We start from the raw sequence: 519,327 nt of genomic DNA on the forward strand, positions 1-519,327 counted from the left end.
CCCCTGAAGCTCCCCCTAACGCTCCCCCTGACACTCCCCCTGACGCCCCCCCTGCCGCTTCCGAAATGAAAGAGTGCTAAGTGCAAGTTGTCGTATTGTCGCTTTAAGGCTGCCAAATTACCGCGACAATAAGCACCGAGAAGGGACCGTCGAAACAGGCTACAGAATGTAAATTAGCCTCGCTAAGGGAATTGGTCTCATACATATTTCAATTATGAATGTGATGCAGGCGAAGGCCTGACAAAGTGTTGCTCACACGAACCGTATCTCTGTTCAAACTACATCACTTTGAAGAATCATCTTCTGTTAAGGGAAGATTTATGTTCGAGGAGTATGTCTTCCAGTCGAGGACATGTAGCAGCCAATTCGTGTTTTAGCTTCGAAAGCAAAGTGTTTGCCAAATTCAATTCCCAATCCGCACACATCGCTGCTGTTTGGGCCCTTTTCCTCACCTGACAAATTCAGCATCCAGTCGTAAATAACCGAGCAAACACATCGGAACACGGACAAAAGCGAAATTTATTACCCCAACAGCATTAACTACACTCCGGGGACGCACCGGCGCTTAATTACGAGTGTACTGTCCAAGCCCTGGAAGGCATCGTGTGCCCAAATGAGCGTGCCAAATTGCCTCACAGCGAAAGTAAATCAATTGCAAGTAGTACGAATACTAGGCACACGCATGCCCCAGCATCGCATGTGGCATATACAGACGCCTTGAGACCGGACTCAACAACTACGCGTACTCGTACCCACCAACCAACGCTGTTTCGCCCGATTCGGAAATAATTTAAATATACTTGAAAAGTTACTAACACTAAATTCTACAAATTTGATGCTACTTTTGTTCTGAGCTTAGAATCGAGGAACCACGTAGCGCGCACATGAGCATGATTCTTTCCTTTTGTTTTCTGATATAATAAATTGTCCCTTATTTGTATCGTTGCATATCAACGTTTTAGGACAATAGGTAGAACTATTGTGGATTTGAACGCATTACAATAATGGGAATTTATGCTCTAAAAACAAACATTTTGCAGTATGGCATCTGGAAATGCATGGCGAGTGCTGAATGTTTGGCCAGCACAAATATAAATTAACACAAATCTGTTTACTTCTGTGGACCATTCGATGTCCAACACTCATTGTGTGTCAGAACCATCAATTCGAAATGCATGGGAAAGACAAAGTAAATTTTGTGGTCTTGCCCCGGCAAAGAAACATTGGGCGTAAAACCGATTCCCAAAGACACACTTTGCATACTCGTACATGCATACTGAGAGATATGTACATATGCAAAGTAAGGCGCACCAAGCCGAAAGCAATTAGGAAATTTCCAACATTTTCTGAAATGAGGACTGCCGTCGGCCCTGGCGGCCACATTATGCACACAGACGAGCCTCGCCTCCCGCCCAACACTTGGGAGACCACTTGAGACTGGATGGATTCTGTTTGCAAGACAAATAGAAGTTAATTATTAGACAACTCGTCCTTAATAATTTCGTAATAATTTACCATCGTCATATATTGCACACTTGTCACTGAGTATGGTTTGAGTACGGAATTATCAATTAGCCTTATGAGAAACACATTGGTTTATCTGCTTGGAAATGGTTAATCTGTGCAATGAGAACAAATAAGATGCATTTTCGTTGTGTACATATTATGATTTCAATCATTTTTCGGATCGACTCGATTACAAATCTATACATACATCCTCACATATGTATGTATGTACCCATGCATGCATATGTATGTATGTTATGTGGGCACAGCTATTTGGTGGTCCTATTGCTGTCGCTGCAGCTTTTTGAAGGTCAAATCTCTGGATATGTACATATGTATGTATGTTCGCCACTTCAGTTCGGTTTATTATTGTTGCCGCTCTTCTTTCAGCGTAATAGGTATTCGATGACTCAATGGAGTATGTTGACTTTATTTTATCCGCCAGATAAATTTACATAAATAAATCCGTACATAGTATCAACAAATTCTAGTTACATACATTAGACTTTAACGGAATGGAACTACTACGTATCTACTAGTTGAATCAATCGACCATAGCGTACATTCTTGTATCAAAGACTATACAATACCAAGATGTTGCATGAGCGACTAAAAAGCTGTTCTATGGCGGGTCCTAACATTAGAACCCAAAAGGCACGAGGGAGCGCGCGGGGTTTCAATTCCCTTTTCGCCTGTACTTCGTCTCTACCGCGACCCCGCTGCCCATCGGTTTTGTCTGTTCGGCAATTCTGGACTCTCGAGCCTCAGCACCGTCGAAGCGGTGGTCGCGGATCGCCGATGTCTTTGGAGCGGCACAGTGGGACCTTTGGAAGTCTCAGCTTGCTAAATTAGTTAGTGAATATGAGTTCAATTATATTGTATTGTATTGTATAGTCTTTGCTTGTATACAGTTCTCCTTTTAGTGTATTCTCTCTGTTTTCTTCGCCTTACCAATTCTACGAAAAAGTAAGTGTCCAACTTAATCTGAAATAGAGGGCACAGAAAGCAGTTCACAATTGAACTTGAGATGTATCAGCAAGAACTAGTTCAAAGGTGATCTTGGTACATATATGTACATATGTATGAGATGATTTTAGGCGAGCTCAATATAAGCAATGAGTGCCTGAGCCATTTGTCCAAGAGGGTAAGCTATTTGGTCAATTCATGAATTTTTTCGATGGTGTTAAGTTCACATCTCATTTACGCCAATGACTGTTTGACAGAGGTCGAACGGTTCAAAATGATCGAGGCCTACGTTACCGTAAATGGGTTACACGATGCCGGAACGCCGGGGGACTCTGGATATGCCGAAGCCGATAAAGTGACTTCGTTATCTACATTCGTCGGGGCAAGCATTCCTGCAGAAGGCGAGAAGCTTGTCAATTCCAAAGAACTGTGGGATGTGAAACTCGTGGATGATACCGCTTGCTTTTGAGACATATCAAATACGAAAGGATGACCAAGAATCAGTTCTATGCTGTTGTTGGAAATTCCAATTTGTTGAACTTTAAAGAGAAGTTCGAAAAACTCTACATAACTATTTATGATTAAGAGGACGTAAATTGGCATGTGGATTAATGGTCGATCACAAATAAATCATATACCATTCAATTATAGACATGCATACACATTTTTACTTTTTTATGTTCTACGTATTATATTCATATATGTATGTATTATTTTCACCAAAATCTATGCTCGGAATCTCAGGTAATACCACAGGCAGCAGTGGCTGGCACAAGAAGGTCCGAATGCTGCACTATATTGTTTATTCATTGTTTTTTTTTCAGGTCTGACAGATGTACAATATTCAACTGCATAAATTTAAAGCTGGATTAAACACACTGCTCATATTGTCTGGATAGAAGTGGAGAGTGCCCCCATGGGGTGGGGCAACTGAAGAGCACAGATTTATGATGCTATGAAGCGCGAGTTTCGGCCACATGAAGCGAGCTCCAACTTATCAACAGCTACGAGTACACATACACACACAGCACACACAAACACACACGCACAGCGAAGATGGTCCTCCAACAGAATTCTGCTCATTATAAATGTCATCAGGCATTATTTTGTCCATCAACTCGTCGCTGATGCCGGGCGCATTGTTTATGGCTTTTCCCAGTTGGGACTGTAGTCCGAGTCGGAGTCGGGTCGGAGCAGGAAGCACTGTGGCCACTGTTCGCCATGCAGAGAGCCATTTATAATGAAAAGAGAAATTAAACAGGAAATTGAAACCGGACTGGCGTGTTAATGAGAATGCTATGGCATGGCGGCCGTCTCGTTAACGGCCAGTTCTTAATTTTCGCCTGGGGAGGGTCGTTGTCCGCTGCCGTTCCCTGGTAGATTGTCGTGTCCGTTAACATTAAGGTGTCCCTGAAAATGGGTAATTACATTTAATGGCAAATGTAACCATAAACTAAGTTATGATGATGTCCGCAAGCCCCGGAATCCTGGAAATTCACGCCAAATTGAACAAGACGAAGCAACAGTCTATTCTCGAGCTGTGTGACATTTGTACCAATTTCAATATATATTACCGTATATTTTAAATATCATAATTAAACCAGACATTTCGGCGCCGGTGCCTCCAATGGGATTGAAAAGACCCATTGAGCAAAACTCAACGGACGCCACCAGCAACTTAATAATAGCGAACAAGTCCCACGCACCGGTTTCCGGTCTCACAGAGATAGGTTTCTAAGGACTTTCTTTCCGAAAATAAATTCCGGATACTGCGTAGAATGAGACCGAATAGGAAAAATACTCATTTTTTCAACGGAACGAAGCAAGAGAAAAACTTTGTGAACTTTCCCATCCCTGCGGAATTTTGATTTACAACCACTTAACGTATTTTATGGTCTGCGATTGGATTTGCTTGTATACAATTCTGCGAAATTCCCATACTGATGCCAGTACAGGAACGAAGTCTAGATTTGTGTGAAGTGTAATAAAAAATAAACAATTGATTTGAACTTCAGCTTCAACTAATGCATTGAAAGACTGTATAAAGTGTTTTACTTCCAAACGCAAAAAAAAAAAACGAGCGGGAACGTTATACCCGGATCTCAGTCAGTATATATGTATGTATGTATGTTATGTACAATGTACATACGTATAGATTTATGCAATTTATACGAAATATTTTGTGTCGTTTTGTGTCGCTGTTCGCCAACAGTACTAATTTATTTGAAACAAACTTGGTTTGTTGTGATATCACAGAAGTCTGCACACTCTAGCTGCTCTAGCTTTTATACTTTTTGAGAATCAGGCGTCAAACAAGACGGACAGACTAACGGACGGACGGACGGACTGACATGGCTATATCGACTCGGCTATTGATGTATATACTTTATGGGGTCGAAAACGCTTCCTTCTGAGTGTTACACACACATTAACTTTCACCAGAAATCAAATACACCCCTATGCTCATTGAGTATCGGTCATAAAAATACAATTGTCTGATTTTATTTATTAGCTTGCAGAGGCAAGAACCGGTAATCCCACCACAACATACCAAATATTAAAGATCGCATTCGATAATTTTGCTTTCGATTTATTTTTATGGAAATGCGTGTCGTGTCTCTCTATTCGATTATTCGCATTGCTTCTGCGTCTGCTTGAGTTTATATTTATATTTATAGTTATATTTATTTCAGTATATATGTATATAGTTATTATGTGTTTCCGAATATGTGTGCCAACGTGCACAACATTGTGTTCTGTTTTTGATTTTTCGTTTGGCTTTACGCTTACTTAACACAGAGATATAGAAGAATTATTTCAATGCGATCCGGATGCTAAACCGCCTTTCTTATTACCCCTGGATGCAGGGCGAGCCGCGTGGCTGTGGATTCCGGTGTCCAGTGTCCGGCTCCAGGGCTTAAATCTAAGTGTGGGTGGTTGGAATTGTTGCAATTGAATCGTGATTTATAGTTAATTCTTGGGCTCTGTCCGTTCGATATTGGTGATTAAATATATTTGCGTTTAATTGCGATAATTAGCATGAATCATTGATGCTGATACGAGTACACATGTACGTGCATATAGTACAACTATAATACAGTCACAGACAAGCGTACAAAGATATTTGGTTTGCGGTTCTCGCTTTGCAGCTGTATCGCGCATACGTCCCGTGGCCCAGCAACATCAATAAGTATCCGGCCGTGCATGAATTATGCAGAGCAACTACACCAATAAGAAGAGCTGCAAACAACTATGGGTTAAATACTAGTACATTTATTATAATTATTTATTAATACGCCTATTAATGCGTCCTATGAAAAAAAAAATTACGAGTACACACTAAATTATGCACGAGGGCTGCCACGACAGTTCTACGATTCCAGAATAGGGTTCAGACACGCATATTTATTCGGGTATTGTAAAATTTTAGTTTTGTGTTACAAACTCTGCCTCTGTGAGCGCCCCATCATCACCATGTGATTTCCGAATATTGTTCGATCCCATTCGTAGAAGAGCAACAGTCGAGTCGAACAGTCAACCAGCACCTTTCAGCCTGTTCATTCTGCCTCGCAACCCAAGCCAATAGATGCCCCCATTCGGAGCTCACTGCAGCAGTCCGCTGACTGTGAAGGTGGTCGCCGTGGCCGCGAGGATCATGCGGTTCGTGGGAGTGGCCTCCGTGCGATTCGATGGTGCTTCTGCCTGCCGCCAGAACTGGATTCCTGACAGCGTCGCCGAGGTGCGATTGACCCGCTCTGATGGCGAATCGTCGCGTCGTGTCCTTACCGCCCGCGCCTGCGCCTGCGGTCACGACGACATGTACGTGCACTGCGTCTTGGGCTGGGGCTCTGTCTGCTCGATGGGCTGGATGGCGGCCCGCTTCCAGTAGTCGCGCACTGTCTCCACGGTCTCCATGATGCGGAGAAAGTTGCGGCCGGCTAGCATGGCCACGTCCTCTTCGCTCCAGTTGTGGTCCTCGAGCAGGGCGGCCAGGAGTTCCGGGTACTTGGAGACATCCTCCAGGCCCAAAGGCGGCAGCTCAATACCGTCGTAGCCCGCTCCGAGGCCAATGTGCTGTATGCCGGCAATGGCCCGCACATACTTGATGTGTTCGATGACGTCCTGGAGCCGAGCCTGTCGGCCGCAGGCCACGTCCTCCGAGTCGAAGCTGAGCATGATGAGGCCACCGTTCTCGGCCACCAGCCGCAGGATATCGTCGGGCACGTTACGCGTCGAATTGCACAGCTGGCGCGCTGCAGAGTGCGAGAAGATGACGGGCGCCCGTGTCACCTGCAACACGTCCCTGGCTGTGGCGTCCGAACTGTGCGAGAGGTCGATCATCATGCCCAGACGGTTCATTTCGCGCACGATTGCCTTGCCAAAGGGCGTAAGGCCCTGCTCCATGGGTGAGGCACTGGATCCGGCCCAGGAAACGTCGCAGCGGTGCGTCAGGCTCAGGTAGCGTGCGCCCAGCGAGTAGAAGGAGCGCAGCACACCCAGCGAGGAGCCAATCGTGTGTCCCCCCTCCACACCGATCAGCGAGGCCAGCAGACCGCGGCGGTGCGCCTCCACAATGTCCTGCGAGGAGGTCGCCAGTACCGTCTCACGCGCGTACATGTCCGAAAGGCGCCGCACGATGTCGATTTGCTCCAGTGCCAGCTGGACGGCGTCCAAGCCCTGTGCCTCGCACGGCACGTACGCCGACCTGCAAGTGACGAAAAAAGGGGAAAGGTTAGCCGACTTTTATAGGCCACTGTGTGGGGTTAAAGGGCTAACTGCAAAGCTTTTCCGAAAGTCTAACTTTTAAGGTTTTTTTTGTACGAGGATATGCCTTACGAGACAGGAAGGCAGGGTTCTAAGATATCAAATATTTTGTGTGGCATTTCCTTCATACCGAACACCGTTTAATTGGAGAGTTCAAAGGTTAATAGCTAGGAGAATCGAGTCAAAAGAGCAATTGCACTCGAAGCCCAGCAGAGAGGGAGTGGGAGACACAGCTGCATCCGAATTCCAACCAAAGTTCGACATTGTCGACCATTGTCGAAATGAAAAGCCAAATTGGCGGAAAGTTACGCTTGCGCCATCTGGTGGTCTGGGGCATGTGGCTGCACGGTGGAGTGGTGGAGCTCTTCCTCAAAATGAACTCAAGTCGATTGCCCATCAGCGTTTTTTCCCCAGCTGCAGCTGTCTGCCGCCTGTCAAATCGTTTTGCCCTGCCAGACGAAGTCTGCCCAGAACCAGGCCCAGACCCAGGTCCAGAGCCAGAGACAGGAGGAGCGGTTGCTGGCAAAATACTGGGTGGGCGGGGCAGACAGGTTGGCTGCTTGCCCCGTGGCACACGACCGGCTGCCAAATTTTATTTTGCAGTCAAATTGTTGGCAGCTTTTTATTGCCGCGCAGGGAGCGAGGGTAGGCGGCTGTTGTTTTGGGGGCGTGCCAGCCGGTTGTATGCATCGATGTTTTGGCCCATGTGCACGGGTCAGATCTCTCTGGCCCCTGGTAACTGGCAACTGCCGGAGGCCGCCATCGAATCGACTTGATTGCCGTTTTATGTGACTTTTCAATTTTCATGATTTGGCTGGTAGCTTCATTTCCATTACGTATCCGCCCCATTGAACATGCCCATTTCTTTTGGGTATACGAAGACATGTACGAGTACCAGTACGTGTGTGTACATCCAATTTAAACGTGATTTAAATCACGGCATATTGTACGTCCCAAATAATGTGAAAGCTCTTCACCTAATGTCGGTGCTTGTGCTTGCTGCAAATACTGCTCCCTGGTTGTGGCCCCAAAAGTTCTGCCCCACGAAAACTGATCATACTCCATAATCGATGTATACATAATGCAAATTTCGTATCGCTCTTGGACTTTTACTCACCAAACTTGAACGCTGACGAGACCCTGCTTGAGCCGCTCCATGTCGGTCTGTGCCCAGGCCGGCCGGGCCCACAGGGACTTATGGTCGAGGTCGTGGCTAAGGTGGAGCTCCAGGCTGCTGTGAGCGTACTTGCGCACGTTCCAGGCGTAGTTGTTGTGGCCATCGACGAGTGGCACGTCACGCAGAATGCGGCGGACGATCCTCAGTCTTTGGGCGTGCGAGTTGCGGCTGGGCGCCGTGAAGAAGTGCTGGTAGGCGAGCGTGGCCGCAATGGCCAGCAGGCAGATGGCGCTGACCAGAGTGAGGGCCACCAGCCACGATCCGCGCCGTCCCTTGTGGGCCGCATCCGCTCCGGCGCTGGTCTTGCGTGCAGCCTTGCCCTTGGCCTTTCCGGAGCCGGCCGCTCCTGCCGACGAGCTCAGCGACGTGGGTGATTTGGCGTCCAGGCCCACGATGTCGCCGCCGACCACAACGCCGCCCGCCAGTCCGCTGCCAAAGTTCACCTTAGACTTCTGTATGCTGGCAATCTCTCCGCCGGAGTCGCTGTTGGAAATGGAGTTCTGGCGGGATAGAGTACGGCGGATGTTCGAGTGTTCGGTGACGTCTGGGAGGCCCCCAAAGCCAGTTGTCTGCGAAAATAGAGCGAGAGAGAGAGAGAGTGAGGGAAATGTTTCAACAATGTTTCAATGATGGGCGGGGGGTGGCGTTAGTAGTGCATATCCAGCGCTCCAGTCGGAAAGTTGCTTCATTAAAAGAACGTCAAAGTTTTCTCCGTTGATTTTGTGCCCTAATTAAAACTGCAGCAGAAGATGGAAACTTTTAGCGCTCTGCAATATTCATAACTGGCATGAAACATCAACACGAAACTTTTTAATGAACCGAATAACCATATCAGAATCAATATAATGGCCCATCCCACACACCCCACAGCCCACACACCTCACGCACTCCGTGTCCGTCTCCGTGTTCGTGTTGCCCAACGAGTGATGGAAGAATCTCAGTTGTTGGGCTAATCCGGGTCCGACATAATTAAGCCTCAGTCATAATTCATAAGCCTGGGCCACATGTGTCCCCAGGTCCGAATCCCCAAACTTCAGTCCTCGCATCTTTGGATCGGAGCGGGAAGAGGAAACTTTGTCGTGCAAAAGTTATGTCGTGGCATAAAGTTTTGCCCGAGGCAGGCAATGATTTGTTTATATGGCGACTGCCTGAGGAATTATGCCAAACTGTGTGCAAAGTACAAATCAAATCTAACTACGAACATTGCCCCGCATAGACGAGGGCGCCGAGGGATCCCATGCGTGAAGCGAAACTGGAAACAAACTTAAAACATTGCCAGCGGCAGGACGAAACTTAGGGATCTCCAAGATGGGAATGTGCTTCTATTCCAGAAATATGGATACGAGTTGCTATATTGTATCACAGAATATGCTATGTATTTAGCAATGGAAAATTCTGCCATTTGGGAAATACTAGAGAAAATTACCATTTCATAGAAATAATAAGGTAATTAAGACTCTAATGGAATTGAATAATGAATCAGGAATAGGATTCACAGATAGCTCGAGAATCAGAAAGGCAGTGCACATCTTTACATAGAGAATTTTCTTCAATGGATGAAAGATTTTCATTCATTTTCATTTCAAAGTTGTTCATTACAGTTTCATGTTTTGTTTTTGTTCTTGTTTCAAAGGCTGCTCTTGTTTGAGCACTTGATGGCTTTCCCTGGGGTGCGGCTAATTAGCTGGAAAATCGGCATCACACGGCGTATGAGCAATGTGCAGATGAAAGAGAGTTGCGTTTCTCCGACTGCCGGCTGCCGGCTGTCTTTGGTTGTCGGGCGTGGAATTAATTAAATTAAATTAAATACAGCCACAAAGGCAGACACTATGCGGCCAATGACCGCGTCACAAAGTGCGTGTTTCACTTCAAACTATTTTTAATTATGAATTTCAAACAGCATTCAGCCGGCATCCGCTGCCGCTGCAGGGAAATTAACCGACTTTCCCTTCATAAAAAGCTGGGGAAACTTTTCCGCGGCTCCCCGAAAGCAATAAAAACGATGGCAAGTCGTCCGTTGGGGAAAACTTTCGGCGGAGGGTGTGCGAAAATTCATCTCAATTTATTCAATTTTTAATAAAAATGCAAATATTTTACGTGCTGCCGCTGCCGTTCCACCCTGCTGCTGCTGTACTGCATCGCATACAGACATTATTTTTTGGCTAGATTCTGCGTTTAAATAAAATTCGCAAAGTTTTGGAGCCAGCGTTCGGTTAAAAGGCGCTTCATTGTACGGAACTGCACTTTTTCCGTGCGGGCGGGAGTCCTCCCACGGGCTCGGAGGTGGTTTGTCAGGGACAGGGTTACGGACAGCTGGGCGTGACACCACCACCACCACCAGCAGCAGTAGCAGCAGCAGCAGCAGCAGCAAGAGCATCGCAAAAGTTTGTTTGTCGACGGAGGTCGCATCATCGTCATCGCGGCGTCACACGCAAGAGCTCCGGCTGTACGCCAGGAAGCAGATCTGGCCACATTTTCCGCAGCTTTGGCAGGCGACAGAGCCGCAGAGCTGCCCGAAAAATTCATGGACTCGGACGTCCGTCCGTCTGTCCCACAGGTTTGCCATAGTTTTGAAACTTTATAATTAGTTTAGCCGAGGTCGTGTCCTGTCCTGACATGCCACCGAAAATCATGGGAAAACTACAACAAATCCTAATTATGATGGAAACATTTTGGAACTTGAGCTAGTGAAGTTAACAGGCAGTTCATCTGAGTCTGTTTACACTTCATTGTTTGCAGTAAACCGAAGATTGGGATGCATTGGGTATTCATGAGTAGTATTTGAGTATTTAATACCTCCCCATAGGTCAACTCTCACAATTCGTTTGGCCCTTTCGAACCGTATACCCGGTACACAATCATGGGCGTGGTCAGAAGGCAAAGTGAGTGCAATGGAGATATTCGGACTGAAAAGTGGGCGGAGATGGAGATGAATGATGTGATGGCGCTTGTGCGTCTGGCGGACAGCGCTCAAATTGGCTGCATTGTTGCTCCATGTTCCATGGCCCGCAGCAGGGACTCGTCCAATTGAGTTTTAAATAAAAATGAGCAGACGATGCAGCATCAGCAACAATGGCAGCAACCTGCAACACGTCACCATCACCACCGCCATCAGTTTTAGCTTCAGCTTCAGCGCCCTCCACGTTACAGGAATCAGAGTCAGAGTCAGAGCCATTCAGTTTGTAGAAAAGGCAGGCACAGGCGGCAACAGGACCATAGTCAGCAAGGACAATAGCAATGAAAGCAGCGGCACAAAAAATAGAAACAGGAGCAAGAAAAACTGTAACGGAATGCTTTATAGTTTCCGCCATTATTTTCCCTTTTGCAGCGGCAGTTTTTAGCAGCACTCTGGCTTGTGTTTTGCTTTTCGCTCCGAGAATTTAGTCCGAGACTAAAAACAACTAAAATCTGTGCCGCATATGCAGTAGCAGCAACAACAGCAACAGCAGCTGCAGCAGAAGCCAACGGGTTGGTTCGGGCGACTGGTGGCACTAACACAGGGTGTGTGGTGGGGACAAGGACATGGACAGGGACAGGGACAGGACAGCCAGCCCCCGTGGGGCACTCTTGTGTGTGCTGAAAAGTATTTGTCATGCCATATCTCATGCCCGCTACATACATCATGTTGTACGCGGCACTCGTGGGAAACAAAGCAAATCCATTCCATAAATATTCGCGAGCAACACTAGCGAACACCAAGGTAGACAGAGCGAGGGGACATGGGGTGTACATTGTTGCACCCCTTACCGGTGGTACGAGTGCCACTTTGGTTACGTTTTAGCGGATTCGCAGAGATTTTGATTTATTATTTACCTAACACGAGATTACCTTAAACGATTCGAGAACAAGATTAACTACTGTCGAAATTACGAGTAGTGCCGTATTTCGTCCCGCGAGGTATGAGATATGACTTTAATCAGAACGTGGATACACGAAATAACTCGTGAAAATATACTAGTGAGGAACCTAACCATTAAAAAAAACTTGGAGGTGTGGTCTCCTTCTCAATGTATAGCTGGAGGAGGTGAAACAGTTCCGGCAAGGATACAAAATTCTTTATTTTAAGAAACACATTTCACATTGAAGATAAAAATATTACTCCAAATTGTTGAGTTATGTGTTCTTATGGGGTAAGCATAAGAAGTCAATTTCATTTATCTTTTTGGGCAATTTACTCTCTTGTTTGTGTCGTGTTGGGTCGTTTTCAGATTACTCTGATTCTCGCTCCTCCATCCTGGAGGCAAGGCAACTTTTGTGGCAAGTTTTGTAGACAATGCAACAAACTTTTCCACAAATTTATTGAGTGGCCATGAGTGTTGATTATGATTGATTTGCTCATGAAGAAAAACTAATGTACATGGAATTTGTGGCAAACTTTATCAATTCTCTCCCATTGTACGGGCGCAATGGCCCGTTGTCCGAGTGGTCCGGAGAGAGAGAGAGAGCGAGAGAGCGAGAGAGAGAAAGAGAGAGAGAGAGACAGAGGGAGAGTAGTCACTGGGGAGCTCGCTGTGGGGTGCCGGAGTAGTCCTGGGCATCCAGTCCTCGAATGCGGTATCGTTGCCCCGTCTGTTGTCGTGTCAGCGTTGGCAAGTTTTTAGTTTTTCAAATATCATTTGTCCATTTCACGCTGATGGACAGCAGCTTCGCCCTCGCCCTAGCCCTCTCCGGGTGCCTGCCCTTCTCTGGAAGCCCACAATTTGCCTTGTGGCTGCCACGTAATTTCTCCCTTCCGTGCTGGACTTGCCCCAACATCAGACCCATTCAAATGCGGCAACAGAAGGTCCGAACCCGCAACCGAACCCGGGCCCGGAGAACAGTGCCCGCCGCTGGCATCGGCCACAATGGCTGTGTTAGTGTTTCGCATTTCGTTTGTTTGTTCTGCCGTCCCCCTGGGACGTCCTGGGACGTCCTACTATGTGTACGATGACCGAGGACTGTCGGCACACGCCTTAGCCCTGTACAGTTCATATCTATATCTGCGGCTGTGGCTATGACTGTGACTGCGCAAGCGGATTCGAAGCGTTTTAAGTGTTTGTTAAACAGTTTAAAGTTGACGATTGGCTTATCCACACCATGGTCAATAGATGGCCGGTCGGGGGTTTTAGAATAACTGAATTATCTGATCCGAGTTCCGCATCCGCTGGGCTGACTAATGGCTGCCATCAGTGGGAAAGTTTAACTGATGATGAAGAAGTTTTCTGTGCCGCAAACAATCGAATAAAAGTTGTGTGTATCTCAAAGTCGGTGGGTCGGTGGATCGCTTCCTCGTTGGGGAAATTGGTAACTTCGCGCGAAAGTCACGTGCCCGCTAACAGAGTGTTTCCATCATTCCGACGAGGAATTTATGGAGCCTGACAGCAGAAGGCAATCGCCATGGACACAAAGGAAGCACGCCACACGCAGCACCACGCGAACAATGGATGTGGCAGGGATGGACCGTCACCATCCCATCCCCAGGGATGGTCGGGCATGGTCGGGAATGGTCGAAATTGACGCTCAGCCACATCCATCAATCAGGACTCCTTCGCAAAGACTATTTTCCGCAGCAGCGTGCGAAGAGCTTGACACTCGGGCCATGGCCAAAACTATCCTCCAACGAAACACGGCAAATGCTGTGCAGAGTGAAAAGTTTATCCACAGCAGAAAATGCGAACGCGGCAGGAGTCGGTTGTGGGGATGTCGGGATGTGGCCGTGGCAAGACAATGGACGGTCAGAGCAAACTATTGGCAAACTCCATGACGAGAAGCGACATGGATAAGGAGCGAAAGTCGCGGTAGCTCCAACGGGGCTTATGGGGAGCGTGGAAGTAACGACGATTCTGATGGTTTTGCCGAAACGCATAAGGAAAGGGCTCCGAGGGTAGCCAGCCCGGAATTTGCATCATTTAATTTATTATTCAAATGTGAACAAATGGCGCCGGCGGCCAAAGATGACAGTCCTAGCCGTGAGTAATGGCCGCTAAGGACAATTGCCCCAGCGCACTCTGTCTTTGGTTCTGCACGAGCTCGAAAGGATGCAACCGCACTGAGAGAAACTGGGGGAAAACCCCAGAAATCAAAGGATTCCGTCTAACAATCTTTAAATTAGATTTTCACCAGAAAGTAAGTCTTTTCCCCAGTGCACAATTTTCCATCTTCTCTGCTGCAGCTATGGGGTTGACTGGCTTCTTGGGTAGTTCTTTCTGTTCTCGAATTTGCGTTTGCCAGTTTGTTGTCGGTCCGAGCCAAAGCTGTGCTCTCCGATAGGGATCCTGCGATGAACTTGATACGCCCCAGTCCCTAGTCTCCCATGTCCGTTGTCCGTTGTCCGCAACCCAAACAAATTGAGTTACATGCAAATAATCGTTTGTCTGGTGCTCTGCAAGGATGTGTGTGTAAATAGAATCGCTGGCATTTGTCACGGATTGTCCCCAGCCCTGGGTCTCTGCGCCATCTGTCAGATATTGACAGCAGACAGCAAACACCCACGTAACATAGTACAGAAATCCTTCCCTTATATACATATATATAAATGTATATATAAACCCTTCTTAGTGCTCCCATGACTCATATATGTAGTACTTTATTTCTTGCACTGCGTTACAGTTTAGGTGTTAAAACATCAATATTTATGGCCAAGAGCTTTAGGGGGCTCTTAAGATTTATACCAGCTGGAAGCTGGATGGCTGCCAACCACAGGATGAGCTGTGCTGTAACTCGTTTTCCCGACTGCCGGCAGCAGGATACCAATTTCTTTTCGTGTAAATCAACATATTCATGCAACCACAAATACGAGTAGTAGTTCAACATTCATGCAGTCGCATTTGCATTGGTTTACGCAACTTTTTGACTCCACACCGCACCTCAACGCAATCGCAACAGATTTGCAACAGACCCAATTTGCATATTTCCACATGCAATTTCCATGCATCAGAGCTGCACCACAGCTACGAGACTTATCGTAGCAGAATGTGCCCGGGGCACGGCATGTATGTGTATGTAGATGAGCGGTTTTCAAAACCTAATTTCCGGAGCCATAGGTTTCCCGGAGAGGGAACCTCGATTTAGTCAGTATTTCGATTCGCCCTTTGAGTGTTTTTCCCTATCAAACAAAATGGCACCTCCATTCCGGCGGATCTCATCCAGGGAGTATCGTATGGCACCGTTTAATGAGAGGATGCGGATATGGCAAATCGTAATGCCGCCGGGTTCCATGAAAGCAGCGGATCCCTATCTAGATGGAATAAAAATAAGATGGCACGGCCATATCCACATCCCCATACCGTTCAAGGACAGGTCGTTAGATTCTTTTAAGACACAGTGTTGCCAGCCAAATCGCGGCACGCACACAAAGATCCGGCAATAATCGTAAATGCCTCCCACACTCCCTGTCTGTGTGGGCGTTGGTGTTGAATGGGAATCTTTAAGATAATCGTTAGCCCCTCCACGCACCTGGTAGTCCATGTAGTTGTCGAAGTGCATGTAGGAGCAGCCTCCGACGGTGCCGTCGCCGGGCAGCGGTATGGGCAGGCCGTTCTCGTCCAGCTCCATGGCGGGTGGGGGCGGCGGCGAGGGTGGCGGCAGATTGTCACCCTTGAAGGAGACACGCTTGGGCTTGCTGTGGCCGCTGAGTCGCCGGCCACGGCCCAGGGTGCCCGAGGCCATCATGTAGGCGAGCGAGCCGCAGCCCACGACGGCGTCCTGCTGCTGGTGGTGGTGCTGCAGCGACTGGAGGCCGCAGCCGCCGAAGCGGAAGTGTGGCATGCAGGTGGTGGTGCCTCCGCCAGCGCCGCACTCGCTGCCCTCAAAGTCGCTCTCGACGTCCGCCACAAAGGCGGCCGGCTGAAAGCCGCGCGGCAGTGTCGCAGCTCCCGCCGGATGCGGAGCAGATGTCGGCACGGCGGGCGCCCGCCCCAGCGTACCCGTGCAGAGGATGTTTACGGGCTGTGGATGCTGTTGCAGCTGGATTGTGTTTGGAAGCTGTTCGCCGCCGTGCAAGAGCGCCAATTCGCCGCCATTCGCCCCGTCCGTTGTCAGGAATTGCGTGGGCTGCAGCTGATAGTAGTGCTCCAGGACGCCGCCTGGGCCAGCCCCTACTCCGGCAGCGCCTCCTGCTCCTCCGTCTGGCGCTGAGACGCCGGCTGTTCCAGCTGCGGGGGCCAGCAGGGCGGTTGGTATCACCATGATGGGCATCATGCCGGGCGGTGCGGAGCCCACTGCTCCACCGCCAGCGGCGCCCGCCTGCAGCATCTCCATTTGGCACATCTCCTCGTAGCTTAGAGGACGCAGGTGCTCCATAGTGCCTGGGCGTGGCCCTTCGCGTCACTTCTCACACTTTTGGCACAATACGAGTACAATTCTGCTCTGTGATTTCGGACAATCTATTGTATCTCCGGGTTTTTTCCGTGTCTGGGCCTTCCACCTGTACACACAAACATACACAGAGAGGGGCAGACACTCCACCACACTCCCACGGCGAAAGCTCTCACACACACGAGCACGTACACGTAGATGAATACAGAAGCAGACTGGGGGACTGGGAAAGAAGATTACGCGCGCGTTCTCCTGACGATTCTCACATGGCGCCGCGACCCGTGCGTTCTTTTTTTTCGTCGACTTTATTCCGCGACAGTCCTGCAGCTACTGAGGCAGCCTCCAATCTCTGGAGGCCTCTGGGCCTCCAATTCGCCGCCTCTCTGCCGCTCAGACTCTCAGTCTCCTGTGCAGCGGAGGCGCATGCGCGGTTTGGAGTCCACTCCGCTCCTGGCTCTCTTCCCACCCGTACCCCCGCTCTCCCACCGATGCTTGGCGGGTTTTGTTTTGATTCCGTTTCGTGGGAGTGGATTTGGGTGCGGGAATTGGGGTTGGCCTAGAGGAGTCGATGGGTTACCACCCTACGTCGCTGGAGCCATGTTGATTCTGGTCCGTCGTGGGAAATTAAAATTCTTTCCATCTGCCTCCCAACTCGAATACAAGATTTTAATTGCCGCTTCCCGCGAGGTGCAGTGCACCAGAAATAGTAACAACCACCGCAGCAGTAGGAGTTGGAGTAAGAGTAGGAGTAGGAGTAGGAGCTGGATCGGGAGCAGGTACTGGTAGACCTTCGCACACCACTGCAACCAACTGTTGCCCCACCCCCATGGAGCTGATGAGCGCCTCAGTGGACAGACCTGCTTGAATGTGTTCTGATTGCATTACCGAAGCTTTCCAGCTACGGATAGCGAATCATAATGTATACTGAAGAACATATTAAATGGAGAGCATATGTATTCCCCTGGAATCCAGCTGTGCAAAGATTGCTCTTTATGGTTCGATGGATAGATTGAGTTGATGGATTAATTGGAATTATCGACACATTTTCTTTGAAGTAAATGGCTCCCAAACATCATCTTGCGGTTCCCACCACAACAAGTCGGTTCCCCTGACAATGCCATAAAATTCATAATCGACTTAATTCCGAAGAAATTCGAATATATGAACTCGAGTACACGGTCAATTTGGTTACTGTGCACGCTGCGGATTAAAAGCTTAAGGACGGGAAGGGAATCTCCGAATATTTATTCGAAAATATGACGCAGATTACTTCATTGGCCTTTGGAGTTTTGTATTTTTTGTGCTTTAAATTGTGTACTACATGTGTAAGTGGCACCTTCTATGGCGGTCATGCCACCTATGTTAACATGGGGTATGTGTATGTCCAGGCTTTTTATTGATGGGGTAATCAAGAAGTGGAAAATAATATCGAGTTTTTGCTCCAGATAAAAGTGGCATCGGAATTTGTTTGAGAGGAGAGCTCTCCCTACCATTCGTATCAGAACTTTTATCTGCAGTCCGACAAAAACAACAACAAATTGCTTGATACTGTGGAAAACAAACAGGAGTCCCAAAATTTATGCACTAAATAAGTGAATTCAGGCAGCATCAAGATAGAGCTTAAAACATTTGTCGGGAGCACGCAGTATCGGGCATGGAAATCTAGACAGAATGAGCTCTACCGTAGCCCGCACAGTGGGCACTCCCGCCATCCCGCCACCCCGCCACCCGGCCACCCAGCCAGAGGCACGGCCACTATTTTGTTGGCTCCGAACGGGGGGGCGCACCTGCGGCGATGTTCCATTTGGGACACAGATGTACTTGTACTCGCGGAACGAGACCCAAACCCAGCTGGAAATGTCTTGAGCAGGTTTCTGACTTGACTTTTTACACGTGCCACGCTATGAAGGGTATAAATCTTGTCAGTATTCGGTCGAGGAATCGGCTGTGATGGCATGCATTTTGAAGCTATACAGAACTCTGATTTGGTTTGACTTTGGACACCATATCTTCACTGCGATGGCAGGTATCATATAGTCGGAAGGTTGGAAAGTACTTTCATATCAATTTTTACCTTTTTGTGCTGCCATTCGGTTGCTGTTGTATTTTTTTTAGCAGTCTTCCCCCCGTCCCACCCATTCGAAATCCCTGGGAGTACTCTTGTTGCCACCGACCTCCCCCCCCTCCCCACTTCATTTACATTTGTTTCATCCTATTATCCCGGTTAACCGTACCGCGTTCCCACAACTGTATGGCCACCAGCATCCGTGCCCGCACCAGCACCCGTATGGCTATGGCCCCCCACCCGTGCCATTTGTCAAGTTCTGCTAGCGACTTCGGCCCGCGGCTTTTTGTAATTACACAGCCATGGAGGCCGGGTAAATGAAAGCGGCTTAAAAAAGCAGAGCGCTGGGGTTTGCGGTGCTCGTTAAAATTTGTTGCCTCTCTCTCTCGCGTCCCGATTGTTGTTGGTTCTCGGATGGTTGTTGGCGCCGCTGTTGCCGATTTAGTGCAATGGCAGAACGGCGCTGGATGGAAGGTATTTCGATGGGAAATGCCAAGCGGATTGAAACAGAGCCGCCACACAGACTCGACACAGAAAGCGTCGCCCGGCCGTGATTCATGATCCATACCCTTTCGGATGCGCACTTTAATGCTTATTCAGTTTTCCCAACAATTAAGTGTTTTAATCATCGACTAGCTCCTATCGCAATAGCTATGGGTTGGGGGGGAAGCTGGATGTATGCCTCTATCATACGGTTGATTTACTACCCAAACAGCTGTGAAATATCATGGCCGGACCCCGTAGCTAACCAAACGGAAATAGGTCTAGAATATGCATACATACATATGTATGTATGTATGTTAATATCGTATACGTATACAGACCACTTTAAAGTTGGGGCTTAATGAAAAATACTGGTATTCTGGCAGCTGGTTTTGATTCGATTATAATTATTTTGAATGAACGGAAAGGCATGCTGAAGTACAGTACAGTATTTCTGCTCTTCTTGCTTTTTGTTTCCAATCTTTCCACAGAACAAAACGAGCACCGTAATCGCTGGTTTATCCTCACTCCGGCGGACAGCTTGTTTACACCCATATTTATCAATGCTGTCCGCAATGCGGAATCGACTGGGGTCTGGGGATGGGACGGGGATGGGGCTAAAAGTTTTGAGCAACTCTTGTGGATAAATCAACTGGCATTAGGACTGGCTGCTGCAACAAGATAAATAAATTAACTCGTTCAAGTCGGCTGACAGATGGACTTAGTGGGCATCATGGGCATCATGGGATGGCAGACGGAGTAGAGTCCTTCCCGCCCCCTGAAACAAGTCGCCAAAAACGCATGAATCCTGGCTAATTTATGGCTAATTATGACATCTTCTCGTCGAGCCACAATAAGCACCATATGCCGCGTGCTAGGCAGGTAGGTATGCGGCTGCCAATTGTCTGGCATCCTTCTTGGCAGCTCCTCCTCGTGTACACCCAGCGCGACAGAGCTCGGGCTTGCCCCATGAATGGCTCGTTAATGAAGTGCCCTGTTACGAGCAGCTTACCAACGTAATACATTTTTATGATCGCAAACGGAATTATAACTGCCGGCCATGTGGATGTCCACAATGCGTTCTAGCTGGGTCACGAGCTATCAGGTCCTGCACCCCTCACCGACCGACACCACCCCATTCATTTTCCTTCACACCAGGCACAGCCATGCACCGCTTCAGTCACATAACGATTCATTCGACCTTCCCGCTGGGGCAGTTGCGTAGACAAACATCATTGGCATTTTGGTTTGAAGTTTCTGAGTGCCAATTAACTGGGAACCAGTCCCGTGCTCCCCACCTGAACGGATGGCGAACGCAGCCAGAGAGTGGTCCTCTGACCCTCTCGATTGGCTACTGTGACCCATACACAGTGGATATGCTCTGACACGAACTATATCTCCATATGTATATCTATCTATACGAGTATAAAGATAGATAGAATCCTAAAACTGTAGCAGCAATTTTTTGTTTGGGCTAAGAGTTCCTAAATCAAATTTAATTATTCAGATTTGAAGATTTATCTCTCTTAAGATTTATGATTAAGAAGATACTTTTTATAATTGTATAATTTTGTAGCTTCTATGGACTCTCAGCAGCTTCATTGGCCTGCGTTGAGTCCTGCCGTCCTGACTCTTGGAAAGACAGCGATAGCATCGTAAACTTGGTCATCAACACGTAGCCCCATTCGGGATACTTCAACCACACACAACAACTCGTCAAGGACCCCAAACGACGAGGCAGCCACGTGCCGTAAAGCTCCCCTACCGCCCGCCAACCCTCCCGCCTGCCAACAAGGGAGGAGGCGTCGCTCGGCGAGCTTTTAAATTAAATCACAAAATGGGGATAGAGCGACTTGGGCAGCAGCCCACGCAGCCCGCTAAACCAGATAAATAAACCCTTTGGCCGCAGTCCTTGGGGTCCTGCGGGCACAAGGAAGAGACCTGCTCCTTAGCACCGGACAGGAGCTGTGAGGACAGGAAGTCAGTTTGAAAGCCAGCGATGGCAGCCTTGTGTGGCGCTTGCCAATTCGGTGGCCGGTCTCGGGCTCCAAAAGGGATAATGGCATGAAATCCAGCTGAATGAAAAGAAAGCGGCAAATCATGTTAAGAGATTTAAATTGGATTAGTTGTCATGTGAGTGGGTCTGTGTGCTGTGGGGGGGTGCGTGGTTACGGGTGTCAGTGTCAGCCTGCGCCGACGATGGCTGTGAAGCCATCTGCACCTCGAAGTCCTGCCAGGGGCCCGCCACTCGCTCATCTTGACATCAATTTTGTCACTTGATTCCACCTCCTTTTGCATTTGTTTTTTTTGTGCCGTGCCTGGCCCCTTCCTTTATTTATTCTGCATGCTTGACACAATTCCTCGTCGAGAGCTTACGGCTCGAGTGTCTGTTTCTCCGGCCCTCGATGCCATTCACTCTATCTGCTCTTTCGCAGTCCCCCAGCCCCAGAGCCAGACAGAGCCCCAGTATCTGCATTTGACAAGTCTCTCGCTCTCCTCCCCACACGATGCGAGGGTCATCTTCCAGCGAAAGTACCTTCCATCACTGTTCATTTTCCTTGGCTCGTCCATGAGTGACACACAAGGAAAAGACGTCAGCTACGGAGCGCTCAACATCTAATAAAAATATCACGCTAAGGAATGATTGCTTATAGTAATGCAAATGATTTACGGCCACAGAGAAAGTACACGTTACGTGGCATATATATTCAGGATTTAATTTTCTTTCCAACATGAAACAATCATGAACCATCATGAGGTCCTTATGGATACCAAGCGTTTTATCTTAGTAATCAACAAGTCGGTTACGAAATAATTTAATTTAAAAAGTGATTGTCCGATTGTCCCTTCGCCTAGGCTTCGGGGCTCTCGAGTGATGGCTTTTTCCGGTACTTCACCTTGGAGGTGTATATATCGTAGCCAAGGCTCATAGAGTTGTCGTAGAAGACACGATATCGGGGCTTGATGAGGAAAAAGTTGATGAACTGGGCGGCCGGCCAAACGGTCCACTCGGCCATGTAAAGGAGGACTGCCTTCTCCATGACCTCCGCTTGGAACTCCTCCCAGCTCTGGCGCTCCAGCAATCCCATGGTTATGAAGAAGACGGTGATGTAGAACGGCGAACAGATGACCTGGTCCAGCAGTATCTTGCGCATCACAGTCCCAATGCTGCGTGTCGGATACCGATAGTCCAGATACTGGTACCAGAAGTGACACACAAAGCCCACCGTGAAGCCGCCAATGCCCATGCGGAAAGTGCGCATCCTGTTCCAACCATCGATCTCCCCCACATAGCGTTCGTACGACTGCTCAATGGTGTCGCCCACCATGCTGAGGCTGATCGAAATGCCGAGGTTTGTGTAGAGCAGGTACCTCTTGCTAAAGGCGATGCTGTGACAACGATTCAAACTCTGCACCACCCTCCTCCACCGGGTCCGAGAGAACATTTACCCTACTTTTTGGCGGTCCTGCTAGACATCGACCCGAGCTTCACAGAAACGAACAATAATGTGGCAGCCTGAGATGGGCCTACTGTGTCTGAATATTTATCACTTCGTATATAAATTCTTCCTGACTTAAATGAAAAACTTAATTGAATTCTTCCAGTCTCTTGATCCCTGATCCCTAACCCAAGGCGTAGGCCAATAGCATAATGGTCTGATCCATACTCCTTATTATAGAAGTCGAGTTTTTTGTTCAGAGGTAGAACTGAATGAGTTTGTTTATCAGATTTTGTCCCTAGGGCACCTTGCGAGCTCCTGTATGCACTCGCCTAGAAGAGGGTACTCCTCCAAATGATGGAATGGCCATATTATCTAGAACTTGAACCGTTAAGCATTGACAAAGTTAGATAGAGATACACATGGTCCCACTGCTGGGAAATCCTACGTTTGGTGGACACATCGGGAGGCCCTGGAATCTGCTGCTTCAGTGTACACCGTGTTCAGTCGTGTCCAAGCTCACGCTTCCTATGGGTATGTCTAAGCTTTTCTGTTCTCTCCCTCTCATATTGATCCAGATACTCAGCGGAACTTAAGGCAGGTGCTAAGCCCAATTCAACGCTGGAAGGAAGTCAAAAGTCCAATCAAAATTCCAATGTAAATGCTGCAATTCCCATTAAAGTAAAACTCAAAACTGTGTGTTTCGGAAAGGAATCGGAAAGGTGTTGCAGGATTAGGGCGAGTCCTCATTTAGGTCGGAAAACAAAGAACAAACAGGCAATGAAATCAATTTGGCGTCAGAAACTGGAAATGAGTTTTGGGAGGGGATTTGCTGAGGTTCCATCCGGAATCCCACGCACAAAGCCGCGAACACACAAGCACAAAGCGCCCTGGGCGAGGGATAGGGCTCGGGATAGCCACTGCCGTTGAAAGGATCAAAAAGGGTTGCGCATAAAAATCGCTTCGCTCGGCATTCAAATGAGGATGCTCCTCCACACATTTGTTGCTCTGCAGCCCCATGCCTTGGGTTCGAGGCCTCCAGCGCCCGGCTGGGTGTCGGGGAGTTAATGCTGCCAAATCATTCGCACGCGATTCCAAACCGCAGACCGAACCCTTCCCCGTAGGGAAATCAATGTGTGTGTATGCATATGGAGGCGGGTCCTGGTCCCCCACTATCCCTTTCCCCTTTCCCCGTTCCCCTGTCCCAACCTTCACGCACTGGGCTATGAATTGAAAAATATTTACGGCTTTCGACATTCTGCGCTAAAATCCAATTTTATTTTTATATTTTGTCGAAAATCCGCCATAAAACGAGGCTACGCCACAGTGACACCCTCGCCCATGGCCCATCGCCCGTTTCCGGACTCTGGAGGCCGCCGTCTCCCCCGGCCTCCGGTTGTCAATTCAAAAGCGGGAACCGTAAATTCGGCTTTGCATCTTGTTTGCTGCCTGTATCCTGGCTCCCCTGTATCAACTCTGCTCTGGCTCTGACAGGAGGTTAGAATGCCATGCCACGGCCACGGGCAGGGGAAGGGACAGGGGCATCTGTTTCATTAGCTCGGCCTGCGCTCGACAGATGAATCTACCGCCGAATCTACGGCCCCATTGTCATGCGATGCATTACGAGTATTTACCAGCATTAAATATTCGGATTCTAGAATGCAAATGCGGGCAATATTCGAGTGTCATAGAAACATAGAAGCCCAGCACTGAGATCATCCAATAGCGAAATGGAAAACACGAAAAACAACTTTAATTTGGGCTGATTCTCGTAATAAATTAAATGCTTTGTCTGTCTATCTACATATGTATGTATGTATTGTACATTATAAATTATTGAAGGAAAACACTGGGGAAAATTGGGACGATTGTCCTGTTTCGAATTAATTATAATTAATAATTATTAGGGCTGCTCTTAGAATATTTAGGGGACATTCATTAAGGTAATATAATGATAATGCCCCTCAAAACATTATTCTTCATCTATACGGGTTGTATTAAATGGATATTTCTTGCTGAAGATGCTAAGATTCAGATGGATGAATTCAGATATCCAACGAGGCATACAGAATATTCAAAAATGTCCTTTTTTTAATCTCTCATAAGAATTTCATAGCAACCAGGTCTCATCACGTTGTGGACTGTTGAACTTCAAGACCTTTCCTTTCAAAAAAAAGGTTCCCGCCATTGAATGCTGACTCGGTCTGTTTCGGAACCTCCATCAAAGAGCCCTCTAGGCCTAATTCTTTGTGCAAATGAAATGTTGTTTACAAGAGTTTTCTATTTACATACTCGCACTCCACTCCACTCCGCTCCACGCTACTCCTCCTGGTCCTCATTCACGTCCACGTCCACATCCAACTCCCCAAGGAACAGCACTCGGCACACAGGAGAGATATACTGTGTCGCCTGTCCTGCGGCAGGACACACAACTACAAGTACGGGAGTACGGCGCTGGATGCTCGCCAGTGCCATAGAGCGTGACGGCAGAGACCCGCCGAAAAGGGAATGAAAAGGGGAGTGCATTTTCATAGTTTTTCCCACTTTGTTATGCTGATTTTTCACATTTTTCGTTTCCTATCCGTTTTGTCTGCTCTGTCCACTCGGGGGGTTTTTTTTTGTCCTGTCTCGTTCGTTCCGCTCTCAATTTTTTCCTGGCACTGGATCCAAATAGATGTGGGTCTAGGCTTTCGGACTAGGGACTGTGTTCGTGCCAGGGTTTTTGGATGGGTTGTGATGTGTTATGGTCTGTAGCTGGGTATGGAGCATGTGTGCATTTTAATTGAATTTTTCATTTCGCTCAATGAAAGCAAAAGCCGAATATGCAGCCAGCCAGCCGCAAAAAGTGTCATAATCCCCTCCTGGCCGCTCCTGAAACCAGCGGTCATGGAAAAGCACAACTCACGGACTCGTGGACTCATGGACTCGTGGACTCATGGACTCGTGGACTCGTGGAAGCCAGCGGATAGGAGGAGTTCATTGGATTGGTTCTATTACTTGAACACAGATCAGCGTTCCGCCTAATATATTTTGCAAATCACTCCCTAATTGATTTTGAATCGATTTTGAATGACATTTTAGTTCATGTTCGGCTCGTGGCTTTATTTTCCAGCGGTTGGTTGCTCTCGACTTCTGTTTATGCAAATTAAATCAAAATGTGATTTTAATGGGATTTCCAACACGGTAAGCAACGAGTGAGGACACGAGATGCTGGTTGCAATGATGGCCAATGGTGTGGCAGTCGAAAAGTTTCGTTTAGTTTGTTCAGTGTGAAACAAATCTGTGGTTCGGAAGTATTGAATCGTTGCAGGAGCGGCCTCTATTTGGTCCAGCGATGGGAGATTGTCCACAGACTCAAATCCATTCCGGAAAACCAAACTTATTTAATTAGTGGAAGGGAAACTCTGAAATCTGGGGCTGCCATCCGCCTCTGCTTGCATGCGATAGGAGGGCTCAAAACATGAACTCTTTTCTAAGGATATAGAAGCAGAGGTTAACACAAGATAAAATACCATAAATTATTTCATAAAATAGCACAAACCGTATAAAATTACAAATATTTGGAAAAAAGGGGTTCTATTTTGTGTTGGTCCTTTATTTTCATGCGACATGTATGCCCATATGTACATTTTAGCAAATTCAGCATGTTTCATTTTCAAATCTCTGTGGTGTGCTCTCTGTTTACGTAAATGCGATATTTGCCAACAATCAATTTGCATATAAATAATAAATTATGCATACAATCACACATATGTACATATGTGGCATTTTTGCATGGGAATAGCGAACATTATTTAATTTCAAGCGTTTCGTCATACGAGTAGAAGCGATATTTATTAAGGTAATTAAACGGCAAGGGACCATAATTATAATTAAGTATAAACTTAAAGAATCAAGGTCATAAATTGTTATGGTAAAGCGATTATCGTAGCTAAAGTTCTGACAGAGATTAAAAATTTCAAATCAATCATTCTATGATCTACTATGGAATATCCGCTTGAAGGGCATTATCCATGAATTACCCGAAGAAAGAACACTTTTAAAGGAATAACTATCTTTCAGGTTATCTTCCAGTCGAGACAAACTTTCTTATGGGTCACAAATGGAATTCGAGAATGTGATCTGCAAATGTCAAAGGTCAATTGACTCGACTGCAGTCAACACCGGCCCGATGTGGATGTGGCTCAACTCCAGGCACATTTGAATAGCGCCGGAGGGAAAAGTAAGTCAGTTACGTTAACGGGAAGCGTAACGAGCAAATAGTCAATATGGCGGCGGCATTGCCAGTCGTGCCAATTTCGTTTGAGCAAACAAACAACACGAGCAGCCACGCCACCCTGTCAGCATGTGTTAACCCGGTCACCACCCTGGTAACCCTGTCAGCCCTGCCCAAACAGTGCTCCACTTGGCTCCCCTCTTCCGCTGGCTACCTGGACGATACGATGCAAAGAGACAAAAGAGCAACAAAGTGCCAGTGAGAGATCTGGCAGGTGGCTGATGGTAAAGCGGACAGGTGGACAGGTCGACAGGTACAGGACTGTCGCAGGTGGGACACCTGATTATCGGGGGTTGGACTGGAGGACTGGAGAACAGGAGGACGAGAGGTGGCTCTTTATGAGGCGCAAAATGTCATACATCATGCGACAGTGCCGGCAGGTTGTACCGTGTTTCAGCACGTTCGCTGTCGTCGGGTTCGGAGAAACGTCACCATCATCCATCCACAAGGCGGAACGAGATTGGGTTGGGGTTAGGTCGAGATTGGGTTGCAGCGGAGCGGTGGAACGCCAGGCATGCAGAAAACAACGTCAACAGCGCGGATTTGTAACAGAGACGGAACTGCTAACGCCTGATACGAAAAACGAGTGCTCTTTGATAGGGGTTCTCCGCATCATCATTCTATCCCATCCCATAATCCACATCCACTTCTCCCTCCTCATCATTATCATCATCTTCATGTTGCGCTGGAACGAAGTGAACTGCTGGCTGTTGGCCTGGGATGGGGACAGGGACAGGGACAGGGACATGGACAGGGACAGCGACAAGGAGAGAAGTACCTTCTCGAGATAGGCATTCGCGCCGAGCTAAGTGGCACACGAAGCGCTAAACTATTAAGCACATGCTGCCACACTGCCACAAGGAGCCGTTGCCATTGCCGTTGCACGACAGTCCCTAGATCCCCACTTTCTGCCAGTCATGATTGCTGGGGTAAATGATACACGAGAGGGAGCCCGAGCCCGAGCCCGAGCTCGCCCAGGAAGTGCTCTCCTCTGTTCGTCTGGCTCTAGATAAATCATGCACACAATCCTGTTGTCCGGGGCTGTGGGCTACGCCCCAGGTCTGTCTCAGGTCTGTGAGATTACGACATACATTTTGGGCCGCCAGCACGTTCGGATATTTCATTTTGTCAAAGCGAGCACCTTCTCCCTTCGAGAGTTGTGCAAGTGACAGATTATTGGGTACAAATGGAAGATGATGTGTATGGGCTTCCCTTTGCAATCCAATGGCTAAAGTTCTGAATACAAAAAGTAATTAAATCAATTAAAAACAGCCCAGAATGCAGTGTTCTACAGAGATTTCAAATCGAAAAGGAAGTCCATAAATTTCTACGAAATTGATTAATTATCCTGCAAATTTTCTGTGGGCGTAATATCGCACAGCACGTGTCCTTCGCATTAGCACTGTGAAAAGAGAATGATGGCTGACTGGTGGCTGCTAAACTCGAATGTTTAAGCCATCACAAGAAGCCAAATTAGTAACATACACTACTACCTCCTCTCTCTCATGCACTGCCTCTGGATGAATAACTTCTGAAAGGCCCTGTGTGCAGGGGAGGAAGGCAGTGGGAGGGATGGGCGCCGTAATTAGAATAATTTTGCGCTGCGTTGCGCTTGGCAGCATTGCAAATGCAGCGCCATCTGTCGGAAGGTGGCTGCCAGGAGGCCCAGGACACAAAACAAACATCGCATGAGTGTGGGGTGTGTGGGGGCCACGTGGCACATGGACCTGGTCTGCAGTGCCGTGCATGACAAGCAGGTGCCAAGAGGAAAGGTCACCGAACCCAGCTGAGGAGAAGAGACTGTGTGTGTGCGAGCGTGCGGGGGAGGGGCGTCAGTGTCACGGCGTAATCATGGTAAAAGCAGGGCGCAAACACACACACACACACACACACACAAACACTCCCGGACGGACACATAGGACACACGGAGAGCAGAGGCTTGGCTTTAAATTACAAAAATTTAATTAGTTTCGCAGAGATTTTTCATTGGTCGCCGACGCGCACTTGACTTTGTGCCTTCGGATTTGCTCCTTTGCCGCTTGCTCTTTCCTTTGCCACTTTCCACTAATTTCCCCATCATCTGCGGTTGACTCGTTTTTATTGGAATCAGGCACAAGTCAGCCCTGAGCCTGCCGTATGTGCAGCTTCGCGGGGCTCCATTTTATTTTAATTAATTCCAATGGGCGTGTGGCAGCTGCGTCTGTCACTCGCTGGAGTCGAGGTGGCTGGAGTCGAGGAGTAGCCGAAATGATTATGAGTAATTAGTTTTAATGCGCTCCCAGCCGTCCTGGCTGTCCTGGCAACAGCCGGCTTTCTCTGTCCCTACCACACCTGAAGGCTGTCACGCCAGTGCCAGGTTCGAGGACTCGCCCTCTGGGCCCCCATTTGCCAGGTAAGCTCTGGCGTCCTTGCCAACAGCCACCTGTGCTGTTTCCTGGTACTATTTATGTTACTTTGCTACGAGCTTAATATTGCATTTATAAATCAGAGTGCCATATTTTCCTTTTGTGGCCAGCCATATAGGCTATTTTACTAATGACTAAATCCCTTTTTTCTTCGTCCTTTGATGGTGCATTTTCCATACAGACAGGGGATTATTGCCAAAAAGCTACAAATTGATGCTCGCCCGAATAGTAAATGAAGAAATTTCCAATTTCGACTGGTGTTTCCCGTCCAGACAGCCTTGCTGGCCGAACAGATGGGCACTGCTTGGCCCCCTCTGGGCCTGACCTATGACTATATGAGGTTACAGTTCTTCTACTAGTTATGCAATAGATTTGACATCTTCTATTTGGAAATGCACTGCCTTGAAAACTGCATGCATCTTTACAGCTGCATGATTTTGTATCAAATAGATCAATTTATTGTGTACTTTCTTGTAAGATGATTGACTCTGTGTGTGCGTGTGTGAGAGGCCAACCACCAACAGCTTTGAAATGAATCAAATGCAACGGACATCTGCTTGGCTCTTGGCGCATTTGCTTGATTAAATGGGCTTATGATATTCTCATAGCTGTGATTGCTTTAATATGCATCAAAGGACTACAAAATATATGATTAAATACATATATCAGCAGGATAGGATAAATCACTAAAGAGGGTTTGCGACATTACCAAATAAAATTGTACTTCACATAAACACAAGCAATTTTTAAATTTTCAGAAAAATGTAATAACAATTGTTGGTACAAGCTGTTGATATTCTTTTTGTTTGTTTTGGCAGCAAATAAATGGCACAAGAAATAATTAACATTTCACTGATTGAACCTACAAAAAAAAACCCATTGCATCAATGAATAAATGATTAAAAACTTAAATTTGAGAACGAAAAACTGACAGCTGTGGATTCAAAAGTCCAGGAAAATTGCATCGAAGCTTCAGATTTGATTAAATTTAAGCAGTTCCGATCCAGCACGAAGGCTTACCGGCCAAAAGCCAAAAACAAAGTCATAAATCAAATCCAATCATAAACGGGATTGGTGTCCCTTGTTTTCCTTTTGATCGCTTTCGCAAATAGAAAAGTGTCAACAAAATATTTACAGGGATTAAAGAAGCTTCCGTGGAACATGGGAAAAAACCTCACACGAATATGCTGGAGGATGCTGGAGGACGGGTTGCAGTCAAATCAAAGCAGGAGAATCAGGAGCATCGGAGGTAGGTAGAGTGTGCAGCAAGCCAATGTGGAACGCTTATAAGCATGCAGGAAAAATGGAAAAATTGCGGAAACAGAGACCGAAAGTCGGAGATGGGTGGAGGTGGTGGGGGGTGGGGGGTGGGGGAGAACTTTTCTGGAACGAGCACAATACAAAATTTAATGGAGCGCAAATTTTGATTGTTTTACTTTGAGGATGGAAGTTGTTTCGTTTCCCTTCGTTTTTGTTTCGTTCTCGTTCTCGTTTTTCTTTCCATTCTGTTTGCTCTTCGCTATTTATTTATTTCGCAGCGCTTTGAATTCGCTTTCCCGCATTTTATGCATATTTCAGATCCAAATATTTTCCCCCGCTATTTGCTTTGACTGGTCCCCATGAGTATTTGTTTAGCTGCGGGCTCTCATCTACTCTACATTCATCTACTACGAGTGTGAGTACGAGTATTCATTCGGTATTCACAGAGCCTGGACCTGACGGTGCTGCCCCCAGGTGCTTTTTGTTTCTGAGGGGATAGGGAACGTCCATTGAAAAGGCAACGGAAAAAAAGTTGTTGTCAATGTAATTTGATTCCCTTTCCACTATGATTGCGTATACGCTCCGTTGGGCAGAAAGCAGATTGTAATTAGACGTCCCCTTGTCCACTGTCCCTCTTGTGTGGAAGACAATCAGCCGAGTATTCAGGGCATAAGAAAGCACAGACCTGTGGCCCGATTCTCGCGCCAAGAGGGCGCCATGTCATTTGCTGACTATACAGATGGTAAATATCATACGTTTACACTCACTTGAGAGAGTTTTTTGTAGGTGAAAAGATTTGAAACAATGACAACCTCCCATGGACTTAGCACTCACGACTCTACAGATCAACTAGTATTCTCAGTGTTTGGATTTTAGCTCGATTTTCGGTTGATAAAAATGGATGGGTCTAACGATTTGAGAGGAGCAGAGGAGGACATGAGCTCCAATTTAAATTCCTCTGATTTCTGTGCTTCGTGTGTCATTGCCCCGGCGGAATCCTTTAAACCGCACATCAATCACCCCATAGTTGAGCTGGATGGACTGCTCCAGGGTCTGACTCAGATGAAGAAACTAGACCTTATTACCTTTCCAACCATGGATGACGATGTCCCAACGAAGATGGACAAGTCGCTGCTGAAACTGCTAAATGGTTGTAGTCTTGGGATCATCGATGCAACCATTGAAAATCCGTACATACTGCCAGATGTGGAAGTATCGTGGATTCGCCCAAGATGTGAAAATGTTCAGAAAACTAGTTACGGAAGAATCTTCGATGGACTCCTTGGAACTAGATTGGCGGCCTCTTGCTCACCATTCGCTGCGTCTCTTAATGCAAAGATCTGCTTTTCGACCAGAGTTTTCACATTTATAAAGCAGTTTTCAAATGGTTAGTGGGTCTTACGTCTTCTCAGATGAACTATATCTTTTGCTTTTAGTGAGGAAATGCTGCATAGCCGATTCCAATCAAGAGATTCCGGCCATCATGAATGGAGCGGAAGATATCTTCAGCAAAATGGTAGAGATCGATCCTCCAGCTGAGAACCAGGATAATTCTCTAAAATTTAAAGTTTTCTTGGAAATGATATTCGCTCGAAATTTCCTGAGACTTAAGCAGGACAGTGCGGATCCAAAGGACATTCAGGTCGCAGGTCGCCGACTTTTGAACAAGCCCTTCGTTCAGCTTCGCCTTTTCAAAGATATGACTGCATGGAAAGAAAATGGTATGAACGGTGTAATCCTGTTGATCCTGCTGTTTTTTCATTAGTTGCCTCATTCCCAGACTGGCCACACATCGAGATATGGAAGAAGCAAGGTATGCCAATATACTACATTCTCCTGTGCGACAAGATAACAAACGAACTGATCGTTCAAATACGACTAGCTGGAGATTGGCAACACGCCTCCACCGCCAGCAATAAAAGCTGGACACATTTCAATTATGCGGTCTCTCCGGGGGGTATTCTTGAGCGACTGGGCAGCACTTTCTTCAACGCTCGCACTGCCCAAGAGTTCGTGGATGTGACCCAGACTTGTGTGGCCAAGCGTCACTGGTGATGATAGATAGATGATAATGTTTAGTTAGTTAAAATTGGCGTTTATTTTTGTGGAGTTCAGTTTAGGCTTCATTATCCAAATACTAAATCAAAATTTGAATTGATTTCTGATATTGTGCATAGAGTAATTAAATTTTTTGTCAAGTCTCCAAAGGATATTTTCTCTTGCATTACTACTGATTATCCCGATTATCCTCCCCCGTGGCTGTTGGCAACCGATTGTCGCTTGGCGTTGTTACAACAACTTCATCGATCCAACAAACCAACAAGCCACCAGGCACCAGCCACCAGCCCCCAGCCACTCGGCGGTGGCCAGCACAAATATTAAGCGTCGATTTCATAGAGTCAGCCGCCAGAGTAGATGACGCCATGGAATCCGACAAGTTGAACGAGCTTAACAGGCAAATTAATGAGATCAAGAAGAGGATTTTACTGGCCGGTGAGTGGGTGTTCCATGCTTTCACGACTCGCAACTCGATTGCCTCCCGCTTTCAGAGGGCCAGAAGACGGCCAATGCGGCCGAGTGGCAGAAGCAGAATCGCATCAACTGCGACACCATCGGCACTCTGAAGAAGGACCTCAAGGAGCTGACGGTGAAGGCCAGTCGACTGCGAAATCCCCTGCAGCGTCCCATGGTCATCAAGGAGTCCAGCAGTGAGCCGAGGCGAGCCCAGAGCTGCACACCCACACTGATTGTAGGCAAGGCCATGTACCCGGTGGGGGCAAAAAACGCCGACGATGCCATCTTTCTGACCGACCTCAAGATCACCGAGAACCGCAAGCAGATGGACCTCCTGCGGCATCGTTTCAAGTCGCGCCAACAGCACTTCAGCAAGCTGGTGGAGAAGTATCGCGAGCTGCTGGCCAACAAGGAGGCCCAGAACCAGAATCTGGGCGAGAAGCCACCCGAAACACTGGAGGAGGATGCCAATCGCAAGGTGAGAGACTGCTGGATGGGCCCCAGAAGGAGTAAGTAGTAACCTGTGGGGAATTACAGCTCGTCTGCCAGCTGGAGAACGAGATACATCGCACCAATGTGCAGTGGATGGAGGCGGAGCACATCCGCAAGAAGTACCGCTCCATAGAGGCTTCTCTGATGAACGATGCGGAGCGCTTCGAGCGCAGTCTGCGGGAGTTGGAGGCCTCGCTGAGCGACCAGAAGGCGGAGATCGAGCGGCTCCAGCAAGTGCACAACGAGGCCCTTGAGATGCGGGACGCGGCCAAGGTGGTTCTTACGCGGCAGGAGCAGCAGGCCAATCTCTCTCAGAAGACCCGTGAGCGCCAGGCCTTGGACTTCCGCAAGCAGGTGGAGGCGCGCAAGCTGGAGCTCGAGAGGATCGGGCGCAAGCTGTTCGCCGAAACCAAGACTCTTGTGCACCAGGACAGTGTGGGCTCCACGTCCGGCGATCCGCTTGCGGCCAAGACCGAGAACGGGGACGAGGAGCCAGCCTCCCAGCTGGAGAGTGTGACCAGCGACATGGAGTCGCTGTTCAAGCAGCTCATGGAGGCATCTGGAGCCACATCGCCCCTCGAGGTCTTCGAGCGGTTTAGCGCCCAGAAGGAGTCCGCCGCCCGCCTTAACTATCTGCGCAAGGCGGCCGAGGCCGAGAAGGCCAATCTGGAGTCGGATCGGGAGGCTCTCACCAGCGAGCTGGAAGCCTCCAAGTTCTCGGACGTTAAGGAGAGCGAAGTGTAGGTGGTATTGGGAATATAGAAGAATACATTCACTAATCCCTTGTCCATAGGAACCAGGAGATCATCGAGCAGATCAAGAATAGTATTGCCGCAAAAGAACAGGATCGCAAGCTGGATACCGACGCGGCCGACAAGTCCATGGGGGTGCTGAAGTACCTCAAGGAGCGGATCTGCGAGATGATCTTCAAGGTGCAGGAGGTGGACGAGAGCAACATCGAGCTGCCCAGCCGCAGGCTCCACGTGAGCGTCGCAGAACTTCCCAACTTCCTCACCCACACCGCCCAGGATGAGGAACTGATTGAGGTACACCGAGAGGCGAGTAGCTCTTGAGCGAAATGTTCAACAGTATCCTCTTCCTCCCCTTAGATACTAAAACTGAAGATCAAACGCTGCCAGGAGCTGAGCAAGTCGGAGGATGTGCCGCCCTTCGAGATGCCCAAGCTGGACATTGGTGAGCAGGAGGAGGAGGAGGAGCTGTACACGACCGAGCCACCAAAGTCCCCATCGGCACCCGAGGGCGAGAAGCCCCAGCCAATGCCCCTTTGCTACTACAATCTCTTTGCCGGTCGCGCCCAACGAGCCGCCGGCACGTCCTCTTCCTCACCGGAGCAGGCTCCCGCTGCGGGTAAGATCTTTGATTTTTGTTTGCTTTTAATTTGTTGGAATCTTTTTGTCCGACAGTTGCCACCACTGACGACGACACCGAAGTGCCCTCCCGGAACTTCCTCAAGCGCCAGTCGGTGCTCATCGTGGACTCAAAGTCCCGCCGGAAACCGTTTAGACCCACGCCAGGCGGAAGACGCAAGTAACTTAAGAATACGATTAAGATTAAGAGTAATATAAGAGAATCATCTGCCAGTTTTAGAAATAATTTTTGAGTAAAAGGTTTAATTTGTATAATCTATTCGTTTGGATATGCCAATTATTAAACCACGATCTCTGGAAGTTCTGAAAGTGGAACCATCGGATGTGCGATGAAGTGAGTGTCTATTCAGGGATAAAATTGCAAACCCAAACTGCGAAGAGTGAAAGCTAGATACATCGCCCAGGGACGATTTAATATCTCCTAGATGAATGCTGCCGTTGCCGGCTCCAGTCAAATGACATAACAAATAGCCATCCTCGGAGGATGCATCTACTACTAGCAGGATGCCGTCAACGACAACGAAACGAGTAAACAGAATTTACTGCCCTGAGGCGGAGGACAGCAAATGAAGTGCAAAACGGAACAAAGTGCGGACCGCGGCTGTTGCAAGAGAAATAACCTTTCAAAAATTGTTTACACCAGTGGCAATAGGGCCAGGAGGGAAGAAGGAGCCGGCAGGATGGATGTCCTGGCTTTTCTAGTTAGCAACAATAAAGTGCACCAGCTGACGATGAACAGCCAGAGCCCAGAACCCAGAACCCAGAGCTAGAGACAGAACCAGAGCTGGCAAGGATGCGACGGAGACAAGGCAGCTGTAAACTTCAGTGGCGATGTGCAAACAAAGATGCCCGATGATCCATTGCCATGGCCATGGCCCGTTTGCCGGAAGTGGAGACAGAGACGGCAAGGACATGAACGAGGACGATGTCGGAGGCGGGGATCTGTGTTGTGTGTGGTGTGTGTCAACTAAATGTCAACAACGACGACATGAACCACAGCAGACGCATACAAACAACTCGGCAGTGCCACGGAAGATGAGGATGAAAATGAGGACTCTGAAGAGAATGGTACTCCGAATGGTCCACTGAAAGTTCCTCCGGTCGCAAGAAGTCTGAGGTTGAGGCAAGAAAAACAAAAGCAGAGCCGCACGCCTGAGGGCGAGAAAGCATAGGAGGAGAGTGCTGGTTGTGGTAGTGGCATTGGCCATGGCTCTGGCTTCAACTGCAATGAATGAGGCCGACCAAGTCGAGGGCATTGGTTGCACTGCCAGCCGAAGAAGTGCTCTCTGCATTGGAATGCCGCGTCCTGCGGTTGATCCGGCATTGAATGCCTGGCCCCGGCACTCACCACCAAGCGGCTCCATTCACGGCTCTCTGCTCTTTGTCCGTCACTGTCAGCGAACGCACTGGATGGACAATGGGACTATTCCAACGGTTAAATGAATGTTTACGAATCATTCTTTTAAATGGGAAATGAGGGAACAGCAGAAGCCAAGCAATTTCTATGGAAATTTATTAAAAATAGTATGGGTATGGGATTGATGAGGTTCAACTAGGAATGGGACTGAGAATAGCGTTTACACCTTAAATATGTGCATCTGGGAATGACTTTTTGGGGAACTTCCGCTTTCCTACTTGTCCTATTTTTGTGTTGTGCGCCGTATGCAATTCACATAAGCTGGAGCTATATTTGATGTTATTCCATAATTAAAAAGCATTTTCAAAGATAATGTGCATCAGAAGTACAGACTAACCACAGCGCGTCTCTCTCTCTCTCTCACTAAAAACACGAGTATCATTTATTCATCAGCTTAAAGCAGTCAACCGCCGTCTCTCACCCTCTACGAGTATTAGTTATGGCAACATATATATTGAGTACTGGCTAATACCATCCCTTGCCCTCCTAACCTTGGCTCTGTGGTTGCCTGTTGTTTCTGTTTTTCCCGAGGAGCCCTTTTCGCGTGTGTCTGTTTTCCATTTCCACTCGCTATATCGATGTAAGCCAAAAAGTGCTCTTAAGCCATTTCTAAACTCTAATCCGAGTAATCCCCTCCCCACCAAACACCGCAAGCCCTGAGGGGAAAGGAATCCTCTAATTAAAGGTAAGTGATGGCAGAACCGAAACGGCTTACTGCCGCCAGTCGGCTCCTCTATTGTGTACTCGTACTCGTAATTGGATAGTCCCGGGCCGGGCCTTATTCCGCCATTAATTCTTGCCGGGTCCCCACTCACACTCCCGGGGCTGTGGTTCCGGCCACACCCACTTTTAAGGCAATTAAGCGGTTCAATCTCGCATCAGCCGTAAATCAAACGCCCATCGATTCGCAAGACGCAACTAATTTTAAGCCCATTGACTAAAGAGAGGCGGGGCATGGTGTGGCGTGTCGTGGCATGGTGCGGTGTGGCGCCTGGCAACCGCAAAACAATAAATTTGAATTTCTGCTGCCGCCGATGAAAAACTTTTTAACTGTGCATCAACCACACAGCGACAACCGAAAGGACATCAGTGTGTGTGTGTGTGTGTGTGTGAGTGTGTTCGAGTGTGTGTGTGACAGTCTCGCAAATAAATGAACGGAAACGGAAACGGTATGCGGGGACCAGCCGAGTGTCTCGCTGGGGTATGCGCGGGCTCAGCGAATGATAAATAACGTAATTTCTTTACAACTTTTCATTCAAATTTTCGCAACTTTCGACCGAGCGAGCGCCCGCCCTCAGAGTACCCCTCGTGTTTGCCGGCTTGTTGTTGAGTAAAATAAATTGCGATTCCGTGTAATAAAAGTCAATCATCATAATTCAATGACTCGACGCATTGTTGTGCTCCCTCCGGTGGGGTACAATGCCCCGTGCTCTGTGCTCCCCCTGCCTGCAGCCATCTCCAGGACCGTTTTGCTGCTCTTTGGTCTGGTCTTGAATTTAGACCTCAGCATTTGCTTGATATCTGGCGTTGGCATGGGTGTGGAATATTTGAATTATTCTTTGATTAATTTGAGTTTTGCCTACGGAAGATCCCCAGCAGGTTTCAAGCTTATTCAAGTGTACAAACAGCAGACATCTGAGGAAAGGGAGGGACATATATCCACAGATAGTATGAAGACAATCCACTCAGGATCTAAGAATTGTAATAGATGAATAAAATATAGGCAAAGAACGACTCTCACCTTTACGGTTATTGGTTCCATTGGCCAGCAACTAGTTGAAGCTTCAATGGAACTATGAAATTTTTGTCACCCCACCCAACCCAAGAGCCAGAGAGTGTTTTATGTGGAGGAGAGGCAGAGATGCTGCTGCTATGGCCATGCTTGCCTCTTCCCCAAGGCAACAGTTTTTGAATGGAAAATTGGAAAAATGTGCTGAGCATAAATCTTGTCTCCGACACTCGCATTCCCCCAAAAACCCTCCATTGCGAAGCTGTTTTTGCTGCTTCTCCTGGGGGCTGGCTTATGGCCTTGGAGGAAAGCACTCGTCTGTTTTTCCACAGACAATTGATGATGAAACAATTAATTTTGGTGTATCGATTGCACCAAGCAGAAGATGGTTTAGATGGTATAGAGCGGTGATGCTCTCAACGAACTTCATATATAGCTATCCATTATAGAGAATGGGGAATTTAATGAGAAATAATTGTCGAAATGCTAAGTTTATTGTGAGTGGGAAACACTTTAGGAAGCTATGTAGCAGACCCTAAAGTTCGGGAAGTGCTTTCCACACTGCCCCAAAGTCTCGTCGAAGTAGGGATGGATGGGGGGACATGTATCCGAGCCCACCGACTGCTGGTCCTGGCAGAGTGTGTAATCCCGACACCCCGTGTCGAGGATGGCCACAAAGCGCGAGCGCAGATTTGCGCAGCGATCGTATGGACAGCTGGTCTCCTCGGGTGAGGCGCAACGCTGGCGCCACCACTGGAAGTGGGTGCCCGGCGGACAGCTGGCCCATTCCCCTAAAGCGTACGGGGAGCTGCATCTGTAGTAGCCGTGACAGGTCATGCTATCGGTCAAAAGCTGGACGCCTCTTGTTTTTGCCTGATCGTAGAGTCTTAGGCACACGTCAGCATTTGTGGCCGGCGGAATGGCTGGGGTGTCGATCTCGTCATCGCTCTCACATTCGTCTGGGAGTGAGGCCTGGCATTGCCCAGTCTGACGGTTGAAATATCGACGAGAAGAACACTTAAACTTGGTGCTCAATCCATTCTTGCACCTCAGGTAGGACCGGCAGCTGTTTGGATCCGCCAGGAGAGTAGAGTCTTGCATATGGGCGCAAGGGTAGTCTTGCGGACAACCTTGTGTGTCCGCCACACAGGTCTGCAGTTGGTTGCTGAACAGCTGATAGTCGCCGCAGATTCTCTCTACTTCATCATCGGAGTCCGTCTGGCCGCACTTTATGTACCTGGCGCAGTCCGTGGGGTCGGCAGCATATTCTCCCGGCCTCGTTATGGCACAGGCGTCCGTAAGAGTGGTTTGGCAATTGACCTCGCTAGGGAGCTTGCAAGACCCGTCACGGAAGTCATACAGCAGGCCGATCTTGCAGCGGTTACTAGACTCCAATTTGTTGTCCTTGCAGTACCCCCAGGCTTGGCAGTCGTTGGAGTCCCCGATAAACCCCGGACCAGCCCAGTACTGGCACCGCTCCTCCATTGTGAAGCCGCCCGCTGTGACCAGACACATCAGTAGGTATAGCAACCCTTTGGGAACTGCGGAGATTGGTTTTAGGCTCGGCCATCGAAAAATCTGTGAAGATTCTACCCTCATTGGGCTTTCTGTACCTGTCTGTGTGATCGAACGATCCATGCCGGAACTGATACGATTAAAGCTGTAAACCAATAATTTTGTTATCTTCAAGTGTAGCAACGCTGCTACGGAATTCCACTGATAATACCCGAAAAGAGATGTTTCTGTAAAAACTAGAAATGTGCGATTGAATTTCAGGTCTGCTAGACTGATTTGTACTGTGAAACTTGTGTAGATATGATTAAAAAGTCAAAACTGACACGAAAATTCTTCATTCATAGAACTACTTACATATATAAATATTTACAAATATTACTTACAGATACAAGGGTGGCGTTTCTTTAACTTTTTCATTGGTGCCACTTAGTTCTTTATACCCAAGATGAAAAATAGTTTTATTATATAAAAAGCGTAACTGGGTGAAATTAGAAGGTAATGGAAACATGGCATATCTCACATTGACTACGAAAATACAGCCTGCAGTCGGAAAAGTTCCGCTTTAGGAAAAGTCGGCCTTTTATACCTGATACTCAAAATGAGTATTGGGGTTTATTAGATTTGTGGTGAAAGTGGATGTGTGTAACGTCCAGAAGAATCGTTTCCGACCCCATAAAGTATATATATTCTTGATCAGCATCAATAGCCGAGTCGATTGAGCCATGTCTGTCTGTCCGTCTGTCCGACTGTCCGTCCGTCCGTCTGTCCGTCTTTCCGTCCCCTTCAGCGACTAGTGCTCAAAGACTATAAGAGCTAGAGCAACGATGTTTTTGATCCAGACTTCTGTGATATGTCACTGCTAAAAGAATATTTCAAAACTTTGCCCCGCCCACTTCCGCCCCCACAAAGGGCGAAAATCTGTGGCATCCACAATTTCGACGATACGAGAAAACTAAAAACGCAGAATCGTAGAAGATGACCATATGTTCTAGAGTGTAATATCTGAACAAGATCGTATAATTATTATAGCCAGAATCAAGAAAACAATTTCATTCTTTCTCGCTCTGTCTCTCTCTAACACACAGGTTTCATGGTCGGTTTTGCCAATTGCAAAATATGAGTTCAAGGAACTCAGAACCCATAAAAGCTAGAGAAACCAAATTTGGTATCCACACTCCTGTGATATCGGACCTTGACCGTTTTGTGTCAAAATTTCGCCACACCCCCTTCCGGCGTCTGCCGAAGGAGAGCCATACTGACTAAGTATCGCGTATAAATGTAGAGTTGCGGTGTACGCAGCAACTCACAACGTTCCCCCTCGTTTTATTCTGTGATCGCAGTCTCTGGATGTTTCTGTTTATGTTGAATTTTTTTTGTAGTTTTTATGTACGGATTTTGGCAGTAATTTTTTGAGTACTTAGCTACGAACGTATTATCCTATCGAACTTCACGAGTAACCAGCCATATATTGTATATTACTTCTAGATGTATAATAATGGTTACAATCAGGTTATGTTGAATTTAGTTAAATTTTAGCCGTTTCTGCTCGAATTTGTATTCTCAACTAAGCATCCAATATGCGGCACACTCCTGCACAAAGGATGATTCGTGCAGATGCTGCACTTTTGTATCTTTGCCAAAGCGTTTTGTAGACGCAACTTTGTGTGTGTCCGGGCTCCCCGCGCAGCACCACTCCCATGGCCAGGAGCCAGTCAGAGCCGGAGACATCGAGAGACTCCCAATAATGCAGGCAGAAATTTGCTTATCCAAGTACGTATATATGCACATGCATAGAGTATCGGGAAATATGAGATGCATGCATAAAGATATGCCTGTGTGTCTGATTGTGCTTTTCTGTGTCCTTTGCATTGTTCGCGCGATTCCGGCTCGAGAAATCGAGGAGGCAGACAGGAACGGCAACGGCGGCGGCGACGGCATGGCATGGCATGACATGGCACGGCACTCAGTGGCTTGTCGCAATGTAAACTGCTTAGGATCGATTGGGTGCACTTATTGACATTTTATGCTTAAGGACATGCTTAATATCCTCAACGTGCGCTTACGCTTTCTCCTACTTGCTGCTACTGCCTTCTCGGGAGTCAACTGTACAATGGGCAGAATATTCATTCTTCCCCCTTCGCTTGATTGGATACTTAACAAGAGAAAACCAATTTCTTTATAATTCTGCCATCATCAAAGATGGATATGTGAAAGCTACTTGAAGTTGATTTAGTTCTGCGACTCAAAATGGGAGCAATCTAGAGACTTTGGCTATTTTTCATTGACCAAAGGACACTCAATGAAGTAAGTATGAATATTCCCAAAACTTTTTTTCCTAATCTCATGTACATATTTTTCTTAGAAAATACCCTCTTTAGCCACTGTGCCTCAAGATGCGTGAAAAGAAGCCTGCTTCGTGGAGCAGAAAAACAGTTGCCATCATCAGATGCTGGGAAAGGAGGCTGATGTCTAGCGGCAGGGACATCTATGTGTGCTCTTAAATGCAAATGGCGTGGACGGGGGGTGGCCACTTTGGCCCCTGGGCTCTTACCACTTCCGGGGCTCAAGGCCGGTCTCAGAGGCGGCGCCGTTACGCTTCCGCTTCCTCCTGCCACACGGCAGTTATGGCGCTCATCACCATCGTGGCCGTCAACGCTATGGAGACCAGCTGGCGGCCACCATGCCATCCAGGCCATCCGGGCAACTACTTGCCCGTAATTTTCTTTTCAATCAGTGGTCCTGGCTGCCGCTGTGTGTCCCGGGGGCCCAGTCTCGTGAGACTGTCTGCGTCTCCGAGTATCTGCCTGGATTCCGTTCCTCCGTCGACTGTCCGTCTAATTGTCCACCCCATCTGGCCCCTCCTTTCCTTTCCCTACTATTGCTTGTCTCGTTTCCGGTGTTTGCGTGCCGGACTCTTGTACGCCTCCCGTACCGTACTCCTTGTAGTTTTACCCACATGTTCACGGCTTGAATATTTTATGGGCTTAAGTACTTTCAGCTACGGCCTTTGCACGACATGGCACCTTGCACTATGGTCCTGCATGCCGAGGACGCACATAAATTCATTAGATAAGGTTGCTCCTAGCCGCTTCGCCATTGTTTGCCACTTGCCCGGGCAGAACCCCAACCCGGGATCCACTTGTTGAGAGTGGGGGCTCCATTAACATACCTGCAATGATAAGAAACAGCAGGGAGCAGATGTCAGAAGAGGTACATAAGTGGTTCAAATCGAATAACGCCTGAAGATAACGCTGGAAGATAACGCCTCAGGGAGTATCATAGTTGTTTGAATTCTTTCAACATTTTGAGATGTTTAACTACTCGGGAGATATTTCACAGCCATTCCCACTGGTCTTGAGGCGCCACTTGGGCCGTTGGCATCATGGAGACATGGCAACGCGAGGACGTAGGTCGGCAAAGTCAGCAGGTCAAGGATTAACACGCTCTCTCCACCTGTCTCATATAACTCATTTTAATTAGATCAAATATGCAAAGAAAACGGAAAAGTGCCGAGCCAGGCAAAACGGAAAAGGCTGCAACGTCTTTGGCCCGGGTATCCTTCGCTGGGCCCCCAAGGAGCTGGTGGATGTGCGATGTTGGGGGCGGCCGGGTTCATAAGCGGCAACGGGCTCAATGAGATGCAAAGGACGATAAACAAGCCCGATGGCGTCGAGGATGCTCCGAGGATGCTGGCGAAATAAGGTTACGAGCTCTCCACTCGTCAGGCCCAAAGTCAGAGGCGGAGGCGACGTCGGAGGCGGAAGGATGTTGCCAGAGAGGAAGAAAGAAAGTGCAAAGGCAGCCACCAAGTCATATTTCTCTTGGCCAAAATGAAATCGCCAAGCAAATGGAGGAGGGAGAGCCAAAGCTGGAGCAGGGCAGGACAGGAAGAATTATGGGAGCTCCGTTTCAAGTTGAATGTTGCGGCCAGGGTTGGTTGTCCGGGGGGTTGTGGTGGTGGCAGAAGCTGCACGTACTTTCGAGTATTTTGGCAAAATTAAAATTTATGAAGAGATAAAAAAGCGTTAATGGGCACTCGCCGAGGTCACAACTGGCCCGGGCGGGTGTTAGTGTGTGTGCTGGCAGTTGCGCCACCATTTGGCGAGTGGCAAATGAAGCAGACTCCACGGCGGAGCCATGGGGCGGCCATCGTCCACCGTCCACGACATTGTGCTCTGGCTGGCCGTAAAAGCTGCATTTTTATTGCAGATCCCTTGCAAAGAGCCCACATTATTGTAGGTGCAGGCTCCGCATTCCAGATGGGAACAACCTCGGGTCAATGTGGCCTGGGGCTGTGGTTGCCGCCGGCACTAGAAAATGTGTACGATGGAGATGGGGATGGGGATGGGCGGCACTTTGCCAGAAGCCACGTGTTGCCTTAGTGCGGCGCCACTTAGGGTAAGAGTCCTCCCCATGAGGTGTCGTAAGACAATGATTGGGCCACAACAGAGTCGCTCATCCACAGACATCTAATGACTTTTCTTGGAGAATGCATCTTGGAGCTCTACATGTTGTTGGAGCCGTGTAAATGTTGTCATTGCTCTTGAGATTTCCGCTCGTTTCTTGTGATATTCACGGTCTCAGAGTCTCACACTTTGCGCTCTTGAAACAATGTCAAGTCGTTGACAACGTTTTGAGAGCCCCTTTGCACAATGCCGGGGTCCGGGCCGGGACCGAGGCGAAGAACAGGCCCAGAGCCCTACCAGGCTAATGGTATTTGCATGTTGGTGCCACTGTTTGGGGCACTTGCTGCTCCCGGCCACGTCCTCTGCAGCTTTTCTCCAGTCACGCACGTATGCGGGGGTCAGAGGCAGAGGCTGCCCCTTTGGACGGATGCAAATACGCGTGAGTGGCGCCTCGGTCAACTTTGACTGGAATCCGGCCTTGGACAGGGATCTCTGAGATGGGTCTTTGGCGTGGGTTCGGCTGCGTGGGTGGGTGGTTGCTGTTTGTGGCGCCCTAACGACCTTTTAAATGTGCGTCTAATTATGTTTACGTGCTGTCCCGGACGACACCCGAGCCCCAGGAATGGCCCGGGATGACTATATTGCAGATCCAGTGGGGGTGGCAGGGAGCTTTCTGAAATCGTGGGTCTTTCTAGCAAATCCATTTGCTCACAACTTGTTAATAATGCGGGCTTACGGTCATTTTGTGCCCCAACGTGACGAACCCTCGGCCGAAGCATTGTTTTAATTTTTAATTGGATGTGGATTGGGATGTGGAAACGGACCCATCACTAGCATCGGCTTACTGGGCTTCTCTCCCCAAGTATTTGTAAATTTCGAGACACGAGAAGCTTGGGCCACATTTTGTCTTTGATACGGATAGCCCTTCATGATTTATTAATTTGTTCCTGATAATCGCTCTCCGCTAACGGTTTTCTTAGCTAAGTTTTTGTAGGCACCAAATAGCTCCAGCATAATTTCTTAATTACGAAGTATAAGAAGCGATGGAATGGGAAATTGTTATGGAAGTTATACGAGATACGGGTACGCATAAAGAAGAAGCGACAGCAAACATCTTTATAATCTAATTTTCCCCGGACTCTAAGTAGCAGTCATGCTCTAAAGTACTCTAAAAGGGAGTTTTTAATTAAATCTAAAGACAAATCACTTGTTTTGCGCTTGCTATTACATAATTTGTGTGGGGCTTAAAAATAATTCGAGTATTTCGGGTCCTTTGCTGTCCAAGAATTCATTACTAGACTTTTCGAAGTGCTGCCCTCTGTTGCCTTCTTTACGATTTACCGTTTGTTATTGACTACGGTCTGTCCCATAGCGATAGAGTCCGTGGGCACTCGCTCAGACGACTCGCTCAGAGAGGACAAAAGGAAAAGAGGGCGCGTTGAGCGTGTTCCTCTGCGGCAATGTGTGTGGGTTTCGTTACAAAAAGAAAGAGTGAAATGGTAATTGCGTGGTAGCCAATAAGTTATTGTCGAAAATAATACTTCTTGTACATATTTAATACTCTGTTATACATAAATAAACATAAATAAGTGACGCAGTAACGTAAACAACTATTGTTTATGTTACGCATTCCCTCTGAACACCAAAATGATCTGCTTCTTGAGCGCGGATCTGCCAGCTGCCCAAACTGCTGATTGAGCGTTTCCCCAAAACACACACTGAACCCAAACGCACTCATACTGAGGCTAAGGGGCTCTTGCAACAAGCCCCTTAATGCTGAGCAAGCATTTCCATAGACTCAGGCAGAGACCACTTCCACTGATACTAATGCATTGGTACTCTCCTCGTAAGGTGCATGGGAGAACTCTCGCTCTCCGATAAACAAAAGAACAATTGTACCCTAGGCTGCAAACATAAACATTTAAAAAGAGAGCTCAAACCAAACAGACCAGCCCAACAGACCAAATGATTTTAAAATTGCAAATGTTGCAATGGAAACCGAACCGAATTCAAATGGAAACCCGAAAACCCGACAAGTAAAATTATATTTTTCTCCTAGTTTCAAAGTCTCAAAAGGGGAAATTACGAATTTAATATGTTGCTTCACGATTCAGCGAAATAAAGGTCATACACTCCTGCCTGACAGGACACCTTCAACCTTATTAAACTTCAGAATGGACCCGTGACCTTCGCCGGAGCTGCCTTGGGCAACGTATTAATTTCTTATTTTGAAAGCCTCCCTGCCACCTCATTCAGCGATGCATCTCAAAATGTTTCGCATATTGCCACGTATTGTAAATTAATAATCGGAGTGCTGTCGGAGGTCCCGGCAGAAAGTCAAAGGGAAACTCCCTTGAATTATTTATAAAAGGGGGCGGAGCAGGACGGAATATTGGTTTTTAATAACCCACATCTGAGGCTGGGGCTCGATGAAATCGAGTCCTTGCGCTAATGCCTTTGTCGAAAGGCAACAACAACTTGGTCCGCCCTCGCACTGCAAACCCGGTTTTACGAGGGGGACCTGGCGAAATCGGAACGTGGATGCGGAGTGAAATCAAACGAATCCGTTCCGTTTATTGCATCGGCGGCAACAAAATGTTTTATTCGTCAGACGATAAACCATAAATGCATGCCCGTTTCCTGGGCAAACCAAAGCAGTTGTAGATACAGATACACACCTCTCTCTCCACGGGTAATTAGAGATTCGTCAGCTAATGGGCCGCATTAACTTTATTCGCCTATCTCGAGTTTCCGCGAGGAAAACAGGTGCCGTGCCCCACTCTGTGGAATGCAAATGCCTCCAGCCTCTCCACTTTCTGTTTACGGAAGTCATTAACTGAACAATACGAACGCCTGCATTTTACTCCAATGCTAATTCGAGTTTGTCAAACATAAAAGTTGTAAAAGTTTAAGAGCTAATGCATTAGCATTGCCAAGTCAGGAGACATTAACCAAAGAGTTTACAAAATGAAGAAAGGAAGGGAAAAATACGCGCAAGTAGAGAGGTATTCCATTTGCATCGTTTAGGATTCGAATCCCCGCAGATTAGCTTCGGCGAATGCTTATGAATATTCCGTAGAATTATGGCTTACCGCTGCATAGGGGCTGATCGTGGCCTTGTAATAATATCATCAGACGCAGGAGTGGTGCTCTAATGAGGGAAACTCATTTGGGTAAAAGCACAAAGCAAAGCATTTTGCCCATTAAGAGGCATAATAATAAATACTTATCACTGGAGGAGTCGGGTAGGAGGAGCGGCACGGAGCGGGGCGAGCATATTGTCGCTTGGCAAGGCTCCCATAAGCCCTCTGCCACACCACCTCCTTTTGGTCGGCACACAGGGGGCACAGATGTGTGGCAACAAATGCCGTAAAACAAATGTAAAGTGAAATTGCTTTCTCTGTTGGCGGCAAACAGCGGCCACGCCCCAGACCTGCTTGCTCTACGCCCACCGAAAAAATGTATGTGTACGTGTGTGTGTGTGTGTGTGTGTGTGTCGACAGACGGATGCGGAAACGGATGTGAAAAGTGCAGTCATAAATGTGCCGCCGTGCCGCCGTGCCGCCGCGCCGCCGTTCTGTAAGACGTTAATAATTGTCGACCGAAGGCGGGGCGCGTTGGGGCGCTGCTGGGGCGGGGGTGGTGCTGTGGGAGGGGCGCCTTGTGGCCGCGCTGCCAACGTCAAAGAGATGAAATTTTCAAATTCGCACATTTTCCTTTATTTTATGGGTTTTCTCCTTAGGTTTTCGGCTCTGCTCGCCGCCTTCGTTTACGCTCCTGCGGCAAGACCTCCCACGGGCGTCGCTTAGTAATTATGACAAATGCTAAAATATTGCACATGTGTGTGGCCACGCTGTGGGTACACATCACATACACAGATATGCATGTACATATGCTGCGCGTTCACTGTGTGTCGCTGGGGGATTCCTGATTTTGTACTTTGCTTGTTTTCGCGGCCGGATCCGAGCTAAGTCCCAAAATAAACATAAAAATCCTTTGCCAAATCCGCATTTCCAGCAAACTGCTAAATTAAGGTTTAGGACCGACTTTGATACGGCTTATGGAATTTATGTTCGTTCTTCCTTTAATTAAGGATTCTTCCCGTTGGCGACATTTTGTCGGAGATGCCTCAAAAATAAGTGATATACGGCATCCTTGAGGCCTGCCAGTCACACAAGTCACACAAGCTATCATAGCTACGATGGGTTGCCGATCTTTTGATTTCAATTGCCAGGGTACTATCTGATGAAACTATGCATTTTGCATTCCCTGGCTTGCTGCTCCTGCTGTTGCATCCATACTTCGCTGTGTGGCATAATAAATTCGGATTCCTTCCCGTTGGATGCGAAACTTGTTCACAGTTCAATATTTTCCAATTACATTCACGTATCCCTTGGCACTTGGCTTCGTTTTCCGCCAAATCCCATACCCAACCCCAACCCCAACCCCACATCACCCCCGTTCATCCAGCCATCCTGCCACGCATATTCGACTTTTCCCAGCTTTTCCCAGTGTTGTTTGAGTGGGTTTTTGGGTGCGCTGCCTCGGCAGCGTTCGGCATTGAAATACAAACTTTAAATTGAATTTTTGCGGTTTGTCATTGTTCACATCCGGCATCTATGCTCGCTCCACCTCCCCTCCGCCACATTTTGACACCGCACATGGGTACGATCCACGCCGCTATAATGGGTCCCGTTCCCCGCTTGAGTCCTCTTCTCATTTTGTTTGTGGCAATGCGTTTCTAATTCAATTTGCTGTCAACGAGATGGAAAAAAATTGCCCGCTGCATTTTCTGCGGACGAAAATCGCGTGGGCGTGGCAGTGGGCGTGTCATGTCTGCCCTGCCTGCCCGCTGTCTAACTTTTTGCGGTTTTGGGAAATTATTTTGCTGTAAGTGATATCTTTTAATTTGCGAAAATTGCACCACGAACCGACAATGCTGCTGCCTGCTGCTGTCACATGCCAGTCCCCCGAGAAGAACTGTGGCAGGAGGGGCGGCGTGGCGGGGCTCGATGCGGCAAGTGAGGTCTTTAATTGCCGTAGCCTGGACATTCGAATATGTTTGCGTAAAACGCTTTGAAACGGATACCCTCCACGAATCCATGAATCACATAATGAATGGTTCTTTCGTAATGCGATTGTCGTAATGGCTGTGCCGGAACGCAACAACAGTGGACTCGCAATTCAATTTGTAAATTCGGGTTATCCAATTAACTCTGCGATTTTCCGATAATGAGTCTGCCCCGGGAATTCCGTGTGGCTGCAACCGGGCCCCCCTTACCTCCTCCAAATGAGTTTCGAAAACATGTGGATATGCGGAATTATGAGTCATGTTCATTGTTCTAGCTCGTAATTAAGTGTAGAACTTTCTGCACGTTGTAGCCCCATCAAAACAGTCAAATTAGACTGGATTAGCTGGAGAATTTTGGAGGGAGTTCTGTTCCCCAAAGTTCTCGGATCTCGAGTCAAACTTTAAATTGAATAATCGAGCAGAAGCAGGAGCTGGAGCTGAAGTTGCTTTTGTCAGTTGGCAAGTATTTACCAAGTGCTTTGCACACATTAAGCTTCGTTTTTATCTCCCATCGTTGGCCCGACGCCGCTGCGTATGCGTAATTTTGCAGGCGAGTCGAGTGTTTAAAGAGCAATTTGCATTGTCGAGCAATTTGCATGGGCCCCGGGCCAGGAATTTGTGGAATGAGGTTCGCCATTCACGATTCAACAGCGGAAGCAGCTCTCAAAAGTACATTTTTAAAATGAAAACGATCAAGATATAAGCATATATTTGAATTGGAAGACGTCGTCCAAAGTGATAACAAAATTAAAGTTTCCTGCAGAGCGGAAGCATCAAAAAGTGGGAATGGCACTGACATGTTCCACTTAAAGATGTTTTCAGAACAGTGTACCATTTCCAACTGTATCTTAAAGAGCTCCCCACCCATCAATATTCTTTCAAGTCACACGAAATGCAAATGAAATTCTCTGAACTAAGGCGACGACCATAAAAGGAAGACTTTCAAACTTTTCCCAACAATGAGGCGGGCCAGGACGTGTCCGCAATTGTGAATTTGAATTTCAATTATTTTCGGTTGGTCAATAGCCAGTGGAAGCCATTGGAGGACGCTCGTTGTGGGTCTATGCGAAGGCCTGGAAGGGTCAAAGTTCTGGGCCAAGGCGCGTTGGCTCCAGCAGAGTGGACGGCCCAGCAATTAAAGAGCATAATTAAGTGTATTCCATCTCGCCGCAGTAGCGAGAGGCTCATCCTCCGTCGAAGTTGTCGCCAATTTAAATGCAAAATCCCCGTTGAGCCAATCGGAAGGGTGAGAGGGGAGGCTCTGGGGCATTCAACACTGATTGCGAGGTGAGCGAGCGTTCCGCCGGCGTACAATGACTGCGGGAATGACTTCCGTAGAAGTCGGCAGCACGGCAAGGAATGCAAAGCGACTTGGCGCTGGATTTGCGAACCCCAAAAAGTAGCCAACGTGAATTTTACGAGACTTGTAGCAAAGTGAATTAAATGAGGGCCTGAAACACGAGAGCCGGTGACTGATCCTGGGACTGGCACTAGGGCTGGGGCTGGGGCTGGGGTCGGCGCTGCAGCCGGTGCCTAAAAGCAGAGCTTCTGGCTTGTGGAATTTTGTAATTAAAAGCACGAGGATTACATTAGCACGTACTCATGTCCCCCGGACATGGGAAACGGGACCCTGAACAGCAACTAGTGGTCAGTGGTTAATTAACGCGAGGTGCGGGGAGGGCGAGGCTGGGACAGGGATAGCCAAACAATTGGATGGGCCTCGTGTGCCTGTCTCCGTGCGTGCCACATGTTGGCCGCAGGACGAAAGTTGTTTTCTATATGAAATATGCGCATTGACAGCCAGCTTGCCGCAGGACACGGCACACATGTTCGCCGCATACAGAGAGTCCAGTCCGAGGGTAGGCAGAGCCTTTTCACCGAGACCTGAGCCTGAAAGCCTCAATTCTGTGAATCTGGGAACATTAACACCTTGGAAAAAGAATCTTTTTTCACAAAATGATAACCATGCAGCCTTATAGATGCCCTAGATATTTAATTTTGGACGCTTGGTAGCGTGTGTTTTATGGGAAAACCAGTAACATGCTTCAGATCAATGCAGCCGTGAACCTATTAAGGTTCACTGTTCTTAAGGTCTCTAGGGAATGCGATGCAAGCCATTCAAGATGATTGAGCATCCGGAATGGCAGATCCTCTGCGTCTACAAATCACTCCTCGAACAGCCCACGCGCCCTGGCTGGCTGCTGCTGCTGCCCTTGGGCCCAATGTGTGTGTTCTTTGGCCATTCCCAGCAATTGTGCGTGTGCAACCGGGCGGTAAGGGCTCGTGCAACATGTTTGCGCTGCGCCACGACTACCACCCACAAGCGAGGTGGAGGTTGTGGGGGTGTGATGCAGTTGAGCACGCCAGTTTACCTTTCAGCAGGAGTAATCATTGGAAAGCTGGCATCGGACATGACATGTGATCTTCTCCTGAAAGAGCTGCCTGCCTGCTGCCACCAGATAAAAACGTTTGGGAAATTGAAAATGGTTGTTGTGCCTCTGGACGCAGCAATGAAATGAGCTCTTTGAGTCATCAGAATGTCCATCGGCATCCTTCCATCCTTGGAAAGTTGACACATTTACAGTCAAAGTTCTCTTGGGCGGACGTTTATTTCGTTTCGTTGAAAAATATAGTTTTTCTATGAAGGAATTCTTACACATATTTGTTGATCAAATTTAGCCTATTTTTATGCCCGGTACTCGAAGAGTGGATGGTGATGTGTCCACTTAGTACCCAGAAGGCAGCATCAATAGCTGAGTCGATATTGCTATGTCTGTCTTTCCGTCTTCCGTGCAGTGTGGGCGACGTATTTATGTATCAAAAATAAATTGCATTGGTTATATAAATCATAAGATGACATACATACTGACTGAGTATTTAGTATAAATGTAGAGCCGCGGTACCCGCTCATTCTTGTAGAGGAATTCTTATTTTTTGTGAACGACAAAACAAAAAAAAGGAGATATTTATTTAAATAATATCAATTCGCTAAAGAAGAACTTTGCTGTACAACGGAAAGGTGTTAAGCTTCCCGGCTCGGTTTTCACAAAATGATTTACTCGATACAAATCCAACAACACGTGTCACAGGGCCATGACTCATGACAGTTTGCAAATACAAATCAATAATTGATATCATCCACTAATTGAAATTCAAATGCTTCCACATGACACACGTATTCTCGAATCATATTGTATTCTGTATGGGCAAAGATAGGACATAAATTCTGTATGCTGCAAAGTTGCTAATTGCCAAAACTCATTTACGGCTTCAGGGCTTCAGGATTATTTTAGAAGTCCGGCTGTATATAAAACATTCGAAATGGCTGAAAAGTGGATGTTTTTTATACCGCTTGAAAGAATATTTGGAACGCATCGTCAACAGTCGTCATTTCGGGTTTCATTGAGATGTGCAGCGGCCCCAGAATGGGACTCGGACTAGTCGCACTCTGCTTCTAAAATTAACGATTCTAGCAGCAATAAGGACGAATAAGCAGAGGGTAAGTTGAATATCACACCTCCATTATTGAAAGGCCATTGGGCGCTGCTCCATAATCGTGGACAGGAACAGGAACAGGAGCATCCGAACAGTGAGAAGTACCGCATTATGCGATGCCTCCCACTGTATGGTCCGCCGTCTCCAAACCCCATGCGAACTATCAAGGTGGACAAAGTGGGAGAAGCCGCAGCATCAAGTAGTAGCAGCATCCTTCTCATCGAGCAAGTGGAATTGTGGCCAAACTAGGAGCAGAAAATGCATCATTCTTTCTTCGAATGCTGCCATCTTGAACCGCACTCTGGGGATCCGTTGCTTTCAAGGCATTCGTAATTGCGTTCAACTGAACCCTGTCAGGATGACATTAAAACTCAGTGGAGTAGGTCCCCTGAAACCCCGATCCAGCCGCCTTGCTGCATTGTATGTGCACTGAGTAGGTTCCGTAAAACATTTTGAAACCCTTTCCAATGTCCAATGTAGGAACTAAGCAAAATGTTCAGTGCTGCATTAGAAGATCAGAAAGCTATCAGAAGTCTTATTTAGCTTCACCTGCTCTTGCTTCCACACAAAAGAAGGCTGCTAAAAAGGAAGGCAGTGCCATATCCCACTTTGTTCAACTCAGTTCTCGTCACTGATGAGCCCTCCACTCGTACTAATCTTGCTAACTATTATACAATATGCGGTATATATCTACACTGTACTCGACTTGTGGCGGTGCTAGTGCTCTTGAATTTGTTGCGGTGAGAGCCGTAATTAATTTGTGAAACACTTTTGGCCTCGGGCCGCCACGACATCTCTGTTGACTTTGAGGCAATGACAGACGGCAAACACAAACAAAATCTGCGTCTCCCCAGAGACCCATTGGCGAGGGAGGCATAAATGTTTCCAAGATGGCATCAAATGTGGAGATGAAACCACAGCACAGCAAATGTGTAGACCGCCAATATCTGGGAAGCAGTCTCTCCACTCGCTGTCTAAAAATATCCATGCATAAGAAAGAGCCGAAGGAAAACAAAGAGACATATTCAAATATTTTGACAAGTCCACAATTAAACATATATAATGGAGCATGAGTACGCATGAGGCGTACTTCAGAAGGGGGACGTACTACGAGTATGAGTATTATTCGTTTATATATCACTCTTGCATGAAGGCCATCCATTGAAGAATTTTCTTTAGAGGATAGTTAATTATAATATTTAAACTTTAAAGAGCTCGTACTTCCCTTTAGTTTGAAATAGGGATCAATGGATGTTTGGTACATTTAAATATATATTTTTTTGTAATTTTTGGTCTTACTTTTTCAATCAGAGTCCAGAAATACATATCTTTTATGGATATCCAAGCCATGTAAAATATACGACTATATAAAAGGCAAAGGCCCCAGTAGCTTGCGCTTGCATATGTTCAAGTAAATATTTTATATAAGCAGTAAAATAATACAAAATATATTTATTCAAGTTTGAATGATTTGGAAAACTCGAGTATTAGGGCATAGCAACAACTTGGACAGCTGAAGGAGAATCCACATTGTGAATCCCCTTTGGTGGCACGTCCCGCTCGTGCCACGGATGGGAGCGCGGGCCTGAATGGCTCTTGACGATAAGTACATGGGCCGCCTGGCGTGCGTGTGCTCGTGTGGTCCCGGGGCTTTGTAAGTTTAAGTGGTAGATATTATTCAAAAGGAATTAAGACTGAAATGAAAAGCTTGTTGACGCTGACGAGCACGAGCACAAGGACGCCAAGGAGGGAGGGTTTCCCACCCTCACATGCCACGAATGCCTTCAGCAAATATGAATTCTCTATGTGTGCGAGTGTAGCTATGTGTGTGCAGTGTGTGTGTGGTTATCTGTGCGTTTGCCTTTCGGTTGTATGGTTGTATGTGCGGCGGGGCTTGGGGATGCAGATTTCGAAGGAAATGAGCAACAGCTGGGTGGAGAGAGAGGAGCAGAGGAGCGGAGGAGCGGGCCAGAAGATCAGCCCCCCCATCCACCAGCCTTCATAAAACCAGCAAACTACAAAGATGTGCGGTGCCGCTTGTGGTGCGCTTATATAACGAAGCCAAGTGTCAACACGATAACTTCATTACGGGCGGTGAATGGAGGATGGAGGACACAAGAGGATGCACAACAGGCCGAAGCCAATTTGAGGACAAACAGCACTGGCTTGGCCTATTGCAGTGGGGCTGGCCCAGAGGACTTTTGGGGGCACGGAGGGATCGAGGTCAGGTCAGTGTATATGCTAGTGTGTGTGTGTGTGTGCGGGGCTCCACAGCTCCGACCACATATTCGCCTCGCTGCGTACTAAATGAGTTTAGATTGCAGCACATAAATTACCATAGACTGGCAGAGCGACAAACGCAGGCCAGGCACAGCACAGCACAGCACAGACGTGGACATGGTCATGGACATGGGACATGGGACATTGACTGGACAGACAGAAAGATGGCATCACAAAGGGACATCAGGGATTGGCAACAGATGTGCTTGCCCGTCGTGATGCACAATGGGCCGAAACACGATCTGTGGATCAACGACGCGTCGTTACATTGCAAGAAAACAGAATCATTCTCGGAATGCTTCCACTGTGTGGCCAAGATGGTCTGCCTGACTGCCACAAATGCACTCCCCTCCCCCAACAGCACACATGAGAGCTCTGCTCAAATGCCGCAATCTGGTAAGCACCACAATGCAAATACACCCACAAGGTGGCTCTGATTTACGTAGAGGCTGGAGAGATGCAATCTGGCCAGGAGGCTGGCCGCATCCGTCACTCCCCACCTGTGGCAAGGCCAATTCATCAGGAATCAAGATAAACGGCACTCGCCAAATTGGTAGAAACAGTCGGTTGGTAACCCCTTCCGTTTCCCAGTTCTGTCACAGTTGGGAAACATTTGAAATTCCATTTGTAATCTGTTTTTATGGCACCCAATTCACATTAAAGTTTTACTATTTTTAATTATTTAGCTTTTATGTTCGAGTGTGCGAGTAATTCGCTCTGCAAATACCGGAGGGACGCATAAACCTCTAACTGGTACGGGTGGGGGTAGGGGTATAGGTAGGTGTAGCTCATAGGATGGGGTGGCTCGGTTAGCTGAGAGTTTTGCGTCCAGCCGCCTGGCATAGTCATTTACACGCCGCCTCTTTAAAGGCCGATCAACAGTGCGTATGCGCAATGTTCGGCTGTCAATTACAGTCGGGTTGTCAAATGTACGAGCCGTGCAGTTGAAGAAGCAGTTGGAACAGTCACAAAAATCAATTCCCCCACCGCCACACGCCCTGTCACTTTCAATGGCACTCAATCAATCATAATTAACTTTCGAGCACTTTCACTTGAATCGCTTTTTAAATTGCCTTCCTTCCACTGCCCCAAACAGAATCCAAGCCGAACAAAAGTCAGATATAAGAGTTGGAGCAGGGGCAGGAAGGAGTTCGCCTCCAACTCGGACTTTCTCCGAGAGCCAAAGGGCCCAAAGGGTTGCCATATCATGCGCAGGGCAATAAATCTCCGTGTAATAAGATTAAATTAGAACAAATGAGTTCATTTGCTCGGACGCGAATGCCTTTTAGGCCGAGGGCAAATGGGTAGGGGCAGGGACAGGCACTTTAAGGGCTTTTAAGGGCACGACTTTGACTGGTAAGCAATGCTGCTTAGAACGGTCATAGGTCACAGGCCAAAGCTGGGTTTCTTAAGTCCATTTCGCGGAGTAACCGAAACATAAACACAAATCTTCCAGAGCCATTAAGCATACGACTGTGATTGCTGTTTGACAAATCTGATTTTGAACAAGTTCCAAATGCTCGAATTACTTCAATTGATCATAAAATCAAATAAGTGTCAAGACATAAAATCCAAGTGGTTCAAGGGACTCGCTCTCGAACTTTTAATGGCAATGCGATTCTCCGAAATCAGAAAATGTTTAGGAAGAACAAATATGCTACGAGTATTTATCAAGCACTATTACTGTTTTAGCATTAGTACTACGAGTATTTTTGCGAAGGATAAAATCTCACTTAAAGCATTCGACAACTGTTGCTCCACGCTCTGGCTCGACACTAGGAATTGGGAGCATGAGCATGTCAGCTGCAATGTCGATAAAGTCACATAAAACTCACTTTCGGATTCATAAATTGCCGGAGAAAGTCGACCCGAGCCCCTTGCCATGTCGATGGCCATGTCGATGGCGATGGGTTGTGTGGGGAAATGGCTGGGTGGGTGTCTGGTATGTGGCTGCCCGCCCGGTTATGAATAATATGCGGCCGAGAATTATTGACAACGGGAAAATTCATTGGCGTCGCCTAATTTCATTAATTTGATGCGCATTCAACAACATCGGCAGATTTCACAGATTGCCGATGTCCCCTCCCCCTGCCAATCCACCCCATCGACCACAGGGAGATTTATGTCTGCCTCTGGGGCTGGTGGCTTGTCTGGGTTTCGGCGGCATTCAGAGCCATTTGACCGGAAGTGACAAGTCAGCAAAATTGGCCCACTTACCTTTCGGCCCAGGACCCAGAACCCAGGACCCAGGACGGGGCAGCAGTATTCTTAGCTGAGCGAGGGGTTGGAGTCGCAGGGGATCCTAGACCCATACATAATGTATGTGTATGTTTGTATGCGTGATGCCTAATCATCCATGGCTGTGAATGGCAAATGTCATTCGAGTTATCGCTGTCCTGCGCAAGTCGTAGGTGGATTCCCAATGGGTTGGTCCCCCACTCTGGTCTCTGTCTCTGTCTGACGGGTGGCATACATTAGGAAATCGATCCTGTTTCGCAATAAAAATTGAACATTATGCATGCCTTTGCCTCAGTCTCAGCCTTATCCTACTCCCTACCGATTATTTCCTCCTTGGGCCCTTGGGCACGTTTATGATTTTGATTAATGTTCGACGGAATCGGCCAAATGTTCTTGTCCATCAGCATCATCATAATGTCGTAGCTAATGTTTCTTTTTTTTACATTAAATGTGTTGTGTTAAATTTTTTGTGTTGCAACCGTTTTCGTTTACTCATGCCGCCATGCTTCAAATATTCATCAAATATTTCCAAATGGAGGTGACAGATGGATGTGATGGAGTCGGAATTGAAGTAGCACTCACTCTTCGTTTTAAAAACGAAACGAAAGCCAATGAAGTGAGGCAGCTGCTAGATGTTCCAGGAAATTTATTAAACCTTAGACCTTAAAAGATTCTGGCTACTGTTCGTGGAAAGGTTCCTTGATTTTCTTTGATTTCGGCATTATCAAATCTCTTGGAACTCAAGACTACCCAAAAGAGAATTGAAATTTGATTGAAATTTCCCTTGGAGTACGCGAATCTAGACCTACGATGGTTGTGCGGCGAAGTCCTGCAGGAGTCCTTGAGGCGAAGCTCCCAGATCGTCGTGAAGCTCTCCGGCTGGCTGAGATGACGCCGCTGGCCCGCGATTACTCCGTTGCTGCCAGCAAATTGGGAGCTGGATGTCAATGGTTATGGTAATGTTTGCTTTCATTTTCATTTTCGCTTTGCGCTTTTTTGCCGAGTATTTCTCTTTGGCCATGTTTGACACTTGTCCGACGCTGGGTAACTTTTTGTGGGCTCCGCTTTCGCTGCTCGTCCCCGGGCACGTCCGCGTGGACAAACACGGCCATTGTTGTGGCATGGTCTCGCCTGTCCTTGCTGCAAATTGCTGGCGCTGTTGTCTTTTCATATTCCTCGCACTTTCGGCATCGTTTCATTTTTCTTCTGCTGCCTCATTTCGCTGTTTTTCCACCATTTCCCATTTCCCATTACCCATTTCTCATTTATCTTTGGAGGCGTGACAGTGTCCGGAAATGTGGACTTTAATAGACGGAGGCGGCACCAGTAGCAGCAGCATGAGGCCACTCAAGTATGCGGACCAGCTTTGGGGTCCCCGAAAATAAAACTGCATTCAACAGTCGATTGGCCAGGCAAACATTAAAGAGCAGTCCACGTCGACGCCCTCCCCACCCGCTGCAGAGCAGTAAAGCCAGAGGAAAGTCTTCTCCGGGCTGCATCCTAGGGGCTGCCTGCTCAGTGGTACGATTAATCAAACAAATCAATAATTCATCAAATCAACGTCAGGAAGGACAATCAAAGCGAGTCCGGGCCTGGGCTGGGCGTGCCGTTCTCTCCGTCTGGACATGAAAAATCGAATCACTTGCATTTTCACATCAATTTGCTCACTTTGTTCGAGCTCCCTTCACCCCGTCCAGGCCGGACGTTCCTTGGCCCTGTCCGGCGCTGTAGCCCGAAAGCATTTGGAATATCTCAAGAGTTCTAATTGCGAGGAGAAGTGGGGTCCTGCACATTCACCAGATGCAATCCCTCTCCGAAGCAAAATGATTGATGAGGTGAGGGGCCTGAACCCTGCCCTCTGACTGCCATTGGTGGGGCGCTGGGCGTAGATGTGGGTGTGCGCGTAACACTGGGAGTACATACGAGTATTTACATTTGTGTACAACTGTTATACCTTGGCTGACTTCTCGCTTTTATGTTGGGTTCAGGTTAACATGGATTTCCAATTTTATTGACTGCAGCACCGCACCGCACCGCACCGCACCGCAACGACAATGAAGTCACGTGGTCCCCAATTGAATTTCAAATCATATTTTCAATAAGTTTGCAAGTTCTGCGATTCGCTGGCGGCAAACGTTGAGTGCAGAAAGTAAAAGTCCAGGTACTACGAGTACTCGTACTCGTACTGGTACTCGTACTGGTACATGCACAACCAGTTTTGTGGGGAAAACCCATGACAGGACAACATTACACCTCCCACCACAGTAGAGGGTGCACAGTGGTATGAAGTTACATTTTGTGGAGAGTCGATGACTCCTTTTCGAATACAATATACTCGTATGATTCTGATTTGGTTTCCGCTGGTTCTACTTTCGCGATTTCCTTATTATCCAGAGGAAATGGATCCTTTGAGTTCTGTCATTCGATTGACAGCTTAGCCATCGCGTGGAATGCATCAGGTGATTCCTTTTCAATCAAGGCGGTAATTATTCATTCCCTACATCGAATGTGGTACAATCGCATCCAGAAATACCCCCCTGTCCACTGTTCCTGCTCGCGGCATTCACCAAGCCGAACGTGAAAAATGACTTGCAATGTCTGCCACGAGGCAAAGTTGTTCATTGCATTGTTGTAACTGTTGATGTTGCAACATGCAACTGGAAAATGGAAAGTCTGCGGAGGGGGTCCATGGGCGTGGGGATAGTGTTAGGGATGGGGGTAAGGGTATGGGTATGAGTATGGCGCCTGTGTGCGTCGCACATCGTTAAAAAGGAAAATCAATTCCACGGCAACCTGCGCCTTTCACGTTGTTTGCAGCATCCCTCTTGCCACACACACGCCCCTTATCCGCAAAGGACTGTCGTTGCAAGTAGTGCTGCTGCTGCTGCTGCTGATGCTGGCGGCTGATGATGATGATGATGATGTTCCCGACAAGACGGGGGACTGGGGGGCAAGTCCTCCCTACTCTCCCTTTGCCGACAGCTGCCCCGCCTTGCTGACTTGCAAAATATTTGCAAATTTATGCAACACTCACCTGTGCTGAAGCTGTAAGCTGAATTACGGTAAATACACCAGCACACATACACTGAGCCACCCATCCCCCATGGCACAAATACACACACACACACACACACGGGTGGAGTAAACATTATTACGGTAAAAAAAAGAGAATAAGGACACGCAGTCCGCCGGAGGGCGAGGATCAATCCGGTTACACAACGAAGCCAAAAGCAAACGGTCCCTGGCGGATGCAGTTCCTCTACCCTCTACCCTTCCATCCCTCTACAGCTCTACAGCTCTACCTTTCTACCTCTCTGCCGCTATGCTCTGCTACTTCCCGGCGAAGCTGTCGTAAGCCTGGGAATGCCTTTAAAGAAACTGTAAAAACTATTATGCAAAGCTATGCCCAAGGTGTTTTTCTGTAAGGTGAAAGGCATTCCCTTTTTTTGTTTATCACATGCATAGTCTCTCTCTCTCTCTCTCTCTCTGCCGTGCTCTCTGGCAACGCCTCACCTTGTTTTAATGTACTATGGCTATTGCAAAGCAGTTTCCCCACCGCACGCCTCATAAATATGCGAATGAGTGAAGGCAGAGGGCGAGAATGCGAAGAGAGAGAGAGAGAAGAGAAAAAGAGAAAACAGATTTAAAAAAATGGTAAAATTTAAATTTCATTATCTTCAATGAGCAACGGAAGAAGGGGTAGCCGGACATTCCCCAGGGGAAAAGTCAATTCATAACGGCCAAGTGGACAAGGCGCCCTCAAAGAGCACACTGGAACGAAGCTCTACACTGGAAAACATGTAGGGTACACTTATGAATTTCAATTTTACTCTGGGTATAATGGTTTCTTTCACTCTTGTAGAGGTACGTAATACTCGACATCAATCAGTCTGAGTGTCGCAGTTTCCCTATTGCTCAACCATTCGCAGGCAACCACAAATACAATAAAATGTTTTTCCTGATTGCTGGAAAAATACCACATATATTTCATATCCCTTCATTTCAGGCCTAGGGGAATCAACGACTCCGTTCAGACTTCCTGGCGCGTCATTGTAAAGGGCTATGTCCCTTGCTTGGACAGTTATTCGCATTATCCAGCCGGACCAGGCCGCCTCGTTGTTGGTTAATAGGGGGCATTGAAATCGAACCCTGCATCATGGCTGCAAAACGGCCGTCTGAATAGCCACTCGAGAACTCGAGCGGCAATTTATGGGGCAGGCGCCTTGAATGGGTTAAAAGGCCCACGGACACCGTCCGACCCGCCTCGCAGTTGGAATCGGAGTCGGGCAGCAGCAGTAGCTGCAGCAGCCCAGAGGCGAACCGTCGTGTGGCTTGAGATTTCCCAGCATTGATTTTCAATTTGTATTGCGGCACGTGAAGTTCTTCCGCTTCATTTGCTATGCTGAACGGGGGGAGGGGTGGGAGATGGAGATGGAGATCAGACGATGGTGGCTCTTCGCCTAAGTGAGTAAACATCGAGTCGGTCCTCCCTCCCTACTTTACTGTCCAGCGCCAACTATCCTGCGGTGACTTCAAGCCATTCGAGCGCCAAATGACCGCCCATCATCATCTATGCGCAGCACGAAGAACCCAGCCCCGTCCCCGTCCACGTCCACGTCCACGGCCCCGCTCTCGTCCTCGGCTTCGGCATCTGCTTTGGCTTCAGCACAAATTGAATTAATTTGGCCACATCTATTGAGAAGCCTGCCCCACGGCTGTTTGTCCGCCAAAGCTGAAACGGAAACGTGTATGCAAAGATCAACAGCACCGTGACTGTGCGCCCCCAAGTATGCAATGGATTTTTACTTTTTACCCCCTTATGCAATGCAAACAAAAAACATTCCCTGCCCGTACTCAGGCACTCGACACAAGGCCCCCACGGCACACCGCACACACGGATGGCTTTTGGAGCAGGCTTTCGAAACTGCATTCGAGCGAAAGTGTAAGCAAAATGCTGAAAAATTTTGCTGCTGCCACACGTATTTGGAGCCGTTGCCTAATGAAGTGGAAGGCACTTGGGAGTCCTGTGCCACACAAAATACTGCGCTGCCATATACACGCACTGGATACATTTTTAAGAAATTGAAACCATAAATAAAAAAGAACCATATTTTTGGTTTAAGTAATAATATTTCATTCTGTTAAGGTTTTCTTGTAAAAATACTTAATTTTGTTACGAGTATTTAGTTTTGAGAGATACACTCATCGACTTTGGTAATTTAAATATGTATAAAAATCAATTCAGCAGAAGTGCACCCTCGCTCTCTCATGGATTGAATTGTTTGATCAGAAAAGACCCTCAAATTATTTTTTATGCCCTTTGAAAGGTGATTAAACCTTTGGCTTGCCGTACCGGAAGTGCTGTACTGATTAATCCAGAATTAAAATATATCATTAAATAGTTTCAATATCCATGTGTTCATATTTGGTCAGTTCACTGCTCCACCGACCTATAAATACTTATGTATGTATGTATTTACACTCGGGTAAGCCATATAGAAACAGCAGATCCATCCTGCCAGATAAAGGCTTCCCACGAACAATATATATGTACATATACTCATACATATATCAGTGTGCTCCGGGCGAATTGCTTTCCTTCCTGCCTCATTTGTCGAAAAGAGCATTATCAATCGGCCTTACGTGCATCACGAGTATCCCTCTGGATGGGTTGCAAAGGACGCGCTGGAGTGGCGCCTGCAGCCGACTATTGTGTGTCATATATTCATTCGGAATTTTAATTGGAATCCGCATTTAATTTTCCTGCTTCTTGTTGCGGCGCTGACGTTACAGAAGCATTGGCTATTGGCTATTGGTTATTGTTTCATGAAATATGGAATTTTCGCATTTAATATCTTGCTGATAAATGGATTTCATTTCGTCGCATGCCCACACACACACACACACACACGCAAAATAATTATGCAGCGAGCGATTTTAAATTGAGTCCCCGTTTTTCCTACAATTTTGTGTCATTTTTGCGTTTAATGGCTGGGGCTTAACCACAGTTAAGCAGACAGCCGACAGCAGACGGCAGTCGATGCCCATGCCGATTGTTTATGACTGCATTTAATTTTTAATTGAATTATACGCCCTATTGGGCTTTGGTTTAATGCATCGATGATCTGCAATTTGTATTTGTATTGCGCGTATTTTGTTTGTCCACACACATACTCGTACTCGTCTGAAAGGGCTCATAATGACGGTATTTTATTTTAGAAGTTACGGGTTCAATTAATTGAAATCCTCATCCTTTCAATCCTTTCACAAACGAACGTGTGTCCTCTGCCATATCTATGAAATTTAATTTGAAATTCTCCAACAGCATTGGACATTTTCTGCTATTTTCTCTTCGTTTTCCACTAACTAAATATGAGCAGCAGACAGGAGAAATTCCTGTCACAAAATTCCGGGCCAAGCTCAAAATTGCACAAACGAAATACTTTCGATTAATAATGGATAGATGGACAATCATGGACAGGGGGTACAGTCCTTGGGCTTGGGCTTGGGCTCTTGCCCATGCCCGCCCGACTGGCGAATCAATTGACAATGAACTTTCTGCTCGAACGACAGTTGCGAAATATTCTCGATGCCAGTGAAATTTATAAATAGAATTTTCCATTTTCCACTCTTCACGCTGGGATGGGTTTGTCCTCAGAACTGGGGGCAAAGGAGCACAACGACCAAAATGCCAGCAACTTTGTTGCGATAGTTTTCCTTCTTTTCCTTTTTCCATCCGGCCATTGTGGGTCAAGAGCAGGGGGTATGCCATCCCATCCCCTTCCCTGGCTCAATTACGAGACCAAGCACAAATCATTAAACAAAATAATAATTTCCCCAGCAAAAGGGGCGGATGAGAGAGAGTGGACGGGACTGACAAATTGCTCTCCCATCGGGGCGGCAGGACCTTGACGGGTCGACACACACCTAAATCGGAGAGGCAGGCCGAGGTTGGGCACAAGCCCGGGTCCGGGTCCGGGTCCGGGTCCTGATTCGGGGCGAGTGTCAAGTGCAGGGCATCAAATTGTGCTCGGCCAGAACCAGAGCAGAAGGATGCTTACATTTGCTCTTGTCCAGCCTTGGGTCCGGCTGTTGGGGCACGAGGAGCATACATAATTTAGCCCCCTTCTGCACGCACTTGTGCAAGATGTGCCTGCAGCAAGATGTGGCAACGGGGCATTTGGAGATTGTCAAATGTGGCAGCATACCAGCAGCAGCAGCAGGCGCTCTGTGAAAAATGCGAAAAACTTTCTCAATAATTTGCATACTTTTCGCCGCTGCGAGGAAAACTTTTGCAAGAGCCGCGCACGCACCGCGGTGCACCGGTCCTGGATCCTGGGTACTGGCAATGTGGAAATTAGAGCTCGCGCGGGAGATGGGTATAAATTTTCACACTTTTCGCTCGGGCAAACAAAATTAACGTGCAGCAAACTTAAAGACACGCCCCTTTTTCACTTGCCTTCGCCTATATATCTGTTGGCTGGCTTGCCCCAGAAACCGCAGTGCCAACAAAAAGTTGCACGAATGCAAAAAACCTTCTGCAAAAATGTCACAAAAAGCATTCGGGCCTGGAGCTGGCGCAGGTTCAAAGGGACTAAGAGTAGTTTCCTGTCCCGGATCCGGGTGCCCTTGCCACGTCTGTATCCTTCAAGCTGTGAAAAGCGACAGCATTTTTACGGCAAAGCGCGCACTTTTCCCCGGAGCCGCCACTCGTAGTTGTGGTTCCGCTGCCGCTGCCGCTGCCTCTGCCGCTCCATCCTCCTTCCACCTCAACCTCCTCTTCCTCCTCCGACAACTTGGTGGCTAAAACGACACGACACGACACTCCAGTGGTAGCACTACTTTGGCCACATTACGGCGGCAACCAACCAAGACTCTTCCGCGGCCGGCCATCCCTTGTAAAGTAGTGGGTGGCCGGCCAGCTTGTTGCTTCTTCCTCGTGGCCAAACTGCAATTAGCAATACTCCCGCTTGTCCGAACCAGATGCGAAGGTCTCTCAAGCCGAAGCACGGCTCCCTCGAAAGTTTCCCATTTAAAAGTATTGTCAAATAATTAACAACATTGCAATAAGTACTTTCCGGCTCTTCAGACATTCATTGAAGCAGGAGTCAGGAGTGGAAATGTGATCATTAAACTGTTCGTTCGACAGTTGGAGATAAATAATTGGGAAAGTTGCCAGAAAATACTCCACTAATTGATTTCGAGGTACCAGGCAACATTTTTAGATTTTGAATTCCAATTGTCTAATTTTTAACACCCCCAAAAATACCGAATCAATTAGGGGGCTGCGGTTCGTTCTTGGTTGGTAGCGATAATGTTGGGCGAGGTCCCACATTTCTAATGTGAGAATTTCGCCCTCGGCTTCTATGGGAAATTATACAAAAATGTGGCATGCATACCCGAACATTTGCAGCTGCTGCTGCTGCTGCTGCTCCGGGTGAGATGGGTAAATAAAACGGAAAACAAATGAATATAAATGGGAAACAAACCAGGTCCTGGGTCCTGAACTGAATGCAGTACAACGCTCCCACGAACGAAGAACGAAATTGCAACAGCATTTAGTTGCTTGCTGTTGCTGCTGCTGGCTCTGGTTGCAACTATCATTGGCTGCTGTTTTTCCTGCTCAGGGAAAGGACCATTAATGGAAATCTGCTGTGCGAAATTTGCTTGTTTCTAAGTGGGTATGGGTCTACGGTGTATGGGGCGTATACGGGTGTTTTAATAAGGCAGTTGCAGCTGGTCAAAACAGGGCAATGGGTAGTAGCTTTAACTCCAGTCTGTCCGGACTTCAACTCCACCTCAAAGTCCGTGTGCAGGAAAGTGCTCACATTACTCATGCGCCCCGTTGGCCAGCACGTAGGAACGGAAAGTTCAGAGAGCCAAAGCAAACGGCAAAGCTCAAGAAAAACACTGCCTGGCCATAATAAAATGATAAATGAGAACGTGTACTTTAAGCTAAACGCATTTTAATTTGAAAAACGGCAGCAGTCTCTCCCTGGACTGGACAGCACAGGGCAGTGCAGGGCACGACAGGGACAGGGCAGGCAGGAGTCGAGGCCCGAACATGAGACTTGGCCAACGGCCAGGGACGAACACAATGTAGATGGAATAGTCTGGGACCGTTTGCTCATTTCTCGTGTTTGCTCTTAATTATGCATTCCCAGCTAGGGCATTGAGAGATTTTTTTTGTTTCCCAGCAGTCCGTCATCTTATGGAGGCAGTTTTCCTGACGGACTCGTTTATCCAAAACTCATTTGACTCCAAGGAGAGCAGAGCAAACGCAAGGCATTTCCAATAGTGTCAACTCCAAGTGTGGGTACAATCATCAGGACTTTCCGTCCAGCACCTTCTGGCAGGGGCAAATATTGTCCGACACAACAGGGTGGCGGACAGCCTATTCAAATTTACCTTTCAGCCGAGGTCGAGGAGTGGCCTGGATAGTTCGATTTCTGAGTTTCTGGGTCTCCTTGCTGCTGCAAGAAGGGTCGTGCTCCCCAGCAGAAGCAGCAGAAATTTATAAACTTATTTTTACCTTCACCTTTCGGAGCGTGTTTCAAAAAAACAATGCATATGAGTGCGCTCAAACTTTACGTGTTGAGGAATAACGTTTTGGTAGTTCTTTGGTTTGTTTAGTCCGAGGTGCCTCATTTCAGTTTGAAGCCTGTTGAAGACTTCCATAATATTATAAGAGTTGGTTCGGCTTAAATACCATATAAATTTAAATAAGTTAAATAAATTATTTCCGCTATAAATGGCCGCTACTTAGAAAGATGTTCCATTAGGGATAATAAGAATAGAGCAAGAACAGAAGTTTGTATGGGTAATATCTATAGACAGGAGGAGGTGTATGTTTGATATACTCTATACCTATACATATGGCCAGCGAAATGCCATGTAATTGATGAATCGCCACAAAGTAAATAAAATTAATGATCGTTAGTTGCGTTCAAAGCAATTAAATGATTTCTGAAAGAAAGGGAAAACTCGAACTCATATGTACATGCCTCACATTTCGAAGTCACGTCACTCACATTTTCCCATCTTGAGTCACCTTGCACTCTGACATATCGTATGTATAGTCTTTGCATACTTTCGAGCATCAATCTTTTGAAATAGAAAAAAAACCATATATAAATTGTATTTCCATGGCATGCTTTCGGGCTCGTTCGGAAGAAATTGATTTTCCACTTGTGTCTGCACAAAATCACAAAATTCACTAAATTTGGTTTTTGGATTTGAGCATCAATTTACGGGAAAGCGTACATATGTATGTGTAAGTACTATCGCTCACACACACAGACACCGGGTATTAAATTTCCCGCACATCTGTCCCTCCCCGAACGTAATCGACTGGCTGCATATTGAAGACCCCCAGACAGGACGTACCTGAAAGTAAATAAAATGGAAATAGAAGAGAATTTTATTTTCGTGTGGAGTAGAGTGTATAATTTATTAATAAATCAAATTCATGCAAGCAAAAGTTTTGGAAAGCATTGTCAGGCTCGAGCCCAAACCCCAGTCCCAGTCCCTGTCCCAGCTCCAGCTTCAGCTTCTGTTCCTGCTCTGGGAAAATACCAATACCGAAACTAACCCAAAACGAGCTCAGTAACAAACGAACGGAAACACTGCAGTTTGAAATAGTCGGAATAGTTTGTTGGAAAAGTGGTCAAACCGTAGAGAAATATGCCGAAATTGTAGGCATTTTTCAGAGTGAAGTGCCTTTGACTCGGTTTAGGCGCAGAGCCATTCTAATGAAAATTATGATGCGAGTGCGGATACGGATACGGATACGAATGCTGAGATCCAAACGAGTAACTGATTGAGTCAAAGGCAACATATAAATGATGAACCACTCAACTGGCCCCCGGCCACGGCACAGACATTCCCTGAACATGCCCTGGACCAGAAACTCGATGTTACTTCAAATGCCATGCGGAACACATTCCGTTCTGGTATTTTATACCCCTCCAGGGGCAGTGCAGTGCAGGAGCAGGGGCAGGGGCAGGGGCAGGGTAGGACAAGGGCTTAAGCTGAAACATTTTGTTTTGCAATGAAGTGCAGAAACAACTTCGAGAGCTTCAGTAAACTTTACTCCTTACTGCACGTGGAGACCCTTTGCTTTGCTCCTTGTCGCACCCGCAACAATGGCGGAAAACTGGAATGGAGGAAAAGGCTAAAGGAAAAGCAAAGTGATGCGATGTGCAGGAGAAAGAGCCACAGCGGATCCACAACAGTGGCTGGCTGGCTGGCTGGTTTCTGTCGATGTCCGATTGTCTGTCTATGTCCCTGCGGCAGAAACTCGAAATTGGATAATAAAATATCCAAAGAGAGATTAGATTTCCTCCGCTTCGGTTTGTTGTCTCGAGGGATATGAATGCCTTGATTTCTAAGCATCTATTGCTAGTCAATTCTTGAACTAAAACTATAGGTACATAATTTAAATAAATACAGAGCTGCAGCCAAAATTCTATAATTTTAAGGAACAATTGAAGGTGAATCTAAGACTGTATTTAAGACTCTCTGAAACACTCGGCTTGAACCTGAAACCCCAGCAGAAGCCAGCAAAAAGAAAACTTTCTCATACAAGGAGACATCCACAAAGTTTTGAGCAGAACTTCAACTTTGCTTCTCACCACTGAAATCTTTTTGGTTCTTATTCAAAAACTTCATTTAGAAATATCCCGCACCTACGCATTTAATTTTTTAAAGAAAAGGCAATTTTAAAGTGAAAATATTCCACATTCAGTGTGATAATCATCACATTATACATATATCATCATTTGATACAAAGTAGGGTTCTAAAATTATTCAGATTAATTTGGAGAAAATAGGAACAATAACTACTTGTGTATATTTGATACAGTACTTTTCTCCAGGTAAACTATTTTGTGGCAGATATGGCTTCCATTTGAGTGGTCTTATACAAATCCACGTCCATTAATGGCAGCTTGGAATAAACAGATTCAAAATCCCAGAAGAAATCATTTAGCCCAGTAAGCCTCTTTGAGCCTCTGTAGCCGACATTTGTTGCCCTTCCATTTGAGAGGAAAGTTGAGTTGGGCGAACTATTTTTTGTGACCACAGGGATGTGCACCATGTGGCAATGGGGGTTCGGATGGGCGGGTGTGCTGATGGGGTAGGCGGTGGGAGCATCATAAAAATAAATGAAAAGGTCACTTTGTATTGGTTGTGGGACAATTTAACACAGGCAAATGTGTATGCAACTGTAATCTTTCTGTCGGTGGCAGCGGCAACAAAATGAAATGGCAACAATTGTGTACACACACAGTCCTACAAACACCCTCCACCTACCCCCACCCCCACCTCCACCTCCACACAGATGCCACACGAAATAGTTTGGCCTGTCCTCCGGAGGATGGGGATCACCTAATGGGGATTGTAGCCTCTTGTTGCTCGTCTAGGCCGAGTTGTACGGGTGTTTTGTGCGGTCCTGTTATGTTGCTGTCCTTTCATTTGCTGTCCACACAAACGCACACGCAGCACACACACACACAGATTCATAAGCCGTAACAAGCGCCATTATTATTGGGGCCACCCAAACCATCCAGCATCCAGCATCCCATTCATTCCACCCACATGTGGCCAAATGAACATGTTAAGTTTTCAACAGCCATAAATTATTTCTTTACCAGGCCAGGCACTGGCACTCGGCTTTTTCTCTATGCTAAATGCCCCTAAATGAATATAATTTATTGTGGTCATTACGGGGGTGCTCCTCGTTCTAGGATCCTCTTTCACAGGCACTCCTACAGTTGCGGTCACAATAATAGTTGGCCATTTCGAAGTGGTATTTCGAACTTATTTCAAAACATTTACACATATTAATTGTATTCCACAAGGATGCCAAATAGGTTGGGCACTACTCCATTATGCATTTGAAAAAAACACAAACAAATTGAATGAAAGCAAAAGATTTCTTTGAATGGAGAATGAATACAAAATGTAATGCTCAAAATCCGACTTAAGATGCTTGATAATAGATAAATCTAAAGCTATATTATTCTGCCCCCAGCTGTGTATTCAGAAATCATCACCCAAGGACCAGGCGTTGCCTCTTCAGAGGGTAATTATTTACTTGCAGGCATCTGGAGCAGTCAGAGGCAGAATCCATTGTCTGGTAGAGCTTAATCTTGGGCAAGACCTACGAACTAAGACGACTACCTGTAGGTCTTCTTTGCAAAAATCCAAAACAAAAACTTATTTTAAATTAAGAAATTATCTTATATGCAGGAGAATACTAGGATGACAGTCGGTGGAGTGTATGAATCGTAGGAGCTTATGTTTTGGGGCCTGTTCTGGCATACCCGTCGGACTTGCATGGGCTGGTTCGTAGTGTAGTTTTTAATTTAACCAAGAAACAGAAGAATTGTGTAAATGTGCGTTTAGTGGAGGAAAATGTGTTACATGTTTGTGTTACTGGGGGACTAGTAGGTGCGTGGAGCCGGTGGGATCGGGGCCAGCGTGTCGTCGAGGGTGTTGTCGATGACCTCGCGGTACTTAATGGTGGCGCATCCCTCGTCACCCTGGGCGAAGGTTAGGGTATGCTTGCGCCAGTGTTCCTCCAGTTTCTTCTTCTTCTGCCCCTCCAAGGGCTTGGAGTAGTCAAACTCGTCCAAGCGAACCTTGAAATCCTCGCGGGAATGGGACCCGCGCGACTCCTTGCGGTTCTCCATGGCGGTGATGATGTGCACCGCATTGGCCAACATGTTCTGCAACTCGAGGGTCTCGACCAGGTCCGTGTTCCACACCATGCTGCGGTCCACCACCTTCACACTCTTGAATTGCTGGCACAGATCGGCCACCTTCAACAGGCCCTTCTTGAGCAGCTTCCCCTCGCGGAAGACGGCCGCGTGTCCGGTCATCGTGCGCTGCAGCTCCATTCGGATCGCAGCCGTAGTAGTCTTGCCGTCGGCACAGCGAAGCTTCTTGAAGTTGTCCAGAGTCTCCGCGGTGGCCTTCTCGTCGACGTCCGGAGGCGTCTCGCCCGGGCAATTGTTGGAGGCGATGGCCAGGGCGCACGAGCGCCCAAACACAATCAGATCCAGCAGCGAGTTGGCGCCCAATCGGTTGGCGCCATGGACCGAGGCGCACGATGTCTCGCCACAGGCGTAGAGGCCCTCGATGGCCTGCTCCTGGCATTCCTGGTCGACAGTCACCACGCGACCCATAAAGTCCGTGGGAATGCCGCCCATGTTGTAGTGTACGGTTGGCAGCACCGGCACCGGCTCCTTGGTCACATCCACTTTAGCGAATATCTTGGCTGTGACCACAATGCCTGGCAGACGCTCGTGTATGATCTTGGGATCGATATGGTGCAGCTGCAAGTGCACGTGATCCTTCAGCGGACCGCAGCCATTGCCGGCCAGCACCTCCATGGTCATTGCGCGTGCCACCACGTCCCGGGAGGCGAGATCCTTTGCGGTGGGGGCATAGCGTTCCATGAAGCGCTCCCCCTTGGAATTCAAGAAGAAACCGCCCTCGCCACGCACACCCTCTGTGATGAGGCAGCCAGCGCCGTACATGCCTGTAGGATGGAACTGCACGAATTCCATGTCCTGAAGAGGCAGCTTCTGGCGCGATATCCAGGCGTTGCCGTCGCCGGTACAGGTGTGTCCCGCTGTTGTCGAGAAGTACACGCGACCACAGCCGCCGGCCGCTACCACCGTGTTGTTGGCAATGAAGCGATGCATGGTTCCGTCGTCCAGCTTCCAGGCAAGGCAGCCAGCGCAGCGACCCTTTACCATGATCAGGTCCAACACGAAATAGTCGATGAAGTAGTGGCACAGATCGGCATACTTAAGAGTCTGCCCGTAGAGCGTGTGGATGAGGGCGTGGCCAGTGCGATCGGCCACAGCACAGGCGCGACGCGCCACACCGCCCTTTCCATAGCCCAGGGTCTGGCCCCCGAAGGGACGCTGGTAGATCTTTCCATCCTGCTTGCGGGAGAAGGGCATCCCGAACTGGTCGAGCTCGTAGACTGCATTCTCCGCCTCGCGGCACATGTAGTGGATGGCGTTCTGGTCGCCCAGCCAGTCGCTGCCCTTGACCGTGTCGTAGAAGTGGTACTTCCAATCGTCCTTGTCCATGTTGCTCAGGGCCGCATTCACCCCACCCTGGGCTGCCACCGTGTGGGAGCGGGTGGGGAACAGCTTCGAGATCAGTGCCGTCTTGAAGCCCTTCTCGGCCAGCCCAAAGCCAGCACGCATCCCGGCCCCACCAGCTCCGATCACGATGGCATCATACTTGTGGTCGGTCATGGCGTAGTCCTCCTTGCAGGCGCGCATCGCAGCAGTTCCATGAAGGCGGCGTACGTCGATGGACCAGAGTCCGGTAGTGGAGCGCTTCAAGAGAGCAACGGAAAGGAGACGCATTGTAGAGATCGTTGAATAAACTGATTTCTTCCAGTTGATTTGTTCTCTACAAGTTTGATTGCAAAAGCAGGGAGTCCTACCTGAGGAAAACCTATAAAAACTATAAAATCCTGCCTGATACTTTTGGATAAGCATCTATCGAGCACAATCGAGCAATTATGCAAAGTACACGTTCCATAGCATAATACTCGTGTATTTTCAGACTTGACTTTGTTTTGCCAGCTGCTGTTTACCAAGTAACACCATTCCCGATGAGCTTTAAGCTGGCCATTTCCATGGAAATCCTGCAGCAAGAAGATGAGCTGCGCAGCCCACATTCGATGGTGATGTCTATGGCCGTAAATATAGCGATGGCGATGGCCCAAAGCAAACAAGAGCGGCTCAGTTCGGTTCGGGCCTGGCCTGGCCTGGCCTGGCAAACACACTTAAGCGAGCTCTGGGCCAGGCCATATGCAAATGGGTCTGGGGTCTGGGTCTGGCTCCGAGGCGGGGCAAACATAGCAGCGGCCAGGCCCCGGCTGAGACCAGGGCTGTGCGAGGGCCCATCGGATAAGAGGGCGAGCGGAGAGCGAACGAAAGACTTCAAACACGAACTCTATTTCCTATCTCTCCGTGTGTTGTACTCGCATCGCCTTGGCCACAGAACTTGGATTTTCCGACGGCTAATGGCCCTGTTCCGCGGCAAAGGATATATTTGCGTGTCCTGTGCAAACCGGTAGACGGTGGACCATTCGGGCTCTTGCGTGTTTGCATTTATGTGTTTACAACGGACTAATTGAGGCGGGGAAATTCGCTTAGGCGGCCATAAAATCGGATTGTTTGCAAACACGCGCAGAAAGGACGTAAAGAAGGGCCATAAAGGCGGCACAAAACGCCGCTACAATGCCGTGCGGTGAGTATTTAGGGCAAGGCCGCGCACCGGGAAAGGGTTGAGACTGTGCAAACTGCGTTTCCGCGTAATACCAAATACCGATCCTCTGGACGGGGCTCTTAATGAAAGTGCCGCGCCGCACCCGCGATCGCTTTAATGAATGGCGGGCCGAAAAGGTAGCCGTCACGGGTGCGACAACTACATGAGTGTATTCCATTCGATTCACATGTGTATCTGCCAGATTCTACATTAGACACTGGATATTGGATATTGGCCCTCCTCCCCATCCCGCCATTCCCCCACCCTCCCTCCACCATTTTCATGTATTTTATTGAACTTCGGAGTCTGTTGATTTTTCCAATTTACTCGCGGGTTGTTGTGGACCCCAAATCGATAGCCATAGACATATGTATGCTGTTTGTCTTTCAGCGCCACAGAATGCTCAACTTTGTACCATTCCCATCCCATTCCTTCGCCTCATAAATGGAATTCAATCCGTGGAGTGCACTGGGAGAGGCGCGTGATGCTCTGAAACCACGAAAAAGCTATAAATACTCATAGTTGAAGAAATGAAAATACCTACGAAAATACGTACATATATGTATATTAAATGTATTCCTCATCGAATCGTATCGAATCGAATCGAATCGAATTTTAAGTGCTCTTTTTCCTTCGATCGGTCTGAGGAAACATCAAAAAGTTGCCCGTAATATCGGGTTCAATTAGCACTCGAATTAAGCGAAAAACGAGCAAATAAATAAAACGTATTTTTAAAGATCTGTTTTGACTGATTGCCTCCAAGGCAGTCATGGGAAATTGTGGACTGATTCTGATTGTCTTGGGAAAATCACGTGGGGACAGACGATTCGGGCATGTTCGTCAGCTAAAATATACCAAATATTCCACGAAAATCCGATAATATTCAAGCCACAGATTTTAAACCAGTCTCTTAGTATAATTCACGGAGCTCGGCAATAGCTTAAAGTGTTAAATATTGTCGGATCAATGGGGGGTCTCATCAAATCATATCAAATGAAACAACAAATGAAAAATCCCTAGAATTATAAATTGTTCTCTAGATAAAGATATGGTGATGATTAATCCGGTATCCCCTACAAATTGAATGATATTTGGCGGGGTACAGTCATCACTTACTAACTTTACTACATACTAAATATAGTTGTTTGAGTTACAGCCTCATCCCGTTCCGATTCCGATGCAAAAAGCTCGTTCAACCGAGACTGGTCACGCACAGCCTCCAACTCCGCCCCATGCCGGGTGCCCTGACCGGGGCCTTCTCATATTTTGGCCACATACACAAACTGACATACGCGGTCAAGTGTTTACAACTCAAAATTCAGTTGAAAATTCAACGAAACGACCGCTAAACCCGTTTCGGACGGAACGGACCCCAAGCCGAGACGCAGGTCCACAACAAACAGACACCCATGGAAAAAATACAAAGTTTTAATTGGTTGCGCAAACAAAACACACACAAAACGAGCGTCTAAACAAATCAAAGCCAGTCGGCGGACAGCAACTCCAGTTTTGCCCCGTCAGAGGGCATTTGAGCGAGTATCGCATTCGTAGCCACTCCATCCAGCCATTGAGATCTGGGCTCTCTTTCGCTCGCGGTGCGCATTTGAAACACGTTTCACTTAATTTTTGGCGCATGCAGTGCAGATCCAGGCGTCTCCTTCGGGGTGGGGATCTAAGCTAGGACTCGGCCGGTGCACAGAGCCAGCGACTCGGCTCGAATGATATGGTATGGCCAAAACCTGATGGCTAGGAGCCTACCTGTTGCCAGGGTCCCCAGCGATGGCGGCACAACAGATCAGAGCGAGATGCGAGATCCCGCGCAGCGCGCTTACCTGTTAGAGGTGTGGCCTAGCCACCGGACCGGTGTCCGATTCGGCCAAAACGCGTGCCAGAGCAGGACGGCTCTATGGCCGAAGAGAGAGTAGACAGAATCACGGCCGAACACGGCCCAGAGCAATAGAGGAAGCGGCCCGGCCAGGCCAGCGAGCGCGGCTTGGCTTGTGATGGTGGAACAAATTAGCACCGATCGTCGATCATTAGCTCGGGAACTGTGGCAACGCAAACACACGCTCGGCGGCGAAAAACTCGGCGACTCGAAACGCAAAGCAAAAATAATAAAGAAAGAAACGCGGTACACACGGCTGTCGCGGCTGCCTGTCCTCTTCTCAACCGATCTAACCGATACGGATACTGATACTGATAAAAATCTGATCTGATCTGTCCATATTTTTTTTGCGCGTGAATAAAACCAGAACAAGCCCCCGAGGACTTTGTGATTGTGACCAGCTAGTGACTTTGTGAGCGATCTGAGAGTTTGACATTCTTCAACGAGCGCTTCTCCACGGGATTACAGCAGATACGCCGGACAACGGCGGAGCACAAGTATATATGTAAGTGGATCAAAAACTCTTAAGCTATAGTAGAGCATAGCCATTCTTTGAGAGACTAAAGGTAAAGATAAAGTATTCGTTGTTTTCCCTAGCTTCCTTAGATATACATTTTTTGGTTGGTCACTGAATTAATTTTAGATTTATTTCATCTCAAAATTTCAATAGAGACTTTTTCAGAACAAGTTTTTGAAATGTCAGAGTATATGGAACTATAAAAAATTAGTAAAAATCTGTGTAGAATCACGATTCACTTAGAAATATACTAAACGTATAATATCGTTAGCCATTGCCAAACAATTTTCGAATAAGGTTGGATTTTTGTATTATTCTAAAAAGCAAATTTGGTCAATTTGGAATCGGTCAAAGCAACAGTTTAATTATGAACATTGATTTGCGATCATTCAAAGTTTATGGAACGCACAAAGACTAGTCGCCAAATATCAGAAATCTTATCATTCAACACAAAGGCACCACGCACAAAATAAATTAAAACTTATGTCAAGTTTTCGTATCTTTGGAATATCACTTGAACGTCATATTGGAGCATGAGTTATTTTAATACGAGGTTCTGCGTAACATATGGTAATTTTCAAGGAAAGGAGGTCCACCGCACATTTTCATATGCTTTTGTACCGATATAATTTTCTAAATTTATTAAAATTTAAATATTTTAACCAATTGACTATTCATTTCATAAACTTTGAGGTGAAACCCTATTCAAAACAGCAAAAGCTCATTTATTTTTCGGTATTTTAGGGTCATGTTTTTCTTCCAATATTATATCAATATATTGTAAATATTTTATATTTTCTTAATTATTATAGCTAAACAAAAATCCCAGAAAGAGGGGTCAATTTCGGCTAAAGTTTTCAAATTATTTCCACTTATTACCTCAGGAATATATAAAAGATAAGGGTACATTGTGAAAATTATTCTCAATATGCTTTAATTATATGCAAAAGTGTATAATCTTAATGAATGGAATATTAAGTTCGCCATCAAAAATCTTCTTAATGCTTCGAAATCTATTAATTTCCATGGCCGCTTCCATCCATGAATATCTTTAACACTACAAAAATGGCAGTGAAATAAGTAGATTTATCTGTAACTCTTAATGTTGCTTAGAAAGAACATTATATCCGTTATTCGAACAGTGAATTGGCAAGCCTATTTAAACGAACGTGTGAAAATCAAATGCCAAATCTAAACAAAACCCCAAGAGCACCCAAGATATCACACAGTTTTTGACACTTGGCCGAAGAAGAAGTGCCCAAAAGCCGCGGGCCAGCGACAAAAACGATCTCTTAACGATCCTAATAATATCTCTAATGACATAAAACAGCAGCAAATCCGATATTCACACGCAAATTAGTAGGGACATAAGAATTCGCAGGCCAGACAGAGACAGGGCCACCGGCACACTCTTAGATGGCCGAATACGGCGTGCGTCGGATCAAGCAGTCAATTACGACGCATGTGAAAATTATCCTATTAAATGCAAATCGACAAAAAAAAGATTCCCATAAACCGACCCAAGGAAGCCAAGCCGTACTCCGCCCCCGCGCCGCGACAAGAGGCCCCAAGCCCCGTTTAGTACTTGACAAATGCTCACTAATTAATTACAGTTTGTACAAAATTTTAGTACGCCTCTCATAAAGTGCGTCCGTCCGTCCGTCCGTCCGTCCGTCCGTCGGCGCCATCACACTTTCCGGACTGTGGCTGTGTGCAGAAATCAAAAGTGCGACACACTCCCCCCACACAGTTTCCTGCCTAAGGTGACAGCTCGAGTGTTCCTCTGGTCGAGGAACAGGAGCAAACAGGAGCAGGACGCTGTTGGGGCAGGGGCAAGAGCCCGACCAGGGTCCAAGTTTGAATTTGGTTTATTTTCATGTCAAGTGGTGTGTGAAATTTAGCAAATTTGACTTAATCGCCCTCCGATAAGCTACCAGCGTCCGGCCGATGACACTTGTCGGCGCCGCCCCCCGCCCGGATCCTTAGCAGGTGTGAATAGCACCCGATACATAATCCTTGTGCAAATCGCAAAGCGGAATGAATGAAGCGATCTTCAGGATAATAGGATAACATTGGTATAATCGGAAGCGGAAGGGCTGTACGAACCTATACTCTTGTCTTCTCCGTCAAGAATACTGCGAGTGCCTGGGTCAATTCAGTTGCCCTGCTGTTACTATCTTACTTCTAGCTCTTACTGTTAAAAAGGACTCTCCTATGGGCTAACGATTTTAAGATTCGGGCACTAAACAGACGGCATGGAATAGACACTTGATATAATGAACACTCCCTCCAAGCAGAGATAGAAAAAAATAGTTCTAAAACCTACACTTAAAGAAAAATTGCAGAAAACGAACAAAGGAAAACATCCATATTTAAATAATGTATTCGGTATTTAAATAAAAATTAAGTAAAATTAAATAGAATTCACTTTGACTTAGCCATAAATGTATTCAAAGGTCTTTTTAATACAGCCAATATTCAATCTGGATGTGAAACACTTTAATATGATGTATGGCAATATTTAAGTTATATATGGAAGATATTTATTTTAAATATGAAAGCACATTCTTTTTACAATTTCCCCTCTCGCATTTAACCTACTGGTATACATTTTTAAACCTAATTGTAAATATTATAGTTGTTCTGGGTTCTTTTTGCTCTGGGTTAGTGCTTTTCGATACTTAAATAGTTCCGAGATATGAGGAATTTTCCCTCAGTGTAAGAGTCATAAGATTCGTTTGATGAATGGCCTCTAGGCACTGTATCTTCAGTACGTCGTTGCCATATTACAAAAGGTTCGGTTCGATTTCGTCTAGCGGCGCATATTTCATACGCAAGTCCAAAAGGAAATAAAAGAAAAAATAGAAGAAAAAAAACTTTCAAAGAGTCTGAGTAAATATCAAAGTCACGAAATCATTCAAAATCAACAAAAGCCAGCAACAACAAAGCGGATGGGGAAAGAGTCCAATACAAACCTCAACTCAACCCGTCATGGCAGCCATCAAAAGTCGAAGTATAGAAGTATGTAGCCACGCCACACAGATATAGGCAAACACACAGATACTCGCACGAGGAGACAACACACAAAAACAGCTTTTCATTAAGCTTGGCGATGCGATGGAGCTGCCGCTGGAGATGGTGGAGTGGCGTGGAACGATGTGGAACACAAATACGAGTATGTACGGGAACGTGTGGCTGTACAAGACCCATAGACCCCCAGACAAGGCAGAGCAGGGAACAGCCAGCTACGACAGCTACGATACCGCTGTCACGAAGAGTACATTTTTATGAGATCTTTTATGTGGCACATGAGAAAACACCCAGTGAATTGGGTAAAAATTATAATAGTGCCCGCCTACACCGCAAAGTGCATTTCGGGAAAATAGATATCCGAAAATGCAGATAATTGAATCCTTCCAAAAATTCGCTAAATTGAATACAATCAAGAGAAAAGGAGCATTCAACCGCAGCAAAGGAATAAAATGAAAATAAATCAATAAGTCGACTAAATAATAATTCTTATTATTTAATCTGTTCGACTTAAAGAAAATAACAACTGAAGAAGAGGCTTCAGATTAAAGAGGCTTAAGAGACACACTCTTGATTGATTTGCCTTTTTAGCAGGGATTTGGCTGATTGATTGCACAATTGATTTTATGTATATCTCACCTCCGAGCCCCTGGGGCAACCTGTTCGGGTGACACCTTCATATTAAATGTCTGACAAAGCATCATTTGGTTTTCCTCTTTCCATACACTGACGTACATGTATGTATGATTGAAGATGGCCAAAACACTTCTCAATAAATCAAATTTGGATACCAGACAAGAACAATAGCCAACCCGTGTGTGGCAGGGGAGAGGGAGAGGGCGGGCTATAAAAAAATCCTAGGAATGGGAATGGGGCCGTCGTCGGCATTCAGCATCCAATCTTCGGTTCGGTCCAATAAAAACACACACAAAACAATTAATACATTTTGTTAATTTATGATTACAAAACATTGCGAGAAACACTTTCGGTGCCCAGAATTTAGACATCACTGAGTCGTCCGACCAGATTCGAAAGGAGGCCTCTTCCGCAGAGAGCAACAACTATGACCCTGGCCCCGACCCCGATCCCGGTCCCGGTCCCGGCGCAAACAGAGGTGTTTGTTGCCGCGGCCATAAATAAAAAGGGTGCCCGTTGTTTATGGCCAGCCGCCAGCCAGCATCGCAGACCCGGCCTCAGTCAGAGTCTGGGAGCGAGTCTGAGTCTCAATCCCAGTACCAGAGCCAGAGCCAGTGCCAGTTCCAATCCCAATCCCAATCCCACTCTCAGTCCCAGGCATGGCTAAAGTGTGCAATATAATTAAAAGCCGACAACAGAGAGCTGGAGGAGCATTCTTCTAATGCTCCTGGGATGGTGCTGTAAAGGCATAAAGCCGACACTTCGTCGGCCAGGCGGGTGAAATGGCTTTGATGTAATGCCCAGTGCACACTGTCCATGAGGTGATTGTACGTGTACTGCACAGGCTTCCAGAACCGCAGAAACTCATAGAGAAAATAATTGATTTTGGGATCAGGGAAAAGCTAAGTAAATAAAATACTAAAACAAAATTCAATGTTAAATGTAAAACTATTCATTAAACAAAAAAATCCGCAGATCTTTGGGCATTCTGACTCTTGTCAGTATGGTTTTATTTGGCGATTAGCTAACAATTGTGTTCCCTTTTTCGAATTCCTTTTTTACAACAGCTGACATGACCACATCTCACATCTTGTCCGCCGTGGATCCAACGACCGGACTCAATGGCAATGTGGCGGCAGGCGGCGGGGCTGGATCGCCACAGCATGTGACCCACAATGGACATGGCCAGGGGCACGGACACGGCCAAGGACATGGGCACGGACACGGCCAGGGACACGGAGGAGGCGTAGTGGCGGTTGCCTCTGGGCCCAGCGGCAATGGCAGAGCAGGCCCGGGCAGTCCCAGCGAGCTGGACCGAAACCTGCGTGTCTCCCTGGATGATCGAGAGCTCTGGCTGCGCTTTCAGAACCTCACCAACGAGATGATCGTCACTAAGAACGGCAGGTAAGTGAGTCACCAGATCCGCTCCTTCCATTTCCCTTCCCCTCCCTTTTGCAACCGCGAATGTGTTAACTGGTTTTCCAATGCAAATTGGCAATGGGTTTTGGCGCTTTTGTTTTTTGTTTTTCTGCTGCTGCTGCTGCAATGGTTTTCCATTTGGCGCTGTTTGCGACGGGTCATAATGAAGCGTTAACGTTTCGCTGCTGCCTGGGGACACAGTCGTGCACATATGTACTCTCGCGGGTACATACTTCTCTGCTTAGAAATATTTACCAATTTACGGACGTAGTACACATACATAATCGTACAGTCGCTGTGGATATGGTTGCGGCTGTGGCTGCTTAGAACGGGAAGCGGGAGGCGGGAGGCGGGTCTGGCCTGGTCAGGTGCTAATTGGCACGGCCCGGCAACAGCCGCCATCTTGTACTAATTGTTGTGGAACAGAGCGCGCATGGACGCCGCGCATGGCCGTTCCAATATTTGCCTGAGACGCAGTCGCACTCGCAGCCCCAACCATCGGATCGGGTACTCCGCAAACACGCACTGGAGACGAGACCGAAGACTGGAGGGCAATCTCTTTGGGGCAACAGTTTAACAGTTTCGACTGTGCTACTGTTATATAACTGTTATAATTACTAATTACTGTTTCATCTGTTTGCCATGCAGACGCATGTTCCCGGTGGTGAAGATCAGCGCCTCAGGCCTGGACCCGGCGGCTATGTACACTGTTCTGCTGGAGTTTGTGCAGGTGGACTCGCATCGCTGGAAGTACGTCAACGGCGAATGGGTATGTATTGATCGAAAGGCAGGGAACTCAAACTCAAATGGAACCCGCTCTCTGAAGAGTAGAAACCACTTCAGAGAGATACAATGTTGAGCTTTTATTTAATTTTTATTTTTTTGATACTTAAAATAAAAGATACGGAGTAACTCTTATTTGTAGCTTTTAAAATACAAATAAAATATAATTCTTATATTTAACTTTTATTGAATATTAAAACGTATGTGGTATTTCTCATTTGTATAACAGAAATAAGTGTTATTTTTTATTTTTTCAATACAAATTAAAAAATAAAAGTTTTTTCTGATATCGCTAAATATGATTAAAATATAAATTTTTTGTATTCCATGTTGCCGTAACACATTTTCTTCACATCTTCATAATTATTATTTGCGGTCCCAGATTTAAACACATATAATTTATTAAAAGGATTTTTTGACACTGCATATATTAAATCAAAGTATAAAAAACTTTCTCATATATATAAACTAGGGCACAAGCTCCTTGAACATTTGCTTCGCTCGCTCCCGCCGATTTGAGTAGAACATCGGACAACTACTTAAAACTATTTTAGACAGCAGTGAGATATTTAATTTAATTAATTATGCAATATATTTGAACAAAATATTTGATAAGAGTGAAAATTCATTCTACAATTTCCACTCTCTCGGAGCGAATCTACTGGTATAAATCAGCGATAGTAAATAATAAAAAATTTGTTCCATATTAAAGAAAAATCTCTCAATTGTAATGGGCCTAGAAAGAAATTATTTATGTGTATATTCTCTGCATTTCCCAATTGATTTTAAAATTTTTTAATTCAATAATCATTAGATTTGAGTAATTTTATAAAACTTAGACCACAATGATGAAAAAAAAAACTCAAAGATAATGATTATTTAATGATTACTATTTATATATTTACTCAAAAATAAAACTCAAATTTAAATAATGAAAAAATCTTAGGGAGTTAAAAAAAAGTATGCATATCTGTACTAATTGGGGTATTCTCCAAAATCTTTAATAAAAAAAAAAAAATTCATGTCTACAAATTGGGCTGCTTATGCAAAAAAAAAAAAAAGATTTTGACCATATTTTCATCAAAATAAATACGTTTTCTATAACTTAAAACTTGTTTAATGTGTTCACCTTGGCACAATGCACAATGCAGGATATGTATCTATTATTAGTAAAAATTTATTCTCAGCTCCCCAACATTTTTCCATTGAGTTTTATTCAAAACGAATCAATAACATTGAAGAAAAACGTACAAAACTGAAACTGAATTTGTATAATATTTCGGTCCCAGATATAAATCATTCAATTTAAGCGTAAATAATAAAATGTCTGAAAACAACATCAAAACAAATATCATCATCACATTATATCTTGCAGGTTCCCGGCGGCAAGGCGGAGGTACCTCCCTCGAATCCCATCTATGTCCATCCCGAGTCCCCCAATTTCGGGGCCCACTGGATGAAGGAGCCCATTTCATTTGCCAAGGTTAAGCTGACAAACAAGACCAATGGCAACGGGCAGGTGAGTGATCAGAAATTAATCCATCTCAGGCAAACCAGAGCTTACATTTCCATGTCTACACGCAGATAATGCTTAACTCCCTGCATAAGTACGAGCCGAGGGTGCACCTGGTGCGTGTGGGCTCCGAGCAGCGGCACGTGGTGACATACCCCTTTCCGGAAACGCAGTTCATCGCCGTGACGGCATACCAGAACGAGGAGGTAACCTCGCTCAAGATCAAGTACAATCCCTTCGCCAAGGCCTTCCTCGACGCCAAAGAACGGCCGGACACACTGTATCCGCACGACACCCATTACGGCTGGCTGATTCCTCCACCCACGCACTATGCCGCCGCCGCCGCTGCCGCTGCAGTGGCTGCCCCGCCACCATTGCCCCTAGGACAGAGCCACAGCCTAGTAAGCGCCAACACAGTGTCGTCGGCAGCCACCTCGGGATCTAGCTGTGATCGCTATGGACGTTCGCTGTCCAGGCCCAGCGTGGCCTCTACCACCCGCTCTACGCCCTATAGCAGGCCACGGGTTGTCTCCGGATCGGGCTCTGGATCGAATGGCAGCGCCGGCAATGCCTCCTCCTCATCGCCGCAGCCACCGTCGGCCCCTCAAACACCCACCAGTCTGCAGTCGGTAACGACGGGATCTGTGAGCACCAGCGTGAGCAGCAGCAGCAGCGGAGCAGGAGTCGGATGCTACGGCAGCGCATACTCGCAGTCGGGCTTCATGCCAGTCCCAGTAGAGGCCAGTCCCACGGCCTCGGTGTTCTCGTATCCCGGCAGCTGGCAGAGCAATGGCAACTACTGGAACGCCACGAGTGTGCCCGGCCCCATGCCCATGAACGTGTGCAGCAGCAGTCGCAGTACCATCTGTGAGTAGTGCGCTGTCCCAGTCCTTGTCCCTGTCCCGAAGAAAGACATTATCCCTTTTGTCACTTCAGCCACACACAATTCGCCATCGCCCACGAACGGATCACCGAGCTACACGACTCCTTCACCCAGCTACACTATCCATCATCTGACGCCCCATGGCCATCAGTACAACATGGGACAGACGGACCTGTACGGCACAGGAGTGGGGGCTACTGGAGTGGGCACTTCCCAGGCGGCGTACGGAGGCACGCACCAAATGTACCACCCCACGCCCACCTCGCCCACCCACCAGCTGTATACGAACGTGCTGAATGGACCGTCGGCCCTCAGTTACCCCACGGGCGGGTGGCACAACGGATCCGGGGCAGAGTACGGACTGTATCAGAATGCAGCAGCAGCCGCCTACTACCAGCCGGAGTACATACCGCTGGAAATCGGGTAGGTGTTGGGTGTGCCAGGATCGGGAACTTTATCCACTTATCGCTAAAGTAGTTATCAATGATTCCCCTCTCGAATCGCGTTCTGCTTACAGCTACGCCTCCCATCCTCTGGAGCCCGTGGACGTTTCGAAGGCGCTGGACGATCCGCAGTCCGATATGTACAAGCCGAGCGAGGAGCACAGCTCGGTCATTACCCTGGAGTGCCCCGGTTCCAGCCTGAAGACCGTGCAGCACAACGACATTAAGCTGGAGTCGTCCTCCGCCTTGGATCATCACTCTGTGGATAGGGGGGCAGTCGTGGCCAGCGCCAGTACCATTCCAACGGCTGTGCCCACCTCAGTGGTCACTGCGGTCAGCGCCGACACTTGGACGCCCCTGACTCCGCCCCAGAGCACGCTGCAGTGATTGGGAGTCGCAGAAGCAGACGCACAGTCCCAGCCTTTAGACGCATGACCCCCCCAATGGATATTCAATCGTATTAGATTTAAAAGTTATACTCTATCAGTCCCTAATGCATATCCCAAGCCCACTCTTATTGTAGATTTACTTACGATGTAAACATTTTTTTTTTCCTATAAAGCCTAATCAAAGTACTATCTTTAAATGTCTGAATAACCATCTGTGTATACCTCCTTTGTGCATGAACCCAGTGCATATTAGTACAGAATCTTTAAGGAAGAAAAGATCGGGGAATCACAACAGGCGGTCCCGTATCTGAATTGACAGCTTTTAAACTAAAAGTCGGACAATGAAGAGTGTAAGAATGCCCCAACTATAGTTGGAAAAGGAAAAGAGGGAGATACCTGCTGGCTCTTTGTTCGACTCGGAGGAGTATTCAATTACTTGGAAAAAGTTCTCGCCAACCTGGATGCCTCCCCATCACAACAATGGGGCACTTGACGCAGTTGCATCCTGCAGCAGCAGCAGCATAGGGCAGCCCCAAGTTGATCTGCAAGCAGCAATCTCTCCCTCTGCCAGTCATGAACTCTGGAATTCCCTCACAAAGAGCCATGATGGTAATCTGTTTAGCTTCAACTTATATGAAAGCATTAGGAATTGTAAGAGGTGTGGGAGCTGTAAAGCCGGACACGCCGTTTGGTTGAAGCAGCGCAATTAAAATTACATGCCGGAATCATTTGCCGGAGAGTGCGCACGTAAAGAGTGGCAACTGCAGCAGCTGCACGGCATAAGCAAGGGGGCTGGATGGAACTTAAAATACTCTTTCGCAAAGGTGAATAGAGCATTTACATACATGCTTATGTATACCGCAAATATCATGCACTATTCCCAGTTAAAGTCGATTACCATCAGTAGTCGGATGAAGGTTTTTTCGAAGTTATTAAATCCAGGTTCTGGACTTCGCTTCCACTCACCTGATAGTCCATCGAGTTGCCATAGCCCATGTGATTGCAGGAGCACGAACAGTGCTTGATGTGCTGCTCCAGCTCATCGTCCATTATAGTGTTGCCCCCCGGCAGACCCACACCGAGGCCGAGGCCGAGAGAGGCGTCTAGCTGGTGCTGGTGCTGGTGATGGTGGTGGATGTGCTCCCACTCCCGCTGCTTGTAACGAGCCTCCATTGTCTGCTGGTCCACAATCTCGAGCGGATTTGTGGTCAGGCCGTTAATCTGTTGCTGTACCTGTGGGTGTGTCTGGGGTTCGCCCGGCCAGTCGAGGGAGGCGGACTTGAATATCCTACGGCTGCCTACCAGTCCGCCTGCCAGTGTGGATTGCATTGCTCGGCCCGGGCTGTTGCGGGGACTGTTGCTGTTGCTCTCTTCCACTGTTAGGCTGCCACCGCGTATAAGCGCGCCACGCTCGAAGCTTTTGGGCTTGTGGAAAGCTTCGTAAGCAACAGTTTCCTCCTCAACGTCGCCGATAGGCTGGTATCGCCTGAGCGGAGCTGCTACTGGGGCTGGGCCACCAGTTGCTGCTGCTGCTGCTGCGGCCGTGGGAGTCACTGTTACCGCCGAACTCGCAGCGCTCAGCATCAGCCGAAGCATCTCGTTGGAGTCCGCCGCTGGCAGGGGCACGCTGCAGGAGCCCGTCTCTGTGGCACTGTCAAGAACATCCGACTCCAGCTGTTCCGTATTGAGATCGAGATCCGAGGCGGCGTTCGACTCGACAGGAGGCTCCGTACCGTGCTGTTGCTGGCGTCGAGTGCGCTGCCCGATTATGGAGGCGGCCGTGGAGTTGGCTCCGTACTTCCAGTAGGTCTTGCCCGTGCCCGCAATCCGCTGCAGCTGGCCTGGCAACGCCAGGGGAGGCGTTGCGCTCTGGTTGGCCTGCCGCTTGCGGTCCTGCAGCTGTTGCAGGTTCTTGAACGTCTTCCGTACCGGCTGAGTGTGATGCAGCGTGGCACAGCGACGCATGGGGGGCGGGGTGTAGACTGGCGATACACTGTAACTGTGGGAGTGGCGCGAGGGCGATAGAGATCCGCTGGATTTGGCGCCAACGAGGCGTGCTCTCAGTTTCTTGCCGAAGCCCCCGCCTCCGCCCCTTGGGGACAGCGAGTGCGCGGAGAGGGAGAGGGCGCGCGTGAAGCGTAGTCCGGCCAGGCTACCGTGTCGTCCACCGGACTGCTGCTTGGCGGCAATCAGCTGACACTCGTCGATGGTGGGGAGCTTGAGCAGATGTGGATGCAGCTGGGCGTAGGTCAGGGCTGGCTTGGCGCTGGCACCGACACCGGCACTGGCACTGGCACCGACATCAGATGGCTCAAACAGATTCCTCTGGCTGAGGGCCAGGAACTCGCGCTGCTCCTCCTCCTCGAGCGCCTTCAGCGCCCGCAGGTCCCACTCCCCGGAAGTCATGGCTCGCAGCGCCCGGAAAGATTCGCAGTTTCCGCCGAATCTCGCATTCGCCTTTCCGCATTCACATGCCGCGCGTCGCTCGCGGTCGCGCAAAACCAGTTACCGTTGCCTCACGAGGCTATCAGCGGAATGAGCCCGGCCAGGAGTCAGACTGGTGCTTTATAGCGGCAGGACGAAAGGCTAACAGAAGGATAACAGTATCAGCAACAGCTGTGGATGCCAAAGTGAGTGTGGATACCAATGTGGAACGTAAGTGACCTGCCGTAACATTTGCGCCGAACTAAGGCAGTGGGTCGCAATGTTAACGCTTGTTGAGCCTCTCCAGAATATTTCACTGTTAATGTTGATTTTAATGTTAATGTTAATGTTACTGCTCTCCGGAGAAGAGTTCGAGCCGGATGTGGATGGGATGATGGGGTGACGGAGCGACAGTGAAATATTCAACTGCATTCATTTAGCATCCAAGGCAATTTCGCAGTCGCCAGAATGATGCCGTTGCCATTTTTGTTAACCTCAGCATCCCCATGGCTGACACCAGTTAGCACTAGGAGGCACGGCCACACTTCTGTGTGCAGCATGTGTAGCACTTGCACATGTGCCACATATATCCTCCGGAGTGCGCTCATCCTTCATCTTGATGTACGGCCATCCACCTGGATGAGTGGAGGTGGAGTGGAATGTTGCTTATATTTCTGCTGCTGGCTGCATCTGCATTCCCCCGAATCGTGTTAATGAAATGCAGGCTGGCCCTCAAATTTGCATTATATGCAGATCGGGCAATGTGCAAATACTATGCCAGCCACATAATTACTATGAGGCATGTTAAACAATGCAAGAACGCAATACATTCTTCAGATAAATGAAACCCAACAAGCTCAGACTTTTATAATGAATCATCTCTCTTTCTTTCTTATAGAAGACAATACAAAATTTTAACTTGAATGTACAATTTTTAAGTTTCAATTTAGAAAAAAATATAGGACAGAATTAAATGAGAATTTGTTTTTTATTCACTTATATTTTGGTTGGTCTCACCCGAACCCATCTGCGGAATCTGGAAGTATTTACTCTATGCAATTAATGTTATTTATAATCCTCAACCCGATCATACCCCCAGACCAGTACACGTGCACCCTCTAGAAAAATTTAGGTTTTTCTACCCGGTACTCGAAGAGTATAAGGGTATATTACATTGGTAGCCTACGATAGCATAGCCACGCATTTACTTGTTCTCACTCTCACACACACTCTCCTCGTGCAGTGTGTGCCCTCTGGTGGAGCGAAGCAGAAACAAACGGCTGGTGTGGGTGTGAGAATAAAATCGAATATATAAAAGTCTACCAAATAGCTCGACCGATTCTTATAAACATTTTTTGTTGGAGAAAAATCAGTTCTTCCCTTTTTGCGAATATACCAATACCAATATACCGATACACAACGCCAAATACAATATATTGTATAAATTACATAAATCATAAGCTCACTTTATACTGACTGAATACCAGGCATATCATAAAGTAGAGCCTCTGCACTTGCCGCGGCTCACAACGTTCCCGCAGGTTTTTTTTTCTGTCTGTTTAATTAAACACAAATAAGCAATCATGTGTTTATTTTAATATGCGGACTGTGCAAACATAATAAATATGAAATATGAAAGTACATGCAATAAAATAAAACACAAATACAAATCTGCGGATTACACAATGCAATTGAATTCACTTAGCAGCAAATAATTATTATAGGCAGAGTAATTACCAAATTCGGATTAACGTCAAGGACTCAAGTTTAAACCATTAAAACCCCTTTTTCGAATGGATTCAAACGATAAGTACTCGTACATACATCTTGTGCCAATTGCCTCAGTGAAAATCGGTAGATTTCCCAATTACAAAAACAATGTGATTATGAAATATCCAAAAGCTAAAAAAACACAGAGCCATTTAGATTGAGCTGTCTTACTGTGTTGCTCGAAATAAAATCAGAAACCATCCATCTGTAATACTAACCCTCAATGTACATCGTTTGACGCTGCATGCAAGTTTTGAGCAAAAGTCAGGCCGCAATTTTACCAGGAACATCTGACCCGATGACAATCTCTAACACAGAGAGATCCAGAAAACAACAGAAAACCACGCACCAGGCAAAGTTGCAACAAGCTGCCCCATTCCATAAGCCTCACCGTCTGTTGCAGCGCTGCGTTTAATTTCTTTCGTGGAGACACAGGAGCCACTGGAGCAAATTCGAAGGACTTCATTGCCAGGATAGCTTGGCATCTGCTGTCGCTCAGTCGGTCTGTCTGAGGGGCAAAGTTTGGCCTTAACCGGCAGGCGCCTGCCGAATCTGCGCCGCATGTTGTGTCCGCAACAAAAATCGAGAGCATGCTTCCGAGACAGCGCTGGGCCCGACCGCATACCAGCAGCCTGCAGAAGGCCAGCTGGAAAACTTATTGAATAGAAATCCAGTTTCGTTTTCCGAAAACTTAATATTTCAGCTTTTTGTGTGCCTCCTCCCAGACCCATCCTCACAAAATCCCGACCCAGATACTTTTAAGGCAGTGGTTGCCTGTTCGGGATTTGGCTTCCCTCGAGGTTTACCCTTACTCGTTTAAGCGCGTGATGTCGATTCATTTCACCCACTAGACAGCCTCCGGACTGGAGCCGGGGTTATGGTAACAATATAAATAGAAGACAAAATTATTTATATTTTAAGGACATTCAGTTCAGCCATAGAGGGTTTCGCAGGGTTAAAGTGAGAGCAGAAGCAATTACCATAAATTACTTAGTTTTTCCTTCAGCAACTCTCACTTGGGAGCTAGGAGCAAGTTTATAGCTAGTTCTGGATTTTATACACGGCAGTGGAAGAGTTTAGGGATATATTAGTTATGTGGTCTCCGAAGCCATAAAGTACATATGTATGTATGTATACATATATGATCAGTATCAATAGCCGAGTCGATGTAGCAATGTCTGACTGACCGTCTATCCGTCCTGTTAATGAGCGCCTAGATCTCAGAAACTATAGAAACTACAGCTATAGAGCAACCCATTTTTGTATTCAGACTCCTGTGATACTGTAACACTGTTACAAGTGCATGCAGTGGCTACGCTGCCCCTTGCACGCGCTTACTCATTATCTCTCACTCTTAATCGTGCAGTGCGTTCCCCTTTCCGAGGGGAGCGAGATACAACGGGTTCTGTTGGCTTGAGAGATAAAAGAGAGAGAGAGAGATGTAGCGGAATAAAAAATAATAGTAGACAAACCGAAATAGATGAAATATTTTCAAATTCTAATCAAATATGTAGGTCATTAGTTGGATAGATGATAAACAGAATGCAAGAATTAACAGTAAAACATAACAAGAGCTCGCGGTTCCTCTCTTTTTCTCTATGCTTTTCCCGTCATGACAAATGCGAAGAAAATGAAGAGAGATCGCGGAGAGATTGCCCCTCCCCGAATTAACCAACAAATCAATTCATTGTTTTTGCGAAAAGACGGAGTGAGAGAGGGAGAGAATGCGCCAGTCATCGGCTCCCTCCGATGGACGAAATTACGAGCAGAAACTATTTGGCGATAATAAAATATCGGGAGACTACCCAAAGTAATATATGGGACGACGACCCAAAATGGTTTACATAATGGAGAGATATATATATGAAGCTATGTTTTGCCATTTATTTTTTGAAACTGCGTGCAAAAGTTGCACACAAATAATCGATACTAAGCTATGCATTTGATGTGTATCGATATATGATATTTTACCATCTCAAAATTTCGGAAATTGTCATCACTCGAGTAATAGTTTTTCTTCGCTTCAACTGTTTTGATCAAAATGTCAAAGTAAAAATTCATCTTTACATAATTTGATGTATATTATTTGATTTTGTTATATATTTCAATGTATTTAGTGCCAGCAGATGTTGGATTAAGGAGATAAAACTGCCAAGTCCAACGGAAATGTAGTGCCCTTCATACGCAAAATTATTTGTTGAACCACCATTTGATGTGCCTAAATTCGGAATTGAATCGAAATTGAATTAAATTCAAAAGATGCCAATCTATATTATTTTTCCGTTGATTGCTGTGTCCGGCGCGGTAGGTTTTCTAATCGGAGCCCTTGCGCAGCAGGACATATCATATCGAAAGCTAAACAATACGATGGTCAGCGATGCGTATGTGTACCAGAGCCGCCGTAAGATATTCAAATCGGTATGAATGAAAGATTGATTTGACACAACCATTGCTGAAGCAAAAATCCCTAATTCTATCTGTAGCTATCGTTTCTAGGGATAACATCCCCAGCTCCAGCTGCAGTACAGCCAACACAGAATTCGGTGAGCACAATGAGTGGAAGTACCTTCGCGGGGAGCGAAACTGAATCGTCGGAAATCGAATTATCACCCGATACTGGCAGTATGTCTCTGTTTGAGCAATTCATTCTTTGGAGCCGTAGCCAAGTAAACCACGTGGTGAGTGCTTTAAGAGTTGTAAACCATCTGTCCAGAAATAATTTAATTCCCAATTCGAACCTTTACAGATCATGTTCATGACCTTTTCAATAGGAGCTGAACAGCCTCAATACAAGGAGATATCACATGTAGCCAGCATTATGAAGTACGGCTTTCCTGGAATGGACGAGATACATGTCTATAAGAACTTTGTGGTCTCGTACGATAGACGCAATCGCATCGCCCATTGGGTCTGTGAGCATCTGAAAGGCGAATGCCTGACCTACAGAGATCCACAGACCCTAGAAAAGCCCAACGAATACATACCCGATGCTAGTATTCCGACCATGTTCAGTGCGAATATGCGCGACTTTCGAAATTCCGAGTGGGTGGGGGGCCACATGGCGTCGCCTCAGAACTACAAGTGCGACATAGCAATGTTCACCGAGGCGTACAAATTCCCCAACATAGTTCCAATCAGTCGGGCCCTTAAAAATAATGTCTGGTTGCGTCTGGAGCACTATGTCCGCGAACTGGCACTCAAGTCGGGCTCGGTGTACGTATACACCGGTCCCATGTTCATGCCACAACGCATCACCTTCAGGAACTGGGCCATCCGTCACCATGTGATGGGTATGAATACAGTCGCAGTGCCCACCCACTTTTTTAAGGTCATTATCAGTGAGCACAAGCAAAATGATGATTTGCCCTTCGTGGAAGGCTATGTGGTGCCCAATGCCGAGGTCGACGCTGAAACAGATCTCCGCTCTTTTCTGGCTGACGTCCGGGATATTGAACACTTTGCCGGACTCAAGTTCTTCGACGGTGACCAGCGGAAGCGACTTGATTTCACATCAAGCGATAGTTCACTAGATATTGAATATGTCAACTAAATTATCATTTGGCACTCGCTGGCACTTAAATAAAATTAATTGATACAACAGAAATGGGGAAATGAAAACTGCCCAACTCCTTAATTCGTTGGCAAAATTCGCGGAAATTGTCGCGAGTGGCGGCCCAACAATTGGAGGTGTAATACTTGCTCTTACATACACGAACAGCAATGGCGGGGCCAATTTTCATTAAATATTTCCAAACTGCATATTTGTCATGGCCACGGTCAATTTATATGTTTCCGAACTAGAATCTAGGCATTTGTTAGCAGGATAAAAAATGTATTAGAAGAAAATTGGAAAATTGATTTGCAGACTGGTTAATTCCTTCTTATAACATTTTTCGATGCGCTAAAACGGAAAACGGACCATAGAGTCTGATCGATTAAGAGGACATCCATACTGAAGAGCACAATACATATTTGTATATATGTATATTCCTAGAGCAAATGAATCTCATTTAACAGAACAGACAATTCCACAAAACAAGAAAGTAAATTACAGTGAAAATCTCTACACATTAGTGGTAATTAGACATATTTAATTCATCTATACATAATTTGGAATTCAAGGAGTGGTGAAAATTTTGCAAATTTTGTCCTTAAATAGGCTTGTAGTCCAATTTTGATTCCAGCTTCTTGTTGCCGGCAATTTTGCGCACCGCCTTCATGAAGTCCTCCTGCAGAATGAACTCACGTTCGGCGCGAAGGGCAAACAGTCCAGCCTCAGTGCATGTGTTGCGCAGGTCGGCACCGTTGAACGTGTCGGAGAGCTTTACAATGGCCTCGTAGTCCATCACGCCCTGCTTGGAGAGCGGTCCTGCGTGTATCTTGAGTATGTCCATGCGTGCCACTTCATTGGGAAGAGGGATCTCAAGCTTGCGGTCCAAGCGGCCTGGACGTAAAAGGGCCGGATCGAGAGTATCCGGACGATTCGTGGCCATAATCATCTTCACTTGGCCAAGCGAGTCGAAGCCATCCATTTGGTTGAGCAGCTCCATGAGAGTGCGCTGGATTTCGCGATCGGCGGAGGACCCCTCGGAGAAGCGGCGCCCTCCAATAGCGTCGATTTCATCCATGAATATGATGCACGGCTGATGGTCGCGGGCATAGGAGAACATCTCGCGTATCAGGCGCGCACTTTCCCCTATGTACTTGTCGACAATCGCCGAGGAAACCACCTTCAGGAAGTTGGCGTCCATCTGGGAGGCGATGGCACGTGCCATCAGGGTCTTACCTGTACCAGGTGGCCCGTAAAGCAGGCAGCCCTTCGGCGGGTTGATACCCACGCGCAGAAAAAGCTCCGGGTTCAGCAGTGGCAGCTCGATTACTTCGCGGAGCTGCCGTATCTGCTCGCCCAGGCCACCAATCTCGCTGTAATTCACGTCGCCTGGATCCTCGTGAACCATGTTGTACACCAGAGGGTCGACCTCGCGTGGCAAGTACCGCATGATGGTCAGCGTGGTAAGATCCAGGGCGACCCGTGTGCCAGCCCTTAAGTGCGATTTGTTGATCTGACGCCTGCACCCGACGATGTAGCGCGGCCCGTTCGACGACTTGACAATGAAGGTGTCCGGAGTCAACTGCTGGATAACATCTGCCAGCATCTGGCCAACGCTCTGCAGTGCCTCCAGGTCACCCTCCGACTTCTCGTATTCGACCTTCAGCACCTTTTGCTTGTCACGAAGTCCCTTCAAGCGAGCCTCAGTCTGGCGGTGCCCCATCAGCTTACGGCGGTAGTTAACCAGGGCCTTAGTGCGCTCGCCTTGCATGACCGAACTTGCGGTTGGTGCATTTTCACTTTTAGTTTCTGGCGCCTGTGCCATTTCAAAAATTCTGCCCTCCTCTCAGTTTGTAATACAATAAAAAGCAAGCAAAAAAATCCAAGCCTCCTAAAGTGCCGAATCACTCTAACGTGCACGGAACTTAGAAGTTCAAAAGAGTGAGAACCAGCTCTCAGGGATGAATTTTTCGATTTAGCAGATTTCAAGCGTTTGACCGATTAATCGTTAAAGCGTGTTATTTCCTGTATAATTAGCTAATTAGAAAAAATTAAATAAAAATTGCATTAGCATTAGAGAAGCTATGACTTATAAAAAACAGAAACAAAAAAAAACTGATGGAGGAACATACAGTAAGGACTGACAATGCTAGACAAACTTTGAGGCAAATTCAAACAAAGAAGACACCATTGAAAAATATAATTTCCTTGGTAATCAATTTTGTAGTGACTAGGACATTTATTATAAAGTATAATCTTGTAGCACTATGAATATTAAAATGTACCAACAAACAAAGCTGCAGCTACTGGATACCCTTCCAAATTTGATTGAAATTTTTTTTGGAACAAGAAAGTATATCATACAAGTTCTAAGTTCAGGTTCAGGTACGCACTGTTGCATAATGTAGATACATAAGTGCTGTAAAATGTTAAAGTGCCTGGTAAATGGCGCCACTAGAATGCGGCCATAAATGGAACCTGAATGCCAATTATTCCCAATATATGAGAAGCCCCCAAGCTCGCAACTTTATTCTATTCCGCAACATATTCTTAACACTTCTAATTTAACACGCAAAATCATAAAGAATGACTATATCCGCACCACAAATAAAATGTTCTTAAATATGTTAATAATTTTTTGTAGAGCCTTACAAAAAGGTCATCACAAAAATCAACGATATCTTTTATAAGGATTCGCTTTCATCCAATACACAAACCTTATAAAACTTAGCATCGCTTTAACAGAACTTCAATAAAAAAGTTGGAAAGCTCAATGGAGCTTTTACGGTCTACAGGTAGTGACACAGAAACCTCTAATCAATACAATGCAATAAATAAATGTGAGAACAAATATTAAATATTTGTTTATTTTATAATTAATTAAACTATTCATAATTTATGTATACTTAATTCCAGGTGGCTATAGATTCTGTAGTTCTTCCTGCTTCGCCTGCTCCATATGGACAATATAAGCCTTGAATTCTTTTAGTCAATGGAGCTCTACATTGCTCTAGGGTTGTAAATGTTGTAAGTTGTAGTTGTAAAAGTGAATAACATGTATCAGGTCCTCGTCTTCTGCCTACTGTTCTTATCTACTCAGGTAACACCTCAAGAATGATCAAGAATTAAAACCTAAAATGTTCTCTCCCCAAAAACATTGTTACTTTATTTATCTTATTTAGATGGAAAAATAGAATATTAAATTCTAATTAGCATTCCCATTGGTCCACACGTAGTTGACGGGAAGAAGAGAATTAGTACTCCAGCAAAGGTTTATTTGATATCACAATATCTAACTGGTGCATACACCGTAGCTTTTAATGGCTGTAGTACACTTCTGGGCTGCCACATCGAAGTACCCGCCATCTTCACACACCAATACATTCATTTCTTTGCCATTTGTGCACGATAGGTAGTTATGGCAACCCTCCACCTGGGCCAACTCGAAGCCACTGTCGCGCCCGTCACAGCGATCCCAGTCACACTTCTGGTCTTCGCGTGGCATGCAAGCCTGTCGCTCCTGGTTGAAGAAATAGTCCACTCCGCACTGCAGCCGCTCGGGGTTGGGATCAGGATTTCCAGAGCCGAGATCCCGGCAGTAGAAGTATCCTCGGCAGGTGGCACCATCCGAAACAAATTTGTTGCGCACAGCCAGCTTGTTGGTTCCACACACGTCCACTGGCAGGGGATGCTCGCCACAATCGACCTCTCTCTTGTCCACACATACCTTCTTTTGCACATCGTAATACTTTCCCTCATCGCAGGTGTTGTTGACTAGTGAAAAAGAACTGCTGCATGTGTGGAACATGTTGCAGTGTTCCTCGTCGAGGAATGGCACGTTTGGGGGCACGATGTCGCACCACTCAAATTTGGCGGCGCACGAAGTATTCTCCGCATAAACGCACTGCTGCAGCGCCTGGTCGAAGTACTGGCCGGTGCAGACCCCGCTGCCTTTCAAGGTAGCCCCCTCGCAGTAGTACCAATTGGCACAGTTGAGGGTGCTGCCCAAGTAACCGTTTGTTTTCTTAGTGCATGGACTGTCGCAGTATTTGGTGTCCGCGGCACTCGCGCAGTCGCTACTCTTAAGTTTGAAGTATGGTTTGGACCCGCTACAAGTTCCACCAGTCGTGCTGATATGGTTCTGACACAAAATCCACTCATTACAGCCGCCCGGCTTGCGGAGCTTAGTGCCATCCGCAAACAGTCGGCAGACATCGTCGCCAGAGTTCAGGAGCTGGGTCTGGCTGCTCAGCTGCAGTACGAGAGCCAGCAGCAGGGCATGCAGATAGCTTGTCAATCCTGGAATGGTAGACGAAATTAACTGTCAGTACGAGTATCTACGTTCTGAGCTCCAATGCCAATCGCCAGTACCTCGCATTTCGAGATACACTCTTCGTCCCTCCAAGTAGAATAATTTCAACTAACTTTCTTTGGTTCTTCTACTGGGCCTTATATAGGCACCACACTCCAAACTGCTTGGTTGTCTTTGGCAAATGATAAGTCACAGATTTTCCAATTAAACGGGGCTATAATTTACAAACATTTTGTCTTTTAAAATAGATAAGATTTGCCGTTTTGACTCGATGGCCGCTGACATAAACAAAATTAGCAATTTTTTCAGCTGTATTTTTTTTTTGGTAACTATACGGCTACAATCTGTCACAAAATACTTTAGATAAGAAGATTCAACTTTTCAGAACACGAAAGTTTTAATTTCAGCAATTATGATGTACAAGGCTAGTGATAATGAAAATTCCCTATATTAGAGAAAATTTGACATATTTAATTTATAAACTATTGTAGTGGCCCTTCCTTCCCAGCTTATATTTCCAGGTGTTCCTGCTCCCACGCTTTATTATTAATGCCACTTGCCTATAATTAATAGAAGCATAAGAATGGAAAGCTGCCATCAAAAAATGGGGAATCCTATTGCCTTATCTAAATAATCCCATTTCGTTTTGACAATAATTGTTCATGGGACTTTTTAAAAGATATTATTATTTTATCTAAAAATCCTGTAATATTAATTGTTTGACATATTTATAGGGTTTTTTTGACGTATGTAACTAATTATTCAAATAGGCAGAAACGTTGACGTACATTCGCCCAGAATAATTTGTTCGTACTCCCTATGCATATTGTGCGCTATACTACTCACTAATTCGTGTACCACGAATAAATCACTGGCCAATAATATGTGAATATATTATTTATGGCAGTGCTACAATTGCGGAGTTGGCTTCAACTCCTTCTGTGTACTAGCATTGAAATGGGAATAAAATAAATGTATGAATGTATCACGTCCATACAGCCAGGGTAAACGTTGTGGAAAGGGTATATTTGTCTTCGTTTTGCAAATTCTAGACATATTTTTGTAATTCTAGCACCATATACGAGTATGTACTAGTATTGTATCTCATCCTTCCCGTGAATCATACACAACCAGCTCTGAGCATATTTATAGCTCCGAAAATGGAGCCTTTACTAAGATAAGAATACGATTATTTTTAAATTACTAAGCGACTAATTCACTGTATATCATGTCTTTTATTTATAGCCCTGATAAGTAGTGGACAATCTATTGTTTTGACAAGACAAGCAAACATTGAGGTGGAGTTTTCCGAGGCTGGTGGAGTTTCGATTGCAATTTCTGGATGGCACATTTAGTCATTGATCAACGCGGTAAACCGTTTTAGCCATAGAATCAAGGGTAACTGCAGCGATATCCAACTTATTTCCAATGACTGATGACTAAGCAAATGTGGATAACATATTCCGATCGACATCGACGACCACCGACCCGGTGAGATTGAGACACGTCGCTTGCACTTCGATGGCTTCTGCCATGAACGCGGTTGCTCAGCCACTCATTACTTATACTCTCTTGTACGTTATTTAAACTTTTTGTATGGAAACCTTTGGATTTTAACATGAATTGTCATGCACTGAAAAAAAATCACTTTGGAGAAACACTTTCTGTTGAATGGTTCTCATCAAAAGCACTGATTTCGAATGGTGCTAGAGTTGAAAATTAGCGAGTCCTCTTGATATCTATGCACCAATCGATCTCAGTTCTTCGATTCGAACTGTAATTGTAAGAAGTGTCCTGCTGCTCGGCTGCTCCTGGTCTCCTGCCGGCGCTGACTGGAAGCGCAGTCTTTGATCGGTCGGGCCCGAGATCACGATCGATTCCGTGGCGAGTGCCGCTGATGACTGTGTGAACGACAGGGGCGACCTCAGTTTAAATCTGAGAAACCTGTTACACCTGAGAAGATTTCCACAATAGACGTTGGAAGTGGTCCGGCTGCCAGTGTGAGTGTGTCCCCCATGCACACTCACTTCTGCGAGCACTCTATGTAGATGTCGCAGATCCACTCACATTTCTGCTGGGCTGTCTTTTGTTGCCCCTTATGGCATTTGACGAACAGCAGAAGCAATAGCAACAGACCTCTCCAGCTCGATGCGCTACATGTAATGGACACCTACCTTCGAGTTCGAGTATAAGCCTGTCGTTGGCTTTCCACGGCCCCAAGTAACCCAAGTGTCTAGGCCCTAGCACACAACTGCAACTGGTGCTCTTCCTTCTGCCATTTATGTTTTCTTAAGTTTGGTAATTTAATTCAAGCGTACTTGGCTTTCATTTGAATAATTAGAATTGCATTGTCTCCAATTTCAGCTGACGGCCCCCTCTAACTCGCCGCGAAACAGGAAGCCAGCCTCTCACCGCAATTTCATCGACTTGTTTTTGGTTCTGTCCATACAGTAAGCAGTACTATTAAAATCCTGAGAAAACTAACAATTTCCCTTACAGTTTCCTGTCCAGCTTTTTTGGCACTAGGGTTCAGAAAAATCAGTAATAAAATGAACAATCGCGCTTACGCAAGGAATGCATCCGAACAGCATGGTCTTGAGGGAATGCCATCTAATCATATTTCTATTGTGATATTTTTATCGCTGTGATTGCATTCAGTACCTAGAATTATAGGCTCCAGTCCACATTCTGACTAAAATATACCCAGTAATCTTAGGTCTAATAAGGTTGGGGTTCTCAAGATTTGAACATCCGATAGATCCAAGCGTTCTTACAGGCAATCAAGAAAAAATGTATTTCTAACACTTCTCACATACCTTTGTACGAATACAACATATCATTGTTGAATACAATTACTGGGTGTAAAAACATGCGTTTAATGTTCGATAGCGTCTATAAAAAGTCTTCATTATCGCAACGCCAAAGCCCGCACACCCTTCAAGCGTATCCGCCTACAAGGCGTTAATGAAAAACTGAATGAATGATAGCGAATCGATTGAATAAACTGAGTTAACAATCGGCGATCGCCTAACCAAAGGCGACCACCGTGCCCCTGCCATGCATTTCATGCACTATAGAAAACTGACCAAAATTTAAATTTTGTACGGAAGGGAACACTCAGAACCAGGGTATATTATTGCTATAAATCGGTCCATATAGACAAACAATCGATCTTACCTATTACAATATACTGATGCGAAACTTATCTACAGATATTTGATTGATTATCGAGAAAAAATACTGTGAACGATAAGAAAGGCTTTTATTATAATTGTTTGACTTAATCATTCAGGATTAACTATAAAAACTTAAACAAAGGACTGGGAAGGACTGCAACTTTAAGTTTCCGACATCATTAGACAGTCTTGACGTGTCTAGTCAGAGTGTAAACAGAGTGCCATATAACTTACAGCAAAATAGTTTAAAAGCTGGCCATCTAAGCTGGCCTACATAGCCACAGAGAGTGAGACAATGAATGCTGCGTGCAGAAGACGCGGAGCATTTCCTTCAGTCAGTCGATAAGTTTCAAACAACATACTGATAACCATATCCGAGTATAAAGTATCATTGGAGCTGAGTATCTTTCATTCGAGCACCTACAATTGCTGTATTGCTACTTGTCGTGATTGTATCCGGGAGAGCAGTACACGGTTCAGGCACTTCATTTTGAATGACAATAAACGCCATTTAATAGGAAGTGTCAATAGTACGACAGTGTGCGTATGAATTTGTTAATGAGCCCCCTCCGGGAGAGTAGTTTGCGCTCCGCCCTCCGTGCTCCAGATATGAACGTAATTACTCCTGCGATAGCGCGTAGCACCAAAAATCACTTGTTGAGTTAATCAAGCGATAAATATGGTTATTGGTATTATCAGAAGATTGGCTACTGATTCGCGGCACTCGAAACAGTTTTCTTTCGCTCCCATAAATGCCTCCACTTTGGCAGGGTCACCACTTAGTCGTTCGCGAATTTCGGACTACTTCAAAGCTGCTGATCGTCTTGAAAATGTGCAACACCGTTTTGTGTGGTGAGTGACTAGTAGGTGCCAATTCTGAAACTTTTACTATGTACGCGTAACGTCTCTGTTGTTGGTATCAGCTCTATGGACGCTTCTAGTGGTCGCAGCCGCATCTGCTCAACTGTCGAGTGTTTGCCTCTATGAACCGGACGGGACGCGAGTGCCTGTGGCGACCCATTGCGGTCGCTTTGCGGTATGCCAGCAGGGAGAAGTGGCTGCCATCGGCAGCTGTCCCCGCGGGCTCCACTTCAATCGACAACTGGCCGAGTGCGATTTCCAGTGGCGAGCCAACTGCTTGGGCCTGTCGCCATTTGCAGGCACTAATACCAGGGCAGATGCCGAATGCACCTGCACCTGTTGCGCCGATGAGTGTCCGGACATTGACGACGATAAGCCAGGTTTAACCACGTCGGTAACAGAGCCTTGCGACACGGACACGGAGCCGTCAAGCTCAGAACCCGCCGTCACAAGCTCTACGAACCCCACAGAACCCGATAAGTCCACGGATGGTGTCTCCGATGAGACCACAACCGATGAGCTCACAACCGACACGAACAATGCCGTCAACACCACGCCTTCCCCTCCATCTGCTGTGCCCACCTATTGTTCCAGCCAGCGCGATGAATGTGCCAACCAGACTACCAACGTCAATCTGCCAATTCCCGGAGTGTGCGGAAGGTACATTCAGTGCAGTAATAGATGCGTCAATGAGATGAGCTGTCCCTCCGGCCTCTACTTTAACCCCATAAGCGAATACTGTGACTTCCCGGAGAACGTTAATTGCACACCATCGGTCATCGCAGACTCCTCAGAAGATATAGAGGGACCCTCGGGCACGACGTGTACAAGCCAGGGCGTCTGTGCGGGCATGCGTGACGGCACGCTGCTCGCCGATCCCGAAACTAATGGATACTTTGTGTGTCAATGCCAATGCCCCATCGCAATGCCTTGCGACGAGTACACCAAGTTCAATCAGACTGCTCAGGTCTGCGATTGGGACACGAGCGCCGAATCTACTGCGGTTATCTGTCCCGACGGTCTGGTCTACAATGCCACCGCGAATGAGTGCGATTATCCCGAAGGCTATGTTCCAGAAGTCGCCTGCAACAGCACCAGCAACGTGTGCCAGGGCGAGGAGGAAGGAGCCCTGTTCCCGGTCGATGGAGTGTGCAACAAGTTCTATAAGTGCAACTACAACTGTGCAGTTGAACAGCAGTGCCCAAACAACTTGATCTTCAACGTAGAGACTGAGATCTGCGACTATCCCCAAAACGTGCAGTGTCAATGGCCTCATACGCCGCCCTCAGGACCGAACGCCGGACCCTCGGGCATCGCTTGCGAGACCAACGGACGCTGCCTGAATGCACGGGAGGGTACCTATTTACCATCCGAGATTAGTTGCAATGGATATGTCATCTGCCAATGCGAGTGCGAGGTCGAGTTGACGTGTCCCGATGGCTTGTACTGGGACCAGGACCTATTGACTTGCAACTACAGCATAAACGTCAATTGTACTCTATAGCTTAAAGTTTTTCAATAAAAAATATAATTTGTATGCCAAGAAATCGTTGGCCTCTCCACGCCGATACTTAAACGATAGGTAATGGTGGTCTGCGCTCATAAATCACTCTAATCAGTCTTGGACAGGGCGCATTTCAGCAGCTGCGTATTATCAGTACTTTGAGAGGCCCAATTCTTTTCGATAAGCTAGACGAAAGTGGGAATATGTATGATATAAATCATATTGTGCATTTTATCGCCTAATCGGCAGCCTTTGTGGGTAGGTTTGGCAGAAAAACTTGATACATCCAGACGAATGTCTGGCCTATTTGGACGTGTACATTTTCAGGCAAACCAACAAGAAGAGGTATATTTATAGATAGATATAAGAATAGTAGAACAGACCGTGAACGTTGATTTGCTTTACGAGTATTCAGTGTACACCCTCTGAACGATTTGACAATATTTTATACGGTCTTCATACTTAAGGCTACCCCATTCTCTCTCTCTCTATCAATCTATGTATGTATTGTAATCGCCGTTAGCAAAAGGACGGACTGATTTGTCAGCGAATGCGGTGGCGGATTATGGTAGGTCAGCCAACGCAGCCGCGACCTCTCTTAGTTCTGCTCGCTTTTATCATGAGGGGATGGGATTATCATATTTGGGGATGGCTGTGAACAAATTTTGGTTGCTTTAGTTCGAATCAAACAAGACAAGACAAGATGTGGGTGTATCACACATCCACATTCACCACAAAACTAATATATCCACAAAATCGGGCACTATCGGCTGTCCAAATTGATCCAGAAAAGTAGATAAAGATATTGGAAGTAAACTAAATGAAGAGAGCCCTTTGCATGCAGAAAAAGCCAGAAAATATTTCAAATTAAATAATTTATAAGATACGTTAGAATCATAGAAACAGATCACAAAATATTTTAATTCGTAAATAGAAAATACAATACAAATTTATAGCGTTTTATCATGAAATATACAATGAGATCTGACATACAAATTTGCTCAAGCGCAACTCGATTTCTGGCACCTCCCCCTGCATTTCTTAATTGGGAAACGTGACTGACTGTTTTATAAATAGTGACAACATCCTCTGCTTGTATGAATACTGAATACGCTGATAATATCAAGAGTGTTCCCACATTATCATCTCTCTGTGCCAGGAAAAGACATTTAATTATTTTAATTGCCCGAAAATATAAAAGACGATATGGACCGATGGCTCTTCAGTAGACGCTCAATATGCGTGGCGAAAAGATGTCTCAATCAAAACATATACACTTTGGTAAGTTCGCTCCCACTGATAGAGAAAGGCTTTCTTATAGTTCTTTGATTGCAGCCTTTTCTCTGTGCCTTACGGTTTCTATTCTCGTTGGCTCACTGAATGCAGAATGTTGCAAAGACGGCGATAAAAAGATCGACGAGGATGATTGCACCAAGTATTATGCCTGCTGCACCGGCAAGTTCGTTCAGAAGTCTTGTGATAGTGGGGACTGGTGGAACTGGCGAACCGGCGAGTGTGAAAAAGACTTCGGCGAGTGCAACTCCTGCGAGACCCCGACGTGTACCGAAGGTGAATTGGAAGAGAACCCCTCAGACTGCGCAGGATATCTTGAGTGTGAGAACGGAATCTTTGTGATCAAGAAGTGTCCCGATCAGTATTACTTCAATACCACACTTAATAAGTGTGTTGAGGACACCTCTGGAGTGTGCGTTGGATGTGTGGAGGGAAGCACTAAGGCGGACTCAGATGGAGACTGTACAAAGTATGAAGTCTGCTCAAGTGGAAAGTATGTATCCAAATCATGTGGCACCGGAGATTACTGGAACGCGCTTAAAGGCAAATGCGAAAAGGACAATGGAGAGTGCAATGGAAACAGCACATGTACAGAGGGACAACAGGAGGTGAATCCCGCAGACTGCGCTGGATATTTGGAGTGTATCCATGGAAGCTTGGTTGCTAGAAAGTGTCCAGACTTGAACTACTTCAATGTGACAGAGAATAAGTGTGTTCTGGACACCGAAGGCGTTTGCATCAGCAAAGTCTGCGACCCAGAGTGCTGCGATAAATCCAACAATTGGATAGGGCCTGTAGATAAGAATTGTTCTGCCTTCATCCAATGTGTCTATGGCATCAAATTTGAACAAAGGTGTCCGAATAACCTGCAGTTCAATCCATCCACGCTTGACTGTGACTTCCCTGAGAATGTGAAATGTGATGACGGTTCTGCGCCACCCAGCGGTCCTAATGCCGGACCATCTGGCACCTACTGCGAGAGCCATGGTCGTTGTGTTGGCCAGCCTGATGGAACCATGTTCGGCGATGCCAGCACGACGTATAGTAGCGCCTATGTGGTCTGCCAGTGCGAGTGTGAAGTGGACTTTAACTGCAACGCTGGATTGCTATATAATCCGCAGCTCAAGGTCTGCGATTGGCCCGAAAATGTGAAATTCTAATTACTTCAATAAACATATATTTTGAACAGCGCATTTCACCTGATACTGTGGGTTCCTTACAGAACGGATTATCACAAGCCGATGCTCAAGATTTTGCTTTTTTCATTAAGCTGAGATATATTTTGAAAATAGTGACTCTATGCCAGCGGTACTAGAACTTTAGCTAGTGCATTTTGGGAGTTTTTCAAACAGGGATTTCAGTCCATATACATTTTTTGTGTTTCTATTTTATATTTACTTTTCTCTTGCTTCTTATAATTAACAAGCTTTAGCTTAATCTACGGGTAAGCTTTGAGGATACAGAAATAGGTGATACTTATAGTAGGATATATATGATTATATACATATATGTATGTATGTACCACATTTTTTTATTTGCATGCAATTGTTACAAGCGACGATTTTTAGGTTTACGTGCTGAAGTTTTTGTCTTTGAAGCAGCTTTATTTCCTTTTTCCTTCACTTGACATTTCGCGATCTTGGGATAGTCGCAACGCGACGTTTTGGAATTGAAATGCAAACCAATGGGACAATCCATTACCAGGAACATCATGTTGCTGCAAAGTAAAAACTTTCCACAATCTTTCTGGTGAGCAACCAAAGAGTTCTCTTTTTCTTCAGGGCAGACCCCGGCGGATGTGGCTGGCTCTTCTAGTTGATGATTTTCATGGCCCACAAGACACTTGGCATCTTTCGGCTTCATACAGATCCGGCGAGTGGGACTAAAATGCTGATTGGTAGGACAAACGCGAAGATGCGGCTGCTTCGACTCGCAGACAATGTACTCACTGCAAGAGCCTTCTTTTGCCAGAGTCACACCATCTTTCTTACCGGCGCACACTCTGTTAAATGTATCCAAAAGTTGTTTTGCCACAGGTCTCTGCTGCTTTGACGGTCTCCGCGTGGGTGGGGAATCAATTTCCTGAGGCTCCTCATCCTCCCCACTCTCCGAGTTCGATCCATCGTTGTAATTATTTGGCTTGGCCTCGAATATGCAGTCTACGTCTACGGCATCATCGCAATGTAAAGTCTTGGGATTAAACAATGTGCTTCCGTCGCAGGATCCGATCACAGCGTTCCCATCAAGACACACATAGTATCCCCTACACGTTCCATACATGGGTAAAAGACCCCCATTCTTACCATCACATATGGAGGTCTTAAACGAGAAGCCGTCCTTTGAAATCATTGTATTTAGTTAGTTCTTTAATCATATTTATTCCTTCATGGCATTCGGCGCCACTTGTACCCACTTGTATTCGAGCCAGTGAAGTTTTGTATAGAAGGCAAAGTGTCCACAGCACTCCTAGAAGCTTCATATTGCGTTTCGCTATCGAACTGAACTTTTCCATTCATGGAACATCGTTTTTATACACCAGCATTCAATGAAAATTTGCATGCAGTGCCAATATGTAAAATGTTCTCCATATGATAATATCAAAGAAATCTGATAAAAGCTCAAGTACTCATTCGCTATCTACTCGTTTATTTCTTTACTAAGAATTGATAAGGAGCTTCATAAAAAACACATGTAATTTCTGATAAAAACATACCCACTCTTATGCACATATGTATGTACATATGTACATACGTAACATATTTACATACAAACGTAGACCGTACCGAATCAAAAGATGTAGTTGATACATTTCGGCGCCCCTTTTGTAGTTCATAGCTAAATAAATAATACACAAAGTGTGAGGTCTAAATTCAAAAGTTAATTCGTTTTGCATTCCATTGATCCCATTTCAATTTTGAAGAAAAAAGACAAAAACTTCAGATGCAGTCGATTAACTGCTTTCAAGGGAAACGAAACAAACCGTCAAACGACGTGCTGCTTGGTCCAAACATTCAGGCTTAGTAGATGCACTTCTTGAAGGAGCATTTCAATCGAAACGAACCATACCTTCAAGTTTCTGTGGTGCACCTCTAGCCTCTGAATGAAATATGGAAAAATATCCAGATTTCTAGAAAAGTTAAAGATTTCTAAAATAAATATCGATGTTGGCCTAAAAGTAGGCATCTCTACTGATAAAATAGTTTGTTTCGTCCCCTTTCCCCTTTATTCTACTGAAGGGATGTTTCCTATTCAGACAACTTTCATATATTGTCTCTCATCAATTCTTTGTTAATTGTTTTTTTTACTATCTAGCGTATAGGAATGGAAATACGAGCAGAGAGATAGTAGCCATCAGAAATTACCAAATATTTAGAACCTGTTGTCTATTTCCTTGACCAAGATACGCATTTCTCAGAGCTGCCATAAACCATTATCAACTTTAATTAGTCATTATCGAAAAACGGACGTACTGTTGATATGATTGGCAGGCGACTATCTGTTTATGCCTAAGAATTGCCAAAATGTGAACAGAATGATTCAGTTCAGTAATTTTCAAACCGTGGGATCATAAGCACTGGTACATTTTCGAGAATCATTTCAGACTTCATTGCTATTCTATATCTAAAGTGTTGCATTATAAGTTTTAAAATTTACTAGTGATATTCAAAGCATCCTTCGACGGAAAATACAAAATTTATAAAATGAAAGGTAAAGGGGTTAAGACCTATATCTCAGCTATTTAATTTGGATTTCATACTGCAAACTAATATTGATAATTTTATATATTTTCTTCTCGTTTCAGTGTTAGACTGTAAATTTTTTACGTTCATCGCTTACTTTTTAGTAGCTGTCTGCGATGGCACCCCGTCTTCATACCGAACTTCTGGTAGCGCGATGAACGACTGCCGATCCCCTCTAGAAGTGGACTCTGCCTTTTGCGTGTCGTTGCCTGTCGGAAACTATAAGTATCCCTACGACTGCAGTGCCTATATTTCGTGTACCGAATCGTGTGCAGAATTGGAGAATTGCCCACCCGGAAAACTTTTTAATAATTTTCTTCGTATCTGCGATACACCGGAAGCCGTTGATTGCACGGCTTCGACTTACCCAGCGCCTCAAGTTGATCCTTGCGTTGGTCAACCAAACCATACTCTACTTCCGTCCGATAGTGCCTGCAACGAGTTCATCGTGTGTGTGGACGAGCACAGTGAAGTGGACCAGTGCCCCGGCCAGTTGCTGTTTAATCCAGACCTCCGCATCTGTGACTATCCAAATGAAGTCTGGTGCTACGGTGACCATTCAACCCAGGTAGTGCCAGAAGCAACAATGACCACGCAGGGGCTTTTCAACGAGTGCGTCGGTCAGGCGCTGGGAACTTGCTTTCCGTACCTAAAAAACTGCCAGCAGTATTACTATTGCTTTGGCAACAACTCATTCACAATCCTTCCCTGCCCCAATGACAATTGGTACAACCCGTATAGCGGGCATTGTGGTCCGGAAGTCTCATCAGAAGCATGCCGCGAAGTGACAACGTCTACAGGTCCCATCACCATTCCTCGGTCAACCGCAGACTATAAGGACTACCTATGTGCTGACCAGGTGCTGGGCGTCGCATTCCCATTGGAATCGGACTGCCAACAGTACGTTCTTTGCATGGGCAATGATCAATGGACGACCGCTAAGTGTCCAGTGAATGCTTGGTTCGATCCGAAGACTGGCGATTGCGGACCAAATGTATCGCCCACAGCGTGCCGCGACACATTTACCACAAGCCCAACCGTCCAAACTACCCAAAACTTGGACGATCTCTGCGCCGATCAGAATCTGGGCTTCTCCTACCCACTAGTAACGAACTGCCAACAGTATATCCTATGCATGGGAGATGGGAGCTACAGCATAGCCAATTGCATTTATAACGCGTGGTATGATCCTCAAACAGGCAATTGCGGCCCTGACGTTGCACCTACAGCCTGCACGGAAAACGGAATCGCTACTGGATCGACTGCCAGTCAATCGACCACTCCTTCCACCACATGGTCTACCAGTTTTACCACCATTCAAACTCCCGACACGACGACTAGTCTGCCAATTGATTCGGAAATCTGCTCAGGACAGAGCGAGGGTCATTACGCTTCCTATCCCGAAGATTGCAGAAAATACATAGTATGTGTGAGCCCGGTGCCTATTGCCTTTTACTGCATGGAAGGATACTACTTCAATGAGGCACTGCAGAAATGCGTTGATTTTCAGCTAAGTGACTGTCCAAAAGGAGAGACGACAACTTTATCGCCGAGCTATACCACACCAACCCCAAGTCCAACGGTCTGCCTCAACAGTGCCGGCAACACCGTGCCGTTTCCAGATAATTGCCAGTGGTTTCTTCGGTGCGTGGACGATGTCCTGTATATGATGGGTGTGTGTGGAAGTGGGGAGTTTTTCGACCCATTAACAGGGCAGTGTGGTTCCGATGTATCCCCCGAGGCCTGTCGATGGGACTACGACTCAACCACTTCACGTCTAGGAACAACGGACGATCCAACGACTCTCAGTACACCAAGTACTCCAACTACAGAAGCTATAGATCCCTGCGAGGGCATGCCTGACGGTAAACTTGTTCCCTATCCCTCCGACTGCAGTAAGTTCATACAATGTGTCCGACCTTTACCCATCGTCTACGACTGTGCAGACGGCCAAGAGTTCAGTGCATTCCTCGAACGATGCATGGCGCCGTGGGTTGCAAATTGTACGATCCCAGCTACAACAACACCGCTTCCTTTTTCCCCCACAACTGATGGGACTCCAGCTCCGGATAGCTTTTGCGCTTATCAAGCCGAAGGCTCACTAGTCCCTTATCCCGGTAATTGCAGCAAGTACATAGTTTGTCAAGACCCCATTCCTGTGGGCTATGCGTGTGCAGATGGAGAAGAGTTCAGTCCAACCGATCTAGCCTGCATGGAACCCCGGCTGGCCTGTTGCAATCCCAATAATTTGGTTTTCTTGTCTAATATGAACAAAAACCCAAATACCTTGATCTGGGAGTCCCTTGAGGCGATCGCAATGTTCTTTTGGTAGTATATTGATGAAATATTAAATGTGCATTAATTGAATGTGCAAAATAAAACGGTTTTCCTTATCCCGTGAGGTTAACATCGGGTTTAAGTGGAGAATACCGCAAAGTAAACATCGTCTTTTAGTGGAGTAGCTGGCATCCACTGCTGGAGGCAGTGCAAGAGAGCACACCAGTGTTCCAGAACAAGTCAGCAGGGCAATTCAACATAGTGGCCGTTGGGCCACAGTGGATAAATTTGTGACAGTCTCCGGGAAACGGAATATATGAATTCGGGATGCTATTCTTGCACAGCGACTGAGCATCAAGCGGGGCATTGTTATTCGGGGCTGGTGTAGGCCAGATCATTGACGGAGGAGTGGCAGCAGGAGGCACTGTAGATGGGATCATGGGATAGTTGGGATCGGTGGGTGGCACGCTGTTCCATGGTGGCACAGACTTGCAGCTGACGTACTGATAAGGCTCGCAGCGTTGATTTTGCGCGTTGAATAGATAGTTGTTGGCACAGCGAAGGGCCCGTTTTTCGTAGAAGCGACTACAGTCCCCAGGATATGCGCTGTATTCAACAAAATCCTCTGTGTCTGTGCTACGGCACTCGGAGTACTCTCGGTTAACGCAACGGTAGTTTCGCTGGCTCCAGAATAAGTTGTCCGGACACTGCTGTACGTAGGGATTGCCTTGGAAGCAGGTAATGTACTTGCTGCAGTCATTGTGGAATGGCAGTAACACAACGCGGCCGGGATCATCGTAGGGTGGGCATTGTCCCATCCCAATAGACATGTCAGCATTGATGGCCTGCGCAGTACAAAGATTTTACATGGAATGCAGATGCTCATTGGGGCTACTTACCACGTCATTATATGCCTCACCTCCAACAGCGGCAAGCAATGCTGCCAAGACCACCCAAGCACAGACAGAACGACGCATCACTTTTATAAGACAGGAAGGAAGATGTGTATTATTTGTAATGTGAATATTTTACAGACAGTCTTACTTTTGATTTCCTCCAGAGATGGCTCAATAATGGTATGATGACCACCTTTAGGTTTGTACCGTCTTTTATACAAAACTCCTGTCACCTCATCAAGGGCAAGTACTTCAATCGTATTGATTGCATTGCCTTCTTTATTGACGAGAGTTTGTATTATGGGAAAATTTCTAGAGAATCACTCTTGAAAATCAAACAGATAGCACTATGCAACCAATTTCAGACGGGACTTTCCTTAAGATGGACTTTAATCTTAAAGTATTTCTTGACATTTTTGTATTCTCTTACCAAGAGAAGTAATCTGTTTAATGTTTAATATGTACGCAACAATCGACTTAACCGGACAATTTTATCATTCCAAGGCCCACTTAACCGGACAATTTTATCATTCCAAGGCCCATGAACTCATGCAAGTGAAAGTGATTCGATCTGAGTTTTATATTAAGCTGATCAAGAATATATATGTATACTTGATATAGTCGTAGCCAGTAGTCCCATTAGAATATGTACCTACTTTAAAGCTTTATGAGGTCGGAAATGTTCCCTCTTGCTAAAGCTAATAATAAGATTTATTGTACATACAATGCTGAGAATTTATCACTGTGATATGTCAATATATATGATAGATTGTTGTCGCCTGTAAATCGATATAAATACCAATGCATTCGACTAGCAGTTCATTTAGACGTTAAGCAGTGTATTGTCCACATCTCTTTGCGAAGTACATTCAGTCATCAGAAATTAAAAACCAGTTCTCTACACTTTTAACAAACCATGTCAGTGGTTATACAATTTTTGCTTGTAGGAACTCTGATCTTGTTGAGTTCTATGTTGCTTCAAGCACAGGATACGGTTAGAGAGCCCTATCCCAGCGACTGCAGTCAGTTTTACGAGACGGGCGTTTTAAGCTGTCCTGCGAACCTTCACTGGAACGCTCTGCTGCAGCGATGTGACACACAGTCACGCGCAGGTTGTTCTAAGAACACATCCGACAATCTATCAGTCGAATGTGAAATGAAACTTGGACAACTAATACCATATCCCGGCGACTGCACACGCTTCATACAGTGTGACTATCTCCCCTTTGTGAAGATCTGCCCACAATATCTGTTCTGGAATTCAAAGCTTCTCACCTGCGACAAAATTTGTGCTTAATTTTTGTCGAAATAGTACATTGATCTTCAATAACCAAAGTCAAATTCAAGCCCAGTACTATGTTTTTTAAGTAAATTTGTAAAGAATATTTCCACAAGTTCGCGGCTCTCAAACAATGGGATAATTTCTGTTTTCTTATGACTTTTATTAAATATTAATTACAATTGCAAAGCCTATGAAATATTTAAGAAATGGCAGTAAGATGCTAAAATTATTTGCAAAAAAACACTTAAATGCTTAAGAACTTGCTGCATAAAAATACAAATATGGGGGGGGTGTTTTTGGTGACAGTTAGATGGACTGTTCTAAAATTGAGCCCCTTGGGAACTGATCTACTATAATGTGGGGTGGGTGGGCGTGGGCTTGCATCCCCTTTAGCACTTGCCATTGGCTGGGGCTTTTGGGCGACAGATCTTGCTGCGTCCATTCGCTCCGTAGACAATGTTACAGGAGAAGGTGAAGTATCCGCAGGTCGAGGACTTGGTGTAGTACGTGGACTGGAAGTTCTTGTTATCCTGCGGTGGGTTCTTGCTATTGTCCATGCTTCCAGTCACCGACTTGGTGACTGTTACATAGCTGTCTGGTGCGCGAGGCGCTTTGCTACCGCGAGTGGGTGTACTCGGGGCATCGGAGTCAGTGTCGGCACTGATTTCGACCTTCTTGTCGGTATTATGAAGCTCAAGCGACTTTGTGTGAAACTTCTTTTGCACGTTCACCGTGCCGCGGAACCCACTGGGCACGGACTCTGTGGTTGATCGCTCCGAGTAGCTATTAATGAGTCCGTTCTGTTTCTGCACCAGCTGGTACTTTTCCGCTGGCAATGGGGCCACTACTGCCTGCTGCTTCTGCGTGGGGGACGACTGGGTATAGGTCTGTGGATGAGGTGTGGACTCCGAATCCTTAATCTTGTTCGGTGGCTTTGGACCCTCCTCTAGCTTGACAGGTTTCTCGTTGTAGTACTCATCCTCGTCGTATTCATCCCCCTCGTCCTCTTCCTCGTCGTCGTATTGAACTGGTTCCGATTGATCTGGCTTCTTATCGACCTTCTCAGGCTCTTCCTTGCTTGTCTTTGTAGACTTCAGCTGCAGCTCGGGTATTGAATCAGATTCAGACGTGAGTGCCGGGCCACTAAAGACGGCATCAGCCCGATCGGTTACACTAAAAATGAAATACATATTTGTTAAATGGGGCGAAAATTCCATTCTAGGAGTACCTACGCATTTCCACTGTTGCCAAACTGGCTGATTGTATTGAAGAGCTCTCGATTTTGCTCCCGATAGGTGTCCACCTGCTCCTTAGTTCCTGATGCGGACTGTGCAGCGCCGTGATATGATACCCCAAAGCTGAAAATAGAAGTCGCTTAGAGTTCTGGTATACCGTCCTGCCGCACTCTGTGATTACCTGGAAGTTCCTTGGATCTGAGACTGGCTCTGGCCAGAATGGCTGCCCGATTGTGCGGAAGCCTGTCCGCCACCTGGTGCCACTACCGAACTGGTATCCTGACCTGGACGGAAGCCGATTTGAGCTTGGGAAGAGGTTTGGCCCGGTCCGCTGGACTGGGCATCGGCCAAGCCGCCCTTATCGTTGGCCTGCACCTCACTCTGGCTCTGGTGAATCAGACCCCCACTCTGTGATGAAGCCTTGGTGCCTCCATCCTTCGAGTTAACCTGCACTTGGGCCTGGGACTGGGCCGGTCCTCCAGAGCCTTGGGACTGGCTCATAGCGCCATCAGCATTGCCAGTAACCTGGGCGCTGGCAGCCCGATCTGCGTCGGAAGTCATTGCACTAGCGCTGAAAGAACCGCCCGTACTGTATGTGCCGGATACTTGGGTCTTAGCAGTTCCGCCATTCTTTTTGCCCTCGGCACTGGCAGATGCCTGGCCGTTCCCAATAGTGGATGCCGCTTGAGAAAATGTGTCATCAGCTCCGCCGGCAACTGTACTTGGCGCGCCTATAATTTTCAAGTCATTCATTTTCTATCGGTGTACAGAGGATTCAACACTTACCAACACCAGCAGCTCCAGGAGTGACACCAGCTCCAGCTGTATACCGTCCCGGAGCACCTATTTGGCCATCTGAAGTACCACCGGTTCCCGGGTGCCTTCCATCAAACTGCGATCCTCCTGCTCCGGGCTGTTGACCTATAAATCCGGGCTGTCCGCCAACGATACCTGTCTGTCCACCAACTCCTGGTTGGGTTCCGTATCCGGGTTGACCTCCAACTCCAGGTTGACCTCCATATCCGGGCTGTCCGGCACCGACACCTGTCTGTCCACCAACGCCTGGTTGTGTTCCGTACCCGGGTTGACCTCCAACTCCAGATTGACCTCCATATCCGGGCTGTCCGGCACCGATACCTGTCTGTCCACTAGCTCCTGGTTGGGTTCCGTAGCTGGGTTGACCTCCAACTCCAGGTTGACCTCCATATCCGGGCTGTCCGCCACCGACACCTGTCTGTCCACCAACGCCTGGTTGTGTTCCGTATCCGCGTTGACCTCCAACTCCAGATTGACCACCATATCCGGGCTGTCCGCCACCGACACCTGTCTGTCCACTAACTCCTGGTTGTGTTCCGTATCCGGGTTGACCTCTAAATCCGGGGTGTCCTCCATCGATACCAGTCTGCCCCCCAACTACGGGTTGTGCTCCGTATCCTGGCTGTCTCCCACCGATAGCAGGCTGTCCACTGACTCCTGCTTGGGTTCCGTAACTGGGTTGACCTCCAACTCCAGGTTGAGCCCCGAATCCGGGCAGTCCGCCACCGATACCAGTCTGTCCACCAACTCCTGGTTGTGTTCCGTATCCGGATTGACCTCCAGCTCCAGGTTGCCCTCCAAATCCAGGCTGTCCACCAAATCCTGGTTGGGCTTCGTATCCGGGTTGACCTAAGGCCCCAGATTGACCTCCATATCCTGGTTGCCCACCACTGATACCAGTCTGTACACCAACTCCTTGTTGTGTTCCATATCCGGGTTGACCTCCAGCTCCACGTTGACCTCCAAGTCCAGGCTGTCCACCAAATCCTGGTTGGGTTCCGTAACGGGGTTGACCTCCAGCCCCAGATTGACCTCCATATCCGGGTTGTCCACCACCGATACCCGTCGGTCCACCAACTCCTGCTTGGGTTCCGTAGCTGGGTTGAGCTCCAACTCCAGGTTGACCTCCAAACCCGAGCTGTCCACCACCGATACCTGTCGGTCCACTAACTCCTGGTTGCGTTCCGTATCCAGATTTACCTCCAGTTCCAGGTTGACCTCCAAATCCAGGCTGTCCGCCAAATCCTGGTTGTGTTCCGTATCCGGGTTGTCTTCCAACCCCAGATTGACCTCCATATCCGGGCTGTCCGCCACCGATGCCTATCTGTCCACCAACTCCTGGTTGTGTTTCGTATCCAGGTGGACCTCCAACCCCAGACTGACCTCCATATCCGGGCTGTCCGCCACCGATACCTGTCTGTCCACCAACTCCCGGTTGTGTTCCGTATCCAGGTTGACCTACAACCCCAGATTGACCTCCATATCCGGGCTGTCCGCCACCGATACCTGTCTGTGCACCAACTCCTGGTTGTGTTCCGTATCCGGGTTGACCTCCAACCCCAGATTGACCTCCATATCCGGGCTGTCCGCCACCGATACCTGTCTGTCCACTAGCTCCTGGTTGGGTTCCGTATCCGGGTTGACTTCCAACTCCAGGTTGACCTCCAAAACTGAGCTGTCCACCACCGATACCTGTCGGTCCACTAACTCCTGGTTGTGTTCCGTATCCAGATTTACCTCCAACCCCAGATTGACCTCCAAATCCAGGCTGTTCGCCAACTCCTGGTTGTGTTCCGTATCCGGGTTCACCTCCAACCCCAGATTGACCTCCATATCCGGGCTGTCCGCCACCGATACCTGTCTGTCCACGAACTCCTGGTTGTGTTCCGTATCCGGGTTGACCTCCAACCCCAGATTGACTTCCATATCCGGGCTGTCCGCCACCGATACCTGTCGGTCCACTAACTCCTGGTTGTGTTCCGAATCCAGGTTGACCTCCAGTTCCAGGTTGACCTCCAAATCCAGGCTGTCCACCAACTCCTGGTTGTGTTCCGTATCCGGGTTGACCTCCAACCCCAGATTGACCCCCATATCCGGGCTGTCCGCCACCGATACCTGTCTGTCCACCAACTCCTGGTTGTGTTCCGAATCCAGGTTGACCTCCAACCCCAGATTGACCTCCATATCCGGGCTGTCCGCCACCGATACCTGTCTGTCCACCAACTCCCGGTTGTGTTCCGTATCCAGGTTGACCGACAACCGCAGATTGACCTCCATATCCGGGCTGTCCGCCACCGATACCTGTCGGTCCACTAACTCCTGGTTGTGTTCCGTATCCAGATTTACCTCCAGTTCCAGGTTGACCTCCAAATCCAGGCTGTCCGCCAACTCCTGGTTGTGTTCCGTATCCGGGTTGACCTCCAACCCCAGATTGACCTCCATATCCGGGCTGTCCGCCACCGATACCTGTCTGTCCACCAACTCCTGGTTGTGTTCCGTATCCGGGTTGACCTCCAACCCCAGATTGACCTCCATATCCGGGCTGTCCGCCACCGATACCTGTCTGTCCACCAACTCCCGGTTGTGTTCCGTATCCAGGTTGACCTACAACCCCAGATTGACCTCCATATCCGGGCTGTCCGCCACCGATACCTGTCGGTCCACTAACTCCTGGTTGTGTTCCGTATACAGATTTACCTCCAGTTCCAGGTTGACCTCCAAATCCGGGCTGTCCGCCAACTCCTGATTGTGTTCCGTACCCGGGTTGACCTCCAACCCCAGATTGACCTCCATATCCGGGCTGTCCGCCACCGATACCTGTCTGTCCACCAACTCCTGGTTGTGTTCCATATCCAGGTTGACCTCCAACTCCAGATTGACCTCCATATCCGGGCTGTCCGCCACCGATACCTGTCTGTCCACCAACTCCTGGTTGTGTTCCGTATCCAGGTTGACTTCCAACCCCAGATTGACCTCCATATCCGGGCTGTCCGCCACCGATACCTGTCTGTCCACCAACTCCTGGTTGTGTTCCGTATCCAGGTTGACCTCCAACCCCAGATTGACCTCCATATCCGGGCTGTCCGCCACCGATACCTGTCTGTCCACCAACTCCTGGTTGTGTTCCGTATCCGGGCTGACCTCCGACTACAGGTTGAGCCCCAAATCCGGGCTGTCCGCTACCGATACCTGGCTGTCCAACAACTCCTGCTTGTGTTCCGTATCCGGGTTGACCTCCAACTACAGGTTGAGCCCCAAATCCGGGCTGTCCGCTGCCGATACCTGTCTGTTCACCAACTCCTGGTTGTGTTCCGTATATGGTTTGACCTCCAGACTGATCCTCAGCTCCAGGCTGAGTTACGTACCCGGGCTGTCCAGCAGCACCCGTTTGTCGTCCGTCGATTCCTGGCCCACTAATTATTTCTCCCCCGCCAGGATGTTTTCCATCAAGTCCTTGGTGACCAGCTCCAAGTCCGGGCTGTCCAGCTTGTCCCCCAGTGACTCCTGGAAATCCTCCAATACCAGGCTGCCCACCAACTGGACTTCCGGAACCGGGCTGACTCCGAAATCCAGGCTGTCCACCAAAGCCGCTAACAGCATCTAAATAAGTAATTCCTTCAGATACCACCAAAGAAAATATATGTCACGGATAAACTAACCTGCACTTGGTAGACTAATAATAGCATCGGGTCTTCCTATAAGACCTCCACTGCCATCGAGTGAGCTTCCAGTTTGATAGCCGGAACAGCCGCTGCAATCTCCCGAGGAGAACTGACTCTGGGCCTGCCCCATTCCGTGGCTGCCAGCTAAAGAATTATCAGACATTCATTACACCCGTTCAAGCTATACGGACTCTGCCAGTATCACTTACAAACTGTCGAGCGTGAGCCGCTTTCGTTAGCCTCTGCCTCGGCCTTGCCATCCTCTTCGGGCTTGCCAAAGTTCAAGTACTGCGACTGCGTCTGTCCTCTTGCACTAATAGGTTTTAATGATTCATTTTGATTATATAAGTCTGATCAATTTTTATCCTACTTACTAGCCTCTTCCGCTTCTCTTTGATCGCTCCAAATCAGACAGACCAGAGAGTTCATCTTCGTTCTGCGACGATTGATCCTGCAAGTGTTGAACAAAGTTAAGGTCAATGCTAATGTCAGCTTTATCACGAGCCATTTAAGCGAGTACTGGGTCCGTGCCTAATTCGATTCTGTGTCTGGAACTGACCTTGGTCAAATTGGGTGTTATCGCACACTATTGGGACGAGTTCATTTACATTGAACCACAAGTAGTTCCACACAGCCAAACACACAGCTACGAGTACCAGCTCTTGGGTTTCATTAACAATTTTGACACTTACGATAGCTGCTCCATTGGCGCACGCTATGAGCACCACAATGCCTAGTAGCAGGCCCCAGCGAAAGGGCAGCATTTCAATAAATCTAATTCCGAATCCAATTGAAGCGTGTCGACGTCGACTCAACACAACCAGCAAACTGTAAGATGAAATTTAATTGTATTATCAACACATTTGATTGGACAACACACATGCTCGTTAATATTAGTTTATATTCCCTCCCATCTGAGGGGTTATCTCTTCTCTTCCGAATGGGGACACACGATTCTATTTGATGCCAAAAAAGTATTATACAAAAAAAAAACAATTGATCTTGGGCTCAATTTCCGTTTTAGGCATGATGTAATCGCACAAGCTAATAAATTTGAATCTCATTTTGATGAAAAAGCGTGTACTAGTACAGAAGACGTATAAGATTGGAATTATATTTATCTGACAATGATGGTTTTGAGCAATTTTACGATAAAGATAGCAACCATCTCAAGAATTTTTAAGTCATGGTCTGGAAGATCCAGAACTCGTGAAGATTTTTTAATAGTTCACACCACTAAGCGATCCTTTAATTTGATATTACTGTTAACATTTATTCTATTAAGAAACAGATGATGTCAGGAAAAGTTTATACGACGATTTTTGCGACTTAATTTGGCTCTAATCCTTAAACCAACTATGTGATTTAATTTATTTTTTGGTTAACTCTTTCGTCCTTCAGTCGAATCCGGGTCTTTCACATCACATACTTCTTCGCCTTTTTGCTAATAGGGTTCCAGGGGAATGTTCCGACCTGCTTCCGAGCGCGACAACTGCTGGATTGCGAATAACGCTGGGATGCATCTATGCTCTAGAGCACGAGTAGAACTCAAATTCTATATGTATTCTACACAACACTATCTATGTACACTATCTCTTCTGAAAGATCATTTATTGAAATTTGTTGATTGATCTTAATAATGTTCAAGTCATTTTAGCAACCAGTAGGTCCTTAATATCTCTGAAATACCCAGAATGATATCTCTTGATTCGTTATGTCAGCAAAATAAGTGAACATTTTTAGAGATTTTTTAAATTTTCACAGCACAAATTAAAAAAAAAAAATTCCTAATAATATTCTGCTAAGAAAAAAAATTTAAAAAAATGTATATGCCGATGGATCTTGTGTTTGACTCAATTTGTTTTTAATCTTTTATCCAACTTCAATGCGATTTAATATATTTTTTTGGTTCACTTTTTCGTCCTGCATTCGACTGTGTTTCTTCCATATCACATACTTTTTTGCCTGTATGCTAATAGGTTTCCAGGGGATTGTTCCGATCTGCTTCCGAACGCGACAACTGCTGGATTGCGAATAACGTTGGGCTGTCTGAGCATCAAAACTCTAGAGCTTGAGTAGAACTCAAATTCATTGAAGGCGAGTCATTTCCAATACATTTGCATTTAGCCAGCAGCATGAATATTTATGTAGGACCCACACAATCACAGAAGTCTGGTTCGAGTATCTGCCCTATAGCATACATATAATAACGACACACCAGACCACACCACAACACACATCAACACAACCACAACCACATAGAGACACAGGCCATGCCACTTAGAGCTCTGAGCTCGTCGCCAGTGCCATTCATTGGAGTGTCTATGTCTATTCCATTACATATCAACACTTTGATCGTGTCAATCGATCACTTGGCTTGGCTGAGTACGGGACTGGGGGACCGCGACACCCTCCATCGAGTGTATCTCTGGAAGGGGCATTACAACATCATCGTCTTCGCCAACGGATGGGGGAGACTTTTGACCCATTTTAAGCAAATGTGCTGGCATTCATTAGCATATAAAGATACCCAATTGTCTATCTTTTGGATATATTTTCAAGTGTGTCCCTTTCCCTGATCATTTGCCATTCACGCTCCGTGTATCTCTCTCTCTCTCTCTCTCTCTCTGTTGTGGTGTCCGTAGTAATTACTTTTTCGAGTTCACAAGGAACTGTTTTATAAAGCGGCGGAAGTAATTTGTTTTGATAACCTTTGGGATCAAAAATTTTGGTTTGCTTTCTGGTTAGACAGTCCATCGTCATATCTATTTATAGATCAAGCCCCTCCAGCACCATAGCATCAATCCTGAGCTCGAGTTTCCCTTATCTGCTGAAAGCTTCTAAAAAGCCATGTGTTTGAATTGAGCTCAAGCATTAAATATTCATTTTTTAAGGCCCAACCACTGTATGGGGTATTTTTCAAGGCTAATAATATTTTTAATTGAAGCCCAGTTTGATAAGATCAACACAAAACAAAAAGCACACCAACAAATTGCGTAGGCCTATTGAACTAAATTTGCATGCAACCAAAAATGAGATCTATTAAGAGCATCTCCTCGTTCAGACTCTGTAGACGATAGAAAAGCAGACTGTTAGTTTTTCTTGATGATCCGGGGCACTTTATATTTCGATTTGACTGATCACATTTTCAAACTTAACCAAACGAATTTCATCAACTCGTATAAGTAAGTTTTAAGTTTAAAGTAAAAAAATTGGCGAAGGATATTATCCGCAAATTCAGCGGACCATCATTGCGCATAGGAAATCAAAAAAATATATAAATATTTTTTCACAAGAAGTACCTTTTTTTCATTCAGAAAAAATACAACCATGTTTACACCACCTCCAACAAAATCAGTAGATTAAAGAATGGGTACTGCCTTTATATATTTTCTGTAATATTCTTCAATTCATTTAACAACAAAATCTACCAAGAGTGAATGCGAGTAACTGTTTAAGCTTACATATTATTTGCAGAACCGCTGGGATTTTTCGCATACTTCCTGCAAAGGGTTCCAGAAAAGTCCAGAATTACAGCTCATTATTACACCGCGCTCACCAAAACACTTAATATATTTCGAACAGTCAGTTGGAAGAACGTCGAAACTCATACCCATTTTACAAGATATTATTTCATTCTTTTGTAGAGTTTTGCAGGAGCTACTGAACCAATCACATATTTTAAGGTTTTGGTTCCAATACAAAGGCTCAGGACACTTCTGCACGATTGGTTGACCATTACTGCACTGGATATATTTCGTACAATCAGTTGGGTCTGGTAGAAAATCCATGCCGTGCTTGCAAACAGTTTCCTCGGGATCCACTTTATTATAGCATCCGCTGTCATCATACCCACAGTAGAAATTCTGATAGTTCCAGAAGAGATCATCTGGACAATGCATGATGTACTCATGTCCGTTGCTGCACTGAATAAATTTATGGCAATCCGATGGATGCGGTAAGTATGGAGCGCCACTTGCACATGACATAGGCGGTATAGGAGAAGGTGATATCGCCGGGCTAGACGTCGATCCAGTGGTAGAATCTACTTTAGCAGTGGTGCTCTCTATAGGAGCAGAAGTAGCACCATCCTCAGCTGTGGTGATTTCTACAAGGAAGAAGTCAAATGATCAGCTCTGGGGCTCTTATCAGGAGCAGAAGTAATATCCTAATTACCTGTGGTGCTTTCTTCAGAAGCAGAAGTAGTATCGTCCTGAACTGTGCTGTCTTCAGGATCAGACGTTGTATCGGCTTCAGCTGTGGTGCTTTCTTTAGGAGCAGATGTAGAATCGTCCTCAGATGTAGTGCTTTCGTCAGGTTCGGATGTCGAATTCTTAACCGTAGTGCTTTCTTCAGGTTCAGACGTCGAATCCTCTTCAGCTGTGGTGCTTTCTTCAGGATCTGATGTCGAATCTTCAGCTGTGGTGCTTTCTTCAGGAGCAGAAGTAGTATCGTCATCAGCTGTAGTGGTGACTTCAGGAGCAGAAGTAGAATCCTCTTTAGCTGTGGTGCTTTCTTCAGGATCTGATGTCGAATCTTCAGCTGTGGTGATTTCTCCAGGAGCAGAAGTTGTTTCGACCTCAGTTGTGGTACTTTCATTAGGGTCAGAAGTCGAATCTTCAGTTGTCGTGCTTTCTTCAGGAGCAGAAGTAGAATCTCCTTCAGCAGTAGTGCTTTCTTCAGGTTCAGACGTCGAATCTTCAGCTGTGGTGCTTATCTCAGGTGCCGCGGAAGTCGAATCTTCAGCTGTGGTGCTTTCTTCAGGAGCAGAAGTAGTATCGTCATCAGCTGTAGTGCTTTCTTCAGGTTCAGACGTCGAATCCTCTTCAGCTGTGGTGCTTTCTTCAGGATCTGATGTCGAATCTTCAGCTGTGGTGATTTCTTCAGGAGCAGAAGTAGTTTCGACCTCAGTTGTGGTACTTTCATTAGGGTCAGATGTCGAAACTTCAGCTGTACTGCTTTCTTCAGGTTTTGACGTCGAATCTTCAGCTGTTGTGCTTTCTTCAGGAGTATAAGTAGAATCGTCCTCAGCTGTGGTGCTTTCTTCAGGAGTAGAAGTAGAATCTCCTTCAGCTGTAGTGCTTTCTTCAGGTTCAGACGTCGAATCTTCAGCTGTGGTGCTTATCTCAGGTGCCGCGGAAGTCAAATCTTCAGCTGTGGTGCTTTCTTCAGGAGAAGAAGATGAATCGTCCTCAGCTGTGGTGCTTTCTTCAGGAGTAGAAGTGGAATCGTCCTCTGCCGTGGAGTTTTCTTCAGGTTCAGATGTCGAAATTTCTGCTGTGGTGCTTTCTTCAGGAGCAGAAGTAGTATCGTCATCAGCTGTAGTGGTGACTTCAGGAGCAGAAGTAGAATCCTCTTCAGCTGTGGTGCTTTCTTCAGGCTCGGATGTCGAATTTTCAACTGTGGTGCTTTTTTCTGGAGCAGAAGTAGAATCGTCCTCAGCTGTGGTGCTTTCTTCAGGTTCAGATGTCGAATCTTCAGCTGTGGTGCTTATCTCAGTTGCCGCGGAAGTCGAATCTTCAGCTGTGGTGCTTTCTTCAGGAGCAGAAGTAGAATCTCCTTCAGCTGTAGTGCTTTCTTCAGGTTCAGACGTCGAATCTTCATCTGTGGTGCTTATCTCAGGTGAAGCGGAAGTAGAATCTTCAGCTGTGGTGCTTTCTTCAGGAGAAGAAGATGAATCGTCCTCTGCCGTGGAGTTTTCTTCAGGTTCAGATGTCCAATCTTCAGTTGTGGTGCTTTCTTCAGGAGGAGAAGTAGAATCGCTTTCAGTTGTCGTGCTTTCTTCAGGTTCGGAGGTTGAATCTTCAACAGTTGTGCTTTCTTCAGGAGCAAAAGAAGAATCCTCTTCAGCTGTGGTGCTTTCATCTGGTGCAGAGGTAGAATCGCCTTCAGCTGTAGTGCTTTCTTCAGGCTCAGATGTCGAATCTTCAACTGTGGTGCTTATCTCAGTTGCCGCGGAAGTCGAATCTTCAGCTGTGGTGCTTTCTTCAGGAGCAGAAGTAGAATCGCCTTCAGCTGTAGTGCTTTCTTCAGGTTCAGACGTCGAATCTTCAGCTGTGGTGCTTATCTCAGGTGCCGCGGAAGTCGAATCTTCAGCTGTGGTGCTTTCTTCAGGAGAAGAAGATGAATCGTCCTCTGCCGTGGAGTTTTCTTCAGGTTCAGATGTCGAAATTTCAGCTGTGGTGCTTTCTTCAGGAGCAGAAGTAGTATCGTCATCAGCTGTAGTGGTGACTTCAGGAGCAGAAGTAGAATCCTCTTCAGCTGTGGTGCTTTCTTCAGGCTCGGATGTCGAATTTTCAACTGTGGTGCTTTTTTCTGGAGCAGAAGTAGAATCGTCCTCAGCTGTGGTGCTTTCTTCAGGTTCAGATGTCGAATCTTCAGCTGTGGTGCTTATCTCAGTTGCCGCGGAAGTCGAATCTTCAGCTGTGGTGCTTTCTTCAGGAGCAGAAGTAGAATCTCCTTCAGCTGTAGTGCTTTCCTCAGGTTCAGACGTCGAATCTTCATCTGTGGTGCTTATCTCAGGTGAAGCGGAAGTAGAATCTTCAGCTGTGGTGCTTTCTTCAGGAGAAGAAGATGAATCGTCCTCTGCCGTGGAGTTTTCTTCAGGTTCAGATGTCCAATCTTCAGTTGTGGTGCTTTCTTCAGGAGGAGAAGTAGAATCGCTTTCAGTTGTCGTGCTTTCTTCAGGTTCGGAGGTTGAATCTTCAACAGTTGTGCTTTCTTCAGGAGCAGAAGAAGAATCCTCTTCAGCTGTGGTGCTTTCATCTGGTGCAGAGGTAGAATCGCCTTCAGCTGTAGTGCTTTCTTCAGGCTCGGATGTCGAATCTTCAACTGTGGTGCTTATCTCAGTTGCCGCGGAAGTCGAATCTTCAGCTGTGGTGCTTTCTTCAGGAGCAGAAGTAGAATCTCCTTCAGCTGTAGTGCTTTCTTCAGGTTCAGACGTCGAATATTCAGCTGTGGTGCTTATCTCAGGTGCCGCGGAAGTCGAATCTTCAGCTGTGGTGCTTTCTTCAGGAGTAGAAGTGTAATCGTCATCAACTGTGGTGCTTTCTTCAGGAGTAGAAGTAGAATCGTCCTCTGCCGTGGAGTTTTCTTCAGGTTCAGATGTCGAAACTTCAACTGTGGTGGTTTCTTCAGGAGCAGAAGTAGTATCGTCAGCAGCTGTAGTGGTGACTTCAGGAGCAGAAGTAGAATCCTCTTCAGCTGTGGTGCTTTCTTCAGGCTCTGATGTCGAATCTTCAGCTGTAGTGGTGACTTCAGGTTCAGATGTCGAATCTTCAGCTGTTGTGCTTTCTTCAGAAGCAAAAGTAGAATCGCCTTCAGCTGAAGTGCTTTCTTCAGATTCAGACGTCGAATCTTCAGCTGTGGTGATAATCTCAGTTGCCGCGGAAGTCGAATCTTCAGCTGTGGTGCTTTCTTCAGGAGCAGAAGTAGAATCTCCTTCAGCTGTAGTGCTTTCTTCAGGTTCAGACGTCGAATCTTCAGCTGTGGTGCTTATCTCAGGTGCCGCGGAAGTCGAATCTTCAGCTGTGGTGCTTTCTTCAGGAGAAGAAGATGAATCGTCCTCAGCTGTGGTGCGTTCTTCAGGAGTAGAAGTAGAATAGTCCTCTGCCGTGGAGTTTTCTTCAGGTTCAGATGTCGAAACTTCAGCTGTGGTGCTTTCTTCAGGAGCAGAAGTAGTATCGTCATCAGCTGTAGTGGTGACTTCAGGAGCAGAAGTAGAATCCTCTTCAGCTGTGGTGCGTTCTTCAGGCTCGGATGTCGAATCTTCAACTGCGGTGCTTTCTTCAGGAGCAGAAGTAGAATCTCCTTCAGCTGTAGTGCTTTCTTTAGGTTCAGACGTCGAATCTTCAGCTGTGGTGCTTAGCTCAGGTGCCGCGGAAGTTGAATCTTCAGCTGTGGTGCTTTCTTCAGGAGCAGAAGAAGAATCGTCCTTAGTTGTGGTGCTTTCTTCAGGAGTAGAAGTAAAATCGTCCTCTGCCGTGGGATTTTCTTCAGGTTCAGATGTCGAAACTTCATCTGTGGTGCTTTCTTCAGGAGCAGAAGTAGTATCGTCATCAGCTGTAGTGGTGACTTCAGGAGCAGAAGTAGAATCCTCTTCAGCTGTGGTGCTTTCTTCAGGATCTGATGTCGAATCTTCAGCTGTGGTGATTTCTCCAGGAGCAGAAGTAGTATCGACCTCAGTTGTGGTACTTTCATTAGGGTCAGACGTCAATTCTTCAGTTGTGGTGCTTTCTTCAGGAGCAGAAGTAGAATCGCCTTCAGTTGTCGAGCTTTCTTCAGGTTCGGAAGTCGAATCTTCAACTGTTGTGCTTTCTTCAGGAGCAGAAGAAGAATCCTCTTCAGCAGTGGTGCTTTCATCTGGTGCAGAGGTAGAATCGCCTTCAGCTGTAGTGCTTTCTTCAGGCTCGGATGTCGAATCTTCAACTGTGGTGCTTTTTTCTGGAGCAGAAGTAGAATCGTCCTCAGCTGTGGGGCTTTCTTCAGGTTCAGATGTCAAATCTTCACCTGTGGTACTTATCTCCGGTGCAGTAGAACTCGAATCTTCAGCTGTGGTGCTTTTTTCAGGAGCAGAAGTAGAGTCGTCCTTAGCTGTGGTGCTTTCTTCAGGTTCAGATGTCGAATCTTGAACTGTGGTGCTTATATCAGGGGCTGCAGATGTCGAATCATTAGCTTTTGTGCTTTCTTCAGAAATAGAACGAGTAGTATCGTCCTCAGATGTGTTGTTTTCTTCCGGAGCAGAAGTCGTATTGTCCCCAGCTGTGGTGCTCTCCGCAGGTGCAAAAGTCGAATGTGCGGCTGATGTTCTCTCTTCATGTGCAGATGTAATATCGTTTGCTATAGTTGTTTTTTTATGATTAAATTTTGTATCTCGGTCAAACTGTGAGTCATATTCAATTAGATTGTTTTTCACTTGCGCACTTTTTAAATGCACTTTTTCAACCGAGGCACTCTCAGCTTTTTTGAGTATGATTTGGCTGAGCACTACTAGTAATATTGTAAAGCTGAATAAATCTCGTGAAGAAGCCTTCAAAGACATCGTTGGTCTTTTAACAGTTGGGGAGCGTAACGAATTCGCGTATGAGTTAAAGACAAACATTTAGAGAAGTGATACTCGGGCGTTGTGCATTGATATTTATAAGTAAAGCTATAGGTAGCTCATTGCACTTCTTATCAGATCTTTTTGTGTGAAACCCGTTATCTATAAGGGGAAACCTCTTGAGTTGTCGGCTACAAAAATTTAATTGCTTAAATGTATTTTGTATTATTGCATTTATTGGGAACGCATTTTCGTTTGTTACGACATAAACGTTCATTGCTCCTGATTGTCTTCAGGGTACGCAAAGCGGGAGTCGCATGTGTAGTCACAGCTCTGGAGTGGCTGGCTCCAGAAAAGCCCACTCGGACAGTTCTGTTTAATTCCGATATTGTAGACACACTGAATGTACTTGCTGCAGTCCGGCTCATAGGGTAGAAACGGTAGGCCAGATGAACAGTCATCTGGCGACTCGGTTCCAGCGGGAACGTCGATATTCTCACAGTACTGTGAGTCCCAGCCGCAAACATTTAGCGAAGGGTCCCAGTAGAGGCCTGATGGACAGAGTTTTAAAACTCCCTCCCCATACAAGCATTGATAGTACTGCTGACAGTTAGGCGCTGCTAGGAATTCCTCGCCCTCTTCGCATAGAACGGGGGCAGGTAGTGTAGTGTCGATTTCTTGGGGCTCCGTTTCAGTGCTGGGATCTAATGTTGTCGATTCGGATGCTGTGGAATCGAGTATCGTTTGTTCCTCCGCTGTGGTCTCTGTCGCACCATCCTCAACAGGCAACGCGATCGCATGACCCACAAGGTATGCAAGCATTCCAAGAGTAACCACAGCCCTGTTCAGACCTGTAAGCATAAAACAAACTTTCGAGTAGTGTTTGGTACAGCAGCCAAAAGTTATGCTCCTACCTCTCATATTTGTGAATACGTTGCGGCAATGTTTCGATTATTCTTAGGGCATTCCGCTTATATAGCCCCTTTCTGTACTTCCCATTGCGTCGTTCATGTCTAATCAATTTTGATTACACTTGTATAGGAAGCCGACGTAAAATAAACATTTTATGGCCTATCATTCTTATCTACCAATGCAATTTACGAGTAGATTTCCGATTTAGAAATATAAAAGCTTCAGTGATTCAGTGGAGAGTCGACTATAGCATACCTGGTCTTAAAGAGGAATCTCCTCAAATCTGTAAATTCATGTTAAAAACGGGTTATGCGATTTAGATAATATTTAAATTTAGATTATAATCGGACTTATGGTTTGTCTTATGTGCATTAAGGTTTAGATGCAACAGCATTCAGTTTTTGTAACTCATAATACTTCTTGAGAACCGGGAAAATATCTTTCCATACAGGTACATATGCAATTGATTAGAACGGAAAACTAGAAGTGTTCTGAGAAATATAGAAATGTAAACTTTGTTTCCATTAAAAGGTGGGTTACAATGCAATCATTAAAAAGCCAATCTCAACAGCCATTTAAAAGTTAAGTGAGTCATGATCTGAACGAAAATCTGACCGGTGTTTTGAAAATATTTAGTTTCCAGGCTATTTTAATAACGAGGGGGAACGTTGTGAGTTGCTGCTGCGACCGGGACTCTACATTTCTAACCGATACTTAGTCAATGGCTACATGACAAAGAGTGCGTGCGGGAGAGACAGAAAACGTCTCTTAACGTGTCGTCGGGGCTGCGTAGCCCCTACAAATTAATTTGTTCCTTTTAGCTATACAAATGATCCGATCTTATCCAGATTCGGCAATGTGGTAGATATGCTCAGTCTTTATGATTGTGTTTTTAGTTTTCTCGTATCTTCAATATTGTAGAAATACAATACAATACACTTGCAACAGTGACATATCACAGAAGTCTGGATGCAAAATTTCGCTCGGATCGACTCGGCTATTGATGCTGATCAAGAAAATATATGTACATATACTTTATGGGGTCGGAAACGCTTCCTTCTGGACATTACACACATATACTATACTCATTTTGAGTATCGGGTATAATCAAGAGCTAACAGGGAATACATAAGCAACATACAACTACTTTGTACACAGTCTATAAAGAATTTTAAGTTAGTAATTCAGAAATTGCCCCGAAAATATGCAATACCAAATTGGCGATGTGCGAAACAATAAACTGTGAATGTCAAACTGCTGGTCCCCGTCGCCTGACACTATACTGTTCCCAAGCCCCACGTACCCGTTACCTATTGCCCAAAATACCGATCTTATCTTATCTTACATTAAAGAGGGTGCTTTCATTTCCGTTTTAATCGAATCAAAAGTAAACCAAAAGTAGCTACGTTTACTAATGGTATCTTGAACTTGGATATTAATTTTTTGACATAAAAAATGATTTTCTTTTATAATAATACCAACAATCAGAGGACATTACCTCCAAAAACAATGGGAAAAAGTCCCTTTACTTAATTCTGACTACGAAAATTTTTAAATTATTATCTAATCAGTTTTAAACTGTCATAAATTGATTTGAAGTTTTTCGAAACTCTTTCATACGACATTCAATAGACTATCTGGCCTTAATTGCATTGAAAATCTAATGGAATTCAGATTAAATTCGACAAAGATGCTAACAATAAGATTACCAACAATTACCAACAAGGATATACCTTCAATTAATTTATTAATTAAATCGAATTAATTACGAGTAGTAATAAGTAGTATCTCTCCCACTACTATCATAGGACAATCATCATGTATCATGTATATCAAGATAAGAAGAACACATCGGTGTCTTGTGAATGCTAATTAGATGCAGATGACAGTGCAGCTGTGGTGCACTTGCAAATGGTATAAATAACTGGACAATGATGAACAGACCATTAGTTTGGGTTAATAGTGAATCAAGTCAACTACTGAATGATATGAAACGTAAGTTAAGCATACAAATAATATCCTAAAAGGTACTAAGGCAAACCGCCATTGATGGTGCCAGTGGTCTGGATATTCATCTCCTTGCAGCTAATGCTCCTGGCGACTTCCCTCAACGCCAGAAGATGTGTCCGTCCCACGTCGACTAGCGTTGCACCAGGAACTACGTCGAAACCAACGTCAACCACACCCAATCCCACAGATGACGACTCAATGGAAACATCCCTAGGAACAACTGATACTTCGACGCCAGTACCCACCGACGATGATCCAACTGATGCCTCCTCTGACCCATCGGGAGAAACTACTGATGCACCATCGGATCCATCGGAAGAAACTACTGAGGCTCCATCGGATCCATCCGGAGAAACTACTGGTTCACCTTCGGATCCATCGGGAGAGACTACTGACGCTCCATCGGATCCATCCGGAGAAACTACTGGTTCACCTTCGGATCCATCGGGAGAGACTACTGACGCTCCATCGGATCCATCCGGAGAAACTACCGGTTCATTTTCGGATCCATCCGAAGAGACTACTATTGCACAATCGGATCCATCGGATGAATCTACTGATACACCCCCAACAACAAAAGCTCCTCCCAACATAGACGCGACCGCAGTTTGCCAGGCATATCCAACAGCCCACTACTTGCAATATCCCTACGATTGTCATATGTTTATCCAGTGCGATGGTAATGTGGGATATATACATACTTGTCCAGACGAGCTCTTCTGGGACTCGAAGGAATTAACCTGCGGTACGGCTTGTAAATAAAGTGTTATGAAAAGCAGGTTTCAAGCCTCCATGCATTTTATATTTAGTGTTCCCATATACTTGGATCTAAGCGATCTAGAAACGAGACCGTAGTTCCTGAAATTCAGTTCCATTCATAATTTTGAAGATTCCGAGCTACGAATGGGGAGTGGTCGTAGTCGATAGATCTTCGTCGCCTTCCAGGAACCCACGGAAGAGTTCACACCTCAATTAAACTGACAAGATGGGCGCGTGTTCGACACGATCAACATAATTGAATGAGATAAGGGCTGCCAGCGAAGGCAAATGAAGATCGCTGGCAATCACCCACTATGTATTGTATATAAAGGGTTCCAAATTTTGGCAATTGTGCAGAGTTCATCATTCATCATTAGTAAAGCATCACAAGTGCAATATAATCGAACATTTTTTTTTTTTTTATTAAATAATAAATGAAAATGAGAGGTAAGCAAGTTCAGGACTCTTGAGAGTGGGACGCTTGACTCACGATTTCATTTTTTAGTTGCTCTGCTAGCTGTGGTGACACTCACTACAGTGGCGGTCCTTGTCGGAGCTGCCGATCCTGAATGCGTCTACCGCAAATTGCGTGGTCTGTCGCCCCACTGGCCGAACCCCACAAGCTGCTCCAGCTATTACCGCTGCTCGGCCAAGGGCACTGTACGGGCTCTGACCTGTCCAGCCGGAAAAGAATACAACCCCAAGAACGGCAAGTGTGCCACCGCCGGACGAGGACTCTGCAAACTGAGCTTTGTGGCTCCCCTGTCCGTGGTAAGTGTCCCCGTTGTTCTCTAATCCGCCCGCAAGTATAACTAGCGCCCCATCCGTAGGCAACAAACGTTTGCACTGACGAGGTGACCGGAGCATTTCTGCCAAAGAGCGGGTTCTGCGGTGAATACTACATCTGTGACGACCAACAGGCATACGCCCAGAAGTGCTCCACCGGCAGCGTTTTCAACAACACGCTTGGAGTCTGCATTCCGGATACTGAGAAGACCTGCTGGCAGAACCTATGCGTGGGAGAACCCGATGGCTCACTTCCGACCAACGACGATTTATGTGCCAACTACTACTCATGCTTAGATGGTGTGACCACATTAGAGAAGTGCCCCCTGAATTCCTACTTCGACGACAGCCTGAAGGTTTGCACCGCCGACACAGACTCCATCTGCTGGCAGAACTTCTGCGTTGGAAAGGCAGATGGCTCAGCCGTCGCTGACAAGACCAACTGCTCCGTGTTTTACGTCTGCTCCAGCGACAGCGCGACCATCCAGAACTGCCCGGTCGGCAGTATCTTTAACGCCGATGGCTGGAACTGTCAACCCGGCAAATGCGATGACACCACCACAGTGGAGCCTTGCGATGATGTGACGACCACAACCGAACCCTGCGATGATGTGACGACCACAACGGAACCTTGTGATGAGGTGACGACCACAACGGAACCCTGCGATGAGGTGACAACCGTAACAGAACCCACCACCGGCTGTGATTGTGCTGATAATGTGAAGAACGGTGAGCTCGTTGCCAACGAACAGAATTGCCGACTGTATAACATCTGCGTGGACGGCGTCCTGATCTCCGGAGATTGTGGCAAGGGAAACTTCTTCAACGTCAACCTCAGTGTGTGCCAGATCGATTCTGAAAATGAGTGTCCCGATAGCTCTGAGGCGGAGTGCAAAGACGATGAGAAGCTGGTAGATGCTCAGAACTGCGCAAAGTACTACGAGTGCCGGAATGGAGTCTGGCAGTCAGCAAGCTGCGTCAATGGCAGCTACTTCAACACCACATTATCCGTTTGCACAATAGACTCCGACAATGTGTGTGTGAATTCTTCCACTGACGAGTGCAACGTGAGCGATCCGGCCGCAAGCGGCTCGAACTGCTGGAGCTACCAGACGTGCATTAACGGCAGGTGGCAGGAGGAGAACTGCAGCAAAGATTACTACTTCGACCCGGCCGTAGGCATCTGCAAAGCTGACGAGGGTGCTGTCTGTCCCGAAAACAAGTCATTCTACAGCATCAGACCCCCCATCGGCAACACCAGCCTCATCGTCAGCCAACGCGCTAGGCGCAGTGTGGAGTCGGAGAACAACGAAGAGGCCCCCTGCTGTCCTGGAGGCATTGCACAAGGCTCCATTGTGTGCCATCCCACCGACTGTGGCAAGTACCTGATTTGCGAGAATGGTGAGATGGTCGAGGGCAGCTGTGGCGTGGGAAATGTGGTGAAGGACGGTGTCTGCGTGCCCGACACAGGCGCCACTTGCTGGGTGTGTGCCAACAAACCCAACGGCTACCAACTTCCCAACCCGGATGACTGCACAAGCTACTTCAGATGCTACAACGGCCTGGCCTCCCAGCACTCGTGTGCCGCTGGCGAGTGGTACAATGGAGAGATATGCGAGATTGATGTCACCGCGCAATGCATCAACCCCTGTACCTGCGCCTCTGGAGCCGTGCCCCACCCAATCTGCACAAAGTACTTCCTCTGCACCGACGGAGTGGCCCAAGTGGTGGACTGTGCGGTCGGCGAGGCATTCAATAATGTCACAGGACTGTGCTCCGCCGCAACGAAATGTGATGCAAAGCTGTGTGCCACGGCGGCCGACTATACGACCTACCCAGTAGCTGGAGACACCAGCAAGTTCTACATGTGCCTTAACAAGGAGGCTACCATCGTATCCTGTCAGTCCAACACCGCCTTTAATTCGACCTACGGGATGTGTCAGCCCATACCCAGTGTAAGTAAATCCATCTAAGTCCATGGAAATCCATCTATAAACTGTGTCGTGCGTACTCTAGGTGGACTGCGATCAAGCCACCTGTCAGGGTGCTGCTGAGTATCTGACATACCCGTCTCTAAATTGCGACAGCTCAAGCTTCTGCATCTGCATGAGCGATGGTGGTTACCTCATGTCCTGCAAAGAAGGCTATGTCTACAACGCCGCAGATGGCTTTTGTGAATTTGTAAGTTCCCATTTGTAAGTGTAGAAATTTTGGATGAGTAACATTATATCCCGTTTTAAACGCAGACTGGAGAGTGCGATCCCGCGTCCTGTGTCGGTAATCCGGAGTACTGGATTTCCCCCAATTACCAAGACGCGAACAGCTTCTGTTTGTGCCGCAATGAACAGCCCGTGCCGGTGCCCTGCCCCATTGGATATACCTTCAGCAGTGACGATCTTCTGTGCGTCCTCATCCCTCAGCCTGACGTAAGCCAATCGGACGATTGTTCTGAATGCCCAAGATAATATTCACATTTACTCTATTTGCATTTCCATTACAGCCGAGATGCGATCCCAATGGTTGCTCGTGCAAAACAGACTTTGATACGATTCCAGCTTTGAACACCGACGCTGGATTCTGTTTATGCGTGGACAAGCTGCCATCGTATAACAGCTGCCCTGCAAACACAGTGTACAACCAGGAAGACAAGGCGTGTTTAGCCCCTAAAGTAAGTACCTTCCAGCACTCTAGAAGACCTCCCCAGATCATCTGTTCACCCCAATATCCTGCGTCCCACCCCCACAGGTTGACTCCAGCTGCCTCTGCGATGCATCCAAGTGCACGGCGAGTATGCCTGATTTTAAGCCGTTCCCCCCCATAACGGACAGCGATGATGCCGGTTTGTGCTATTGCGATAATGGCGAAGTTATCTACGACACGTGCAGCACGGGAATGGTTTTCGACGCGGCACAGGAGATTTGCGTCATACCCTCGGTAACTCCCTTTTAATACAAAATCAAAGGGAACACCACTGATCACTAAAATTGACTCTACACAGGCACCATGCTCCGTGTGCGAGATCGGGAAATGCGACACTTTGGCCGATGGATCCACCTTTGCGGCCCTGAACACAACCGCAGGCTTCTGCGTGTGCGGGTTCGGAAGTCCATTCTTTGCGGCATGCGAGAATGGCAGAGAGTATGATGTCGCTTTCGGCGCCTGTCTGAGCCCATCATCCAAAATTGTCGCCAATTCTGCTTGTGACGTGACCCAATGCGCCAAACACGGGCAGTTCTCGAAATTTTCGGCCAGAAACACGACCAGTGGATACTGCAGTTGCGAGGATGTCGGCGCCACCACCTACCACAGCTGCGAGAACGGAGAGCTCTTTGACGAGGACCTGGCCGCCTGCACGATTGAGGCGTGCGACTCTCGCCAATGCAGAGGTCGCGCCCAGTTTGAACCGTTCGAGGCGAGGAACACCAGTGCGGGATTCTGCAGCTGTGATGGAGTCGCCACCTACCATCACTGTGACGAAGGACACGTCTTCGATGTTTCCCAGGGCCTGTGCACATTAAAAGGTGTCATCGGCAACATTGCCTGCAACTTGCTAGAGTGCCAGAAGCGGGCTCGCTATGAGCCCTTCGCGGCTCAGAACACCAAATCCGGATTCTGCTCGTGCGACGGCTCGGACGGAGTCAGTGTCACCTTCTATGCCTGCTCGATCGGCCAGATTTTCGCCCCCGAGCTGGGAATGTGCGCAGATCATGTCATCCAGAAGCGCTCACTGGAGGCGCAGGAAAAAGTAAGGTCACTGTCATTCCTTAAGAGATTTTTCCAGAAACTTGCATAATCCCTGCCCTCGCATACGCATACCTTATCTTACGAGTATATAATCCCATGATATTTATGAGTTATGTTTAATGTGAAAGTTCCGCTTGTTCCACTTCTATACTTCTATAATGTACTATACAAATAACCGCACACATATGAGCTACAATAAATTCAAACAAGATGAATTATACTTTCGGCCTTTTATTTATTTGCTTATAGAATGGAACAGGAGGATCTTCCTAGCTCTTACCTGGCAGGTAATCAGGGACTTCCTCGAAAATATTCCTTGAAAAATCCCGTATGATCGACACAAATCTTAGCTAAGAATGAGATTGTTTCCATGCTAAGAATAATTAGATTGTTATCCCGTACTTCTTCCGGATTACCAGTCACATAACTCACTCAGCTTCCTTGTTCTCAACTTTTTTTCAGCTTGCCTGCGGCTTGGATGAAAAGCGCTCAGTCCCAGCGAACTGCTCCCAGTACGAGATCTGCGTGGAGGGGCACTGGCGACGACACATCTGCTCCGATCAGCGTTACTACAACCCAGAGCAGCAACGCTGCCTAGAGCCAAGGGACGACATGGTTTGTGCCTATGCGCGGGTCACGTATCTTCCCCCCTGCACCAACCGCAGCGAGGCCCAAACGATGTCCACCAGAAATGGCAGCTGCCTACAGTACTTCCGGTGCGCAAGCAGCAAGTGGCGCCTTCGTAACTGTCCCAAGCAGCACTACTATTCTGCCCTGATGGGTTCCTGCCTGCCGTTTCCGGCTACCGCAAAGGCAAACGATCGTGACATCTGCAACACAACAATCACCATAAGTCCGCCCAAGCATTGCCAGCATCTGTCCGTTCGTCCGTCTTTGGCAAGCTGTGACAGCTTCCTCATGTGCCTGGACAACGTTTGGTGGCGGCACCAGTGTCCACTGGGAATGTACTTCAGCCGCGACCGCAACTACTGTCTGCCAAACGATGCCGACCAGTGTCCGCAGAATACCACGACTTCTTGTGTTAGCGGCCAAAAAAGAGGCCTGATTGGCAGCTGTAGCATCTATGACCAATGTTTGGACGGCCAGTGGGTGCGGATGCATTGTCTGGAGGGACAACAGTTCGAGCCACTGCTCGGCTGCGTGCCCAGCGATGGAAGATGCCAGGCGAACGGAATGCGCCGTATCTGCCATAATCGGGAGCTACGGGCTCTGCCACTGATCCCAGCGGACGGTGGGCATTGTATGCCATTCTTCCACTACTGCGAGGGAGAGGAGTGGCTCCTGGGAAGCTGCCTTCGTGGCCAGCGATTCGCCCCAGAACTGAACAGGTGTCAGGCCCAAGTCGAGTGCCAGGAGCAAGCTCAAGCTCTGACCCTTTCGGCTGCGGAGAGCAGCTGTTTGGGCCAACCAGATGGCCTAAGCGTGCCTGATGCCGAGGATTGCACACGGTTTTACCTGTGCCTGCAGCAGCAGCCGGCAGTACTGCAGAGCTGTGCCTCCGGTAGCTTCTTCGACGCCGCTCAGGGATACTGCAGACCCAACGATGGCACCTGCCAGCTGGACGTCTGCTCAGGAGTAGAGGACGGCAGACTAGTGGCTCATCCCGAGGACTGTCGTGCGTACTACAGCTGCTCCAGCCAGAACGGTACTCACCTCCACCAGTGCGAACAGGGACTGTACTTCCACAGCCTGCTCTCATTGTGCCGCGTTGACCACGGCCAGTGCCAGACGGAATCGGACCCTGGGGCGGAGGAATCTGGCGGAAAGGTATGTGCGGGGCTACACGGGGTGCGCCTGTCCCACGAGCTCTACTGCAACCTGTACTACGCGTGCGTGCGTGGCATGGCGATTCCAGTGGAGTGTCCAGCACGACAGCAGTTCAATCCCGTCCTGGGGGCCTGTGAGCCGGAGTCGCAGGCATTGGAGCAGTGCCAGAACGGACAGCTGGATGGAAACAGCAGCGTCGTCTACAGCTGCGGTACCCTCCAAGAGGGGAGCTACCTGGCCAACCGTAGCGACTGCACGAGGTACTTCATCTGTGCTGGTGGCATTGCTGTAGCTCAGCGGTGTGCAACAGGGAGCTTCTTCGATCCGGAACAGCTATTGTGCGTGCAAGACGACGGCTCCTGTCCGTTCGTGGAGCAGTTGGACGATGATGAGGAGACAAATAACCAGCATGTGCCGCCCGATCCACTGGTCTGCGAGGGAAAGCACGGCTACATTCTACCGGATCCGGCCAACTGCAATAACTTCTACATCTGCGTGTCTGGCAAGCTACGCCACGAGTGCTGCTACTCCGGCTTCTTCTTCAACGCTACGCTCCAGCAGTGCCAAACCTTGGAGCCAACCGGCGATGTGGACTTGCAAACGGAGCTGCCCGGAAATTTCTCAGTGCGGGAGCAAAGCGCGCAGAACAAGCAGTGCAACGACACACCCACGTCCTTCGACAGCCTGTGCAGCGTCATTGGCAATGGCACATCCGTGGCAGAACAGGGCGACTGCCGGCGCTACACCAGCTGCGAGGATGATGTGGCCGTGTCCCAACGCTGCCGCAATGGGGAGAGTTTCGACAGCCTCCTAAGGATCTGTCGCCAGAGCGACGGCACTTGCCTCATGGAGAACGGCGAGCGCGTAGGTGTCTGCAACGGAAAACATGGCCAGTTGGCTCGCGATGTTGACAACTGTCGCGGCTTTTTCATGTGTGTGCACGGGCAGAAAATCGAGGGCGACTGCGGACCGGGACTCTTCTTCAACAAGGCTACGAGCAGCTGCGAGCAGGATATCCTGCAACAGTGCAAAACCGATGGAGATGACTCGGTAATTGTGACCGATCCGAACTAGGTATAGATATCATATATGTACTCGTATAATTTTAAGTGTACTTCATTCATATTAAGGTGGTGGCAAAGATAATACTTTTAAAGAATGATTGCAAGGATTAAAATACCAAAAATATCCAAAACGGAACACTGGCATTCCTTCTTCCTTCCGTATTCCTGTACCCTTGAGAATGAGACCTTCAAATATGTTTCCAAATTAACTCATAGTAGTATAATGGTTGCATCCTGAAAGGAGGTGGGGGGGGGGGGGGGGCGTGGTTTGTCAGTGGCTGATGATGACCCTCAAATTTAATTGATTTTTATGACTGCAATCGGAAGCGCCGCAAACTCGTCATAACGGAAATAAAGCTCATTGTGTGTACATGGTGGGATATATGAATCCGTTAACCCATCTATCCATGGAGGTTACAAGGCAACTGCCTTGTTGCTTATCGATTTATAATCGATAATCGGTAAATTTTTAATCTGGATTGTGATTTATTTTTTTTTTAAATTGAATATCAATATGGGTCTCCTCCGCTTTAGCTCTTATAGTCTCTAACCACTAGACTGCTCAGATCGCGTCATTTGCTGTTCTTGCAATGCCTTCATAAACTTTATGATCGAATATTATGCCAATTGCATTAATCCTGATGGCTCGAATGCGGTGCAAAACCCTGGATGGACCATTCGGTAAGTTTCTGCACCTCCATTTTAACTCCATTCGTATCTTTATTTTTATACCCGATACTCAAAATAAGTATTGGGATATATTAGATTAGTGGTTAAAGTGGATGTGTGTAACGTCCAGAAGGAATTGTTTCCGACCCCATAAAGTATATATATTCTTGGTCAGCATCAATAGCCGAGTCGATTAAGCCCTGTCCGTCTGTCCGTCCCTATCAGCGCATAGTGCTCAAAAACTATAAGAGCTATAGCAACGACATTTTATATCTGGACTTCTGTAATATGTCACTGTTACAAAAATATTTCGAAACTTCGGCCCGCCCAATTCCGCCCCCACAAAGTGCGAAAATCTGTGGCATCCACAATTTCAAAGATACGTAAAAACAGAAGAATTTTTGATCCAAAAACAATAATTATTCAATAAAAATCAAGAATAATAATTATAAAATAAAAATCAAAAATAATAGTTATACAATAAAAATCAAAAATAATAATTAATCAATAAAAATAAAAATATTAATTATTTAATAGAAATCAACAATAATAATTATAATAAGAATTATACAAACAAAAATCAAAAATAATAATTATATAATAAGTATATTGATCCCAAAATAATAATTATTCAATAAAAATCAAAAGTAATAAATATTCAATAAAAAGCAAGAATAATAATTATAATAATAATTATACAATAAAAATCAATAATAATAATAATTTTCTGTCTCTCTCGCACGCACTCTTTGTCGTGTCGTGCAATGGTAGCGCCGTCTGGTAGAGGAAAGCCATACTGACTAAGTATCGGGTATAAATGTAGAGTTGCGGTCGCCGCAGCAACTCACAACGTTCCCCCTCGTTTTTCTTTAAATTTATCATGAAGGACAACAAGTGGGCATTATAATTTGAATTTGAATTTCCATTTGAAATTGTGTTATAGTATTTCAATGGCTTGATTTGTGAAAGGTTTTTTTATATTTTTTTAAGTTTTTCTAACAACCGCAAGCCTTAAATATCTAAAATGTTGTGGCTTTCAGATTGGAAACGTATCGTGTAGGTGGGAAATGTTTAATAAAGATGGTTGAAAAGGGTGTAATTTGAACCGCTGAAAAAATACAAAAATCTATAGAAATTTTTTAAATTCCCATTTTTATATTCCAAAGTAATAGTATTTTTGAAACTAAAGCACCATTTTAAAAGTATTTCAAAAAACCGTACGCTTAATAGTGCTTATACTCTTAATTTTAAAAATAAAATACTTCGTTTGGTTGGCATAAAATGTGTAAAAAGGACGAATAATGTCACAATATCATACAAAATTAAATTAAAAACAATTCCAGAGTTTAATATGGTCTCTATCCGGAGAAAACATACACTTTAAGAGGATATACTTTCTAATTTTAGTGGAATCTTTAAAAAATGTATCTTTTAGATTCATAAAAAGAGCAATCAGTGGGTACATATATATGAATTATTAAGGCTCAGTGAACTGGCAGCAGAATGTCCTGCAACAGTGAAAAACCAATGGAGACGACTCGGTCTCATATAACTCAAGATTATTTCATTCAAATTTAGGTGGTGGTTAAAAAATACTTTTTTAAAAACATAGCAGTCTCCTAACAGAGATTGCGAAAGTTAAAATATCGAAAATATACAAAGAGGACATTGGCATTCTCCCCTTCTCCCATAACCTCCCAGCTGTAGCCCTGAGCATTAGGCCTTCAAAAATATTTCCATTCAATCAAAAGTTTCAATTGAACTCGTACAAGTATGATGGATATACCTACCTGCGATTAACTGGCCACATTCAATATAAATAGTTGCCATTTGCATACTCCTATCTATAAGTGGTGCCAATCAAAGCACTCTTACAGTACAATATTCAAGAGTCCACCGAACAGCACGCACCAACACTCGGAATGGCGCTATTAATGACGTACATTCAATCAAAATAGATTCCACGTCCGAGAATAATAATACTGGCTGCATAAGGGACTCCTGCACGGAGGCTATTTTTATGGTCACGAATTGGATCTCCAGCCAGGGGAATACTCGCAGCTCAAGCATATGTAGTCTAAAACCTATTGCCTCATATGACTTATTCCATCGCCAACAGATGTACAGTTTTATCCTTAACCCGCCGCAAGGAAACTGACGTCATTCAGAAAGTAGTTCATACTTGACTGGAGGGGAAGCATTACTAGACCTGATTTAAAATTAGAAACTTATCACGAATAACCAACACGAGGCCCAATATTAATAGGATATTCGTGTGGGCGGTGGTCCCATAGAAGGCATATGCCCGTTTTACTATTCACCACATTCGCCACATCGAACAGAAACAAGTAAAACCGTGATTATCTATCCAGGAGTGCCGATATCCTGTGCTGGTCGTCAACGACCATTGACACCAGGGACAGAGACAGGGACAATTGGATTTTTTTAGTCATTCGTGCGCGAGAGCCGGAGCTGAACACATCGGAATAGTCGGAACAATCGGACCCAGACCCATATGCAGGACGAAAAGTGTTAAGTCAAGTGCGGGCTTCTACGGATGGACATGCGAGCGCGGTGGGCCTGGATACTATGAGCATTGATTCAAGGATAATGATTAGAGACATACAAAATCAATAGTTCCCCATTAGTGCTACAAGCCGATTGAAGCGCATAGATCATAGGGATATGGGATATTGGAAATTGTGAAAAAAAAGAGTGAGAGAGCTGCATCCGAGTGCAAGAATGCAAATCAATAATCGATTGTTACTGCGAGTGCTACATATCACTGGGAACGGACAGGAGCGATCAATAATCCTTCAATCGTTGTGATTACTTCAATGGCATGGGACTTTGCACAACTGCCAACCAGCGCTGACATTTCGAGACCGTCGCACGCCTAATAGTATACGCAGTCCAGGTACGAGTACGGATTTTTTTGTTTGTCCCTGGGCCTAGATATGTTTTGGTCAAGCTCTCGTACAACTCGAAAAACTTGTAGAACACCCCAAAGTAGTTTTTTCCAGGCAGTCCTACACACAGTTCTGTACCACTATACACACTCTTATGTCTCATACGACTATACATTTATCCAGCACTAATCGGGGGCAATTATCTAGAGCACTTGTCATTCGACCGCAGGGGAAGGGGTTCGGTTTTCTAGCAACAAGTTTGTTTGCCTAACCTTTGCGACTCAAGTGGCGCTGCTCCCACAGTGCATTGTGTCCGAGCACTTTGAACAGGTCCCTCATCAAGTTGGACAAATACAAAGAATCCAGACCCTAACTGAACCGAACGGAACGGCGGGAAGAATTCGTGGGTCAATATCGAGCGCGTGCGTGTGCGTGCGTGTGCGTGTGCGTGAGACCGCCTCTGATTGGGTCGTGGCTGGTAAATAAAGATACAAATACGAATATGAATAGCCACTCGAGGGCCGTAGTATAAACACCCATGAATTTTTAACACTGCAGCACTCTCCGGGAGGTCGCAGGCCAGAGTCTTATGCATGTCCCCCATCTCAGTCAAACTTTTGAATACTTCCTTTCCGTTCCGTTCCGTTCCGTTCCAACTGTCCGCAAACCGAAGCAAACTTTAAATAGTTTATCATGGGTACTGGAGCAGGTGTTTCAGATATATGAAGTGGGCCAAATTAGACACTAGTATATCCTTCTGGCTTCACATGCTCGATTGTGCTCCACAGAATTCCATGCCGCCATAGACCAGAGGACAGATCAGAAAGAGGGAAAACCGACAGCCAAGAGTAGTCCCACAATGAGCAGTCCCGGAGACCGGTCTGGCGCGAAGTCCCAAATATTTCAGATACGCGTCGACAGCGTGGATGGCGAGAGCAACGCTAGGATAACGGAGGCAAGCTCACGAGAGAATCTCATCGGCAACGCAGCCCAGGAGAGCGAGCACCCCAGCGAGCAGTTGGTCTTTCAGTTCCCCCGTGAGTGAATCCCCTAAATCAGAGCCCACTCAGGTGCTAATCCGATTCGTCCCACAGGATTCCTTTCGGTGCCAACGCTGCGGAACCCACGACCTGAGACGACCGCACGGCGTGAGGTGATGTCCAGTCCTGCGAAGAGCGAGCGTATGATCCGCCACAGCCGGACCAAGCTTCGACCGCGACGCCTCAGCCAGGACAGTGGCATTGTGGCCGGCCGACTGATCGGCTTCGGGGTGAGTGTACCGATGTCCGATGTGCCATGGCCAATCAATTTTTACTGCTGACCTCTCCGACAGGAGCCCGATCCACTCACGCGAATAATGGATACCGAGCGAGATCCAGCGGACAACATCTACAGCTACCTGACAAACCCGAGCAAGCCGGAGGCGGAGCTGAATAGCACTACCGCTGGGGTGCCCAAGCCCGCCACTCCAATCCTGCCAAGGTCCAAGCGTACGGAGGCGAGCGCCTGTCGGGCCAACTCTGCTGCCTATACGGAAAAGTGGCTCAACGCCTCTGTGGTGCGAGCCAGCAACGGCTCCCTATACCAAAAGTCGAACTCTATTGCCATGCCGCTGCCCACGCACCTGGAGGGTGATTCGGCGGAACCCAGCCCCACGCAGGCCTTCGGCCCGAAGATTGTCGGAAGTCATGAAGAGGATATTCCGGGCACAGCCATGCGCCGCACTCTAGGCCTTAATCTGAGCCCCACCCTGTGCGGCCACAGGACGAGCTCCGAGGACGGGGTGAATCAGTCGTACGAGATTATGGAATCCTCGCACTCCAACGTGCTGCCCGACCAGTTCGGTTACCGGCAATTGTTGCCCACGGAGCGTAAGGCCTCCGACACAGCGAGCAGCATTAGCGGCAGCTACTACGGCAGCCGGAAGGCGAGCAAGAGCAATAGCATTATGGGGGACTCGGAGAATGAGCGACGCATCAGCAAGCAGGACCGGGAGGGGCTCGATCCCGAGTCCCTGATGTTTCGCGACGGGCGGCGGAAGGTCGACATGGTGCTGGCCTGGGAGGAAGAGGATCTGGGCGTCATGACGGAGGCGGAGGCCCGTCGGCGGGACCTCAGGCGCAGCTTCATGGAGAACCTTGTCAAGGAGGGACTGGAGGTGGAGTTGGAAGACAAGTCGCAGTCGTTCAACGAGAAAACCTTTTTCCTAAAAATCCATCTGCCCTGGCGACTGGAAACCAGACTGGCTGAAGTCATGAACCTGAAGCTGCCCATCAAGCGCTTCATAACCATATCCGTGAAGCCATCTTGGGTAAGTTTTCGTATCAGCCACGACGCAATGGCGATCTTAATGCTTTTATGTTGTAGGATGAGGAGAATGTGGTCCTACGGAATGTGCAGTACTGGAGGGAGGTGTGGCAGCGCCTGACCAAAAAGATCCAGCTCGATCAGAGCTTGCTGGAGGGAGAGACAACCTTTAAAGCAGCCACAGCTAATGGAAACCCGGAGGAGCAGTAAGTTCTTTTAATGTTTGGGGGAAAGGCAAGTTCTTACATAGATCCCTCTGTAGATTCATCGTCAAGGATCGTGCTACGGCCTTCACCAGTGCCCAACGCTCCCTGATGGTCATGCAGGTTCTGATACGCACACCTTACGACGAAACCGATCGCAGTGGCATACGGCGATTGATGAACGATGGTACGTACCTGGGGTGCTTCCCCCTGCACGAGGGGCGATACGATCGGCCGCACTCCAGCGGCATCTCCCTCGACAGGCGGGTGCTGTACCAGACCTGGGCACATCCCTCGCAGTGGTACAAGAAACAGCCGCTCTGCCTGGTGCGCAAGTACTTTGGGGACAAGATAGCGCTGTACTTCTGCTGGCTCGGCTTCTACACGGAAATGCTAGTGTACCCCTCCGTGGTGGGCACTCTCTGTTTCATCTACGGCTTGGCCACCCTGGAGTCCGAAGACAACACGCCCAGCAAGGAGATATGCAACGAGTTTGGCACCGGCAACATCACCCTATGCCCACTCTGTGACAAGGCTTGTAGCTACCAGAGGCTGTCAGAGTCCTGCCTCTTCTCGCGTCTCACTTACCTATTTGACAATCCTTCGACTGTATTCTTCGCCATATTCATGTCCTTCTGGGGTAAGTGTCTCTACAGTGCCATAAGTAGGATCAGGAAACAAGTCATCTTTTGCCAATAGCTACCACCTTTCTGGAGCTATGGAAACGCAAACAGTCGGTCCTTGTTTGGGAATGGGATTTGCACAACGTCGACATGGATGAGGAGAACCGACCCGAGTTCGAGACTAATGCGACTACATTCCGAATGAATCCCGTCACACGCGAGAAGGAGCCCTACATGTCCACCTGGAACCGGGCCATTCGATTCGTTGTCACCGGCAGTGCGGTGCTCTTTATGGTGGGTGCTCAGATTAAAAATATCTCTATATTTTCGTCGTCGTCGTGGTCTTGCAACACCCAGAAGAAAGCGTCTCCAACCCCATAAAGAATATATATATATACTTGATCAGCGTCAATAGTCGAGTCGGTATAGCTGTGTCTGTCTTTCCGGCCGTCCGTCTTGATGAGCGCCCCGCAATCAAATGCTGTATTACTATACTATACTATACTATATACTATACTATTTCAGGTGTATTACAAAGTTTCGCCCCTACCGCTTCCGCCCTTCCAAAGGACGAGTTCACAATATTTTCCAGATGGCTGAATCTGGCTTAGATCGAATCATTATTATAGCCAAAAGGATAAAAGGATACTACGATAACTCGTCCACGCGCTTACTTATTTTCTATCTCTCACTCTCTATCTCTCCCACTCTCCCTCGTACGGTGTGCGCCCCTGGTGGAGGGAAATGAGATAGCAACACACACATAATCGTTTTCTGTTTCCTTTTGATACTGTCCTCCGTTTAATGTTGTTAGAAATTTGAGTCATCATGGTTTCTGCTGGTAGATTATAGATAAATCGCGATGCATCGATGATATTTTGCTTGTTGCTTAAGCAAGTGCGACGGGAGTTGGCGCCAGAGCGACGCTAGAGAGGCTTGCGCAGAGGCTTAGCCACTAGTCATTTAATAATTCAACTACGTTCTTGGTCCATTTCAGATCTCCGTGGTGCTGTCCGCTGTCCTGGGTACCATCCTGTACCGCATTACGCTGGTGTCGGTAATCTATGGCGGCGGTGGATTTTTCGTGAAGGAGCATGCCAAACTTTTCACCAGTGTCACAGCCGCCTTGATCAATCTGGTGGTCATAATGATACTCACACGAGTACGTTATGTTCCTGGAGTTCAAAAACACTTGTTATTGATGTACGCTTCTTTTTTTGTGCACAGATCTATCATCGCATGGCAATCAGGCTAACGAATTTGGAGAATCCGCGCACCCACACCGAGTACGAGGACTCCTATACGTTCAAGATCTTCTTCTTTGAGTTCATGAACTTCTACTCGTCGCTCATCTATATTGCCTTCTTCAAGGGCCGCTTCTTCGACTATCCCGGGGACGAAGGGGCGCGTCGGAGCGAGTTTTTCCGTTTGAAGAACGACATCTGTGACCCGGCGGGATGCTTGTCCGAGCTTTGCATCCAACTGGCCATCATCATGGTGGGCAAGCAGTGTTGGAATAACTTTATGGAGTATCTGTTTCCCAAGTTCTGGAACTGGTGGCGCCAGCGAAAACACAAACAGGTAATCGAGGTACGGATTGACCCAATAGATCGTTTTTTTAATTTTCGTTTTATTTCACTTTCCAGGCGACAAAGGACGAGTCACATCTGCACATGGCTTGGGAACAGGACTACCATATGCAGGACCCGGGTCGCCTCGCCCTTTTCGATGAGTACCTGGAGATGAGTGAGTAGCGTCCTAGAAGGTGCCTTCCATGAGACTAATCTCTTTAAAAATAGTTCTGCAATACGGCTTCGTCACCCTGTTCGTGGCCGCATTTCCCCTGGCCCCGCTCTTTGCGCTTCTTAACAATGTGGCCGAGATCCGGCTGGATGCATACAAGATGGTGACGCAGGCTAGGCGCCCACTGGCCGAGCGCGTCGAGGATATTGGGGCCTGGTACGGCATCCTACGAATCATCACCTACACGGCCGTCGTCTCGAATGCTTTCGTGATCGCCTACACCAGCGACTTTATACCGCGCATGGTCTACAAGTTCGTATACTCAGAGACCCACACCCTGGCCGGCTACATAGAGCATTCGCTCTCGATATTTAACACCTCGGACTACAAGGAGGAGTGGGGCGCCTCGGTCAGCGAACGCGATCCAGACACCTGTCAATATCGGGGCTATCGGTAGGCCGAAATCCTTTTGTATCTCCCCCACGGATGCTCACAACCATTCACAATCCCTTTGCAGGAACGGCCCCAAGGACTACGATGCCTATGGCCTGAGTCCTCATTACTGGCACGTGTTCGCCGCTCGTCTAGCCTTTGTCGTGGTCTTTGAGGTCTGTAGGTCTGTCCATCCGCTAAAAGGACTGTCGCTGAATTTTCCTTTCACCCTGAGCAGCACGTCGTGTTTGTAATCACCGGCATCATGCAATTCATCATACCCGATGTGCCGTCCGAGGTGAAGACGCAGATGCAGCGCGAACAGCTGCTGGCCAAGGAGGCTAAGTACCAGCACGGCATCAAGCGGGCCCAGGGCGACAGCCAGGACATCATGAGTCTGTTCCGCGATGCCAGCAACCGGACATCGGTGGCCGGCAGCCAGGGCACCAACCGCGGCAGCTGGGCGCGACGATTCAGTCGCCTCAGCGACGGACTCGATGCCCATGTGGAGGTGGCCGCCCGGCCTCGACGGTCTGTTGAGTCCACCGTCTGGGAGGTACCCTGACACGAGGAGGAGGCCGAGAGCGAGGCTAACGTGTCGAGCAAGGGATGAGACCGCAACTTGCAGACCACAAGCAATGCCAAGTAATAGCTCAAAAAAAAAACACTCTCACCTCCATTATGTCAATGGAACTCTATCCCCATTCGCAAATTACGGTTAATTGTCGACTGTCCGTCCACTGCTTATTTTTGTAGCTTTATCGATCTCATGATAAATTGTAAATAAATCCCTTTCAATGTTGTAAGTCGGTTGAAGTTTTCTGATCCTTTACCATTTCGGGGTAGGTCGAGTTCTCCCCAAATATAGCCGTAGTCTTCTGCCAGCTATAAAATTATTATAGCCAGGACCGCCGGACCTGCCGTTTCCAACACAACATGTTTACAGCCGGGGTGAGGTTTTGTTTGCTCGAATCAAGCTGGAAGCTAAGAAAATGTAATAGCAACACACGTTTGATACGTAAAAGTGACACACAATTTTTTGTTTGGCGAAAATTTTTTAATAATGAACAAGAAACTCTCGCCGGAAGATGCATTCTACGAAAATTTGACGCTGGGCCTCATCAAGACGCTCTGTAAGTATCCACCGGTGGAATGATGAACCATCCAGCTAGCGCTCCTCTCACTTCCGCAAACCCTCATGCCCTGCCAGCGACCGTGCCGCGAGTGTGCAATGTGAACCTGGAGCGACGACAACCGCTGAACGCCTGCCAGGTGGTGAACTGGGAGCAGAGACACTGTGTCTACCTGCCGGAGGACATGAAGAAGTTCTACCTGTCCACCGACGGATTCGTGCTCAACTGGAGCTATCAGTATGCGCGTGAGTAGTGCGTAGTGCTATGCGGAGACCTGCTCCTACACATATCCTTGCTTCCACCACCCGACAGCCAATGACATTCGCCGCGTGGGACACATCTACTTTCCGCACCTGCTGCAGGTGACCCTTCTTCGGGAGAACATCGAGACGACGCACTCCAGCAGTGGGGTTGCTCATACGCCGACTGCCACCACCTCTGACTTGCCGGCAGCTGGCTCCAGTTCGACGGCCAGTCTTTTGCCCCTGGGAATGCCGAGCGCCTCTAGTGGCACGGGCAAGGACAAGTGGGGAAACGCCACGCCAACCATCACGGCCAAGTCCAAGATATTCGAGATAAACAACATCAACGAGATGGCAAAGGTGACACAGATCTCTTTTGTGTCCTCAGACTCCAGATATTGACTTGCTTTCCGTTTCTTCCAGGTATGCATGTTGTACGAGTCGACAAGCTCGAATAATCCAAAGTTCTATTTGCTGGAGCTGAACACCCTGAGCTGGCAGTTCCTGGCGGAGACCTTCAGCGAATACCTACGGATGTCCATCGCCCATCTGGGACTACCCTACTGGGAGCTGTGCTTCTCCAGCTTCGGCCTTCCTTCGTGGACCGAGCAGCTCTTCCTACTGCTCGCCCCCCACCTGCTCGAGGAGCACGAGCTGAGGCGCGGCCGCGTCCTCAATCCGGCCTGCGAGCACCCTTACAACATCATCGATCCCAACATATTCCGGGGCAAGCCAAAGAGCGTGGCCAAGGCGGCGGCGGCCAGCAGTACCAAGCAGAGTAATAAGTGAATCCGGATTTCTATAGAAAAGTAAAGGTTTATTTGTGAAGAAAAAGCACAAGACGGCAACGAAACATAAATGCTACAACATAATATCAGTAGACGGGCACACAGATCATCTCTGAAGGTGATTTAATTGGATGTGGATGGGGATGTGGGGAGGGTGAGCTTTAGTAAAACTCCGAGCTTTTGTCCTCCAATTCACACAGCAATTTGTCCCTGATCTGCGGTTTGGGATCCTCGGTTATCTCCGTGGAAACGGCGCCCACCTGACCGAGCATAAACTCTAGCTCCTCAACCGTCAGCTTATCTCCGCGCAGCTCCAAGGGGCCAATAAACTGCTTGCGCATGGCGCCCTGGTGGTAGATGAATATCGTGGGCAGGTTCTTTTCGGGGAAGTTGGGTATGCAAGTGGTGGCAACAGAGCGCAGGAATTTTGTGTGCGGAAACCGCACGGCCAGCTGCTTCATGTGGTGGTGGATGAGAGCGCAGAGCGGAACGCCGTTGGCGTACAGGTGCAGCACCACCCAGATGCCCTCGCCGGCCTTGGTAACCTCGCTGATATAATCCTGCCCAGAGATTTCACGCACGCTGCCAAACCTGGCCTTCTCGGATGTGGCGCGCATCTCCGCAATGCGCTTTTGGCGGTACTGCTCCAGCACAGCCTCGTCTTCGGAGTCTTCCAGCTCATCTAGCTCATCCAGCGACATGTCATTGATCTTTTTGTCGCGCTGGCCCTCACTATGGGGCAGATTTGTGCGCCGCTGTATCGCTTCGTCCATCAGCGCTTGGATCTGGTCCTCTGTGATTTCGGCCTCCTTTTGCTTGGGTCCAATGATTCCCTTGGCCCGCAGCACATCATTCCACTCGGTGTCTTCATTTGGGTCCTGCAAAAGACCGAGCCACGTGAGTTTTCATTCACAGTCCATTTATTTTTGGCCTGCCACAGCGACTCGCATCTGCCCAAATATGGAATTTCATATTTCAGGTGCAGCACACACCCACAAAATTGGAACTCCAAGTTTTTCCAGCACAGCAGGCGCTGGCCATGCGTGGAAATCTACCCCTCACCTGCATTGTCAGTGATTATTGGTGGTAAAAACGACGCGAATTGGATACAGTTCAGAGATAAAAATAAAACCGAATCTTCAAATGACTCATGGCCAGCGGATTATTCGACTCTCAGAAATATACCGAAATATGCCGTCTTTTTCAAAATATACCGTAAATATACCGATGAAGAAGACGAATTTAACCCACTTAACTCCTAATATTCAGATCCGAAAATAGGTTTGCTTGCAGAACGTTTCATATATTTAGCTAGCGGCCGAGTGTGACCAGGTGTGCATGCCCTACTGCTACACTGTTATGCGTTTGTTTGCAAATAAAATCAGTTTAAAGTTCAAATTTTATTTGAAAGCATGTATTAATTGTGGGCGCTAAAGCACCGCAATATTTGATAAATCCGTTATTCCGTAACAGAAATGTAATCAACCTGTATTTCATTCCCTAAATTCCATAACAATTCCCCCTGCTCGACCGCCTTTATTAATTTTACTATGTCGTCGTCGCAAAATTCTCTTAATCGCTTGTTTGGTTTCTATTTGTTGCTGCCCATTTCAACGTTGTACTTGAAATACTCACAGAATAAGCGGCGAGAATATCAATCCTGATTTTGCTCACGTACACATTTTTCGGATCTAAGTACTGGGCCAGTCTTTAGACGCTAGATGAGACTTTACTGTGAGGTCATGTTGGAGAGGAAGAACGACTCACCACCACCGAACCTAAAGCAATGCCACCTCTTCTATACCAGTGGTTCCGACTGTTCAGAAAGAACATACCAATATGGATCAAGTTTTCAGAAAGCCCCTCCATGGAAGACTGCACGCGTGTATACACAGTCTTTCTCTTGTCGCACATAACTCTTTTTATTCCATTAAAACAATTGTCATTTTATACATAGGGAAAAATTCAACATTATTTAATAAACACTAGCTACAGGTTTCTTTATGTTCTAGTAAGATCAAGCAGCATACATTCTTACAATCCTTAAAATCTTATACAGCCTTTTCTCACTTGCTTCGAACAGATCGTATACCAGTTTCTGTCGATAATGGCCGCTCGTTATCTACATCTAATTCTTGCTGGTCGATGTGGCACCCTCAGATAACTTGTAATAGTTGTTAAAATTAATAACACGTATCAGGTCTCCGATTTCTTCTTGGTACCCAGAGGCAGCCAACTTGTTGCCTAAGTAGATGAAGTATTGCAGGAACTTCTCGAACTCTGCCTCCTCGTGCGCCAGGCGCTTGTAGCGCGGATGCACAAAAACCTCGCCGTCGATCACGAAAGACTGCGACTGAAGAACCCTGTAAAGGAAGGATCAATTAGATCTCCGTCGACCATTTTAAATGGGGAAAAACATACTTGCAAAACCTCAACACAATCACAAGAATGCCGTCAATTGTTTCTTTGATCTTGGCGCTACGACGATTGAGCAGTGCCAGGAATGCTACCCGCTTCAAATACGCCACATGCATCCGGTAGAGACCCTCGATGGAGTCGCAGCCACACAAGTCCTTCTTGAAGGCGTTCCACGTGGCCTGCAACGCGTTTGCAACGAGATGGGTCTGTAACGTGGTCATAAAGTGCGACAGCTTGTGGCGCACCGCCTGCAGGTGCCTAAACTGGTGCGCAGTGCGGAGTGCTGCTCCGTGCAGCTTGGCCAGGTGCTGTAGGTGCTGGAAGGCGCCTTCGAGCACAAAGGTGACGTGCCGCAGCTTCAGCAGATGCTCAAAGATCTGCCCGTACTTGGTGATTGTTTCACCGCTAATCACCAAGTTAAGCGGCCAATTTACCTTGCACTTTAGCGTCAGCATGCCTGTGGCCTCCAGCGACATAAAGTCCAGGCCATCCGGTATCTTTGTGCAGTCCAATGTGAGATTCTGTGCCACAAGGGTGTCGTCGGACGCCGCACAGCCTCCTAGCGCGTTGTTGAGAATGACGTCCAGCACACCTTTCTGGCACAGGCTGCGGGGATCCATGCCCGCCCTAATGTTGCCAAAAATCCCGCCCGTGAGCTGTGTCCCAAACTCGCCGTTCAGCAGAAAGAAGTAGTTTCGCAGCATGCGAAAGTGCTCATAGATGTGCTGCTCCTTGAAGATACGTAGCACCTCGTTGCGAAGCAGCGCGTAGTGCGCACTGACCGGCTCCATCACGGACATCTGCAGGCAGCGCCTGGCCATAAATGGGTTACACGACTCCGGCACCAAAACGGCTGAGATCTGAGGCTCTTCGTGTTCCGCTATCTTTCCAAAATTTGTTGGCCAGTTAACCGCTGGGAGTCTGCTGGTCATTGAAGTTACTCTTCTCTCCACAGACGCTTGTGCAGGCTCAACAGCCAATGGATTGGTCGGCAAAAGCGGTGCAGGATCCTGTTCATGACCGGCATTACTAATAAGAGCATGTCCGTTGTAATCCGTTGCATCTGTCTCAGACTCTTCTTCTTTGAAAGGATTGTGGTCGGAGAGCCCATCGATATCCACATCGGATGTGGTGGACATGGGAGTAGCAGCATCCAGAGGCACCTCCACATGTAGCTTGTTCAGTTCGAGGGGCAAGTGCAAGCCGCTCTCCGCAATCGAGAACAATGGGATGGTAATTTTTCTGCAAATGCTCGGAATATCAAACTCGCTTGCCATCACCCGTCGCCGATTCCTGGCCAGCGGCGAGTCCGACCTCAGCTGGCACTTGACGCGCTCGGTGTGCACATCCTCCATGGAGTTGAAGGCATTGAAGCCATCATGCTGCAGCATACGCTGTCGGTTCCGCTGCAGATCACTCTGCTCAGTGGTTTCCTCCAACCTATTGAGGTTCATGTTGATGTCCGGAGGCAGGAAGGCCCTTAGCTCTGTTCCTGTGCTTGACGACTCCTCCGATTGGCATTCCTGCACCAGCGCGGAGGACAACATTTTCCGACGATTGCGGTTCAGTTCTGAGGGTAAAGAGGGCTCTTCTTCGTTGGAATTCAGAACATCCGAGTGAGTTCTTTGATATGGCACAACAGAGGCAGGGGCAGGCTCTGGGTCTACTGCATTTTGTTCTTCATCGACGGATTTAGGGGGGTCTGTTGCTTTTTGTTCTTCATCAACCGATGAAGAAGGGTCTGCGTCTGTCTGTAGATCTGCGTCTGTGCCTTCAAGGCAAGATTTAAAACTGGTATTTGAACTATTATCTGGGCTCTCGGCCATTTCCCATCCTGAAGCATCCTCGGCTGCCAGGTCCCGCTGTCGGAGTACTTGTATTTTATTTATCAGAGCCAGCTTCTCCCGTTCCAGCAGCTGATCCTCGTACCGTTCACGGTCCCGCTGATGCTGCAGCTCTTGAACGACCTCCAGGCGGCGCTGCTGGACACGATTCCTTTGCTGGAGTTCCTGCTCTGCGTTGATCTTGTCGTAGAGCAGCCGCTTTTTGGCATTCGATTCCAGGAGGAGCTCGCGCTGCTCCTCCTCCCAGGCAGCAATAAAGGACTCCGTTCGCTCGACCATGCGGTTCTTGAAACGAAGCTTGGATGCCATCCGCTCCTCAAAGATGCTTTTCATGCTGCACTTTTCAAAGGTTTGTCGGATCCTGTTGTATTTATCGTTCAAGTTCCTGCGCATCGCCGTAAGCTGCTGCTCCGAGAGACAAACAACTATATCGGGGTATGACACATCAAAGGCGGGATGCTGCAATTCGTATAGATTGGTTATAAGAGGGAACCTTTCATGTTTTCCTTCAGTTAAATCGCTCTCACCTGAGCATTGAAAGCCTTGAGCAGGCGATTGTATTTTCCACAATGGAGAATGACAGTTTCGCAGCCCGACAAGAAGTCTGGCACTTCCTCCTCGTGCACCTGATATCCCTTATCGAAGAACTCTTTGCTGCACTCGTCGATCTGTCGATCCAATGGCGCACGGCGTCTGATAAAGATCTCGTTCACCGCTTCGTCTAGTTCGCCCTTGTAGACCCATCGCTGGAGCTGCGCAAAGTAGGTCTGGCACATGCACTTTAGCAAATACATCAGCAGCTGCAAGAAGTCGGTATTGCTGCACGTGTCGATGGCCGACCCGATGCTGGCTAGTATAAATGTCCCCGAAACACCAGAGTGCAAGTTCACTGGAAATGTCGGTCAAGAATTATGGTGGGCAGTTAAGAATGGGATCGGTATGTCATGTTCTTACAACTAGGTTCCGTCTCGAACATTCTCTCGAGATGCTGCAGCAGTCGCATGGCGGGCTGGGCGCTCATCAGCAGCTGCGAAAAGCTTTCGGCGGGCAGGGAAAGAAAAAACTGTCGATTGGTGGCCAAAAAATCAATGATGGTGTCCCGCATGGCCTGAAAACATAAGACGATAGACTTAAGTATTTTTAAAGATTGAGATTCGAGAGTGGGATATTAACCCGATTAAGGGGTCCCTCCAGACGAGGTCCTCGGCTCTTGATGCGGGCACTCAGGCGACGGAAGGCGGTGCCAGACTCTAGGAAGGGCTGTACAAAATCGGACAGCACCTCGGGCAGCACAGTCCGCACTGTAGTGTTTCTTTTTATTTGGAGCTGATCCCCGCCTCCGGCTGGGCACTCGAACGTCTCCGATTGCAGGCCAGCGGCGGCCTTCTTCAAATGATCAATGAGCTCTGCCTGATCGATGTAGTACAGCACCAAATCTTTGTTCTGAAGAAGCAACAGTTCATTGCTCATGCTGATATCCGACAAAAAGTGCTTCTCAGGCTTGCCCTCGGCGATGAAGTTCCTCTCCAGCTTTTCCCGGCCCATCTGACCCGGCAAAGGGCCTTTTACTGGCAGCGGCAGGCGGTATGTCAAGCGCATCATTTGGTCCTTGGGCTCCCTTATGCGAGCCATGGACTCTGAGATGGCGGAGCAAGTCACGGAGGCGGCCACCAACTGCTGGCGCTTGGGGGCAGCGCGGTGCACACCGAATCTGCTCAATAGAAAATCAAAGCGGGGCTGGAACTGGAGTGGCTTGCCTTGCCGTCGCAAATCATCGACGGACGTTAACATCGTTCTTTTACGGTCATTTAGAGCGGCATAGCCTTCACTGCTGTCGGCAGGTTTATTTAGCTGCAGTGGTCCTGGCTGCAACAGCTTGAGTCTGAACCTTGAAACCTTCCAGCCATCAGATTCCATCTGCAAAGGGATGACAGCATCCTCGATGAATGGATCCTGAGAGCCGAGTATGTGCTGAAAGTGGCGCAACATTTCGTTTTTTCGATCGCCGTTCATTTCTAGGTACATTTTCCGCAAGAACGCCTCCTTGGTGGAGGACGGCATTGTACCATTCCGCAGCAGAGCCTCGAAAATCCAGCTGCGCTTTTTGGCCACAGACGCAGCTGTTGGCCGTTTCGGGCCACTCTCCTGGGCGGCCAACAAAGTAGCCAGATGGGTGACCACATCGAGCAGACTGTGGGTGCATTCGTCGAATGCATCCATTAAAGTTCGTTTTGAAGGCCAATTTTTATAAACAAAACAAAATACCAAAAACAATGTACATTTTCAGCGCGCCGAATACACAAATTAGTCGGTGTTAGTGGTGGGCACTGTGAATATCGATGACTATCGATGAGTGTGGCGGTTAATTTAAATAATTTAAAACCCTCAGACCAGACGCTGGTTTTTCATGTGAATTTTAATTATATATTTACAAAATGTACGCATATTATATGCATCTTAGCCGATTCGTTTACCTTAAAGATTACAATGCCAAATGCCAGTTTTCCCCAACTAAGAGTAAGAGTTTTAAGAGAAAAGCATTACAATGTAGTAGTACGAACAGGACTTTTATTTTAGTTAATTAATAGCCATATACCTGGCTTCATTTACAACAGATTCTATTTCCAGTTTGGTTTTCGCATTAAAAATTGAATTCGGCAAGCTTGAACGAGACTTTTGCCTTCTGGGAGGTCTTACAATACGAGAAAAATGTAGCTTGCTGGCTCCAACTTATGTTTATTATGCTTTTAATACTTAAGGCTACATACAATCTGGGTAGGTTAAGATAATGTTACGCAGATACGGGTATATATATGCATATTCTGCAACAAGCTTCGTGCTGCCCAACTTCCTTGGCATGAGAAATGACTTGATCTTGAGATTTGGGGGGTACAAGTAGTGTGTGTGTGTGTGTGTTTAACCGAAGGAATATGCTGAGCAGTTTCTCTTAAAAATTAATAAGGTTTTGGGGAACCGCTCTTTTTTGGGAGTTTTATGAACACAAAAAAAAAACCGACTGAAACATCCGCGAAATGCTTATAGTTGGGCTGAAAGTGCGCCGCAATTAGCATTTGAAATTTAGGTTATATGTTAGGAGCATTTGAGGGGTGGGCTGCTGGGAGAGGGCTTTGCGTTTGGGGATGTGTGTTTGGGTGTTTTGGGGGAGGCGTTACGACAGCTTAGCTTGTCGCTGGGAACTTGTTGCAGGGCTGAATGATCGAGGTCTTGCGTGCCGGCACGGTCTCGGGTGTTGGTATGGCTTCGCCGGTGGTCACCTTGTTGGCAAAGACCTGCTTGACGCTGCCACCCTTCTGCTTGGCCATCTGATAGTCACCCGAATCGAAGAACTTTTGCTGCAGAAGGGTAGAGATTATGTGAGACGGACCAGGGCATGGGCACATGGCACACTTACCCCCTTCTGCAGACGCTTCTGGAGGAACGCCGAGTGGCCTCCGGGCACACGCATGCCGCTCGAGTACTTCGACTTAAGCTTCTCCTCCTCAATCTTCTCGAGATCCCTGGGATTGGTCTGCTCAGGGGCCTCGCCCTCCTGGGGCGTGGTGGCCGGGCTGCTGCTGTTGTTATCCTCCGTGGAGCTCATGGTAATCTGGTTTCTAAAACACAATGAAGTTCGGATTAGAAAATGCCTGAAACTAATTCCGACTAATGGTTTCGGTGGCGAGAACTTGTCAAAAATGGCGGCGCCGTTTTTCCAAAACAATGAGAGAACGGCTACAGTCGAGTGACTCGACATTTGGGATACCCGGTAACCTGATCAGTAGAGGCACTGCAGCTGCTGCCTCGTACTGCTGCTCAAGTTACTCTGGCGGAAAGATGAGAATTTGTTTTCCAACTTGGACTGGACTGAAAAAACGGCGACCATTTCTCTAGTATAGGTAGATAATGATATTAGTTGCTTTTTGTGATCCTCTGCTATGAAACGCGTTCTTATTCAACGCTTTACGAACGCAATACCATACCGTACTAATACTGTGTATACCTTGCAAGTACCGAGTATAGAAATCAAGAGCAATACGCCTGGAATCTAAGGCGCGAAAAATGCCAAATAAAAATTGCATTTCATCACACATACACATACATGCACACAAGTAAACGGCAGGACGGCAAAAGTAGGCACATACACACACACACACAAACACACATCCAAATAAGACTAACTTTGGTGATATATGGACGACGCGACGTCGTCGGCGCCTGCTGCACGCTAATATACTGGTAATAATCTGATGTTCAAATATTGCTTTAATTTGGTATACACATAAGTACATACATACCTACTGCTTATGCGATAATGTACGTATTGTAGTGTGTGAATTGAGCTTATTCCCAGCTCTGTCAGACGCGCGTCGGAGATTTGACGACTAACTGTTGTTTTCCTCCTTTTGTTCTTTTTGTTCCTTTTGCGTATGTACTTTTCCGTGTATCTGGTTTGCCAATTAGCGAGCGCGGAAAGCAACGAAAAAAGTGGCGCTGACGGCGCTGTGCAATGGCGGGGGAAAAACGGGCGAAAACTTTAGAATGTGGCTGAGAAACTAGACGCTTAGATGCGCCGCTTAGTTAAGATGAATAGCTATTCTCAAGGTTCATTTATTGATAAGATATACGGTCTGACCCTCAGAAATATACCGAAAAATACGTCACAGTTTCAAAATATACCGTAAATATACTGACAATTTATTTTTAGTCATAGCTTCGGTTGAAAATTACTAACTAGCTAAGAAACTCAGCCCTAAAAACATAAATTTATCCGATTGAGGAATCACTACCCTAAAAGACTGCAACACTTTGAGCTTTCACTTTTATTGTTTATGAATTAAGGTTGAAACAAAAAAGGTCAACAACAATTTCCACGAAATTCATTTTGTACACGGTAGTTACACGCTAACTACACAATTGCTACACGTTCGCGCTAACCATACAGTATATACATATATGGTTAGTGATATTAGCTACACTGGGTTGTAACACTAACCATACAGTATATATATATATATATACTGAATGGTTAGTGTTAAAACATAATGGAAAATACTAGAAAATACTATGAAAGTATAAGCATTTCAAAGGTGTGTACCTAGACATGGTGGCAATGTCGATCAAATAAACGGTCTCATTTTCAAAATACACCGTAAATATACCTATGAAAAAAACCAACCACTCAAACTACCTTTATTTAACAGCTTGAGTGAAGCTGCGGAAAAATTACTAATAATAATAATAATTCTTCTTGTCGATCCATACATTCCTTTATCAGTGCTTAAAAAATAAGACCACGATATTTTTTACCTGAGCTGCGATAAATCTTTTCGTGGTTCATAATTTTCGTGGAAGTTATTCTAACTAACATTATAGTCCTAATATTCTAATTATAATATTCTTATATAATAATTCCTTCCTTCCTTCCTTCCTTATTCGGAAATCAAATTCCTCGATTTTGATATTCTATTTAAAATTACTAGCTAATTTGAACATTCCGTACTGAACATATAGTTTTAGCCGTTAAATGAGTAAATGCTCTACTATATTGGCTAATTTTAAATTCCCCTTTCATTTGATTGTATGAAAAAAAAGGTTTAAACATATAATGTCGCATTAAACGATTCAATACCGATTCAAAGAGAGCGAAAAAGAATGCCATAATTGGATAGTCGCTGTAGCAGCGCGCCAAAGTCGACTTCTTTGAAAATGAAAGAGAGACAAAGATATGAATGAACTCCAGTGGCATAAGTGATGCACGTAAACACGACTTGAGAGGTCGCAAAATTGTAAAAACGCGTCGATCTTCTTTTACATACTGAAACCTATGAAAGAAAAGAAAAAATTATATACTGATATACCGCAAATATACCTTCCATCCGATTTCGACGTCAAAATGATCATAAAAATATATATAAAAATATACCATAAAGGATTACCCAGGCTTAAAAGTAAAACTTTTTGTTTACAACATTAGCAATGTTAAAAAATTGATGTATCAATATATTTCAATATTTTTTGTCCGATATGTGGAACTTTTTATTCCTCCAATACAGTCTTCGTATCTTCGTCTTTCAAGTCCAAGTCTTTCAAAATCCAAGTATATTTTTTACCCTTTCCTTATTAAGTTAAGTAAAATTATGCAAAAAAAACACCAAAATTATAATTCATTCAAAGATGACCAAGATTCTATCTAAATTCCATTTATAGGCAACAACTATGCACATATCAACATATATAAAATAGAGTATTTAGTGTTACTGTGTGAAGTATATGTAGAATATGAAAACATGCCCGTTTTTGCCGCCAGGTGCCTCCGTGACAATTTCATCCCTGTGTAGTTGCCATGTAATGGCTGTGTGCATAAATTTGTTATTAGAATTGCAGCGAAAAGAACAATAATTGTGCACGCAGCAAGTTGATTTACTGATCACCGCCCAGAGAACGATCAACCATGAGCTCCAACAACAAGTCAAAGTTCAAACTGTTTCTCAAACAGGTGACGCCGGCAGGTAACAAATCACTCCACTTGATGGGAGGAGCACCCCCGTCGTGGTAACCTTCTTCTTTATTTGTATTAATGGTGCGTTTTGCACAGGCAATGCAGGGGAGACCAGACTGCGGCCATATGAGCGAGAGCTGCGTCCGGAAAAACCCGTTGCACAGCGGTGCAAGATGCTCAAGGAGCTGGGCGACGCGCTGCACAACTTCAACTTGGATGAGGTATGTACTAGACAGACAACAGAGAGCGAAACCAATCCTCATGCTACCAATCCTCCGTCCCCACAGACTTCCATTACCAACCTGTGGAATATCACAAATGATCTCATAGTGCCCAACAAGCCGGCTGAAACGCGACAGATTGCACTGAGCTTCTACAAGCGACTCATCCACACACAGTACAAGAACCTTACTCTCATGCGGGAGAAGTTTTTTCTGGTCATACAGAACCACGAAGCCCGAGAGGACCTGCGGCATCTGCTAGAGCTGTTGGACACACTCACAGAAAACGGGAAGAATATCACAAACTTTGAAGAAAAGGTAAGGTGCTGCCCCAATGCACCATGTGCTCGGAGAACTTTAACTTTATTGCCATGTGTCTTTTTTGGCAGATTGGAAAATTTATGCTGCTGTGGATCCCAGCCATAAACGAAGATAATCTCCTGTGCCCCTACCTTGGCATGCTGGTCAATCTGATCAAGTTTAACGCAGCCCATCTGGACAAAGACATTCTCGTTGGAATCGTACAGTGGGTGATCCAGTCAGATATATTCTCAATATTTGCTACATGCTAAAGTCTTTATCGTCTGTCCAGGAATGCCTGCGAATTGAGCTGCACCCTCACCGACGTCAGCATAGGCCTGCAGTGCCTTACCATTTTGGAGATGGTCATTGGCTACACTATATTCCCTAGCGAGGCGCTTCAACAGTGCATCACCACTTTGTGCCGAACCGTCGACTGTTCGCGATACTGCGAGTCCTCCTTCAAGGTGAGATTTTCCTGGATATATATGTATATAAGGATAAAACGAAATGTTTGTCTAAACGATCGGGAATTTTGTGAGCCGCTGGTATTGCCGCAGGCCTTAGTTTTATACCCGGGACTCAGTCAGTATATAGTATAGTATGTGTGAGTTAATGATATATTTAGCTTATAAAACATATTTTAAACGTAAGCGCCGGAATTGGTATCGGAGCCGATGACTGCTGCATTCTCTCTCTCTCTCTCTCTCTCTATCTCGCTCTTTGTCTTTTGTATCGCTTTTCGTAAAAGGGAACAAAAGGTGGAAGATCTTTCCGCGATCTCTTTGAATTTTGCTCGCAATTGTCATGAGAGATGAAAAAACAGACAAAAATATAGAAAAAACGACTGCCAGTTGTGTTGTTATGTTACTTCTTGCACTTCGCTTATCCTCTTTCTACCTAATGACCTAGTTATTATAATTTTAAAATATTTTATCTGATTCCATTTTTCCACTACTGTTTTTTATTCCGCTACATCTGTCACTCTCTGTTTACCTCGCTTCCCTCCGCCCCAAAGGCACACCCAGCACGAGAAAGAGTGTGAGAGCCATATCGACTAGCTATGTACATATGTACATATGTCTGCTTGTCCGTCCGTCCGTTCGGATATTGATTTGATCAAAATATATACATATAATCTAATGGGTCGAAAACGCTTCCTTCTGTGGTGTTACGCAATTCACCACAAAAATACTATATCCCTAAATTCTTCGGGTACCGGCTAGTTTTTATAGCCTAGCCGTAGCCATGGGATAATGCGATCTCTTTGGCAGGCAAGAAGCTTTTTCAACCAAAAACGGAATATATTTGGCTGTCAGTCCGTAGAAGCGAAATAATCTCTTGGAATATAATATTTAGTGCAGGATAACCCCTACGATAATATAATTATTCCAATTGGAAAATGGAAGTCTATCTATGCCGTGTGCATTCCTCCGGCTTACATTGGCCATTTGTTACGTGTCGATAAGACGATGATGGTATGGAACTTCTAATCGTTTATTAATTAAGTATTTCATATATCTCAAAATGAAACGAACTTTGACGAGAACTTATCGTAGCTACCGAATATTTCCCGTTCCGGTGGTGGCGGTGGTTTCTTTGCTATTGCCGCCGCCTCTGTCTCCTCTTCAGGTTTCTTCTTACTCTCGTGACTCTGGCACTCTCTGGAGACGTCCAGAGTGCAGTAATGGTGTACCGCATCAAAGTACTGGCCCCTGGGACACCTCATCTCGAGGACTCGCCTGTCCGCACAGACATAGTAGCGGCCGCAGTCCCGGCTGTGGGGCGCCAGACGACTGCCTGTGCTGATGCACTCGTCCAGGGCGAGCGCGTGGTCCGTCAGAGCCGGCGGCAGCGTGGGTTTCTCGAAACAGATGCCAGTCGTGTCGAGCAGACAGCTGCCCACGCTGCTCTCAAAGTATTGACCCGCTGGGCACTGAACGAGCACCGCCCTGCCGTCCTCGCAGCGGAAGTAGGTCTCGCAGTCGCTGGGATTCTCCACCGTGGCGTGGTCCGGGAGCAGACAGCTGCACTGGTGGGCTGCCGTCAGGGCCACTGGCAGACAGGCGCGCCGTCCGCTGTCGAAGTAACTGCCACTAACGCAACGCGCCACTGAGTAGGCTCCGCCTGGGGTGCAGCGGCGATAGCGGGTGCAGTCGCTCTGTATGCGCTCCGCACTGGTGGTGGAGTTACAGGTGCTGGCCACGTCGCTGCAGGCGCCGGGCACACAGATCCCCTGCTCGCTGTGGAAGCGATAGGAGGGGGGGCAGCTGAACTCCTGGTAGGGGTCTTCTACATCGCCAGTGCAGACATAGAACTTCCCGCAGTGGTGCTCATCGGGTAGCAGTCTCCAGACGGCCGAAAGCCGGCACACGGACGCGACGCTCGGGTCATGCGAAGCACTGGCAGATGCCGCCAGGAACAGCAGTATCAGCATTAAACGATCTGCAAGCAAATAAGCTTTGTTTTAGTAATCCTTTGATCGAATGTCGATCTCCATTTGCCCCACTCACTTTCCATTTGAATTAGTATCTTGTTGCGCTTCGAATAGCGAATGCGGCACTGGTTTGACGACGGCTACCTTTTTATTTCCTCCACATCACATCATCATTTGGTGGCAATCGCTTCCGAGATTGCATTGACATTCGTTTATTAATGCTAATGAAAATTCCCTCAGTCAATATCTAGTTGGGTATTTGCAATGGAACTCCAGTCCCAGGCACCGTCTTATCAGAGAATTACACATTCTGCGCGACTTCTTATCGACAGCACCGACATGCTCCCAGATGGATGATTAACTAAACAACGATCAATGAATCAGTTTATTCTTCGAATCAATGCTACTCTTCAGCTGTTGGTGTTTTTCCAGCCAAACTCAAGGCCAAAACTCATGCTAAGAGGAACGATGCCTGATAACCCAGTTTGGTCATGACCTCAGGCTCAGCCGCTCTGCCGCTTAGTCGCTCAGGCGCTTATGCGTAGTAGCATCCGATGAGATCCTTAGGCATGCAGCGCAGACCATCGAATCCATCCTGTTGCACCTTGAAGACAGCCGCTCGAGTGCCGTACTCCAGGGCGTCGCGCAGCCGCAGTTTTGGCTCCAGCAACGCATAGATGACTGCTGCCGCGAACGTCTCGTTTTCACCGATCACGTCCACGATCTTTTGCGGCGTATGCGGGCCCACCTTGAAGAAGGTGTCGTCGGGCAGCAGGCAGCTGGCCCCCTCCGCATAGTTGTTGTAGATAATGGTGGGGACGTCCTGCGGTGGGGCTGGGCAGTGGCTTGGGTCCAAGGGCAGAAAGCCCTGTGTGGGGTGGGGCGTCTTTCGGGGCTGATTCTTCTTCCATTCGGCACGCACTTGACGTAGTCCGTCACGTACGGCCCACACCGTCTCGTGTCCGTTCATGAAGGAATTCGCATGCTTCAGGTGCTTGCGGACAAACACATAGTCCACCAGGTCGGCCACCATCAGGCTGGGCTTCTTGAGGCTGGCCAGGTCGGCGGAAAGGATGATTCTCTCCTCCGGGCAGCGCTCGTTGAAGTCGCGCACGGCCTGTACCATGCGCACCGTTTCCGTGGGACTGCGGGGCTCAAAGTGCACCCACGAAATCATCTGGTAGTCGACGGCACCAAGGAACTGCTGGAAGGTGAGCTCTTGTCGGCGATTCGAGTACTCCAGGATGGTGTGCGTTTCGCAGCCTCGAATCGTGATGATGCTGCGGTGCGTCGGCTGGTGGGCCGACATCGGACAGTGCGAGATGTCGATACCCATCGAGTGGAAGCTGGTCAACAGATCCTCAAACGCCCTGGCCCTGCTCAGTCGCCCAAGGAACTCGCACGCCGTTCCCAGGCGACGCAGAACGCTGCACATGTCCGATGCGCTACCTCCGCGTCGCCAGCATCCCTCGCTGGTGCGCTGATCCACGCCGGCCGTGGGATGAACATCGCACACCGTGACCAGGTCCAAGGTGCAGCTCCCCACCACGAGTACATGGCGTTGGGGCGGTGGCGGCGGAGGTGGTGGCGGCTTTGGCAAGTAGCGCACCTTCTTAACCGTAATAAACTCCTTAACGACAATTTTTTTCATCTTTGGGGAATCGTTTTTTGAATTTTGGAATACAATCTCTGCCAAAAATATTATGGAAATGATTTTAAACACTCGGAAAGAATGAACCGCAAGAATGTCATCCGTTTAGGTTGAAAAGATCTTAAAACGATGAAACATGATGGAGAATTCTTATTTTGTTATGCTTTCCATTTTCAGATAATGAGGAACCTGTTGGGCACCCAGCTGGGCTATCATTCCATGAAGATGATGTGCAGCATCCTCAACGATCGATCCCTCTACGACGATGCGCAGCTAGTGCGCGGAGCTGTCTTCCACCTGACGATGAACATATTCGCCTCGAAGAAAATTTTCCAGGTCTCGTCGATGACGTATGCGACGAATGTCCTCACTGGATTCCTACGTGTAAGGGCCCCTACTTGTGTATCCATGCGCACACATGTGTATGAGTATTGTGTGTTTTTCCAGGTACTGGATAGTCAGCAGGTGATCGTCACGTACGAGGTGATCCTCAGCGTGCGCATGGTGATTAACAAGGCGGATCTCCTGTCGGAGATCATATGGGACAGGATCTGCGACATCATGTCGGCGATTGTGAACAACATTGAGTATTACGGTAGGTATTACAAGCATTACGGGCAACGTTTATCGATGATTAATTGATGTCCCATTCACACAGAGGTCACCGGCATGAACAAGGATCGCCTACAGTATCTGCAGATAAGTTTCCACGAGAACATCGACTGCATCGAGAAGCTGCTGCAGCAGGATCGCTCTCAGATACTGGGCAATGTCGATCGCATCTACGATCTCATTGAGCGTGTGGCAGAGAGGCGGCCAGAAGCCTCTGTGCTGGCCCTAATCGAGTACCGATCGCGTCAGGTGACCGCCACACGACCGGAGTGGCTGCAGGTGCTGACCCACTTCGTCCGCCGCTACTACCGCATGTCCAATGTGAATGTTCGCATAAAGACGATCGAGTCGCTGGTGCGCATCATGGACCAGAACCGCCCCTGCTACGAGGAGGAGATACTCAACCGCGTGGTCCTCACCCATCTGGCACAGATCCACCAGGAGCCCAGTGTGCAGGTGCGCGTGGCAGTGGCGCGGGCGCTTTCCAACTTTGCTCTGCACTGCGACACCAAGCGCTGTGTGGATCTGCTGGACACTCTTGAGGCGCTCATTAACCGTCCCTTCGATCACATGCGTCATCTGGCAGCCGCTGATTCTGGTGCGCCTCTTCTGGAGGGGTTGGTGGCCATAAAGAATGAGTCGGAGGTGGCCGACATCATCGCTGCTGTCGATGGGCTGGTCAAGGTTTTTGCCATCAAACTGCATCGCCTTCCGGCTGTGCATGCCATGAAGATATTCAACATTTTGCTGGAGCACCTTGAGCTGCACTACGATTATCCCAAGATCTTCGAGCAGACCAGTATTGTGCGGCTTAAAGTGAGTAAAGGAACTTCTTACCTTCCTTTTTATATAACTTTGCCTATCGCCATAGATATTCACTTGGATACTCAAAGCGCGTGCAAACGCCTCCTACCATATTGGCTATCCAGAGGGCAGCAATGAGGCGGTAAAGTTCAGCCATTATTTGGGCATTGACTCGCCGCTGCTGCCGCAGGCCCATGCCACTGCGATTTCGATACGACGCGTATGCAAGCTGATTGTGCGGTGCCTGGAGCAGGACACGGACTTTCAAGTGTTCGAGCTGGTCATCAAGGAGCTACCGAAAATGCTGCAGAACAAGGCACTTATCCAGGGCAATGACATCGAGGAGCTGGCCAACACCCTCTTCAAGATCAATTCAGTCAGCAACAACAAGTTCAAGCGCTCCACCGACGAATTTCATGCTCTGGTGCTGCCCGCCATCGCCTCGCTGGTGATCTACCACGAGTGCCTGCAGCCGCCTCAGCACTACAGCATCATCACGGCCCTCAATGCCCGCGTGCTCACTGGCATCGCCAGTGTTTGCATCAACACCATGACCATCCTGATACTGGAAATGCCAGAGTCGCTGATGCGGAAGCTGCCGGAGGTGCTGCTGCAGATGAGCAAGATGTCCGACACGAACACCCTGGCCATTCCAGTGCTGGAGTTTCTGTCGTGTAAGTAAATGAAATATCCAGAGGACTTTTACCCTCTATTTTGTTTGGCCAGTGCTGATCCACCTGTCGAAGCATCTCTTCACCAACTTCACGTCCATGCACAATATGTACGTGTTTGCCATCTCACTGCCGTACACGAAGCCGCATCGCTACGACCACTACACGGTGTCGCTGGCCCACCATGTCATAGCCGGGTGGTTCCTCAAGTGCAAGCTGGAGCTGCGCAAGAACTGCGTGAGCTACATCAAGAGTGTAAGTAGAGAGACCCAGACATTGTAATCTGCTCTGGTTGATTGCGTCCTGTTCCACAGTCGATGCAGTCGAATGCCAAGATGCTGTCCAATGACATTGTCAACCTGAACTCCCTGAACGAGGACTCGTCCAGCCGCAAGCGCAGCACCAGTCTCACAGAGCGCGGCAGCCGGAAGAATGCCACGGCTCGAAATGACCCCGAGATGCGGCCACAGATGAACAACGGGCTGCGAAACTTCCACACGGAGCTGGCAGAAACCTGCTTCGATTTTCTCTCCCGTCACACTTTCTCGCCCTGTCCGTCGCCACCAAAGCGGTACGTATGAAAGCCTCTTAAGACCCTCTTTTTAACCCCTTTGCTTCGTTGCAGTCTGCCTGCAGCCGAGTTTTTGCTGAAGGATGGTGTCTCGCAGACCTGGCTTGTGGGCAACAACCTGGTGACCATTACCACTTCCGGCTGCCCATCTGCACCCACGCGCAGCGGCCTCTGCGAGCGGTGCGCGCATCTGGGCAAGGCCCCCAGCATCAGCCTCAATTCGAAGAGTCTGAGCGATGCAGCTGCACCGCTCTCCCCCGAGCGGGAGCGCCGCTACACGAAGGTGAGCCTGCAGCACAGCAGCGGCAACGAGTCGGCCGGTAGCACGGAGCTCACCTCTTCCTCCTCGTCCAATTCGGCGGCCACCAACCATCCGCACCGACAGATCTCCAACAGCTCGACAGCCTCGCTTGATGCACTCTCGCGTCGGGGTTCCAACCCCGAGGCACTGGGCGGAGGAGGGTTTGGCGACGGACCCCATACGGGAAGTAACACCTCGCTGCTGGGCAACTCCTTGTCGCAGTCTTCGGCCAGCATGAGTCCCGCGGGATCTGTTGTCCAGCAGCCGGTTTGTGTGCGTGCCTGCACCGGTTGGGCGGAGATCTTTATCCGGCGTCCGACTGGCAACATCTCGTGGATCACGCGCATCCAGAACCCCATCACCAACGACTGCTTCGGACAGGATCTGCCCTTCAACAATGTCGTATCGCTCTTCCTTCCCACGGCCTATGGGGGCGTGTTTGGGCCGGACAGCACTCTGCAGGACAACGCAGTACAGGTACAGCCGCAACCGGAAGCAGATGCGGAACAGGAAACGGCAGAGCAACAGCCCGTGAAACCACCCAGTCCCAGTCCGGCTGTAGCCGCACCCACAAGCGAACTGCGGGCCAAGGCCCGCGCCCTACAGCGTCAGGAGGAGATTCATTCGGTTGGCGGCGTTGGCAGCGGTAATGGCAATGGAAACGGCAACGGTAGCGGTCCTTCGGGAACTGCAGCCATTCCCATACCACGTGTTACTGCACCTGGCAAGCGCGGCAAGGAGGCAGCTCTCTGCGGGAGTGTGAGCGATGGCGAGGCCGACGACGACTCGCTGGCGTTTGAAGATTCGCAGAGCCGGGCCCGAAATCCCGTGCGTCGAGTTAACTCCAGCCCAGAGATGAGCTCCAGCTGGCGGCAGGCGTTTCTGACCGCCAAACCGGCGCCGCTCTCTCAGGAGCCGGTTAAGACGGTGGATGAGCCGCAGAGCCAGCTTACGCTGAAGAAGAAGAGTGTCCAGTACAGCACCAAGGACATGCGCGTCAGCTGCGAGGCCATTCCGGAAGAGATAGCCGGCTCAACGCCTCCGCAGGTTGCCCAAGACCTGCAGCCAGAGAGCAGCACCTTACCGCCCAAACAGCATTCGGCGGATGACGTCAGCAGCCAGCATGCGTCGGCGGGAATCACCTTGCCCGCGGCTCCGGTTTTGCAGGTATCGGCGGCCAAGCCTCCGTTGTCGCCGGCTCTAGCTCCACCTACGGCTACAACAGTGCCTGCCGTGAAACAGCCACCGCTGCTGGCAGCCAGCAAGATCACGAGCTTCGGCGGTGCGTCTGGGCCTCCGCAGCAGCAGCAGGGTGTGGCCAAGTCCAGCAGCAGTGGCAGCAATGGAACGAATGTGGGCGCCACCTCGGAGTACGGAAACAACGGCAACGGAAACGGCGACATGATGCGGGGACGATCGAAAACCATCTCAACGGTGCGTGAGGTGATCAATGGCAAGGCGCGTCCCCCGCCGGCCAGCAGCTTCCGCAACTTTGGACCCACCAAGCCGCCGATCAATGCCAAGCTGTGCATGAATCCCAGCTTTGTGTTCTTGCAGCTGTACAGCACGGGGTCACTGGGAGTCACGGAAATGCCACTGAAGCTGGGGCCCGAGCACTCGAATGCCGTGACGCTGTTCGACCTCGTGCCGCCATTTGAGACGCACAAAATCGGCGTGCTGTATGTGGGCCAGGGACAGTGCAATAACGAGGTCGAGATCCTGCGCAACTCGCACGGCAGCACGCGCTATGTGGAGTTCCTGCGCAACATCGGCACCCTGGTCAGTCTGAAGGAGGCCGAGCAGAACAACCTGTTTATTGGGCTCGACAGGAACGGGTCCGATGGCAAGTTTGCTTACATCTGGAAGGATGACATTCTGCAGGTAACCTTTCACGTGGCCACGCTGATGCCCACCAAGCTGAAGGACGATCCCAACTGCAACGAGAAAAAGGGCCACATCGGCAACGATTTCGTGAAGATCATCTACAACGAGAGTGGCGAGGAGTATAACCTGAACACCATATCCGTAAGACCCAAGCGACCCCCACGCTCGTTAAAAATGTGGTCCGCTAAATGAGTTCTCATTTCCAGGGCCAATTTAACTATGCCTGCGTGATTGTCGAACCCCTGGAGCTGAACTCCAATCGGGTCTATGTGAAAGCCCGCTCCGAGATATCAAAGTTTGTCTGCCATCCACAGCCGAGGATTGTGTCCGACCGCAGTGCTCCGCTGCTTGCCCGTCAAATGGCGCTGCATGCCAATGTGAGTAGAGCCATTTAATGAACCATTTGGTTGCTAACTAATTCTTACGTTGTCCTTCAGCTTGCCTCGCTAGTCTACCAGAGTGTGCAAAAGCAGAACCCGTATGCCTCCAACTGGCTGGAACGACTGCGCACGATAAAGCGCCTGCGGGCCAAGGTAGGTTTCCCCCCTTGTGGCATAACTAAGGAAAATGCACCCTAACAGAGACTTGTCTCCCTCCACAGCTCATCGAAGCCAACAACAGTCAGCAGCAAAGTGGTTCTTCGAGCGGCATTGGCATCAACTCCTCAGCGATCGGCTCGGACATGGACGACCAGCGAGCGGACTTCATAAAGTTCACATAGACAACTACTGGGCATTCGAATGGGAAGCGAGGCTCTAAGCTTGGGAGCAGTAACAATCATTCTGCCGTGCTCCCCACGCATATTTCTGGATACCGGCAGTCGCATCTGATGATGCTAAAAACATATAATCATAATACATACACACATACATACATATATTCGTAATGACTTTGACAAGTTTATAAAATTTGTGAAAATACAAAAGCTCTGCCATCCTTGAGGATGCAGCAAGAAACTTTCAACGAAAATAAGGCAGAGTTTCTGCAGAGCCACTTAGGAGTGGATTATGGAGACTTTCGATAGGAATATCTTTTAAAACCAAGCTGCTGGAGCTATTTCCCATTGTTTCTAGGCCAATCTAAGCTCTCCAATGTGATCATAGCCGAATTTGTTGATCTTGTGGCTGGCCACACGATTGGCAAAGTCCACAGCCTCCACTAAATCCCACTTATGCACGTGGGTGCCATAAATGAAGCCAGCCATGAAGCTATCGCCCGCGCCCAGTGTGTCCACCACCTGTTTGGGCTTGTACGGAGGCAGCTCGTGGTAGTTGCCACTGGCATCAAGGCAGACTGCGCCTGCGCTACCCCAGGGACAGATGATCACCGGCGGTTTCAGTGTCCCCTGCAAAGACAGGTTGGCGGCAAGGAATTCGCAAGTGTCTTTGGGGCTCTTCCAGCCCTTCTGGCTGGCCAGTTCTTTGGAGAAGACCACATAGTCGCAGGGATAGCACAACTTCAGGTTCTGTTCGTACAGCGTCTCGAAGTCTAAGGATATGATAATGCGTTCGCCGCTGTTGCGATTGTGCTCTACAATGCTTTGCATCATCCTGGAAGTCTCTGCGACATTGCGAGCCTCAAAGTGGACCCATCCGTATCGCGTTAGGTCGATCTTCTTGAAGTCCTCCCAGGTGACTTGCGGATAGTTCTTGTTGCAGTGGATGATGGTGCGCGTGCCAGAGTCCTGGGCAAGGATCACCGATGAGAACGGCGGGTCCTTGTCCGTTTGCGGACAGTGGCTTGTGCCGATGTTCCTTCGCCGCAAATCCTCCAGCAGTACTCGAAACGCATCCGATCTGCTCAGCATTCCAAAGAAGTCAACCTTCGACCCCAGCACGCCCAAGACAGTGCTCACATTGGAGGCGTTGCCGCCTCGCTGCCAGAAACCGTCCAGGCAGCGTCGATCGGTGTCCTCCTTGGGGTAGCTGCTGGTGATCGTCACAAAATCGATGACCGTGCAGCCCACGCATAGCACGGGCTTGCCGACCGTCTCCTCGGTCATTACAACACAGATCTTTTCCGGTCGGTCACTTACGCGATTATCGGGTGTGTTCTTCTGGGCTTACAGTCTTCTATAGCTCTGTTTTCCACTCAATCTAATCAGAATCTACGTGTGTTCGCTGTGAGGGCATACATTGCACCATTTTCTACTTGTATTTACTGTCGATCGTTTTTTACAGCTGTTTTGATACTCTGCCAAGGGTATTACGAATATGTTTAGACCTCATAGTATATACATATACAGAATTACTCCACGACAGATAGCTGATCCGCCGAAAGAGTAACTAAAGCTTCGACCACCCAGCAAATTTAGCAAAAGTTCCCTCGACTGCTTATCGAGCGGAGAGAGCAATTCAGCCGCTGATCGCGCTCCTACGTTTCCCTCAGTATTTATTTCTCTTAGAAGTGTGCTCTTAACTGCTGTACAATTTGCTTTGTATACGGAACGGAACTCGTACGAAAGATTGTGCTGCCTGAAAACAGAAACTGAAAGAGTATTCAATGTTTCGACCCTTCGACTCAATTGGTCGCGTCCCTCCAATTCCATGTCATTAAAGGCCGACCATAAACATTAAGCCAGACCGCTATTATTAAATTAACATAAGTATGTAATGCCGATTGATTCATGCTGTATATGAATGTAAATTGATTGGTTTCATTCCATTTGCTCAATGCCTCACGCGGATGTCGAGATGTGTACATTTGTATGTGAATGTGGCAGGAAGCTTCGAAGGAATGTTCGTTCAGCGGATGACCCCCCAAAAAAAGATTGTATGTCGAATTTTTATTGACTGGCATTTGGGAATTATGATAATTTGCATAACATGATTTCGTTACGTCCCGCGCAAAAGTCGGTCGTGTCTGCATCATGATGGGGCCGAAATAAACGAATTCCGCACCGCAAATACCATGACTAGACAGACACATGGGGTTACCATGGGGCGCTACCACGACAATAAGCTCAGCAAAACTTTGCTTTAACGAACAAGCAGCGAACAAAGTTCAAACATTTTCCCCGCTTGCCTGCGTTTGAGGTGTGTACAAATTCATTAAAAGGATTACACTGCAGTAATTACATACACATGCACGAGGAATACCTACATACATACGTACAGATTAACATTAATTAATACAAAACGTCTGTTCTTGCAGTCCTCTATGGCTGGGGAGTGGATAGGGAACCATTCTACCACTTTCTATCCGTTCTTTTCCGTTCTGGCTACAAGTTTAAAGCTGTTCCAGTAAAAGCTGCACAAAGGCTATCCTTTTTGGAGGCATAAGCATAATTTGCACATGGTTGCGAAATGAGGAATTCCACAGATCCTTGTGCCCTCAAAATGTCGCTACTCAAATAAAGTTCTTTAATTAAAGTGTCTGGAGTGGGAGGCGAGACAGCCGGGCGGGCTTCAAGCCGCACAAACAAACTTTTAAAGCGGGTTAGACGGTCCTCCTCCGACTCCGACTTGGCCGACTGTGCGCCTCTCCCATAAATCGATAGCTCGACATTTGCTTGCCTCCGTGGCCGCGTGGTCTGTCGCGGCGACACTTTCTTGAGGTACCATTTTGCGGCGTGGAATTATGCCTTAAAGTGTCAATCACTGGTAAATGCTCTTAATAGGCATTTATTTTTGCCATTTTAATTACCCCGTCCCTTAATGCCACGGGGACGGAGCTTGGTGTTTGGCCCCCCTCGCCCTGCCAACGGACAACCGACAACGGACTGATGAAAACGGCTGATGATGGCATAATTACTTTCTCGCGAGAAGAACTCATTTCCGACAGAATTTCTTATGTAGAAATATGGGTCGCGTCGCTCCCGGAATATTAGCCCAGAAGGTGTTTACAGCCGATTCTATGATTTAGTGGCACACCTACGTGAGTTGCCAAGTTAAAGCAGCACACAGCAAAAAGAATAAGTTGTAATATTGCTGACATCTTCAGAACTTCGATTGTGCGGGGATTTCTCCACTGTGGTACAGTGGTCTAATCGACGCAGAATCAGTATAAAAACGGGCCAACATTTACTCAAAAGAAGGCTGATAAAATCGATGTAAATTGTTCTACAGTTCTTAGTGATTTCTCTGATTATTTTTGCCTTAGACAAGACGTGCCAGACAGTGTTCACTGTATGGCCGAGTGGGATTATCGCGTGCGTGCCAGTCTTGCTTAACGAATTCAACATTTTGCATCGAACGGCACACACTCCCAAAGCCCTGATGGCCCCAAGCAACAGTTAACACAAACTGGCCAATGGTAATAGCACACTGGAGAGCGCCCCGACCCCAACTCCAGACCAAACGCCAGGTAAGGGTCACCGTCGGCCCCCGCCTTCCCAGGATCTGGCAATAAAAGTGCTGCTGTTTAATGCAGAACTGTGTACGTGAGCCTGGGGCTTGAAATTCGAGGCTGGTTTGTTTAGCTCTTAACTGCAGTTTCAAGCCTTTGGATGCGATGGGTATGGCTCTCGAAATCATTCGGTTTTCAAACAGCCCTATGTGCAGTCCACCTGAATACGTAGGCTGCCTTTTATCGGACATATAGGGCTAATCGATTGGTAGGACTATCAGGAACAGACATGCCACTCCCAGATCGGCTAATATAAGTCCGATGTATAGCGTACAGAAGCGTGATCTCTACAGAATGGTGTTTAAAATCCACTTTCCAGGTTTTGGAGCTAAGAGAGAGACCATGGCATCTGATTGCAATATTTCGATTATACGCTTAGTGTTTTTGTTTAATAAATTGTTCTGCCCACATTGCATATTTGTAGTGTCTGGCATAAGTATTGCTCGTATTGCTCCAAGAGTAAATGTTTTATGATAATCAAAATATGATGAACAATACTCGTACATATTGGAGTGCGTGCATATGTATGAGTACTCGTATGTTTGCACATACAATCGTGGTGTGCAATCAGGTTAATGTATTCAAAACGAGCGTCGCGTCGTATGCACACACAGCCCATAAATAATATCCCTCGCACCGTTAGTCAATTCCCCAGCCTTTGCGAATGCCAACAGTCGCCTCAAGTGGCCGCCACTGACAGATGTACAAATACGAGTGCAGAACGGGATTGTATCTCTATAAAAATGGAGCCTCAAGGCTTGGAGCGTGGGAGGGAAATGGAAATGAGCTCTGCATATGAGAAATCTGTTCAACTGAATCGTGACCCAGAGAGTACTTAACAACGACAGATAACTCAATTGAAAGTAACTGATTCGATTCCAGCTTTCTTCGGTTCGGTAATCTCCTGCTATGCTATCGAAAGTAATTTTGTTTGGGGAAAATCAAAGCAAGCGTATCAGTTTTTTTTAAACACCTATGTATAATGTACAGACAATATAGCTCGGATTTCAGGAAACTTTGTTGCCCGATTAACCGCTCCCCTCTTTGATTTGAAATAAATTGATTTTATGCTGGGAATAATTGATTTTACAGATACTTCTTAGTCGAACACTGGCTTTGCTTTACCTTTCTTAGACCTGAATTAATGGTCCTTTGTGCAAACGGCCATTTTCTGAACGGAAATTAACTCCCATTTTTATCATCGATTGATAAATGGTGTCGCTGTTTGGAAACTCTTCTTAAAGATAATTAAATATGCATATATATAATTCATCATTTTCTATGTCGATACACAATCGGATTTCGTAAGGCTTTAAACTCTTGGAATCCTTCTCTGCTACTCCTCTGGATTGGCGAGTATCTCTCGTATCCCTCGTGTGTGCGCGACGTGTCGGTATCAGTATTGGGAGGCATATAGAAAATTCTCATGGCATAAATTAGGGAAATAAATTATATTTATCAATGAAACTCATAAATAATATTTCCTGCCGCCTCTGACAGCACACCTTGCTGACGTCGCTCCTTTGGCATGGATGTGGCCGTGGCCCCCCCATTGGGTGTGAGTGTTTGTGCGGCGCTGTGTCTGTCTGTGTCTGTGTCGTATAGCTCACAAAGCATCAATCAAAAGTATTAAATACAATTATAATTGTCTGTCACCGTATCGAGATGAAAAGCCTGCCGCCACCGAGGATTTTCCGCTTGCTGCGACACATCTCCAGGGATGGAGCTGGATGCCTTTAAGACCTCGACTCCGTTCCAGCTGAAGTGTCGACTGTCATGTGTGTGTATTCGACGGAGCAGTGGATTTATGACGCTGTCTCATTAAATTTTGATAGCAACACCCAATATGTTGCCATAGTTTAACATTGTAACATTGTGGCAAAGGTTTCCTTTGGAGATCTGTTCGAGGCAGGTGCATCTCTTGCACTGGATTAATTTTGTTCTGCCGAGAATGGCTGCACACTTAGGAGCAGAGACGACCGCAAGGCTTGAGAAAATAAAATGTTTAACTTCCGGATGCACAGTCCGTTGAGTTTCCGAGTAAGGCGCCCAAAAGTATGCAAGGAATACCATGCAGATTCTTCATGCTTCCGGCACTTGACTGCATGCGAAAGGTCTGCCCGTGCTTCTGCTACTGCCCCTCCTGGCCCATCTGTGCGCGTGGGCACCCTGGGCCATCTGCCTCCAGCATGAAAAGCGGGTGCGAGTGCAGCTGAAAGTGAAGCGCAATTTCCGGCGTCTCTGCCAGAAGCAGCCTCCATTCTCCATCCTCCATTCTCCATCCTCATTCTGTCTAATTTCTCTTTCACTCGTAACTGGGGAACAACAGCCGGGGAAATGAAAACATATTGCTGCTGCTGCGAACGAGCGGGGCGGGGCGGTGCGGGGCGGGGCGGGGCGGTGCGGGCAGCCATTGTCGAACCTTCATCGGTAATTGGGCACGGACAGTCGAGCGAACAATCGAACTACGGGCAAACAATACTCGTAAACACTCAATGCATTGGCTCGAGTTTAATGACACTTTGCATCGGTGACGATGACTCCTCTCGACTCGGACAGCAATTGGAAATTAAACAAAGCCGGTAACCGACCCGAAGGGGACTCCGAATTCCCACACCCGGCCAAGGAGGGGGCCGCAGGAATACCGTTACCAGGATGGGATGGGCAATCGAGGGATGCGGCTCTGACCGGCATGTTGGATCGAACGCCGGCCACAAGGTGTCCACATAATAATTTATAATGGTCGGACCGGGCCATACAGGGCCCGGAGAGAAAGAAAGTGGCGTGAAAAAATACACGATAATAGCGCCAGACGGCTGCAGTGCCATTTCTCAAACTCAAGCACCGGACCGAACGACCGAGTCGAGGACACTTGGCCCACAGCCAGGCCCATGAGTCAGTACCAGTCCCAGTCGCACTCACGTCCATGGACGACGACAGTTCGTAGGTGAGTGACCAGCTCTTGTTTACAAGCCACAGTCACTTGGGAATCTCTGGTTAGCCATACGGATGGTCGGCGAAGGGGAGAGCTACCGGAAAGGAATCGATACCGCAATGCCCTGGCCATACGATATGGATATCAAGCATTTGGTTCGTTACACGCTTAAAGAGAGCCAGATTGCTGTCTACGAAACATTTTACAAGCAGTACTGGTGCACGGCGGAAACCCTAGGCTGGATAGCTGCCCATGAAATCTCTGTAACTACAGAGTATCTTTTTTAAATCTGTTGCATATAGCCTTGTATAGGGCTATCCTGAATTACCGCTGTGGTCGCTCTGTGGAAATGACACCCTCCAACAGTATCATTTGAACATACGTTACCATTTACATCGATTCAATCGGCTACAATTCCTCTACATTCCTCGCTACATCCTTCGAGTACGAGAATGATCTGCCTCGAATGCAGTGAAGCAAGGAGCCAGAGGGAGTGCTCCCATTTATAGTCCAAGCGAAGTGCCTATCGATACCATCCGCGTGGAATGGATGCCGAGTGCCGAGTGCAGCGGGAAGGAGGCAGTCCTTGTTCCTGTCGTGGCTGAAATTTATTGCGGTGCTATTGATATTTTAAAGAATTGCTCCGTGACACAAATAAAACACTTTTCAGTGGATACTCGCACGAAAACATGTATTGGCAGCTTTCGATGCTTGTTTATTCGATGTGTTTTTTCTGCTTTGGGAATTGAACCACTTTTCAACCGTGCAACTGACCTTGTTTGTGTGTTTTTGGTTGTTTGAAGGTTTCGAATATACAGAGTAAAATGGAATGTTCATTGGTTCTTAAACATCGGCACAGGATTGATTGCATTTGCAGCCATGTCGTTGAGTAATTGAAAGATCCAATCAGGCGGTGGCGGCTAATGACACAACAATCTCATGACATATTGCTCGTACACAATCAGAAAAGGATCTCTGCTTTAAATGTCATCCAGTCTCCGTTCAGTAAAATCCTCTTGAAGCCTCCCTCCTGCCAGCCCCTTTTTGGTGGCACGCTTTTAAAGTCTTTACTTCGAGATGTGCGTGCGACACACAGAGAGGAGCAGCGGGCCCCAGCTCGGGGCTCATTATTTCCCCAAGTAATATGCTAAAATGACTCGAACACACAGGCGACACACAGCAGACGTCTGGCTGTCGCTAAAGCGCTGGGCTGGGAAATGTTTTTAATTGAAAAGAACTTGCGAGGCGTGCCGGCGCAAGGTGGGTTGACTGCAGGAGAACCCACTCTCCACTCTCCACTCTCCATTCCCCACCCGCCTGCAGGAGGGTTAACACGGTTTCGTCACTTGTTCCAAGGGAATGAGGGAGCGATGGTTGGGATCCGGGCTGCTGCTGTCCCCCGGCATGGGCTGCTGCAAGCGGCGGCAACGGGCTCTTAAAGCTCCACCTGGCATATGGCTAATTTCCATTTATTTTCCATCAATTTCAATGCCGCTTTGTTGAACCAAAATCTACTCGTACTGTAGAGGTTGATGAGTTAAGTTGTAAATTCGAACTGTTTTTTATTTTCGAAACGTATGCACTATACATAGGAAACTATCACCTACTTAAAACGTAAGACCAACCCCAAGAAAAGTACTGATGTGCGGCACTTGCACCTAATGCGTGCATACCACATGTGCTATATGGTTTTATGGTCGAACCGCTCGTAAATCCAGGTGTCCTTTTTCTCAAGTGGCCTCCTTTTAGTTAACTGTACTGTTTGTGGGGTGGCCTGTGTCGGTTCCTGTTCGGGCTCATAAACACGTACATTTTCGCTTTAGTGACCTTTTAAAAATCATTCATCAAGACACATTGCAACTTGCCCAATCTGATGTTGAAAAGAACCCCAGAGCAGACGAGTAGTTTAAAATTGATTTCAAGAACCAGTTGGTGTTAATACGCTCAAACACACACACCATTCAAACATTATGGTGTCGGCTTATAGGATGTCCTTTCATTCGTATTTTTGTAATTATTTTACCTGTAACCCAAGGCAAACTTTCACGCGTCACTGTGCTCCCAAGCACTGCATTCGAACGGCAATGGCAATATCTAGCTTACACGATTACACTTGGTCCTGCAAATGGATGCACTCGGCAGGCGGATGTGGATGCCTGGGCGGCCATTGAATTCTCCATGGCCCGGTGCTATTTTAAATTCGAGAGCGAGCTCGTTAAGTGCGTATTTTTATGACGCCATTATGATGTCTAAATATACGAGTAACAGACGCAGCCGCGTATCCGCGTATCCGGGCATCCGAGGCAAGCGGCCTGACTAACAGCCAGCCATAACAATTCTATGGCGGAATCAAGACATTTATCATAATGTTTCCCGAGCACAGCGGGTCGGGTCGGGTCGGTGTCGGGTCGGGTGGGACCGGGGCGTACAAATAATCCTCTCGGATGTTGCAAGCATCGTCTGCTTCTGAGTGTACTCGTTCCGGTTTGCCGTTGCCCGCTCCTCCGTTGCCAGCTAAGGAATATAAGAGTATAAGAAACTTAATTTGCATCCACAGCTTGCACAACGGAGGGCATTAGGTTCTCCTCCCCCAAGAGTATGCCTGACCAGAGTGCGCTGCTCGTTTAGTTTCAACTTAAACAATATTAAACTCTCCGAATCTGTTGGCTAACTGCGATGCCAATTAGTAATCGCTCATTGAATGACAACGACGGTCCCGGATGAGGACCCTTCATTTATCAAACTGCATCCATGCCCTGTCCTGTCCTGTCCTGCCCTGCCCTGCCCTGCCCCACCGTCTGGCTGCTTGCAGCTGTGGACAAACTTTTTAATGGAAAAATAAGCACTGTTGTCCAATCCAGTTGGCTCTAGCATGTATTCCAGCTCAGATTTTGTACGTACGTGGCAACTTTTTCATAGTAATTGCCTTTAAATTGCAAGCAGTCATCTTGACAATGTGCATTGATGTCGGCAGGGAATTTTCAATAATTTGTAAGATATTCGATTGTTGCGATATTGTTGCACCCCAAATTCAAGGAAAACTTACTTAAAGAAAGCCAGAAAGAAGTTGAAACTTTTTGCCCTTTATTTGGATGCTACAGTTCATCAACGTTCCTAACAGTTCCTACAGTTCCTGCCATCTCGAGACCCATCCCATCCGAATGCTTGGGATAGATTGTAGGGATTTCAAGCCTACTTACCTTTGTATATATGTATGTGAAATCAAACTACGATTAAATTGCGAGTTTACTTTACAAATACGTTTAATGTTTATTGTTCAAGCGTGTAAATAAAGCTTTGTTGCACTTTACGCATTATATGTCTGTTATTTGTATTCCATTGTAAATAAATTGCGTTTTTGATATAGTTTTCAATAACATTTTAAGTTCAACTTCTAATTACCATTTGCGGGTAGGTGTGTTATATAGGGTATCTATCATCCAAGTGTCCATTTAGGTACTCTTTTACTCTAAACTAGAGATTAGATATTTGTACGCCAATGTAGGGGGGGAAGGGGCTACAACTAAACTCTAAAATACGATCTCAGCTCTAAGCAGCCCTATACATAAAACATACATACATATATCAATAAATACATACAAATACAGTTAACATTGTTTATTGCGGTTTCATATATGTATATACATACATATGTATATTATAATATATTTTATATGTTCCCCGAATACCGTGATGTATTCATCTCTTTTGTACACGTTTACAAATATAAATATATGAATAGTTTCTGTATACATATACATATACCACTTGTGTGTATGTGGGTGTGGTTGTGTGTGTATACATACATATGTCTTCGTTTGTTTCTCTATATGTAATTTAGAACTTGTGTCACGCTTTCCCGAAGGTAATATATACAAAATCCTGGAGCAAACACCTGCGATTGCTGCTCCAGAATGTCCACCTAATATAATTTATGTAGGAAGAACAGTACTAGTCTACACTTAGTTACTTATGAACGTTATTAGTCAATACCTTTGGGACTTGGAAATATGTGCCGCCACTCCGATATACATCAGTATAAAGATATAAGCTATCAACTTTTTGATTTTCTACGGATTTTGCAACCCAACCAAAACTTTATTGTTACTTCTATGCACTCCTGTTCCCACTTAGAATCTTATAGCAGAAAAGATAGTATACATATGTTTTCTAATGCTTCAAGGATGGATATTATGGAATGTTACCAGAAGATTGCAAAGCCATGTACCTGCTACTTATAGTGGACTCTTTCAGCACAGACAGAAGGCCATCACATCACAAATCGTATCACCCATATCAAACTCCAATTCAGTACAGCTTTGTGAAGGGAGAAGAATTTAGATCCTTTAAAAGTCCCAAGTAACATTATGTCATGCACGGTGGCCGATGATCGGCTAATACTCTAGTTTGGTATACATACGTCGATATAACGTTAAGCTACTTTTATATTTTCCTAATCTATTGGGAATGCTTAACATACCCAATATTGTATTTTCTACATGGGTATGGAAAACAACATTCAACTGAATTATTTCGGAAAGATAGAGCATATAAGTCTATGAAGTGGGAACGTACAGTACTTTGGGGGGACAAGCATATCATATCTTAAAGTTTCCCACTATTGCCAACGCAGTATCCACGCATAGGTTATAGACTGTGTATATATGTATGTTTGTACCTATATATTATATCGTGGATATATGTATATCGCATGTTTTATACATGCAGTAAGTACGATAATCATGAGTGTTTATTGATATTTTTTAACCATAACATAGTAATCTTTTTTACTTATGGAGACGTAACGACTTACATCAATCGACTTACATGGAGACACTTTTATAAAGCTTGGGATCTCGATCTAAATAGTTTTGTATATATGGCATTGCACTATGCATACTCGTATTGTAATATTGTTTAGTACTAGAAATAACTTCTTCCGTTGGTTGTAACAGCCTTAGTTGTAACCAACTAAATGACTTAAAAAAAAAAAAAAAAATCCGTTGATTAATCTTTATTTGTCTTTATATCGTTATGGGAAGAATACTCGTAATATGGCTGAGTGTTTCAGTGTTCAGTGTTTTGAATGTCGAAGCTTGAAAGGCTAGGTGGTCTGGCGCGGGGAGGAGTAGTGGTGGTAGTAGTAGTAGTAGTAGTAGTTTTGGAATGTACATTATTTAAATATCAGCTTTGGACCCAAAAGTGCCGTTTCTCACAATACAAGTTCCTAATAGAAAAGTGCTCTCTGTGTGCTATTGCTAATTTGTGACAGGTTAATCGTAAGGTAAGGTAAGTACACGCTCTATATAGTTTCTATGGTTGCATGCATCTAGGTCAGATCAGCTCCAAGTAAGATGCAATCTATCTTAAGATTACAGCTTGCCGGTCGCCGGTCGCCGGAGGTGGGCATTGGCTCCACATCATACGTCCGTCTCGGTGCTGGACGTCGTCAGGGGTGCCTGGTGGGAGAGCTGCTTGTGGAGCAACGGTGGCAACGATGGGTCCAGCACAGGCAGCGACTTCTGCAGGGCAATGCTGGCCGGGGTGGTGGTGTGCTGCGACCGGGGACTGGGCGGCGTGGGCGTCGGTGTGGCCGGTATCTGGTGCCAGTTAATACTGTTCTGGGAGGTGACGTTGCGCGTCTTCCGCAGTGGCGGATTCTTGGTGGAGGTCGAGAAGGCCATGCCACGGCGCAGCGGCACTCTGGGGACCGGACACAGTACAGGCATTAGGCATTGGGGACGGTGGGGTTATTTTCATTTTCATTTTCAGTTTCAGTTTCATTTTCATTTCGGGATTTTGGTAGTCACAGGGCGATCGATGATGGCAAATGTTGGGTCGTGAGACGGTGGCGGTTCGATCAACGATACACATGTGGAAAGACGACAGATTGTATGGGGATTGTATGAGCAGGTGAGACCATAACCAGGCGGTGGTTCCCTGCCCTTCTAACTCACCTCGTTGGGCTCGGCGGCGGATAGGAAATGCCACGATGGCTGGGCGACAACAACATGTTGCCCGAGTGGCTAGTGGTCGTGCCCGGCACGAGCAGGGTATTGTTACTACAAAAGTATGGTAAAGGTTACTGTAAAGAGCAGCAGGTGGTGGTGGAGGTGGCAGCGGAGGCGCAAGAGAGCAAGCGATAGGCGGTAAAGGAAAATAATCGATCTCTAACAATCGATTCAGCGATGGAAGATCGATTGAACACAAAAGAAAATGACAAATGAACACGAATTAACACGAATGAACACTGATGCAAGGTGGAATGAATGTGGAATATGGAGGAGGCAGGGTTGCTTGTCTTGTGGAGTAATCGAGTAATCGGGGTTATCGTACACAATAAAAACGGTTTATTTGATAGGTATTTTTTCTTTTGTATAAAAGATGACTAAATTACAATACATACTACCTACATTGTTGTGTATAAATATATATGATGGCTTAATGATACAATATGATACAACATAAACGATAAACGGTGTGTGCTCGATAGTTCCTGGGAGGAATGGAACCCTCGGACACATGACTGGACGAATGCTAATCTGATGACAGTGGTGAGAGTGGTGTTGGTGGATGTGCTTGCTTTTGTTTTAGTAAGAAGCTAGTCATGATGGTCATGGTCATGGTCATGGTGGTGCGTGGTGCACTCTCTACGGGGCAACTTACGTGTGACTGTGGTGCATGTTCAGGTTGGGCAGACTCTGCCCCAGGTGGTTCAATGGCTGCACAGTCAGGGTATTCGCCGACTTGGAGCCAATGGCCCCAATCATCCCTATCTTTGCCTTGTGCAGACCGCTAATCAGTTGCTGCTTTCCCTTCCCGGCCATTCCATGGTTGCCTGTCAACGACAGATCGTCCATTGAACTGAGATTCGGAACTATAGGAAGAGTGTGGCTGAGAGTGACTTACCCGTCATCATGCCGGAGCCCTCGTCGCTCGACACGGAGTTTGTCTTCTCAAAGTCTACGGATATGTTGCGCGAATCGTTCCACTCGACGCTGCCGCTGTGGCTGTTGTTCGCACTGGATACATGGCTGCAGATGGAGGAGTTCATGGGCGACTTGCGCACCCCCAGGGAGTCGGCAGTGCCGCCGCTTGTGCCGCTGCCTCCAAAGCGGAAGCTGTCACCCACTGTGCCACCGCCGCCGCCGCCGCCGGCGCCGCGCTTCAGTCTTTGGTAGATGGTCTTGGCCCGCCACATCGCGTCGTACCAGTTTTTGGCCTCGGTGCACTGCAGCGTGAACGCTGTGGTGGCCACTTGGAACTCGTTAAGGTAGACACAGTTGATGGTGTTATTGGGAGCCATGTTGACGATTAGCTGGTCGGTTAGGTACGGCTGTCGGATGACCTTCAGGGCGCCCAAGCCCCGCTTGGCCATTGTCTTGCAGACGAGCAGTAGGTCCGTCAGGAGGAAGCAGTGCACATCGGACTTGCCCAGGTTGTCCTTGAACTTGTGGTCGCCCTCCATGAACAGGTGCCGCACATGATATGCCGGGCAGCCCCGCATGGGGGCGCACAGATCGAACATCTGGCTGTGCTGCTTGATGAGCTTGTCCAGACCCTCGTTGTTGGTGTCCTGTTAAACATGTGGCATCATGTGGCATGCATCAACCAGGGATCAGCCCCTACTCACCACAACGTCGTACGATTCGATCCGCACCATCACGCCCTTGAGCCGCTCGTTCTCCTGCCGCATCGTTAGGTGATTGTTGACGCTGCCCACAAAGTTCTCGACGCTGTGCATCATCACGTCAATGGCTTCGATCTCCTCCACGTCCCCCATGTGCTTCTTGATGGCGGCCAGCAGGAGGCTGTACTTTGTCAAGCGCTGCATCGGCCGCACGACAATGTCGGCCAGCCGCAGGCGGTTGCACATCTTCTGAGACTCGCACCACGCCAGATACGAGGTGAACAGGGGATTGTTCTGGTTGAGCTCCTTACAGTAGAACTGGCAAGTGCTCTGCTCGGCACAGTAGATCTACGACAATGGACGACAAACGTCTGCATAAAGGGAGATTGTGGCCTGAGGGAGAGCGAGAGAGAGACTCACTTTGTATGGCGCAAAGATTGAGGCGAATGCAATGAATCCCTCCTGGAAGAAGGCGCATCGCAGGGGCTCGTGGGTCATCACACTGTGTGCCACCATCGGATAGAGCCACATGGTCCAGAACTTTATGTTCGCCTCGCAGACGGCCCGCACATTGGAGAACAGACGCGCCTGGTCCACATCAATCAGCAGGCGTTCCGTCTGCACGGCCTCCAGACAAGCTAGGAAAAGCTGCAACGAAATAGCAAAGTCAGATACCTGGGGATTCCCTCTTTGGGGAGCAGACGACCCTTACATCCGTCACCGTTTGCAGGGCGTGTATGTAGTACACTTCGGTGGTGACCAGCTCCCATATGGCCGTCTGGATCTTGACCTCGCTCTCGGGCATGGCCTCGCTCTCGACGAAGTCCCGCCAGGACTTGTGCATGTTCTGCAGGTATGCCAGCGAGTTGTCGAGGTCCGGATGCTCGAAGCTGAGACCCTCCGCCCGCTGCGGCACTCCACTCCGCGAGTAGCTGTTTAGGAGCTCACACAGCTGGCTCTGCTGGGGGTTCTTGATGCCGAACAGGGAGGACCATCGCTGTTTGATCTGCTTGCCTGCCGCCACAGCTGCGTCGCTGGTCTCTTCCGTCGAGGCGGAGGGCAGCAGGCGGGGCGGCGGTTGTCGGGATCCCTTTTGGGTGGAACGGAACGGAATAGATTTACATAGTCGATCCTTGATCGATGCGATTGACTTACAAAGGAGGCCGCCTTCTGCAGTGGCTTGCGATTGGAGCCCCGTTCCGTGATGCACAAATGGTGGCCAGCCAGGTTCTCCACGTCGGTTTGCTCATCCACGGAGCTCGTTGCGGGCGAGGGACCTGCATCTAAAAAACTGGGCGTGGGATTATTGTCCGTTATCGTGATCTGCGAAAAGGTGAGGTTTCTCCGCCGCAGGGCATGGCTGAGGGCATTACTGAAAATGGACGAAAATTGGAGCCCCAGATCTTAAGGGTATTTGAGGGAACTTACAGTAGGGTTACACCTTTTGTGGCCGGTATGAATTCCTCGTCCGGATGCTGGGACGAGTCCATGCAAAACGACACGGAAAAGAACTCGGAACTGGATACCTAGGCGAAGGATGGGAGACGTTTTAGTGACAAGTAAAGGTCTTGGAAGTTCCTGGATTAAATTTGAAAGGTATCCATCGTAAACAGAATCCATAAGCTATATGTATGTACTTTCTCGAATGCGAAGCGGAACGGAGCGCGGATACGTCGAGCTTCAAGTGGTTGCCGCCGCCAAAGGGGTGCCACAGAAACTACTGAATGAGCAAACATTACGGAATATTGCCCCCGTGCTTGTGGGGCGGGCGGCGGAGCGGAATTCTCGGGAAACCAAAGAAAGGAAGGCGCCAAGCGGCAGGAGGATGAGAGAGTTGTACAACAACTTTGCTGATTAAGGCGACAAAACAAATACAGGAGAGAAATTAAAAATCTACGAGGTAGAACCCCTCCACAGAGGAATGGTGGAGGGGGGGGGGGGGGAAAGGTTTGAGTTCTGTTTGAGTTTCTCCACAAGAGTGGGGAGTGGGCTGGAGGGGTGGAGGGTTCTCCGAGCTCTCAAGGCTCTCAAGGCCTGATTATGAATCCATATTGAAGCACTCTCGACCTCCGGTCACCGGGGTGCCTCTGCCTGTTCCTCTTCCTGTATCGCGGATGCCACAACTCAAGTGCGATTCTCCTGGATGGATTATATAGTGCTCCGTTCCCTTATTTTGGCCCGCTCTCGAGTGCCGGTGTTCAGGACTCACCTCGCTGCGTGTCAATAGCGGTTTCTTGCGCTGCAGAAATGAGGATTTCTTTTTGACAGTCGCCGACGTCGTCGCCGACAGGCCTGACGGAGAAGTCAGCGGTGGGCCCGAAGTAGGCGTGCTGCTGTAGGGGCTCAACGAGGTCGCCGCAGCCTGCGCCTCGCCGCCAGGATACTGAAAGTGTTTGAAGGAGGAGGAGGAGGGTATCGAATGAGTTGTCGCTGTGCCACTGGTGGCACTGGGGCAACTACTCGTGGCCGCCGTGCCAGCCGTGGCAGCCATGGCAGGCTGCTGTGGGTGCTTTTGGTTCTGCTGATGCTGGTGCTGCTGCTGCTGTTGCTGCTGCTGCTGTTGCTGCTGATGATGGTGCAAGGAGCTGGCACTCGAGTGCACAGTGGGACGACCGGTGCCGGCAAAGCAGGCGGACGCGGCCGTTGTCGTTATGTCGAGCGTGGGCGAGAGTGAGAGCATCAGCGACGGTGCCCGACGCACGATCTGCGGTGCTTGGGTGTAAATTGTGGGTGGGTGGGGCACGGACTGGGGCACGGACTGGGGCGCCAGTACTGAAAGCGGACAAACTCTCGCCGGATCGTTCTTTTCCGTCTGTTTTCGGATGGGAGTAGGGGCAGCGGGTGGAGGGTGAGGGGTTCAAGCGGTTGGCAAATAAACAAAACGTGAAGTAAAAGATAGAGTAGGAAGAGAGAGAGGTAGAGAGGCACAGACATAGAGGGGGAGAGAGAGAGAGAAAGGAAGAGAACACAGAATAGTCGTTAGGCGTTTCAAAAGGATTTCAATCGATTCTACAGTGGAAATTAGAGATTATCAAAGTGAAGAAAATAGTAAAAAAAATATGAGAATACGAATATTAATAGTCGATTATTCTGATGAAACGCTACTCCGACTATTATTCCGATTAATCGCTACTCCCACTATTAATGAAGCTACTTCAATAATTATTCCGATAAATGACTAGTCTGACTATCGATAACAATATTTATTCGGAATAAAATACTTATTACATGCAGCATCTACATATTTCATCACTATTTTCCAATAACTAGTCCTCGACTTGGATATTACAATCTACAAGCTCCCAAAGACACGACGGATATAGTACCCTTATCTATAGCCAGTGCGTGGTGTCCCAAACAGTTTCTACTACCAATTGAATGGCTTCCTTAATCCACGACAAGTTTATTGGCTTAACTTTGGCAAGAGAAAATTGCATCGATTCAACGAGAGAGCGTAAGGGGTTCTCTGCGGGTGCTGCTGTCAGTGGGAACTAAACTGCTATCCGTGCTAAAAAGTTGTAAATGATAACAGAGACCGGGCAGAGAAGGAGAGAAAAGTGGAAGAAGTCCCTCTCTAAATCATAGAAAAGTCACGTACTTCTACTGTTGAAAAGTGACAGCTAAAGGAACAAGGATTTTTCCCAATGAATAACAGCCAGCACAGAAGAGGGAAGGACGACCGAGGCATTGGATACCCTTGCAGAGCCATAGTTGTGGTAGATCAAAGGCACAGACAGACAGACAGACAGACATACAGACATACAGACAGACAGATACACGGATGATCCAGAATATAGTGTGTATATGTTTTATAGAGTACAAAAAGCAAAGGGCATCTCAGGTGAAGTGCAAAACTTAAAACGAATATTAACAGTAACGGCATCAATAGCAGTGGAAGCAAAGGAAGCAAAGGCAGTCAAAATCAAAGTGAAACCAAAGTGAAAACACATTAACAAATGAGAAATGAGAAACGCATTAAGGAGACACTACGGATAATCCTCGAGCGGCAACCCGTCGGCATCTACAGGACTAGGCGCCTACGTACACTACATTTAACAGACTACAAAGGATGGAGGGTGGCAGGACCTGTGGTCATCCATGACATCGTCACTTACCGCATGGGGCTGCCGGCCAAGCGCCGTCGGTGTCGTTGCTGCCGCCTGATGATGATGCTGATGCTGATGCTGATGCCCGGAGGACACCCCAGGTGCCCCAGATGCCCCAGGTGCCTGGACCACCGATGTTGTTGCTGCAGTCCCCCCGGGCCCGTGCTGGCAGGCCACCACCGTGTCGAGGCCATCCAAGTGCGTGAGGCTTTTCGATTTCAGCTGCAAATGGAAATTAAAAGCGGTCTGAAATCAATCAGGCGTTCCTCTCTCTCTCTCTCTCTCTCTCACTCGGATATTGATAATTGAATATGGGGAATATTGTTGGCATTGGCATTGGATTGTCGAGAGCTTTTTATTATACATATTTCAATGGTTGCGCATGAGGCGTTGTATGATTTTGCACATCAAAAAATTCAAATAAAATGCCATCGGCATGCCGGTGCTTTAAAATAAATTCCTGTGAATGTTTTTATGGGACTCATGATTTGGGCAGTTTTCCTGCAACAAATTTTGGTATTTCTTCAAAACAAAAACAGATTAAATGAAGTAATATTCAATATAGAATGCAATCTCCCGGGAAGTGCATTCAAAGGGCGACGAATCCTTATGGGATTACCAGAGTACATATTTCGCGCTTTAAGCGTACAATGTTATTCCTAATGCCCCTGGGGTGCCTCTTGCCGGAAAAATAAATTGCTGCCAGCAGTCGGCGGCAGTAGCCAAAAGGGCACGAGAGATGCATCGAGAACAAAAAGATTGCGCCAGCAGGGCCAAGGGCCCTAGACGTGTCCTAGAAGACTTCCTGTCCTGTGTCCTGTCCTCGCCTAATGCACTGAGATTACATCAGTCAAGAGCCACCGACTGCCCTCCCACCGCCCCAGTGTCAGTGGCAAAGTCAATGCCGCCGCCGCCGTCGCCGCCGCTCTTGGCCCCCTCTGGGTTCCGTAGTCAAGGACTCGGCAGTGATTTACACATTTCAGTGGCACTCTCGAGGAAAATCCTTGTATCTGAAATGGCATCGACCACAGCCACTGACAGGGACTAAATAAAATCATTACCGGCTATGCAACATCCAAAAATGTAGTGTTCCTTTGATCCGAATGGCAATAGAGAGCACTCCTGGAGAGGCAGTAGTATTCAAATGTCTGGCTCTATTCTATATTTCCACTTGGAATGGAGGGAAGCTTACCGCCCAATTTCTGGCTGCAGAGATTTAAGCCCCTGCCGAGGGACACTCCCCCGCACAGGACTCCCCCTCGTAGGGTGTGCGGAGTGGAGTCTGTTCAAGGATGCGCGTGCCGTTCTGATACAGTCTCGTCTGTAGTCCTATTCCTGCTGACGACAATAATTCACAATGCCCTGCTTTCTGCTTTCCACTTTCTACTTTCTACTTTCTGCTTTTGGCCATTTCCAGCGTCGTCCCTTGCCCTTTACTCTGGTTTATGGTTTTTGTTTCCTGTTTTATCGTGAATTGTTGTTCTCCCACTGGGTACCCGGTATCAGAGGGGTCTCTTGGAGCCGTGCAGGCAGAGAGAGGGTGTTGCCTCTGTTCTCGGAGGAGGTATCGCCCCAGTCGGGACACTCTCTCTGTCCTTCTCTCTCTCTCGTTCCCTGCTTATGGCCTTGTCTAGCAAGCATTTTGGCCCTGTGCTTCTGACGCTCTCTTTTGTTCTCATAACAAAACAAAACATTTTGGTATTGTTTGGGGAAATCATAATTTCATAATTTCTGCCCGGAAGAAGGACACTTAATGGGTTAACAAAGTATTCATTCTAAATTAGGACTTGGACTCGTAATATTTCGCACCTTTAAAGCCGCTAACGATTTCCCTTTAGGCGCCCTTTCAGCAGCATCTTGACCACGGCATTTTCATGTACAATCCCCCTCCCTTTCGGAGCCGGGCCGGGGCCGGGGCCGGGGTCAGGGATCGTTCCCACGACACGCACAACAGCGAAAATCACTTTGGTCCCTGCACCCAAACACGACGCGCTGCCAGAGCAAACACGCCAAGACATGGGTCCACAAGGACCTCTGGTCGCCAGGACACAAAAGTGGGTGTCGAATTTCAAGATTCGCCTACCGCAAGGGTACTCGTCGACGATGAGGTGCTTTACAGTGCATAAAAAGCGATTTTAGTATTATTTGGTAGGGTTTTAATGAGAGTATATGTGAGTATGAGATGGTCCTTGGAATCATTCAACTAAAACGATTGATCTTACACTTATATGTATGTAGATGTAGGCACTCTCGAATCAAGGCACCTTCAAATGATAAATTGATAAATTAAATATGGTATAAATTGCAGTAAGAATTCGGCTTACGATACCTGGGAGGGGCTCTCTATTCACTTAAACAAATACAAATGGGATTAAATGATAAATACATTCTATGAACGTGCATTCAGTACGGGAAAAACGTTAAATATAAAGGAAAAGCCGAGGATTTGATACACACACCACAAACCTACGAGCATGAAGCTCTACGATGCTGCTGCTGCTGCAAGATTCAGTGATGGAACGATGACACGTCCATTGAATCTCTGAATGAATAACCGAGCCTGAATCTGAGCCTAAGACTGAGACTGTGCCTGTGGCTGTGGCTGGTGCTGTGTCTCCACTCCACTCACAGCTTTGTGTGTGTGTGTGTGTGTGTGTGTGTGTGTGGCGGGCACGTCCTTGGGGGAATGGATGCTGCCGCAGCGACGGAGACTAAGCGGACAAATCGTTGATGCAATTTACTGCTTGACTGCATTTGCGCTAATGCCCCTAAATGTCCTCCGGAGGACAATTGAATCCTCACAGACACACATATTCATGCGGGTCTACCATGCATTCACGTTCTTGTTCATGCTTCGTACGCGTAATACACTCGTGTGTAGTCCACATCTCGCAATTCGCATTTATTATAATATTTAATATAATATTTATGTTATGCGTGGTCGTTAGAGGCGCTTATTGCAATTCCATTCAGGCATTCAAGCATTAAAGCCGTTGACAAAACGAACCAAATTCAATAAATGATTCAATTCAATATCATTTGCAATGAATAATGGATTCACCTATACTCGTAAATGCATATGTACGTATATTAATTGACGATTATAATCTGATGGCTTATACAATGTATTTCACATTTTAGGATCGCCATTCTTTCGCTCTATGCGGATGATGGAATGAGCAAGGAATCGTCCTTTATCAATCCAGAGGTTTCTCCAAATGGAGAGTTTATTCTAGGACAACCAATGGGTACGTCCGAGAGTGCAAAAACAAAATATGTACGGGCGTGTGTGCTGTCGAGGCTGGGAGCGAGAGGGCAAAAACCAAATACATGTCGTGTGCGTGTGCGTGACGAAGAAAATTAATCTTGCACATTGCCCTAAATTGTTGTTGCTCCCAGAGCCAGAGTTTATACGATAAAGGTTTTCTGTTATTTGAAAATTATATAATTCAATAAAGCAGAAACCAAGAAACGAAAAGGCAAACGAAGGAAAACTCGGAAAAACTCAGGAAAGCAAGCAAGGAGGAGAAACCAAAGGAAAAGTGGAAATAAAATAGAAATACCCGAATGGTGGGGTGGTATAAAATCTGTTTATTCTCATTTCTTAAAGCAAACATTTGCTTCGGCTCCTTCATGAACATGCTCCATGGCCCATGGAGCAGGACCTGCTCCTCCACTCACCTGCAGCTTGCTGCTGGGCGGCGAGACGACCAGGCAAATCTTCATGGTGGCCCGCAGGAACTCCTCCCGCTTCGTGCCCAGGTCCGGGGTCACGGCGCCCGGCGAGGTGACGGCCGACTGCTTCAGGGGCGAGCCCCGCTTGGGCGAGGAGGCGGTGGGCAGGAAGGGATTGAGACTCCGCACCAGACTGCCAGAATGGAACCGGCCGCCGCTCTCCTGCTGGGTGCCGGCGGGTGGCGAGGCCGACGGCGGGGGCTGGGACTGGGCGACGGGCGCATGGTGCAGCAGACGAGTGGGCGAATTCAGGCTGAAAAGCTTGCGCCTGTGCCGTCCGGGCGTCGAGGAGGAGCTGGAGGCTGGACTGGGACTCGGCCCAGGGGGACAGCTGACGCCGCTCTCGCTGTGCGTCGACTCCTGGGACCCGGCGCGACTGTAGGCGGGGGTCGGCAGCTGGGCGGACCGCGTGCCAGCGGCACTGGCATTGTACTTCACGGACGTCACGTTCCCATCCAGCTGCAGCTCCTCCATCGGCTCCAGGCCATCTTCCTCGTAGGTGCTGTGGTAGGTGCGGGCTGTGATCTCCGGCAGGAAGGGGTTGTTCGGGGAGGTCAGCGTGTACTGGTAGTAGCCGCCTCCGGCCTCGCCGCTCTCCACCGGCAGCGTGCTGCCCGCGTCCGTGGCATCGGTCTCATCGGGTGTGCTCTCCTCTGGGAAGGAGCCACCGTGGAAGCCCACACCGCTGCTGCTGGACAGCGGCCCGTGGGCGCCCATCTGCTCCCACTCCCCCGAGGAGGAGTTGTGCGAGGAGGCGGTAAAGCCCTCGTTCGAATGCCCCTGGCAGCTCCTCGAGCTCTCGTTGCTGCTCTTGAACAGGAAGTTCTGGAGTCGTGTGAGCCGCACGGAGCTGCTCTCGCTGGTGAGGCTGCAGCTCCGGCTGCCGCTGGCCGGTGCCGAGGATGTGGTCGTTGTAATGGATATCGGCTGCTGGTCGCTCCGATTGCTGCTCTGTGTCTCCAGGCGTCGCTTGCTACGCTCTTGTGCATCCAATCCTGTTCCTGTTGCTGCTCCCGCACCCGCACCCGCACTCGCAGTCGCACCCGCACCGTTGGCCGTGCTCACCTCTCCGCCCATGGATGCGGTGGTCGTCTGTTGGCCACAGGCCCAGTAGAAGACGCTCGTCTGGGAGCCGCTCAGATCTCCCAGCTCGCAGTTGCTCTCCAGGGAGGTGCTCGAGTTGGTGGTGGCGACGCTGCTCAGGTGCCGGTAGGCGTACTCCGGGGGCGTGCACTCGTCGGGGCTGTCCAGCAGCAAAGCGGGATTGATGTGTCCGCCGAGGCCCACACCGGGCAGATGGAGCTGGCTGAGGGCGAAGGCCGAGGGGGGCCTGCCACCGACCAGGTTGTTGTTCTCCGACGACAGCGGCAGCGGCAGCGGCAGCGGTGGAGTGGCACGGCTCTTGGCCTGTAGCTCTTCCGGCGTGGGCTCCTGACGCTTGATCTCCAGCGACCGATGGTCGCCGCGGCGGAAGGAGCGTCGCAGCCGCTCGGCGAATTTCGATTGCTTGGGTGGCTTGTCCTTGGGCGGCTTCTCCTTGACCTTGCCGCCAAGCAGACTTGTTGCCCGTTCAGTCTTTTCTTTGCGCGTCTCCTCCTTCTCCAGGAGTTTCTCGTGCATTGGAGCGATGGTTGAGGACCTGGTCTCCGTCTCCGTCGCCGTCTCCGTCTCCGTTTGCGTCTCTGTTTGTGTCCGCGGATATGGGTTGGGGCTGGGGTGTGGTTGAGGCTGTGGGGCCTTGGTGTTTCTGGCTCTGGCTCTGGCTAAGGCCGGGCTCTGGTTGCTGGTTGCTAATGTAATTGGTGGCCCCGCAAAGCCACCACCCATTACGGCCGCACTTTGCCGTGATGTTGGGAGGGTCTCGAGCCTCCTTCTGCAGTCGTCTCCTTCCCCGTGTACCCTCGTATTCCTGTATTCCTGTATCCCAGTAGCCCAGTATCCCTGTATCCCTGTGGCGTGTGGCGGGATATAAAACACCCGATGGTTGTTGGTTCTTAAATTTGTCTATTCACTAAATCGTAAATCGTAATTTATGAAGCGTTGATTTTCCCCAACGAAACACACATTACGTGTATTCGTATTTCGTAAACCTTATTCTAGGTATCCTTTAAAGCGTCCTAAATATATATTGTATTGTGTGTGTCCTTCACAAGTAGAAGGATGCTATTGCTTATTCTATTATTTGGTTGTTCGATGGTTTGCTGAAAATGGGAGAGAAAAGAATAGGAAAATGTTTAAAATTTGTGTGTTTTCTTTTAAAGGCGAGAGGTTCTATGTGATGCGGCGGCGGCCCCCCTTCTTCGACCTGACTTCCCGACCCATACGATTATCCTTAAGCCTACCAAATGGTAGCCCTTCTGTAGTACATAGTTCAGGAAAAAGTGCTTTAAATGTTGTGCAAACGAGTCTCACGTGAGTGTATTCTATTTGGGATCTCTTTGGGGATCGTTGCTTCGAATGCAGACCTCTAAATACCTCTACACTCAAATGTCCATCGAGTATTCCCTCTTAGAAAGCACTTTGGGTAACTACAGGGTGAAGCACTCTTCAAACAAAATGAATGTAAATTCCATAATTTAATTAAAAAATCAATTTATTGGCGCAACCATCGCTCGGAAATTTTCATGAAAGTTTTTTCCTTTTTCCTATTTTGGGATTAGTTTTTCTATATTTTTCGATTTCGTTTTTTTTTTCTATGGGAAATGAAAACTTTTGGGGTTTCACGTGCACATGGGGGGCACATGGGGGTGCACATGGGGGTGCACATGGGGGCACATTGGGGCACATTGGGGAAACGTGTTAGCATTTCAAATGAAGGGCGAGACACGAATTTTACCATAATTTTGCCAATCTGGATGCCAATCGATGGAAATATAAGAGAACTTTAATGAATGTGCATATATTTTGGATGTCCAACCCCTTGGCTAAACGGAGGGGAGGAGCCCTACCCATCTGGTGTTCCAACAGAGCGAAGAGAGGATTTAATAAGTGCAGCCACCGCCATGGAATGGACTCGTGGAACACATCCATTAAGTCCCTTAGTCCCTAGTCTCTGGCCTCGAATGCCCTTTGAGGAATCCCCGATTTTCGAAACAAATCGATGTGCACATTTATCTCGTAATCGTATTCAAAGGTGCATCTGTCCTCGTGGCTCCGATCCAATCTCTTCTATCTCGGGAAATGCAAATAGCAAATTGCAAATGCTGTATGGCCATAAAATATGGAAAACAAGAATCGAATAAGCCCGGGAGCACATTAATCTGCTTTCGGTTTACGAGTATCGTATCTCTCTCTCTCTCTCGTTCTCGTTCTCGTTCTCATTCTCATTCTCACTCTCATTGCCCGTAGATATCAGATATGTTATTGTTAAGGTCACGAAAAGATTACCAAGACGAGGATTCATGGAGGCTCTTTCAGCAATCCTTTGGGGAATCTTTTTTCGAGCCAACGAAAACTTGGCCATAAAGTGGTTCGGAAAGCTTTATTGTTATTAATATTATTTGGCCATAAATACGAATACGCTCGGATACGGATAAGGACAGCGATACCAATAGGCAAACATGCTCGTCAGAGTGGGGTGCCGGGCCCCCGGCCTCCCTGCACCCCCCGCTGCTGCACATAACATAAATCATTGCACACGCCTGGACGCCTCTCGAGCACGCGACGTGGCCCGCCGACGTGGATGTGTGCGTCTGCTTGGGCCTAGACCAAAATAATGTATAATTAAGCCCCGAGGCAGGGACACAGACGGAGACGCAGACGGAGACGGAGACGGTGTTTTGGGGCTGGTCTTTAATAAAGTCCACCATCCTTCATGCCCCACAGTGGCCACAGTGGTGGTGGTGTTGGTGGGGGGGGCCGTCAGAAGTGTGGCTGGCGGCATATTGCCCGATTGAGTGTGCCCCCGCCTCCTCCTGGCGTTCCCTTAATTGGAGTGCAGTTTCGTGGCTCAGAAGAAGACATCCAGCGCGAAGTAAGGCAGTTTTCATAAGAGTCCCATTTCAGCATGAACCTATTCCCTATTTAGAGTGGAATATCGCATTCAAAGACCCTGGACCCTAAAAAATAAGCGCACGACCCAAGGGTAGCTCTCTCGGTGGAGACCTGACACCTCCTCCGAAACAAGCATCCTCCTCGTTCACGTTGAATAATTGTAACCTATTTTCCAGCAATTTAAATATTCTATGCTGTGGAGGAGGTGCTGTCCCCAAGGAGTGGGTTCTCGCAGCGAATCACGGCAGAGCCCAAGATAAGCGACCGAGCGAGCGAGCGAGCGAGCGAGCGAGCATGTTGTTCTCCTTCATTAAATTAAATTAAATGTGTGTCTTGCGATTAAATTTTATATTCAACCCAAACCCCCAAACCCCAACCCCAACACCAACCCCAACCCAAGCCCAAGCGACGCGTCGCTCGCCTGCTCGTCCGGATGTGGGTCGCGACGTGCGAGAGAGAGAGAGGGAGAGAGGGAGTTCAAGGCGCTTTTCGATTTCAGTGGAGCTGCCAAATCCGTCCGACAACGACAACGACAGCGCCACAGCGCCACAGCGAGCACCACAACAACGGACAGTGAAGCGCCGTCATTTCCGCTGCCTGTCAGAGCAGCAAAAATTTAATTTTTATGGTTATGATGTCATCAGCATAAGAGGCAGAGAGCCAGAACCAGAACCAGAACCGAAACCGAAACCAGTGCCACAGCCTGTGCCCCTGCCTGTGCCACAGCCTGAGCCCCTGCCTGTGCCATTTGCAGCGACAGAGCCACAGAGTCCATGCTGACGCAGTCGTGAAAACAGACGTGAAACCCATACAAATTGGCCCCGCAATACAGTGGAGTCGTCCGCTTCTTGGTCTAAGCACAACGCGTACTCCAGGACCCTGAGGGAATGCTACACCTTTTTGGAGGGGAGGCGATTAATGCGTGGCAGGATTTATACGAGCTGTTGACCAGCCAGCAAGCAGCCCCACACCAGTACCAGCGGTGCAGTGTCTATAAATAGACTTCGAAGACTGAACTTCGCAAATGCCCCCCAGGCCACAAGCCAGGGCCACACTTTTTATGTGGTAATGTTACATTTTGCTGAGCAATCAAAGGCGCAGCACAACTTTCCTTTGTGCGGTGGAAGGAGCCGAAGAAGGAGACAAACCGCATCCGGGGCCAACTTGCACCAGGAGTTTGATCGATAAGCCTGTCCCCCCCTGTATAACCCCCTGACAGACAGACAGACAGACAGACAGCTGGGGCACCACCAGAGAAGTCAACCGTCGCCTCATCCGTGTCCCGTGTCAAAGCTGAAGTTTAATCTTTTGGGCTGGCGACACATTGGGCCAGAATTGATTTTTAAAGCGGAAAGGGGGCCCGGGGGGCCCGGGGGCTATGGGGCTGTGGGATTGGGAGGGGACTCGATATCTTGGGACCCGGGCTCTGATTTATGCAAAGGGGTCTGTCAACTTTTGCAGCAAAACCCCCTAAGGCGAAACAAAAACAGAACTGAAGTGAAGAGAAGAGCAGAGCATACCACGGCCATGCCCGCCTGCAAGTGAAACAATACCGATAGGGAGAACATCCATCATAATATTGTCTTTTGGGGGGCGCCACTCCACACCACTCCACACCACACCACACCCTCTCCCCTGTGGCATCGATTGCCACCTGTACAGTACTTACCTCGCGTTGATTCCCTAATGGGAGCTCCTCTTCGATTCCGATTCCGATTGCGATTGCGATTCCGAATGCGATTGCGATTGCGGTTTCGACCTCCTGGCTTTTCTTTTCTTTTTCCGAGTCCTCTTTCTTTTGTCTGGTCGGGACTGTTGGTGCGGCTGCGTCTGCGTCTGCTCCTGCTCCAGCCGCCACCCGCCGCACATTTATTTTTTGCAATTTGGTTGGTTCTCGGTTTTTTTTTTTTTTATTTTGGTTTTTGTTTTACGTTTGCTGGTTTTCCCGGTTCACGGCACAGCCTATGACACGGGTACACACATAAACTTAAATACAAACGGACACGGGGGAGACACGGCTACGGCTACGGCTACGGATACGGATACGGAGAAGGGCCTTATTCGAAAAAAGTACTCAAGAGAGCAGAGCATCCGACGAAGGAGGCCGGCCGCCAGTAGAGACAAGAGTCTCCCCTGGATTTGGGGGGTACGCAAATGAGTTTATTGCTGGCAATAAACCCCCTTAATGCCCCTTCACGAGAGACTTCGGTGCAATATTTCATTTGGATTTGAAAAGTTACCTGCAAAGAGAGACAGAGAAAGAGAAAGAGGGAGAGAGAGAGAGGGGGGAGAGATAGAGAAAACAGAAAGGTGGGTTAGTCGAGGTTGTTATTTTTACGTATTTTATTCATATTTATTGAGATCTTCCAAAAAGTCGTATATATCTAAACCTCTGACAGAGACAGACACAAAGCAAGTTTATGCATAGTAGGACATTCCTTATAGGTATGTACATCCTTCCATGAAAAGTCAGACCTCGCCTCTATACCCATCAGTGCGAGAGAGAGCCACCACCCGCTCCCAGATTTGCTCCTGGGCCTGTTCTAAGGAAAAACACTTCGTGTTTAATGCGAATTCAAGGTGGAAAAACCCATTTAGAGCAGCTGGCGACGGAGCTGCGTCAGACCCAGCAAGAGGGAAGGATATGTAGGTACAGCTTTTTAATTCAGAGACCAACTGCCACCACAGCCAACAATTTAATTTCAATTTTTAATTGAACTTCAATATAAATGGTCCATGCCAGAAGAGTCGTAATCGTAATCGTGATGTAAACACGGTTTCGTGTCGGTATAAACTTGAATCATTCCATTCATAAAGAGTATCCAACAGAGCGGCGTGTTCTCTGTGCTGTCGCTGTCGCGTTTAGACGGGCCTTAAAATCTGAAATGCATCTGCTTATCAGTGGACGCGATCAGCTGGCAGTGCGGCGAGCGAGCGCCCACACGCTTTCGTAAAGTGACGGCACAACAAATGAGACGAGCAAGGTGCCGTTAATTGTGACAGAGAATGCAATGCACACGCATAAATACATACATACATACACACATACACGCATGCATACATTTGCATACGGAATGCATGTAAAATGACACAGTGCTACATGTATATTTACACAGTGCTGCAGACTGTGGGTACTCCAGATGTAGATATGTCCAACCGACCCTCGTGTATAATTACACAGTGCTGTAGACTGTTGGTACTCCCCATGTAGATCCATGTGTTGAAGCGACCCTCGTGTATGTTGTTGGTGGAATCTTTGTTCTGCCCAATCCCCACAATGGTTCTGCTCTCTTTTGATTCGAGTGGAGTGGAGGCAATGCATTGCTCAATTAGAGATTTATTACTCTGCTAACTCTCTCTCTCTCTCTCTGCCTGTCTCTATTGCTCTGGGGAGTAGTCATGGTAATGAATGTGTTAATTAGGAATACGAGCACATTCAATCAGTATTAGATTTCCCTGTAGAATCATCGCCCTTTCAGGCGAAAATAACCAAGGTACATATATCGAGTCGAGAATGTGTATAGAAAATGTGAGTGCTTTAAAAACACTCGACCCGTTGGCTGTTTTCATGTTTTCCTGTTCTCCTGTTTTCCTCTTTTCCGACACCTGACCCACATTCCACATTCCAAATTGCACGTGTCCCACCCTCCGAGGGAGGATCATTTGGGCATTTGGCCGTCCAGGAGCAGCATGTTATGCAAAACAAAACAAAAATTCAATTTCAATTCAATTAATCACGCTTGATTACCACCAATAATGGCCTTCGGGCAGACACCGACGCAGACACAGGCCCACAGAGAGAGAGAGAGAGAGAGAGAGAGAGAGAAAGAGCTGGAAAGCCGAATAGTCGAATAATTCCCTTGTGCAATCCGTTTGGGCAGCCAGCAGCAGCAGCAGCAGCTCCAGTCCTTCTGCCTTCATTGTCCTTGGCTGCAACTGCTTCCGATGCCAGTTTTTGTTTACCACTTTGCACATTTTGCTGTCAAATTTGTTGATTTATAGTTCCCGATGTGCCTTGCCTCCCCAACTCGAACGAAAGCCTCGCCTGGATCAGTGTGTGGCTCCCGATGACAGCTACATAGATGCTGATGGAGCAAAGGCACTGGGGAGTGCCCCCCCCCCCCTTCCCGCCCCTCACAAAAAAAAAAGGAAAATAGAATTCTCGAAAGTAAAGAAAAAACAGAAAAACTACGATAAAGCCAACCTACAAAAGGAACAGAGAGACAAAAAGTCCTGCCAACATTTCAATGACAATGCGGCTGTTTGTTTGCCAGATTCGGCACTTGGCTTCGGCTTCGGCTTCGAGTTCGGCTTTGGCTTTGGCTTCGGCTTTCTCTGTGGTGCAGATATCCCTTGGATGCGTTGGGCCCGGGAGTTGGCCCCCATCGAGTGAAAACTGTTTTCAGAACTGTCAGAATGCGATTAGGCACCTGAAATAGTTTGTGGCATCGCTAGCCATGCCCCCCCCCAATGGATGCGGATAGCCCGCCTCGCCACTCCCCACTCCACACTCCCCATTCGATATCCAGTCGAGTGCACACACCGCCTGCACACCGCACAGACCCACAAAAGAGCAAAGATTGAGTACGCCCGCCGGCATACAAATTCCCCCGTAGAGTCCGTAGATCTACGGGCGAACCGCAAACAAGGCGGCGGCGATGCTCATTTGCAGGCAGGCCGCATCCCCGACGTCAGACGGAACGAACCCGGATCCGATGTCAGGGATGCTCTGGCCCAGCCCCAGCCCCAGTCCCAGCCCCAGTCCCAGCCCCAGCCCCAGCCACTGCCAATGTGTTTGATGAGGCCGGAGATAATCGTTTGGCAATTGAATGAACCCCATGGATGGCCGTGCGGGGGTGTGGGGCAAGTCGGCTGGCAATGGGTTAGGAGGAGAGTTGAAATTTTTCGGCAAACACTCATATTTTCCATGGTTCAGGCAGGTTTCGGGCCCTAGCGCTGCTGTCGAGGCTCAACGAAAATGGATGTATGTGCCGAATCGATAAATATTGTTTAAATAAATTTCAACTTTTCGAAAACCTAACAAAATATTGCCAAATCGAAAGTTTATCAGAGAAATCCCTGCCAGCCTCGAGGGCTGGGATCAGGCATTTCTCTGGGAGTGCAGATATCTTGGCCATCATCCAAGTGGCTTGAAAAGTTTCCGAGCAGAACCTAGTTCATATTCGCATTATTCGTTTTATCGATGTTATTCGGCCGAAACTGGGCCGCAATGTGTTTGCAAATGAAGCACACTGAAGACGAGACCCCATTTCCAGCACATGCACCTTTGCAAGGAGGAGTGCTCCAGCTCTCGAAGCTCTATAAATTACGGGGGCAGAACAGAGTCAGAGTGGTTGTCCGAGTGAGAGTGAGAGTGAGAGTCAGAGTCAGAGTCTAAGTCTGAGTCAGATAAATTTGCAGTGGCTATGCGCCCGTTTGGCAAGTGTTTTGCTCGTGGGGCAAGCCACTGCGGGCGCTGCCTCGATGGACGCCTGCCTGGCGTCGAGCCCCGCGCGCTCTTATTCGCGGGTGAAATCGATTTAAATGCTTCGTTTGCGTGTTCTGTTCCATGGTTCTGCTGTTCTGCTGTTCAGCTGCTCTGCTGTTCAGCTGCTCTGCTGTTGGGGTTACCTTGAAGTCTTTATGTAACCTGTGAATGGGGTCGGATCGGGTCGGGCCGGGTCACTATGCAGCATTGTGTCCTGGTTATAGTAGTCGTAACAAAGCGAATTTCCATGCTAAATAGCCTGACACGTGGCATCTGCCACTCTCTGGGCAACGCCACGCCACGTCCCGCTCTGGCTCTGGCTCCTACGTCCCTTTTTTTTCTTTTTTTTTGCTTTTTTTATATACCAGAGGAGCCATTTTGATTGGCGTTTGATAAGCCATAAGGACGAGCGAGCGCCGGCCCGGTCCGGTCCGGTCTGGTCGAACGGAAGGTCCAGAAACTGCCACAAAGGCACAAGTGGTGTCTGACTTCATTCTTCATTTTCCATTCACCATTCCGCTCCGCTCCGCCGACGTAGTCGATTATTGTGGAGCAGCAGGCACCACTCGGACAAATTTGTGCCTGTGCCTGTGCCTGTGGCTGTGTCCCCCACACACTGACCCCTCTGCCCCGCCCCGCCCTGCCCTGCGTGTGTTGCAAAAGTTGCAATCATTTCAGAAAAGGGCGCAAGCCCTCGCGTATGGCGTGGTTCCCACACGAGGATAACTATCTTTTGGCATTAATTTCCCCCTTTGGAGAGTGGCATTATTTCTGGTATCAACAAAATTTTCCACGAACTCGGTGTCCCAGTAATCGGTGTTTGAGCACCTGGCTTATGGGAAACTGTATGTTAAGAGCCCTTGGAGGATCCCCCAAAAACAGTTTGTGACTGGGATTCGGCTGTCATTGGATGTGCTCTTAGTCGATCCTTGAAATATTCGACATATTTACACAAGATCCCCGAGAAATGGGGACAGCCCTGAGCAGAATTGATTACTGGGACACTGTACAGTGTACACAGGGAGCCGTGTAAGCCGCCCTGCAGTCGGAGTGGGAGTGGGAGTGGGAGTGGCAGTTGCAGTTGCACTTGTTTGCCTAATACTTTGTTGCAAAGCAAATTCGACACACATTTAGCTGGGGATACGTGTACGGGGGACATTGTTGCTAATGTCTGCCCCATGTCAGGTGGACATGCAACATGGCCACCACTGCTCCCAGTCGACAGCCACCGGGAGACAGGGACACGATAGCTGACACGCAAACACATAAACGCCATTTTGCCTCCAGGAGGAGGATAGTACCTACGTGAATGGCACTGACATTCTCAAGAATTGAATCCCCGCTTCCGAGTCCCCACAGTCCCCACAGTCCCCACAATCTCTGGCTCCAGGAATGGCAAATTTTTGAGTTAATTTCTTGTCATTGCTGCTGCTGCTGCTGCCGCCACCAACCCCCCATATCAAATCCGGTGGAGGGGTCAAAGCCACTCCGATATATCAAATTAATTCCATTCCATACCCTCGCATCCTTCTCTCCTGCAACCTGGACACGGCCTGGCATGACTCAGTGATTGCTGTCCAGGGCCCAAAACTGGGATTCACGAACTGGGATTCGCATTTGACACGTACATTGACACACACACACACACACACACACACATGTGACAGACAGAGAGACAGACAGAGAGACAGGCCCGAAAACTTGCGAGGGGCTTAGGCCGCATTTAGTTTTCGCTGCTGGCTTTGACAGCACACACACACACACACGCATAGAAAGGACGAAGGACAGGGGACTTAATGAATTATGTGCAAACTCAAAGTTTGCCAAAATACTCACAAATCAAATGATTTCAACATAAATTTCGTGTCTAATTCGCACCTGAGAAGCGTACGAAACGAGCAGACATACGTAAGCCTGTGGTTAAACCAAGTGGCGGCTTTTGTCTAAGCAATACACACACACACATCTCTAATGAGCTTATTGCCTTTAAAGGACCCTGCTCTTTCATGCCAGGGATAGGCCTCTGCTGGCAAGACGGCTTTAATTGGCCTTTAAGCCGATTTCCATTGAAGAAAATTGGCCAACATTTGGGCGGGAGTACGATGGAAAGTCGTGCATCCGAATGATGGACAAATCTGCAATGTTTTCCCCTGTAGAATCTCTCCAAACAAACCAGTTTCGGTACCAGATTGAAATACCCTTGATGGAAATTTATGGCAATTTAAAGGTGAAAGGAAATGAATATTTCCCACTAAAAGCTGAGACCTTGACTTGAGATTGAAGTAACTAAAATGTTGAGATCTATTCCCAAAGTTTGTAATACTCTGTGAGGGTTAAGCCACACTGGGATAGAGGGAGAGCGAGAGCACGGCTTCCTACAAGATTTCTGCAGGGAATCCTCCGCCTTTGCATGCAATTACCAAAGTGCGAGTCCATTGAAGGTGTAAGTAAATCCTTGCAGCACTCTTAATGAGGTCCTTCCATTCCACAAGCACCCACACACACACACAGCATAGTCATGGGCATAGACACATTCACATTAACCGACTTTTTACACATCGATTATTGATCCGTGCCACAGTTTTTGGCGAGGTGTCGTCCTTTCGCAACTTCTTACGTCATTTGGGAAATGCTCCGACAACCGGTGCCACGGCCTAGATGGGGTGCCTGCCTCCCGTTTGAATGTGTCATCATTAGGGTTCGTCGTGCAGTCCCCACCCACTAGGATGGGGCATGTGGCATGGGGCAAGGGGCAAAAGGCAAGGGGCAGGGGGGATGGCCAATACACAAATCGATCGCTGTGGTTTTCTTTCATTAAGTATATTTCGCGCTGTCGGTGGAGGGTCGTTCCCGTCATTCGGCGTTATTATTGTAATAAAAATTTACGTAAATCGTGCCCCGAACCCTGCGCCACACACACTTGCTCTCACGCACAGTCGTGCTGCTCCGCGGCTCGTCCTTCGGCGAAAAAGTTGCCTTTGTTTGCCAATTTTTATGAGCAGACTACCAGCCACCCCCCTACACACACACACACACACACACACACACACTCACCACCTGTTCCTGGTGCTCCTCCGGAGTCCGCAGTCCGCCATCGCCACCGCCATCGCCACCGCCACAACACCTGCAGACTAATTAATGGCAAATTCCTGCCGCCTCATGCATGATGTATATATAAGGTTATGAAATCACAAAGTTTCCCATTCGGATGACGAGCCCTGGGGACGGGGCAAAGCGGGAGCCGTGATTATCGATTGGACCCGAGGGGATTGTTCCGCAAGCGGAACACTGCAGCGGCTGCAAGGGCTACCATGTACCTGGATCCATGTAATTATTCGATTTGTCCAGCTATCAATTGAATGTCGCAACCAATTAACATCTGAATACGTGGGCGGATAGGGCGGAGAGGGCGGAGTGGAAACGTCAGCACTATTTATCAGGTTATTGGAATTGTGAGTGCATTTGTAATGGCAGAGATGCCAACGGATGATGCCTCAAAAAGCTGGAGAGCTACTCTGCGAGAGAGTAGATCTTTATGTTGCGGGAGACCCTTGGTCTCGTTCGATGATCGGAAGACACGAGCACACCCTTTAGTGCTTAGCCACACTGGAAAAGAGAGGAAAGAACCTCTCTCTCTTCGCCCTAGAGAGTGGTTCTTTCTGCTACCTGGAGGTTGTGCCTTCAAATAAATGGATAATCGGCAGATAAGTGACATGAAACGTTCGTCCTTTACTGCTTAGCCACACTGAGAGAGAGTGAGAGAGAGAGCCACTAGCTGCTATGCCATAGTCGTGCTGGCCAATATATTTATGGCTCCCACTTGTTTTCGACAAGTATTTAATTTCATAACAATGGGAAATGGGAGTCCCTGGGAGATGCGAGGTGATGCGATGTGCTGTGCTGTGCTGTGCTGTGCTGTGTGTGAGTCCTTTGTGCTTCGAGTGGGTCTTCCTACGTAGAAGGTAAGTACAATTCGTATAAGGACACGCACACGCACACGAACATACAAATATGTGGAGTCTCGTGAAGTATGTTTGAGTTTCGTCTTTGGGCACTTGACAACATTTTGGAAACTTTTAATGACATTCTCGTTTGTGTATGTTTTACTGGAGGGGGCAGGAGCAGGGGGAGGGAGCCATTCCCCTTCGTTTTCTATGCTGTGTCAAGTGCTTTTTCCCAGGATTAATCAATTGTAATTGTAGCTCCTCCCCCCCCCCCCCCCCCCCCCCTCGATCCCTTTCTCCCTCTTTGTGTGTGTGTGTGGTCGCAATTAACGGATGGAAGAGCGGATGTGGCAGGCAGTCCTTGGAATTACCATGCTCTCTCCATACAGGCATTGACTTGCTGGCATTGTCCGTCCACATCCCACTTGAGAGCACACTCTTCTAAATATTTATTCAAGCAAATTGCTCTTTATTTCCTTTTGCCAGCAGTTTAACATTTGATTTCCATTATTCCATTATTTCCCTTTGTGGGGCCCCGAGAACAGAGCTGAGAGCTCTGCCGGTTTCCGTTTCAGAGGTCCCTCCGAGCACACAACTGTGTTAATGGCGACACATGCCACAGCCAAAGCCACAGCCTCAGCCTCAGCCTCGGTCTCGGTCTCGGCCTCGGTCTGAGCCTCTGTGGCGGCCAGCAGACACCCATCCCCCCCATTCCTTGCCCCAGTTTCGCCCAGTTTCACCTACTTTCAAGGTCCTGCCGGATAGGGAACAAGGGACGGGCTCGCTCTCAAGTGCTGGCAATTATTTACAACAATCTGAGAATTGCCAGATGAAAGGATCAACCGGGAGGCGGCGCTTGGCCGGCCCACCACATTGAGGACTCTCGTCAAAACCTATGCATATGTACACTGAAAGAAATAGGCAAACACCAGTGCAGAGTTCTGATGCAGGAATATCCAATAAATATTATAGACAGATAATGGAAGACAGATTTCCGTCTTCTGGCTTGTATTTTGCGTATCTTTGTGGGTATTTTTGTCCAGTGTATTTCCCGGAAGTCGTTCCGTAGTAAACTTCCTCGGTTAAACTTTTCACAGAATTGCTTGCGTGTCAAGCAGCAGCGACACATTACTGGGATTTTCTCTGGGTATTTTTTTGGGGGACGCGTCGTTTCATTAAGTGAGCGGAAAGTGACGCATGCTTGGCCCTTCCCCCCCCCCCCCCCCCCCCCCCACGGGGTTGGACATTTTGCGGTTATCCCTTCTTGTCTGCCGCAAAAACGGAGCACGGACCTCGGAGATATGCCGCCACTCAAATTCAGTTTCCGTTTCAAAGCAAACATTTAGAACAAAGGAAAAGCTGCCTTGAAGTCCATTTGCTAAATAATTTGCTGATACCCTGATACCCCTCCCCCCTCTTCAGACATGTGGCATGCGGCCCGGGTCAAGCGCTGTCCCCCATAAATTGACCTGACCCCAATACGGGGCCCAGACGACGGGCCGCAGGGGGCAGGCGGCAGGGCAGGGGGCCTTGCCAACTCCTCGGGGCAGCGGCAGAGGAGCCTTGAGAGCCCCAAAAACGACCGACCAGCAGACATTTCATCCGCTTGGCTCGTTCGAAAATTAAATTTTGGACGCTCCTCCGCTGCGCTTCATCTTCGTCTCCCTCGTCCTCGCACTCTGTCCGCGTCGCTTGTTGATCCTTGATCCACATCTAATGCTAATTAGTGGCGCGACTTGTTGACGTTGCGACCCTCGGGGAGACCCCCCCCCCCCCTGGCAGACATTATCGGATTTCAGGGAATGCTAATTGAGGGCCGGAGAGAGCTTTTTTGTTTTCAAAACAGAAAGCGGAACGACCAGCAGCATTCCCCTCCTGAATTTTAAAACGAAAGTGATGCCCCCATGCCGTACCCTTTTTTCGTTAGGGATCTTAAGATGTGAAAGATTTCGGATTCTTCTCCCTTTGGAGGCCCCAAACTATGCAACACCCGAAGGGAAACAGACAGGGAGAGTGGGAGCGAGACGAAGCGCAATCAGTGTCCATTGTCCAGAGGAGGCCACACCTCCACGCACCCATCTCCTGGCGAACCGAACCTGCATCGCCAGCCGCACCCATGACACAAATCAAATTAAGAGACACCGACAGACCGCACCACACGCCGGCCAGGACATGGCAGGACAGGGCAGGACAGGGCAGGACAGGACAGGATCGGATTGGAATGAACTGGAAAGAACTGGCGGCAGTAATTACGGGAGAGTGGCGGCGACGACGTCCCAATACCTGCATAAATCACTTCGCATTCAGCGAACACGAAATCTATGTCCCTGACGCACCCATCCTTCCCATCCGAGGAGGAGGGCAGGCGGCTCGACGTAATTTATTGATTGATTAAAACTAGACTTCAAATCCCCAACAGACACTGGGGCTCTCCCACCCCCACCAATCGCCATTATAAATGGAAGATAATCGACAGAGGGCTAGTGGGGGAGGGGGAGGGGGAGGGGGAGGGGGATGGGGCAGGGGACGATGCCGTTCGATAATTGAATGACTCGAAATGAACATTCATTCATTCGTTCATTCATTGACTCGCTCATTCATTGATTCATTCAGACAAGGAGATTCCATGGTTTTTGCCGCTCTGTCTCTCAATCTGTCAGCAGCAGCAGCAGCAGCAGCGGCAGCGGCAATCAGAGTCACTGTGGATGCCACATCCGTCCAGGGCTGGTCCATAAGCCTTGCCACTTTGCCAGTCACGCAGATGACTTGGCCATGCGTCCATCTGTGTCCACTTGTGTCCCGGCCATCACCATTCCACCGGATACCCATCCATCGTTCAATACCCATCTGCCGTTCCGGTGTCCGTGCGGTTTTCCGTGCGGTTCGTTTTGCGGATTTGCTTTTTGGTTTTAATTCATTTTAAAATGGACTTCTACCTTCGCCGCTAATTGCAAGGACTTTGATTTATGGTCTCGGATAATGACCAAAATTGGTTTTTTGGCACTCCACCGCCTGCCGCCTGCCGCCTGCCGCCAGCCGCCTGCCGCCTTCGCCCCATTGTGTGTCTCTCTGTTTGCTCCTGCCCCTCCTGCGGTGCCCCACGATGCGAAATACTTTAAAGTCAACACGAAATAGATGTTCTTTAAGCTTTCCCATGAAGGAACCCCACTTCAGAGAGAGAGAGAGAGAGAGAGAGAGAGGAAGAGGGAGAGTATATGTATGTACATGTGTGCAGAAGGAATGTCCTTTCTTTCCTACTGTTTCTGGCACGACTCGCAGGAATGTAAATTATTTTATTCCTGAAAAATACTCAAAGCTTCATGCCAGAAAAGAGCCAGGACAACAATTTCAAATGTGGTGGATTCTATGGATACAACAGAGACACAAAACTGATGATAATATTTTCATATTCTCGCATTGGCAACCGTTCTTTAAAGGTTCGTTTGTTGCCTTCAAAAAGGTAACTTGTTGGCCAGATATTTGGACAGGAAAGGATACCAGGACTCTGGCATACCCTCCGCCTCTGGTTTGTCTATAGGGGGCAAGCCCCCAGCACACTCGCTAACTAAATGAAATGCGATATTTTGTAAAATATTATAGGGTAAACACACGGCAGCAATGGCCTATCGTCGCTCCACTCGCACCGTCGCATACTCCACGCGAACACCAATTACAGGGTATCAAAAACAGAAATAAAACTGTTCAAAGGCAGCCTCCTCTGGCTGTGGGATTCGTCGTAAAGTTTTGCACAAAGTTCTGTGCGTTCTCTCGCTGTTATCCTTAGAGGGAATTCCGCCCCATAAATAAACAGAGATAATTTTAAGGTCTTAAAACTTACGTTCAAAACAAATTGCACGTTTTATTCTTAAAAGGAAATCAGAGGAGAAAAAGGACGAGGGGGAGGTGGAGGTGGAGGTGGAGGGGGAGGGGTAGGGGGAGTTACCTGAAATAAAACAGAGGCCACAGGCCATGAAAGGGAATTAAAAATGTTCAGGTAATTCCCTTTAATGGCAAAACTAATGGAGCCTTCAAGAAGAGGAGACCCAAAGGATATCTAAGGCTAAACAGCAGATCCTTAAATCGATGGATAAACATGAAAATTCTTCAATGGATTCGAGGTGTCACATGTGGCGTGCTCCCCCATCGAATGGACAAGGAATTCCCGCTTCCCGCTTCCCGCTTCCCGAATTCCTCTCAAAATTCTGTTGTTTGCTTATGAAAAATTCCCCCCGAAAAGGCATGCGGCCTTATTTTTCACATTAAAATTGATTTATGACGCACTGTTGTGGCATCCACCAAATATTCACGAGCCACAGCCGGCATCCAACGCATCCGTAAATTCCTCAAGCTATTTGTGTCCCCCCCCCCTCCCCCCCACACACACACCCATCCCTCCCCACCGCTTCAAAAGGGAGCACAAACAACGGATGACCACCGGATGGGAGAGCTTCAGAGCCGGAGACGGCGAAGGCGATGGCGACGGCGACGGCGACGGCGACGAAGGGCCCTGGCAGCCATAAATCATTTGATGTGGCCACTTCTTCGGCAGGGCATTCGTGGAGCCTGAAGCTCGCCTCTGACTTTGCACCTTCTTTCTGCAACGGAGTGGAAGGAGCGGAGCGCGGACGTCATCGGCGGAGACCTGTCTCTCTTATGAGCCGTCCCACCGTGTTGTCCGGCTCAGATCTGCCTCGTAAACGAAATTTATTAGCATTTAAATGTTTCATCGGTTCAGGGGCGGGAGGAGGATGCCCAAAACGGCTCTCGGCAGACGTCAGACGGCACACGGCACACGGCACACGGCACATATGGGCCAGCTAGGTAATGAATATTACAGCAGGAGGCAGGAGGCAGGAGGCAGTAGGCTGGAGGCAGCAGGCAGGAGGCAGGAGGCAGCAGAAGTGCCGCGGGGGCGCTGTGCCGAAAAGAATGTTGCATAAGCCGAAATTAGTTTATGCATATTTGAGAGCTCTCTCAGCTCCCACTCCTGCTGCAGATCCTGCACTGCTCTTGTTTCCAATAAAAGGACTGCACGGAGTGATACATGCCCCAAATAATAGTTTTGCCATTACATATTTACGGAGATTTCTGATCGGTGCTCTGAATCCCTGGTATGCGAAGAACCAGCCAAGGAAACAGGTCTCCGAATCCCTGGTATGGGAAGAAAAGGGTTCTGTATGAATCTGTAAGGAAAACCACAAAAACGAAACCGAATGTTGCCAAACGAAAGGAATTTTGCGGTTTAGAACGTTTTTGCTAATTGGCCCGCCCCCTGACCCCAAGAGTATTTACTTTTCAAATTTTAAATCTCAAAGCAAATAATTAAAGCATTTAATTAACATTTTATTGCCATAATAAATATACGTGTAAGACGGATTTTGTGCTATTTTAAACCTCTAATTTCGACTAAAATATATCCGCAATTGGGGTTAATTTTGAAATGAAATTTATTCACAATGATTTCGTATCATACACGATTCAATTTACACGATCCTTTATTAATCCGTATATTAAGTATATTAAGTATTTTACGGGTAAAATCATTTGGCTAGTTTTGGGATGAGATTTTTGGCACTTTTCGTAGGGAAATGGCTGGTCAGAGCCGAGTCCAGACTTTCGACCGTCTAGCAGTCGTCTGGCAGTATTTTTACCGTTAGATATCCAAAAAAAAAAAACAGGCACAAAAGTACTACCAAACGTAGTAACACATTTCTTTTTGAATCTTATGGTTGTGTTATATTTTAATACACTCTTAATACAAATTATTAAACTTAAAAAAAATAGATTCACTGCAGAACAAATTTTAAAACTAGGAAAAAAAAAACAATGCCGTGGCAGTGGCATGAATATGTTTAACTTTTGTAAACTCCTTAATCCCTTTTCATCATTAGACTGGGCTTTCGGCTTGAAATGAAGTCAATCGAATCGTCTAGGATTTCAAAAACTCACTTTATTCGACAAACAATCACAGGAGCCAGAGCTCTTGTTTGGCCTCGCATCTGCTGCATCCAGTGTCGGACATATTCAAATTGATTTGTTTGTTTGGTACTCGACTGCGAGATCTGACATTCACCGGCGGCACCTGTGCACTGGTACAGTGCACCCTGGCTATCTAGCTACCAGCGAAAGGGCCCCGCGACGTCACTACGACACTGGCGCTCGACAAAGACCGAAACCGAACCGTGAACGTGGACGTGGACGTGGACGCGGACAGGACTCTCGAAAATCGAAGGGAGGTTGCTCCACTCCCAAGGGTCGTTCGCTGGGCGACGGCTGGCAGCGAACTGACGCGACTTTGGCGCCGTCCGCTCGTTTAAAGGACGAATGGAAAGGCCAAAAAGCGTAACGAAAGCCGAGACAACGACAACACTCGCGCGCCTGATAAGAATGACGAGTCGGCCGTCTCCTAAGCGAAAGAGAGGGGAATAGCATAGCCAAACTGCCACCCATCCACCCATCACCCCACCATAACGGACGCAAAAGTCAATGCAAAATAAAATCTCCCACAATTTTCAGCTTTATTTCGAATAGTTCTCGATGCATAGGGTGTTCTAGCTGGGATCTATCAGAGGATGGCAGAGCTGCATATACATACATATGTACGGATGGATGGATGGAGGCGCAGTTATTCTTTCGCCTCTTCCTTTATTATGTATGTTTTGGAATTTCGAGTGATAAGCATCATGCTCTGTTACTCGCTTACACTTTTGGCTATCTCTCTCTCTCTCGCTCACTTGCCATCTCCCTCTCAACCACTCGCTCTCTCTCACTTTCTTTCGTGTACTATCTCTCTCTCTCCGAGAGAGTGAGAGCTTTCCACAGCCGACGCGCACACTCTCGGAGCGTAGCGGAGCGGAGCGCGTGCAGCGAAAAGTAAACAAACGAAACTTTCATTCATAAAAGCAACAACGACCGGAATCCGGAACCCACCCCTCCTACTCTGTCCAACAAATTGCCGGCTTTGATTGCCTTAACAGCGAGAGAGGTAGAGTGTGTGTGTGTGTGTACGAAGAAGATCCAGCGGAATCGAGTGGGAAGTAATCAAAACAAAATCGAAAAGCTCTACCGAGGCGCCATCCATCCATTCATCCATCCATCCATCCATCCATGTGCCCAACATGTGCTCGCTGGGGCCCTGTGTGACTCACTCTACGGATTAGTGTTACCTTTTGCCAGTTCCAAATCTGCGCGCCAATCTGAGACACTGTCACACCTCATTGACGCCGGCCAGGGACATACATATGTACGTACGTATAAGGCCATCTTAAGTGCCGTGCCCCCCAAAAATGGTAGCAGCAGGTACACTCATTCGCGATTTGCATGCGAGTACATTGTAGGTAGAAATTACGAAAATTCCATCAATTACAGCAACACTTTCGCAGCGTTAAGCTGGAAGAAATCACAGTTATTTAAGGGATCGTCGGTATCTGGCTGGCATGACACTCGTTGGCTTTCGTGTCGGCTGACAAAAGCTGGCCGGCACCGTCTCTCTCTCTCTCTCTCTCTCTCTCTCGTTCGCAGCTGCGACTGCGCCGCTACGTTGGTGTTTGTGTCGTCTGTTGCATGCCGGTTCCAGTTCTCGGCTCGTTTCCCCCTCCCCAAACCCCCCTCTGCGCAAACAGCACAGGCGATCACATCACAGCAGTGATTCATGCAGTGACTCGGCGACGCGGCGGAGACAAATTTCGAAAATGAAAAGACTCCTCTCGGTGCCTAAGAAACAGAACGTTCCGACCTTTGGCCTTGATTCTGTGTGGAATTCCACTGCAAGTACAGTGCTCCCCATTTCCATTTCCATTCCCATTCCCGATTTCCTTTGTCGATTCAATGTGAAGGAGCGGGGGATAATTCCGAATATAGAAGCACATCTTTAGGGCCTGTCACCAGATCGGAGAAAGAGAAAGTACAGCCAAAGAGGGCCCAACGAATGATGATACATTTCCATGCCATCCTACGAGATACATCCCAAAATGTTGTATAGTTAGGCACATTGCAAAGGAATGGGATGCAACCTTTCAGTAACCTGAAGGGAATATCCAGTATCCAACGAGAATTTCCAATCAAAAACTTGGAAGTTCCAGATTTAGATAAATACTTCCATAAGTAATTATGTTACTGATAACGATACTGCTGCTATAATGGATCCGTGTGAAAGCCTTGTGCATAGAGCGGGCTTCTCTTCAATGTATGTACATCTATCCATCCCTTCCCTCTGGATTTCTCTTCCCATACTCCCCGCATGAATACATTTACAGATATACGAATAAACCGCAAAGACACCTTGTATACATATACTATTTTATCGGAACGACTGTAGTGTACGAAAGAGACACTTAACGACAGGTCATAAAAAAAAGAACCTCTTGACAAGGTGTGATGTCACTTTTCATGTTTTGATGCTGCCACTGGAGGGATGTATTTATGTTTGTATATTTACGATCTATAAATATAACTCAACATTCGGGGCACGTGATACAAGCCATGGCCCCAGCAGAGCTCCCGCCGTCTCGCATCCGAAACAAAGATAGAAAGAAGGCATACAGGCGTACATTCATATATATTCCACGATATAGTAATAATAATAATAACAATCCTCTACCCTTTGCCGGCATCTATAGAGTGGAGGCCGCAATCGTGGCGAATCGGGGGATACAAAACGATGCGACAATCTATCGAAATCATTTGCCTTGTTGTTTGTCTGTCTCAATGGGTTTGTAGCGACTCTGAGCGATTGCCCCCTGGGGTTGACGGAGCCAATTGAAATGCAGATTGCTGGCAGTGGGGCGGGTAGGGGCGCCACCACAATCACCAATCGGAATGCCCAAGGTCAAGGGCAGTGGGATACTCTTTGGGAGCCAAAGCGAACCACATACCAGACCCATGGCTCATCCAAGAACCACCAGCCATCGGTGACGCAAGCACTGGCCGTTTCCGGGCCTAGCTGTGCCACAAAATTTTGCAGCTTTGTGGCTTTGTGGCCCGTAATGATTAATGTGGCACCAGCCACCGCCCCACCTTGACGCCGATGTAAAGCGGCCAGCCACAGCGGGCCGCCGATAAGATAGGGCCAGCGCATGCGCACCATCGCACCATCGCACCGTCGCACCGCGAACAGAACAATTAGTAACCCACTTCGGATCGCGGCCCACCTGCTATCGTGGTCGACGTCGCCCCGTCGTCGTATCTTATCTTATCTCGCGGGTGTGTGTACGCCGCAGTAGATTGCAAAAGCTACACAAATTCCTTGTCGGCTGGCTCTGTGGGTTCCGTTCCAGTTTTTTAGTTCCAGTATTCAGTCGACAAGCGACAGTGATACGAACACGAATACGAGTGCGAGTGCAAATCAGTTTGTGGGTGTAAATTACAGCAACAGATTGTGAGTGCGACTTTGTCCAGAGATTGATTGCAATTCTCGAGAGAAAGAGAGAAAGAGAGAAAGAGAGGGAGAGAGGGAGAGCAGGGCTACGATATATATATAACTATATCCCGATTCTATAACGCATTTCATTTGCTTTCCAGCCAACGAAACGAAACTAAACATCCAGAATGGTGTCGGTGGAGACTATTGGTTCTATTTTCATCAAAGCCCTGAAGCTGGTGAGTATTTTCCCAAACGAGGGCCAAAATGTTGAGCAATAGCCACAGCCCCTGCTGATAAGAGCCGCTTATCAGCAGCACCAGCAACACCAGTGCCGCCCAGGGTTTATTATTAATATTACTCATACGCCGCGTTTGGATACTCCGCTCCATTGGCTATGGCTATGGCCATGAATCACGCAAAAACCCTTCAAACAGTGACCTCATCCCACATCCTTCCCCTTCCCTTGCTCCGCAGATCATCAACCTGGTGATCATCTTCCTGTACCGCTGGGGCGATGGCGGCGAATTCCTGGGCATTGGCGGCACCTGGAACCTCAACGAAGAGAAAAGCGCCGACGCGGAGATTGTTGGGTCCGGCGTAATGGTGGGATTCCTGATCTACACGGGCTGCCACACGATTGCCTATGCCTTCGGCACCACCAAGCACAAGGGGTAAGCCGCCAACTCGGCCAATGCGAAGCGAAGCCTGTGAGATATTCCCTGAATGTTTTTTTGTCCATTTTCAGAGAGCTCTGCGACACCATCATGAACGTGGTGGGCTGCATCATGTGGATAGCCGTCGGCGGCGTGGCACTGCACTACTGGAAGGGTTACATGTCCGACGAGGGATTCCTGTACGTGAACTCTGAGCGCCAGGTCGGCATTGCCATGGGCTCGCTGTGCGTCATCGAGGGCGCCCTCTATCTGCTGGATACTGTTCTGGCCTGCATCCATTACTCCAAGGGCGACACCGACTACACGCAGTAGAGATCAGACCCTGCCCCACCCCTCCAAAGGGCCTGCGCTCGCCGAATACCATTTCCACATATGCATTAACCGCTATAAGCCCTAGGATCGCTTTAAGTGCAAACTATTTTTTTTATCGTATGCCGATTACCTATACTATACTATACATTAACCGATTTACGTTAAGTACAGACGTTCGTAAGGGTCTCTTGTCGCCAAAACTTGTTCTAACATTTTTCTAATATTTTTTTTATTGATTCGGAATTAATCTGTGCCCCCCACCCACAAAAAAAAAAACCACAAAAACCACAAAAAGCTGGCAAATACAAATAGTTAAGACCATGCCAAAGGATATAAAATATTTCTTCTACTTTTTGGCGGGAGGGAGAATCAGATGATGAATTTCTGCAGGAAAGTCCTTGCTCAAGTTTGTTCTTGGAAAAAGAATGCACTTTTTGGGCCCCATTCGAGGGATTTTTAAGGAATATCTATGGAATATTTATGCATAGAATCGGAAAACAGCATTCATCGAATGAATAATACTAATTGCAGGGCAACGATAGGCCTCAATGACTCAATTGTTGTACGTATGACCCCACTTCCTATGGCGCTTTTTCGGGGAACGTTCAATGATTCAATGCCCCCCCATTTCGCTTACCTGTTTCTTTGGATTCCCTCGCCCGTCCACGGCATCTCGCTGCTGCTGCTGCTGCTGATGATGATGCTTCATGCTGCCGCTCCTGGCCACACGCTGGGAACAGAGCTTGCAGCGACGTGCCACAGAGCCATCCTCCAGATTGAGGGCATCGAAGAGCAGCGGCTGGTCCTGGATGAACGAGTTGCGGGAGCGCAGATTCAGGAGCTCCAGGGTGCGCGAGTCGAGACTCTCGCGATAGACGTTGTGCACCTTGTCGAGATTGTGCTCGTAGTCGGTGTCCAGGCTGGTGCGGGCCGCCAGAGAGGTGCTGCTTCCCCGTTTATTGCGCCGCATCACCACCATCCGGACCACCGTCTCCTCCAGGGAGGAGACCAGGGGGACGGGCAGCGAGGGCGAGGGGGAGTGCGAGTGCGAGTGCGAGTGCGAGGAGTGCGTCATGGCTGTGGCAGGCAGTGGCAGCTGTGTGGCAACGGGCAGCGGCTGCTCCGCGAGACTCATGAGCGACTGCTGCCGCTCGAGCTGCTTCTCGTAGCCGTTGAACTTGTCGTAGTCGATGAAGGACATGTTGGCATAGGACACCATGTTGTCGATGGCCTGCAGCGACTGCAGCGAGGCGCTCCACTTGGGGTTCATCTTGTCCTTCTTCTCGTTGCCGCCGATGCCGATGCCACTGCCACCGCTGCCACCGCCACCGCCGCCGGCCAGACCGCTGAAGGTGCTCTTGAAGGAGGCGATCAGCGTGTTGGAGCGCCGCTTCTGGAAGTTCAGCTGCGGATTGTCCGACATGAGGGAGGCCTTGCGCTGGACAACGGGCACCGACGCCGACGCCGACGCGGACGCGGACGCGGACGACACCTCATCCAGCGGCGTGGAGGTAATCGGATGCGCCGATTGGCGTCGCGTGGGCGTACGCACTGAGCCGGAGACCTCCCCGCGCCGCAGCAAGACAGGCGACTCCTCGGCCATCGAGGTCTTGCGCGGAGAGGCGGGCGAGGTGAGATCCCCCCCGGACTTCTCCGTCTCCTCCGACAGCTGCTCCAGCTGCGGCTCAATGAAGCTCCGTCGATTGGGGCGACGCATCAGGATCATGGAGCGGCTGCGCGTGAACGTGAAGGGCGTACGGCCGGACTCTGCATCCTCCTCGGTGCGCGACAGGTTCTCCTTGCTGCCCGTCAGGTGATTGATGAACTTCGAGAGCTTTGTCCGCAGCGAAAAGCTGTTGGATCGCTCCATCTTGGCCACGTTCTCGTATCCCGGCAGCGATGGCAGCGTTGTGGCTGCCACAGTGGCCCTTCGCTCTGCCTCGTAGTGTGCCCGGAATTTCTGTCCCGTGCTTGTCGTTTCCGTTGGCGGATCTTTGTTGTTGTTTGGAACAATGTTATTATTGTTATTGTTGTTGTTGGTGGTGGTTTGCGGTGGGGTCTTGGCATTCGGCGAAGACCTCGTCGTATTCCCGATTTTTATGCCGTTCTGCTGCTGCTGCTGCTGCTGTTGCTGTTGCTGTTGCTGCTGCTGCTGTTGCTTCTGTTGCTGCTTTTTGGTCACCTTTTGGGTCTTTTTCTGCGCCTTGGCGGCGCTCTTTGTCTCCCTTGTGGCATACATTCCAAGGCCAGTGGACTTTAGGCCCTCCTAAACGAGAGAGAGATAGAGAGAGAGAGAGAGCGAAAGAGAGTGTTAACAAATTTCTTGATTAAGAATCGAGTCATTGTTTCTTTTGGGCCAATTGTTTTATTGATCTAATGCCCCTCCCACTCCGCTGCCTTGCCCCACAGTTCAACATACTCTAGAGATATAGGAGCTCTGTTCCTTCTATATGTTCATCAACTTTCAGAGGCTATCGTATTTATTACAAAAGAAATTTCAGCTTATCTTGCCTTTATTTTCAGAGCAATCCGTCGAGAATTGACTATGAATATTGTACATTTTTCGAATGAATTTAGTGGAATTCTAGATAAAAAAATACAGAACTTTTTTGAAGAGTAAATGGAATACCAATTCAAAGAAATGATCGCCTTTGGAGTATTCATTTCTATAAAATCTCGGAAAAAAGAAAACAGCTTTTCCTTCAATTAATTTGGAAATGAAATTCTTGGAGAAACTTATTCCAATAAACTCAAAATACACTCGAATATAGTCGATCGAACATAGTTGATTTATGGATTTGGAGCCTTCTCTTCCATTTCGGTCTTGAAGCAGAGTCGGTGCCAAAATTTAGTGATTCCATCAGTCAAATGTCCATTCAAATTCCCTGTTTTGAGTGACATTGACCTCTGGGCAGTGCTGGACAATGGACGAGCCGGAATAGCAGTCTGTCAGTCAATTTATCATCGCCCAAAAGGACGGCAGTCGTTCGGTTCGTTCGTATTGATAAGGCCACAGAAGAGTGCGACCGTCCAATATGTACATACAATGTGCAATGTACATACATCCATCATGGATGTACATATGTGCGATGGAAATACAAAAATCAAATGACAGACATGCTCGCATGCGAGTGATATCTGGAATCGAGGGAGCCACTATCTCTCGTGTGCAGTAGATATTGCCAAAGTGCAAACACCCACTCTTTCCCTTACCCTTAGCCATTCCCTTCCGCTTCCCTTTTACTCTCCTCCAGTGCTGAAACAAGATACTCGCACATATTGAAGTATTGCCCAGGAAAGAGTGCAGCTTATTTGCCACTGAGCGACTCTGGCCACACTGGCCACTCTGGCCACTTTGGCCACTCTTGCCACTTGCCGCCTGCCACTCCAACAGATTGGCATGTGGATGAGCTCTAGTGGAACCCGGCTAAAATGGAATAAATGACTGAGTGGAGAGATAGAGATAGGGATAGACCCTCTTCTCCATTGTGGTGAAACTTTTGCCTAAATTGTTATCTCGAGCAATTTTTATTTCCAGCCAAAGCCTCAAAAACAACATTCACAACATTCGCTGTTTGATAAGATTTCCACACAGAAGAAAAACAAAAACAGAAACAAAAAACAAAAAAAAGCCCCAGTCACACGTTCCCTACCCTTTGGTGGTGCGATATCTGCTGTTAGCATGTGTGGGTGTGTGGGTGTGTGGGTGTGTGGGTGGTTGGCTGTTGATTGCTTTGGTTCCGTTTTTCACCTGTTGTGGGAATCCAAAAAGATTGTACAGCACTGATATCTCTCTCTCTCTCTCTCTCTCTCTCTCGCACACTCTTTCTCTCTGGAAACGCTATCAACATTTTTGTGCCACTCAATCGATTGCACATCAGAAAATCAGTTGATGATTTTCTCAAGCAATATGTTGCTGAACTAAATTGACATTTCAATTGCTAGAATTATACACATCTAGTCACGCACGCAACATGTATGTTGTTCTTGGATGCATTTTGCTTGCGCGTCTGGCTGGAGTCAGTTTTCAAAGAATAAACCTCCAAGAAATGGGAGGAGTAATACATAGCCAGGATAAACAAAAAACCATAGTGCAGGGTACTTGATAGTCGTTTTATACTCACTCCCGAGCTTGTGTGTGTTTTATCAATGTCAATCCCGCAATCCAGCAGAACTTTACTTATTTTTAATTGTTGAAATGACTCACGCACACGACAATTAAGGAGTATTGACTCTTTTTGGATCCGGAACTTCAGAGGCAAAGCCAATTAGGCCACTAAGGCCAGAAGCCGGATCCCACTTGGAAAGTGTGTACTTTCGGGAGGGTTCTACCGGCAGGTCCTATCTTTCGAAGGCTAAGAATGAGGCTTTTATTTGAAGATTAGGCGTGTTCCATCACTACTTGCAAATGAGGCATTCATACAAGAGTAGGCCCAATGCAACGTGTATCCTTGCATATACGTACAATGTACGTGATATATGGTACTATACTTTTGTCCCAACAGATAAAATGCACGTGATATTTGTGAGTTCAAGCAGTTTCTGGAGTGCATTTTGGTTTCAGTAATTTATCATGAGATTATTCCGTCATTGAGAGTCCCTTTAAGCGTAAAAGACCTTCGGAAAGCCCTCTGAATGGATTGTTTGACATATCATTGACATTTCTATGCTGACATCCATTGGAAAAACTCGACTTGAATGTCTAATGGAGACCCATCCTCCGCTAAAAATAAATCTAAATAACATTGTAGTTCCCATACCGACTGTGAGATACCCGACAATCACAATCACATTATTGCTTGCAGAAATTGGGTTTTCATTAGCTATTTTAACCTACAATATCCAATCGATATTCTCTGCTGCATAAAAATATGCCAATCTATGACAAGAGTTTCCGGTTTCTCTGGCAGACACCCTGTCACCCTGTATTTACCCTTCTGCTGTGAAGGGTATCGAGAGGGGTGCACGCATTAAACCGCATAGAGAAGCCGTGATCATGATCATGATCATGATCAGAATATCAATATCAATATCAATATCAGTTGCCCTGTCTCCCGGGTCTTGAGATCAACTTCAAATTTAGCCGCAAAAGTACTCGCATTTGTGGTTAAATGTTAACGAGAGCAGACCTGCTTCTGAGGTCCTAAAGCCCAATGATATTTTAACTGACTTTTCATTTATTTTAAAGTGATTTCTCTGCTCTTGCACCTGCCACTGGATCCCGATATCGATATCGATTTCGTTTGAATATTCGCTATGGTTCAGTGGATTCTCCGATTCGCGTTTGATTACATTTTGACGAGGGATTGTGATTGTGTCCGCTTGAACCCGGCTTTTGTGTGTTAGATTCACTTGGTCTTGGGCTTGAGACGAAACAGAAGCTTCGATGCGTATTACGTTACCGCATGCCACATGGCTATGCCCGCGTAGAGTTCAGATCAGTGCGGAGGAAACATGTAATCCAGTGAAAGCTTCCATGGGGCGCTCGGCCATCTTCTGGGGACAAATCCTAGGTATGTACAATGTACGGCACATCGAACATGGCCAAAACCGAATGCTTTCTAACAACTGGCAATCAAAATTCTACGAAATGGACACCCTGCAACCCAACGGTCACACCGGCTGACGTAAGTCCGTCGTCCACTTGAGACAACTTGTAAAGAATCCAAAATTTGTGAGAGGGCTCGATGGCCTTTTGTCTTTTGTCTCTTTTTATGAAATGAATACACTCCAGAGAAATATGTAGGAAGTGCGGGGTAGGTGCCAGTCGGGCATACACTTGGCTGCCTCTCCGATGGTGCTGTGTTTTGTGTTGTGTTGTCTCGTTGTTTGGGTTCGGATGAAACCTGTTTGCGTGTCTCATTGACATCGCATTGTTGTTGTCGAAGCACTCTCATATGCAGCATCCGTCACTGATGATAGATAGACGCTCTCTTCCTTGTGGTAATCCTTATAGGAACCCGAGCTCCAACGAACCGGTTCCAACACTGTGCGAACTAGTAGGTACTAATGATGGAACGCATCAGGTACATAGGTGGGGGGTGGACTCATGATAAGGTCGTGTGATATATGCATGTTACATAAATCTCTAGCAGATTAACGTGATAAAAAGCTGATAACAAGATGTGCCATCTCCCACATGTACGTTCCGCATGTCTGCCACAGTGAAACCCGGCCCAAAGACCACTGATTCAAATGAAAATCTGTTATGGATGGTATATTTTGTAGTTTTTCAGTTAATCTGAAGACATCGGTGCATATGGCAGCCAAGCATATTTCCAATTATTGGGTTCGGTTGTAGTGTCGTGTCGTAGTGTCGGGCGGGACATCAGAAAGTGTTGGCAATATTTACCCTTCAGCGTTATCAGCTCCACAAGTTGATATTTAGTGCGTATGTGTGTGCGTATGTGTGTGTGTGTGTGTCGCTCTTTCCTGATAGACTGCTTTTGATATAAGTAGTTTCCGATTTTCGCTGTTGCTGCTCTACTGTTTCACTGCTGTGCTACTGCTGCTGTTGCTTTCGAGATTTTCATAAGCTTTGCCTTTTTCATTAACACTCGGAATCGCATTGGCATTTTACCGACCCGACGATACGTCCGATTCGAAGTCCGACGCGACGCTTGCGCTCACACTAGACAGAGCGACAGAGAGAGAGAGAGAGAGAGAGAGAGAGAGATATCTCGTATACATAGTATGTAGCCTTGCTCGATTTTGGCCTGGTCAAAGCGCAGCCGTTTTTTCAGCGGCAGCCAGCTTTGAAGCGCGCGCACACGCCGACAAAGAAATGCACTTCACTCTTATTTGCCCAGTACCGCTAGGGGACGGACTGCAGTTTGTTTCGGGAATAGACGACGCAGTCGTCGAAATGCTCTAACGAAACGCAGTGCATGGAAAACAAAACAAAATTAAATAGTACATATTTTCATGTGCACCTTATGTACCTTACATATATGTAGAAAGAGAGAGAGAGAGAGAGAGAGAGAGCGTTTATATAAAGGCTTTTTGCGCAATTTGACAACCAGCTGACAGCTGAGAGCCACTCTCTCGCTGCTTTCGCTCTCGCTCACCTCACAAACACAACACACACAGAAACACTAACGCACGCTGGCACACGGAACACGCACAAAATGACATGCTCTCTCTTTCTCGCCGTTTTGCACGTTTCAATTTGATTACCTCTAATTATTGTTATTGTGTTTCTATTAAACAACGCCAGCTTTTTTGCACTTGAAAAAAATTGGGTTCAGGACGGACAGCCGTCGCCCTGCAGCTGCTACACTCACAAGCTAGCTGGTGAACAATTCCGAAGCGAGCCGCACCGCACCGCACTTAATCCTATCGCTGCGCGCATCAGAATTAGCAATGTGCCCGAGTCGCGAGTAGTACCGCCATGTGTGCGCACTTACTTCCAGGGAACGACGTCGTTGCGAAAATAAATAACAAAAAAAAAAACTCCCGCTCGCGGACAAAGCTAAATGCCAACTCTGGCGTTTCATGTACGACCGATCGCCGCAGCAAAAATAGTGCGGCTCTCTCTCTCGCTGTCAGACTCTCTTTCGGCGTTGGAACAGAGTGGTGTGCGTGCGCTGGCAATGCGGCGGCGCGGCTCCAGCTGTTTACTCTTTCAGAGGGGATACAGGGTTCAGTTTTCGAGCTTTCAGCTTTTTAGAGCACTTTACAAGAGAAGATTTGCTTGAATTTTGACAATCAATTCGTACTTGATTGATAACAATTCAATCCAATAATTTTTAAAGACTCTGTCCAAATTGTGTCTATAATAGTCCTACCACCATATCATACTACTGCCATAGGAACGACCAATCTTGAAGGGTGTCAAGTGTTCCGACCCCAGAAGCACGCGTTGGCTCATGAGTCACTTCACAGAGAGTTTTTTTGTTGACCAGCGACCGAGTTTGGACGCTTGAATTAATTAATGAGCAGAACGCCGCCGAACGGCTGAGAGCGGATAGCGAGCCCTAACTGAGCTCTAACCGCTTTGGAAGATAAATTTAAATTAAGCAAAATATTGCGCGAAACATTTGTATGTTCACATACAATATCGGAATAAACGTACATATGTATGTACATAGATGGATACATAAGCAAACAAAAAACAGAAAACCGAAGACGTTAATGGATTATTTATGAATGAACAGATCAATGTGCGTTGAGATCAGGGACAATCTTTAAACGTTCGTTAGCATGGAACTGACATCATTTATTATACCCCATAATTTTAGGGCACTAGGGTATACAGTTTTGCCTCGCAGTTCGCAGTATGTGGGATGCTCGGATGCACAAACAGTTCTCCGCGTCTTCAGCGTGGTCCTGTCTGCAGGCGGGATCCGTATTGGTGTGTTCTTCCTGAACAGTGCCATGGACGTGATGAGTCGTTTTTCCCGACCAATATGCTCTCACGGTAAAGCCACATTTTACATCTAAAGACTTGTCCAGCTAGCAACGATCAATATCAACGATATTTTAAATCTACATGTGTTCATATGTAGGTACATATGTATATGAATATAAGTAGATACCATTTCTTTTCGAGAGAAGAATAGCATTTTGGAAACAAATATGCAGGAAGAACCGCTCACCATCATAGGATCCACAGCCATAACAAACTCTTCTGTTCCCTTCGACCAGGCGGTGCTGGAAGACCACACAAAGACTGTGTATCCTCAGTCAACACTCCAGTCAAGTATACAAGCAATACGCGCTCTCAGTAACCTAACAAACATGAACAACTTGCCCAGAGCGATCTTTCGATCAGAGGAGCTGCGTCACGTTGCCAAACTTTAAAGTTTAATTTCCAAATTTGTTTAAATTTAAATTTAAATGTCTGTTACAACAGTCATTACAACATTAAAGAATATTCAAATTGAACATTTGGTGTGGCGCCAGCCGTCACTCAGCGCCTATGAGGATCAACTGTGCAAAGCAATAGAAACCATTTTGGAACTTTTGGAAAAAGGCATACTAGAACAACTAGTACTAACCGCCTAAGTGGACTTATTTGTGTTTTTTTTGTGCATTTTCTGAATTTTCAGTTGTTTTCCAAAGTTTGCGGCAGAAATTTTGTTGTCACTTTCTTGGTTCTTGGCGCCAGAAATCAGCTGATAGTGTTACCATCCATCCATCGGTGATTTTCACAGCGCTGCCAGACTGGTGGATAAAGGTGACAACAGCTGTTCGCAAAAACGCACAGCAATGCAATTTTGTCTTCAAGGTATATTGTGCGAAAGGTGGATTTTACATTTAAATGCATTTTGCAGACGGAGTTGTTAAACAGGTCGGCATGACCAATGGAGAAGCTAAATAAAGCTGTGCAACGACAATGTCCTGATTATCTGCGTTCCGTGCCGAGGGCGCGCATCTTGTGGAAGGGGGGGTGGAGCAGCCGTGTTCCCTGGTCCTGGTCGAGCTCCATGCGTCGCACTCCGACGCACATCCGACCAGGAAACGATACGCCTCTACTGGATAGCAACAAGCGTCAGATACTAATTGGCAGCAAGACTATATGTACTGGAGCACCGAGAGCGTCTTGGCCAACTCTGGACAGTGGACAGCCCTTCGACATTGCCATAGCATAGCCATTGACCTAGACAACGGGGAGGGTGTGGAAACAGCGGCTCCAGTGTCGTGGAATAATGCCACGAAGAAGTCCTTCTTCGTATATCAGCCTCCTGGCGCTGTGACGGCGAAAAGAACTGCCCGGCGGATGAAAAAATTAAATGTACTAATTATTAAGACGCTTCTAATGTAATCTAAGAACATACATATGTAGATGTTTTATAGAAATACTTTTTACACTCCTTCGTTTTTCCCACAAAATCGGAATAATATAATATATTTCTCTTAGCCATAATTTGTACGTGCCAATATAATAATCGAATACTTCGTATAGACCCACCAGCGATCGAAGAGGACGCGACTTTTCGCCACCACTAGCCCCTATGCTTATGAATTTGCACATGAAATAATATATGTATGTATTTTCTCCTGCTGAAGTTTTGCATAAGAAGGCAAAAAAACACCGTTCTAAAAAGTAGCCACTATAATAGAAAATATTTTAATTCATCGGATACAATTATTGGTTCTCTATAAATAGACAAGTGCTTTGCCAATACTTAGCTTCGCCACTGTACAACTTAGTATCTTTGCTATCTTATCCCAGTAGTATCTGCTGTAAAGCAATTTGCAGCGTTGTAAAATATTCTCTATTGATAAGATTGCCATCATGCCGAGTCTGTTTTTAATTTATTTTGAAGATCAGTCACTTGCACACAATCCAGTAAACGAGTGTAAACGGAGCCTCCAGATGGGCGAAACGAACGTGTTTAGATTGGCCTTCTGTGGAACTTTGCTTTTCATGGTGATCTGTGGTCCAGCAAGCGTCACTGCGGATGAAACAGATCCCCCAACGCTATGGAAGCGAATCGTAGCCGGAGTGAAGCACTATCCGTGGCATTCTGATAAGCCGGAGAGGGAGACACCTGAAAATATTCACAACAGAAGCATCATGTGGCAAAGGCTTACAATGGCCACAGTTTTGTAAAAGTATGTGCTGCCAAAGGATACCAGATATTTTTGAAAAGTTTTTACCAGTATTGGCTTTTGGATAATCAAGAACTCAAGAAATAATAACAAAAATAAAGTCCAACGGAAGCATTTTTAATCATCAATAATGGTCAGAGATGGGAAGAACTCTGTTCCGAATAGGCAGATAATCTGAAGCCCCATTACAGATTTTTATGTTTTCCAATCAAGAATTTTCTGCCAGGAATTGCGATTGATTCGATAGAGGATAATATGTATGGATCGCATACATACGAATTCAGTTGGATCTGCAGTTGAAATCTTCTTTTGTGCACAGACACGATACGTATGTAGCAAGTGCAATATCGAGCACTAGGAGCTCGAGTTTATTGATCAAACTTGGAAGCATTTGACATTCTTGGCCAGGTCGCAGTATCCCGACATCTGGTCCCAGTAGAGACCCTTGGGACAAGACGTCAGCACCGGCAAGCCGCCAATGCATATGTAATACTTGCTACAGTCCTCGGGATGGGACATATAGCTCTGCTTCTCTGAAGGGCATGTCAGGGGGGAACTGGCTTCGGCGCGTGGCGGAGAAGGTACTGGCTCCAGGAGCGGTACTGTCGCGTCCGTAGTGGAAGGCTCTGAGAAGACCGTGCTGGTGCCGCTGGTGCCAACAATGTAGCAGACTGTCACCTCCCCCCCGCTGCTGGTCGTAGTCCCACTGGTCTCGTCTATCCCCCCGTCGGCGTCCTGGCGATCGGGCCGCGACTGGCCGTAGCAGACGGCGCTATTGCTTAGCTGGCACTCGGACTGCTCGTAGTTCCAGAATGTGCCACGGCCGCACTGATGACGGTGCAGGTGCCCGTAGGCACAGATGAAGTACAGACGGCAGTTGCTTGGATGGGGCAGAAAGTAGGCGCCAAAGTGGCGGCACTCGATATGCTGAGGGTCGTACTTCGCCATGGGACTTACGGGCAGTCCACTGGCCACGTCAACGGCCACGAAGACGGGGCGCGGCCGCTGGGGCCACCAAATGAGTTCAGAAGAGTCGGCCACAAAGTCGTTGGCCGGTCTGTGACTGGCCTGCAGCAGCTCACTCTGCCTGCAGTTGGTATTCTCCGTCAGATCGCACGCTCCACGAGTCTCGTCGAACTGGAGGCCCTGATCGCAGTAGTGGAGCGTCGGGACTCGCGCGCAGACAAAGTATCCACTGCAGTCCAACGGATGGGGCACCAGTTCGCCATCCGGACGGCCGTCACAGATCTGCAAGCAGGCAGGTGGATTTAGATGGGAGCCCTACATCCGGATTCGGGATCCGGCTACGCTACTCACGTGGCTCAAGTCACCAATTGCGGCCTGAACCTGCAGCTGTCGCCCTCGATCTACGGCATGTCCGGCTCCAAGGCGGAGACAGATTATGCCCAAGACAAATGCCCAAAAGCATTGCATTTCAGTTTTGGCACTTTGACGTGAATTTCGATATAGGTTCTGGTTGGGTTGTGTTTTTCGGTTTCTTTTCGGCACCGCAATATGGTGGCGCCACTCCGTGTGCTTCCCTTTTATACAGCCGATCCTCCACAACGGACCGCTGGGTGCGGCTAATGTCAGAATTAATCGAAAACTTGTGTTTGCAATCTGTGTGTGCTGCGATCTGCCGCAGATCTTGAACATCATACTTTGTATACTAATTTCCCGATGTCGTTGTATTGTGATTTTCGGCGAGGGTAGGCACACGAGTACAATACTCCGCCATGATTGAAATCTAAAAAAATGACTCATTGACTCCTTAATTCCTTAAACCTCAAGAATGATTCATAGAAGTAGTGCATCAAATGATTTGCTTGTGAATGTTATTAACTGAATATTTTTAATATAATACGGATACAATTTTGTTTTTTTTTACACCGGGAAAAGCACTTCCTCTTTATGGTAATCGATAAACGTTCGCTAGATCGTTGGTTTCGGATCCATCGGAAACCGTTGCACCAGCACAAGCTCCGTTGTTTTTTACATAAGTGTCAAAACTTGTGGTGTCCGAAGTCGAAAGACAGCCCTGCTGGTTTTCGTTGAAGTAATACTTGTCCTGGCAGGTTTGGAGTAAGGCCTGGCCGTTGTTGCAGTAGTAGTAGGTGCCGCAGGTAGTATTGCTCACGGCATTCACCCATGTCGTCGTGGCGTATTGACACCGATTGCATCCCGCGACCGGTGTGGCTGTCTTTCTTAGCACACAGCTGTTCGTCTCAACATTATAGTAGTATCCATAGGCGCAGTCAACTGACACCCAAGTCTTTCCTTTGCAAGTGTAGTAGCTGCCGCAGATTTTGTCGTTGGGCTTAACATCACCAGAGTTGGCGCACTGGGTTGGGGCAGTACCCAGGGGGGTATCGGTGACTCTGCTGCACACATTGTCGTTGAAGTACACACATTCGCCAGTTTCCACGTTGTATGCCTGAAAATAGGGGCATTGAATAAGTACAGTGCTCAAGCAAGGTGCAGGGATCCGCGGGATCTCACCGATGAACATTTGTTCGACTGAAGCGTGCCGTTGGTTTGGCAATAGTTCCATGTATCACAGGTCTGGGTGTCGCCAAAGTACTTGCCGTAAGGTACGACTTCGCAGATGTTCGTCAGGTTGGGCTCATCATTGTCTACAACGCCAGCAATGCAGTTTCCGTAGACACACTGCTGGCTGACCTTGTCGAATGACTGGGTACCCTTGCAGGAGCCCTGTCCCTTGTTGACGCCGTCCAGGCAGTAGTAGTATTGGTTGCACGTTCCCGTAACGGGCACCCAGCTCTCGCCCGTCCTTCCCAGACAAGGATTCTCCACGCCGTAGTAACAGTTCGCTTGAGCAACTGGGGTGCAGGAACCCGTGGATAGACTGAAGGCGTATCCGCTGCTGCAGTAGGCTTTTTGGGGTCCGGTGCTAGTGCACACATAGTAGTAGTCGCAGGAGACGATGCTGCCCAGATTGGTGCCCGTCTTCACCGCCGTGCAGAAGGCCGTCACGTTGTAATTGCCCTCCAGCACGTCGTCGCCCAAGGCAGTGCCCACCGCGAGGCAGAGGATGGCGGCCGAGAGGAATTTGCCTGTGAATGCAGATTGAATTTCGTTATTACCTGTTACACCTGTCGACGCCAGTCTTCCGAGGATGCTTCCGACGGGATTCACTTGCCTGTTGTCATGATTTCAGAGATGGCCGCTTGAACTAATACTGAAAGCTAGTCAATGACTGAATATGGAGTTTTCCCAGCACCTGTCTTTTATACTTGTGTGTGTCGCGGCGTTTCGCTGATGGCCAAAAATATAAATCATATATTTTGAGAGCTTCTTTCAGCGACAAGCCAATTGATAAGCGCTCGATTCCTGAGAATTATAGATACATGATACAAGAAACACGATTCAATTTTATATCAGTTTAGTTTTATTGAATTATCATCGCTATAATCATTTTAATCATAGCCAAGAGACAAGCCATTGCGCTGTCGGGTGATTCTCATGCTTCTCGAAGACTACCATGAATGGGTGCAGACCCCACCGACAATCTATGCTCGTTCATATCAGTATAAGTGGCGAACCTTAATAATTGAACAGCGAGAACTAATCAGCGCAGGCAGAAACAGTCGAAATAGGTGGTAGGGTAGGGAAGGGAAGGGTTATTTTTTGCTCCCAACAGACTCAACCCAAGATTATTACTTAACCTCAACAAAAACGGTCTCGTGGTTTTCCAGCATAGTACTGGTACTACTGATCCCATTTTCTATATGTATGTATGTACATATATGTCAAACGAAGGGATATGCTGAGTTCGCTCAGAACAGGCAGACGGCAGTGGGCTGTTACTAAAAACCTACTCAACGCACACACAGATACGGATCCAAATGGTACGGGAGATAGTCTCCTATAGCTATGCTACTAAATATACAATCCTGACAGACAAAATGCTAATCTCGAATACTCAAGGGGCTTCCTTTAATTGCAATATTTGATAAGCAAAAGCATTATACGGGCTTTGCTGTGGTATTAGTGGCAGTAGCTTTCGTTGTTGTTGATGCGCTTGTGGTCGTGTTTGTGGCTGCCGTTGTTGCTGGCACTCCTGATGCCTTTGTGGGATTGCAGAAATCGAACTGTGGCTCCGTTTCGTAGACGCAGCTTCCAACATTCTCGTTGAAGTAGTAGTTCACGGGGCAGGTCTCAATCGCCTGCTGCACGCCATTGACGCAATACAAGTACTGGTCGCAGCTGCTGTTCGAGTAGGCATTCACAAAGGTCTTCGTGGAGCCCAGGCAGCGATCGCAGTCATTGCGCGCCTGCATGCGGCTTACGCATTGCATCGAGACGGTGTCGTAGTACGAGCCAGTGGCACATGTTATCAGGGAGTAGGTGCTGCCGGTGCAGAGGTAGTACTGGTTGCACGCGGTGGCGGCCTTCTTTTCGCCAGACGTGGTGCAGTTCGATGGGGCTGCGGCTGCGGTCAACGAGGGGTCGTTGGTAACCTGTGCGCAGGAGCTGGAACCACGGTAGCCACAGCTCCGTCCATTCACGTTGAAGATCAACCCGTTCTGGCAGGTGCCGGTATGCAGCACATTGTCCTGGCAGTAGTTCCATCCACTGCAATTCGAGGCGCTTCCAAAGTAGAAACCGTTCTCGATTATGGAGCACAGATTGAGCGACACTTCTAAGCTGGCACCGCTTCCGTTGTCCACGGTCGACACTGTGCACGCATACTGGTAAGGATAGACACAGGCCGATTTGGTGGGATCGAAGTTCTCGCCGCTGGGGCAGCTGCCGCTCAAGGCGCCCGAGGCACTGCAGTACCAGTAGCCACCACAGGAGCTACTGTCCGCCTGGAAGGTGCCCACCGCCTTCCCCAGACAGGGCTGGCTCTTGCTTGCGCAGGTGCTCTGCGAGGATGCCACACACATCTGCGCGTCCTTGTCGAAGTACTGCCCGTTGGAGCAGCTCAGCAAGCTGGCCGTCGCGCCCTGGCATTGATAGTAGCTGGAGCAATCCGCCTGGCTGGACACGAACATGCCGTCGGGTACCATCAGGCAGAGGGCACTCATGTTCAGATTTGCAGCAGCCGGAGCCGTGCAGCTGCAGAGCAGCAGCAGGAGGGCGGCGAGCATCGATCCTTGATCTCTACCTATTGGAGAAACATTAATGATTGTAGATTGTATTCTATTTATTCTATGTAGAATGTGTAGTATAGCCATGTGTTTCAGCAGCACCCACCCAACATATTTGGAATTTTCTTCAGTGCGCGTTCTGGTAGCTTACAGTCGAACACTGTTGGGGAGCCCTTGCCTTGGCAGGCTTTTATATGGATCCGAGCCGACATTTATCGTCGGCGGAGGAGGAATTGCCCGGATCGCATTGATCGACGACACGTCAAGCACGAGACATGATGAATCGAACCTCCCCACTTATGGTCAAAATTATTTTGCATGATCGATGGCTATTCACGAATTGCACCCATAAATAGCACGACTACGCAATTTGCAGAAATCAACGAAAATAAAGGAAAATATGGTCTCATTATTTAATCGCCAATCGCTAAATTTATTTATTGTTAAGCAGACGGAGGAAATACTTTGAATAACACAAGACTTTGCCTCCTTTTCCTCGTATCAAAACCATAATCAGTTGTATTTTTGTCATGAACTGGTCATCGGAGTTTATTTATACCATGATGAACATACATTTGTCTTATCAGGCGAACGACTTTGGAGTCGAAAAACACATACATACATATACCGGAATAAACCATATTTGCACCACCTCATGCATATGTATATTTCTGTTAAAGTATTTGTATGGCTGCACTGACTTTAAATTCGAATTTTTATAACTACCCAATGATCGTAATATAGAGGGATTTATTTTAGAACTTCCTCTTCTCAGGATCAATAGACGGTCTTTCAGAGTTGATCCGTGACAATTTGCCTTCCAGCACCCTCATGATCATTATTTTACGAAAGAATGTTCTTGTTCCATCAGCTCTTTGCCACTCTATGCGAGTGTCTGGCCACTCTCTGGGTGTCCTCTGGAAAAAGGAACGTATATTGCTGATCCTCTATATAATACGCAGTTTGTAAATCGACCACCAGCCTCGGAGCTCCCAAATATATCAAAAAATGTCAAATTAGGCTTTAGCAGCATTTGATAAAACATAAATATGAATATACGCTCAACCCCAATTTTAGCCATTGACTAAAACTGACGACAGTTCCGACTGTGAAGTAATGCTCAGAAATTTATGGACATGCGGAACGCCCGAACCATCATCGTTGTGTTTCTGTGCTGTATACGAGTATAAAACCAGTGCTGTGCGCCTTCCAGTTGAACGTTGCCGTTGCCACGATTTCAGCTTGGAGCGTTGATAAAACATTTTGAGTCTTCTCCAATGCCCCATACAAGCAACATGAGTACGTAAAATACATCGTTTGTACGAATGGAATATCACTAGACAAAATTCTGAGAGAGCATCTAAATAGTCTTGAAAGTTTGTGCTAATGTTTATTTAATTTAAATTTATTCGCACTAGATGCCGGGATATTTGTGATCCTTGGACTAGCCCTGGTGCCACTGGGTAGCGCCTCCTTTGACCCGAGTGTCATCTGCACCCTGGTCGTCAACGGGACGAAAATCAACGATCCCCGTGCGTGCAACGCCTGGATAGAGTGCGTCGATGGGAAGCCAGTCGCCGGAACCTGTGGCGCTGACCTCTTTTACGACAGAGAGAGCGAGGAGTGTGTGGCCTCGGACAGCATCAAGTGCGTGTCGAGCGATCCATGCGCATCGGTTCTGAATGGCTTCACCGCCGATCCGTACTCCTGCAGCAGTTACTACTACTGTCTGAACGGAAAGGGGACGAAAGGAACGTGCCCCACGGGAATGAACTATAGTGCCGGAACGGAAGACTGCATACGGAACTTTCCCTGCCAGGTGAAGATGGACCCGGACAACTACTGCAACATCCTGCCCGACGGCGTCTTCATCAAGGACACCACCAACTGCAACGGCTGGCAAATGTGCTGGGACGGCCAGGTGCTCAATGGCACCTGCCCTGGCACCTTCTATTTCAGCGCCGGCTCTGCACGATGTGACTATCCGCAGAACGTGGAGTGCGACTTCACCGTGGCCCCGGATATCGACGAGATGGGCGTCTGCGCCCATGCTGGCGACTTCGTGTCCGATAACATCTCTTGCAACGGCTACTACTACTGCCACGAGCTAGAGGACGGTCAAATGGCCCTGGAGCATGCCGTGTGCTCTGACGGAAGGTTCTTCCTGGCCGTCGACGGTGGTGCCTGCGTGCCCCGCTACAAGGCGCCCTGCGCCTACGACCGCTGCGTGGGTCTCGGCAATACGACCATTCAACTGGCCAGCGAGTCGGATGACGGTTGCAGGGGATTCTCCTTATGCCAGGACGGAGCCAGCATAGGCGCGGGCACCTGCCCAGGCGAAGAGTACTTCGATGAGGTGACTCAACGCTGCACAACGCAGGTAATATCTTATCCCGCCTGCCAGCTATCAGCTGCAGCTTCGACCAAAGTCGTGTCGCAAACAGCTATGAATGATGACACGGACGGGACCAGTCCCAGCCCCAGCCCCAGCGCCAGCGCCAGCGCCAGTACTGAAGCCTCGTGAGCAGCGTACGCAATCGGTTTTAATTAGACTCTTGTTAGATACCTTATGCCTCGACAATAAATACGACTCTGCTGTCAATGTCAGGCGAGTACTATCAAATCTTAATAGCGATTAAGGCACTTTGTCCTCTGGGTAGATTTCTGTGTATCGATTGGCCAACATAATAACTACAGCACTAATAAAACATGATCCGGACATGACGTCATGCATTTTTGGGAATGCACAGCTGTGCATGGAGGAAGAGGCGCCAAAAGCTCTTCAGATGCCTCAGCGGTTTTTGTAGACTGCTGAAGTAAAGGATCGAGGCTACTAGTCAGTCTACGCAGGACTGTGAATGGCAGCAGCAGGCAAAGAAGCCGCTTACTAGCGACTAATAGTGAAAGGCCAACCAAATAACCTTTAAAATGATTTTATTGTTTTCAAAAATATTCTTAAGGAAGATGAACACATTTTACACACATTTCAAAACGTTTAACCCTACTTTCGCAGTACTACTTTTGGCACTCACAAGGAATTGTCTGCAAGGCAAGGCTTTATCTGCAAGTCAGAGGATCCCTTGATTTAATGTTTTGGGTGGTCAAAAACTCATTCAAAACTTTTAAATGGCAATATATAAAAATAGCCATGGCTACGGACATAAACGGGGCAGCCTACGTATTCCATAATCGGGCATAATATTAGGCCGCTATGAACATATTACAATTGTAGCTTTCTGCCTCCTGTCATGCCTCGGGGGATCCATGAATCTTCTTCCACACATGCTGTCACATGACTACTTTCCGGCCTCTCTTATTTCTCAGAATTCCCGCTAATCGGAGGCCATATTTATTAAATACACCAAATACACAATTATCTATACACTAAAAAAATAAAAAAAAAATAAAAAAATAATAAGTATATCCTTTATGGATACTAGAGCTCTACAGCAGATTCCGAATCATGTGGAGGAACATAATTTTTCTGGCAAACACTCTCCTGAAGCGGGTGCCTGCCCACCTGTTCAGTCAGTGGCAAGATCGGAACACGGAAATAGTATAAAAGTCAGCACCCTCAAATGTTGAATCTGTTATCGGGCTATCAAATAACGGTATGGCACCGAATTCTTCGAACCCGAAATCTGGCGACGATGGTACTCTTTTAATTAAAATTGAAAATTGATAATGTCTGGGCACTTGAACTGTAACGAAGAGCGATTGCCAAAAGCGGTATGCGGCATGTGGTATGCGGCGTAATTTGATGGGGAAGGCCGTACCCGTACCCCGTACCAAAGAACTCTTCTGGAAGGAACCTTATCGAGGCACAGCTCGAGCTCTGCAAATGAACATTTGCTGTCTCCTTCCTCTGGCCACGTCCCCATCTCCATCTCCATCTTCGTCCCGATCCTCATCATTCGAGTGGAGTCCCATCATGGACTACGAAAGAGGAGTATTCAAATCATTCGAGTAAAATGATGCTGAGGAGGATGACTAGAGGTGAACGTGGATCGTGCATTCTTCGATCAGGCATAAAACAGTCCTATCATTTTATCGTTAAGTTGAACTATGAACTAGCCCCTATAGTAATATATAAACCGGCATAGCTATTGGAAGGAATTGGAATGCATTATTGAAGTTTAATATTAATAAAAGTATGCAAAAAAAAAAATTCAAAATTACAATATCTCGTGTTCTACCGTGTTGGGAAAATGTTTAATCGTGCGTGCTAGTGTTGCTTCCATGTATGCCCATCCTCTAACTTGTGACCTCCACCATGATACGCTCGGGTTTTATTTTAATTTACGGGTGAGCCAATTACGGGTTAGACAATCCTCGGCGAGCAGGCAATGTAGTTGTAGTTGATGGGCGTGCAGCCCTGGCTGCGCTCATCGAAGTAGTAATTCTCCGGACAACGGCCGGTGCCGGCGGTGACGCCGCCCGAGCAGCGGGCATATTTTTGGCAATCATCGACCACGTTCACGTACGACATGTTATTGCCCACGCAGCGGTCCAGCAAACAGCGAACGTTGAGACGGTCGCGACAGGAGAGTTTCTCGATGTCAAAGTACTGGCCGAGGGCGCAGCTCAGATGCTGGGGCTCCGTGTCGTACTTGCCGTTGACGGGTTTGCCGCAGATGTAGTAATGGCTGCAGGACTGGTCATCCGCGTGGTATCCAGCGGTTCTGTTCAGGCAGTATGTGTTCTCCGGCTCCGGCAGGGCGGCCGTGGCATAGCAGGACACCAAATCGATGTCCACGCAGTAGCCCCTGTTCACGTCGTAGGCCTTCTGAGGTTCACACTCGCGGGTGTGGAGGATATCGTTTATGCACTCGTAGTACCTCTCGCAGTGCTCGGTGTGAGCCAGGCGCGTGTTGTTGGGCAGGGCCCGACATGCCGGGCTGGTGTGCGTCTTCTGGCTCTGCGGGCACGTGTACTGGTTGTTGTAGACGCAGGAGCGGGAAGTGGGATTGAAGATCAGCTCGCTGGGGCAGTTGGCGTGGATCTGGGTGTGGCCCTGGCAGAGGATGTAGCCGCGGCAGTTGCTGCTGCTGGGGTCTTGCACGAAGCTGCCTTCGGTCTCGTTGGCGCACAGGTTAGCGGGGGCACCGACCTCCACACCTGTGTAGGGACACCTGACGCTCGCGGCCACGTTGCAGCGGCCCAGCTGCTTATTGTAGAACAGTCCGGTGGCGCAAGCGCCTTGCTCCAGGCTGGAGCCGTTGGCCGGGCAGGTCACCCAGTTGTCGCAGGTGGTCGGGCGCAGGAAGCTCGTCTCCCACGGCAGCAGGCTACAAATCTCCTGGACCGAAAGGTAATCGAACTCGTCGATCGCATTGCTGCCCAAGGCTATGGCTGCCAGGCTGGCCAGAGCGAGCAATGACAGGATTCCCCTAGCTGCATTTGAGAAACACCGGAGTGCACCGGAACGAAGGTGAATGCGAGGGATGAAGGAGTGGATAATTGGAGGGGAAGGCACCCTGGCGGCCTGACACCTACCTTGCTTCATAGTCTATATCCGTGCGGAGGAGAGTTTTATTGGTATCCTTGAATTTTAATTGCGGTGCGATCCCTTGTGAGCAGCAACCAAAACGTGAATGATGCGCTGTCAGGGGGCCGCCTCCCCCTTAAATATGCAAAGAGCATTCTGCTCTTTTCTTCGGCGAAAAACAATTTCCAAAATGCACCTGACTAGGGAGTCGCTTGTCGCGGTGTCTGATATCTCAATCAGAGGACCAGATAGCATTCGCACTCCGATGTACGATAGTGAGAAGCATGTAAATTACACGGCATAACATTGTCATTGATCTCATTGGCACTCGAACGGAGCACCACCGACACGACAGACACCATCAATATACAATATACAATATACTCGTACGACATACACGTACAAGTACACGTAGAAGATGCGATATCGGATTGATCTGCACGGCATCGGCATCGGCATCGATAGCGAGATTGGATGTGTCGGAGATGAGAGTGAGAGCCGTGGCATTGATATTGCCATTGAATACCAGGCACTCCATGTCATCAGCAGTCGATGATGGAGTGTCGAACGACGAAGGGAAATTGAATTACTTAGAATACCGTACTGATAAAATCTTGATTGTTTTTCCCCCTTCTGATGGCTCCATTTTTTGGAAATATACGAGTATGTGCATGTATCGTTTTACCAAATGTCCATAGCACTCTTGTTGAGGTTGACTCCTGCTGCCACTATTAACCATAGCTCATTATTAAATGTCCACAGTTTCATAAATATTTTGGAATGGTCACAAGTTCGGATCAGTTTGCGATGATTTACTTCTAAGCAGAAGTAATGATCAAACCTATGAATCAGTTCTTAAAATTCAATAAACGTAAGTGACCTCTATATTTCTCTACATACTAGAGCTTTGCTGCAAAAATCTTTGAGCATTTTATAGCACTTTCTAAACTCTCTAAAAACTCTCTCTCTCTAATTGTTGCCACACTATCTTTTATCGGTACTCTCTATTCTTGCTCTGTTCATCTGGAAGAATTTTCCGCTGTAAGTGGATGGGTAATAGGAGCCATAGATCGGATACATTTACAGCATAAACTCCGATCAAATGACAACTACAGCATCACCTCTACACCTCTAATAGTCTTCGAATTCTGCAGATCTTTTTTTTAGAATGCTTGAATGAGATTATCCATAGAAGAATACTTTCGAATTTCTACATAAGCTATTTCGCCTAATTATTAAATTTGAATTGAGTTGAAATACCATTTCAGTGCCGAATAGAGCATTTATTAGGGATTAAGGTAATTTTATGTGCTTGCCTCGCAAATAGTGTAATTAAGTGGTTTTGTTGTGCATATGTTATGTACCTCATCGTAGTACTTGTTTGAGCTTGGACAGTAGTTTGTAGCGCTGCTCGAGCAGATTTCATACTCCGTGCAATTTGTATTGAATACAGCCATGAAGGGCGAAGCAACATTGCCGCAACGGTTGAGTGAGCAGGCGTAAGCAGCGGGTGACACGCATTGCTGTGGCGTAGGATCGAAATGGGTTCCAAATAAACACGAATTCCAAATTCCATCCTCAGTAGTTGATGTACAGTAAAAATACCCATAGCATGTTTTTGATCTTTTTTTTAGAATGCTTGAATGAGATTATCCATAGAAGAATACTTTCGAATTTCTACATAAGCTATTTCGCCTAATTATTAAATTTGAATTGAGTTGAAATACCATTTCAGTGCCGAATAGAGCATTTATTAGGGATTAAGGTAATTTTATGTGCTTGCCTCGCAAATAGTGTAATTAAGTGGTTTTGTTGTGCATATGTTATGTACCTCATCGTAGTACTTGTTTGAGCTTGGACAGTAGTTTGTAGCGCTGCTCGAGCAGATTTCATACTCCGTGCAATTTGTATTGAATACAGCCATGAAGGGCGAAGCAACATTGCCGCAACGGTTGAGTGAGCAGGCGTAAGCAGCGGGTGACACGCATTGCTGTGGCGTAGGATCGAAATGGGTTCCAAATAAACACGAATTCCAAATTCCATCCTCAGTAGTTGATGTACAGTAAAAATACCCATAGCATGTTTTTGTATCACTCACATAGAAGGTTGTGGCTGAACCGATAGCTTTACCGTCTTTGCACACGCCACTAACTTGCTGTCCAACAGTATAGGGACTGCCTGTATTACTACCACTGCTGCCGGAACCGCCAGTGCATGGGTTGGTGGATTGGCAATTTCCGCTGCCCGCGCTGTAGAACGTGTTGGTGGGACATGATCCTGGTGTACCGTATCCGTTGTTGCACAGCAGATAGGAGCCGCAGTTATTTGGGTCACCGACGAAAATATCATTTTTCATGAAACGGCAGATGGAGTCCTGAGGACAAGCCGGTCCCCAAATGCAAGCATTGCTGTGGGCGGCATAGACTCCGCCGGTACCGCAGCTGCCGTAGTCAATGGTGCCGTTTCCGAAGCAGTAGCCATACTTGTTGCAATCATCGGGCACTGCCACATACATAGGAGACTTGGCGGCGGCGCAGGTAGCCACCGCGCTGGTGGTGCAAATAGTTGAGTTGGCAAATCCGCAGGTTGAGGTCTGGGCATTGAAAACAAGGCCGTTCTTGCAAGTGTTCCAAGACACCAGCTTCTGGCCCTGGCAGTAGCCCCATCCAGTACAGTCGGCGGGGTTACCCACGTAGCCGGAGCCCGACCACTGGGCGCACAAATCCTCCATCGAGTAGCTGGACACCTGCCCGGCCAGCAGCAGACAGGCCGCAAGGGCGCAGACCTTCATATTGAAACCTGCAAGGGTAGAAGATCGAAAAGATAGAGGGTTCAGTTACGGTTTGGATGCCACGCAGGACTCCTCGCCACCAGTCCGAGCCCTACCTCCCATTTGGATCGGACTTGGAGTTAATTACGACAGATTCACTCGGTATTCGATATTCCACTTGAGAGAGCGATGCTGGTACTAGCCTGACCAAAAGCTGGCTGTGCGCTTTTATAGGCGCTCTGCCAAACCCTGCCAAGCACAGCCTGGCAGCGCGTTAATTAAAAAATTGTCAGACACTCCAGCAGCTCCGCAGATAAGCCATCCGGCAGCAACGCAGAATATCGTATTCGTAATTAAAATTCTGAGTCGAAGTCGGAGTCAGAGTCAGAGTCGAGCGATAAGATTTGTTCCCGTCCCCGGACTATGGTAAACCACGCACCTTTCATTATTGTAATTGTACTCGCACTGGTAGTCCCCGTCAGTGGCGCTGGACGTTTAATGTTATACTAGCGGACTCGGCCACCGTAGACCGCCTTTTAAGCTATAATCGGCACCTGGACAGCGTGCCCTGTCCGTGTCTTAGTAGCCAGCTATTTTGACATGACACCCCTGACGGAATTCGGATAATCAGAGACTGATTGCGTGCGTTTTCTTTGTCTATAATTGATTTTTAATTTAATGGCATGGGACTTATTGATCACTTTACTCGCTGCCTTGATATTTTTTACTATCTAAACTTTCATTTTCCAGCGATCCTTGGTCTTTTTCTCTTCTACGTTTCACCGATACTACATATATGTATATATATGTATGTATATATATGTACATACATATATCCTCTCTCGTAACCAAAATAATGAATATATTTTTAGATATTCGCTCACTGAATGGTACTTTTATTTAAGGCAGCTTTATCGTATATTAATTAAAGTGGTCTGGTAGCGTCTATAATCATACTGATAAGACCTGAAATTCCTTGAAAAAGTCATCTGATAAATGAATTCATGCATATTTTCTATAAACCCATAAACATCGCATAAAAACGTTGCCAAAAAATCCGTAGGGATGGATGGTCAGTTTACGATAATATGAATTCGTCATATAAAGTCTCTGTTTTAAGGGTCTATAAGAATTATCCGATCACGACCCGTTTTTTTGAATGCCCTACGTACATTTAACAGGCTCAATCTTGATTTATTGTCGTTGAATGATTGATTGCCTGTTTTGGGTAGCAGTTATGGTATCTTATCTGCAGTTCGGATTGCCCCCTACAATTTTCTGTTCTCCTAAAAGCAAACTTTATATACTAAAATATGATAGACCCGAAAGTATGCACCATTTTATATAATTATGCAAACAGATCGTAAGAGCATAGAGTTCAAGGAGATACATATGAATCAAAACTTAGCCCCAGTCCCCTTCATTCATGTTGTTCATCAGAGCACCTACTCCAGCACTCATACGTAAGTATCCTTTATTGATATTGCGGGTCTCAATGTGGTATTTGATCAAGCCTTCACCTTCACCTTCAAAAAGCTCTTGAAAGCTCTCATTCTTTAAATTTAAAACAAGTATTGCACAAAATTTTTGTGTTCAAATCAAAAAAAATTCCAGTCACACCAAAGAAAAAATCACTTTTTATATAATATATATTTATTACTAAAAGCAGTTATACATATGTATTTACGAGCATGCACCTAAATAGTGCTTAGTGATTTTATGACTTCTTTCGGCGGCACACCAACTGATGACCGCATTACACCAGTGTGCCGCTGCACACGCATTGCGGAACAATGGTTTAGAATACAAAATAATGGTTTGTTATAGGGCGATGTATGAACACCGCCAGCTGATCGAAATTCTGCTGCCTATTTCCATGCTCGTTCTCTCCTGCTTATTTTCATGCTCGTTCTCGCCTTCTTATTTTCATGCTCGTTCTCGTTCTCTTTCCTTGCCAGTTATCTTATCTGTTGTATATACGTTGTCTTTTACCAATTGTCAATGGCAATTATAGTAAAGTCAAAATTTGTATTCTATCGGCTGCGTGATTAAGCAATGGACCTCTATTCGAAACGCAATCATTTTTCAGCGTTGAATGAGTATGAAAAAATATTCTAGCTATTATTCAAATCTTATTATATTCAGAATTTAGTCAATGAACTGCTTGCAGAATTATTTCAAAGGAAAACGAATCAAGCCTTTAGGTTTCAGCGGCGACCTGCTTCAACCAGAGCTTCAGGTCTAGTGGATGCACTCCATGCTGGATAAGTTCTGGGGAAAGCGAACCGACGCTGCACTGATTGACTTAAAATAAAAATAATAACCGACCAGATCTTTTTTGTCGTGCCTTTGTATTTAGAGATATATGTAGGTTTGAAAGCGTCATACCATCTACATATGTCATATACCCCATATTCGATTACATTTCAGAGGGTATTTTAATCATAGTTAGTAGCTTATCTTTCTTTTTATACCCTTCCAAAGAGTATAGCATTGCAGCCAAACCATGCAGAAACCATGAGGTAGCAATATATTTACACGTATTCCCGAACACTAACAGCCACGACGACTTAGCCAGGAGCGGAGATTTTTTCAGCGTCGTCTTATGAGAAGTCAAGTATCCAATAAATTACAAATGTTCTCATAAATTGTCTGCGTTTTGTCGTTCTGCAGGGTGTTTAACTTCCAACAAAATCAAAAGCTAAATAGCTGCCAAAAATGATTACTGATCCTTCGATATGCGAGGCAATAAAGCCAACCGAAGTGCGAAATGTGTGACCTGTAATAGCCATTAGTTCGGCACCAGTCGCCCTGCCGAGCACATCATTCCACGACTACTTATACTGAAGATCGCTTACAATGAGAGGTTGGTACCGTCGCGACGGTAGATTTGCCAGAGTAATATTTCTCCATGTTTTCCTTTGCAGCTTTCGGAGCACATCTTAACCTGGCAGTGGTGATGGGCCCGGCTCTGCTGATGGTCCTAGCCTGCCCCATGGCTGTTGCTCGAGAGGAGGACATTTGCAGGTTGTTCTCCAACAACACGGTAATCCGTGACCCCGACTCCTGCAGCCAGTACATCACCTGTATTGACTCTGTCAGCATTTACGGCTCCTGCAGCGGAACCACGCCGTTCTTCGACAAAGACACGGGGAAATGCGTAAAGAAACTGACGGACGACACGTCGTGTTATGTGTCCTGCGTGAATGCCACAAGCCAGTTCGTGGCTGACCCGAAATCCTGCTACGGATACTATTACTGCCTGGACCAGGAAACGCCCATGTTCGGCACCTGCCCGCAGGACACGCACTTCAATGCCACTACCCAGACCTGCACGCGGCTCTACGAGTCGGATTGCACCGCCAGCGACTTCGAGTACTGCAACATCGTAAAGAACAAAGTGAACTTCGACAACCTGCAGTCTTGCGCCAGCTACCACGTGTGCGAAAAGAACCTCTTGAAGACAAAGACCTGCTCGTCCCAGTACTACCAGGCCAGCACCGGCGATTGCGTCGCTAAATCCCTGGTGGACTGTGTCGCCCATCCACTGCCCAGCAATGTGTGTGGCAAGGCAACGAAGCCGTATGAAAACAAGTTCGTCTCGGATGGAGCCACATGTCGGGGATACTTTTTCTGCGCCAAGCAGTCGAATGGCACCCCAGATCCCAATCCCACTTGGAACCAATGTCCCCAGGACACCTTCTTCGACGCCAGCACCGAGACCTGTCGCAGCCCTAATCTCGTGAAATGCACAGAGGATCGCTGTGACGGTCGTTCGCTTCCCTTCGTGATCAGCAGCACCAAGGGCTGTCGCAACTACCTACGTTGCATCGATGGAGTAGCTTTCGACGAGCAGTCATGTGGCAATCTATTCTTCGACGAGGCAAAGGGCGGCTGTGTCTCCAGCGTTGTATCCTACGCCATATGCTAGATGTTGCTATACAATAAACCGCAGAGATTTAATAGTGCTCATACATTTATTTTGTATAGTACTCGTAGAGGGTACATATATGGTCGGGAGTGCTCATCCAGTTGTTATGGAAACTATGTTCAAGTTTTCGACCGGCTGCATCGCCAACGCCGGATGACAAGTAGACTTTTGAACAGTACTCTTAGCTGGAAATCGCTTAAAGGTGTTTATTTTTAATGAAATCTAAGACGTGCTGGTTAGGACTTTATGACTACGGCCATTGTTTCACTTTCGCTTTGGCCATCATAAAATATTATGGCGCTTTCGATTTCATGGCTATCAGTTGGGGCTTGTTTGGAAACTGTTTACGTTCTGATTACAGAAAACAAAAAAAAAAACAAGGGGGAACTTTGTGAGTTGCTGCTGCAGCCGCAACTCTACATATCTACCCGGTACATAGTCAGTATGGCTACATTGAGCGACAAAGAGTGCGTGCGAGAGAGACAGAAAACGTGTCTGAACGTGTCGTCGGGCGCTGCGAGGCCACTGCCAATTGATTAAGGAACAAATCAATAAAAATTATCCGGTCTTATCCAATCTGGTAGATATGGTCATTCTCTATGATTGTAGGTCTCAAATTTGTTCGTATCTTCAAATTTGTGGATGCCACAGATTTTCATCCTTTGCGGGGGTGGAAGGGGGTGGGGCGAAATTGTAAAATCCTCTTGTGCAGGTTCGATATCACAGGAGTGTGGATACCAAATTTGTTGCTGGAGCTCTTATAGTCTCTGAGATCTAGGCGCTCACTTTTAGCGACAGGCAAAGCCGACTGTGAAACGTGTGCGTTAGAGAGAGACAGACCGAGAGAGAGTGAAATTTGTTCATCATTCTGGCTATAATAATATTACTATCTGGTTTAGATTCTGCAGTCTAGAAAATATAGTTACTTTCTGCGATTCTGGTTGGTTTGGTTTTCCCGTACAAAATTTCGTTGCTTTAGCTCTTATAGTCTCTAAGCACTAGACGCTCATAGGGACGAACAGACGGACGGACGGATAGACATGGCTCAATCGATTCGGCTATTTATGCTGATCAAGAATATATATACTTTATGGGGTCGGAAACGCTTCCTTCTAGACGTACACACATCCACTTTCACCACACATCTAATATACCCCTATACCCATTTATAGTAACGGGTATAACAAAAAACAATTAGGTGTTTTGCCTTATCAGGCAGTGGCAATACCCACAACACAATCACGATGTGACTACCGAACCGTGATTTATAAATATCAATTAATTAATAGCCTATAAAATGGCATTTACGATCAGCAAACGGAGATCTCTGCAGAAACACCGCCAACGCACCATGCAGAACTACGAGTAGTGTCGCATCCAGGCTTTTTAATTAGTGAATTGTTAGTGTCTGCCTGCAGTGGAGCAAGGAGCATGGCCATAGGATCTACAATAAGTGGACGAATATATCAATGGCTTTGCGCTCTTTTGCAAGCATCGATAAGATTCGCACACCTGCTATTAATGGGGCAATAAAGTGTATAGGGTGTGGTGTATTTGGTATATGGTATCGGTATCAGTATCAATAGTCATGTTCCCTTCTTAAATAAAAACTTTTTCCATTCGGAAATCTCCATTTAGTTGGCAACAATTGCTACTAGAAGCCACATCAAATACTTCATATTTTTGTTTTCTTCTGGAAATTAAACGGAGTTTCCCAATAATTAGCACAGAATGCTATGTAAGTTTTTATCTGCTTGCAATCCCAAGGGTAGAAATAGACAACAAAACAAACAGAGATAGGGTGCCTTTCTATTGGGGACCTTGAATACTAAAAATATACATACTTATATTGTATACTCAATATAAGGTCGGGGATGTATCCCTAATAAATGAATATTCATGAAATCAATCTTTCTTGTCTTTGGTAGCGAAAAACGCTTGTGAGGTGCTGTTTGGAGCCTGCCTGCTGATCTTCTGCCTGCCGGGCTTCTCGGAAGCCGTTGGCGATTACTCGGAGCTGTGCCGCCTGTTCAAGAATGGCACCAACATCCGGAAGCCCGGCACCTGCGACGAGTACATCCATTGCAGCGACGGCGAAGGCATAATGAAGTTCTGCGAGGGCACCACGCCCTACTACAACAGCATCAAACAGGAGTGTGTCAAGGAGCTCTCCAACAGTCACTTGTACTGTGGCAATCGGTGCGAGGGCCGGAACGGCACCTGGGTGTCCGATCCGACAAACTGCGAGCAGTACTTCTACTGTCGTGATGGCGTGCCGCTGGCAGGTGCCTGCCCCATTGGTCAGCATTTTAGCGAGTCGAGCCAGGCGTGCATGCACGGCGTGGACTCGCAGTGCGTGGACGTGGCGAACATATGCGAGATCCTGCCGGAGAATACCGCATTTCGGTACGAGGATGACTGCAGCTACTACTACGTGTGCAAAAACTCTAAGCAAACGCTGACTAAGTGCAAATCGAAGCTCTACTTCAATGTGGAGACCGGCGACTGCGTGGCGCGCAATCTGGTAGCCTGTGATGCCCACTCCAAGGAGGGGGTATGCGCCGCCAGCAGCAAGGTCGTCTTCAAGTCGGATTCAGCCACATGTCGTGGATACTTTATCTGCAAGGCCTTCGGCACTGTGGCCGACCTGGATCCCTTGTGGAACCAGTGCCCGGAGGGCACCTTCTTCGACGAGGGGCGCCAGCTCTGCGGCAAAGCCACTGACGTGGTGTGCACCCACAACCGATGCGATGGCAGGGGCACCATGCTGGTCGTCAGCAGCAAAAACTACTGCCATAACTACATTCAGTGCGTCGATGGCCTGGAGGTGGCGGAGAGTACCTGCCACTTTGATCACTTCTTCGACGAGGTGATTCAGGCGTGCAGCAGCAAGATCATCTACGACAACTGCTGTGACGAGCAGCCCAATAGCAGTTAAGATCGGATCATAATTACAGAAAGATTAACCACTGACAAAAGAGGGGACGTGTTTTTCCTGATTCGAGGCGTTCTGATATCAACGTTTGCAGTTCCCAATTTAAATAGCAGTTACACAAACAAACAGTCTGCCCAGTTTTTCTACTGTAGTGCGTTTCCCTGTGACCATCGATAGGTATTATGTCGATAGGAGATTAGTGTGACCAATTGTATATTATGGGAAAAAGTCAAATAGAACGCGTATTTCGGCACATAAACAATTTTACAATTTGCAATAAAATAAAATGTCGAAAAAGCGATTGAAAACGTTAACGTAAAATCAAAAGCATTGTGTGTGTCAGGCTTGTGGGTTCCAGAACTAAGCTACAAACCGTTTCTTGTCGATTATTTTCGCAACAAGTCGCGCCCAAAGGAACGGATCCGACCCCAACCGCCAGGCCATTCCATTCGCATCGTTCGCCGCAACCAAAACGTGTCGCAAAATCAAAGTTAACTGAAGTTAAGGATAATATTTGAGATGCATTGGACCCTGCCCAGCCTCTAGTCGCCCGATCCGGCTCAGTTGTGCGCGGGCCAGTGGCCCCCCAGCTTCTGACTCCCTGCCTCCTCCCTTGTAAGTTGTGTCCGTCTATGTATCCATCTTTTTCGCGGCCGCATTTCATTTCGTTTATGCTACGACACAGGGCGAAGAACACAGATTCCCCATCGCCGACTCCCAGAGGATTCGGAGGAGACCTGCGATGAAGACAACCCAGGCCATCGGCGGTAGCAACAGCGCCAGCGCCAAAGTGCCCATAGACTACGTGACTCTGATCAGCGACGACTCGGATGGTGAGCCATCCCCGAAGAGGACAGCCTCAGCACCTGCTCCTGGCAGCCAATCGAAGCAAAAAATCAACGACGATGACTCCAACGATGCCCTTGCAACCAGCACCAGTGCCAGTGGCAGTGCCAACGCCAACGCCAACGCCAACGATGAACGTCGTACGAGTCGCCGCAACAAGCCCAAAGTGGACTACACAACAAACAAGCCCAGCACTAGTGGCGAGGCGGCAGGCAGTGAAAAGGGCAGCGCTGGACCCACGGCCAGCACCAGCAACCCGTCGGGGGAGAAGCGCGTCCAGGCCCAGGCACAGTCGGAGCCACGCTCCCGCAAATCGGAGACTACTGCTGCTGGGGCATCTGCGGGCGGGGGTTCGGCCAACTCGGGCACGCGCAGTGCCCCATCCACAAATGGAGAGTCGCGAAACCGGGATATGGGCACGCCCACAGTGCTGTCAGGGGAGGAGGGGGCTGTGTTTCAGTCCCGCTTGCCCTTTGGGAAGATGACCCCTAACGAGGAGGCCTGCTTTCCCGACATCAGCCGCTCGGGCATACTGGGACACCGCGTGTTCCTTAACATCCGCAACAACCTGCTCCACATGTGGGTGGAAAATCCTAAGCTGCAGCTGAGCTTCAGGAGCGCGCTAAAAGCACTGCCGCCGCCCTTCGACAGCGAACCGAACCTAGTGCGGCGCGTCCACTCGTTCCTGGAGCGACATGGGTTCATTAACTTTGGCATCTTCAAGCGCCTAGTGCCCATTCCGGCCAAGAAGCTGGGCAAGGTGATTGTCATCGGTGCGGGTATCTCCGGGTTGGCCGTTGCCCAGCAGCTGCAACAGTTCGGGATGGACGTCATTGTGCTGGAGGCTCGGGATCGAGTGGGCGGACGCATTGCCACCTTCCGGAAGAACAGCTACATAGCGGACCTTGGGGCTATGGTGGTGACGGGTGTGTACGGCAATCCGATGACCATATTGAGCAAGCAGATCGGCATGGATCTGGTGCCCATACACCAGACATGTCCGCTCTACGGCCCGGACGGCAAGCCAGTGCCAAAGGAGAAGGACGACGTCATTGAGCTAGAGTTCAACCGACTGCTGGAGTCGGCCAGCTACCTGTCCCATCGCCTAGACTTCAATTATGCCGGAGACTGTCCTGTGTCGTTGGGCGATGCTCTGGAGTGGGTCATAAGCATGCAAGAGATGCAGGCCATGAACAAGCGGGCGCAACATATGCAGGATATTATTGCTGCCCAGAAGAAGATCATCGAGCACCGGAAGCGGATTAAGGCCGTCAAGCAGACCATCGACGCCCTCAGAACCGAGCACATCTCCATGGTGAAGAAGCGCTGCCCAAAGGGCGTCGAGAGCGACACGAGCTACGCGAGACAGGAGTACAACATACGCCATACCCAGGTTAAGCTGGAAGACACGGTCAAGCAGTTCAAAGAACTCCACGACGAGAACAAACGGATGGTGTCCAAGCTCCACGAGCTGGAGCAAAACAAACCCAGGTAAGTGGCTAGATTCCGTCTTGATTCCTCCTGAGCTGCTTCCACGGGCTAATGCATCCGAATATTTTCCAGCGATGTGTACCTCAACACACGTGATCGCCTCATTCTAGACTGGCATTTTGCCAACCTGGAGTTCGCGAATGCCACGCGACTGAATAACCTGTCACTGAAGCACTGGGACCAGGACGACGACTTTGAGTTCATTGGCCACCACACGACCGTTCGGAATGGCTACTCTTGCGTGCCCGTGGCGCTCACCGAAAACCTAGACATTCGCGTCAACAGCGCCGTCAAGGAGATCAAGTACGGCCCCAATGGCATTGAGATTGTGGCTGAGAACATGAAGACCAGCAACTCTGTGATGACATACAAGGCTGACCTTGCTGTCTGCACACTGACTCTTGGGGTGCTGAAGGTAGCGGTGGCCGAGGAGGAATCCCAGCAGAAAAACACTGTTAAGTTTGACCCCCCTCTGCCGGACTGGAAGCGGCAGGCGATACGTCGCCTGGGATTCGGAAATCTGAACAAGGTGGTCCTCTGCTTCGATCGCATCTTCTGGGATCCCAATGCCAATCTCTTCGGCCATGTGGGCAGCACAACGGCTAGTCGCGGTAAGTGATTACCGGAATACCACAATCAGAAGTATTTGCTAATCGCTATGATTTAGGGGAAATGTTTCTCTTCTGGAGCATTAGCTCGTCCCCAGTGCTGCTGGCTCTAGTCGCCGGAATGGCCGCGAATATTGTGGAGAGTGTAACAGACGACGTCATCATCGGTCGTTGCATGTCAGTTCTGAAGAACATTTTCGGCAATACCTCTGTGCCCCAGCCAAAGGAGACGGTGGTCACGCGCTGGCGCAGCGATCCATGGGCTCGCGGCTCCTACAGCTACGTCTCCGTAGGGTCCTCTGGGAGTGATTACGACCTGTTGGCAGCACCCGTCATACCGCCGCCTGCCAGTGGGCAACGCTCGAGCAAGGACGCTGAGGGGCTTCCGCGGTTGTTCTTTGCCGGCGAGCACACGATACGGAACTATCCTGCCACAGTACACGGGGCCTACTTGAGCGGGCTGCGCGAAGCCGGCCGCATTGCTGACTACTATCTGGGGTATCCGGAAGGAACGCCGCCCAACATTGGCTACTCCGTCGCTGAGGCGGCCAATGCCGTGTGTGTGGGCAATGTTGTCAAGCTGCGCGACTTCTCGCCCAATCTCACCGATTCGCCAGCATCCAAAAAGTCCGAGGAGAACTCAAACTCAAACACTGCCGAGCCCGAGCCCGAGACCGAGTCCGAGCCCACGGAAGTGCCGTAGCTCACGAGCGTAGGAAGTAGTTTAAGTGTTTCAATTAGCGCAATAGCATCATCAAATAAGCCATTTAGTTAAGGAAGTGTTGTAATCTTGAATCTGTAACAGTTTTAGTGTTTGTATTATAGAATCGGCTTGGCTATATGATAGGAAGAGTTTCAGGATAAGTTAGACCTACGTAAATACCTAAGACTATTCCAGATAATTTGGATAATGCTAGAGACCATTCAACCAATTATTTTATTTAGCAATTAAGCAACAAAAGAAGCAATATCACCGAACATAGAAAAATATCTTTCACTTGCATCAGTCCGAACAGAACTGCTCGGCTTACCATCTATCCTAATTCTGATTGTCCTTTCACAGAACCGGTTGATGGGCAAAAATAGTCGTTCATACTTATATATTTAAGCGGATCAATCGAAGGCGCCCAGCTTGTGGGACAGCTGGAATACCTCATTTAAGACAAATCTACTTCGAGATTCTGAGTGTTTTTACATTGTGGAAATCTGGTTCCCATCGATCTATCAGTGGAGTATCGTATCCCCATCTAACTAGAACTCTTATTCCTATGATAATTTCGTATCCTTGTAGGTATATGCATGTATGTACATATGTAATAACAACATATTTAAGGCACAAATTAGTATAGCTACCACACTGTCTACGGTTTTAACTGATCGAAACATATTTTAAAATAAATACAAATACAAAAATTGAAATCAAACAAATAGGGGGTAAAATATGGAGAATGTACATTTTTGTTGTTATGTATACTTTTTTTTTATAAATAAATATTTAACGATACAGATGTGAAATGTAAAATGTAAAAACTATACACACGGCTACCTAATTAATTCATTAGGTACTTCCTTCCGGTTGTGGCATACACTTACAGGAATCGAGCATACCCAGCCAGTGGGCGGTATCAGAAAGCGAAACTATATTTTGGGTCTCTCGGGCAGTTGGGCAACACGCATTGCTTTCGTAATTGTGTCGTAGGTTCAACGACCTCCGGTGCGCCACCGTACCTATTCAATGGCAATGAAAGCTAAACCTTTAACCAAGCGAAAGCTTTCGCTTCCTATCTATCTCCCTCTCAAGCTAAAGCCTCGAGTCGGTCGCGGGAGGGAGTCCGTCCCTCTCAGCTTCGATCGTACATTTGGCGAGCTATTCGGAGAAGAGAGTGCACATTCGTGTGTCAAGTTCATCGTCCGATTGCTTAGAAACCTACCTGGTCATAGTAATGCTTCCCCCCAGAAATTGGTATGACGAGCGTTCAAGTTTTTGCTATTTTTTTTATTTTTTTTTTATGGAATGCTCTTCTAACTCGTTGAGTGTGTGTACGAGTGTATGTGAGTGCACATGCATACAGGCCGTTGGAAGTGACCTTGAGCCAGGGCAACGACACATCACCCGAAACTAATACTAACTGAGGACCAACTGAGGCGGAAACTCGGAGTGTGAGGCGCCTTCAGGTAGGACCCGAGTGCCCATCATAGCAGATATATAAACGATAATCACGTGAGCTGGCAGGGCGGGGAGTCCCCGCGCACCGCGAACTGCTACAATGCTTTCAGATCATAAGAATTTTGTTTGGATTGATGGCTCGGAGAGGCTGAAATCCTGAGCGCCGCTACAGGATCGCCATCCCCTCCGACTTCACACGGCGATACGACCGACTCTCTCGCACCACCCACGATGCAGCAGGTAACTATCACCGAGAGCTTTTCCCACAGAGCCAGCCAACTATAAAACCCGGAACGAGAGCTGCAACAGGGCCAGTCGGAAAGATAGATTCATTCGGCGGTGACGAAGAAGCTTCAGAGTCTAACAGAAACAAAAGCATGACTGAGAGTGATTGTGAGCTGTCAAGCGCTGTGAGCAATGCTCTTTTGGCCCTATATCAACGCCAAGATGTGTCGCTAGTCGCGCAGCCAATAGCGGGCGTCGGAGAGAATGCCTACGGACAGGTCCTGCTCGTGAGTTGGCCAACAGAGTCCAAGGCGAAGAGGGTAGTGGTCAAAATGGCGCCCAAGAACGAGGCAAGACGACAACACATGCACGTAGTCGACTATTACGCCCGAGAAGTGTTCATGTACCAGAACGTGTTCCACACATACCGCGAATTAGCGGACGACCATAGTGCCTTCACAGTGGCACCTGAATTGCTGGCATCCGGATTGCAGGCGCCCGACGAGTTCCTGATCTTCGAGGACCTGTCCCAAAACGGTTTTCAGACAAACCCACGCAGCTCTATGCCCACCTACGACATTGTGGTGTCCACCCTCAAGGCGGTGGCCGAGCTGCATGCGTGCTCCTTTATCCTACAGCAACGCAATCAGGTAAAGTTCAGAGAACTGGTGGATCATGTGCGGCAGGACAACCTATTCACGGCGAACATTGAGACGGTGACTATCGAATTTGGCAAGGCAATGCTGAGGCGCACTCGACTCATGCTGGAGCAGGACGAAGCGCGGGACGACGACACAACGCCTATGATGGAGGTGCTGGAACGCTGTGAGAGGAATCTAAAGGCCCTAACACTCTACTGTGTGGACGGCGCATCGCAGTCGCCTCACGCGGTCATCTGTCATGGCGACTTCTGGAACAACAATATTCTGTATAGGCACGAGGTTAGCGCGCAATTTTCGATCTCAGTCGTAAGCCGAGTCTATAAGTAGTCCCATCTTCTCCACAGACTCACTCTGATCTGGCGGTTGAAGCCAAGCTGATCGATTTCCAAATGTCTCGTTTTGCCCCACCTGTTCTAGACCTTGTTCACTACCTATTCGCCTGCACAGAGAAGCAGCTGAGGGATGAGCACCTACCAGCCTTTCTGAACATTTACTACGACACGTTGAGCCGGAAACTGGGCTCCTGCGATCTGAATGCAGACGATATCTATCCGCGCACCGTCTTCGACCGTCAATTGCAGCTCTTTGGTGTATTTGGCCTGATAATGGCCGCGTTTTCCTTGCCCTTCTTCATATCCAATGCCAACGAAGTGGTCAACATTGATGAAGTCTCCGAGGCCATTCAGGATCTGTCTGCATCGGCCACCGACGCCCCCAAGTGCCGCGAACTAGTGGAAGAGTTTGACATGCTCAACGAACGCACATTGCCAATTTTCAAGAGGCGTATGACCGATGTCGTCCGGGATCTGCTAAAGTACGACATGACCCCACCGCTTTATCAATTCGATTCGACTCGTGATGATGATATCTGTTAACAGTATTAGGTATTATTGTGTGTGTGTATATATGTATGTATGTATGTATGCTCTTAAATAAACAATTACATATGTTATTATATAGACTTTCACATGGATTAGTTCTTAGACCGAATTGTGAATCATGATCTGTGACTATACGCGATTTGAGATTCTGTCAAATGTCAGATGGAGGAGGGGTTACATTTACAGCTGGCTTAAGGTTTAACAGCTACGTGTTACGTGACCCACAATACCACATTCTAATGTGTATGTACGTATAAATGATATTACTCTGGGTTTTATTCAGGGCAGGGTTAAAGAGTCTTAATAAATAAGAACAAGTTCAAGAACAAATACAAAAATGCACTAACAAAACGGATGACAACTAAATTATCTGCACGGCTGCATGGCTTTTCTGTGCTATATGCATTGTATAGCTAATACAAAATATACATACTAAACATACTATACTCGTATTTACACAATCTTATAATGAAATTGAAAAGGAAAGGAAAGGGGTTCGTTTCAACTGGTTCGTTGGACATTCGTTACATGCGTAGCAATCATCATAACATCCATAAGTTGGAGGAAAAATAATAAGCATAGCTCGCAAACGACGGTCAACACTTTTTCCCTTTGCTGTCTCGTCACTGACAAAACCGAAAAAGACCACGAAGACACGGTCTCTCACTGAGCAGAACACTTTTGTCTCTTCGCTTGTGTTATGTGTTTCGGGTTTTCGGGTGAGCCCGACACGCGATCGTGTCTCACAATAACAACTTAGAGAGACACTTTGGTCAAGCGCTCACAGCAAAAGTGTCTTTAGATGAGCAGAACCAAAAAAAGTGTCTGAGTAAAGTGTTTTTAGTTTTTTTCGTGTATATGTTTAATTATTCATGTTTTCCGCATCTTTTGGGCTATTGTATTGTAATATGTATATTTCTTTGCAAAATTGGCAAACGAACATTTTCGTTTTGCTTTTCACGATTCATTTTAAGCTCCAATAGTCAAACCGTATAGAATTCACAAAAATTGATAGTTGCCATAAGCTTCACACGTACAAGCACGCATACATACGCAAAAGACACTTTGTTCGTTTGCTCGCGGCAAGATGCTCAGTAAAGAACAGGAACAAAAGAGAAGTGAAAAAATCGGTCTTTTCTTGAGCGAAGAGCGAGTTGAGCAAAAACAGATTTGATCGGGTCTTTTCAGTGCATTTTCTCAATGTGTCCGTCAATGAGAGGTTTTTATCAGACACGCCGAAAGTGTCCACAGTTATTTGCGAGCTATGATAATAAGTAAAAAGTTGTAGCTCAATTACTGAGAGGGTGTTTACCTAAGGTGGCTTTTGATATTCGTATGTAAATTAGTAATCGTGGATCTATGAATCTATAGCTAAATGTAGCTACATTTTGAATGCTTATTCTATAAAAATAAAAAAAAAATTTAAATTATCCGTAATTATAAGGCCTACAGTTACTGCCAATCGTCAAGTTAAACCAGGTTCTACTCGTATGCTATGATCTACTCTCTAATCAAACTAACAACTCATTGAGTTTATTGCAGCGACGAATGTCCAGCACTCAGATATGCAGCCAAGACCTTGGACTGTAATGTAATGGCCTGCCTACTCTACTGCATCGACTCCCGGAAGCGGTTCTGTCGCTCCAGGCTCTCCACCTCCGCCCAGCAGTTGCGCATGTTGCGGAACAGCTGCAATGAAGAAAAGGATCAATTAAATAGGATTGTTAGCATAGCATTGTTCTGCAATCGGACATGCCTCATCGATCCAATTATGCGCAGCCAGCAGATCGTTTAATATTTCGGTGGAGGTCTTCCCAGGAAATTGTTGCTGCTGCTCCGTGACACGCTGCGAGCAGTTGATAAACAGATTAAACTTCTCGTGCGCAATCTTGTGGAAGAGATCCGCACGCGCGGCACAAATGCGACAAAGAACAATGTCCTATACGAGAAGAGAGGGAGAGATATAGCCAGAGGTCACTCACGCCACTGGATAACAGCGACTGGGGGCATTCTTACCTTCTCGTAGGCAATACGAGGATCGACAGGGATGGTTTGCATGGTGTTGGGATTGTAGGGCTCCCCGAATAGAAGGAAGCGCACTGCGATGCCCGGCTGTCGGCAGCCGGCGCAGTTTTTCTGAGTCAGATTGTTTTGCTCCCACTCGGAAAAGACGTGGCACTTGGGCCAGGTCTCAATAGACAGGATGGTGCTACGTGTCCACGGCGTGATGGCCAGCAGCTTATGTTTGCAATTCTCCATGATGGTATCCACAACACGCACGCTGCCCAGGAAGTAGTCGTCTGCAAGAAATGAGATAATAAAATTCAGTATTAACGCCAAACAAGAGCCACATCCACGTCTTACCCTTTTCCCGTGTGATTTCTGAGAAGAAACTCGGATCGAGCGCCTGTGAGATCATGGTCTGAATGTAGATCTCAAAGTTATCCCTGTACGACAAATAATCCTCCATAATCTTCTCGATAAACTGCTCGGTGTCGTCGGCCAGCAGCTCGGATCGCATGAACTCCACAATCGTCTCTGTGTGGGAATGTACCTGCATGCGCACTGGTGCTTTGAGGTAGAGTTTTTTTGTTTCGAGATTCCATGAGGCATACTAGTTGCAAGTTCAAACAAAGTTAAGTCACGTTATAAAAAGAATCGAGAATGTGACCTTAACCTTACCTTCGACATGTTGCGATAGAAGGTCTTTCCGTTCTGGCGGAAGGGCTCATATTTTTGCAATATGCACTTGGAGTCCACCTGCCAAATGGTGGGCCAGTCGTTCACAAGATCCGAACGCAGCACGATAAAATCGCCCGTCTATAAAATAAAAGAAGATAAATGAAGAGTCCCCAGTCTCTGGCTGGGAGTGCAACCTACTTTAAAGTTCTCCGCTGTGGCTGCCGTACCCGCTGCAGCACTGCCATAGCCCACGTCTCCCACTCCGGACATATCCTGCTGTGGATTGTAGCCATCACCAGCGGCTGGCATTTGCTGCACCTGCTGCTGCTGCTGGGACACCTGTTGCATCTGCTGCAGTTGTTGGTTGTGCTGCTGCTGTTGCTGCTGATGTTGTTGCTGGTGTTGTGGCTGCATCTGGGATGGATTCTCATAGGTGTTCTTGCGAGGCGTCCCTTTGGAGCGTCGCGCTATCTTGCGCTTCCCATAGCCCTTGCCGGCGTCATCGCTCTGCGTACATAGTGGATGGATGGGTGGGTGGGTTACAAGCGGTGACGAGGCGAACACTAACGGACCACACAAATAACACTTACATCATCCTCTTGTGGAGTCCAGACAGGATCCGTGTCCGAGTCGGTGAACTCGGCCTCCGGCTCGCCCACGGCACTGTTCTCCCCTGCGGCGGCAGTGGAATTCAACAGAAGAGCGTGCATAGTGCTTTGCTTAGCCTTGCGGGAGCATTGCTCGCGACGCGCAGGCACATTCAAGGGGTCTGTGAAGAGCACAAAAGTTCGGTTAGCAACATTGATCAGGGAAAGAGGAGTGACGCCTTTCGGGGGCGAGTGCATCCACAACACGAACGGAACGACAACAACAACAACCACAACAACGACGACGACAACACCACAGTTATCCCAACAGCCCAAAAGAGCAGTCGCCGGCGCACCTATAACTTTGCACCTCGCACCTTGCACCTTGCACCTTGCACCAGCACCTGCACCTGAATAGAGGACAGCACTCGACCTATGCTCTCTCCCGATCTCTGCCTGATCTTTTGTGCAATCGGTCGGTGGTCGTGGGCTTACAATGTAAATAATAAAAATACACAGTTTATTTGGGTTTTTGTAAATTAATAATATTTGTTCATCTCGATTTCATCTCAAAAATACTTGTTTACTTTTGTTCATGCGATTCTCCTTTCTTTTGTTTTTTTTCTTTCTTTTTCTTTTAACAATTTAAAAGTGCTTATTCCTTTTTTTTGTTCTTTTACTTTTTTGTTTTTATGTTTTTTTTTACATATACACAGCGTCCATGTCCTTTGTTCACGTCTGGATCCCTATCGCCAGTCATCTGTCGTCGGTTGTTGTTGTTGTCGTGTTGTCTATTGTCGTGTCGTGTGGTGCGGTGCGGTGTTCGGTGCTGCGGCTAGTGCTGCCATGGCCACAGCAGATTGATAAAATGATGAGGATTCGGCGCTGGTGCGGCGGCGGCAGCGGCAGCGACGGCTGCGGCGGTGGACGCCGGCGTTGGAGATGTCGCGATGGATGCCGCGCTCGCGTTGGCGTTGGCTGACGTGTTGTGGTGGTGGTTGTTGTTGTTGTAGTTGTTGCATGGCGTGGAATTAGCGATAGTGGAGTGCTTATTGGAACTATGCTGTTGGTCAAGTAACATACCTTGACTGCCGCCAACGACTACGCCGACCCCAGCGCCCGCTCCCAACTGGGCGCAATGCTGCTGCACGAAATGCTGTGTACCCATCGACTGCTGCTGTTGCTGCTGTTGTTGCTGCTGCTGCTGGGCGTATGGCCGGAAGGAGGTCTGATCGGCAGGCTGCTGAATGACGGAGGAGGGCGTGGACTCGGCAGCTGCTGCCGCAGCCACCATTTGTGCATGCGGCCGCTTCTTGGGCAGTATTTGGGTCTGGGAGAGTATTTTGATGCGATGCCCGTCGTCGCCGACTAGTCCGGCGAGTCCTTCCTGTCCTGTCTGGTTGTCTCCAGGACCACCAGCCCCAACCGCTGTCTGCGACGTAGAAGCCTCTTCGCTGCCGCCCCCTGGGCCGCCCTTGCCCTTACGCTTATACGGCGCTCGCGGATAATTCAGCTTGCGCGATGGCTTCACCACCGGTGGCGGGTCGTCGTCCCGTTCGCCCTGCAAGAACTTCAGATAGCTGTCCATAAACTGCGTCTTCTTCTCGCCAATCAGCGTGCCCACGCTGACCGGCTTCGGGAGCGATTGAACTGGTCTATACGGCACCGAGGCGCCGTGGCCCGTGACGGGTGGGCTGGAGGTCGGGCCGCCCGATGGGTGGTGGCCATGCCCATTCGACGGGCAGGGTGTCGGCTCTGGCGATGGGGTCTTGTTGGGATTGCGTATGCCAAAGTTGGTGTTGTTCGTGGATGAGTTGGTGCCGCGGCCATTGCTGGACGACGAGTTGGCGTATCCCTGCTTGGGGGCACTGCTGGCGTCTGCGAGGAAGTCCAGCTCCTCCTCAATGTTCGGCACGATCACCTTATTGCTTGCGTCCGCAACAGCCGCCGCAGCGGCTGCCGCAGCATCGTCCTCCTGCTGGGCAGCCTCGATCTTCTCCTGCTGCTGCTGGTTCTGGTGCTGTTGCTGCTGCTGCTGCTGTTGCTGCTGCTGCGTGTAGGCCTGTTGGTGCTGCTGCTGTTGCGTATATGCTTGCTGCTGCTGCTGCTGTTGTTGCTGCTGTTGCTGTTGCTGCTGCTGCTGCATGCACGCCGTGTACTGCGAGGCAATGGGCTGGGGGAAGGCTGGATAATATTGCGCCAGCTGGGTGAGATGTGATTGTGCCTGCGAGGACTGCAGATGGGCCGGCTGCGGCAGGTGCTGCTGCTGCTGCTGGCTTTGGTGCTGCTGTTGCTGCTGCTGCGTCTGCTGGGGATATGTGGGTATGTTGATGGTGGCCGCCGGCGACACAGAGGCCGCATTGTTCTCCGTCTTAAGCGGTGCATTCCACTTGTTGAATTCGTAGTACGTGTTCTGCTGTTGCTGCTGTTGTTGCTGCTGGCTGTGCTGCTGCTGCTGCTGCTGGAGCTGATGGTGCTGCGGCTCCTGGGGACTGCGCACGTTGCTGTAGTCGCTGCTGGTCGCTATCAGCGTTTTCTTCGGCTGGCGCTTGCGCGGCGTCTTCGCGGGCTTCGGCGGCGGCTTGACCTCTTCCTGCAATTGAGCGAAAGAAATACCTTCGATTAGGATCCTGTGGCTTTTGTGGCTTAAAAGGCTATCAGAGACGAGGCTACCAAAACATTGGACATGGCTTAGGGACAGCATTAAACATTTATACTCTCGACGATCAGAGATCGGTCTTCCCACATGCGGATCTCTACCGGGATCCAGATCCACCGCACTGAAGAGTGCGCACCGTACCGTACCGTACCACATTCATTACATTACAGCATAACGTCACAGTTTCAGATCGGCCACAAGGCAGCAACACAACACAACGCAACGCAACGCAACACAACACAAAAAGATGAACAGTTGGCAAAAGAAGGAAGCAGTTAAAGATTAAACAGAACACCACCCCAAAAAAGAAAGTAACCAAACTAAAGCGTGTGGAAAGGGGGATAGAAATATGTTCTCTTCCACCAGCAAAGGACAAGCGCGTGTTAAAAAATAAAGCATCGTTATTAGCCGGGAGGCCCAGAAGCCCCCAGAAGATAGTTATTTCTATTAATTTAATTTCAGCGATTGGCAGGGAGAAGTCCAACAACAACAACAACAACAATGAAGAAACCTTTATCAGCGGAATTCGAGCATTCATTTTTTACATCATGCACGCGAAATTGATGTTGTTGTAACTCGAAATTGTAAGGCATTGCTTTATGTCCTTTTGATTTAAAGCCCCATTTGAAGGCGTGTGCTGGTAAGAGTTCTGGGGCTCCAAGGGAAAGATTCAAAATGAAAAACAGTTAACAGAAAGCGCAACAAAAAAGCAATACAAAAAAAAAGCAACAAATAATATTGAAACAAATGACATACAAAACGAACAAAATAAAACGGAAATTAAAAAAAAAATAGATTCGGAAATAAATAGAAATAAGAAGATACAAACCTTTGGCACTACTTGAATCTGTGACGCTATGTTGCCGCTCGCTGGCGACATTATCATGTTGGCCACCACATGTTGGCGCCGGCCAGGGGCCTGCTCGTGCAGCAGGTGCTCCCCATCGACCACGCCGGACGGATAGAAGGTTTGCTTAATCTCCAGGCCTGGCGGCAAATTGAACACCAGGTTCTCGCCGGCATCGCCTCCCGCTGTTGCCGCCGCAGCCTCACTGGCATAGTCTAAGTGCTGCTGCTCCTGTTTCACTTGCAGCTGCAGCACATTTTTAATGTCCTCCTGGCCGCCTGTTCCCTCTTCCAACTTCTCCCAGCAGAGGCTCTGCTCCTGCTGCTGTTGCTGCTGCAGCGTACTTTGTATCACAGATGAATAGGCCACCGTTGTGGGCGTCGCCGGTGGCGCAGACGAACCAGCGCCTGGCACATTCACCACCGATCGTCGCTGCACTAGAGGCGCTGTCTTGTAAACAATCACTTGAGCCTGCGGCGTGCTGACCACGTCCACGGCGTTTAAATTCGTGATGGGGGATCCGTCCGCCGAGCTCTGAGCTGGACTGGCATACTGTGCTGGATAGGATCCCCCCGAACTGGCGGCCCCTACTGGCACAGCCACTGGCACTGGACTAGCACTCTGCTGCTGTTGCTGTTGCTCCATGTGGATATGTTGGGCCTCCTTACGCGTCAGCTTCACCTTTTGTCCATCCAGCGTGTAGTAGGTTTCTGTCTGTTCGATATCTTGCTGGAGATGGTGATGATGCTGCTGTTGCTGCTGCTGCTGGTGATGCTGCTGCTGTTGCTGCTGCTGATGCTGCTGTTGTTGCAGCTGCGTCAGGTATATTAAATCGTTGTAGGCCTTTATTTGCGCCTTGGCTTGTTGTTGGCTGTTTTCTTGCTTAATCTGCTAGACACGCAGACGAGGACGGGGCACATAGATTGAATCGAAATCGGAATCGGAAAGTTTTGGTTTGGTTTTGATTTTAGAAACACATGTGTTCATGGTTGGATTGGATATGGCAAAAAGGTCTAGTCTAAGCTTAAATGGTACGGGTGGGGGTAGAGTTAGGTGGTTAGTAGAGCAGAATGACAAATAATGCGATAGGCGGAACTTCAGGCGGGATTGAGAGATTCTGATTCAAAGATTCCGCTTCCGCTGAAGTCCCTGCCCCACACCTAGAGGAGCGATTGATTAGGTAAAGAATAGGGTGGGGAGGGGGGCCGGGGCGGCTCTTGGCGGGCATGTTGCATATATGTATTTTATGGTATGGTATGGTATGGTATCGTATGTCAGTGAGAGATCAGTAAGCCAGAGTAATGCAGAGGATCCTACTCACCACTTTGTCGGCCACCAGGTTCAGCTGCTGCTGCTGCTGTTGCTGGGCCGCCTGCTGCTGTTGTTGCTGCTGCTGTTGCTGCGCCTGCTGCTGCTGCATGGCAAGGAACGTGTTCGATATCATGTTGGGCGTGTTCCAGGTGAGCGACGTTGAGGTCAGGGCCACGGTCGTCGGCGATGGCGAGGCGCCGCTGGACGACGAGTTCTCGCCGTAATAGTTTGAGGCAGCATTGTTTACCACGGCTGCTGCTGCTGCCGCGGAGACGGCCGCCTGATTTTGAAATGTGCTTAACTGCTTGTCCAGCGAGCTGGGGAGCTGCAGCTGGCGGTGTGGCGTGTTTGCCGCCGAGGAGGCATAGTGGGCGGGCTTCGGCTGTACACTGGCCGCGGCCGCATGGTGATAGATCTGCTGGAATACTGGATTGTAGCTGCCGATCGGTGATGGTGGCACAAAGCTCCCCCCACTGGCCGCAGCGGCATTGAAGCTGGCAATGCTCGCCGCGGTTATTGTCGCCAAATGCGGGTGTTGGAAGTCCTCGGCCGTCCCGCCCGTGCTGCCAGCACTCGCCGGCACGATGCGGTTGTACGCATATGACCAGGGGCTGGAATTGGGATCCATGTGAAGGTAATGGCTGTTCTGCTGCTTCTACTTCTACTAGTGCTGGTAGTAGTAACTAAAAAAAAAAAGTTGAGATTTGTTTGTTAGTGAATTCACTTTATCATCTTCGCACGAAGGGGGAGGGGGTAAGTGCTTCTCGGGCAGGTGGAAAAACTATTTGTTCTATTCGCGGGACTCTACTGCCCATCCACCACGCTGTTTCGATCAAAATATACACACAAGTGTACATGTGTATGTACACAGCCTACACTTGTATGTATGTATGTGCCCGAAGGGAACTTCTTTTGGCGTCGTCTGTATTTTGTGCATTTTTTGCTCACACAAAAATTATGCCGCGTAAGACTGTGTACGGATAGCAAGGGCCAAACATTGTCTCGTTTCATTGGGAACGCACATTTTTACTTGTTCAGGAGCGCAGATTCATTGAAAAAATATCCCTCTTTCCAGAATTGCTCGAATTTTTAGCACTTTGAATGTTGTACATATGTATCTATACATACACACATGCATGTGTATATGCATGCGTGTGCCTGCGTTGTTGAGATTGAAAGATAGCCACACTAACTTGTCGTTGTTGTTACAAAATCGGGAGGCGCGAACTGCGTCGGGCCAACATTCTTTTTATATTTAATTATGCACTGCTTAATGCACAAGCTAATTTTGAGTTCAATTTCAAACTAAACTTTTTTCAATTTTGATGCATAACTTTTTTGTGGACAATCTCCAAAATGGCCGCTTCGATATCGAGAATATCGATGGTTTTGGAATTGTGCGATGTTTTTATGCTATCGATGTAATTTTGTACGATGCGATTTTTTTGATTTATTTATTGATTTATGTAAGAATATTTCATTTAATTGGATAGACTTCACATCCAATATCAAAACGAGAAGGAAGATCGATTCTATGTGCATGCCCAGAAATTGAAACCAGCGGATATGGAGCACTAGATCATGGGAATAATGCCAAAGTGAACCGGTTCGTGGCGCGAGTGTCTTTTGTTTTTATCGTCGTGACAATTATTAAATGCATGTTTAGCTAACGACTTTATATTAAATTGGTTTTCAATAATGAGGTGAGTAAAACCGGCTCGTCAAAACAATACACGGGAGCAATAAACAGTTCATTTCCTGCAGCCAGGGCGTGGGTACACAATCGCATGTGCTGCGTCACAAGTGCTGTACAATGGTAGATTTTGGTTGTTGCTTGAGTGTTTACATTGTTTTTAACTTTATTGGACACTGTAATGCTTTTAGTTTTTATTTTAATGTTAAGCAAGCCATGCAAAAAGTTGTTCTGTTTTTTTTTTATAAACTACAGCAGCAACAGCTCTACATTGTGCCGTACGTTAGTCAACACTGCGCGAACTAGCTCGATAACTTTTCTGCGATATTTCGGGTGCTAATGACCGTCATTTTACGTATTCATTGCTAAAAGAAAACTGAAGAAACATATATTCTCTCCGGATTTCCTCTTAGTCATCATAATCTGATCTTTGTTTCGAATTGCAAACTTCAACGAGAGGTATGTAGAAATCTACAGTGGGATCGCTTGCACAGAATGTGTGGCCAGTTTGAGCCTGTCCTGCGTACGTGTAAATGGTGTGAGACGCCCACTAAATAATCAACATATTTTAGCGTAAATAGAGATGGATTTTGGTGATGATTTCGCATTGAAGGAGGAAGTCGACCCAGCGGCAGAATTCCTGGCACGGGAGCAGTCAGCATTGGGGGATCTCGAAGCAGAAATCACAGGCGGCTCTGGCACGGCCCCAGATGCTGCCACAGTGGACGATACTCTTGGTCTTGGTCTTGGTGGCCTAAGTGGTGCTGGTGCGGAGCTGGGCAGCGAGCTATCTGCGACTGGAGGTGGCCTTGAATCATCAACTGGCAGCTTCGAGGTGATCGGCGGCGAGTCGAACGAGCCAGTAGGAATTTCTGGGCCTCCGCCTTCTCGGGAGGAGCCTGAGAAGATACGCAAGTGGCGGGAGGAGCAGAAGCAGCGACTCGAGGAGAAGGACGTGGAAGAGGAGCGTAAGAAGGAGGAGCTGCGGCAGCAGTCGAAAAAGGAACTCGACGACTGGCTGCGTCAGATTGGCGAATCGATTTCAAAGACGAAACAATCATCGCGAAACGCTGAAAAGCAGGCAGCTTCATTGGAAAACGGGACCATCGAGCCAGGCACTGAGTGGGAGCGCATAGCCAAGCTCTGCGACTTCAATCCGAAAGTTAACAAGGCGGGCAAGGATGTCTCTCGAATGCGTTCCATATACCTGCATCTCAAGCAGAATCCAATTCAGTTGCAGAAGACCACCTAAGTGTCACATCTTGACGCTTTGGCTTTGCCTGCCAACTAGTTTTAATTATGTACTCGCCTAATCACACATTGAGTTGAATATGAAAATTATTATTGAAAAGTATTCGCTGTATATTCCAATTATATGATAAATACATTATTATTGCTGCTGACAAAAATTTGCGATCATGGTTCGTGTAATGAAGGCAATAAAGAATGTGCACACAGTTTTTTTTAATTTGAATTAAATAAAAACAAAAGGAACCCATCCAAAAATACCCTTAATAATTGCAGCGACGCATCTGCAAATAAGGAAGTTTCCGAAGCAGGGAATTCGAAGCGGCAGGACTACCTGCATTGGGATGATTACTTCATGGCCACGTCCCTGCTCTCAGCCCAGCGCAGCAAAGACCCTGTCACCCAGGTGGGCGCCTGCATCGTGGACCAGCAGAAGCGCATTGTTGCCATCGGTTACAATGGATTACCGCGCAACTGCAGCGATGACGAGTTCCCCTGGTCGAAGTTAAGCAAGAACAGTTCTCCCGATTCCCTGGAGGAAAAGAAGTTGTATGTGGTCCACGCCGAGGCCAACGCCATACTCAACTCCAATGGCGGCAGTTTGGTTGGTACATGCCTGTACACCACGCTCTTCCCGTGCAACGAGTGCGCCAAGCTCATTATACAGGTAATCCTGGTTTTTACCCACTCCAACCAGATATTTACCCAACTAACATTGGTTTCGTTACGCAGTCTGGCATCCAGAAAGTTTTCTACATGTCGGACAAGTATGCCCATAAGAAAATATACCGCGCATCCAGGCGCATGCTCGACTCCGTTGGCGTGGTCTGTACCCGGCACGTGCCCGCCCAGAAGCAGATACTCATTGACTTTGACGCCTTCCTCCAGGACGATAGATGAAGCACTCATTCAACAGACGAAACTAAATCTAAATTGATGTGAATTTTATGTACATTTTTGATTCATAATTTATTATAAGTAATTGTGATTCTTTTAATTAACTGTAGTAAAATGTGTCATTGTTTTGAAAAATTCCCAGAGCCATTTCCATATTTAAAACCAATTCATTAATGTATTAAACATAATTTCTTACTCTTTTGGTTCCAGTGGACTAGTCGTTGTAGGTGCTGTCGTAGATGGAGTTTCAGAGGAAGCTTCGGAGTTAGAGCTCGTGGAAGACTCTGTTGATTCCAGTGGAGTAGTCGTTGTAGGTGCTGTCGTAGATGGAGTTTCAGAGGACGCTACGGAGATAGAGCTCGTGGAAGACTCTGTTGATTCCAGCGGAACAGTCGTGGTAGGTGCTGTCGTAGATGGAGTTTCAGAGGAAGCTTCGGAGTTAGAGCTCGTGGAAGTCTCTGTTGATTCCAGTGGACTAGTCGTTGTAGGTGCTGTCGTAGATGGAATTTCTGTTGGCCCAGCAGATGAAGTAGTTGTCTGTTCCTGTGGACTACTCGTAGTTGTTGCTGCGCAGTCCGCCGGTCGAATGGCTACACATGTCGTGGAGGCCGAATCGAAGAATGGTTTGTCCCCATTGCAGCTATATATGATGGCTATCCACGTGACGGTACTGACCTTCTCGCAGTAGAGATAGCTATTGCATGTCATATCTTTGATGTATCTCGTAAAGAAGTAAAGATAGTTCGAATTGGCACCTGCCTCTTCGCAAGCCTTCACTTGTTCTTCCACAGTGGGTACCGTTGGGTCTGGGGGTGCCACGTACTCTCTGTTGCTGCACGTAGCCGCCTCGTTCAACTGTGGATCAAGCATCGATACAGGTCGGGTATTCTCTCATGGGTATGACGTAGACACTTACGAAGGTAGCGGCACAGGTGGGCACACAAAGGGTGCCGTGGTTGGCGAGGGCCTCAATCACACAAATCTCATCGGTGCCACAGCTGTAGACATTGGCGGTGGATACCTCCTGATCCACACATCGTGCAAACTGAGTCTCACTGACGCAGCTGTATTTGTTGCTGCCGCTGCAGACCGCACAGTCCTCACCGTTTCCACCAGATGGCCCACATACGTCCAGCACACTAGATCCATCCACAAAATAGCTCATCACGCAGACATCCTCGGTGTTGCTGCAAACGTAACCGCTGTCACACGTCACAATGTCGCCAATGGGATTGTTTTCTGTAAGAAAACTTCTGTGAATGTTGCCCATGGGATCCAAAATTTCAACATGGAACTTACGCATGCAATTTCGATAGGAGGTCTGGTCATGACAGTAGGCAGAATTACCGCTCTGACATTCCTGACACTTTTGTGCCACCACGAAAACTAATAGGGCGCAAGCGGCAATGACCAAAATGGCAATGATCTTTTGCATTTTAAGTATCAAAATGATCAAAATTCTTTAAAGAAGGTCTCTTATATAGCTGGGAATCAAATCTTGTTGCCAAATTCATCAACCTGAATATGTTTATGGCCCACTGTACAATAATGGTGCTTATCAGAAATGAATCGGTCTGTCCCAGTCGTAAATCTACCATCATTAAGTAATTCTGGAAGTTTTCTGCGAGTTTTCATACCATATCAGTAAACAAGAGAGAATAGTGTAGGTTTGTGCATATTGTTGTGATTTCCACGAATAAACTGTTATCAACATTATTATTTTTCCGCTCCATAAAATGGAAGTTCGGATATCTGTTGGAGAAGCTTTAAACTTTAATAAGCTGTATATGTACATATGTATATCCACTTACAGGTGTTCCGTCATCCAAAAGGTCAGATGGAATATGTATGTACATACATGCAATACTTAATTAATATTGCAGCCCCAGAGGCAGCTAAGAGGGTTTCACAAGTGTTGAATGGGGATTACTTAGTTCAAAAGGAACCATACCCACAATTTAAGAAGTGACTTGAAGTGACTCAATGCATCATAAGTATCCGTATTTAACTTATTTTATATCTCAGTTGTTTTCTATCATTGAGAAAGTATGTACATGGACAGTCTCGAACTTTGAAATTTGAGTGCCTTTGCCCAGCTAACCAGAATTTGTGGTTAAAAATTGCATTCAGCTTTTATGAAGAGAACCGAACCGGACCGAGCAAAACGGTGATGGGATGTTTTAAAATGGCATGCCGGCACGAAGGAGCGTCGCCCTGGTGTGGCGTGCCGCCAAGTCAAGAAGCCAGGAAGTGGTACTGGGGATATGCAAAACAGCGCTGTTATCCGGATGCCAATAGGAACAGGCACCTCGTCTCACGCAAGCCCCATATACCCAGGGGTACTTGTGAATGTGCATATATAGAGTCGTTTGTTTTCGTAAAGGTGTCTCTTCTATTATCTATGTCCACCAAGAATGTCTTTCAATCTAAAAAATGAACAAAGACTCTACATATCTCCATACTTTACCTACTTTCTTGAGCTCGAGAAATGCAGCCTGAACTTTAAGATTGCTTCAGAAACGACTTACAAGAAAGTACAGCCAGATTCTGTTTTGGCCAAGGCTTTCCGATGTGGACACGTAAAGTGGTTTCCCCCATTTTGAATTACTGGCAAGGGCGGAAAACCCCTAAGTTTTTGGCGACCTAACCGGGTCAGCGTGTAACAAAGCCCTAATTTCGGGTTTCGTGAACTTTAGCTACAAATTTTCCAAAATCACATCGAGTGGCCAACCGAAGGCTTGGTGGCACTGGACTACTTAGAATGTGTGCTACGGGTCGGTCACCCATGTATGCGGCAGCAATAAAAGACACGACACCGAAAAATAATCAATATACTGCGAGGGTACGAAATAAAGCTGAAGAATACAAATGTGTTTTTAGAAGAAAGCACCAGTCCAGGCTACTTTTCACCATTAAACTTTAACTTTCAAATACTGGTGTACAAAATGTCAACTACCTTGTATGGGTATTCATCATGTCGATATCCTGCTAAACATCCGAACGATCTGATACTAGTATGTGGGAATCAGTATCAAAGAGGGCATATTTATTTTCGTTTTGCTTTGGGAATGCTTCACCTGAATTCAATCCGATCTATAATCTTTAGCACATCATGAACTTTTTAATATGAATGCAGAGACCCAAAACGTTATCTAAATTGAAACAAATATTTGAATAAGTGTAGCATAACGATATATGTAAACATCGAATCAATCGGCAAATTAGAAGATACCAACCTTTCGCGTAGAAAACTAGTTCTAAAACACCGAGGAGGCTCAAAAAAATATTCAACAAATTCATTAAATACTCTTCAAGATTCATAGAATTTCAACGTAATAACAGAAAAATTGTACTTCCGGTACACAATTATAAAAGTGAATACCAAAGTGAATACTTTTTGATTCAAGGATTCTTTTGAAAGCAAGGACATTTGGATTCAAACTTTTAATGTGTTTCGTTTGCCTTTTATATTGTTTAGTTGGGTACATGATAATTTTTGTTGAAAAAAAATGAAAACTTTATAAAACAAAAAATTACTTGTTTTGACAGTCTACATTTCACTGTCCGCTACTGTATGTATGTAGGTATGCATAGACCGATTCATCAACTACATGCAGCGATTTATTGGAAACGCCTTGGCGGTCACCCTAATGCACTAGTCAGACCTCTAACAACCAAGCCAAGAAAGAGAAGATTCCTATAAGATCGGATCGGCTATTGATGCTGATCAAGAATATATATATTTTTTATGGGGTGCGAAACGCTACCTTCTGGACGTTACACACATACACTTTCACGATAAATCAAATATACCCCTATATTCATTTGGAGTATCAGGTATAAAAAATAGACCGATTCATGATGAAATTATTTAAGGTGGTCCACTAACTTTCTTTTGGATCCAGTTTTACTATCAGCACTACTGCAAGCGCTTTGACGCCATGTTTGATGAGAGAGAGAAGATCGACGTTTTTTGTTGTACTGAGCTAAGTAAGACCCTACCGTTCATCATAGGACCGATTCTGCGATTCACTTTTATCATAGAAACCAAATTTCTAGACTGATAAGAAATGCGGAGATCGTTAGGATTGTTTTGCCTAAAATTCTGGTATCTGGTTGAACTCAAAGGAGGAACATGCCATTTGATACATTTATGACACGTTCTATTATTTTGGGGAAATAAATGTCGCAGTTGATGAATTTCCTAAAAGGCCTCTCAAGAGAGAGTGGCAAACAAACGACAAACGTCACCTTATATTAATACACCTCAGGCACAGCATTAGCATCGCTGTCCTCTATCTCCCACGCTCATTTGTCAGTGCACAAGGTACATGGATTAGAAGGTGAGACAGCCCAAAAAAGCAGCCTCTAGCTTCCTTCGGCAAGCCTCTAGACATGGATAGGGAGCAAGAGAGAGAGGGAGAGAGAGAGCCTCCCTGAACAGTTACACCTTTTATTTTACATTCCTTGGGAGAGTGGGTCGCAAATAGCGCGCAGCCTCCGGAGAAGAGCGAAAATGGAGCAAACGGGAAAAATGGGAATGACAATTGGAAGGTGCAATCAGCTGATACGGACGATGGATGCCGTTTGTTTTGCTTTGCCCGTGCTTGCTGCTGCGACGACACTTTGGGGAAACAGAAACAGCAACAGAAACGGCAATGGTAGCGGCGACTGCGACGCCGACTGTGCGGCCACTGTGGCCAAAAAGGATTTCCGAGCTTCTGGCCCGAATCAGTTTGTAACGGAATTCCATGAAAGACGGACCGCGAACACCAGAGTGTGCCTGTGCCCTCCTCGCTCCCTCCGTGTACGTAATGGTGACGCTGCCGCCGCTGCTGCTCCCCAGCTCGGCGCGCTATTTCGGAATCATAGCGCTGCTATGCGTCGGTGTGTGGTGTAGGTCGTCTAGGCTGTTCTGTTGTTCTTGGTGCTGGTCGGTGGTACGCTGGTGGTGGTGGTGGTGGTGCAGTGCTCTTTTGTCACCAAAACCATTCTATTCTGTGTTTGGCTTCATTTAATGCTTTACGCCGCCTTTGTACTATTTCCTGTTATTGTTGATGCCGATGTACATATGTAGATGTAGCTGTTAATATCTGTACATATGTATGTACATACATATGTAGCCACGAATGCGGCATGGTGTTTCTCCACGCTCATAATTTTATGACCACTTATCCCTCTGAAAGAGGAAAGGGAAATGGCACCTACTCGTATATGGTGATGTATACAGTGTTAAGTTATGCAGGAATAATCATTTCCACCCCCCCCCTCGCCAAACATACTGTGGCTTACTGCACCTCCGCATACTTTGACAGAACAATTTGTTGTGCAGTGTAATGCCTTTTCTTCTTAGTATGTGTATATTGTACATATGTAAATGATGCCAACAACAATAACTTAAGGCGCCAAGCCACACGAGAGAGAAATGGGTTTTACTTAAGAAACGTACACACATACATATGCACATATTTATTTAGAAATTTCTCTCTCCGATGGATATGAATACACAAGCGCACACATGCACACATCTACGGACAGAAATTTGTTTAAAATATATGCAAATATTGGAACAAACAAATGTTTAAGGTGATGAAAGACCCCAAGAAGACATTTCTGTCTGAATTGCCAAGTAGGCAAAATGACTATATGGGTCATTAAATGTGTTTCATTTAAAGATGGAAATTACTTTTGTCTATCTAAGCATACATAAATATTTCACATAAATATATAGTATGTATGTATTTGGTTTGTATTAACAGTAGCAGAAAATAATACATGCAATCTCACATTTGATTGATATGATGTGATATATGTGTCTGGTAATCACCATTTATAAACTCTTACTAAGGTCGGAATCTCGTTTTTTTTTAAGTCTATCAATCTACAGCATTCGTCAGCGTTTCTGAAACAAGATGAATCCGATCTACGCATGTCTGTCTTTTCGTAGAAGATCAAATATAATCGGTCTAATGTGCATAAGTTGGAGGATTTGAAGAATTAATTGCTTAACCAAGATAACAGATTGCTTATAAAGCAAAAACAATTTAGAAACCTGTAATTGGGGTATTTTCCGTACAATTTGTACTCTTACAGTAGTTTATTCACTTTTCAGTACACTCTTATAATTATTATGATATTAGATTAGTTCGAGTGCTTTACCCTACCTTTTGAATGGCAGTCATATCGAAGATTAGATTCCCTCATCCCAACGAGGTTACCGAGAGTTAGATCCTGAAACGCAGACCGGCCCCCACAGAAGCAACCAATCCTGCTGACGTTTGGCATTTGATTTTGGGGCTTTCCATTTTGCTTTTGCTTTCTTTCGTTCCCCGAGATTCACTTGTTTATTTATTTTCGTGATTTCGTTTATTTTTCCCACCGCCTGGGAGTTTTTATACCCGATACTCAAAATGAGTATTGGGGTATATTAGATTTGTGGTGAAAATGGATGTGTGTAACGTCCAGAAGGAATCGTTTCCGACCCTATAAAGTATATATATTCTTGATCAGCATCAATAGCCGAGTCGATTGAGCCCTGTCTGTCTGTCCGTCTGTCCGTCCGTCCGTCTGTCCGTCTGTCCGTCTGTCCGTCCCCTTCAGCGCCTAATGCTCAAAGACTATAAGAGCTAGAGTAACGATGTTTTGGATCCAGACTTCTGTGATATGTCACTGCTCCAAAAATATTTCAAAACTTTGCCCCGCCCACTTCCGCCCCCACAAAGGGCGAAAATCTGTGGCATCCACAATTTTAAAGATACGAGAAAACTAAAAACGCAGAATCGTAGAAGATGACTATATCTTACAGAGTGCAAAATCTGAACCAGATCGTATAATTATTATAGCCAGAATCACGAAAACAATTTCACTCTTTCTCGCTCTGTCTCACTCTAACACACAGGTTTCATGGTCGGTTTTGCCAATTGCAAAATATGAGTTCAAGGATCTCAGAACCTATAAAAGCCAGAGCAACCAAATTTGGTATCCACACTCCTGTGATATCGGACCTTGACCGTTTCCTGTCCAAATTTCGCCACACCCCCTTCCGCCCCCGCAAAGGACGAAAATCTGAGGCAACCACAAATCTCAGAGACTATTAAGGCTAGAGTAACCAAATTTGGTACACACACTCCTTTAAGATGTCACTATAAAACGTATATCTCAGAATTTCGCCCCACCCCCATCCGCCCCCACAAAGGACGAAAATCTGTTGCATCCACAATATTGCAGATTTGAGAAAACTAAAAACGCAGAATCATAGATAATGACCATGTCGATTAGATTGCTGAATCTGGATCAGATCAGAGCATTTTTATAGCCAAAAGGAACAAATCAATTTGCAGTGGCTACGCAGCGCCCGACGTCACGCTCAGACTGATTTTCTGTCTCTCTCGCACGCACTCTTTGTCGTGTCGTTTAATATTAGCGGCGTCTGCCGGAGGAGAGCCATACTGACTTAGTATCGGGTATAACTCTAGAGTTGCGGTGTCCGCAGCAACTCACAACGTTCCCCCTCGTTTTCTTTTTTTTTTGGTTTTTTATATCGTGCTTGAACTTCCAGCGGTTTCATTCCCCTAATGTCCCACCACTTTTGATTTGATTTTTGCGTGGGCTTTAGGACTAAACTTTTTTTGTTGTTGGTTGGATATTGAAATGGCAAAGCATGGTATTAGAAAGTGGTGCAAAGCAGGAGGCTCTTTAGGTCTTGCCACTTTTCGTATATGTAGGCGAAGTGTTTTTTGGAATATGAAATTCCAAAGGATTAACCGCTGAGCATAGAAAATCATCGAAAAGAAACCCAATCTGACGCATTGTCCTTCGCTAAGGTACCTCGAGAGTACCCAAATCATCATCTAATCAAGATCTGAAATTTAAGACTCCTGCTGTTGAACATCGATTTAAATAAGTCGTTTACCTTCCATCCCAAAAGCCATCCAAGGTGTCGCAATTTTCGCGCTTGATTTGCCAACCAAAAATAAGGAAAAGGTCGGTGCTTTGTTACTCTTCGACGGCAATTAAGGCAAAACATTAACTTACGGCATACTCTCCCATGAAATACACTCGGCGAAACCTTCCCTCAGTTTTATAATACGCTTTTTTAAAAGATATCAACCAAAAAATCATTCGTCATGCAATCTTTTTCTTCTTGAGATATTTATCAGAAATTGCGACTCAATTTCACTTTAGAGCTGTATTTTATGCCCCATTATTCTCCGAGTGTTCGTAGCGAGAATAAATTACGGCTAAATACTTGCTTCGAATGCCTTGGGGCGCTTCTCACACAGCTGCTGGGCTGGAAATCCTGAAATCCTGGTCCATATGGCTGCTTAATGCTGGCAGAGCGCCGCTTTTGAGGTGCCAAACGCCTGACGCCCAATTTCCGTTTATCCCTAATTTGGTTTATAAATAACGAAAATCGACTCTCAGCATTGACACACATCCACATGAGCACCGCATCCGAGAGCTGACATCATTTCAAAGTTGTTAAAGCCCTCGTGGCCTTGTTAATGGGGCAACCCGAACAGACTTTTTGGCTATAAACTGTAAAATTTAACGGAGAAATGTTTATAGTTAAAACGTGATAGCTGCAGCATTGTAGCCATCCAGGTGCTCCTTCGGCAGGCTCTCTTTCTGGTACGTGCCTACCCGTCAAATTGACTCCTCGGGCAACTCAATTAAAAGCGCAGGCAACCTAATTACCTGCCAGAGAATTTGAATGAACAAATTTGCGAGCCGAGAACATTAGTGAACAGCAACATTTTTTACTTTTCTGATTCCCATTTGACCTTTGGACGGGACGAACCTTAGGCCGTTTCCAGTTTCTCACGGCTAAATGTTTTTGAAGCTACTACTGCACAGGAAATGTCATGCGGCTTTAAAAATATTTATCCGATTTTAGTAAACAGCTTATACTTAATTGAAGTAGAAGGTAATTCACCTTGATGTTAAAGACTAAATGAATTTCACTTTAGTTTAAGGTCAAATAAAAGTAGCTCTTATTTTGATTAAACTGGTTTTCATAGACTACAGAAATATACACTCGTTTATAGCTTTAATTAGTCAGCTTAGACAGTGAGATCATTGTAGGAACAAGTGCGATGTGAAAATATTTAGAGAGAGAGAGAGGGAGAAAGAGAGAGTGGGGTCAAAAATTGCTGGGGCAAGCTTTCTGAATTTGGTAGCAGTCCAACAAGAAAAAGACTATTAAAAATAGATCCTTATCAGTGAAACTAAAGTCAATATACCGCGTTATGCACACGACATGTATGTTATGTGTGTTTACTATTCTCCGGCATTCTCTTTTGCAGCATTCGCCTGTACGTCTCGTGTCAGAGCATCAATGTGCCGCGTCCTGTGGGAACTTTTGGGACCCAGGACATGCCCACCGCTGTTCTATAGAATGTGACCTAACGTTCTGTTAGTTGTTTGCTAAATTTATTCCAGCCATTGACCCTGAGACTTGACGCATCATCTGCAAATAAGTACATTTGCTGCCAAGTTAATTGCTGCGGGGCGTAAGCGATGTTTGCTGAACTGAAATGCTGAGTGCCAGAGTACCGGGGTGTCCGTGTGCCGTCCCGTGTCGTCTGACATGCAATTCATCGTAATTGAGTCAGCCAACAATCATCTTTTGGGGCGCCGCACCACACACGCAAGGGGCGGGATCCGGATCCTTCTTCTTTAGTTGGTGGACAGAACCTATTACCGTCAATGTCCGTTTAGCGGACAGATAGCTGCTGCTGCTTCTGCTGCTGTTCTGTTCTGTTCTGTTCTGTTCGCTCTTTGTTCTGGGATTAATGGAGAAACAACGTATTCTCTCGTCCGCAATGTGCTGGCGGATAATCCCATTATCTTTTGATCCCTCTTGTCCTGACCCAAGGCGGCAGCATTTCCACACGGAACCGGAAATTGACCCCAAAAGAAATGGGTAATTGAAATAAATAGAGTTGGGCCTCCAATGCATGGGACCACCGGTCCCATAAACTGCCCTAGAACCTACTTTATCGCCTTTGGCTTTTATTTCCGATGGTTTCAATGGCCTAAAGATCAAATTGTGGCTTTCCACATTGAATATCCTTTTGATTTATTATTTCTGAAGCGTAAAGTTAGCGAAAATCCTTAAAGAAATTCCACAATTTTGCAGTGAACTCTCTGTCATTTTCACTTTAGACAAATTACATTTCGATAAAAGCCTTGCGCCCACTTTTGCCGCCACATTTACATTTTTCGCTAACGCAATTTTCTCTCGAAAAGTGCCACGGCAGAGGAGTGTGGCGGTTCGTCTTCTAAAACATTTTACCTGGCAAACGATGGGGGGACGCCCGTGCATTGCCTTTGCCTCGTCAGATAGGGATCTTTGAATAAAGCCGAAAAAAAGTAATAATTGAAATATGCATGAGAGTAGCTCCAGTGGGATGGCAGAGCATCTGCGGGGTAGATGCATGAAGATGGGCATGGCGTGGGCCCGAAAATTGCTCTTTTCCGGAGATATGCGTTCTTCGATTTGCAGAGACTCTCAATTCGTATTCCCTCTCGGTAGTTACCAAATAATAAACTCGCTTTCTCTGGTATCGCCTGCTCATTCCGCATTTCTGCACCGAAATTTACCCCGTACATTGCCGTAGGCGCTGTTGTATGTTTTAAGCGATTAATCAATACCCACCTTCCATGCTACCTTTATATTTAGGTTACAATATGTTGCGCCACATCCCTCATCGATGGGGGTAGCGGGTCCTCGTGTTCTGCTACAGGTTATCATTTTAATTTCACACTTCGTGGATCTGCCACTGATTCTGTTGCCACTGTTTTGCGGGTCTGTGGGTGCGGCCCCATCCGGCGCGGGTTGAAGGTTGGGTGTGGCATATCGCTCAATTGGTGGATACATTGGCCCGTTCGTCTGGAGCCACTCGAGAGAACACTGGCTTCATAAAAGCTGAAAGCATTTCGACCATCACAATAGACCCCTCGGGCACCTACCACCCCGTAGATACACATAGATAGTACATATATACTCGTGCGATATACTAGTGGTCATAAATAGTGGCAGCATAAATGGCAGCCGGGTCAACGAGTTTTGGCCAACAAAACCCCCCCTTTGCCAGTGGAGGAGAGTATACGAAGATTGTCCAACAGTTTGCAACGCATCAACGTGCGGCACGTGCTGTGCAACAGAAGATTTTCTTGGTGGCATAAAGTTGTGGCGCGGGAAATTATGAAAAATAAAATTATAAATATAAAACTTATAATTGCAGTTGTTTTTTGCAGGGTATTCAACAGTCGCTTTGCTGATGATGGTCCTCTCCTCTGTTTTAACTATCATTCTTTTATTCTCCAGTCGATAAAGCGCATCGTATTTGTTTCATTTCATTACATTCCTCCACACCCAAGCACCCATGCACCCATGCACCCATTATACTCGTACGGATATTGGATATATAGATACGTACTCGTACCCCAGGAAAATTTCCGCACAAGGAGTTCTTTCTGTCATTTGCTGAATCAGGGAAAGTAGAGAGGTACGTCCTCCACTATTCATTAGAGTAGAAAGCGAAGATGCACACCGAGCGGCACATCCGATGGGGGACACTGAATGAAGTCTAATTTGATCAAGGAAAAACTTATTATTTCAATTTAACTTTTATGTAAAACATAATTTCAGACTCGTATATTTCTTCTTTGCACCATTTATTTTTCAGTTGGCAAAGCTTTGAGACGCTGATTTGATGCCCCATGTTGCAACATCGCCAACATCGAAATGAATAAATTATACGAAAGTGAAATCAATTTGCATTAGGGCCGCCGACTAGCGAATGGCCCCCACTCGCACCCCAAGACGAGCGTGTGGAGGAGGAGGAATCCTGCAGTACTGTGCCAAGAAGTGTGGCAAGTGAGGGGGGCTGACAAATTACATTACAGTGTCAGGCAAGGGCGAGTGACATCAGGCATCAGGCATCTGGCATCAGACCTCTGCCTGCGACGCATGTGAGGACGTGGACGTGGACCTGGAGCTGGAGACTGGAGACCTCGCGCCTCACCTGCCAGCCGCCGCCTGACAGTTGTCGACGGGACACGGGTCGGGACTGTGGCGTCTTAGGTGCCCGCTGCCCTGCCTCCCTCCCCCGTTCTCGGTGGTGACCTGTGATCTAGCCCCGGGGGCTAGCTTTTGACAGCTTTGACAGGATTTGTCAGTCAGCGTCAGCCCGCAGAAGTATGCTACGCAGCTGCGTGTGCCTGCGATCCGACGAGGACGGCAAGCGGCGCGGCTCCTCCGTCGAAGACGCCTCGTCGTGCCGCTCATCGGAAATAGAGCGCGTGGGTGCCAGCATGCAGACGCTGGGTCCGAGCGGGCAGCCCCAGTCGGTGGCCGCCCAGACGACCACACGGGCCTCCAGTCTGCTGCAGTTCTTCCACAGGAAAGGTTGGTGCAAGCACTTTCGCAAGCCGCTGCGGGGAATGAGCGCCTCCCGGGCCGAGAAAAGTGAGTATACTGTTGCCTACAATAGGCTTAGATCCATTCATTTGACTTTGACTGTCGCAGGGGATTTGTACCAGAACCACAACCACGCGGCCAATAGCCCCCAAAACCTAATCCATTTACGCTATTATTTTGCCTCTGATGGTTACGAATTGGGCAAAGTGCGGTTGGCAATTGCCGCTGGTTGAAGAACATAGAATTAAGCAGCGGATAATGCCATCTGAAATCTGACCTTTACTATTGAAATAGGTATTAATACAAGAATCCCTACAGCATAAATATCGTTGGGAACAAACGATAAAGGAGTTGTCTTAGCAAGGGCCTAGTTGCTCTAAAATTTGTATTTAAGATAGAATTCTAAGGTGTCCTACAATTACCATATGTCTCTAATGTGTCCTTTGGTGGTACATCTGGTCCTCCCTAATGGCTGCTTGGTGGAGGACCTGCACTTGCACTCCCCATCGATGACCTTTAGGCCACACCACAGAGACCTACCAGTATGACCGTGGTCGTGTTCCGGCGCTTGCGCTAACCTTATTCTTTCTTCGAATTTATTTTACCAGCGATTCTCATGGACCCGAGCCAGAAAGACGACGACACCCTCCGTCTCCGTCACCGTCAAACCGAAGGAACACCACCAGAGAAAGCCCCCATGACTTGTTGGGCCGTTGGTAAGACAGCTGGACAGTTGGCTATAACTAAAGTCAGATATATGTATGTATATACGAGTGTGGGTCAATACTCTGGCATACATAGCAGTAGTATACTCATTCAGCTAGTCACGCAGCAAGCCAGAAATTAGACCACAAGCACGCGGACGTGGACGCAAATTGGAAAAGGGAAGGACGTACGGACGCTCGGACGGACAGACCATCCACCGATTCGATAATTGGAACAAAGCATACTGTGGGGAGGCCATGTGCTCTTGGGCGTAAGGTGTTGTGAACTACGTTTTGTTCACTTTTCCTGTGTGTGTGGCCCACAGTGCTACGCCTTTTCAAAGCACCAAAACAACACACTTGCCCCACAAAAGCACACAGAGCACACAGAGCACGAGGCATCGTCATAGTCATCGCGTAGTTCTTTCTACTGCTGCAATACGTACGAGCATTGTAATAGTTCCAGTCGTTCCGGGTCCTCTATGCGGTTTAAAGCGGCGTACACGGCAAAATATAAAGTTTTTGGTTTTTGTTTGAGTTTGAGTTTGCATTCGAAAGACAGACAGAAGCGAAACTTTCGAGTATTTCTTTAGGGTTTGTTATTAGTTTGGACATTCAAAAGTGCATAAGGATGACATACGAAAACCAATTAATTCTTACTTTCACAGCCTTGAAGTCTCTGCGGTTAAGCCTTCGTGCTTTTTCAAGGCTTTGCCTACTCCCCCAGTTTATATAATTAACCAAACCAGCCCGTGCCTTAAATGTCATGGCAGTCTTGCCATTTTTGGCAGCCAAAAACAATACATTCGTACGGTCCAGAAAGTATTCGTCATGCAGCAGTGACTGACTTTTCGGCATTTTCCCTTGTACAAAAATCATCATTTAGGCCATTTACGAACGCTGTAATCAGGTATTCTAACATTAATTGTTACTAAGATTAATCGCAGATGTCCCACCCGAATATTTATTCGTAAGGGGAATTGGCAGTCCAGGAAATGATCAAAAACAAGTTGTGAAAGTTAAAATATCTACTAGTAGGCATGCTTCGTCAATTAATTACATATATTATTGGATTCAGAAATTACTGAGTGTGGATTGGAACTGGAAAATAAAGGGTTCGAAATTATCTGCTGTACAAGATCTCAGACAAGCACTGTCCCCAAACCAGATCCAACAAACAGTTGGACATGTATTTATACATCGATTTAGCTATTGAATATATTATCAAATGTTTTCCCCAAGATTCCCATTTGCAAAATCCAAATCCATATCCAAATTCATTGAGAAGACATGTGGAGGGAAAGTGTCCGAATAGTGTCGAATACATTTTTGGCTCGTACGATATGGAGATTTTAGAGTAAAATCATATGACAAATCCCGGAAAAATAACATTTGCAGCTGGGTATCGGACTACGGCGGATGTTGAAGCACTTTTCGACCCATCTTATGGGCTGTATAAATTTAAAAAAGAAAAAACCACCGCCCCCACCAGACGCAGCGACAAGTGTGTAAAAGATTTTGAAACTGCAGACCTCAATCCCTCTCTCTCTCTCTCTCTCTCCCTCTCTCTCTCTCTGTCACACTTGTACTATCTGCCGGTAGAAGTAGAACTGTTGTTGTTGCCACAAAAACCCCTGCCCTTCCCTGCCCTTGCCAGCCCTTCCCTGCCCTTCCCAGTCCTGCCCTGCCTTACCCCATTCTGCCTACCGATTTTTGACTGTCTTTGACGTTTTCAGCATTCAGTGTGTGTGTACATAAAGCAGACGAGTAAATTTGCATCAAAATGGATGAGAACGGCAAGTAATTAACGCGAGTACTGTCCATATTCCGCACAACCCATCCCGCATCCCGCATGCCTCCCGCAAGCCATTCCCATACCCCTCCGACTCCATCCATTAAAAATTTGCATTTTGTGAACTTTGTACCGATAAGCGTCGAACGGGAAATGCTTGAAAATGTCAAAGGCCGAACGTACCTTTAAGAAAACCTCTGCTTTCGGCTGTCTTTAGGTGTAGATTGTGGCTTTGATGTTTGATGTTGCATAACATAGAAATTCTTTGATGTTCCTTGATCTGGTTCTCGATGTACAAATCCCCCCCTCACCCATACAGTCGCTAGCAAACAACCCACAAAACAAAATACAAAACATTTAATACTCGATCAATCTTTTAGCTATCAGAGCGGCTATATTTATCCAGAAATGGTATCGCAGGCATCAGGCACGTCGCGAAATGATGAGGCGCTGCAATTGGCAGATATTCCAGAATCTAGAGTACGCCAGCGAACAGGACCAGGCTGAGGTAAGAACAATTCGGAGGAGGGTACATATTCACATATGTATGTATGTATGTATGTTTCTACATGCATGTATAAGCTCTGCCCTGAGGGGGCCCCCCCGACATCAGACAAATGCATTTGTAGAGTTTCAAAAGTCGATAGCAAGTCGATGGAACTGTGCTGCAAGTGCAACCACAAGAGTGAACCCTCTCTTCCCCCTCTCCCTGCAAGTCTATTCATGCGTGACATTCTGTTCTCCCGCAGCTGTACAAATTCTTCAATGACCTCATCAAACATATGCCCCAGGCCGCGGGCAGGAAAAATCAACATCATGGCGAATCCATAAGTAAGTTTTCCCCATCGACCACTAACCACAGGAATAGCCTCTACCTCCACGTGCTCTACAGTTTCCCTTCTGGACGAAAAGGACGATATGATGGATGAGCTCGGGGATACTGTGAATGCCAAAATAGAGATGCCAATTCGAAAGAGTCACATTGATCTCCTGATTGACGTCTTCCGCAAGAAACGGGTAAGTGGGCAGCAACAGCAGCAGCGCCTCTTTGTCCGTGTCCCAACCAAATAGTCGTTTCCAGGGCAACCGATTGCATCCGAAATATGTGGCGCTGATCCTGCGCGAGGGTGCCAAGTCCCTTAAGCAGTTGCCGAACATCTCCATGGTGTCCACTGCTGTGTCGCAGCAGGTCACTGTCTGTGGCGATCTGCACGGAAAACTCGACGATCTTCTTGTGGTGCTGCACAAGGTAAAAAGCAGTCATGGATACTCTCCATATCCTCCATAATCAATATTTTTACGGGCATTCTTTTACCTTTTAGAACGGTCTTCCTTCATCTTCCAATCCTTATGTGTTCAACGGGGACTTTGTGGATAGGGGCAAGCGGGGACTGGAGGTGCTGCTGTTGCTTCTGTCTCTGTATCTGGCATTTCCCCAGGCGGTTTTCCTGAACCGCGGCAATCACGAAGACAGCGTCATGAATGCCCGCTATGGATTCATTCGCGAAGTGGAGGGCAAGTACCCCGTAAGTATTGTCAGTCGCCGATTGTGGGAGGATTGGCAAGGATTTTACCCCTGTATGTTCTGCAGCGGAACCACAAGCGACTGCTGGCTATCATAGACGAGGTCTACAGATGGCTTCCACTAGGCTCCGTTCTCAACAGTCGAGTGCTGATCGTCCACGGTGGCATTTCCGACAACACCAGCTTGGACCTCATCAAGAGCATCGATCGGGGCAAGGTGGGGGAGCCCCCTTCATTGACTTAATCGTTGACCATCGACTAACTATGCCATCTTTCCAGTACGTATCCATTCTGCGACCACCGCTCACAGACGGCGAGCCTCTGGATAAAACCGAATGGCAACAGGTACATCCACAAAGAAGGCTTTCTTAGCTTTCTAGCTATATTTCATGCGATCCCGCCATTGCAGATCTTCGATATCATGTGGAGCGACCCCCAGACCGTGATGGGATGCGTTCCAAACACACTGCGAGGTGCTGGTGTTTGGTTTGGCCCCGACGTCACCGAGAATTTCCTGCAGCGCCACCGACTCAGCTATGTCATACGGTCCCACGAGTGCAAGCCCAACGGACACGAGTTCATGCATGACAACAAGGTGGGTGGATCCTTCGTGCCCTCCCCCCTAGACTCCCCCACTCCTCTAATCCATACCGCGTCCCACAGGTAATCACAATCTTTTCGGCATCCAACTACTATGCGATTGGCTCCAATAAGGGCGCCTACATACGACTCAACAACCAGTTGATGCCGCATTTTGTGCAGTACATATCGGCGGCCTCGCAGTCGAAGCGTCTGTCCTTTAAGCAGCGCATGGGCATGGTGGAGAGCTCTGCTCTGAAGGAGCTCGCCGTGAAGATGCGCGACTATCGCGATGAGTTGGAGGATGAGTTTAAGAAGTTCGATCCGGACAACACCGGATGCATAACCATTACGAACTGGTGTTATGTGATGGAGAAGGTCACAAAGCTGGGACTGCCCTGGCGTCTCCTGCGCGATAAGCTGGCTCCTGGCACCGACAGCCACATGGTCAACTATTATACCACCTTGGATCTACTGGATACGGACGTGATCGTGAGTAGTTTCCCAGCTTCACTGTGAACCCACTATATATAGCCAATTGCTTTGCAGCTGGAGGCCGAGGCAGATGGAACCTCAGTCATGGACGCTTTGTATGCGAACAAAGCCAGTTTGGTGGCCATCTTCAATATCATAGATGCTGACGATTCTGGTAAGCACTTGGCGCACTGGTAAGCACTGATAATCCAGCTGCATCTTCAATTCCTCAGGGGAGATAACTCTGGACGAATTCGAAACAGCGATTGATCTGTTGACGGCACACATGCCGGGCGCCTATTCCAAGGAGGAGATGCTGGAGAAGTGTCGTATGATGGATCTGAATGGGGATGGCAAGGTGGATCTGAACGAGTTCCTGGAGGCCTTCAGGCTGAGCGATGTGCAAAGGAAGCAGCAACAGGATGAGAACACACGAAGGCGTTCGGAGGTCAGGGCCTCAACCAAACCCTCGGACCCCGTCACCGAGCTGGCGGATAGAATATCACGGAATACGGTCATTGTAGAGCAAGATATAGACCCATCCGACTGCGAGGCTAAAGTAATCAAACCCAATAAGGCCTAAAGGCTCCATCGTGACATCCAGGGTTAGTCCATGACTCCGTGGCTCGTGGAAGACCAAAAGAATCTGTTTATTTAAACACGAAATCCCAGGAAAATTGTTTCTCATTTACGAATTATACTCGTTCAGTTCTCCGCAGCATTTCTGAAAATCATTTGTGTGTGTTTTTTTATCGGTTACCCCGGATCATTTATAGTATTTGCGCAATATTCAAACATCGGACATAAATTTAATAGATACATGTGAATATATTTATAAAAGATGAATTATGAGATCTCTGCGAAAGCTAAACTACGGACAGCAAAGTCATGACACATTTTGGCTCGTCTGCCGGCCATTCCCGAATGCTTTTGATTTATAGACCATTATAGAACGTCATTTAATACACGTATAAACCTGTAATAATCGTATTGTGCACTTTATAGCTCGTGCTTTCTTCAAGTATAGCCAAGTATCGTGCACATTTGTTATAGCTACAGTAAAAGCGTATAAATACTATAAAAGTTAGAGATACATATATACAGAAACATATGTACTATACATGGAGTAATTGCAACGCTTAAGACCTAAGCCAATGGGATCAACATGAATTTTTTTGTTTTTTTTTTAAATACTGCTAGTACCAGAATTTTGTAATAAAAGCAACATCTAAACGTTGATGCTGATCTTAAAGACATATACTATTCCTATCTATAATTATAAATACTATTAAACCCAAGCCAATTAAAGAATATACCACTCCAAATAAATCTTCATAAAGCTGCACAATTTTTAATGAAACGAATCGCAAGAAATTACAGAAATTATAAAAGAAAGCAATGGCTTCCGAAAGTACCTCTTTTATTATTTAAGAATAATTTCACAACTAAAAAATGCATATTTGGGAAAGTTCTGTGCACGGCTTGTAGGATTCTATTAAATGTTATTTAAGTTTGGTTAAGGATCTATCAAAATAAATGAACACACCAAGGAAAATTGGTTGCAAGAAAAATTACACAATAACTAACTTTACATATTCCTTTTTTCATTCGAAAAGTTAAAAAGGAGTTCTTTAAGCCAAAGATAATCTAAGATTTTGATGAGATTTAAATTACCTACCAGTACCCTTTTTTAAAGTAGTTCAAGCAAAGAGTTTTAATGAAAATATAAAGGATTGCAGGAGGCATTCCTGCGGAAAAGTGTTCTGGCAATTTTTCCCGCAACAACGTTAGAGGTATTAGTTGCAATTTGAAGAGATCTTTTTTTTAATTTTGGAAATCCCACATACTCGTAGGAGAATAAATATGTACAACTAGTATTCCCAAACACAAGCAGTCAATAATCTCCATAGCGATCTGCTATCAAAATGTATGCCATTTGAGACCAAATTCATATCAGTTTATGCAGTTTTTGTTAGACTAACCCGTACATATATTCTGCATAAGTAAAGGTTAAAACATAGTCGATATTCCGGCTCTAGAGTCCCACGGTTAACGATAAAAACTCACATTGCCGTGGGCAGAATTGAAAAGATCGTTGTAATACATTTATAAATTTTTACACAATATATTTATACTGTATTTTCTTTGGAATATCTCTAAGCCACCTTGAATGTTGTATGTACAATAGTATAAATATAAAATATGAAAGCAATTAATTACAATGTAATGATGTTTATATCGAAGAGACGTAATTGTAACCGTAACCCATACAACATAGTCACTTGTAGTTTTCTTCAATTGAGGTTCTGAAAACAGGTTTAACATAACATTCGTATCAATTGGCCGTCAAATTCACAAACTAAACGCAATAAAAACTTTTAAAATTAACAATCCATTTATGTTATGTTAAGTATTTAAGTAAATTATCCAGATACAATTTACAAGTGAAGCGATCGCATACTAGTTTAAGCCGTTTGTTTGGGGGGAGAATGGGAGCTACTCTTTTCCCTTCCAAAGAATATACTCACGCGATCGGAATGGAATCGAGTACCTATGATAGAAACCAAAACGCTTCTCAACAGGCACCGGTAGGACCAATAAATGTCGTCAATCGTTGACAAACAAATAACATTACGCTACGCTAGTTATCAATTAACATTTTACATACTTATCTAATGCCATATACATACTACATACATATGTTATTTAATGTAAGCATAAGATACTCGCACCTCTCTCTCTCTCTCCAATTTGTATTTTGAGCCACATTTATTACTCGATAGTGAAAATATTTTCCTGAAAATAAACTTTATTAATGCAGCATGTTGAAAGAAAGTCATCATTATCATTACGTATCGTACTAAATAATGATTAATTTCATCTACGAGATAGTTTCCGTTCCCGGTTCCCTGGAGTAAGTACATATATTTCATCCGTCTGGAAACTGGAGATACAGTAAGCCTGTGAACGATATTTATTCTGTTTTAACTTTTATTTTTACATAAAATTCTAAATTTAAAAAAAAAATATGAAGAAGTTTTCTCCTTCCATAAGCATTAATCCGAATGCCAAATATTTCACAGACTCGGTGGCAAATGTTTTGTACAACATGGCGAAACTTGAAAGTAGCGCCCTCGCTTGGCCCACTTCCAAGGAGACTTCCAGAAAGATGAAGGACTTCAGAGGCAGAAAGGAAATCCCCTTTCTGGAGGTTCCCTTAACGCAAGCTCCATCTATCGTATATCCTTTTGCTCCGGGTCGGGCAAGCGGCTTGTGGGAGAACATCAGCCAAACTCGAAAGAAAAACACGTTTTATAAAATTCTTCAAGAAAACCAACATCGAGAATCGTTGCGCAAGTCGAAAGGTTACCCGAACACCCACCAAAAGGTGCCGCTGATGCCAGTTTATCATCCGATACAAAAAGGTATAGATATCAGAAATATGAGCTCTACCAGGAGGCTACCCGATGACGACAAAGTTTATTCTGAAATGTACGTCCTTGCTGAAAACAATCAATCTCTGAATCACATCCAAAAAGTCGATCCGCCCGTAATAGATGTGGCGCGGAATACCAGTAAAAGGCATTGCAGGCCTAGTAGCAAAAGAAAAGCACCTGGGTCTTCAGCTAAGTCGAATTTACCAAAAACTTCCAACTCACAAACATTTGTACTTAACTCTTCGTCCAAAAAGTTCGAATACAAACAGGGAACACAGCAACGACAGCATAAAAAGAGCACAAGGAAACCAAAACAGAAGCAATTTAAGCAAAGTAAACTATCGAAAGACCTCTACAAAGTTCGAAAACAGCACTCGGACCCGATAAGTGTTTCTGAGTTCTCAGGAAGATCGAATAAATCCCTTCGCGGCGATACCGCCTCTATTTGCACCGAAGTTCTTCACGAAATAGACATCGCTGAGAAGAATTCGCTGGAGCGTCCCGGAAACAGTTTGATAGTCAGGCCATACGAACGACAGCTTTCAGACATTCAAAACAATGACGGAGAGCGCCAAAGAAGCACCATGAGAATGAACAAGATTCGTTCAGAGGAATTCATGAAAGTCGCGAATTTAGATAAAAAGGTAGAATCTCCAAGGGTTTCCTATGAAGACCCATTTAATAAGATGAAGGAATCTCTTAGGTCAAACGAGTCAATACATATGTATACTAATGAACTAGAAATCGAAGAATTGCCAGCTGATGCTCTTAATTATCCATATTCTATGTTGACTGAAAATACCCTCAAAGTGGATCCTTTAATGCAAAAGAAGAGACAAATCCACTCGAAACCGAAGTTAAGAGTACGAAAAACGGGGCAACCTTTGGACGAGGTTGGCCCAAAAAAAAACGAGTGTTGTATTTGTCAAGCGATGCATCGGCACCAGACAAAGGATGCGCCCTTCATCGTGGAGATGAAGAAGGAGCAAAAGCGGCAGGAGTTGATGGCATACCGCATCAAAATGTTGGCTGGAAATCCCAGCACAAGTGGTGGCGTGTGGTGTAAGGCACTGGACAATTACGATCAAATTATTCATCAAAAAGTTCCAAAGAGTCACATGAAATGCTTTACGAAAACATAATTTCTCCAAGAAGACTAATAGTATTAATTCTTAAAGAAATTGTGTTCCCGTGACTAGCATTTATTCTAAAAAATGTAGGATGCGATCGTTCACAGGACATAACTTTGTAAGATAATAAAATGCTTTATATAATTCATTTATCGTACAAGTCGTGTATTTGTATCATAGCTTAGAGGTCGGAGCTCTGTGGTTTCACAAAATCTCAAAAACGAAACATCTTTTGATTGTTTTTTAAATTCCAAAAATAATTTCCACTACATACAGTATAATTTTGACTAGAATGTTCTTTTATGCATTGAAAGCAGTAAATAAGGATCACAAAGGGCAGGCCATAACTCCTCCATTACTTCTCTAAATCAAAGATAGATAATAAAAAACATATTTCTCTCGAATAATTGGGTTGTATACATATCTGTGTGCGAATAGATACTAAATTTAACTTAATCCTATCTACAATATCATTACATTACATTTACAACGTGAGACTAGAGATATATTATAATCCTACTAAAAAAAAACCACATTCTATACTGCTGTGAGACTATAGATATATCAAAATCATACTGAAAAACACTTACTACACCCCAAGGTGGTCTACGCTCCTTATGCTGCTGTCATATGTATATGTACCACTTTACAGAATCTTAAGAATGCTATTGCTAAACCTAATCTCCATTAATTGTGCCTTTACTATATACATAATACTTTCGACTCTCGTGTTACACGGACACCTCCCTTGAATTGGCCCGTAGCTTCGTTTGATGATCGTCGAGTCCCATCTTGGACTCCGTTGTGGCTGTCATTTGCTTCAGCGTGACCGTCTCATAATCGCTGCCACTCTCGTCGGCGAACTGGATGTCGTCCAGTGCAAGGAACTCCTGCAGATCGTTCGTCGACTTCTCGACGGCAGTCTCCTTCTCTACATACGATCCAGTCATCGACTCATTAGGATCCGAGTCCGCTTCCACTTTCTGATGCACTGCGGCAATCTCGCTCGGGTGAGTCCTGACGGTGCGGATCTCGTGCTCTGGCGCCCCTCCGGTGCCCAGGGAACACGTAGAAAGGAATCGTTGCTTGGAGTGGCGTCGCTGCCTGCGGGACATGTACGGCGTGGGCTGTTTTCCACTCTTCTGGACCGTCGTCTCGCAGGGGGAAGTGGCCTTGGAGGGGCGCTCACTGTTCGGCGGCGACCGGTCCTCCGAGCTGGGTGTGTTGTCCGTCGTGTGGGATCTGCTGGACTCCGTGTTGCTGGCCGGACTCAGATAGTGGCCGTACTTCGGCATTTGGATCTCTTCGTACAGTGGCTCCGCCTCCTCCCGCTGTGGCTCTGGCGTCTTGTCTTCGTCGTCACGCTCGGCCACCTCCTCGAAGGGCGGTATCCACACCAAGTAGGCCGGATCCATTCCCAGATACGAGCCTGGTGCTGCACCAGCATTGATCACGTTGTAGTCGTAGTAGTCCAGCTCGAGCTCCTCTTGATTCCCCAACGAGAACTCGGATCCGGGCCTGGCAAGCAGTTTCCTCCGGTTCTGCTTTTCCTTGGACTCCTTGGGATTGCTGGTAGTCCGGATAGTGGCAGTGCTAACCACGCTGGCCGCGGGAGAGTAGCAGCCCTAGAGGGAGAATTATGTAGCTATAGCTATGATTCCTGTGAATACTAGAAATACGAGTACCAACTCACATTCGTCAGGGAGGAGCTGACACTTCGAGAGCCCAGGCGACCCATTCGCAACGACTCGGACACGGAGTGCAGTGAGCTGGCATCCTGTAGGCTCTCGTCCAGACGGGAGGAGAGCAGCTTCAGGGTGACCGCATCGTAACGATCAGAGTACTTGCTCATCCGCTTGCTGTTCATCGGCGGACTGTTGCACAAGGAGCTCATACCGGACGATATAATAGACTCCGAGTCCTTGGCGCTGTCCTTGCAGCTAGCCGGCAGCATATGGGCCTCCGGTGAGCTTTCGCCGTCCTCTACTTTGGAGGACATCGCGCCTTCGCCGGACGACGGCGAGCCGACGACAATGCCTCCTTCTAGCGATCGCGCTGGCGAGGAGCGTTCATTCCGCAACGTCAGCATTGAGGCCGAGCTACCAAGCTCTGGTATAGGATCTCTGCAGGAAAGAGCATTGGATTTTACGTCTGTCGGTAACACTGTTAGACTGTTAGTTCTCCGTGAGTACTCACCCCTTCACCAGCAAACCATTTGCGTCGGAATCCTTGAACTCCGTCTCGAGGTTTAAGTTCTCGGCGTCCACGCTCTCCCGGAGTATGGAGTGGCGCAGATGGTGCTTGGGTCGCATCTTCACCAGGTAGATGACCTCGGAAAGTAGTGTCGTAGTCGATGTGGCTCGTGACGGCGGTCCGTGCAGCGAGCTGAGCGAGGCCCGAGGCGTGTGCAGGCGCGATCCTTCGTCCTGTCGCAGTGCCACCGCCAGATGATATTTCCGATACCGCACCACGTACTGCGCCCCGAGGAGGGCGCTTATCAGAATGATAATGCTGGCAAAGATCATGGCACTCAGGTGGACCAAGGTAAAACGAAGACGTGACATGGATGGTTTCTGGTGGATGGCGCGGCTCTTTCCGGAGATTCGGGTTGCCGCAATAAGGGTCGTACTGCTGTTGGCTCCCCTGGCACCGGCTATGAGATTTAACTGTAATAAATCACATTGGAGGTGGATTTTCCGGCGAAATACTTACGTAGCTGCTGCTGGACATTGGCCATAAACCCGCCGGTACAGGCGGCGGCTGCTCCGTCCTCGGTTGTGGGGAATGTAGTGGATACGTTGGCCGACTCTCCTGATGAGAACTCCACCAAGAGCTGCCCGCCACTGGACTCTATATCCACCGGAATGTGGTTGTAGACGTGACCGCCCTCGCCGACGGCTCCCTTGAGAGTTAGGCCGCCGCCGCTCAGTTCCACCAGCAACGTGGATGAAAGCGAGGGTCCGTCGCGCACCTTGATATACTGGGAGGCACAGGGCAGGCGAAGGAAGCTCAAGACAAGGGATATGGTTTCCTCGCCGTCCACCTGCAGAAATGGGAGTTTTTTTTGCTGAGTTTTATAAGACATCATAAAAGACTTGAATTGGGGTATAGAACTCATGAGCGTTCAACCTTCAACCGGAAGTTCGATTCGAGCATCCTGCCTGCCTGCGTGAACGTGCCAATTGGTGGTCTAATCAACCCAATTGTATTAAACATAATCAAGGAAAAAGTTCGTCTTGGGCAGAGTCCCACCGCCCCCTAAAACGTTGCTAGTGGCGGGCTGTACGAGCCCTGTAATGGACTTGACAATACTACTGGAAGTGGGACATTTATTATGCATGAATTCTGTCGGTCCACCCCATGTCCTGTAACGTATCTCAGCCCCCCTCCAAGCCCCACTACGTCTCTGTGGCATGCAACATTAAGTTACAGTGCCTTTGTCACGGCGGCCGACGGCAGCATCTGAAGCGTACGGGAATTTTATTCATGGACACATTTCTGAATGCTTGGCATTGTTCATCTTTATGGTTATTGCCGCTGGCCTCTTGAAAGATAGAAACTTTCAGACCATCAAGAGTGTCCAATGGTCAAGGGGGTCAAGAGGGTTCACTCAAGTTTCGGTGGGTCTTGAGGGTCAGCAAAGGACATACCTGTATTAGCCAGAAGGAGCGTCCCGGGCAGCTCTGAGTTGCTCCCGCTATGATTCGCTTGGGCTTCGAGGAGCCCAAATGCACAATGCAGCCACAGCGACAGCCGGGTCCGATCTCCTGACTGACCTCCGAGTTGTTTGATTTGCTCAGCGTGGTGCCGGAAGTCTCGTAGATGCAATCCCAGGTATCGGCAATGCTCTTGCCACACTTCTCCGTCTCAACGGAGGCACCCTGCAAATGAAAGGCATTTTGAATGGAAATTAAACAAGTCCATTAAGTCTATAAACAAGTCTATCTAATAATTATCAGTTGCAAAAAAAAGTAATATCAGCGTAAAATTAATATTTTATGTGGTTTACAAAGATTTTTATTTTCTGATCAACGAAAAACGTAAAATATTAACACATATTTAATAGAAGAGATTTATTTCCAAATCGTCGTCCTCTTCCTCCATGATCTCTTCCAGGCCCGATGTACGGGTTACTCCGGTGATGCTATCAGCCGTTCCTGTACTTTTAATGGACTTTATCTCGCTCGTCTTGGCATCCTCCACAGAGACAGCGAGTGGTGCAGTTGCTGGCGGTGGGGCACTGCCCTCGCTGCTGGGCTTCTTCATGGACACATCACTACTGGAGCCCTCGGGCTCCTCCAGGGGCTCCTCCTCGACCTCGATTAGATCGTCCTCGCGAGAGGAGGACACGTACAGGGTGGTGCCAAACTCCACGTCGATGATGGAGAGCTCGTCGCCGCGGCGACGTGTTGTAACGACTTCCTTTTCCTTATTTTTGGTGAGGTAGTCGGGAAGTGTGGTGTCCACCTCCCGATCGACGACTTCGCTTCGGAATATCTCGAAGAGTGTAGCCTTGGGCTTTTGAGGCATGAAGCCCATCTTTCCAGGGACATACAGCGAGGAGGTGGCACTGCCTATGGACACCACCGACGGGGTGCGAGGCAGCTCCTCGGAGTGGGAGCTGACAATATTCATTAGCTGCGAGAGCAGATCGATTCGCGCCAACTTGCAGAGGGCGACAGCCTCCTCCTTCACCTCTTGGATCACCTTTGGTGGGTCGACATCCGCCTCGACCAGCCGCACCGGGAACTGCTTCACACTCTTCTCGGCTATGATGGCATCCCGCACAGTCACTTTGATCTCCTGTATCATGCCCCGCAGGCGCACTATCTCATTCTCGTGCTGATCGTGCACCACTGCAAGGTTCTTGTTCTCCAGCGACAGGATCTCCATGTGCTTGGACAGGGCGCGCAGCTTGCCCACCGCCTCCTTTTGCTTCACCTGCTCGCACTTCTCCGCCATCTGTTTGGCCTCGTACGCCTTGCGGTACCGCAGCACCTCGACATATTTGGCCTTGAGCTTCTCGTAGTTCTTGGTCAGCCCCTCGATGATCTTGATCTTGTTGACGGAGTTGCGCACCAGCTCGTTCTTGATCTGGTCCAGGGCGCTGTACTGCTCCTCGATTTCCTTGTGGTTCTCCTTCTGGTTAGTGTACTGCTGCTGCAGCTTGATCTGGGACATCACCAGCAGGTCAATCTCTTTCTGCAGGGCAATGTTCTCGCGGATCAGGCGGCGCGTGTAGCCCGCGTTGCGGATCTCGCTGGAGCGTGTAAAGTCCTCGGATACCTGCAGCAGCTTCTGCTCGACTTCCTTCTTCAGGGCATCCTTCTCGACCACCGCCCGCTGCTCCATGTTGTACAGCGCCTCCTTTTGCTCCTTTTCCTTCTCCTTGAGGTCGGCCTCCTGGTCGTCGAACTTCGCCAGGAGTATGTCGCGCTGGATGCGGAACTCGTCCAGGGAATTCAGCTTGCCATTCAACAGCTTGATCTCGGACGTGAGCTGGTCGTGCATGGCCTTGTACTTGGACTCCAAGTCGAAAATCTTCTCCTGCGCGATCCTGTTCTCCTCGTCCCGCACCTTGGTGATTTCCACAAGGCGCTCCTCCAGCTCTGTGATCGAGTTATTCCGCTCCGCCAGAGTTCGCTCCAGGTGGGCGGCCACATCCGTGCGATCGTTTTCCACATCCTTCAGCTTCTCGTTCAGCACAATGTTCGACTCGTCCAAGGTCGACAGATGCGATCGGAGACGTGCCAATTTCTGGTTGAGGTCCGTGATTGTCAGCTCGTAGAAGGTCCGATCCACAAGAGAAATTTTGTTCGGATCCTTCTTCTCCTTCTTCCCCTTCTTCTTGGGCGGCATCTTGACTTATTTCCTACTTTTTTCGATTTACTAATTTCCAAATTGTGTTCGAATTTTGGGCGAATATTCGTTTCAAATCAGCTAAGTGAATGTGTGTGACAGGACAGGACAGGCTCACAGGCATAGTGTTTCGATTGAGTAAAGTAATTCAATAAATTCCTAAACAAAAACAAAGCCCCACCGTTGTCAGGGATATGAACTTTAGTGCAAAAGCGTTCACCAAAGCTCCACCATAGTTGATGAAAGCTTTAGTTTATAATAAAGCTATCGGATAAAATAAGTTTTGAATAATTATTTCGAAAAAATGGCAGCTAAAAAAGGTTTTTTAACCTTTTAACACACATCCTCTTTGGGGCTATATTTGTGGCAGGATAAAACACAGAGTCATTACTATTCACATCTCTTTATGATCGCTAAGAACTAGTTCTGGTGAAGCTAAGAGCTCTCTCAGAGAGCGACTCGTGCCTCAAGCTAGAGATGGCACTATTAGTACGCGCCTGCAATATTTACGAGGGCTCCGAAGAAGTGAATCAAACATGGAAATGTATTATGGAAGAGTTCATTGCTTCTTGTCACAATAGTGTCACAATAATTGTGGAGTGCAAACTGTTTAGGTAAAAGGCTGCTGTACTCATTCAATGTACTCCCTGCATTGTCCTCTCCATTGTTCCGGGTCCTGCACAGCCAGCGACAAGGCTGTGGACCTACACCTACTGGCAGTAAGTGTGGCAAACATTTAAAAACTTGGCTGTAATTGTTCTGAACAAGTTGGCAAACTGCGAACAAATGTGTCCCGGCCCCTATCGCTGGGTCGTTCATGCCGGAAGTTTTCGGATAATGAAATGCATGGGCGGGGGCATTACGCGCACTGTTTCCCGCAAAAGAAACAAGATGAAGTGAGCCGACGCTGCCACTGCCGCGCACTTGTCGGAAGTGCCGTAAAATCCCCATCCCCATGCCCATGCCCCATGCCCCATGCAGTCTACAGAAAGTGTCGCCCCCCACCCACAGGCCTCCACAGATAGCAAGTGGAATCTCCCTTCCCCACCCTGCCGTACAAAAACAATGGAATAGTTGTACGGGGTGCACAGGGCATGTTATCCTGGGGGAATAGGGAAGCAGCCAAGTGGATTGCGAACTAAACTGGAATGCCCCGCAGGCAAGGGAGGAGAAGGAGGCGTACAAATGCCTAAAGTTTAGCACTTATTCTGTGCGCCTCAATACAAATTTACAGATGTAAGCATTGCATTAATCATTCCCTCAAGCATTCAATCAAACTTTGACAATCAACATCGTGGAATCGAGAGCCCTTTAAGATGCTAAGGAAATCCCAAGATATTACAGAAAACTGATAGTTATCCAAAGTTCTATATATGGCATAAGTGTAGCATATCTTATCATTACAAACCTCGCAGAACTTTGCTCCATAGCGCGGTGGCGGGGAATCACAGAATCGGTAGCGATTACGGGTCCCTCCCAAGCAGTTGGTGGAGCAAGATGTCCACTCGCTCCATGGGCCCCATCCACCAGTATCGGAATCTACGGAATGAAGATAAATATGTAAGCTAAACATACCATGAAAATGCATCGGAAACCTACCGCTGACGGGCAGAGTGGGGACGCAGTCCATCCGCACATCCGCCACGGCCCCAGAAATGGCCTGGCTGACGTACACAAAGCAGTACTCAACGTACTTCTCGGAGAAGAGTTCGCAGGAGAAGTAGAGCGAGTGCTGGCTCTTTACCACCCGCTGCTCGGCCACGTAGTGCAGCGATGTGGGCGGCTTCAGGGAAGCCACATCCGCGCGCAGCTTCGCATAGAGGCGCACCCGATCGCCCTGCTCCAGGATGCAGCCAGGATACTCGTAAAGCACCCCGATGCCCGTGTGTGGATCGCAGGGGAAGATGCTCCGGGCATACACGTTGAAAACGAACTCATCGCTCCAGTCCACGCTGAGCTGCCGGCGGGTGGTGGGCACATTCTGGGCGGCTACCATGGGCCGCAGCTGAACGGCATAGTTCCCAGCCAGGCCGAACAGCTGGCAGCCCAGCTGCAGGGTCTTGTTCTTGGGGAAACCACGCACCTGCTCGGCGAAGAGGACACTGGACCTAGAGACGTTTAGGCCGCAGCTTCGCTCCTTTCCGCAGTAGATCAGCTCCAGCCAGAACTCGGGCAGTCCGGGCACTTTCCCGGCGACAAGGGCTTCATCGCAATCGACTTCGGGAAAGCGCAGCGTCACCTCCACAGGGGCCTTGGGGTAGGTCCGCAGGCGCACGGGACTGACGATCATCTCGGCACTGGGCCACCGTACATCGAGGGTCTGCTGCAGCCTCTCGTCCTGTGCCGGCACCAGGGTGGTAGTCGTCAGTGTGGGCCTGGGCAGACCATCTGCCTCGCTGCGGTTCCGTCGACCCAGGTTCGAGGGTGCTTCCGATATCGTCTTTAGGTTGCTGACAACCTGCATCTCATAGAGGCCGCCCAGAAAGAAGGTCTGACAGGGAACGGTGACCTGGGTGACATTAAAGCGTGGGTCTGGAAACAGGGGTATGTTCTGGACCACCTCCTTGCGCTTCCGCTGGAGCAGTACCTGGGTGCCATTGCTGCTGGCTCTGCTACTGCTACTGCTGTCCTGTTCCTGGTGGCCTGACGCCAAGCCCTTTTCCGGCGAGGGTACGACCTCATCAATGATTTTGCTAATGACTAAAGTGCTCATTATGGTATTCCTGCTCGTCAAGGAGTCCCTCTCCAGCTCCTGCTCCCGCTCCTGCTGGAGCCCTCGTCCGTCGGTGCTCAAGTGGGGGGGCGTGACAGGCGGCTCTGTGTCGTTTCCATTGAACTGGATCTGCACATGCAGGTCCCCGCTGAGTGCAGTGAATGTGCTCGGGGACATCAGGCGACCCTTTCGCACCGCCAGCACGTGACCTTTTGTCGAAATCGAGACAGAGCCGGTGCACAATGCGGAGAGAAGCATGAAAAGATGAGAGATACAAATTATAAATCCCTGTAATTCATTTCTTGCCCCTGCCACATGCCTCCTGCCCCATGCTCCCTATTCAAGGAAGCCATTCATTCAGCTATTGTGTGTGCCGTCGCGGTGGTGTAAATTGAGATGAGACAGAGCCAACAACTCTCCCATTTACAGATTACGGAGGCAAAACAAAAGCAACAGGAAAAGCTCTGTTACGGAAAACCGAACATATCATACCCTGGCCCCTGTGCGTTCTATGCGAAATTTAAAATCCTTTAACCCATGTCAAAATCTCTCTAATTGAGTGACACTTGGAGACAAAGGCTATCGAGTGTATCATTCTCTCTCTATCCAGCGTTAAGGCTCTACTCTCTTCTCTTGACTGTAGGTTACTGACTTACTGACTTAATAATGCAAAAAACAAATGGATATACTTTTAACCAAAGCTTCGTTTGTGCTTTGAAATGGAAAAAAATAATGTACATATAGAAAAAGGGGCTTCAATTTGAAATTAGATTTCTCTACTGTTTCTATTTATATTTCTAATTTATTCCCCATCTACATTGTATATTGTGTAAATGTGTCAAGAGCACTGAGACCTTCTGTCATAATATGAGTTTCACTCACTTGTTTCGCTCAACAGGAGCAACATTATGGATGATATAATAATTTTCCACTTGACTACTGATTCGAGGCCTGATGCTATCATTCCGATTGTCTCCTTTCGCTTGCGATTCAGCGCCATCTTCTTTTTCATATTCTTCCTTCTTCCTGTTGTATTTGTTCCTTGTGCTCCCAATTTAGTCAATGGAGGTGGGTGGTCGACTACTTGGGCTGGGGCTGCTGCCGGACAGGGACAGTAGCCGGGAGCAAGTGGGGCGCTGGGCGCTGTCTGTTATCCTTCATTGGGGAACAATGAGCATCTGGCTAGCTCTTATCGCTGGAGGAAGAAGGTGCCTTGGCGTGGGCATTTTCTGAAAGAGAATTAAAGAAAGCCACACAAATCAATTGCAGGTAATGTCTATGCAAGAAAAATATACATAAAAGAATGGAAATGAGTACAGAGCTCTAGGGTTAGATAAATGACTATGGGGAAGAGGAGCGGATCTCTCTATGCCCAAAGTGTCAGTGCTTTGTACAATCCCCTCTCAAGGAGGCGGAAGACAAACAGCATTATATTGACCTCATTTTCAATCGATTCTCAACAGATTTGTGACTATAATTGAGTTTTCGGCGGTATTTTTATCTCACTACAGCTCACTAATTTCAAGATAACTGTCTGGACTACCAAGTAATTTGCGTATTTCAAAATATATTCGAACCTCTTTGTTAAAAATAAATTGAGAGTAAAGTTCTTGTAAGCATTAACTATGAATCAGCAATCCTAGCAATGATCTTTGTCTCGACCACTTTCCGATTCAGCTTAAAAAGTCACTTTCGGTTCCCAATAATACTCGTACAATGCAAACAATACAAATGACATCTCAACAGGAAAAACCTTAAAAGTAAGTGCCAACAGCAAAGGGTGTCAACGGCCCCCTTTCGGACAATAAAACATCCCCATCCCCATCCACCCCCTAAACCAAAAACCCTCCTCACATGTATGGCCTAGACCGTGTATCTACATACACACGAGAGGGTGTATATTGTACGTTATATGCTTTTGTATATGAAAACTCCTTTGTGCCTCAAAAGAAAACAGAAATCAAGAAAAAATGCTAGAGTAGACATCCCGACTATAAGATACCCGTTCTCGAAATTATTTGATCTTAATCTTAAAGGTGAAAGGCTCTAAAAGACATATTTTTCCTGATCCCAGCTTTTTATTACTTATTATACTTATATTATATACTCGTCAAGATCCATGATATGTACATATACAGAGTATAGAGGTAGGAGTATATTTGGGGTAAAAAATTTAGGTAAGATCGTACAACCACAATATACCCTTGTTTTCTCAAAAATATTGGGTATCAAAAACAGAATCAACCCTCATAAATTCTTAAACCAATTACAAGTCGTGCACGAAGCATTTTTATGGCGATTATTTTCACAATTCAATGCAATTTCATGAAAGTTATGGTCCAACACAAGCGAAATAAAACAAACATAAAACTAAGGAAAATTGTGATTCCAAGTGCGAGGGCCTGGTCCTTGTGATTTTCACTTCAAAATATAATAATAACATGTTTAGGCAGAATTCATAAAATACCTATCTTTATGTGTCGTTTGGGGGCGGGGCGCAATTGTTGTAAGTGGAAACCATAAATTGTAGATTATTGCGGAATCAGCACTCAAAGTATCTACCTAATTGCACATTTCACCCGTGTTTGGTAAAAGGACATTTTCAATTTCAATTTGTGAAGTAATTTGAACTTTTGGACGCCACTTTCATTTCCATTTTCCCCATTAGTTTGACTGCAGCTGACAGATGGACGCTAACGCTAACTCTAACTCTAACTCTAACGCTGTGCTGCTCGTTGCAAGAGTATTAGTTATCAATTCGTTCTGTTGACCCATCCTAGCACCATCGGTGGAGGACCGAGACCACTCGGAGTGTTTGCCTCCTCCCCATAATTAAGTAACTTTCCTACAAATACGTGTATAATATTAAACACATTCTGAAACAAGGCAAGCAGAAAACCCAGCCCCAGCCCCAGCCCCAATGCCAGCCACAGTCGTAGCTCCAGGTGCAGCTATTCATCACTGGCTGAAAGGAGGCATCGGCATCCCCGTAATATGATGACTGAATCAACGTACAACCGTAAACTTTATACGAGTTTGTGGGTTGATGTTCTGCAGCTAGTTCCTGTCGGTCTCACGTTGGTCTCACTTCGACAGAGACAAGGAATCCAGGTGCCTATATCAACCCCCACTCTCCGTGCAGCCTTCATCATTAGCGAAATCTGCCAACGTCATTGGCATGTTGTTCTCCCTGTCCCTGTCCCTGTTCCTGCCCTGCCCTGCCCTTCCCTGCCGCACCCCAGCCTTCCCTTCTCGTAGGAGTGTAACTTTAATTACGAACACGCACGGATCATATACCGATAGGCAGATGGCACATTGCACGCCTTTCGCGCTAATGAGTCGGACCTGCCAAGGGATCCCACATGACACATGTGTTCGTCCGTGCGCATTGGATCGATTCTCAGTGGAGGGACAGACTCCAACACCTGGTCACAAATCAAACTCCGATACTTTAGTGCTGTAAACTCTGTGTTGGTTTCCTTTTGATGTCCTTTTAGAATAGGAGGAAACACTCAACACATTACCAATTAACTTTTGGCAATATTCGATTACACTTTTACACAGGCAAATTGTTATTGTATAAAGAATTAGATAAGGGCTATGATAGCATCATAAGCCTCCACATCACACAACATCGCATCGGGAAAATGTTTGAATAAGTCCGCCCACATTCACGGACGACATATCAGTTTCCATTCAATAGATAAAGTGTGCAAAACAAAATCAGAAATCAGAGCACACTTTTCATTGCCAAAAACTCGCAAACTTTGCTTTGTCCCCCACTGTGCAACAGGGGAGCGTGACGTGTCGCCGCCGCCCACCATCATGATTATCGATGTCGCTGTGGGCGATCGGAGGTCAAAGCGTTGCGATGAGGGTGGTGATGGGAGGGTGAGTGGCATCGGAAAACTATTAACTGCACTGTGCGGTCCTTTGAATGGGCCATTATCCTGCCAGCCAGAGCCACCCGCCACTGACGCTAATCGCTGGCCTGGCCCGCTACACAGGCCTGCAATCGTCGCAGCGTGGAAAATCAAAGTGATTGCGGCACAGAGAATTATGGTGCATGGCTGGGCTAAAATGTGGGTCCTGTGCCTAGCGCCTAGTGCCTGGACCTGGACTTGGACCTGGACCTGGACCTGGACCTGGACCTAGGGGGCAGTACGACAGGCTCTACATGTCATTGCCCCTGCCCGACTGGTTTGCCGTCTGGCTACCAATTCCACCCTCGCCACTCGCCACTCGCCTCTGCCACGAGTATCTCCGCCCCTTGCGACCCCGCCAGAGTGCTGTTATTCATTATATTTTGTGGGCAGGGAAAACTCTGCTTCGACTCCGCCGGGGGTGACTCGTCTATGAAAACACACACAACCGCACAGGCGAGTTGCCGTAGCTCTACGGGCGAAACTTTAAAATGCGCAAATTCACCCACAAAGGAAAAGGGAAAAATGCAGATTTTGAATATCCACACATTTACATGCTCTGTTTACTCTTAATCAATGGACAAGGCTGAGAACGAGCTGAGTTTGCAGGGAAAGTTCGGTTTACGGAACGGAGCCAGCCCGCATGCGGTGTCCTGGTACTGGTCGTACGTCCCTTGCTCTGGCTGAGGCTCTTGACTCAATGGGATGGGGAAGCGTGAAGCGGGAAGCGGGAAGGGGGAAGGGAGCCACGAACGCTGTTTGGTCTCTCTGGCAAATGGGCTTAAAACTACAAATAATAAATCCCTCTGGGATGTAATTGCCCGACCTGGACCACAGCCATACACAAGCTTGTCCTCGTTTCGCCAAAATGATGGAAGGCACAGCAAAGCAGGCATGTACATGGGCATTAGGCCACGGCCAAAAGAATCCACTGAAGGATACAACCTTTACAAGTACATGGTACAAATGAAAATAGTCGAAAGCTGGCATTCATAATTTGCAGAATTATCCATAATATCCATATCCAATCCTATGTGGATATATAATTTATATAGATAAAGACACAGTGTTTAAAAAACTAAAATTTAATTTGGGACAGAATTTCTCCTCCGGTTTCTCTGCAGTTGTATCAGCTACGAGGTTTAACTACTTGGCAACCGCTGACCCAAGCCGTCAGGGCAAAAATAAATGCAGCTCAAAGAGTAGTAAGAGCAAGAATGTGGCAAGAAGCACAGTGCCGTTGCACAGTTGTCGTTGCACTTGACACCGAAACCACAAAGGCTTTAACTACAATGATTGTAGGGCCGCACCACCCTTTTTTGTCACAGCAACGAAAGTCACAGAAAGAAGGCGTCAAGTATTTAAATACCCTTTTCTCACAAAAGATGTATCCTACTCCTAGCCTATTCCCCCGTTCTTGGGAGCTCTCGCTTACTGTAGGAAGTTTGGTCTTTCAAAAACCACATTCTGAGCAAGATATCATTAAAATGTTGGGAGTTTTTCGATTCGATGTCGTCAGAGCAACGAAAAGCAGAGGAATGAATAGTTTTTTGTAAGAAGTTTTTTATGCAGATTCGAACGTGGCTTTACCATCAATAGATTCTGAATACCTTTACATCGTTCAACCGGAAAAAGGGCGAATCAAAGTTAAAAACACACGATGGTGGTGGTAGAAATATTCCCAACACTTGCAGGGACGTCTAATCCACTGGGAAGGGGTGGGAGCTCCTGAAAAGTAAAGTGAGTACGAGTATGTGGGTTCGCTTATGAAATTGCAAAGCAATTTTAACTCCAGACTGCATCTCCGTTGGTGGCATTTTCCACAAGACTAACCGCAACACAGGCACTCGCGTGCCCCATGCAATTGACATTGACGTTGGCGCCAAGCCGCCAACGGCGGGTTTAGGGTTCCTCAACTCCTGCTGCTGCTGCTGCTGCTTCTGCTCCTGCTCCTGCCGTGGCTCGTAACTCTTTCATCAGAACTAAGGGCACCTCATCATGCGAAAACTGCTCGCATGGAGCCTCAACAGTAAATAAAAGCACGAGTATATTAGAATGGAGGTGAAAAGCTTTTCCACCGCAGACGGCCCTCAGGACGAATGGAACACAGAGGCAGGGTCTGCCATGCCTCTGCCTCTGCCTCTGCCTCTGACTGAATCCAGGTAGAGCCCGGCCATATGGAAATGGAATGCATTACACGGACAAAGCTACTCAAGCGGGCGCCCTGGGGCAACGACTGGATTGCATGCAGGTGGACATTAAAGAGAGTCGACACCGACCCCACCACGACTCGTCCTATCCGGCAGGCAGTAAGTGCTACTTAATAATTGAAGACCCAGGCGTTCGCACCGTCGTAAACTTGTCGAGAGTCCTGGCCTGGTCTGGTCTGACTCTCCCAACGTGACTTTAATAAACGTCTGCGACGTCTGCCCAGGAAACTTAGCGACTAGACCGCAATCTAAGACAGCCCTCCAGAAGCGGCTCCGAGTGCAGACTAGACCCGACCCCGTCGGAGCTTAAGTGTGGGTGTGTTCGTTCCGATTCTGCCATGGCATCCGCCTCTACGCTGCCTCTAAACTAAATGTGCACTTAAATCAGTCAGCCACATTGTCGGGGTCCGCCTCCTGTCGCCCGCACTGCGCGGTCCTCGCCCCCAGGACGCCCTCGAGCGAGTGTCTTGTGGCTGTCGTCTTTGTATCGTGCTGCTCCAAAGTTGCAAAGAGACAAACAGAGGCACACAACTCAAGGCAGAGCGCGTGCAATTGTCGCTGTATTTTCGGGAGCGTCTCACAATGCTTTCCAAACGAAGTCGTATCAATGACGCCCAATATCCAATTAGAGGGTTTATGAGACGAGTACAAAAAGGGATTCCTATACTCGAAACACAAGGAAGACTTACAAATGGCACCCTGAAATTCGTTATAGTTTTTCAATCAATTGTCATTACATTGCCAGTAATGAGATCTGTTCGTAGAATATTAATATACTCGTGCTATGCGTTTGAAGGCGTTTCAAAGAATCAGAATTATGCTTTTCTATTCTTTGGGCTGCTCTGATTGAAGCACTGTCACAAAAAGAGCTTACTCCGAAGAAAAAATGGCAAGCCAAGTCACTATTCCATGACCTCTTAATCGACTGCACTTACAGCTTCCTCTCATTACGGTTGATTTATTCATAATTTACCATCTGGCGTGGGTGATTCAATTGACTCAACTAATCCAATCAAATTACGAGTCTTCACGTGCCGGATACCCCCTCATAAAAGCTGTGTGGAATGCCAAACTTGGCGTTCCATGAAAATGAATTACAATCAATTTAGTTTTGGCCTAAATAGATAATTCCATATCCATGCCATATTCCGCACCCACACATCAGAAAGGATGCGATAACAAATCTGTAAATCAGCAGAAAAAAAAGGCAAGGAAAATACAAATTGCGTATACGAATATTAGGGTCACCGAAATAAAAACTCCCCGAGTTGATTTCCGATTGAAGACATCCCAGACAGTAGCCAGCGGCGCTTGGAGATAGAAGTTGGTGCTGGCGCTGGCGCTGGCACTGTCTCTGGGTCTGGGTTCTTCTTCCCTTATCGGCCGGGACACAATATTCATATTTGCATAACGCTCGCATAGAGTCCTGTATTGAAGCGATACTCCCTTGCAAGCACTGGGTCTGGTCTGGAACATCTCCCTTTTCCTTTTCCCTTTCCCTTTCCCTTTCACTGACTCCGCTGCGCAAATGCCACAAGTCGCCTCCCCGTTCATTCGTATCCCTATACATGATGTCGTTGACGCGGGAACAGCTGGAGCTTGATTTGTCAGTTTTTATGGCAGACAGCCTTTGAGGCGCCAGTGCCGCCAAGCGAAAGGAATCCATTAATCGACGGCAGCGCCATCCCAGACAGTGCGCCCAAAGGAGTTTATCCCGAAAATATAATGAGTCGGCACAAATACTTGGGTAACTTTTTTCTGGATTGCCGCACGAATGTCTGGGAATTTCGATTTTCTACTGACAATAAGTCCAGCTATTCGCTTTGATTGATTTCTGCTTTTGCGGACATGTTGCGTGACCAAAATGCAGGATTTCAAATACCAAATGTTGAGTAAATAATAATAATTACTGATTTTATATACATTAATGGCACAACATAAAAACACAGTTGTTTGCCTCTAACACAAGCGCTTCGACCATCCCATCCGTTCACGAATCTAGCCACTAAAGAGTCAGAGTATCCATTCACGAATCTACCCACTAAACATCCACGAATCTCCATCCACCCATTAAACATTTCGGGGATTTTTGAAATTAATACCCGATAACGGCTTCAGCAGTTTTGAATAATGCTGCGAGATTGAAGTCGTAAGCGGCAATATTTTCGTCTTTTCGTTCGCTTCATTTGCTGTTGATTTTGTGGTTGGGTTTCAGGGACCGCGAGCGGGACCGGACCAGGGCTTCTCGGGATGATTAATGGAATGCGTTTTCGCCATTTCCCACCCAATCCTCCCCCAGGGCGTCCATTACGATAATGAGCCTGGGCTGAAACCGACTCCGTTTAGAATAAAAGCCACAACTGGAGTAATCGGAGTGTTTTTGGGAATGCACAGCGAATATCTTGGGAAAGAATCTTGGAGTATCTCTTAGTCCTTTGCATATTTAGCGTGGATATGATGAAAGTAATCTAATCAAAGGAAGGACAGATTACATCGAAACATTTCGAAAGATTCCCCGATTAAAATGTGGCACGTGGAAAAGTAATCAGACAGCAGCAGGTCATTACTTTATAAGCGCAGTGGAATGCCATGCCTTGCCATGCCCCAGAGGCCGTCCATTGGACCAGAATCCCAGTTGCCAGTTTCCAGTTTCCAGCTGCCAGCTGCGGTGGTGGTCGGCCATAATTGTACCAAGCGGCCGGCAATGGATCTAATTTGAATAAAAATGGTTCTCATTACGTGCAGCATCACGCGCCTCGGAGCTGGAGCTGTGGACAGATACATCAGATGTAGTCGAAAGTGTGGCGCCTCAGCCTCAGCCTCCACACACACACACCTCATACACAGCTCCCTCCATGGAATCCAATCTTCCTGTTCCCCAGGTTCGTAGGCAAAATTGTTTATGAGAAAATTGTTTTGGGGAGTAGGCGGCAGCGAGGGAGAGGCTTATGACACGCAATAGAGAACCTCTCCATCCACATCCAGGAAGCGGAAGTGTAATAAGTGGGGGCAAAGCATGGGCATCCCCAGGAGTTGCGTGGCTGCCGTGGAGAATTGCCGGAGTGGGTAAGTGGTGGAGCACCACGTTGACTTCGATTTATGTTTGCCACGAGCCAACAGCCACCGAAAGTAAATTAAATTTGCATTTTTTTATTAGGAAGTATTTTGCTGAATCGTACAGTCGGTGGGTGGGAGACATGGACATGGGCTCCATGTTTGTTGAACGCCCCAAAGGTGACAGACTCCCTTCCACCGAGTTGACATCAGCTCAAGGAGGGAACAGAGACTGAGTGCCTCTCCGTCTAATTGTGCCTGTTCCTGTTCGTGTTGCTTTGCCTTGATTATTTTCATTATTCGGAGGTGCAAGTATTTACATTCACATTCACACGAGCATAGATTTGTGTGTGTTGTTTTGTTGGCAGAAATACGGAAATACTTGTACATAAGTATGCCCCACACCACACTCTGCCACTCGTTCACTCGTATAATCGCTTACCGCCGGATTACATTGTCGCATAAATTGCAAAATGAAACCCTGAATCCGGCTTCAGTTTAATTACGCACATTTTTCCGTACACTGAAATGAAAAACAAAGAAGATTATGGGATAAACGCTACTCGGGTATCCTTTATTCAAGCAGCAATCCAATTTGAAATTAAAAGTCATGATACTGCAGAAGAAAAGTTTACTTTTCTGACTTTTTCTGGCTGTAGTCATTAACCAAACACGATGAAATTTTGTGAGTCGTTGGATAACAGCCGAAAAGGACTGTTTCCAAATTATTTATCCATGTTGGGGCCTCATTTTTACTATCCAGTGACCCCTGCTTTGCCATGAAATGAATTGCAGAATTCTTCCACATACATACTTATGTCATACATATCAAAGCCATCTGTCTTAATCAACTATATAACTGATAAAAAACAAATCACTTATCATAGAATGCCTGCCAAAGGAACCATCGATCTTCCGTCGCGTCTTTCATTTGTCTTTGATTACCTTTGGCGCATATGATTAATGTCGTTGGAATACCAATCAAAGAATTATTAATAAATAATTCCATCAACACTCCAGTATGATGTGTTTTCGCAGGCTTGATAAATGTAAGTACACTTTACTAGGCGTAAAGTACAAGGAAGACTTGAAGTAGTGCAGCTGTTGAACAATATCGAGTTACAATATAATCAACTAAATGTTCCCTTTATCCGAAACTTAAACAAAAATAAAACAAGATGCGTGTGGGGGGTGCGTTGCACACACAGATACAATATTATCCACAATTGCATTACTCGAAAGCCAAACTGAAAACATTTCCGACTGGCAAATGGAGCAGTCGCACTGCACAAATGTTGCTCGAGGTGACATATGAAAAAGACTTCAAAGGCAAAAGTTTAAAGGAGTCAGAAACCATACCATTCCGACTATAAGATACCCCATAGTCGGTAAACAAAGTCCACAAGATATTGAAGACTTTGTTGCTTAGGTTCCAAAGCCACCGATACCGATACCAATACTGATCCTGTTCTATACATATGTATATGTATGTATTCTCAAAAATACCATATACCCTCTATACTCCACGCACACTGGGTATAATTACAATTAAACAGAAGGAGTGACGTGACGGCGAAGCCGTACAGTGCGTCTGGCATGCCATTCCGCGCGGTCATCGGATATCCTTCACTCTGCATTCAGTGCAGAAAATGAACAGCAATTCCCTTGCGAAATGCAAACAACTTACCAAAGTGAAGCCCTACGGAACTAAGTAAATTGTTGGCTTAACAAATTGCTAATCCCCATCGGAGGGAAGTGGAATGGACAGGAGACTGGGGCATGCCTGAAAGTGAAAGTCGAGATCCCAACTGAAACGCTCTCAACAAGGTAACATACCTACATCGAAAAATCCTAAGCGTAATCACTAAGCGTTTTATTTTCAAGGCGCAGTGTGAAAATATTGCAATTTAATTGTGTGGCACTTGAGCACACTTGAAGGCCTGCATTTCTTTCCACTCCTCGGACGACGCTTGTGCTGTTGGTAGTTCTCCGAAAGGTCATTTCACTTGGCTTTTAAGAAAATTAGTTTAAAATTAATTAAAAGATTTTCCCCATAACAGCTCTGTGGCTTTCAGAATACTCCTACGTGTAGAGGAGCGAGAGCCACAACTCGGGGAGGACGGAATAATGGCAAAACTTGGGATAATCATCCCAACCACACCACCAGCACCCCGTTCCTTGGCAGGCGGTTCGCTTGGGTGGACGTACACCAGGAATTCTGCTCACTTTTTAATAGTTCGCAAACCGCGGAAAAGCTATGTGAAGCTTAAACACTGTTTCAAATACTTTTCCGGGCGCAGAGTGTGTGTGTTTGCTCCCCCATGGGTGGAAGCCCAAGTCCTTTACAACTCAAAAATACTTCAAAAGTCCTTGTCTGCGAGTAAACTCCAATTATCCGCCGTTTCCGAGTTGACTTTCTTTAATTTTCCAGACAAGTATCCGCTAAAGAGAAGTTAATCGCTCGTTTATTAAAAAGTCAAGTCGCTTTGCCAGAATATTCCATGGAACGGGCTGTAAAATAGCTCTGTAGCATGATATTCTTACATTTTATGTATAAAAACTGTAATAATTTAATGTTTCATATTGCCCGAAAAACATATTTAATTGTCACAGAGAACAATACGCTCGTAGCAGTCAACAGATGCTGTGGAAATAAATTAAATCTGACGGATTTTCATTGTCAGTTTTTCCGTTGCCTGACTATCATCTGGCTTTCAATCGAACGCTTTTGTACTTGACAACGTTGCAGACAGACAGACACTCCAACAAAAGGAAAAGCTGTCAAAGCAATTGCAATTTCTATGGTTCCTAGGGTGATGTGGTATACCCCGTAAGTCCTTTTCAATAAGAAAACAACATACATGCTATTATTTCGTAAGATGATTGAAGTGATTTACAAAACTTTTGAAAAGGAGATCTATAATCTTTGGGAAATATGTAGGTTCAAAAGCATTCTGTCGATCCACAGATATCGGAATTCATTTACAGATTTACTTACATGTATCATAAACGATGATGAATCAATGCTGAATGTTTTCAGACAAGCATTATAGCCTTGTAAGATGGTCTTTTAGAACACGTTGCTTGTGGTCCTGCTGCAGTGGCAGTGGCGTTCCTTTCTGAATCTAGTTTTACTTCGAATTGATTATCCCATACCTGTCCCCGCCACAGGGAAAAAACACCCCATGTTGCATGCAATTTTGGAAACACCACCAAAAAGAGAACAGGAATACGAGCAGAGCGGCCAGACAGCGAGCCTTACTTATGCGATTCCAATTGCCAGAACGGTTTTAACGAATGCAGTGCCTTAAATTTCAATGAGATCACCCAATTCGAATGGATTAGTTCAATGAGTGGTGCCCCGACGGCTTCACTTTTGCCACATATGGGGATCCGAATAGCTTATTTCTGCAACACACTTCACAATAGTTATCCAGATATCCAAGTGAATCCAGATACCCCACACACACGCATGTCACTGCTATTCAGAAGACCATTGTGCACTTTGAACCATTTGCCATCGCTCGGAAAATTCAATTTTGACAATTCTCAAGTGACACTTCGATGGCGCACTAAACAAAAAACAGAGTTGCGCTCTTGACAGCCTAGAGCTCGATGGAATGGATGAATCAAATCCCAACTACTACGACGATGTATGATACGATTGAATCCGATGATAGCGCGGCTACAGGCGAGTGGACTTTCACCCACGAACAGGGTCCAGAGCAAACTGGCGGGCACGCGACCTAAAGCCATCAGCCAAGGCGAAATAAAGCCACGAGCGCACGGACGAGCACGAGACACCACACGAGACTTCAGGCTGTCCTCACTTCCTGCTCGGGGAAAGCGAGAAGCGCACGCCAGCGCTGGTGTGAGGGGGTGCGCAGAGAGAGGACGAGAGCGAGCGCACGGGGTGGTTCAAACAACCACCCAGGGGGTGGCTCGGGTGGTTGTGCACGATATTTCGTGTGTTGTGACGCCGTCTGTTACGAGTTGTACAAGTGGCATCCATCGCAGGCCGCCGACAGGGGTGGAAAAGAGGACGGCCAGACATTTTCCCCTACGTAGTACTAAAAACGGACAAATCAACTAGAATTAACTAATCGTAGCATGTAAATCTCTATGGGAGCCCTTGCTTCTACTGAATATTGGTACATCTCTGGCTATGAATGTAAGCTAGAAACTAAAACTTATCCTAAAAGTATAGACCTCACTTATCAAAATCCATGCAAGAGTACCTTAACAGTTTTTGCACCATAAATGAGGGCCAATACTCATTTATTTTTAAAATTAAATGTAGATTTACTCATCAATCAGCATCAGGAAAAGCATTAGAACATTAAAGAAGTCAAATCTTAGAATAAAGCTTTCTTCACTTGCAATAACGATCGGCTTTCATTTTGCTACGTCTGTCCAAAAGAGTTTCATGCAGGGATCCTTGGGCCTTGGCTTCCTCGAGCTCTTTTATGGTGCTTTTGCTGATTAAAATCTTTTTGTCCTGAAACTTTTGGAACTTTTTCCTGTAGATAAAACAAAACAAAGAACTTTACTTTTAGAATGATTGCTTCTTCGGGGCCTTACTTACACATAATTCTTTTCAACTTCGCCCAAGTCTCCCTTCTCTTCTTTGGGCTCCTCGTCGACGACAACGTCACGTGCTCCATTGCTCCGTACTTTGCAAATTTCATGCTCTCCAACCTTCTTACGCAGGGCCACGCACGCATCGTCTTCGGGATCGATCGACATGAAGTGTCCAGTTTCCGACAGCAGAGCCATCCGATTATCCTTTAGGTCATTAAAAATATAGAATACAACTTTCCTTCAACACCTCTGGGGTCTTATAGAACCGAAATGCATACCTCGAAAACTGGCTCCCATTGCTCCATGCTACCTACGGCCTCTGAACGACCCGTAACCATTCCATCCTTTTCAATTTTGAGATACTTCCCATAGCCCGATTTGAAGGCCACTTTTCGATCGTTGATGGGAAATGCAGTAAAAATCTCCTCCGGTTCCGGGGACTCACCAGAGCCGTGTGGGGCGCCCAGGGTAAACAGACTGGAATATTTATGTGTGTGAGTATAATGATGTTTTTACAATGCGCCTTCTTTATTACCCATTGTCCAGTGCCTTCAGGTAACATCGATTACCAAATTCTATAGCGACTGTTCCGGTCAGGTCCACTGCTGCCTTCGCTGCCCACCAGCCGCCGTGATCGATTGCGTCTTCGTCGACCTGAACCTTTGGCTTTTTGGAAGTTTCTTTTTCATCTTTTTCCTTCTTCCGTTTCTTACTTTTTCTGTGGTTGAACGCGAAGAAACAATCTTGTAAGTAACAGCAGCTACAGAAACTACAGATCTACATATACTCATACTTGTGCTTTTCTCCCTTTAAGACTAATTTTTTGATGCGCACATTGTCATAATCGGACATTGGAGCTTTTATTTAGAAACAATTAAAAACAATTTTGTTGTGGAACTGTGTCAAAACGAATTGTTTTATTTTGTTTTGGTATAGTGATGTGCATTTCTTAAACGAAATATATCGACGTATATTGTGATTACTCGATGAATCCATAAAGGACTCTAAAATCAAACCGAACAAGAGACGATCAAACGATCAGGAACTCGATCCTGCTAGTATTCGATAAGTGATGTGATATGCCTCTTAATTGCTTTTAACATGATTTATTCATTGGTGCATTGCAAAAGAGAGTCAGTCTGCTAAACAACCGATATATTTACTTACACTATCGATACAAAAGTCGCATCCCAAGAAATTTCAAGGTGTGTAACCTGAAGAGGGAGCAACAAAATCATTCAAAAATTTGAAATCAATTTGAGATCAAACTGATGAAAAGAGATCTGAATATAATCGAATAAATGTGTTCCTTTTGAATAATTATACATATTGTAATAAGAATGATGAGAAAAAACCAATTTCATTCATTAACTTTGGCTCAGTAATTATATCTTGTAAAGAAATATAAATAACTTAATTTGTAAAAAAAGAAACAAATTTAAGCGTTTTATGGTTGAGTACACAAAATGGAACAATAATAATACAAGTACAAGAGAGCAAGCAGGCTTCTTGTGCCGAAGCTTTTTAATACCCTTGCAGATTGATAATTCCAATATATTCCAGAGAGATTAAAGTTCGGTTTGGAACGTCTTAAGAGCTGCCGACGGTAAGAATATTCTATTCTATTCTAGAGTCCAAAATACTTCTTTTGAATTAAGGACCCCTGGTCAAAATGGTCTTACCGTCTGTAAGGGTATACAAATACATATAGCAAGCATAAATACAGTATCATGAATCGTAAATAGGAATGCACTTCATGGAACGACAACTGTTTACATATAGCCCTCGACCGACACATGCTGCCACTGGCCCTGAAATGAAATTTCTGATTAAAAAACGAACGTAAAAGGCTTGATTATAATCGTATTTACTGGGATGCCAAGGTTCCAGCCGACGCCCGCGGGATTCTCGCTTGTAATTCCGCACCGCCTGCAGATGATGCCATTGAGGGAGATGGCCCACACTTCAGCGCCCACGGATACCGATCGGAAGCCGCACTGTTGCTCCGTATGGGGCGGTATATTGGCGGCATTTGGAAGAAACTGCCAGTGCGAGCCCTCTGGAAAGGTTCTCGAAATCTCCTTGCGAACAGCCAGTCGTTGTTGGTTGTCCAAAGCCCAGATTCCAGCTCGCCCCACGCTTATCGCCTTGAATGTCACACCGGCCGGCGCCTCCACCTGTTGCCAAGCATCGCCGCAAGGGTTCTGCCTGCTAATGCCATAGCGGAAGAACACCATGCCGTTGCGCGCCACCGTCCACACCTGACCCGTTGGCCCAACGCTGATGGCAATCAGTGGCTGCTCGCTGGCAATGTGCTCCCAGGCGTCTCCGCGCGGATTCAAGCTACTAACGCCATGTCGGATGAGCACATCGCCATTGGACGCAATGGCCCAAGCGGCAACAGGCACATTCTTAACGTCATGCGCACTGTCCACATCCTCGTCCAGGACATGCAGAGCCGCATCGAGCACTTTCGACTGGCTCAGCTCCTGCCAAGGGCCACTGCAGCTCAAGCGACATCTCTTCATCCACCGCCGACGACGCACGCAATCAGTGAGCTTCTTATGGGCATGATAGTTGGCAGGAAAGTCAATGGCATACTGCCAGCCCTCCTTGTCGGCGCCACCTGGTATGTTGTAGTCAATCGCCCAGTCCGAGATCCACTCGCAGTGCGTGGACAGCAGCTTGGTGTGCTCCTTGCTGCGCTTCTGCCGTCCAGTGGCATCGCTCCATGTGTGCCGGTCCGTGGGCAGGCTTTTGGCAGTGAATCCGCTTATCGGATTCCACCGCTGATTCTCATACACGTAGTACGTGTGCGTGTCTATCATTGCGTTTATCTTTCCGGAGCCCTCGAGGCCCTTGAGGAACATGCCGCCCCATCCGCCGTTGTAAACCCATGCGGTATTGTCGCAGGATATGCCCCATACAACATCCACGCCGCTGTTGTAGACCCGCTTGATGTGGCCTCCCATCTGGCGCCAGTGCATCTGCTGCATGGACACAATGACTGACGGACAGCGATACAGCACGCTGAAGAGCTTGATGCGTCCACTCACGTACAGGCAAGTGACACTCTCCGGATCAATGCGGTATTTGTAGTCCGTATAGACCACATTATTCACAATGATGTGGTAGTGGTTCTGCAGTGCTCTGAAACGATGGAGAGAGAGCGATAGATAAGCTGGTTTTTGGGTAGGTTTATCGATGCCACAGCCTTACCTGATTTTCAATGTAAACGTGGCGCCCGGAGCAAACACTACCTTGTCGTTGCGCACCTCCTCCAGCCATTCAGATTCCTTCATGGAATTGAGCACAGTTGTGCGCTCGTTGAAGCGTGGATTCAGATGCAAGGCGATCACTCGGTGTTTCTCCACACGATGGGGCTGCACCTTGACCGTCGAGTGGCACTGCAGGTCGAAGCGTATCTGATCAGCATCGTCATAAACGCACCCAGAGATCTCCAGTTCAGTGCCACAGGGCATGCCATTGTACAGAGTGTTGTAGTAGGGTGTCTCGCAGGTGGACACGTCCATTCTCTCCACGTATCCCTGGCCGCTGGACATCTGCTGCGCCTTCATAGTGGCCGCATCGAAGACAAACACATCCCCCAGGTCGCTGGTCAGCCAAATGGCATTGTTGGCCGGCTTCCCTATCAAAGTATTGATTTGGCTGCACACTGACGACAAGTGCGAGAGCCAATCCTCCATTTCCGAGTCGCTGGAGAACTGCAGCTTTACGGGCGAGCAGTTGACGGGCAGATGGGGGGCATGGATGGCCAGACGCGGCGATCCCGCCTCGCTGCAGCACTGAGCGCACGTAATATCCGATAGCGGAAACTGTATCTTTGTGGCCGCTCCATCGGGGCTGAGAACTGTGAAGGTGCCCGAGTCACCCGATCTTGAGCCATCGATGCTGCCACTGTTGCTGCCACTGCTGCTGCCACTGACCCATTCAAGCTCTATTATGCAGTCCTCAAAGTCCCCGCCGGGTCGTTGGTAGCGTGCATCCGCAGACTTTATCCACGAAGATAGCTCCACAGCCTTTTCGAATTGGGTCTTACTCTGCAGCTTGACGAGCTTCTCCTGTCGGCGCTGCAGCTTGCCCAGAATGTCCTTCCGCCAGTTGGCATTCACATCCACTTTGCTGTCACTGGCCGCCTGCTCGTTGAACCAGTTGGGCAGATTGTTTGAGTCGACGGTGACTGCTCCGGGAGCCACACAGCTCCAAAGAACCCCGCATTCGGTCCAGAACTGAGAGCCCGTGTGGTCATCATCCTCACCCAGAAACACATCCGATCCGTGGTGCATCGAGTCCGACTCGAAGACCGTCGAATCGCTCTCTGGATGCGCCTCCATGCCCACCACGGATCCTACACTGCGCACTGGCGACCAGGCACGAGGATTCCTCAGCTGTGTCTCGAATTTCCCACTGTTTTCGATCACATCTGCGGCGGGCGCACTGCTGGCGTGTGAGGATTCGCGAAGTGCTGCCGTACGCTGCTTGTGGCGATCGTTCAGGTTCAGGCTGCCTATGGTTGGCGGCGAGTCGGCGCTGAGTTTCCACCTTTCGTTTTTCAAGCGTCCTCCCACTCCGTTGCTGGAGGAGGAGCCCGCGGAACTGTGGAGCACCGTTTCGATAACGGCGCACGTTTCAACGACGCCTTTCTCTTTCTCTTTGGAGTAGAGATTGGAGAAGCTCTGGTGCTTGGACCCGGGCGTGGAGCTGCTGCCACCGCTCTTGCGGGATACAATGGACAAGGAACTGGAAGTGCGGCTGATCTGCATGGGGCATTGCAGTTGACGCCACTTTTTGCCGGTGGGATCGGCGGCAGTTACGCCGGACCGATAGTACAGCAAACGGTCAGCGGCCCCCACAGCGAATACCTAGAGAATGGGACACGTAAGTAACCAAAGGCGAATGCCTCAATGGAGGGGAGCGCTCACCTGATCGTTAGGCGCCACGGAAACCATTGAGACGTTGCCTACCATTTCCACCCAGCCTTTGCCAATGGCCGAGTCCTCACTTATGCCAGCTGCCTCGCCCTTGATGCCGCGTCGGAACCAGGCATGGTGATCGTTGGTCACACACCAGACCGCATCAGTGCCAACAGAAACGTGTACGATGCGCAAATTCGCGCCAGCCACTGGCGTCTTGACATCGAGCCACGCCTCGCCGGATAGGTTATCGCGGGTCACACCTGTGCGAACGATGACCCGACCGTTGTACAAAACAGCCCAAACCAGACCGGTGGGGCCCACACTGATCTGCGACAGCTCACTGCCCGTGGGCGTGGCTATGGCTGTCCAGCGCAGGCCTTCGGGTGCCGTCTTCGACACACCTGTTCGAAACATGGCCCTGCCATGAGCGGTAATGGCCCAGACACACAGCGTGCCGGCCGCAGCATTGGGCACATTTGTGCCTCCAATTGCCACATCGATGAAGGGCTCTTGGGTGGGATCTTTGTGTAGTGGAGCCACGGCACACCAGCTGTTTAGGGCGGCATAGCGGCGGTAACGTTTCCACTTGCGACGCCGCACATACGAGTTCCATGACTTCTTAATCGAGTAGGAAGCCGGAAAGTCCAAGGCATACATCCAGCCGTCTTCTGGAAGCTGCTGGCCATCCAACTCCAGGTCCAAGTGCCAGTCCCCATCCCATTGCCAGGCCATGGAGGGCAGGCGAATCTTGTCCACACTTCGCTCCACGCTGCCGTCAGCGGAAGAGTATTTGTATCGATCGGTGGGCAAAAGAGTCTTGGAGAAGCCCTCGATGGGCAGCCAGCGTTCGTTCTCGTAAGACTCCTCCTTGACCCGTATGGGCACATCGAGTCCGTGAACGTGTACATACACCTGACGGTCGCCGCCAATGGCCCACAGAAAATTAGGTACAGCGCAGATTTTCTTGAATTCCAATCCCAGATACGGCAATTCCCGCCACGCTCCCGAGCTGGTGGACAACGTGTACACACGACCCTCACTGCTCGCGGCAAACAAATATGTGCTAGGCATTTTGGCCACGATTAAATGTAATACTTATAGGGTAGTTGCTGTTCGTTCTCGGTCTTTCATTGTGTTTACAATACGAAAAATTGATTTTTCGTTCATTCTTCACGTCGGCACAAGGTTGCCATATCAGCAGTTTATCAGCTGTGAACCCAATTTTATCCCCAACAGTCTTCTAGCCCCAATCATAGTGTAAACAATCAGTAAAACAATAGCCCCCTTATCACTCAGACACAAAATTACGAAACTACGAGCTGAAGTCACAGGAATTTTTAAAACAAAATTGTATATCAGTGTTAAATTTTCCCGCTTCATATTATCGATGGTAAGCCGAAACAGTCGATGGTCGGGTAATTTTGAAACCATCGATAGTATATATCGATAGGGCTAGGAAAACAAATCGAAACAAATAAATGAATTGTAAATTGATTTCGAAAAATATGCCAATAATTCAAAGAGTTCGTTCGTACGGAGCAATGTAAGGAGTATTTTAACTAAATATAGTACAACCACCACCAATTAAGTGAGTATACGGCAGCCGTGCGAGATTAAAAGTGCGTTCGGCGTGGCGACGTAAAAGACGAGCACGCGCAGCGTCAGCTGCTAGCTGTGGAGGCGGCCACCACGAAAACCCCGACCGACTCCATCCTCTACTCCATTATCATATCGCCAAAAGCAAGTAGTCCTTGCCAGCAGCCGGTATTTCGTATTTCGTACATTCAAGTAGTAAAACGTTCCTGTATGCACGCATACACACACACACACACACACTCACACACAGACGCAGATTTGGGTGCAAATGGTCAGGCATGCACGTACTATAAGGCAGGTTGTTGTTTTTGCTTGGTGCGAACAAACTAAACTACGCGGACGCGGAAGTCCCACAGAAATATCCATGCAACGCAGCCCCGTGTTGCGTGTATATGTCTGCACATCGTATGAACACACACATAGAGCAGAAGTGCTCCTGTGTGCATTCCGTGAATTTCTTGGCAGCGACAGTGGAAAAATCATTGCGTCCACCGCGACCCCAGAGTTGGGGGAGGCCTGCACCGACCCGACCTCTGCCTTTGTGACAATTTGCAACGTTAACGCCGACACCCGTAACACAATTAACTAAACACAAAACACACATTTGTTCTTCATTCGGTGGAATCCTTATACGAGGATATTAATGCCGCAGTTTGATTTCTTTTAACCATTGTCTCTCCCTCCTTTCACAGACTAGCATTTCAAGCTGTGTAATGTGTGCTCTCTAAACTACTGTGGTAAGTGCACTGCATAATTGGATGGACAATAAGTTAATCTATTTCCCCAAACCAACAGAACACATTCTTCCAAGCAACTATTATTAATTAAGTCTGGTGACAGGCGCATAAGGCGACGTCTGCCAATCACATCACAACAAGTCATGCCACGGGGTAAGCGTCGAGCTCCAGAAATAGGCGAAACCATGGATAGTCAATCAAAAAGAGCCCGAACGAGCTATACCAGCATACCGACACAGCACGGCAGGTGAGTGCGCCTGAAAAATACACCCGTGGGCGGAGGGGGGCTCGAGACTTGAGAGTCCTCACACAGCAAGAATCCACACACTTTGTCTTTCCACACTCGCTGTTGGGAGCACCTAGGCCATCACCATTATTCCTTTTCATAGCGTTTCCTCCGTCTGTCGTCCCTTTGTATTAATTTGTGGAAACAAATCGATCGAAAGCTGGCAGTAGCCAGTTGCTTTATTTATCTAAAAATTTAATGTGTTTCGGCAGGCCACGTTCATACTTACTCCAAGTACTACTTATTCCATTTGGCAACTGGAAATGAGTCGGAGGATATTGGTCTGCCAGCAGACTTTCTTGTCGGCAATCGAACAGATCAATCAGATTACATCGCTTGGCATGTAGGAAGGCAAACATTATTCTGTTCTGTAATACGATGCATTCGGCAGCCCAACCAAAGGTTAGGCGTACTATTCCGGGAACGACACTCCCGGAGATGTTTCAGATCATTTAGTGTGTATTTCTGCCCACAACTAATGTAATCCTTGGAATCTATGTGATGGTTATGATCAGAGCAGAGCCCCAAACCAAACATAGTATAGTGTTTATAGTCTCCCAAATCCATGCTTCAGACTTTCCAGATCTATTCGGCTAATCTTCCGCCAGGTATTTGGATTCTTAAGCAAGAAAAATGCCTGAGCAATCAGTTGGCAAATAATTGTTTGCTTAGGCGGTGGAAACATTAAGCCGAACCGCATTTGATATTCGATATAAACATAAACATGTTGTCCCAGACAGAAGTTAGCAATAATTTGTAAGCATGTGAGAAAGAAAGACTTGTTTTTGCGATGAATCTGAGATTTAATCAAAGGAGAGAGAAAGGTGCAGGAGGAGATTTCAAATAACAATAGATTGCTGAAATTTGAGTAGAAATTTAGAATTTGAACGATTCGATTTGATTCGATCTAAAGTACATGACGCGCCATAACATTGGTCTTTTGTTGAAGTTTTGTTATTTGTTGTTCGCCTGGCAAGTAAATAATACCTGATATATCTTGGGTTAGTAAGGATTTATGTTAACATTTAATAATTAATATTATATGTTTATGTTTATGTATATGTATATGTATAAGGTGCGTATTATTTTATACATTAACAATATGGAAGACATTTGCAATTCTCATATATTATATGTGTATCTCATAAATGGTAACATCAGCTTCTGCGCTGCGCCAACTCTTAGTTTAAAAATAGGACTACGGATTACAAGAGATCCAACAAACATGGGGGATATGTGTAGACAACGATATGGTCGAGAATATTTGAACAAAAAGCGCCACCTCACATTCGGCTCGCTCACTCCATTGAACCGTACTGGACCTTCTTGATTTTAAAGTAACTGCACGAAAAGAAAAACAGAACAGAAACATTAGTCGCACCCACTCCCCAGAACACACCAGCAGAACAACAGAACAGAACAGCACAGAACAGAACGAGTCTTACCGCCAGCCTCCGTATCCAGATATGGTCAATAGAACGGCTATGGCCAGTGCAGTGCCCACTGCCAGAGGCGCTGTCTCGTCGCGGTAGGACCCAGTGGCACTGCAGTGGAACGACGGTCCCCACTTGCCAGTCTCCTTGAACATGAAGCTCTGCATGTGCAGATCGCGCAAGTACAGACGAGCAATATGTCCGGACTGGTCGCCAGAGTCGTTTGGGGCGTACATAATGACTTTCTGCTCTTTGTCGCAGACATACGCTTTGCCCACCGGCGTTGCGAAGTACATGGGCGTGTGCACGGGCGAGGTGAGCTTTACGTTCAGTCCGGGACGATCGGGGTGCTCGAACAGTGGGTTGGACGACGAGTATGTCAGCTCGAAGAGGTTGATGTACCAGCCCTCGCCGCCAGAAGACTACAGTGGGGGGGAGGGGAAACATTCCAGTGTAAGTGTGTAGGAGCTGCCACCTTTGACCTTATTTGGTTACTGAGCACCCAGCCACCCCAAAAGGGGCACCCACGCACTGGTGGCGTATAGTACATACCTTTTTGAATGTCATGGACAGCCTGAAACCCTTAAACTCCATTGTGAGTATCTCCATGTTGGACTCGTCGCACTCCCCACTCAGCTGGGGGCTGTCCGGCATGTACAGGTCGGCCTCCACATCCTCGTTCAGCTTGTTGCGATACTTGATGCCAATGAGACCGTCGACCTGCATTAGGATGCAGGTGATTCCGTTGGTGGCATTGAAGCGGTACAGCGAGGCAGTGGCATCATGGTTCATCGATGATGCCTGCAAAGGGGTTCCACGAGGGTGAGCGATTGGATTTTTGGGACTGACCAACTGACCGACTGACGGCAGACTTACCGATGGCGATTTGGTTGTGTATTTGCTGACCCTCGGAGTTTTTGTCGTGAAGGCGCTCAGCTGCAGGCCCTGAACGGCGGTAACTGCAATGAACAGGACAACAGACAAGACAAGTTGCTTTTTCAGTGTGTCAGACCCGTCCTCGATAGTATTGATTTTCGGTGTGCTCTAACCACGCATAACGAAACTCGTGGCCCCCACTCTAAGCCTTCTTCTGTTACTTACCCAAAAAAACAAGGAGCGCCGAGTAGGCTAATGCTCCATTCAGGCAATTGGGAATGCAGTAGTTCCTTGGCTTCAGCTTCAGCATCTTTTAGCGAATTGTTTGCACAATATATTTAATTGATTCCTTGAAGAATTTTGCGCTGCCGTCTCCACTAGAGAGCTCGATGGGGAACTACGACGTGTTTCTTGCTTCGCGTCCTGCGCACATCTGAGGCCTCAGAAATGAGGAAATCATTCTAGCTGGTGTCCCCACAAAACGCACTCTCACTCCCACTCCCCACCATTTGACTTCACTCTCGCTTTTGTCCTGCGCAGACGCTCAATTGTGGGTATTGTGGGTACATACATATGTATATAGGATGCACCAAAAACCGAGCGGCAACGTTGTTAGCCGCGACAAGGGCCGTGGCTCTACATTTATACCCGATACTCAGTCGGTTTACAGATGTATACATGTGGGCAATGAAAACAAACATTTTCCCCACGATTTTTTCCCCCGATTCGATAGCATTTTGTTGTAGAATTAAAAATAGGATATTTGTAGGTTTCTATCGAGTATTTACACAATAAATTATCTCAATTGGTTTTTTTTAAATTGAATTACAATAAGTATGAGCCGCGAACGTACGATTCTTCCATACTTTTACTTTATCACCTCACATTTTCCCATAAACCACTTTATATATGCTTAACAAACAACTTAGTAGGCTTTTAAGAGAGATATTGGGGATAAACTCTTCTCAAAAATCATCTCCTCCATGGGAGAAAATAGTATAGGAAAACATGACTATAAAAATACCAAATAAAATACCGAAAAAGTGATCTATTGCTTTTTTTTATAGGGTTTCACATAAAAGTTAATGAAATGATGTGCCAATTGGTTAAATTAGTTAAGTTTCATTCAATTTAGAAAATAATATCGGAACAAAAGTACATTTATGGAAATGGGTTTTATATTAGCTTTTAATTATTTGGTCTCGGTTGACATTTCCATGGAAATGCCCATATGCGAGCTTATGATTTATGTAATTTATAGAATATAGTTTATATGTCGTTTGGTTTCGCTTTTCGCAAAAGGAACAAGTTGATTTATGGGGAAAAAAAACCGAAAAAATCGAACATCTTGAGATTTGTTATACATGTACACATATTACATTTTTTTACGCCTGTCTCTTTTTTTCCTATTCTGACACCAACACCAGCCATTTTATCTCGCTCTATTCCGCGATATCGCGCACACTGCACGAGGAAGAGAGAGAGAGAGAGAGAGAATGAGTAAGCGCGTGGAAGGCGTTGCGTAGCCACTACAGTTTCATTTGTTCCTTCTGACTATAATAATGATCCGATCTGATCTATGATTCTTCGTGCGTCCGTCTGTCCGTCCGTCTTGATGAGCTCCTAGGTCTCAGAGACTATAAGAGCTAGAGAAAACACTGTGAGACCCGCCTCTTTCCACATAGTACATGAATCGAAAACGCAGAACCATAGAGAAGTGCAGTGTGCGCCCCCCAGTCGGAGGGCTGCTAGGTATGTGAGAAGTATACATATATTGTCTGAGTATCGGGTGTAAATGCAGAGCCGCGGCCCTTGCCGCTGCACACAACGATACCGCTCGCTGTGGTTTTGTTTCTCTTTTGCACATTTTGCTTGTTCGTCTCGAGTCGAGCAGGAATCTGCCCCATCATGCACACGCCATGAATTTTTTTTTTTTTTATGCTCGGGGAAACACTTTTGAGCTTTTCGCTTGTACCTCCCAAGTCTCGTATCATTTGAAGCCATTTCCATGGACCTACGATCAATGGTCGATGGGATCTAGCCTAGGAAAACCTCCAAGTATATACACAGATGGATCACCGATCCGATAAGAGCTAGCATATCTAAAATGGTTGAATACTTCTATATGTACACACATGTAGCAGTATATATGCAGATGTACAAGTCTACATAAATATGTACATATATATACTGTATATTTTTGGTATGCCTATGCCTAATCGATTGCAAAGCTGTCTCTGATATTGTTGTCATGGAAGAGCAGTACAAAATATCATTTTGGTGAAAAACTTTTTGATTTTAAGGTAACTTATTGCAAAAATCTGTAACGACACGAGTAATTATATGAAGATTCGCCAGGCCTTCCTTTCTAGTCTTTCAGCTGTTTGTCTGCTCTTGGCATTGGCCTCGTCTCTGCGCTACGTTTACTATCGCTATTTTTAGGGACCGGACGCAACACTTAAAACAAAACCCGAGCGAAGAAGAAAATCGAATAAAATAAACAAAAAAGAGTCCACAAAGAGAACTAGGGACAGATTCGATTGAAACTTTAGTGTATATGTAGTGCATGGTGCAAGAAGAAAAACAGATCAATTAATTCTCATTGGTATATGAATCGAGAGTATCGATGGCAGAGTATGTGGATGGAAATCAGTCTATAGAATCAGCAAGTAAATATTTTATGGACGATATTTTACTTATTTTCCACAGGCGCCATATCAGAGCTGAAGACAGCTTCAGTCATAAACGATGTCTGACATGGTTCCAGGAATACACAACTCCCGACGAGCCAGAGACACTGGGTAAGTGGTAGAAGCATGCACGTTTTCGGATCATCTATACGTAGAAGCTATACATTGGCTGCCCCTCCTTCATAGGTCCTGACGGAATGGAAAAGTTCTGCGAAGATATAGGAGTGGCGCCGGAAAACATTGTGATGCTGGTCCTCGCCTACAAAATGGGCGCCACCCAGATGGGCTTCTTCAGCCAGAAGGAATGGTTGAAGGGCCTCACAGAGCTCGAGTGTGACTCAACAATGAAAATGGTTGTGAAACTGGACTATCTGCGTAGCATACTCAACGATGCCAACTCCTTCAAGAGCATTTACAGATATGCCTATGATTTCGCCAAGGTATACTTATCTCACTATTCGCACGAAAGATCTAAGCAAATGTATATATGTTTTTTTCCATATCTAGGACTCGGACCAAAGGAGTATGGACATCAATACGGCCAAGGCCATGTTGGCGTTGCTGCTGGGCAAGCATTGGCCACTCTATCCGCAGTTCGCACAGTTTCTAGAGCAGTCAAAGTACAAGGTGATCAACAAGGATCAGTGGTGTAACATACTAGAGTTTTCGCGCACAATCTGCATGGACTTGTCTAACTACGATATTGACGGCGCATGTGAGTAACCACGCCACGTTTTGGCGTTTCTTTTTTGCGATAACTAATTGATTGTTTTTGTGGTTTGCAGGGCCGGTCATGTTGGATGAGTTCGTAGAGTGGATGCGCATGCAGCGGAATCAGGTCTCCAGCTCGGTATCCAGCTGAGAGATGCTGTATCAATTCGCCTATTTCTAGTTCAACTGCTGGATATCAATGAGGAGGAGGAGGAGACAGGAGAGGAGTTCACCAATTTAAGATCAGCGGAACTAAGACCCCGTACCCAGCCTGCATCCCATATCCTGTATCCCTGTATACGCCCCATACACGCACTCAAAACGACACTCACTCGCAGAGACACACAAACACACAAGGCATTTGGAGAGACTGCGTACACTGGCAAAGCAAACCAACTATGAAACTACACTATTGATATAATATTTAATGTAATAATTTATGTATTAACGACTACTAAAAACTAAAACCGAAAATTTTCTACTTTTAAGGAGTCATTGAATACAAGAATACAAGAAAGAACAGCAGAAAAAGCCAAATTGGGGGCCGCTCGCAAAAAGAAAAACCCACTAAAAAGAAGCGATGGAAATAACCGAGAAAACCCCCAACCCTCAAGAAAAACGAAACTTTTCAAGATATCTGCACTATAGTCAAAATCAACGAAAGTCGACACCAATCCTGGGCAAATCGTAATCGTTAATAAATCAATGTAGGAAGAACACAACTTTTGGGGAATATTTAATAAATATGCATATTAAGTGAATACAGTGACAGTGGTGTTGCCTTGTTACCTAATTCATTTTTGCTAGATTTCATCTAATCAGAAAATTAAATATTGGAACTCCCAAGATCTCGGAGCACGACCGTCGGGTGATTACGGTCTAAGCGTGCCTGATCACTGACTGATTTAGTATCTCTGAATAACTGGTAACTAAAATTTTCGCATTATCAGTGGATATATGCATGTAAATATATGCGAAAGCGTGTATATAACATAACATATATGTATGCGTGAATAATTTCTTGTAAGGCTATCTATGAACTCTGCCGCCATCTGTTGGCGAGTAGATGAGCTACTACGGACAGCTGAAACTCCATGGGAGGCTTCTGGCTTTTATCGCACAAAAATATTGTTTGACACAGCTACCCAAACAATAATGAAAGTAGCATCAAAAGTAGTAGGCTCGTCTGAATAAGATAAGTCAAACAACGTTAACTCAACGAAACAACAGCATAAAATAGAGTGCTCTGATTTCAGAAAAGTAGTTGCGTTGACATATCAGTCTCACAAATATATAAAAATTCATCTACTAAAATTTATTATAGATCGATATATGTGCAGCGCACATCACTAATTTTCATTGGCATTTAAATCGAACGGTTTCGGCGCGTTCTCCGCTTTGTGGCTATTTTTCGTGAACTGTGAATTGTGAGTGGTGTCGGTGGGCATAGGCATAGTCTGCGAGCGATCATTTGTGTCTTGGCATTTGCATTGTCATTGTTAAATTGTTTCTTTGGGAACGCATTTAACTGGACGTGGTGTGTACAGAGCGGATTTTGCATCAACGCGAAGGCGAGGAAGTTTTTTGTGTTTCGAGTGAACGCCAAGGCAAAGGGACATCAGAGCAAAATGGCCGCAAAACCGGAGGATAAAAGCACAGATATACCGGATCGTCTCTTCGACTCCAATCAACGCAGGACGTACAAGCGTATGCGCTTCTTTGGAAAGGTAAGACTTGCCCCAGAAGTGGATCATTGTGTTCTAGGGAATCCTCATGCACATTTTAACAACTCTGCGCAGCCTCGCAGCGCTGGGCATACACATACATATGTATGTAAGGGCATGCAAACCAACATATACACGCATGCGATTTACATCTATTCTCGCCTCAGTTTCCTTTGGCACCCTTCCACTGTTTTATGTGTGATCGCGTGCGTGTGTGTGCCTGGTAGAGTTGTCAAAGAAGTGACGGCCCAGCCACATACATGCATGCATACGTACATTCCCTTTTTTTTTTTTGGCGCGTCGCATTCAATTTACAATTATTTAGCAAAAAATTGTGGCTATAATGAGATGTTTTGCAATTGCTTGTGCAGGGCGGCTTTGCCAAGTGCTACGAAATCATCGATGTGGAGACCGACGATGTTTTTGCCGGCAAAATCGTATCAAAGAAGCTGATGATCAAGCACAACCAGAAGGAGAAGACCGCTCAGGAGATTACCATTCATCGTAGTCTCAATCATCCCAACATAGTGAAGTTCCATAGCTATTTCGAGGATGTCCAGAACATTTACATTGTCCTGGAGCTTTGCAAGAAGCGGGTAAGTACGCCGGAAATTCAGCATAGCATGCGTTCTTCCGAGCTAATGGATCCCGCCTTTTTGCCACTCAGTCGATGATGGAGCTGCACAAGCGCCGGAAAAGCATCACGGAGTTCGAGTGCCGCTACTACATTTACCAGATCATCCAAGGCGTCAAGTATCTGCACGACAACCGCATTATCCATCGCGACTTGAAGCTAGGAAACCTGTTCTTGAACGATATGCTGCACGTGAAGATTGGCGACTTTGGCCTAGCCACTCGCATCGAATATGAGGGCGAACGCAAGAAGACTCTGTGCGGCACCCCAAACTACATTGCCCCAGAAATTCTCACCAAAAAGGGGCATTCGTTCGAAGTGGACATATGGTCCATTGGCTGCGTCATGTACACTCTGTTGGTAGGCCAACCCCCGTTTGAGACCAAAACGCTGAAGGACACTTATTCAAAGATCAAGAAGTGCGAGTACAGAGTGCCAAGCTACTTGAGAAAACCTGCTGCAGATATGGTGATCTCCATGCTCCAGCCGAACCCTGAGAGCCGCCCAGCAATTGGCCAGTTGCTGAACTACGACTTCCTGAAGGGCTCGAAGGTGCCAACGTTCTTGCCAAGCTCTTGCCTAACTATGGCTCCACGAATTGGCATCAACGACACCATTGAAGACTCCATTCATCGCAAGCCGCTGATGGAGATGAACGGCATTAGGGATGATACTCGTCTGGAGTCAACATTCCTCAAGGCCAACTTGCACGACGCCATCACTGCCTCGGCCCAGGTGTGCCGCCACAACGAAGACTACCGCAGCGACATTGAGAGCTTGCACCAGCAGCTCACCAATCTGATCAACAACAAGGTTTGTAATTATTGCAGTGATTGTATCTGTTAAATAATTATTAATCATCTCGTGCTTACAGCCGCGCATACTGCAAGGAAATCTCGGAGATGAGAATACCGATCCTGCAGCACAGCCGCTCTTCTGGATATCCAAGTGGGTCGACTACAGTGACAAATACGGCTTCGGTTATCAGCTCTGTGATGAGGGCATTGGCGTTATGTTCAACGACACAACCAAATTGATTCTGCTTCCGAACCAGATCAACGTCCACTTCATAGACAAGGACGGAAAGGAGAGCTACATGACTACGACCGATTACTGCAAGACGCTTGATAAAAAGATGAAGCTGCTTTCCTACTTCAAGCGTTACATGATCGAGCATCTCGTGAAGGCTGGAGCCAATAATGTGAACATTGAGAGTGATCAGATATCGCGTATGCCCCATTTGCACTCCTGGTTCCGCACAACGTGTGCTGTGGTCATGCATCTTACCAACGGTTCCGTGCAGGTAGCTACGCAAATTTAGTAAATGCTCCCCCGACTTATAGAAATTAACCAAAACTATTCCTGATTTCAGCTTAATTTCTCGGATCACATGAAGCTCATTCTTTGTCCGCGTATGAGTGCCATTACATACATGGATCACGAGAAGAACTTCCGCACATATCGCTTCTCGACCATCGTGGAGAACGGTGTGTCCAAAGATTTATATCAAAAGATACGCTATGCCCAAGAAAAACTTAGGAAAATGCTGGAGAAGATGTTTGTTTAATTGTTGGATGATGTTCACCATCTCCACAACCTACCAGCGGACTATCATTCTAAGGCAAAATGTTAGTTTAAGCTAAATCACGAACGCCTTAGCCAACCCAACCTAACCCTCGGGGTCGACTTAAAATATCACCAATTCCCCATTCATCTGTTCCCACGCCAATGATTTCCCACAATCGTAGTTTCTGTCCAAATTTGTATTTACTGTTTAACGTTTTTTTTTGTTTGTTTTTGCATTCCACTTTAGTTCCCTGTTTAACGTTTATTCATTGGAAATGCTGGCCCACGCTGAAATATAAATATATCTGTTCAAATATTTTCGTACACGAATATCGAAAGAAATTATTAATAAATAAAAATAAATGTATACTTTTAGAAATTACAAGTAATCCTCGATCGCCCACGCATCATTTTAACAATTCGAACATTTGTGTGGTAAAAACAACAAACAAAACATGGATTTTAACTATTAGAACCCTGCGGTTTGGGAGTAAACATTTCTTTTGTATTTTTACCTAAGCTAATAAAATTTGAACCACTGTAGTAATAAATACAATGCTTCTCAAATTATTCAAATTGGAAGATTTTACGTCTCAAATTGATTCTGGGAATGTCGTATGTATTATATTTCTGTTTTCTGAGTACCAGTCGGCCAATTTTCTATTGTTTCGGCTTATCCACGAATTAGGAAACTTGAAACTATTTATCGCAGTTCAGGTGTAAGTATCATGGTAATTTTTTTTTTTTTTTTTTTTACCGTAGAGAAAGATCGGATATAAAAAAAGACTTTAAATACAGTGTTTTTTCCCGCAGTATACGTCAGGTTGCCGATCTGTTTTGTTGAAAACAACATTGTATAAAATATAACATCAATATTAAATTTTCCCGATCAATATAATCGATGGTGAAGCGAAACAATCTATGGTCGGATAATTTGTCAGCCAGGGTGAGCATTACGGTGTATCGTTATATAATATTATGGTATAATTCATACATTTTCAAACAATTTATTTTTTTGGCGCACACCACTTGAATCCAGTCGATAGCATCGATGGCTTAGTCCGATTTTTCATCGGTATATTTTTTAAAGGAGATGGTATATTTCTAGGGTTCAGATCGTATATTTACTGTAGAAATACTGGTTTTCGCCGCGCTGTCATGGTATTTTTGTCAATTTTCATCAATCTATTAATTTAATTTTCAATGTTATATAGAAATCCAATATATGCAAGTATTTCGAATAGACCAATCATGTATAGAATTGATTCATCAATCGTATAAAATTGAGTGGGCATGGCTAAATGTTCTATATAAATAGTATTATTCAACGGAACAAAGAATATGAGGAATTGGACGTTTTTTTTTAATTCGCCGCAGTTCGCCGCAGTTCGCCGCAGTTCGCCGCAATTTCGCTTTAGCAACAATGAGTCTCGTTCCATACACAAATGTTGCTAAACTACCAACAACATTGCAACTGTTTTTTTGTTTAACTTTTTTGCTTAAATCTTGTTTAGTCAAAATACAGTAAAAGCAAGGACTAAAAACTGGCCAGTTAAGTAAAAAATTGATTAATTAATCGTATAAAATTATGTGGGCATAGTTAAAGGCCCGGTTGACAAAATTTAAATCTTTGGCGCTCACATTCAAAAAAGTTCGATTTGGCGCGCACCACTCGGTATATTTTTCAAATGAGACCGTATATTTCGGTGCTGTTCTGAGGGTCATACTGTAGAAACTGGTTTTCGCCGCGCTCCCATGTGGTATTTTTTAGTGCTAAATGGTATTTTTGTCAATAATTAATTTAATTTTCAATGTTATATAAAAATCCCATAAATGCAAGTATTTCGAATAGACCAATCATGTATAGAATTGATTCATCAATCGTATAAAATTGAGTGGGCATGGCTAAATGTACTATATAAATAGTATTATTCAACGGAACAAAGAATATGAGGAATTGGTCGTTTTTTTTAATTCGCCGAAGTTCGCCGCAATTTCGCTTTAGCAACAATGAGTCTCGTTCCATACACAATGTTGCGCATTCCATACACCTTGAAAACCGTATTTTTAGTCAAAATAAAATACACAAAGGTAATTAAAAGAAGCAGTCTTGTACGAAATGCATTTAAATATGATAAAACTAAGTGGGCAAATCTATATAGCTTGAAATATAGGCAATACCCGATTCGCCGCAGTTTAGCTTTTGCAACAATGAGTCTCATTCCATACACAAACATGTTGCTAATTCCATGCACACATACCCTGGGGGTAATGGATGTTATAGAATTGTGAATACGTTTGTCTTCCAAGGCTCAGTAGGTATCAGGATCGAGATAAATATATGCAAGATACTAATAATACACATGTATAAGTCAAAAACATGTCAATTTGAGAAAAGGTCTTAATAAATTGCGTTTGATCTACACATAAAATTAACAAAATAGGGTGTACAAAGGCCTATACACGCATCATGTCTTTAAATACCAGCAACATTGCGACTGATTTTTTGTTGAACTATTTTGTTCAAACCTTGTTTTAGCCAAAATACAATAAAAGCAAGGACTAAAAACTAACCAATTGGGTAGAAAATTTATTCATCTTTGTTGTAAAATTATGTGGGCACTGCTAAATATTCTATTTAGCTGGTAATATTCGACGGAATATCAAAAACGAGGAATATGCATAACAGAACTTGACTTTGTCAGTATTTTACGGTATATTTTCTAAATGAGACGGTATGTTTCGGTATATTTCTGAGGGTCGGACGGTATTCTTTATCGACAAGTCCGCGGTCACACTGCTGCTCGTATTGATTTTATTAAAAGGAGATAAAAACTTTTTTAAATTTTTCCAATACGTCACTGAGCGCTAGGGTCCGGACGAGCCCCATTTAGTTGTTGCATTTAAATGCAATTGTATAAAAAGCGAAAATAATTCCTCATAATGGGTGACAACGAACAGAAGGCACTGCAGCTGATGGCTGACGCCGAGAAGAAGTTGACACAACAAAAAGGCTTTCTAGGCTCTCTTTTCGGGTAAGTAAATTGTGAAATATGACTATATGCGTGTGCCCGAATGTGGTGCTGTGTCTCCTTGCTCTATTCCAACGGTTAAATAATGCAAACCCACATCTTAAACTTACGCACATATGAATGTATGTATGTGTGTATTAATGTACATGCCATTAATTCAATATGAAAGTCCAGTAAGCTTCCCTGCTTTTGTTCTGCCTCCAGTCTCACCAGATTCCAATACCGTACAATACAATATAATATAATAGCAAGCATGTTGCACCACTTAAGTTATTAATTTGTTAACACAACGAAATTTGAAATGGTGATTCATAGTCTATTGGAAAAGAGGTCGCTTACGATCTTGCACAATTGTTCGTTTGTTATTTTTTCTCCTATATGTAAGTCCGATTGGATATTAATGCATGTGTGTATGTATCATAAACTTGTGTGTCTTTTTTGCAGAGGCGGCTCAAACAAGGTTGAAGATGCCATCGAGTGCTATCAGCGTGCTGGCAACATGTTCAAAATGTCAAAGAACTGGACAAAAGCAGGCGAATGCTTCTGCGAGGCGGCCACTTTGCACGCACGCGCCGGGAGTCGCCATGATGCAGGCACCTGCTATGTGGATGCCTCCAACTGCTACAAAAAGGTTGATGTTGAGAACGCAGTTGCCTGTCTGATGAAGTCCATAGACATTTACACTGACATGGGTCGATTCACGATGGCCGCCAAGCACCACCAAAGCATCGCTGAAATGTACGAGGCTGATTCCAATACTCTGGTAGGTGGCCTGCAGCGGCGATTGAGCATTGATCGTTAACCGGACACTTCTATTCCCGCACAGGCTCAATCAATTCAACACTATGAGCAGGCTGCAGACTACTTTAAGGGCGAGGAGTCTGTGAGCTCGGCCAACAAGTGCATGCTGAAGGTGGCCCAGTACGCAGCCCAGTTAGAGGACTACGAGAAAGCAATATCAATATACGAGCAGGTGGCAGCCTCGTCGCTGGAAAGCTCGCTGCTCAAGTACAGCGCCAAGGAGTACTTCTTTCGCGCGGCTCTCTGTCATTTGAGTGTCGATCTGCTGAATGCCCAGCATGCAATCCAGAAATATGCGGAACAATATCCAGCATTCCAGGACTCGCGAGAGTTCAAGCTCATTAAGGTAAGAGATGAAATGTGGAGAACCTGCGCGTTTCTAATATGGGATTGGCTATTTTTATCCATAGATTTTGTGCGAACATCTCGAGGAACAGAACATTGAGGGCTTCACAGAGGCCGTTAAGGACTACGACAGCATCTCGCGATTGGATCAGTGGTACACCACCATTTTACTTCGAATCAAGAAGGCTGCGGACGAGGATCCCGATTTGCGATAAATTAATCAAACCCACACTATCTGATCTGATAAATTCACATACACATTTACTAAATGCTTTATTTGTTTCGGAAATTAATCTACCTATACAATATAGCTACAAATTAATTAAACAAGTGGCAATGCTTGTGCCAGAAAAGACACACATAATCCAAAAACAAGAACTAACTTACAGTTGAATAATAAATAAAGCATCCGCCCCATAAAATGGCAGCTTTTTCAAATGGGTAAAGCTATCAGCTAAGTTCAGAATATTCCTCTTGCAACGAATACAAAAACAAGCCAAATGCCACTGTTAATATGTTTTGAAAATTGTGCAAATTCTGTTACCCATAATCATTTTTGTTGCACATTTGTACGAATGTGAATGCACGGCCATGTGTGGCATGTAACACGGTTATTTTGTCCGGTTTTGCGTTACATTTGATTTGTTATTTAATTTTTTTAAATTAGAAAAATGTTAAATTAGCTGATGGTTTATTTGAAAAGTGGAAGCTTCTACAATCTGAATGTTTTATTGTGTGAACATTGCAAAATAATTATATAAAATTAATGTTTTAACCGATGTTTGGAATGTTTGTTCGTTGAATCAAATTAGAACTCCTCCCCATTGATAATGCACAGAGAAAAGTAAAAGAGAGTTTTAGAATGCGCAACCTACCAACCCAACTATATATGTATGTCCATAAATATATATGTATCGAAAACTATCCCCCTATAAATAATATTCAAACGAGAGTTATGAAATCTTATAAATACTTGAGGGTCACATTTATTGAAAATTCCATCTCGCAAAAGTTTTGAAATGTTTAGTAGATTATATGGTAACTCCTATAAACGTGTATGAGAAATATTCAAATCCAATAAACAGAATAAAAAATAAAATTAAATATACTAAACGGGGCAGAGAATTGTACGCCCTTGCGGTCGAAAAGCCAATTATTAAATGGATATTCCACATAAATATATACATAAACCGATATCTAATTAAAATCACTGCAAGGGTATAAGCAATGCAATTACGCATTCATTACCATAGACACATATTTCAAATTTAACTATTTTAATAAAGTTACTTGCTTGGATTAATCCCGCTATCCCAGTCCTCGTATCCAAATTAATCAGAGTGCTTCCCTATCATGACAACAGAACACAGATACTCGTATATGTATTTCATTTGAATTTTGTATAAAAAGCATTGGTAAGCATATGGACCAGAAATATAATTCTGAATAGATTATCCAGATTGGAAACGACCCAAACGTCAGCAAGTTTCCACTTCAGATCGATTGGGTTTCTCCAAACGAGTGAGGAGAACGCAAATTATAAAAACATGATCAAGTCGGACAGAGCGAGCGGAGCGTCACAGCCACAGAAAAGAAAGTCTAGCTTCTATGGGGTACGGTACCCTTGCTGATATATGTATGTACATGTAGGTCCTACATATACTAGCAATATGAAAAAGTGAACTTCTGGGCCAAAAGTCAAAGCTCTTATAATCTGCATGTTATAGAATGAACTTGATTTGCGTGGGAACCTCCCAGAGTGCTTACTGTCACTCTCTGCCAGTCTCCCAGTTCAAGATCGACTCTGTCTCTGTCACTGCCATCGATCCTGAACCAGAACATATAAGGCTCTCCTTCATGAACGCTCACGAACATCAGGTGAACTTGCGAGCACCAGGCCAGGCGTAAACAGAGCGACTGGAGCCAGTCGCGTCATACAAATCCGAGCAGCTCTCGATTGTTGCTCCCAGCTCTCGGCTCTCACAGAGCTCAGAGCTCAGTGCCGACGACCGTCATATCAGTGGCGTGGAATGATGCCTCAGTTATTCTGCCGTGGTCCGTGTGTTAGGTACAGTTTAATTGTTTAATCCGCTCAGCCGTTTGGCGGAGATTCATTGACATCTTGAGGCCTAGTGCCTACTTACCCACCCATTGGTTCCTCCCGTGGTCCAGAAAGGAAAATAATTATATAGCATTGACACGCATTATATAAACCCCGTTTCGAATATATATAAATATATATATATAAATATTCGAGAAGATCACCTACGTATGTACATCGCTGTGTGTGTACGTGTGTGCGTGTAAGACTCATTGCATTCCGGTTTTGGATTAATATCCAAACAGCAAAAGTGCCATATACATATGTACATATATACTCGTACTCGTATAAACGTCGCTACGTCAGTGCCAATCCCACAGAAAAAACCCCGAAATACATCAGTAAATAAAAATTAAATAATTGAAACATACTACGCACATGTGTATGTACGAATGAACAATTATTATACATAACATCAGTTCCGTTCCACTGTTTTGATAGCCGAAACTCAAAACGAACTTGCAAAATGCTTGCATTAACAGGTAACAATCAATCGACAATGGGGGATATTCCCATTTTGTGGACACTCGTGCACCCAGTCATCAAATCTTTGCATTAGCTTAAGCACACACATCTGTATGTACATACATATGTAGCATCATCCCCGTACTTACTCGTACATACATACATATATGTCTGTGGAAGGAAGGTCGCCCTCAGATCATCTTTATCAGCAGAATAACACACACATTGTATTATCGTAGTATGGAAGTTTTGAAATGAAATTCACAATTAAGAAAATATGTTCCAATATCCGGAAGTACATATTTACTCACATTTTTATATACATATGTACATATAAAGGCTTGACGCATTGCGGAATCTGGGCCTTTCTGATTGATCTGATATCTTCTAAGATACATACCTACATATACCTATACCTGTACCTATCGCTATATACATACATATATTTAGCCTGGCAGTTCTTTGAACTAAGACAAGTCTGACGGCGGGGGAAAATGCATTTTCGTAATTAAGATGTAGAATAGAGTGAGAGATGAATCATTGTAGAAATCCGGACTGAAAGTGTTCATGGAATGTGGACAGACTTTTATGTACCAATAAATTCTACTATCTATTCAGCTGATTTTTTTTTAGCAAAGTTCTTCGTACGTACATATGTATGTATGTATATCCTAGATATAGGGGCTTATGTAGAGTCAGAATTTACCCCACAAATCACTGTTTCATTTAATGGCAAAGCTTAAGACCGATTCCAAACATTTTTCACATTTCAGGTCGTTTATTAGGATGGTTCCACTTACTTGTGGTGTTTGCTGGCATATGCCTGGCAGGTGCGCAGCAGCAATATCCCCAACTGTCTGTTGGGACTCCCCTGGAGGCGTTGACCGCACCGACAGCTTTTGAGCGGCAAACCACCCATATCCAGTCGCTGCAGACCAACTTTGATACGGATTTGCTTCGCAATATTTCCCTGGGAGCACAGGAGTTTGGGCTTGATCTGCTGCAGCGCATATCTGTAGAGGTGCATAAATCCAACAGGGACTTTATGATATCACCCTTTTCCGTGTGGTCGTTGCTCGTCCTGCTGTACGAGGGCGCCAGCGGGGCCACCTACGAACAGCTGCGTCGAGCCCTGCGCATCAATGTTGAGGATGAGAAGCTACGCGCTGTCTATCAAGTGTGGAGCACCTACCTGAAGTATGTAACTGCCACTGATTGCATTCCTTTTACCCTTGGCTTACTAGTTTGTCTGGCTTTTCTATGGCAGCACCAAAACGGCCACCATAGAAGTGGCCTCGCTCCAGGCCGTTTACACCGACAAGGCTTTGCCCGTGAAGAGCGCCTACCGGGATGTGGTGAAGAACTACAACGTTCAGCCGGTGGAGGTGGACTTTTATAGTCCCAATACTGTGCACCAGATCAACGAGGCCTCGAACCGCACAACGCGCGGTCTCATTCCGTACACGGTGCTGCCCCAGGATATCTACGGAGCCAAGATGTTCCTGCTCTCTTCGCTGTTCTTTAAGGGCCAGTGGAAGGTGGGTTTTCTGTGCAGCGCTGTTTTCAATATAGTTAGGTATAATGCTTCCTCCAATTGCAGTTCCCTTTCAATCAGTCAGCGACTCGTATGGAGCCGTTCTACAACGAAAACGACGAGGTAATCACCAACATACCCATGATGGTGCAGGAGGCGAACTTCTCATATGCCACAAATATCCAGGGCCTAGACGGCTACGTATTGGAACTGCCGTATGGCGCACAGGACAGGCTCTCAATGATAGTTATACTGCCGAAGCGCGGCTTCAAGCTAAACGACGTGGCCAACAACCTGAAGGCTTTGGGTCTGTCCCCCATCTTGCAGCGTCTGGCCGACTTTAAGCGGACATCCTCGGAGGACAACCAGGTGGAGGTGCTAATGCCTAAGTTCACAACCACGACGGACTTTACCCTAAAGGGAGTCCTGGGGCAGGTAGGACATTCTCAGACATTCCATTCCACAGTCAACCTACAGTCAATTCTGTGATGTTCCTTTCACAGATGGGCATACGCGATCTTTTCGATGAGAATAACGCGAACCTTAGCCGGATGTCGTCTGGACTATTTGCTAAAATCTGCATTCACTCCACCAAAATCATTGTGGACGAGCAGGGCACAACCGCCGGGGCCGTGACTGCCGCTGTGCTCGCCAACAAGGCGACGCCGCCAAAGTTCCAGCTGAACAAGCCATTCCAATACATGATCGTGGAGAAAGCCACCAATCTAATGCTCTTTGCCGGCCAAGTGCGCAACCCGAAGGCGGTTTAGACTTAAGCGAGACTTTATTGACATCGTACAGAAACAGAAACAGAAATACTACGTTAAGGCAATCGCAGCCTTCGGGCAGACTATTTTTTGGTGCGGCCGGTGGCTTTTTTCCCCCCCACGGGTTGCTGTTTGTCTTTGCTGGCTTTGCTCGAGATGAGAGGATGAGTTTCTGAAAGCGATTGGATACGATTGGATAGTGGATTGACGTTGGCGTTCGGTTGGGAAGGTGCTTACCGTCGGTGGGGGCATCGGGCAGGCTGACATCATAGTGCTGCACGCGGCGACGCTTGGAGGCCATTATGTCGTCATCGTAGTCATGTGGGTCGTTGCTGAGTAACACGGTACTTGCCTCGAGACCGTCCTGTGCTGCCCAGCCATCCTCGGGATCCTCCACCTCTGGTGCCATGGGCAAAAATTGCAGGGCATTTTCGTCCTCCCCCTCCTCATCGGAGGAACAGAATGCTGCCACTGGTTCCACCTTTTGCACATCTACTTCAATCTCTTCATCCTGCTGGGCGTCTGCATTAAGGTCCACCGACTTGTCCTCATCGGCAATGTCAAACTCGGATTCTCTCTCCTCGTACTCCACATTCTCATCCAATTCTTTAAAGTCGGGGGCAAACGCCGACCAGTTTTCAACCTGGTTTTGTGCCCAGATCGAAACGAGTCCCGAGCTGATGCTGGCTATAATGGGTCGCACCGGATGCCACACCACGTCGAGCAGCAGTTCACCCTTTGTTCCATGGAGGATCTTCACGAGATTGCCAATCGACTTCTCCCATATGTACAGTGCATGCTGGCGTGCACTGCCCGCGCATATATATTCCCCGTCGCCAGAGAAACAGCACTTCTTCCAGGTAGTTCTGCATAGATAACGCTGTAGATTGTAGACTGAAACATTCACAGTCGAGGCAAGAACTCACTTGTTGACCAGATCCTGCAGCTTTTGTATTGGCTCTGGTTCGCCGTCCCTGCCCAGTGCAATGATTTCCTTAGAGTCGTACACGCGTATCACTCGATCCGACGTGTTGATGAGGAATGCGCTAAAATAGATTTAAGCGGTACAAATCTAGGTACTATATTGTCTTTTTTTAGTCACTTACTCGCCCCGACGGGCAAATTCAATGCTCTTGACGGCTGTCGCACTCGAGGTGCCCACAATAATGCGAAAGCTGGCCACCACTTCAAACGTCTCCACGTCCAAGACGAGTATTTTTCCCTTGGCATTTCCCGTGTATATGTGCTTTCCACGACGATCGAACGACGCCACAATATTCAGATCGCCCTGCCAAAGAAAGGTTGGTCATTCTCATTTTCTGTCCGTCTTCTTTTGGGAAATTTGCAAACCAACATCAGAGTCCAGGGGCAGGCGGCGGTGTGATCCTCCGATTTCAACGAGAACGGCGGCATATCGCATGGGACACACCAGCAGTCGATTGTCGTTCCGGGGATCAAACTGCACCTTCAGGACGGGGGAGGGAAAACGGTACTTGTGCTCCAGTTCGCCCGTCAGAACGTCCCAGATGCACACATTATTATCTGTGGACGCCGATAGCAACTGAAAGTGGAGGGGGGAAAGAAGAAATATTAGAGAAACATAAGGATCAAAACGAGTGCCGGTAAGTCCACTCACCTTGTGCCCATTCCTGGTCCAGCTCAGACTGCACACGGGATGCACGTGGGCGGAAATGATTTTGGCGATGCCCCGCGTCAGAAAGTCCCATATAACTATTCGGCCATCGTTGCATCCCACGGCCAGGAGCGTTCCGTATTTGTTGAAAGCGCATGTGACTGCCAGGGAAATGCAGTCTAGGGAACCATCAAACTCCTCCGGATAGTTTTGTCCAAATGACTCTAATGGATACAAGATGGTCGGTTTATTAAGTTACCTATATTAAATACAGGCTTCGTACCCAACAATTCCAAATTCATTTTGTTTATAGAAGTGTGACCATCGATGGTCTGAACTCAGCCATCGATACTATCGATTGGTGTGCGCGCCAAGGAGAAATTTTTTGATAGTGAATGAGTGACAAGGATATGGAAATTAAATATATTGATGAAACTGATAAAATACTCCATTATATACCAATATACCGTAATTATACCTTCAACTCAATTTCGACCTCAAAATAAACACAAAAATATATTATTAAATGGTCACCCTGGCTTATAAGGTAGCTACTGCCATTCACACTCACACGTGTTTGCTGATCGATATGTCGTTGAATATTCATTCTCCAAAAAATAACGTTCAGTTTAGGAATGCTTACACATATTAGTATGCGACATTGTTTCGGGGATTTATTACACTGCATTAAAAAGTTTGGTATGTATGCATGTATCAATTTTTCATTTATTTCCAGTCCGTGTCGTACACCATTGTATTTTCTTATGGAGTAGTATATTTGAAAAGCGATACGCGATATTTATTGTTTTTTCGTATTTTATAAATTCAAATAAATTCCTCAAATTTTGTTCAAATAAAAATCGTGTTTTCTTTGTGCTAGAACTAATATATTTGCGAAATTGCGGCGTAACATATTAATTTATTTCCGGTTCTAGCGCGTTAGGATGTTCCGCTGCAGCGTTTTTTTACGTTTCTTTTGGTCACACTGATCCAGATCCGAGTGGTTTTTTTTGTGTGCACGTTGTATGTGGAAAATTATGAAATTAATTATATTTATAAGTGGATTATGTGGATAGTGCGCAGAGACTATACCTACGAAAATCGAGTAGAGATTTCATCAAGTTTTCAATCGTCAGAGAGGCAATTCGAGGACAAAAATCATTTGCACGCGATTGTGTCAACGTCACCTTTGGAGCAGAGCAGCCTCAGCCTCTCTCTGCCACTCTCTCGCGCTCTCTTTCTCTCCCCGTCTCACTGCTAAATTTTGCGTATGGGCGCTAATTCTCCTGAAAGCTTAAGTGGAGTGAAAAAATATACTCGAATTGTGTTCAACTCGAGACTGAATTCAGTTTTTTGTTCACAGGAAAAGTTGTCATCCTAAATTTGTGCCTGTCCTCTCTCCTTTTTGGATGTGTATTTACTGATGCTAGATTTCCAAAAATTGGAACAAAAAATTCATTGTATTCCTAATTATTTCGCTCGTTTCGTGAGTCTGTGACAACGAATGCGCTCAATTTCATGTGCTTTTTCTCTCCCCCTGCTTTCTTACATTATTTACAATTGTATGTGTGGGTGTATGTTTGTGTGCTCATGTGAATATTTAAATATGTGTGTAATTTGTGTATATAACCGTTTACAGGGTATACATCGCGGCAGCCACGTTGAAAGGAAGAACGTGAATGTCAATACAACGAACACACAGAGGGAACGGTGAAGATAAAAACTAGCGGCGCAGAAGAATCGAGGAAGGAACAGGCTGCTTAACCCTCCCCCCACAGCCACCAGCCACGAGCCACCGTCACACAGCAACCACAAAAAACCACTCGTAATTCTATTGGCAACGACTTCGAAGGGGAACAGGAGATAACAATTCACAAGCAATATGTCTGGCGAAGAAACGTCTGCTGATCGCAATGTCGAAATATGGAAAATAAAGAAACTCATCAAGAGTCTGGAAATGGCACGCGGGTGAGTACTCTCCTCCATCCATGACACCATGGCTCCTCCATTGTGTGCATATTTTTTTCTCAGTTTTCCTTTTGTGGGGTACACACACCATGCTGCAACGGGGCGGGCGTGTGTGTGGGGCGGGAGCGGGAGCGGAGATACTGCGCGCTGTCGCCAGACCTTGCGACCGTTTTGGGGGAGCCCCAAGTGGTGCGAGTGGTGGTGGGTGGGTGGATGTACAACCACCACCTTCACTTTTTGAGTAGAGTGACTCTCTGAGAGCATATTGTTTGCGAGGCTTTGAGCCCCATTCCTCTCAAGCAACAACACCACCCGTTTGGAGGCATTTTGGCCTTTCCCCGTTCGCGTTCCCTACCGAGCAACACGTTTTTTGTCGGGTTTTTATCGGTTCAAACTAGACCTTACCGCTGTGCCCCGCCGAGGTGGAGCCGTGAGTAATCCGCCTCGTGGCTCTCTTCTGCCTATCAGAGTGAGTGTGCTCTCTCCCTCTCTCTCTCTCTCTCTGTCTCTATTTGAGTATCCCTCTCTCTCACTCTCTGGGGTCCTTCATTCGATTGGGGTCCCCGATTCTCTCCGACAGTGGGTAACAAGGTCAACTATTCAAAGAACTTGGTTTTACTACGGCGTGTACATACATATGTATGTATGTACATACATATATCTCACTCAGAGTGGCGCCTCCCTGCGTTTTCAATTCCGATTCCCACTCACTTTCTCTCCTTTGATTTCAGAAATGGCACCAGCATGATTTCTCTGATTATTCCGCCAAAGGATCAAATCTCGCGCGTTAGCAAAATGTTGGCCGATGAATTTGGAACGGCCTCGAACATCAAGTCGCGCGTGAACCGCTTGTCCGTCCTCGGTGCCATTACGTCGGTCCAGCACAGACTTAAGTTATACACCAAAGGTGAGTTTTTCTATTGAGGAAATGATCAGAGATAAATAATTTTTGCTCGATTTCAGTGCCTCCAAATGGTTTGGTCATCTACTGCGGCACCATTGTCACAGAGGAGGGCAAGGAGAAGAAAGTGAACATAGACTTCGAGCCATTCAAGCCCATCAACACCTCGCTGTATCTGTGCGACAACAAGTTCCACACGGAGGCCCTCACTGCCCTGCTGGCCGATGATAACAAATTCGGCTTCATTGTGATGGATGGTAATGGTGCGCTGTTCGGTACCCTGCAGGGCAACACCCGCGAGGTACTGCACAAATTCACCGTCGATCTGCCGAAGAAGCACGGACGTGGTGGTCAGTCCGCCCTCCGTTTCGCCCGTCTGCGCATGGAGAAGCGCCACAACTATGTGCGCAAGGTGGCAGAAGTGGCCACCCAACTGTTCATTACCAATGACAAGCCCAACATTGCCGGCCTCATTCTGGCTGGTAGCGCGGACTTCAAGACCGAGCTCAGCCAGTCCGATATGTTTGATCCCGTAAGTGTCGCCCTAGAGCCTCTGTCCTCCGCATCCGCGTCTGCGTCTGCCCCCGCTAACACGGTTTTCTTTTATCCAATTGCAGCGTTTACAATCAAAAGTCATCAAGCTGGTGGACGTTTCTTATGGCGGCGAGAACGGCTTCAATCAGGCCATCGAATTGGCCGCCGAGTCATTGCAGAATGTGAAATTCATACAGGAAAAGAAACTCATTGGACGATACTTTGATGAAATTTCTCAGGTATGTGCATTTTGCATTCTACTTTGCAAGTTCCCAAATATTCTGTGTAACAACACGTTTCCTTATGCGATATAGGACACTGGGAAATACTGCTTCGGAGTGGAGGACACTTTGCGCGCACTGGAACTGGGATCAGTGGAGACTTTGATCTGCTGGGAGAACCTCGACATTCAACGCTACGTTCTTAAGAATCATGCCAACTCGACGTCAACGACAGTATTACATTTGACGCCTGAGCAGGAAAAGGACAAGTCGCACTTCACTGACAAAGAGGTATGCTGCATCCCTAGCTTTGATCGTTTGGTTTTCGCCTCACGTCCCACACATGTTTCTACCAACAGAGCGGCGTGGAGATGGAGCTTATCGAGTCTCAACCGTTGCTGGAATGGCTGGCAAACAACTACAAAATGTTTGGCGCCACGCTGGAGATCATTACAGATAAATCGCAGGAAGGAAGTCAGTTTGTGCGTGGCTTCGGTGGCATTGGCGGTAAGTCCCAGACAAATTCAGTTCCAGACTAGACTATCGTTAGCCGTCACACTGGACTGGAGCTAGCTTTAGTTGTAGTTCGATTTCGATTGTAAGCTAATCAATTCCAAAAGTTGAAACTGTTTTTCCATTCCTCTTCCCTCATGCTGCTTTAACACGAATGCAACACACGAATGGTCGTCGTGGCTTTGATATTAAACATTTGTAAATGTAAATGTAAATGTGTCGAATAGGTATTTTGCGCTACAAAGTAGATTTTCAATCCCTGCAGGCTGACGAGCCGCTGGAGGACGTTGATCTCGATGATTACTAGACACCAGTGTGCTGTGAACAGATTCGCAATTTGCGAATTGCGAATTGCGGGTCTCGAGTTCTCGATTATGCGTTACATAAAACAAATAACCATATACTTTTTTGGGGAAATCTCGTAAAGCAAAACGTTCAAATTGATTAGGAACCAATTTACTTGCCACATAGTTTTAATCTATGTTCAGCGTAGCCGTTCTATACAATATTTATCACCAGAGTAGGGAGGGTCCTGCATCACTCGGAGGTGGATTGCATTTCACTGTCGGATCAGGTCAGGGTGCATATAGATGCGCACCCACATATATCTACGATTTACCAAATTTTTTAATTAGTTCGTGAATACTTTTAAGAACACAACATATATAAGTCGTAAATTAACTGAAACGATGGAACGGCATCGTTTTCACACATACCAATCGATTATTCCCTGTTTTCGGATTGACTTTGATTCCATTCCATTAAAAAAGAAGCTAAATGAAAGCATATGATAAACGGCGATAAACGCGTCACCATTTAGCTGGCAAAGAGTTCCCGAATGTATCTGCATTTTCCCCCTATTCGAATACCTTAAACCGAGAGAGAGTTATAAGAAAGTACACAAAACAAATTAAAAACAAAGAATTGTAATAAAAATAAAACACCACACATAAAAACGATTAAATAAATATACCTATCAGAACATGATGGCAGTGCTACTCCAGTACTCCTGTACTCCTTCTGTAGCCTCCTTAATTTATAACTAGTTTCTGACTAATCATGTCCAAAGAGGTGAGACCCTGGTGTTTAGTTCGACGAGTGTGTGTTATATTTTTTGTTTTTGCTCACTTGAGCACGCGAGGATATTTCCATTTATAATTATATGATGCAAAAAATCGTATATTTATCAGTTTTATCTGTACATGTTTTATTTGGTCATTTGTTTTGTATCATAATCTTTAACGAAGGAAGCTAGTCTTTTTATAACCGGTACTAGAAGAGTATAGGGTAAACTAAGTATATTCTGTTTTTTGGTAAAAGTGGATGTGTGTAACACCCACAAGGCAGCGTTTCCTACCTCATCAAGTATATACATACATATATTCTTGATCAGCATCAATAGCGCCGAGTCTATAAACCTATGTCTGTCTGTCCGTCCGTCTTGTTTCAGCTAGAGTAACCAAAATTTTTATACAGACTCCGGCCAGACTCCTCCTCCAGCCACAAAGAATGCTTAGAAGAGCTAAACTTACTTTCCGCAAGTAGGAAAATCTGTCACATCCACAATTTTGAAGATATGAGAAAACCAAAAAACTGTCGAATCTGCATCAAATCGGATCTTTATTATAGCCAGAAGGAAGGCTTCCACGCGCTTACTCATTTTCTCTCTCTCTCTTCCTCGTGAAGTGCACGCAGTCTAGTGGAATGGAGCGAGATAAAACGGCTGGTGTTAATGTCAGAATAGAAAAAAAAGAGACAGAAAAATGGAAACGGATAAAATATAATATATACAAATCTTCCAAACGGCTTAACCAATTTTTATGAAATTTTTCTTTCGACTAAAACAGCGATACCAAACGACACATGTATGAAATATATTGTATAAATACATAAACCATAACCTCCCATATATGTATACTGACTGAGTATCGGGTATAATGTACAGTCGCGGCCCTCGCAACGTAACTATTCATTTTAATATATAATTTTGAGATGCAAAAAATAATACTTTCCCTGTATTTATCAGTTTTATCTGTTCATTTTTATTTGGTCATCCGTTTATATCCATTTGCAAGAGTATCCTAATAATTAAAACACGCGAAGCTAGTCTTTTTGTTCTTAAATTTAATTTCTCAATTCAATATATTTTTGGTTCTTTATTATTTTCTGTGCTTTGATAATAATAAGTTCGTTATTTTACTTTCACAGGTATCTTGCGCTACAAGGTGGATTTCCAGAGTATGCAGCTTGATGAATTGGACAATGATGGCTTTGACCTAGATGATTACTAGAAAACGTTTCTGTTAATACACAAAGCTCTACCTACCATCAAACGTAAACTGAAACTGCGCAGCCACATAGACCAGGAAATTAAATAGAATATTTTAATAATACGCAAAAACACACAAACCCCTCTTCCATTTTTACGTTGTTGGCGAAAAAGTAAAATCTAAATTAATGCATATACCTACAAGATAATATTATGTTAAATCGAAGAAAACAAATATTAAAATGATACCGTTTTACGTGAACAAAACTGATTTAACATCGCTCATGATTTAATGGAACCCAATTGGCAATCAGTCTTTTACGTAGACTTCTTAACTTGCATTTCACAGGGCAGTGTCACCTGAATAATTTGCAAGAAATAGGGCTGGGCTCTTCTAAACTATGTGAAAGGAGCAGGAAACATCGGAACACATCAGGATTTTGGACAGATCACTGTTTAGTAATATTTATTCCATGTTACCCCCTGTTCCACTCTACGATATTACGAAGCACCGAGTACTATTTGCATACAGATATGTACATACGTAGAAAGTTGACTGGAAATTTTGGTATATGCATTCAAATGCCGATTTCGTGAATACTCACGTACTACTCGTACGATTTAATGTGCTCTGAGAACTTATCCGCTGGGGATCTCTTGCATTAAATTTCTCTTCATTGAATTACTCTTTATTTAACTCTTCTACTTTCAAAAGCTAGAAGAAGAAATGCCAAAAGGTTCAAATGGAAACTAATCAATTTGATAAGAATCTTTTGATAAACCAAGAGGCAACTGCTTTTGGAAGAGAATATACCCTGCCCCAGAGTACCGCGCATTCAAAGACTGGAAGTGAAAGTCTGTAAGATTTCTATTGCTTAAGAATATACATATGTACCATGCATGCAAGTAGTAGAATGTTGACCCGATTCCTATGCTAATTGATATTTCCGTGTGATACTCGTTGTGGCAAAATGATATAAGCGCGAGTCCATCTTCTTATATTCGTCTAAAATATCTTATAAAATCCGCACAAATCTAGAAACTTTCCATCTATGTTAATGTTGTGATAAAACAAAATCGGCTCCACCCCAAAGAGCACGACTACTGACACTGCGGTAAACAAATGATGGACGTGTAGAGCCGACTCTATCCATATACATAAATCGTTGCTCGCACTCGTATATTTGTACGTACTACATTTGTATGTGGTTGTAGCTCAGTTTACAACATTAATGAGAATTTGATCAAGAGAATATACATACATACTCGGAAAGTCACAATCAGCTGCAGTGCGACTGGCAATCACATCATTGGGGCACTTCCAATTGAATCGTCGGCGGCGACAGAGGTTCAAGAAATCTGAAATTAATCAGCGTTCTTTTTTACTGGCAAAGTCGTGACTAGGCGATATTGTGTGATATGGATCAGGCATTGGCTGTGAATCGAGTTCGCGAAGGGCTTATGGATGATTGGAGTATCCTGGAAAATGTATTCAAGCTACTGCAGAAGGACGACACATTCTGTGTGGACCCCCAAAAATGGAATAAGCAGAAAATCGTATCATTTTTGCAGCCAGACGATTTGAAGGTAAGTCTGTTGTCTCGAGATAACGGCGGGGTGACTGTCCGATTAAAACAAAAAAAAAGAGTTCAATTTTTGACCCCAAGCCTTTTCTGAAAGAAATTAATTGTGATTTAGCCAATTATATAACAAATTGAGTGGTCTTGATAAGTTCCGAAAAGGTACTCGTATAACCGGTATCAGGCGATATACAAACACACTGATTTTCAAGCAGGCCGAATGCAGGTAGTTGTTCTCAGAATAACTACACGGGCCTAGACTGGTATAGACGGAGTATGAGCAGTGTGTTTTACATAAATATTTATCTTTTCGAATCCGTATCCTAAAATTTAAATTTAAATACGATATATAGTATACACACGTGCAGGCAAAGCTGGATTTAATTTACATTTACACGTTTGTATGTTATCATTCCAAGGAATTGATTAATCTGAAAATCCGGGAGACGGAGACGTCCACTCTCGCGGAAATCGAGCAGCTTTGCCAGTCGGTGATCCAGTATTCAGTCAAGACCTCGCATGGACGCTTCCACAATCAACTGTTCGGACAGGTTGACCCCTTTGGATTGGCGGGAGCATTGATCACAGAGGCCATGAATGGAAGCTCGTAAGATTGCAGCAGCATTAACGATGTACTATATTATCTGTGGCAATAATTATGATTGCATTTTTTATTTCAATAATTAAGAGCTCGCAGATTACTAGGCATTACGAGATAATGTTTCAAATCGATTAGTGTCCAACCAATGCACATTAGCCAGACGGCTGATGTTTTGCATAAATTTCAAAAATTAAGTTGAAGACTTGCAAGTGGGTACAGTTGATTGTAATGATATACATATTTATATATGTATAAGAAATAAGAGAAATTTCAGACCGACAACGCCCATATAAGGTGCAGCTTTTAATAGTTTTTTTTCTTTCTTTCTTATTGACGTGATTATTTGATGAGTATTTATACATATATATATGTATATATTTTTATTCTTATGCTTATTTAGGTTAATAGCCATTAAAAATGCACCTCCATGTATTTTTTCATATATCTAAATGTCTAAACCATTCGCAGCTTCCTTCTGAATATTAAACTCCTTGATAAACAAAATTTACAATAACTATCTTTATTCGACCTGCAGATACACCTATGAAGTGGCGCCTGTGTTTAGTCTGATTGAAACAGAGCTGATTGCTACGGTCTGTAGGTTGGCCGGCTATGACCATGGTGATGGTATTTTTGGTCCTGGAGGATCCATGTCCAACATGTACGGCATCGTGATGGCTCGCTACAAGTATGCTCCAGAGGTGAAGACCACTGGTATGTTCGGAATGCGGCCTCTGGTGTTGTTTACCTCCGACGAGTCCCACTACAGTTTTGTGAAGGCCTCCCACTGGCTGGGTATCGGCAGTGACAATTGTGTGGCTGTAAGAACCAACGAACGCGGTCAAATGCTTTTGGACGACCTAGAGGCAAAGATAATCGAGTCAAAGGCTCGTGGGGCACAGCCTTTCTTTGTCAACTGTACAGCCGGAACCACTGTGCTGGGCGCATTCGATGATATCAACGGTGCTGCAGATCTGGCAGAGCGCTACGGACTGTGGCTTCACGTAGATGCGTGCCTTGGCGGCGCAGCGCTCTTATCCCACAAGCATCGATCTTTGATAGCCGGTCTCCAGCGTGCGAACTCCTTTGCCTGGAATCCCCACAAGACGGTTGGAGTTCCACTCCAGTGCTCGTTGTTCCTCACGCGGGAGTCGGGAAATTTGCTGGAACGCTGCAACAGTGCGGAGGCCCACTATCTGTTTCATCAGGACAAGTTCTACGACGTCTCCTACGATACGGGCAACAAGAGTGTGCAGTGCGGCCGCAAGATAGATGCCTTCAAGTTTTGGCTAATGCTCAAGGCTCGTGGCTACGGACAGTATGGACACTTGGTTGACCACGCCATCGACATGGGCAGATTATTGGAGGACAAACTTCGTGAGCGTCCCGATCGTTTCAGACTCGTACTCCAGAAGCATGAGTACTCCAATGTCTGCTTCTGGTACATACCCAAGGACATGCGGGTACCAGCCAACGAAGAGACGACTGATTGGTGGACTCGTTTATACACAGTAAGAAAAAAACTTTTTTTTTTGTATTAAACCAAATGCAACTCTTGTATTTATTACCTGAAAGGTAGCCCCCAAAATTAAGGAGCAGATGGCGTACAGCGGCACGTTGATGGTAGGATATTCCCCGCTGAAAGCTCAAAATTTGGGTAACTTCTTCCGGATGGTCTTCACGTGCTTTCCCGTTCTTCAAATTCATGAGCTGGATTTTATCTTGGACGAGATTGAACGACTGGGCGAGAAAATCGTAGCTTAAGGCATATAGGGTATACAAAGGCCCATACTCCATAAATATGTAGTTCATATGTACCAAATATGTAGTTACCGTGCAGTTACCATGTCAAACAATGGAAATTTTGGTTGACCTTTATTTTATAAACAATCCAATAAAAAGGAGTCCTTAAAAATAGCCAATCTTGTATATTATGGATTCATTTATCGATCCGATCATGGACACACTCCACGAAAATTATGAAGCTTTAAGTTAGCGCAGTTTAGGTGAGATTCAGGTATTGTAAGGCTAGTGGCACCGGGTTGACCGTTACTCTTCGGTATATTTTTACTTCGAAATTGCGATGAAGGTATTTTACGGTATATTTTAAAAATAAGCCTGCTAATTTTGGTATTTTTGAGACGGTATATTTAATCAATAGATCCAGCTGTGTTGTGTACAGGGTGACCCTTTATGGTATTTTTAATACTTTTCGGCCAGGCCAGTCAATTAGTCAAAATAGATTCACTAATCGGATACAATTATGTGGGCATGGCTATATGTTCTTTATAGCTAATAATATTCCACGGAATATCAAAAACGAAGAATATGTATAATATAACTTGAATTCGTCAGTATATTTACGCTACATTTTTAAAATGAGACGGTGTATTTTGGTATATTTCTGTTTCTGTCGGACGGTATATTTTAACGATAAATCTGCGGTCACACTGGTTGTCTATTGTGTTCATAAATTGTGTTTTCTTTTTTATAAAAACAAAAAATTTAAAAATGGGTCGTGCTGAGGCTGGTACGCCCAAGTACCTCGCCAATAAAATGAAGGCGAAGGGCTTGCAGAAGTTGCGATGGTATTGCCAAATGTGCGAAAAGCAGTGCCGCGACGAGAACGGCTTCAAATGCCACACCATGAGCGAGTCGCATCAGCGGCAACTCTTGCTGTTTGCAGACTCGCCTGGAAAGTTTCTGCACAACTTCTCGAAAGAGTTCTCCGATGGTTACCTGGAGCTGCTGCGCCGGCGGTTCGGCACCAAGCGTACCAATGCCAACAAGATATACCAGGAGTACATTGCGCACAAGGAACACATCCACATGAATGCCACTCGCTGGCTAACACTCTCCGATTATGTCAAGTGGCTGGGAAGGACTGGCCAGGTTGTAGCGGACGAAACGGAAAAAGGATGGTTTGTCTCATACATTGATCGCAGCCCCGAAGCAATGGAGCGCCAGGCAAAGGCCGAACGCAAGGAAAAGATGGAAAAGGACGACGAGGAGCGAATGACTGATTTTATTGAAAAACAAATCAAAAAGGCAAAGTCCAAGGACGATGGCGACGACAGTGGGCAGGAAAAGTATACCGAGCTTGTACGGGAAGAGGCCGAGCCGCTTAAATTGGACATCCGATTGGAGAAAAAGTTCCAGCCCGAATCGATCTTGGGCAAATCGGCGCTATTGGCAAAGCGACCGAACTCTGAGATTGACGAAAAAGTCTTCAAGAAGCCCAGGTCGATGTTGGTGGAAAAAGGCGGTTCCCATTCCAAATCAGCGCTGGATGAGATCATCCAACAGGAGGAAGCGAAAAAAGAACGCGCCAACCGCAAGGATTATTGGCTGCACAAAAACATTGTGGTGAAATTCATCTCAAAGTCCATGGGCGACAAGTTTTTCAAGCAAAAAGCGGTTGTGCAGGAACTAGTCGATAAGTATCAGGCGAAAATCAAATTCCTTGATACGGGCGAAAAGCTCAAAGTGGATCAGGTATGGATTATAATGTACCCCAATTATACTCCCCAAGTCTAAGCTTAACTCTTTTTATTTTTCTTACAGGCGCATTTGGAGACTGTGATACCGGCCATGGGCAAAACAGTGTTGGTTGTTAATGGCGCCTATCGCGGCTCAGAGGCTCTGCTGAAAAAGCTAGACGAGCGCAAGTTTTCCGTCAGCATTGAGATACTCCACGGACCGCTCAAGGGACGAATAGTCGATAATGTACAGTACGAAGATATATCCAAATTATATGACACATAGCATAAAAAAGTAGGATTATATGTAAATAATTTTATAAGATTTATAGGAAGGATATCGTGCCGTTTTTAAAAGATTACAAGCTAAGATTACATTTATGAAAATATACATGCTCTACCACAAAGCAGAGAATGAAATGATTCACCTTTTTTAGATAAAGTTTTTACCCAAAACACAAATTGAGGTCAATTAAACACGAATATTAATAAGCAATTGGTGCCATTGCCATTTGCAAAATATAGTAGATTATGCAAACATCAAGCTAAGTCAAAAAAAAAGTAAGATTAGGAACAATGCGAAGACAGAACAATGCTCGCTAAAGTATTTCGATTCACTTGCGCCTTAAGCGCAAAGCAGAAACAGCTTCCGTTCGCTCCGCTTCGGTGTATACAGTTGCACATTTTCGTGAAATGCGGATTCAGTGTTTTCTCCTCTGGCAAATCTCATTGCATTGTCATGCCATACACGCCGAGATGACAGCAGCTGATGGCAGATCTACACCAAATTGGTGGGAGGCAGTGCCCAGAGTCCTGACCGACATTGTGACAGTGAAAGCGAATATCCTCACGGCTGCTCCTCTCGAGCTGGCAGCCAATGCGATAGATATGCTGTGTAAGAAGAGAATATCCTATTGTCAGAACACCATCGCATGCCAATCGTTGTGTTTCCACAGGCTCTTCCACGCTGTTTATGGACAGAGTACCGCCGAAGATCACTCCAGATATAAATAAAATGCACTTTCAGTACATGACGCCCTGCCACAACTACAGTGTTCCACTGCTGGATGCAGCGAAGCTCTGGAATCACTCCAAGTTTGGCAAGGGTCGCAAGGTGGTCATCTTGGCGACCGGCTGGACAAACACTGTCAACGAATCCTCCGCCATCGCCATGATTTCGAGGGCCTTCATGTGTCGCCGCGATGTGAACTTTGTTGTGTGTAAAGAGTCCTGCAGAGTAAAGTCCACTTAAATAGCAAGAACAATTTCAGATTGTTGACGCTGCCGATTACGTGGACACACTGTACTCTTGGTCGGCCCTAAACACGGACCTTATTGGCGAGCACATTGCTGTTGGTCTAACGCATTTGATAGAGCTCACTCCCCTGCGAAATATCCACTTGATCGGTAAGTGATCGGCAGTCTAAGCAATCCAAGGGTCTATAGATGATACGTGAGCTTCCGTAGGACATTCGTTGGGGGCACACATTATGGGTACTGCTGGGCGCACATTTAAGCGGCTTACTGGCCGACTGGTACCCCGTATAACAGGTCTGGACCCCGCGAAACCCTGTTTTCGGCAGGAACACATTCTGCCGGGACTGACCCGGGGAGATGCGCAGCTGGTGGACGTCATCCATACCAACATTGGTATTCTGGCGAAGCGTGGGCCCCTGGGCGATGTAGATTTCTATCCGGGTGGAGCACATCCCATACAGCCCGGTTGCCTGACCATCGGCTGCTCTCATACACGCGCCGTAGAGTACTTTGCAGAGAGTGCATATCCCCAACAAGAGAAGAACTTTATGGGCACCAAATGCAGTTCTTGGGATGAGCTCCGACGACGCGACTGCAGGGCGGGCGCGGGCACACCTTCCTCGATGGGATACATAATTGACAGAAAAGCGAGAGGCATCTATTACGTAGATGTGAATGGATGGCCCCCGTATGGTCGGAGTAGTAGTAAGACTGCAAATCCCAGATCAAAGATTTGCCACCTTTGCCGGACATGAGACACTAAACACGATTAGTAGCCTATAAATACGTTATTTTATTATTTTAAGCGATTAATATGTAATTTCCGTAAGATCTAGGTCATCATTAAACGCCTCCGAGATGTCCTTTTGGCTCTGATAAGCCCGTTCCTGTGTCTCCGCGATTTTCCACAGCTCATCGTCGTCGTCGCCGTTGAGCATAGACCTGTCCGCATGGCCCTTGATGTCTGGTCTGAGCTTAGCCTTCTGTGGCATGGCTCCTGTGGTGCGCTTCTGCCGGTTTCCCATCAGTATCTGGCTCTCTTCGAAGTAGGTGTTCGGATGATTGATGGTCGGCTCCACGTTCGAGTTGTGGGTGAGCATGAAGTACTTGCCACAGGCGATTTGATAGTGACCGCGGGACACAAAGAACATCACCTCTTCGATGTGGCTGGTCGACAGGCCGTAGGAGGCCAGTTTTGTTTTAAGCGAGGCCTGATCCTCAGACTTGTAGGGACAGCCGTGGCAGTCACCCGGTGCCGCCATTTCCTTAATGATTTTGGCGCACGAGTACGGACTGTAGTTAACCATGGACCCCTTTTTGCCGTAATTGTGGTGGATGTTGTACTCGTAGCTGCGCGTGAACTTATCTGCATCCATCTTCTTGGTGAACTCCTCGCGCCAGAAGCGTATGGAATCTTCAAGCGTTACACCAATACCCTTAAGGAAGAGACCGTACTGCATCCGGCCACCGTGCTTAACGTGATGCTGGGCACGAATGTGCTCGTGGCACATGCGCATGCACAGCGGCATTGACGTTTTGGACAGCTGGTTGAGGGACTCGATCGCAACAGCTGCATCGCGGCACACTGTGTAATCCTTGCCGGTGTACGAGTTGTGCAAAGCCTTGAGCATTCGCGAGATGCGCTCGTCTCCCTCGACCTCCTCGATCAGGCCCTTGGAGGCCAGCAGGCCCAGTTCCATTATATCCTGTTGCTTTGTGCCGACAACTGAGACCAGATCGTGGGTGTTCACATAGGCAAAGCCATCCTTCAGATAGCACCTGCGACCGCGCACTAAGTCCAACACCTGAGTGAATGGCACCTTGTAGAAGTCGAGAAGCTCTATCTTCGAAACACTTTGGCCCGCTGTGCTCTCGTAAAGACCGTCCTTGACCTCATCCTTTTCTGACTCGGTCAGAGGTTGGAAACTGAAATCATTCGCCTCGAGGAACTGCTTCACCTCGGCACTGCTCAGCGCTGCAAACTTGTATCTAAAAAGTTCCATCTCGCGGGCAACAAACCAGCGTGACAAGTCCTCGGATCGACAGTAGGCCAATCGGAGTATAAAGTGCGACAAGTAGTCGCGACGACGCGTCTGAATTTCCGACTCGTGCTTGCTGCCCTGGGCACTGCCTCCGCCGGGGGAACACAATCTCAGATAGCTGCGCAGACCTTCGCGTGTTAGCTCTGAACTCACATATTCCTTCCAATCCTCAGAAAGCAATCGTAGTCCTTTCGTTCCTGCGCGGTCCAGGACGCGCAACAGACGCAGTCGTTCGAGGGCAAGCTCCTCGAATTCCTCAATGTGAATGTCGTCTGTCGGTGGATAGTAGTACATCATGACATTGTGAGGGTACTTGCTCTCCAAGCTGACCACCTCGACTTTTACATCATTTCGTGCTCGTTTCTTCAAATGAAATTCCATTTTATCAAGTAAAAATTTTTAATGCGTTTTTTTTTGCGCGCAAATGCAAAACATCTGTTCAGTGTGACCGCTTATCGGCAAAATATACCCGTCCGAACCTCAGAAATATCTCGAAATATTTCAAAACATACCGTAAATATACCTTCATATTAATTTCGACGTCAAAATATACCGAAAAGTTAATAATATACCGTAAATAGCTGCTCTGAATGATTTACAGAGTATATTTAAATATTTTTTCCCGGTTTTCCCCATTTGAAACTGTGTAAGAAAAAACGACGAGCACACATCTTGAGTGTGTTTAACGTATTAATCTATATATTATCAGGTACTTGCAAAACTGACTAGGACTCTTTAATGAATGTGATGGTAAGTGTTTCCTCAAGCTCTCTCTTTCGAACTACTGATGCCAATGACTTCCAGCGATCTTCTTAAGCGTTTCCAAAATAGTTTACGCTCCTCCAGCTTTGGTTTTTCGTCGCCTTTGCCGACTGGCCATTTGATATAGGTTTTTACATCCATTAAATATTGTAGGGTTTTCGGGCGCTTGCTACGCGGTATATCCTCCAGGAATACGAGGATCAAATGCTCTTTGCTGACCTCAAAGATGCTAAAAGAAAAACTTGCTAGAGCTGGAATTTCATGCGAGAATGGAGAACTCGCTTACCGATGCTGGGCCAGATACATTTCGAATTGACACCAGTGGCTGAGTAGAAACTTGGAGGATATAATCAGCATCAATGAGTGCGAACGATCCATGCATGAGATAATGTTGTCCAGTATAGTCACTCCGATCTACAAAAGTAAATGCTTTCGATTAGTACGCACCCTAAAGGAACTCAAGCCACACCAAGCAAACACCTAACCTGAAAATCTCTTTCATGAAGACATATGGAAATATCTCCTGCTTCCTCGACATTAGGCAGCAGTTCGTTCAACACCCACGTTCGATCGTTTTGGCAGTAGCTGATGAAGATGTCGTAGACCGCGCTGGGATCACGTTGGGACAAATGCGTAAGGCTGTCCACGGACTCTTTAGATGCGCTGGAAAGAAGGGCTGCGGACTTTAGCGACGAGTAGTAGTAGTGTATATGCCAACGCTTCAGATAGATGATGAAGCCACAAATGGACAGGCCAAGGATGCTGGCAACCACCGCTATAACCGTCGTCGTAAGGTTGTGCAATTTCGTCGCGATCTCAGTCATGGTTCGAACCTGACAATTCAGCTCCTCCACCTGCAATTGATCGGTGTCATTGAAGCACCAATATTGTGTCGCATCATAGTCAAGCAGCTGAAATTTTAAGGTCACTAGTTCGCTGCTTAACTCAGACATCTGGTAGGGGGTCGAGGCGGGACACCTTGAGGCATTATACCCTTCAGCTATGAATCGCAGTTTAAAAATCTTGTTCACGCGCTTATAGTCCTTAATGTTGTTGTAGCTCTTCGTCAACTGTGGCAGAAATCGGCTCTGCCAGAGCTTGCGATCAATATTTAGAGTTTCTGCGGTACCCAGCAGTTTTTGGATATTCAACGAATTTGCGGTGTTTATGTTGAGCAGGTTGTACGAGCAGTCGGCTTCCTTGTTGTTACCCGCAGCCACCTCGACCACTTCCCTCAGGTGGCAGTTGCAAATGAAGTTGTTGTCGCCGAGACTGAGGTACTCCAGGTGTTCAAAGTCCTTGAGCATCTCATTTGTGAGGACATTGATGTTATTACTGCGAAGATTTAGCACACGCAGTTCGAAATTATTGTCAAAAGCGCTCTTATACCAATTCCCAACGTGGTTTGAGCTTAAATCGAGGATTTCCAAGCTCTTCAGCGACTCAAACATGGTCGAAGACAAAGCATTTATGTTGTTACCAGCCAGACCCAGGATTTGCACGTTCTTCAAGGGCCTGGCCCACTCCATATCCTTGAGGTTGGAGTGTTCAAAATAAAGGTACTTCAACGTTCTGGCAATCCCATCGAATGCGTCATCTAAGATGTTGTTCGACACGAAGGGGTTCCCCGACAAATCAAGCCCTTCCAGGGCGGTGTTTTTGAAAATAGCGCTGCTCACCATGGGAATGGCCGTGTAGCACAAGCTGAGAAACTTAAGCTTTGGCCCTAAATGAGCAAATGCCACGGCACTATTGCGGGTCATTTTAGAGTGGGAAACATCCAGGTACACCAATTCCGGTAAAAGTTTAAAAGCGTTCTGCTGTATCTTTAGGCCGTATATAAGGCTCATGGCCATTTCAAGTGTGGGCATAGATATTTGGTAGCTATACGTCAGTACGTTGGTGAAGGAAATATCCAAATATTGCACTCTCTGAATATAATAGAACGTATCCTGTTGAATAGTCATTATTTTATTGTCCGACATGAAGAGCCTCTTCAAGTTGGTGAGGTTCTTAAAGACTTCCTTCTCCACATACTCAATGCTGCAGTTGCTGATGTCTAGTTCCACAAGTCGCGTTAGATTCGGAAAGGTGGCCCATGCAATGGATTGCTCTAAGCGAAAGAAAATGAATGTGCTTAAAATATATGTCCGTATATTACAGCTGAAGAGTGTATTTGGATGTTAAATGCATTGCCTGTGGGAATTAATGGGGGCGAATATGTTGTAATTGTGGTCTTACGCGACTTATCAAGAAGGTCAACCTTCTCTCTCAGGAACTGAATGTAATCCCCATAGGTTTTATCATTCTTTGGGGCCATATTGGCGTTGCTCGTGTTCGTGTTGTTGTGTATGTATAGAAAGCACTCTCGATCATACAGATCAGTGGCATTTGATGCAAGAAACTGCTCGCATTTGTGTTGTGTAGTGTAATTGGAGTCCAAACGAGTTTCATTCAAAAACCGCTCAAAGGCTGAAATTTTGAATGATAGCTGATCATAGGAAGGGGTGTATTTGTCTCTTGTTTTTCTTTAGTTAAAATTCAACCAATTTCTGGGATTACTTACCCTCAGCATCCGGCAGTAGGTCAGCGAATTTGTTTCCCCGCAAAGATAAAAGCTTCAACGAGTCCTTTAAAGAGTACAGGGCCTGGTAGGGGACTGCGTTGAGAGTGTTGAAGGCAGCCGAAAAAACTTCAACTTTCCTTGTGTTAAACGGAATTGTTGATAGTTTGGTTTGTTGGAACAAGTCAATGTCTTCCTTCATGTTGCCATGCGATAGGTCCAAATATAAATATGGTGCTGTGCATAAATAACAAATAGTAACAAATAGTAATTAGGGATTGGGCATTGGTTGTTGGGAACCGAACAATAAGGCAGATATGTTCTTGACTCACAGTATTTTCCATTCAGTCGCTTCAGGGTTCCATTTGGGAATGTCCACCAGAGCACATCTTCCTTGATGATATCCAAGAGACAACTATTGCCGTCATCAGAATCGTATTTGAGCAAAGCAGACTTTAGATCCGCATCCGCAGTGGACTCTCCACTTTCCTCGCTCCTAATCTGCTGCAGATTTGGGTTTGTTATGGTGTCGGGCAACCCTTCGGAATTTGATAGCTCGATGGCATGTATTACTTGTGCATTTTCCCGTAGCAGAGACAGAACGAGAAACACTTCTAATATGAATATTGAAGGCATTTTATAGGCCTATTAATTATCGCCGTTATCAGAACCCACAAATTACTGATTGTCGAAAGCAAGTTTTTACTTTTTCAATGACCAAACATACTCGTACATTCTCGCAGTGGTTGATTCAATTATAGTTGCTCTTATATATAAATAATAAAGGTTCTTTGTTCAATTCTTTTTGTTTGCAAATGGGCTGGACATTTTAATCACTTTCTCTTTACGCTCCGACAACGATTGTGCAACATTTTGCTATTTGCTATTTAGTGTAGACTTTCTTTTGCATCTTTTTCAAACGTATTTCGATGGTACCGAAGCTTGTGCGTTCCCGAAAAAGACTAACTTAGCGAGCAATTGTCAGCGAATGGTCAGCAAAAATAATTGGTAGCACCGATATACTGATATACTAACACTGACATGATACGGCTTATCAATTTTGGCAATATTATGCCTGGCTCGCCTTTGAATGGGATTCGGGTTCAGCTATCAGCAACGGGTATCAGTCTTTCGGTGGCAGAATGCGTTACGCCGCCAGTCCCACGCTTCGTTTGAGTAGAGCCCCATGTTTCATTATCGGATAATTATGGCTCGATGGCGAACGCAGATTAGTCTATAATGCTCACCCGTGTAAGCACTAATACGGATCAACTTCCAAACGATATAAAATTACATGTCTCGACTGTCTAGAAGTCTACATATACGTACATATATGTACATACACTCATGGGCATGTTGGAAGTCCGTAGTTACGCTAGCGGTAATTTACAGTTCAAATGAAAGCGATAACAGTATATAGAAAAAAGCTAAGATTATCGGTTGATTAGCGCCAATAAAGATTCTTACTTTACTTACTTTTTTTATTGGAATTTCACAACTAAAAATTTAAAAATAATATTTTAGAATTAAGCAAAAAAATATATGAAATTTCTTTATATTCTAATAATATTTTATTTTTATCTTGACATCAATTCATCCACTTCGATCTCACTTATTTTATGTTGAAGAATGTAAAATTTACAAGATATACGAGTACCTACTTTTTATCTTTTTTATAGTAGGTATTCTTTATACGAAAAACATACTCTCTTTCTCCTGTTGCTTCTATGGTAACTGGTCGCAAGATTTTCAAACATAATCGTTTCCAGTCTATAAGAATGGTAGCAACGAGTCGATTCGTGAGTCGATTCCCGCTGGTAAGATGGAAAGAGAATAAGACAACCAACAGCCTTCTCCAGGTGGGCTTGCTCTGATCTCTGGCTGCTCGGCTGCAATTATAAACAGGTTTTGAGCAAGGTAGAACAGTGTAGTTTTGAGAATTCGGTTCTAGGCAGAAGTGAGAATTGTCTTCCATTCAGTCGACATTCAAATGTGAAGATCAGCGTGCCTCGAAATATTTTCTGCGGTATAACGCAGCCTTATTGAAAATAGACATATTTTGTCTAATAGCTGCCGCAATGCGCAAGTCTCCGGGGAGTCTGGCAGGCATTGATGCCAATTCGGAGGCCTTTTCGAGCTCCAGCTCTTCGATCAGTAACTCCTACAGTGACGGCAGCGATTCGGCCAGCTGGGAGGAATACGTGGCCGCGGACGGCAGCCTCTTCTACGTTGAATACATGCCCAATGTGAAGTCAAGCATAGCGTCGTCGGCGGAGCGTCGGGTGGAATTCATGCGCCGCTCACTGCGCCTGGGAAAGAAGCCGATGCGACGTCAACATAATGGCAGTCGCCCGTCCCACTCCCAGACGCAGTCGCAGTCGCAGATGCAGACCCAGAGCCAGAGCCAGAGCCACAGCCGCAACCAGTTGTCAGAGGCGGAGCCCGACGAGTTTCGGTTCTCACACTTTAAGACATCGCATGGGGACGCCAGCAGCAGCAGCAGCAACAAGAAGCTGCAGCTAGTTATAACGGCAGCCGATCGGTTTCGCTTTGGCCGTCGCTCCACCGCGGTGGAATCGATTCTTGGATTCCGTGTGCTGCCCTTTCCCGACCAGCCGGAGTGTCTCATGGTGGAGGGCTTTGTGCACGACATAAGCGCCATGCAGCACGACATCAAGCGCGGCGATTGGTTCAAGTCGCTCAACGGCATTGAGCTGTACGCCAGCAACGTGGACGAGCTGCTGCAGCAGTTCGTGGAGCCCACCCAGGTGTGCCTCTGCTTCCAGGCCTCCTCAAGCTCTACGGCCGCCGCAGCCGCCGCAACGGCAGCCGCAGCTGCAGCGGATCCGACCTACGGACAGAGCCAGCAGGAGGAGCAGCTGCGCAAGGTGGAGAACTTTGCCATGTTTGCGGAAAAGTTTGAGCAACTGCTTCTATCAGCTGGTTCCTCAGAGCCCGGCACTGTAAAGACTTCCGATGCGGCCGAGCATATGCCTTTTGGTATGCTGTTGCTGCCGCCGGAATGCTACCAGCACGACCAGCACCAGGACTCGCTGTACTATTACCCCGAGAGTGCAACGACCAACTTCCTGTACAAGGCACGTGGCAGCTTCCTCACCTTGCATGCCGTTCTCAGCGAGCTGCACACACAGCCGATCACGTCGCGTCTGCTGGTCGACAAGGTCCCCTACCACGTGAACTACCGTCGGCTGAATGGATTTTTGGTTCTCTTCGCATACGCGAGCAGCCTCTACAGTGCGGCCGAGTGCAACATGCGGTCGGATGAGCTGATTGGATATATCCGCTTCTCCATGCCGGGCCTGGTGGTAGAAAACTTTGGCGCAGGAGCAGGAGCAGAGGGCAGCTCCGGAGACCTAAGATCATTCTTGCGCCATTTCTGCGGCATTCAGCGCACACGGCTGTTGCTCAATTGCCGTGGATTAACCCAGTTTGAGGAACTGCTCGGGCAGTCCCGGAATCTGCCGCTGCCCAAGGAGGCACAGCTTCGCGTATTCGACGCTCTGAGCGAGATGGAGGCCATGGACTACCGCAACTGGAACGACGAGCCGTTGACCACCCACCGCGAGTTCTTTATCTACGGCAGCGCTCTGTACTACAATCAGTTTCTGGTGGCCAGCCTGCTGCCCGCTGAAGTGCGGGCCAATGTCGAGGGCTTCCTGAGATGCAGAGGGATCTTCGATCTAATTGGAGCCCCGAGTGTGCGCGTCCGGGAGCTGTACGTGTGGGAGGAGATCGTGCTGCCCAATGCCACGGGTCGCTACTTTCTGACCGTCTGCACACGGAATCATCTCAGCCTGGCGGTTATCCTAAAGATATTCGATGCACCAGACATGGCGCCGGACACCGTAGTGGGACCATCGCTATTTTATATCGAGGAAATACAGGAGACACTGGATCACCTCATCCAGTGCGGCATCGAGTCACTCGCCATGTTCTGGTCCATTTCGAACAAGCGACCTCAAGTGCTGGAACAAGCTGGCGCTGAGGCAAAGGACGAGAAGGAGGCAAACGGCAAACTGGAGTCCTTTCTTAAGCAGAAGCTTACGGTCTTGAGTACTGCTGTATCTGTGGATGAGGAGGCGCAGCTCTGTTCCTCCCTGGGCGGATCGTCGATACACAGTCTGACGCCCAGCGAAGACGACTCGTCGCGAAAGCGCCTGACACCAATCCATGGCGCCGGAGAGGATTCCGATAGCGAGTCGGATTGGGAGAACTTTGCCGTCCAACATCCGCTGCACTATGGTCTCAATTTGAATTCGGAGTCCCACAATCAGAGCCAGATGACCGAGTCGATGTGGAAGGAAATCAGCAATGTGGTGCCAGTGAAGATCTCCGCCGGCTGGAAGAATTGTGTCCTGTACTACGTCTACATTGACATAGCCAATGGCTCCCTGTTCGCTCCCTTCAATGACTGCACGGAGAGTACGTCATTTCTGTCCGAGATTCGCCAAGCCTGCCACATGATTCACTCTGTTCTGGAGCGCTCCAAGCACTACCGCAGACAGTTGACAGAATCCATAAGAGTGTCTGTCAACGCCAATGGACATACTAGCAGCAATGCAATATCGCTGGTGAGAGAGCACGGGATGACATTGGAAGTTTATCCTCAATCCAGAGCGGAGACTCAGGCCTGCTCCTCGAAATCTGTTCGATTTGTGGTGGTCGGTCGCCTCTTTCAGTCTCCAGCCAAGGAGGTCTACATATGTCACCGATCTGATGTTCCGCAAAACATTGTGGAAATGGCTTTCAGGTTATCATTCTTCTCTATGGGATAGAAGCGAATGCTAAAATATTAATAAATACTACTTATTTACCCGTATATTTAATCGTAATCGTAACCGCATTTAAAGAAATACAATACTCATCTATCTGGTTTATTTTCAACACTTGCTTTTATTGCATTTTGCGTATTAAGAGGTTTTAGCGAAAATGGTAAAAAAAAACGTAACAGGATAGTCGTTACTATTGTTCAATTTTCATATTCCGTTGAATGATTTTGGCTAACTAAAATCCTTAGTTCTGCCCACATAATTTAAGGCCGTTGATGAATAAATTTTCATTAAGATTGGCTAGTTTTTAGTCCTTGCTTTTATTGTATTTTGGCTAAAACAAGACATAAACAAAATAGTTCAACAATAAAAACAGTCCCAATGTTGGTGGTATTTGAAGACATAATGCGTGTATAGGCTTTTGTATACCCTACTTTGTTAATTTGATATGAAGATCCTGTTTTCCGAACTGTTTAATTAATAAAGAAATTTTCTCAAATTGATATGTTTCAGACATATTCATGCATATGATTATTGTCTTGTACATATTTATATATATCCTTACACCTATTCTTGGTCTCTGTAGAAAGACGAAAGATGAAAAATATCGTTGAAGTAGGTTTAAAACAGGGACTAAATTGTGTTTGCTTTAATTGGAGCCTGGAATGATAAATACAACAAAAAATTACAAGCAATAAAGTCAGAAATAATCATTATTCAATAAAAATCAAAAATAATAATCATACCATAAAAAAAAAATAATTATACAATAAAAATCAAAAATAATAATTATTCAATTGAAATCAAGAATAATAATTATAATACGAATTATACAATACAAATCAAAAATAATAATTATTGAATACAAATCAAGACTAATAATTATACAATAAAAATCAAAAATAATAATTATACAATAAAAATCAAAAATAATATTTTTACTATAAAAATACAAAATAATTATTTAATAAAAATCAAGAATAATAATTATTCAATGATAAACAAGAATAATAATTATACAATAAAAATCAAAAAATTAATTATTAAATAAAAATCAAAAATAATAATTATATAATACATTTTTTGATCCAAGAATAATAATTATTCAATTATCGTTAAGTTTTGTTTCTTTCGCGCCTAACAGCACCTGCGAAGTAATTCTACATGAGTTTTACATGAACTGGACAAGGTGTGTTCTAACGACGTGAGTGGGCCCGTGGCGCATGGCGCGTGAGTCTTTAAAAATATGTAGTTAATTATCTCTTAATGCCAGCAGCCAGAGTGAGGATTATTCTGAAACTGATATTACTGCGTCGCGGAGCTGACATGCCAAATGATGTGTAGTCCTGGGCCTGAGGTAGGTAGTGTTAGTTGATGTTAGGTGGGTCTATCTTTTTACCATCCTCTTCGAATGATTCACTACTTTCTGCTCTATTTGCAGATAGAGGCGGCACCTCAGCATATCTTTGATACTTAAGGACTCCATCAAATCAAAGCCCTTAACGACCCACAAATAGTCGATAAACTTAAATATGTATGGCTGGGGATGTAGCAGTCCTTAGTCGAGGATCAAGGATATTTTTCCCCCTTAAGCATACCTACTTTCCTCCGACATTTCCTGTCCGATCAGCGTTTGTAACAAGGACTATCAGTATATTTCTATAATAGCTATAACTCCGCCATCTTCCGATCTGAAGAATGTACCTGATAGTTTGAACCCTGATTGGCTTAAAGTATAATAGGGATATTGCCTTTTTAGTGTTCGACTTAAACCGATTTCTAATTAAACAGATATAACTCCGCCATTTCTCGCCAATTCTGTATTTTTCCTGTGCTTCCCTTTTCAGCCAGATGGACTTTCGATGGACTTTCCAAGATAATAAGGAAACAGAAATTCGGGTGATCTTTCTCTGATCTGGCCCTATTTTCCAGAGATTTCACCACTTTTTGCAACTTAACAGCGAAGCCAAGCAAAATATCCTTTCGCTAGGCATTTTCAACGAAATGAGAACCAACGCTATATTATATTATTTCAAAATCGATTCTTTATTGCTCCAGATGAGGAACAGGAACATCAGCAACTTAACGAGAGATGCCGGTGTGCTCATGGATCCAGTCCAAGTAGCTGGTGACGCGAGTGAAGACAGCGGGGTATTCCTTCTCGCAGCCGGAGGCAGAGCCGAAGGAGGTCAGACCAACCTGGACCTTGCTGTTCTCCAGAACCAGAGGGCCACCGGAATCTCCGTTGCAGGTAGAAACGCCAGCAGAGGTGGACACGCAGATGTTAGAGTCGCGGATGGTGGTGTAGTAGGTGTGCTTGCACTCGCTGTTGGAGATGACCTTCATGTGGGCGTACTGAAGGTGGGCGGCGACGGAGCTGGACTCGTCGGAGGTGCGGCCCCAGCCGGAGGCGATGACCTCATCACCATCGTAGGATGAATAGTGGGACTCGTGTCTGGGCAGCTCAACGGCATGGATGGCGCTGCTGTACTCGACGCGGGGAATGCGGATCAGGGAGATGTCGTTCCTCAGGGTGCGGCTGTTCCAGTCGGCGTGGATGATGATGTCGTCCCGGGAGACGTGGTGCTTGACCTTGGGGCTGGAGCGCACAGTGCTGCCCAGATAGACCTCGACGGAGTCAACGCTGAAACGGAAGGGAACACCTTTAGTCAGCTTGGATCGCCGTAATCCCTGGAGAAGTTGCTTACCCATCAGTGCAGTGAGCGGCAGTCAGGACCCACTCGTTTCCGATGAGGGATCCTCCGCACCAGGCGGAGGAGGAGCCGACCTTCAGGGAAAGTCCCACCTGGTAGGGGAACTGGTCGGTGCGGGCATCCTCGCCGTGGGTGATGCGTCCGTCGGGTCCAGTCTGGACACCGCGCAGAGCCGATCCAGAGGCGTAGGCCAGAGCCAAAGCGAATACAACGAGCACTTTCATGATTGGGCTACCTATGAAAAGTATAAGTTATTCGAACTCGTCCCGCCGCTTTTATAGGCGACCGTCCCTCCAATCGAACGCCATCACGTCCCGCCATATCTGATCTGTAGTCATTCGGATTCGGGCACCTGCTCAAGTGGCTAGGGCCCGCTCCTTGTGTAACTTTCCTATCGGCATGCGCCCCATTTGCGATATGGGAACCAGATCTGTACGGACTTCTTGAAACTGTTGGGAGATACGGGAGCAAATGAATTGGCAGTTTCTCCTCGCCAAAAGATAGCCTAACGAGAGATCAATCAGCGGCTAATTGGAATTTGTACAGAGGAAGAGACAAAAGTTTATAGTCTGGTCTTTATATAGAATAAATAAAAAGGCATATTTTCCATTCTGATATTAGTGTAATATCCTTTATATCAGCCATTTAAAAGTATAGATCCTATTGAACCTACATATATTCCAGCCAACTCGTTATCAATGGCTATAAGAAGGTGGGTTGGGTTGGGTTATCTTCCTCTGTCTCGATTTCAAACTGCGACACCTCTCAAGTACACCTGTACCTTCCCGCACTCTCCACGTTCCCTTCCCGAAATCAGCACTGACAAGACCCACTTTTAAAATGCTCAACATTTGATTTAATTTATTTACAGTGCCCAGCACTGTTTGGGCAGCCATCGTGGTCCACTCTACGGGTAGACAACTCCACTCACCTCCGCTATCCAGCCCAAGTAGGCCGTAATGCGTGTGAAGACCGAGGGATAACCCTTAGTGCAGCCCGACTTCTTGCCATAGGAAGTGACACCTATCAGGATATCAGCATTCTGCAGGGGATCGTGGTAAATCAGGGGGCCTCCGGAGTCTCCGGTGCAGGTCGATCGGCCGCCGGTTGTGTCCATGCAGATGTTGGTGGGTTTGACGTTGGCGTAGGAATACTGACAGTCCTCATTCGACTCCACGAACTGAACGACGTAGCGCAGATGATCGGAAATGAAATCAGACTCTGAAAAATAGTTAACATTCAGGGGAAATCTCATTTCTGGTGTAGAAGAAAAACAATCCATACCATCGCTCATGCGACCCCATCCAGAGGTCGTCGCCGGGACGTAGTCGTAGCTGGCATGACTCGAGGCCATTCCTGGCAGCCTGATGACTTCTATGGATCTGCTAAAGACGGCAGCCTCTGGCATGCGAACCAGGGCAATGTCATTGTCCAGCGATTGGCTGTTCCAGCCAGGATGAAGGTGTACCACGGGATGGCTCGCACGGATTAGCTGTCGGGGAGACAATCGCTGCACTCCGCCCAAATAGAACGTGATAGAGATGGCTCTGTAGGGGTATGGTTGTCAGATTAATCCATTTGGAATCTTTTTTTTTTCGGGAAAACCTACTTTTCCACACAGTGCGCTGCAGTCAACAGATATTGGTTTGATATCAAGCTACCTCCGCACCAACTAAACAAGTCGTTGACCTCCTCTATGGAGAGACCCACTTGAAAGGGAAACTGATTCTCGCGGGCCTCCTCTCCGCCAGTGATGCGCCCCATTAGGGCACCATGGCCCAAATCCAGGCAGAGGAAACATCTTACCTGAAGAGCGACGAATAGGAGGCCAACCAGAGCCGAACTTATTTGCATCTTGAGTATATTCCACTCGTTCTGTCACTGACGTAGCGTACCCACCCGAATGTGGATTTATGGTCTCCTCAGTGGATTAATCTGCCCTGATTGGCCGTTTATAGTCGTCCGAGTGGGCCATAATGCTCGATTACGGATTATCGCTTGCAAGCCATCTGAACGCCACTTGATTGCTGAACTAATGGAAATACATATTTTTGCTTTCATTTTTTGTTAGGGGTTTTCGATAGGAATGGGGTTGTGTTCAGAGTGTGTTCCCAATGTGGTAAACTCCTTATAAAGGGGTCAATTTGTTCTATCCTAAAAGAGGATAAGTATGCATTATATACATACATCTGTGATCGATATAATTCTAAGTCAAAACTCATTGATTTACCTGGAAAACCCATCATCATTGAAACCCCGTGATTCGTAGATAAGCCGATGTCAGAAACTCTTGCTTTAAACATAGATTTGATATAGGTAAGTATGTATGTATGTACCTGTGCCATTATCGGTATCTTTTGATAACATATTCATTCAATTGTTGACGTATTACTATTCCAAAGCGTAATACTATCATAGAAAGGTGCTTACTAAGAAAAGTGCTTATACTTCTCCGATCTTATCTGGCTGATAGTTTTTTATAAAATGCGAGCAGAAAAAACGTTTCTCTCATGCGATATTTGAGAGCCACTCACTTTTGCAACTGGTAGACCAAGTCAGATGGATGCAGTAGGTCTTCAGGGCTCTCAACTCCCTACTCAAAAGGGAATCTTCATTCACTTTTATCACCTGCAGTCTATATAATACGCCGATTTCAATTAACGATCCTTCATAATGATTCATTGGGATTCAATTATAAGTCTCACACAAATTAAGGAACAACCTTCAAGTAGATTGTTTGCAGCTCGTATCTATGGGAATAATCCCAACCAGGCCAGGTGGTTCTACGCCGCCAACTATCTGGGGTGCTCAATGGTCAAGGGCTTCTCGATCGGCGATAAGGCATATGGCTCCTCTGTTCCTATATAACCGTTGGACAATCCTCTTCACCAGTCATTTGACAACCAATTAAGTAAGATGAAGATACTGTCACTTATCCTGCTGACTGTCGCGTTGGCTGGCTCCTGCGCAGCTGTACCCCTTCCGGCTGGTCTGGAGTCACGCATCACCAACGGGGACCTGGCCGTGGTGGGACAGTTTCCCTACCAGGCGGGTCTGAACATCTCCTTTGGCAATACGAGCACCTGGTGCGGCGGTACTCTGATCTCCCATCGCTGGATTGTGACGGCTGCGCACTGCACTGATGGGGCCGAGTCGGTCACCGTCTACCTGGGCGCCATTAACATCCAGGACGAGAACGAGCCCGGACAGAGGCGGTTCGAGGTGGCCAAGTCTGGGATGATTGTGCACACCAACTGGACAGCGAGCACGGTGGCCAACGACATTTCACTGATCCGGCTGCCCATTCTGGTGCGGTTCACCGATAGCATTCGTTCTGCCGGTTTGCCGAGGCGGGTTAATGGATCGTATCCCACCTACGAGTACCAGAAGGCCTATGCCTCGGGCTGGGGACGCGACAGCGACAGCTCCGATGTAGTGTCCCCGACGCTGCGCTTCGTGAAGATGCCCATTCTTCCGCATACCCTGTGTAAGATGTACTGGAGCGGGGCCGTGTCGGAGAATATGATCTGTATGAGCACCACCAGCGGCAAGTCCACCTGCCAAGGGGACTCCGGCGGCCCTCTGGTCGTCATGGAGGGCAACGACACACCGACCCTAATTGGGTCCACCTCCTTCGGCACCAATATGGGCTGCGAGGTGGGCTTTCCGGCGGTCTTTACGCGCATTACCAGCTACCTGGAATGGATCAGGGATCATGTAAAGGTTTAAATAAAAACGCATGTACATTTATTTTTATTTAATTTTTTTTCCTGATTTTTTTGTTTATTTTTTTTCGCATTTTTATTGGTTTTTTGTTTGGATTTTTGCCTTGTTTTCCGAGCCCCTCGGGGATCGGGAAAGTGTCGAGTGAATTCATATTCGAACACATCGACCGACCGCACTCGTAAGAACTCGTGATCCCAATGAAACCCGGCACTGGCCCGATTCTCGAGGAGCGGCTTTTCCATTACTTTCTTTCTATGTATATACAAAAACTTAAAGTAGGGGAGGGGTGGGGTAGGGTAGGGCATGGGTGAGGGTGGGGCGGGAGTCTGGGGTAGTTTCAAGAATAAGTATGTAAAAAGAAAAAAAAATCTTAGCAGCAAATTACACATTCAAACGATTGCTCATCGATCGAAATATTAGAAACACGGAGGTCTCCGGGGTGTCCTCTCAATAATAACTTAAATTATATGTTTTGTATTGTGTGTGTGTGTGTGTGTATGGGGGGAGTATGTGTCTGTGTGTGTTGGTGTGTGTGTTTAGTGGATAGTTTAGGGCTACATATATGTGTATATACTATTTGCATATACTATGTATGCTTGCAGCTTAATGCAGTAGTAGAGAAATTGAATACGAATACGAATACGAATAGTGGTGAAAAACATTCGCTTAACTGATTGCTTAGTGTCGAAAATTACATAAAAATTCAATTTCATTTGTTTACACTTCCTCCTGGCATTCTCCTGACTATTTGTGCCTCGAAGATGCATTTACTCACCGCTTAGATTTCTATAAGTTTCGAACTTTTTCTTTTTTTTTCATTTAGCGTCCGTGTTTTTACATCATTTTTGTAACGTTTTTCTTTTCGTTTTTCTGTTTTCTTGCACAACGATTTTTATTTTACTCATAATTTTGTTTTTGGGGGTATTTTTTTGTTTGTTTTGTTTTGTTTTGTATTCGTTTTTGTTTGGGGTTTTTTTTGTGGTTGTTGTTTTGTTTTCTTTTCGTTAATGCTAGCTTTAAAAAAAAAAAATTATAAACAAATGAAAGCTACGTCAACGTTTCGGGCGACCTTTTAAACATATTATCCACCGCCGAAACGATCAAATTTGTATTTGTATTGGTATTGGTTTAGTTTAATTCTATTCATTGAAAAGCACTGAAGTACAGTGCTGCAAGTATTGCTATTGGGGTGGTGTGGGCGTATGGAAAACCAAGTTGGAATTCGAAATTGGGCTGGGCTGGGCTGGAAAACGGGGTTAGAAAAACTTTGCTAACTAAAGAATATCCTCTCTGCATTTCCATTCACTTGCATCATCATCATCTTCATCATCCATCATCCTTATTTACGCGTAGCAACTATGATTTAATTCAATAATTTATTATTTAGTTTGGCGTCTTTAATTTTGAATCAAAGCGCTGGCTTTATCTTCTCCCCTTTCTTCTCTTCTCCTCTCTTCGCTTCTCCTTTCTATTCTCCTCCCGCTAGTATTTCTATTCTGTTCGGTGTGGATTATTCTGAAACTCCTTAACTCCTCCTGCAACGGCCTGCAATTAGTGGGGGGCCGCACTATATATTGTATTGTATATTTGCTAAGCGGAAGTCGGTCCTATATATATCTTTTGAGTGTCTCTCTCTCGTTTGTGTATTCAATTGTGTGTGTGAGTGTGTGGTGTGGTGGTGTGGCTATATACATCAGATATTAGGTGTTTGTGGTTTGTTGATTTGCTAACTTAAATGCTAGACGGCCGTGTTGTGGTTGCAACTAATCGAGAAGCCCTCGCTAGAGAAGGATCTGCTCTGTATATGTCTGTGTGTTCTATTTTTCTTTCTATTTCTCTGATTCTTGGGTTCTACGTTCGATTCCGATGCCAACAACGCGTTTACAACTATTATGTGTGTGTTTTTTTTTGTGTGTGTGTGTCTAGGTGTACGTGTAATGTAGTATAATTATAAATTAATTAATGCTGTACAAAAGTTTTCGCTCATTGAGTTTTGAGTTATAGATAAAATTCTCCAACTGGAGAATCAGATCAGCCGCCTCCATCGAAGTCCATCTCCGACTTCGTCTTCGTTTCCGACTCGATTCCATTCGGCTTTGATCCTCGGGTTTGTGTGTTTGCTGGTTTTGTGGTGTGGTAAAATGAACCAAGAATAACTTAGGCCACTAATGCATCTGAATCTGCATCTCACCAACAATCCTAACGACTAAACCTAGCATCGGCTTATGGGGTCTCTATACAATTATCAAAAAGTGCGACTTATGGGTTAAGTAGGAGCTCCTCCTTCTCCTCCTCCTCTTCCTCATTTTGTTTCTATCTTCCTTTCTCCTGTGGCAGCTCCTGCCTCTTCACCTCCTCTATCTCACAACGCTACTTCTTGCTGTATACGGGCAGGGCGGGCGGTGGCAGGCCAGCATGGAGAACAGCATTCGCGGGCGTCATCAGCATGGAGGATGTGGTGGTGGTCATCGGCATGCTCGAGGCCAGGCTCATCGCCGTGGAGATGTTGGGTGCGGCGCCTGCACCGCCGAGAGGAGCAAATACGCCGCTGCCAACGCCACCACCGATGCCTGCTCCGACAGCTCCATTGTATTTCGAATAATCCTGACCCTTGCTCTTCTTGCTCTCCTTGTCCCTGTCGCGTTCGCTGTGCTTCTTCTTGTTGCTGCCGCTGCTACTGCTGCTGCCCGAGGAGGCCGTGTTATAGCTGCCGGCGTATGGAGGCAATGCAGGAACAGGGACCGATGCCACACCAGCGCCGGATGAAGCTGTTGTAGTGCCCACCGCTGGAGCTAAGCCATAGCCCGGAGCCACCGCCAAGCCGGCAGCCGTGGAGTAGTTGCTCGGCTCTACCTTGTTCTTGCTAATCTTCAGCTTGAGGGGAGCCGCCGTGCCCACCTGGAGGCCGCCGTTGGGATTCGTCGAGGCACTGGTCTTGATCACCATCTTGAGGGAGTCGTTGGCCAGCGAGCTGTCCTTGCCACTGCGCTCTTTCTGCTTGTCCTTCTTGTGTTTCTTGCGCTCCTCCTTATCCGACTTGTCCTTTGACTTATCCTTCTCCTTGTGTTTATGCTTCTCCTTCTTCTTTTTCTTCTCAGACTTGCTGCTGCTGTCATCCTTGAGGTCGCCGCCGCCCAGCTTGGTGAGCGCGTCCACCTCCATTGGGGTGACGGAGGCTAGGAGATTGGACATGGCATTCATGTTGCCCATCAACGGCTCCTTCTTGATGGTCGCCGGCGTGGGCATGGGCTCTAGGAGTTCCGCTGGTGGCTTTAGTCCCGGCATGATGAGGGCATCCGGCTTCAAGAGCGACACATTCGACGGACAGAGACTCTCCTTGAGCAGACTACGCACCAGATCCGGCGTAGTCTCAATGCCATTCGACATATTCAGGGGCGTGTGCTTCTCCTCATAGCTGGGATATGCGGGCAGGCCGCTGCTGTTATCCAGTTTGCGGAGCTTCTCGCGCGGCAGGCTGCCGCCGTCCAGGTCATCCAGCTTGTTCAGTCCATACTGACTGCCTGAGATTTCGTTGGCCCGCTTCAAATTGCCGACATCGCGGATCTCATTGGAATTGGCCAGCAGTTCCCCTCCGTGCGGCTGCGGCGGCTTCTTGTGCGGCGGCATCATGGCTGCATTCTTCGCTGACGCACTGCCCCCACTGCTGCTGGTCATGGGCATCACGGGACGATGTTTGTCCTTCTTGGTGGGCGTGAGGCGCTCCTTCTTGGGGCTGTTCTTGTCGCGCGGATGATTGTTCAGCTTGAAATCGTGGCCCAGCGGAGCCGGAGGTGGCAGGAGGCCGTTGAAGGGCTGGCTTTGCGGCTCCTTCTTGATATCGCTCCATTCGGGACTGAACATGGAATTGTTCTTGGCCTGCGACGATGCCTGGGGAGGCGCTTCCAAGGAAAGCTGCTGCTGCTGCTGTTGCTGCGGCTGCTGCATGTGACTGTAGCCCTGGCTCTGAGGATAGGGCAGCTGCTGCTCGAATGGCGGCATGCCGTGGACGGTGGAGCCGGATTTGCTGCTTCGATGGCTGCTGCCATAGCACGCCGGGGGCGGGGGCTGTGCCCCGTTGCTGCCACCCGGATAGCCTCCGCTCCCGCGTGACATCAAGGGATTGGGGGGCGCACTGTTACTATAGGATGGCGGCGCATTCGGGTACATCTTGCTGCTTTGCGACTTATCCTTTGAGGAAATGCCCGCTGAAGATGAGTTGGAGGCAGATGGATGCGTTGACGGCGGCTGCTGCGACTGGGGCTTCCCGCTCGAGGTCATTTTGTGAGTACCATGTGGAGGAATACCCACACCGACCGGCGGCATGCCGCGCGACTTGTGATAGTCAACGGGCATGGGCGGCCGGCCGGGCTGCTGCTGGCTGGATGACGAGCTTGAGCTATTCCGTTGACTGCCACTGCTTCCGCTGGCCGTGGCGCCCATGCTGCCGCTGCTCCGCTGGTGACCGGAGGGCAAGCGGTTGTTGTAGCCCTGCTGCTTGCCCTTGTGATCTGCAAATAGGAACCGCTTTTAATGCCTTGCTCTCGTGGAAGACGCGCTGTCCGCTGTCTACTTACCTGGATGACCATCGGGAGGCAGACCACCCGCGTAATTTGGCAACTTATTGTGGCTAGCGGACGACGACGACGATGATGATGATGAGGAGCTGAGAGGCACATTGCTTGCGGAAGATGAACGCTGATGGCTGCCATCTGGTCGCCTCTGCTGCGGCACCATCGCTGGCGGCGGTAAAAGCGTCGACTGCTCCCGCTCCCGCTCGCGCTCCCGTTCACGTTCACGTTCCCGTTCCCTTTCACGATCTCGCTCCCGGTCGCGATTGTCATTTCCATTCAGGGCCAGCTCTGGCGGCGGCTCGATGTTCGAGTGATAGCCCTTCATCATCTCGCTCATCTTCCAGTCTTCCTTGGGCTTGTTGTCCTTCGATGCCGTCCGATTGCTGGCTCCCTGGGCAATCGCCTTGATTGAGTTCAGCTTGGACTTGAGGCGGGCGGGGCTCTTTTCGTAGATGGCTATAAACTCGTCCGTCAGCTGCTTGAGCAGGTCCAGCGACACGCTCTTGTCCACATAGTAGAACCAGTGCTTGCCCTCGGTCGACTGCGGGATCTCCCAGCGCGACCATTTGCAGGCCAAATAAATGCAGAAACATGCCACCACAGTGGGTCGATATTGCAGGCACATCGAGGTCAGATGCAGGCTGTTTCCAGGATGGTAGTTTAGTGAAATTAAATGGCAAGTCGATGGGGAAAGTCTGCAGACATGTGTGTGTGCGCGCAGGGGGGTACCACGTTTGTGCGGGGGTAGACCCCGTTTTCCCCCGATTTGAACAAATAACTAAAATTCCAGTAGTCTTTCTCGTATCACCGAAGGGTGACCCCTTTCTTTATTTTGTCTTTATTCTCTTTTCCCTTCCAATTACATTTTTATTGCAGAAAAAACCCATGGTAATCGATGGCCAGTCCGATAATGCCCCTTAAAAATCGGACAAATTGCTTCGGCATATCATAAAATAAAAATGTTTCTGTTTCTGGTCAAAACGTGTTTACAAGATGTGTGTTTACACTTGGGATTTTAGCGGATTAGACGAGCCCGAGACAGCGAGTGTCCTTGTGTGCAAAATGTCCGCAGTCAGGTCCGGTTCGGTCTGTACTTATTTTCTTTTGTTCTGGGCAGATAGAAAACTATTACCTAAGCAGGTAGCCGAATCATCGAATGGCTTGACTCCAGGCTTTTGTCCCCAGGCCATTTCTGAGTACAGGAACCACTCCGTACAGGAGTGGAAATGTCTATGGCATATCACCGCCTCACCGCACACACACACACGATCATACGCATATACCATTACGTTTGAGGATGGGGAATGGAGATCTGATCAAGGATTGGGTCACCAGAGTGGGGAGGCATACCTGTTTGAGGCCAAAAAGTAGGAGGTCTGCGCCAGATCCTTGCACGCTAAAATACATCACAGTAATCAATTCACAAATCGCTCTATGTGCATATCATTTGGGATTTTGGGATATATTTTAGAGCAGATTGGTGCCTACCTTTGACCAGCTGGCACGTGCGCACCACATGCGTGTGCGGGTGATCGATGGCCACATCGAAGCCGAGCGTCTGCAGCAGCACGTTCTCGTTGAAGACGAGCTCCTGGGCGAGATCGGCGTAGTTTTGCTCGGTGGTCGGTGGCAGGCACTTGTTGGCGGCTCGTATCACATGCTCCAGCTTACGAGGCTGCTCCTCGACCTTGGCCGCCAGAAAGAGGCTCGCCGATGCCATGGAGTTGCGATGGAAGTGGGTGAATGAATGGAACGCATAGAACCGGTGCATATACACAATTGCCGTATTGATGCACAGCTGGGACACCTGCAGCCGCTGGCCCATCTCCTGTATCAGGTAGGCGGTCATCTGCCTGTACTGGAGCTCGTCGTCGCCTTTGATGCCGCATCGGCGACTGGGCGAGTTGGTCAACTGCTCATTGCTGAAGTACCAGATCTTGTCCTTCTCGAATGGCAGATTGTTGTTGCTGCTAGTGCTAGTGCTGCTGCTGGCGCCGGGCGCTGCACTGGCCGAGCCGGAGGAGCCTGCACTCGTGGAGCTGCCCGTGGGCATTGGCGTCGCCATGAGACTCATTGCCGCCGCCGCCGCCTCCGCTGCCGTTGCTGATTGCTTTGCCCTTTCCGTTGTGTAGTTTCACATGCAAGCCTCTTTATTGCGCGCCGCCACAGATGGATCACACAGATTCTGCTTGCTGCCTGATTTCTCCTCTCCTCTCCGCACTCTTCCTCTTGCTTTGCGGACTGCTGACTCAAGCGCTGCCGTCGTAGGAACTGTACGAAGAAGCAGAGCGCTATTTCTTTGTCGGCTGTGTGGTACAAGGCGAGTGCGTTAGTGTTGGTGCTGGTGTTGGTGTTGGTATTGGTGGTGGTGATGGCGTGGGTGGTGGGGAGGCGGAATGGGGAACGGGGAGCGCTCGCTGCGGCTGCCACAGCACATTGGCTATGTGAGACGCGAAATGCACATTCGATTCGCCTGCGATTAGCTGTTGCGGCTATAGTTTTTCACACTTTTTCCGCCGCGCTGCTCTTGTCTGCTGCGTCTGTGTGTGTGCGTGTGTGGTGTGGTTTTCTGGAAATTGCGACTGCGGGACACTACCGCGACAGCGACGTGTTATGCAACTTTCGCTTCAATTCATAGTTACTTGTATTGCAATTGCCGTCGCGTTGGCCACAAACACCGTCACCATTTGTTTACTGCACTTGATTTATTCTACGACGCATCACAAAAATGGATCTGGACAATGACAAAACTTGCAGAAAAAATGTATTCAATATCACTCACACGGACACCAGTGTCGTGTCGGACTTATCGAAAAAATATACCGTCCGACCCTCAGAAATATACCAAAATACACCGTCTCATTTTAAAAATATACCGTAAATATACTGACGAATTCAAGTTCTACTATATATGTATATTTATCGTTTTTGATATTCCGTCGAATATTACTAGCTAGATAGATCTTTCCGCCCTGCCCAGATAATTTTATCTAATTAATGAACCTATTTTCTACCAGACTGGTTTATTTTAAATACTCGCTTTTATTGGATTTCGCATAAAACAGGTTTTAGCGAAAGAGGTCAAACAAAAAAAGTTTGGGAGTAATATTTCTTACTGCTCAATTTTGATATTCCGTTGAATAATGATGGCTTACGAAAGCCCTCAACCCTGCTCACACAGTTTTATCCTATTGATGAATACATTTTCTACATTAACTACTTTTAAGTACTCTCATTTATTTTATTTTGACTAAAAAACGGCTTTCAACAAAAAAAAAACCAGTAGCAATATTGTCACGACAATGTTGCTGGTATTTTAAGACTTGTTGCTTGTCAACTGGAGCATTTAGCCCATACAAATTAATGTGCCAGCAAATTTTGTGCATCAGCATGCCTTGCAATGTATTTTTTTATACCATTTGTTTTTAAATATACCTTTGAAAATTAAATTTAATAGGTGAAATCGATAAAATATACCATTATATACCGATATACCGTAAATATACCGATGACAAAACGACCTTAGCCCACCAAAACCCCCTTTATTTAAGGATTATAGTACTTGAATTAATTCGCGAAAAATGATACCAATAATAATTCTTCTTTCAGATCCATACCATCCTTCCTCTTTACATACCAAGCAGCCTACGATATCTTTCACTGAACTGCTTAAACTTTCATAAAATATCATTAAAATGTCAATATATCGATATATCGGAACAAATTCAAAAATTGTATTTTCAGCTGTGTTTGAGTTCCAATATTGTTTTTTTCAGCGACTTTAGGACGGCGCGTTCTTTTACATGCAGCAGCCTGCAGTTATTTTCAATAAATATAATAACTGTTGATGCCGCTCGTTCTGAAGCTGCAGAGCTGGCTGGGGGTTTTAAATATTTAAGAGCCAGCTGTGAAATATTTGGGTACCCTCTTCCTTCTTAGATGCCAAATAGGCAATGGGGTCTGTTTTTCGGTAAGCACTTGTAATCTAGATATGTCTGAAAATATCGATTTGTGATATAATATATTGCGCCTATCGATTTGAGAGATCGAAAATTAAAAAATCTTTAAATGTGATATATAAAAGGTTATTTAAATGGATTAAATTTCCCATTATGCTCCGTAAATATACCTTCAACTTGATTTCGCGGTCAAAATATACCAAAAAGTATATATTTGGCCGTAAGTGGTCACACTGACGCACGCAAACGTAGATACATGTAGATGTAGTCGTACATGTAGATGTTCATGTAAATTTACTTACGACTAAAATCGTTCTTATCGAATTTAAAACCTTTTGGTAATAAAGTTGTTGGTAGATAACTTTCCTGATCAACGCCTATTTCACACCAGCCTTTAAGGGTAAATGCCTACTGTTGGCTTATTCTATCCTTTAAATATATGCCATGGCGAACCAGATACAAAAAAAAACACTTTTCGCTTTATTGTTATTTAAAAAAACAGATAATATATATATATATTTTTATGGTTTGTAGATTAAAATATACAAAATTTAGCTAAAAATCTTAAAACTCTTATATCGTAACAGTAAATAATTATACTAGCTTGTGTTTTTGGATTTTCTTTCGTTTATCCTTATAAAATTAAGACTAAACCGTCATTGCCTTTCCCTCTATCCTTCTAAAATTCACCTACATACCAAATCTCGGATCCCAACTTTCATTCTCTTACAAGATATACATAAATACATGTGTGTATATTATATATTGTGGCTGGCTTTAGCTGATTTCTCTTCACAGACATTTCAAAAAGTGTCTGTTAAATGTACAATGGACAAACCAAAAGTCAAAGAAACGTGTAAAACACTTAGATTAGCGTTGGTTATTTATAAATAACATAACCTAATTGCAACTAACGTTAAACCATCTAACATATTTTCCTAATCCCGTGCCAATCCATACATCCGTGGGCCTAAAAGATCCACAATCCGTACTGTTCCGTTTCGTTCCTCAAATTATACTTCGTTCGTTTTTAAAACTAGATATTTTCATTCGTTTTTCGGGTTACCAATAAAGTATTTTTTGCCTTAATCTAGTTAAGAAATAGCGCCCAAGGGCTTCGCTTTTCGTTAATAATTAATTTAGTTGGTCTTATCCAGCATTCGGGGGTTATCCAATTCAACAAAAATTTGGTAGGTATGTATGTATATATATTCGTATTATATATCTTTACGTTAATAATCAAGTGGAAACATGAGGTCCAGAAGTTGTTTAAATATATATACAATTATCGTGCTAGTCATGTACTCGTACATACATACATATAAATATTTTCGGGGGTTGTATTGAAAAACTTGAGGAATGGTTTCATGTTGGATGAGGAAGTCCTATTTTTGTTTAATGTTGTTTTAAAGCTGCGTCCTTCAGGGTGTGAGTGGCTCAGATTCGTGGTTACTGATTTCGTTGTACTTGATTCGTCAATCTTTTGAATGTCTGGTTCGATTCGATTCTGTGTCGGTGTGTGCTTAACATTTAGCATCCTTATAACATGGGAATATGTATCCACTAAAAACTAATAACTGATGTACGCTAAATAATGGTAGATGCGATGGCTTAATCTATATAAATAGACATAGACATAGACATAGACATGTTTATATGTATGTTATAAATCCATGATCTGTGGGGAAACCTCATAAACTGAGACCTCGTGAATTGGTGTCGATTCGTGTCGTGTGTGTCCTTTGTCCGTCTTATCACTAAAAAAAAACTCGTACACCAATCAGATTTTATCTAAAATATGCGATCTGCTCAATAGAATCGTTCGTAAATATCGTTTATCCTATATAGACTTTGAATATATACTATAACTTATTTAACTTTATGTACTTATGTACTTGTCATGGGAGGTATATCTAGATTCCAAATTTGTAGCGGGTTCCATATATTTGTATCATATCATATCATATCTTTTGCTTACAGTTCTACTCTCCATTTCTCTTCCATTTTTCCCCTTCTTTCCATTTTTCTTGGGTGTTTTCTCTGGTTTCTGGTTTCTCGTTTGGGTTTGGGTTTCATTTAGGTGTAAATAAAACGCATGCAGAAATTGAAATAATAATTTTATTTAAAAATAAAAAAATAATCATACAAAAAAATGTTTACAATGAACAGAGTTGAACTCAAGACTCACTTTGTTTATTTGCATCATCCAATCATCCAATCAATCAATCAACCAATCAATCATCATAAACAAAATGATATATTGTAGATTTTCCATCTTCATTCCACGTACACGTACTCGTAAGAATAATAATAATAATAATAATAGATAAAGGTACTTAGAGAACGCAACTAGTATATAGAGATGTAGATTAAAGAACTAGGAGTTGGTTTCTCTTCTCTCTTATTCATGTTTTGTCTGCTTTCAAGAGATTGCACGTTTGGGCAGTGTTTGAAATTTTTGTAAAGGGTGTGTGTTGCATTGAGGATTGCTGTTGCAGTTGCAGTTGCAGTTGTTGAAACTATTTGTCAAAATCTTGGTTCTGTTTGTCTCGGTTTTTGTGGCAGTGTGACGTTTACAAGAATACAGAAGTTAAGTTTTACTTTTACGTTTAGGTTTACGCTTTATAAATATATTAAACTTCAGATCGAAAGAGTTTTTGAGTTTGGTTTTGGTGTTCTAGGACTGCTTAAACGATTGCTTATGGAGTGCGGGTCCCTCGAGTGGGGGGAAGCCCTGAAAAATTAGTTACTCTCTGCTCTTTCCTTTCATATTTTTCCTGTGAGTTTTGCGTAAAATTATACGAAACTTATGAAATAATAATTACAAGAAAGTTTATACCACCAGTTTGTGAAGACGGGGCGGGGTGCTTACTGTAGCTTCAGTTAGGAAGTGTAGCTTGGTAGGATTTTTGATGTGGGTAAGCGGGGTAAGGAGAAAAACTTAAATAAATAACCTAAATATACTCGTAGAAATAGCTATAACTATGAAAAAATAAATTTCATTCCTTCTTCTTAATAAAATAAGCAACAAAAACAATTAGCCGAAGGACAAGCCCAGGCACAGGACACATACGCATCCTCATTCCCATCCCAGATCCCAGATCCGATCAGTGCCTGGCCTATCCTCGGCAGCGGGGGCTGGGGGGATGTGGGGCAGTTGAAAGATAATATTAGGCTAAGGGCATACACAATAAAAAAAAAAAATAATATACTCATATACAGTGGATAGATGGATAGTGATAGAGAATTTCTTGCAGCTATGCGTCCACGTACCCATATACATATACATATATATGTACTCGTACTATCTACTTGTACTCCTATGAATGTACACCATCCGCGTACCACGAATATATCGAATATCTGTAAGAGTCGGTCCATTCCATCCGCAATAATAATAATCATCATACTAATAATAGTGATAATAATAGAATAACCAATAATAACAATATTCATTATTCATTAATCGTACAGTTAGAACTATAGTTAAGGTTACAGTTAAAAGTACAACACTAACGCCAATGAATAGATCATTATTTATGTAGGGTCTCTCTGTGTATGTCTGTGTGTGTGTGTGTGGGTGTGTGTGTGTCTGTGTCTGTGGACCAGGGGTACAGTGGTACAGGGTATATCTCTGGGGTATATTGGGACTATCATCTATTCTATGTAATTTATACTCTTCCGCGTTAGACATAATGAAAAAAAATTCAACACATACAATATACAAGGAAATCCATCCCTCCCTCGCGTAGCCATCCCTTGCTACTATTGCCGCTAGCCGGTTATTACGGTTATTACGCTCCCCAGAACATATTGCCATCGATCTGAATCTGATCCGATCTGAACCGATCTCGGATTACATCTATTTACAGCCGCCCGATCCTGCTGATCTTGCCGATCGCCTCTCCTCTCTCAGACACCATTGCAATCGATCTCAACTATATCCTTGGGCACATCGACAAACTGGTAGACCAGTCGCTGACCATCGACCTTCGCAAGGATGCCGCGCTGGTAATAGTAGCGTAGGGCGCGGCCCATCGTCTCGTAGTTCATGTCCGGCTTGTTCTTGTGCATGCCCCAGAGGCGCGACACCGCCTTCGAGTCGACCAGCTTGAAGACGCCCTTCTCCCGGTTCGTCCACTTGATGAAGCGAGGACAGTACTCGCGATCCTGCAGCAGCTTCAGGAGGAACTCCCACAGGTAGGTGGTGGAGCCCTCCCGGCTGCGCCGCTTCACCCCCATCTCCAGCTTCGGCTTGCGCGGCTTCTTCGCCTTCCGCTGCTGGAAGCCGCCCAGCTCCAGCATGTAGGAGAGATCATAGCTGACGCTCGACGTCGCCGGTTGGATGACGCTCTGCGAGGCGGCCGCCGCCGCTGCACTGGCGCTAAGCATGGCGGCCGCTGCCACCGCGCTGCTGCTGCTGCTCACAACGGAGGCCGCCGCTGCTGCCGCCGCTGCATTGGCGATTGTGGAATGCGTGTGCTGCTGCTGCGTTTGGTGTGGATGCGGATGTGGATGCGAGGGAGGCGCCAGCTGCGAGTGCGGGTGCTGCTGTTGCTGCTGCTGCTGCGCGTACGCTTGTTGCTGCTGCTGCTGGGATTGATGCTGCTGCGTCTGCTGCTGCTGCTGCTGGTGCAGGGAATGATAGCCGTTGACGGCAGAGCTTCGCTGCTGCTGCGTCGGTGCGTTGAAGTAGGACGTTGTCAGGTAGCTGGGGGTCGGGGGGTTGCCGGGCGCCCCTGGATTGCCGACGCCGCCGCCGCTACCGCCTCCACTGCTGCCATAGTAATTGTCGGGCACTGCAAGCGACAAAATCAAAAGGAATGAAATGTTAGTTGCAAATCAAATTTCTCCATTTAAACGTCTGATCTGTCCCACTGTGCACACAGGTATAATATTTTTTTGTCTTTTTACTAAGTTTAGTTTTTTTTTTTTACATCCGGCGTTGTTGCGGCAGTCGCTCGCGCTCTCGCAGCCGACGTTAACGTTGCCCAATTCCTCCGCCAGTTGCTGGGGTCGGTCGGGGGGGTGGTGGACTGGGTGTTGAATAAAAACAAAAGTGAGCAACACAGCAGCAGCACGCTCTCTCTCTCCGACTCTGCTGCTCCCAGCAAGACACAGACACGTACGTCAGAGAGCAACGCACGCTTTCGTGTATGTCTTCGTTCGTTTCGTTTCGTATCGTTTCGTTTCTGCTGCCGAGAGAGGAGTCGGTTGCAGTTGCGTTGGTGTTGCTGTTGCTGGCGCTCTCTCTGCGAGCTGAAGTCCCCCCTACCCTCGTTATTGCCACATTGGCGCTGCTTCTGCTGCTGCCGCTGTCTCTGCTGTTGCTTTGGCTGTCGCTGTCGCTGTCGTTGTCGTTGTGACCTTCACAATTTGCGCAAAGGCAATGTGTCGATGACCACAGATTTTTATACAGCAGAGCACACACACACACACACACAAACGCAAGCAAAGAGAGAGCATAAAAGCAGCGAGTGCAACACATTCTCATTGCAATTGATGGCTCTCAGCGTACATGTCCATATGCTTATGTGTGTGTGTGTGTGTGTGTGTGTGTTTGTGAGTGAGTTGTTTGCTCTCGCCCCCTGCTTGACATTTTTTCGCGAAAAAAAGAGCTAAGCGATGGCACCCATTCCATCACGGGAAGGTGGATTTTCAGCGGATTATCTATGCCACAAGAGATTCACAGAGATTACCGGAATAATCAAATCTTTCAGAAGCTTCGTCCTGTTAATCGATTGTATATCGAGTGGCGGAGACATTTGGGAGTCTCTATTTACCTCGCATTAGGAATGCCTTCCTGGCATAGAAGCATTGATCATTACTATTTCCCATCAGGATATCTGGCGACAATAACTCATCCCCCAAATAGTACTAGTCCCCAATAGGTATAGATATCAACTAGCATCAGGTATTATGTACCATGAACTAACAACACAAGGGACAAGGGATAACTCATTCCCTAATCCGAATTTCGGTTATATACGGTGTTTCGTGTACAGTTTCCATAAATTACAATTCTATTATAAACCGAAAAATCTATTGTCCTTCTATCGTCATGAACTGTTTGAACCTTTGCCCTTGTTGCACCGCTCAGTACATAGATCCCCCCATATAGGGAAAGTACATATGTATGTACACACATACATATGTACATATGTATGCATGTATACTCACCCCCAACACTGCGATTCCATATGTTCCTCAGAGAATTCGCGGCATTGTTCTGGTATAAATTCGGATGCAGAAAGGTGCCCGTGTGGAGGTGCGCCGCTGTCGCCGCGGCTGCTGCTGCTGCCGCCGCTGCCGATGCTGACGTGGCAGCGGGCATGCCCAGGCGCGCCTTCAGCTCGTCGGCGCAGGGCTGGCCGCCGGAACTCGAGCTGTCCACATCGGATACGCCGCTATCCGCGGGACTGGGCGGAAATGAACCTGCACCATTCGGCGGAGACGAGGACGAGGACGAGGACGAAGTCAAAGTCGAAGGCAAAGAAAAAGGAAAAGAAAAAGAAGTAGAAGAGTAAGGCAATTAGCAATCGATATATGTATATGCGGCTTGGATCGAGTCGAGGGCGTGTGCAGTGGTTCACCTTGCCGCCTCTTCCACTCACCTGTTGTGGCCGTCGTGTAGTTCCTGTGATGTGGATTGTGGATGGCGCCGCCGCTGAGCAGATTGTGCAACAGGGGCCGGTGCGGTATGGCCAGTGGTTGTTGCTGCTGCTGGTGTGCACTGTTGTTGTTGTTCCCGTTATTGCCACCACCATTGGTGCCGCCGCCCGTTGCACCACCATGTAAGCTATGCTGCTGTTGCTGTTGCTGCTGCTGGAGCGGCGTGAGCAACGGGTTCTGCTCCGTCTTGATGTGCAGCAGTGTGGTGCCACCACCAAAGGCGGTTCCGTTGTGCTGCTGCTGCTGGTGTTGCTGCTGCTGCAGGATTTGTTGCTGCTGATGCTGCTGCTGCTGCTGCTGTTGTTGTGGTGCTGGACTCGTCGATTGTTTGACAATAGGAATTTCGGTATCTGGAAAAGGAGAGGAAAGGTTTTCCTTAGTTCAAATTTATTGTACGAATATGTTCTAATTCAAATACTTTAACACTCAATATAAAACATATTTATGACTGGGAATGACCCACTCATAATGATTGTATATAGTATACCTATAGATTGTTATGATATTCACTAGAAAAGTTTCTGCAATACATGTTAGAGAGATATCTCAAGCATTCTGACAGCTTTGGAACGTTTGTAAATGATGTTATGTGGCCTCTGCAAATGGCTACAGAACTACCGTTTTGAATAATACATATGTACATAGATCTTCCCATAACAGTAGCACATTTAAATCTCTTTAAATCTCCCAAGTGGATTTCTCAATCAGAGCACTGACAACCCTGGAGCAAACCATTCACCGTTGGCACTCAATTAATGAAATGCTTAACCTCATCCGCGCTCGCATAAATCTTTGCGCTGCAGTCCCCCATTCCATTCCATTCCATTCCATCCCATCCAGTCCCTCCTACACTTCTCTTCTCCCCATCAACACTCTCCACCCTCCACCCATTCACGGCTGTCAAAATGTCTGTCCAAGGGGCTAATAATACGAAAAATTCGCATCATAATTTCATAGAAATGTCATGTTGGAAGAAATATTGCAGCCAAGAGGGGGGGAAAAAAAAACAAAGAGTGGAATGGAATAAAAATAAAATAAAATGGAATGGAATGGAGCGGAGCGGAATAGCAACAACAACAAGGCGACAAATGACAAACGACAAACAACAATTGAAATGCCCCAATTTGTGGAGCCATGAACTCGCAGCAACAACCGTTAAAAGCTGCAGAAAATTAAGAGGAAGAAGGAGAGGGAAAAGGGTAGGCAAAGCCAAAAGAAAAGTAAGAAAAAAAGAAAAAACGTTGGCTTCTCACTTTCCTTTGCAATGCAATCTCTCTTTCCATCTCGCTCGCTCTCTCACTCTCTCTCTCTCTCTCCCTCTCTCTCTCTCTGATTGTAATTGTTGTTGCTAAAAAGTAAAAGTGCATTTTCACTTATTTCATGCAGCAGCAGCAGAAGCAGCAGTAGCAAAAAAAAAAAAAAATGCAAAAAAATTGCATTGAATGTCAAGCTGTTCACACACTGCGACTGCGACTGCGACAGCGACGGCGACGGCGGCGGCGGCGGCGCACGGCCCATGCCATCACTGCTGTCTCGCTCTGGCAAATGCAAAGTGCAGGCGGGCCGCAGCGAGCGAGCGTCAAAGCTGGCAGCGCAATGAAGCTTGCAAGCACACACTCATTCACTCACTCACTCACTCGCACACACAAGCACACACAGGCATACAATTGGCAGCAAGAGAGGAAGAGAAATCAGGTCAAGGCTTGTCGGCACTGCTGTTGCTGTTGGTGGAGGAGGAGGAGGAGTAGAGGGAGAGGAGGGAGCGACGACGAGTTTACAATTTATGCTTTGCTTGCTGCATTATTGCATGTTGTACGTACGTCTCTCTCTCTCTCTCTCTCTCTGTGTGTGTATGTGTGCCTTTTACAGATTTTTAAATACAGACGACCGACATCGTCTCGTTTTGATTGCCTGCCCGCCCGCCCGCACCACACTACGCCGCACCGCTCCGCTTATTCCGTTCATTCCGTTGTGGGTGAACGAGAAGCATGTAAAAACATGAACACAAATAAAAACTCAAAAGCCGCCGCAGAGAAATATTAAAAAGTAAAATAAAATATGGCACAAAAGCGTATTTACCCACAAAAACACAAGACAAGGAGAGGGGAGGGGAGGGGAATAGAAGGTGGACCCCACGGAAATCGCGCGGCAACAAAACAGCTGTGCGCCAGCCTATACACACACACACACACACACACACAGTCTGCCACCCCCTCTGTTGCAGCCCCAAAAAGCTACAGTTCTCTCGATTTGTGTTTTTAACGGAAATTATAAATATTAAATTTTCGCCGAGTTTTTGTTGAGTTGAAAATTTGCTTTCCTTTCGGTTTTCCTGCTCTCTATTTACTCAGGCTTTAATCGCTTGTCGAAGTTGAGAGGCTGTCGGAAATGCCCGTCACTTGCAGCCATACTTTTTCGTATGCCAATACCCTGTGGCCGTGCTGAACGCGGGGCATATTGTCGAAAGCCAAAATGAAAACTTGGTAAAAAGGGAGCTGCTCCATTTGAAAATTGCATCTTTTTCCTCAAATACAGGGTAGCCCACAGTCGTGACATTCTCTATGTGTAGTTGTTCTTGCTTATTTTTGTATTCAAGTTTGTCGTTGAATCCGCTAAAGGGGCTGTCGGGGCTCACGTGTTTTGTCTGTGGCATACGTTGCGTATGCGCAAAATTGAGTGCAGGTGTCCGCACAAGCGAAAAATTCTCTCAATGATTACATTTGAGCAGGGAAATACTTACGAAATACCTCACTTAATAAATTCACGTGTAATTTCGGTTACAGGGCATGGTTTTGACCGAATTTAAAGGAAATTCACTTATTATTATAGAATATATGTGTATTATTTCCAATTGAATATTTACATTAAAATACACTTGTTTGGATTGTGGATTGTTGCAGGCATTCACTTACGAAACGTGTGCGGTTACTTCCTGTTGGCATACTACGCGTATGTGTGACTCCAGAGAACTCATATTACACATACGCAGTGGTATGAGAATTAGTTTTCTGAGAAAACCAGGGAATTGTACGTACACTAAGCACACCCTGATGGACTCTTAAGATTCCTTTTCCTGCTCTGAGAAATTCAGGGTACATTCAAGAATAGTCCACAGCCCCCCAACACTCCCTTGCTGCTGTCCGCCTGACAAGAGCTTTCACTGTACTATCTCAGTGGGACCCAGGGGCAATCGCAGGGCCCACAGACGAACGTTCAACTTTAATGGTGCATAAACAAACAGAAAAAAAAGAAGGAAAAAACCTACGAAACATTGCAATGCTGCGCCAAATGTGCGCTGACCTCTAAAAATGCGGTCTAATAAAAACACCAACAACAACAGCAACAACATCAACAGAAATCCCACCAAAACAGCCAACAAAACACACACACAGAAAAAAATATAAAAAATACATGTAAAAAAAAAACAAAAAATTAAATATATTACGAGAAAACAAAGCGAAATTGGCAAACCAACACACACACACACACACACAGCACGCATAGACATATCAAAGAAATTAACGGTAAAGTCATGTGCATGTGTTTGCTGTTGCTGTTGTCGTTGTTGTTGTTTTTTTGCTATTTCTTTTCGTTGAATTTTGAATCACTTCCAGCGGCGCTGTCCCTAGTCCCGCCACCAATTTGGACTTGAACTGCCGCTCGTTGATATGTGCGCGGCATTTTGGGACAGTTACATCACAATTCCGGACAAACGGACGGACAGACGGACGGACGGACGGACGGACGGACGGACGGACAGCGCAGCATAGCATTTGGCGTGGCAGCAAGAGTAGGTCAATGTAGGTACGAGCCATCGTTGGTCTTTTGTTGTTTGTTTGTTGGATTTTGTTGTTGTTGTGGGTATGATTAGTTTGTTGCCATATAAAGCTGATATGCGAGTGCCGACTGTAATATACATATGTACATATATGATATATACCCTTGCCAGAGGGTGCTACCATTCATTCGAGGGTTTTTTTTGTTGTAACGCAAAGAACTATAGGACAGCTATGTCCTTTCCCAGAGGTCTACTTAGACAAGATTCGGCAGAAAGTAGTAAGAAGATCATTTAATGCCATAGATCGACCCAACTTTCGTTGGACAAGTAAGTATTTCTTTTATGGAGAATCACACAAGAGATTTTCAGGGTTTGGTTGAAAAATAACCCATTTAAGATCATTCATTTAAGAATGAAAGAGCATATAATCTTCAATTGACACTTGTGCATTTTTCTCTGTATGTATATTACGGGTTTGCTTGGGTTGTTTGTGTGTGTTTAAAGGTGGATAAGGCGGCGTCATCGGAGGAGTTGTTTTTGTTTTATTGTTGCCGCTCAAAATTTGTTTACAATTTTCGTACAATTCGTTTCCGAAAGCGGTAGAAGCTGCTCCGCTGTCTGCTTAACAACAATTGCAGCCACAACAACAACAAAAACTTCAGCTTGTAATTGTTTATGGGATTTTGGCTATTGGCCTATTTTTGATGTGCCTCGCGACTCGATTCGGACCGACATTTCTTGTGTGATTTGTGGGCGGTTTTTGGTAAGCAATGAAAAAAAGAGTGAATTTTTGTGTGTGGGTCGCGTTCCCCTGAAAGGGGAATTCATTTTTCGAGCCTCACTTTGTTTTTTTCTTTAACAGACATTAATCAGTGGAAAGTAAGCGAATGAAATTGCATATTCCACAGTTTTGGGTATCCGAGAGATTACGGCTTTGCGATTGGGGTTGGGGAATGGCGGATCGAATGACATGGGAAAACATTAATGAAATAAATAAATATTGAAATGCCTGCTTGGATTGCAAAAGAGTATCGAAGAAAGACAGAAATATGTATGTACATATTTGGCTAATCTTTAAACTTGAATTAAATTGGTGATTCCCTGGAAATAATCCTAATAGTCATAGCTGCCGTCTCCCGCCAGCAAAGGCACATAAATAAATAAATAAACTAATAAATATTCTACATAAACAAATTCTATTCATCAAAAAACTATTATTTGTATAGTGCTTAACGGAAGGATGGATGGCTGTACAATTACCCAAAATAAATAAACAGAAATGACTTGGTCATGAAACAACTACAAGATACCCTATAATATAATAAGAATAGATCCCCATTAGATCTTTTCTGCCTGTAAAATATATCCGATTGTGCGATAAATCGTCGGATTATGGCAGTACATTAAACTCTAACCAATGGTCCAATGATCCACTCGACACCTCTTGCAACAGAATATGTATGTACATATGTATGGGTAGATGTGTACCCTTGGGTACTACTGGAACAGGATATGGCAACAGAAACAAATGGTTTTGTATCGATAATTTCACTTGTGCGCAATATTGCGCCAAACCGGAATCGAAATGTGGATGGGAATGGGATTTGGATGGCGATTGGGGTATGGGGCTGTGGATGCGAATGGAATGGGTTGGGTTGGGGCGTAATGGGATACACATTTATTTATTTATTGCCAATAATCATAATAATACAATTTATTGCACTTTCAATGTCTGCCCTGTGTCTGTGTGTGTCTGTGTGTGTATCTGTGTGGAAGAAAGCAAAAATTCAAGTTGATTTCTTCGACTGCAGGCTGCACAAAGAAACGAAAACAAAATCCACAACAGAGGCAGAGAGAAAGGGAGACAGCAACAGGAGTGAAGAAAAGCGACAACAACGCAAAAGTTCTATATTTAAATATTATAATTTATGTGTTTGTTTGGTAATTGTTTAGTTGTTGTTCGTATTTTGTTTTTTTTTTTTTCTGGTGAATGTCTCCTCTTCCCCAAAATGTGTCTTCCCCATTTCTTCGCCCGCGCCCGCGCTCTTCTTCCTGCCCATCAGATCAGCCTTTGCACGATCCCCATTCCGCAGTTCTTTCTCATTCCCTGTCGCTGTCTCGCTCCCACTCTGATTGTACATATACACATATTCCCCATTCCCATTCCCGTTCCCATTCCCTGTCTCTCTTTCATTCCCACTCGCATTCCTCAGCCCATCCATTCCCATTTCCTTTCCCTTTCGCACATTCAGAAGCATGCCTCCCCTCCCTCTGACACTGCCTGTTCCTGCTGTCATTACTCTTCTCTTTCTCTCTCTCTCTCTCTCCATCTCTCCTCTCTCCAAATTCCTGTTCTGCTGCTTATTCTGGCTTTTATGCCGACGTCGCTGCCTCTATGTGTGTGTGTGTGTGTGTATGGGTGAAAAGAATAAAGCTGTTTTCTGCTCTTGTTGCTCACTTTTTTCCTGCTCTTCTGTCGCGTCGCCGCTGCCATGGCTTGTGTGTGTGTGTGTGTGTGTGCGTTATCCGCGAGACCTTGAACTTGAGACTGAATTTCCAAAAAGCGTACAACACAACCACAAACACTCGCACACATACATACGTACATGCATACGCAGAGGCGCAGAGTCGCAGAGCCAGAGCCACACACACACACACACACAAGCAAACATGATTCTCATTGTTTGCACACGCACAGACATGCACACAGACACGAACGGGACCGGGAATGGGAATGGGATCGGGAACGGGAACGGGCATGCATATCAAGCAATTTCTTTGCCTTTTTTTCAGCCTTTTTGCCTTAAATTTTTGAACACATATGCATTTCATATGTATATGTACACACGCACACGTACAGATGCAAAATTCTTCCCCAATATTTCCGCATTAAGAAATTTGCTTTGCTTTTTTTGTTTGCATTGTTTTTCGTTTGTTTTTTTACGACTCTGCTTTTTTCTCTACATATACTCGAAAATCTATCAATCTCGAAAATATAATGTAATTTTTCTCTTCTAAATATATATTCGTTTGTTTTGTGTTTGTGTTGTTTCATTTTAGCTGAAATCTTTTTTAATTTGTCATTAAGTACTTTTATTTATTTTAATGGGTTTTATTGCAGGGTATATATGGTGCATACATACATATGTACATATGTATATAGATTGACGCATTTGCCTCCAGACCCAATTTGTTGTTGAATATTTAATTTGTTGTTATTGTTATTTTTGCGATTGTTGAAACTTGATTTGATTTTGTAACCAACATTTTAATGGCTTTGCAAATGCATATCATATTCTTTTGTTTTTATTATTTTTTGAATATTTTATATAAATTTGGTAGATTAATATTCATTATTAATGTACAAATGTTTGTGTGTGTGTTTAAGCATAAAAGGAAACGAATCTGTGGATTTATCTGTACATTATATATAGGGGTTTTTCATATAGGGTTCTAATAAAAGTTCAAAACTTAAAACTGCTTCGCGGGGATCTACATTCTGCGAAAAACTGTTTCCATAAATGCAATACATTTCTTTGAAATTATTTGCATATAAGAATCGTATATGTATGTATGTACAATATATGGGATTTTTACAACCCAACCCGCATAACCAGTTATCGAATGTAAACGTTTCGGCTTACCGATATTTCCTATAAACCTTTTTTTGTTCTTAATTTGACTCTGAGTCAGCTGCTTATGTGGATCTTTATTTTATACATATGTACGTTTTTATAATCTTTTTGGCGATTGTTTTCTTTCCTTTTGTCCCCAGTATATTGATTTCTGTTTGTTTTTGTCTAATTATCGTTAAGTATTCGGTCACTTCCCATAGTTTTTGGCTACAAATTAGCACTTTCTAGTGGTTGACAAAATGCTACTTTTGTCACGCGCCATCTTTGGGCCCTAAAGGTGTTGATTGCATGAGAATCGGTTTTGCTGCTCGGAAATCCCCAGCATAATTGATCAATACCCCCTGGATAGCCCCGTGGAAAGTTTTAGCATCTACTTTTCGTTTTGGGGCTTGGGTTTCCCATAAGAACATTACGTATACGAGCCGTTGTTCTGGCATTTTGCAACAAGTTGAAGCCGTTGGGGCCTTGACCCGATCCGAGAACTGCGCTGACCATATGGCCGCCATGCCACACACGAGCAAAATGTGCAACCACTGCTGTGCCACACTGCCACACTAGCTGCAACCCCCTGCAGCCCCCTGTCTACATTTTGCTCAATATAGTATCTCGAATTGCGTTAATCCGATTTTGTAATTGCGTTACGTTCGCAATGGCGGGTGGGAGGGGGTCTGACATAATCTATCTATCTAGAAATGGCATTCAGAAGGGGTCCCCCACAGCCCCCACAGCCCCCACAACCCCACAACCCCACACCCCCTGCCTAGCGTTAACTTTCTTATTATCGAAGCCAATCAATAAGGCAACCGATAAGGCGATAAGGGGACTGGGACTCCAGAGACAGTGCCAAGAGAACGAACCTACAACCTCCCACAAGAGAGAGGAAAAAGAGAGCCCAAAGCGATTACAAAATCTAAAAGATACTTCACGGATTGGTATATGCCACAATATATAGTATATGGGGCAGCCGGACAGTCGGACAGTCGGACAGCCGGGCAGCCAGGCAGCAGCTTACATAATTCTAAGGCAAAACCGTATTTGGGTTAAACAAAAAAAATTGAGAAAAAAAAATGGGAAAATCATTTGCTAATTTCTTGCCACGAAACGAGAAATTTAAGTTTTTCCGCGCACACTCGATGTGTGCATGTGTGTATGTGTGTGCGTTTGTCTGCTCAGGTTGTTGCCAATCTATTCCCAACCTACCTCAAAATGTTTTGCGTTAGGCCTGAAAAAGCCACCAGAGAGCGGGTTCGAGGGGAGGTCTGGTCTGAGGTCTGGTCTGGTCTGCCCGAACAACTTGCGCTCTTTTTCACTATTTCCCACATCGTGAGCACACACACAGACAGGCAAACAAATGCACAGATACGCACACATACAGATACATGGCTAAGCTGGTTTGTCATGTAAAGATACTTTACAGCAAAGAGGAAGATAGACAGAGAGACACAGATACAGAGAGAGAGACAGAGAGGGAGAGGGAGAGAGCGTAACGAGACTCTCGGCTCTGTCTGCTCTCCGTCGCCGCATGTCGCAATTGAAAGTTGCCACCGCTTCGCTCTATCTCCTGCCTGCCTCTTTTAGCTGCCTCTCTGCCACTGTGTGGGTGGATGGGTGGTGGTGATGGTTCTGCTGCCGCTGCTGCTGCTGCTGCTGTTGTTGTTGCCGCTTCTGTTGAAAGGCCCGCAAAGGTTGAAGGTAAGACTAAGAAAAGAAACCAAAACAAAAGCCCCACAAAATGAAGTCATGAGGAACGCACACACACACAGAGACACAATCGCAAACAGAGCGACGACACACACACACACAGATACGACAAGGGGCAAAAGAAAAAGGTTAAAATAAATAAATAAAAGATGAAAATGTTGTAAGCGGAAAATATATATCATCTAGGAATTTCTGTGAGAAAAATAAATCAAATAGAAACAAAACTCAAATAAAAGACAGACAGAGAGAGAGAGAGAGAGAGAGCGAGAGAAGAGACACTCCAATTTCAACAGAAGTTTCCATCTTGTGGAGCGGAAAGATGCCAAAATGGGGTGGGGGGGGATGGGCTGAAGGGGCGGGAGGGGAGATTAAATACAGGTGGGAACACAGTTCCAAATGATTGGGGATTTGCTAAGCGTTTGCATAAGTGATGTTGCCTAGGAGGGGTTCAAATCTTATTGGATTATCAACAGATGAATGGAATGGACTGGACTGCGAGTAAAACTATGCAATATATAAATATAAATTTGTATCTGAATACGACTGAGTACATGCATGCCTTCTATTGGAGAGGTTTTGTAACACATTAATTGCTTCTGGCACTTTTCGTTTTTCTGGATACCATTTAAAATGTGGCATCTCCCCCATCTGCAGTGCCCCATAAATCCTTCACCATCTTGCACTTTAGGGAGCTGTGAGCGAGAGGAGCATACATATTTCCGCCGGAGCGTACTAGAACTTTGGTCAAGAACTGCAATTGGCAGAAACATTTGCCTCTAGTCGGGTTCGTGTGTATCTCTGGAGCCACGGGGCTCTGGCCAAATCAAAGTAAAAGCTGCGTTGCAAAAAGCCAAAACCGAGGCAATCTCTGGGCCAGGCCAAGAGCAATAGGAGATATGGGGGGATCAGTGGGAATTGGGGGAGCCAGTAACTCTGCTAACTGCTGACGACGCCGACGACGACGACGACGACGACGCCCCGTGTAAAAGTCAAATAGAGGAAACAAGTTGTTGGTTGTAGGGTTACGAGCCAGGCCAGGCCATGTCCCATGGCACACACAAAGATAGTATATATACATATATATAAATGTATGTGCGTGTGAGTGGAAGGGGGGCGCTTTGGAGTATGTAGCAAGTGGCAGTCTCCCTCCTCTCCCCCCCGTACCCCTTCAAGTCATTTAGCAGTTAAGTTGGCAGAGCTTTGGCAGTTTTAGAGCAGCAGCAGCGGCAGCAGGAGCAGTAGCAGCGGGAGAGGGAGCGGAAAACTATTCCACACACACACACACACACACATGCACATGCACATGCATAGAGAGTGAGAGAGAGAGAGAGCGACATAGAGACAGAGAGTTTACAAAACTATAGCCAAATGCAGCCGAGAGAGAGACAGAGAGAGAGCTCCGCCATAGTTTTACACTCGCTTAAGCTGGATAGACCAGCTGCTGCTCTGCTCTGCTCTCTCTCTCTCTCTCTCTGCCCTCTTCCTCTGCCTCTGCCTGGCTCTCTGCTGTCTGCCTCTGCCTCTGCTGCCGCCAGCAAGCAATCAATAAAATTGTTGAGGTGGGTTAGGAAACTGTTACGAAGCCGTTGACGTAGACGCTGGGCGCTCGCTGCTGCTGCTGCCGCTGCTGCTGCTTAGGATTCAGATTCTGCTTTTGCTTCTTGTGCTTAGGCAGCGACGTCGCTGCGACGCCGGCGGAAATTGCGCTATTTTAAATAATGTTTATTTTGGCTTTTTCTTTATATTTTTTGTTTGTCTGCTGCCCCCCATCCGCCCCTGGATCGCCCCTTGCATTGTTTTTTTCGGCTATAAACATATTTTGTTGTTGCCAAATTGACATTTCATTTCACAATTATTGTCGGCCAGAGAGAGGCCTTCGAGGGGGGCGGCAGTGGGAGTAGGTGCCACGGAAGTGGCATGAAGTAAGCAAAACAGAAAGGAAACAAAAACAAATTTATTTGGATTAAGCATGTATTTCGAAAGGGAAGTGGAAAATAATCCCCCCCCGTGTACGGGATTTCCACAGAAATTCGAAATTAACCAAAATGAAAACTGCCAAAAATACATGGCTTTTCCGGAAACTAGAAGGCTCCCAAAGGTTAACTCATTTCGGAATAGAATAAGATTAGATTCCAGCCCCCGTGCCCTTTGTCACACTTACAGTATCGCTTCATCAAGCTCTTCTTGTAGGCCGCCGAACGCTCCGCCTTCCGCTCCGGCTTGAGGCGCATCCTCGCCCGCTCGCACTGGGCCGAATCGTCCGACTCCGTGCCGGAGTAGGTTCGTCCCCGCCGGCGACTGGCCGCAGAGGCGGCTGCTGCTGCATTAGCGGCGGCGCTGGTGGCGCTGCTCAGGGACAGATCCAGGGGCGAGTCGTAGCCGTCCTGGTACTGCTCGAGGAGCTCCTCGTCGTCTGCGTCCGCCTCGACATCCGCATCGGCCTCGGCCTCGTCCGCATCCTCGAGGGTCTCTTCGTCCTCGATGTCGCTCATGGGCTGCTGCTGGCTTTCCTCGGGATCCCTGTGCTGTGGCTGCGGCAGGAGCTGGGTTGCGGCGGCGGCCTGCACGTTGCTGGTAATGACGGAGCTCCGCTGGAGCTGCTGCTTGCGCTCCCACAGGATCTTGGAGACATCGTCCAGGGTGCTGCGAGTTTTGTCTGGGGAGGATTGGTGGTGCTGCTGCTGCCTCAGATGGTTGTACAGCACTTTGAACTCACGGCAGTCCGGTGCCAGAGATTCGGTCTCCTCCTCCTCCTCCTCATCCGCGGCGACGGCGACGGCGACCGCTGGGGCGCTGATCTCTTCTTGGGCTGGCGCTTGCTCCTGGGACTTGGCAGCGGACGCAGACGCAGACGCAGCTGGACTTGGACTTTGCCGCGCCGACCCTGACTCGGTATCATCTATGGCACCTGGTTCTGGTTCCCGTTCCTGCTTCTCCAGCTTTACCAGCTTCTCTACCTCTTTCTCTGTTTTGGGCTCTTCCTGGCTGGCAGCCTCCTCCATGGGCTCCTCCGCCTCTGGGGTCTCGCCTGCTGCTGGCGGGGCCTCTGCTGGAGCTGGCACAGCTGCTGCCGCTGGTGATGCCACAGGCGTGGGCGTGGCCGAGGACAGTGACGAACTGGATGACGAAGAGGATGAGGAGGACGACGACGAAGAGGAGGATAATGACGAGGATAGGGATGAAGAGGAGGACAGCGAAGAGCTCGAACTGGAGCTCGAGACATTGGCTAGGGCTGCCGCCTGGCTGGCGAAATTGTGCGCCGTGGCAGCCACCAAATGTTGCACCATAATCATTTTGCACAACGCGTCGTATGCGTGACTTCTTCAAAAAAAATTGTTGCGTATACGCAGCGTGTTACACTTTAGACATGGTTTTTCCTGCGGGTTTCTGCCCAGCGGGTTTTTCCTCGTTCCCGTTTCTCTTTCCCACTCAAAAAAAAATCAAAAATTATTTAAACTATTCTTTAAAATTGCACTAAGACTGTTTTTTGCACTTTCGGTTCGTTGTTTGTGGGTTTTTTGTTTGTTGTTTGCTGTTTGCTGTTTATTTTTGTTTGTACCTTTTTTTTTTGTTTTGAGGTATTTTCAATTTTCAACTGCAAAAAAATATTCGGCTCTGATTTGCGTTTTTTTCACAGATTCTGGACGATTTTCTACAATGCGTATGTTTGACTAATTTTGGGGCACTGAGTGCCAGAGTTGCAGGGGCACCGCTGCTGTTGCCGGTGCGGCATAGACATAGAGAGACATTTCTATTGTTGCTGTTGCTGTTGCTGTTGCTGCTGTTGTTGCTGCTGTTGCTGTTGTTGTTGTGGGTAGTAGTAGGTTCTCTACTAAATATAACTCTATGTTGCACAAGTGCTCAGCACGCTTGGGGCATGACTCTGCGGTCTGTCTCTCTGTTTGCTTGTTGCTCGCTTTCTGGTGCTGCTGTTCGTCGCTTCTTGCCGCTTGCTTTGTGGGGGAGCTGCCGCGCGGCACGTCGTTTATCTCTTACGGTATCAGCGAAACTAAAATCTAAAGTCAGCACAAAAACCGCTGCCACTGTTTGTTGGTCGCAAACAACAAACGTCAACGTCAGCGTCAACGTCAGCGTCAACGTCAACGTCAGCGTCAGCGTCGGGATGGCGGCAACGGAGGCAGTGTTGTGTCTCGTCTCGCAAAAGCGCGCGCGCGCCCCACTCACTCACCAATACCCAAATACTGGGGGAGCCGAGCCCGAACCCCAAGACGAGCACGAGTAACACGAGCACGAACACGAACACGCACAGCCAAGGCACACGCACACGCACACGCACATGCAGGTGTAAAAGGCAGACAGAAATGAGCAAAGCAATCGGCGAATGGGGCTCTGAATGGGGCTCGCTCGCTCGACTCGCGCCGACTGAATGTTGTTGGAGCTTCTGTCGGTCGCTGTTGCTATCTCTGCTGTTGCTGCTGTTGCCGTTGCCGTTGCCGCTGCTGCTGCTGCTGCTGCTGTCTGTGTTGACTGCTCGGCTGTGCCCCGCTCTGGTGTGCTCTGTTGGCTGCGCCAAGTATTGCGAAAACATTGCGAGAGTGTAAAATGGCAAACAAACGTAATAGCGAGAGAGCGAAAATGTTTGGCGCTCGCTGCTGCTGCTGCTGCTGTTCCTCCTCTTCCTTCTACATCTACTTCTACTGCTCCTCCTCCTCCACCTCCTCCTCTTTTGCTTCATCTGGTCTTCGCTACTCCTGCTCCTCCTCCTCCGCCTCCACCTCCGCCTCCAAGTCCGCCTTCTCCTGCTATGTTTCTTCTGGTGCTGTTGCACCTACTTGTTTGCTCAGTTGTGTGCGTGTGCATGTTTGGTGGGGATTTAGTGTGCCACATGCACATTTACATGCAATTCTCGCGGGGTTCCGTTTGGTTAGCAGCCGATGGGGGGACCCTAGAGAAGATTTCTTCAATTCCCTCATTGCCCCACAAGAAACAAGAAACAGGCATGAAATCCCTGTGGAATGATCACTTCACATCCACAGAGATCCACAGAGATCCACAGACAAAACACGATCCACAACAATCACAAGCACGACCCAGACCCAGTGCTCTCCTCCACAGCCCACCGCCCCCCCATGGGAAGAGAGGATGGCAGCACTGCGGCTCTCCAAATGGGTCAGACAACGACTTCAAAAGGGCTAAACGATCATCTGGTCGGTGGCCAGAGCAGGACGAGACGGGAGGCAGAGAGCAGGAGCATGTTTGGCAAGAGCATTCGGCGCTGACGTCGCTGCCACTGCCGATGCTGATGCTGGTGCTGCTGCTGCTTCTGCTGCTGCTGCTGCAATCGGCACGATTATGACTCAATGCAAGTGTATGTACGGCTGTGTGTGAGAATGAGAGAGCGTTCGCATTCGCGTTCGCGTTCGCGTTCGTGCGCTCTCTCTGTGTGTGACGATGGCAGTGGAGCAAATTTTCACTTTCCGTTTGTTTAGTGCTGTTTCTGGATGACGACGGTTGGGGGAGGGGAGGGCCGGGATTGGACGGCCTTTCCATTTACTTTGCCGATTGCGATTGCAAGCGTGTGAGCGGGAGGGAAGCTCTCAGTTTCGGCTCTCTTCGCGGCTGCTGCTGTTCTCTCTCACGGCATATAATGTATGTTGCAAATAAAGGAAGCAGAGCGCAAGTAGACGACGACGACGACGACGACAAGTAGAAGAAGAAGAAGAAGAAGCAGAAGCGGCAGCAGCAGCAGCAGCAGAGGCGACAGAGCTGTGGCGGCGGCAGAAGGAAGAGTTTTGTTTTTAGAAACAGCGCCAGGGGGGGGCGTGTGGGCGGTAGTGGGTGGGCTAGGGGTTCGAGGGGGTGTGTTAAAGAAGAACCTAAATGAGGCGACGCCGACACAGACATACTTTTGCCATAGCTCTTTGTGTGTGTGTGTGTGTTTGCCTGTCTGTGTGTGAAATGAGTCCAATGTACCGACAACTGTCAAAGCGGGGAAACAGAAGCACCACGAGAGGGGGGTTGGGGGGAATGGGGAATGGTAAGCAGCAAGAGGTGGATCAGGAGTGGCTCGGAGGGATGGGCTGTATAGAATGGACCTCTCGGGGACATGCTTAGGGTTTGGTTGCCGCCGACGGCTCCCTTACCAAGCCAAGCCGAACCCGAACCCGAACCCCAACCCGAAGAAGGAGTAGTAGAAGAACAGACAGAGAAGCAGAAGGAGAACGAAAGCGAGGAAGACCAACAGCTACAGAGAAGGAGAAGAAGGAGAAGAAGAAGAAGAAGAAGAAGAAAGACAGCGAGGAGGGGGCCCGCAGAGTGAGAGGGAGGTCGGTCTCGCCCAAAAGGGGGCCGCAGACAGACAGTCGTAAAGAATTTGTTGAAGAGGAAGCGCATTAGGTGGTTCTCGTCTCCGATTCGGTCTCTCTCTGTGTGTGGATGTTTGTGTGTGTTTGCTGGAAGCTTCGACACACAGCTCCTTGACTCCTGCGGGCTTTAGAAGTACGAGAAGGAGACGTCGACTGTGTAGTCGATTCATGTTTCAACAGAAGTCATTGAACAGCCAACGACAAAGCTGCACAGTGGTTGCAATTCTAATCGCAAATCTTTATAGATCCAATGATAGCATTATCCATTATATCCGAAGGTTTGTTTGCCGACAACGACAGAGGAACTCAATCCACGGTCGTTCATTCAGTTTTTCCTCTCTAAGCAATATCTTTTATAAATCCATTGATTAAAGACAAGAAAATATGTACAAATTATGCCCTATAGCATTCCCTCACTTATTTCTATAGTGCGGATCTTCCTGGCCCCACTGTACATAAGCTAAGTCTACAACAAAAGAGCCCGACGCCACCTACTCTGCCCAGCGGCTCACCCCTCCCTCCGGCCACAGAGGGCCAGACACACGGACGATGGGCAAGGAGGATGTCGGAAATGTAGAAGCAGGGCAACAGTTTGGGGTTTCGGGTATTGCTTACAGCCAGCCCCTCTGCTCCCTGTGCTCCCTCTGCTTCGACTCTGCCATTCCAGTTCCACTTCCATTTCCATTACCTCTGCCGCTCTTCCGACAGAACCATAACAGTAACAACAAAATTGTATATTGAACGCAGCGTCATCCAGGGGCAGGGCAGAGCAGAGGAGCAGCAGCAGAAGCAGCAGCAGCAGCAGCAGCGACGGCGAGACACAAAAAATTTCGGTATAAACAGCAGTGAATGACCTCATATCATCTAATACACGCGCCATGCACTCAAACCCCCAGTCGCAGTACCGCGTCCCAAAATCGCAGCAGCAGTCCCCCGTAAATTTGTCGCATCGACTAACCGACTAACCGACCGACTGCCTCAATTGCCTGACTGACTGATTGACAAACCTGGAGACTGTAGAGTGGCGAGGGAGCCAAAGCTGAAGCTGGAGCTGTGGCTGGAGCGGAGACAGAAGCAGAAGCAGAATCAAAAGCAGAATCAGAATCAGAATCACAATCGCAATTTCCACTTCCCTTCCCTTCTTTTCTCGATTACGATGGCAACGACGGACGACAAGGCGACAAAACTGTGTGATACCCTCTAAAGGGGGTACTTCAGGCCGGGCCTAGCTGGGCAGAAAGCATTTCCTCTCTTTCTATATGTACAAGCGAATCTATGAATACAAATGGAGCATACATTGGATCATTTTCACTATATGTATATCATTGGAAGATTCTACCCGCAAGGGGTACCTACAGCCTCGGTCTTCAAAAGCTAGACTTTCTTCCTTTCTTGTTGGTTTTGCCGTTTTTGTGCTGTGTTCTTCTTCTCTTTCACGCCAAAAGCAGAAGTCGAAGTGAGAGTGGGGGTGTTGGAGTCGGAGTCGGAGTCGGAGAAGGAGAGCAGACTTTGTAATTGTTACGGCTTCGATGATGGGTGGGTGGGGGGTGTACTAAGGGAGGGACTAAGCGAGGGAGTGTTAGGGAATCTCTTTGTTCCACGCTCGTAATCTTTTGCCGAAAAAAAAAACACTCCTCGTCGTATAGTTTCTTTGTCTCTCTCCTAGCAATGGGTGCACGGCTGGGGGTACGAGAGGCAGGGGAATAGACTTTGATGGGTTAAACGAGCGACATTTATAATGTCTCGGAATTGATGATTGCGACTTTGATGCTTGACGAGATTAGGAAGATACCGCAGCAGCAGCAGCCTGATAGATATCGGGTATCAACTGCAAATTCGTGACCTGTTGGCGCACAGATCTTTAAGGTTGATTTTACGCTCAAATTAATGGGAAACTTTATGCGATTTACAATGTTCGTAAGAGGTTTCGGTATTACAGTCGTTCTAACCGATGATTCAGTGGTTAAAAGTGGAGGGGAAAATCAATTAAAAATGTGTGGAATATAGCATTTAGAATCATATCAAGGATTGCTCACTTTATATGGCTATTGGGAAAGGAAAACTGGTGTGGCGACAAATCCCTAACAATTAATGAAGAAAATTAAGCTTAAACTTTTATTTTGTGAGTTTTTTAATCTTTATAAGTCTTTAGATCCCAGATGGCAACCCTCAGATCACTCCCACAAGATGACTTTTCTTGGCTTCAGTCTTTGGAGAAGAGTCTTTTCAATATCGCCATAAAGAAGCGCAAGAAAACCTCTACAATCTTCTCCAATTCTCTGCCGTAAACTTCAGGAAGTTTCCAGAGGTGTGCGATGCAGAAGAGAGCGACACATGTTCACATGACATTCACCTTTCGGGCCGCAAATGAAAGCAAAAAAAGTCGAAAACATGCATATCTGTCCGTTCAGCTGTTTTCCATTAGCTCTGGGCCGAAACCTTCGCTTCGGCAGCCGCCAGCTTCAATTGTTTCCCCATTTCCAGCCAACAAGAGCAGCAAAAAGAGTGCGGCTCAAATGCACTTGACCATCAGATGAGGAAAATCCAAAAAAAGAGACACACAGACAGTAGATTGGTTGACTGCCTCGTTTTTTGGGGGCAGCGACAACGTTGCGTATGAGTGATTTGCTTGTTCGTTTTGCATGTAACGCGGCCAATTACAAGTGTCCAATTATTCTAGAGCCAGTCCCCCCTCCGCGAAACCCAGAACCCAGAAGCCGGAACCTTGACCGCGACTTATGGCCAAATGCACACAAGTTCTTAGCGTGTTATTGAGATGACGTAAAAAATCAAGCAGCTTGGGGGGAAATCTTAAGCAAAAAGAGCAAAGTGCAAGCATTTAGTTTAGCATGATTAAGAATTATGATGATGAATAAGTTTTTGCCCCTGCGGCTGCTGATGTTGGCAACTTTTTTGTCAGCCAATGTCAATGATAAGATACTACGAATACGAATACGAGTACGAGTACCAGTCAGTGGCAGACCCACTGTATCTGGCTTTCTGTCTGTCACTGCCAATGACGAGAGCCAAGAGATTGTTGTCTTGTCTTGTCTTGTCTTCGGCTAAAACAAACAACAAAAATAAAAGAGGAATAGAGGAGTCTGGGGAGGAGTACTGGCGGGTACTATGTCCAAAATCCTAGACAATGACATCGCTGCGGCGACTCAACTTTTATGCGTTTTAATTAAACGAAATCGAAAGCTACACAGACGGGAGATGGCGATGGAGATGGCGTTGGAGATGGAGATGGGGAGAAGCTAAAGGGAAATTGCTGATTGTGCTGCATGCAACATGATTCCGCGCTGCCGCTGCCGCTGCCACTGGCACTGGCTGTGCTCTTGGCCATTGAATTTACTGCTTTGCTGCTCATTTGACCACAAGAAAAACCACTTGCACTTGACAACGAAAATGGTAGCAGTGGAAAAACTCGTCGCTGTGTCGCCGCGCACACAACAATGGCATTCATCCTACATTTTGGCCCGAAAACAAGTTGCTCATACGCCCCATTGGCATTGTTTCGCTTTTCCTTTCTTTGAGCCACTGCTGCCACTCTGCCGCTGCCTCCTTTCCACCCTGTTGCGGCTGCTGCTGCTACTTCTGTTGCTGTTGCCGCTATTGCTGCTGCTGCTGCTGCTGCTGCACTTGCACTTTCTTTTTGCATTATGGTCTGGGGAAAAACTTTCGATTTTCTCGCATAAAAAAAAAAAAAAAACAAAAAACAACAGCTACAAAAATATTTTTCTCGCTTGCAAAGAAAAAGAAAATGAAAGCGAAAATGCGAAATGAAAATGCGAAAAACCCAGGGAGAGAGGGGCTCGAGTGAAGGAGAGATGTGTGTTAGTTGGCTTACACTTCCATTTGATGTCCGTCTTGGCCGTCCTGGCCGTCTTGGCCGTCTTGGCCGTCTTGGGACCTGCACCGTCAATTGAGCTAAATGGCAGTGCAACAGCTACAGCAATGAAACAGTCACCACAACAGCAACAGCAACATAGTTGGCCATTAGATTTGATGTGCCCACTGTCCAACACAACACCATGGAGTACATGGCCAAGTCATCGAGACAGGCCCTCGGGGCCCCTGGCTCCATGAATATGAATGAGGGATAGATACTCGTAGAAGTTAGCTCTGATGGAGGTTCTTAAGATGGCAATCCACTCAAGAGATTGAACTAGCAGAATCTAGGGGTTGCCAGGAGAGTGAGAGAGAAATGTTGGTTCTTCAAGGCAGCAGATCTTTGGGTTTTCCAATCACCTAGCTACCTTATATGCACCTATTTGTTACTGATTGGAGGGCTGTTCGACAAACACCCTTTAAAAGTATCCAAGATACGAGAGACTCGCAATTTCTACGAGTATCTGCCCATGGAACCACATCTCTACCAGCTGTACGACTCAGCCAATTAGCAGCAGCAGTGCAGTAGCCATGGCAACAACAAGCACAGCAGCTGTGAAAGAAACCCCCATGATCTGGCCAGGTTGGATGACCAATAGACTACAGCGATGGCCGGCAATCGCTGCAGTCGCATTTGTATGCAGCGCCATGCGACCGGCCGTCCATTCATAATGAAAGTGAATTTCGCATAGTTTTTCCTCGGCTTCCAGCTGGATCTGTGTGGAGGGGCCCAAGCATCGATCTGCGGCCAATTTCTAATGCACCCTCCTCGTGGCCAAAACCAGTTGCCGTGCCGTTCCGTGCCGTGCCGTGCCGTGGTCGTGGTCGTGTCTGGCATCGAGCCGGGCCAAGTAAAAGTAAAAAGTATCTCAGTAGGCCGCTTTTGGCATCGTTCGCCTTGGTATCCGATGGTATCGTATAGCTGCTGTGCTGCTGTGCCTCAGTGCTACAGTGCTGTGGTACGAGTACCACTGACTGACTAACTGACTTCTTGGTCATGCAACGTGCCCGAGGAAAAGCCAACAGCCAACAGCCAAAAGCGAAAATCGAAAAGAAAACGCAGCCAGAGATCTGCCCCGCATGGGCCCACATGTGGCTGGATGGCCGGCCAGCAGTTTCACATTCGTTTTCTGCTGTTTTCTTTGACTTTTATTTCATTTTTTTGGCACCAAAACATTTGCCTACAATTCGCAGCGCGCAACGTGCAACGTGCAACGAGCAACGTGCACCGGTCCCAGGCCGGAAAGTATTTATTTTAATTAACGAATCGCGTTGGAGTGGCCGAGAGTTGCTTTTGGAAAATCGTTGCCGAAGTGCTTGCCGATTTTCATTTGATTTCCGAAAGACATTAATTTTACATTTTACTTTCCCTCTCTCTCTCTCGAGCCGCGATCTGAACCATCATTCCATCTGATGATCCTGATGCAGGTGCAGGTGCTGAGAGGGGGATTTGGGGTTGGTTTTAGGAGAGATCCGACATTGATTGGTTGTGGAAGAGGGGGAAATCTTTATCCCATTATCAAAGCTTCCGAAAATGTACCTCACATTCCAAAAGCATCTATCTATCTGCACCTTCATTTGTTTTGACGTTTAAATGAATCCAAAAATATTTTTAAATCTTCCCAAAAGAAGAAGAAAAGATTTCCAACATCTTTCGATTCTTTCCAACTGTATCCACAACCGTATTAAATCTGTATCTTTACATGAGAAATGCATCTGTGTATATTGATACCTCTGTCCACATCTCATTGTCCTGTATCTGTAACCTTTAAGTGTATCTTTAGACTGAGAAAATGTATCGTTGCACTTCCCCAATGTGTCTGTACACCTCTTGATAGTATTTTGCCGCTTCCCAAAAGGTATCTCTTGCCATCTAAGTGCATCGCTAGCCTCATAAAATGTATCTACACCCACACATTAAGTAAATGTATCTCTCTCGCTATAGTTCGCCACCCTTCTAATCCGTATTCCCATCCCATTGCTCATTTGTATCTAATGTTCATTGAAATTCAATGGAAACATTTCTCGACGTCTCTTTCTCTATCTGTCTCGCTCTCTATCGGCGCTGTCTTTCCCCCCTTTCAGTGTCAGTCTCTCGCGGACGGACTAAAGTTGATTAAACTGCACAATGACAAGCGACAACAACAACGATTTTCAAGTTCAGGCTATTGTGAATCCGTAAGATACAAACGCTAATTCAAACGAGCATTTCAACTGGAAAATTCCCAAAAAACAAACAACAACAATAACAGAAAAAACAAAAATGCAGCAGCAGTAGCAACATACTGAACAGCATATTTATGTATAATCAGAAAGCAGTCATGCAACACAAGAAACAACGATTTACAAGCAGAAAATTTACAACAAAAATGTATCGAAGTCTTTACCTATCACAAAGTATTACAACAACAAAGCCATCAACAACATTACAAGAACAAAAATCTATAAAAAATTAGCAGAAAACAAATATTTACAACAACAAGAACTAAGAACAATCTATGACAGCAATCTACAACAACAACAAAAGCACAGCGATTTTCTCCAACAAAAATGTAAAGAAAATCAACAATCAACAACAATTTTCAAAAACGTACAACAACAGCTACAAAATCTTCAACAACAATAAAAAAAAAATCTACAACATAAATCCCGAAGATTCTCACACTTTTTCAAACGTCGCATTGTGGGATGGAAATCATATTGTTTAATAAAACTATTAACTAAAAGTGGAAAAAAACTAACAAACAAAAAAACAAATGCAAAATGTAGCTCCTCTTCTTCTTTAGTCCGTTGATGTTGATGTTGTTGATTTTCATGTTGCTGTTGTTGCATTTGCCTTTCGTGCGTTTTCATTTTCGTTTTGGTTTTTCAGTCTGTTGCTGTTGTTGTTGTTTGTTTACGTGTTTTATTGAAAAAGATTTTCAATGCCATTATAATGCACACACACACGCACATTTACATGCACCTCTAGCTGTGTCTCTGTGTGTGTTCGTATCTGTGTCTGTTGTAAATGCAAGCAAAGCAAACGTCCGTCTAACTGTACGACCGTCAACCGTAGTCATTGGGCCAGAGAGACGTTAGAGGCATTGCCTCGTCGAATGGTTCGGTGGGGGGGTGGTGGGCGGGGAGGGTGAGGACGACGAGCATGACGATGACTGCGGCAGCGCAGCAAACAGTAGCAGCGACAGCGACAGCGACTGCAACGCCAACTGCAGCAGCTTATCCGCTCGACGCTGTGCCAGTACCTTCCACAATAAACGTTAGCTGAATAGAGGAAATAAAGGGAGGGCTACCATAGGCTTGGATTCGGGTGGACATATCCAAAAAGGGTTCCTTTGACTGTCTGGGTGCATATGAAGCCCATAAAATGTATGTAAAATGCGAGAAAATTCATATTTTCCGAATATATCCTGAATTAGCTGAATACAGAATGCTAGAATGTATCTTTAGACATTTCTAATCCAAAACTATATATATACATATACATACATCATATAAACTTCATATATCTACGAATATCACAAGATTCAATAGATTTTCAATGACATCAAAACGAACTTTCTTCGATCATAAGATATGCATTCAATGATCAATCTTAAGATATATTCTTTAAGATTAAAGTACTTCTGAATAATATGGCAAGTGAAATGGCGGCTGTATGCTCTATTTTGGGACCTTTCCCATAATTCTCAATCATCTATAATAGACTTTTCCAGAACACACCCACACCTTTCCGAGCCACACCTCATACTCCCATCGCACCTTATTAATATTGTGGCAAAGGAAAGTTTTTGCACCGACATGGATGGCCAGCAAATTGATCGTGCAATAATTACTGCATAGCTGCAAGTTGCCAGTTGCAAGTTGCAAGTTGTATGTTTTTGCTGTGGCAGGCTAGTAGTTGCTGCTACAGATGATGATGAAGTTGTTGCTGCTGCAAATGGAAAGCAACGAGAGGGAAAGTGTTGCCAGTTGGCAGTTTTCATTTTCCATGGCATGCTGCTAATAATACCAATCATAATGCCTCATAATAGACACACTGACATTGAAACGGGCCAGAAGGAGGAGTGCCAGGGGCAGAGACAGAGCCACAGACAGAGCAGAGTCAGAGCCAGAGGCAGAGGCAGAGGCATCAGCAGAGGCATCGGCAAAAGGTGGAGCTGGGGACAGACAGTGTCTGCTGCCAACACGGTAGCCCAAGTGAGATCGATTGGCATCGTCGATCAAAGCCAGCAGAGGCCGAACAGAGGCAGAAAACGGCAAACGGCAACGTCAAATATTGCATTTGCAAACTGCACAACGGCTGCGGCTTCGGCTGCGGCAGCGGCTGTGGCAGCGGCAGCGGCTACGTCGACGACTGCAACGACATTCAACTGATAGAAGTCAAAGTTCTGAGAGAAGGCGACAGATAACACGTCACTTGACTCGAATGGGGACATGGACAACATGCGTGCTGCCCCCCAGCCCCCAGTTCTCCCCCCCTTCCGTTCAGCAGAGCAGCAACTAAAACTACAACCACAGCAACAGCAACAACAGCAACAACAGCAACAACAGCAACAGCAACTGCTACAGCAAAAGCAACAGCAACAACGACAAGTCCGGCACTCGCCGCTGCCACTCGAGAGTCGACATGAATTGTCGTTAGCTTCGCTCTTACCCCACGGGGCAGTTCATGGAGGTTCTAGTGAGGTTCCCCCGCAGCACCGCAGCACCGCAGCCCCGCAGCACCCCAGCAGCACAGCACCCCTTTGGTTCTACTGGCCTGGCCCCCACATCCATCCTCTCACTCTATGGGTTTTGTCTCCCTGCTCAGCCATTCTCTCAGGTCTCTGCTTGATTTCGTTGTGTTTCTCAGTTGAGCAGATACCCTGCCACGGGGATACCACGATTTGTCTGAGGTGTTTGCAACGCAGAGCAAGAAACATTTGAGTTATGTTCTACGATCACCATAGCGTCGTCATAGTGGAAGTCTCTTAATAGTGGAATATCAATTGGGAAGTGTATATCAGATTCTGGTCTGGTGCTGGAGCCAGCTTGCCTTTCTCATTTTTATTTGTTAGAATTTTGCGCATATCGAACGGCTGTGTCTGTTGCTGTTGCCACTGAATGTTGCAACGGGGCTGCCGCTACCGCTGCTGCTACCTCTGGTGGATCGATTCATGGGAATCGATGGACGGCGGGTGGAGGTGGAGGATGGAGCATGGAGGATGGAGGTGAGGCGTCTCTCTCTCTCTCGGTTAGGCGGCGTTTATGGACGTTTGTCTGTCGTTGTGGCAGCACAAAAAAAAACACATTTTTTTCAATTGAAATTGTTTGCTGTTGCTCCGGGTTCTGGTTCTGGGTTTCGTTTCGTTCAACATATATATTTTTTTTATTTTGCTTTTTTCAGTTTGTTTTGTTTAGTTTTATTCGAAATTGCCACTGCGTTGCAGTTGCAGTTGAAAGCCAATTGTAGTGGTTGTTGTTGCTTTTGGCGTGCATTTGAAAGCCAATGTCTCTGCTAGACGGCGATTGGCAAGGGTAACGGGTGCTTTAGGGGGTGAACAAACCCCCAAGATGTCCTAGAGCGCCACTAAAGGTTGTTGAATTGTTGAAAATATATGGAAATTTCAACGGGGCCGTAACCTATACATCCACACAAGCTATCCCTCACAATGTATCATCTGTGACATAGTTTCTAGATCTTGGTCTTTGGTTTTTATGTGCCAGAAGGACCCCTTCTTCGAGGGCTCTGCAGAGAGTATGAATTCCTTCTTATAGCTGGCCTGGCATTCACTCAATGATTCCCCATTTTATTCCTTTAAAGTTAACCCATTCTTTTCCTAAGCGGTTTCTTTTATTATCATCCCATTCCATTGCATCAATCAAAACGCACTTACAGCCATCAAATTCGAGAACATATATCACCTCCATAATTGCTGCATTTAACGCTGATCACTTGCCCAGAGGCACCCTGTACGGAGGCAACTAACGCACAATTACCCACAGACACAAAATGCATGCCAAGAGACGGACGGACATACCTCACAGATACAGATACAGATACAGATACAGATACAGAAACAGATACGTGTACTTGTGTATAGTCGTATATAGAAGCACATTGAATGCATTTTATTTGCTTAGGCATATTTTTAATTTGCGAGGAAGGAGAACAAATAATGAGTGCCACACGAAATGGCACAGAGAGGAACAGAGACAGAGAGAGTGAGGGAAAAAAAACAGAAGCAACGAGAGAACAACAACGAAACGAAACGAAACGAGCGAAGAACGAAACGAAACGATACGAACGAATGCGACTACACCCGATTGCGAGTACTCGTACTCGTACTCGTAATAATAGCAACAAAATTTTCCTTTTCTAGGTCTAGGCCAGATGCACAATTACATTCTAAAATATGCACACAGCTGTACATATATATGTAGCAATATGTATACGTATATAGTATGGAGGTATCCAAGTGTTTGTGGGTAAAGGGGAAAAGCACAAGAACAGGCACAAGCACAGCCACAAGCACAAGCAGCAGGTCCCAGAACCAGGTCCGGCTTGGAGCAACCCAACAGGTAACTCTGAATGGCAGTACTCTTAGATACTCTGTATAGGGCCTCAACCACCCATTCAACCATTCATCTGTTCGGGGGAATATATAATGCGATCCACCTGATTATTCCAACACGAAACGAGACACTGCAGCAGTCAGCAGGCAGCAGGCAGCACGAGAGACTTGGCTTAGTCTCATTCTCAGTTCCTGCAACCTATAAATATTAATCTATATATGTATGTATGTATGTATGTATTTAGATACATTCGTTTATATATATGTATACATTATAGATGCACAAGCTGTAGTCACAGACATCCGCCTAATATTTTCTGCATTTGCAGTTGCCGTTGGCATTGCAGTTCTTAATGTTGTTGCATATGTATGGCTGTATGGTTGCATGTTGTTGCAGTTGCAGATGTTGTTTGTTGCCGATGCGATGTGATGTGATGTGATGTTGTTCTTGCGAGCCTCTTACGCATACAATTTTTCGCTTTCGTTTTTCACGTTTCTGTTTATTCGTTTTGAAGGACAAGCCCCATGTGCCCCATGTCTAGTGCGAATGCGCGTATGTGTCGATGTGTCGATGTGTCTGGGTGTCGATCTGAATACCGAGCTGCAACAAGCAGCAGCAACAACATCAGCATCATTACGAGTACATATGTATGTATGCATCTATTTACACTTCGCATAATGGGCACGCACATGGGGCTGAGATTCCTTAACGCCTAACATTCAGTTCTGTGGAATGATAATGACTTCTTTCTGGGGGAATGGCCCCACAAAAATGCATCTCAAGGATTATGCAACTGGTGAAGGGTACTGGTTCTTGTAGGTCGCCCCAGTAAATCCACCCGGATTCAAATATGCAATCAAAGCTGGTCTGGCACGATATGTCCTTCTCTACCATACCATCTCACTCTTTTCGCATCAGACTTTTCTAGAAATTACACATTCACAAGTTGATCTTTTCAATAATTAATCGATAGATAATTGAAAAATATAGATGCTGTTGCCACTTATCGATGAGTTTCACTTTTATCGATGCAATTGAATAAGGAATAAGGAATAAGGAATAAGGAATAAGGAAAGATACATCGAATAATCGGGCTATAGAATCTATAGACATGTGTATACGGAGAATCTAAATTTAGTTAGAGGTCCTCCTATTCTTGTATTGATTGATTGTTGTAATTATCGATCTTAAGGATCATAATTATCGATATATCATGCCTTTTTTCGTATCTTTTTAACGCTATAATTGTAAATGTTAAATGTTTTCATATGCACATAAATTGCACTACATTCGAGAAACCACACATCCAATTAGTCTTTTTGCATCTCTGACACACATACGAAAGTGCGCCAGCTTTTCCGCTCATTTTCCCCATTTCCCGACAAACGCAATTTCCATTTCGCTAAACAGTGAGGGAGGGAGGGAGGAAGAGAGAGAGAGAGAGAGAGAGGAAGGGAGATGTCTGTCTATCTATCATGCATATCCGTTTCCACAGATATGCATAGATATTCGTACTACCTCTAGAGATCTGTGTGTGTGTGTGTGTGTGTGTGTGTGTCGGCACGATCTAAAAGAAGGCTAGACGTGGCACCAGATGACGGATTATGCCCCAAAGAGGCTGTGCGCTGAGAGTGGGTGTGGGGCGTGGGGCTTGGGTCTAGAGGGGGTTGCATTCGCATTTGCATTTGCCTGACAGAAGGAAGCTAATTAGGGGCAACACGTTGATCAATCCTCCCTAGGGGATGGCACGGGCAGGGAGCAAAGAGAATGTTTGCCAAAGACGGAAAATGGAAAATGCAAACAAGAAGCGACATGTTTGGATGCCATATAATATAGCGCCAGAAGCAGAGGCAGAGGCAGCGGCAGAAGCAGAGCAACAGCAGCAGCAGCAGATTTTGCTTTTTTTTCTACATTTCATTTGGAAAGAGATGATGGGATGGGATGGGTTGGGTGTGGGGTGGGGTGGGGTGGTGTGCAGGGCACGCAAGCATTGCAAAAGGGGAGCAGAGCAGAGCAAAGCAAAGCAGAGCAAAGCAAAGCAAAGCAGAGCAGAGCTTTCTCATACTCTCACAAAGCGCACACTTTTTGCTTTTATATCACTCTCCCTCTCTCTTTCTCTCACTCGCTCTCTCTCCTCTACATCTGTGTGAGTGTGTTTGTATGTACGTTCGGGTGCAGCGAACTAATTCAAGGCTGCATACCACACACGCTACGTTGGCGACTGCGACGGCTACGCGGTTGCGGGGGCTACTGTGACGGGGAAGCAAAAGCAAAAATAAAGCTATCACTGTGTTTGTTGCTTGCCTCTCTCTCTCTCTCCCTCTCCCTCTCATGAACACTCTCTATCTTTCTGCTGCGCTCTCAGCTCAAGCGCTGCGCTCTCTGTCTGTGTATGTTGTTCCCGTCTGCATTCGTGTGTGTTCGTGTGTGTGTCTGTGTGCAAGACAAGTTCAGCGCTAAACATTCAAAGCCATGTCGGGTAGTTAGGTGGTTCCGCGCGGGGCTGGGCTTCAAGAGGGGGGGGGGACGGATCGCACCACAGACTGCGACTGAGAATTTTGTAAGGTTGTATCATCATCGTCGTCGGCCGTCGTCTCTGCTGCTGTCGACGTTGCCTTTTGTTTTCATTTCTGTCTTTATAACGAGATGCGACCGCGACTGCGACTGCGACGGCGGCTACGACAGCGACGTCGGCACACGCTCTAATGCAATCCAATCCAAAGGCAAATAGCGAACATCGAACAAACTGGAACTAAAACTGAAACTGGAACTGAAACCGAGCTTCGTTCAGGGCCGGATCCGTTCGCAAGGGCCCCATGCTAAGGGGGAGGGCCCTGCGCCCAGCATTGACTTCAAGTGTGGCCCCCCGGTAAGCCTGCAACTTCCTCAATCCGCTCCTGGCAAAACGCATCTGCAGTAACAATTGCTCTTCGTCCACTCAGCTTTTAGTTTCTGTTCATTTGTGGGTGATGGGGTGGGGAATGTAGAAAAGTGGAAGAGAAAGTGAGAGGATATAGCGAGAATAGGTAGGTGTAGGGGGAGGGGCTTCAAGAGGAAGCTGTCTCGCATTTCATGTTAATTTCCCGATGGAGAGACAGAGAGAGAGAGAGAGAATTCACTTCTCCTATACCCCCCGCCATTCCCCTTCCCCTTCCCAATATCCTATTTCATGATTGTTTTTCACTACTCTCCATCTCTCTCCATCTCTCTCTATTCCTCTTTCCCTGTATCTTTTCTTTACATTTCCATTGCCGCCGTTGAGGTGAAGGTGAAAAGTTTTGAACAAAAGTTTTCTTTTTCCTCTTCCCTATCTACCGAGTACTATTCCCCGAAGAGCAGACAATGGGGGCTCGGATGGAGGATGGAGGATGGGGATGGGGATGCATGCCCGAACTGGTTCAGAGTTTTCATACGTAGTTGTTGCTGCTCTCGTGTTAATGGGTTACAGTGCAATTGGGACAGCGAGAGAGAGAGAGCAAAGGCAAGGGGAAGGGTGTGATAGAGGGGGCAAGTGGAATGTGGGAGGGGAGACGGGCTGTGTGCATATTGAATCAGATTAATATGTAATGAGAGCGATGATGAGGTTCGACTATCCAGCGAAAGGAAGGGGCAGGAAGCTTATAGTAGGACTCGAGTCGTGCACAAGGCCTTTCCTTTCCTTTACAGAGGAGCTTTGAGTCCTTAAGTAGGCCAATTTGTAGCCAAGATCTTCGTGGAAAGTTTTGAAGTAGCGGTTTTCTTAGGGAATTCGTTTCTCACTATCGAGAATAATCGATTTTAATGAACCAAGCCATATTTCTCTACCCCTATGAATCCGAAATAGTCTTAGGGGAATATGATCATGATCCTTGACGCATCTAGAGATGTTTCAGAGCCCTGCCTATGCCAGCAAAACCCACAGTTACCTGCCTCCGAGTCCTGTGACTAGATACGGATTAATCAAAGCTCCTTGACCCATTTCTAACCAATTAAGATCTCTCAATGACCCCGCCCCCATACCGAAGAAAAAAACTCATTAACCATTTAAATCTGCAAGTCGAATACTTCAAATCGCTCAAAAACCTGACAACTGGACCATTAATCAATCTCCGGCTGGACAAAATGGCGCACCGCACAAAATGACTTCATTTCACACAAGCCAGGGGCACGGGGCACGGGGCACGGGGCAGGGGCACGGGGCATGGGCAGGGGCATGGGGTAGGAGCCGCAGCACAAAAGAACACGAAGCCGTCGTAATGCTACTGCTACTGGCTGGCTGGCTGCCTGTTTTATAACGAGGCTAAGGCGAGGCTCCTGCCAAAAAAACGAGAACACAAAACACACAGCAACTAAAACGATATCCGTTAAAACTTGAACTCGGCGGTCAACCTGCAATGCGAATGCGTACAGCAACAACAAGCCAACAAATTTAGATAAGTCGCAAAACAAATACAATACGAGAGTGTAAAATACAAAAAATCAAACAAAAAATGCAACAAAAATCGCATCAAACTAGTGACAAGCGCATCGACCGCGCAATACCCTGGTATTATAGAATATTATATGAAGCTGGAGGTGGAGGTGGAAAACTTCCTTAAGTTAAGTTCGGAATACCCGATTTCGAATCATCATAATTTGAAGATTTGTCAATTCTTGGTATTCATTTCAGCCGTTCTGCTCTTCTCTTCTTGTTACCTTTTGATTACAGGGTATTCAGAGCCAGAGGGAGGGAGCGAGAGAGAGAGAGAGAGAGAGAGAAAAAAAGCAACCGAGAAGCAACAAAAAAGTAACAACAAATGCCAAAGCAATCAACAAAATTGCAAAGTGCATTTTGCACTGCCAACGTTTGCCACTCGGGCACTCTCAGCGAGGAAGGTGGGCGGGGGGCTTAGGTGGGGGGAGGGAGGAGCGCTGGTGGGTATTTTGTTGCTGGTGACAGTGACGTGCACTCGGCCCGGTTCGGGTACGGTTCGGTTCAGTTCGTTTGCTGGCTGGCAATGGACAAATGAACGCCCCTGACATCGTTAGTTGTTGTTGTTTTTGTTGTTGTTGTTGCAAATGTTGTTAAAATTGTTGTAAGTGTGCTTTTTTTTTTGTAGATGTTGTTGCAGTGCAACTGCAGCAATTGTTGTCGTCGCTGTCGTTGTAATTGTTGTTAGACAACGTAGTGGCGGTGGCCCGCGGGGGCACGCGGAAAATCCTGATTTGGTTATAACAACGCACATTTTGAAAAGCGAAAAACGAGCAACAAATTCAGAAACAACAACAACGCTACACCGAAAGAAAAAAACACAAGCTTCAAATATTGATTAACCAATATACAAATATATATTTTTGAAAGGGTGCTTGGGCTGTAAGGATTACCAGGAGATCCACAAGGGATGAGTAGTTGTGGGTACCACACCATTTAGAACCATTTTGGGAGCCTTTTTGGTGTTTTTTTTCCAGTGCACGGCACAACATGAATCTGAAATTCAAATTGGCAATCCAAATCCAAATCTAAAGCCAAGAAATGCGTGCACCGAGTGCCAGCTACAGCCCTGAGCCATGGCTAAAACGATACGATATAGTCACTCGGTAGAATGGAAAATGTCAGTGGATATAATCAAATAAATAATCTGGCTAAGTGCCGACGAGGGCTGCACAGAGAACAGTGATGGGAAAATATGTCTTCAAGATGGAAAGTCGGAGACCAAACGGAATCGAACGGAGAAATTGCAGAGCGGACAACAATTTTTCTGGGCGGAAAAAGGAATTCAAACCAAAATTACATTAGGCCGCGAATAGGCCTTTGAATCAGAAGTACATTCCAGGACATTCCCCATCAAACGAATCATCCAATCGTTCAATCGAGTATTGGGGACAGAAGCAGACCATCAAAGTGATTGGCTTTGGCGTCTCCCCACTCAATTATCGACTTGTGCAGCCCTGGAGTGAGCGGTCTAACGCAGAAACTAACGCACTTTTCATTTTTCAAAAACTGCTCGGCCTGCTCGTGTGGAACCCCTTGACATTAATACGCGAGTCGCGGAGTCTGACTCCAAGAGAAGCCCAAGAGCTGGCCCCCCGTCCCCTCGCCCCAAGGGGTTGGCTGGTGCTGGGGCTGGGGCTGGGGCTGGGGTTCCGCTGTGGCCGCCGCAAAAGAACCTTGGACTGACGCTGAACTCGCACACAAAAGTGAACAATCTTTGCTGCCTCCATTCTCAGTCGTCTCCCGTCTCCGTCTCAGCCCCAGTCGCAGTGGCAGTCGCAGTCGCAGCGTTGACGACCGCTCGCAATGTCAACGGCTTGCCGGAGAGACCGGAGGGGGAGATCCGGGGAGCAGCATTTCAATGATTGCCTTGCCGCCCGAGACTGTGTCCGAGTCCGAGTGCTGGCTGTCGAGTTTCGAGTGTATCCTTGAAAACGAGAGTTCAATGCTTGGGCCGAGGGGCGCTTGAACCCAGTAGCAAGGACCAAAACGAAAAAACGGGACCTCCAGACCCAGACACAGCACCAAATCCCAACCCCACTCCCAGGGAGAGGGCTTTTTGGGCGTATAGAAGGACCCTATGATTGTGCCTCGCTTACGGCCTGAACTTCGACGAAATTGTTCAAGTTCAAGGTTGCCGGAAAGCCAGCCAGAGCCCCCAAAACGAGTCCAGACACCACCCCTCCCCAGTTTCGGGTCTTTGTCTGCCGCACGAACACACACACACACACACTCACAGACATCTGAACACAGGCAGAGAAAAATGGCCGACTGAAGAAGTGTGGGCAGCCATTTTGTCTGTGCCCAAAACACCAATACCACAGCAAGTGGGATGTGGGGAGAGGGGTGGGGGTGCCAGACGGCAGTTTAAATATATATATTCCAAACATTTCCTACGCACAAAACACATTTACAGCCCACTCACCCCCCACACACAGAAGGGGAGTAGGGAGGAGTGGGCGAGGGCGAGGGCGAGGCAAATATCCTTTTGACCTTGAGCGCACAATTTCCACACGCAAAATTTATTGACCCGACGCAGGCGAACGAGTGGGAGAGAGAGAGAGTGGTAGAGATTGGTAGAGAGAGAGCGGGAGGATTCGTCTGACTTGGCTTCGCCGCCGCGCCGCCGAAGGAAACTTGGAGAAAACAAAATGGAAAAAAGCATTGAAAGAAAACCCAAAATGTCCCGCCCCTCGGCCGAGTACTCCTCCCTGAGCTCTGTCTGGCTCTGACTGTGGCTCGAGAAAAGGAAGTAGGTGCCAGGACACGAAGGACGCGGGAGCGGGCAGGCGTAGAGGCGTCAGTGGTGTCTGTGTCTGTGTCTATGTCTCTGTGGGTGGTTGCGGTATGGTATGCGTATGTGTTTGTGGCATTCAGACGGTTCCCAGAACCGGGGAACAGATCCAGTCGCCGTCTGCCTTTCGTGTCAATAGACGTTTATTTGTCTGCCACCCGGCCACCCGGCCACCCGGCCACACCCTTTCCCCTAAAAGCCCCTTTCCACCAGAAACCCCTACGTGTGGGTGGTGCACCTTCCTCCGATTTAGGCAGAATGACGAGACAACAACCCGAGCGTCCGTCGACATTTGTATTTTTGTCTGCGACTGTGACTGTGACTGGTGTCTGGGGCGGTGACTCTTGGCCAAACAGCAAGTGGCTGAGAGGTGCGGACGGGAAGGGACGGGCCTGGACGCGACTGTGGTTGTGGTGTGACTGGATTGGCGTTGGCCCTTTATAGGGAGGACATCCTGTCGGGATTTAATAAACAAGTTACTGGCCTTTTTATTTATTCCTGCCAGTTGTTGCCAGACCAGACAGTGTTTGTTCCCTTTTTTTTTTGGTGGCGGTACAACCAAAGGATGGAAGATTTTCCCAGTGGATGCTGCTTACCCCACACATAATGTAATTAGCAAAACTAGTTACGTTTTAATTTCTAAATTGTGAGTGTCTAGAATTATAAATGAAAGGACAATTTTCAGTTGCAATTGTTTTTGTTGTTGTTGTTATGCGAATTTGAATATTTGGAAGTTTTGCAATGCGCGTCTTTGGCGCCATCTGTACAAATGCTTTTTCAGATTTTTTTGTGGGACGAAAAGCTCTTTTAAATGGCATTCCACACTTACGATCAATTCAATCCACAAGTCCCATTGGACTATAAGCTTTGGATTGAAAGCTTTGGGTTGGTACAAATTAACTACATTCCAGCTACATGACATCGCTCGGTGGCGGCATCCAACGACCGTCAGATAAACCAGAAGTTCTACATTCATTTTACGTGAAATATACATACACCAATTTAACAGCCGTTAGTTCCCAATACCAACACACACCGATTTGGGGCGCCACTGAGCTAGCTCAAATTTCATGTAGATACACACTTATTACATGTAAAATAAGCAATGTAAATACACTTGCGTGTTGTACAACACTATTGTTTTAAATAGTTTGGCGCCACGCTGCGCTTAAACGTTAAGCCAAAAACTTCTGGTTCAAATCTTAGAGATATGAAGATTGAGTGGGAGATAGATATTTTAGGTAGACAACAGATATTGAAAAGACACTCCAAATTCTAACTATCACTCTTTATATAGTAAAGTAAAGATATCTCTTGACTTACCGCCCATTTTATCCAGCCGCTTCTCGATGTTCAGGCACTTGGACATGAGCTTCTCCACGAGCAGGGGATTCGCTGCGGCGCTGGTCACGAAGCGGGGCTCCTCCGCATGAGGCTGGCCGCCCATCAAGGCGTACTCCAGCTTGGTGGAGCAGTCACCGCCACCCACTGCGCCGCCTCCTCCTCCATTGCTATTGTTGTTGATCAGATCGCCGCAGAGAGCGGCTGCAGCAGCTGCCACTGCCGCCGCCGCCGCCGAGTTGGAGGAGCCGAAGGCCAGAAGCGCCTGCTGGCCATTGGCGTCGCCACCATCGCCCAGACTGGCGGCCACCGAGTCGACCAGGCCCTGGGCGCTCAGTTGGGCGTTCTCTTTGGCTAGCAAATCGTCGCCGGCCACCACGGCGGCGGCGACGCTGGCAAAGTCATCGTCGTCCACCACATCGGCGGCAGTGATGACGTTGTTGTTGTTCTCCTCCTAGAAAATACACAAAAGGGGGGGAGGGAGGGAGGGAGTGGGTTGTGGGGGGGTGTGGTCAGAGAGGGAGGGAGAGAGGGAGAGAGAGAGAGAAGAGCGGAAGAAAGGAAAAGAAATATATGATGAAAAATCCATTTAAACAAAAAGTAAAATCGAATCACCAATGGATCGATCCGATATATATATGTATATAGCAGTATGCATGATTGAGAATGTGTGGAATAGATATAGTTTTGGAAAACTTCTCTGATCTGTTCTTGGCGGATGTACATTTTCGACTTTCACCTCAACGGTGGCCAAATCGGACAGCAGGCTCTCGATCTCAAAGTTGCTCTCGGAGAAGCTGCGGAAGAGCTCGTCGGAGGAGTCGCTGCCGCATAGCGGCTCCACCACCACATTGACGCTGCGTGCCGCCGATCCATTCAGTTCCCCGCCAACTCCACATCCAACTCCGATATTCGTAGAGCCTCCGATTCCGCCGATTCCTACGCCCTGTTGCTGTTGATTGTTGGGATTGCCAGCCGATTGGATTGTGGGATTGATGCCTTCCGTTCCATTCACCGCTGAATCATCCTGGAAGTGAGAGCATTTGGTGGCATTTTGAGAGAACGATTTCATAGGAAGTGTTTTTGGAATACAGGGAGTGGGAGTGGGAGTGGGGATGGGGTTTAAGCAAAGCATTCTCCAAAGTGGATGGACTCCCAGAGATCGATATGTTTCTTCGGAGCTTCTGTGGTGATGGTCGAACAATGATTGTTGAATTTATTCATGGAAGCATGGAATGTTGCAAATAGGACTTTTCTGGGACTTTTGTTGAGATTATTGGCGATTGGTTGTTGAAGATGTAGCTGCTGTAGATGCTGAATAGAGCTTGTGGGAATTGATGAATATTAGATGAATAGGGATTCCGGATTGTGGAAATTGTTGAATATACATAGTTTGAAGTTGTTGATTAGTTGTTGAATAATTGGTGGATAATTCTTTCTCGAAATTGTTGAAAATATCGATGAAGTATTGTTGAATGTTTCATGAAGCTGTTGATTGGCTGAATTTAGTGTTACATCGCCCCCGATCAGGGATCTTTTAGGGTTGACTCCCCACGGGAGGGAATCTCGACATGTACTCACGGCTATGCATGTTGCCAGATCTAAGCCACCGACAAGACGACCATCGTTATCCGGACACCAGAGCAGTGCATCGTCGATAAAGGGCATCGCTGATAGGGCAAAGCCTGCACTGCAAATGCTGTTCACTGCCAGCGTGTAGCCGTTTCCTGAATACCCTTGCCAGTCGCGAAAATTCTGCTCAATCTTGACGGCACCCAGGTCCAGGGTCTCCTCGTGGCTTGCCTTGAAAATGTTTCCTCCTTTTGTTGGCTTCGCTCTGGAAGCCTTCTTTTCTTTGATAATTTTATAAATATATAATTGATTCTTCACAATAAACCTCCTCCCGTTTCTATCACACTTTTTCAAAAAACGCTTTTCTCTCTGTCTCTTCAAAAAAGATTTTTCATAAGATTTTTTCTGTTTTTGGAAATTTCGTTGTAGGCACTTTTTATAAGACGGTTTTGGTTTTTGGTTTTTACAAAAAAAATTTGTATAAAATTTTGCTTAGATTTTTAGTCTTAGTTCATGTGATTTTTTGTTGTATTTTTTGGACGCAAGAACGCAATTTACAAATTGGTGAAATATTCTTTCTCCCCTTTCCGTTTACTAGGCGTATACTTGATTTTTGATTTTGTTGAAATTTTTCTGTAAAAGTTTTTGATTTGTTTTTTGGTTGCACACAAAAGTGTAAAAACGTTTAAAGAGTTCTTTTTTCAGTGTGTATAAATATAGTTTTGTTTGATTTTAATAATATTTTGGCTTTATTTTCGGAGTCTGGAAAGAAAAGGAAAATGGGAAATAAATAAATGATAATTGATTTGTTATGGAAAATAAGTATAAATAGTCGCATCGCCATCCCCAACCTGCCCTACAACTTCCCCTTTCTGTCGCGTCAAGACTAGCCATTGGAATTGAAAGTCAATCTGCAATTGAAACATTTTAATTTCAAATTGCATTTGCATTTGAATTTCTTTTGGGGGAATTCCAGCCCAGCCCAGCCCGGCCCAACCCAACCCCACAGCAGCCCATCAGCAGCCCATGGGCCATCGAAATTTGCATCTGCAACAATGCCGCATCATCGTGCATCCATTAAAATATATCTATGCACAATACTATAGCTATACGAGTGTATGCATATGTACGAGTAGGTACGAAAGACCGCCGAAAGACAAGAAGAGGCTGAAAAATATAGAAAGTCGTCTTGTTGCATTGTTTCAATTTTTGTAGTGGCTGCGGCTTCCGGTTATAACTAATTTTCTTTTGAATCAAAGCTGTGCTCTGCTCCCTCCCCGGCCCCTGTTCGGTTTTTGTTTGTGTTTAAAGTTCAATAACATTAGAAATTGCGAATTACAACATAAAAGCAAGAGCGGAAAGAAAACTCTGCAACGACTGCAACACCAACACGACAGCTGCATCCCGAACGGGGGGTGTGGGGGGACGGCAAGAAAACGCTCAACAAAGACGTACCACGCAAAAAATGTTGTGGTAAAACTTTAACTGAAAAAAAAAGCTGAAAAACAGAAAAAAAACCAAAATAGAAACAAAACAAAAATACAAACAAAAAATCAAGCAGAAGCAAAGCTGGAAAAATGCTTTTTACATAACATGTTACTGAACCGCTTGCACACACCAACACCAACACCAAAACACCAATAGCTACACCAACAAATACACCAATACCAACACCAACTAGTTTTGCACTCGCCAAATTCATTACAAGTGAAAGTCCAACAACAACAACAACAACTGCAGCAACAGTGCAACAGCAACCAGCAGCAACCAACAACAACAACAACAACAGCAACAACAGCAACATTCAACAACAACTTGCATTCACAGCGCAAAAAGTTCGTTAACATTGAACTACACTACGAAGCAAACGAGGCGTAATACGAAAGAGAAAAATGTGCATACACTGGAAGACAAAAGAAGTAAGTGTCGATTGACATCGATTGGAAATATCATACATACATATATTCCTAGTCATTTGGATGATGGCCTCTACCAAGAAAGTCAGTATTACAAATATGAAACGTAATAAATAATTACTGAATAATCCAATTTTAAGCAGCAGAAAGAAAGTGGTGATATTTATTACAGGATTTAGAATTATTATATCCATACAAAATTATATGGAAATTTGTTTTATTTATTTAATTTATTGAAGTGTTTTGAGTTTTGAGTGCTGGAATTTTCTGTGTATTGTTTTTTTTCAGTGTAATGAAAAATTACAGCAGAAAACTTGAAAGCGCAATGGCAACAACAACATTTGCAGGCAAGCGTTAGCTGAAAAAAAATATTGAAAGATGTAGAGGAAAGAGAGGAGAAGAAAGACACAAAGAGGAGAGCCAGAGCGAGGAAGAGTTCGCTTCGACAGTCCACAGAGCAACATTAGGAATTAGGAACAGAATTAGAGGATGTTGCGCTAGCAAAAACAGGAAGAACATCAGCAGCAAGGGCAGCAATACGAAGAAACATCTTTAGAGTGGATCGCAGTTCAACAATAGAAACATCACAGATGGAACAACAATATCATCAATGGCAGAACACGAACAAAACACGAGCCAAACATGAAGCACAAAAGCATGAAGTTTCCTAACAGCAATATAGAAGAGGGAAGGGAGGGCAACAGCATAGACATTAGAAACTGCAGCAGCACCAGAAGCAACGCAAGGAGTAAGAGAATTACTACGAACAACAACAACAACAACAGCAGCAGAAGAGAATTTTATTACTTTCAACAGCAACATCATAAGACAGATCCAATGCTCCGACTTATAGACTCCCTGCATCGGCCCTGCATCGGTGGTAAGGGTGTGGTGTGGTGTGGTGTGCGGGGAAGATGGGAAGAACAAAGTCAAAGCATAATCAAAATACCCTCTGGGAAGGGTATACTGTCAGACGACACGACCAATAGAGACTACGACTGGAAAATCCGAGTACATTGAACAGCAGAGCACCAGCACCAGTCCGAGAGCAACAACTTCAAGCACAGACATTACAGCATTGCGCTGCCTGGCACCCGCGTCATCCACAGCAACAACATCAACATCAACATCTCTTCTTCTCTCTCTCTCTCTATCTCCCTGTCTTTCCATCTCTCTCCTTCTCTAGTGATTTTCTTTTGGTTTTTCCATGGCATGCACAGCCATCGTTCAAGTTGCTGTTGCTGCTGCTGCTGTTATGATGCGCATGCGCGGCGGAAAACTCGTTTTTCATTATTCAATACAAGCAGCAGCTGCCCTGCCTGCCCCTGCCCCTGCCCCTGCCACAAGCCCCATGCCCATGCCCATGCCACTGCCACTGCCGCTGCTGTTGCAACTATTTCACTTTCCAGCCACAAACTGCAAGTTCAAGCGAAAGAAAGAAAACTTGAAAGAGAAAAAAACGAGCGAGAAAGGAAAAGCAAATGGAAAACCCGCAGCTTCTGCTGCTGCGCGGCATCTGTGGCGCCAAGTTTTGCCATTTGTTGCCGCCTCGCGCCCTCCTCGGATCTGCGAACGCTGCAGGCGGAATTATAATTAGACATTTGGCCGCTCAACATTTATGCAAAATATTGGTTGCCCCGTTCCGCCCGTTGTTCATTCCCCTTCCCTCCCCTCCTCTTTCACATTTCTCCAGGGCTGCTGCCGTTGCTGCTGCTTCCACTAATCACAGAGCCACAGTGCGTATACGCAATCTCTGATTAACTCGGCAATTTCCAGCCTCAGCCACAGCCCCTGACGACATGTGTAGTTAGTCGAGAATCTAGAGAGCGGAGTGGAGCGGAGTGGAGCGGAGCCCACTTCCTGGTTTCTTTCCCCCGTTCGAGCGAGAGTGGCTAGCAATGAGAATTGTCGATTCTCGATTCTCGATTCTCGATTTGGGTGCGGTCTTTCGATCGGGGAGTGCGGCATTCGCTATATATTGCAGTAGAGCGTGTGTTCCAGAGTGCGGCAGTGTGTGGGGGGTTCGTTTTCTGTGCGAAAGTTGACAATTTTTTCCGTGGAGAGTGGCTGACCTTATGAGCTTATGGAATGTTTTGGGCACACCAATCAGGCTTAGATTTATTGAGAGCTCTATTGATTCTATGCTTCTCTACTTCCTCCCCAAAAGAAACCCACATCAAACGGATAAAACTGTATTTATGAAATGGCTGAGGAAATTTATTTTGCGGATTTTCCATTTCTTGTTTTTGTTTTTGTTTTTTTTATGAATTTCTTTACTTACCTTTCGCTTTTATTGTTTCTGGTGTTTCTGGTGTTTCTGGTGTTTGTCCTCCCGCGAACCTCTCAGATTCCTTGTAAATCTGTGAATATATATATTTTTTGTTGATTGTTGCACGTTTTGGCCGCTCAAATCGTTGCTGAATGTTGCTGCTTCTCCTCTTAGATCTGGTGTGTATATATTTGTTTATAACTATTATATATAAACTTTAATTTTGATTGTTTTTGTTTGCTTTTGTGTATATTTCGTTTGTATATTGAACTAAGTTTGGATTCGATTAATGTTGATATTATCATCCATAAGGCAGTGTAAAGTTATCAAAAGGCCGATGTTCACCGATTCGTTGGGTTGCACACCCACCGCGGTGGTGTTGCCACTTGTTGCAGTTGCACCTGCAGCAGATGTTGGTATTGTATTTGCTTGGCAGCGCACTCGGGCGCATTTTAGTTTGTCTTCCGATCGATTTCGTTGTGTTATGGGTCACAGATACGCGAAGAACTTGATGATTGATTGGTTGGGATTGATTGTTGTTGTTGTTGTTGCTGTTGCTGTTGGTGGTGGGGGTGGTGTTGGTGGTGGGGAAGCCAGAGCAGGAGCAGGAGCTGTCTCTCGGCAGGGACTCGATTCGATCGATTTTATCTTACAGCGTATGCGATAGATGTACAGAGTTTTAGTGGCATTGGCATTGGCATTGGCGTTGCCCAAATTTGCATCAGTTCCCAGTTTGCTGCTTGGGGCACGCATTTATGGGGCTGGCAGCTCCGCTGGGGCATTGGAGGGTTTGGGGGTGCGGATTCCTCCTCTCTCTCTCCCTCTCTCTCCCTCGCTCTCGCTCTCTCTGTTGCGTCTATGTCGGCTTGCTGTGCGGCCTCTGCAAGTAGAATCGCAGACACGAAAGAAATAGAGAAACCAATCAATAAATATGAAATAGCCATTAATTTGCTGCATAAGTTTGAATTGTTTAAAAAAGATTCGAGTGACACTGACGGGAACCGGTTGACGCTTGACCGCACCGCAGCAGCAGCAGCAGCAGCCACTGGCAAAGATTCGACACGACACGACACGATTCGATCTGCTGATGGCCAACGGACGGATGGTGCTGTTCCCGTTAACATTTTGTGGTGCAGATCATAAATTCTCTGCCAAAATGTTTATTGGCCAACAAATTATTGGCTATCTGGCCGACAGTACACTATGCGATGGCCAAGGGTAGTGTGGGCAGTCTTGAAAGGGTTTCTTTGATCGAATCCAAGCTTGGCACTTCGGAGTTTTTATGCGAATTTTACAATGAAGTCCTTCATTGAGGCTACATCGATGATCCCTTTTTTTAATCTGCTTTCCAGAACAGCCCCAGAGGCATACCCCCGAATGCCTCCCGAATCTGCATAGAATTTGAGCTAAATTTCGACAAAATACAACAAAACAAAAGCAACAACAGCACATTGAGAGAACAAAGCTTTTGATGCCTGCAAATCATGGAAGAGGAAAGCTTTTTGCTATGCAAAATGCGTTAGAAAGAGAGAGAGAGTGACGGCGAGAGAGAGCAAAACTATCAAAGTGGGGGGCAAAACGGCAGGTGGGAAGACAGACAGACAGAGAGAGAGACGGAGACAGAGAGAAGCCAAGTGCGCCGGCCTCTTTGACTTTTTGCTCTCTCTCTCTCTCGCTCTCATTTACTGCGTAAATATGATTGTTGTTGTTGTTGCTGATAGCCGACTGAATAAGTGAGCATTTGTGTGTGTGTGTGTGTGTGTGGTGACCTTCTCACACTGTCATGGCTAACTAACGTATAAAAATTGTAGAAAAAATAAAAGCTTTCGGTTTTATAATTTGTATGCAGCTCCCAATGCGTGTCGATGTCGGTGTCTATTTCTATATCTATGTATTCCTGTGTGTGTGTGTGTGTGTGTGTGTGAAGAACATAACCGAGTCGTGCTTAAATCCCAACAACAACAACAACAACAACAATATGATATTTCATTGAACAAAATATTATTAACGTTCCCCAAGCTCAAGATCGTTAGTTTGTTTTTTTCTTTTTTGTTGGTGTGTTGTTGTTGTTGTTGTTTTCGTCGTGGATAAAGTTAATAATTTTATTTGGTTTTGTTCGCTATAAAAGTCACAGCACAAAAGTCAAGTCGAGTCATTTTTAGCGTTTTTATCTTTTATTTATTTATTCATTTAGAGAGACACTTCCGATTTGGACGCAGAAAAAGCTTTAAATTGCAATCAACATAAAAATGAACTTCTTTAAAAAATCAAAGTGGATTTCTGGGCCAAGTTTTTCAAGGTCAAGCCACGAAATTAATGGAGAATTTTCCAAAATTAAGTCAGGAAACTCCGTTGAAGTAAAATTCTTGAACAATTCCCTTAGATCCCTTTCATGATTTCTCCTTGATTCTGAAGCTACAACAAACGTTTAAGAAGCGCATTAAACTTAGTCACAATTTAGCAAGTCGGCAAATTTTAACCTTAGTTTTTTTGTTTTTGTTTTCTTTCTGTTGTAACCACAAAATGAAAAAAAGCTTAGTAACCTTCTTCTTCTCTGCTTCTTCTTCTTCTTCTGTTTCTGTTTCTGCTTTTGCTTCTTCTTTCCTCCGTTGTTTCTGTTTTTGTTGCTGTTGCGTGTTGCTGTGTTTCCGATTCAAGTTTAAGGTCAGCAGAGCTTTAGCTTTCGGGGTCTAGACAGTCGCTAATGCCGCACTAATGTCTGTGGGGTGTAGGGTATATTGTTGTTGGCTTTACAGGTAGCTGTATCACTCCCCTCCGCCTCTCCGCCCCTCCTCCTGCTCACCCTCTGACCAAGGGCGTAGCGAATATTGTTGTAATTGTGTATGCGTCTCGTCTCGTCTCTCTCGTCTCTCCCCCTCTCTCTCATCATGCCTGTGTTTCCATCTCTTTCTATGCTGTACGTGAAAATGAACGTATTTATTTATATACATATTTAAAAGATACATTTGTTATGCTTTATTTCTGTTTTCTATGCAATTGGCATAATTTCAGTTAACGTCTGGCCGCTGTCTGGCTGTCTGGCTGTCTAGGCTCCATTTTCAACGGTCCACGTATGTGGAAAGAAGTCGTTTAATAGGTTAAAAGATCTCTAAACTACATACGTATACATATACACCTCATTATCTGTGACTAATCGGAAAACACACTGAGCATTTGTCAGGGATGGGTGACAGGAGATAAATAAAACAAAGGGTATATGCACGTTGAAAGGGTAGAAAACAAAGGTGTATCAGAGGTAAAAGGTTTTTACTGAAAATTATATGAATGAGCGATCAAATTTATAAGGCAGAATCCACCTGTGTCCATGCCTTCCCACCATATTACCCATACGCCACGTAAGGCTTCCAAATATTCAATTTAAAGAAGTTTGTTAATTGATTGGGCATTGTGTTTTTTATGCTTGTGTGTTTTGGGGGGCTGGAAAATGCCCTTAAAAGCCATTACCAAATTATCATCATGTGGAACGCAGCATTGGAGAATCGCTGCGGCCACACGCGGCGTATGCGTATTATTTGTGTGTAACTTCTGTTTCGAGGCAGAGAACCATTGTTACGGCAGAGAACCAACCTCCCCGGCGAAGGTTAGCCCATGGGAAATCAATGACCTTGAGACACTATAATATAATCAATATTCAAATTCTTGGAAAAGCACACACACACACACACACAAATGAAATATAACATTTTGAAACATTTTAAGAATGCATTCTAATTAAACTAATGAAATTAAGATAAACATAAGCAGACGCCGACAGCAACGACAGCGGCAGCGGCAGCGACGAAAACATGTTGAATGGAAAAATTATTCTGTAGCTGCCATAAAAAGTGCGATCAAGAAATGGCAGACACACGAGACACATCCATTATGCATAATGGATAATGGATGGTGGATGGTGGATGGTGGATAGAGGAGATGGAAACAGTGGCTAGCGGATAGGCGATAGGGGATTAGGAAGGTGGGGCAGCAGAGGCAGCAGAGAGACCCCTGCCATAGCGAGATGTCGTCTGATCTGGCTGCCCCACTCACTGGGCCCCCATTGTTCTTGGCTAAACTGTAAATGCAGAGGAAAAACAAGGAGATGAAAGCTGGCTAGCGGATGAAACGACTCTGAAATTACCCTGTAAAGCATACAAAGCTGAGTATATTCCCTGTGAAGGATGTGCAGGTATGATTTTGAAATTTAATGCCAATTGAAGAGGTTAGAACGTCTGTAACAGTTCCTGATTCCCTCTCCTCCCGCGTATACCAGAGAGCATAGCCCCATTTCCCTGAAATTACAGGGTACAACAATAGCAGGGGGCGAAAATTGGTTGCACATCTTGCTGCGAAAATTGATGTGCCTCTACTAAGTACGTGGTGCCCCAGGCCCCCACTGCATGTGTGCGCTTCTGTGTGCCATGTGCGCTTGCTCGTGTGTGTGTGTGTGTGTGTGCTGGTGTGTATTAAATACGCAACCTTCAAAAAAGTCTAACAAAGCAAACTTGTTCAATAGTCATATGCGTATCAGGAAGTCAACATTTCAAGGATTGACTCATTGAAAAAGTCGAATGCGACGACGACGACGACGACAGCGACGGCAACAAAAACAAGTTAGACGCTCTCGCACGCACACACACAGGCGCGTACGTCTCACACACCCATGCAGAGGCAACATTAGACGAAAAACTTGTGCAAAAGCGCGCCCGGCAAAAATGCAATGCAAAACAACACAAGAACAACAACAACAACTTGAGCGAAGAAGAAAGACGAAACAACAATTCATTTACAGTAAAGCACACACACACAACGGGAGAGAGAGAGAGAGAGAGAGAGCGGGAGCGGGAGCGGGAGAGAGAGATCACTTGCAATTGCAGCAGTGCACTCCCTCTCTCGATCTCTCTCATCAATGTTTGAGCGAGAGCTTTTGCATGCCACTGTATGTGCATGTGGGTATGCTGCGCTCACCCTTTACCGTTTACTCTTAGCTCAGTCGGCTCTGCTCTCTTTAGATTTCCCGCCGGCCGAAGAGCACAAAGAGCACAAATGTGGCTCTCTTTAGGCTGTCGCTCTGCTTGCATTCAAATTGTTTAACGCCAAAAGTGCAAATACCGCAAAATTATGGCATGGGAGAGTTTACTGGTTGTTGTTGTTGCCGCTGCTGCTGCTGCTGGAAATTTTACTTTTCATTGTGCGAAATTACTCATAAATATTAAGAGTTCACAATTTGTGAGGTAATTTCGGACTAAAAATGGACGGCGGGGGAGGCAACTGGCAGGAAACTGGAAGCTGAAAATGGAGGGACAATAACCCAACCGGGGGGTTATCTGTTTCAAGAAACTCCCACAAATTCTCAGATATTTTACGTTTTATGTGTAACACATAATTTATTTATAATTATGTATTTATTATATTTCCACCAAATATAATTAATATTTACGCCCAATAAAATGTGTACTCAAAATTTGAGTAACTACAATGTGTTCTGGTGCTTCAGTTATTAGTAATTCTCTTGAATTGATTGCCATCAAGTTGACTGGGAAATATTCCCCAATGAGCGAAAAATCCTTCAGCATTAAGCTCATCCCTGACCTCACTAAAGCGTTCAAAGGCCTGAATTCGCAAAAGCGAATCCGCTTCCGAAGCGAAACCTTCACTCCCCACTTCACTGGCAGCGCAGGTTCAATGCTCAGTCCCAAGGCACTAACCTGGCCAAAAACAAAACAAAACTGTGGCCTCAACCCCGCGCTACACTTCTGTCCAAAACGATTAACTCCTACTCCTTCACGCACCTCACCGCACCGCACCGCACCGCATCACAGAAAATAAAACATGAAACAAAAGACAAAAGACAAAACCGAAACCGAAATCGAAATCGAAAGAGCTTTTCAGGCTTCAGACTTCAATTGAAATTCGGTGTCGCTGCCACTGCCACTGCCACGGCTGTCGTCGCTACTGTCGACGTCGCTGTCGATCGCGCACACACAGTGGAAGGAAGGTCGTTGCATTTAAGAGTTTAATGACCAAGGAAACGCTGCCGAAATATGAAACAAAAGCGAAAGAGAGCAGCAGCGACTGCGTGTAAACTGCAGCAGCAGCAGCAGCAGCAGCGCCCACAACTTACTTACGCCTCCAGCGTGCACCCCCCCGCCGTACCACACCGCACCGCACCGCACTCCTTTCATGGCAACAACACTTGAGAAAGGTCAACGAACAACATTGCCTCGTCGGTCAAAAGCAGAGTTCACACGAACACTCACAGCCAGAGAAAGAGAGAGATGGAGAGAGAGAGAGAGAGATGGATGAAGCATGGCAGAGGAAGACAGAGATAGAGGGATAGAGAGAGAGAGAGAGAGAGAGAGAGAGATACAGCGTGAAGAGAGGAGCGAACGCAGCAACAACAGTAAAGTATCCAACGACTGCAAATTTTTGTTTCGCTTTTGCTTTCGCGATAGAAAGAGAGGGAGCTGGTCCCGAGCAGAATTACGGGAATTTCGGGTGTGTGGCTCAATGGGATTTCGGGATTGTAGTGGAAAAGGAATGGGTAGGGGGTTGGAGAGCAGTCTAGCAGCAGAAGAAAAGGATTTAATCCGAAATCTGAATAGAGTGAAAGTAAGCGAAAAAGAGATCAAACAAAGTAATACGAAACGGAAGGAGAGCGTTGAGGAAGGATCATTCTTTGAAAAGAACTGAAGAAAGACACATTTGAATCGGGGAAAGAGCAAACTGGATTCACTCCCTGGAAGTTCCCTGAACCTCGGGGCAATCCTCGAAGCGAAATGAATCATTGCCCCAAAGGCTGTTTAATTAGTTGTTTATTAATTGTTAGTCACATTTTGAGCTATTTCCAAGCGGCGCATAACGTAACCAGCCAGCGTCGGCGCAGACGCCCACCCACAGCAGCGACGCAACGCCGGCGAAGGCAGCAGCAGCGGGCAGCGGGCAGCAGCGACGTCACCGTTTGCATTCATTCACTTTTTGCCGAGAGATCAACGCACTTTCCGTTGATCCCACGAATCGAATCGAAACGAAATTAAACAATTTGCCGTTTAATGCACCCAAAAAAGTAACAACAACAACAACGAAACCCAAACAAAAATTATAAAAAAAAGAAAAATATATAAAAACAAATGCAGTTTGTGGTGTTTTGTTTTTTCTTTCTTGGTTTTGGATTGAGTAACTTTTTTGAGTGAAATTTCACTTTTTACTACGAAAATTGCGAACAAAAACCCGAGATTGAACACACACACACAAATTCGGAATTTGGGTGCAATTTTCGGAAGCTATATCATCACTTTATGTAATGTTTTTGGTACCCTGGCAATTTTATGAATTTATTGCGAAAGAATTTCGTTTTAAATCCAAAATAAAAACCAACTGAAAGCGAAATTTGGAAAATATATTTTTATTTGCAAGCTTTCCGTATATTCTGATTTACAGCCATCGATGTATTACAAAATAAAATGAATATAATAAAATAAAAACCAAAATTCCACTTGCATTTTTGCAACAATTGCAGCACGCAGCATAAAATGCAGTCGCGACGTCGGCAGCACCGCCAGCTGTGACGGCAGCAGCGCAGTGACTGCAGGCCAAGCAAGTTTTGTCATTGAAAGCAAATAAAAAAGCAAAGAAAAACAAAAACAAAAAATAAAACCAAACCAAACTAAGAAATAAAGTAAAATATGGCAGCAACGAAAGTTGCGGGCTAAGACATTGAAAAAATTTCGTAGCCGAAAAAAAAGAATGCAAGCAAAAAGACAAGAAAAAAAAACAGCCGAAAAAATGGCTAACAGGGAAAATTGCAGAGCGGAGAAGATAAAGCCGAAACACACAAAAATCGAAATCGCCAAAGTAAATGTGTCGACGGAATTCCTGAGGCCCGAGGATGAGGATGCCAGGCACTGGCACTTGGCCTGGCCAAGAGGCCTCTCCGACCAGGCCCAGTCCCAGTCGCAGTCCCAGTATCAGACCCAAGCCAAGTACTAAACTTGTTTGAAAGTTTCAACTGGCAGAGGGGCAGGGGGCACAGTGGAGGGGGTGGTGCTGTTTGGGGGACTAGAGGATCCAATGCAGTAATGTTTTTTTTATCTTTTCTTTTTGGAAATTATGGATTACCTGTGGGATGGTGCAGAATGATGGCAGGGAAATTGCTGGCAAATTTGAAAAGATCTGCAGAAATGGCAAAAGAAAATAAAAGAAAAAGGTCGGTCTGACGTGGACAGAAATGGTAGGGAAGAGATGCGAGCCATCATTTGGGTGTGGACTGAGAGAAATACATATCATCTCTCATCCGAAGGTGCGATTCAAAGATTTCAAAGATTCATCTATCAATCAATAGTACCATGTTACATAGGAGCTGCTCACATCTTCGAGGTTTCATAAGTTGAAGTGTTATCAATATCGTATATAATGTATCCTTTAGAGTATTCGTAGAGTCTCTCTGTAGATTACAGATATCTGTTTTTTGTTTGATTGATCCTGTAATTTAATGATATCATTCTCGGAGATTCTCAAAAACATATAACATCTAATATGGGTTCTTCTGCGATTGTATGGCACAAATTTGCAAGAAATCTCCTATACATACGATTTATGTATCCCTTAACAAATTCGATTTACAAAGTAAAAGTTCAAAGCCTCTTTCCAATCCCTTTCGATTTGGTCGAAGCGAAAGTGCATTCGTTTCGGGTACGCCTCCCCACCTCCGATGGCGATTCTGATCTGCATTTTGGGCTGGGGGATTGGATTGGAACTAATTTTTGTTTTTATCTTTGGCCAAAAAAAGCAAACACACAAAAACAAAACAAAAGCGAATCCGATTCCAATTCCGAATCGGAATCCGAATGCAGCAGCAACATTTCTTATTGAAATTGAATGCAGCAGCGACGCAAATAAACATGAGGAGCAGGAGCAGAAAGTGAGAGACAGGGGCAGGGGCAGGGGCAGGGCCAGAGAAAGAGGAAGAGAGGGAGAGGGAGCGAGACTGCAAGCCAAACATTTGAAGATGCGCCATAAAACTAGCCAACAACAGGCCTCGCCAGCAACAGCGGCAACAGCAGCAGCAGCAGCAGCAGCTTCTTCTTCCTCCTCTGCCACTGCTGTTGCATCCACTGGTGCTCCTCGTAACTATGGGCCCCAGCAAACCGAACAAACCAAACCATGCCCATTCCCAACATGCCATGCAACATTAGAAAACTGCAACCCAACAGCGGCAGAGCGGCATAGCAGTGGCAGTGGCAGCAACAACAACTGAACTAAAGCGACTTCGGCAGCGACGGCGGCGGCGACGGCGACAGCGAGAAAAGCGAATGAACCGAGCAGCTGCACAGTGGGCGCAATCTGCACAAGGCCATGGCAAAACTGTGGTACGATGGGAAAAGCCAACAAATCCAAATAATTCAAGAAATAAACTATGAAATCAAATCATACTAAAGAAAAACAAATCCCTTGAGCTCTTTCCACCGTTAGATCTCAGAAGGAGACATGGTCTTTTAGGGGAGTATATGGGTGGCCGGAAAAAGGAGATTTTCACGGGGGAGGTTGCAGAGCTCTTCACGATTTCCCCTCTCAAAAGGCAATGCCATTTTTGGTACAACCATTCCATCGGATCGATCTACCACTGCCTCTGAAATTGACCCACTGTGCAGCGTCTCGGCCAGCGTCGCCGTCGACGGCGAGTGTATGCATCAAAAAAACAGACAGTAAATCTGATTGTTTGGGGTAATTGAACTTTCTTAAGAAATTGCGACATGTACACTTTGAAAAGCTCTGGATTTGCGGGCAGCAGCAGCAGTAAAGCGCAGCACAGTGCTGTGCTGCAGCTGCACCAGAGCAGAAGCAGCAGCAGGCAGCAGGCAGCAGTAGCAGCGACAGAGCAGAGCAGAGCAGAGACAGCGGCAGCACACAAATGTACGCCAATGACCGAGTTCGGGTGAAAGACCTTCGATAACCATCGTCATCATCATCATCACCATCACCATCGTCGTCGTCATCGTCATCATCATCATTGCAGTTGCAGAAACGAAACGCAAGAGCGAGGGAGCGAGAGAGAGAGAGAGACCAGCAACATCATTATCATCATTAGCGAGTGGAGTAACGTGCTCCATCACTGGTTGCGACGCTGGTCTCTGTCTCTGTGCCTCTGCCTCTAAGCCCCCCATCTCCGCTTCTGCCGCTGCTTTGGTAGTCAATGCACTACAGCCCCAACAATAACAGAGAGAAAGACACCCAGAAAGAGAGAGAGAGAGCGAGGTAGGCACAAACAGAGCGGGAGAGTGTAACTAAGAGAATTCATTGAACTAAATTTAGCTTTTTTCTTGCTTGTTCTGGCTCTGCTCTCTTTCACTGTCACTCTCTCTCCGTTTGGGCAGAGCGTGGCTCTCTCTATTTGTAAAAGCGCGGGAGTTCTGTTGTTGCTGTTTCATGTCTAGCATTTGCACTGTTCTGACTCTCTCTCTCTCTCTCTCTCTGTCTCTCTATGCGTGTGCGAGTGTGTGCGTGTCTGTGTGTGTGTGCATTTCGAGGTGCATTGCAAAGACCTCTACAAAGGCTAAACGCCGAGTGTTGTTTTTATTTTACGCGCGCATGTCGCGTATACACATGTGTATGTGCCTGTGTGTGAGTGCGTGTTTGGGGGCTATTGAGATAGGCGCGCGCTATTTGTCGCTCAAAATGCATCTCAAACTGCATTCGCGGAGCCTTGAGTGTTTATTGCGGCACGTGTTGGCAGTTTGACAAGAACTAGAAAGCTTAGAACGCTGCTCAAACTGTTTGATACTGAAGGCAACTGTAAATTGCAATGGGATTAGCAATGAATGCGGCTCTTATGGGGCGTTCTTTAATATGGGGATCCTTGGGGCTTTTTATAATAGTATACCATGGAGAAGAAGAGTTCGTTTGGTTTGATACCACGAAATAATTGCATTGAAACTGTGAGTAATTCCCGATCTTCTTGAATGAGATTTTATTCAGATTAAAATCTAAAAGAACACTTCGCCGATTCCGATTATACTGTTTCTATGCAACTATAAACTGTAAACTGTTGCCGATTGGGGGGCGCAGTTCTAGATCCTTCTAGAAATCCTTCAGAGTTTATGATTCAATATTTGTACTTGTAGTTACAAATTGTTTATTATGCATTTCGAAGGTGAGTTGGGCATTTAAGAAGAGATGGAAACCTTTTGAGAGGGCTGTACAACTAAAACAGATTTCCAATGATGATGAAATTCGAAAAGAATCTGTACATTTTCGAGAAATGTTCTTCTTTGATTTAGGATTCCTGAATACAGGAATACAACAGAGTACTTTCAAAATTACTGCTCTCTCCTTTAAGCTGCTTCAAGTGAAGGTCCCTCCCTTGAAGGACTAACCAAGAACACGAACTTTTGGGTTCAACTGTGTGTGTGTGTGGGGGGGGGGGGAGGGGGGAAGGGGGTTCCTTGAACCCTTCACTTCCCTGGACGGGAATATTATACAACTGGAATTCAGTGAATTTTTTCGTGTTGATTAAATTCTAGCCTTCACAGAATCGCAGCCAAGAGCAAACTTTTGTTGATTCGCCGCTAAAGTGAATGTACCCCAAGCACCGGCGGCGCGGCGTCAATGCACGCTCTGCCGTCGTCCGTCGTCCGTCGTCAGAAGCAATGACACTGATCCTGGCGTTGACCTCTGCCGGCAGCAGGCTGGATGTTCGGGGGGTGGGGAACGGAGTGTATCCATCAAGTCTGTGGCTATCTCTGTCTGTCTGGTGCATCCACAGCACATCTGGTTCCGTCTCGTCTCGTCTCGTCACGTCTCTCTTTGCCCGTCGCGCGTTGTGTGTCTCGCTTTTTGGCAATGACTTGAGCATTTTTTCGGTTTCGTTTTCGAAGCGAAGCCTGATTTAGGTTCGGTTCTACGCGCTCATGTTATTTAATTATTATGCTTAAAGCTCTTTTTTTTGGGCAAGGTCATTGAAAAAGGTGTTGGTATTGTGCGGCACTTCTCTTCTGCTCAGCTCTGCTCTGCTCTGCCGCTGGCTTCGGCTTCTACTTTTCGTTTCTGCCGCCGCTCATTCGGTCTCAATCAAGGTGAGTCACCTTGGCCTTATTTTCGAGCAGCGCACTCTTTGCTGCCTGCTGCCTGCTGCCTGCCTGCCTGCCTGCCTGCGCGCATGTGTGTGTCGTCTCGCTCACGCATTGCCAAAAAAGCTCACGACGTCGACAGAGGCAGCAGCAGAGACAGAGCCACGGGCAGAGCGAAGGCGAAGCAAAGGCAAAGGCAAAGGCACAAGGCAGAGCAGAGGGAGAATCAACTGTTGCTGCTACTGGCTGGCATTGTGGAAGGTCATGATTTTTTCGGCAATGGTGTGGGTAAGACGGAGAGCGGTGTGGTGTGGTGTGGTGTGTGCGCTGGCATGGCATTTGCCGTGTCGCTTCGCGTCTCAATCTGAAACTGAATTTGATTTCCTTGCTTATGAGACGGGGCCGGGAGTGGAGTGGAGTGGAGTGTGCTGCTAGTCAAGAGCTTTTTTTGATCAGATTTATGGCTCATAAAGGTCTCTGTACAGTGCACCCTAACTATGGATAGGGTATTCTTGTATTGAGTCGAATACTAGTGGAGGGGTATTGACTTTTGACCTTTTCTTTGGGATTACAGGTCTGGACTTCGTTGGATTTTCAAAGTTTTAACAGTATTCCCAGATCACTCTTTCTTCTTTGTTGTTTCGAAGAGAAAAACTCCACGAAACTTGAGTTTACCCCTTAATGATATTCCCTTCAATAAGCTAAATAATTCTTTTGAGATTTTCCGTGTTTCGGGTGTTTGATTTATAAAGCTATTTACCGAGCTTAAGCTTAAGCTTCTTTACATCTCATGAAACCTTCCTTTTGTTCACGAACTCTTTATAAAATCGCATCGATTTAAGGGTATACACGTATTCGCTTATGCCCGCCACAAAGCACACTTGACACATTTCATTGTTACTTGGCTTTTTGATTAATCTCTGGGCTGGCAGCCAGCCTCGCTGCCGTTGGGCACGTGCTGGGGGAGGTGGCGAGGTGGGAGCGAGGGGGACAGCAGAGAGCAGAGACAGAAAGCCCTTGCCATTTCAGGCCTACACAAGACATACAGAAATACGTTCGGTAAATGTTTGTCATGGTTTTTTTCTGCGGCTTCTTTCGTGCCTCTTGAGCCCCCAGAAAATGCATAATTAAAACATATTATATTCATAAACGAAAACGTACGAGTACGAGAAACCGAGAGCCACGATTCGGACTTGCACTTGGCCTTGCCGGAGTCGAACGCTCCGCTCCGTTTTGTGGGTCTTTTCGCCTTGAACCTCGTCAATGTGCCGAATTGTATCTACTATGTTGTGGGGGGCAGAGAGGGAGATAGCTAGAAACGGAGAGAGAGAGAGAGAGAGGGAGAAGATCGAGTTGAGGCAGCAGTATGTGCTTTTGGCTGGGTTTTCCGTCAATGTTTTGGTTGAACTTGCCGCAAGCCGCAAGACCAAACAGCGGCGCAGCACCAGCCACAGAATGCCAAGAAAACAACGTAGTAGTTACCAAAAAAACAAAAAATTACGCGGTCGCAGACCTACAGAAAACCAAACGTGACTTAAGGTTAGCCATCATACGGCGTATCTACGTATCTGTGTATCTGTGAGATACATCGGCACGAAGCATCTGCTGCCTCTTCTGCTGCTGCTGCTGGGGTATTTTTTTCTTTTTGTTTTTGTTTTTTTCGCTCCTCCTATGCTTCATATTCATATTTTTAATATCAGGGCACATAACTTTTAGAACTAGTTTAGATGACGGCCCAAAGCCAACCCCCAGCCCCCAGCCCCCAAATCCCAAGCCCAACGCCAAGGCTGCAGCAGCAGCAGCATTTAACAAATATTTCCACAATTGGTTGGTTTTTAAGGCATCGAATGGATTTCTTTTGATTTTTCTAAGGTTGCCCCGCGTTTTGTTCTGCTGTAACTTTTATCAGGTATACGCGCCGCATTAGGGGGGGGGGGGGGGGGGGGGGGGGGTCTGGGGTGGGGGGTCGGTTATCAGCCAAAGGCAAACAAACAAACAAAAGATCACGGGGGAATGCGATTCTTGGCTTAGTCCACGAATCGATTGCGCAGATGGATTTGCTTTGACTTTGGCCACGTTTTATGGGGGCCCGGGCTACTACTCGTACGTTAAAGAATTTACTACGTAAATCACTCTGATGAATGGTCTTGAAAGGGCACACTGGAACGCTCAAGTGATAGAGCCTTAAGTTGAGGGGTGTGGGGGCTTAAGGGGCTTACATTCACCGCTGAAGAGCAAGCATTATTCTAAATAGGCCAAAGGAGATAAGGAAACAATTCGAAGCGAAGCTAATCACAGCTCAAGGAATTTGTTTTGCCATTCCACTCCTGTTCTCATTCTAGTTCTCCCCACTAATCCTAAAGAAGAACAAGTCTCTCCTACGTTTTGTGTACAACAGGTCGTATGATTAATTTTCGTTCGATCTCGTCCTACACGTCGTATGCTTTTGCGATCTGTTGAGCATTCAGTGGATCTAAGGAAGGGATCTCTTTATAAGAAATTAACCCTTTCGAAAGTAATCCTGTGATCTGTATTCCCATATTCCTTTAACCCACCCCGCACCTCAGTGGCATCTAGATCTTTCCTATTCCAGGGTCCAAAAGAGGGGGCCATGCTCGTAGCTCGATTTTAGAGACGAAAAATTAAAGCATATCATAGTAAAAACAGCAACAAAAGCGGGGGGGTTACTATTCGTACAAAAACAACAACAGCAGAGCCAGCAGCAGCAGCAGCACCTATTGCTAGAGAGTATCTCATATCCATCTGTGTTGTGTGTGGTGTGTAGTGTACGGTGTTCGTTAGCCTGCCTGCCTCTCTGCCTTTCTGCCGCTCTGCCTCTCTGTATAGACAATACTTAGATACGAGTATACTACTATTTTGAATGGTTGCGCTTTGTATTGGCCTCCGAGTGTGTCTAGAGCTTCAATAGCAGGCCAGGGTCATGCGACATGGGAGGGAACAAACTGAACTGACGCGAAACTGAGCGAACTTGCCCCTGTCTGTATATGTGACTGTGTGTGTGTGTGTATACAGTGTATGTGTGAGTGTGAGTAAGTGTGTGGTGTACGTAGTGCCCGTTATCGGAAGAAAACGCCAAAAGCTCGCGTTCATTGCCTTTGCAAACGTTTTCGATTCTCCCTCCCTCACTCGCTCTCCCCCTCTCTCTCCCCCTCTCTATCTCTCTTTCTATCGCTTTTGTTATGCTTTGTCTCTCTTTCTATCTATCTAAGTTTGATTCTCCCTCTCTCTCTCTCTCTTTCTTAGAGTGTTGCCCTCCCCCTCTCCGATTAAGCATTAGAAATAATCATAAATATTTGTGAGATTAGAACCGTAGATCATGAGAAGGAGATCGGCCAAGAAGAAGAGAGAGAGAGGGATAGAGAGAGAGAGAGAGAGAGAGAGTCCCCGTCCCAAAAGGGAAGCTCTGGCAGAGAGGAGGAGATCTTATCGCTAGGGAACTCAGGGCTATCTTTTTTGTTCTTTTTGTATTATAATGAGTTTTATTTGTTGCGGGTTTTATTTTCGGGCAATGGGAATGGGAATGGGAATGGGGAAATGTATTTTCGGTGAGGCTGGTCAGTAATTCTGATCGCGGTAATACTCGTACTGCGCGCACCTCTGCCAGATGTCGAGGCATTGGATTAGTATGGAAAGGGTCTAGGGGTCAGTCAGGGCGGCGTTATTTATGGCATATCATATCCCCTACCCTCTCGAAGGTCGCATGCATAATTTTGACTTGCAAATCTCTACATCTCTTGGCTTTTTTATTGACTTGGTTTAGCCACAAAACGGAGTCCAAAAATGAAACTGATTGACATGTTAATGCAATAAAAAATGAAGTATAATTTATTTTGCTGCTAGTGGCAGTTTTCGCCGATCGTTGCTTGCCTTTTGGAATCGAATTCTGTTAATTGGTTAATATCTACAAATTTAGGTCTTAACTGGGCCATGATCGGACCGACGGACGGTTCCGAAATTCTAGAAGAGAGCCACCGAAACGGAAAATCTATATCCAAATCAACTCAACAAAAAAATTGACGGTCTTGCAATATCATAGTTCTGCGAATTTTGTGGTTTTTTCTTCATCCGTAAAACCTGGACATTAGTCATAATCGAAAAATATAATGAAAATATAAAAGAATATCGGGAGAAGGCTTTGAAAGGTGTTTCCTTTGTGTTGGAAAATATGCATAGAAATTTTGAAAAAAAAAAAAACTGAAGCACCTCATATAGGAAATACTCGAAAGGCAAACAAAGAAGAGCTTTTGATAATAATATAAATATTTCTATATTATAGTTTCTGTCTGCCTCTACTGTTCATTTCGGTTTTATCCTAAAAACCGATCCACTCCCAGATGTCTGGATCCCTTTATCTATTTTTCTAAACTTGTAATAAGAATTGTATAAACCATAAATATCGTATATATTAGCCATATGAATTTATGTATGACCGACCGACAGTCGATGACGAAATAGAAATAAAAAGCTTTTTCGCACCATTCGCTTCCTGCATTCGGGGCGACTGCTGGCTGCAACTCCCCCTGCACTCGAGTCGAATCGCGAATGCAACGCTGCGTATGAGCGATCTACACCGAAATAGTTCTCGTGGAAATTCTGTGCAATATACTCGTATACACATGATATCTTACCATCTCAAGCAAAATTAATCCAATTGGCGGTGTATCCATTATGTTTCAGCATGCAGCAGCAAATTCAAATTCAATGTAATATTTAATGTTTCAAGTTTTTATTGGTGATATTTGTGTTTTCTCTTTTAAGAACTATTTCCACTTGCACAAAAAAAAGTATGTAAAAAAAAGTTGTTGTTTATGTAAATATGTACGTATTTATTTGGATAAACTTTCAGGCACTTGTTGGTTGATTGTTGGTGGGTGGGACGGTTGTGGGTCTGGGTCTGGGTCTGGGACGGGGGACCAGGAGTTCAATTTACACAAGACTCTCCTTCCTGGCTCTTAAATTAACTGCCAATTTTCTGCAGCATTTTGATGACAATCAAAAAAAGGTTCACAAAATCTTCAAGATTTTTCAACCCGCGGCTCTTTTGTGGCGCATTTTGATGGATTAAAAAAAACGATCGGATCGGTTGGGGATTGCACTTTTGATCGGGGGATATTTTCCACGGCAAATCGTTTAATTAGCGACGACACTGGCAGTGGCAGTGGCTGTTGAGGGGGCGCGGGTGGAGGCACACACGCTTTTACAGTTACGTTTTAACAATTGATTTTTGTTGTTGGTGCTTTTTTTTTTGCTGTTGAAAAGCGAAGGTTTTTCTCTGTAAATTAGCTTAGCGTTTTTTTTTTTATTTGAGGGGGAAAATTGCGTCCGTTACAGCCAGCCGTCAAAAGACAACTAAACGGCGAACGCGAACGCTTTATTTTTGCACACAACACCGAGGGACTGCACTGAGACGCAGACAGAGACGGAGACAGCGCGCGCACACGCACACACACTCGGACAGCGGCGGCAGAGAAACACGCGCGCGTTTGCTCAAGTTCATGAGCAGGTTCGTTCATGCTCATGCAGAGAGAGAGACGGCGAGAGCGCATCTGTGTGTGAGCGAGGCTGAAAGGCGGGAGTGTGTGTGTGGGAGAGTGAGGTTAAGAGAGTACTGGCTGCAGTTGCAATCTGACTGCAGTGCAAAAGCTCTCTCGCGAAAGAGTACGGAATACGGTTCGTATGGGCGATATTTCGCCAAAAACTGGTGGTTGTTTTTTTTTTGTTTTCGGCACCCTGGCTCTCTTTGATTGAAATCCGCTCTTTTTGCTTACGCTTTACTTAAGATTAAGCAGTTGAAAAGTTTGTCACTTAAAATGATTGAAACCAAAGCTTCCACAGAGGAAGGGAGCGGGGCAGGGGAATCAGATACGGGATATTATATTCTTCATTCCGGGGGTAATAATGATCCGATCGGGAAGAGATTCTGGAATCTGGTAAATCCTATTTTAAATAAAACGTGGAATTGCTAACGAAAACAATCATAGCTGGGCTTTGTTTTTACCGGCTATTTATTGAAAAAAAAAAAAAACAGAAAATGCATACAAAGGTGAAACTTAAGTGAAATCTTTGATGGATCCAACCATATTTTATATATAATGTACAAAGCGTGCCTGAAACAGTATGGAAAATCGTGTGACGCCTGCGGATCCTTCTCTACGTGGTCTTCAGGGATGCTGGAATCTTGGGCAAGCCAAACTCGTCCGTCTCGATACCAGTGGGGGTCTATAGAAGATTAATGAAAATGTCAGCTCATCCAAGCAGTCATTCTTATAGATAGAACACAAACCTTTCCCGGGACGATGCTGTCGGCGCCTGGCTCCCGACTTGGGGCCTCGGGCGCCTTGACCACATCATCCAAATAGCTGGAGTCATCATCCAAAGCCATTTCATCGCCCAAGGCATCCAGTTCTGCCTGCAAGTCATCATCATCCACCTCGGGCATGCCGTAGGTGCGGCCCAGGGCTTCTTGTACCTCATCCGCCTGCTCGAACATGTCGGCCATGTCATCTTGGATGTCCTGCAGGAAGAAAATCAATATTAGCAAACATTTTAATTGGTTACTCTACAGAAATGGGAATCCACCTCGATTTGATCAATGTTGATCTTTTTGTATTCGGTCTTCATCTGCTTGACGCCATCCTTCATGGCAGCCACCGTGGCCTGAGTATCCTTGAGTGATTGCGCGGCATAGTTGGCCTGCTCCATGTTGAACGACTGGTTGCGCAGAGATTCGGACTGCTGTTCGTAGCTGTGGGACACACACCAATAGTTGCAGTTGAGGTCTGAGATCTATGTGGTCCTGCACTTACGCTTTCTTTTGTTTCAGCACTCGCAGGGCCTTTTGTTTGACGGAGTTCTTGGCTGGTCCCTCGCGCATCTTGGACATTTGCTCGCGATATTTGCGCAGCTCCGTCTCCAGCTTGGCGATCTTCTCATCGATGTTGTTGGCCCGAGCATCGACCTATTGGAGTAATTACAAATGTCGTCATTTCTTTGTTTATTGTCTGCATATTTGTTCTACTTACGCCCGAAATGCAGTCGTTTAGGCTTGGTCCCGGCTCCTTGGGCTTGCCGCGTCCAAAAAGGCGATTCATTTTAAAGTTTAAATAGTCTTACGCACCGAACTGGTTGGGAAATCTGCTGAGTTTTCTGGGAATTTCGTTTAAAATTTTTGTTTGATGACTAATTCTCTGCTTCTTCCTCGCTGAACAAACAGCTGTTCGCCAGTGTTGCCCTATTTAAGTAACAAAGTCACAGCCCTTGCATCGATATTCGATGCATTATTCGATAGTTGTTTTCTTTCAGAATTTATGCCGTAGAAATTATATATCGAACCATAGTTGAGATTGTCATTTTGAAATAACAATTACGAAATCGGATCTGGGCGCTTATATTGTCATTTTTTAAATAATGCGTCGACCAATTCCACCTATCGCACAAAAATGTCAATATTTTGTTGCATCGATATGTAGTATCAGAAGTCGGTATATCTGATACAACGACGTGAAACAACAGAAAAATTGAGTTATTTTGCTCAGAGTTGAGAAAAGTAGTTCGTTGAAGACATATTCTTCAAAACTATGCACATTAATTCAAAATTCAATACCTACATATATATCATCAATAAAAAAACGTCTATCGATATATCATACATTTAACTTCCCTAGCACGGCTCTTCAGGGTGACCATTTAAAATTTGTTATCCATGGTTTTTGTAACGGTACGTTTACGTGATTTTTGTTGTCCACCGATGAAAATCGTCGAAACTATAATTCTCTTGACCTAGATAATTTACTATGTTTTTTATTGAATTTTATTTTATGACTTTTATTTTTGAGCAGCTTAGGTAAAAGGTATCTTGCTGTTTTTGTTAAGCGAAGATGAAGAATAGGATGGACCCACAAGAGTAATTATTTTTTGTATTTTGTTCGGCCTAACTTAAGTTATTATCCAGATCAAAGAAGGGCGGTGAGCTAAGTTCGTTTTTCCATCGTTCTTCTTACGTAGAAGTAGGCATTTTTATGAATTTTTAAATTTTCTATCGGACTGAAATCAGCTGAGAAAAAACCATTTATCGATTTCAGCTGAGAAAATCAGCTGAGAAACTTTTAGTTTTCCGAACTACTGCAAAATATAGCAGGTCACACTGGTTGTGCTCTGTCCTGTAACGAAAAAATGAGTCGTAATTTTGAATGGGCTATAAAAAAGGGTATGGACAACAGGCCAAAACAGCCAAAGCAAATTGCAAGGTTCTTACGAAATGGTATTTTGGTATATAATAGTATATTTGATTAAATTCTTAATTTAATTTAATATTAATTTAAATATTTAAGAACAAGGAGTGTAGAAATTTCCATGCGTAGGTTTATTTTCGATCTCTCAAATCCTTGACGCTCATTCACTTTCCAACAATTTCTATTGGCGCGCTCATTTAGGGACTTATTTATATATTTTGGTATATTTCTGAGGGTCGGACGGTATATCTTATCGATAAGTCCGATAGCCACTCGTCCTAAATGAAACAACAAAAAAAATTTCCAACTCGAGCGGTCGTGTTGCTGCGCGCGCGCGATAAAGAAATTGAAAAGTCGCTAAAAGTGTACAACAAAAGTCGACTGAATCGCTTGCTGCAGGTTGTTGATAAGCTATTGTTCATAATATATTTATGCATACTTATACTATAAATATTTTATTAGTACATTTTTTTTCCTGTTTGAATGCTCTTTGCGCGCGCTTGTGTGTGTCTTTCTGTGGCGCGCGGCCCCTGAATGCGAACGGGTTTTCGGTTTTCTGTGAAGCCTTATGGATCGCATTCGCGAGGCTGGCCCCAGGCCCCAGACCCAATAAAAGCGACACAAGGCTGGCTTTTCCTTAATGCCAAAGCCTCCGCCTGTAAATGCCAAAGAGACCCGTTGTTCTTCAGGCTTGATTCAATCGATTTTTCCATTGAAACGCTGCTGCTGCTGCTGCTGCTGCTGTTGCTGCTGTAAGCGCGAGTGTGTGTGTGTTCGTGGGTCCTGCGAGGACTCTATACAAATAAACCATTTGGTTAGGTAAAACGAAACGAAACAATAGGCCCCGGAGGAAGCCGCAGCAGGAACTCGACTCGTCCTTCTTCCCGTCCTTTCCAGCTGCTGCAGCTGTTGTCGCGCGCGTATTCGTGTGTGTGTTTTTGTTTTTGCGTACGTGTGAGCACTGGAACGATCATTCCCGTGCCTGTGCAGAAGTGTGTGTGAGTGCAGAAAATTTGAGCAAATTCCGTCCGCGAATCCGCAATTTCTGCACCAACGGAGCCACGCGCAAGAGAGAGAGAGAGAGAGGAGAAGGGGACGCAAGCGACACAGGCCATAGAATCGAAAGAGAATGCTCTGGGAGGCCCTCTGACATTTTCATCATCTTCTTCATAATCCTCCCCTCCGGAGGAACAGCGCTGCTCCCGTCTCCACTCTAATCGACAATCGACTCTACTCCCTCTGTTGCTGCCACATCGCTGCTGCCTCACTGCTGCCTCACTGCTGCTGTCGCTGCTTCTGCTGCTCTGTGGGTGAGTACTCTCAAAATATTCGCGGGTAGAAAGTTGTTATGGAACACCATGATGCGGGGGGACCAAGATGGAGGTGGAGTGGGAGTGCGAGCTCCCTCTGAGTGGGGAGGGGGCAGGTCATAGGTGTCTCTTTCTCTCGCCCTCTGCGGTTGCCTGTCGTCGCCTTGTCGTGGTTTTAAGCTCTGTGGCTGTAGCTCTGCTTTTTAGCAGGCATTAAAAGGTCAGGGCAACCCGACCCCCGGGGCTTCCGTATTGTGTATCCTGGGCACGTCCCGAGCGTGCTTCATTATGCCCCGTGTTGCAAGCTGCAAGCAGTTTGCATGACATCGTCGATAATCGATTTCGAAGCGACAAGGCAATCAGGAAGAGGTGCAATTGTCAATCAGCCAAGTCAATCACTGGCTTGGCCAATATCTGGTTAGCGTTTAGCATATTCATGATTATGCGGAGCGGACATTGCAACCGCTATTCCATAATGCGATACTTTTCTGTAGCTGTGGGCTAGCCATGTGGAGCTGGAGCTGGAGTTATAGTTGGAGTTGGCGGAGTGCCGACTCCAGGAAGCCGCTAATTAAGCTTCAATTAATGCAGTTTCCGCCGAGAGTCTCTCCACTCTCAACACTCTGTTCCTTGCTTTTTCTGTGTGTGACACACGCCCCGATATGGCCGCCAATCAGCCACTTTCCGACTTACCACTTAATGTTATCTGGCCACTGCACTTTCACAGAACTCCCCCAACGCCACGCCCTTATCACACAGTCCGATAACAGACCTCTAGATTCCCGATTTGTGGCAGCCCAATCGCAATATGTACACACACACATGCACACATACATATGTATGTACATGTATGTAATTCGCGATAAACAAGTTTTAAATGTGCGAAATTTAGCAGTCCAGCCAGTTCTTTCCGTCGAAATGTGAAATGTGGTTATATATGGGCTTGATATATGTGTGTCTGGGGCTGGGGGGTTCTTTTGTGCCGCATTCAAGGTCAGTTGAACGCCCTGATTTAGGTCTTGTTTGATCTGGCAGCTTTTTGAAACCGGAGCAGATGAGCCCCGTCTCGGCTTACGTCGGACAAAAGGCAGGCCCTCATTGCGTTTCAAAGAGAGAGGGTAGAACGAGAGGACTAGTACCGCCCTGGAAAGGGGCCTGGGCCTTGGGCCTTGGGTCTTGCGCCTGGAACCTTGCCAAAGTTCTCGAGACACCACCACACAAGTTGACAATGAGCGAGGCCCTCAGGCGAGACTCGGTGGCGTCTCCAGCAGCAGCAGCTGCTCTTTGAAGTCTCTTTGCCGCTTTCTGCCATTCGGGTTTCTCGCTTTGGTTGGCTTTACGATTGCCTCCAGTCATGCCCAACAACTGTGCTCAGAGTCTCTGGTCTCTGGTCAATGGTCAAGACTGTCTGTGGCCCGACCCGCCCCACCACATGCCGCAAATCTCTCTATAATGGAGAGTGTCATGTGGCGCATGCCGCTGAAAAAGCGCTGCCAAGCGTGAAGTACACAACTCATTGTTTTTGCCACAGACCAGATTCGACCAGAGTCGGGGGCTCTAGATATACTATCTCCTATTCGTATTCGTATTCGTATTCGACCGAGTGGCGTATGGCGTATGGCACAGAGAGGAGGCGGCAACGGCATCCATCAGGTATGAAAAATATGTGTATTATGGCATGTCATAAAAAGCCATTTTCTTGATATCCCAAACACTTAAAGAGCAGCCAGTAGCTGCCATGAAAACCCAGACTCAGGCCCAGACCCAGACCCAGGCTGCGATTGCGGCTGAGACTCAGACTCGGATGCACAGAGACTTTCTCTGCCATATGACAAATAATTTCAGTAGTTGGCGGAGTAATTGCCAACGCAATGAGTTGTTGATTAAGCCAAAAGAGCTCCGGAAAGAGCCAGAGAGAGGGAGAAATGCTAGTCACCATTTCATTCCGGTTCATTTCGGTCTATTCCGGTTCGGTTGGGTTCGGTTTTAGACCAGGCCAATGAACGATTCAACGCCCTCGACAACTTAAGAACTCTAAAAACAAATCAAATTTGTCGCATACTCGCACTCCCATGGTTTTCTTGGCAATTTCGAAAGAGAGTCTGCATGGTTTCAAATGGTTTCAAAAAATGAAAGATTTTCCAGCAATCAATGCCTTTTCTTAGTAAGCAAAGTCTCCCAAGCCCTAGAGATTCCAAACCATACTACAATAACCTTAAAACCTGCCAGAAAACTAAACCCTTGATCTGATTTCAGACTTCTTTCGTTGAAATCGGGACATTGGTATACATTTAAGGTAAAAAGGCAAAACAAACCCGGATTTTTAATCTAACAATAGCCTTAACTTATCACCCTTGATTAGCCCTGTTATTAGTGCGGAGGTTGATTTAGGGGTATTTTTTGTTTATTATAAATTGCCAAAAAAAAACAGAAGAGTTTTTCGCCGCTCCAAACATCGAAACCAGAGCCAATATTTCAATGTGACTAATTTTAGAATTTATGATAAATGATTCCATTCATTGTTAGCACTTTCGGACGCCACGAAATTTGATGGGATTTATAAAAGTCTAAGAACTATAGCCGTTGGCCGAGATTGGGCCTAGGCCTAGATGTTTCTAGGGCTTTTCAAGGATAGTTTAATATGTAAAAGAGACTTTGTGGAAGAACTTTTATCATAAATGTTATTTCGTATGGTAAAAAATACCAATAAAATGAACTTTTACTGGTTTAAAGAGGTTTTTACATCAAAGTTTTTGAAATAAAATGACAATTGGTTAAATTAATTAGATTTGAATACAGAATTATATGGCAAGGTGTGTTTTATTGGCTTTAAATTTGTTGTTATGGATATTGATATTTTCTACAGAAAAGGCTAGATATTCAATCGAAGGGTGTCCCCCCCCCAACAAAGCTCCAACTTAATTTGGTATATATTTTTTGGTATATGTTTTTTGAGACTGAAGCTACATCTGGTGTTGCCTAATCTCCGCCTGCTGCCAGACTTTCCTTCAAATGCAAAACGAAACTTTTGCGTGCCGCCAAAAATTGTTTATAGCTTGCGGCATCAACAACAAAAACAAAAACAATAACAACAACTCCATCAAATGGTAAATCAACAACAATCCATGGATCCAGCGATCCAGAGGCAACTTCAAAAGCGATTCAGTCGGCCGCTTCTTCCTGCTCTTTGCTGTTGCTGTTGCAAGAGCATTGCCTTGCCCCAATGCCCCGAGAGAGAGACAGAGAGATAGAGTCGATTGCCCGATTCCCGATACCCAGTGCGGCCGATCCCCAGTGCCCAATGCCCAATGCCCAATGCCCCAAAAGCCGCGTTCGTGACAGCCATCACAGACCCGCCCCCGCCCCCGTCTCCGCCTCCGCCCCTGGCCGGGCCGTTCTTCTTCGATTCACGAAACATGCGGCAGCAACGCAACGGAGGAGTTACTGCCCCCAAAAACAAATTGAAGAAAGACTGCGAAGGCGGCTGAAAGAGGAGGGGCAGCAACGGAATCGGCTAAAAATTAGAAAATCATGCTTACAATTCTCTTTCCCGTTCTGTTCTGTGTGCATAATGCGCGATAAGTCGGCAGGTGCAACATACAGCAGCACCACTGAAGAAGGGGCAACACCCAGATGGAGAGGGAGGGTAACAGAGGGGGAGAGATGGATGTGGCATAGAACCCGGAAGAGTCGAAAAGTTCCCCTCCGAAAAGTGAACTCGTCGCCCAAGTCCCACTCCCAGCACCAGCACCAGCACCAGCACCATCACCAGTTGCAGTCGCAGTTGCAGACACACTCCCTGCTCCAATCCCACAGACATAAACTGTGCGCGCAACTTGCAACTGCAACACATTATAGCCGTGACTGCGAGGGGGCTGCGACTGCGACTGGGGGCTTGGCAGCAGATGCGGGCCTGCTTGATTGTAATTCGCGGCACAAATGTTTCACTTCATTGGAGTTTCGTGGATCGTCGCCAGAACAGGAAGTGCTTTGACAAACAACAAACGGGAACAAATCGGGGTGTGGAGTGGTTTGGGCCCCCAGGGGCGTGACCGGGCCCCGCGGGTCTGGTCTGTCCACCTGTTCAGGGAGGAAGACCCCCACGCCACACGGTTCAATAGCATATCAATTGACGAGAGTCGTCGCCGCAATCAACCATCCAAAACATTAAGTTCCATTGAGTTCTGGATGTGGGGGGATCCCATGCACAGCCCAAAAGAGGTACTGCTAATCCCTCCTGCCACCCCCAGTGGAAATAAATTGCTATAAATACCCCGTTGTATATGGAAATAAATTGTTTCCAATGCAACTGCCACAACAGACAGCATGTACACACATATGTGCATACGAGTATGCGTGCGAGTGCGATGTATGCCAGTGAACGTGCTTCCCTATGAGCATATGACACAGATAAACCAGGGAGATCGACAGGGAGCTTGCCAGGGAGCTTGCCAGGGAGATGGGGATCGCATAAACATCCATCCATATGTTGGACCCTGTATGTTTACAGTGCGTTTCGAACCTGCAAGCTTGACAGCCAATTGACGCGTGCTACCATCAGCAACAACAACAACACCTTATCGGCCTCCAAAACCAACCTAATTCAAATGTTCTACTGCACTGTATCGATTCATATTTTTCGTATATCTTATCAGTATTTCCAACGGTGCCTTCCCGGAAAAGAGACGAATCACTTAACGGAAGAAATTTACAGACTGCACAAGGCCTTGATCGCAAAAAATACCTAATAACGACCACGAATGTAGTTGTTTGAATTATATGGGACGCCACCAAAAGTCGCTACTGACGTAAAATACATTTCTTAGACTCAATAAACCAACAGTTTTTGTAAAAAAAGGACAATATCCATTCAAGATAATATGGAAAAACATTAAACCAACGCTGGAGAGGCTTATGTTATGTGAACCTTAGAATCATATATGTACCTATCATACCAACCAACAACCCATGCAATATCATGCACACGATATGTATGTTGATCTTGTACCATTCTCCTGCATTCTCTTTTGGACCATCTCGAGTGTGCCCTCAAAAACGATGCCCTTATAGTCATGAAACGCACTGCATATGCAGATTCAGATTCACGTTGGAACTGTGATGCGATGTGTCTGTGTGTGGGAATGCATAATTGAGGAACAAATTGCGAAAGCAGTTCCCAGAAAACAGCTTGACCGTGGTCCGGACCGAATGGCGTTGATCTGAGAAGTTCTCTCGAGAAGAGCATTTATATGGGATGGAAAACCTTTTCGTAATCCTCGTAAGCCCATGAATGAGAGACGAGAGGATGGTGCTACCTGCCTGTATCCAGGCGGGTCCTCTTAGTGTCCAGCTGGCAATAAAAGAGAAAACTCTTTGTAGATCGAAATCAGGTATATCTTGTTTTTCCCAGAGAGCCTGCCGGAAGAGCCTGCCCGTACCCTCCGCTGTTCCGCTCTGCTCGATGAAAAGATGCTAATGTGCGGCAGGCAGGAGGAGGTGTCTCCGCTGTGGCGGTGCCAGTCGCAGGCGAAGACATCAAAGGCAGCAATTAGCGTGGAGCCAAGCGCTAAGCCGTTTCCCATCCACGCGCTTTTTGCACTCGTCGCAATTGTTGCTGTGGCTGCAGCAGCAATTAAGTTGGCATTGCCACGACACTGCCACGTTCGGGGCAGCCCTATTTTTGCTCCATCAAGCGCTTTAATCGAATTAGGGGCTATGCGGAGCTGATGGAGGAGGACGCTGTCCCAGCGACTGGCAATTGAGAGCATCGTCCATTGATTGGAGCTAATGTGCCGTGACGACTGGCCCTTGAAGGGTTTCCAGACGGTCTATTCTCCAGGCGGCACACCGCTGCGTGTGGGCGCCTTGAACTATCCGCCATCCCTTCGCCCTGTCCATGTGGCAAGAGCGTCAGAGAGCTCTCTCTAGAAGTGACAGAGGCGACTCCGATAAGGCGTTGCGGAACGAAACTTGTTTCTCTCAAGCTTCGGAAACTTGCATCTTTCACTGCCAGGGCCACTCGGATCGATTCTGTGGATAGTGGCGGCGACAACTTCATTCCCGACGACCCGCTGTCTGCGGCTGTCTGCTTTCAATATGTATCCAGTAGACACTTTTTGTGTGTCTACTCCTCGTATCTTTGCGGTTGCAGACATGTGTGGCTCCGCTTCGTTTCGTTCCAGGCCCTAGTGGGGCCCCCCTGCCTCCACGCGGCACTCAGAAGCTCCCCCTGCCCGTTGTGGCATCCTCAGCGCCTTCAAGTGGCCTTCATTAGACCGCTGTCGTGTCTAGGGCGGAGGCCTAGAGCCTGCCTGTTCTTTAACGTCTCTTTAAAGTCCACTCGAGCTAGTAGAGTGGCCCGACAGCCGCAGCGCCGCAACGCCGCAACGCCGCTTGAGACAGCCTTTAACATATCGTAAAACAAGGTCGTTTTCAGGATCCAAACCCATTCTCGGGCTGGAAAAGGTGGAAAAGAAACGGACCAACAAACCGGTTGGCACTCTGCCAAAGCTATTCGAGGCACCTTCGAGGCACATACTCGTACTAGCATTCATTCGCACACAATGTGTATTCGTAAAGTGATTCGCTTCAAATGAACTTGCAATTATCTGAAAACTGGAGCAACTTCATTAAGCTGATTCTCCCCTCGCCTCCCCTCCCCTTCGCACTCTCTGCCGAAAACAACAGCAAACTCGTGATGAAATCTCCAAAATTTTTGGGCTTGGGAGATCTCTGGGAGATCGCATAACAACATAACAACATGACACTAATGACGTGTGTGTCTGGGAGACCAACACAAGCCACAAGCCTCCGCAGGCAGAGGAGACTCCATTCAGGGTGGAGAATATCTGATACTCTCTCTCAAAGACGAAGCTAAACCTCCTTGTTCCTGGCGACGAGAGCTGTGGAAAATACATACAAAATATGATGTATGCACGGGTAGTAATCTATCAACTAGAAAGATGGCAAGATGCAAAGATGGATGCGATAAAGTGCGAACTCCCAAGCGAATCTCTGGGACAACAATGTGCCACACGAAATTGGATGCGAATTTGGAAAGTTCCGCAATAATGCTTTGGCCACGAGAGTGTCTCGGCTGGGGCACAACCAAAACAGTTGGGTCAATGTGCCCCAAGTGCCACAGAGATGCGTTGTCAACGACACTGAGAGAATCAACCTTTGAGATCAATCGGGAACAAAATGTGGAATAGCTGGCACTATTCGAAAATTCCCCTTTTGACATAAATTTGCATGGAGTACCCTTAATACATATTGGATTATTATCATTGTTGAAAATTCTAAGGAGCAAGAAGTCTGTTTCTGCTCGAAATGCGATTAAAACTTTAAACAGTCAAGGTATATTTTGAATATAGAGTTTCTAATAATTTGTACGTATTAATTGTCCAATTGTTGGATGTGTTCTTAAGTTACCAACTAACGAATGGTTATGTGTTCTCTGAGAGAATACTTTGGTATAGGTATGATCCGGCATAACAACAGACTTAATACTAAAGAAAATTAAATTTAAGAAAACCAAAAAGTCTACTTTATTGTTATTAGTATTTATGCAAAGTTTTAAGTCACTAAAATAAAAATAATAATAATATGGTGTATTGATAAGGTGAATAATTAAGATTTGTTGTGTAAACTTCCCATAGGCGAACGGATACTTTTGTTCCGAATGACACGAACACGATTCACAACATGTCATGGAATGGAAATTCATTTGGTATTGGCTTCAATCTTTGTCGAAAGTCGAAAATTACCATTTAAATCTAGATTCTTGCTCGCCTGCTTTCCTCTCAGTGCACGAGTGTTTTGGCGATGAGACAATGGGACTCCTCATAACTTATTTATGCCCCCAGACCCAACCGAGAGCCAACGCAGGCGATGTGGTGCCCCAGTTCTGTTTGGTGCTTGGACAGGTGTTGCGGTGCCAGGCAGTGCGGTGCGGTGTCGTGTCGGGTCATGTCGTGTGGCTGTCTGTCGCCTGTGAACTAGTTCGAGTCAATCACAGCCTTGGGGGCCTTTCCACTTTCCTGGCCGCAGAGCAGTTGTGCCATTCCATCTGCCAGATCGAAACGGATCCATGTTGCGTGCATGCGTGCAACTTGACCGAAAAAATGAATAGTGGCCGAATCGGTGGCGGAGGAGAAGGAGGTGGTGGGGCCCGGCACGGGAGGAATACCTATTTTTGCATTCGGGGAAAAGGTCGGTGGCATGCAACTTGTTTGTGGGAAAGGAAATGGGAGCGGGATGCGACCGAAATGCCAGCATCCCAAAAATACGCAACCGAAATGTGGGTCGCCACAAGTGAATCACTCACGAATCACGAACCACACTCATACTCACACTCATCCTCTCTCTCTACTTGTTCTTTGTCTCCTCCTCAGTGGGCGAGTGAACGACCATGTCTGCCACGCTCTTCGACATGGCGGCGCAACCGGAGGAACAGCAACAGCAACTGCAACAGCAACAGCAACAGTCTCTCCTGTCGACTCTCGAGGAGCAGCAACTGGTGGCCGGACTGGCCTGTCTGGAACTGAGCGAAGGGATCACAGCGACCAGCAACTGCGATGGCAGCGACAGCGGCCTGGACGTGGCCAGCAGCTGTTGCCTCTCCCGGGTGACGCTGCAGCGCGGCCTCAGCAGCACCAGCGGGGGCTACACCAGCAGCAATGGCCTGGAGGACATCTACGACAGCTGCGAGCTGAAGGTGGTCACCAGCGGCACAGTGGATCTGGCTCCCAGCGAGACTGGCAGCGAGAAGGAGTCGCCTCCGAGGCGCACGAGCACCACCAGCGCCGTGAAGAAGAAGGTGGCCCTGTTCGAGCCGGAACAGAATGCAGAGAACGCCACCCCGAGGGCACAGCCCCTGGAGCAGCTGCGTGGCCGAGTGGCCAACCTAAAGCGGGCCGTGAGCTTGCCCAGAAACAGTGCGGCACCTCCGTCCCCGGCCACGCCGTCAGCCGGTAGCCGCGAAAAGGCACGGCTCTCGTCCTCCTCTTTTCGGGTGCCGACCACGCCCACGGCCACACCCACGTCCACGTCCACGTCCGCGTCTACGCGACTGGCGCGCCCTCAGAAACCCGATACGCTGCCCAGCGCCCTCAATCGGGCCCAGTCCGTGCAGCGCCTGGCCCAGGTTCAGAGAACCCCATCCCTCAGTCGGGCACGGACGCCAGGAACCCCCTCCGACGATGGCCGCTGGCCAGCTAATCGGGGGGCAGGAGGAGCCCGTCGCGGAATGTCAGTGACCCCGGAAGTGAATGTCAGTCGCATGAGGGGCAGTCCGGCACCAGGGGGAACCTTGCCTCGCCGTCGCAAGCAACAGTCCGTGGAGGATCTGACGGGCGGACGGCTCTCCAGGAGCAACTCGATCAGTCGAGCCGCCGCCGCCGCTGTGGATGCCAGGATGACGTCCTCGGTGATGGTGGTGCCCACGAGCAGGCGGAGCTTGGCTCCGGCCACCGCCAAAGTGAACTCCCTGCGGCGTCCCCTGCAGGCGGTGCAGGGCCGGACGAAGATCTATCACGAGACGGCAGTGCAGACGGCGCTGACCAGCGAGGACCTGGAGCAGGTCCTGGGCGGGGGTCTACTGCAGACGCGAGCTCTGGACGCAGTGGAGCAGAGGGATCAAAGTAGCCAGGCGGAGCCAGACCAGCGGGACTTTGAGCTGGAGCAACTGCGACAAGAGGTGCGCCAGCTGAGCGGGAAACTGCAGCGGGAGCGGGAGGAGAAGCTGGCCATGCAGCAGGAGCTGCACCTGAACACGGAGCGGGTCATGGGGATGCTGGAGCTGGCCCGCGTGGTCAGCGCCAGCGCTGGGACGCCCACATCTGAGGAGAGCAACGAAGGAGGCGGCCACGACAGCCTCCTCATGCTGGAGTCGCAGATCCAGATGAGCGGACATGAGCTGTTCGAGCGCCAGCAGGAGATTGGCCAGCTGCGGGCCATGTGCCGCACTCTCCAGTTGGAGATGCGCCGATCACTGGCCACGCAGCAGCTGCTGCTCCAGGAGAAGACAGCCATCGAGCTGGAGTCCAGCGAGCTGCAGGACTTCCTGCAGCACGAGAAGGCCGCCCAGTGCGACGCCCTGCGAGAGCTCGAGGGGGAGCACCAGGCGGCTAGGGCACAGTTGGCCCATCGCGAGGAGGAGGCCAAAGTGCTGCGCGACGAGTGCCGGCACCTGGTGCGGCTGAATGAGCAGAGGCGCCAGGAGAACCGGCTGCTGCAGACCAAGTACGCGGCCCTGGAGACCAGGTCGCGGGAGCTGATCCACCAGCAGAATGCCTCGGTGGCAGGCGCCTCCACAGCCCTCTCCGGACTGCACTCCCGGCTGGATGGACTCGTGGAGCAGCTGGTCTACTCCTACAGTATTTCCGAGCAGGATTTGGAGGTAAGTGGACCCTAAGTAGTGCTCCTGTGGCGGTTCTAATCCTTTGAAACTCCTTGCAGGACATCCGCTTTCAAGCAGAATCCGAACAGGTCCATAATGGCGTTAGGCCCAATGGACTGGACCTCCAGCTCTGTCCGGCCACTGCTGGCGAGGCCATGCACACGCTTGTCCTAGCCAGCGATGGCTCCCTGTCGCCGCAGCGCAACCAATCCTTCATAGCAGCCGTCATCGGTGCCATTCGCCAGGCCACCACACACTCTGGCAAGCGTCTCTCGCTGCGTCAGGCGGGAAAGCGCAATGGAGGAGCAGGATCAGGAGCAGGCGGCGGAGGAGAAGGAGGAGGTTCCACTCAAAACGGGTCGGGAACAGCCACAGCAACAACGGGCCATGAGCAGCCAGGAGAAGACTCCGACTCGACGGAAATGCTGGACTCTGAGACGGAACCCTGCCTGCTAATGATGGACAATGTGTTGGAGGATGTGGTCCATCCGGACTCTCACTCACACAACATGGTCTCCTCCTGCACGGGCATGATCTCCCAGATCGAGCTGCCCACAGAGATGATCAGTCACCAGAACGGAGGCGACGACTCGCTGCAGCAGCTGTCGCAGGCCATCACCAATCGCCAGCAAATGGAGCTGCACATGCACAAGATCAGTGCACTTTCCATGAAGTAAGCCATCGCTACCTGTTGTTATTTTAAAAAGCATTAGTTCTCATGGGTTTGGTCTCCTTGCAGTCCACGCGATCAATGCAACACAGAGGAGCTGAGCTGCCACGACTCGCTCGCAGAGCTGCCGTCTCTGATGGAGTATAGCACGGCCCAGGCAGTGGTGGATCAGGTGATCGAGGTGGACACGCTGGTCACCAAGCTGCTCAAGGTCCTGAGACTTGTTCAGCTGGACAACGACAATTGCATCCAGCAACTGATTGTGGACAAGTGAGTGGGGGGATTGTTTTGAGCTATTGAGCTTTGACTGATTGCTGATCGGTTGGTTGTCTGTGGTTTTTTCGTAGGAACAAACTACAACAGCATAAGGAGGACATGCTGGAGAAACTAAAAGACTTGGAGGACGTCAATCTGAAGCTGCAGGACGAACTCATGGATGCCACACAGGAGCTGATGATCAAGGGGAGCGACCTCAGCGGGGCCAAGGCCGAGATGCAGCGCCACCGCAACGAGATCGACGTAAGATTCTAGATCTTGATTTAGTGGATCCTTTTGTGTTGCGCATCCTTCGAAGACATTTCTATATATCGTTTTTCGTTTATCGGCAGATATATATACTATATTTTCATATGTTACAAACCAATCTCTCGACCGCGATCTTATTTTATTTTTTTTGAATCATTTAGTTTAGTTGTAGTCTTAAATCCAAATAAATCACTTGGCTTATTTATCTGTTGTGTTCGGCTTCGGCCTTGGCTTCGAGCTTCGAGCTGAGATCTTCGTATATAATTTGTTTCACTTTGTTTCCAATCATCACTCAATCATCTCCACTCCATCAACCACACGACATCGCTGGTGCGGCAGTCACAAATCAAGCTCAAAAGCGCACTCTTTCGTTTAAAATGAAACCCAGAGCCCAGTCCAGAACTAACCAAACTAATTGCAAACGCTAATCCTTCAACCGCTAACCGCTTCAACCGGCCAGCGCCTCAACGAAGACATCTGCACGCTGAGCACCCTCTGCAGCAGCTACAAGAAGCTGTCGCCCACCACAGAGTTTCCGCCCATGCGCCTGCTCTCGCCCCCCAGCCAGGACACCGAGCAGGGCGATGTGGCGGGTATCCTCAATCTCCTAAAGATGTGGCAGGCCGGCGGTCAGCTGCAGGATCCACGCCTCAGTGGGTATCTGCAAACGCTGTGTGGGAGCCAGGTGAGAGCCATTGAGAGAGCCATTCAGCCACATCGAAAGCATCTAACTTCTTTCCTTCCCCTTCCACAGGTCCCGAGTCTGCCGCAGGACAACAACAATGTGGAGCGCCTGAGGATCTACGCCAACCAACTGGAGCACGTCTCGCGAGTCCTGGGGGATGGCCTGCCCTTGGAGCTGCACACGCCCCTCCAGCAGCTGCGGCAGGACATGGAGACCGTCAGGCTAAACGCCAACTGGACGCAGCTGCTGGATCTAAACGAACCTGACCACAATGCCAATGGGGATGTGGACTTGGCCTCATCGTCGCAGTTGCCTTGAATCGTGTCAAATTGTTGTTAATTCTCTAGTTAACTATTAGTACTATTGAAAGTTGTTTAATAGATAGTTACAAATGTTTGCGTCCAGCTCTCGTCTGTAATGCAGATGGAAGTCACCAAACTCCAAACTCCAAGCAAAACTGTAGTTCTAAATGTTTTAGCCCCTCCAAAGGTGGAACTATTTTAAGAAAACAAATATTGTCTTACAAGCTGCTGCAGCAGTGCCATATGTAGCATTTTTGCTGAAGGAATCAGTTCCTTTATCCAGTCCTGGCGTCCCATTGAAAGTATTAGAGGCATTCCTGCAAGGAATGCATTAACCTTGTTCCCAAACCCAATTTTCAATTTTAAGCTATAGTCGATTTTAGTTCGATTGAAAAGAGTTTCGTTTGCATTTCTAGTAACAAGATACACATACAAAAAAGATGTTTTATCAATTCTGTTTTATCCGATAGCAACGATAGGTATTGCCACAGTTTATAAGTGTGTCAAAGTCCCAAATTAACTTAAAAAGACGCGTCCATTTTCCACTGCGAATATTAGCAGCAGATATTAAGAACTCCCTACCATTACGGCCGTAGCTCTGATTGTATGTAGATAAATCTGCGTTAGCATTGGGCGTGGAAAGGTGAAACTCTCGATCCGACTTTGAAAGCAAGCTGTTTGTTTAATACACGTACAATAAATAAGCATAAACTAAATACATATGTATAAAAATCAACTATAAATGAAAAAACAATTTCGCAAAATTTTTGAAATCCCTTGAAACGGTAAGTACTTGCTAGATAAGTCTATGGATAATAAGTACATGTATATGTATGCTGTGTATATATAGAGTAATATATATATATATATTGTATATATGGTGTATTTAGTGCGTGGAGGGGGATACAGCTGTCCTCTGGGCGCCGTTGTCCCTTGTCTTTTGTGTGTGTTGTGGTTGCTCTGTCTTTACATTTACAAATAATCTCACAATGTGGGTGCTCCGCATCCTAACATCCTAGCCCTCTAGCATCCTAGAAGGAGGGCTTGCTGCTGCCCATGCTGCGGGCCGGCAAGCTATTCGTCTTTGCCGTGGGGTTGTCGCGGGCCTGCGAATGGGCCACCACGATGCTGAGGCACTGCACCCACTCCTCGGCATTCTTGCCGTCCTTCGGCTTGAGTATTAGGGTCTGGTCGGCGGTGAAGATCTCAAACGCCTTGGGTATGTTACGTGCCCCCCGCGACACCTTAACCGATCGGATCTGGTTCACATCGATGCTCTCTCCCCCGCTCTGAAGAAAAGAATAAACCCAATCGGAATTACGATCCTCTCGTATAGTGATTGCTCTGGCGTGCTCTTACCGATCCCTTGCAGGAGAGATGGGCACCGGAGAGCGTGAAGTAGCGCGTCCGCCAGCGCCTGAACAGCCGCCACTTGCCCTTCTTCTCCTTCAGCTGGCCCTCGATCATGGGCTGGTTGCTGCCGTTAAGGAAGCCCACCGCCTTATCCGGATGATTGCACAGGAAGCAGCCCCACTGGTACTCGAGTTCGTTGCAATTCGGATTGGATTTGTCGGTGATGGAGACCTCAAACACATCCAGAAATCCCGAGTGCCGCAGTTCATTCACGAGTATCTCGCGGTCCTAGAATTAGGTCAAGGATTGGATATATGCATAAAACGAGCGGGAACGTTGTGAGCCGCGGCAAGGGCCGCGTATATGTATATCTAGTCTTAAGATTTATTTAACCTACATATATCGAAACCGATGAATCTCTCTCTCTCTCTCGCTGTTTTTAAAAGGCATTTTTCATGACAGAAGGAAATAGATAGATAGATAGAAAGAGAGGAACCAAGACCCGTAAATACTAATTCTTTAACTTTGTCTATCCTCCTTTCCACATATGGAATTATTTTATTCAAATTTTCCTCTACTGTTACATATTTTATATCTCGCTCCCTCTAAGGGCACACACTGCACGAGGAAGGGTGTGTTTGTAAGAGAGAGAGAGAGAGAGAATGAGTAAGCGCGTTTCGTAGTCCCTACAAATGATTTGTTCCTTCTGGCTAAACCGATCTAAACCATATTACCGAATGTAATTTTCAATGATTCAGGCACATTGTGAAATCGCAGGAGACTGAGTACCAAATTGGATTGCTCTAGCTCTTATGGTCTCTGAGGTCTAGGCGCTCATCGAGCTGTCGGAAACAATTCCTTCTGGGCGTACTCTTTGAGTATTGGGTATAAAAAATGAACCCACCTTGACCTGGGGAAATTGGCTGGTGACCAGCTCCGTGAAACTTCGGTTTTCGCACTTGAGTATCTGCCAGATGTTCTTGAGATTGCTGATACCGGATTCGCGTGTGCTCAGCACGCACTTCTCCTTCACCTGAAATGGGAAGTGGGTGTCATGATTAGGTTCTGCGACCTGTACGGATCGGTGCGGGGTTTCCCACTTACAAAGTGCCGCACTTGAAAGTCCAGGAACATCATGTGTATCCAGGTCTTGGGGTTGCGGGTGCGCATCGTGAAGCACGTCTTCGAGTAGAGGCAGTGGGGTCCGCGTATCTGGCAGGCGAAATGCAGCTTGGCCACCTTTTTCGTTCGTCGCTCTGCGAATTCATTGGAAACTGTGTGATGTGTTTGTGTATGGATGTGTTTGGTGTGTGGGGTGTGGTGTATACGGATGGTCAGAGATCGAGAGAGGAGCCAGAGATCGAAGCACAAGCTTACCCTCGATACTGCAGCGCGTGGGTGGAGGCAGGTGCTGCGAGACCTCGTCCATGTAGGACTTGATCGAATTGAAGTTCTTCTCGCAGAACTGCTGGACGGGATCGCGCATTATCTGGTACGGCTCGAAGGTGCTCATCCTTTGGTCCATCACACTGTTGGCATTGAGGAGGGTCCGACTGGTGTTGTCGCTGCGTCGCGGCGCCACATTGGTGGTTGGTCCCGAGACGATGACTTCGCTCTGCAAATATCAGTGGATCGTTAGCAATCAGCTTTCATTGGGCATTATCGTGCCAGATTCCACTTACATTCCCGTTTACGGGCAGCTTCATCACCGACTTTGCGTTGCCGTTGCTGGAGGATGCGCTGGGCAGTGCTGGCGAGGCATGGTGCACGGACACCGCATTCTGAGGCTGCTGTGAAGGGGCCGCAGCCGCAGCTGCAGCCGCCGAGGCTGGAGGTATGGAGATCGATCCCACCGACTGATTCAGGGCATCCGTGCTGTACTTCATCAGCACCGTGCTGGAGTTGAGCAGTGTCGAGGGCCCCTGCGAATGGGGCCGCACCTTGGAGGGCGACGTGGTGACGGTCACTCCGCCAGAGGTGACGGGAATCCCGTGCTTGTTGTGGCCCGTGATGACCACATTGTTGCTTAGCGGCGGCACAGGCGTCACGGGCGGGTTGCTGAACGTTGCCGGCGTCTTGGGCGTGGCCCCCGACTGCACCACAACGTTCCCGTTCGAGCTGCCTCCCGGCTGCTGGTTAATCTGCGAGTTGCTCAGCCGTGTCATGCTCTTGTGGAGGCCTCCGACGGAGCCGCTGGCCACATTCAGCCGCGTCACGCTCCTGTGGGTGTTGCTGGCTGGATGCAGACGTCCCGTGCTCCTGGAGTCACCCAGTTTCACGCGCCGCGTATAGCCCGCGTGCTGCGCCGTTGGCGTTGGCGTGGATGTGGCGATGGGCGCTGAGGTCGGAGCCGCATTGGGCGTGGCATTGACAGTGCTGCTGCTGCTGCTGCTGGTGGTGGCCGCCTGTTGGATGATCGGTGCTGCAACGGGAGCTGGCTTCAGGGGGGGACTGGGGCTGGAGCTAGTGCTGTTCAGGCTGACGATAGTGACGCCGCCGGAGGTCTTGTTGGCCGGGACACTGCCCACATCCTGCTGGGAGCTAAGCGCCGCATTCTTCTGCCGCACGCAGGCCAGCACCTTGTCCGTGAAGAGCACGGGATATGCCGAGCACAGCCGCGTGGCCTCCTGCTGCAGCAGCGCCTGGGTGGGCAGGTGCTGCAGCACGAAGTCGAGCGCCTGCTGGGCCGTCACCTTGCTGCCGATGCCCGCGGTGGTGAGGATCTGGGCGCACAACGTGGCCGTGCTGGGATTGGTCTTGGCCGCCAGACGAAGCTGCTCGAAGTGGTCGACGAGCAGGTGGGGAGCGTGCTGCGCCAGCTTGAGGAGGATCTGCATGGTGATGCTGGAGGTGTCGTTGTCGAGCAGAAAGCCGCACAGCTGGGGCACGCACTCCTCTAGCACCTCGGGCGACTTCTGCACGATCAGAAGGTAGAGCTGGAAGACGGCCATACGCTCCTGGGGGTCACACTGGGGCAGCAGCGGCATGAGCAGCGGAGCGTGTGGCGTCACCGCCTCGGGGGTGACCTCGTACACCTGCGAGAGGACGCGCAGCAGTCCGTAGTTGCCGGAGAGGATGGACTCCATCACGGACTCTGTATGGGGACTCAACAGGATGGCGTGGTCGATGGCCGCCAGCGACAGGTAGCTGGCCAGGTTGCGCGACAGCTCCTTGTTGCCCTTCGGCAGGAACTGTACGGCAATGGGCAGCGCAATTTTCATCAGTTCTTTCTTATCGTAGTTCTGTTTGCGTTCAAGTAGAGTGGATTAGTATCTATGATCATGGATGATTCTATGATTCTGGGCGCCACTCACTAGAAATATGCTAGAGATAATGTCAGCGGCGATCTTGGCGTGCGGCGGCTCCTCCTTTGTGGCGCTGGAGGGTTGCAGGTTCCAGAGCAGGCAGGTCTTCAGCAGGTCGACCAGGGCGGCACAGTAGCGCTCCGCACTGCGGGTCTCCCGGATGCAGGAGAGCACCCGCGTCACGCAGATCTCCACCACGCTCTGGTCGTTGTTGTTCTTCACGTAGTCCGCATGGGAGATGATCGGGCTGATCTCCGAAAGCTGCAAGCGAGTGAAGGTGAAGGTGGATCGGGGTTCATAAAAGACTTGCTTGCAGATAGACCTACCACCTCCGTTATGTCATCCACAATGTCCGCATCGGGCACGGAGAAGAGATCCCCGGCCCGGGACAGGTCGCGCTTGGCGAGCACTTTCGTGAACAGGTCGTGCATCTCGCGGGGTTCGCTGGAGCTCAGCTGGAGGTGGAGGCTCCCGGGAATGGCGGCTGGCGGTCAGTCAGTGGCCTTCGTGGCCAGCGGTGCCTCATCTGTGGCAGCTGCTGAAAGCGAAACGAACTCGAGTTAGGGACTTGGCTGCTGTTTATTTTAGTCGCTGCATTTTTTTCACTGTCATGTCTGGCTGGCTGGCCCATTGCCAAAGTTCAGGCGCCTCCGGCAACAACTTTTTTATCTTATCGGCCGGCAGTCGCAAATGCGCGAACTAGTCCAAGTATAGCGGCCCCCCGAAGCCCCTGCCGGGACTGCCCAAATATCCGAATCGCTCCAGAACGGTTTCTGTTCTGTTTCTATTCTGTTTCTGGTGCACTCGCAGTGCTCCAACATACCACAATAGCTGTATAAATAGAGACGTACTTGTTGCATTGTCTAGTCGCGTATTATCTGGATTTAGATGCCCTTGCATAGCTTCTGTTTGAAGCGGAAAGGGTACTAGGCTTTCCACTAATATAATATTACATCAGCATGATGATATCTTGTCTATCTATACGGCCACTCGATAATCGGAGTATCTTTATTGAACTTTCGGATGACTAGTGTGGGTATCCAATTCCATACCCCTCGGAACATCTGAGGGATCTAGAGGAATCTGCTGTTCTGCTGTTCTGCACTTTCTGCCACTGCACTACGAGACTCGTACAAGTGATTCCACGAACTGGATGGAATTCGGTTTTACTCAAATATTTCCGTTCAGTTCTGTTCTGTTCCGTACCGCACCGTACCGTGGGGTTTCCCTCTATCGCTTACACTTGGCTCAGTTGTTTTCTCTGATAGCAGGCACAAGCTGTTGACCAACTTGCAGCCGTCTTTGGGCTTTGGGCCTTAGGCCTGGGTCTGGGTCTGGGTCTGGGCATGGGTGAGGAATGGAATGCGTTTGGGCCAAGCTGTGGTTGGCTACGGATTTTGATTAGATGCGCAAAATTCCGCTGGGGGATTAGCCCCGACTTAACGGATCACTGGGGAATTTGCTTGGTGGCCACATGAGTGGGCGCCGAAGAGCTGACAGAGAGGGAAACGTCATTTCTTGTCTGGCACTGCAGTCGCGCCATCAAGGAAGCCAACGCCAACGCCAACGCCTAAGTTATTAAATTTTCAAATAAAAACCAAAAGTTGCATAATCCATAGAGGGGGCCAGTCCAGTCGTCCGTCAGTCGTCAGGCAGCTCTGCACGCGAATTGCAGACGGTCTTGTCTTGGGTTTGAGTTTGAGTTTGGTTCGGGCCTGGGACAGACATTTGCTTCCTGGAAACCGGGACAGCGACAGAGACAGAGACTGGGACTGGGACAGGGACGGGCAGAGGGAGAGGGTAAGGAGACAGAGACAGAGACAGAGACGTAGCTCTTTGGGTTTCTTTGGTTTTCTTTTGGCTTGTGGTTGTTGTTATTTATGGCTCATTCGCGCTCAGGTTGCAGCACCAACAACAAACAGAAAAACTGGTTAAAAAATAAATAAAGAAGCAGCAACAAGTCGCAGCAAGCAGCAGCAGCAACTCAGAGCGCCCCGAGAGAAAATTAAAAGAGAAATAGAAACACACATATGCACATGCACATGTGTCTGTACGAGTATATATGTACATATGTATGCACGAGTACGAGGTATACTCGTAAGTAATGGATGGGATGGGATGGGATGGATGATGGCGTTGGCTAAAACATAAACCGAAACCGGTGCGGCAGGTTAATACACACGAAGCACGGACCACGACCACGACCACGATCACAGACCACGAACCAAAAGCCAAGAGCCAAGAGTGCGGTGGGGCTGTCGGGCTGTGGGGCTGTGTGGAGCGGCAGACACAGACTCGTAGCTCAAAGATTTTGGAGACACGAGTGGAAACAAAGGCTGTGCCAAAACCAAAACCCAAGACAAGTCTCGATTGGAGGTTCCATAATTCTCTGCTTCGATCTTATTTGCATTGCCCCTCAAATGGCAGGGGTCAGACCTGTCCGTCTGGCTATAACAAAATGGTAACAACTTTTAAGCCTTTTAATTACCAGCGGTTCGTTGTGATCGGTGTGCGAATGACTCAATTTCCACTCCGATCGAGAGATCGGGGAGACAGAGAATGCGTAACCCTATCTGTGAGGCCAGGGCTCCTCTGGTGGGCAACCAGGTGGCAAGGCCTTCGGCCTTCCTCTCCTTCTGCGGATTTTTTGCAAACCCCTCTCTGGCCCGCCCTAACTGTCCGCAGTCTCACATAACCGTCACACTGGTCGTATACGTATTCCGATACCAGGCTAACATTCAGCTTTTCCGACTCGCATTGCGTGCATTGCCAGTGTTTTGTTCTTGTTTGTGCATTCTTTTGTCACAGTCGCTGCTCTGAAATACCTGGCCAGCGGACAGTAGACAGACAGAGCCCGTTGCCAGCCCGGAGCCAGCGGCCAGGGGAGCGTCAAGTGTCTCGATCGAATGCAACGGGCAATGGGCGACGGGCAACCGACTGTCCAGAGATCTGGCGACTGGCGCGACTGCAATTACCAGTCAGAGTCTGCCACGGGGGTGGGGGCGGGAAGGGGCTAAGCGGGGAGTTTGGCGAACGGCAGTCATAGAGCTGGCCGCAAAGCACCCAACTAGCACGAGTATCAGTGGCCGATGTTGTGTCTGGAAACCCGTTTTCGATATTGCCTTTTTTCGTGCACAGAGCACCGACGGGCCACCCTACGCATGCGCAGACAGTCACCGTCACCGTCCCCGTCATTTCTGGGTGGATTGGTACGATAATATATTTGTCTGGCTGCTGAAATCTGGGTTGCAGATGTCATCAATGGATGATTTGTTTCTGGATGCGATATTCCTTTAGGTTAGAAATGTGGGGATTTAATCTATAAGTTTTTGTTTGCCAGCAGTTTCATGGTATCCGTTCGCTTATGGGAAATTATTCACACATAGCACGGATAGGATCGTTGGATAGGTCGCAATGATAGCTAAAGCTCTAAAAGCACTATCCTTGAGTTGATTACCGAATCAAGATCTGTATATCACAGAAGATAATGCATGTTAGAAAATATCTGAAGCATTAGGATGGCATGGCACTGCGCTAATATTTGCCTCATGCTATCACCTGGGGATTTACAACTTCTCTCTCTATCTACCGAAAAACAACAAAACTCAAAAGAAGTATATTTTATTCGTCTTTCCCGTCTACGGATTGCTTGGGGGTGGGTTGCGAAAAGTAAAGACAACATCAACACGGTAATCCGAGAACCAGGGAATGGATAGGAAATAGAGATGGTGATAGGGGGATATGGGGATGGTTGAAAAATGAGCGGCGCGTGAAACTTATTAATGAAAAGTGCCGCAAAATAAGAAATCGCTGCGAATTAGCACAACAACAGGAACACGAATCACATTTGGGGAATATTCATATAGTAGATCCCGCCGCGTATAAGCCCACCCATACACACTCAAACTCACTGAAACGCACACACAAACACACCAATACTGACACACACACACGTAAGAATTTTTTTGCAGATTTGAATGAGGCTTGAAGCACGGTTAGAGGAGCTACCTGACTACCTGGCTGTCTGAATTGTGTCCGCGATGAAACTGAATTTGAATTTTAGCGTTGAATTTTGAATTTTGGATCCGATCACAGCCCAAACGGTAAATGGCCGAAACTTACCGAATTGCATCTGAGGCTGGCAGACAGCTGGCCATATCAGTGGTGGTGCAACAACTGCTGGAACTGGTCGAAGTAGCTCTCCCTCTCCCTCTCTCTCTCTCTCTCTCTCTCTCTCTCTTTCTATCTCTCGCTTGGCTCTCTTTGTGGCTGGTTGAAAAGGTAGAAAATGTTGCTGTTGCTGTTGGCCAAGTCAGCCGCACAGCCGCAGATCCGTGGTTGTATTTGTTGCCGTTGCCTCTCGCTTTGGGTGTAGTTCAATAATAATATAATTGTTGCTGTTGTTGCCGTTGTTGTTGCTGGTGTTGTTGCTGGTGTTGTTGCTGGTACTGGTGCTGGTGTTGCCGATAAAGCAAAAAACTTGGTATTGCCGTTAGTGTTACTTATTTTTTAGGGCCGTGCTTTGTTGCAGCGCCAGCGCATTGCTTTTTATGCAAATTTTCGTATATTTCGTCCGTATATTATGTATATTATGTATATTCGCGTATATCTTGAATTATTTGTTCTTTATTGGACCTCCTGATGTGTGAGTGCGCCAACGCTGCTGCCGTTGTTTTAGCCACAATGCCCTGCGTTCCACTACGCCTGATTTCTTTGTATTTTTGCTAATCACATTTTGTTAACACACACTCGCGCACACAGGCGCACACGTATCCGTACACACGTACAAAAAAAGAGAGCGGCCAGCGAGGTGAGGTATAGACCAGACCCACCGACGACGACGACGACGACGACGACAGCGAACGAACGAACGAAAGACTCGGTGCGCGTTGGCCAAACGAACGGCGTTAAGGCCCAAACGTAGAACCGGGAATGGCGAGGCCTCAGCAGCCCAATTGTCTGACTTGGCTCCGATCGCTCCGATCTGGCCATATATCTGCTCTTCCGGCCGCTTCTCTCTTGTTTGTTTTGCACGATCGCCTATGGTATAACGATTTATGTAGGGTAAGGAACACTCAGGGAGTGGTTTCTTCTTGAGGGACATAATTGCTTATACAAGCAGTCGACACTTACAATTGAGCAGCTTAAGTCCCTCAAAGAGCGGAGTGACCGTACCATTTATTGATATATCATGATCGCCCGCTCTCTGCGCTCTTTATCTCTCTCTCTCTCTCCGTCGCTCACCATTTCTGTTCACCTTTATCGTCTCCTGACGCGTTGATACCTTTGCTGCAATGGGTAGCGAGTGGTATATTGGATTTATGGCAAGGCGCCTGTAGATCAACAATAAGATAAATACATGAGAATGACTCTAATGACTTATTTAGTACTATGAGACTAAGTATAGGTACATATGTATGTATATCATACGTTTTAGTGGGAATTAAGGGAGTCACCTGTACGTGTCAGATGTGCTTAACGATGTAGGACGAGTGGGCAGATTATATAATCATTTTTACAATACAACTTGTCATGGCCCTGATCCGTGATGGTTCGCTGGAGATACAAATATGCAGTTGATTTCTAGCAACCCTAACGTTTCATGCGCCTAATTTAATTATAATAATACACAATGGATCATATGTATACATATTGAGTTTCTAATTCTATTCGTATCCCAGCGAAACACCACATGTGCACACATATGTATACAGGGCATCATATCGTCGATCCTTCTTGGTTAGCTTATTTCTCTTTTTGCCTACACAAATTTATCGCCCTTTTTGCTTTTCGCCTTTCATTCATAAACAAAAAACCAAGCCTTGTTGTTGGTTTATGTTGGTCGGATTCTGTTCTGCTTCGGCTTCACCTGTTGCGCAGCCCGAGTGCTTGGACTCATGTTGCTAGCCAGCACAGAGATTTTTTATACCCGGTACTCGAAGAGTATATGGGTACTATATTCGGTTTGTGGTGAAAGTGGATGTGTGCAACACCCAGAAGGAAGAGTTCCCGACCCCATAAAGTAAATATTTTCTTGATCAGCATCAATGGCCGGATTAATATAGCTATACGTTGGTGTGAGAAGAGAGAAAGGGATACAGAAGTGGCGGGATAAAAAATTGAAAGAAATAAAATATTCTGAAATTCGAATCAAATAGGTCATTAGGTTAAAAGGGGTAAACCGAAATGCAAGAATTAACAGTTAGGCTCTAACTAGCGGTCGTGGTTCCTTCCTCTCTCTTTCCTTGTATGTCTTTTGCCATCTCTCAAAAGTATCGGGTATACAAGGAGAGTCGCAGCTTTTATAATAATGATTAAGTTTCATAAAATACAAATTTAAAAATAAAAATGTTTTTATCTTCTCGTCAACGGTAAAATGAAATGTGTTTTCTGCATCGCATCACATACCTATAGTATGACTCTTCTACATACTGCTGTAAAATAATATGAACGGCATGCAGACCAGGTCCAGGAACAGGAGCACTGCAGTGGATAAAACGAATGGAATAGAGGTCCTGCTATTTCAGTCCTAGAAAAAGTGATCCATATTTACCAAATATCATCAGAATTTTGATTACACTCTTGTAATACGAGCCTTCTCCGGTGGGGGTTTGATTAAGGTTATTATAAGCCTTAGAATAATTATTCTTGCTTTTCTTGTTGAGCTCTTAAGGGTATATAATTTCGAGCCAGCGGAAGTAAGCCGGTAGCAAAACGAAAATCTTTCCTGGTTAAACTTCTTGACGCTTGTTTAGCGTTGAATTGTGGCCTGCAACCACTTGTTGCTGGACGGTCTCGTGACTTAAACGAGAGATGTATTCACAGTGTCGCTAGTGGCATAAGCCTGGGGGATGTCACGAAAAGCTGCCTGTCTGCCATAGTTCGTACAGACCCTCCATGAATTACCTGATAATCGAATATTATAGGGATATACTGTTTTGTATTCCGCTACATCTGTCTCTCTCTCTTTCATTTCTCATGCCAACACCAGCCGCAATATCTCGCTTCCAGCCGACAGGGGGCGCACACTGCACGATTAAGAGTGAGAAAGATATATATAGAGAGAGAGAGAGAGAATGAGTAGGCGCGCGGGAAAGCTTAGCCACTCAAATGAATTTTATAATTTGGGCTTTAACAATAAAATAATTTAGCATTCTCGTTGATATGGTTTCTCTATGGATCTGCGTTTTTTGCGTTGTCGGTTTTCTCGTATCTTCAAAATTGTGGATGAAACAGATTTTCGTCCTTTGTGTGGGCGGAAGGGAAAGGAAAGGAAGAGTAAATAATGATAACTTGTAATAGTGTGATATTACAGAAGTCTGGATAAAATTTGGATATAGTCTCTGATATCTAGGCGCTCATCGGAACGAATAGACGGACAGACAAACATGGCTAAATCGACTCGGCTATTGATGCTGATCTATTAATTATTAATGCTTTATGGGGTCGGAATTGCTTCCTTCTGGGTGTTACACACATGCCGTTCCACCACACTTTATGTATTATCCATAGCCAATCGATATAGCCCTGTCTGTTTGTCCGTCCCGATGAGCGCCTAGATCTCAGAGAATATAAGAGGTAGAGCAAATCAAAATGTTCCATCCAGACTTCTGTGTTACCGCACTGCTACCAGTATATTTCAAAATTTGAGCCCTTCCACCTCTAAAAATTACGAAATTCTGTGGCATCCCCAGGTATAAAGATACGAGAAAACTTAAGACGCATAACTATAGAAAATAACTTATCTACCAGTTTGTCGAATCTGGATCAGATAGGATTATTAATATAGCCAGAAGGAACAAATCAATTCGCTTTTGCTAAGAAAGACCGCCACGTGCTCACTCTTTTGCTGCCTCTCTCTCTTACCTACTCTTCGTGATGCAATGTGTGCGTCCTCTGGCGGAGAGGAGCCATACTGACTGGTATAAATGTAGAGTCGCGGCCGTGGCTGCAACTCACAACGTTCCTCCTTGCTTATCTGTGGAAATTACAAATTTCTGTATACGTTTTAGTACTATGAATGTATACATACGTAAATATGTATGCAATAATCAAATAATTTTAACGTAATAATCTGTCCTATTAAACTTTCCGCCAACAGTTTTACGAGAAAATGAACTAATCAACCACTGTGCGACTGCTAGTTTTGCCGGCTTGGATGTTCCCGATGATGCACTTGAAATGTTGCAACCGATACCGCTGAAAGTCGAACTTTGTTTTATATAATTTTTAGAGTAACAGCCGTTTAGTGGAGTTCACTTTTTCTGCCCTGCCGCAAATGACAGACTAAAGGTCACCTCCATACTGTTTGAGAGCAAACCACAACAAAACTTAACCAGCAGATATATTCGCCATTCTTCCGGTCGACATTGAAACCCGTGCGTTTCGGCAAACATACTCATAGATCCATTAACAGTTTTCTGCTAACAAAACGCTACTTGAGCCGGTACAGGGTGCAGCACAGCCTTTTGTTTGCTCCGCAAACAGGGGAGGCAAGGTCAAGCCCGGCCTTCGAATGCAGTACAGTGAAAGGGGCCTGCTAGTGGGACTACAGAGGGGGAAAGCCAGAGAAGTACAAAATTAACATACAAAGTTTATTTTGCCTTCCACGAGTAAATAACATAGATATTGCATAGGGTTGAAGTCTCTCTCTGGTTAAGATCAATGGTGATGGGTAGGTAGTCCTGGCTGTTGGGACCCTCTAGGCATACTTGGCCACCAGACCCTCCACAAAGGTGACATACTCCTTCTGGGCAGCCTCGGTGGACTTGCCCTTCTGCTTGTTCCAGGCCTCCCACTTGGCCTTGCCCTTCAGGTCGAGGAGACCCGGCTTGCTGGTGTTGTTGTCGCCAACGGAGGCCTGCTTGAAGAGGGCGTACAGCTCCAGGAACTCGTCATCGCTGGGGCGCTTGGTCAGATTCTTCACCTTCTCGGCGGCGGCGTTGAATTGCTGCAAATCAAGAGTGGGTACATATGTATATAGATTAGCAGTCAATCGTGAAGGTGATAAGGCAATGGCTTATCTGACACGCTGTATCTGCTGTACAGTGAAACTAGTGCACCGTGCAGCAATCAGCTATCAGCAATCAGAAATCGGCAAACGTAGGAAGTGCGTACTTACCTCGGTGAGGGACATTCTGGTATAGATTTGATCTGCAAGAAGTGTGGAAGATTTGAGAAAATATAATTAGTTGCTGTTGCGATAGGATTGGATTATAGCTGGTGTATCATTGATCGCTAAACCCGTTTGGAGCAAAATGTTTGACGGCCGGCGAAATGTTTTATGAACTTTGGCACGCATCGGGCGATCTTGGAGAACACTGCTCATATACCATGTATGTAGAGGCTATGCTTTGGGGTCCGACAAGTCAAACTTTCACCTGAATTTATGCTGCGGAAGCGGAGGCAGCAACAAGCAGACGACACGCATATTTATCTCTTGGTCAAGAATTATGGACCAAGCAACCGTTAGCCGCCTTTTCAGTCCAGTCAAGCGAAATGTATCCAAATATGGAGACGGGCGTGGGCCACAGTACACAGTACACAGTACGTTTCGTACATATTACTCGTGTGTATCCGCATAAGGCACACGCAGGTGGCCGAATTCGCACAGTTCTTACTATCTAAATGAGTTCGATATTTGTCACGCGTTGGTACTAAAGATTTCCTGCATAAACTGATAGATATACCCAGGCACCAGGCACTAGGCACCAGGCCCTAGGCACCAGGCTACAGGCACTATCACTTGACTCGACTTACTTGTATGTCTCGGCCGTTACAGAACTAAACACAGTCTGAATTCCAATCTTGATTTGACTTTCAATTTAAGTATTTCCACATCGCACGATCGCCCTGAAGCCACAAAGCTTTCTTCCAAAGAGCGATAGAGAGCGAGACACTCTCTGGAGCTTTGCTAATGTTCTGTTCTGTGTTCTGAGTGGGCTTTATGGGTGGAACTCAACTCTGTGTTGCAGGCAGCTTTGCTCGAGTGGGTTGGTTGGGCAATCGTGATAGTGCAGGCGGCCCTGCTGATAGCAGCAGCGATTTGCTGATATATATTTGGGAAACCTACCAAGGCAAGACCCGAGAGTGAAGCCACGTAACACGGTCACCCATCGGGTTAGGTTCGAAGTTCGAGCGGCTTTCCTATCACAACTTTTGGCCAAAAGTACCGAATGTACTACAGAAACAGTACATGAAAGCTTCAATAAAAAGCCGCTAGCTGGGCCAACACTTGAAGATTACTGTTTTCATATCTCTGGTATCTTTATTGCTCTACTAGTTAGTTGCAGCAGTGGGAATTGGTAGCCGGTAACCGGTTTAGGCGTACTTGGGAGCATACTTCTCGTACACCTTGACGTAAGCATCCTTGGCGGCCTCCTTGGACAGACCCTTCTGCGAGTTCCAGGCCTCGTACATGGCCTTCTTCTTAAGATCCAGAACGCCGGGCTTCTCAATGTTCACATCGCCAACGGTGGCCTGCTTGAAGAGACCGTAGAACTCCAGGAATTCGGCATCGGTGGGCTTCTTGGTGAACTTCTTGGCGAGTTCAGAGGCTTCTTCGAACTGTTTAAACATCGAGATTCATAACTTATCAACCGAATCTTGTAATATTTATTTATGATTTATTTACTTACGGACACCATGTTGTTAGTTCTGGGGTTTTGCTAGTAGTGCTGCAAGTAATTCAATCGGCGTTAGTATTTGGCTGTTGGGTCTATAAGGACTTGAGTGCTTACCACTTGAAATGGCGAAAGGCGAATGAGTACTTAGGGGCCTTACAGTCGAGCTTTTATAGGTTCAAATATTTCAATTGAAGCTCAAGTGAAATATAGACATATTTCGCTGATTAGCCCTGAGTTTACCTCACCCGACTCTGCCGATATCGATATCTTTATTTCGCCAATTTTGCTCCTAACATTATTAAAGGTAGCGATATGGAAGATAGCCCCCGGATACACTTATCATTTATAACACCAGCAAAGTCGCTGGCTGACCAAGTCTCTGAAACCAAGGGAACACTGTAGTTAGACACTCCCGCGAATTTTCGTCCCGCACTCTGAAGTTTTTACAATTGGCAATAAATAAATGACGTTAGTTGATATATATATACAAGCTGTAATCTGATGGATTATAAGATCTAAGAAATATATATTACTTGTCGTAAAAGTTGATGTACGTTTTGTAGGTCAGCGACGAAAGTCATTAACCCGTTTACAACTTTACAGCTTTATGTCTAAGAAGCAACCATTTTCGGCAAAGTTTGTTTTATCATAATATCCCTATTATCTTTATTCGAGCAATAATGGGGTTGATTAAAACCTTTAATTGGTCCCCCGGTCAATGTCTCAACAGCAGCTATGACACAAACCTGCAAGAAAGTTATTGAACTAATTTCCGATTGTGGCTAAACCGTTAAAGAATCTGCAGAAGAAGTGGCAGACTAAGATTAAAGATGTTCCTTGCTGCAGGACTTTTTTAGGGTATCGGTTAACCTCTTGCGGAATTGCTAGGAAGACCCTAATTATGGTTTTACGAGATTCTATTGATCACAAAAACCTGTCTAGCAGGTTATTAACTCTTTTCCTACAAAATATGCATCCATTTGCTTTGCTTGACGTGACATTACTTACATAACGGATAGTTCATTCTACGTCCTTTGAAACATCTTTTTTATTAACAAAGATTTCAGTGTAGATAAAGAATATACTTCGTGAAAATAAGCGCCGGAACAGCATGTAGTTTTCAGCTTTCGATTATTAGGTCATAAATTAATTAATTTTCTATTAGATTGGTTACTTAAAAAAAACGAGGGGAAATAACCACAACTCTGCATTTATACCCGATACTTAGTCAGTATGGCTCCCCTCCGGCAGACGCTACTACTATTAAACGACACGACAAAGAATGCGTGCGAGAGGGACAGAAAATCAGTCTGGGCGTGACGTCGGGCGCTGCGTAGCCACTGCAAATTGATTTCTTGCCTTTGGCTATACAAATTATCCGATCTGATCCAGATTCCGCAACCAGATAGATATGGTCATTCTCTATGATTGTGCGTCTTTAGTTTTCTTGAATGTACAATATTGTGGATGCAACAGATTTTCGTCCTTTGTGGGGGCGGAAGGGTGTGGGGCGAAATTTTGAAACAAACTCGTCTCGGTCCGATATCTTAGGAGTGTGGATACCAAATTTGGTTGCTCTAGCTTTTATAGTCTCTGAGATCTAGGCGCTAATGTTTTACTCTAAGCAAAGCCGCCTATGCTTCCTGTGTGTTAGAGAGAGACAGGGCGAGAAAAAATGAAATTGTTTTCTTGATGCTGGCTATAATAATAATACTATCCAATTCAGATTCTGCAGTCTAAAAGATATGGTCATTCTCTACGATTCTGCGTTTTTGGTTTTTTCATATCTGTAAAATTGTGGATGCCACAGATCTTCGTTCTTTGTGGGGGCGGAAGTGGGCGGGGCGAAGTTTTGAAATATTTTTGTAGCAGTGACATATCACAGAAGTCTGAATCCAAAACATCGTTGCTCTAGCTCGTATAGTCTTTGAGCATTAGGCGCTGAAGGGGACGGACAGACGGACGGACGGACAGACGGACAGACAGGCATGGCTCAATCGACTCGGCTATTGATGCTGATCAAGAATATATATACTTTATGGGGTCGGAAACGATTCCTTCTGGACGTTACACACATCCACTTTTACCACAAATCTAATATACCCCATACTCATTTTAAGTATCGAGTATAAAAATGTTTAAGGCTAAGGACAAAACTGTCCTATGGAATTAATTCTGCTACTTGGCAACTACACAGAGGTGTTGCCGCGAATGGAATGAATTATACATGAACTCTACATTCATGAATTCTATACAAAAACTAATTCCAAACCAAAATTAATACTACACAAAAATGAATTCTACACAAAAACGAATTCTGTCCAAAGCCCCAAAAGTATAATTTATTTGCCAAACGGTCGTTCCGAATGAATGTCTGGAGGTGGTGGATCGAAAGGGTATCATTTGATAACTATGTACATATGTTCACCGTGTGGAAGGCATTTGAGCCACTTCTCGTAATATTTCGTGGGAAACTTGTCGAATCGCCGAGTGAGCTATTACGTGGTAGACCTACCCTCTGGGTTAATTATGGTGTATATGTATATAACACTTGCTGTGTTTACGCTGTGGCGTACATTGTGGTTGCAGGGACAAGAAATGAGGATAACTAAATTGATTTATGGAGGTTAATACCACGAGTTTGGAACTGATCTCCGACTATTACAATTTTCGACAGCATGGGCTCGTTATCCCAAAGTTTTCTTCCCTTATAACCTTCTCCTTGCAAACACCAAGAAAAAAACCGTATGATATATATATGTATGTATGTAGATTAATAAACTTTTCCTTTAGGCATTGATTTCTGCTTACTGATGATTAAAAGCCACGCGACGTATTCAAAAAACAATTTCACTTTAATTATTCCATTTTGTAGGCGTTTACATTCTTAGGATAATCTCATTGGAGGGTAGATTCTAAACATCCATTCAATGGTACTGTTGCACTTTGTAATGCGATTGATTGTGTTAAATTGATTACCATGAATCAGAAATGAGTAAGCAGTGACTAAAAGATGCATATACGTATGTATGTACCTACATATATATCAGATATTGCTTTATATAGAAAAATTAATTATCAAGCAGTGGAATTTTTTTCTATATTTTACTAAATTTTCACGTTTTTGCCTTATATTCTAATTATTATTATATTTTGTACACCGCCTTTAGCTTTTATTTGGCAATTAATATGGCCATACCTTGAGGGTCCTAAAAAAAAGACTCTGGAATATGCATTAAAGGTATGTATTTGCTAATATCATTCTACCGAACCAAAATTTTTCATCCATAAGTAAATTGATTGTCGTTCCATGTGCATATAAAGAATCGCATGATAATCTTGGGAACCATCCGGTAATCTAAGATTTTTGATTTCCATATTCGCTGGACTTCTTCCTAGAACTTAAGCGAGAGTTTTACGATGGCCACCCACCTGATAAAGCATACCCATTATATGATAAGATTGGAGTTGGTCATATGATCGTATTTGGAGACGAAAGCGGAAAGTTACGGAATGATTCAAACACATTATCTATTTTAAATGCATGGGCGTTTGTTTGGTTTATTCCAAAATGACATTACAATAAATACATAACTCTTCAACAATGATTCAGATGCATCCAGTAGAAGGGGAAACTCAGTAGAAAAGGTCACAAAAAATAATAGGTCTACAGCTACGTATACAAAAATGCACAGTTTATTCGGATTGGGCAGCGTACTTCTTGTAAACCTCGATATAGTATGCCTTGGCATCGTCGATGGTCAGACCAGCCTTGCTCTTCCAGGCGTTGTAGCGAGCCTTCTTCTCCTCATCCTCGGGCTCCTCGATGTTGCAGTCGCCGACGGTGGCCTGCTTGTAGTAGCCATAGAACTCCAGGAAATCCGCCTTGGTTGGGGGGTTCTTCAGGGACTTGGCCTTCTCAACGATCTCCTCAAACTATTCAAAGGGAGAAGCATAAATTAAAATGCATTTCTATGGAAATGTAGGAAGACTTACGGTCAGCATGTTGTAAAATTGTTGTGGTTGTGGGAAACAAAAACAAACTGTGAGGATCGTCCCACGGACACTGTTATATATTGGCAAACATAGCTCATGCTTTTCGGTAATCTTATCGGAGTCCCAGCTGCAATAGTAGTTCCCACTTGGGCTTATCATAAAAGGCTCCCCATGTACGATTGTATTTTGGGGGTTGGCAAAGTGCGCTGAATTCCCGTCAAAGTATATAATTAGTCAGCTGCGGGGATTGGCTTATCAGAGTTGACAAGTATGCTCTTGCACTTGCCAAAAAAATTGAATCAGCTATGTATCAGGTATATGCATGCCCACAGGTATACGTTATCTGCTTGATTGATACGACTAGACGGCCCTAAGAGAGGGGCTGGGGTAACACTCACAAACTATAGCCAGAAATCGGGCTACCGCTCGTCACTATGGGTGAGACTTGTGAGTCAGGGGCTACCAATCAGGCCGAAGTCACTAATATTAGTGATAATAATTATAATGCGGCCAACATTGGAGATAGTACTATCGGCTTTTAAAGATTTCCAAAATATTAATTAAACGATTTTAGGGGAGTCTTAGAAGATAGAAGATACACATTTGGCTAATGCCATATCCAAGTTAATTAAATTTCCTAATCCCAGTCGCTCGAAGGGAACTATAAAAGTCAGATGCGAGGGGACTACAGTCATCATTTAGTATTGCCAATAACCCAAGCAACATGGTCAGTTTTGAGGAAGCCGCCGAATTAGCCAAGAACTTCTCCAAGAAGCCTAGCGACTCTGAATTCCTGGAGTTCTACGGTCTTTTCAAGCAGGCCACCGTTGGCGATGTGAACATTGAGAAGCCCGGCCTTCTGGATCTCAAGAAGAAGGCCATGTACGAGTCCTGGAACTCGCAGAAGGGTCTGTCCAAGGAGGCTGCCAAGGAGGCTTACATCAAGGTTTACCAAAAGTACGCTCCCAAGTACGCCTAAACGCCACGTTTTGGGATTAATCTGACAGGATAAAATAAACTCGAAATCTTACCACAAAAATCAAAGACAGTTGACTTCCATTGTGCGCCCCTTAGAAGGCTGCCTCCGACTGGGGCATGGTCACGGCGGCAGCAATGAGGGGCTTGGCCTGGCCAGCTTTCATTAGCATGACGCGGATGAGGGAGTTGTCCAGGGTGAGGCTGGCGGGTGGGAGTTTGTCCAGAGGATCCAGCAAAGCCACCACTTCGAAGTCAACGCGCAAGGGGATGCCCGGCAAAACACTCGGCAGCCTGGCCAGGGTCTGTTGTATGGTGTAGTGGCGTCGATCCGCGTGGAGCAGAATCATCAGATTGGAGGCCATCTTGAACGTCGAAAGGTTCTGCACGGTGAGGTAGAGTCGAAAGGCAGGCCCACTGCCGCAAACCTCCGCCGAAAGCTTGACGGGAGCATGGGTCAGATCGCCGGATATCGTGCTCTCCGACGAGTTGATAGCGTCGATGGTGGCACGGGCTGCCGTGTGACGCAGCCGCCAGAGCTCCACCTGAAAGCTGCCATAGGTTGCTGAGAGGAAGAGAAGTTGATGAAACGAGAGACAAGTTGCGAGCCACGCTCACCTTTCGCCTGCTGCTTCTCCCGGGCCGCCTGCTCCACAAATATGGAGCTCTTTTTAGGCTTATCCAATATCGTGGAGCCATCAGTGAGTTTTTGGTCACTAGCCCCCAACCGTCTGCCTGCCAAGGCCTCCGCTTTAGGCTCGAAGCGCGAAACGCGGCGCAATATCTTGACAATCATCTGGCCCGACTGCGTAACGAGGGTCAGCACGTGATCCTCCATGCCCATGCGCCCGTACAGCATGGCATCCACCGTCTCCTCCAGGACGAACTCGTCCACCTGATACCGCTGGAGGAAAAACTTGACGGCGCCTCCCTTCAGAGCAACGGCCACCAGAGTGATGCCCAGATGTGTCATGGTCAGTGGCAGGATGCAGACCGGCAAGGAGTCCAGCTGCACCTGGTAAAGCAGCTTGCCCCGCTTCGAGTAGCACTGGTAGCGGTTGTCCATGGTCGAGGCAAGTATCGTTTGATCAATGGGCAGCAGCAACAGACCCGTCAGCGGTGTGTTCAGCTTGAAGATCTCCTGTCCCTCGCTGTTGGACTTTCGCAGCAGATAGACACCGCCATTCCGGGTAGCCACCACAATGCAAAAGTCCGTTTCATAGGTGCCCTGGACGGAGAGCAAGCTGGGAACAGCCGTCTGATAGCTGCAGGTCCGCCCCTGGTACACCAGGTTGAAGCCCTGGGGTTCCAGTATGAATATGTGGCCAGTGTCCGTGGCCAGCACTAGGTGGGAAGGGGGATTGGCATCGCTGGAGACGCGTTTTATGCAGCACATAATTACTATGCTGCCCACCCGCCCCACAGGCGAGTCCCTATGCGTGTTAATGAATGGCTGAGAGACAATTCGTGATGATATTGGTTGAGAAAATCGACGTCCAAATGGGGAAGACTCACAGCACGCTCGGCCTCAGTCAGTTGCAGCAGGCGCTGAGATTTCCTCGAGAGTTTGGCGTGGTCGATGCCCTTGAGCGACTCCAGCAGGGCGTCGTGGGTGTCGGCCTTAACGACGGGCAGCTTGCGCCAGACCTCCAGCTCCAGATCATCGGAATCAAGGGCGGGAATGGTGTACTTGAAATAGGGCTTCAGGTGTCGGTAGAACAGCACGGACTCGGCAATGGCCACAGCAATGACTGTGCCAGGGGATGAGGGGATGAGAACAGGGCCACCACTTTACGATGTTATGACATACGCACCCGGCGTCTTGGGCTCTGTTTCGTCGATGTAGAGGCTCTCAATGGCAGTCGGTATGCCCGGAAGTGGCTGCTCCTGCTTCAGTTTTAGTCCTCGAAATACCTTAAGGGTGGCGCTCGGCTCGTGCGCCTCGTCCTCCAGCGAAATGTCGGCTGCCAGTAGTCGGATGTAGCCATCGCACTGGACGTCGCTGAGCGCCATGCAACTTGACAAAGTTGTCAGACGCGGACTTTCATCCTCCGTTTCCACATGGAGCCAATTTGGAGCGCCACCAGCCATAACTTTGATCAGTTGCAGAAAATACTTTACGTGGCAGTGTGAAAATGAACAGATGATTTAATAATTGCTCCAAGGAGTTTTGTTTTGGTTTTCTGCGCCTTAGCAACGGCGCCAGTACATTTGAAATTTCTATCGAATTATCGATATCTCTGAGAAGTCGAAGCCAGAGTTGCCAATTCCGAAAAGCATGTCATAGAACTGAGCATATGTTTGTCATCCCAGGCTTTTTAGTGCTATCTATTAATTTAATTTTCAATGTTATATAGAAATCCAATAAATGCAAGTATTTCGAATAGACCAATCATGTATAGAATTGATTCATCAATCGTATAAAACTGAGTGGGCATGGCTAAATCTTCTATATAGATAGTATTATTCAACGGAACAAAGAATTGGTCGTTTTTTGAAAAAAAAAATTTGGGAAATATTCGGTATTTTCCGGTGGTATTTTAAAACATGAAAATTTCGTGGAAAAAAGAAGAAGAAGACGAATTCACAGCAAAATCACAGCAAAATCATAGCAAAATCATAGCAAAATCATAGCAAAAGGAAGAAGAAGAACAGACCGCGGACTGGGGGTGGGGGTGAACAGCTGTTCGGCTAAAACGGCAACTGGCGTCTGGTGCGATGGAAAGACGTGGGGAATGGGGCATGTTCTCGCGTCGGTCCGATGCGGAGGCTCATCTCATCGAGATCACCCGCGTGGATGGCAGCCGTCGTGCTTTGTGGAAGGGGGGTGCAGAAGCCGCGTTCCCTCGTCCTCGAGACGCGTCGCGGGTGCATTACTTGAACAGAGTCGCCCCGGACTCCATAAGCCGCGCCACGATGGACGAATCCGAGCTGCAACCATAACCGGGAGCTCACATTCAAAAAATTTCGATTTGGCGCGCACCACTCGGTATATTTTTCAAGTGAGACCGTATATACTGTAGAAACTGGATTTCGCCGCGCTCCCATGTGGTGTTTTTTAGTGCTAAATGGTATTTTTGTCATCTATTAATTTAATTTTCAATTTTATATAAAAATCCAATATATGCAAGTATTTCGAATAGACCAATCATGTATAGAATTGATTCATCAATCGTATAAAATTGAGTGGGCATGGCTAAATCTTCTATATAGATAGTATTATTCAACGGAACAAAGAATATGAGGAATTGGTCTTTTTTTTAATTCGCCGCAGTTCGCCGCAGTTCGCGCAATTCCGCTTTAGCAACAATGAGTCTCGTTCCATACACAATGTTGCGCATTCCATACACACTGTTATAGCAACATTTACTTGAAAACCGTTTTAGTCAAAATACAATAAAAGCAAGGACTAAAAACTAACCAATTGTGTAAAAAATTGATTCAATAATCGTATAAAATTATGTGGGCATAGATAAAGGCTCGGTTGACAACATTTAAGTAATTGACCCTCACATTCAAAAAAGTTCGATTTGGCGCGCACCACTCGGTATATTTTTCAAGTGAGACCGTATATACTGTAGAAACTGGATTTCGCCGCGCTCCCATGTGGTGTTTTTTAGTGCTAAATGGTATTTTTGTCATCTATTAATTTAATTTTCAATTTTATATAAAAATCCAATAAATGCAAGTATTTCGAATAGACCAATCATGTATAGAATTGATTCATCAATCGTATAAAATTGAGTGGGCATGGCTATATGTTCTATATAAATAGTATTATTCAACGGAACAAAGAATATGAGAAAATTTGAATTCGCCGCAGTTCGCCGCAGTTCGCCCCAGTTCGCTTTAGCAACAATGAGTCTCATTCCATACACAAATGTTGCAGCAACATTTACTTGAAAACCGTTTTTCGGTCAAAATAAAATACATTAAGGTAATTAAAAGAAGCAATCTTGTAGAAAATACATTTATCTATGGAATAATGCTAAGTGGGCAAATCTATATAGCTTGAAATATAGGCAATACCCGATTCGCCGCAGTTTCGCTATTGCAACAATGAGTCCCATTCCATACACAAATGTTGCTAATTCCATGCACAAATGTTGCTAATTCCATGCACACATACCCTGGGGGAAATAAATGTTATAGAATTGTGAATATGTTTGTCATCGCAAAAACAATTTATTTCTAAAATATTTTAATATTATTCAATATTATTTATTATATTATTTTTAATATTTCAACGATATTTTGAAGCTTATTGTCTTCTTGTAGGGACCAAGAATAGGTATCAGGATCGAGATATATATACAAAACACTAATCATATACATGAATATGTCTAAAAAATGTCAATTTGAGAAAAGGTCTTTATTAGTTACGTTTTATCTTCATATCAATTAATATACTTTCATATACAATTAACAAAATAGGGTATACAAAGACCTATACTACGGCTTTCACGCAATATAGCGGCTGATTTTTTGTTGAACTATTTTGTTCAAACCTTGTTTTAGCCAAAATACAATAAAAGCAAGTACTAAAAACTAACCAATCAAGTAGAAAATTTATTCATCTTTGTTCTAAAATTATGTGGGCACTGCTAAATATTCTATTTAGCTGGTAATATTCGACGGAATATCAAAAACGAGGAATATGCATAACAGAACTTGACTTTGTCAGTATTTTACGGTATATTTTCTCAATGAGACGGTATGTTTCGGTATATTTCTGATTGTCAATCGATAAGTCCACGAAGAAGTCGTCGCAGCATTTTTTAATAATAATAAGTGATTTGTTTAGGTTTATTTTGAAGTAATGACGGCAAAAGAGGACGAGGTACAGGTTTTCAACAAGGGCGAAAAGGTCCTGTGCTACGAGCCGGATAAATCGAAGGCGAGGGTTCTATACAACAGCAAGGTAAAAACACACAACAAACATGCCCACGCGCATACACACACAGACACACACCACCACAGCAAACGTCAAATAAACGTCAGGCAGCGACGCATTCGCGCACTTCGATTTTTCACTGAATATAGCACCGAATTTTTCGCAGGTTTTGACTGTTGTGGAGCGCAGAGATGAACATGGCCTGAGGTACTACGACTACAAGATCCACTTCCAGGGCTGGCGGCCGTCCTATGATCGAGCTGTGCGTGCTAGTTGTCTGCTGAAAGACACGGAGGAGAATCGTAATCTTCAGCGCGAACTGGCAGAGGCCGCACAATTACAGATGTAAGTACCGTCCCCCCAACCGGTGGGCTGTGTATTTGTGTGCGAAGTGTTATTACCGGCTTTTTCACTTACAGAAGTGGAGGATACTCGTACAAGGGCACGCCCTCTCAGCCTCCCAGCAAGAAGAAGCGCTTGACTCGCGTGGGAGGCAACGTCGAGGATCAGGAACCAGCCTTGGACACCACCCAGGGACAGAAGGAACCAGAGGTGCCGCCTACAAACGGCAGTCAACCCGCTGCTGGGAACCGCTCGCGGGAAAACAGTGGAGGCCGCAAAGCAGAAAAGAGTATCGGTGCCGAGGAGCTGAAAATGAGGAACACGCGTGGTCATTCTACAGGGAAAAAGCCAGCCAAGAAAGAAACGGTAGAAGTGGAGAAATATGTTGTCCAAGAGGATCGTGTAATGTTGCGCATCAGCGAGCGTCTGAGAGAGTACATGGAGTACGACTACAACATGATTGTAAAGCTGGGAAAGCAGCATGCAATGCCTGCCCGTATGCCCATCATCTGCATTTTGGAGAACTTTGTGAAGCAGCGGGCCGTGGAGCTGGCTATTGGAATCAAGCAAGACAGCAAGAGGAATACTCAGAGTCGGAATGCCCGCATGGAGCGGGAGTATGATCGGGTCATGTCCAAGTGAGTAGCGGCAGAGGTTCCATAAAATAAATGGTTAAATAATAGTGCAACATTTGCAGCGTCTGCATGCTGAAAGAAGTCGTCGATGGACTGCGCATTTACTTCGAGTTCCATGTGGAGGATCATCTGCTCTACAAGGAGGAGAAGGAATACGCTTATAACTATCTCACGGACGACAACTTAAAGAACGTCAGCGTGAAGCTAAACAGCTCCTATGACTTCATCAACCCAAACTGCGACACAGAGCTCATCTCAATGGAAGGAACCCAAGGGGGGGCTAGTGCACCTGGCCCAATAAACAACTACGGAAGCCAAATTATCAACGGATTAGAGTACGAAAAACAGTTTCAAAGGTGTCTCCTCTACATCGCAAAGTCGAGTGGCAAGAATACGGCCAACTCCTATGATCCGCGGACATGTCCGTACACGGCTGCCGACAAGCTGCCCATGGAGATGCGTGGTTTTCTGCGCGAAACCTTCAAGTGGCGTCTGCTTTCAGCGGAATCTATGCCGGAGAAGTCGATGGTGTTTGGCGCTCCCCATCTAGCACGACTGATGAGTAAGTTTTGATTGTAAACTGAAACTGAATGCTGTGTCTGGAGACCTCATACCTTTATTTGTATCTGTATCTGTAGTTAAAGTGCCCGAGTACTTGAATATCTCGCCCATATCAAATCAAAAGCTAGAGGATCTGCTACCACATCTGGACTCATTCATCAAGTAATTCCCAGATCCCTGCCATGTTTTTGAACCCTAACTAAAATGCGTGTGTTGTTTTCAGTTACTTGGAGAACCACAAGGAGTGGTTCGATAAGGAGAACTACGTGCATCATCCCACCGTACACCAGGAGCAGCTGCAACGAGAGCTGCTCGTGTCACTGGAACAAACCGCATAGAATGGATAGAGCGATGGTCGTGCGGCTTTCTGACATTTTAGTTCAAATTAATGCTATGGTATTTTATTTATTATGCAGTTTAAAGCTTATTCCTCTTTTATTTCAAGATTTGTAATTGTCATTTTCATGATTTGGTTTCTTCAACTACACTTTGTAAATAACGCGCTTCTATAAAAAAAATATGTTTCCTACACATGTATAATCGAATAATGTCTAGAACTACATGTTAAATATGGAAAATACGAGTTTAACATTTTTTTAAACCTTTTTCTGTTTACTTAATCTTAGGTTTAGTTGAGTAGTTTTACATGCTAGTATTTTGTCTCTTTTTTTTTGTGCTCAAATATATTTAAGAATTTGAAAGATGTGTCTTTTAGCAGGTTGGAGGTCGGACGCGGCCTCCTTCGTCTGCTGGACTGTCGATTGGAATTGGAGTATGTTTTGGAATGTGCGGGGGAATCATTGGGTAGACACTAGATTTTTGTATAACATCTCAAAATATCGCTTGCAACTGTAACAATTATCGGACGTGCAACGAGTGTGTGTTCTTTTGTTTGCGTGTGTGTGTGTGTGTGTGTGCAGGACGGATCCTGCCCGGAAATTCGAGATTGTTGCTTGTTGTCGTTCGCTTGGACGGCTTAGAGTAGATGCATTTGCGGTTGCTTTTGTAACTTATCTTTGTCATGGCGTTTGGGACGTTAACTTGGACGATGGACCACCTACCCATCACCAGCTTATTTCTGCCTCTTGGTGGCACTGCTGGCCGTGGGACGCATGAAGCTGCTCACAGAGCGACTGGTGCTCGAGCTGCGCTGCTGCGGACTGGTCTTGGCCGCCTGCTGGTTCAACACGTTCTTCACGAGCATTGCGCTTCGGGCAGCACTGATCCTGGACTGCGACAGGGACTGGGGATGGGAGGCCGAAGCCCCCGATTGGTTCTCCTTGAAACTGGTGCTGCCTCCCAGGGATGGGCTAATGGAGACCGTGGTGGCCCTGGGGGTGGCGCTGACCTTGCTACGCACTAGAATGACACTGGGTCCCACACTGGAGCCACTGCTGCTGCTGCGGCTCGCTGGCACCCCGCGTCCTGGCGTTGGGCGGGTGTTCTGAGCAGCCAGCGGCCGCTTGCTGGGGGACGAGTCCACGGAGACAGTGGCTCCTGCTCGCTGGACGGCTGGCAGGCGTCTCACCACGGTTTGGGTGGAGGCTCCGCTGTTGATGGAGGAACGCGAGGAGCGCAGACTGTTGCGGGAGCTGCTGCGCTCCACGCCGGAGAGGACCTGCTGCTCCTGCGGCGATCGTCGGACCGTGGATGCTGAGCGAATGGGCGTGGCACTGGGCAGTGGATTGCCATTGGGCATGCGCATGGGTCGACTGGCGGAGATGCTGCGCTTGATCTGGCCAGCACTGGTGGCTGGCATTTGGTTTTGTGACTTGGTTGCAGCTTGTGACGCACTGGAGGAGGCCGTGGAGGTGCCTCTGAGGCGTGCCACCTGCAGTCGGTCTGCCAGGCGGCTGCCCATCTGAGTGATACTGGTCGTGGTGGGCTTCTGCTTCTGGAGCGGGCGTGTCCGGCTGGGGGCATCGTTGGCCTCGTTGCACGACGAGTTGGTGCTCTCGCCCTTGCCGTGGGAGGGGGTGTCGGAGACGAGGCTCTGCGTCTCCTCGAAGCCCTCGTCGTTGAGCTCGTGGTGTCCGCTGGCGGAGATCTTCAGCTTTGTGGGCGTAATCTCGCGTGGTGGACTCCAGGGGCGCTCGGGCGTTCCCGTGGGTGATTTTAGGTTGCGTATGGCCTCGCGGACATCTTCCTGGTTGATGGAGCTGATGTGGCGCCCCACTTTCTCCAGTTTGGTAATCGTTCGCTCCTTCTGTTTGGCCTTTTCCGGTTGCTGTGCCTCCTGCTTGCCCGTGGACGGTTTCAGTTCCGGCTTGGGCTCCTCGTTGCCACTGCTATAGTCCGTAGGCCGCTTATAACGACGCGTGCGTCGTCCCAGTGCATGGCGGTCAAAGTGGCCGGGAGCATCGTGCTCTGCAGCCCCCACGACAATGCTGATCTTCTCCTCGGGCACAGCTTTGGGCTTGTCCGTCATGCTCACCGTCACCACTGTGGTCGTGGGCGTGGCTATCACACGACGGCTCGCCGGCGGCGTCTCGATGTTGTCGGCATCGACCTCCTTGGAGGAGCCCGCCCCACACTGCACCTCGTTGTGGCTCTTGTGGTGATTGAGTAGACTGGCAAAGGTGTCGTCTTGCTTGGGCTTTGGTGATTTGGGGGCCAGCTGGTCCTCAGCCTTCTTGGTCGCCTCAGTCGGCTGCGGGTCGAGGCCCGCGGGTCGTCTGCCGTCACGGTCGCCCAGCTTCTGGATGAGCGTCTTGCGGCGATCCTCCTCGGCAATCGAGTGCAGTACTCCGGGGCTCTGCTCCTGCGATCGCTGCCGGCGGTACTGGCGCAGTCCTTCGGCAGTGTTGGAGTGCTGTGCAGCCTCCGCCGTGCTACTGGCATCGGCTATGGCCTGAAGGTGGCCCACCACATCCGTCTGCTCCAGGGTCTTCGATGGCTTCCAGTCGGAGTAGACGCGCTGGTACTTGGACTCCTGGTCCTGTCTGTTAGTTGGGTTAGTGGTCGGCATGTTCGTTGGCGTCGTTGTCGGCATGATCTTCTCCTCCGGCAATGGGTCCAGTTTTCGTTCGTTTTCTGCGCGATTAATGGACATAGTGGATGATGTATCGACGGATCTATGGACGTGGCTGCTCTGCAGGGACTTACCTGTATCGTTTTCGAGCGACCGCCGATTGGCGTTGACCAGACGACGCTTGCGCTTGTACTCCTCGTTCTGTTTCTCGTCGTTTTCGTTGGACTGCAGCCACGTTTCGATCTTCTGGCGCCATTCACGGGATATTCTTGAAATGGAACACAATTACACGATTAAATATTTCAGGGCTTTTGTACTTCAAAAAGTAATAAAATCTAAAACCATTTAAACCAATATATAGCCCCATATAACGACTCGACTGGTGTTGGTGTATGTGAGAAGTGAAAGAGAGAGAGACAGATATATCGGAATAAAAACTAGTAGAGCCAAAATGGAAACAGATAAACTACTGTCGTTCTTTCACTTTTCCCATCGCTCTTCCCTCAAACACAGAGAGAGAGCGACTAAGAGAGAGAGAGAGCATGCGGCAGTTACCGGGTACAAAAGTAGATCCGCTTCCCTTGCCGCGGCTCACAAATTCCCTCTCTTTTTAGAGGCTATACTGCAAAGTCTATGTTGGGGCGAGGCCCAATTTTTGTCTTGTAGAGAGTCTATCGCCTGGTGTACACCTCTGGAGTTACTTACCTCGGTTTCGCATCCTCGTGCACTGCCTGCGGTGGCTGGCCAATCGGTGGCCCACTGCCTGTGGGCGTGTTGGCTGATGTTGTGGGCGTGACGGCACCACTGGCCAACGGGGATGGCAGCTGCTGCTGCTGTTGGAGCAGGGGAGCCGGCGAACTGGCCCGCTCCCGGTCTAGGCCAAAATCAATGTTGAGCAGATCGGGACGCTTGCGACTGGAGCTGCCGGAACGGGCGCGACGGGCCCAGGAGCGGTCCAGACTGCCGTAGGCGGCTGCCTTGCGCTCGCGACTGATGTGACCGTCGTGGGGTCCCGTGGAGCTGCGCAAGAACTCCATGAGGTCATCTTCCTCGGCCAAGACGCGACTGCGGCGACGCCTCAGGCTGCCGTTGGGTGTGATGTCCGGCGAGGCGCCGTCCGGCTCCAGGCGAATGAAACCATTGCTGATCTCCCCGGAGCCCAGGTGCCGTCTGCTCAGCGCTGGGCTGGCGCGCGGATCAAACAGGGCATCGCCCAGAAACGAGTGCTCCGAGTCGGACACGGGCGTCCCAGCCTGACCCACTGAAACGTGAATGATATTCGTCAGTCAGTTTCCCAGAGGAAGGGAAGAGGACACTTACTCTGCCTGGCTCTCCTGGCCAATTGCTCCTCGCGCTGCTTCCTGCGCAGCGTCGCCTGCTGCTCCTGCTGCTGGCGCCTCTCGTTCTCCTTTACCGCCTGCCGGAACTTATCACAGAAACTCTGGAAGATCTTGAAGCACTCCTCCAGTCGAAAGGTGGCCGCATCGTCGCAGAAGAACTCGGCCAGCTTCAGCCGCATGGCCTCCACCTGCTTCATGCCCGACTGCAGCACAGCCAGCTCCGACTCGGCGGCCTGCAGGAACTCCGCCATCTGCTGCTTAATATCCGTGTCCGTGGCGGGCTGTTCGATCTGCCGCGTGATCCGCCTGATGCGGCCATCGAGCGTGTTGATTTCGTTGTTGATCTGCTCAGAGGTGGTTCTGAAAGGAAGGATCCCATTAAAAATGTTTCGCCATACGGTGTCTCCGTCCGTCACTTACTTGCTGGCATTCTCCAGGGTGCTTAGCTGTCCGGTGAACTTCAACAGCTCCGGGTTGCGTTTCTCCGCCTGCAGGGCCACAAAGTGGATGAGATTCATGCCTGGCTTGTTGGCCCGGATGTCGGTGAGCTTCTGCAGGGAGGAGAGTTTCACGCCCGCGGCATTGCCCGCATAGCCGCCGGAGTTGAGGAAGTTGCCGGCCACCACGACCATGTAGAGGACCTCCTGCAGGGTCTTGTTGTTCAGCAGGTCGTCGCCAGCGTAGAGCATGGCGTTGATGCAGGGCTCCAGGTACGCCACATTGGCGGCGAACTCCTCCTTGAGCAGCATGCTCTCGATCCGCAATTTGTAGCTGTGGGAGCAGATGGATGAAATGAGATTCAGGATGCTGGACCCACACGAACACTTACTTTGGCACCTCAAGCAGCCGCAGGAGAAACTTCTCCGCGTTGCCCAGACGCGCCTTGTCGCCATTGAAGCCCTTCAGCATGTCCAGCTCGTCCACCTCGGGCATGATTTTGAGGAGGCCTCGCAGCCTCTCGGCCCCGATCTCCTCGTGGACGCCCTGCCGTATCAGCTGGATGATGTCGTCGTTGCTGGTGCGGAACTGCTTGAGGAAGATGTTCACGTTCAGGCTCCGCTTGCCGTCCAGCAGGGTGATCTCCGTGCACTCCTTCTTGGACTTGCGGTCCAGGGTGTCGCAGCCGTTGGAGGACGATGAGGGATTGCTGCTCTCGCGCCCCAGCTTGGGCGAGCCCTGCGCACTGGTGGACTGCAGGCAGAAGAGGCCCTCCATCTCGTTCCAGTCGATGTCCTTCATGGGGCTGTCCTGGTGGTTGCTGGCCACGATGCTCCAGATGTTCGGCTTGCCCAGCACCTTGTTGTGCGGAATCTTGCCCCAGTTGATGGTCTTCATCTTGGACTTGGGGGCCGGCGTGTCCTGCTGCGGCAGCAGCACCGCTGCGGCACTCGGCTCGCCCGGCCCCGCCGTCCCGCTGGGGTCCGGCGTGCGTGGGCGGGCGGACAGCTGCATCGCGGGCGGAGGCGGCGGCGGAGGCAGAGCACTGCCATTCAGCATGGGTGGAGGAGGGGGCGGCGGGACCAGGGCATTGCCTTTTCCTGGGGCCGGCGGTGGCGGAGGGGGTGGTGGTTTGGCGGCCACCACTGGCTGTGAGGGCTTCCGGGTGGGACTGCTGGCATCGCTGCCGCGACAGCTCTGGCAGGAGAACTTCTGGCTGCTGGGCGTGCGCAGCAGGCGCACTGCATCCTCGTGGCTCTCGAGCAGCGTGGCCCGGTGCACCAGGCGCTCGGTGGTGTCCCAGATGATGTCGCTGAGCTGCTCCTTGGAGTCGATGCGCAGCAGGTGCTGCAGGATACTGAGGAATGGTCCTTCCTGAGGCGTATCAGCCACCTGTAAGGACCAAATGGCAAATGGCCAATGCAAAAACAGAGTAAATAAACTGGTGCCGCCCTTGAACTGGCCCCCTTGAACACCCGCTCGATATAGCCTGGCATAGCCCCGAAATTGCTCTGTGTGGGGGGGACACTCTGCGTATACGTAATGCGCAGAAGGGCGCAGCCATTCGGACACTAGGGCCTGCACTCACCTGTCGCAGTATCGCGTAGAAGACATCAAGGTGCGAGCTCAGATTGATGCCGTCGGGGGCCTGCAGGCTCTGGGCCTCGTCGCATTCCTGCTGCTCCACGAACACGTCCAATTGTACGATGATATCGCCCACACTCTGTGCGACTTTCCTGCAATGCCATTGGCCAAATTGGAATTCAAACACCAGTCATTAGTGGGTTAAGCTCTATAAAATCTCTGTCTGTTTGTCTGTCTGTCTGTCCGTCTGTCCGTCTGTCCGTCCGTCCGTCTGTCTATATCTGTAAAATCCAGCTCATTATTTAATCAATCTGTAAGTTGTTTCCCCTGCCGATGACAATTCCGACTGCGAACTAATTGATTTCCCATTTACAATATGCGGAATTCTGTGCACAATTTATGGCAGACAAGTGTCGTGGGGGGCAGGGGTAGGGGCAGGTGCAAGCACTCGTGTCCGTCCACAAGTAGTTGGCTGACATTGAGTAACCTCCGGAGGCTGCCAAGAAGCCACCACTCGACTCCCATCCACTCACTTGAGGTTCTGCACCAGTTGCAGGGCGCCGCAGCTGTACCGCGACAGCGAGCCGCAGAACGTGAGCCGTCGCTGCAGATGCAGGGGCGATGGCACTGGCGAGACGGACGCGGAGGACGACGACGACGACGACGACGACGGCGACGACAGGGAGGGGGATTGCAATGGTGACGACTCCACGTTGCAGCAGCAGCCTTGGCAATCGGCTATAGGCAATGGCCCGGGCCAGGCCTAACCATATTTGCGATGTGCAAAATCGTTAGGCAAACGCCAAATAGCGAGACAACTGAATGGTGTCCTTGTTCTATGTCCTTGTGCGACGGCAGCGGTGGCGGCGGCGGATCGGCTCAGATGGCTCCTTTTATGGCTTGACAATTGATATCCATAAATTGACTGGCACTTTTAATTGCTTTTCGAAATGATTTTGCAGTTTGAACGGGAGAAAAGCCTGAAAGGCAATGACGAGGACGAGGACGAGGACGAGGCAGGACCGCGCGACTGCCTGGCACGACTGGAACGACACAGAGAGCGCAACCGAATCTCAGCAGCCGCTCCCGCTGCCCGCTGCCCGCCCCGGCTCCGGCTCCGTGTCCGTCTCTGCCGAATGTTGTTCTTGCCGCGGCCACGTGCTGCGCGCGCAGGAGTTCCCAGTGGCGCGTGGAAGGGCAGAGGCGACTCTTTATTTTGACGAGCAACTTCGTCAACATCCAGCCCCTCGGCTGCACGGGCACGGGCACGTGCACGCTGCTCTCTATTTGCTTTTGCTGCGATTTCTATTTTGGGCAGTCACGGAAGTTTTCATCGACTCGGGCGCTCGGGGCGCTCGGGGCTCTGCGGCGGGGGCCGGCTGTGGTCTGGGGAGGAAATTGGGCGGCCAAATTACAAGACTCACACCGGAAGCCTCAATGCACCCTGCATGCAGCCGAGAGAACCGAGAACCGAAAGTGTTCCGCTCGGAAGCGGTGGGAAATCTTGGAAACTCTGTTTCAAAGTCGGATTAGGGCCAAGCCAAGGACCGACTGGCTCTGAAGTGGCTATATAGAACCCTGTAGAATACGGCCAGGAGAAATTGGATATCTTGGGAGTTTATTTTTAGCAGAAATCCCGAATTTTTGGTTTATTTTGATGGTAACCCAACACGAAAGAGTACGAGCATTCTCGTTTTGCTAAGCTCCTTTTCGGACTTCGACTCGATTAGAGCCCCTCTTTATGGGGAGAACAATTAAAAGCCGCTTAGAGCATCTGGGCAGCTTCCAAGCTACGCAAAGACAAGACGCCAATGAATTTCCAGGGCCCGAAATGAACGAGAATTATGTTTATTTATGGAGGCATCACCCCACCCCCTACCCCCCCTTGAGAGAGGCGGCCCCAAATCAAAGCGCTTCTCGGCTCAATGGGAACGTTTAAAGCGATTTGAAAACTGAAATTTGAAATAAATTAAAAAGCGCGAGAAACTACGCATTTCATTTATGGGCGAACAATAGGAGCCGGAGGCGGCACACAATACAAATGGTCCTCAGCCACTCGAGGAGTGAAAGAGTGCACGTGCCCCCCAGCCCCCCCTTCGCCAGTGCCCCGCCAAGACAATCAATTAGTCGACTGCTCGCGACTGACTGACAAGCGAAGGAATCTGCAGATGTGGTCCACGGGATGGAGCTCCGGAAGGGGGGGCTCCGCCGGCTCTTGTTAGCTCAGTTTTGGGCCAGAACTACTACTACTCGCATTTGAAAAACTTAATTGAATTTGTGAGTTTCCCCCCAACACCCCCTGACCAAGCCAAGCTACAAATTTGTCAACCAGAGACACCCATAAATAAACCCGTTTGCGAAGGGTGCCGGGGCGGCAGAGGCCGAGGCAGAGGCAGAGGCAGAGGCAGAGCAGCAGCTAACTAATTGATTTATTGTTGACTAATTAAATATTGAATTAATTGGTTGGACAGACTCGAAAGCAGCGCAAATTATTTGCATAAGACCAGCCGATCCGCCACTGATCATCCTCGCTTGTCCGTCTGCCAATCTTCGCCATGGCTGATGGATGTTTGACAAGCGTCCGAAGCGGGTCTTCATCGATCATTAGTGAGCCACCTCCGCGGCTCCAGTGCTCCACTGCTCCTCGGCTGTAGAGGGCTTTCGCATAGCCATGTGAAAATGGGCGAATGCTCGTTGGTACCTTGATCTTGTCTTGTGGGATGATCGTCGCATGCAAATCGAAATGTGCGTCCGATTCGACAAAAACAGAAACAGAAAGGCATAAAAGCAAACGCCGATCGTTAAACTGTTTGTGATACTCGTAATCGTTTGACTGGTGCTTGTTACTGTCCGCGTGGAGTGGAGTGGACGAGTGTATGTGTTGTGGGAGTGTTTCAGGGTTTCACCCAGCTCGGGGAAGGGGTCTTCCCATCACTCTCCAGTCTGAATACCAATGACGTCCCTGCGACACCTGTGGGTGTCCCACAATGTCTCGTCCTCATGATTTCTGCACTTCAGCACTCACCTTAGGTTGTTGAGCAGCGGCAATACTTTGAGACCTGCAAAGCCGAAAAAAAAACCAGAAATGGGTCAATCGAGAAGATACAAAATAAGGAAATTTTCATGCATTTAAAAGTTTTTAATGGTTTAAGGCTTGGGCATCTGGGAGAAGATCACTTTCCGTGGATTGGGATGTTCAAAATCACAATTTACACCTTTTTTCAATTCGTTAATCAGGAAAATATGGTATATATGATATATGTTTCTCAAGATACACATAGATTAAACCTATTAAATTATAATCATTAAGCTAAAAGAATACCGCTTAAACAGAATCACAACTAAAGATCTTAGCTAGTAGGTTCCCAAAAATCTGCGAGATCGGATCAGTATTTCCCGCGGCTGACACGCGTGCGCTCTATCTCTCTCCCAGAGCAGCCTAGCAGTTAAGGGTGGGTAAATTTCATTTCAAGAGCTATCCACATCCATTTGTATCTCATCATACAGATCGTTTACTGTTTTGGCGCTCAATAAGAAGGGCTTTCGTGGAAATGTTTGAGAAAGTGAAGTCCCATTCAGACCACCATTCACCAAACTAAAGGCATTCGACTAGGTATTTTTGTGTATCCCAAGAAGGTACGCAACTTCCTTACTTCTGGAAGGAGTGTCCATATCTTCTACATACATATGTATATATTCTCCTGTATATAAGCCTTATATTTGCCACTTGGTAGAGGCAAGCTTTGTTCTACGTGAATCAGGTCTTCCATTGGCAGCCAAGGCCCGCCCAATGCATCCCGGGCCACTTCCGGTCAAGCTCGTTTTTTCGCCTTTTTGCTTTTATTTGCGCACTCACCAATCAATTTATTCACACACACACAAACACACACACACGCACACACTTGGAGATATGTCTATGTGTCTGTCGCATGTTGTAAATACAAATAATAAATAATACTAATAACAATAAAAAATTTAATTACGAAAAGCTCGTGAAAGTCGTTGTCGCTTCTGTGTCGCTATGTCCCTCAGGCCCCGCTCCCCCTCGCTCCCCCTCGCTCTCCCTCTCTCTCTGTGGACCCCCTCCTTTGGGCCGCCTTATTTGGCGCCTTGACGTTCATAATTTCATTTTACGATCTCTCTGGCTGTCGTTTTATTTGTTTGAAATTGAAATCCATAAAAGGCGCACAATTAAAATGCGTGTGCGAGTGGCTGTGTGAGTAAAAGTACCCGTACCCGTGGAGATCTCCACTAGACTGCGGGATGGCTGGGGATTCTGATCGAGAGCCCATGCCCTATGGCCAGCCCAGGGAATGGGGCACGCCCCAAAGACCACAAATAATTGTTTAATAACACGCCAGGCCAGCACAGCCCCAGAAACCAATTCTCGCAAACGATTTGAATATTTCACTCAATATTGTAAATCTGTTGATGATTTATAAATCAATTGAAATTCAATTTTATTTTGCCCATGAATGAGAAACCGCTGAGCAGCACAAATTTATGGCTCTGGCTATGGGAAAACTTTTGCGTGCCAAAGTGGAAAATCATGGGGCATAAATCCAGCCCCACTGCCGGCGGCTGTGGCTGCGGCCTGACAGATGACATACAGCAGATACAGATACAGATATGATGGCTATCTGGCCGGAGATCGGATCGGGCATACGGACCCAGTCAGAGCGACAGATAGAACTCCGATAATTGGGCACTTAAGTGGCATTAGCAGGCCCCAGAGATTCGAGTTGAGGAAAAATGCAAATATTTGCGGGGCGTTCCTGGAAACAGAAACATAAAGCACAGCACAGCACAGCAGAGCAGAGCAGATGAGGAGGGAACAGAGATCGGACCGGAGTGGAAGACAAAGTCAGAGTCGGGCCAACAGCCTTGAAACCGAATACATATTTTCATTGCCAAACAAAATGCGGCCGTTGCTTGTCAAATGTGTCGCTCAGGAATTCGGACGGAGCCGCGGAGTCCCCTCTGCAGGAATCGAACTGGGCCGCGGCGGTGGGTGTGGAGCCGCCCCCCAAACAGAAGGGAAGGGGAGTGGAGTGGAGTGCGTGACTTACATTTTGTGGCTGCCGCGTTGAGATTTCGAATTTGTCTTGCTACTCCGCTGCTTTATTATTATATTCCTGTAATGCTGAAAAAGCGCAGCTCAATTTATTTTAATTAAGAACAATAAAACGGCAGTTCCCCGCCAGTGCAGCCCCGAGAGCACCCCACGTTTCGGTGGTGCTGCGTCTGCGCACAGCGACTGCGACTGCGACTGCGCACGCACAACCGCGCTCAATCAAAGTCAGAGGCGGGTTGACGACTGCCAAAGTATTGGGGGGCGGGGGGATGGGGGACAGTTCATGAACTTTGAACAGCCAAGGGGCCCAGAGCAAGAGCAGGGCGACTCTGACAGGATGTAAATGAGTCCCTTGTTTGTCAGCAGTCGGAGGCATCTTGAGTGCGAGTACATTTGTGCATTGTGCTCTCCTTCGGCTCTGGCTGCCACGCTCAGGGGGAGGGGGGGGCTGGACCGGAGACAAATCAGTGGTGGCACGTCCGAAGCATATTAAAACTCTCTCGAAGCGACGAGGGTAGGCCCATAGTCCCCCATAGACTATTAATAACCAACAGAAAGCCGTCTAACGAAGTGTCACGTTTCCCGGTGCATAGAGGAGCATATAGCATGTAGATATGTAGTAGATGGTATCTATCTACCGATATATGATCACCCGAACAATGCCCGATTTTCGAAGATCCAATTCAAACGACTTCGGAGTGTAATTATTGGCTTAGAGACGCGCCTCTGAATCGACGGCACGTGCTAAGGTTACGCGAATCGCCATTGCGCCAAGAGACAAAGGCGCTTTGGCATTTGCGACTCCATCATTATCCACCAGAGTGGCTCCAGCCGCAGTCAACGGCTTGCCCCGAGGGTCGCTGGTGGGGCTGGGACTGTGTGACACACGGCACAGGCGGTCAAGGCCATCGGATCCCATTAATCAATTCGATTCAATGAAATCCAAGACGAAGACGAAGATGGAGATGGAGACGGAGACGTGGACGGAGGGGCATCGCACTCACCTATAAATTCGTTGCGGATGCGTATGCGATCCTGCAGGGTGGCGGCGGAGATGATGACACAGTTGATGAAGGCCAGCAGGGCGGCCTGGTAGTCTAGCGGTGGCGCTGAGGAGGCACTCGCCAGCTCCAGTTCGTTGATGACGATCTTGAAGCGGTACCGTTGCTTCTTGAGATTCTGCAGGGTGGAGAGGGTGGAGAGGGTGGAGGTGAGTGGAATCCCCTGGAATCCTGTGTGTCTTGGGGTGCACTTACCTTGTAAAACTCCAGCGTTTCGATGGCACGCGCATAGCCCTCGGCGCTGTAGGCGCACAGCGCGGAGAGCAGCTCGAAGACCTGCTTCTTGACCGTGGCATTCTGCGTGTCCAGGGCAGCGCCCAGCTTGGCAATGTAGTCACGATTCTCGACAATGTAGTCCAGGCCGATGCGTGAGTCCATGTTGGAGGTGGGTTCTTTCTGCTCTGCTCTACTCTTCACTGATCTGATCACGTCCCGCTCGGACGGTATTCAATGGCACTCGAATCGGTTCGATGGGGCGGCGGCTAGTGGCAAAGGGTTCGTTCTGTTCTTGCCTGGAATATCTGAGCAGTTCACGTCATGCCGAACGCTCCTCGTGCCCTGAATCTGTAAGAGGCAAATGGAGGGGGAAAACAGAGTTAGATGATGAAAGCCCAGCTCTGATTGCATTGCCCAGCCCTTCAATGGTCTGCCCCCGTCCCCTGCATAGAGTTTTAATTAATTTACGATCGGCTCCCTTGGCCCTCGGGCCAAAAGTGTCATAAATTGATTTGGCTTAGGCAGCGGCCCGGTGCCCGGTGCCCGGTGCCCGGGGGCCGGGGGGCGTCACAGATTTCATAGTTGTTTGGATTTTCGGACTTGCCAACGACGGTCAATGGAGGCACGATCAAAGGCAACCTTTGGCTATGGTTCCGCCTTCTAGATCGGCATCGGCATCGGCATCGGCATCTCAATTACCAGCAAATGCCAGCAAATGATCTCGTTAATTTGCTTACACTCAAAACACTCAATACTTTCGATTAGTCCGTGTCTAAGTCGCCGACAAAGTCTGTCGTTTAGGTTCTCGCATATTAAAATATAAATTTTCATTAAAATACAACAAAAACGCCGATCAAATGCTCAGCATTTTTGTCAAGAGCTCCGATCTGAAGTGGCACTTTGCGATATTTGAAATTATAATTTGTGTGTGCGCTAAATGCTCATGTTATTGCCATTGTTGCTGTTGCTGTTGCTGTTGTTGTTGCTGTGTGGATATATGTATATATAGCTATATGGCCGCTGATTTGTAAGAGGCAGAGCCCTGAGTGAGGCAGCGTTTCGATGCGGCGCTAATGAAATCACATCAACCGACATCGAATTAATGGAGAGACATCAGAATGTGACATCCTTGCGATATGCCATATTGTCGGTCGTCTGTTCGCATGATATTTCCGATAATTCCGCGCAAAGTGCCGGGGTGCGGGAGTGCCGGAGTGCTGGAGTGGAGCTGAGAGACGGCTGGCGGATGCTTTCGGGACAGAACAGAACAGAACAGAAACAAGTTCTCAATCAAAACACAGAACCATTTGCATTTCTGTGTCATGTTCTGTGCCTGGCTTTCATATTCGGATTTGAATGAAGGTCAATCTATCGGTACACTGTGCGAAAAACTATAGATCTATCCTGATTTTGGGGAAAGTCTCGAGCATTTCGGGTGGAAGTGGCCTGAAATCTGTCAAATCTTCTACGCCAATCACTCCCCTTCGATGGCCTATCCGCCACAGCCTTGTGGTCCGAATCCGCTCTGGACAACACCCGCGCCACGGCCGAGCCAGCCGGCGGGGCTCTCGCTGGCGATAGGACGATAAATTAAATGCTTATCGGTAAACTGGTTCCATTAGGCGGTCAAAACACAGCAGCACTACCCGAAAGATCAGCCCAAATTGAGACATAAGTCCAAGGTGGAATGGATATACATAGGCCTGCCGTGGGAAGGGGGACTGGGACTGGGATTGGGACTGGGACTGGGAAATGTTAATGAACCCGCCAGCATTCGGGGGGGGAGAATGGGCCCTTGCTCTGGCTCTGGCTCTGGCTGGAACCCATTCATTTTGGAGTGGAGCCCAGACAAAAGCGGGGCGTTGACAGGCGCAAATGGTTTCTCATATGGGAGACCCACTTGGTACGGAGCCGACAGGTGGTGGATTGGATTGGCGACTCGTTGTCGTTGTTGTCATCTATAAAATGTCAACCACATGCCCACAAATTGCTCGACGGCGCGCCGCTATTGTGGCAACACACAGAGATTTTCGTCGTCATCGCCTCCCCGCTCGAAGCCATGTTAAAGTGCAAGTAATAATTCACGAATTTCAAAACTTTTCAATGTTTGTCTCACCCTCAACCTCAACCTCAACATACCCCTCTCCAGCTCCATCGCCAGCTCCCCCTGGCAGTGGTCGCCCCAATGTTCGATCGCTGTTGCTGTTGTTGTAGTTTTCAATGTCTCGCGACATTATAATAATGTTGTATAAATTATGTTTGCGTCTCTCAACAACGGCCCACGGGGCGTATGGCTAATGCCTAATGCCTAAACGTGATTAAATGTTGTGCAAAGTGCATTGTATAAAATATTTGTGGGCTAGGCCGGCTCCCGCCTCCCGCCTTCCGCCTGGTAGGACCAGCACTCGAGAGAGTCCACTCCCTCGGAGACGTGAACAAACATCTCGAGCTCCGAAAATCAACACGGCCAAGAGGAGGCTTGAGAAGACCAGCAGCACGCGGCGCTGGCAGATCTGTGGCAAGGTCGTGCCGTGCCACCTGTAACAAGCTCCCCAAAACCGAGACCTTGCTGGGTTTTCTGTCGGCGATTTGCGCGGGTGTGTCCACAGCCCTAATCTGCGGCTGTGACTGCACAATTTTCATCAATTTTTATTGGCTTTTGATGGCTTTTGATGGCTGCATTCAGATGTGGAGACAGCAACCGAAAATATATCAAATAAATTCAACAAAGAGCCATTGACTTGAGTGTTTGGCACTCAATAATAAATGCCACTGATAAAAGCGAGATTACGCGGCGGCTGGTGTGGCATGGCAGCGAAAGGGACTCTTGGATCCATCATTGGGGGCATTAGCACTGCGAGGGCCACTCTCAGAGCTAATCCAATAATTTATCCACGTCATCTTGATCGCTTCATTCTTGTTTAATCTACAAACTTCATTTCTATTCCCATTTCCATTTCCACTTCGCTGTTGAGTTGTTTATAAGCCGCCTTATCAACAACAGCCACCACAGGCTGTGTGAATCCGTCTGCGGAGGCATGGGAACCGACTCGTGGGGCATGGGGCACAGAGAGTGGCTTTGTTGCAGCCAGACGGCTGGCGAGGGGGAGCGGGAGGGGGGCGGACAGGCGAGTCATAACACTTGACAACAGACGGCGACGCCAGCAACATCCACAGAAACAACATCGACAACGACAACGAAAACGACAACGACTTCGACTTCCAATCAAAACACGATCTTGGAGATTGGTTGGAGCTTGGCTGGCGCTCAGCATTGACCTTATGACTTCTAAAATCGGTAAAAACATCTTTACAGCTCCATGCGGCACTCGCACTCGGCTAAAAATACAAAACTCAGGCTGAGATGTCGCGTACTTGAGGCTGGGATGCACTTTATAGCCTTTACATCTGTGCTCCATGTTCGATTGCACTCGATTCGCGGCGATTCGTCGCGACACTCATCCCATTCACGAGTAGAAGCGTTCGCTTGGCAATGCAATAACTTTGCTTTAAGGATACTTCAATGCACATTTTCGGTTGCCGAAGGTCGCGACAGCCACAGGCCGTGCAAATTGAGCAATTAGGGCGTGGCAGAGTACGCCTCATTTGCACTTACTTGACTTGATTCGTCAATTAGCCAGCCAGTAAGCCAGAAAGGCACAAAGCCAGCCTCTGGTGGGACCAGCTGGCCGGCTGGAGAGCCTCATCATCAGCATCGCCAGCATCGCCGTTCGTGGGCGTCGGCCAAATTCAAGAGCACCAACAAAGCAAATAAGTTTAACGATTTACGCATATTTCTGTGTATTTCGGTGGATTTTCGTATGGTACAAAGAACGTTTGACTACGAAAACAAATAAAATGCAGCCCACGGACCGAAAACAGGAAAAAAAAGGTATAATAATGCGTAGGTTTTGCATTTCGATGATGACCACAGCGGCCGCCGCTGTTCCATAGGAAAACCACACAGACCAAGCCGGTCTCTGGGCTGTGGTCTCCAAACTAGATTCTTATGATCGGATGAGTGGCAGATGAAGGGGGAATGTTGGAAATTCCCTAAACCAAAGCGGAAGTCCACTTGGAGTACTGTGAACACTGCATAGACGAGAGAGGGGTGCCCCTAGTGACCAGAGAATAGTCTCCCATAGGCAGTGCCTACTGTATTTGCAGGCAACTGCAACTAAAAATACTTGCCCCATAAATAGAATGCACTCTGGGTGCCACTCTTTCGGATGGAACCCGCTGCTCGATGCCCAAACATTTTCGGAAAGGGGATTATCCGTGACTCTGGCTTTATTGGATCTCATTGGAGGCGCCGCGTGGCGCTAGTTGACATTTGACAGGCAACCCGAACCCGAGGGGAACTCCACTCCCCCATTTCTGTGTGTTGATGAGAATTTATGAATGGTCACAGAGGCGTTCGTGCGGGTTAAATGGTCTCAACTGGCAATGACAGTCGCCGAACCCCATGGAAAACCCATCCCATCGAATGTGTCAAAAGCCGCTCCATTGGAAGAGTTTCTATTGTTTTAGGGCCACATTTTGCGCAAGCTCCGCTCTGAAGTGTGAAACCCGAACAGGTTGAAGACTGTATCTGGAATCTGGGCCTCTGGGCCTTTGGGCCTCTGGGCCTTTGGGCCTCTGGGCCTTTGGTAAGCCTATAAAATGTGAGGCGCTAATGGGCGATTTTCACGCTTATTTACACAATGGAAAAGCGAAAGTTTTATTTATTGGCGGCGGGTCGCACTCGGCCATGGATTGCTCTAGAGACTGAACCGAGGTTCACATGCAGCTGGGTGCTGGCTGCTGGGTGCTGGGTGCTGCGTTCCAGGTGCTGGCTGGAAATTCTGGTAAAGTGCATAAATATGTTCAGGCTCTTGCACTTATGACAGCCCGAACATGGGCCACATTTACAGGTGCCACACAGCGAACAGCGAACACCGAACACCGGTCAATGGCCACTTGAGTGCCCCAAAATTGTTGGCATGCCGATTCCGAAGCGAGCCGACACTCAGGGCCAATCGACAATCGACAATCGACAAACGGGCCGCACAATGAGCGCTAATTATGCTGAGATCGGTTTTGGCCAAAAGGTTCAATGCACCGCCACCGCCGCCGCCACCGCCGCCGCATGGCACTGCAGCATTTCAAATCCCTTGTTGACCTTAACTTTGAATTGTCAAAATACAAAAGTTCAAATCGACACAAAACCCCAGACAATGGCCGTAAAGCGCACAAAAGAAGTGAGGCGATGGCGACTGAATTGTGGCTCGGAAACCTACATAGAAGTGAATCATTTGAATAGAGTTGGCCACAGTTGCTGCACAGATGCTGCCGCTCTGCTCTGCTCTGCTCTGCTCTGCTCTGAAGCTGCCACCGCGTTGACATTGACTTGTGGTTTCAGTTGCCGCATTTCAAGTTTTCTTGTTTTCTTGCTTTTCTGTTTTCAGTTTTGGATTTCTGTGTGTGGGCTCCTGCAGCATGGAGCGCGAATTGTTTTCCTCACTTCATTCAGCATTCCCTCCTCTCCGCTCCTCTCCGCTCCTCTCCACTCTCGGCTGTGTCCACGATTATGTGATTAGTCAGCTTCTTGGCTTTTTGGGGAGCAGCTTTTGGTGGGTGCGATTCTTGCCACAAGTTTTGCGTGGTGTTTGAGAGATATTTGTCCTTCGGAAACATTTGCTTGGCTCTGTTTGTGCTCGTACTTCCGCATGGCTTGTACCTGTATCTGTATCTGTATCTATACATCATACATGCTTATCGATGCGCTGTATCTGGCGACTATATTTAGCTTGTGGGATTCGGCGGGTATATGTTTGAGAATCGGTTTGTCATTGGGTCGCCTACGAAAGCCTACGAAAGCCTCTGTGAGTCATCGAGGGAGTTCAGTCGTCGTCACAGTCCCGACAACAGCTACGTACACTACGAGCCACATACTAGCCCATTTTGGTAACTAACTAGGCAACCAGTTGCCATTTATGTAAGTTCAACATTTGCCGCCGCCGCCACTGCCGCTGCACTTGTTTCTCGTTAGAACAACAAAGCCAAACAAAGCCCATAAAAAATGCATAAATTAAGCGCTGGCCCGGGGGAAAAAAGGTATCCAGTGACAAGCGTGAAAAGCGCTAGTCTGACAGGCAGACGGACGCGGACGGACTCGGACGGAGATTAGAGGCCAGCCCAGGCATTAGCCGAGATCTCCCTCCCTGCCCCCCTGCCCCCCAGCCTCTGTGCCCCTCTGCCTCTCTGGCATCAGCATCAGCATCAACATTACTTTTACCTTTCGGTGGAGAGACGCTGCGATGCGCTTGCGCAACAATCCCCCAAACCGAGTCCCCAGCAGCGCCAACTCGAACTTGAACTACATTGCACTCGCAGTCGTACTCGCACTCGCAATAATAAATACAAAACCAGCGCAGATTGCTCCCATTTCTTGTGTGGCCCAGGCCACGCCACGTGACTGGCGAATTAGTTGGTCAATGCTGGGCTTTTGGGGTTGGGTTGGGTTGGGTTGCGGCACAGACCGAAGACAGAGCTCCAGGCAGGCAGGCAGGCAGGCATCTGGGGCGCACAGTGCCGCTCGTTTGTGGCATTCAACACGAGACCTCGCTTCGATTTAGGCTCCTGTTCCTGTGCATCTACTCGTACCGTGAGTGCATAGGGGATTCGACTCGATGGATTCTGACGCTGTTGCCTCGTGAACTTGTAGCCAAGTTGTAATCCGATGCCCTGCAGCATTGCCTCTACTCTTTGCATTGTCTTCGCGGCGTTTCGCTCGCTTTGGGCTATTTATAAATAGTAAATGTGGCTATCCGGATGGCTATTGTCTTACAATTAAGATTTCATTGTGGGATTCGTGGCATGGGCCACACGGCGTATGCGCAACTCGATTCGCCGTTGGCTCCACTTGCAACCTGCGCTCCACACAGACACACAGACACACAAACATGCAGTAATTTGTTTAATTAGCCGTAAATGACGCTGACAGCGCAGTCGGCGCTGGCTCTAATGGAGCGTGGCTGATTTTAATGGCTTGTCGGGTCGCTTTAGCCTTAGCGCGAATTGTGGTTGTGGCAAGTGATTCGCAGTCGCGTCGCCCTCTACTCCCACCACTCTCTCTCTCTCTCTGTCTCTCTCTCTCTGTCTGTCTGTTTGGCTGCCACACCCCGTCGATCGATGGTGAGCAATGCTAATGCCATATTCTTGCAGGTTGCCACCAAAATGCCACAACACGCGGTGCAAGGCGGTGCAAGGCGGTGCAAGGCGAGGCAGCGACCTGCCAAGTGAGCCACCGATTCAGAGATTGCACGGACACTCAAATTTGATTGCCCCTCCGTCGGTCGATCGGTGCCGATCGGTCGATCGATCTCTGGATCTGCCTGTGCCATTCACGACGACAGCAGCAGCGCCGACGATAATTCAATTAATTGCGAAAATGTCCTAGAGACAAATTCATATTCATGCCACAGACAAAAGGCAATTGCAACAAAGTACGGCCGCAGCGGACTCCGGACTGTGTGCGCTGCACTGTGGATGATCGGTCGGGCGGTCGGTCGGTCGGGCGGTGTGGAGTCGTGTCTGCGATCGTGTAGCTTTTCATTAAATTTCATTAAATTCTTTTATGCGATAGCAATAGCAACCTCAGCCACAACATTGCAACATTTTGTGCGATTGGCAGAGAGCGGTGCGCGGTGAGGCCCGCTGATCTTCAACTCCCATCAGCAGAGCGATCGTCGCCACCGCCGCTCCATGCTCCATGCTCCATGCTCCATGCATTTTACGACTTTGATTTATTTGAGCAAATTATTTTTAAGCTGTTACATGACTAGCAGGGATCTTTGGCTCTCGAGGAAGTGTTTGCATGTCTCCGGGAGAGCGACGATCGTCGATCGACGATCACCGATCAGCGTTCAGCAATTTGGCCATTTCTCATCGCCCATCGCTCGGTGCTCAGTGCTCGTCCAAGTTATTAGCTGTCTGCAATTGTCAGCATATTCGCTTGACATCTGACGACTGCGCTCCCAATTCCCTGGCCTCCTTCCCCCCAGCACTCTGCTCCAATCCCATCCAATCCGATCCAATGGGGCATTTCCAATTACATAATCGAGAGATCTCTCTCTCTCTCCATCTGTCTGTCTGTCTGGAGGATCAGCTGTGCATAATTTCAATTTGACAAAGCACATACGATCGATGGCTCCGCTGATAGGCGCCGTTAAACGTTAAACTGAGTTGCCCTCGGGCTAGGGTCTTCCCCCACACTCCATGCCAAGAGCACAGTGTCAGAGCCAGAGCCAGAGACAGAGCCATTGCACGCCCATTCAGCGTGTTTAATTACTTTTGGGGGAGACTATCGATATGGTCATGGGTATGGGAGCTGGGAACTGGGAACTGGGATTGAGATTGGGCACGGATATCCGCGTACGTGCCGGGCATTGCAACTGGACAAACGTCAGCTGTGGCTTCAGCCCGCCCGTAAATGGGCATGGTGACCTATAAATTCCACACGGGTACTCCATCGTCTATCGTCCGTCATTATAGTGCCATTGGGGACTCGAAACCCAGGAGACAATCCACTGCAATTCTTGTATTCCGACTTTGGAGAGGCTTTTTCTCCATGCCCAGTGACCCCCCCGTCGAAAGAGTTATCCCAGGCACGCACGATCACCTCTCGCCACGGACCGGAATGGCATTGGCTTTGCCATTCTGCCTTCGTCTGTCTGCCACCCGGCGATTTATGGCCGAGCAGCGACAGAAACAGCAGCAGAAACACAGTTTACGCACTTTGCCGAGCCGAGAGAGCCTTATGGGCCGTGTGTATGCTTGAGTTATGGCTTCAATTTGTTGTAACTCGATCAGGGCAGCCGCATAAATTATTGTAATTCCCGTTACAGGGGGCGGTGGGGGGTGTGCGGGAGGCCTGTGGTCATAAACAGAGGCAGGGGCAGCTTCAGGGTCCAAGGTACGCCCCATTTGGCGATAATCGCTTTGATCGATGGATCGGTAATGGGGTTCGGCGGCTTTTTGATGGGCCCAACGGAAATCTGTCAGAGCTTTGGCCCCACTGGCGGTGGCCAAAGTTCAAATTGGGGCTCTGCAGCTGTACCTTGGACCCATGGGCTGTTTACCGCCATGTGGCGCACGCAAAAATTCACTCAGAACAGCCGCAGCCGCAGCCACAGATACAAAGATACAGCCAGATACACAGATACTCCAGCCGCACACGCAGCTGCGGAAACGAAAACAATGTAGGTGAAACGAGTTCCCGCAAATGCCAAACTCAAGAGCTGCTCGCCTGCGAATACCCGTAGATGCAAATCAATAACAGATTTTGGGCCTTAATAGAATTTCGAGGCGGCCCCAGAAACCGCAACAGAAACGGCAACAAAAGCGGCAACGGCGACCGCAGATCAGACAAACAAAACCCAAAGGCGCCGTCGCAAACACTTTGCTCGTAAAGCACCACAAATCGGTCCGGTCCCCAGGGCAGCACTTGACGCACCACTCCCATCCCCCGCACTAGAGATTCAGGGAGAGGGAGGGCGAGGGGGCTACTCTGTAAACAAGTTGCTCTAACTTATGCCGCCGATTAGCTGAGAATTTCCGCTTTCAATCCGCTTTCAATCCGCTGCTTCTGCTGCTCATAAATTAACCGAAAATTTAATAAATGCAGGGGAAGTCGAGTTAGCTGCGATCTTCCAAGAATCTCAGGCGACCTTGAGAGGAGATCTCAGACATGCCAGGGGCGACTCCTTCTTCAGCGAATCAAGCGAATACCAAATATCCACCAGTTTGTGCACAATAAAACTTCAGAATTAGCCATTCCAGGCACAGAGCATAGCAGGGGGTAGCAGGGATAGGGGTGGGGGTAGACCCTCGCTAATTGGCCATTCAATAGATGGCCCATCGTTCTGCCAGGGGGCGGGCTGGGTGGGTTCTGTTATGTAACTTGTGGAGCAAATAGCACGAATAACAGCCGATAATTGACGATTAAACATGGCCTGATCTGAACACTTCCCTAAATGATAATCCCAGAGTCCCGGGTCTCCCACCAACCAGCTCCATGACGAGTTCTCACTCGCTCTCTCGCTCTCCATAAATGTGATTTGTTTGCTTATGCGGGAGGTAGGTGGGGAGGTGGGGAGGTAGGTGGGGAGGTAATAACATTTAATAATGAATTTCTGTCTCCCCGCTCGATTGCTGTTTGCTCAACCTTCGGTGCCTTCGATGCCTTCGATGCCTTCGGTGTTCGCTCGCTCGACACTTTGTTGACGCATTATTTGTCTTTTTATTTTATTTTATGAATCTGCGCTGTCGCGGGGCCGCGAAGAATGCAAATTTCCGAGATCGGCTTTGGTTATGGATAAATTATGCAAAAGACGAGGCGGGCGTATGAGAAATTTCACCTGCTGCTGCCCGCAAGGCGGGCCAAGGCAATCGAGTCCACGGCTCCGCCGAATATGGCCAAAGATGCCCTAGAAATTGGCAAGCCTGGCTAATGGCCAATGGCCCAATGGATGGATGGCTAGAAAGTTGGGCTCCACAGCTAATTGGGGGCGGGGCGGAAGTGCAAAACTGTTTGCTCGGCCCATATCCCAAGCATATCTGCGCGTATCTGTTCTGTGTCGGCTCTCCACAAAGCCCCACAAGGCCCCACAAGATACAGACAAAGTCAATAATTACACAGTTCCCAGCGATGGGGCAAACGATGGGGCAAACGATGGCTTAGCGTTTCGAAGCGTGAAAAACGCTTCCTATTATTAGTTGAATTTGTTTTGGGCGCGCAATTTAATTTATATAACAATAATCGTTTATAAATGATAAATTAATATGGGAAACAAATGGTATGGGCGGTCTGCCATCCATCGCTCGTCGATCAAGCCAGAGACTCAGCCTCAGAGTCAGCCTCAGAGTCAGAGTCAGAGTCAGATTCAGGCTGTGGCGGAGGCTGAAGCGCCGAGTGGTCGACAAGTTGCCAAAATTGGCAAGGCTTAAATGGACATAACAACAACTGCGATCGCAGATGGACAGAGGCAGAGACAGAGATAGAGACAGAGGCTGCTGCTGCTTCTGGCCAACTTGGACTTTGTTGGCTATTTCCTATCCGCCTTTGTTCGGGTAATTTATGTGTGTTTGGGCGCCTTGTGTGGGTTGTCTTTCGGATGGGTCAGCACTAAGAAGAAGTCGAGTGGCGACGACTGGCGACTAGGCATTTGCTTTGATTTCTTATTTCCTTTTGAACGGACAGGCGAGAGACCTTCCATATAGGGAGCACCGCTGCCACCGCTGCCACCACTGCCACAACAGCCACAACTGCCTCACAGTGGCACGCAAATTTCGCTTTGTGGCGATTTATTTTTCTTCTTCCAAATTTGGAGTGCCAAATGGTTGGGCGAAAACTGAGCTTCTAGAAGGTCTGCAGGGTTCCTGGCCTACAGCCTCCCAGCCCCTCTGCACCTCCCCCAACGACTCCCCGATGCCTCGGTCCGCCTGGTAGTTGGCGCGCTTCAGAAAATTTAAATGAGCTGATTTATGGCTATTTGATGAGCGCATTAACCGGAGTAGCCGCCTCCGCCTCCGCCCTTGCCTCTGTCCCCCAGCTGCCGCCTCCTCCTCCCGTAATTTATGCTCTTTAAAAGTTATTACATATTTAAGTTTTATTTGTTCTGTAGAAGCAGGTCCCATCGCCCAGCTCCCAGCTCCCATCTCCCAGCTCCCAGCTCCATCCGAATTCTTGGCGCAGGTTCTGCCAGCACTTTTTCAATACCCAACTCTTTCGTTGTTGTTGCTGCTGTTGTTGCTGCTGCTGATGATGTTGTACGGTGTACTTTATTATTAATTTTAAACGTGGGCCCACAATAGCAACAATACTGCCGCCCACACAGCAATTGTCAAGTTGCTTGGATTCTTTTCTTGGTCGTTTTTTTCGTTTGATGCCCGTATGGCGGAGGGCATTATGATTTTGAGCAGATGTTTGCCACGCAATGCTCCAAGAGGGAACCCCAAAGTATAGAAGGTACGGGCATCACCATTTGTTACTCTGTTTGATTTTCTGGCAGACAAAAAGCGTATGATAACTCTTGTAGATGGCATCACGGATTGCCCTCCTCGTAGCCACATGTAGGGTATGCATAGCGCAGTCTAGGGTATCAAGTGATTCGACCCACGTGCCCAACCTTCGTTTCTTGATTTGCTGCTTGCTGGCCGCATTTGTTGTTGCTCTTTGCGGTTCTGTTGGTTGCTTTTTTGCGCTGCAGGTTTGTGTTTTTTCTTCGCGATTAATTCTTGCAATTTGAACATTTCAGCACGTCGACGTCGGCGCCTGCTTCTAATTGCAAGCGAAAAATTACTCATACGCCGCGCTGTGCTCGCATAATTATCGCCTATTTCCACATCAAATCATTTGTGCTGGCGTGGGCGTGGGTTGGCCCAAAGAACTGAATATGAAATCAAGAAACAAAACAAAAAACTGACGGCTGCGGCTGCGGCTGCGCATCCTCCCGTCAGCTGCTGAATAGTAATTATTCTCGCACACAGATAGCAAGTCGAGATACGTTTTGCCATTTATTTATTGTTTAACAAATATCTCGGCTCTCGGCTCTCGACTCTCGACTCCACCCTCCTCCACGCTCCACGCTCCCTTTGGCTCCCTGCAATGAATTGGCTTTATGCGCTCATTTGCATATTAAATAAGCGGCTGGCCCAGGTTGAGCCACTGCATCGGTGTTGGCTGCTCGGCAACAGCAGCAGCAGCTGTCCCGCCAATGCTAAGACGCTGTCGTTCCAGCCGTAGGTTGTGCCAGCGTATTACGCGAGGGAGCCGCGATCTTTATTAGTATTCTCGATTTGGCTTGTTGACGTCAAATGATTGAAAAAGGCAGCATTGCATAAGGTGGAAGTGGAAGTGGAAGGTGCCCTACGGAATGGAGTGGAACATTCAACAAACGTAGAAATCAGATCACATGCTTGTCCAGGAAGAGGCACGGAGTTGCCTCGAGTCTCAGGACCATGTGAGTCGTACTGTGTGCCGAGTTTTGAGCGGGTTTCGATGCCTAATCCCGAAGAAACCCCATTCGTAATGGTTTAGTCATACGTGCATTCTATTGAAGATATTGTGGGATATCGGCCAGCCGCTCTGCTCTGCCCGCTTAGTCAGAATGGGCTTCCAGCTAAGGCTGACGCGGCTTCGGCTCTTTTGTTGTGATCTCCGCTGGGTCTGGGCCCTGCGCACTCATCCCATGATTGGGCCGAGCGCCTTGTAGGGCGTCCAGCTTAGATAACAATTAGAAAATAAATTTATTTGGACGCATGCAAATTTCAATATTTATGGAAAGACACAAACGAAAGGCTGCGCGAGCTGGGTGACTATTTATCCGCGTTTTTGGTGAAACAAGTAGTTGTATTTCCTTTTTCAATGCCCAGCTATTGACAAGCAGAGAGTTACACTTATCTCCCTCCATCCATCCTCCGCCGTCCACCGTCCACCGTCCTCCGTCCATGAGTGGTGCATAGATACGAGTGTGTGTGCAGGTATGTGTATGAGTGTGACATTAAACCACACACAAACAAGTCCGCCATATTTGGCAATTGACTTTGCAGCCAACAGCCACCAGCCAACAGTGCTAGCGAGATGTATATCTACGCGTACGGGGACTGGGGATTGGGGATCGGGGACTGGGGACTGGGGACTGGGGGAGATCTGTGCGCTTGCTTTTTATTATTTCTTCTTTTAACTGTTTGCGCTGCCCACATGCGATGGCCTGTGCTTGATAAATAATTTTAGTTTTATAAACACAAATTGACACTTCAAATTGTTTGCCAAAAAACCAATAAGCGAACAAAAAGAAAAAGAAGCACAAACGTCAGAACAAAAAGAAAAACGAAATCAATTTGAATTAAGCCGCTTCGATCTGCCGCTCTGGGGAGTTGGCGGAGATTTCTCTTGCCCCGGGGACCCGGAGGGGTGGACCCGGGCTGGGGCATATCATGAGCATAAGAAGCACTTCTCGGAATCGGCCAGGCAGGTAGCGGTAGCCGCCCCACTTGTTCTCGGTCTCGGTCTCGATCTCGAATCTTATAAAAAATGCGAATCGAATTTGTATCGGCAAAGATCTGAAATATGTGGCTTCTAGCTCTGAGCCTCTGGGGTGTGAGGTGGGCATTGAATAGGAATGGAACCCGTCTGGAATTGGCAAGCCTGAACACATTTTATGATTTACAGATCTCAGGCATTCACAGATAAGCCATGGACCTTGCTGGGGCGACTCCAGATGTTGGCGATAATTAATTGTTATTTGTCTTGCGATTACTTTGGTTTTTCGCAGTAAAAGTGCGATATTTGTACGTAAGCTTTGCTTCAGAAAAAGTAGATATGCACTTCTAGAGCGCTACATATTTTCGAAACCATAAATGTTGTTATTTAAGTATTAGAAGTATTGAAAATGTGTAAATGTGTAAAGGAAATGGTTCAGAAATGATTTGTCACTCTTTTGCCACTCAATTTAGTTTGGTCTTAATTTATAACAACCATTTTGTATAGCCTGCTCGGACTGCCGCCTTTGGAACGTCTTGGGGAGGGCGCTACGGCGCTTATCAGGGCGCTATTGTAGCGCGTAATTGATCTAGTTTTGTTTTGATCGCTTTCCCCCTGGAAAGCCCAGTGCCTCGATAGCTGATAAATATTGTCTCAGCTGTTCGAGGCTGATCGCCGCTAATAGGGAAACAAAAGTGCTTAATAGGTCGGTGGACGGACGGACGGATGGACGGATGGACACGGTGGTCAGTGGATAGTGGACAGCGGACAGCGGACAGTGGACACCTGATAACAACTACGGGCTCAAGATATCGTTGAGCGAGGGGAAAACTTACCATGGGAAATGAAGTTGATTGGGAAACCTGCTGCCAAACACCTGTTCTGGATGTTGCGCTGATCCAATTTGTGAATGAAAAATGGTTTTCGGTTATCGCCTCAATCTGGCACTTTGTTTCGCTTTTGTCAGAGTTATCGTTTCTAGTTGCTGCTGCTTTTGCTTTTGCTGTTTCTGTTGCTTTTGTTTTTGCTTTTGCGATGCAGTTGGTCTTGCTTGTGCTTCTGCTGCCGCTGATGCTGATGCTACTGCTCGCTGCTGCAGCTACTGCTTCTGTGTGGTTGTGGTTGTTGTTTAATTAGCAATACAAACACATTAGCTAATGCACACACGAGGCGGCACCGACACGGACGCGGACCTGCATAGACATGCACATGCACATGGCGCCCACGCGGCGTGCCAATAGCAAACGCGTTTATTGAAAATGCAACCGTGCCGACTGCTACGACTGCGCACAGAACTTGAGGCCGCGCAGCCGCCAAAGAGCCAACCCAAAAATTCAGGTAATACCAAGCTCTTAACGCAGCACCCAACGAGAGTACTGGCACAACAAAAACCAAAAAAAAAATAAAAACACCGAGTATTGTAAAAATCGAGCAAATACCGAATGCACTGCTGCACATGCACTTTGTTTATTATCTGCTCGTATTTTTCTGATGTACCAGCGACTTTACCGAATCCCAAGGCGAATAACCGTTTCGTTTGAGCGATCGAAATTAACTTAAGTAACGGCAAGCTTGCGCGGGATCCCATGTTAAGCAGGGTGACCGTTCACGGTATTTTTAATACTCTTCAGTATTTTTTTAGGTCAAAATCCAACCGACGGTATATTTACGGTATATCGGTGTATAATGGTATATTTTGTCAATTTCATCAATCTATTAAATTTCCTTTTCAACGTTATATAGAAATCCAATAAAAGCAATTATTTAAATTAAGCCAGTCAAGTAAAACATTGATTCATTGATTGGATAAAATTACGTGGGTAGGGCTGAGAGATCTATCTAGCTAGTAATATTCGACGGAAGATCAAAAGCCAGCAATATGTAAAATATAACTTGCATTCGTCAGTATATTTACGGTATATTTTTTTAATGAGACGGTATGTTTCGGTATATTTGTGAGGGCCGGACGGTATATTTGATCAATAAATCCGCGGTCACACCGCGGAAAACGTAACGTAAACGTAAGTTTGAATGAAAACATCGATGTCGATGTCCATTGACACATCGGATTGATTCTTCGATGCATCGATGTATGACCGACGTTTCAAAACTTTCCCATTTGGTTATAAAACGAGTATTCAACAAAGGAAGAATTAAACTTGTTTGTGTTTGCTGCTTACAGACGACAAATGCGCAATGATTTGAAATTAAACCGCAAAAACACCGGAAAACATCGGTAAACATCGGCAAAAACATCGATAAGCATTCATCGAAGCACTGCCATCTCAATTGGATTTAGTTACGTTTTACTTACGTTTTCTTACGTTTTATGCTGCTGGCAACATTCAATTTGTATGGGCCAGACTCATGTGCCGTGAAATCGAGCAGCACTGTTCCCCAACATGGCACGGATTGAGCAACATTTTGCATACCCTGGGGAAATGGATACTATAGAACTGAGAGAATGTTTGTCATCTAATTCACCAATAAAGGACCAAAACTAGTCAGTTTCTGTTTTAAAGGTATGTCAACGATATTTTGAAGGTTTTGGTCTTCATACAGAAACCAAGAATGGGTATTGAGATCGAGATATATTTACAAGACCCTAATAATATGCATTAATGTGTCCAAAACATAACAATCTGAGATAATTTCTATATTAATAACGTTTTAAAACACCTTGGAAAAACAGTTTCTTCATATATATCAACGAAATAGGGTATACCTGTGCCCAAACTTCGGTTGACGTGACATTTCATACTCCCTTACGTTACATTCCATACTCACTTCCGTTGCTACTGTTTTTTTGTTGACATTTTTTGCTTAAACCTTGTTTTCAACACTATACAATAAAAGAGAGTACTTAAAAGTAGTCAATCAGGTAGAACATTTATTCATCAAAGGCCTAAAATTATGTGGGCAAAGATAAATGTTTTAGTTAGGCAGCATTATTCAACGGAATAAAGAAATTGAACAATTGGAACGATTTTTCTCTTACGTTCTATTACGTTTCATTTGTTTGACCATTTTCGCAAACACCTTTTTTTACGCAAAATCCCTATAAAAGCAAGTACTTAGAATAAGTCAGTTAAGTAGAAAAATGATTCATCAATCGTATAAAACTATGTGGGCATAGCTAAATGTTCAATATAGCTAGTAATATTCGACGGAATAAAGAATTGAGCAATTGGAACGGTACTCGTTTGTTTATGCTACTGTTGTATGAGCAAAAGTGCCTTGTGCGTCTGCCTACAGTGGCTTCAAATGACAGTAAGTCCTGATGTCACAGGGCACTCCCAAAAACAGCCGCTGTTCCACGGCTATTCCGTGCTTTCCACATTCTTCGCATTTACAGTTAAAGTCGAGCCACAGAGTCTGCAGTTGCGAAGACCGGCGGCGCCCTTTGCCGCAGCTGTGGCCCACTCTCCGCTCTGCCTCAGCCCCCAGACCACCCCGGAGGTGCTGTACGGACTGTTCATCAACAAGTAAGTGGCACAAGAGCAAATCGGGCAAAACATTTCAAACCATTAATCCGACCACAGAGCACACCATCGCTGAAACTGGCCTGGAAACTGGGAACCACACTGGCTACCGGCAACACCATCGTCCTAAAGCCAGCCGATCAGTCAATGTTTTGCCTGGTTTCGGTGGAGCCAGCGCTTCCCTGGCCAACCACGCATACATATGTCGCCAAAGACGTGCCCTGCATCCCCCCAGCTACGCTAGACTGCCTGAATGTGTCGCTGCCGGTGTCCGGCAAGAATATCCGTGCCCAGGTGAAGCTCTCTCTCTCTCTCTATTGAGCTGTGTTTTAAAACGTTTCCTCTTTTAGCTTATTTGGTGAACTCGCAGAAGTTATAGACATCAATGGAATGAACAAGTAAACGACCATATTGAGTTGACTGATTTTACGCTATTTTTTCAAATTTCAGCTAATTTGTAAGCCTATTTTTTAATTTTGACAACGACCCTGTACATTTTGTACATTACAAGGAACAGTCGAGTCGAGTAGAGTCTGTTAAATGTGGTATGAACGTCTAGATATTAGATATTTTAGGATATAAAATGGTTAATGATTACCATATGGAAGTGTTTGCTATCTCAAGCGATATTTATTTTCAAATGTCCTAAAACTAACTCGAATAACGTACATACAACATTTCCTCGCTGGCACTCTCCACGCCAATCGAGATTGGACTTCACTTAGAAGCGTCCCTGGCCCTGACGCTGCTCCTGGTGGGGATGCGTGCGAATGTATTCGAGGGACTTCAGGATGGCAGCGGGGATTGGGGGAGGCGTGGGGAGATGGGCACCGACGGGGTGGTAGCCGTTCTCATCGGCCGTGTAGGTCAGCTGGACCAGCTGGCCGTCGGGGGCGTAGTATGCGGAGGAGCCGCTGGCATAGTATCCGCCAACTCCCGACTCCTGGCCGGCAATGCCGTTGGAGGTCTGGTACTGGTAGTTGTAGCTGCCGTCCTCCTTCAGGTCGCTCTTGTACTCCCGGGTCTCGGCAGCCGCGTCGTAGGCGTCTGGACGTGCTTGGGCGCAGGCAAGGGCCAGAGTGGCAACGACTAGGATGAGCTGGTGGGAAGAGAGGTGGTTAGGATGGCGATGGCCTCTGACGCTCCTCCACTTTGGAACTCCACTTACGAATTTGTTCATTTTGGATGTGGTGGGACTGAACTGGCTGACTGGCTGACTTGTTGTCACTTGGAACTCGCAACGAGAATGAATGTGACTGAATTGGTCTGGCGGCGCATTTATAGCGTTTTGGCACGCCAATGATTTCGGGCCTGGCAACGCACCTCAAAGCTGGCACTCGGCGACCTACGGCAACAACAACTTTTATAATTTTCAGCATTGAACATGAACTGCCCTCCCAGCCATACCCCGACCCAGACCCAGACCAAGAGCCAGACCAAGAGCCAGAGCCAGGTCCGACTCTTCTCTTCCGTCGCTACATATCTTTTTGGTGATTGGTTTTTGGCAGAGCGCTCATAAATTTCGGTGCTTCCTTTGGTTTCAGCTGCTGTCGACTTTTCGCCGGTTAATCAATTCCGAGTTCTGTGGTTGCGGCTGTGTAGGGGATAGCATTTCATTAGCACCTTCCCGAACTGAATAGTTGGCTTTTGTGGGGCACTTAGCACAATTTATAGCGGAGTTGGCCAAGTATTGCATTTCGATTTCGTTCGATTTAAAATGCTTTCGTGCGCGAGCAGACAAATTGTTTAAAAGTGGAGAGGAGATTGGTTTAGGTTTAGTCCTTGAACAAATGTCCCAGCTGTCTAGGTTCAGGGACCGGTCATTTATTAATGTAGCAGGGAAACCCGCAAGACCTTTCTCTAAAATCATATGCGAAACTTTATAATAAATCGTTTGGCGAATCGGGAGAATCGATTAAGAATCTCACATGGTAGGTCAACGCATTCATTTATTACAAAATCATCCATGGCACCCCAAAACTGAAAAGGGAAGGCGCCACGAAGAAGAAGCGCAGCCAAAGGTCCCCTCAGCCATAACCTGCCTCGCCGCAACCTCAACTTTGCAGCAGACGAACGACCTTGCCACGGCCGACATTGGAGCACTGGCTGATGATGTCCGAAACTAAGGCATTTTACGAGGCGAGGGGAGCGGGCAAGTTTGTATTAAGTTTTGATAGGAAAACTCGAGATGTGGCACCGTTGGCGTGCCTCACGTGACTCGCATGGCTCACGTAGCTCAGGATGTGTGGAGTTTATGACTACACTCCAAAATAGGACGAATAACTAGTGAATGTAAATATAAACTAGGAAGGTGCCATCTCTATGCTATGGCCTCTAAAAATCCTACCTTGTCGTGCATTTAAATTATAAAAATACTAGTTTCCACAGAGGTTCGAATGACCATCAACGTGATCCTTTCGTTGATTGCAGTCATAATAATAATAATTATACATAGATGTCCTTTTTTATTGTTCATACAAAATGGATTAAAATTTAAATTCTTAATACATTAAAATATGTAATTTTCTCTATTCAAGGTAAATCCTAATCTTATTACTTGGCAACATATCATCACTCCATTAAACTCTTTTGTTTTCTTTCTTCGGATTTGTATCTGAAGTTCAGAGTGTTGTGGAATGAATGATCCAATTGTCAACCTTTTTTCGTTAAGCTCTCGTCAAAGCTCCTGTTGAGGCACTTCCGTTGGACGGTGGCTGCCGTGTGTATTTCCATCACTAAGTAATGCGCCCAAAAGGCAGACACAAAATCATCGACAGCAACAAGAGAAGAGCGCATGCTGTTTCGCTTATAAGATTTGTGTTCGCATTTTATAAATACATGGGTTGGTTGGCAACAGGCTGGGACCCATACCCAGATTGGAGCTGGGACTGAAAATGGAACTGGCACTGGGACATGGCCTGAAGGAAAGTGAATGTGCTGCCAGCATCGGCATCGACATCAGCAGCATCAGCAGCAGCAGCAGGAGCATCGGAATTATCTGCTTTTTTGTGCTCTCTGTTTTGTTGGCCTTTTCGGTGTTACTTTTGGCTTTGTGCTCGAAACCGGCTGTGCGGCAATTCGGTTTTTTTTTGTTGGTCGCCCGGCACAATTGTCCGGTGCCTGCCGCTTGGGCGGCTTTAAATGAAAGCAAAAGTTGTTACGTTTCGATGGCATTTCCTTGCGCCTTAAGCCGCTTCCGCTGTACTTAGTAAACAGCCCGCCTCTGCCTCTGGCACTGGCACTGGCACTGCCTCTGCCTCACGACCTTCCTCGTCCCATCCGCCTCCTGCATCCATTAGGGCATCAATCCATCTTCACGCGCATTAACCTGGACAAGGGACAAGCGAAAAGAGTACTTGCTGAAGAGTGCGTTGAAGAGGAAGAGGCGAGGCGAGCCGAGCCGAGCCGACCCTTTGGACGGGACGTCCAGGCTCCTCACGCTCACCTGCTCCACATGAATTGACCCACATTCGGTGGCAGCGACAATTGCCGTCCAGTCCGGTTCAGTCCCGCTGAAGCTGAAGGTCACCCAGGCGTACCAACAGAGCAGATACCTTCAGATATCCGCCTTCAGGTCTTTGTATGTATTATACGACCACGCGCAGACAGGCTTCACTGTCGCCAGAGATTCGGGCAGGTCAGCGATTGCCATTTGAATTTTAGTTACTGCTCTACATTCGTATTCGCTCAACTGAGACATTTGGCAAATTTAATTAATTAAAATATTGTCAACATCTCGCCCTTTTTCCGCAGACGTAAAAGTGGATTTCCCTTTGCAGACCGCGTCTGCAGACTCGTTGGCCACGTTTATGGTCTATTTATGGAGCTCCATTCATTAGTTAGTCATCTCGTCTCGTCTCGTCTCGTATTCCCATCCACAGGCAGCTCCCGATGTAATCGTCTCAGATCTTAACCAGAGAGCGTTGGGCTTGGGCTTGGCGGTGGCGTTGGCGTTGGCGTTGGGCGTGGAAGGTCGGTCCCTTGGGGGGTTTTATTGATAGACGACGAAACAAAGTCAACGACTTTCGAAAATCTTTCGGCCACGACCTTCGATTGATAGAGACGAAATGTGTGTTCACTAATTGTTTGTACCAGTAGTTGCAACTTTCATTTCGATTCAGTTCGGTTCGGTTTGGCTCGGAATGTCTGTCTGTCTGTCCGTCCGGGGATTTTAGCCAGCCGCACTTGCAGGCCCAATTTAAATTAGCACAGGGCTTTATTGAATAACTCAATTACTTCGACTCCATCATTTAATTTATGTATGTACAGCGTCGCACACGTGCATTCATTTCTGGTTTGGCCAATCTTCGCAGCTGATGGATTTTTAATCCAAACTTGATTCAATTTGCATGTTTCAAGTCCGTCCCGCCCTCCAATCGGGGCTATCTCCACTGTTTCAGATCTTTGGCCATTCATTTGCGATGGCATGGTAATACTAATTGATTTGACTCGTGGGCAATGCAATAAAAGCTTTGAACAATTCAAAGCAGCTTCGAGCAAATTATGTTTTATGGGCGCCTTATTCGGATTTGCATTTATTGCTGGCTGATCGAATAGCACTGCGACGAGACATTCATTCAAAGTCTCTAAAAGGAATAGGAATCTAGTTAAGAGAGGCACTAAAATTGATTTCTTATGTGGAAATAATGATTGGCATTTAGTCTAGAAGTGTTTTCGTCATTATCCTTGCATCGTCGAATATAAATTAAAGTCAGTTTGCAATTGAATTAATTTATCGAATTGATTCAGTTGCGATTTGAAACTCGCTTGCAGAATGCCCGAAATAGAAATCCTTCGGCAGACGTCACGGCAGATTTGTATCCATGACCTACATATCCCAATCCAAAGATGGCAGAATTAGCATGGCATTTTCCTCGAACTGAAACTGAAATTGAAATGAGCTCTGTCTGTGGGCATACCTGTTCAATGAACTCGAATTTGAGGGAAGTGAAGCGGCGGTCGGTTGGAAATTAGCAACAATTTGCTCGAGGGTAGATGTTCCATCAGACATTTCACGCCTCTCGCACCCACCCACATCCACTCGCATAGTCCATAGGGAGGGAGTCCATATCTCATTATTGCAGCCACTTATCTCGATCCGCTCCTATTGTGCTACGCTCTATAGCATAATAAATGTTTGGGAACCTCGGAACACATTACGGAGTTCGTAAATGCGAAGCGAGTGGCTCATCCCGCAGCTCGTGTTACATGTATGGGGGATATGTATGAACGAAACAGATACAGATACAGATACCGATGCAGAAGCAGATATACAGCGTAGTTATTCATAGATAATTAATGAATTAACTCAAACACTTAATTACTCAAGTGCCGCCAGCGGAGAGCA

At 46.9% G+C, this 519,327-nt stretch overlaps 78 protein-coding genes and 3 long non-coding RNA genes across 131 annotated transcripts; 36 read left to right on the top strand and 45 right to left on the bottom strand.

Annotated features, from left to right (window-relative positions):
* Window positions 1-5,044: 5,044 nt before the first annotated feature.
* Window positions 5,045-87,521, bottom strand: LOC4813773 (uncharacterized). Of its 2 annotated transcripts, none has more exons than XM_001353236.4 (3): window positions 85,949-87,521; window positions 8,354-8,982; window positions 5,045-7,177 (listed from the first exon to the last, which is right to left on the bottom strand). In XM_001353236.4, exons 1-3 carry the CDS (start codon window positions 87,386-87,388, stop codon window positions 6,280-6,282), a joined length of 2,967 nt encoding a protein of 988 aa, XP_001353272.4. In that variant the 5' UTR covers window positions 87,389-87,521; the 3' UTR covers window positions 5,045-6,279. The 2 variants fall into 2 exon arrangements, with proteins under 2 accessions (XP_001353272.4, XP_033238447.1); XM_033382556.1 differs by lacking the exon at window positions 85,949-87,521 and adding an exon at window positions 15,848-17,037.
* Window positions 21,942-22,790, bottom strand: LOC4813689 (mpv17-like protein 2). Its single transcript, XM_001353238.4, has one exon. It carries the CDS (start codon window positions 22,700-22,702, stop codon window positions 22,109-22,111), a length of 594 nt encoding a protein of 197 aa, XP_001353274.3. The 5' UTR covers window positions 22,703-22,790; the 3' UTR covers window positions 21,942-22,108.
* Window positions 31,445-35,258, top strand: CCDC151 (Coiled-coil domain containing protein 151). 2 transcript variants are annotated; one of them, XM_033382557.1, is made up of 9 exons: window positions 31,445-32,024; window positions 32,074-32,358; window positions 32,418-32,450; window positions 32,520-33,130; window positions 33,187-33,629; window positions 33,689-34,383; window positions 34,437-34,689; window positions 34,753-35,011; window positions 35,068-35,258. In XM_033382557.1, exons 4-9 carry the CDS (start codon window positions 33,061-33,063, stop codon window positions 35,193-35,195), a joined length of 1,848 nt encoding a protein of 615 aa, XP_033238448.1. In that variant the 5' UTR covers window positions 31,445-32,024; window positions 32,074-32,358; window positions 32,418-32,450; window positions 32,520-33,060; the 3' UTR covers window positions 35,196-35,258. The 2 variants fall into 2 exon arrangements, with proteins under 2 accessions (XP_033238448.1, XP_001353276.1); XM_001353240.4 differs by having other exon boundaries at window positions 31,447-32,024; window positions 32,418-33,130.
* LOC6900413 (peritrophin-44) lies at window positions 38,649-39,996 on the bottom strand. Its single transcript, XM_002134769.3, has 2 exons — window positions 39,791-39,996; window positions 38,649-39,718 (listed from the first exon to the last, which is right to left on the bottom strand). Exons 1-2 carry the CDS (start codon window positions 39,813-39,815, stop codon window positions 38,691-38,693), a joined length of 1,053 nt encoding a protein of 350 aa, XP_002134805.3. The 5' UTR covers window positions 39,816-39,996; the 3' UTR covers window positions 38,649-38,690.
* SdhAL (Succinate dehydrogenase, subunit A (flavoprotein)-like) lies at window positions 70,401-72,656 on the bottom strand. Its single transcript, XM_001353241.4, has one exon. The coding sequence runs from the start codon at window positions 72,572-72,574 to the stop codon at window positions 70,628-70,630; it is 1,947 nt and encodes a 648-aa protein (XP_001353277.4). The 5' UTR covers window positions 72,575-72,656; the 3' UTR covers window positions 70,401-70,627.
* Window positions 75,414-85,190, top strand: byn (T-domain transcriptional activator brachyenteron). Of its 2 annotated transcripts, none has more exons than XM_015187218.2 (7): window positions 75,414-75,874; window positions 80,620-80,956; window positions 81,620-81,740; window positions 83,130-83,273; window positions 83,339-84,134; window positions 84,204-84,573; window positions 84,628-84,803. In XM_015187218.2, the coding sequence occupies exons 2-7, from the start codon at window positions 80,625-80,627 to the stop codon at window positions 84,635-84,637; spliced, it is 1,773 nt and encodes a 590-aa protein (XP_015042704.1). In that variant the 5' UTR covers window positions 75,414-75,874; window positions 80,620-80,624; the 3' UTR covers window positions 84,638-84,803. The 2 variants fall into 2 exon arrangements, with proteins under 2 accessions (XP_015042704.1, XP_001353278.3); XM_001353242.4 differs by having other exon boundaries at window positions 75,415-75,874; window positions 84,668-85,190.
* Window positions 87,522-91,231: 3,710 nt separating the features above from the next.
* Window positions 91,232-92,780, top strand: Tengl4 (Testis EndoG-Like 4). The gene is made up of 3 exons (XM_002134771.3): window positions 91,232-91,594; window positions 91,660-91,854; window positions 91,923-92,780. The coding sequence occupies exons 1-3, from the start codon at window positions 91,436-91,438 to the stop codon at window positions 92,724-92,726; spliced, it is 1,158 nt and encodes a 385-aa protein (XP_002134807.1). The 5' UTR covers window positions 91,232-91,435; the 3' UTR covers window positions 92,727-92,780.
* Window positions 92,781-93,224: 444 nt separating this feature from the next.
* Window positions 93,225-94,626, bottom strand: Rpt4R (Regulatory particle triple-A ATPase 4-related). The gene has a single exon (XM_001353244.4). The coding sequence runs from the start codon at window positions 94,549-94,551 to the stop codon at window positions 93,328-93,330; it is 1,224 nt and encodes a 407-aa protein (XP_001353280.4). The 5' UTR covers window positions 94,552-94,626; the 3' UTR covers window positions 93,225-93,327.
* Window positions 94,627-95,863: 1,237 nt separating this feature from the next.
* LOC4813087 (peritrophin-48) lies at window positions 95,864-97,256 on the bottom strand. Its single transcript, XM_001353245.4, has 2 exons — window positions 97,098-97,256; window positions 95,864-97,025 (listed from the first exon to the last, which is right to left on the bottom strand). The coding sequence occupies exons 1-2, from the start codon at window positions 97,102-97,104 to the stop codon at window positions 96,019-96,021; spliced, it is 1,014 nt and encodes a 337-aa protein (XP_001353281.3). The 5' UTR covers window positions 97,105-97,256; the 3' UTR covers window positions 95,864-96,018.
* Window positions 97,257-100,955: 3,699 nt separating this feature from the next.
* Window positions 100,956-102,622, top strand: LOC4813254 (chitin-binding domain protein cbd-1). The gene is made up of 2 exons (XM_033382277.1): window positions 100,956-101,066; window positions 101,138-102,622. Exons 1-2 carry the CDS (start codon window positions 100,967-100,969, stop codon window positions 102,577-102,579), a joined length of 1,542 nt encoding a protein of 513 aa, XP_033238168.1. The 5' UTR covers window positions 100,956-100,966; the 3' UTR covers window positions 102,580-102,622.
* A 1,128-nt stretch (window positions 102,623-103,750) lies between these two features.
* On the top strand, window positions 103,751-105,065 carry LOC117184479 (chitin-binding domain protein cbd-1). The gene is made up of 2 exons (XM_033382279.1): window positions 103,751-103,860; window positions 103,915-105,065. The coding sequence occupies exons 1-2, from the start codon at window positions 103,818-103,820 to the stop codon at window positions 105,030-105,032; spliced, it is 1,161 nt and encodes a 386-aa protein (XP_033238170.1). The 5' UTR covers window positions 103,751-103,817; the 3' UTR covers window positions 105,033-105,065.
* A 174-nt stretch (window positions 105,066-105,239) lies between these two features.
* Window positions 105,240-106,367, bottom strand: obst-G (obstructor-G). Its single transcript, XM_001353248.4, has 2 exons — window positions 106,286-106,367; window positions 105,240-106,209 (listed from the first exon to the last, which is right to left on the bottom strand). The coding sequence occupies exons 1-2, from the start codon at window positions 106,349-106,351 to the stop codon at window positions 105,421-105,423; spliced, it is 855 nt and encodes a 284-aa protein (XP_001353284.3). The 5' UTR covers window positions 106,352-106,367; the 3' UTR covers window positions 105,240-105,420.
* A 1,045-nt stretch (window positions 106,368-107,412) lies between these two features.
* LOC4813561 (uncharacterized) lies at window positions 107,413-110,053 on the top strand. The gene is made up of 2 exons (XM_001353247.3): window positions 107,413-107,580; window positions 107,675-110,053. Exons 1-2 carry the CDS (start codon window positions 107,574-107,576, stop codon window positions 109,942-109,944), a joined length of 2,277 nt encoding a protein of 758 aa, XP_001353283.3. The 5' UTR covers window positions 107,413-107,573; the 3' UTR covers window positions 109,945-110,053.
* On the bottom strand, window positions 109,931-111,022 carry LOC4813639 (peritrophin-1). The gene is made up of 4 exons (XM_033382286.1): window positions 110,934-111,022; window positions 110,789-110,868; window positions 110,383-110,734; window positions 109,931-110,313 (listed from the first exon to the last, which is right to left on the bottom strand). Coding segments are annotated over exons 1-4 (684 nt in total). The 5' UTR covers window positions 110,935-111,022; the 3' UTR covers window positions 109,931-110,062.
* Window positions 111,023-112,206: 1,184 nt separating this feature from the next.
* Window positions 112,207-119,846, bottom strand: prc (collagen IV-like protein pericardin). 7 transcript variants are annotated; one of them, XM_033382271.1, is made up of 10 exons: window positions 119,738-119,846; window positions 118,473-118,608; window positions 118,155-118,231; window positions 117,990-118,093; window positions 117,778-117,924; window positions 116,597-117,718; window positions 114,089-116,503; window positions 113,484-114,033; window positions 113,300-113,425; window positions 112,207-113,240 (listed from the first exon to the last, which is right to left on the bottom strand). In XM_033382271.1, the coding sequence occupies exons 2-10, from the start codon at window positions 118,542-118,544 to the stop codon at window positions 112,457-112,459; spliced, it is 5,397 nt and encodes a 1,798-aa protein (XP_033238162.1). In that variant the 5' UTR covers window positions 118,545-118,608; window positions 119,738-119,846; the 3' UTR covers window positions 112,207-112,456. The 7 variants fall into 7 exon arrangements, with proteins under 7 accessions (XP_033238162.1, XP_033238163.1, XP_033238164.1 ...); XM_033382272.1 differs by having other exon boundaries at window positions 114,089-116,341; window positions 116,507-117,718; XM_033382273.1 differs by having other exon boundaries at window positions 114,089-115,669; window positions 115,928-117,718.
* A 1,296-nt stretch (window positions 119,847-121,142) lies between these two features.
* Muc68E (Mucin 68E) lies at window positions 121,143-126,672 on the bottom strand. The gene is made up of 3 exons (XM_033381487.1): window positions 126,663-126,672; window positions 121,957-126,432; window positions 121,143-121,888 (listed from the first exon to the last, which is right to left on the bottom strand). The coding sequence occupies exons 1-3, from the start codon at window positions 126,670-126,672 to the stop codon at window positions 121,248-121,250; spliced, it is 5,127 nt and encodes a 1,708-aa protein (XP_033237378.1). The 3' UTR covers window positions 121,143-121,247.
* A 362-nt stretch (window positions 126,673-127,034) lies between these two features.
* Window positions 127,035-127,837, bottom strand: LOC26532380 (peritrophin-1). The gene is made up of 2 exons (XM_033382287.1): window positions 127,735-127,837; window positions 127,035-127,671 (listed from the first exon to the last, which is right to left on the bottom strand). Exons 1-2 carry the CDS (start codon window positions 127,739-127,741, stop codon window positions 127,094-127,096), a joined length of 585 nt encoding a protein of 194 aa, XP_033238178.1. The 5' UTR covers window positions 127,742-127,837; the 3' UTR covers window positions 127,035-127,093.
* Window positions 127,838-129,626: 1,789 nt separating this feature from the next.
* Window positions 129,627-130,520, top strand: LOC4813099 (integumentary mucin B.1). The gene is made up of 2 exons (XM_001353251.4): window positions 129,627-129,727; window positions 129,792-130,520. The coding sequence occupies exons 1-2, from the start codon at window positions 129,664-129,666 to the stop codon at window positions 130,502-130,504; spliced, it is 777 nt and encodes a 258-aa protein (XP_001353287.4). The 5' UTR covers window positions 129,627-129,663; the 3' UTR covers window positions 130,505-130,520.
* A 319-nt stretch (window positions 130,521-130,839) lies between these two features.
* Window positions 130,840-138,019, top strand: LOC6900418 (uncharacterized). Its single transcript, XM_033382290.1, has 9 exons — window positions 130,840-130,948; window positions 131,007-131,272; window positions 131,332-133,242; window positions 133,304-133,468; window positions 133,534-133,713; window positions 133,788-133,955; window positions 134,033-134,221; window positions 134,286-135,032; window positions 135,494-138,019. The coding sequence occupies exons 1-9, from the start codon at window positions 130,936-130,938 to the stop codon at window positions 137,891-137,893; spliced, it is 6,039 nt and encodes a 2,012-aa protein (XP_033238181.1). The 5' UTR covers window positions 130,840-130,935; the 3' UTR covers window positions 137,894-138,019.
* A 2,885-nt stretch (window positions 138,020-140,904) lies between these two features.
* LOC4813312 (anoctamin-4) lies at window positions 140,905-147,649 on the top strand. Its single transcript, XM_001353252.4, has 13 exons — window positions 140,905-141,469; window positions 142,250-142,498; window positions 142,556-142,731; window positions 142,795-143,772; window positions 143,829-143,974; window positions 144,031-144,611; window positions 144,671-144,888; window positions 145,592-145,756; window positions 145,822-146,175; window positions 146,241-146,340; window positions 146,394-146,790; window positions 146,855-146,945; window positions 147,008-147,649. Exons 2-13 carry the CDS (start codon window positions 142,321-142,323, stop codon window positions 147,332-147,334), a joined length of 3,711 nt encoding a protein of 1,236 aa, XP_001353288.4. The 5' UTR covers window positions 140,905-141,469; window positions 142,250-142,320; the 3' UTR covers window positions 147,335-147,649.
* Window positions 147,650-147,742: 93 nt separating this feature from the next.
* On the top strand, window positions 147,743-149,018 carry LOC4813074 (tubulin polyglutamylase complex subunit 2). The gene is made up of 4 exons (XM_001353253.4): window positions 147,743-147,902; window positions 147,980-148,147; window positions 148,215-148,504; window positions 148,568-149,018. Exons 1-4 carry the CDS (start codon window positions 147,833-147,835, stop codon window positions 148,931-148,933), a joined length of 894 nt encoding a protein of 297 aa, XP_001353289.3. The 5' UTR covers window positions 147,743-147,832; the 3' UTR covers window positions 148,934-149,018.
* viaf (viral IAP-associated factor) lies at window positions 148,947-150,149 on the bottom strand. The gene is made up of 2 exons (XM_001353254.3): window positions 149,995-150,149; window positions 148,947-149,810 (listed from the first exon to the last, which is right to left on the bottom strand). Exons 1-2 carry the CDS (start codon window positions 149,998-150,000, stop codon window positions 149,094-149,096), a joined length of 723 nt encoding a protein of 240 aa, XP_001353290.2. The 5' UTR covers window positions 150,001-150,149; the 3' UTR covers window positions 148,947-149,093.
* A 680-nt stretch (window positions 150,150-150,829) lies between these two features.
* Grip163 (gamma-tubulin complex component 6) lies at window positions 150,830-155,513 on the bottom strand. The gene is made up of 5 exons (XM_001353255.4): window positions 154,368-155,513; window positions 154,149-154,302; window positions 153,722-154,083; window positions 151,354-153,653; window positions 150,830-151,295 (listed from the first exon to the last, which is right to left on the bottom strand). Exons 1-5 carry the CDS (start codon window positions 155,412-155,414, stop codon window positions 151,061-151,063), a joined length of 4,098 nt encoding a protein of 1,365 aa, XP_001353291.4. The 5' UTR covers window positions 155,415-155,513; the 3' UTR covers window positions 150,830-151,060.
* A 314-nt stretch (window positions 155,514-155,827) lies between these two features.
* Window positions 155,828-157,826, bottom strand: endos (endosulfine alpha). Of its 2 annotated transcripts, XM_001353256.4 has the most exons (3): window positions 157,490-157,826; window positions 156,607-156,808; window positions 155,905-156,547 (listed from the first exon to the last, which is right to left on the bottom strand). In XM_001353256.4, exons 2-3 carry the CDS (start codon window positions 156,793-156,795, stop codon window positions 156,374-156,376), a joined length of 363 nt encoding a protein of 120 aa, XP_001353292.1. In that variant the 5' UTR covers window positions 156,796-156,808; window positions 157,490-157,826; the 3' UTR covers window positions 155,905-156,373. The 2 variants fall into 2 exon arrangements, with proteins under 2 accessions (XP_033238180.1, XP_001353292.1); XM_033382289.1 differs by lacking the exon at window positions 157,490-157,826 and having other exon boundaries at window positions 155,828-156,547.
* A 1,677-nt stretch (window positions 157,827-159,503) lies between these two features.
* Window positions 159,504-170,101, top strand: gig (TSC complex subunit tuberin). The gene is made up of 15 exons (XM_001353257.4): window positions 159,504-159,703; window positions 159,790-159,914; window positions 159,981-160,232; window positions 160,304-160,440; window positions 160,507-160,681; window positions 164,480-164,686; window positions 164,750-164,897; window positions 164,961-165,730; window positions 165,786-166,392; window positions 166,445-166,644; window positions 166,704-166,960; window positions 167,015-169,286; window positions 169,352-169,522; window positions 169,583-169,678; window positions 169,747-170,101. Exons 1-15 carry the CDS (start codon window positions 159,646-159,648, stop codon window positions 169,864-169,866), a joined length of 5,595 nt encoding a protein of 1,864 aa, XP_001353293.2. The 5' UTR covers window positions 159,504-159,645; the 3' UTR covers window positions 169,867-170,101.
* obst-J (obstructor-J) lies at window positions 161,693-162,875 on the bottom strand. The gene is made up of 2 exons (XM_001353258.4): window positions 162,728-162,875; window positions 161,693-162,659 (listed from the first exon to the last, which is right to left on the bottom strand). The coding sequence occupies exons 1-2, from the start codon at window positions 162,732-162,734 to the stop codon at window positions 161,737-161,739; spliced, it is 930 nt and encodes a 309-aa protein (XP_001353294.2). The 5' UTR covers window positions 162,735-162,875; the 3' UTR covers window positions 161,693-161,736.
* LOC4812990 (ketohexokinase) lies at window positions 163,023-177,611 on the bottom strand. 2 transcript variants are annotated; one of them, XM_033382280.1, is made up of 3 exons: window positions 177,606-177,611; window positions 166,309-166,313; window positions 163,023-164,011 (listed from the first exon to the last, which is right to left on the bottom strand). In XM_033382280.1, the coding sequence occupies exon 3, from the start codon at window positions 163,985-163,987 to the stop codon at window positions 163,187-163,189; it is 801 nt and encodes a 266-aa protein (XP_033238171.1). In that variant the 5' UTR covers window positions 163,988-164,011; window positions 166,309-166,313; window positions 177,606-177,611; the 3' UTR covers window positions 163,023-163,186. The 2 variants fall into 2 exon arrangements, with proteins under 2 accessions (XP_033238171.1, XP_001353295.3); XM_001353259.4 differs by lacking the exons at window positions 166,309-166,313; window positions 177,606-177,611 and having other exon boundaries at window positions 163,023-164,350.
* Window positions 170,005-171,359, bottom strand: LOC4813430 (ketohexokinase). The gene has a single exon (XM_001353260.4). The coding sequence runs from the start codon at window positions 171,145-171,147 to the stop codon at window positions 170,215-170,217; it is 933 nt and encodes a 310-aa protein (XP_001353296.3). The 5' UTR covers window positions 171,148-171,359; the 3' UTR covers window positions 170,005-170,214.
* A 2,148-nt stretch (window positions 177,612-179,759) lies between the features above and the next one.
* Window positions 179,760-223,247, bottom strand: LOC6900419 (uncharacterized). Of its 9 annotated transcripts, none has more exons than XM_033382275.1 (14): window positions 223,077-223,246; window positions 222,023-222,301; window positions 216,308-217,936; window positions 188,173-188,385; window positions 186,267-186,869; window positions 185,486-185,583; window positions 185,213-185,429; window positions 184,770-185,147; window positions 184,478-184,705; window positions 184,061-184,405; window positions 183,337-184,003; window positions 183,094-183,265; window positions 182,385-182,489; window positions 179,760-182,130 (listed from the first exon to the last, which is right to left on the bottom strand). In XM_033382275.1, the coding sequence occupies exons 3-14, from the start codon at window positions 217,907-217,909 to the stop codon at window positions 181,848-181,850; spliced, it is 4,911 nt and encodes a 1,636-aa protein (XP_033238166.1). In that variant the 5' UTR covers window positions 217,910-217,936; window positions 222,023-222,301; window positions 223,077-223,246; the 3' UTR covers window positions 179,760-181,847. The 9 variants fall into 9 exon arrangements, with proteins under 9 accessions (XP_033238166.1, XP_015042719.2, XP_015042718.2 ...); XM_015187233.2 differs by having other exon boundaries at window positions 222,954-223,246; XM_015187232.2 differs by having other exon boundaries at window positions 222,847-223,246.
* On the top strand, window positions 214,571-215,998 carry Ssk (smooth septate junction protein snakeskin). Its single transcript, XM_033382288.1, has 4 exons — window positions 214,571-214,699; window positions 214,843-214,920; window positions 215,159-215,355; window positions 215,430-215,998. Exons 2-4 carry the CDS (start codon window positions 214,870-214,872, stop codon window positions 215,668-215,670), a joined length of 489 nt encoding a protein of 162 aa, XP_033238179.1. The 5' UTR covers window positions 214,571-214,699; window positions 214,843-214,869; the 3' UTR covers window positions 215,671-215,998.
* Window positions 223,248-224,431: 1,184 nt separating the features above from the next.
* On the top strand, window positions 224,432-225,531 carry LOC26532460 (uncharacterized). The gene is made up of 2 exons (XR_001453092.2): window positions 224,432-224,848; window positions 224,946-225,531. It is a non-coding gene; the product is annotated as an uncharacterized lncRNA (long non-coding RNA).
* A 797-nt stretch (window positions 225,532-226,328) lies between these two features.
* Window positions 226,329-227,752, bottom strand: obst-F (obstructor-F). Its single transcript, XM_033382278.1, has 2 exons — window positions 227,545-227,752; window positions 226,329-227,475 (listed from the first exon to the last, which is right to left on the bottom strand). Exons 1-2 carry the CDS (start codon window positions 227,659-227,661, stop codon window positions 226,603-226,605), a joined length of 990 nt encoding a protein of 329 aa, XP_033238169.1. The 5' UTR covers window positions 227,662-227,752; the 3' UTR covers window positions 226,329-226,602.
* A 288-nt stretch (window positions 227,753-228,040) lies between these two features.
* Window positions 228,041-229,488, bottom strand: LOC6900421 (peritrophin-48). Its single transcript, XM_033382281.1, has 3 exons — window positions 229,388-229,488; window positions 228,727-229,301; window positions 228,041-228,661 (listed from the first exon to the last, which is right to left on the bottom strand). Exons 1-3 carry the CDS (start codon window positions 229,395-229,397, stop codon window positions 228,137-228,139), a joined length of 1,110 nt encoding a protein of 369 aa, XP_033238172.1. The 5' UTR covers window positions 229,398-229,488; the 3' UTR covers window positions 228,041-228,136.
* A 674-nt stretch (window positions 229,489-230,162) lies between these two features.
* LOC6900422 (peritrophin-48) lies at window positions 230,163-231,551 on the bottom strand. Its single transcript, XM_002134777.3, has 2 exons — window positions 231,448-231,551; window positions 230,163-231,358 (listed from the first exon to the last, which is right to left on the bottom strand). Exons 1-2 carry the CDS (start codon window positions 231,452-231,454, stop codon window positions 230,214-230,216), a joined length of 1,152 nt encoding a protein of 383 aa, XP_002134813.3. The 5' UTR covers window positions 231,455-231,551; the 3' UTR covers window positions 230,163-230,213.
* Window positions 231,552-232,529: 978 nt separating this feature from the next.
* On the top strand, window positions 232,530-234,065 carry LOC4813810 (peritrophin-48). The gene is made up of 2 exons (XM_001353268.4): window positions 232,530-232,640; window positions 232,760-234,065. The coding sequence occupies exons 1-2, from the start codon at window positions 232,619-232,621 to the stop codon at window positions 233,863-233,865; spliced, it is 1,128 nt and encodes a 375-aa protein (XP_001353304.3). The 5' UTR covers window positions 232,530-232,618; the 3' UTR covers window positions 233,866-234,065.
* Window positions 234,066-235,457: 1,392 nt separating this feature from the next.
* On the bottom strand, window positions 235,458-236,949 carry LOC4812807 (peritrophin-48-like). The gene is made up of 2 exons (XM_033382282.1): window positions 236,838-236,949; window positions 235,458-236,735 (listed from the first exon to the last, which is right to left on the bottom strand). Exons 1-2 carry the CDS (start codon window positions 236,845-236,847, stop codon window positions 235,663-235,665), a joined length of 1,083 nt encoding a protein of 360 aa, XP_033238173.1. The 5' UTR covers window positions 236,848-236,949; the 3' UTR covers window positions 235,458-235,662.
* A 1,129-nt stretch (window positions 236,950-238,078) lies between these two features.
* On the bottom strand, window positions 238,079-240,137 carry LOC117183180 (peritrophin-44). Of its 3 annotated transcripts, XM_033382284.1 has the most exons (3): window positions 239,716-239,824; window positions 238,911-239,628; window positions 238,079-238,443 (listed from the first exon to the last, which is right to left on the bottom strand). In XM_033382284.1, the coding sequence occupies exons 1-3, from the start codon at window positions 239,720-239,722 to the stop codon at window positions 238,134-238,136; spliced, it is 1,035 nt and encodes a 344-aa protein (XP_033238175.1). In that variant the 5' UTR covers window positions 239,723-239,824; the 3' UTR covers window positions 238,079-238,133. The 3 variants fall into 3 exon arrangements, with proteins under 3 accessions (XP_033238175.1, XP_033238176.1, XP_033238174.1); XM_033382285.1 differs by lacking the exons at window positions 238,079-238,443; window positions 239,716-239,824 and adding an exon at window positions 240,039-240,137 and having other exon boundaries at window positions 238,546-239,628; XM_033382283.1 differs by lacking the exon at window positions 238,079-238,443 and having other exon boundaries at window positions 238,546-239,628.
* Window positions 240,138-242,369: 2,232 nt separating this feature from the next.
* On the top strand, window positions 242,370-243,573 carry LOC4813811 (peritrophin-44). Its single transcript, XM_001353269.4, has 2 exons — window positions 242,370-242,465; window positions 242,527-243,573. Exons 1-2 carry the CDS (start codon window positions 242,459-242,461, stop codon window positions 243,528-243,530), a joined length of 1,011 nt encoding a protein of 336 aa, XP_001353305.2. The 5' UTR covers window positions 242,370-242,458; the 3' UTR covers window positions 243,531-243,573.
* Window positions 243,574-245,149: 1,576 nt separating this feature from the next.
* On the top strand, window positions 245,150-246,503 carry LOC6900423 (peritrophin-44). Its single transcript, XM_002134778.3, has 2 exons — window positions 245,150-245,268; window positions 245,459-246,503. Exons 1-2 carry the CDS (start codon window positions 245,262-245,264, stop codon window positions 246,466-246,468), a joined length of 1,017 nt encoding a protein of 338 aa, XP_002134814.1. The 5' UTR covers window positions 245,150-245,261; the 3' UTR covers window positions 246,469-246,503.
* A 162-nt stretch (window positions 246,504-246,665) lies between these two features.
* LOC117185142 (possible lysine-specific histone demethylase 1-like) lies at window positions 246,666-250,829 on the top strand. Its single transcript, XM_033385176.1, has 4 exons — window positions 246,666-247,080; window positions 247,151-248,802; window positions 248,875-249,413; window positions 249,470-250,829. Exons 2-4 carry the CDS (start codon window positions 247,208-247,210, stop codon window positions 250,111-250,113), a joined length of 2,778 nt encoding a protein of 925 aa, XP_033241067.1. The 5' UTR covers window positions 246,666-247,080; window positions 247,151-247,207; the 3' UTR covers window positions 250,114-250,829.
* Window positions 250,830-251,205: 376 nt separating this feature from the next.
* LOC4812868 (uncharacterized) lies at window positions 251,206-253,389 on the top strand. Its single transcript, XM_033385177.1, has 3 exons — window positions 251,206-251,585; window positions 251,644-252,743; window positions 252,809-253,389. The coding sequence occupies exons 2-3, from the start codon at window positions 251,955-251,957 to the stop codon at window positions 253,337-253,339; spliced, it is 1,320 nt and encodes a 439-aa protein (XP_033241068.1). The 5' UTR covers window positions 251,206-251,585; window positions 251,644-251,954; the 3' UTR covers window positions 253,340-253,389.
* A 204-nt stretch (window positions 253,390-253,593) lies between these two features.
* On the bottom strand, window positions 253,594-263,403 carry LOC4813463 (myb-like protein Q). Of its 6 annotated transcripts, none has more exons than XM_033385174.1 (11): window positions 263,278-263,403; window positions 261,442-262,114; window positions 260,103-261,011; window positions 257,698-259,207; window positions 256,618-256,796; window positions 256,226-256,534; window positions 256,028-256,165; window positions 255,710-255,959; window positions 255,362-255,645; window positions 255,102-255,284; window positions 253,594-255,034 (listed from the first exon to the last, which is right to left on the bottom strand). In XM_033385174.1, the coding sequence occupies exons 2-11, from the start codon at window positions 262,057-262,059 to the stop codon at window positions 254,954-254,956; spliced, it is 4,461 nt and encodes a 1,486-aa protein (XP_033241065.1). In that variant the 5' UTR covers window positions 262,060-262,114; window positions 263,278-263,403; the 3' UTR covers window positions 253,594-254,953. The 6 variants fall into 6 exon arrangements, with proteins under 6 accessions (XP_033241065.1, XP_015042730.1, XP_015042727.1 ...); XM_015187244.2 differs by lacking the exon at window positions 263,278-263,403 and adding an exon at window positions 262,625-262,762; XM_015187241.2 differs by lacking the exon at window positions 263,278-263,403 and adding an exon at window positions 262,454-262,593 and having other exon boundaries at window positions 260,103-261,008.
* Window positions 262,997-265,404, top strand: LOC4813850 (probable deoxycytidylate deaminase). Its single transcript, XM_001353274.4, has 3 exons — window positions 262,997-263,134; window positions 264,649-265,039; window positions 265,105-265,404. Exons 1-3 carry the CDS (start codon window positions 263,130-263,132, stop codon window positions 265,270-265,272), a joined length of 564 nt encoding a protein of 187 aa, XP_001353310.3. The 5' UTR covers window positions 262,997-263,129; the 3' UTR covers window positions 265,273-265,404.
* On the top strand, window positions 263,423-264,584 carry Clc (clathrin light chain). Its single transcript, XM_001353273.4, has 2 exons — window positions 263,423-263,583; window positions 263,697-264,584. The coding sequence occupies exon 2, from the start codon at window positions 263,708-263,710 to the stop codon at window positions 264,374-264,376; it is 669 nt and encodes a 222-aa protein (XP_001353309.1). The 5' UTR covers window positions 263,423-263,583; window positions 263,697-263,707; the 3' UTR covers window positions 264,377-264,584.
* Window positions 265,405-265,435: 31 nt separating the features above from the next.
* LOC6900424 (spore coat protein SP96-like) lies at window positions 265,436-266,724 on the bottom strand. Its single transcript, XM_002134779.3, has 3 exons — window positions 266,569-266,724; window positions 266,186-266,508; window positions 265,436-266,124 (listed from the first exon to the last, which is right to left on the bottom strand). The coding sequence occupies exons 1-3, from the start codon at window positions 266,702-266,704 to the stop codon at window positions 265,462-265,464; spliced, it is 1,122 nt and encodes a 373-aa protein (XP_002134815.2). The 5' UTR covers window positions 266,705-266,724; the 3' UTR covers window positions 265,436-265,461.
* Window positions 266,725-270,015: 3,291 nt separating this feature from the next.
* On the top strand, window positions 270,016-283,503 carry rdgC (retinal degeneration C). Of its 9 annotated transcripts, none has more exons than XM_002134780.3 (14): window positions 270,016-270,076; window positions 276,963-277,744; window positions 278,305-278,412; window positions 280,573-280,700; window positions 280,942-281,023; window positions 281,085-281,209; window positions 281,274-281,441; window positions 281,515-281,718; window positions 281,784-281,933; window positions 281,996-282,061; window positions 282,126-282,311; window positions 282,380-282,787; window positions 282,845-282,944; window positions 283,003-283,503. In XM_002134780.3, exons 2-14 carry the CDS (start codon window positions 277,477-277,479, stop codon window positions 283,350-283,352), a joined length of 2,343 nt encoding a protein of 780 aa, XP_002134816.2. In that variant the 5' UTR covers window positions 270,016-270,076; window positions 276,963-277,476; the 3' UTR covers window positions 283,353-283,503. The 9 variants fall into 9 exon arrangements, with proteins under 9 accessions (XP_002134816.2, XP_033240143.1, XP_033240146.1 ...); XM_033384255.1 differs by lacking the exons at window positions 270,016-270,076; window positions 276,963-277,744; window positions 278,305-278,412 and adding exons at window positions 278,864-278,994; window positions 279,799-279,904; window positions 280,137-280,196; XM_015187249.2 differs by lacking the exons at window positions 270,016-270,076; window positions 276,963-277,744; window positions 278,305-278,412 and adding exons at window positions 278,864-278,994; window positions 279,799-279,904.
* Window positions 283,504-287,480: 3,977 nt separating this feature from the next.
* On the bottom strand, window positions 287,481-308,904 carry gogo (golden goal). The gene is made up of 9 exons (XM_033384251.1): window positions 308,094-308,904; window positions 296,791-297,137; window positions 294,795-296,117; window positions 294,604-294,734; window positions 290,987-291,217; window positions 290,049-290,379; window positions 289,533-289,989; window positions 289,030-289,459; window positions 287,481-288,961 (listed from the first exon to the last, which is right to left on the bottom strand). The coding sequence occupies exons 2-9, from the start codon at window positions 296,918-296,920 to the stop codon at window positions 288,068-288,070; spliced, it is 3,927 nt and encodes a 1,308-aa protein (XP_033240142.1). The 5' UTR covers window positions 296,921-297,137; window positions 308,094-308,904; the 3' UTR covers window positions 287,481-288,067.
* Window positions 291,329-293,314, bottom strand: LOC26532629 (cilia- and flagella-associated protein 157). The gene has a single exon (XM_015187251.2). It carries the CDS (start codon window positions 293,193-293,195, stop codon window positions 291,396-291,398), a length of 1,800 nt encoding a protein of 599 aa, XP_015042737.1. The 5' UTR covers window positions 293,196-293,314; the 3' UTR covers window positions 291,329-291,395.
* A 450-nt stretch (window positions 308,905-309,354) lies between the features above and the next one.
* On the bottom strand, window positions 309,355-310,639 carry FRG1 (FSHD region gene 1). 2 transcript variants are annotated; one of them, XM_033384257.1, is made up of 5 exons: window positions 310,464-310,639; window positions 310,212-310,394; window positions 309,955-310,153; window positions 309,681-309,880; window positions 309,355-309,615 (listed from the first exon to the last, which is right to left on the bottom strand). In XM_033384257.1, exons 1-5 carry the CDS (start codon window positions 310,526-310,528, stop codon window positions 309,468-309,470), a joined length of 795 nt encoding a protein of 264 aa, XP_033240148.1. In that variant the 5' UTR covers window positions 310,529-310,639; the 3' UTR covers window positions 309,355-309,467. The 2 variants fall into 2 exon arrangements, with proteins under 2 accessions (XP_033240148.1, XP_001353315.1); XM_001353279.4 differs by having other exon boundaries at window positions 310,470-310,638.
* Window positions 310,640-310,843: 204 nt separating this feature from the next.
* Pex23 (peroxin 23) lies at window positions 310,844-315,822 on the bottom strand. Its single transcript, XM_001353280.4, has 4 exons — window positions 314,620-315,822; window positions 312,896-314,559; window positions 311,548-312,826; window positions 310,844-311,487 (listed from the first exon to the last, which is right to left on the bottom strand). Exons 1-4 carry the CDS (start codon window positions 315,682-315,684, stop codon window positions 311,449-311,451), a joined length of 4,047 nt encoding a protein of 1,348 aa, XP_001353316.3. The 5' UTR covers window positions 315,685-315,822; the 3' UTR covers window positions 310,844-311,448.
* Window positions 315,823-315,896: 74 nt separating this feature from the next.
* Window positions 315,897-323,664, top strand: SCCRO4 (DCN1-like protein SCCRO4). 5 transcript variants are annotated; one of them, XR_004470448.1, is made up of 8 exons: window positions 315,897-316,003; window positions 316,902-316,946; window positions 317,005-317,193; window positions 322,251-322,342; window positions 322,418-322,671; window positions 322,739-322,946; window positions 323,017-323,371; window positions 323,432-323,664. XR_004470448.1 is itself a non-coding variant. In XM_033384258.1 (7 exons), the coding sequence occupies exons 3-7, from the start codon at window positions 317,090-317,092 to the stop codon at window positions 323,091-323,093; spliced, it is 735 nt and encodes a 244-aa protein (XP_033240149.1). In that variant the 5' UTR covers window positions 316,049-316,201; window positions 316,902-316,946; window positions 317,005-317,089; the 3' UTR covers window positions 323,094-323,661. The 5 variants fall into 5 exon arrangements, 1 of the variants encoding a protein (XP_033240149.1); XR_004470446.1 differs by lacking the exon at window positions 315,897-316,003 and adding an exon at window positions 316,049-316,201; XR_004470447.1 differs by lacking the exon at window positions 315,897-316,003 and adding an exon at window positions 316,051-316,156.
* Window positions 318,015-320,235, bottom strand: LOC4813291 (lysosome-associated membrane glycoprotein 5). The gene is made up of 5 exons (XM_001353281.4): window positions 319,767-320,235; window positions 319,542-319,624; window positions 319,218-319,466; window positions 318,678-319,087; window positions 318,015-318,573 (listed from the first exon to the last, which is right to left on the bottom strand). The coding sequence occupies exons 1-5, from the start codon at window positions 319,849-319,851 to the stop codon at window positions 318,531-318,533; spliced, it is 870 nt and encodes a 289-aa protein (XP_001353317.2). The 5' UTR covers window positions 319,852-320,235; the 3' UTR covers window positions 318,015-318,530.
* Window positions 323,665-324,286: 622 nt separating the features above from the next.
* Window positions 324,287-327,417, top strand: polo (Serine/threonine-protein kinase polo). The gene is made up of 5 exons (XM_001353282.5): window positions 324,287-324,669; window positions 325,038-325,262; window positions 325,334-326,113; window positions 326,175-326,603; window positions 326,673-327,417. Exons 1-5 carry the CDS (start codon window positions 324,571-324,573, stop codon window positions 326,865-326,867), a joined length of 1,728 nt encoding a protein of 575 aa, XP_001353318.5. The 5' UTR covers window positions 324,287-324,570; the 3' UTR covers window positions 326,868-327,417.
* Window positions 327,418-329,653: 2,236 nt separating this feature from the next.
* alphaSnap (Alpha-soluble NSF attachment protein) lies at window positions 329,654-332,355 on the top strand. Its single transcript, XM_001353283.4, has 4 exons — window positions 329,654-329,901; window positions 330,343-330,661; window positions 330,725-331,045; window positions 331,110-332,355. Exons 1-4 carry the CDS (start codon window positions 329,810-329,812, stop codon window positions 331,257-331,259), a joined length of 882 nt encoding a protein of 293 aa, XP_001353319.1. The 5' UTR covers window positions 329,654-329,809; the 3' UTR covers window positions 331,260-332,355.
* Window positions 332,356-333,082: 727 nt separating this feature from the next.
* On the top strand, window positions 333,083-335,976 carry Spn77Ba (Serpin 77Ba). The gene is made up of 5 exons (XM_002134782.3): window positions 333,083-333,627; window positions 334,384-334,807; window positions 334,878-335,148; window positions 335,211-335,579; window positions 335,648-335,976. The coding sequence occupies exons 1-5, from the start codon at window positions 333,612-333,614 to the stop codon at window positions 335,912-335,914; spliced, it is 1,347 nt and encodes a 448-aa protein (XP_002134818.2). The 5' UTR covers window positions 333,083-333,611; the 3' UTR covers window positions 335,915-335,976.
* Window positions 335,874-337,901, bottom strand: Rbbp5 (retinoblastoma binding protein 5). Its single transcript, XM_001353284.4, has 7 exons — window positions 337,828-337,901; window positions 337,548-337,768; window positions 337,266-337,472; window positions 337,018-337,199; window positions 336,838-336,957; window positions 336,149-336,777; window positions 335,874-336,083 (listed from the first exon to the last, which is right to left on the bottom strand). The coding sequence occupies exons 1-7, from the start codon at window positions 337,844-337,846 to the stop codon at window positions 335,995-335,997; spliced, it is 1,467 nt and encodes a 488-aa protein (XP_001353320.2). The 5' UTR covers window positions 337,847-337,901; the 3' UTR covers window positions 335,874-335,994.
* Window positions 337,902-338,226: 325 nt separating this feature from the next.
* On the top strand, window positions 338,227-344,212 carry eRF1 (eukaryotic release factor 1). 5 transcript variants are annotated; one of them, XM_033384244.1, is made up of 8 exons: window positions 338,227-338,243; window positions 339,184-339,512; window positions 340,244-340,419; window positions 340,476-340,945; window positions 341,031-341,186; window positions 341,262-341,459; window positions 341,528-341,675; window positions 343,890-344,212. In XM_033384244.1, the coding sequence occupies exons 2-8, from the start codon at window positions 339,427-339,429 to the stop codon at window positions 343,970-343,972; spliced, it is 1,317 nt and encodes a 438-aa protein (XP_033240135.1). In that variant the 5' UTR covers window positions 338,227-338,243; window positions 339,184-339,426; the 3' UTR covers window positions 343,973-344,212. The 5 variants fall into 5 exon arrangements, with proteins under 5 accessions (XP_033240135.1, XP_015042742.1, XP_015042743.2 ...); XM_015187256.2 differs by lacking the exons at window positions 338,227-338,243; window positions 343,890-344,212 and adding exons at window positions 338,440-338,567; window positions 341,909-342,331; XM_015187257.2 differs by lacking the exon at window positions 338,227-338,243 and adding an exon at window positions 338,441-338,567.
* Window positions 344,213-345,254: 1,042 nt separating this feature from the next.
* On the top strand, window positions 345,255-348,045 carry LOC4813763 (cysteine sulfinic acid decarboxylase). The gene is made up of 4 exons (XM_001353286.4): window positions 345,255-345,537; window positions 345,950-346,137; window positions 346,667-347,642; window positions 347,707-348,045. Exons 1-4 carry the CDS (start codon window positions 345,370-345,372, stop codon window positions 347,893-347,895), a joined length of 1,521 nt encoding a protein of 506 aa, XP_001353322.3. The 5' UTR covers window positions 345,255-345,369; the 3' UTR covers window positions 347,896-348,045.
* Window positions 348,046-348,562: 517 nt separating this feature from the next.
* On the top strand, window positions 348,563-350,030 carry kin17 (kin17 DNA and RNA binding protein). Its single transcript, XM_001353287.4, has 2 exons — window positions 348,563-349,626; window positions 349,696-350,030. The coding sequence occupies exons 1-2, from the start codon at window positions 348,643-348,645 to the stop codon at window positions 349,894-349,896; spliced, it is 1,185 nt and encodes a 394-aa protein (XP_001353323.3). The 5' UTR covers window positions 348,563-348,642; the 3' UTR covers window positions 349,897-350,030.
* A 91-nt stretch (window positions 350,031-350,121) lies between these two features.
* LOC4813915 (vitellogenin-3) lies at window positions 350,122-351,645 on the top strand. The gene is made up of 4 exons (XM_001353288.4): window positions 350,122-350,505; window positions 350,567-350,826; window positions 350,882-351,017; window positions 351,078-351,645. The coding sequence occupies exons 1-4, from the start codon at window positions 350,304-350,306 to the stop codon at window positions 351,620-351,622; spliced, it is 1,143 nt and encodes a 380-aa protein (XP_001353324.4). The 5' UTR covers window positions 350,122-350,303; the 3' UTR covers window positions 351,623-351,645.
* Window positions 351,641-353,377, bottom strand: Prim2 (DNA primase subunit 2). The gene has a single exon (XM_001353289.4). The coding sequence runs from the start codon at window positions 353,288-353,290 to the stop codon at window positions 351,677-351,679; it is 1,614 nt and encodes a 537-aa protein (XP_001353325.2). The 5' UTR covers window positions 353,291-353,377; the 3' UTR covers window positions 351,641-351,676.
* Window positions 353,378-353,574: 197 nt separating this feature from the next.
* Window positions 353,575-357,645, bottom strand: Toll-9 (toll-like receptor 9). 3 transcript variants are annotated; one of them, XM_033384245.1, is made up of 7 exons: window positions 356,773-357,644; window positions 356,567-356,742; window positions 356,238-356,471; window positions 355,913-356,143; window positions 354,157-355,784; window positions 353,958-354,085; window positions 353,575-353,900 (listed from the first exon to the last, which is right to left on the bottom strand). In XM_033384245.1, the coding sequence occupies exons 1-7, from the start codon at window positions 356,868-356,870 to the stop codon at window positions 353,672-353,674; spliced, it is 2,724 nt and encodes a 907-aa protein (XP_033240136.1). In that variant the 5' UTR covers window positions 356,871-357,644; the 3' UTR covers window positions 353,575-353,671. The 3 variants fall into 3 exon arrangements, with proteins under 3 accessions (XP_033240136.1, XP_033240137.1, XP_033240138.1); XM_033384246.1 differs by lacking the exon at window positions 355,913-356,143 and having other exon boundaries at window positions 356,773-357,645; XM_033384247.1 differs by lacking the exons at window positions 356,567-356,742; window positions 356,773-357,644 and having other exon boundaries at window positions 353,576-353,900; window positions 355,913-356,162; window positions 356,238-356,329.
* A 547-nt stretch (window positions 357,646-358,192) lies between these two features.
* Window positions 358,193-361,139, top strand: in (protein inturned). Its single transcript, XM_001353291.4, has one exon. It carries the CDS (start codon window positions 358,313-358,315, stop codon window positions 361,028-361,030), a length of 2,718 nt encoding a protein of 905 aa, XP_001353327.4. The 5' UTR covers window positions 358,193-358,312; the 3' UTR covers window positions 361,031-361,139.
* A 1,907-nt stretch (window positions 361,140-363,046) lies between these two features.
* LOC6900428 (serine protease 1-like) lies at window positions 363,047-363,987 on the bottom strand. The gene is made up of 2 exons (XM_002134783.3): window positions 363,733-363,987; window positions 363,047-363,668 (listed from the first exon to the last, which is right to left on the bottom strand). The coding sequence occupies exons 1-2, from the start codon at window positions 363,960-363,962 to the stop codon at window positions 363,107-363,109; spliced, it is 792 nt and encodes a 263-aa protein (XP_002134819.1). The 5' UTR covers window positions 363,963-363,987; the 3' UTR covers window positions 363,047-363,106.
* Window positions 363,988-364,571: 584 nt separating this feature from the next.
* On the bottom strand, window positions 364,572-365,870 carry Jon74E (Jonah 74E). Its single transcript, XM_002134784.3, has 3 exons — window positions 365,348-365,870; window positions 365,023-365,285; window positions 364,572-364,959 (listed from the first exon to the last, which is right to left on the bottom strand). Exons 1-3 carry the CDS (start codon window positions 365,590-365,592, stop codon window positions 364,646-364,648), a joined length of 822 nt encoding a protein of 273 aa, XP_002134820.1. The 5' UTR covers window positions 365,593-365,870; the 3' UTR covers window positions 364,572-364,645.
* A 756-nt stretch (window positions 365,871-366,626) lies between these two features.
* Window positions 366,627-367,499, top strand: LOC4813167 (serine protease 3). Its single transcript, XM_001353293.4, has one exon. The coding sequence runs from the start codon at window positions 366,655-366,657 to the stop codon at window positions 367,465-367,467; it is 813 nt and encodes a 270-aa protein (XP_001353329.2). The 5' UTR covers window positions 366,627-366,654; the 3' UTR covers window positions 367,468-367,499.
* Window positions 367,500-368,821: 1,322 nt separating this feature from the next.
* On the bottom strand, window positions 368,822-374,873 carry CycT (Cyclin T). The gene is made up of 4 exons (XM_033382096.1): window positions 373,524-374,873; window positions 373,386-373,431; window positions 372,039-372,676; window positions 368,822-371,972 (listed from the first exon to the last, which is right to left on the bottom strand). The coding sequence occupies exons 1-4, from the start codon at window positions 374,107-374,109 to the stop codon at window positions 369,835-369,837; spliced, it is 3,408 nt and encodes a 1,135-aa protein (XP_033237987.1). The 5' UTR covers window positions 374,110-374,873; the 3' UTR covers window positions 368,822-369,834.
* Window positions 374,874-378,098: 3,225 nt separating this feature from the next.
* Window positions 378,099-419,154, bottom strand: Eip74EF (Ecdysone-induced protein E74). 2 transcript variants are annotated; one of them, XM_033382417.1, is made up of 6 exons: window positions 418,722-419,154; window positions 417,865-418,167; window positions 417,123-417,594; window positions 382,609-383,016; window positions 382,175-382,429; window positions 378,099-380,793 (listed from the first exon to the last, which is right to left on the bottom strand). In XM_033382417.1, the coding sequence occupies exons 1-6, from the start codon at window positions 418,806-418,808 to the stop codon at window positions 379,907-379,909; spliced, it is 2,412 nt and encodes an 803-aa protein (XP_033238308.1). In that variant the 5' UTR covers window positions 418,809-419,154; the 3' UTR covers window positions 378,099-379,906. The 2 variants fall into 2 exon arrangements, with proteins under 2 accessions (XP_033238308.1, XP_033238307.1); XM_033382416.1 differs by lacking the exons at window positions 417,123-417,594; window positions 417,865-418,167; window positions 418,722-419,154 and adding an exon at window positions 393,942-395,476.
* Window positions 419,155-440,967: 21,813 nt separating this feature from the next.
* On the bottom strand, window positions 440,968-442,219 carry Vps60 (vacuolar protein sorting 60). The gene is made up of 5 exons (XM_001353296.4): window positions 442,003-442,219; window positions 441,787-441,938; window positions 441,560-441,725; window positions 441,264-441,494; window positions 440,968-441,199 (listed from the first exon to the last, which is right to left on the bottom strand). The coding sequence occupies exons 1-5, from the start codon at window positions 442,069-442,071 to the stop codon at window positions 441,131-441,133; spliced, it is 687 nt and encodes a 228-aa protein (XP_001353332.1). The 5' UTR covers window positions 442,072-442,219; the 3' UTR covers window positions 440,968-441,130.
* A 1,265-nt stretch (window positions 442,220-443,484) lies between these two features.
* On the top strand, window positions 443,485-457,824 carry corn (microtubule-binding protein cornetto). 3 transcript variants are annotated; one of them, XM_015187261.2, is made up of 7 exons: window positions 443,485-444,521; window positions 452,915-454,920; window positions 454,980-455,593; window positions 455,660-455,860; window positions 455,938-456,109; window positions 456,576-456,800; window positions 456,870-457,824. In XM_015187261.2, exons 2-7 carry the CDS (start codon window positions 452,932-452,934, stop codon window positions 457,116-457,118), a joined length of 3,450 nt encoding a protein of 1,149 aa, XP_015042747.2. In that variant the 5' UTR covers window positions 443,485-444,521; window positions 452,915-452,931; the 3' UTR covers window positions 457,119-457,824. The 3 variants fall into 3 exon arrangements, with proteins under 3 accessions (XP_015042747.2, XP_002134821.2, XP_015042746.2); XM_002134785.3 differs by having other exon boundaries at window positions 443,485-443,610; XM_015187260.2 differs by lacking the exon at window positions 456,870-457,824 and having other exon boundaries at window positions 443,486-444,521; window positions 456,455-456,641.
* melt (ventricular zone expressed PH domain-containing protein melted) lies at window positions 457,762-466,743 on the bottom strand. 3 transcript variants are annotated; one of them, XM_001353299.4, is made up of 9 exons: window positions 465,883-466,743; window positions 462,087-462,298; window positions 461,770-462,021; window positions 460,138-461,697; window positions 459,833-460,070; window positions 459,560-459,711; window positions 459,360-459,488; window positions 458,462-458,743; window positions 457,762-458,391 (listed from the first exon to the last, which is right to left on the bottom strand). In XM_001353299.4, exons 2-9 carry the CDS (start codon window positions 462,189-462,191, stop codon window positions 458,134-458,136), a joined length of 2,976 nt encoding a protein of 991 aa, XP_001353335.3. In that variant the 5' UTR covers window positions 462,192-462,298; window positions 465,883-466,743; the 3' UTR covers window positions 457,762-458,133. The 3 variants fall into 3 exon arrangements, with proteins under 3 accessions (XP_001353335.3, XP_015042748.2, XP_015042749.2); XM_015187262.2 differs by having other exon boundaries at window positions 459,560-459,729; window positions 462,087-462,295; window positions 465,883-466,741; XM_015187263.2 differs by having other exon boundaries at window positions 459,560-459,729; window positions 465,883-466,741.
* A 2,601-nt stretch (window positions 466,744-469,344) lies between these two features.
* Window positions 469,345-470,236, top strand: LOC26532471 (uncharacterized). Its single transcript, XR_001453097.2, has 3 exons — window positions 469,345-469,454; window positions 469,513-469,800; window positions 469,862-470,236. It is a non-coding gene; the product is annotated as an uncharacterized lncRNA (long non-coding RNA).
* Window positions 470,237-470,339: 103 nt separating this feature from the next.
* On the bottom strand, window positions 470,340-471,643 carry Acbp2 (Acyl-CoA binding protein 2). Its single transcript, XM_001353300.3, has 3 exons — window positions 471,520-471,643; window positions 470,882-470,913; window positions 470,340-470,710 (listed from the first exon to the last, which is right to left on the bottom strand). The coding sequence occupies exons 2-3, from the start codon at window positions 470,894-470,896 to the stop codon at window positions 470,462-470,464; spliced, it is 264 nt and encodes an 87-aa protein (XP_001353336.1). The 5' UTR covers window positions 470,897-470,913; window positions 471,520-471,643; the 3' UTR covers window positions 470,340-470,461.
* Window positions 471,644-472,001: 358 nt separating this feature from the next.
* Window positions 472,002-472,612, bottom strand: LOC6900431 (acyl-CoA-binding protein-like). The gene is made up of 3 exons (XM_015187264.2): window positions 472,500-472,612; window positions 472,398-472,436; window positions 472,002-472,326 (listed from the first exon to the last, which is right to left on the bottom strand). Exons 2-3 carry the CDS (start codon window positions 472,404-472,406, stop codon window positions 472,081-472,083), a joined length of 255 nt encoding a protein of 84 aa, XP_015042750.1. The 5' UTR covers window positions 472,407-472,436; window positions 472,500-472,612; the 3' UTR covers window positions 472,002-472,080.
* A 2,869-nt stretch (window positions 472,613-475,481) lies between these two features.
* Window positions 475,482-476,032, top strand: LOC117184849 (uncharacterized). The gene is made up of 2 exons (XR_004470314.1): window positions 475,482-475,626; window positions 475,710-476,032. It is a non-coding gene; the product is annotated as an uncharacterized lncRNA (long non-coding RNA).
* Window positions 475,920-476,532, bottom strand: Acbp6 (Acyl-CoA binding protein 6). Its single transcript, XM_001353301.3, has 2 exons — window positions 476,382-476,532; window positions 475,920-476,321 (listed from the first exon to the last, which is right to left on the bottom strand). The coding sequence occupies exons 1-2, from the start codon at window positions 476,388-476,390 to the stop codon at window positions 476,082-476,084; spliced, it is 249 nt and encodes an 82-aa protein (XP_001353337.3). The 5' UTR covers window positions 476,391-476,532; the 3' UTR covers window positions 475,920-476,081.
* Window positions 476,533-477,055: 523 nt separating this feature from the next.
* Acbp4 (Acyl-CoA binding protein 4) lies at window positions 477,056-477,420 on the top strand. Its single transcript, XM_001353302.4, has one exon. It carries the CDS (start codon window positions 477,106-477,108, stop codon window positions 477,358-477,360), a length of 255 nt encoding a protein of 84 aa, XP_001353338.1. The 5' UTR covers window positions 477,056-477,105; the 3' UTR covers window positions 477,361-477,420.
* BBS1 (Bardet-Biedl syndrome 1) lies at window positions 477,170-479,619 on the bottom strand. Its single transcript, XM_033383884.1, has 4 exons — window positions 479,171-479,619; window positions 478,872-479,107; window positions 477,975-478,809; window positions 477,170-477,921 (listed from the first exon to the last, which is right to left on the bottom strand). Exons 1-4 carry the CDS (start codon window positions 479,445-479,447, stop codon window positions 477,452-477,454), a joined length of 1,818 nt encoding a protein of 605 aa, XP_033239775.1. The 5' UTR covers window positions 479,448-479,619; the 3' UTR covers window positions 477,170-477,451.
* Window positions 479,620-482,068: 2,449 nt separating this feature from the next.
* On the top strand, window positions 482,069-484,555 carry msl-3 (male-specific lethal 3). The gene is made up of 6 exons (XM_001353304.3): window positions 482,069-482,277; window positions 482,417-482,595; window positions 482,670-483,230; window positions 483,290-483,789; window positions 483,866-483,950; window positions 484,012-484,555. The coding sequence occupies exons 1-6, from the start codon at window positions 482,176-482,178 to the stop codon at window positions 484,124-484,126; spliced, it is 1,542 nt and encodes a 513-aa protein (XP_001353340.1). The 5' UTR covers window positions 482,069-482,175; the 3' UTR covers window positions 484,127-484,555.
* form3 (formin 3) lies at window positions 484,205-512,069 on the bottom strand. The gene is made up of 11 exons (XM_002134788.3): window positions 511,335-512,069; window positions 496,452-496,820; window positions 496,200-496,374; window positions 493,147-493,180; window positions 490,126-490,273; window positions 488,929-489,929; window positions 488,520-488,870; window positions 488,080-488,459; window positions 487,465-488,020; window positions 486,894-487,027; window positions 484,205-486,821 (listed from the first exon to the last, which is right to left on the bottom strand). Exons 2-11 carry the CDS (start codon window positions 496,632-496,634, stop codon window positions 484,861-484,863), a joined length of 4,923 nt encoding a protein of 1,640 aa, XP_002134824.2. The 5' UTR covers window positions 496,635-496,820; window positions 511,335-512,069; the 3' UTR covers window positions 484,205-484,860.
* Window positions 512,070-514,574: 2,505 nt separating this feature from the next.
* Window positions 514,575-515,260, bottom strand: Cpr65Ec (Cuticular protein 65Ec). Its single transcript, XM_002134789.3, has 2 exons — window positions 515,149-515,260; window positions 514,575-515,079 (listed from the first exon to the last, which is right to left on the bottom strand). The coding sequence occupies exons 1-2, from the start codon at window positions 515,158-515,160 to the stop codon at window positions 514,702-514,704; spliced, it is 390 nt and encodes a 129-aa protein (XP_002134825.3). The 5' UTR covers window positions 515,161-515,260; the 3' UTR covers window positions 514,575-514,701.
* Between the last annotated feature and the right edge of the window lie 4,067 nt (window positions 515,261-519,327).

Source organism: Drosophila pseudoobscura, chromosome X, assembly GCF_009870125.1.
Source record: "Drosophila pseudoobscura strain MV-25-SWS-2005 chromosome X, UCI_Dpse_MV25, whole genome shotgun sequence".
NCBI classification, from domain to species: domain Eukaryota; kingdom Metazoa; phylum Arthropoda; class Insecta; order Diptera; family Drosophilidae; genus Drosophila; species Drosophila pseudoobscura.

What these genes read in the sequence shown, in the direction of transcription:
- LOC4813689 (XM_001353238.4), bottom strand. Translation starts at nt 22,702, where the DNA reads ATGTTCTCTCGGACCCGGTGGAGGAGGGTGGTGCAGAGTTTGAATCGT.
- CCDC151 (XM_033382557.1), top strand. Translation starts at nt 33,061, where the DNA reads ATGGAATCCGACAAGTTGAACGAGCTTAACAGGCAAATTAATGAGATC. An exon ending in AGGAGGATGCCAATCGCAAG is followed by an intron (nt 33,630 to 33,688) that starts GTGAGAGACTGC and finishes GGGGAATTACAG; the next exon opens with CTCGTCTGCCAGCTGGAGAA. An exon ending in GGAGCAGGCTCCCGCTGCGG is followed by an intron (nt 35,012 to 35,067) that starts GTAAGATCTTTG and finishes TTTGTCCGACAG; the next exon opens with TTGCCACCACTGACGACGAC.
- LOC6900413 (XM_002134769.3), bottom strand. Translation starts at nt 39,815, where the DNA reads ATGGATCGTTCGATCACACAGACAG. An exon ending in TCGTTCGATCACACAGACAG is followed by an intron (nt 39,719 to 39,790) that starts GTACAGAAAGCC and finishes CAATCTCCGCAG; the next exon opens with TTCCCAAAGGGTTGCTATAC.
- SdhAL (XM_001353241.4), bottom strand. Translation starts at nt 72,574, where the DNA reads ATGCGTCTCCTTTCCGTTGCTCTCTTGAAGCGCTCCACTACCGGACTC.
- byn (XM_001353242.4), top strand. Translation starts at nt 80,625, where the DNA reads ATGACCACATCTCACATCTTGTCCGCCGTGGATCCAACGACCGGACTC. An exon ending in ATCGTCACTAAGAACGGCAG is followed by an intron (nt 80,957 to 81,619) that starts GTAAGTGAGTCA and finishes TTTGCCATGCAG; the next exon opens with ACGCATGTTCCCGGTGGTGA. An exon ending in CAGCAGTCGCAGTACCATCT is followed by an intron (nt 84,135 to 84,203) that starts GTGAGTAGTGCG and finishes TTGTCACTTCAG; the next exon opens with CCACACACAATTCGCCATCG.
- LOC4813773 (XM_001353236.4), bottom strand. Translation starts at nt 87,388, where the DNA reads ATGACTTCCGGGGAGTGGGACCTGCGGGCGCTGAAGGCGCTCGAGGAG. An exon ending in GCAACTCGATGGACTATCAG is followed by an intron (nt 8,983 to 85,948) that starts GTGAGTGGAAGC and finishes CTATTTTCGCAG; the next exon opens with ACAACTGGCTTTGGGGGCCT. An exon ending in CTCGTCAGCGTTCAAGTTTG is followed by an intron (nt 7,178 to 8,353) that starts GTGAGTAAAAGT and finishes CGTCACTTGCAG; the next exon opens with GTCGGCGTACGTGCCGTGCG.
- Tengl4 (XM_002134771.3), top strand. Translation starts at nt 91,436, where the DNA reads ATGCCAATCTATATTATTTTTCCGTTGATTGCTGTGTCCGGCGCGGTA. An exon ending in GCCGTAAGATATTCAAATCG is followed by an intron (nt 91,595 to 91,659) that starts GTATGAATGAAA and finishes TTCTATCTGTAG; the next exon opens with CTATCGTTTCTAGGGATAAC. An exon ending in GTAGCCAAGTAAACCACGTG is followed by an intron (nt 91,855 to 91,922) that starts GTGAGTGCTTTA and finishes GAACCTTTACAG; the next exon opens with ATCATGTTCATGACCTTTTC.
- Rpt4R (XM_001353244.4), bottom strand. Translation starts at nt 94,551, where the DNA reads ATGGCACAGGCGCCAGAAACTAAAAGTGAAAATGCACCAACCGCAAGT.
- LOC4813254 (XM_033382277.1), top strand. Translation starts at nt 100,967, where the DNA reads ATGCCTCCACTTTGGCAGGGTCACCACTTAGTCGTTCGCGAATTTCGG. An exon ending in GTGCAACACCGTTTTGTGTG is followed by an intron (nt 101,067 to 101,137) that starts GTGAGTGACTAG and finishes TGTTGGTATCAG; the next exon opens with CTCTATGGACGCTTCTAGTG.
- LOC117184479 (XM_033382279.1), top strand. Translation starts at nt 103,818, where the DNA reads ATGCGTGGCGAAAAGATGTCTCAATCAAAACATATACACTTTG. An exon ending in ATCAAAACATATACACTTTG is followed by an intron (nt 103,861 to 103,914) that starts GTAAGTTCGCTC and finishes CTTTGATTGCAG; the next exon opens with CCTTTTCTCTGTGCCTTACG.
- obst-G (XM_001353248.4), bottom strand. Translation starts at nt 106,351, where the DNA reads ATGAAGCTTCTAGGAGTGCTGTGGACACTTTGCCTTCTATACAAAACT. An exon ending in CTTCACTGGCTCGAATACAA is followed by an intron (nt 106,210 to 106,285) that starts GTGGGTACAAGT and finishes ATGATTTCAAAG; the next exon opens with GACGGCTTCTCGTTTAAGAC.
- LOC4813639 (XM_033382286.1), bottom strand. An exon ending in GTGAGGCATATAATGACGTG is followed by an intron (nt 110,735 to 110,788) that starts GTAAGTAGCCCC and finishes TGTACTGCGCAG; the next exon opens with GCCATCAATGCTGACATGTC. An exon ending in GCCTTATCAGTACGTCAGCT is followed by an intron (nt 110,314 to 110,382) that starts GCAAGTCTGTGC and finishes TCCCATCTACAG; the next exon opens with TGCCTCCTGCTGCCACTCCT.
- prc (XM_015187222.2), bottom strand. Translation starts at nt 118,544, where the DNA reads ATGCTGCCCTTTCGCTGGGGCCTGCTACTAGGCATTGTGGTGCTCATA. An exon ending in TATTAGTCTACCAAGTGCAG is followed by an intron (nt 117,719 to 117,777) that starts GTTAGTTTATCC and finishes TTACTTATTTAG; the next exon opens with ATGCTGTTAGCGGCTTTGGT. An exon ending in TTTGGCAACAGTGGAAATGC is followed by an intron (nt 113,241 to 113,299) that starts GTAGGTACTCCT and finishes TTTCATTTTTAG; the next exon opens with TGTAACCGATCGGGCTGATG.
- Muc68E (XM_033381487.1), bottom strand. An exon ending in TTCTGAAGAAAGCACCACAG is followed by an intron (nt 121,889 to 121,956) that starts GTAATTAGGATA and finishes TCTTCCTTGTAG; the next exon opens with AAATCACCACAGCTGAGGAT.
- LOC4813099 (XM_001353251.4), top strand. Translation starts at nt 129,664, where the DNA reads ATGATGAACAGACCATTAGTTTGGGTTAATAGTGAATCAAGTCAACTA. An exon ending in ACTACTGAATGATATGAAAC is followed by an intron (nt 129,728 to 129,791) that starts GTAAGTTAAGCA and finishes TGATGGTGCCAG; the next exon opens with TGGTCTGGATATTCATCTCC.
- LOC6900418 (XM_033382290.1), top strand. An exon ending in TGTGTCAGCCCATACCCAGT is followed by an intron (nt 133,243 to 133,303) that starts GTAAGTAAATCC and finishes TGCGTACTCTAG; the next exon opens with GTGGACTGCGATCAAGCCAC. An exon ending in TCCTCATCCCTCAGCCTGAC is followed by an intron (nt 133,714 to 133,787) that starts GTAAGCCAATCG and finishes TTTCCATTACAG; the next exon opens with CCGAGATGCGATCCCAATGG.
- LOC4813312 (XM_001353252.4), top strand. Translation starts at nt 142,321, where the DNA reads ATGAGCAGTCCCGGAGACCGGTCTGGCGCGAAGTCCCAAATATTTCAG. An exon ending in GCCAGCGAAAACACAAACAG is followed by an intron (nt 146,176 to 146,240) that starts GTAATCGAGGTA and finishes TTCACTTTCCAG; the next exon opens with GCGACAAAGGACGAGTCACA. An exon ending in CGATGAGTACCTGGAGATGA is followed by an intron (nt 146,341 to 146,393) that starts GTGAGTAGCGTC and finishes CTTTAAAAATAG; the next exon opens with TTCTGCAATACGGCTTCGTC.
- LOC4813074 (XM_001353253.4), top strand. Translation starts at nt 147,833, where the DNA reads ATGAACAAGAAACTCTCGCCGGAAGATGCATTCTACGAAAATTTGACG. An exon ending in GGGCCTCATCAAGACGCTCT is followed by an intron (nt 147,903 to 147,979) that starts GTAAGTATCCAC and finishes ATGCCCTGCCAG; the next exon opens with CGACCGTGCCGCGAGTGTGC. An exon ending in ACATCAACGAGATGGCAAAG is followed by an intron (nt 148,505 to 148,567) that starts GTGACACAGATC and finishes CGTTTCTTCCAG; the next exon opens with GTATGCATGTTGTACGAGTC.
- Grip163 (XM_001353255.4), bottom strand. Translation starts at nt 155,414, where the DNA reads ATGGATGCATTCGACGAATGCACCCACAGTCTGCTCGATGTGGTCACC. An exon ending in TCAAGGCTTTCAATGCTCAG is followed by an intron (nt 153,654 to 153,721) that starts GTGAGAGCGATT and finishes TACGAATTGCAG; the next exon opens with CATCCCGCCTTTGATGTGTC. An exon ending in ATTGTGTTGAGGTTTTGCAA is followed by an intron (nt 151,296 to 151,353) that starts GTATGTTTTTCC and finishes CTTCCTTTACAG; the next exon opens with GGTTCTTCAGTCGCAGTCTT.
- endos (XM_033382289.1), bottom strand. Translation starts at nt 156,795, where the DNA reads ATGAGCTCCACGGAGGATAACAACAGCAGCAGCCCGGCCACCACGCCC. An exon ending in AGAAGCGTCTGCAGAAGGGG is followed by an intron (nt 156,548 to 156,606) that starts GTAAGTGTGCCA and finishes ACCCTTCTGCAG; the next exon opens with CAAAAGTTCTTCGATTCGGG.
- gig (XM_001353257.4), top strand. Translation starts at nt 159,646, where the DNA reads ATGAGCTCCAACAACAAGTCAAAGTTCAAACTGTTTCTCAAACAGGTG. An exon ending in GAACAACATTGAGTATTACG is followed by an intron (nt 164,898 to 164,960) that starts GTAGGTATTACA and finishes CCATTCACACAG; the next exon opens with AGGTCACCGGCATGAACAAG. An exon ending in AGTGCTGGAGTTTCTGTCGT is followed by an intron (nt 166,393 to 166,444) that starts GTAAGTAAATGA and finishes TTGTTTGGCCAG; the next exon opens with TGCTGATCCACCTGTCGAAG.
- LOC4812990 (XM_001353259.4), bottom strand. Translation starts at nt 164,302, where the DNA reads ATGAAAAAAATTGTCGTTAAGGAGTTTATTACGGTTAAGAAGGTGCGC.
- LOC4813430 (XM_001353260.4), bottom strand. Translation starts at nt 171,147, where the DNA reads ATGACCGAGGAGACGGTCGGCAAGCCCGTGCTATGCGTGGGCTGCACG.
- LOC6900419 (XM_015187236.2), bottom strand. Translation starts at nt 193,725, where the DNA reads ATGGGTGGTGGCTTTGCGGGGCCACCAATTACATTAGCAACCAGCAAC. An exon ending in CGCTATTGACACGCAGCGAG is followed by an intron (nt 185,584 to 186,266) that starts GTGAGTCCTGAA and finishes TCCTTCGCCTAG; the next exon opens with GTATCCAGTTCCGAGTTCTT. An exon ending in TCGAATCGTACGACGTTGTG is followed by an intron (nt 184,004 to 184,060) that starts GTGAGTAGGGGC and finishes CATGTTTAACAG; the next exon opens with GACACCAACAACGAGGGTCT.
- Ssk (XM_033382288.1), top strand. Translation starts at nt 214,870, where the DNA reads ATGGTGTCGGTGGAGACTATTGGTTCTATTTTCATCAAAGCCCTGAAG. An exon ending in TCATCAAAGCCCTGAAGCTG is followed by an intron (nt 214,921 to 215,158) that starts GTGAGTATTTTC and finishes CTTGCTCCGCAG; the next exon opens with ATCATCAACCTGGTGATCAT. An exon ending in GGCACCACCAAGCACAAGGG is followed by an intron (nt 215,356 to 215,429) that starts GTAAGCCGCCAA and finishes GTCCATTTTCAG; the next exon opens with AGAGCTCTGCGACACCATCA.
- obst-F (XM_033382278.1), bottom strand. Translation starts at nt 227,661, where the DNA reads ATGCAATGCTTTTGGGCATTTGTCTTGGGCATAATCTGTCTCCGCCTT. An exon ending in CAATTGGTGACTTGAGCCAC is followed by an intron (nt 227,476 to 227,544) that starts GTGAGTAGCGTA and finishes GCCTGCTTGCAG; the next exon opens with ATCTGTGACGGCCGTCCGGA.
- LOC6900421 (XM_033382281.1), bottom strand. An exon ending in AGTCGAACAAATGTTCATCG is followed by an intron (nt 228,662 to 228,726) that starts GTGAGATCCCGC and finishes CCCTATTTTCAG; the next exon opens with GCATACAACGTGGAAACTGG.
- LOC4813810 (XM_001353268.4), top strand. Translation starts at nt 232,619, where the DNA reads ATGCCCCATACAAGCAACATGA. An exon ending in GCCCCATACAAGCAACATGA is followed by an intron (nt 232,641 to 232,759) that starts GTACGTAAAATA and finishes TATTCGCACTAG; the next exon opens with ATGCCGGGATATTTGTGATC.
- LOC117183180 (XM_033382284.1), bottom strand. An exon ending in TATGTGAGTGATACAAAAAC is followed by an intron (nt 238,444 to 238,910) that starts ATGCTATGGGTA and finishes AAGATCAAAAAC; the next exon opens with ATGCTATGGGTATTTTTACT.
- LOC117185142 (XM_033385176.1), top strand. Translation starts at nt 247,208, where the DNA reads ATGAAGACAACCCAGGCCATCGGCGGTAGCAACAGCGCCAGCGCCAAA. An exon ending in CTGGAGCAAAACAAACCCAG is followed by an intron (nt 248,803 to 248,874) that starts GTAAGTGGCTAG and finishes AATATTTTCCAG; the next exon opens with CGATGTGTACCTCAACACAC. An exon ending in CAGCACAACGGCTAGTCGCG is followed by an intron (nt 249,414 to 249,469) that starts GTAAGTGATTAC and finishes GCTATGATTTAG; the next exon opens with GGGAAATGTTTCTCTTCTGG.
- LOC4812868 (XM_033385177.1), top strand. Translation starts at nt 251,955, where the DNA reads ATGACTGAGAGTGATTGTGAGCTGTCAAGCGCTGTGAGCAATGCTCTT. An exon ending in ATATTCTGTATAGGCACGAG is followed by an intron (nt 252,744 to 252,808) that starts GTTAGCGCGCAA and finishes TCTTCTCCACAG; the next exon opens with ACTCACTCTGATCTGGCGGT.
- LOC4813463 (XM_033385174.1), bottom strand. Translation starts at nt 262,059, where the DNA reads ATGGATCCCAATTCCAGCCCCTGGTCATATGCGTACAACCGCATCGTG. An exon ending in TCTATCGCAACATGTCGAAG is followed by an intron (nt 255,960 to 256,027) that starts GTAAGGTTAAGG and finishes ACTTGCAACTAG; the next exon opens with TATGCCTCATGGAATCTCGA. An exon ending in CTCGTATTGCCTACGAGAAG is followed by an intron (nt 255,285 to 255,361) that starts GTAAGAATGCCC and finishes CTTCTCGTATAG; the next exon opens with GACATTGTTCTTTGTCGCAT.
- LOC4813850 (XM_001353274.4), top strand. An exon ending in GCGCCAAGCTCATTATACAG is followed by an intron (nt 265,040 to 265,104) that starts GTAATCCTGGTT and finishes TTCGTTACGCAG; the next exon opens with TCTGGCATCCAGAAAGTTTT.
- Clc (XM_001353273.4), top strand. Translation starts at nt 263,708, where the DNA reads ATGGATTTTGGTGATGATTTCGCATTGAAGGAGGAAGTCGACCCAGCG.
- LOC6900424 (XM_002134779.3), bottom strand. Translation starts at nt 266,704, where the DNA reads ATGCAAAAGATCATTGCCATTTTGGTCATTGCCGCTTGCGCCCTATTA. An exon ending in CTCCTATCGAAATTGCATGC is followed by an intron (nt 266,509 to 266,568) that starts GTAAGTTCCATG and finishes GTTTTCTTACAG; the next exon opens with AAAACAATCCCATTGGCGAC. An exon ending in CCACCTGTGCCGCTACCTTC is followed by an intron (nt 266,125 to 266,185) that starts GTAAGTGTCTAC and finishes CTTGATCCACAG; the next exon opens with TTGAACGAGGCGGCTACGTG.
- rdgC (XM_002134780.3), top strand. Translation starts at nt 277,477, where the DNA reads ATGCTACGCAGCTGCGTGTGCCTGCGATCCGACGAGGACGGCAAGCGG. An exon ending in AAGTGGAGGGCAAGTACCCC is followed by an intron (nt 281,719 to 281,783) that starts GTAAGTATTGTC and finishes TATGTTCTGCAG; the next exon opens with CGGAACCACAAGCGACTGCT. An exon ending in AGAGCATCGATCGGGGCAAG is followed by an intron (nt 281,934 to 281,995) that starts GTGGGGGAGCCC and finishes CCATCTTTCCAG; the next exon opens with TACGTATCCATTCTGCGACC.
- LOC26532629 (XM_015187251.2), bottom strand. Translation starts at nt 293,195, where the DNA reads ATGCCGCCCAAGAAGAAGGGGAAGAAGGAGAAGAAGGATCCGAACAAA.
- gogo (XM_033384251.1), bottom strand. Translation starts at nt 296,920, where the DNA reads ATGAAAAAGAAGATGGCGCTGAATCGCAAGCGAAAGGAGACAATCGGA. An exon ending in AATGGTTTGCTGGTGAAGGG is followed by an intron (nt 289,460 to 289,532) that starts GTGAGTACTCAC and finishes TCTTTCCTGCAG; the next exon opens with AGATCCTATACCAGAGCTTG. An exon ending in TCAGCTCCTCCCTGACGAAT is followed by an intron (nt 288,962 to 289,029) that starts GTGAGTTGGTAC and finishes TTCTCCCTCTAG; the next exon opens with GGCTGCTACTCTCCCGCGGC.
- FRG1 (XM_033384257.1), bottom strand. Translation starts at nt 310,528, where the DNA reads ATGTCCGATTATGACAATGTGCGCATCAAAAAATTAGTCTTAAAGGGA. An exon ending in AATGGGAGCCAGTTTTCGAG is followed by an intron (nt 309,881 to 309,954) that starts GTATGCATTTCG and finishes AATGACCTAAAG; the next exon opens with GATAATCGGATGGCTCTGCT. An exon ending in GAAGTTGAAAAGAATTATGT is followed by an intron (nt 309,616 to 309,680) that starts GTAAGTAAGGCC and finishes TTTTATCTACAG; the next exon opens with GAAAAAGTTCCAAAAGTTTC.
- Pex23 (XM_001353280.4), bottom strand. Translation starts at nt 315,684, where the DNA reads ATGCCTAGCACATATTTGTTTGCCGCGAGCAGTGAGGGTCGTGTGTAC. An exon ending in ACGTTTACATTGAAAATCAG is followed by an intron (nt 312,827 to 312,895) that starts GTAAGGCTGTGG and finishes CCATCGTTTCAG; the next exon opens with AGCACTGCAGAACCACTACC. An exon ending in GCTGGAACCTTGGCATCCCA is followed by an intron (nt 311,488 to 311,547) that starts GTAAATACGATT and finishes ATTTCATTTCAG; the next exon opens with GGCCAGTGGCAGCATGTGTC.
- SCCRO4 (XM_033384258.1), top strand. Translation starts at nt 317,090, where the DNA reads ATGCCACGGGGTAAGCGTCGAGCTCCAGAAATAGGCGAAACCATGGAT. An exon ending in ATACCGACACAGCACGGCAG is followed by an intron (nt 317,194 to 322,250) that starts GTGAGTGCGCCT and finishes TATTTTCCACAG; the next exon opens with GCGCCATATCAGAGCTGAAG. An exon ending in CTACGATATTGACGGCGCAT is followed by an intron (nt 322,947 to 323,016) that starts GTGAGTAACCAC and finishes TGTGGTTTGCAG; the next exon opens with GGCCGGTCATGTTGGATGAG.
- LOC4813291 (XM_001353281.4), bottom strand. Translation starts at nt 319,851, where the DNA reads ATGCTGAAGCTGAAGCCAAGGAACTACTGCATTCCCAATTGCCTGAAT. An exon ending in GGCGCTCCTTGTTTTTTTGG is followed by an intron (nt 319,625 to 319,766) that starts GTAAGTAACAGA and finishes TGTTCATTGCAG; the next exon opens with TTACCGCCGTTCAGGGCCTG. An exon ending in TCTGGATACGGAGGCTGGCG is followed by an intron (nt 318,574 to 318,677) that starts GTAAGACTCGTT and finishes CTTTTCGTGCAG; the next exon opens with TTACTTTAAAATCAAGAAGG.
- polo (XM_001353282.5), top strand. Translation starts at nt 324,571, where the DNA reads ATGGCCGCAAAACCGGAGGATAAAAGCACAGATATACCGGATCGTCTC. An exon ending in GTATGCGCTTCTTTGGAAAG is followed by an intron (nt 324,670 to 325,037) that starts GTAAGACTTGCC and finishes TTGCTTGTGCAG; the next exon opens with GGCGGCTTTGCCAAGTGCTA. An exon ending in TGGAGCTTTGCAAGAAGCGG is followed by an intron (nt 325,263 to 325,333) that starts GTAAGTACGCCG and finishes TTTGCCACTCAG; the next exon opens with TCGATGATGGAGCTGCACAA.
- alphaSnap (XM_001353283.4), top strand. Translation starts at nt 329,810, where the DNA reads ATGGGTGACAACGAACAGAAGGCACTGCAGCTGATGGCTGACGCCGAG. An exon ending in TTTCTAGGCTCTCTTTTCGG is followed by an intron (nt 329,902 to 330,342) that starts GTAAGTAAATTG and finishes TCTTTTTTGCAG; the next exon opens with AGGCGGCTCAAACAAGGTTG. An exon ending in GAGAGTTCAAGCTCATTAAG is followed by an intron (nt 331,046 to 331,109) that starts GTAAGAGATGAA and finishes TTTTATCCATAG; the next exon opens with ATTTTGTGCGAACATCTCGA.
- Spn77Ba (XM_002134782.3), top strand. An exon ending in GTGTGGAGCACCTACCTGAA is followed by an intron (nt 334,808 to 334,877) that starts GTATGTAACTGC and finishes TTTCTATGGCAG; the next exon opens with CACCAAAACGGCCACCATAG. An exon ending in TAAAGGGAGTCCTGGGGCAG is followed by an intron (nt 335,580 to 335,647) that starts GTAGGACATTCT and finishes TTCCTTTCACAG; the next exon opens with ATGGGCATACGCGATCTTTT.
- Rbbp5 (XM_001353284.4), bottom strand. An exon ending in GAATTTGCCCGTCGGGGCGA is followed by an intron (nt 336,958 to 337,017) that starts GTAAGTGACTAA and finishes AATCTATTTTAG; the next exon opens with CGCATTCCTCATCAACACGT. An exon ending in GCCCGATGCCCCCACCGACG is followed by an intron (nt 336,084 to 336,148) that starts GTAAGCACCTTC and finishes AATCGCTTTCAG; the next exon opens with AAACTCATCCTCTCATCTCG.
- eRF1 (XM_033384244.1), top strand. Translation starts at nt 339,427, where the DNA reads ATGTCTGGCGAAGAAACGTCTGCTGATCGCAATGTCGAAATATGGAAA. An exon ending in AGTCCGATATGTTTGATCCC is followed by an intron (nt 340,946 to 341,030) that starts GTAAGTGTCGCC and finishes ATCCAATTGCAG; the next exon opens with CGTTTACAATCAAAAGTCAT. An exon ending in TGGCTTCGGTGGCATTGGCG is followed by an intron (nt 341,676 to 343,889) that starts GTAAGTCCCAGA and finishes TTACTTTCACAG; the next exon opens with GTATCTTGCGCTACAAGGTG.
- LOC4813763 (XM_001353286.4), top strand. Translation starts at nt 345,370, where the DNA reads ATGGATCAGGCATTGGCTGTGAATCGAGTTCGCGAAGGGCTTATGGAT. An exon ending in GAGGCCATGAATGGAAGCTC is followed by an intron (nt 346,138 to 346,666) that starts GTAAGATTGCAG and finishes TTCGACCTGCAG; the next exon opens with ATACACCTATGAAGTGGCGC. An exon ending in GGTGGACTCGTTTATACACA is followed by an intron (nt 347,643 to 347,706) that starts GTAAGAAAAAAA and finishes ATTACCTGAAAG; the next exon opens with GTAGCCCCCAAAATTAAGGA.
- kin17 (XM_001353287.4), top strand. Translation starts at nt 348,643, where the DNA reads ATGGGTCGTGCTGAGGCTGGTACGCCCAAGTACCTCGCCAATAAAATG. An exon ending in AAAAGCTCAAAGTGGATCAG is followed by an intron (nt 349,627 to 349,695) that starts GTATGGATTATA and finishes TTTTTCTTACAG; the next exon opens with GCGCATTTGGAGACTGTGAT.
- LOC4813915 (XM_001353288.4), top strand. Translation starts at nt 350,304, where the DNA reads ATGCGGATTCAGTGTTTTCTCCTCTGGCAAATCTCATTGCATTGTCAT. An exon ending in CAATGCGATAGATATGCTGT is followed by an intron (nt 350,506 to 350,566) that starts GTAAGAAGAGAA and finishes GTGTTTCCACAG; the next exon opens with GCTCTTCCACGCTGTTTATG. An exon ending in GCCGCGATGTGAACTTTGTT is followed by an intron (nt 350,827 to 350,881) that starts GTGTGTAAAGAG and finishes GAACAATTTCAG; the next exon opens with ATTGTTGACGCTGCCGATTA.
- Prim2 (XM_001353289.4), bottom strand. Translation starts at nt 353,290, where the DNA reads ATGGAATTTCATTTGAAGAAACGAGCACGAAATGATGTAAAAGTCGAG.
- Toll-9 (XM_033384245.1), bottom strand. Translation starts at nt 356,870, where the DNA reads ATGCCTTCAATATTCATATTAGAAGTGTTTCTCGTTCTGTCTCTGCTA. An exon ending in TGACCTTCTTGATAAGTCGC is followed by an intron (nt 355,785 to 355,912) that starts GTAAGACCACAA and finishes TCTTTCGCTTAG; the next exon opens with AGCAATCCATTGCATGGGCC. An exon ending in ATGTATCTGGCCCAGCATCG is followed by an intron (nt 353,901 to 353,957) that starts GTAAGCGAGTTC and finishes TTTTTCTTTTAG; the next exon opens with CATCTTTGAGGTCAGCAAAG.
- in (XM_001353291.4), top strand. Translation starts at nt 358,313, where the DNA reads ATGCGCAAGTCTCCGGGGAGTCTGGCAGGCATTGATGCCAATTCGGAG.
- LOC6900428 (XM_002134783.3), bottom strand. Translation starts at nt 363,962, where the DNA reads ATGAAAGTGCTCGTTGTATTCGCTTTGGCTCTGGCCTACGCCTCTGGA. An exon ending in GCCGCTCACTGCACTGATGG is followed by an intron (nt 363,669 to 363,732) that starts GTAAGCAACTTC and finishes CTTCCGTTTCAG; the next exon opens with CGTTGACTCCGTCGAGGTCT.
- Jon74E (XM_002134784.3), bottom strand. Translation starts at nt 365,592, where the DNA reads ATGCAAATAAGTTCGGCTCTGGTTGGCCTCCTATTCGTCGCTCTTCAG. An exon ending in GCAGCGCACTGTGTGGAAAA is followed by an intron (nt 365,286 to 365,347) that starts GTAGGTTTTCCC and finishes ATACCCCTACAG; the next exon opens with AGCCATCTCTATCACGTTCT. An exon ending in ATGGGGTCGCATGAGCGATG is followed by an intron (nt 364,960 to 365,022) that starts GTATGGATTGTT and finishes ACTATTTTTCAG; the next exon opens with AGTCTGATTTCATTTCCGAT.
- LOC4813167 (XM_001353293.4), top strand. Translation starts at nt 366,655, where the DNA reads ATGAAGATACTGTCACTTATCCTGCTGACTGTCGCGTTGGCTGGCTCC.
- CycT (XM_033382096.1), bottom strand. Translation starts at nt 374,109, where the DNA reads ATGAGTCTCATGGCGACGCCAATGCCCACGGGCAGCTCCACGAGTGCA. An exon ending in CACGTGCCAGCTGGTCAAAG is followed by an intron (nt 373,432 to 373,523) that starts GTAGGCACCAAT and finishes GATGTATTTTAG; the next exon opens with CGTGCAAGGATCTGGCGCAG. An exon ending in TACTTTTTGGCCTCAAACAG is followed by an intron (nt 372,677 to 373,385) that starts GTATGCCTCCCC and finishes TCCTGGAAACAG; the next exon opens with CCTGCATCTGACCTCGATGT.
- Eip74EF (XM_033382416.1), bottom strand. Translation starts at nt 395,073, where the DNA reads ATGATTATGGTGCAACATTTGGTGGCTGCCACGGCGCACAATTTCGCC. An exon ending in CTACACGACGGCCACAACAG is followed by an intron (nt 382,430 to 382,608) that starts GTGAGTGGAAGA and finishes CGAATGGTGCAG; the next exon opens with GTTCATTTCCGCCCAGTCCC. An exon ending in ATGGAATCGCAGTGTTGGGG is followed by an intron (nt 380,794 to 382,174) that starts GTGAGTATACAT and finishes TGTCGCTTGCAG; the next exon opens with TGCCCGACAATTACTATGGC.
- Vps60 (XM_001353296.4), bottom strand. Translation starts at nt 442,071, where the DNA reads ATGAATCGCCTTTTTGGACGCGGCAAGCCCAAGGAGCCGGGACCAAGC. An exon ending in TCAACATTGATCAAATCGAG is followed by an intron (nt 441,495 to 441,559) that starts GTGGATTCCCAT and finishes TTCTTCCTGCAG; the next exon opens with GACATCCAAGATGACATGGC. An exon ending in ACAGCATCGTCCCGGGAAAG is followed by an intron (nt 441,200 to 441,263) that starts GTTTGTGTTCTA and finishes AATCTTCTATAG; the next exon opens with ACCCCCACTGGTATCGAGAC.
- corn (XM_015187261.2), top strand. Translation starts at nt 452,932, where the DNA reads ATGTCTGCCACGCTCTTCGACATGGCGGCGCAACCGGAGGAACAGCAA. An exon ending in TTTCCGAGCAGGATTTGGAG is followed by an intron (nt 454,921 to 454,979) that starts GTAAGTGGACCC and finishes AACTCCTTGCAG; the next exon opens with GACATCCGCTTTCAAGCAGA. An exon ending in ATCAGTGCACTTTCCATGAA is followed by an intron (nt 455,594 to 455,659) that starts GTAAGCCATCGC and finishes GTCTCCTTGCAG; the next exon opens with TCCACGCGATCAATGCAACA.
- melt (XM_015187262.2), bottom strand. Translation starts at nt 462,191, where the DNA reads ATGCACGACCTGTTCACGAAAGTGCTCGCCAAGCGCGACCTGTCCCGG. An exon ending in TGGATGACATAACGGAGGTG is followed by an intron (nt 462,022 to 462,086) that starts GTAGGTCTATCT and finishes ACTCGCTTGCAG; the next exon opens with CTTTCGGAGATCAGCCCGAT. An exon ending in TTATCTCTAGCATATTTCTA is followed by an intron (nt 461,698 to 461,769) that starts GTGAGTGGCGCC and finishes GAACGCAAACAG; the next exon opens with AACTACGATAAGAAAGAACT.
- Acbp4 (XM_001353302.4), top strand. Translation starts at nt 477,106, where the DNA reads ATGGTCAGTTTTGAGGAAGCCGCCGAATTAGCCAAGAACTTCTCCAAG.
- BBS1 (XM_033383884.1), bottom strand. Translation starts at nt 479,447, where the DNA reads ATGGCTGGTGGCGCTCCAAATTGGCTCCATGTGGAAACGGAGGATGAA. An exon ending in AACAGAGCCCAAGACGCCGG is followed by an intron (nt 479,108 to 479,170) that starts GTGCGTATGTCA and finishes CCCCTGGCACAG; the next exon opens with TCATTGCTGTGGCCATTGCC. An exon ending in GGAGAAGCAGCAGGCGAAAG is followed by an intron (nt 477,922 to 477,974) that starts GTGAGCGTGGCT and finishes TCTTCCTCTCAG; the next exon opens with CAACCTATGGCAGCTTTCAG.
- msl-3 (XM_001353304.3), top strand. Translation starts at nt 482,176, where the DNA reads ATGACGGCAAAAGAGGACGAGGTACAGGTTTTCAACAAGGGCGAAAAG. An exon ending in GAGGCCGCACAATTACAGAT is followed by an intron (nt 482,596 to 482,669) that starts GTAAGTACCGTC and finishes TTTCACTTACAG; the next exon opens with AAGTGGAGGATACTCGTACA. An exon ending in TATGATCGGGTCATGTCCAA is followed by an intron (nt 483,231 to 483,289) that starts GTGAGTAGCGGC and finishes CAACATTTGCAG; the next exon opens with CGTCTGCATGCTGAAAGAAG.
- form3 (XM_002134788.3), bottom strand. Translation starts at nt 496,634, where the DNA reads ATGGACTCACGCATCGGCCTGGACTACATTGTCGAGAATCGTGACTAC. An exon ending in CATCCGCAACGAATTTATAG is followed by an intron (nt 493,181 to 496,199) that starts GTGAGTGCGATG and finishes TCGGCTTTGCAG; the next exon opens with GTCTCAAAGTATTGCCGCTG. An exon ending in TCTACGCGATACTGCGACAG is followed by an intron (nt 489,930 to 490,125) that starts GTGAGTGCAGGC and finishes TGGTCCTTACAG; the next exon opens with GTGGCTGATACGCCTCAGGA.